Source organism: Panthera leo, chromosome C1 (genome assembly GCF_018350215.1).
Source record: "Panthera leo isolate Ple1 chromosome C1, P.leo_Ple1_pat1.1, whole genome shotgun sequence".
NCBI classification, from domain to species: Eukaryota; Metazoa; Chordata; class Mammalia; order Carnivora; family Felidae; genus Panthera; species Panthera leo.
The window spans coordinates 210,645,591-211,222,306 of NC_056686.1; the positions used below are offsets into that span (position 1 = coordinate 210,645,591).

The window sequence follows — 576,716 nt, forward strand, 5'->3', positions numbered from 1 at the left end:
CTCCAGTCCTTCCCACTCAGGAAGGAAAAGCAGCCTTATAGTTTAGGGGCTCAGCCCCTTAGAGATCCCTCAGTCTCCCTTTTATCACAGAAGCACGCCCCTTTGCTGTGGTTTTTGTGGGGGTGGGGGAGTGGTTGTGGAAGGACTTCTCTCCCTTATCAAATTTTTCACCCAAGAAAAAGCAAATCTGTTGTAAGCAAGAGGTTTGCTATCACCTTCTAAGAAAGTAAGATTTCCTCCGCACTTTCAGACTCAAAACCAATAAGCACCAAATTTTCTTGACTCTGAAAATCTCACCATATCATCTCTTTAATTAGATATCAACCAAGCTCTGGGGGCAGAGAAAGTGCTGGGCATTTGGAAGTTTCTTTTCCTGGCTTTCCATCCCTGAATTTTGCTTTGGATAATGCTTCCAAGGGCAGGACCCCAGTCTTTCCAGCTTGCCCAGAACTTTGCTCTCTGACCCGTCCTGACCATTCCGATCCTCCCTGAATACACTCCTACGATCCGTGGACTTCACTCCCTTCCCATGGTTTTGCTGGTGCAGCCAAGCAGAGCCGTGTTGCTTTAAGGAGAAAAGCTCATAGTCTCCTTAGAGGCATCCTGTGACTTTCTCCTGTTTCTATCTGCTCTATATCCTCTCCCCTTCTAGCCCGTAGAAGCAGGAAGTTACACAGGCGCCACAAGAACTTCCAGCAAAATCTCCCTCTGCCACGCGTACAGCCATGAAGCTCTTGGTTCCATTCACAACTTCCTCAGTAGAGGGAGGGTCAAACCACTGTGAATACCACACTGAGTATTCTGGCTCTGTCTCATGCCATCATACTCAATACAACTGCGTGTCTCCTTTGAGTGTTGGACGCCTTAACCATTATGCAACAGTACAATAACTAAGGAGGTGTCATTTCGCAATGTCGTTTGGCTGGATTTTGTGATTGGTTTAATCGTAATAGGAAATGTCACTTTGTTGTGACTTTGAATGATTCTCACTCCCAGGTGGACCTCCCTCCGTTTGCACCCCAACTCTCTGGACCTTTGGGGTACCAGAAGGAAGAGACACAAATGGGCTCCTGCTCCCAGAACCAAGGAGGTCTGAAATATTCTGCCTCATGAACACACATGCTCATTTGGAAGCCTCAGAAGGACAGGATGTGGTTCTTGGGAGTTTTTGCAAATGCAGCCAGCCTAAGGAAAAAGCTTACATTGCCTTAAAGCACATAGATTCATGTTGCAACACCTAGAACCTCCCAGGGAGGCTCCCACCTTCTGGGAAGTTCTACCAAAATGCAAAAGTGAGGCGCAGCTCTCCAGCACGTCTGGGCAGCTCGGAGCTCCGTGTCTGCTCCACACAGCTGCTTCTCCTGGCACCCAATCAGAACTGGTTCCTCTTTTACTCATGCTATCAAGATGTTCCTTGTTTCCGATAATGACTATTAATAATAATATTTACACGAACAAGCTTTCCGTTGTGCCAAAACATCTCGGAGGGCTTCAGAACAAGTGTGCCACAAATCCAGGGCCAGATGTACTGAGATGGAGCATCCAGAGGGGTCCCCGAGAGCAGCCGATGGGTGCCCCATAGAGAGGACACAGCAGAAGGGACACTTTCTGTCCATCAGACAGTATGGGTGGGCCAGCGGCCAGTTGAGGAGGAGCATCGAGGAACGCTGCCGGGATGCGCGCTAAAGTGTCCCCAAACTACCAAAGTGATGTTCACGTGCAGCTCACCCTGGGGAAGAAGCTCAGGCTGGCTGTTTGCTGGCTGCCACTCTCCTTCTCCCCTTCTTTTGAAATTTCCATAATGAGTTTGGGGGGTGCGGAGAGTAAGGGGAATGGGCTCTGCCTCACTGCACAGGTAGAATGGAACTGTTGATACTCAAGGTGCCTTGACCTCTCCAGACAAAGACCTATTCCTACGGGTCAGAGGTCCAGTCCCTCCCTAGACTAGAGTCATGTGTGAGTCATGAAGACACCAAGGCCAGTTGAAACTGATTAATTCCAGCAGCAATGCCCAACAAAACTCTGGCCGCTCTCGCTACCCAAACATTTTGGAGCTGCCCATTTTCTCTTCATTGTTTTGTCTGGTGCTTCACTTGTTGGTTGTCAGTGTTGCATTGTTCTTTAGTTTTGGGTTTTGTGCGTGTGTGTGTTTTGTTTGTTTAATCCTGCGACCTCCCCTAGATACAGATATGGATATAGTTCATTTGTTTGCTGAGCTTAGCCTGGGTGTATTTTGTTGCTTGCATCAAAAAGGTCTAACTGATACAAGGGAGTTAAGTGGGAGACACGTGGGAGACGTCTTAATCTTACGTATTCTGGACCATATTGACATAACACAGTGTGCAGCTAACATTTAAGATGAGTGTGGGGTTGGTGGAAGCGTAGGTCACTTGCATCAGATGACTCCATGGTGGAGATGGCACCTGGTCTCACCAAACCCACAAATTTGACAGCTGCGGAGAAACCCCCTTGGACTTCATCCTCCTTTGACCACATGCTAAATTGAAATAAACATTAGAGACCAAAGATACACGCTTGAGTGTCTTTGGAGGACAGGTGAACTCCAACCTAGCACCTGAACCACCATGGCTTAAGGTCATGGACACAAAAGGAGTAAAGAGCAATCTGAGGCATCGATATCCAGATGCCGGATGCTCCCCCACTGTCCTGTTTATGCCCAGCTGCCACGCTGATGGCTTGCAATGGGACTTCTCAGCCCTTCTGAACGAGGACATTTCACAGAGTGGATCCTCTGGGTCGTGAAGGTGCTGAGCAGAAGGGTGACCGGGTGCAGGTCAGTAAACTCTACAAAGCAAGGAATGCTAATGCTACACACTTCCAATGTGTTATAGCAAACTTTCACTGCGCCAAACAAGGAATTGTGATTCTTCATGGAAGGATATGTGGAGAGGTAGCACTGGAGGTGGGTTTCATTGAAAAATAAGCTTCTTAATCGCTGTCAGATGACTGTACAGTCTTTCATATAGAGTCCTTAGAGGAAATAAAATTTCTAGTCCAGAGTTTTAGTCCATTCTGGGTATGGAAACTCAGCTTGGTCTAATGTGTTGCATAGTAGTTATAACCCAACATTATCCGAACTTCTGGGCAAGCCCGATCAACAGCCGATACAGCTCGTGTATTAGTTTGCTGACAGGCATGGTGTCCACTTGGTAGGAATGCCATGACAAAATACGAGCAACCAAGTGGCTTAAACAACAGGAATTTATTTTCTCACATTTACAAGTCCAAGATCAAAGTGTTGGCAGGTTTGGTTCCTTCTGAGACTTGTCTCCCTGACTTGCAAAAACATTTCTCACCGTGTCCTCGTTTGGTCTTTCCTTTGTACTCACACATCCCTAGTGTCTCTCTGCGTGTCCTGATCCTCTTTTCTCATAAGGACACCAGTCGGATTGAATTAGGGCCCACCCTAACCCATTTTAACCTTGTTACCTCTTTAAGGGCCCTATCGCCAAATACAGGCACCTTTGAGGTACCGGAGATCAAGACTTTGGCATGTGGGTTTGAAGGGACCACACAGTTAGACTGATAACACCATAGGAGATGTTCAAAGAATTCAGTATCACGAACTAAAATCTCAGATACTAAAATTCAAACAGACTTTTGTGCTCCCCCCGCCAAAAGAAGTTAGAATTATCATTCATGGGTCAACCACATTAATACATCGTTTGGTCGTAATAAACAATTAAGTGGTCCACAGGAGAAATTGTGTGGCTCTTGTCATCTATGATTGGCTAGTCTGTTAGGCTTTGCCAATGTCCAGAGAATCTTCAGGTCATTAGAAAATCAAATGGAGTAAGAGTCTATTTTTTTTTAAGTGAGCCTAGAGTTCTGCATATATAACTCTTCTCTTCCTTGGACTGAACATTTGAACCATATCCTTCCGACACTCATATGGGCTGTTTAGGCTTTACAATCTTTATTTTGATTAGTCTAAAGGACATTCTTGAAAAGGCATTTTCGACTGGTCCCCCTGTGGATGGGGTTTCCTCTGTTTAGCTTAAACGGAGGAGGGGAGCCTGGGTGGCTCAGTCGGTTAAGCGTCCGACTTCAGCCTGGGTCACAATCTTGCGGTCCGTGAGTTTGAGCCCCGCATCGGGCTCTGGGCTGATGGCTCAGAGCCTGGAGCCTGCTTCCGATTCTGTGTCTCCCTCTCTCTCTGCCCCTCCCCCGTTCATGCTCTGTCTCTCTCTGTCTCAAAAATGAATAAACGTTAAAAAAAAAAAAATTAAAAAAAAAACGGAGGAATAAAATAAATAAGATAAATAAAATAACAACCCTGTGATTTTCGACCACCATTGATGGCTCCTCATAAGGGCTCTTCATTGAGGAATTTATGTAACATGACTTTGTAATTATTTTTAGTTGCTAACCAACACCCCCATGCCCCAGATTTTGCCTTCTAGAATCAGGCCTAATTCAGCGCCTAGAGAAAGACCTGACCTAAGGAAAACAAAAAACAAATAAAAAACTTCATAGAAGGATAAAGAAGTAGAAGATATATGTTGTCTGATTTAGCAAAATGAACTAGACAATCACAGTTCTCGCTCCCAGGAGATGGAAACAAGAAATGGGGACAAAAATAGATTCAGAGAAGGAAATTTTCAAGCTCATCTGGCCTGGCTAGGATTGTAATTTATCCAATCCTAAAAGTTACAATGACAGAGAAGGCAATATTGAGCATCAGAAAACAACCCAAACCCCAAGTTATCTGTTTACTATTAAATTTTTGTAGGGGTATTAATACGTCAACTTTGCAAGTTACATTCTATGTATTGAAGTTTAGTTGATGTTAACAAAGACGTACATGTATATTCATTATATTAGTAAATAACCCAAGCCCAGGGAAATTGGAATTCTAACCAGAGTTTACACCTTGGGCAGCATCTCAAATTACAGTGAGAGAGAAATCACTGGGGTCAAATGGTGCATATGGGAGAGTTTTATGACAAACCTTCAAATCTCTACAAGGAAAAGCACAGAAGAGTCACAGATTGACAGAAAAGCATAACTGTGGTGGCAGATGCATCATCTGGGCTTTGTTACTTGTCCAGGAAGAAGTCAGAAAAAGCCTCCTAGAAGGTGGACCACGCGTAGGGTGGGGTGGCATTGATAAGGATCCTGGCCTTAAACATCCATCAGCTTGAAACAAATGCAGCTAATTCTCCCTGGGTGCTATGTCCCTCACCCATGCAGCCCATAAGTAGACCGAATCAAACACGCCCAAGACACCTTTGGTTAGTTTCTACTCCTTAGCTGGAATGACTGGGTATGCAGTCATCTTCTTTTCTACATTTTTAATTTGATTTGGCTGATGATTTGATGAGACATGTGAGCGTCTTTCCCCAGGTAGAAAGTTTGTGCATCATTTTAAAAAAATTTTTAATGTTTATTTATTTTTGAGAGAGAGAGAGAGAGAACAAGCAGAAGCAGGGGAGGGGACAAGAGAGAAGGAGAACAGAATCTCAAGCAGGCTTCAGGCTCTGAGACATCAGCACAGAGCCCGATGAGGGGTTCAAACTCAGGAACCGTGAGATCATGACCTGAGCCAAAGCTGGACACTTAACCGACTGAGCCACCGGGTGCCCCAGTACATCATGTTTTAATGCTGACCCTGCCATTGCCCTAACAAATTCTCCGGAAGTTTGGGAGAATGGCAGTGAAGAAAGACAAGTATCATTTCTTTTTCTCGTGTCATTGTAAACATGCTTTGACGAAAACAAATTGCGATAAATTGATACTTTCAGAATTCTGACTGATTAATGGCTGTTGCAGTACGTAACAGCAAAGTCAGAAAATTAAACAGGGTGATTCTTGATCATTCTGGGGAGAGCAAGGGGAAGCATAACAAATCAGCAAACCAATATGTGCCTGGAAAAGACACCAAGTGAGTCATCTAACCCTAGAGATTACACTTAATTCTAATGCTTTCTCTCCCATAGATTCTTGTTCATGGCATCCAGCCCAGGAGAGACGGGTTTTGCCAGAGTCTTTGTTGCTGGAGGGGGAAAAAATAGAAAGCAACTTCTTTAAGCACAAAAATTTGCAGAACTTGAAAAAAAAAAAAAATATATATATATATATATTTTTTTTTTTTTGCAAATTTTACCCCCAGGGATCATGAGAGCAGCATCTCTGCGAATGCCAATGGGGAAGTGAACTGCAGAACTGGCTTTCTTCCCCCACCAAAAAGAGAAATGACCAGATTACTCATATGTGCAGTCAGATTCCCTGTCTCACCTCCAATATTTTTTGGCAGTCCTGGGGCCCAGCCTGGAGTTCACTGATCGCACTGCATAGGTCAGAAGGGTACTGGGTAAAGTTGGCATTGGAATTCTAAACTAATAGTGAGGATGGAAATAAGTGAGGCCAAGCGCTTCTATAGGCCAATAGCCTACAGACCAATCAATACACAGAGTCTTGGCTGACTGCACTATCAGATTAACAGAGAAGAGTCAGGAAAAGGTCAGAAGGTGATGACTGTGGACGGAGAGGTCCTTGGGTCTGATCCATGCATTGATGAAGCCATGAAGTGTGGCCCGCTCTGCACACCCCATGGTGGTCATCGATGACTATAAATTTAAAGAGAAAAAACTTGGGGTGCCTGGGTGATTCAGTTGGTTGAGGGTCCAACTCTTGATTTAGGCTCAAGTCATGACCCCAGGGTTGTGGGATCAAGCCCCGCATCAGACTCAGCACTGAGGGTGGAGCTTGCTTGGGAGTCTCTCTCTCTCCCTCTGCCCCTCTCCCCCACTTGTGTGCTCTCTCTATCTCTCTAAAAAAATTAATAAAAAAAAAAAAGAGCAAAAACTCAATAACAATGGATTGAATGCAGAAATGCAATAGAATATTGGGCAATAGGATAAAAACGAATCAAACCTCAAAACCAGCAATAATTTTAATGAATAGGCAAAATAGTCTTTTGACACTCATTGACTAATTATGAAGTCACCCTAAAAAATATCTTATTCCTATATAATCAGAGCTCTCGGACCCAGGGGTGGAAGGGCATTGGGGAGAAAAGTGGGGGAATGGGTAAGACTGGGATATCTTCTCACCACCCCTTAGCTGTACCTGCTCTGTGCTCTCTCACCTCATACTAAACTTGATTTGGGGTTCTGAGAGACAGAGGGGAGAAACGAAGACATGAACTGTAAAGAGAAGCACACAATGAAAAAAAAGGGGTGGGTAGAAAGGAGTATAGAAAGGCAGAATTTCCAGTCAATATTCAGGGGAGGAAAAACTGTAAAGTGTCCACAACTAACAATTGCTTGATTCTTTCTCCTTCTGAACCTTCAGCATGGGCACCCCTTCCCAATTAGGACAATGTCCCAGAGAATATTATTGCAATGTGCATTTTTCTATTGGCCTTCCAAAATCAATTTCTCCATTCCTCCTTTCCCAGCGCTGCCTGATTTAGGGATCCCTGTGGTTTAGGTAAAGAGAGAGCTAGGGATGGAACACATAAGCCAAGATCTAGATTGTTCCATTTCCCAGGCCATTGTGAAGATGGACAGATGATCTAGGTCGTCCAGAAGGAGTATTACCAGGGCTTTTGCTGGGAATTTTTAGGAGAGAACTGAAAAGCCATCTTGGGACTATAAGGAGTCATCTCTTCCCTGAGGCAATGTCACTTGGCTCGAGTTTCTAGCAATAGGAAGGCAATTATTCAGAGGACTCGTATGGCACATTCCTCCAAACATCAAACTGTAGTAGTCCTCCCAGTTAGTAAGTCCCCCAGTAAGTGCCCCCCCCCACTTATCAGTGGTCAACCATGGTCTGGAAACAGATGATCCTCTTTCTGACATATCAGCAGAAGGTCAATAGTCACACTACATCGCAGCGCTTACGTCATTCCCAACTCCTCGTCTCATGATGTAGGCATTATATCATCTCACATCATTATAAGAAGGGTGAGTACAGTACAATCAAACATTTTGAGAGACCACATAACTTTCATTAGAGTATATTGTTGCAATTGCTCTAGTTTATTACTAGTTACTGTAGTTAATTTCTTACGGTGCCTAATTTATAGATAAAATTTTATCATAAGTATGCCTGCATAGGAAGAAGCATAGTATATGTAGGGTTTGGTGTTATTTTTGGTGTCAAACATCCACCAGCGGTCTTGGAAGGCATCCCCCACCCATAAAGGGGGACTTACTGTAACTTCAGTTTCCTGTAACTTACGTGCTTCGGTCCTAAGATTTTCCCTCAGAGAAACATGGAGCAAATCTGTTCTCCCTTCTTCCCTCAGGCTAGTACTCTCTGAGCCAACTATCTCCAGATCCTCCAAAGTTTCCACACATGACATGCTTTCCAGAACCCTCATCCATCCGGACATTATCTTTGCTTCAAGGTACACCCTAGTTAATATGCACATCTCTTAAAATATTTTTGTTAGTGTCTGATCCTAACAAAGTACATTGACTAGGGTGTTATAATTCTGTTACTAGTATGTGTTTTGGGCAACCCCCATTCATGTTAGTTCATGCCTCCATTCAGACATGACGTCATTGAGCCCAGTCAAGCAAGACTATGAAGAGGGTGATGTTAATACAGAAAAATACAAAGCATGGTCCCTGACCTCCAAAGGAAAAAAGGATGGAGAGGGGAACAGAAGGCCTTAGAGAAGAAAGAAGTGTAAGTGGGATGAGAAAAGGAAAGGAAGGTGGGAGGAGGAACAGGAAGATATACAGATGGATCTGTAGGGATTTTCCTCCATCAAAAACACATTTTCAGGGGGTGGGAGGGAGGGGAGGGTGGGTGATGGGTATTGAAGAGGGCATCTTTTGGGATGAGCACTGGGTGTTGTATGGAAACCAATTTGACAATAAGTCTCATATATTAAAAAGAAAAAAACTCAAGACACTTCAAAAAACCCTACATTTTCTTTATGAACCTTCCATTTCTCCTTCTAATAGCATTTTACCAGCCATATATATAAACAACACACACACACAGTCTTCCCTCATCTAACACTTCGCCCTATCCAGCTACTGCCCTTTCATTCTCTTTTCTTATTCAAGTACGCAGGAGATGCTCACCGTCTCCATTTCTCCAGGCTACTTCCCTTTTAACTTTTGGAAATTAGCCTTTTCCTCCATTCCCTCCACCCCACCCAGAAGCTTTGTCTGCCAGTGTCATTGGTGATCTAACTTTTGCTAAATCCAATAGAAATATTTTAGGTCTTTTATCCTTTTGGACATCTTAGCAGTGGTTAGCATTATTGATCAATCCCTCCTCCTGAAAATTGCCTACATCTTTGCCTTCTGTGGTAGTCTTTCTTGGTTTACCTCCCACCATTATAGCCGTCTTGTTCTCCATGTCTTTGGCAGTTTTCCTTACTGTAACCCCAGCTCTGGTTTCCCTCCAACTTCAGTTTTTGGCTCCCTTCATTTACTCTGCACCTGCTCTGCTTCCTTGGAGGTCATCGTCTCATCTCTGGCTTCAACTTCAACCTAGTTGATTGCTTTCATGCTTTGGACCTAAATCTATATTTCCAGCCTGCCTATGGGAGGAAAGAGCTTGAAGTGCATTCAAATCATGTATCAAACTTAGAAGTTACATGCTTCCAACAAAGGCCCAAGATAAAGGACAATTATTAAAGCAGGGCCAGTGTGGGGGCATTTGCTGAGCTCCGTAGCACCAACTGTCACGGACATCCAAATGGGCTAATGATGAGCAGCTGATTCAGGGACACAAAGAGAGACTGGAGATCAGGGCCATAGAATCTGGGATTCAATTACTGTGAACACTGTGTATAAGTAAGAATTGCAGTAATAACCTTAGAGCTAGTCCAACATCATGGCTGGAAATACTAATAAGAAGTTTCTTATATTCCCACCTCAGGCCAGGGAAATTAAAGGGGCATGCCAGGGGGCAAAACAGCAGACACATGGATTCCATAGCCAGTGCTAGAGCCTGAGGGGTCGGAAATCTGGGCAGGTCATTAACATTCCATATCCATGAAGTTCTAAGTATAGAATTTTACATTTGTCCTTGTTAAATTTTGTCTCATTGGTTTCTGCCTAGAGTTCTAGATGTCAAAATAGCTTTGAATCTCAAGTCATGCATCTGTCATATTAGCTCTTTCTGTCACTCAGGTTTGTATCATCCGCAAATTTTATGTGGCCTTCTATGTCCTTAGTCAAGCGACTGATGAAATGTTGAAGTCAGCCAAGAACCGAGCCATGTGACCTCTCGCCTCAACATTTCATCCAGTTTACATCAACCTATTAATCAACACTCTTTTGGAGGTTATTGTTCAAACAGCCACAATTTCACCTTCACTGTCCCAACTTCCAGCTAATAGCTCATTCTTGTGTTTACCAAGCTATAATGAGAGTCTATGGCAAATGCTCTTTTGAAATCAAGGAAGGATTTTCTAAAGGTGTCCCCCAATTTTTCCTGTCCCACCAATCTAGGAGTGTGATAAAAAAGAGGATGATTATGAGTCTGGCATGACTTTCCCTAGTGAGTCACTGCTTCCTCTCCTCTGTGTTCACAAGCCATCTGTTTAATATTCTATTTTAGAAGCCTTCCCTGGAATAAAATCAGATTTGCCAATGTGTTGTTTGCAGAATTCCTTTTTTCAAAACTGGAAGAGCATTTGTTCCTCGCTAATCCCCTGGCCCCACTTCCATTCTCCAGGGTCAGATGGTTCCCAGATTCCTGATGGTGACTCAGCTCACGCACAGGTTTGTTCACTTTGGTCCTTATAAAACAAAGTATCTGAAATTGCTAAATGTTCATTAATACTTCCCCACCCGCCTTCCCTTTTTCTTCCCATCTTATGGCGAGACTATAAAGCAAATCATTTTACCATCTTTCTTCTTGTTGGAGGAGATAGAAACCAAAGCTTCTCTCCCTTTGTTACCAGTCGGAATCTCATCATCCATCCCAAGGAACTGGGCTCGGAACATAATGTATACAGCCTCTATCTTTACTCATTTACTCAGACCCAGCTTATTGTGAGCTTTAGTCTCTTAACCGTGTCCTGATTACTCCAGCGACTTCTCAGACAAGTTCTCTTCAGTATGATTTCATTCCAGGACTTCCTGTGTAGTCAGTCCAATCTATGCTCCTCAACTATTCTGAATGCAACAAATCCCTCTTTAGAGATCTCTTTGTCCCTAAAATAACGTTACAACACTGGTCTAATACCTATGATCTTGTTTAATCCTCTTAGGTCCTCTTCCGTCCAGAGAGAATACCAGACAAGCCAGGAATCCACCGGGCTTCTTTGTGCTGACAAGTGACAAGATAAACGGGAGTCATGTACCACGCCCAAGATGCTCTTCGATACAAATGAGTATCGCTTTTATTCCCAACCCAAACCCTTCACCATAGCCTCTTTCTTCTCAAATCCCTTCCAAATTCACCCCCAAGCCCTGTCTCCAACATGGAAACTTTCAAGACTGCGCCTTTGTTCCTATTTTGTAGCGTATTTGCAGGTGGCTCTACTCATTATAAATCATTAGCCTGAGGAAGGAATGCTATTTCCTGGCAAGAAAGAATGACTCTGACACTGCCTGTTTCTTGAGATCTCTGACCGCTTGTTCTGAGTCAAACTAAGTTCCTGGCTCGCTTATGTGCTCTGATCTCAAGAACATAGGGTCTCGACAGTCTCTCTCTTTATCTACCCTGTGTCTCCACGTACCTCACTGACCCACATGTATTCTTTTGAATCTATATATTTAGTACACGCTGTCTCTTCTAACTCAATCCACAGAATGTTCTCAAGCTTATATAAACATGTCAGTTTAGCTCTATAAACCCTCCAACCAAACAAATTTTAGATAAATATTTTAATACAACCCCCTCATTCAGTTCGGTAGGTTTTTCTCCTGTCAATGCTATCCTTCATCTCACGTTTGAGCCAGACTGCAAGGTATGAGAAGATACATTTTGTAGAATGTTCTCTTTTTTTAACAAAAGAAAACCACATTTTTTTCCTGAAAATTGTTTTGATATCTGATTTTAAATAGTTGACTTTGTACTTATTTTCTAGAAACCACCCTATTAAAGGTAGGCATATAACTGAGTTTCCGTTACAGCTCCCTGGCCCTCCCTAGGGATTTTGGGCATGCCGGCCCACACTAAACACATACACACACACACACACACACACACACACACACAGTCTCCTATTGGTTCTGTTTCTCTGGAGAACCCTGACTGATACAGATTTTCACATAGCCATAGCTCTAGATCCTTGTTGAAAAGATTTTTCTGTCAGTGAAAATGATCACTTCCTGAAGAATCAAACTATGTCTTGTTTTCTGGTAGAAGATGGTCCCCAGCTGCCCACAAACACTGATATAAGACTTGCCGGGAACTCCAGAGACTGACTGAGGGAGGTAAGAGTAGCCGCCCGCAGAGAAAGGCCAGCAGTCCATGAGAAATCCACTTGAAGCCGGGTTGGCGTCCACGTGGGGTGTTAAGAGCGGCAGCAATAGGATTCTCAAAATGCCCCCTAGTAAAGGTTGGGAGATCCACACAAGTCAAGGTAAGAGCCCTGGAAGCTCAGTCTACTTATGAGAAAACACTCACGGGAATGATCTGAGAGGAGCAGTATAGGGCTGCGTTCAGGGTTGAAGTAGAATGGAACCCAAACCACAGAGGCATGGAGAAGGGACCTCATCGCAGACTGTCTACCTTAGTGGGGGCGGGGCGTGGCAAGTAGGGAGCTGGGAACCCGGAGCTATAGTGTGGGCATCATAACACAAGAGAGGAGCTACTTCTGAATTTACAGACATTGTCTCTAACCTCTACCTTACTACCTCATCGTTTAATAAAGAAGACACTAACGCCGTACAAACCAGATTCTCAGTGGTTCAGGCTGGGCAGCCAGGAACCTGCTGATAGTAGGTTTTTGTAGCTGGAGCTGGGTAGAGCCGGGGCAGGAGCTGGGGAGCTGGGGGATGCTTCTGATGCTGCACATCCGGTCAAAACCTCCAGTTTGTGCAGGGATAGAATTATTTCAGAGAGGGTGTTTTTAGAAATATCTTCCAAATCAAACTTACAATACAATTTAAAATCATAAAAATTAGCTTTGAATAGACTTCACCAAATTATTGTGCTTATAATTCTGTTTACTCGTGCTTCCCTATTTTCATTTGAAAAACTATACAAACCGACTTAAAATCTTCCACCTTACTTTCTCCTGCAGATTTTTAAAACACATCCAACACTTTTTCTGATTTTCTTGTGTCCTCCCGCACTAATAGCTGAGCTCTTTCTCATTCAAATATTTATTTATCTGCAGGGCCATTTGTGAACTACCTACTTAACTGGTTTGTGACACCGCATCAGGGGTTGAGAGTGACCTGTGCAAAATTGCAAACGTTGTCCCTCCGTAACAGATGAAATGTCCCCTGCTTATCATTCCCCAAGCTCCTTATTAAATGTATTTTGAAAGGCATTACTCTTTAATCCTTAGGAAATGTGGATATCAGCTGCCTCTGAATCAGATTATCCGTACTGTTATAAAAACAAATTTTTAAAAGTCTCCAACAAAGATGCACATAACCCGTTGGCATCAGCATGTACAGCTCTATTAAAATTGCTTGGCCACATACCCTCTGTTCTAGAATTACACTTGGCCAATTTTCAGAACATCTCCATTCTCTTCATTATTCTTTCATTTCCTTTATCATTTGAATTTTGCATTTGCCTGAAAGGGTCCTTCTCACACCTTGATGTCTTCCACCATTTTTTACCACCCTCCTCCCCAAATCACTCTATGTTGAATTGTATGAAGTGCTTCTCTCCAGCACTGTTGAGCGTTATGCTGTATCTCACTTGGGTTAGCATTGTGTGTGACCACCCGCACTGCTGTTCAATATACCTATTGCCTCCTGCTGGAGATTTTACTCGACTGGACTGGAGGCCTGGCTTTTCACCAATATGACTCCAGTTTCCTTTAACCCCCCGCAAGGGTAAAGCCAGACTCACACAGACGTGCGCTCACCCACCTTCATCGTGGCCCCCAAGTTGCCTGCTGCCGGGAAGACCTTTCTCTTCGTCCGGCTGATGAGGCCACGGGGCAACCCCAGGCCTCTGTGATGCCTCCTCTAGATCCCTGAAGACGGTCTCCAAGCAGCCTGCCTCTCCCCATTTATTGCCTCGATGGGCCCTGTGCTTCATTCTTTCAGTTCTTTTTCCTGCTTTGAGGGTAATAAATACTTGCAAATGTTTTTATGGTCAAAATCCACTGCAGCGAGGGAGGCTATAGTTTTCTCCTAACTAAAGTGGGCGATACTTATTTTACTACAGATTTTGCCATTTTTCCCTTTCCCCAAATTTCATTAAAATCCGTAAACAAAGGCCAGTTTAGCCCTCCCAGGAGCTTTCATCACACCCGGAAGTAAGCCCGTCTGGTCCAGAAGCAAGCAGTCTTCAGTAGCTCTCCACCAGCCAGGTGCTGATTCCCGGTAAACCCTTCATTTCTTCTGACGTCAGAAACAGTTGAAGGGACCCCCGAGACTTCCCCCAGCTTTTCTGGGTCCCCTTTAATGAGGAACTTTGCAGGCCTCATTTCTCATTTTTATTTTGAGGTGATCTTAACATCCATCTTTTGTTCTCCATTGTTTTAACCGTATTTCATACTCTATTTCTTGACCTGTTCGTGTATATCCATAGGTAGAACTTCAGTGAGTGACTGCAGGGGATCGCGGATGCCAGAGAGCTTTCAGAACATACCTGGGTTCACAGTTTTCTTATTTGCATCATCAGATGGTGGAATTCTAGCAAGGAGTCTTAAAGATCAGTTACATGGAAGCCCTTTCATTTTAAATATAAGATACATGTTGTTCTGTGTACTTTTTAACCTTGGCTTCTTATACGATTTTCCAGTAAGCCAGAAATATTTTATTGAAAGCACCTTTTCGCTTCTTTAGCTTTATTCTTTTCTCAGTGACCCTACCTTGTGTCTATTCTTTATTGTCTCCTTGTCTATGGTGTGCAGGCTCCTACAGCCACATCCCTGGACTTGAATCCTAGCTCTGACTCTTCCTCACCAGCTTGCAACCTGGGGAGAATTCTGTGCCTTGGCTTTGTCATTCGTAAAATGGGATCATGGAAGAGCTTTGGGGGAGATTAAAGGAAATAGTATACGTAAAACGTTTTAAACAGAGCATTGACCATGTCCAATAATGTTAGTAATTATAGTAACTCTTTTCAATATCTGAAAGCTAACCATCCCCAACCTCTTATTTAACTGCCTTTGAATTAGTATTTCATGTGCTAAACATGATCTCCATTTTTCCGAAACGTCCAAGGAGAAATTAATATTTCCAGGGAGAATAATAATTCCAAGGAGAAATTAATAATTGATATTAAACAATGTGAAGGCCTCAGCTTCTTTCTTTACATTTCATAAATAATATCAACACATCCATGCAATAGCATGCTATCATCCAGGGTAGCATTTTTCTCTGCCTATCTTTGAGTAGTTACGCAAGCACTTTATGTAAGTACTTATATAAATCTTTACACAGAGTCACAATCTATATTGGAGACAACTGGAATTTAAGAAGGTGAAACTCTAACCTCGTGGGCTGATCTCAAGAAGAACCTCATGGAGCCCAAGGATTCATCCTCTGTCCCGCTGTGAGGGACATGACAGTGGGCTTACTCCACATGGGCAGTCCTTGTGTTCTTATGCCACATGGGCATGTCTTGTTAGGAAGGATGGTTCCGTCGCTGCTTTCTTACGTAAATCATCCTGATACGTGCCATCAGCAGCAGTTTGGTAGCTTCCTGTTATCATGTCATATATAATTATCCGCGGACTCCAAAGTGTCTTTTCCTTCAACTTGAAGATAAAATTCCATTTGCACTGCAAACTCTTTCTCTCATTTCCTTTTGCAGACCTGTTTACTAACTTCATATTCCTCACCCTCCACTTGACATCCAACGCCAGGTATCTTCCAACTTCAGTTCTCAAGATTTCACACACCTTTTGTACGTGAGAGAAAACACATAAGAGAGGAGACTTGCATATTCAATTTCTTCTTACTTTTTAAATCAGGGTGTTTTGGTTTTTAACTTAAGTATCAACTGCGGGGCTTGTTAATGTAGGCTCTTGTTCCTGCTGGCAGCCGGGAACCTGACAAATTTATTCTGCACTACAGATGAATCCAATGCACGTGACTCATTACCACACACCTTGACAAACTCTGCCTTTGGCAAATAGTCTGATCTGACAAATACTCATGTCATCCGTGCTTCTCCAAGTCTCTCTCCTCCAAACATCAGGTCAACCACCTGGTCCTGCAATTCTCTTGAATCAGTTCTTTCTCTTGCATCTCTATGGGGTGACATCACTCCAGGCCTGGATCATCCTTTCTGTTTATTGCAATAGAGAGCTGAGTGTTCTCCAGCTCCTCCAATAAATTTTTCCAGTGATGTAAAAGTGATCTTTCTATAAGCCAAATTTGGTCATGTAACCGGCATTGCTTTCAGGTAATTTAAAGTCTGCAAGATGGCACTAAAGGTCTTCTAGGAGCGGGTTACTGCCAACCTCCTTCACCTAATTTCCCACCAATCCTTCCCCAAACCCACTCTTAAAACCACCGCCTTTGAAACCAGATAGAAATTCAGAACTACACTAAAGAATGAAGAGTGCCAGAAATGGGAAATATATGGATAAATACAAATAGATTTTTCTCATTTTTAAAAGTCTTTAAGAAATAAATCACTGTTGGGGCGCCTGGATGGCTCAGTCCGTTGAGTGTCCAACTTCAGCTCAGGTCATGATCTCATAGTTCACAGGTTCAAGCCCTGCGTCAGGCTCTGCACCAACAGCTCAGAGCCTGGAACCCGCTTCGGATTCTATTTCTCTCCCTCTGCCCTCCCCCACTCGTACTCTGTCTCTCTCTTTCTCTCTCTCAAAATAAAAAAATAAACATGAAAAAATTCACTGTTTAAACAGAAAAAATATATAAGTGTAAACATACATAGAAGGAAAATTTAAGATGGCAACAGCACAAAACATGGGAGAGAAAAGCAGAAACACACTGTTCCAAGTCTCTTTCATAAAATGAAGTGATAGAACATATTTGAAGGTAGACTACGATTTTTAAAAAGCTATATGGTGAACTTGAAGTACAACAAAAATTTATAAGCCAATAGAGGACACTAAATGAAATACAAAAAAAAAATAAAATAAAACAACAAAAAAAAGTCAAAAGGGCAAAACAAAAACAAAAACAAAACCCAAAGTGAGGGGGATAAATTAGACAAGTATAAAATAAGCAGCAAGCTGGTAAATATAAACACAAACTTATTGATAATTACACTGAATATGAATGATTGAAACACTCCAATTAAGTGATAGATTGTCACAACAGATAAAAACACAAGACCCAAATAGCAAGATCTGAATATATACTGTCTAGAAATTCACTTACACTACAACTACATAGATAAGTAAAAATAAAAGTATGAAAAAATATATATATATAATGAAAACACTAATAAAAAGAAAGTTAAAGTGATGATATCAATAGTGAACAAAATAGGCTATAGAATAGAAAAATAGAAGTAAGAACGTTTCCATAATGACAGAATCGACTTGTCAAACAGACATGATGATCCTCACAGTGTAGACACCTAATATAAATGAAGCAAAACTAACATAAAAGGAGAAATAAATTCACAATTACAGCTGGATATTACAATACTGCTCTCTCAGTAATTGAAAGAAAATCGGTAAGTCAGTAAGTACAATCCTATCAAGCAACTTGACCTAACTGACATTTATAGAACACTCTATCCAACAATAACAGAATGCACATTCTTTCCAACTGCCTGAGGAAAATTCACCAATATAGACCATCTGCTGAAACATTAGAAAATTCTGAACAAATTTAAAAGAAATGAAATCATAAAGATTATATTATATGACCACAGAGGACTTAAATTAGAAACCAATAGCAGAAAGCTTTCTGGAAAACTAATCTCAAAATATATGAAAATTAAACTTACCAGGGCCAAAGAAGAAATAACACATAAGTTTAGAATATATTTTGGATTAAATAAAAATGCAAATAAATCATATCAAATATTATGGAATATACTTAAAGTAGTGCTTAGAAAGAAATTTATGCCTTAAGTGCTCACATTGGAAAGAAACAGAGGTCTAAAATCAATTGTCTTAGCTTACACCTTAAGAAGATGGAAAGAGAAGGACAAATCAAACATAAATAGAAAGAAAGAAAGAAATAATAAAGATTATAGCAGAAATCTGAATGAAATAGGAAGTGGATAAATGATAGGGAAATTCAATTAAACCAAAAATATTTTTTAAATCAATGAAATTCATAAACTTCTTTCTAAAGCAGTATGCATTAGAATCACCAGCAATGCTTATTAAAATGGATTACTGGACTTTGACTCCAGAGTTTCTAATTCAGTAGGTTTGGAGTAGGCCCAAGAATGTTCATTTCTAACAAGTTTCCGAGTGATTCTCTGCTTCTGAGGATTACATTTTAAGAAGCAGAAAACTAGACTGATCAAGAAAAAAAGGGGGGAATGGAATACAAATTGCTTATCAGGAATAAAAAAAAGAACATTACTATAAATTCTATAAATATTAGGAGGATAATAAGGTCTAACAATAAAAATAATAATGTTATGAACAGCTTTATGCTAGAAATTTGACAATTTAGATGATATTGTGACATGACTATTTGTGTAGAAAATTTGAACACATCTTCAAGAAAGTTACTAGAACTAATAAGCAAATTTAGCAAAGATACAGCATGAAAAGTTAATATAAAAAATCAATTATTGGGGCACCTGGGTAGCTCAGTTAAGTGTCAACTCTTTATTTCCTCTCAGATCTTGATCTCACAGGTTTGTGAGATTAAGCCCCATGTTGGACTCCACCCTGACAGCATGGAGCCTGCTTAGGATTCTCTCCCTCCCTCTCTCTGCCTCTCCAACTCTCTCTCTCTCTCTCTCTCTCTCTCTCTCTCTCACACACACACGCACACACACACACACACTCACACTCACACAATAAATAAATAAACATAAAATTTTAAAAAATCAATTATCTGTATAACCAATTTCTGTATAACCACAACAAATAGTTGGAAAAGAAAACTCAAAACATACAGAAAGCGTCAAAACATGAATTTAATTATAGACAAATTTAACTAAACATATAGAAGTCCTATACTCTGAAAACCACATAACATTGTAGAGAGAAATTAAAGAAAACCTTAAAAAAAAACCAGAGAGATCTATACCATGTTCATAGATTCAAAGACTTGCTATTGTTAAGATTCCATTTCTCCTCAACTTGATCTATATATTTGATGCAACCCCAATCAAATCCCAAAAGGTTTCTGTTTTTAGAAATGTGTAAGCTGACTCTAAATATCTACAAAAATTAAAGTGACCTAAGGACCTAGAATTGCATTCATAGCATAATATTCATAACACAAATTGAAAGAAAGGAACAGGGTTATAGAACCTACACTATCTGTTTTCAAAACAATATTAAACTACCGTGTTAAAGACAGTGTGGTATTGGGGTAAAGGATGGACATATAGACCAATGGAACAGAATACAATCCAGAAAGAAACTCACATTTGGTCAACTGATTTTTTTTTTTTACTGAAGTATATAAATTAAGAGAACAATGCCATTTATAATTACATAAAAAAGAATAAAATATCTAAAAATAGATTTCACCAAGAAGGTGAGAGACCCGTACACTGAAAGCTATCAGAGAGTGATGGTCAACTGATTTTTGACAAAGATATCAAGGCTACTCAAAAGAATTTTCTTTCCAAAACCTGGTACCGTATATCCATTAAAAATAATAATAATAGGGGTGCCTGGGTGGCGCAGTCGGTTAAGCGTCCGACTTCAGCCAGGTCACGATCTCACGGTCCGTGAGTTCGAGCCCCGCGTCAGGCTCTGGGCTGATGGCTCGGAGCCTGGAGCCTGTTTCCGATTCTGTGTCTCCCTCTCTCTCTGTCCCTCCCCCGTTCATGCTCTGTCTCTCTCTGTCCCAAAAATAAATAAACGTTGAAAAAAAAAAATTAAAAAAAAAAAAAATAATAATTCTTGGCTCTTACTCCACACTATTTGCAAAAGTTAAACCAATCATGAAAATGTAAAGGCTAATCTATAAACACATCTAAAAAGAAAAGGAGAAAACGCTGATGATTTGGGAGTAGTCAATTTCTTACCTAGCACACAGAACATAAAAATCATAAAAGAAAAAACATAATTGAGCTACGTCAAAAATAAAAACTTATTCTCTTCACAAGATAGCATAAAGAAAATGGGAAGGTGGGCCACAGACTGGAAAAAAATATATATCTGCGAAACAGGTAAATGGCAAAGGACTTGTAGCCAGAATGTACGAACAAATTCTACACGTAATAATAAAAAGATAAGCAACCAAATTTTTGAAATGGGCAAAAGATTCAATCAGACATTTCATAAAACAATATATACAAATGACCAAGAAACAGGAAAAGATGTTTAATATCACTAGCCATATTAAGATAATAATGAGATACCACGGTTGTATACCCAATGGAATGGCTACAATTAAAAGGACTGGCAATGGCTAATTTTGGTGAGGATAGTGAGGAACTGAAATCCCTGTGTATCTTTTGTGGGGATGTAAAATTGAACAACCTCTTTGGAAAACAGTCTGGTGGTTTCTTATGAAGATAAAAACACACTTACCATACAACTCAACAATTCTACTTCTAGGTATTTACTCGAGAAATAAAAACATATTTCTACACAAAGTCTTGTACACCTATGTTCATTTTTTATATTCTGTAATAGTCAAGAAAGGGGAAAAACTCAAATGTCCATTTGCAGGTGAATATTATATATAAACTGAAGAATGTCTTTCCAATGAAATTAAATCTCATGAATAGATTTATAGACACAAAAGAATACACCTGAATGATCCCGTTTGTACAATTTGTAAAAGGTAAATCCAAACTAGAAAGACCTAAAGCAGATCAATAATTGCCTGGAGACAGAGGTGGAAATGATCCCTACTGCAAAAGGGCATGAGGGAACTTTTTGGGTGGTTCTATATTTTGATTGTGTTGGTTAATTGGTTTCAGACTTTTGTCAAAACTCACTAACGTAGATTCTTAAAATGAATACATCTTATTGTACTGTGTATACATTGTACCTCATAAAAATTGAAGAAAAAGATGGGCATGAATTGGCAAAGAGGGTCTTAAGGAAAGAGCGTCGAGCAATATGGAGGAAGATCAGAAACTTCTGGGAAAGTCAACCAGTGAGAAATTCCCATATGACAGAAAGCCCCAAAAATTTAAGACCATGTAATATTCCATTATGTATCCATTAAGTGTAAAACCCAGGTCCATGTACTTTCATTAAAATCAGTTGTCCCTACGTTTGCTTCGTGTAGATAGCTGATTTTCAGCTTGTGTGTGCCAGTGGCCACATGAGGTTTTGTTTTTTTTTTATAGCTAATGTCTATTCTGACTGGTGGTAATTCATTCCTGTACTACAGTGTCCGTCTACACACCCTTGTTCTTTAATATGACCCCAACTGGTATGAAATATGTTTGTAGAAAAAGGTTGAGTTCCGTATCTGGGTCAGAGTGGAGCAGAGGAAGGAAAAGCTTAGAGAGATATTTGTTGCCTTGTGAGTTTGACATCTGTCAGGATCTTGGGGTCGGAAGGAACCGTGAGTCCGTGAAACCCTGAAAATTGACAGAAAATTTTGAGAAGGCACTGGCTGTCCCCTAATCATGAGCTCAGGGGCTGGTGTCAATTTTATTTAAATTTCAAAGGACCACTGATATGTGAGGGATGATCCTATGAGCTATGAAGTCACTCTCTGGTTCTAAAGTTTCTGTACCTGGTACAGACACATGGGGCTAAATCTGCACCGAATGAACTGGGTGCATGAGAGATAGTCCCTAGGCAGGCAGAGCACTTGAGGTCTAACTAATCTTTATATCCCCAACACCTTGCAGAGGACTTGGCATGAAGAAGTCAAATAATGTTGCCATAAGGATCCTGCTTAGTAAGCGACCCTCCTGATGTCCGACAATGTGCTCTTAGAAGAAGAGAGAGATTTTAGGCTGAAACATTTTCTCCATCGAGTGAGCCCAAAGCCCTCTCCCACCCCTCATTTTTGCTATTTCCATATAGAAGTTCATCCTAATTCCCCTGAAGAAAGACAACCTTAGTGCAAACTCAACAACTGTCAGGCCAGCCTGGGGTCCAGATCTACTCCAACCCACCCGCCATAGGGTCGGCTGGTTCCAGAATAGCATCGGCCCCTGCTTCCTGTCTATGGTGTCCACTAAGTGAAATTAAATCAAATGTTGGCCTGTGCTTTGCTGTGTATTGCAAGACGTCTGCTATAAGTCTCATGGTGGTTCTGGGTGAAATACAGAAGTATTTCTGACCATAAACGCCTTCAGCATATCCTCTTGGATGGTACCAGTAAGGTTCTCTAGGTACGCCTGGCTCTTCTCCAGTTACTGCAAAAGTTGCAACAACTGGAATGATCTTTCCGTTCTTCACAAAACTAAGGCTCCCGTCATTGATCATGTCATGGCCCTATTTAACCGTCATCGCTACCAGATCAGGGTTCATTTCGATGCTTCCTCCTCCTGGCTTCCTCATTTCTTTATTTTTTCACTTACAGATGGTTCTGCAGTTTCACTTCCTGTTTGGTTGCTGAACTCTGGGCACGAGACGTGGAGACAGGGAGCCCTCTCGCTTAGCTTTCGTAACCTTCCCTCGGGCTGACGGAACAACGCTGGCGCTGCAGAATTGTCGTGTGGGCGCACGGCAGCTCCCCCCACCGCAGCCTTGCTGAGAGCCGCCATCCTGTGGGATGGTTCTGGCCGGTGAGGGAGGAGAGAGGGCAAGTGACCTGGGCTTGTGACCCGGGCAAGTGTACCAGTGACCTTGTGACCACGGCCCTGTCTCTTAGCCGCTGTGAGCACCTGGCCAGATCACCTCGTCTCCCTCATCCCGTGTCTTTTGATGGACTCTTGCCCTGTCTCCTCAGTAGTTCAGAGGCCCCCAGTGACCCCAGGCTCTTCTTCGGGCTCTCAGGATTATGTAAGTCCCAGCTTTTTGTACCTTCTCGCTGGAGAAGACTGAGGTTTAAGCCAAGCTCAGTATGACTCAGAAAACCAAATGCGGCATTTTTGTAGCTGAGTATGGGGGATAAAGTCATACCTTTCACACTGAAGTCCACGAGAGCTTGTGGCCTTGTTTTCCGCTCTCTCCACAAAACTCCGCACCTACATGGTCCCTCTGCGGGTGACGGCCTCCTCCTGCCTTCTCTGTGGGCCTGATCATGGTCTACCTTAGCGGGAGTCCCCTCCCAGCGCCTGAGACACTTCTGTCACCTTGGACCTTGACACAGAAAGACCAGGCAATGCTCATCTGTCCCACCCCTCATTACCGCCTCCTTTCCAGTACTACCCATGTGCCTGCCCCCAGGCATTGCCTTCTGCTGGCAGAAAATGGGTAGGGTAGGGTGGCAGGACTCAAGTGTCCCCATTGTGGCTTCTGGGCCGGGTTGTCCCAGTTGCATCTAATTCTTTTTTTTTTTTTTTTTTTTTTTTTTTTTTTGAGAGAGAGAGAGAGAAACACAGTATGAGCAGGGGAGGGGCAGAGAGCGAGGGAGACACAGAATCTGAAGCAGGCTCCGGGCTCCGAGCTGTCAGCACAGAGCCTGATGTGGGGCTCGAACTCACCAACTGCAAGATCATGACCTGAGCCGAAGTCAGACACTCAACGAACTGAGCCACCCAGGCAGTGCATCCCAGTTGTATTTTAACTAGACGCTTTGCTTTGAGCCTCCAAAGACGCCTCGCTTTCACATTCCCTCAAGCTCCTGTCTTCTTAAAAGGCACATCGAGTCGGGTAGGGGCGGGGTGCCTGCCTGCATACAGCATGGGAAAGCATGCCCCCCGTAATCTCAGAGGGGCAGCAGATTATCCAACTCATGGGTTTTGTTGGTGCTGTTTGGTTTGTCATTATTTTTAAATGAGTCAGATCCATTTCAAGAACTAAATGGAAAATGGTTCCCATGTTGTCACAGGCACGGTGCCAAGTATTTCAGACACTTATGGATGTCATTAGATAATTATCATATTTACCGTCAATAGCACTCATTAATCTCGCGCACGGGGCAAGGAGTCCTTCAGAAAATAATTGCTGCAAGCTGGAGTGTCTCTTCCCCAGCGTGAAGCAGTTTTCTGTAGTCTGCACCTCCGGAGCAGGGAGGACGCAAGCCCCCATCCCTCCCTGACACCATCCTGCGTAGCCTCTCTTTCCCCAAGTTCATAACACCGCTGCCTTCTCCGTAAGCAAGGGATGGTCCCACTCGGTTGTGTGTAACCAACTTGACTGAGCGCCTTCGGTGCACCAAATACCATGGTCGTGACACCAAGATAGACGAGACATGTTCTCTCCCCTCAAAGGAGCTCACTGTTAATGGTGCAGTTGGAAAGACAAGCAGATAATGTCGACTGGGTGGCCTGCACAAGAGTAGAAAGACTTACAGACATGGCTCAAGAAAGGGAAAGAGAGGTTCTCTCTGGAGGATTAAAAGTCACAGAACAGCGATGCCTGGCTTTAACATTTTTTTTTTAACGTTTATTCATTAGAAAGAGAGAGAGAGAGAGAGAGAGAGAGAGAGAGAGACTGAGCATGAGCAGGGGAGGGGCAGAGAGAGAGGGAGACACGGAATCTGAAACGGGCTCCAGGCTCCGAGCCATCAGCACAGAGCCCGACACGGGGCTCGAACTCACAAACCGCTACAGGATAATCCATTGCCTCTCTTCCTCCTCGTCCCAGCCCCGGCTTTCGTAGAAAGACCTAGGGTACAGGAGAGATGGAAAATTGCAGGGTAGAGTGACTTGTAGACTGTGCTTTGGAAAGAGAGGGTCTTCTAGCTGTTGGAAAGAGTAGAGCGGAGGGAGGGCGGATGAGTAATAATAACAGTAAACACATACCTAGCACTCACTATGTGGCAGGCATAGCTCTGAGTACTTTACACGCATTAACTCATATAAACTCTGCCCCTGTTTTACAGCTGTCAGAAAAGACTAAGTAAGTTACCAGGAACCCACAGCTAGGAATGGGAAAGCAGAGAAAGGCACGCAGGCAGGCTGCTTCCCCAGTCCACAAGCTGTAAAACCACAGAGTCAAGGGATTATTTAGGCCAAGTTTGGGGAATGTTTTCACTGGGAGCTGAGATTGAAAAGATAGAGATGAAATCCAAGTGAAAGATACTAAGAGTGACAAGAATGCCAAGAAGGATTTTAAAGAAAATGGCTGTTTCTTTGTCCCCTCCCCCACCCCCATCACACTCAGCTTTGGGTGTTTGTTTAAATTATTTTTTTAACATTTGTTTATTTTTGAGAGACAGAGAGAGACAGAGCATGAGTGAGGGAAGGGCAGAGAGAGAGTGGGACACAGAATCCGAAGCAGGCTCCAGGCTCTGAGCTGTCAGCACAGAGCCCGACGTGGGGCTCGACCTCACCAACGGCAAGATCACAACCTGAGCCGAAGTCAGACGTTTAACCAACTGAGCCACCCAGGTGCCCCTGGGTATATTCTTCACATGCTATATACAATGATGAAGATTGCCTCTCATGATTTTTGTTTTCGGCTAGGCTACTTTTTCTTGAAATGTGACGTTCCTTGCTGGCGGGGGGCAAGTGTTGCCCAAGTATTATGAGGATAACAGAAAACTTTCAGACACAGGTGGCCAGACTGGGGGGAAAGTGACAAAGAGGAAGGAGCAAGGTGTTCCAGGGATGGGGGACATCTTGGGCAGGGACATGGGAACAGCCTGGTGTCTGTAAGACAGGAGGACTGAATTGATTTCATTTTCAGTCCCTCCCAGATTTAGGTCAACATCCCAGCAACCAGGTCCTCTCGCGGGGCGAGAGCTACCAGATGTCCCCAGTGACACTTTCTCCATTTGGTGCCTCTTTTCTCTGCACAAACGCTTGAGCCACACATGGCAAAATTACACCCATTAGTTTTCTTTTCATGCTTTAGAAAGCATGGCTCATTCCCAGGCAATTAACCAGAAGACAACAGACACTGACTTTGTTAGGGGGAGGAAGAGGAAACACAACTTTTTGATACTGAAAGAGCCTGTGGGTTTAAGTGAAGAACATTCAGAGCATCTACCAGGGGGTAAAAATACACGCTGCAGAATCAGAGGGACCAGTGGCTCTCCATGTGGGGGTCCGTGTGGTTTTCTGAGTGTCAACAGACTGGTCATTCCTAGGATCTGCGTTTCTTCTGCGGTTGTGTTTACACACTGGCTTCTGGCAAGGGTGAAGTGTCTGCATATGACCTTCAGTAAAATGCAGACATCACTTCACTGGGTCTCACCAAAAGCAGAACTTCTCTTCCCATTCATCTTTGTCAGACGGGCAGGAGCAGCCAGGCTGGGTCATCCGGGGCCACCATTTCTCTCCCAATGGAGGCAAAGCTTTCATCCTTCATTCTGCTAATTAGACCCGGGCGCACTTTAACTCCGTGAGCTGGTAACACTCCATGAATCCCCAACGATCCCTTTGGATAGTTTCTCACAGGGCTCAGGGAATCCTACGGGCCACTGGGGTAAGTGTAGGCTTGGCTTTCAGGGGGGCTCAAAAGATACAACCCGGCGATCCTTTTGTAAAAGTCCATTATTCTGTTTGGAGACCCCTCTTCTCTTTCCAAAGGGAAGTTCCTGCCAGAGAATCCCTCCCCAATTTTCTGAGCCCCCATTGTGGTCCTATCCCAGCATGCTCAGCCTTCCCGTAGGATGGTTTATAGGATATTGAAATGTGGAGGGAAAGAGTCCAGTGGGACGTCTGCCAGTCTGCAAGTCAGAGGAGAACTGTTTATCCTATTAGTAAAACCAACAGAGCCTTGCTTCGTTCTCCACTGAAAAATCCCCCCAAGGCACTGAGCAGGCTGTGACAGACTGCTTCGGAAAATGCTAGAAGAAGGGATCCGTTCAACGTTATTTACAATTCAATAAACCATAGCATTTCCCTGGTCTAGCCAGCTTCCTAACTGACCAGACCAAATTCTGCAAAGCTTTTCTACCACTCAGCAAATACGGAGCGCTCACGGAAGGACTGACCGTCCTCCAGGCCAGCCCTAGCACCCAGCCCTAGGTCCTCAGACTAGGGTCTGAGCCCTAGTACCCAGCTACTGCGGCCCTGACGGGCACGCAGACGAATGCAGTCACACTCGATCCAGGTCCTGTGGGGACATGCAGGTCCTGTGGGACCAGTGTAGGTCCGAGAAACCATTGCCGAGCGTGTGGGGCAGACTCATTTAGGTCCAACCTGCCTTCCGTCCTCGGCAGAGACATAGCACAGGTGGTAGAAACTCACTTGGATTAAAATACCATTACAACAAGCATTACAGATAATTAGCTCTACAAACACATTTTCCAAAAAATGTTTCATTTCATTCATGCACTGCAGGAGTGATACATAATAGTTGTGACACCTTGATCAACCCAGAGTTGTCTAAACCAGCACTTGGCAAACTTGAACGTGTATTCCAGACACCGAAGCGTCTTGTTGAACAACAGATTTAAACTGGGAGGGCTGGGGTATGGCCTGCATTCTGACCAACTCCCGGGTGATACGGTGAGTCTAAGTAAATTGGGGTCTAGCAAGCGGAATAATCTCTTTCTACCCCCAACCCACTCAACCCATCTCTCTGATTTATTTTCCAGGCTATATTATTCTATAATCTGCGTTCTTCACTAACTATCAAGGATGAGCATCGTTCCAGGTCAACACCAGAAAAATGCAACTCCTTCTTTTTGTTACTGATGCAGAATTCCAGATGTGAAATGCCATGACTTAGTCCCCTTACCTCTCATAGATGGAGAGTCAGGACATTCCTAAATTTGGAGCCATCTTTAAGCCTGTTTCTTTTGGAAAAAAAAAAAAAATTGTGATGTTTATGTATTTATTTTGACAGAGAGCGAGCGAGCCAGGGAGGGGCAGAGAGAAAGAGAGGAAGAAAGAGAATCCCCAGCAGGCTCTGTGCTGTTAGCGCAGAGCCCAACACAGGGCTCGATCCCACAAACCATGAGATGATGAATTGAGCCGAAATCTTCCTCGTCACCTTCTCTGTTCCTGAGCCAGAGGAGACCTGGGTGGATAGCAAACTCAGCTGTGCCCCATACACTGAGCTCTGTATTTCTCCAGCGAGGGGAGGCAGTGAACTATGTCTCAGTGACACAGTGAGCCAACTGCACGGCACACACGAGCATAACTTCCGGGTGTGCTTCCTGTACGAGATCTTGCTGGTGAACCAGGAGGTCCGTGACATTGTGGGCTAAACAGAGTGCGTCTTCCTTGGCTGTCCATCTTATGTGAACATCGCAGAGGGGAAAAAATTCCTTATTTTTAGAGCCAGACACACAAATGCGTAACAAGGAGGAAAACACGAAATTCACAGGAATTTGTAGGATTGAGTCATGAGAGCTCAGAAATGTTCTTCGGCTTGGGGCTGGTTGTTTTAGGCCCTTTGGAATATGCAGAGTTTCTGCGTCTGTGCACATAGAAGCCATCTGATGGATAATGTTAAGGATCAGTTCCGTGCCCCCATTCGTAGCTGAGAAACTGAGGTGCAGGGTGGCTGCCTAGCCTATGATATTGGATTAAGTAAAGCAGACTAGGAAAGGAATCTAGGGCACTAAGATGGAAAAAAAAGAAAAACACGTGAAGCTTTGCAAAGCTGAGAACAGTTTAGACGTCACCATTTTAGTGCGGTGGCTATCAACTCTTTCTGCGTATTAAAATCGGTAGAGAAGCTGTTAATATCTCCAGTGTTCATGCCCGACCTAAACCAACTAAATTCGAATTTCATGCAGTGGGACCCACACATCAGTATGTTCTAAAGCTCCCAGATGATTCCAGCGTTGAGCCCACAATTACCAGGTCTAGCAAATAAAGCACAGGAGGCCCAGTGAAATTCGAATTTTCAGATGCCTACTTACTTCATTCTTTAGTATAAGTATGTCCCACATATTGCATAAGATGTACTTATACTAAAGAGTTATTCGTTGTTTATATGAATTCAAATTTGCCTGGGCGTCCTCAATTCCATCCGGCCTCTCTCGCACAGCCAAGTTTAGGAGCCAGGCTTAAGGGAAAATCTCTGTAAGGACTCCGTTCAAGGTCAAGGTGCCAAGCTCTGTGCCCTGACTGGTAAATCCCAACTTGCCCGGTGTCAGACGGGATTCAGGAGCCAGATAGGTGACATCAAGGCTTGAATCATCAAGGCCCCCAGCCTGACACTTAGGACTTTTGCTGTCGATTTGAAGAGGGAAACTAGACGTTACTGAAAAGCGAGTGAAGCAGGTTGGTAGATGTTAGTGGTTTGTGACCACCTGCCATGTGTGGCTTACGGTCGGCCAGAGTATCCTTTCGTCTGGACGCCCCCCACACATACACAGAGTAAATAGGCCCCTGACTGGACCCTGACAAAGGCTTAAATGCTCCCAGCCAGAGCCAATTTCCCTCCCATGACGCTGATTCCCTTCACTTGAGGCCAGGAGCCGCTAGCCGAGCATCTTCTGAAAGTGACGTGGAAGGTCTTGCCGTAACCCTGCTTCTTCCCCGCAGCTCTGGGCTCCCAGGCCTGGGGAACAGGGAGCTGAGAAACCCTGTCTATCTCTGCCGAATCCCTCAGGGTTTAAAATGCACTCAAACCAGCAAGAAACAAGATACCTGTCTCCTCGTCAGAGCAGCCAACCAAAATGATGAAAAGAGAAAGACCAGCCTTGCGGGCCCCGCAGCTTTCCTCCCGAAATAAGGAGGCTCGTTTCTGAGATAAAATGCTGCCAAGCGGCCACGGGGAGCTTTGGGGGCCAGAAGCCACCGGTCGGTGGCTTGATCTGAGCCATGTCCATGCGGAAATGGTCCAAGCAAGTTATCTGATAGGCCTGACTTCCTGGAGCTCAAGAACTTCTAGACTCATTCGTGATGTGCAGACCGTGAGTCTATTACATGTAAGCTGCCCTCCTTGCGAAAGTGCAAATGTCCTGCGATCCAGCCTCACAGTTCCACAAACGGACGGGCTTTCCCGACACACGTTTTCCTGTGTTGCTACTCAGGGCGGTGGTAAATGTTGCCCGCGGAAAACAGGGGGCTCGGCTCTGGGTGTTCAAACCAACACCAACTCCCGTTCACACGGACCCCAAATCCAAGACAAGCGATGTGTGGGCGAGGGGGAAAAAGCAATGACTGGGACTTCCAGCAGAGCCCGTGTGAAGGAAGTGGGAGGGAAGGAAGGCTGGCTTTCTCCGGCTCAGCATCCTAGGCTCCCAGCCCGGGAGCGAGTAGTCGCCTTGCCAACCCGGCTTTCCAGCCAGCGTTCAAAGACTTCAGCCTCCCAGCAGATACACACATAACCAATTAGCCCCGGCCTTCCTCCCTCCTGGTGCGCCAGATGGCCTCTGCCAGGACGCGGCTGCGGTCTTGCTCCAGACACGATCAATGACCGCCCAGAAGACTCTTGAAGACATCTGTCGCCTCTGAGGTTAAGACTCTGAAATCCCATTTCTTCACTAAGGTCCCCTCTGATCCTTGGAATCCACAAAGTGCTTTCTGGGGCAAAGAGCCCATCTCGTTGGGCTGCCTGAGCTCCTAACTGGTCATTGCCAGTAGCCACGATGACTCCTGTGGCGGCGGTCCACCCACAAGCCTCTGTGGGTGAGGCCACCTGGCCACCAGGCACAGCATACACGGCACCAAGCCGCCCTGGCCCCGGTCCCTGGAGTGCCTATGAGGCAGGTGCCCGGTCCCATGGGACACGAAAGTTCCCATGGCTCCACTGGCTACTTAGCTGGTCCGTCTACCAAACAGTTCTTGAGCTCCTGGTATATTCTGGACTCCTTGCTTTGGGAGCAGCAAATGCGTAAGACAGAGTCTCTGCCTTGAGAGATAAGGCCCCTGCAGAGCCTTCAAACCCTCCCCGACAAGGCCACATCCAGCGAAGGAAATCCTCAGCGAAACAAATGAACATTTACGTACGAAGATGGCCACTGGAGTTGCACTGGCAAAAGCGAAAAGACGGGAATCCCTCAAATGTCCAACAATAAACATACAACTAATATTTTCGAGAGTAACCGTCCGGTAGGCTTCGATGCAGCCTTCATTCATTTATTCATTCGGCAAACATCCATTGAGTACCTACTTTGTGTGTGTCTGAAGCCCAGGCCCTGGGGAGACAGGCGTGAGCTGAAGAAAGGAGGGTCCTGCCTTCCCACAGCTTATGGCTTAGTGGGAGGTGCAGGTGTGTTCGTATATTTGGGAATGATCAGGACTAGAACTTTAAGTGGGAAAGGTGTCTGGGGAGGGAGAGGGGCTTCTCTTTGACACAGGTCACGGCTGATCCCCCGAGAAAGAAATATCTGCACATTAAGCACTAGCCTTTGCGAGGAGCACCGGGTGATGCACGGGAGTGTTGACTCACTACGTTGTGTATCTGCAGCTGATATTACACTGTAGGTGAACTAACTGGAATTTAAATAAAAACTTTAAAAGAATAAAACTATTTTTTTTAATTATGAAATTTACTGTCAAATTGGCTTCCAGACGACACCCAGTGCTCATCCCAGCAGGTGCCCTCCTCCATGCCCATCACCCACCCACCCGTCCCTCCCACCCCCCATAAACCCTCAGTTTGTTCTCAGTTTTTAGGAGTCTCTTATGTTTTGGTTCCCTCCCTCTCTAACCGTGGTCCCCTCCCCCATGGTCTTCTGTTAAGTTTCTCAGGATCCACGTAAGAGTGAACACGTATGGAATCTGTCCTTCTCTGTCTGGCTTATTTCACTTAGCATCACACTCTCCAGTTCCATCCACGTTGCTACAAAAGGCCGTATTTCGTTCTTTCTCAACGCCACGTAGTATTCCATTGTGTATATAGACCACAAAATAAATTAGTAAATAAATAAATAATAAAACCATGCTTAAGGAAGGGGAAATGCTCCCGAAAGAATATTAAATTGAAAAAAAAAAAAAAAAGGTTAAAAAACAGTAATGAGTACAATCCCAGAGCCTAACTTGGGAATCGATCACCCTCCACACACCCACTCACCCGGCTCCCCAGTCCAAAGCCATCGCTCGGCTTCCTCACAGAAATCACACCTCCAGGAGGCCTTCCCTGCTCCTCTCACACCTGTCTATGTGTTTGTCTCTTGCCCTTCTGGCCAAGCAGAGACCACCTCCCCCCCCTTACTCTCCGGGCACATGACATGGCATGACGCAACCCACATGCCTCCTCTCGGAGCGTCCCCGAGGATGGAGCTCTTCTTTTAGGCACTGGGGGGGGGGGGGGAGGGGGGGACCCAATGCCTCCTCTCATCACTGTTCTTTAACTTTGCCGATCAGTGTTCTCTGCTCCATGTTTGGACGCCTACCAACTCAATCTAATTTCACAGAGCGCTTCCTAAGGTCCCACCCTCCCTTCCCTGCCCCCCCCCATCAACCTTAGTCCTTCCCAGCTAGACATTTCAGAGGAGCCGTTGCCCCCGTGCCTGGGGGAAAGACAGACTCCACAGCTCCTAAGATGGCCCTCTGGCACTTTGCACTTCTCTATTTTTACAAGAGGAAGCTGGCATTTCATTATTTTACTTTTATTCAGGATCTCATTACCCGTGAATTATAATTTTCTTTTCTTTCCCTTTTTTTTTTTTAGCATATGGACTTCTGTAAATCACCTGTGCCCTTTCCTACTCCGTTGGATTTTAGGACTTTACATACTGACTTTTGTAAGCTTTGGATATAATAAGAATATCATCGGTGCTAAAAGAACATTCCAGCAGGAGGGGCGATGGAAGAAGGCACCAAGGGTAGCATTTGAAGTATTTGTGCAAAACATAGTCTTCTGCATCTTGCAGAACAATCACCCAACAGTTAACACGCGAACACACCTGGATGTATTTGTTGAAAGCCATTCTTGCACAGTACTAGTGTACCAACCGGCAATGGCAGGAAATCTCCGGACCTTTTGGACAACGAAAAGAAAGCAAATTCTAGAACTCCAGGTCTGGGAGGGCAAAGAGCCACCTCCTTTTCCAGAGGAGGAATCTGAGACGCAGGAGGAGGCTGTACCCTGTGCTCAAGCACCCGCCAGGGAGCAACAGTGCTGGTACAGCCACCGCGACCTCTCCTCGATGAACGAAATGACTGAGTTAAAAGGGGAAGTGACCCAAGAGGAGCTTCTGCATTCGACGTGGTCTTCGAAACCTCAGAACGGGACGCTCGTGAAAGCACCAAACTGTCCTCAGCGGCATAAAATGTCTGCACTGTTGCCAGAATGGAAGTCCAAATGGGGAAAAGGCTTGCACGCTTAGACGAGCCGAGCAGAGAGGACCTTTACTGACAGGCCACTACTGGAAACAGACGGGCCGCCCGGCAGAAGGGTGTTTGGTGGGCACAGAGGAGAAGTGCAGAACGGAAGCCATCCCCGAGGCCCCCCTGACCAATTTCAAGCTCTGTGCATGGTGGAAGGCCTGCATGCCTTGACTCTGGAGAAGGAGGCCTTTTGTAAATATACTAACGGGGTTCAGTAATACGCACGTGAGACAGAAGGTCAGTTCCCTGGGGAGTAGGGTTATCCAGACACGTTAGAGCTGCCGGCCAACAAGAGGAAAATGGCTCTTTGGAAGTCACCCCTGCTCCGAGGTGCTCTCTGGGGACACTTGCTGAGTGCCGGGGAATCCTTCTCAGAGCACACAGCACGTCCATTTCTCATCGCCATTCAGGAAGGAGGAGGCTTTCTCCTGAACGGAAGAGCAAAACAGATGCTTTCGTCTGTGGAACAAAAGACGGAACAACAATGGCCTCCAGTGCCTTTGACTTAATGAGCAGCTTAAAAACTAATCTGCTTCAAGTGCGAGGCTCAGAGAAACCGAGTGGAGCGCAGTTCAAAGGCGCACCTGGGTGGCTCAGTCGGTTGAGTGTCCAACTTTGGCTCAGGTCATGACCTCACGGCTCGTGAGTTCGAGCCCCGCGTCGGGCTCTGTGCTGACAGCTCAGCGCCTGGAACTTGCTTCGGATTCTGTGCCTCCCTCTCTCTCTGCCCCAACCCGTTCTCATTCTGTCTGCGTCTCAAAAAAAAATACACGTTAAAAAAAATTTTTAAAAGGCACACCTGATTGCTAGGACCCTCTCCCCGTCTAACCTCATGCCCCTAGGTAGGTCAGCCAGCTACAATCACCTGAAAGGCACCCCCCCAGGTCTGGAAGAAGCAAACCCAGCCAAGCAGCCTTATGTCTGCCAACTTCCCCAGGGCCATTTCCTTTGCCACAGAGGGATCTGAGCTTCGTTATTTCAGTCTGAGAGCAGAAAGATCTATTTTTAATACAAATAAATTAAATGGAAAACTTACAGATCAAAAGTCTGAGGTCCTTGGACACTGGGAGATCAGGGCGTTTTTCTGTCACGAGAGAGTCAAATGTCCAACCGCTCTGAAACAATCCTTCTTTGGTTTGAACCTTGTCCTTGGCATTTGCAAGTTCACTGCAAGTGAGAGGGGGCTTTTAAAAACACCAAGGGCCCCAGCCCCTGAGGGCAATTTGGTCAGCATGAATTCTCGTGCCCTTGCATCAGTTGGCAATAGCCAAATGCAGAAGGTTTAAAAAGGACAGTCAGGGGGCGCCTGGGTGGCTCGGTTAAGCGTCTGACTTCAGCTCAGGTCATGATCTCACAGTCTGTGAGTTCGAGCCCCGTGTTGGGCTCTGTGCTGACAGCTCAGAGCCCGGAGCCTGCTTCGGATTCTGTGTCTCCCTCTCTCTGTGCCCCTCCCCGCTTGCTCTCTATCTCTCAAAAATAAATAAACATTAAAAAAATTCTTTATAAAAAGGACGATCAGGGCTGGAGCAGAAATAACCAGCGATCATTTGCTTTATTACTCTCTCCTGCAAGACAGAGCCTCCCTCCTCTGAGCTGACCCACAGAGCCCTGTCCATGCAGCAAGCCCAACCTTGAGCACACGGACAGCCACGTCTGACTCTTCAACATTCTGTACCCTCTGCCCGCCTCGTACCCAAAACTTCCAACACACCCTCCTCCACAACCGCCGTTCCCTGAAGACCATCAACCTGAGTTCGTACATTCATCCCAAGTTACTAGAACATGGCCCTTAGCAAGCCCAGAATCCATGTTTGTTGAACCACTCTACTGAAGAAGGTCATGGAATCTATCATCTTCATAAACATGCCTCTGATTTCCATCACTGGGCAAGTTTGGGAAGCTCTGAGTTGATACAAACACATTCATTTGGAACAATGAAAATAAAGAAATAGGGTAAGGGCGCATTAGGGTCTGGGAAGGTTCACCGATGTTCTTCTACCGGCCCAGATGAGATGGGGTGGGAGAGGCATGTGGAACAAAGAGAAGTGATGCAGTTCCACCTAGAAGGACCGTGACAAATGGCGTGGAGACCACCCGACCCTTCATAGAGAGCATCTAAGTAGTGGTAGCCTTTCAAGAGAGGTTGAGTCCGCTGAACCCTCAATGTGAGGACTTGAAAAGCAACTGGGCCTGTTTGTACAGAAACCGTCACCTTAGGCCTCCGGCTTAACCCACCACCTCTAAACTGGACAGACCCACATTTAAACCTGTTTCAACTGCAGTTCTTATTCTGTTTCGTAAGTAGTTCTCATCACCCGCATCGGAGACGATTTGAAAATTAAGGCCAATCCACTTGTAACACACCTTAAAATTCATACGAAGAACAAAGCCCGTATGTCATGTCCCCAGCTGCCTGATTTGAGGGAAAGAAGCCTTGCCACATCAATATTATTCTGCACTGAAAGCTTTCTACACTTAATCCCCCCAGTTCACAGCTGAAGCACTCGTGAGTCTTCTGGAAATCGAGCTGTGCTAACACGTTCGTGTCGTAAATAAGCAAAGTTACGTGAAGTAACTTCTCCGCAAGACAGTTCCTGATTTCTCTATATCCCACCCCTCGTCTTCTGTGCACGCAGCTGACCCCGAGATGGCCGGTGCAGACCAGAGCCCATTAGGCATAATAGCGTTTTACTATTTATTGTGTGCAACGTGCCAGGAATTCTGGTGTTCATCCCTTCCTGCTCCATGAACCCATTTTCTGTTCCTTAACAGCACTGGTGTCCCACTACCTTGGGTAAGTCATTCTCCAGTTTTCCTGGACCTCAATCAGCTCACGAGCAGAGTGAGGGCTGCACAGAATCATTTCCTCCGTAGAATGTGTGTGCGTGCGTATACACGTGTGTGTGTGTGTGTGTGTGTGTTAAAGCAGGTCTGCCTAAAACTCAGTTTGACCTAAGGACCACTCTGTATGTTTATCACGCCCTTATGTCCCTAAGGGAGTTACACGCATCGTGCTGCCTGAAAGATCACGTGGTAATGGCTTAACAGAAACTCCCCATGGAAGTCACATTTCTGAAAGATTGACTCCAGTATAGGGTAACCACACTATAAGAATTTCAAATTGTTAAGAGGTATTTTGACTCAGGAAAATAGGAAATTGACTTATTAAAAAATAATTTGTCCATGGAATATCTTCCACATGGACTAGTTTAATAAGAAAAGGATTTCAATTTTGTGGACATCCTCTTGAGCAATTTGGAAATTTTCTTTTTTTTTTTCTTTAAAAAAAAATTTTTAACGTTTATTATTGAGAGACAGAGACAGAGCACGAGCGGGGGAGGGGCAGAGAGAGAGGGAGACACAGAATCCGAAGCAGGCTCCAGGCTCTGAGCTGTCAGCACAGAGCCCGCCGCGGGGCTCGAACTCACGGACCGCGAGATCATGACCCGAGCGGAAGTCGGACACCCAACCGACTGAGCCACCCGGGCGCCCCTGGAAATTTTCTAATAAGCCAACAGATGACAATTGGTTGTCTATCATTTCCTACTGCCACCTAACAGTCTGGGAATGTTTGTGGGTTCAATTTGAATCCGTGGATTAGAAAATTTTAATAACCAGCATGAAAATTCATCCCAGCAAAACCTACCTTGCCAAATCACGGAGTTGCTGATTCAATCCAGAAACTGAGGTTTATAACGCACTGACTGAATTTAACTTCTCCTTGCACCACCTGCAGCGTGACCACCCTCCCTCACCAACACACGACCTTCACCTTCTCCCTGTCCTACCACACTGGAAGTCTGACCCTCCCCGCCCCCAGAAGCCTGCCCACTTCTCTGTCTTCAACCTACCTGCTTTCCTTCTTGCACGTTTTTTGCATGAGCTTATTGCTTTTATTTCATTTTCTTAAAGGTTTATTTATTTTTGAGCGACAGAGAGAGAGGGAGAGAAGACCTGAATCAGGCTACACGCTGACAGCAGCGAGCCCGATGTGAGGCTCGAACCCACAAACTGGGAGAGCGTGACCTGAGCTCAAGCCAGATGCTCAACGGGCCCAGCCGCCCAGGCACCCCGATTGCATTGTTTTTAAAACTTTATTGATTTTTAAAACTTCATATACAGTAAAATGCACAGATCTTCAGCGTATACTTTAGATGAATGTATACTCTCTTGTTACTATCACTGGAATCAAAATACAGACCGTTTCCATCTTCCAGAAATGTCCTTTTGGGACCTTTCCAGTCCTTCCCCTGCCCTCTGCACTCAGAGGTAACAGGTTTGGATTTCTAGCACCGCACGCTGGTTGTGCCCCATCTGGAATCTTACATAGATGGAGTCATGCATTATGTCCCGTGCTGTGTCTGACTTTTTGGCTCAATACCTACACCTGCAAGATTCAGACCCATTGCTGCATTTCAGTACCTCTTTCCGTTTTGTCCTTTTATTCATTTTCTACTATGTTGGGGACTATTATGGGAAGTTGTATAAGGCTTTTTTTTAACACATTTTTGTTGCCCTTGGACGTTTACCTAGGAGCGAAATTGCTGGGTCATAGAGCAGCACAGGCGAATCTCGACCTCGTATGCGCTGCTCTGGCCTGACTCCTCTGAGTCCCTCAGAAGTGTCCACTCTCATTCTTGGAAGCTTCCCCTCACCTCCCCCTCTGTCACCCATCTTTCAGGTCCTGGCTTGGAAGTGACATGTCAAGGAGACTTCCCCGGCAACGGCCTCACACCTGCCGAGTGCTCCATTAACACCTGTTGCATAGATGGGTGGATTGACACGCTGGGGAATGAGAGTCTTGGGGACAGATTCGCTGGTAGTATTTTTCAAACTGTCCTCCGTGGAACTCTTACTGTCCCTCCATTCCCCCAGAAACCACTGGAGGGGTGCAGGTGAGGCAAGATGGCCGGCACTCTGTTGAATCAGATATTCTTAGCACATTTCCACTGGTTCTACTATGGAAAACAGTATGGAGTTTCCCCAACAAATTAAAAGTAGGTCCCTATTCCACTGATGGGGGGTCAGGGTCGGTGATCCAAGGCCAGCAGGGGCAAGCCTGGTTGTGATGAGCAGAGACCTTGGTACGCGTGTCAAAAAACCAGCTCCCAACTGTTAAAATCACTTGGAGATCATTTATCTGTGTGTGCCATCTCCTTGCAAGAATCAAGAGCTTCCGTAAAAACTACAAAATGAGCTGGAACACCTCTGAAGGCGAGGATCCCTGTTGTGACGTACAGTTGCCTTGTGAAAACCCACGTTAGAAAAGGGCTAATTCCAACCCCACTTGAGTCATGAGACTGTCACCAGTTCAACAAGTCCTGGCAGGTATTTACTCTCGCTCATCAAACGCTTTATTCAACAGTGCGAAGTGACTTGACCAAAGAGCATCTCACACACTCGCAGCAAGTGCCCCAGGCTTTACGAGGACCACTAACTCATCCACCATCCACGACGCACTGACTCCGAGATCACAGGCACAGCCATCCAAAGCAAGCTAATTGACTACCTTGGAAATGGTCTGTACCTAAACTAAGCACAGGGACGACAGCAATGGCTAACGCGCCGAATGCGTAATGGGAGCTGCCGGTGAGCAGAGGGATCTCAATACATCCTGGCACCTAATCCTCACGACAATCCTGCGGGAGGTCCTATCGTTTATCCCCATTCTCCAGGTTTTGACGCGTAGGTCTGGAGTTTCTGCCCAAGTCGTTAGCAGGGAAACGGTCGCAGCAAGATTCCGATCCACTCTGCTACAAATCAGCCGCCCAAGGGCAGTTTACCTTCCTTCACCAGCTCTTAGCGATGCGACTCCGTTTGTTTCTTTGAACTGCTGGTTCAAAAGGAGCCATGACCTTGATAGCCAGGGTCACCATCTGCCTGACACACAACAAATGCTCAGTGGGACGTCTTATTACTGAATGTGTTTGGGGTTGACCCCTCCGACTGTCTGAAGGCAGTAATCTGAATTAGCAGGCTCCATTAATTTGCTTTAAAAAGACGGCGATTGGCAAAAGATTTCCCACAAGCCCTTCGAGGGACATCACATAGAGTGACTTTGAGACGGGTTGAGACGGTGGGATGGGGCAGCTTCCAAAGGAAGACCCAGCGGGGCAGACATGGCCCTGGGGCATGGCGGGGGTGGGGGGGGCGGGGGGCATGAGTCCGGGATGGGGGGGGGAGGGGGGATGAATTCACCCCCCACCCAAGTCCCTAGGCCCCCTCCTGTGCATGCAGGGTCTGTGTGCCCCGCCACCAACAGTTTCCCACGAGGAGATGGAAATAAGCAAGGTCTGTGATGTTCCCATGGATGCTCAACCGCCCGTGTTCATATTCTAAGTTCGTTTCTAAACACTTATACGAACTAAAAATATTAACATACGCACGCTACCGCTTAATAATCAGAGCGTGGGTGTGTTGCTATATCATCTGTAGGATTAGGGACAGATGTTTGAGGGAAGAGAGGGAGAGGAAAGCATCTTAAACACTTTTTGCCTGAAATCCTCCCTCGCACCTGGTTTCAGGGACTTTTCCCTGGCCTTACCAAACATTCCCAAGTGAAGATAAAACAAATTAAAAAAAAAAAAAAAAAAAAATGACTCCGAGATTTGGGCGCGGCATTTGGATGCAAAATAGAATTGAATGTAGGGCCGTTCTAAGCTGCCTTCAAGTTCCTCAGGACCAAACTGCTGTTTGCTAAGGCCATTTCACTTGACCTCCACTGGACCCAGCGCTTAGGAGACATTTCTTGGGGCCGCAGGTCCCCTGAACATCATGCCTACAAGCATTTCCACGTTCCAATGCACCTCAGCGGCCATGCGTGCTGCATGTCGCGGGCAAGTTCTGGTTTAAATGCGGAAATGAGAATTCTTATCTCTCCCCCCCACCTTTCACGTTTAAAGGAACGGAGGGATGGGTCACTGGCAATCAGGAGGTCAGGAGGGCTCCTAGAAGGCACAGAAATGTACTCCTTGCAATATTTAAGATGTGAAAAACAATGACATTGACAATGAATAGCAAACCCAAAATGTTTTCTGTAATTTTAAAAGAACGAGGGACAAGCGCATCCTGGACTTGGTAACATTTATTCAATATTCTTTGAAATTAGCAAGAATCGGAAGAAGCACATATCAATCCAATACAGCCACGAACATGTCCTGGATGTAAATAAAGATGCATTATGAGAAATACACACCACGAAGGAACTAGTACTCTCTTATATTGACTACCTCTTAGCAACAAACAACTCCAACGTAAATTTAATTTACTCACAATATAAAAACCTTGACTTTTTAAAGAAAATATAGATTCGATGCGATCATAATTTGCCTCACCAGGCCCTTTCCCTATGCATGGTTTTCAAGGCCTAGCTTGGCCACCGTTACGAAAATGACAAAAACAAACTCAAAGGAACATTTCTGCAGGGTTCAACAAAACGGTGCAGAAATAATTTACTTACCCATGCACAGAATAAGGCAAAGGCTAATTTCATTCGGGTTAGGAATAATAAATGTAACTAGTTTCTTTTTCACGAAACAAACATTTCAGACTTCTTTTTAGGTGACGGCTATACTGTTATATGGGTCATACTCTACATGTGTTTCCTAACTACTCAGAAAGCTGGCACTCACAAGTCACATAGAAACTTCATGAAACACCATGTGGGTTTCACGACGGTGTCCACCGTGGAAGAAGCACGCACTAGTCGAAGCATACGGTTTAAAGAGCGGAAAGTACATTAAAACGTAGTCTATGGGTTTCACAAATTTCGTTTTTAAAATATTTTTTCCAAACTAAAAGCTGCAGAAAATTAGTTCTTCGATAGTCTACCGAAAACTCTTGAGCAGCTACCATTTCAAATTTAAGCTTTTTATTTTCTTAAAAATATTTAAATGAGGGTGGTAGCCCATCTTTTTTGAAAAATAATTCCCCCCCCCAAAAGAGATTACAAATCTTTTGTTTTAATCAGTGTGACCAGGGGCTTGTCATCGGGGCTGTAATCCTCATAGGCGATGGGGGTCACATCATACATCGCAGGCCGGGATTTCTTTCCAAACCTGAAACCACACAGAGAGAGAGAGGACTCTGGTTAGATGAACACTGGATGTCAAGCCTTACTGAAGGCAAGTGGTGAGAATAATTTAGATTCAAGAATCAGATGGAATGATAAACATACCCTGAGAAATACATTCCCTAGCAAGCACAGAAATTTAAGAGACCTGGATATAACACTGAACGAGCGGAGATATTAGTCTCCAGGGCAGGAGGTAAAAAAATGGATTTCGTGAACCGTGGAGCCCAAATTAATGTTGAAGCTTCGAGGTTAAATCCTGGCAAAGCAGCCAGGCATGACAACTCTACAATAAGCTTCAAGAAAGCGTGTATCTATTTGTCTTTTTCTTCTGAGACCCTTAACTATCTGGAGAGGCAAGTTTATCTCACATCCATTCTAGTGTCTGGAATACAGAATGGCGGGCGGTGCTCCCTGGACTATGGACAGACAGCCTCTCCCATGGGACTTGCAGGAGAGCTGTAAAGGCTCAGAGGTCATCGGAGGTCCCACCGTAAGGAGAAGGGGATATGGGGGAAAGGACTTCAAATAAGGAGATGTTTGTCCACACCCGGCTACCCACCATCCAACCCCGCCCACCCGTTCCTCCCCACCCCCCACATACACACAAGCCATTGCCTTCTTTTCTCTGAGCACAAGCCATTGTCCCAAAAGATCTGTACGTATCAAAATCCCCGCAACAGCAGGACTGATGCTTAGAAGCCAAGGGGTGTCAAAATCCAATTTCAGGACTTCCTGCCAAACCAGTCTTAAGATGGAGACTATGAAAATAAAGCCAATTCAACTTCTGGGTGGTCTCTTCGCACCGAAGACCTCACCTTCCCTAAGTCCCTGGAGTGCAGTATGACTTAAACAATCTTCCACACTTGCCCACCTCCCCTCCTCATTAGTAGAGACAACTCTTTTTAACTGTTTCAAGTCCAACGGATTCACAAAGGAAATACGTAAAGAATCTGAAATTTTAAAATGGTGGGTCGGATGGGCCCCAAACACTTCGAGGGGCTCATTTACCACAGCCTCCCCCCTACCCACCCCCACCCCCATCCCTAGTTTTTCCTTTGCTTTCTTGGGAGGTCCGCCCTCTCACATACAGTGAGGAGTAGAAGAGAGTGGGAGATGAGAAAACATCGCATTCTCCATATGACCTTTGGTTCTTAAACATTCATCAATCTTTTGTTCCGATTCACTCAAGATTTACCGGTCTTCAGGGGCACAAAGGCATAAACCGTGCCAGATGGGCACCGGGCAAAATACAGACTAATGAGTTCATGCGTTCTGCCACCAAGAAATCCAAGGGTATTACCGAAAGATTAAAAAGCTTTCAATAAAATCACAGCTAAAACGTGAAGGCTCACTGAGGCCTGGGATTGTGCATCCATAAACGTGGGTTGGAGTCCAGCCTGGAGTCCGTTTATCTAAATTGCACGAGGCCTGTGTATATCTGAGACCACGGGAAGGAACAAGAGTGTAGAAGCCAACTAGATCCGGATACTTTCTCCCAACGCTGAAAATTTCAGAAGCTACTTTAGGGCGCAAATATTTTGACAATCTAGGTCTCATAAAATAGCTAGACCCATTGGTAACAATATACCACTGGTTCATTTTAAACAAAACAGGACAATCCCTGTGAAAAGCCCTCTTTCCATAGTAACCATGGGGCAGTTTCCTGATCTGATGGGAGGGCCAGCAAATCACACACAGCCTATTAATCAGTCGGCTGACCAAGAGGAAAAATCCAAGTGACTTAATAGGTTGAATATGTGTTTAAGATATCCATTTTATTTATTTAAAAAAATTTTTTTAATGTTTATTTATTTTTGAGAGAGAGACAGAGAGTGAATGGAAGAGGGGCAGAGAGAAGCAGAGACACAGGATCCGAAGCAGGCTCCAGGCTCTGAGCCATCAGCACAGAGCCCAAGCCAGGGCTTGAACTCACGAAGCGTGAGATCATGACCCGAACTGAAGTCAGACGCTTAGCCGACTGAGCCACCAGCCGCCCCAAGATACCCATTTCATTTTTTATGTGATTTCATAGTTTGAAGAAGAACCTGTTTCTTCAAAATCCAGAAAGTTAAATGCCTCCGTGTTATGCAATCTACCAATAAGCTATAATTCAAAGGGCTGTGACCTTAAACTGCGGTCATGGGGCTGAATATCGACAGGGCAGGTTTGAGGAGGGGTGTTTGGGGTCCGCTGAGAAAAACGAGGCAAGGGCTGAACCCAGCCAGGAGCGGCCACACGGTCGACGTGGACAAGAACAAGGAGCCTCACTTCATATCTAGACAGGTAACTGGCTTTGTGCCCGGTGCTACTGAGATCGGCTCCACACCAGTATGGGAATGAAGTATAACGCTGGTTACAAAGGGAACTTGGCACTGTCTCAGAGCTGGAATCCCTTAACTCGCTCCCGAGAAGTCCATTCCACTTCCTCCAGGGACGTACAGGGGTCTCCGCACAAAGTGCGGTAGCTACCACACAGAAGCTAAAGTGGTTTTTAAAACACAATAGAGTGAACCAAGACTTCTCTTAAATCTCCTCCACCCATCACCGTGGCAAGCTTACATCGAGTAAAACGGGACTGTGCATTCATACTCACATTTATAATACCAATAGCTTTTTATAGTTTCCTGGTCTCCCAGAACTGGGTGGGTGTTAAGAAAGAAGCTGACACCTATAGAAGTCCATTTAAACTCTCAGACGCTGGGTGACTCAGCTGGTTAAGGGTCCCACTCTTGATTTCGGTCAAGTCCTGATCTCACGGTTCATGAGATGGATCCCCACATCGGGTGAGCCGACAGCGTGGAGCCTGCTTGAGATTCTCTCTCTCCCTCTCTCTCTCTGTCCCTCCCTGGCTCGCATGCTCGACTGATCTCTCTCTCTCCCAAGATAAATAAATAAACCTTAAAAAGAAACAAAAACTCTCAGGTACTAAACCAATATAAGAGCTTGCCTGTGTTATGGCAGGAATATTTATGTGACTATTCCTTCAAATAACATGCTGGGTTTTTTTTTCTTATCATAAAGGTACATTTTAAATGTAAAAAAAATCTTTTTGGAAAATAAAGAAAATTATAACGTAGACCAGGGATTAACAATCAATAGCCTGCAAACCAATTACAGCGTGTTGCCTGTTTTTAAATAAAGTTTGATTGGAACACAGTTGCACCCATTAATAATGTGTCTCTGCTACTTTCACACTATAAAGGCAGAGCTGAACAGTCACAGGCACCCAGAGAATACACGGTCTGAACCAGCTGAAATATTTTGCAGACCGTTGCTGAAGACCCTAAGAATCACTCATGGTCCCTCTCTCCAAAGGATTCAGCGGAGTGTCTGGCCATGTCAACAAAAACTAGAAGGAATGATGGAAGTTGTGGCCACGATAGCATTAATGTCACTGACATCCCAAAGATTATCTGGTGACAAGTCTTGCCCACGTTATTTCACTAAAACATACTGCAGCCAATTCTCAGGCAGATCGAGACCGTGCTCTCTTCCAGTTCATGTGCCCCTGGAAGTCAAGAGCTAAAACACCACCACAGGGAAAGCAGGCGGATCTGACCTTGAGAAAGGCCCAAAGCCAGAGATGCTCTTTGAGCAAACGTGACCGGGTCCTCTCTCAGCTTCCCTGGTTCTGTTTTGTGCGACCAGGCGCTTAGCGCTGGGGCAGCAGGGAGCAATCTGCAGCCGAGACGTGACCTCGCTCCAGAGCCCGGAATGCCCGTGCGCTCCCACTGGTCAGCTGCAAACTCTCTCCGGCCCAAGGGGTCAGCAAAGCAGCCACAGAACACACGACTCTTAATCAGAGAGAGAAAGGGGCTCCTCACAGCCCAGCACCGGCATCAACTGAGAGCTGACATCGGAATCACCAGACGCTGCCTCGGTCACTCGTGAATGCCACAGGTGACCCACTCAGTATTCGTCCCGCGTGGCTGCTCAGCTGATGGCATTCAGATCCCATGTCACCTCCGGGCCAGCAGCTGGGAGACAGGCTGGGAAGTGGGAGCAAGTTACAGGTCACTGCTGAAAACTAGGGAGGAGGTAATAGCGAAAAGGGTTAATTTTTTTTCAATGCTTTTCTAGGGTTTCCAGGAAAAAGGAGTGAAAAGGGGCCAACCAGCCAGAGACCCAGCCAGGACCTCTAGACAGCCAGGCTGTAGAAACCACAGGTCGTAGCTGAGTAAACGTTTATGAGGGAACGTTCCAGATATCGGGGAAGGTATTGTATTAACTTCAGTGGCTTTATCGGTAGTCACCGGTGCATATGGAGGAGCTCACTGGTTAGGAATTCTGCAGTAAATATTTTTGATACAAATCAGCACCAAATAAGAACCGGGTCTGTAAATGCTTTTAAGTTAATTCTTTCCTTCCAAGACTACCCAGCTAAATATCTTCCTAGCGGGCTATCTAAGCAGGAAGCTCAGAAGAATCTATCCTTAACTATGCTGGGGCTGAAATAAACTACTCCTCTTGAACACAAAAGGATCTTGGCCAGAGATCCCTCCGGGGGTGGAGGGAACCTGATTTCTTGGGTCTCCCAACACACCCCGGTGTCGCGCCGCCGATGCCGCTCCTTCCCGGTGAACTCAGCACCTCCGGGAACAGAGGGAGAAGACTCTTGAGCAACAGAGGAGCTTGCCTCCTCGCCTCCACTTTTTACAGCTTTCACCTCTCACCCGGTGACTTCGGAGAACCTCCGGCACGCCTGGGAGGCTGCTGCCCTGGAATGACGTCACCTCTCGGGCAGGTCAAGACATCCCGCACCAATCCCTGACAGAGACCGTCCTGTCACTACAGACCTCAGATTGTAGGAAGGAGGGTCTACTATGTGCCAGCACCTGCTGGAGACGGAAAGAAAACGGCCCTTTGTGTACAGGCTGGCGGACGAGTCAAATAAACAAGACGTGCAGGGACTGGCCTCAGGGCTTCCCGGAGGCCGTGCTGTTACGCTGACCCTTAAAGGAAGGAGTCAGTGATGAGCAGCACGTAGGGCCTGACTCAGAATTGGTTTGGGGATTTCCTTGTGCAGAAAGCAAACTTTCCGAACCTCGTAGCCTCTGTACCGTTCAGACGGAATCCGGAGCTGCGTGTGTTTTGATCAAGACGACTACACGGCCTCCCAACAGAGGATTGCAGCTACTAGCTCTCATGACCCCAATCTGAAGACACCGAGCTCAGCCCGCTCTTTACTACAGCACAGACTTCCTGAATTGTGCACTTTAGATCATTCTAGCAATTAAAAGAGAAAACAGCTTTCCTTTAACAAACACTGGTGCGCTCGTTTTTGTACTAAATATCCTGTGCAAAAATAAAATATGGGGGCGCCCGGGTGGCTCAGTCGGTTAAGCGTCCTACTTCGGCTCAGGTCACGATCTCACGGTTTGTAAGTTCGAGCCTCGCGTCAGGCTCTGTGCTGACAGCTTAGAGCCCGGAGCCTGCTTCGGATTCAGTGTCTCCCTCCCTCTCTCTCAAAAATAAATAATAATTTTAAAAAGTTTTTTAAAAGTAAAAAAAAGTTAGATTAGCTGATTTTGTTAGTGTTATAGATTTGGAGAATACATAGGATGTTATCTCTTTATACAAGCCTTTACTATTTGTAATTTAATTTGATTGCCTTGACTAAGGGAGACATGACTTTTCGCTGTTCAGGGACCAGTGTTTGCAGAGGCTTGAATGGTCTGTGTGAAATAGAGTCAAGTAATGGGGTGGCTGGGACTAAATGCCACACTTCGGACACCCGACTCCTGCTTTCTCTGTGGCACCACTGGTGTGGTACCTCGTCCCTCCAGGAGTCTTTCCTCCAGAAAAGGACATCGTTTTCTAGAATATGTACACCAACAGCAGAATGAAAGCTGTTTGTCATTCCTTAAGGAAGCCGCTAAATCGAATGTCACTGCTTACCTATGCTGTTTGGAGAGCACAGCTAAAGACGTTCCAAAAAGCAATCATCAAAAAACGTTTCCTACACAGTGATTAAGAATCGGCTATTTATAGCACGGATAAACACAAATTAAATGAATGAATGTATTCAATGCAAACAGTAAGCTAGCAGCAAATTATAAAGCAGCCCAATTATCTGTCCCCAGTATGCCTTGAACCTATGCTTTCGTCTATGAAATCCTCTTTGCAGGTGTGGATTCCTGTTCGCAACACCACCCGCCTCCCAGGAACGCACCCAGATGGCAGCGGGCTCTCCCCTCCTCCCCCCTCCCTTCCCCACGCAGCCCACCTGGCGTGCCGGATGGAGGCGATGGCGTTGCTGAACTCGCTGTCGATGCTGCGGCAGTTATAGAACTCCTCGTAGGCTGGCCGGGAAGAGCCCTGGTACTCGATGCGGCTGATGCGGCAAATGCCCACGATGAGGATGATGAGCATCAGGATGAAGGCGACGCAGAGGGCCCCGATGATGATGTAGAGGGAGTGCCGGGGCATGTTGGTGAGGCTCTCCGCCATGTGACCTGACTTCCACTGCAGGTCTGGGGCGAAAGTAAGCAAAGGCCTGGGTGTGAGTTGTGACCTTTGTAACAGGAAGGTCTTCACTGACCTTGCTTCAGCAACCTAAAATACAAGGGCCACCCCAACTGGGAAGAATTATTTTCTATGGATAACCCAGATCAAGGGCTAATGTCTTTAACATACAAGAGCCTCTTATGAATCATTAAGAAAAACCAGGAACACACCATAGAAAATGGGCAAAAATATAAAAAGGAATCTACCGGGGCACCTGGGTGGCTCAGTCGGTTGAGCGTCTGACTTCGGCTCAGGTCAGGATCTCGTGGCTCGGGAGTTCGAGCCCCGCGTCGGGCTCTGTGCTGACAGCTCAGAGCCTGGAGCTTGCTTTGGATTCTGTGTCTCCCTCTCTCTCTCTCTCTGCCCCTCCCCTGTTCACGCTCTGTCTCTCTCTCTCTCTCTCAAAAATGAATAAACTTAAAAAAAAAATTTAAAAAGGAATCTACCAAAGACACACAAATAGAAAATTATTTACTTTCATAATTCTTTAAAAATGCAATTCCTCTATCCATTCCAAACAGTATTTAAAATATTTGATAACCACAGCTGAGGGCACCTGGGTGGCTTGGTCAGTTGAGCATCGGACTTCGGCTCAGGTCATGATCTCACGGTCCATGGGTTAGAGCCCCGCGTCAGGCTCTGTGCGGACAGCTCGGAGCCTGGAGCCTGTTTCAGATTCTGTGTCTCCCTCTCTCTCTGCCCCTCCCCTGTTCATGCTTTGTCTCTCTCTGCCTCAAAAATAAACCTTAAAAAAATTTTTTTTAAATAAATAAATAAAATATTTGATAACCACAGCTGATATGTGTGCAGAAATGAGGATGTGCAAATTGATACTCAACCCTTGTGTAGACTTAATGGGCCCGGAAATTCCAATTTTTAGAATTTATGCTGGGGAAATTGTCCTATAAATGCGTAAAGCCCTATATACAAGGACGTTCATCTGAGCATCAGAACTTTTAAATGTTAAATGGCCAAATACTATACATTTAGAAAAAGGTTCATTAAATAAGCACAACCCCCAGGTACCCACCACTCAAAGTTAATACTGTTCAAAGTTAATAAAGTTCGTATTGAACCATTTTTGCTTTAGATTGTTATTCAGGTTTTTTTTTAAAGAAATAAAATGTTATAGCTATAGCCAGAGGCCCTACCCCCACACTCTCTCTCTGTCCCACAAGTAGACAAAACAATTTATAAAAGAAAAAAAAAATGGGAAACAACTTAAATACTCAACTCTTAGTGAGATGGAGAGATGTTTTCTTCTTTTTTTAAGTTTATTTATTTTGAGAGAGAGTGTGTGTGTGTGAGAGCACGAGCATAGGAGGGGCAGAGAGAGGGAGAGAGAGAATCCCAAGCAGGCTCTGCACTGTCAGCACAGAGCTCAATGCAGGGCTCCAACTCACGAGCTGCGAGAACATGACCTGAGTCAAAATCAAGAGTTGGATGGCTAATCGACTGGGCCATTCAGGCGCCCCAAGAGATGTTTTGTTCCAACAAGAGAACAAAAGCAGTTGGCCAAACAGGACCTACCCATATAGTACAGTCACACGTGAACTCAAAGTGCCTAACTCTACACTGAAAAGCTCAAGACAGAGTGATAATAATGACGAACATTAAGCTCTTTGAAAACATCTCACTTAATCATTACAACCAACTGAAGATCCATTATTTTCTCTCTCTGCTTTATAGGAAATTGGCATCACCAGCTGGGTGAGCTCAAATCTAGACCCAAGTCTGCCTCACCCAGGAACACACTGACAATAGAGGTCAATGGGAGGCAGAATCACAAGTGATTTTTATTTCCTTCATTATACTCCTCCGTCTTTTCCAGCTTCTTTCAAAAGAATAATGTATTCCTTTTATAAAAATATTTAAAAATCAGCAATAAATTAGTTGAAGAAAACATCCATGGGATTATCTTCCAGCTTAACAGTGGAAGAAGTGTGGGCCTTGGGATCACGCCAACCTTGCCTTCAATCCTAGCTGCAACGTTTACTTGACCTCCCTGAGACTTCGTTTCTTCATTTATAAGATGAAAATAGCAACACGTACCCCATGGCTTATTGTAGGCACAAGTTAGAAAACATGTGAAGAAAAGTAAGAAAGTCTGCTGCTGGGCATGTGGTGGGTGGTCCTAAAAAGGAGCAGGTGTCACGGTGGAAGAGAGATAAAGGATAAGGAGAAGCAGGACACTGCCCTCTGAGGCACGCACTGCGAGCTCAGGATTACTGAGCAATGCTCTGGGCCCTTTCAAAAAACACCAACCTGTATGAGCAGGAAAATAAATGGACGAATGGGACATAATCTCATGCCTGGCACAGGTCAAGAGTGTCAAAGTATGAACTGTTTACAGACCTGCACACATGTGGAATGTTCTGGATAATGTGAACAGGACTTGAAAGGAAGTTTGGAAAATAAAAAGGGCTACATAAGACCAAAGAGAAGCCAAGTTCGTGTGGGAAAGGGATGCCTTCTGTGCTGGACTCACAGCACCAGCACCTCGAGACGACTGGTTTCACATTAGGACTACGGGAGCCTGAAAATGGGATTCAGGGGTGGGTGTGTGGACGGGCCCGTCTTCCCGTGAAATGCTCGGACTCTTCTCACTGGGCCAAACTCTGCGGGAATGTGTGCGATGTGCGGGCACATACATACACACTCACCCAAGCTACATCTTCAGTGACCACGGAATCTGAGAACCGGCTATGCTTTACCTTGAATGGTTACAATCTGAAGAAGAGCACAGGGAGACACCCAAACAAGGCCAAGTGTGCAGATCCCCTTTCTAGAAGCCTAACGGAAAAGGGACTCATGCCCCCAAACCTGATGGCTCCTGAGAGTTTGAGAAGAATGAGATGAGTGAAGTGTGTTCACACCCAGGACTTCAGACTCCTGAGTTTTTACCAAGACCCCTGAGGTCTGGTTTTGCCAGGTGAGCTTGGCTGCCTGAGCTCACGAGGTCCGTGCAGCAGTGAGACTGACCATGACCGCAGTCCCGGCTCTGTCCGAACCAGCTCACATATGGCCAGAGGGACTGACAGAAATCACGGCAAGTGACCGGTCGCCACGGAGGGGAGAAGGTGTTTTGTGAAACGAGAACGAAGCCTCCGTCCCGGATCAGAGGCATTTAATTTGGCAATGCCTGGTTCACACTGAGAGTCACTCATTCTTCTGGCTGGAAGAAAAGTAGGACTCACTTGATTTGCAACTATTTCAACCTTCTCTGAAAAATTCAGTTGTAGGCTGGAGTCCAACGCTCAGACCTCACCGTAACAGCCACTTAGCATCACCGCAAGGGCAGCCAGCGATGTTTCTACTCCGACTTGGGAGAGGGCTCCGCTCCCATTGCTATGGCAGGGCCACGTGCGTTCCCGCTGAGCCCTCACAGTTGATTGCGAACTTCATGTGAATAGCTCACTCGTATCAACTGTGTATCCACAGCGAGCACACAACCCACAGCGGTCCGGCCGCTACCGTGGACAGACAACGGCGCTGGGTTACGTGCTCAGCACGGCGTCCCAGGCCTGAGCTGCCTACGCTGCGTACGTTTCTGGCCATCTGCTCTACTTCCCCAAACTCTGCATTCCAGGCTGTTTGAACCTTTGGGAAAACGTTCTTGAAATTCCTCTGAAAAGCTCTGCTTCCTCCTCCCCCTACCCCCACTTTTTTTTTTCCTACGTTACTGTCGGCTGAAATTTTTCTGGTAGAAGTGAATGTGGCTGCTTTACTCACTAATCGGGTTGGAACCAGGCTGGATCTGAGTAAATCCAACCCCGGTCTGGAAGCATCAAGAGGATCTGCACCAGGTGGCCGAAGCTGTCACCTCCAGTCCTGGCATAAGTCACGAGACCCTCACGAGCTATCACTTTGTCACATCCCAGAGTCCCGCTGCATGAACCATTCACTATGCCAGCTACAGCACAGCTCAGAGAGGAGCTGTGCACCAGAAGATGCTCGATGGAATGATCCCATCAGCCCCAACAGGTGCATGACCAGGGACACATGCACACAAACTGCCTGCTTATGGGTCTGCGAGACCATTTGTATCTAGGTTTCAAACTCAGTTTGTTTAAGGTTTTGTGTTTTCCACAGTGTGTTTGCATTTACCTGTCAATTGTAACGTAGCCCTTGGAGCTAGGGAGAGAGGCTGGACTTAAGCAGCTGCACGGGGTCAAACAGACCACCTGTGGCCAGGATGAGACTAAAACCAGACCCAGCAACAACCACCACTCCACCGAAGGAGACACCATTAGATTTATAAATTTCATTCTAGAACACATTGCCTAGATCTGTTTTTTAATTTACCTACGTGAACGTAGCCAGGCTCGTTCATGTGTTCACCTATATTATTTAAAAAGAGAGTGAGTGTGCGATGTGTGGACATCAGACAGCTAGATAACTTTTGAGACCATCTGCTGCTAGACTAATTGAGAGGAGCGCTTTCAAATTACCTTCTGCTTTCCATAGCTAAGAGTTATTTGGACAAGCAAGGCAGTCAATGAGATCGCAAAAGATTAAGAGCTTCATTAAACTTCAGAAGAGGACAGCGTAGGAAAGGAATGGAAAGAAAAGCTCACCTCTTTCATAGGATCTGCTTGCTGAACAGCCATTAATTGGAAACCTACTATGTGCCAGGCATGGCACTAGATGCTGGGATAAAGAGCGAGGGAAAGTACACAGTTGGCTCCTGGAGTTCCCCGTCTTTTGAGGGGTACAGAGACCAAAGAAATGATCCCATAGTAGCTGTAGACACACAAGTGTGCCAAGCCAATCAAGGACCACCTCCACGGTGCTACTGGAAAGGACAAGGCAAATCTCCATCTAATTGGGGAATGAGAATTGCTCTAGAAGTAAGGGTCTGTAGGAAGCTGGGCTCTCCAGGTAAGTAGGTAAAAACCAGAGTTGAGGGAGACCAGGGAGAACATGGTCCCAGGAAAAGACCCCAGGGAAGGGGGGAAGATGGGGAACAGGACAAGAGACTGGAAGGGCGACAAGGTGGCTGCTCGAGGGAGCGAGGGAGCGAGCCAGGGGTGGGCTGAGTGAGGAGCTCCCTCCCGCGGCCCCACAGGCAATCGTGTGGCCTTTGGTCTTCAGTTATAAATGCAATTTAATAGGAGCTCAGCACTGGCAGGGAGAGAAACTGGTGGGGAGAAGGGTCTGAGTATTCAGATTTGCACGTTGAAAAGATGCCTCTTCCAGATGCAACCATGTGGATGAATGGGTTTGAGGACATTGTGCTAAGTTGAAACAGGTCGGATAAAGAAAGACAGATATGGTGTAAGCTGGTTTATATATGGATCTAAAGAAAAAAAGAAAGCTGAACTTATAGTAACAGAGAGTGGAATGGTGGTTAACAGAGGCTGGGATGTGAGGGACAAGGGGAGATTAAAAAAAAAAGAAGAAGAAACAAAGAAAGTGGAATGGTGATTGCCAGGGCTGGGGGAAGGGGTCACAGGGAGTTAGGGCTTAATGGGGACAGAGTTTTGGTTTTTCAAGATGAAAAGCGTTACAAAGATGGATGGTAGTAAGGGCTGCACAACAGTATGAATGTACTTGATATCACTGAACCATACACTTGGAAACGATTAAGATAGTTAATTTCATGTTATGTGTATTTTGCCACAATAAAAATAACTGGAAAAATTAAAAAGAAAAAAGACCATATACTTTTAGAAAACAAAAAGAATGGGCACCTGAGTGGCTCAGCTGGTTAAGCATCTGACTCTTGATCTCAGCTCAGGTCATGGTCTCACAGTTCATGAGTTCAAACCCCACATCGGGCTCTGCACTGACAGTGTGGAGACTGCCTGGGATTCTGTCTCTCCCTCTCTCTGCCCCTTCCCCGCCTGCACTCTCTCTTGCTCTCTCAAAATAAATAAATGAGCTTAAAAACAAAAAGGAAATAAAAGGTGCTTCTGGCTGCATATAAGGAAAGGGTTTGATGGGCTAGATTGGAAGCCACGTGGTGTTAAAACAATGAGGTAGATCTGCATAAACCAACATGGACAAATATTCTATATATTACAAATATCAATATATTGTTAATCATAAAAGCAAGATGCTGAACAGTATGTATAGAATAGTTCCATTTTTATGGGAGGAAAAAAAAGGACTTACAATATTGACCGAATGCATCTCGAAAAATAAACAATAAATGGCTAATAATTGTTACATTTGGGGAGTGAAGCAGAGGTCTGGATGAGAAGGAAGGTTAATTTTATTTTTTAAAATATCCTGGTTTATACAAAAATGAGAACCAAAGAACCCAACCAACATAGCCATGTGATGAGTTTCTTTAACCATTATGAAATTCCATGCATTTTGGGGAGGAGGATCCCAAGAGGGTCCCCTCTTCCCTCGGTTCCCAGAGCAGCCTGTACAAAACCTACAGAAACCCCACCACCTACGATGAGCCACCCTTGGATTATGATGAGCTCCTGAAGGCAGGGGCTGCTTTATTAACCTTTATGTCCTGGGTGTAGTGTTCAGTGTCGATAGTAAGAGGCCCTTGATTATTAGTTGAATTATAAATCCAGGATGGCCTGTTTGCCTATTTGTAGAATATCATTAATTTAATAGTTGAGGCAGAGATTCAATTGTTCAATGCACTTACCTGTCCAACTGTCAGTCAGCAAGATTAACTGTAACGCTAACTGTAGAAACCTCACAGTTCCTACACAGGTGACACAAAACACCACTATATAAACATTTATAGGAATTATGGTTTTTTAGACCTTGATTCTAGGAAGGCAAAATTTTTATTAAAATCCAAAGCCAAAATTGTTATCCGTCTCAGGTGGCAAGAGTCGAGAGCAGACAAATTTCACTAGGTTGTTTTGGTACTTTCCGGAACTTAAGGTTTGCATTTGCTTCAGGGTACATATAAAACACAACAACTATTTAAATGATCCTTTTAGATAGTTCTGGGTCAGTTTTCTTGGTGGTTTTGATCAATCTTTGTGGTCTGCTAGATTTTTACTCCTTATTACTGACTAGGGGACAGATAATAACTCTAAAGGGGCGAGTTTCTAGGTTAATCGATGTGTAGCGAAGGAGAAAGTTGTGCTAAAATCTGAAAGGCGAGCACTCCAGGCATAGGGCGGCAGATAGGTAAAGGCCTTGAAGGCAGGAATGAACTTGACCTATCCGAGGAAGTGAAAGCAGGATGATGTGGCTGAAGCAGAATGAGCAAGGGAGGGAGGCAGGCGACGTGGCCTCCAGAGGCAGAAGTGAGGCTGATGGGAAGCTCCCGGACCACCTCTGACAACTCACAGGCCTCCCTGCTATGGAGCCTATGTGGGCTATGATTCTCCCTCTTCTCTGCGTACATCTGAGCTTTCCTGTTGAGATCTACCCATCCGACCTTGCACCATCCAGATACCCTCCTCTTGGTTTCTGGACACTTGAGAAGATCACAGATAATTCAGCGTGAGAAAGGGACCTCAAAGGGATGGGACCTGAAGCCTCTTGCATCTTCCCTGGCCGCTCTACTTCCACTCCTGGTCCTTAGATCCATCCATTTGATTCAGACCCAGTTCTCTAGACACTGGCCATCAGCTACATGTCACAGCAAACCTCAAATGCACATTTTTCATTCTGACCTTCAGGTCAAGGATGGAAGCATCCAACACTGGAACCCAGCTGAGCCTAATCTGCGATGACACTGATTTTAGCGCCTTTGGTCTAATGGAGAGGCGGAAATGAGATCACCAAATGCAAAGTGCTATTCTGGGCAAACGGGGAGCCCAAGTGTGGACCAAGATGTCTGATGGGCCCTCTTGCATCCAGCCACTCAGTGTGGCCCATGCCCTTGGCACTCATCATCCAAAAAGACAGTTGCCGAAGGTTGGTCCTCCCAAGGAGTAGTTCACGGTACATGAGCCACAGTAAACTAGCATTTATTTAGTGCCTACTGCATTGCAGAAATCTGCACATATTTGCCTCCTTTGATCCTCACAGCATTTCCCCATCACTGTCTTGTAAGGTGAGAATGATGAGACTCCATGAGATACATTTGCTTGTCCAGGCTACACAGCTAGAGTATGGTGGACCTTGAATTTGAAGTCAACTTTTACACTTTTCATTTTCCATTCTTGTATATCTTTTGCCTATATTATCATCACTGGAATGAAGTAAAATTTAGATTTTTTATAATTATAGGACTTCACTGAAAGCTTCTTGAGGGCATCTCGTGTGTCCCTGACTTCTTATCCATACTTTCTTATATACTTATCTTCATAATTAAGATTTAAAAGTTATAGGAGTACCTGGGTGGCTCAGTTGGTTAAGCATCTGACTCTTGGCTTTGGCTCAGGTCGTGATCTACGGTTCATGAGTTCGAGTCCCCCCCCCCCCCCTCCGGCCCCCGTCTCCCTCTGTCTCTCTCTCTCAAAATAAATAAGTAAACTTTTTAAAAAAAAGATTTAAAAGTTGTAAGTAGATATTATTCTGCCCTAAGGCACAAAATTTGTCATTTCTAACAGAATTACCAAATTTTAGAAGGAAATCTGGCCCCAGTTTACTGATAAGTAAACTGAATGTCAGCATGATTCGATGCAGCCACACAATCAGTGTTATGCCAGGGGAAGAACCAAGGTCCTGCTGACCTAAGTCTGGGATGCTTTCCACCAGACTGGACTTAACATCTTATACCTACTCTTGCCTTAACATCCTACACCAGCTCATAGCCATTAGCATCCCTTTCTATATCTTTCCTCAGCACAAGAGTATTTCCCACCCATCTTCGGCAAGGCCAGTTGGTCCTAAGACCACGCTGTCTAGGGGTGCTTAGGAAAGTTGGTGACGGAGAGACCTAAAAATAACTACCTTCTTTCCCTCTCAGTCTCTCAACCAAAAGCAAAGACAAAGAGTGAGCTGGTAGGAGCCCCAATAATATTACCAGTCACACTGATACCGAAGAATGTGACCTTCCTCCTCAGACACATGAAGAATGAGACAGGCCCATGCAGCCACAGGCAGTGCTGGCCCCCCTTGGAGAGCTTATTCTTGAAACACAGAATAGAGGAAGAGAGGTAACCAGCAGCCAGCCCTGGAAGGAGACAGACAGACAGACAGACAAATGGGGCTATCTCTATATATTTGTCTCCTTCCAAACTCACACAATAGATGAACTATCTCTACCTGAAGAAAAGATGGGGAGGGATGAGAGAGCCCAGGGGGGAGCTTTTATGGAAGATCCACTGTCCCGATGAATTTCAATTAGAAGAAAATACGTCTCATAGTTGAATTTTTAGCAGTTTCCAAAACAATGGAAAACCCAACAGACACATTATTTTAAAAAAAATTTTTAATGTTTCTATTTGAGAAAGAGATAGAAGTGGAGGGGCAGAAAGAGAGAGGGAGAGAGAGCATCCTAAACAGGTTCTATGCTGTCAGCACAGAGCCCAATGCACAGCTTGAACTCACAAGCCTTGAGATCATGACCTGAGCCAAAATCAAGAGTCGGATGCTTAACCGACTGAGCCGCCTGGGGGTCCCGCAGATACATTATTTTAATACATATCTTGATTATGACATTTTCAAACTTCTGGGAGCTCATCTTTAGAGAACAATTTGCTCTCAGCAGCTCAAAATATTTTTTCGGGTTTTCTTTTACCCTCGTCCTCACTGGACTATTCTCCAGGCAACCGAAGGAACCTAATACGTTTGAAGACACTTGAAGACATAAATGCAAAGTGAATTTATATTCTGTGTCCTTTTTCATGTTTTTAACACAAAGCCTCTGTTTTCTGATACGATTCGAATGCTTCTCAGTTAGGCACATTTTTGGCTGTCTGAGCAGCAGTGAACTCTGGATGACATCTGCACATTCGTATCCCAGTAGAAAGGCTGGGTTCAGGCTCAGGAAGGAAGGGGGAGGGACAGAAAGCAATGAGCAAAGGTACTCCTCTGGGACTGGCGTCAGCCCTCTGGCCCCACTGCTCATCTGCGGGTGACGGAGGCCACCTGGACACGGTCAGTATCCTCTTGGTGCTAAATGAAAATGTGATGTTAAAAACAGCAGAAATACTTACGGATCTCGCAGTTTGCACCCACCCAGCCGTGTGGGCAGTGGCAGGTATAACCGTTGGGCTGGTCCAGGCAAGTGCCAGCATGGTGGCAGGGGTTACTGTCACATTCATTTATGTCGATGTCACACTCCTCACCTACAGAGAGAAAGAAAAGTAGCAATGGGACAGCTGGCTACACTACCAACTTTGTCACTTCCCTTCTCTGGCAAAGCGGAGATTGAGGCTGGGACCATGGTCTCCAGCAATGGAGCCCAATTTGCCGTGTATATAAAGTGCAGAATCGTCCCCAAATTCCAGACAAGGGGCCTTCTGCTTAAATAAGAGTAAAAAAAAAAGAAAAGAAAAGAAAATAGCACTGGTAGAAAGAATCTCCTGTAGTCAAATGGTTAACTGAGGCTGATTCTCATCTCTGAATACACCTTTTGAGGTTTACTGGAAAAGTGGACTGAGGTTCCTGATTTTATTTAAGAAGTCTATTTTATTTTGAATTTCATCAGCTGACTCCTCTTATTTATTTTTCTGAAACTCCAGAAAGCCGAAAACTCACAGTTATGATTTCTTTCTTTTTTTTTTTTTTTTTTTTTTTTTTTGTAGCCAAGTGTTTGAGAGTGAGTATGGACACGTGACTATTTTCTGGATAGTTCTAGGGCACAGCTGTGTGCCTAGCCAAAGTCATTTATGAAAACTCACTTCACTTTCCAAATCCCTGGCTGTGTTTCTGGGAATGATTGAAATGCACAAGATGAACATCAGCTCCCCCTTTAAGAAAAGACAGTTCTGAGGTCCACTTTAGCCTACCTCTGACACAATCTTCTCCGGGAAGTGTGGCCCCAGGAAAGCCACGTTCATTCCAGTCCGCCTTTCCCCTCATGATGAAAAACATGATCTGGAGCTCCTGACCCTGCCTAGACCAGACACTTTGGGACATCCTTGACCCCATTAGCGAGAGCTTGGTTTAAACCAACAAACCAGAACATGGGCTGATGTCACTGGTCCAAACACCAGCTTACAGGAAATAGCTTGTTATCACAAGTTACACAAACAAGGCCGTCGTCACTGATTTTAAGCTATACTACAAGTCAATACAAAATGGGTATGCGTTTCAGACTGAAAGGCATCTCATCAGATGAATGGAAGGGGATACTTCCAATTGAGGCAACCTTTCTTAAAAGTTTGGAAATGAGAAAAAGAAAATTTCAAAATGTATCTCTATTTGCTTAGGTACATGTAAAACGTGGTAGTCAGGGGCGTCTGGGTGGCTTAGTCCGTTAAGCATCTGACTTTGGCTTAGGTCATGATCTCACGGTCCATGAGTTCGAGTCCTGCATCGGGCTCTGTGCCGCCAGCTCGGAGCCTGGAGCCTGCTTCGGACTCTGTGTCTCCCTCTCTCTCTCTGCCCCTCCCCTGTTCATGCTCTGTCTCTATCTCAAAAATAAATAAACATTAAAAAATTTCAAAAAAAGTGGTAGTCAAAAAAACAAAACAAATTAAGAAAAAAAAAACCCCTGTAGTCATAGCATTTATGACTGCTACAGTCATAGAGTAGAGCAAAGGAGCAAAATCAAATATTTTGTCCGTTTTCAAAGGCAATGTTTCAATGTACACTTGGGTAATTACTTCCAGGCTTACTTAATTAGTATTACTCTTCTATCTGCTACTGGTTTACCTCACATTTATAAACCCACCGTATGTCACTCCCAGCCCATTTCAGAGGAGGAATCTCACATTGAAATATGTCATGTCTGTTTCATTTCACACTTGCTTCTTACCTGGCATCTGATGGTTTTATTTTTAAATAAGTAAAATCTGTCGAATAAAACATTTACTACTTCAAGGCCCTGCTAGGTTGATTATAATTCAGTAGTGTCTAAGTGAATTTGTTTCCTGCAATAAATACAGTCATTTACATCAATAGGAAAGACATGAAATTGATTGCCTCTCACTAACCTATTTCAAAGGTTGTCTTTCTATTAATGGGGCAATCGCTCTGGGTGGAAAAGGGCATAGACTGAACGATTACAACCGGCATTACGTGGTAGGCTAGTTGAGGAGACACATAAACAAGAACGTGCTGAGAAACATTAAAAGGATTAGATCAAAGGCTTTCACAAATATATACCTCAGTATTACTTTCCCACCATTTAGGAAGACAAGCTTAATTGAGGTATTTATTAGACAATAGCTGTCTTTAGCTCTGTTACCTTTGCAGCTGTAGCTGCAGAAACAGCCCGGCTTCATGCTTTTACCACATCACAAAACTCAAAAGCTCCACTCCACTCCACAAGTCCAATGTCAGTGCCAAACCCTTCTAATCCCCTAAATTCTGGGAAGTCCTAGAGGTAGTCTGGCCCATCCATTCTTCCTCGGGTCCAGAGCTTTTTGGACCAGGGAGGTGAATGCCAAATCCAGGGTCCTGATCCAGATAAATGGTAAATGCCAAATCCAGACTAGTCCTGATGCATGTATTGGTTCTTGAATCTCCAGGGGGCGTTAATGTAGTTGGGAGAGGTCCAAGATCCCTAGATTAGTCTCCTCCTGGGACCCACTAGATTGGAAGGATTGGATAGGAATAGAGAATGGCAGGGGAAAATAGAACGAACTGTTAGATATCAATGAAATATCGAAGACCCAGATCCAAAGGACTGGGCCCCAGAAAGAATCTCAAGCCTATCCCAGTCTGGATTTCTTCACCCCAGTGTCCTCAGAGCAAAACTGGGGATTAAATGATACTAGCTAATGATATAAACTCCATTCCAGTCTAGGGCCCAAATAGCCAGCAGCTACTTTCACAGCATATGTGTTCTGGCCAAACCCTGGAGGGACACATCTTGCGCAGGTATCTTTAGATTACTCTAATGGCCTATCTTACAGACTGATGTACCCACGCTTCTAGTTGAATCAGCTATCCCCCCACCTGGCTCTCAGCTGGAGGCCTTCACCACATCATAGGCTGGCAGTAGGAATGTGGGGTGATTTTGATGATGGAGCCCCTCAAGAAAAATTTTTGGGAGTCAAGGAAGACTCCCAAACATGACTGCTCTTCTCTGCCTTACAGTGATCATGCTTTCTGATGCTAGTCTTAAGCAAAGTATTTGAAGATTCACTATGAATTATAGAGAGCAACTTTGGTGTATATATATTCATTTGTATGTAAATCATTTCTATTTCCCCATAGTAAGAGCATTATGTTTTTATATGCACATCACCACCCCGCCATTCCATTGAAGCAATATGCATTCTGACTTCTATTAGAAGAGCTCTTAGTATATTCTATAACCTTTCCTTACTCATAGTTGACTTAATAAATCTTTATGCTTTTGCTGGCTTGAGCCAGATGACTTTTTTGTTGACTCGCTTACTTTTTTTTTTTTTTATTTGAGTTGGGGAAAAATCAATTACTTTTAAATCACTGTTGTGCTTGAATAACATTTGTAAAGAGAATACATAATGAAATTTCTACTTGACTAAAGCTGGAAATCATAGTCTGAACTTTAAGTCTTTTACAATTGCTTTCCAATCTACTACTTTCTAAGAGGCAGTCTACAGCAGGCATCAGATTTGATAGTACTTATGCAAAGTTACAAGTGTACTGTTTAATTCTGTATGCTTTACTCAGATAAATTAAAGTGAAAGAAAAAAAAAGTCACTGCTACCAGTAAACCCTTAGATTAATACAGCCCACACTGAATCAGATCAATAAAAATTATTATAATCATAATACCTAGTATTAAATACAGAGCTACTGTGAAATACCTGTGAAGTACTAAATATAGAGCTACTGTGTGCCAGGCACTGGTCTGGGTACTTTAACTATAAATCCTTTGTGCTTCACAGGTATTTTATTCCAGATGAAATGAATATCAAAAATTATTTGGGGGGCGCCTGGGTGGCTCAGTCATTTAAGCGCCCGGCTCTTGGTTCTGGCTCAGGTCATGATCTCACGGTTTCGTGAGTTCGAGCCCTGCGTCGGGCTCTGCACTGACAGCATGGAGCCTGCTTCGAGTTCTCTCTCTCTCCTTCTCTCTCTGCCTCTCCCCCACTTGTGTTGTCCCTGTTCTCTCTCAAAATGAATAAATAAACTTATAAAAAATTAAATAAAACAAATAAAAATTATTTGGAACTTCTTCTGCCGCGATGGGGTAACTGAAGCCTCTCTTGGCCTTCCGCTGTAAAGTGGATGAAACATACATATTTCAGGAAAAACACTTTAACACATTAGACAACAGGCAGGGCAGGACTGTGACTGCGAGAGAAGGCCAACAAACCAGCTGAGTACCAGAATCGTCCTGGCTTTCTGCCTGGAGCCCATTTAGAACACAGTGTTTCGCTGAACTGAGGAGAACCAGAGTTTGTGGAGGACAAGGTAGCTGCCATTTGTAGGACAGACTCCAAAGAAGACAGAGCCGGTCAGAAAAAGAGCATCAGAAATACGCCGCGTCCCCTCGAGTGTGCTGCTGAGTACTGTGCGTGAGGAGGTTGGAGCGCCACAGGCCCAGCAAACGAGATGAGAGACGAACGGTTCCCAGAGCCCACGGAGGACTGCGAAGTAAGTGTTCAAAGTCTCACGAGTCAGAAGGCAGGTATTTCGCCGATCACCCAGTGCTTCAGTGAGGGAACGGTCACACCTCAGTACCGGGGCGCGACTATCCCTAGAGACATGGCAACCGCAGATCGACTCCCCAAAATAAAATAAAAAACAAAACACTTGAAAGGATCCATCAGGCCAGCAAGTAACTTACCTACCTGCCAGAGAAAAAGGCCAGCGCATAAAAAAGAAACACAATAAACCCAGTCACTCAATTTAACTCACAAAGACCATCCATCCACACAACGACCACTAGCTGTGCCAAGAAATAGGAATACGTGGCCCGTAACCAGAAGAAGTATCAATCCAGAGACACAGATGCAGAAATAACAGATGACAGCGAGTAAACACGGGATTTGCTCAAGACAGAAAACACGAACGAAATGAGGACAAAAATGAAAGATATAAAAAAGAACAAAATGGAACTTCTAGATATGAAAAATACAATATTTGGACTTAAAAACAAAACTGAATGGTTTTCATAGTAATTTAGACTCTGCAGAGTGAACCAGTATACTTCACAACAGCAACAGAAGCTAAACACACTGCAGCTCAGGGAAAAAAAAATTATGTTAAACTGAACGAGACTCAGCGACCTATTGTGCAATGTTAAGTAGTCTAACAGATGTAACTGGAGTCCCAGGAAAGGGGAGTGAGGCAGAAAATAATATTTGGTGGAATGGCTAAAAAATTTTCCAAATTTGATGAAAGTATAAAACCACAGACCCAAGAATTACAACAAACCCCAAGCAGGATAAATACCAACAAAATCACACTAAGGGGGTGCCTGGCTGGCTCAGCCAGTATGGCATGTGGCTTTTGATCTCAGGGTCATGAGTTCAAGCCCCATGTTGGGTGTGGAGCCTGCTTTTTAAAAAAAAAAAAAAAATCACACCAAGGAACATCGCGATCAATTTGTTTAATGCCAGTAATCAAGGAAAAATTCTAAAAACAGCCAGGATGAGACTTTTTCCAAAATGGTGAAGCAAAAACATTTTTTCTACTCCTCCAACGAAGTACAAGCAAAAACCCTTAACATGATATAGAAAACAAACAAGAGGAGACCCTGAGGAGTCAGGAGACAGAAGGGCTGGGAAACTCAGGACCCAAGGAACAACATGGCAGTGAGCTCCCGAGCTTTCTTTCAGCTTCATATCCTCCAGACTGGATGCCGGAGTAGCCAGAAACCCAGAAGTGCCCAAAAGTGTGTGGGAAGAAAAGCCCCAACTACTTAGCACACTTACAAATACTCCACGGATCACAGAGAAAATCTAAAGGCACCTAAACCAAATTAAATGACAATGAAATAGGACATAAAATTTGTAGGACACAGCCAAAGAACTGTTGGCAGGAGAATTTATGGCATTAAATACACACATTAGAAATGAGGAGGGGCCTCAAATCAATAATCTAAGGTCCCACCCAAAAACAACCTAGAGAGAAAAGAGCAAAATAAACCCGAACCACCAACTCCCTAAGATAAATGTGACATTGCATTGTGTGTTTAATTATACAAGGACTGGCCTACTTCATTGCACGCAGTCAATTAGGGAGCTTTTGAGCTCGAGAGTAAGTTTTGCTAAAATGAAAGAGTATTTGGTTCCGGGGTAGCAAGTCAAAGAGGGCAGGCAGTTCTTTTTAAGGGGGAGAGAAGGCACTATGATAAACAAAGGTAAATAAGATTCTGTACTGTAAGACCTCTTAGAGCCTGTGGTTCCCAGACACCCTTTATGAATCTCCACATAGCATGTACCATGTCCCAAATTTGGCCACAGATGCTTTTTCCAAGAAGCATCTCATGGGACGAGTGTCCTGTAAAACATATTAACAGCACAGCTCTCCAAACAACTTTGGGAACCATTCTGTGGTCCTCTGCAGCCAGAACAGGGTTCTGGCTTAACAGGCTGAATAGAAATAGACATTCGTTGTTTCCAAAGACCAATTAGAGTGACGCTGGAGACTCCTTCATGGAAGGGTCCTACCGCTCCCTGTGATCGGGGTGAGTACGGTGAAGAAGTCCTAGGGGTCGGAGGGAGGGGTGTGGGGAGCAGAGGAGACCAGGAGGCAGGAGACGGAGGGAAGGACGCTGCTGAGAAGCTCCTGACGTGGTGTTCGGGAACCAACGAGGGCAGGGCGGGAAGCACCGGATGGTGCCAGACTGCCGGGTTCTTGGCAATCACACTGAGGGCTTTCATCTTTTTCTAAAAACCAATGAAATGCCAACAGGCAACGTATAAGTGGGCAGCAAAGGGATTAGATTTTCATTTCAGGAGATCTCCACAGCGTGGAGGATGTGTTAGGGGTGAAGGTAACGGGGCGTGGGGAGACCGGCGAGGGGGGCTGTGCTAGTGTGGGCAGGAGGTGAAGGCAGCCTGGCGTCAGCTCCAGGAAGTGAGATCTAAGAGGTTCTAGGATTCTTTGGTGGTTGGCCACAGGTAAGGGAGAAGAGGAAGAGGGTGCCAAATGATTCCCTGGTTTCTGGCCGGAACAACTTGAGGTGCTGGTAATACCACTTAATGAGGTAGCCAACATTCAAAGAAGGCAAGGAGAAGAAAATCTATAAGCTCAAGGTGCCTTTGAGAGACACCCAAGAGCGAGCGCTGACTAGGCAGTCGGAGACTTGCTCCATTTTCTGGAGAAAAGATTGCATTTTGTCTCCCATAAGATCACAAATGGATTAAAGATTTGCAGGCACAGAATTAACTCGTACATTATCAGGATAATATAGGAGAATGTTTATAAGATCTTGACGGGTGGGTCTTTGTAACATGAAAGTACAGGAGAAAAGAAAGCGAAGGAAAATATCGAGATTTAATGGTATGAAAATAAAATATGGTATGTGAAAACAAAACACTTTTTATATATTTAAAAGACAAATGGCAGTAGAAAAATACTTGCACCCTATGGAATATAAAATGTCATATACTTATTATAAAGGGCTATTGCAAATTAAGAATAAAGATTAACATAAATGTTAACTAACTGGAATTAAAATAAATACTTAAAGTAAAAGAAATTAAGGAAGGAAAGAAGGAGGGAGGGAGGGAAGGAGGGAGGAAGGAGGATTTACATAAATCATCTGGTAGAAAAGCAAAGAAAGGTATGAATAGGGAGTTTGTAAAAGAAGAAACACAAATGATCATTTAGAAGTATCAAATGGTATTCAATTTCATTATGAATCAAAGACCTGAAAATTAAGACAACACTTAAATGGCATTTTGGGCCACAGAACGACAATTCTCAGTATATGTGTGAAGACAAGAAAATAGGTATTCATGTATACTCTTGGTAGGAGTGAATTTGGTACGCTTTTTCTGAAGAGCAATATGGAAATACATACATATTCTGCTGGGCCCTGGGACTCCATATCTGGGAAATTAGCTCAAAGAAATAATCAGGCAAATACACAAAGAACTACATACATGGATTCTCACTGCAATGCTGTTTATAATGAGAAGTTCTCAACTCCCCAAGAGCTGAATTGGTGGTGAGTTAGAAAAAAACCAACATTTTATATAACGGGCTAGAGGGCAGCCATTAGAAGTGATAAGACAGAAGGATATTTCTTCAGGTGGAAACATTTATGATTTACATTTATTTTTAAGCGAGAAGTTGGTTATAATATAGTATGAGCAACATGATTCCTTTTACATTCAAATATATATGCATATACACTATACACTATCTGTTATATGCACAGACCTTCAGGAAAGTCTCTGGATATATGTATTAAGATATTAACAATGGTTATCTCCAAGCAGGCAGTGTTAAGTGTTTTTTCCTACAGTCCTGTATTTTCTAATCTTTCCTCCATGCTTTTTATTATTTGTGAGATAAAAATGTCTGGAAAAAAACCCAGAATGCTTCCCCAATATTATTTTTGCATCCATTGATGAGTATAAATGTCTGTGTGTGTTTATAAACCAGTCAGCAAAACAAAACCATCTGCGAATCATTTTCTGGAATGAGCCCACTTCTCAGTCCCAGGAAAACCCAAAAGGAAAACACAGGATGTGACACAGATAAATAGAAGGAAGATCAGAAGTTGCTTCTCCCACATCTTGACTGTTGGCATCTTCCCCAGAAGCACAAAAGAGGCTCCCCAGGGATGGAATGGGAGCCCGCCCGTGGTCTGTGAAATTCTCCAGGGTTGGGGAGGTGGCCACAGTGGCTCAGCAGGGGAGAGGGGAGCATGACAAGACAGTCTCCAGCCAATGAGAACACGTGCTTTCCTGCAGCTTAAGGACCTACCTTCTTCTACAGGCACCTTATAGGTCAACCTTTCCCAACGTGCAAACCAGAGTGACCTGGATGTTTCTGTTGGTTGGGAAAGCTCTGAAAACACAGGCTTGTCCTACACTCTACATTTCAGGACTCTTGGGTTCCAATGGACCAGCAAAGGATGGAACCTTTTCTACCCTAGTGATTCACAGTTCCTTTTGAGAATCCGATAAAAACGTGAAAGTCTTCTCTCAACATACACACATACATACAGTGTTTCACACCCAATTTCAGGGCCTCAAAAACTCCCTGAAGCCCATGGGGCAGGGGGTGACTGAGAAAGGCTCCTGACTCTCGAAGTGGCTCTTCCCACTCACAGCTCAGTGAGGTGTTTCTCTTGCACCCAGCCCCGCCCCCTGCCCTCCCAACATGCTTTGCTCTTGACGGCTTTCTCTCCCTGCCCCCCACACTTACAGCGTCTGTACCTTCACCAATAATCGCCCCTGATGCTGGAGGCTTTCCCCCTCCTTGCCCACCACCACCACCTCCCTTCATTTTTCAAAATCCCCAAACTGGTGTATCTTTCAGGAAAAAGAAACATGGTAGCTGAATGCAATTTCCGTAAAAGACAAATTGATTCTTCCTTTCCCCTTCTTCCCATGAACACTTCCCCGAACACTTAACACTTTCTCAGGCGTTGGTGTAATGGCTTATTTCTCATTTCAAAGCTGCAGCTCTGGAAATGTTTAGCAATGGCAATCTCAGCAAGTCTCTGTAGCAAATGCTGAATTCCGAAGAGCCTCATTTAGTGACGACGCGGTCAATTGTTTTCAAGTAGATTTTCATCCAAGCACCGCCTGGTTACATTTTGCAGTGGTGTCCATATTTTTGCAATAATGTATGCACAGAGAATTCTGAGTTTGGGGTGTTTTTTTTTTAACAGCTGCAATCTTAGGGATTTGGGGGCAAATTTTAAAACCCAGTTCCCGGATCACTTGCCTGTAAACCCTGGTGCGCAGACACATGTACCATTCAGGCCCTCACTGTCACAGGTGCCTCCGTTCAGACAGCTGACATTAGCACAGGGGTCCTTGTAAGACTCGCAGTGGATTCCTGCGGAGAAACAGACACAAAAGGGGTAACTTGTTAATGAATCTCCAGCCCCGGTGGCCGTTGAAAGCAAGGTGTCTGAACAGCCTGGAACTATATGAAGGCAGGTTCCCAGAGGCGCACGTGTGTATGCAAGTGCGCGTGTGCAAGTGTGTGTGTGCATGCTGGCATGTGTCCCCTCTTGGCTAGTTTGTTGTGAGGAGACGCCTTATGAGAACACAGCAAATTCATTCTCTGCTTTCAGGTCCTACCATAGTCACCCTGTACTTTCTCTGACCACAAGTCCCAAAGCCTAGCAAACAGAAAGATAAAACCCTGAAAGATAAAATTTATCAGTGACATGTTTTTAAGTCTCCGAAAGGAACAGAAAATAGCCAGACATCCTTTATAAGGTATCGATCTAATTGATAAGCAGCATCCTGAACATGCAGATGTGGAGTCAGATATTGAAATGAGTACTGGTTCTACTTTGGGGAAACTGCAGGATAGAGAGGGAGCCACTTGGTACTTAGAACTCATTCAAAAGACTAAATTGGATCACCGTGTACCAAAGTGAACATGTGTTGTGCACAAGCTATGTCCCAGGCCCTCACACTGGGCTTTGCATCTAATTTGATCTTTGTAACAACACTTGGAGGCAGATAGCCTTATTCTCCCTTTTTGCAGATGAAGAAACTGAGGAAAGAATGCAAGGTCACGAGGCTGGTCAGAGAGGCAGCTGGGATTTGCAACCACCAGAGATCTGGATCTGTGTCTGTGCTTGCTAAGTAGTTTGCTGGGAGTGAGCTCAGACTGGCCGTGCAAACGTACAAAATTCTATGGAGCCCATTTCACGACAAGTAGGCACTTCAAAAGTCTTTATAGCAAAAGCCGTTTCCCACGGGTGCAAAAAAAAAAGCCTACGTATGCATGTATGTATGCAAAAGTAGGAGTGAGGCACTGAATTATTTTTGGCTTTCACAACAGGGAGTTCCATATTGTTGGAATTTTTTATCAATGACCATGTATTATTTCATAACTTTATTTAAAAACTTTAAAAACCCAACACTATTTGAAGGGTGAGGTTGTGGGTTTTTTTTTTTTTTTTTTTTTTTTTGCTGTGGTTTCACTGGAATGCCAAGATGGGTGAATGGATTGATCTCTCCCTCTCTCATCCCCTGCCCTTTCGAGGGGAAGGCAGGTCACATTATATTCTGTGCAAGAATGCACACAACGGTACGCTCACCCTTCCTGACAGCCTCGTGAAAAGTAAGCATAAAGCTAACAGTAACTGAACAGAATTTACTTAATTTTCTCTCCACTTCATTACTTAGCTCATTATCGTGCAAAGGACTGCCACGCCCAGTGACTCATGATTTAGTCACTGAAATTATTCTCGCTGGGATTTCTGTCTATCATTTCTTTTTCATTTGTCTTATGAAGTCAGGCTCAAGAAGAGGAAAAAAGTGTAAGAGAAAACAGAAACAGAACTGGCCCATCTGTATTCATACTAATAACTTACTGGAGCCTGGCAAAGCATTTAGAATGGATGGCTTTTCATTCCACTTTATCCTTTGCCCCTCATATCCAACCCCTGAAAAATATTCTGCCAGATATTTTCCTGAAGTGCCTTTCAGACCATTGTCTGGCTTTTCTCCCTGTAACCACCACCTGAATCCCACTGCCTCGGGCCTGGTGGGATGCGACCCCCCAAAGCCCTATCCTAGCTCCCTCCCTGTCTCTAGTGACAGGAACGAGCCTCCTTGACTTTCACTGTCCTTAACCAACCCAGGTAATATGCGAAATCAAGCTAATGTAAAGATTGGGGCGCCTGGGTGGCTCAGTCAGTTAAGCGTCCGACTTAGGCTCAGGTCATGATCTCACGGTCCATGAGTTCGAGCCCCGCATCGGGCTCTGTGCTGACAGCTCAGAGCCTGGAGCCTGTTTCAGATTCTGTGTCTCCCTCTCTCTGACCCTCCCCCGTTCATGCTCTGTCTCTCTCTGTCTCAAAAATAAATAAACCTTAAAAAAAAAAAATTAAAAAAAAAAAAAGATATGCATAAAACTGGCAATTCTTCCTCACTTGGGTGTGTATGGCCTATTCACCCAGAAGTTTCTATCTCTGTTATCCCACTGATTCCCAAGTAGCATGGACTCAACCAAAAGAATAAAATACAAAACATTCTTTTCTGCTTCAAAGTGTTTATCAAAAAACAAAGATACACATATTTTCAAGTTCCCATGTGGCTGATCAATGGAAACCAGGTGACAAAAAAGGCTTTCAAGTGTCATGGGAAATACAGCCATAACCAAAGTTCAGGCATGTCTGGAATCTAAAAAGATGTCCATTAGATCTCAAGTAAGAGCAATCAAGGATGATCTTTACTGAGTTTCTAGTAACACATTGGCCAATCAAGACTGTGTAATATTAATACGATGAATATATTCACACACAGAGTACCACATTTTTCAAATAAGGCTAAGAAGCAAATTCGAGGCTAAATATTTAAAATCTTTAAAAAATGTTTACTTACTTATTTTTGAGAGAGAGAGAAAGACAGTGCAAGCAGGGGAGGGGCAGAGACGCAGGGAGACACAGAATCCGAAGCAGGCTCCAGGCTCTGAGCTGTCAGCACAGAGCCCAACATGGGGCCTGAACCCACAAACAGTGAGATCATGACCTGAGCTGAAGTCGGACGCTTAACCAACTGAGCCACCCAGGTACCCCTGGAGGCTACATATTTAAACACATTAAACTTAAAAGACTTCAATAAGACGGATTTGATGAAAACACCCAGGAAAATAGCAATTTTCATCTTTTGGAGGTCTTCTTGCTTTTTGGCGATAATTTTTTCCCCTTGTTATTTCTCTTTTTCAAAAGATACTGGGTCACTTGAGATCCATTGAGAGCTTTCTGGCAGCAAGACCGGACAAAAGCTTATCTTCGCAGAAACACAATGACTCTGAAGCAAGATGGTCTTAAAAGTCCCCAGTGAGTACTTGGTTACTCACATTTCTACACTCTCAGCCTTGCTAATCCTAATATAAAAAATATCTGTCATACTGCTCAGCTTGTCAATGAGAGCTGAACAACCACGAGCTAGAAACCTTGGATGCAGAGAACAGACAGTCACGAACACCACTCGTGTGCCAAGGTGGCTCTCCTCTAACCCTCCCCCTCAGGCACCCCGGGCCCCACCTTGCTGCCTTCCCCAGGGGCCCTGAGCCCTGGCGGCACACTGAAGGCTGGGCGTCTGTCCCCTCTGACAAGGACGCCTTCCTTCACCTCTGCCCAGGCTGTTCTTCACCGGCACATTCTATCTGTCAGAGTCTGACTCAAACGCCACCTCCCTGGAAAGCTGAACCTGACTCTCGCGAGACGGAGCTCCATTTCTCCGCCATTGTGCACTGAGAGCACGCTGAGATCCGCACTGTTAGAGAGTTGACTGTGTTAGGGCACGACTTGTCTGTGCTCCTGATTTCCCCCGCCAACCTCTGAGGTCCTTTAGAGCAGACGCCATAATTTAATGCGTGGAAGAAATTCTGGACGTATCACCAGAATCCTGTCCCGTCAGGAGGGGCGACAGTCAGTGTACTTTGGCTGACACACAGGTGAAGATTGCCAGAGGAGGGAGAAGTCATTCCAAATCTGCCTCAAAAACACCCTATTTTGTCAGGGAAAACCAGGTCCACGCTTCAAATTAAGTCTGTGGAGCGACACATGCATCACCCATTGGCAAAGGGATGTAGCACGCACTATTACGAAACTTGTGTTTAGTCTCAAGCAAAAATAAACTGTAATTCAGTCAAAACTAATAAAAATTCATACTTTTCATATTAAGGGATAGAGAGGCAATGTTTCTGAAAGGACCTCTGTTCCAACAGGGCTCTGTATAGAAGTTAATTTTAGAACTAAAACGAGCAAAAATTCAAAGAGAGGTGCGCCCATTATAAAGCTTTGTTGCCATCACAATTTAGCCATGATTAATATTTTGAGAACTGAAAGTCACTATTTTGTCTCCAGGAAAATTAAGCCAGGTAAAGAAAATTAACTCTAAGTGTTCTCTGAACTTCATGTTTCTTTTTAAGACATCATCTTATTTTATTCAAACTTATTTCCTCCACAAAAATTTTTTCAGTATTTCAGCCATCACAGAACCCAACCGTTTCTAAACTGTTTCAGAAATTACAATTGACATCTTGACCTTGGCCTCATTATTCCTTGTGCCTGCCAGTCTTCACCTGCTCCCCTGGTTAAATAATAGCCTAAAAGGGGCGCCTGGGTGGCTCAGTCGGTTGAGCGTCTGACTTCAGCTCAGGTCATGATCCCACGGTTTGTGAGTTCAAGCCCTGCATCAGGCTCTGTGCTGACGGCTCAGAGCCTGGACCCTGCTTCCGATTCTGTGTCTCCTTCCCTCTCTGCCCCTCCCCTGCTCACACTCTGTCTCTCTCTCTCTCTCATAAACAAATAAACATTAAAAAAAATTTTTTTTTAATAATAGCCTAAAAAAGGAAGAAACCCTGACTTATCCATTTTTGTATCTATCCCACTTCTTGAGAAAAGCTACATACACAAAACATCCAGAAATTCTTGTTCACTGGTTACATGGGAAAAATAATTCTGGCAAACAAAGAAAGAGTTCTCAACTTTTCCATTATAAATTTCTGTAGGCTTTTAAAATAAATGATTAGGTACAATGTGATCGAACCCATAATCCAGTGGTCTCATTTCTGAAACCCAATTCTCCCCCCCCCACCCAAAATTGTGAAAGTATAAAAAATTATACGAATAAAGATGTTCATTTCAGAATTATTTATAACAGCCTCACGTCAGATGCAACAAGGGAGTGGGTAAATATTCCCCCAAGGAATACTACATAGCCATTTAAAATAGAACTAGTAAGACTTCCTGGCAATATCTAAATCAAACATACGACCAAAAGGAAGGTATAAGCAGAATGATACAAAATCGCAGGTAAACTCAATTATACTATAAAAACATGGATATTTAAAAAGGATGGGAACAACAGCAGTAATAACTGGTCTCATATTCTGCTGTAAAGCTACGAGCAATTTTAAATTTTCTTTTTTCCAAAATTTTATTATTGTTGTGGTGTTTTCATAATTAAACACTGAAATATTTTCTCCCTAGCTCTGGCCGCCCCAAATTCCAAATGAGTATATTGTTGATCATCGAGTTTGTTCTGCAAAAAATAAAAATCGGCAGCATAGGGGGAAACTTGAGAAGACGTGAGCACTAGCGAAGTATTCCAAGTCTAGTCATGAACCAGCTCTGAGCTAATTCTGGAGGGGGGAACGAGCATTTCGGTATGTCTGAAGAGAGGTTATTCCAAGTCCCTCCGTGCATTTTCCTTCTAACAATTTCATGATCCACAGCAGAAATTTTCTGGGAAAATGTTCATGTTGGTTTCCTTTATTTAATTAGAGCGTTAAGCGGCAATTTCAATTCAAGTAAAGATGGCTATTGAGCATTTGTCTTTGTGCAAGCCACTACATCAAGGGCTACAGAGAATTTAAAAGAAGAAGGAGGAGGAGGAGGAGGAGGAGGAGGAGGAGGAGGAGGAGGAGGTCCCGGTGTAGTCACTGCCTTTCAGGAAATTATGATTTAGTGTAAAAAAGAGGGTATTTCTGGGCACCTGGGTGGTTCAGTCAGTTAAGTGTCTGACTCCTGACTTTGGCTCAAGTCACGATCTCAAGATAAGGGAGTTCGAGCCCCACGTCAGGCTCTGCACTGACAGTATAGAGCCTGCTTGGAATTCTCTCTCTCTCTACCCCTCCCCTGCTGGTGCTCTCTCTGTCTCTCTCAAAATAAATAAATAAACTTAAAAAAAAAAAAAAAAAGAGGTAATTTCTACAAGGTTGACCGTAAATCGTCACAGCAAATACAGAGACAAGGTTGGAAGAACTCAAGGAGGGAGGTATCACACAGTCGGAGACCGACAGACAAAGGAGACAAGAAGGAAACCCTGGGGACCAACGGTATTCATGGCATCCCGAGGACAAGGATTCAGTGGGGGCAGGGGGACCAGAGTCAGGGAACAGGAACGGAGCTGCAGAAGGAAGCTAATGCACAGTGAGTTTCAAAAGGGACCCAGCGGTCAATGGGGCAAAGAAGCAGGAACCAGGAGTAGGAAGCTAGAAGGGCAGGCTTCAGGATCTCACTGAAAAGCCCTCAGTTGGGTCACTGCAGGGTGGTGTGGACAAAATCCAAACTAAAGAGGACGACGAGAAGAATAAAAAGTTTACAAATGGAGGTGCTATCTACAGCAACTCTAGGGTAACTTGCTTGTAAAATAAAGAGAAAAAAAGGGGGAAGGAAGCAGAGGACACAAAGTCAATGAAAAGTGTTTTTCTTCCAATTCACATTTATGAAGAAGTTTAAAAACACTTCTTTTTTTTTTCTGTGTGGCTGCCCAATTTCTCCCACACCACTTATGAAAAAAAAAAAATCTTTCCCATTCATAGCAATTCTGGAAGAACCATACGTTATTCTAGACAACGGTTTCTGGGCCATTATTCAGTTTTGGTTAGCTGTCCATTCTTGTACCCATGACGTGTGAACGTAGGCATAATAAATAAATGATAATAAAACATCTGGCAGAAGGTCCCCCTCATTGCTTTCCTCGATCAAAATGTTCTTCAGCTGTACTTGCCTGAGCTCCCATTACACTCATTCTTTTTAGGAAGCTGTAGTAATTTATTTAAGTTGGATTTTAACATAAAACAGTAAAAAAATCACCACTTGAAAAAATGTATGTGTGAAGTAGGAAGTTAAAGTCCCAACCCTCTCCCAACACACCCCCCACCTAAGTTCTAACTCCAGAGGCAAGTACTACTTAGCACTCGCTATTCACCCATCTGGTAGTTCTCTGAATTTATGCTACATTTGAAGAAATGCTTCTGAAGAGGGACAGATGTCCATCCCCCAAAGAGAGAAAGGCACAGGATCCTGTGACTCACTTTTCCTCTGGATCGGAGGGTAGGACTTTGCCCCTTCTACCTCTATTTTAGTTCCTTCTACCACCCTGCCCCCCAGCTATTACTTTAGAAGTTCTACCATTTAGAGGCTCTTGGGTGGCTCAGTCGATTAAGCATCTGACTTCAGCTCAGGTCATGATCTCATGGCTTGTGGGTTTGAGCCCCCCAACGGGCTCTGTGCTTACAGCTTGGAGCCTGGAGCCTGCTTTGGATTCTGGGTCTCCCTCTCTCTCTGCCCCTTCCCTGCTCACGCTCTCTGTCAAAAATGAATAAACATTAAAAAAATTAACAAAAGAAGTCCTACCATTAATGCTGCTAGGCTTTGCCTTCAGGAGTCTCATTTAAATTCAAACCTAAAGGTCTCCACAAATATACCCAAATTAGATGTTCACTTTATCTGCCCACTGGGATGAGACCTTTAACACATATGTATGCCTTCCAATCCCTCCCATCCCCATCCCCTTCAACTCATGGGTTTAGTTAAAATGATATGAAACTTTGGGGCTCCTGGGTGGCTCAGTCGGTTAAGCGTCCGACTTCAGCTCAGGTCACGATCTTGCGGTCAGTGAGTTCGAGCCCCACGTCGGGCTCTGGGCTGATGGCTCAGAGCCTGGAGCCTGCTTCCGATTCTGTGTCTCCCTCTCTCTCTCTGCCCCTCCCCCGTTCATGCTCTGTCTCTCTCTGTCTCAAAAATAAATAAACGTTAAAAAAAAAAAAATTAAAAAAAAAAAAAGATATGAAACTTGAATGTGGTCATTTAAATTTTTCTTTAAGAATGGGTATAATGGACATACTCTAAGGTGACCCCCAATGAGTCATACCCTTCCGTTGTATGTGAGCTTCAAACCGATAGCATCTGACAAAACTTAAGAGATTTTGTTTTTTTTCCCAACGTTTTTTTTTTTTTTTTTTTTTTTTTATTTTTGGGACAGAGAGAGACAGAGCATGAACGGGGGAGGGGCAGAGAGAGAGGGAGACACAGAATCGGAAACAGGCTCCAGGCTCCGAGCCATCAGCCCAGAGCCTGACGCGGGGCTCGAACTCACGGACCGCGAGATCGTGACCTGGCTGAAGTCGGACGCTTAACCGACTGCGCCACCCAGGCGCCCCAAAACTTAAGAGATTTTGAAGATGCAGTTAAGGTCCTTAAACTTTGTGTTGATCCTAGGTGGGCCTGACCTAATCAGGGTTTGTTTGTTGTTGTTGTTTTTTAATGGAGGGTGCAGGCCTCCTCTCCTGAAGTTAGAGGCATGGAACAGTACAAGCTCTCATCTCCCTTTCGTTGCTGGCTTTCAGGGAGCAAGCTGTCATGAATTCTACAGCCACAAGGATACGAATTCTGCCAACAACCTGAGGGAATGGGGAGGTTGACTCTTTCCTATTCAAGCTTCCAGTGAGAACCGAGTCCAGCCAATACCTTGATTCCCATCCACTAAAACGTGCCTGGACCAACGGAAGTGTTAGATACTAAAAGGGTGTCGTTTCAAGCCACTACTTTGTAGTGATTCTTTATGCAGAACTAATTAGTAAAGCAGCTATACATACTTTTTTCCAAAAGATTTCTCTTCACCATTAAATTAGCGGCCACAATCACTTTAATATCCTCTGTTTAGGTTTATCCCTGCATTTAAAGAATTCTGTTCAACCCTCTTCTTCCTATTCTCTAGCTCCAACTATATAGTTATATGTGTTCTGATTTAGTCCCAGTTCAGTGAGAATACTTTCTAAAATAATTTTCTTGGGGCGCCTGGGTGGCTCAGTCCATTGACTCTTGATATCAGCTCAGGTCATGATCCCAGGGTCGTGGGATCGAGCCTTGCATAGCACAAAGCCTGCTTGAGGTTCTGTCTCTCCCTCTGAACTTCCTTCACTCTCTCTCAAAATGATGACAGATAGATAGATAGATGATAGATAGATAGATAGATAGATAGGTAGATAGAGAGGGTAAAATAATTTTCTTGGAAAGGGTACATGGTGTTGTGTTATGCTTTCCGTATACTTAAATGTGCACAATGTCTTTCTGTTGTCCTCGAACGTAAAGGATCCTACAATTGCCGGTCCTTTCCATTGGGCAGCCTGAAACACTGCTACATGATTGTTTGCTTTCATTAGAGAGAAAGGTAGGCCAGTGTGGACTGGATTCTCTTTCTTTTGTATGTAACCTGTACTCCCTGTGAAGACTTTCATAAAAAATATTCTGTCCCTCCTCAGATTTAGAAATTTTAACAGGAAATCTCAAATTGCGTACCACCTCCTTCACTAATCCCTCCGGCCCTCTGTGAGCTCCTTCATTCTATACGAAAACTTCAGTTTTCTCCAGGTCGCAGACTTCTCCTTCTAGCAATTCGTGGATTCTGGTTTTATTTCCATGTGTTCCTTCTTCTTCTGGAGCGTCCGCCATTCAGACAGAAACAGATCGCCCAGAGCGCCTCTCCACATGTCCTACCTTGTCGGTCACGATTTCCTTTTCCTCCTATTTTCACTTCTACCATGAACTAGTTCCTCCTTTGTGTTTTCCAGATCCAGATTCAAGTTTGAGTAGCATACAGCACTTTTCTCACTTCCTCTCCTGAGTGGTTAGAGCTGTTGGCTGCTGTGGCAATTTCATTTGTATTTCCTAGATTATCTTCCCCTTTTGAGGGGTTGGGACAGGCTCCTCGTACTGGCCAGGAGGACGAAGGAAGACGTCAGAACCAGATGCCATTGGACTTCCCTCCGGTGCCGGACAGGTCGGCCAACGGGGCCCTGTCTACTACGGCACAGGGTGGAGGCCTCCCAGTTTTGGGTTTTCAAGGCTCTCCAGGGATGAATAGAGCCCATTCTCTCTCAGCCACACAGAAAATAAAGGGCCAGCTCAGCCCGACTGCAGTTGTTGTAGAGGACAGCCAGCCTCTGTGAGGTCAGTGGAGCCCCCCCACCTCGTAAGGTCACATGTAGGTAATACAGGGCATGTATTTCCTCTTTGTAAACCGGGGGTCCTTTGAACTCAGCTGGCCATGGATTCAGTTCTCCTCAGAAACCCCTCCTCTAACCCTGTTGTGTGCGAAGTTCCCAACACCTGCATCCTTTTCTTGAGAATCTAAATCCTCAGATATGTTTGGGATACCCTCCGGGGTCACTTATCTTCTTGGGTCATCCCTGGCAGAGTCAGTGACTGATGGAGGGGAGTCCTGGAAAGACAGAGGGGTGGAATTTAGGGGCGCCTGGGTGGCTCAGTCGGTTGACTCTCGATTTCGACTCAGGCCATGATCTCACGGTTTTGTGAGTTCGAGCCCTGAGTCCAGCTCCAGGCTAACAGTGTGGAGCCTGCTTGAGATTCTCCCTCTCTCTCTGCCCTTCCTCCACACGTTTTCTGTCTCTCTTAAAAATAAATAAACTCGGGGCGCCTGGGTGGCGCAGTCGGTTAAGCGTCCGACTTCAGCCAGGTCACGATCTCACGGTCCGTGAGTTCGAGCCCCGCGTCAGGCTCTGGGCTGATGGCTCAGAGCCTGGAGCCTGTTTCCGATTCTGTGTCTCCCTCTCTCTCTGTCCCTCCCCCGTTCATGCTCTGTCTCTCTCTGTCCCAAAAATAAATAAACGTTGAAAAAAAAAAAAATTAAAAAAAAAAAAATAAATAAACTCAAAAAAAAAAAAAAAAAGAAAGAAAAGGAAGGGATGGGGCACCTGGGTGGCTCAGTCGGTGAAGCATCCAACTCTTGATATCAGCTCAGGTTGATCTTGGAGTTTGTGACACTGAGCCTCAGGTCAGGCTCGGTGCTATCAACACAGAGCCTGCTTGGGATTCTCTGTCTCCCTCTCTCTCTCTGCCCCATTTGTGCTCTCTCTCTCTCTCTCTCTCTCTCTCTCAAAAAGAAATAAACTTAAAAAAATGAAGGGGTGGAATTTAGAGCATATATGGAAGGATGAACAGTCTATGTACCCGTCGTTCATCATGTGTAACTGTAGTTTTTACCGCTTAGTCATGACAGCACAATTAATGCCTCCAAGACAGGAAAAAATTGCATCAGGGACTGAAGAACTTTGGAATTTTTACTTTTTGAAACACATTCACTACTAATTCTGTCATTGAAGAACCTCAAAATGTCAGTAAGCATCACTGTCCTTACTTTATACAGACACAGTCACACTTGAGGAGATTAATCCAGGCTCAGCAGGTCTCCTGATTCTTATTCTTCTTTCCAGAACTGAGCAGACTCCCTCTCTCTCACTACTCTGAAAAACCTGGAAATGAAATCCACGTGAGTGAAGCCAGCACATCTACCCTTGTGGAAGTGGAGGACTTTGGTTCCAAGTGGGCATCACACTCAGAAGGGAGCATCAGATCTGCTGAACACAGACCAGACCCTTGGCCCGGCCCCATCCCTTCCGGCCAAAGACTAGATCAAGTTCATCCGTGTGGCCTACGAACCCTTCAGGCTCACCAAAGAGACCGCTAAATACAGGTGGGTCCATCCAATGACGAGGAAGGTCACCCGGCAGATGGATGATGTCAAGTAAGCAGCGGTGGGAGCACGAGGTTAGAGGCTAGAAAGAGAGCCAACAAAGGCATTAAAAAATCCAAACCCAGCCCCGAAGCTGTGGCCTAGAGAAATGTGTGCGGTGGCTGATAAACACGGATTTCCTGGCGTGGTGCCGTCCGAGGGCATCTGGGCTTGAACGAAGTCACGCCGCTAAGCCCCCTGGGGAGCGAGAAGAAAAGGCTTCGGGGACGTGCTGGCTGGGCTTCTGAGGGACACCACTGCCACCTCGCAGGGCTGCTGTGAGGGCTTGATGAGTTCACGCACACGGGGCCGAGAACGAGCTCTGCACATTATCAGCACCCTGCCGATGTCGGCTGTTTTTCCAGAGTGACTCTGACACGCATCCACTCAAATGAGCTCACATCTCCCTCGCGAGTGACTCACTTAACGAGAACCAGCTTTGTGGCCAACGTGTGAGGCCACCTGCGCCCTCCTCGGAAAAGCGCGGCGTCCCAGCTCTGCCCGGCTCGCCGCACAGCCCCACGCTCCCCTCCCCGCGCTTTCCACCGCCAGGTCCTCAGGTCCGGGTCGCACGGTGCGCCGCATCCCACTTTTTATCACAGGCTTCCGAACGCACCCAACAGAGAAGACAGAGGGGGTACAGGAAGAAGGAAAGGACAGGAGAGAGAAGTTTCCATCTACCAGGAGGAAACCCCAGACGTGCAAATTGGTCTCTTCGGCCCCATGAATCATCCCACCTCCAGCATTTGGTCTGGATTCTGAATGAGGTAATGCTCCAATTAGAGGCTGGTGCACTTAAGCTGAGAAAGGCATGAGGTCGTTTAGGCCACTCGGGCGCAAGAAGGCCAAGGGGGTGGTGCTCACCTTTGTACTCGGCCAGACACACGCACTCGTAGCCATTAACGAGGTCCCTGCAGGTGGCTGCGTTCAGGCACGGAGCAGACAGACACTCGTTGTACTCCTCCTCGCAGTAGAGGCCGTGGTAACCTGAGGGACGGAGAAAAAGGCCTGCGGTCACACGTGTCCCAATCACCCCCACACTGGACCAGCCTACAAGAGAGGCGGCTGGGTATTGATCGGAAGCATGGCGCGGACAGATGGGATTTAAGGATTTGAGTCCCTCGGGGTGTATGGAAACGTGGGTTTCCGGGAAGAGTTTCCTATGACGAGTCTGTTTTCATCACCCTCTTTCATGATCCCAAGTATAAAGGAAGCGATCCCATTTATCCACCAGATGGTCTCGGGACGACATCGCGTCCAACGGCACTGGTGACCCGGAGGCAGGGGTCACTGAGTGCATCTGCTGTGGCCGCAGGAGACGGGGATGAGAGCAGCAGGGCTCAAGGCATGGGGCATCAGCTCCTTTCAAGGATGGGGACCACCCTTCCTCCGACTGGAAAAGTGTTATCCAGCAACTACAGAGAATTTTATTAGAGGAGAAAAGTATTTGGAGAAAAGGATTGATGTATTTCCTTTGCTTTTCAGGTCAAGAAGAGATTCGGCTAAAAAAGGCTTTGCTGAAATTCCTGGTAAAACCTGGGGTATTTTTTTTTTTAATTTAAAATTATGATGATCTCAATGATAACATTTTAAATTGTACTTTAAAATGCTAATGGTTAAAAATAGATGAAGAGCAATGGAGAAAAAGAAACCGACAGTTTCTCAATAAAGACGGCTTTTACTCTATTTGCAAAACAGGTGTTTATTCTAAAGGACAAGAGGACAACATTCTCTGAGACTCACTCATGAATGTTATACTGTTTTTAACTTTCAAAAACATGCATCAGTGCCAATTTGCAGTGAAACCGAGCCATTTTTTTTTTCTGGCCCTGTCCAAACAATGAGAAACACGTGAGTGCTTTCAAAAATCACCCTGCCTGTGTTGGTTCTGAATTCAGATAAGCAGAAAAAATAAACCTTTGCTCAAACGGGAACTGGAACTACTAGTTTGAGTAGTTTTTTTTTTTTTTCTCCCCAGCTTTCCAGCCCATAGCCAACCTCCAAACCCAGCAAGTTTCATTAAGACATGCTAATGTGTTGAACTGTTTTGTTTTCAGTCCCTGTTGCAAAAGTAGGTTAAACTCATATTTGCATTATCGACAGAACACTTTTCAATTGCTATTGTTTTTGAACTGCTTTCCCAAATTAGGTGGTGATAACAGCCCCTCAGAGGAGACCTCGACCTACCTGAGACAAATATGCCATGGTTTTCAATTGTTCTGTCTTACCCTACTTTTTGTAATTTTAGGGCAATATTTCTTATCACTCTTCATCAATATTTTGATCATCCAGATCAGAGTTTCTCAACTGACAGCACTTTTGCCCCCAGAACACATTTGGCAATGCTTTTAGAGACACTTTTGGTTATCACAACCAGGGCGGTAGGGAAGGAGCTGCCCCTGGTACCCAGTGTCAGGGTGCTGGTCAACATCCTACGGGGCATAGGACAGCCCTCCACAACAAGCTATGCAGCTAAAATGCTAAGAGAGCCAGACAGAGAACCCTGCTCTAGATCCAGCAAACTCCGGCTCACGGGCCAAATCCATCCCAGCCTGGTGTTGTAAATGAAGTTTTGTTGGGACACAGCCACACTCATCCATTTATGTATCGTCTCTGGCTGCACTCCCACTGCAATGGCAGCCTGAGTAGTCACAACAGAGATCATATGGCTTGCAAAGCCCCAAATCTTTACTCTCTGGTGTCTTATAGAACAAGTTTGCTGATTCCTGATCTACATTCAACAGAAAATCTTTCTTCTTACAGGAGTTTTGGATATTAACTTCTTATCAAATATGCACACTGCCAACACTTCCTCCCATTCCATAGTTGGCTTTTATTCAGTTGATTGCTTCCTTTGCCATGAAGTTTCTTAGTTTGATATAGCCGTATTTGCCTACTTTTACTTTTGTTGCCTCTGCTTTTGGTGTCATATCTAAGAAATCATTGCCAAGACCAATGCTAACAAGTTTTTCCCCCATATTTTCTTCAGGGAGCGTTAGAGTTTCACATCTTACATTTAGGTCTTTAATCCATTTTGAGCTGGGTTTTTTTTTTTTTTTTTTTTTTTTTTTTTTTTGTGGAAGATACAAATGGCCAACAGGTATACAAAAAGATTCTCAGGATCACTGGTCAAGGAAATAAAATCAAAACCACAAGGAGATATCACATCATACCTGTTAGAATGGCCATTATAAACACACACACACACACACACACACACACACACACACACACACAGAGGGAGAGAAAATAACAAGTCTTGGTGAGGGTATGGAGAAACTGGAATCCTTATGCACTGCTGGTGGGAAGGTGAAATGGTGCAGCCGCTATGGAAAAAAATATAGAGAATCCCCCCCTCCCCAAAATTAAACATAGACCTACCATATAAATTACAATCTCATTTCTGGGATTTATCCAACATAATGGAAAACAGGATCTCGAACAGACATTTTCACACCCGTATTCACTGCAACATAGTCACCATTAGCCAAGATGTCGATCAACAGATGAATGGATAAAGAAAATGCAGTTTATACATATGATGGAATATTATTCAGCCCTTAAAAACAGAAGGAAATCTTGTCATGTGCTATAACATGGATGAACCTTGAGACTATGAGCTAAGTGAAATAAGCCAGTCCCAGAAGGACAAATATTTCACGGTTCCGCTTATACGAGCTACATAAAGTAGTGAAGCTCATAGGAACAGAGTAGAATGGTGGTCGCCACTGGCTGGGGGAAGGGGAAAATGGGGAGTTGCTGTTCAATGGATACAGAGTTTCAGTTATGCAAAATGAAAATGTTCTAGATATCTTCTCTATGACAACGTGTGTATCATTAGCAACACTGTACTGACCCTTAAACATTTTGTTAAGAAGGTAGATTTCATGTTATGTGATTTTTCTCAGAATTAAAAAAAAATTATATGAATAATATATAACCTACAAAAAGAGTCAATTGTCTTTTGGCGACTCAGTATGGAGTAACAATCACAAGGAACATCTTTTCAAGTGTATTTGCTCTCCTAACAGATCTTTCAAAAATCACTTGGAAGAATAATAGATAACCCTAGCAAGCATCTTTGACCTCATAATTGAAGTGTTATTTACATAGACAAAAATCAAAAGCAAATTTCATATCATTGTTTTCATATTTTACAAACCGCATCATTATCTTCTTCCACTAGTAACATGAAAAGCAAATGAGGAAGTTTTATTTTACAGAGATAGTTAGGCTGGTGATGTTCTTCTTCCTTAGGGGAAAAGAAAAAGATAAAGGTTTTGTATTCTGAAACCGTTTCTTCAGGGATGGTAACATTTCAATGTCTTTATGGAAATGTCAAGGCACCCTTTACACTGGGTGCCAAAAAACCTAAATCGGACTGTTTGAATAAAAAGGCATTCCTTCCAAAAGAGAAGGCTTCTGTGAAAATGAGGCTGCCCCCACCCCCGCTAGTAATTAATTCGGGCAAACAAATTAGCTCAGGGCAGTATGCCCAGGGTGTAGAAAAATTAGGCTAGTCCAAAGAAATTTTTAAATAAAACAAAAGAGCAGAAGAGTGAGATCAGAGTGACCCTTTCCAGGGCATTGACCTTCATCACCAACACTGCTCCCATCTTCACATGACTTGCTCCTGAATATTCGATTCCAATATTCCTTAGAACTAACAGAACACAGCAATCATCTGAATGTGAGGAGTGAGAGCGATCAAGACGGCCGCCATGTTTAGGCTGAGTGAGTGGGTGATGTCGCCATTAACACAGAAAGGTACGGCCAAAGGAATAACAGGCTTTAAAGAAAGTTGGCCAATTGGATGTGGGGCATATGTAACCTAGGGCTCGCTTAGGGACTTAGCCCTAAGGTGAGCCTTAGGGCTCACCTAGGGACTCACTTAGCTGGAAAAAATAGGCTTAAATAGCATAGAAATGAGCAGCTTGGGAACCAGTGGCCTGGAAGTGGTGCTGAAGTTTTATCAAAGAAAAACCTTGGAGAGGGAAAAAGAAGGGACCAAGGTCAGATCTACATGGAAGGGCAGGTGGAGAGGGAGAAATCAGATCGGAACATGGGGCAAGGGTGAGGCAAAAGAGAGGAGGAAAGTCCAAGCACAGCAATGTCATGGGAGCCAGCGGAGGGAAGGAAATCAAGGTGAGCTGATCAAAGGCTCTAGAGGGCAAGAACAGCTGGATGAGAAGATTAGGTCACTAGAGACCTGCAGAATCATAACTCTTAAAGGGAGCTAGACTGCCCTTTAGAGATTGTTTTCAAAGTTGGGGGAGGGGAGGGACTGCTTATCACCATGATTGAAGGGTTTGACCAGAAGTTAGTGGGCAGAGGCCAGAGATATTAACCTTCCTGTAACGTCTAGGATACCCCCACACAACAAAGGATAGCCCTGGCGTCCCTCACAACTTCGGACCATCCTGTTGGAAATTCAGAGAGGTGAAAACCCTGTCTGGAACTTTCCGGGTCTAGAACCTAATTCCTATACACGTACATTCACAGTTTTTAAGATACACCGAGTTTTCCTGGAATGTAACTACTGGGTAAATGAAGAGAAGATTGTACCAAGAGTTGTTCACCACTTTGGAAAACGACTTCACAAGAGCAACAGCTCTTGTAGAATTTCAGTCACCAACGAGGCACACCTTTTATCAGTAAACAAAACAAACCAAAATCGCTTCTGCAGATAATTTTCTGACACGGTCTAAAGCATCTTCCACCAGTTACTCGTCATAACACTTAACTGATTTCATCACAACACTTATAACTGTCTGAAATCATATTTCAACTTAGTCCTGTTCTTGATTATTATTTCTCTTCCTCCACTAGAATATAAGCTTGAAGGCAGAGGCTGTGACTACAGCGTTCACGGCTGTACCCACAGCATCTGGTACAGAAAAGATGCTCAAAATAGCTGTTGAATCAGCACCCAGAGTGTCCTCGATTAAACCAACACACATTTAAGACGTGCCTACAATGTGTCAGGGGCTTCCAAGTACCGTGGATACAAAGCGAAATGGCGAGTCTACCAGCAAGAAGCTTATGGTCTAATAGTACATTACTGCCACCTGCTTTGCATCAGGCCCTTTGCATGCGCTAAATTGGTTAATCCCCACGACAGCCCAAAATGATGGGCATGACTAGCCCCAATTATATAGTTGAGGAATTAAGAGTCAAAAAGGTGAAGAGGGTTGCCCAAAGACACACAACCTCCTGTGTTCCTCCTAATTTCCTATGTTGTCCCCAAAATGCATTCCCTAGTGTAGGAGTCTGCTCAGGCTGCCATAATGAAACACCACACACCGGGAGGATGAAACAACAGAAATGTATTTTCCCACAGTTCTGGAAGCTGGAAGCTGCAAATGCTATGTCAAGATGTCAGCGGGTTTGGTTTCTCCTGAGGCCTCTCTCCACACCTTCTAGATGGCCACCTTCTCACTGAGGCTGCACACGGCCTTTTCTCTGTGGGCACACGCCCCTGGTGTCCCAGATGGTTCTATGAAACCAGTCATAGGGGTTTATTGCCCCATCCGATGACTTCATTGAATCTTCATCACTTCTTTGAAGGCCCTGTCTCTAAATTCAGTCACACTGGGGTGGGGGGGGGGCGGTTAGGACTTCGACGTGTGAAATGGGGAGAGACAAAATTCAGTGTGTAGCACCCAGAATCAACGGCAACAGTATTGGCTTTCTGGATCAGGTCATTCCTCGTGGTTGGGAGCGCTGTCCTGTGTTCTGCAGGACAGTAAGCAGCCTTCCTGGCCTCTGCTCCCTAGATTCCAACAGCCCCCCCCCTCCCCAGCTGTGACAACCAAAAAGATCTCCAGACATTGTCCCTTGGAGAACATAAGCCCCTTTGGAGAACCAATGTCCTAGATCCTTCTCATCACACGAGAACTTGAGGCGAGAACAACATGAATGGGCAAGCCTGAAATTTTCATTGTGAGGAGAGGAAATGCATTGAGAGCAAGGATTTGGGGGCAGAACCAAGAAGGCCCATCCGCGACTATGGATTTAATCGAATACCAGTCCCTGGGTGCCTTCCTCCAGCAGTGAGAGAATATGAACCCTCGGCTCATGTGGGGCTACCTAGATGTGAGTGCCAAATTCATGGGATAAACGGAGAAGACAAGAGTGGGAGGTACAGGCTTCCCGTCACAGAAGGAGTAAGTCACGGGAAGGAAAGGTACAGCGTAGGGAACACAGCCAATGGTATTGTAGCAGCGACGTGTGTGGTGACCGATGGTGGCCATACTCGGGGAGAGCACAGTGTATTGTATAGGCTTGTCAAACCACTGTGATGGCAAATCACTAAGGTAACGCAACACTGTGTGTCAGCGTACTTCAATAAAAGTAAGTAAGTAAATGGATAGAAACGGAAGAGAGAAGAGAGACGCACCCCCCACCCCTGGTGATGTCTGAGCTACTAAGAACCTTCTGAATGTTCTGCCACTAGGCTAGAACTCCCCTGTGTCCTCCTGTGAAGACCAAGGTCCTACGCTCCTGACTGACTTGGCAAAGGCACAGGAGTGAGCCAGGATTCTACTCCCCCGGGGTCTGAACTGTTCTAGAACACAATTGCCACTGCCACGTTTTATTCTGTCCACTCAGAATAAAATGTGTGTGTGTGCACATGCTATGTCATTCTCTCTCTCTGCTGATACATTCCCAATAGGAATCTTTTTTAAAAACAGGAGGGAAAATGTAGGTATGGTTCCCTGCTCACCTTAATCCTATTGAGTGTTCCGGGCTTCTGTTCTTTTAGCTTGTTTTTGAGAAAGAGACAAAGAAAGTGTGAGTGGGGGAGGGGCAGAGAGAGAGAGGGAGGGGCAGAGGATCCCAAGCAGGCTCCATACTGGAAGCAGAGAGCCGGATGTGGGGCCCCACGAACCATGAGATTGTGACCTGAGCCAAAGTCGGACGCTTAACCCACTGAGCCACCAAGGTGCCCCCCCACTGCCCGCATGTTCTGTTCTAAATACACCTGATGTTAGTATCTGTACAGACTTCCATGGAGCAATTACGTTCCACACACACACACACGCACGCAAGAAAAAGGAAAATTTCTGTAAACAGGAGGAACTTGTGTAAGGAGACAGAGCATAGCTGCCATGGGGAGCATGGGGGCTGCTGATACTGCCTCTTTCTTTATTCCCTCGTTTCTTATCTTTTTTGTTGATGGAGACACCTGAGCCAGGGAGAAAATACCCAAATCAATCAATGTTTCCATTGCTATCGTTCTTACAAACCTTATATTGAAAGGACTATACATCGAGGCTAAAGTTTTAGACTCTCAAGCCTCCCTGTTTTGTATGTGCGGCTGAGCCATCTACAAATCTTCACGTCCCTCCCTGGGTTTCCAAAAAGGCAGATAACGGAGAGCCAGCTATATGTCATATCCTAACAGATCACGCAGTGAGTCTGTCTTCCCTGTCCCTCTAGGCTGCTGCTGCCTTCCACCGTCATTGGGCGAAGGTTGGCCATGTTCTCGGTCTCCTGTTTGCCTCTGTTGTTGATTCATTCTTTAATGCAACATACAGTGATGATTAAATGCTTCCTGGGTGCCAGGCACGGTGTGAAAATAGACAATACTTCTACTAGGGGCATTTAAAGGAGACAGACACCAAGCAATGATCCGAGCAAATGTGAAACCGTAACTGGGTGAGTGTGAGCAAGGTGGGGTCTAGGGTGCCGGGGGAAGGAGAAGCAGGGGAGCTGGCCTTGACAGAGATCCAGAGAGGCTTCCCTGAGGAAGGACAGTGAGCTGAGAGGTGGGTTGTGCGCATGTATCAAAAAGGTGGGAGACGCACCCAGGGAAATTCAAGGCAGGACAGGCAGAGAGTGCAGAAGTCTCATGGTGAGGGGACCCAGCCTCTGGCCCATTCCAGAGATGGGCTGTGGTCTACTGAAGAGCAGAGGGCAGAGAAGAAACGAGAGACAGGCAGGCACCAGGTGGCACCTTCAGTGGAGTGGGAGCCAGGGGATATGACAAGTCAGATCTGCCTTTCAGAAAGATTACTCTTTCGGAGTATGGGGGGAAAGACCCACAAGAATGAACATGGAGAAATCAGTTAAGAGGTATGGCAATAGACCCAGGGAAAACATGGCCAGGAGGAGGGTGGTGGCAGGGCCAGCTGGAGAAGAAATGTCAAGAGCCATTTACAAAGTAAAACAGCAACGCTTGTAAGAAGTTGCATGTGGAGGGTGGCAAAGAGAATGAGGATGAAAGGGAGTCCCAGGGTCCTGCCCCGTCTTATTTAGAGACGCTGAGAGTCCTTCTGGAAGGAACGAGGGAACTGACATTTATTGAACCCCCTTTCAGGGGCCAGTTTCTGTTCGAGGCACTTTCCAATACAATAGAATCTCATTAATACAGTGGGGGTGGTATAGGGGATGGGGTGGAAAGGCGCAGAAAACCACTTTCTGCAAGTAGATCTTAACTGAACAGAAGGAATCAGCAGTTTCTCCCAAGGGAAACAGAAGCAATTCGGAGAAAGAACACTCATTTCAATGACAGTATGAAGTCTGACCACATTGACAAGGACTGAACTAGGTACTGAGGGGATCTATTATGTGATAGCTAAAAAAAGAAGGGTTTTGGGTCCAAAGACATTAAGTTGGGGGAGGGAGAAAGCAGAGAGAGAGGGAGAGCAGAACGAGAAGGAGGTGTGGGAGCAGAAGGGAGAGCCAAAGAGGAAGACAGGGATCCAGAATACCAAGGGGGAGATGGGGGGCGGGGGACTGGGGGAAAGGCCCAGAGAAAGAATACCTAAAAAGACAGAGAGAAAGAGAAACTGGTTGGAATTGCTACAGAAGTCATGGGTCCCCTGTGGAGCCACATCGCCACCTGGTGTAACCAACCGCCTGACCACGGGCAGGGCTCTTCAGGAGCCATCAAGACGGTGGAGCATCGGAGGCGGAAGTGATTTGAACATGTGAGTGAAGAGACTGTAGGATTTTCACCTCTCCAGTTATCTTTTATTCACATAAAGTGCATCTGACACCGTTCTCCTTCCACTAGCCTCTTCTTGCCACCCAGTGTTACGTGTTTACAGGTAGGGAGCTCTGGGCCATCCAGGTGTCACTGGCTCAATGCCAGCGTGTGACATCTTCCATCAAGGTAATTCATGGGCGCCTGTGGCAACCCAAGTCACTGAAGTCATTATAAAAGGAGGGCCCCTGCCCCATCTCCAGGAGGACATGCACTTGGCATTTCACGGGAGTGCCTGGTAACACGAGGAAAGCATCCAACACAGTGCCCGACATATAATACATACCCACTACGTAACCACTGTGGCATGTGTCCCTCTGGTCCGCGGAGCACGGCGCAAACCTGATTTTAAAAGACAACGAAGGTGCTATAATTCTGAAATAGGTGCCCACCTAGAATATGCCACAGAGGCACTAAGCATCATAACCCTGGAGGGTACCATTCTCCTGAATCGCCGCTTCCCATGGCAACAAAGCCCGCTTACTGGAAAAACACAAAAGAGTGCCAGCTCTGCCCTTGCACAGATGCCTGAGCCCAGGTTTCACCAGTCAGAAGCTCAAATACCTGGGCTTCTCTAATATGAAACAGAGTCTGATTACATTTGACTTTTTCAAAACCCACTCCTTTAAGCCTTTTCTCAGCCTTATCCCCTGACACTCTCTGTGCTGGATCCAGTTTCCCACTGGAGGGAAAACCTTGACTCACGGCTCAAACTTTGATCCCAAATTCTGTATTTTCTCTTTAACAACTGTCCGTTCTCTCTTTTCCTTAGCGCCCAGGTCGGTGAAATATAGAAGATGCTCAATCACACTGCGCGCATGGAATTTGCTAAGAAGACGGACTCACAGGGCAAACTCACCTTTGCATAAATAATTTACAACAAGAGTTCTTTCCTTGGCAAATGTCTGGTTTGGAATAATTAAAAAAAAAACGCCTGGGGAAATGCATCCTGAAATTGACAGTAGTTTTTGTCAGGCAGTGAATTTAAAGGATGCTTTTTATATTTTAAATGTGCATATTTCCACTCCTTAATTTTCTACACTGAAAATGTGTTACTTGTGTAACACAAGAAGAAAGTGTCAGAGATGCTTTTATAGGTATTTTATTTGTATTATCACAACTCGAAGTCATGTTGCTGATTCCCGAGGGAAACGATGCTCATGCTCTGTGTCTACAGTGATTTGGGCAGAAGATAACTGGTAACATTAAGAAAAGGCTGACCTCACTAAGGGTAGTTTTTAGGTGGAGGGGTGCATGAAGGGAAAAGATCTAGTCTTACTGGAAGAGAAGACATTTTAAGGCCATTTAACAACCATCACAATAAGGTGCACTGCTATTAAAAAAAAAAACAACTTAAAAAAATTTTTTTAATGTTTATTTATTTTTGAGGGGGGGGGGAGCAGGGGAGGGGTAGAAAGAGAGGGAGACACAGAATCCAAAGTAGGCTCCGGGCTCTGAGCTGTTAGCACAGAGCCCATTGCGGGACTTGAATAATGGACTGCGAGATCATGACCTGAGCCGAAGTCGGACACTTAACTGACTGAGCCACCCAGGCGCCCCCCAAAAAACCTTTTTTATAAGGAGAACTGCACCTTTTAACATGTAAAAAATAAAACCTTTGGAGATGTTAAAGATTCTGAAACATCTCTATATTTATTAATAGAGTGCAAATCATCAATTTACATTGGAAGGGAAAAAAATCTTACACATACGCTAGAAAAGCAAACCACCACTGTTCTGAGTTCCGTTCTTACAAATAGTTAGCATTCTCCTCCAAAAAACAAATCTAAGGACAAATGAAAGAATATGTTATAGATGATGAAGCTCAGGGTTCAAGAACTCCACAGACAGCCTGCTGAAACAGAAACACTTGCAAAACAAGGCTTAAACCTATCCATCATTTTGGGGATTTTTCTATGTTGTCTAAACATTTCTAGGAGCCTTCTCTTGGATTTGCCTTTGGAACTAGGTCACAGACTAGTCCCAAGAAAAAATCAATCTCTTTGTAATGGTTTGTCTTTATAAATGTCTTTTTTTCCCCATGATGTTTTTGACCACTAGAGGGTGGATTCTACCTATGCTCTATGCCAGCTGAAAGAAGAGAAACAAATTACTTGGGAGTTCAACAACGGAGGAGACATAAAAAAGTGTTTTACAAAAGGAAAACACACACACAAGGGGACGCAAATACATAAAGAAGAAATATCGTTTCCTTTAATAATAAAGCTTAACATTCATATATTTCTTTACAGCTTACAAACAAACTCACCGGTAGGTCCTCTAAACACGTGGTAGCTACAGTTAAAATGATTCATTCTAAAGGGGTCTGCTTTTCTCACTGACTCCCTAGAAAAAGTATTTTTTTAAATGCAAATTCTTAGAGGGGCGCCTGAGTGGCTCAGTTGGTTAAGCATCTGATTCTTGATTTTGGCCTGGGTCTTGATCTCACAGTTCATGAGCTCAAGCCCTATGTCAGTTTCTGAGCTGATAGTGCAGAGCCTGCTTGGGATTCTCTCTCTCTCTCTCTCTCTCTCTACCCCTCCTCTGCTCGCTCTCTTTCAAAATAAATAAATAAGAACTTAAAAAATTGTAATTAAAAATAAACGCAAATTCTTACCACACTATGATTAAAGCGCTGATTCAAGATTAAGTATAATGACAATATTTTATAACTTTGATTTTAAAGATTATTGTGGTATATGTTTCCTTAAAAACAACAAGTAAAATGTTTTATTTTATTTAACTAGTATATTTATAAATACATTTGGAAATGGTGTGGTTTACATTTGAGATGACGATAATGATGAAAAGATTTAGTAAAGCAAAGGTAGGTGGCGTCTAGGTGGCTCAATTGGTTAAGCTTCTGACCCTTGATTTCAGCTCAGGTCATGATTGCAAGGTCATGGAATTGAGACCCGCCATGGGCTCTACACTGACAACATAGAAGCTTCTTGGGCTTCTCTCTCTCTCTCTCTCTTTATCTCTCTCTTTCTCTCCCCTCTTTCTCTGCCCTTCCCCACTCACGTGTGCTCGCTCTCTCTCCTCTCTCTCTCAAAATAAATGAACATTTTTTAAAAAGAAAGGAAAAAAAGGTAGGTTCAAAAGCCTCACATTCTAGAGGTTGTTTGGTATGGAATGCATCCAGACTGACACAGGGCCCTGAACAGGCAAGAGGTTAAGTGTTAGGGTGCAGTCAAAGATTAAGGTTCTATTGCAGTACTTTGGAGAGAAAATAAATCTTAGATGATTATTTTCATGCAAGTATGTATATTAACAAAGAGGTTTTTTTTCACATTTATTTATTTTGAGACAGACAGGGAGTGCAAGTGGGGCAGGAGTAGAGAGAGAGGGAAACAGGATCCGAAGCGGGCTCTGCACTGACCGCAGAGAGCCTGATGTGGGGCTTGAACTCATAAACCCATGAACCGTGAGATCATGACCTGAGCTGAAGTCAGATGCTTCACAGACTGAGCCACTCAGGCATCCTTAAAAGAAGAATTTTTAAACGTTAAAGCACAGGAAAGTTTTCTGAATGTTTCATTCTATTTACATTTATTTCACAAACTATTGCTTAAATTTGATTTTAATTCACTTACTCAATTATCACTGAATATTCTTTGGAGGTATTCGCCCTCAAAGGGGCCTGTGTCTATTCATCACACTATACCAGTGATTCTTGTCATGTGGCTCCAAGACCAGCATCATCAGCATCCCTTAGAAACTCGTCGAAAATGCAAGTTCTCAGGCCCCAACCAAGACCTGCTGACTCAAACTCTGTGGGCGGAGCTCAGAACTCTGATTTAAGAAGCCCTCTTTTGATTCTAATGCACACTGAAGTCTGAGAGCCACTGAGCTATACAATAGCAAAGCGTACGTCTCCTACAATTTCTGATTCTCAAAAGGGCAGGGAAGTGGTAGGAGTTATCTATGGCAGGTGCTAGATACAGCACAGTAATATTTAATCTCTATGGCTTTCCCTCAGCATATCAAATACAACCACAAAACACACAGTCAGAACATGTACCAGTCATAGGCATATAAATAAACAATAGTGAAACGTGGTCGGATGACCTACCAACCACAGGTGCATAGACTAAATGGAAACTATACTCCTCTCCTATTTGCTTAAGGGAATAAAGCAATACAAAGGAATCCCAAGCTGACAGCAGGTGCCAAATTTGAAAAGAAAGGCCAGAATGAGAGAAGGTAACAAGGGTATAGAAGTGGCAAACATTTTTTTTCTCCTTGTAGGACTGGGAGTCATATACCCCCAATCAGAATGTGGAGAAGCAAGCCTAAATTCAGATTAGTGAGTGAAATTCTCCCCACACCTCTGATCCAGGTTCCTAAACCCATGGCAATATCATTTTAGCTAAGGGAATACCATCAGAAAATGGCAGACAGCACTTATAGAAACAGAGAATAGAAGGGTGGTTTCCTGGGGCTAAGGAGACATAGGCTAAAGGGTGCAAAGAGTTCTGAGGTCTAATGTACAGCAGGGTGATTATTTAATAATACTGTATTACATACTTGAAAGTTGCTAAGAAAGCAGGATCTTAAATGTTCTTGCCACAAATAACTAGTAAGTAGGTGATGTGATGCTGTTAACTTTGCTATGGTAGTAATCGTTTAGCAATATCATGTAAGCGTATCAAATAAACACACTATACATCCTCAATTTACACAATGTTATATGGCAGTCATATCCAAAAAAAATCTGGGGAAAATTTTTTTAATCAAAAAGAAGAATAAAAATGGCAGACAATCTACAATAATTTTTACAAACCAAAAATTGAGAAACATGATCTGACAAAGTTAGGTTGTTTCCAATGATAAGAGGGGGCCCCCTGGACACATAGCTTAGTACCAAAGGACTTGTGTGTTGGAAAACAAAACACTGTGATAAAGACTGTTCCAGAAAATTCTGGTGCATGGACTCCACAGTGCAAAGGTAGATTTTTTTTCCCTAGGTATATCTGCTTTCCTTCTCATGGAAGGCACAATGCAAAGCAATCCTCCAACCTCCTCCTTAGCCACTGTTATTCTAAAGTAAATACACTGTCATAATTGCTAAAATCAACAACTCAAGAAACAACAGGTGTTGGAGAAGACGTGGAGAAGGGGAACCCTCGTGCACTGTTGACGGGAACGTAAACTGGTGCAGCCACTCTGGAAAACCGTATGGAGGTTCCTCAAAAAGTTAAAAATAGAACTACCCTATGACCCAGCAATTGCACTACCAGATATTTATCCAAAGAATGCAAAATTACTAACTCAAAGGGATATATGCACCCCTACATTTGTAGCAGCATTATCTATGACAGCCAATTTCTGTACGGAAACAGCCCAAGTATCCACCGACTGATGAATGGATAAAGAAGCTGTGATATATACAACGAAATATTATTCAGCCATAAAAAAGAAGGAAATCCTGCCATGTGTAACAATGTGGATGGAACTACATAGGATAAGGCTAAGTGAAGTAAGTCGGTCAGAGAAAGACAAATACCGAATGATTTCACTCATATGTGGAATTTAAGAAACAAAACAAATAAGCAAAGGGGCAAAAAAGAGAGAAAGAGGCAAAGAAAGAACAGATTCTTAACTCTACAGAACGGATAGTTACCAGAAGGTGGTCAGTGGGGGATGGGGGAAATAGGTGATGGGGATTAAGGAGTGCGCTTGCCATGATGAACACCGGCTATTGTATGGAAGTGATGAATCACTATACGGTACACCTGAAACTAATATTACACTGTAGGTTCACTAACTAGAAGTTAAATAAAAACTTAAAAAAGTGTGTTAATGGCTACACAGTTTTGTATATTATCCCTTGTACTTTCTTCACATTAGAAATTCAAAACAAGAGGGGTGCCTGGGTGGCTCAGTTAAGTGTCCAACTCTTGATTTCGGCTCAGATCATGATCTCATGGTTTCTGGGCTCAGGCACCACATGGGGCTCTGTGCTGACGGTGCGGAGCCTGCTTGGGATTCTCTGTCTCCCTCTCTCTCTGCCCTTCCCCTGCTCTCTTGCTCTCTCGCTCTCTCTCTCTGTCTCTCTCTCTTAAAATAAATAATAAAAACAAAAATAAAAATAAATTCAAAATAAGAAACAGAAACACATAAAACAAAGTTATTAATTAAGGGGGAAGAAAAAGAACTTCATGGAGGAAATTAACCACCAGAACTACTGTACCTTGAAGCAATTGGATTGCAAAGACAATTTATAAATTCAAATGAACTGGAGTGGGAACTGGATTATTTGAGTAAATCTTGAGTTCTGTTCCTGTTGCCTCTACTAAGTGATCACTAAGGATGCCTAAAAATAGGGAATTTATTCAATAAAGAAGTTATAAAGCAGTGAAAAATCAAAAGTGTAGATCCTAGTTCAGTATGTGTATGAATAATGTACGTAGAACACGAGACTTCCTTGAAATAAAGGAGAGATGAGGCTCAATCCACACAGAACTATGAAGAAACTATGATATAGGGAAAGCAGTTGTCTCCAAGATATTCCTTATTCCTGGGGCAGACAAGTTCAGTGGGACCTCATCTCGTTCACTCAATCATAACTACACACTTTTTTTTGTCTTTCAACTATCTTTCTCCTCAAATCTGTTCTTATATATTAAACTCATGCACATTCCTCACATATTTAGGTTTAAGATTATGGTAGATTACAAAAAGAAAAAAAAATGGTGGCCACAAATTCTCTGTAGCTACAGACCTGGCTCTATGACATACTCCACCAGTGAGATGTTAGCAAACATAACAGAAGAAGAAACTTCTGAAAATGTGCATTGAAAATGTGCCTGTCCTCCCTTGCTGCTTTTGGAACCCTGCTGCCACGTGAAGAAGCCTAGACTGGTCTGCTGGATGATGGGCAACATTTAGCCCAGATGCTCCCCATCATTCCAGCCAAGTACCAGACATGTGCATGAGGTCGTCCAGGACTGGCCAGTCTCTGGCTAACTTGCTGGACAACCACAAAAGCATGAGTGAGCACACCTAACACAACGTGGAGCAGAGAAGAGACTTCCCAGCTAAGCCCTGCCCAAATTATCAACCACAGAATCACAGGCAATAAAAGATTGTATTAAGTTACCAGATTTTGGAATGTTTTGTTATGCAGCAGTAACTAACTAATACAGAGGTTTAATTAGCAGAGACATTGCCTAACTTAAAGGAATAAAACCACACACATAAAATTTTAGGCATCAGGGAACTATTAGAAAAGGCATTTTGGGGAGGTAATGGATGAAGGAAAACTGTCCCAAAATCAAACCACGAGGCTGTCCATATTCCTTAGGCCACACTTGTTTTCAGTTGGGCTTATCCAATCTAAAAGGTATACTTTTACTAATGAATTAAACCCCGGACATTCACTCTGATCTAGATCATAAAAACCATCAGGTATTGAAAAAAAATGAAACATGATCCTGATAATCATCATGAACATTTCATTAAGATTTCAGTCCAAACAGCTAATGATCTCTGTAGGCAACTCCTATAAAGCCAATGGGAGCACTGTGACACCACGTAAGGAAGCCCCCGGTGACCCGGGACAGGACACACCGCTCTGCAAAATCAGCAAGTGCTCTGAGTTGACAATGTGCTGGACTGAAAAAAACAGATTATGTATCACTCTGCTGCAGGCAAACCTAAGGGCTCTGAATCTTCATTAGAACTGAAGCAATTCTGTAAAAGCACCCGGCATATGCAGCAACTTTCATCGTGTGCCCTTACGTTGAAAATTAATGACTGTGATAGAAAACTAATGGAAGAAATGCAGTGCATTGTCCGCAGCTTTGTGTACAAATTCAAATCAATAAAGAATTTAAAAGCACAGTGAAGACTGAAAGACCAGAAGAAAGCGTCGGTTTTCGGTCTCCTTTCGGGTTGTGTATCTGGGACTCAGGACGCGGGCTGCCATCAGTCTCCGTACATCTCCGACATCACCTACAACAGCACGTTGTCACAGGGTCACCAGCCCTGAGGATCTGAAGCCTAGCTGATCCTCCACTACTGAGAGGGACAACAGGCCAATGCCACCGAACCACTCCCGTGGGAAGGAGTGACACTGGAAGGTAGAACATCCGAGCTCTCTCGAGGCAAACAACTAAAAACCAAAGCCAAATATGAAGAGGAAAGAACATTCCAGGGACATTACCAGAGCCGGGTGAAAAGAAACAGCATCCAAGGCCTCCGTGGCCTACAACAATCAATGCAAGAGACTTTCAGATTCTGGTGGGAAGAAAAAAGGTGAAATTGCTCCTAGGAGCTGGAGAGTCCGGGAGTGAGAAGCACCAATCAAGAGAGGTCCCCTATGCTGAAGGGGGACACATTTGTCACATGGCATGTCTGCATTTCTCATCTGAGTCACAAGAGAGCAGTTTCTTTAAATAAGTGCAGCCAGCAGACATCAGGTGAGATGCAGTCACAAGTTTCCGTCCCAAGGAGCCCTTGGCATTGTTTTCAAAACAGCTGAGCCTTCAGGGTATCAAAAGCGGAAGGGGCCCAACTATCCACAAGCGGGTCACTTTTCTGAAAGGCAGAACTGTGCTTCTCTGTGCTAGAAAGTAAGGGACTAGTGGTCAAGAGCCACTCACTAGACCACAGCCAAAGATGCTTTTCAGGCCTTATCTCAGGAGCTGTCCTGGGACGAGCGGGGTCTGGAAACTTCTTGTGACTGGCACAGATGTCGGTGAGTGCCCAGCTTCACACACAACTTGGGGGACCACAAGGAGGCCCCTGCTGAGAGTCTACCTATCAGTCAAGAGCTTCAGTGCTTAGGTAAACCCAGTTAAATCTGTGGCTCTGTGACCCCTCCCACCTGTTGTTTACTCTCCCTGCCTCGATTTCCTCATCCTTGAATAAAAAAATAGGCATGCTATGACCTGGGGTTAAGTAAGAGAGAATATTTGTCAAGTGACGGGCGCAGAGTCTGGATGTAGGCGATTCTCACAGATGGGAGCTACTTAGGCAAAGCCGCCTGGATAAAGGGCGTTGCCTGGATCAGTATAGCTGAATCAACGCCCTGATGAATCCCAACTTTATGTGTTCTTTTGAGGCAGCTATTAAGACAACTACCGCTTAGAAAATCTGGTTAAAATATTTCACTGTTCAGTCCTTAGGTACCACTGGTGAGTCAAAGCCACAGACTTTGACCCCATTTCCTGGGGTCTGGATCCCACTTGCCCAGATTCAACCCCAGCTTCATCCTTAACTAGCTCTGTCATCTCGGGCCCAGAAATGACAACCACCATGGTCCCACTACTTAAGGACTATGGGATCCAAGTGACCATTCCACTTAAAGAGCTCCGCCCAGCACCGGACACTTAAATGTTTATCACCGCAGCCACCGAGAGCCAAGGCCGCAAGCAATCACTGAATCCTGTAAGTGGACCTGTATCCACTATGGCCATGAAGACGGATCCCACGTCTACTCCAACTCTAGCCTTGAACTTCATATGAAAAGAATCCCAGCACAGATTTAATAATTCCTCACCAATCTTCCCCAGAAAAAGGCATAGCTGACATTTTCATGGCTGCTTCATTGTTTTATAGATTTCAAAGTGCACGATCATATGCATCACCTCATTTGAGCTTTGTGGTTTATCCCCATTTTGTCGAAGAGGAAACTAAGGCCAACAGAGACCGACTGCACAACTGTTCAGTGACAAAGCTGGGGCTTGAATTCGGCTCTGCTCAACTCTTAGCCAGGCCCCTTCCCATCACAGCTGGTAAGAGAGGCAAGGATGCCGACTTTCAATTCTACCTTCCAGATGCCCAGACTCTCAGCAGGCCCCAAAATACTAGCAATGGGATCAGAGTAACTCCCAACCACAAAATAAAATAAGAGTCAGTGGCTCAGTTACGGAATAGTTTCAAGTACATCCCCATGTGACCCCGATGGCCATGAACTTTATGAGAAGTTCCTGCAATTACATGCTGGCACTGCTTCAAATAGAGCCATCCTCGGAAAGGCACTGCTTGGTGACCGAGCTGTTACCAGCTGCCATTTCTAACCTGCGTTCCAGGTCAGATGATGTAAAACACTGTCTGCTGTCCTCCCAGACTATTCTAAAACCCACTGCCAGTAGGTAAATCTCATTCTTTTTCGACAACAGTTCAGCCACAAATGAGCTCTCAGCTATTTGAATTTTAAGCGGAGCAGTGGGAGCAAAAGGAACAGAAATCCACCATAATTAAAGGCCAGCTCATCAACGCTTTCCTACATATGGATTAGCCACGTAAAGCGAGGTTAAAAAGCAGCCTTGTGAATAGATTTTTAACGTCAAAAATCTCATAAAAATTCCATATGCTCCACCAGTGAAGTGCTCTTTACTCGTTACTAGTGTCCTTTTCTCTCCTTCTATTGATCCCTCAGGGCACTGGCCTAAAGAAGGCAAATAGCACTAATTCTCCCTGAATGCCCCCCAAATTAAAATCAAAACAAAATGGAGACGAAGAATGGCCGTGGCCACAGCTGTGGATGCCACTGGGGCAGGCTCCGCAGCCTCCTGTGGTGTGGGCAAGTCTGACTCAGTTTCACCCTGGGCCCACGGTGGCCTCACACCCTGGGCAGTGCCCTCTCCTCCCACCGCCACTAATGTTCCCAGGTGAGCTGCTCACCCGGTGTCCCTCCCAGCTCAGTGATGCCTCCGGCAGCCTCTGCTGCCGATGCCTCAGCCCCCTCCCTGCAAATTCTCCCACAACCCCCCCAACTGCCCCCTTCCCCCACCCCCAACAGTTTCAGTAGTTGTCTTGACTTTCTCTAGCACCGATACCCCCGGAGCCCATCCTCGTTCCTCTCGTTTCAGTCTCTTCACCCAGTCCCAGGCTTAGGTAACAACTCCCTAATAGCACATCCACCTTTGTTGGCCTGTGTACCAAAACAGGCTCCTTCTGCACATCTCCCTATTACTCTGAGTTTCCCAAGTTAAAGCCGGAGAGGTACCTTCGACTCCATTCAGAACATTGTTCCCTGCATTCGGCGGATATCCAAACTCTGATGAGTCAACCTGTCGACTAGATTTTAGGTCCAATCTTTCCTTCCCACAGCCACAAGTTTAAGTCCTCATTTCCACCTGCCTAAGCTTCCTGACTCACCTGCTGTCTTACCAGCCCTTCTGGATTGTAATTCTATCTGTAATATCGAATTCTATCAGAATAGTCTTTCTTCCCCATTCTTCCTAGAACTACCCATCCTTCCCAGAGATCTCCCTATTCTATCAGAATAATCTTTCTAAAACGCAGGTCAGTTCGCATACAATGCAAAATGTCTGCAAGTCTTCACGTTCCAAAGTCAGCGTCTAGATTCTCCGTGTGCCCCAGTGAGCACTTCAGCCTCACCACTCATTACTGTACCTTGTGCATCTTATTCTGCAGCCAAGTGCATCTAACTGTTCTCTGAACTTCCCCTCTCCTCCCCGTCCCACACCCGCCCCCCAGGACCTGTGTTCCATAGTGTCCTTCCCCCGATATATAAATCCCCAATATCTCTCTGTCCAGGAAGTTCTGACTGAGCTGTTGTTAATACAAAACTTTAATCGACTGAACCTTTGAAATTTTGAACATTTCAGTCAATTAAGCACTGTCAGTGCTCTTCAACTAAAGGCTACCAAAGATACACCTGTAGCTGAACAAGCTGGGTCTATTACTCATTGCGGCAAGGTAGAACACACATCAGGGGAACCATGAGGTGTCTCAATAAAAGGGGGTTAGATGCTACTTACAGGATCTGAACTCTAGTTGGACAATTTGGGCAGGATTCACTCTAGAGTGGGTGCTGTCACAAAGCGGGAGCAGTTCTATGTTTGAGTATCTCAATGAATCTTATCTATGTCAAGGGCAAGCTAGGTCAAGGCTAAAGCTGTAATTAATAAAGAAATGGCTGGCCTCAATTTATCTGTGAAAGAAGAGGAGTTGTGGTATTTTGTGGATTGCATGGTGACTTTGGTTTTGTCTGTACTTAGAATTATGAAATGGTCTGGTCTGTCTCACTTTATCATGGCCTGTTAGTGACCATGTCTGACGTCAGTTTCCACGGGACCATTTATGTGCCTGTGTCCAACAGGAGACACAATGGCCCAGCTGTGAGCACAGCACTCAGCCAGCTCCTAACACCTCGAAGGCCTACCTGTAATTGCCCGACAAGCTCCCAGATGTCAGTGGGACATCTTCTCTTCTTACTGCCACCACGATGTCAATGTAGAGAATTAAATTTTTTTCTTAGGAAGAGTACAGATTATGCAGCGTTACCACAGCTCTTAGCTAGGTAGACACGATCCTAGTTGGTATGCCAGTGTTGAGGGCAGATATCACATTTTGAGATATAACAAAGGAAGGGCACGGTACTGGCCCACTGGGTTGGGATGTGGGGAAAGGAGATACCTTAAGGTATACAGTCAATAATTCTCAGGAATCTGTGATGTGTAGATCAGGAATCCCCTGGAGCTTCTTAAACACAAGAATTGTCTTCATCTTAGTGAACCTAATAAATAAAGCTTCCTGGTTCATAAAAGATGAAAGTTGTCCACTGCACTTATCCAAGAATCTAAATGCAATTACACATTCATTAGCGAGCTAAATGTCTTCATATCTTGCAGGTGTGCTTCTTTTTTTCTTTATTGCTATTGAGTTGCTATTAAAATCCTAGGCGGTAAATCTTATCTTAGACTGTGTTTCCGGAAGACACCATCAGAGTGCTGATACTGACAAGTGTGACTTTAGAGGGAGCAGCACCAGCTGTCTTTCGGGCCACAGAGACCAGAGATGCAGCCCACACGTGAGGCATCTGTAGAAAGTAGGAAAAGCAGCACCTGAAATTCCTACGATTTCCTTCAAAATTTTTTTATTAGGAAAAAAGTCTAAACGTTCTTTCTTTTACAGTCTGGATGATCTAAATGAGTTACCCACCCTCTGGTAGAGAAAAATCAGCAGAGATACATGATTGGCAAGTTGTCCCCGGTCTCATCTGTGACAGGCAATTAGCATCCGAGATAAAAACTGATACTTGAGGGGCGCCTGGGTGGCTCAGCCGATTAAGCGTCCAACTTTGGCTCAGGTCATGATCTCACGGCTTGTGGGTTCGAGCCCCACATCGGGCTCTGTGCTGACAGCTCACAGCCTGGGGCCTGCTTTGGATCCTGTGTCTCCCTCTCTCTTTGCCCCTCCCCAGCTCGTGCTCTGTGTCTCTCTCTTAAAAATAAATAAACGTTAAAATGTTTTTTTTTTAAAAACTGTTTTTTTCCATGTAAAAATCCTCTGATGCCTTATATTTTAAATTCTTTAAATAGTAACTTAAGGCACACTCTGTAATGGCACGGTTAATTCAGTTCAACTAACAAGGTCAGAGTAATAACAATTTCATGAGACAGGGGCCAAGACTGATGAATTCAGGCAAACCGTCTCCAACCAGGGATTCCTTCCAGTGTTGGTCATCATCCAAATGGCATCTCCAGATGCCACCATCGCACTGAGAACACATGAGACCCCACGGCTCCCACCTGCAAGGACAACAGCACGGCCTCCGACAAGCTCCTTCCACCGTGGCACCTGCTACAGTGTTTGCAGGGCTCCACGCTCTCACCTTCTCCGGTCTTCGGGAGATTTCAATTTGCAATTTTTTTAGAGCACGTGTGGCCTATCACTTAACATTGTCACCGCAAGATAATATTTCAGTGATTACTCAGCGCTGACATTTTATTATTTAATATTAAAATCCCATCAGAAATCCCTAGCCTGATAAGCTAAAAATGAGGTTTGAAAATAAAGCACCTGGCAAGTCTGATTTGCAGTCACCCAAAAGGCATTTTGTCAGATGGGAACTAATTATCAACCTGACATGATTTCAATCTGCTGTCATTTTATGAAATGGGATCGGTTTGCTCTCTATAAAGATGATCAGGATTGCCGCTTTTCAGCTAGACACCCAATTTCACCTATTCTCACGAGATTCTTCTATTATGCAAACTAGTGGTAAAGCAATTACATGCTCCAAAAGATTAAGACTAAAAATTTCACATTCAGAGAATTGTCATTTTCACCTCTTAAAATGTAAATTCTTGCCAGATGTTAAGATGCCTTTTTTATTTCACACAATGTCACCTAATGATCTGAGGAAGCAAACCCTCTGAAAGCAGTTTTATCTCCCAAGTCCGATGAGAGAACACTCTGACAGAACTCCAAGGCTCTACCCCGGGGACACCGCCTAATAACTGAAGGAACCATGGAAGGCGATACATGCTTCTTCATTCAGTGGCTAGACGTCCACTATTACCAAGCTAAATGCTCCAGCTGGCCATGAAGGAAGTGTGAGTAGAAAGCAGGAGGAGAAAGTGGTATTTTTAAACAGGAGACACTTTACCCTTCCGCGGCTTAAGAGGAAATGCTGGAATGTCCATGGATGGAAAGAAAGGGGAAGAGCTCTTAGCTACTCCATGCCAGGAAATGTGCCGCATGCCTCTCATTTAATGCCCTCACACACACAGCAGACCACAGTCAGCGACTTGTCCCCACCTAGGCTGTGACAACAAGTGCAGTTGAGATGACGAGCATCTAAGATGTTATTCATAAAAACAAAAACTGTGGCCCAGAGATGTCCTGTCAGTTTCTTGTGGTGAGAGTCAATGGGAGGGGGTCTCACAGACAGGTTCTCACTTCCCAGTGTGGAAAGAGAAAAGACCAGGAAATCTATTTTCTATTTAGGACCCATGTGAGCCCCCCTCTTACATGCTGATAAACTCTACCCCATAGTATTAAACAACATTTTAATACTATCAAGCCACACAAAGTAGCATATATCATTAAATAACTACATTCCATTTAAAGTGTGACAAATAAGCCAACTAGGAGAGCCTGGGTGGCTCAGTAGATTGAGCATCCAACTCTTGATTTTTGGCTCAGGTCATGATCCCAGGGTCATGGGATCAAGCCCTGTGTCAGGCTCCATGCTGAGCATGGAAACTGCTTAAGATTCTCTCTCTCTCTCTCTCTCTCTCTCTCTCTCTCTCTCATTTTCTCTCTTTCTCATTCTCTCTCTCTCTGTCTCCTTCTGTCCCTCTACCCTGCACTCTCTCTCTCTCTCTAACAATAAACAAATGAATAAATAAATAAACAAACATAAAAGTAAGCCAACTAAGTAGAAAATTTTAATATGATTAAGAAAGGAAGTCTGAGGAGAAGAGGAGGGGGAAACAAGGCTGGTTTCTGGGTTGGTAATGTTTGATTTTTCCTTCCCTGCAGGAAGCAGAATGCTCGGGAGACTGGGAATGAACTACTGAGGAAGATCCTGACGGAGAGATCCTGCTCCCGCTGGCTGGCGAGGGGAATCGCAGACTGTGTTCTGACCTGCTCAGGGCTGGGAGCAGCACACCCGTGAGTCACGGCATGAGTGAGACCGTTCTTCCCGGCACAACACGTGCTTGCTCTGTTTGCAAGCCCAGCGGTCTCGGAGCTCTGTACTCCCAGCAGGCAAGGGCACCACGGGGCTTCCTCCTCGGCACGGCCCATTCCACGGCACACACACACTGCCACGCACGTGGAAGAAAACTGGCCCTCCACTGGGAAAGCCATTCCCATTTCCACCAGGGCTCTGACAGGACAGCACGGGTGTAAGCACAGAAAAGGCATCTCATGGCATCCGCAGAAGCGGAGAACCTTCTTCACCTCAACGTTTAATGGGAAACCCAAAAATGTTACTGTGATAGTTAATTTCCCGTGTTAACTTGGCTAAGCCACAGCACCCAAATATTTTGTCAAACACAAAGTCGCTGTGAAGGTACTTTTTGGATGAGATTAGTATTTAAAAAAGCAGCAGACTTTGAGCCAAGTGATTACCCTCCAAGATGCCGGAGGGTCTCATCCAGTCGATGAGAATTGGATCATCGGATCATCAGAGTTGGATCGACAGATCCAGTTGAAGGCCTAAATGCAAAGACTGATGTTTCTTGAGAAGGCTGTAACATAGACACCCTGCCTGAGTTTCCAGCCTGACAGCCTGCACTAAAGATTTAGAACCTGCCAGTTCTCACAATTACATGAGCCGATTTAAAATCAGTCACTATCTCTCAATATTTCTCTCTTTTGCTCTCTCCAAATATGTACTGTTTTTCTCTCCGTTACCTATTTACATCATCATATATATATAGTGTCATCACATAAAATGTCAATCCCATGATTTCTTAGAAAACCAGAGAACTAGGGCAGCCTGTGTGGCTCAGTCGGTTAAGAGTCCGACTTGGGCTCAGGTCATGATGTTTGAGTCTTGCATGGCTCATGGCTCATGAGTTTGAGTCTTGCATCGGGTTCTGTGTTGACAGCTCAGAGCCTGGGCCTGCTTCATATTCTGTGTTTCCCTCTCTCTCTCTTTGCCCCTCCCCTGCTCACACTGGCACTCTCTCTCTCTCGTTCTCTCTCTCAAATATAAGTAAACATTAAAAAAATGTTTTAAAAGAAAACCAGAGGACTAGAAGTTTACATGAGAAAGGTTTTTCAACCCCCCTCCATGCTTAGTTGCAATTCCTACTAATTCCTTGCATTGATTCATGAGTATGAGATGTGCCCCTAGCATGTTCTGGGCATGGAGCCACGGCCCCTGGGTTGGAATCTGCATTCAGTCCCCTTCTGGGTATGTGGCCACCGGGATATGACTGAAGCAAACAGGAGGCATTTAATAGATGTGGCTTGACGCCATCTACCTTGCAGGGAGGGCACTGAAAGGACCAGACATGTGAAACACCCAAAACCTAGGAAGATTCGTGCTCACTGCATGGCGGTTTGGGGCTGCTACAAGGTTACTGATAAAATAACTTCCTCCTACCCCCAGTGGGGAGAGAGACACATGCAAAGACAATTAATATGTTTTAAAGACCAGACAAGTGATATTGAAGGTGACTGTTGAACTTCATAATTTTTTTAAATGTTTATTGTTGAGACAGAGAGACAGAGACAGAATATGAGCCAGGGAGGGGCAGAGAGAGAGGGAGACACAGAATCCGAAGCGGGCTCCAGGCTCTGAGCTGTCAGCACAGAGCCCGATGGGAGGGGGCTCGAACTCACAGACTGAGAGATCATGACCTGAGCTGAAGTTGGGTGCTTAACCGACTGAGCCACCCAGGTCCCCGACTGTTGGGACTTCAGGGGGCGGAAAGCTGATTCAGCCTAGGAGAAGATGACAGGTGAAACGGGGTGACAGGGAGCAGGCATCTGGGTGGAAGGCACGAGCAGAACCAGGACTCAAGCAAAACCGGGGAAGTGGCCTCCACACCGACGGGCCAGGCGCCTGTGAGAGGAATCACGCTTCAAAGCCTTCTGTAGGGCTAGCTCATGCACGTGTGGAGACACAGGCAGGAGAGAAGGGACACAGAAGAGCTGCCCACGTGTGTTCTTTCCCGACCACACAGGTAGGTTGTGCAGATACACATTTTGACTGGTGACCCACTCTGACTTCGGAGTAGCAAAACGTACAATAATAAAAAATCAGTCAAATGCAGAGGATCTTTGGAAAATAAATGATGGGATTTTCGCACATTTGCACAGGGCGTCACAGGTCCTATGACACATACTGTGCACAGAGTAAGAATTTAAATAGATGAGAAAATTCTAAATGGATTGCGTCCTGTTTTTTATGCCTATTAGGGTGGAAAAACACTCTCCATTAACCTAAGAACACAGTATTAAACGACACCGAAGCCAGTAAAAGCTCTGGAGTGACCTGTAGTAAATCGTTAAAAAATAATTAAGCTGTTACGAGATTAAGCCTGTTTTTAATTTTCCTCATTTTGCTTACTTGGATTTTCTTATTTTTCCGCAATGACTGTGCACTGCTCACGAAGAGGGAGAGGGTGTTTTCTGGAGGGCACTGGTTGGGATGAGCACTGGGTGCTGTATCGAAGCCAGGGTGACGATAAATTATATTTAAAAAATGAAAAACATAAATAAAAACAATTAACTGAAAAAAAAAAACACACAAAAAACAAAGAAAAAAAACACAAGCCCTGCCACCCATAAGCCTAAAGAGAAAGTGTGTCATAAACGAGCGGCACGGGGCACCTGGGTGGCTCAGTCGGTTAAGCCTCCGACTTCGGCTCAGGTCATGATCTCACGGTCCGTGAGTTCGAGCCCCGCGTTGGGCTCTGTGCTGACAGCTCAGAGCCTGGAGCCTGCTTTGGATTCTGTGTCTCCCTCTCTCTCTGCCCCTCTCCTGCTCATGCTCTGTCTCTCTCTGTCTCAAAAATAAATAAACGTTAAAAAAAAATTAAAAAAAAAAATAAACGAGCGGCGTTCAGTTACACGTACAAGCGAATGCATTCGACGAGCCAACGTCTGCTCGGATGCGAACGACGAGTTACAAGTCTGAGGCTGGAGACAGAAAAGACCTGCGGTGCACGAGGGAACCCACCTGGGTCACAGAGGCATTTGTAGCTGGTGCCCACGCTGCGGCAGGTGCCGTGCGCGCAGGGGCTGAGAGCACAGAAGTCCACCAGCTGGGCGCACGTGGGCCCCGTGAAGCCCGCGCTGCAACTGCAGGTGAAGCGCACGCCGTCCGCGTGGCAGGTGCCGTTGTTCTGACACGGTGACGAGGCGCACGGGTCCACCTTTTCTTCGCAGGCCGATCCGAAGTACCCTGCCGGAAAACACAGACCCCGGGAAGGATTAAAACAATAAAAATTAAACTGTGTTCACACAGAATAGCTAGGAGACCGGGTCCATACTTCTTCACTTTTCCCCCACGGTGAACCGATCAGTGCATTTAACGGCTTCCGCGTTCGGATAACCCAACGACCCGGGCAAGGCAGGTTTTCTTAGCTTTGCGGACCGTGGGTTAAAATATTAAGCTCGTGTTTCCAGCTTGTTGAAATGTAAGACACAGGACTACTTAGATGTACAGACATACAGGGACATGCAAGTATTTACAAGTATACAGGTGTATATGTATGTGTGTCTAGAAAGTGTGTCTAGAGTCTAGAAAGATGCCAAACATAAATTAATGATGATTACCTCCAGGAAAGTGGGATTGGGGTAAGTGGACGGCTTTCTCTTATTTCATACACATTGCTGGGGGAAAGACGTCCCTTGCTTTGCTTCAAAAAAGATAGAATTCTGAATTTAAAAAGTTAAACCCATATAAAAGAGTAAACAATGAAAAAAATCTCCCACCAATATCCCCTACACCCCGTTCTTTTCTCTAGAAGCAGCCACGGTTAGCGGTTTCTTGAACATACACCTTTTTTCAAGCTGGTTACCATAATGGATAAGCTGTGTTGTATCCACAGAATGGGATATTACTCAGCAGTAAAAGGGAGCTAAGCTTCTACTCTTGCTACAGTGTGGCTGCACCTCAAAAAATGACACCAGCTAAGAGAAAGCAGTTAAAAAAACAACACACAGGGGCAAGGGGCACCTGGGCAGCTCAGTCAGTTGAGCTTCCGACTCTTGATTCCGGCTCAGATCATGATCTCACAGTTTGTGGGGTTGAGCCCTGGCTTGGGCTTTGCATTGGCAGTGTGGAGCCTGCTTGGGATTCTGTCTCTCTGTCCCCACCCCAGGCTTGCTCACACGCTCTCTCTCTCTCAAAAATAAATAAATAAACATTAAAAAAAAAACCCAACACATATTGTGTGACTCCACTTATAAGAAATGTCCAGAAAAAACAAATCTAGACAGAAAACAGATCGGTGCTTGCCTGGGGCTGGGTGGGAAGAGGGACTGACTTTGGCCATGAGCAGTCTTTGGGGTTGATGTAAATGTTCCAATATCGCATTGCGGTGACACATTTACTAAAATGCATCGAGTTGTATACTTAAGATGAATGAAATTCATGATATCTAAATTGTACCTTAATAAAGCATTAAAATTTTTAAAAATATTAAACGTGCTAATTGTGGGGGCACCTGGGTGCTTTAGTCATTGAGCGTCCAACTCTTGATTTCCACTTAGGTCATGATCTCACGGTTCATGAGTTCAAACCGAGTCATGCTCTGTGCTGACAGTGCGGAGCCAGCCTGGGATTCTCTCTCCCTCTCCCTTTGCTCCTTCCCCGCATACACTCATGCCCTCCTTCTAAAATAAATAAACTTTTTTTTTTTTGACGTTTATTTTTTTTTGAGAGACAGAGCATGAGCAGGGGAGGGGCAGAGAGAGAGAGAGACACAGAATCCAAAGCAGGCTCCAGGCTCTGAGCCGTCAGCACAGAGCCCGACGTGGGGTTTGAACCCACGAACTGCTATATCATGACCTAAGAGGAAGTCAGATGCTTAACCGACTGAGCTACCCAGGCACCCCAATTAATAAACTTTAAAATATATATAAATGAAATAAATGTGCTAATTATGTGGGTGATTTCTATTCTGTTTTCTGTACGTATGTTTCAGTATTTCTCAATTTAAAAAAATATATGTACATATATGTGGGTCTGTAGGTTTGTGTGTCCAGGCAGAGACTTGACAATGCTTTAGTAAAACCTAGCCTTCCTCTACCAGTTTAAGAGCAGCTTGAAACTTAAATGAAGGTTGTTCAAATTTTAGAAACAAAAGTTAAATAATTTTACTAATAGTTTTTATTCCAATATTCTCTTCAACTTCTCTTGTCTACATTTAAGTTTGTATTTTCCCATCTTCAACACAGAACCCCTAGCAATGCTGGCAATTTCTGTTGTTACCGTTAAAGACATGGTGAATATATTAAACAAACAAAAAGAGCTCCCAGACTTAATTATCTGAAGCATCCCTCATAAATAGGCATAATCAACCTGGTAGTTTTCCAAACAGAATAGAAAAAATTTTTTTTTCAAAATCCAATACTATTCAACATTTTATAAAGTTCCCAGTAGTTTTTTTTTTTTTTTAATTTTAGAGATCATATTAAAAATGTACTACATCAGTTTTAATAACCCTTGAACTCCCCAAGGAGTCCCTTCACGGCCTAGGGTGGAATGTAACTCCATCTTTCATGAGACGTGTTCCATTTTACTCTGACTGAAAAGGAGATACTCAATACGTATTGCCATAGGACAAACAGCGACCAAGGCGAGCCTGACCTCTCTAACCTGCTGCCTCCCCCAGAAAAGAGCTGAAATTATGTTCTTCATAAAGTTGTTGTGAGTTCTAAAAGGATATGTAGCAAAACTCCCAAAACCGCTCCTGATCTAATGCGGAATAAACGAATTCACGGTGATAATAACAGCAGACGACATCCACCGGGGGCTCACGTGCACGGCTGGTTCTAAGCCTTTACGTGCATCATGTCATCTAAGCCCGCCCTAACTGTACGATAAAAGAACTCTGAGTAACTCTACTTAATGATGAGACATCAGAAACACGAAGTAGCCTGTGGAGGTCTACGTAGCTAGTAGAGGGCAGAGCTGGGATTCAGCGTCTGAGATCTTACTAGCTCCACGGCACAGAAACCAGCAATGGGCCAATGAAGCCGTCGGGATCTAAAAACACAACCAAGACTCATGTTTTCTATCCTGTGTGTACCTTGATGGAGAAAGAAATACGAGACTGATCGATCAGGTCAAAATGTAAAAAACAACAACAACACAAAGTTTAGAAAGGCAATCACGAGATTCAAGTCCATATACTCCGTTACAGATATTCACATAATCCACATAGAATATCCCAAGTAGGAAGAAAGATAGTAAATACGCAAGGAGATGCGAAGGGTCGTGACTGGGGCGAGCCCATATCTCAATAAGGCCAAGAGGAGTGTGGGAAAGTCAACATAAATGAGGGCACTGGTCAGAGGCCGGAGCACGAACCGTCCTGTGTGCCTCAGTAACGAGGGCGCATTTCATTCTGAAGCCACAGGACATCATGTGTTCACGTTTTGTTGATGTCCCTAATTGCAAGCAATGTGGAGGGCGAATTAGTGGTGCTCAAGACCGGACACAGGAAACTAGGTGTTTGCTGGCGTAATTGGGGTGAGAGGTTATGAGGAACAATTTGCAGCAATAGGGATGAAGAAGGTGAGACCGACAATAAATGCTTTCACGAGCAACGCCGTCAGTTCAGGCACCAATTAGGCGGCGGGGGGGAAGAAAGAGAAGAGAAACCAGGTAACAGGAGCCAAAAATTCAAACGTCAGCAGGGGTCAGGCAGGTAGTGTTGATGAAGGAAGTGGGGCTGTTGGAAGACAGACAGCAAGGAGCGGGAGGGACGGTGGCAAACTGCGGCACGCATGCTCGTGGAGTGCATTTCAAAGTGGGTGGCTGTCACTCACCTGAGGCCAACCGTGCCATTTGGAAGGTGGATCCAGTTGCCAGATCTTCTGAATGTTCAAGAAATATCTGAAATCTTGATTCTTGTTTGAACCCCTCCTATTTTAAAATGTCGGTAAGTCGGGGGAGGGGGGCGCCTGGGTGGCTCAGTCGGTTAAGTACCCGACTTTGGCTCAGGTCATGATCTCCTGGCTTGTGGGCTCGAACCCTGTGACAGCTCAGAGCCTGGAGCCTGCTTCAGATTCTGTGTCTCCCTCTCTCTCTGCCCCTCTGCCACTCACACTCTGGAGCTCTCTCTCTCTCTCTCTCTCAAAAATAAATACACATTAAAATGCTGTTGGTAAGTCATTTCTCGGGCAAGTAAAACATGTCTGTGGGCCCCTGTATATGCGCCTTCTCTGTGTGACCCAACGTTAAGCACAGGCTTTGGAGCCCAAGGGAACTGGGGCTGAATACTATCTCTGCCCACTAGTAACTGTGGGACCGTGGGCAAGTCCTTAATCATCTTGACCTCATGTTTCTGTATTCATGGAATGGGGATGATAATGCCTACAACATATGGTTTTTATGAAGCTTAAATGAAAAACTCTGGAAAACATTTGGCACAGTGACTGGCAAATAATAAGCGTTCAGTAAGAAGCAGCTATAATTATAATGTGTTTCCAGACTGGGGCACAGTGTGGATGGTGTTGTTACCAACTGCAATGGTAAACACAGGAGGAGACTCCCAGTGCAGAGTGATGAAGTCAGCTTTGTGCGTGTTGAGCTGAGGCACTTTCCTGGTTGTTCAGGACTCACTTGACTACAGATCTAGTGCTCAGGGAAAGAGATACGAGGCAGAGGACATGGAGTAGGGGTCAGATGCATACAGATGGGAACCAAATTCACAGGTGTGGATGCTAACACTTGAGGCCAGTGTCTGGAAGAGAGTCCTCACTAGAACCTGACCGTGCTGTCACCCTGATCTCCGATTTTCAGCCGCCATTACTATAAGAAGTAAATGTCTATTGTTTAAGCCAACCGTCTATGGTATTGTCATAGAAGCCCAAGCTAAGACACCATTGCTTTGACCAGAAAATTCTCCATTTCCATCACCTAAGCAATTGTCATCCTCTTAATGACATGACATCCTTTGTAAATGACACATCTTCCCTAGCCACCTCTTAAAGGACCTTCCCATGAGAGAAAAAGACAAAGTTGCATAGCACAAGAAACGCAAAGCCAGGAAACCAAAGTTTGAATCTTCTTACTAGCTGTGTGACCTTGGGCAAAGTACTTAATCATTCTGTGCTTTAATTTTCTTACATGAGAAATAAGGATGACCCCTGCTGCACAGGATTAAATAGGATGGCAGGTGGGGCTCAATAAATGTTGGATTCACCTTCCTTTAAGCAGTGGTCCTGGGGAAACTCCAAATTGCCTGTACACCCAGAGTCTGTGGTCAGGGCACGGGAGAGAGGCCGGCCTGTCAGCCGATCTCTGCAACATGATCGAACTTCACATGTGCACGAATCCTTCAGGGTGGAGTCCCGGGATATAGCCAAGAGGGAGTGTTTTGGAATCAAGCGGTGTTCACACGCTGATCTCAAAACACGTGCACAGCTACTGGGTCGTCCAGGAAGGCTGACAAGTGGAGGTGGGGTCCTAGAGCAAACAGTTGAGGGAAGAGGTGAGAGGCAGGGCCAGCTCCAGCAGCATTTCTGCACAGGCTCAAAAGGGCAATCCGCCGAAACAGTGTCTGTTAATGGAAAACACTTGTCCATACCAGGCACCGTTCCAAGTGTTTTAGCGAAAATAACTCATTTAACCCTAGTACGAATTCTATGAGCTAAGTACTATTATTTCCTTTTCAAATGGGTAAACAGAGGCACAGAAAGACCAAGTAACTTGCCAACATTACACAGCTAGTAAATGGCAGGGATGAGATTGGGCTTAGGCAGTCTGATTCCAAAATCCAAGCTTCTGACTGGTACTTGTTGCTGTAACGCTCGAGGTCTGGGGTGCAGCAGAAGGGCCGAGAATGTGAAAACACGTAATCCAGGATCTGTCAGAGCTCTGTCACTTGCTGGCTGGCAGAAAAGGGCCTGTTGTAGCAGAGTACGTTCAGCACAAAGGGCTTGCTGTCTCCGATATCTGTCTCCTCTGCTTTCACTGCAATTGCGTATCTGGTCACAAAGCTGCACAGAATAATGGCTACACCCACCCGCCTCTTCTGCAGCTAGATGTAAGCCTGCACCTACATTCTGGATAATGGGATATACATGGAAATCTCTTGAGGTTGCTTCTGAGAAACGTCCTTAGAAGAGAGTTGGCATGCAACTTCATTTTATCCCTTCGTTCATTCTACTGCCTGGACCGCAGATATGATGCCTGAGTCTTTTCCCACTTTGGTAGAAAAATAAGCCAGAGACAATAATGCTCAGCGAACCCCAGGAAGGGTAAATTCAAAGAAAACAAGCAAGTATGTCATAGTCAAAGTACTGATCACCAAAAATTAGATTAAAAAAAATATATTAAAAGTATCCAGAAGAAAAGACAAAATACATACACTGAACAATGAAAAGAATTACAGATGACTTTTTATTAGGATCTATGGAGGCAAAAGACAATAAAATTATCTCGTTAAGGTACTGAAAGAATAAACCTGTCTCCAAGAATTCTATGTCCAGGGAAAATAACTTCAAATAATGGGAGTTAATTAAGACATTTTCTAGTAAACAACAGCTGAGAGAATCTGTTGCCAACGTATCTACCTTACTATAAAAATATGAAAGAGTGTTATTAAAGCAGAATATAAATGATAACAGATAGAAACTCAAGTTTATAGGAAGAAATAAAGAGCACTGGAAATGGTACATTTGGGGCTAGCTAAGCTTTTTTTTCTTTTCTTTATTTAAAAACAACTGGCTATTTAAAGCAAAATTAGCAACGCTGAATTATGATGTTATAACCTACTTAGCAGGAAAATACAGAACAACAATAGAATAAAGAATGAGGAGGGAAGTTGATACAATTATACTGTCATTAGCTACTTTAATGCCCAGAGCAACCACTAAACAAAAATAAGAAATTAAGGGGCTCCTGGGTGGCTCAGTCAGTTGAGCGTCTGACTTCAGCCCAGGTCATGATCTCATAGTTCATGGGTTCAAGCCCCCCATCAGGCTCTGTGCTGACAGCTCAGAGCCTGGAGCCTTCTTCGGATTCTGTGTCTCCCTCTCTCTCTGCCCCTCTCCCACTCGCACTCTGTGTCTCTGTCTCTCAAAAATGAATAAATGTTATTAAAAATTGTTTTTAAAAAGAAAGAAAAAACAAAACAAAACCAAACACAACAGCAAAAAACAAAGATACAGCTAAAAAAGTCAACTGGAGAGAAAAAAAATAATTTCTAAATACTCAATTTTCCCAAAGAAAGAATAAAACCTAGAACATAGGAGATGACTAGAAAACAAATAGCAATAAGGTAAACTTAGATCCCACCCTATTGATAACTGCATTGAAAAGAAATGACTAACAATGCAAAGATCGTCAGACTGACAAAAAAAGCAGGACCTAATTACATGCTCTCTAAGAGAAACTCATAAGGAGGGACATTCAACGTGAAAAAATGGGCAATCCCTCAGGAAGATATAACAACCCTCAATGTGCAGACCTAATAAGAGAACTTTAGAATACATGAAAGAAAAAAAAAAACTGCCAGAGGGAGAAACAGATCCCATCAGAGAAGGACTTCTTTCTTCTTACCTGATAGAATAAACTGACAAAATGAGCTCGTGTCTACAATATTTCAAAACACTATGGACCATCTTGACCTAATGAATATTAATATAAAACTATACCCAAGCCAGATCGCAAATTCTTTACACATGCACATGAAACAAGTCAGTTACCTCGACAGATGTGTCAAAAATCATTTGACAAAAAATCAATGTCCATTCAATACTTTTAAAAGGGGGAAAAACTATCAGCAAACGAAAATAGAAGGTCATTTCCTCCATCTGACAGGGCATAAATGAAAACCTTCACATTTATTTTTTTTTAATGTTTATTTTATTTTTGAGAGAGAGAGAGAGAGAGAGAGAGAGAGAGAGAGAGACAGAATGTCAGCAGGGGAGGGGCAGAGAGAGAGGGAGACACAGAATGCAAAGCAGGCTCCAGGCTCCGAGCTGTCAGCACAGAGCCCGACGCGGGGCTTGAACTCAGGAACCGTGAGATAGATACCTGAGTGGAAGTCGGACGCTTAACCGACTGAGCCACCCAGGTACCCCGAAAACCTTCACAGTTAACAGTGAAATAATGAGCAGTCTCCCCTAAGATAGAGAACAAACCAAAGGAAAATAATTTTTTTGTACAAATTGACAAAGGTGGCTCTATACTTTGTATCGCCATGCGAGGAACCTAGAAAGCCCAAAACAATGCTGGAAAGAGGAAAAGAGAAAAACTGGGAGGATTACTCTAGCTGACTCGAAGCTTAGGATAAAGCTACAGTAATCAAACCACAATTATCTGGAGTGCCTCTTGTTTGCCACGAAACCAAATTCTGATTCGTAAACCATGTCAGCGCAAATCAAATAACTCTTCTTTCAGGTCTTAGCTTCCTCATTTGTTAAAAATGGAGATGAGAGGACAGCTGTGTGAACCAAATAGTTATACTAATAGAGGAAAAGGAAGAGGAATCTTTTTATTAATAATAATCAATTTATTGTATATTACTAATTAAGTGGTATCCACTAATATTATTATGATGAATAATTATTAGTGATAATAGCAAATATTGAGTTCTTATTATATACTAGACACTATGCTAAGCCATTCGTACCTATTACAACTACTGGCTCAATCAGAGTCTACTATTATCCACTTGGACAGAAGAAGGCTTAGAGACTAGATGTCAGGGAACTAGTCCAGGGACATCAATTAGTAAGTGAGAAAAGCAAAATTCAAACTGAGGTCTGTATGACTCCACATCTGTGCTCTTAAGCCTCATGCTAGGAAGAGAATTTGTCTCAAAGCATTTGAAAAGTTGAAGGTGCTATGCTAGCAAAAGAAATTACAGCAGATTAAACCCATCAGTATCCTAAATTCTTTAATTTAAGATGGCCTTAGAAAATGGAAATCATGGGGCCCCAGGGTGGCTCAGTCGGTTAAGCGTCCAACTTCGGCCCAGGTCATGATCTCACGGTTCGTGGGTTCAAGCCCCGCATCGAGCCCTGTGCTGACAGCTCAGATCCTGGAACCTGCTTAGGATTCTGTGTCTCCTTCTCTCTCTGCCCCTCCCCAGCTCACGCTCTGTCTCTCTCTCTCTCTCTCTCTCTCCTTCAAAAATACACAAAAAAAAAAAAAAAAAAAAAGGAAAATGGAAATCATGGGCCCCTGGGTGGCTCAGTTGTTAAGCGTCCAACTCTTGATTCTGGCTCAGGTCATGATCTGAGGGTTGTGAGATGGAACCCTGCATTGGGCTCCTTGCAGAGCCTGTTTAAGATTCTCTCTCTTCCTCTCTCTGCCCCCTCCCCCACTTGTACTCTCTCTCTCTCTTCCTAAAAAAATTAAAGAAAAAGAAAAGAAAATGGAAATCACTTAGCACTTGTAAATTTTGAACTCTGTGCTTTTGAAATGTTCTGGGACTAACTGGTTCTCAGTATTGCCAGTGCCACGTGAGGGATATTTTTAAAATATGGTTATTAAACTTGAGTTCTAAGGAATAAACATATCACATGTACTACCAACTTCTTATAAAACCAGAAGTCATCTTTAAAATCACCCAAATACCAGACTTGGAGCCAACATGCCAACCAATGCAGGCATGGCCTCCCAACTGGCCCATCAAGGCCAGATGTCGGCTGGTTTATGGGTCTCGCTATAATACATGTTACACACAGGTGAATATGTAAGTTCTTGAAATTTTGAATCAAATCTGGCTTGTAAACAGGATACTGATTACAGAAAGCTTGAATGTTACCTGAACTGTAGTCAAAAACTGAACTGTAGTCCAGGTAAAGAAACAATGTATATTCAATTTCTAGATCTACAAATGAGTTCCTATGTAAGTGATCCCAAAACAGATACAGTGTTTTAGGGGTCTGATTTCCTTATGCAAAAATACAGAAGTCTGTGACTCGAAGCTAAGACAAAGATTACTAGAAAGGGCACTTCTGCGTGAACTTACAGAGCACAATGCCGTTCTGTGAGTGCTGGCAGAAAGGTATCTTACGCCACAAGGTAGAAAAGACCCATCTTCGGCTGAGACCCCAGCCAGTACAGACATCGACTTTCCAAGAAACATTGTAAAAATGAGCCAAGATTTTCATTCCCCCGTTTTCTCCTCTGCCTCTCCCTTCCCCTCCACCCCCTCGGTCTCTCCACATAGACACACACTACATACAAAGAATTCCAAACTCCACATTCAATCCTAGGAACCTCTCAGCTTTTGCCTGTTCCTGCAAAATGCTGTAACTCTAAAAGCAATTATTTTAGATAGCCTGTGGTGAAGTTTCACTTTCTATTAACATAACCCTTTTAGAGCTTTGACAAGTCAATCTATCAATAATGATCTCTTAAGGTAAATGTTTCTTGAAAATTCCACTCGCAGAATATGCAAACCAAATGAGTCACGATGGCAAAGGCTAGAGAGCTGGAAAACAAACTTTGACATTCTTGGATTCAACGACTTTCACGGGCACATCGAGACTCCGCAACATGGAGGACAAAGGGAATACTGCTTTGTGGAATACGGTACTACAGGTAATAAAAATAGTAACAGTAATGTTTCTGAAATGACTAAAAGATTAATAAATTAACCACACTGGAGAAATAACATGGGGTCCCAACTGGAACCTAATGAGCAAATATACTTGGATCTACAATCCTACTTGAAGGGTAAAAAAGAAAAGTTATTTAATAATGTTAATCAACAGGTGCAGAGAGGATAATGAAGCAGTGATATTCCTTGTTTGCGATGGTCTCTTTCTAGTCATACAAACTTCATACGATAGACATCAGAAAACCTTGGAAAGAAAGCACAATAGCCCCAGGGAAAAACTCAAACACACGGAAGCAATGCCAGCAGTCGAGAGATTGAGAACAACTCACCGCAACACGGGGAAAGTTTAGAAAAGGGTGAAAGATCAGAGGATTAAAATGGGAAACAAGCAAGACAGGACTATGCAAAAAAAAATCTAAGGAAAGAGGGGTTACTGCAACACTGTGATTTAGCTAGTTGACTGTTGCTTCAAATTCTGGATCTGAACCAGTATTTACATGAATATGCCTGCTGAGCATTTGTTACATGTGAATAAAGAAATCCACACCCTTGATATACACACATTATGCAAATCAGATCTTTGAAACCAAAGGAAACATGCCTGGACCATTTCAAGCTGCTAGACCATGAAGTCACTTGATCTAGAAAGCTATGGAGATGTCAGAAGTTTGCAGTATTAATAAGGGGGAGACGGATTACACGATACTGGCATTCTTGCTGATGCTGTCACTTAAATATTAACTCGTGATTTCACTGTCTTGGCAAATGGTCCACGTACCTGGTTGCTTCCTCTCCCCCAACCCCATGTCTAACAAATCAGTGGATATTAATAGATTCTACTTTCAAAATGCTTCCTGAACACAAACACTGCTTCATCTCTGCTGCCACCGCTCCAGTCAAAGCCACAATTATTTCCTCATCTTTACAACAGTTTCCTTGGATGAGATTCCCAAGTCTATTTTACCCCTACAAACAGTAAGAATATTTGCTCACAATTAAATATTATCAGTGCTTCCGACTGCTCTTAGAATCAAATTTGTACAGCCCGGCTGGGGTAACACTATGGCATGAACACTGTGCCTTCTCTAGGAGCTGGCCCCACCGGCCTGGCCTCCATTCAGTTCCCAGAAACGACAAGCCATTCCCCACCTAGAGCCTGGCCACATGGCACTTCTACTCCCTGGAAGTTGCCACTCCCACCTGCTTACACTTGACCTTTTCGGTTCCTGGCTTTCATGTTAGACAGGCGGGTCTGCCCTGACCACCCCATTCTGGGGACGTATCCCTCTCTTACTCTGGATCACAGAACCCCGATCACTGCCTTCATAGCACTTTGCCAAATTTGTGATGACACAGTTGTGTTGGTTTACTTGTCTATCATCAGTCCCCCACCCCCAACAAGAACATACGCTTCCTGGAGAAGGAGCCACATTCGTTCCTCAGCCTTGAGCCCCAGCACCTGGCATAGTGGCCACTCAGTAAATAATTACAGAATGAAGGAACAGATGAATGAAGAGATGAGTGACAGAGGACATGTTCTAACAGATCTGTTACAAGGCACTATGAAAAGGGTAAATGTTAGTTAGTCATCAGCGGTTTTGATTACAGATACACGAATGAGCAATCACTGAATCACGATGAAGGGATGAAACTTAGCTCATCTCGGTGCCTCGATGAGCAGCAAAGGGAAGCAAGGAGAAGGAAGTATCTCGACTCTCAGAGAGAGCTTATTCTTCAAAGAAGAGACCAGGAGGACACATCTAGAATGATGAACAGACAACCTGAGGCTGTTTCTTCTTTCTCCAAACACGTATGGAATGGCTCAGCCTGGTGTGAGGTTGGAGGGACCAGCCCAGGCTGTCTTCCCGGGATGAGCCTGTGGTACGGGCTCTAAGCACGTCAGTGATTCAAAAGAAGGACGGATTGTGACAGGGGTGGGCGGGCCAGCAAAACCTCACGGGAGAGCTGGGTGTTGCACTGGGCCCAGAGAAAGCCCGAGATTTGGCTGGGCAGACAAGGAAGACGAATGATATTAGAATGAGAGAGGAGGTTTTGGCCAATGTTTATGGAAAACATTAATCAGGACCACACTTGTTCTGGTCCTAGGAAAGCAGACAGTTATGCAAGATAAAGAGAAAAGGGAGAACATCTAGGAAAAGCAATTATAAACCCCTACGATGTAACAGACCCAAGATGATTGCATTTACCATGTGACTTTTAATTCGTAAGAGAATCCATCTGAGAGGCTAAAAGTCACCTTAAGGACTTTTTCTTTAGCAGGACAAAAAGACAAATTTAGATCTAAGAGAGAGGAAAATGAAAAATAACTAGGAAATGGTCAGAGGAGTGTTAAATCAACTTCTCCCCAGTTTAGACTAAATAGATAAGAGACCAAAGAGATAAAACTTAGGGCAGATGGGTTACATGAGCAAAAATAATTGGCCATTAACACTGGAAATTTAGGGGGTTAGCCAGAAAGTTTTGCGGTTTTCTTTGGGCACTTACTCATCTAACCTCCAGTAACAGAGCCCAGCCATGTACCAGGCGCTGCTTCAGACCTTAGATTTCAGCGAGGAAAACAGACAATAGAGAAGTAAAGAGATAGCCTTAAGTAGTGCCACATGCTACTGAGGCAGGTAAGAGGTAGAGAATACTGGGGCTGTCTTAAATACGGTGGTGAGGGAGATCTCAATGGCCTGAGGGACTGATCCATAGTCAAGTCTGGAGCAAGGTTTCCAGCAAAAACAGCATCAGGTGCAAATGCCCCAAATAGCCTTGTGTTCTGAGGTGAATGGTGCCCCCTGGAGGACAATCCCCAAGCCCCTGCTGTGCTTGAAGAACAGTGGGAGGCAGATGACGCTCGAAAGAAGTGGGAAAAGCAGGGAGTAGTAAGAAATGAGGTCCAAGAGGTTGCCAGGGATGTGTTGGCCCTACACCACACTTTGGGTGAGAAATTACCTGAGATCTGAGAGGCAGGGAGTGAAAGCATGGGATCTACATTTTAGAAGGGCCACTTTGCCTACTGTGTGGAGATCAGACTGTAGAGGACAAGAGTCAACCAGAAAGAAAACTCCAGAAGCTACTGTAGGAGACCAGAGAGGAACCTGGAAACCCCCAAGAGGCTGGGAATCCTGCACAAACCGTACAGCCATTCTCTCTGACGTGAACAACAACAAGAAATTTGCCCTGAAAGCTAGCCACAGGATTGCCTTCCGCATACGAGAAAAACGTTTCCACTCTTTGTAGAAATTGAGACCGGAGAAAAACGAAAGACAAAAAAAGACAGAAACTAAGAGATGGGACATGGGAGGGAGACACAGGTGCTGAATACCCACCTGCCCCGTACTACCCAACAGCTCCAGGAGATGGGTGTTATCCTTTACACATAAGGACGCTGAAGCCCGGAGGGTTAAGTAATTTTGTCCAAAGCCGTCTGGAAATGGACAGAAGTGAAATTCCACACAAATATGCCCTTCTCTAATGACATGGATTTTGAGCCTTAGTTCCTTCATCCGCTTAAACAAAAATGACACTCATTTTCATGAATTTCATACACGCGGATACGTGACAACACGTGGCACAGCAGTTTCCACTTGCACACAGAGAACACCGAGGGAGCGGACCCCCGGGAGAACTCTGTGTTCTTCAGCCACAGAGGTTCTCAGCCCTGGCTGCAGGCTAGAACCACTGGAGAGCTTTGAAAATTATGCCTGGTTCCCACCTCGGGGATACTGACTTAACTGGTCGGGGGTGGGGCCTGCCATCAGGATTTTTCTTAAGGAGAATGTACCTTTCCTTCCTACGGTTTATTTTTTCTGCTGGTAGCCACAGAGTTTCTTGTATTTAGTCATGAGGAAGAAAATGTATAAACTACTGTTACATTTCATAACTGTCTTTTTGCTCTGAACCAATATAGATCTGTCTTTGTACCCAGTGCCATCACATTCGACCACTACGGCCTTAATTCACTGCTTTTACCTTCCCAACTTTCATTGATTATCCTTGATTGTGACAATTATACACTGACTTCCCTCTGGGAAGCAACATACCTCTTTTCTCAGCCCCTAAGAGTTTGGAGGGAATGGACTCCAAATGCCAGCTCCAAGAGTGACTTTGTGTCTGAGACTTGGCCAGCCAAAGCAGTCCATTCCCTGGCCGGTGGTAAGCCAATGTCTCAATTCAGAACACTCTAAGTCAGCCCCGTGGCTTTTGCTGGGAGAAGACAAACTCTTCCCCACCCATCTTCAGAATGGAGCCAACGCAGGAAAGCAGAAGGAAGACTGCTAGAGAGAGAAAAATTCAGGCTTGCTGACATTATTTGAGCTTCTGGATCAAGCCATGCCTGAATTCATCCTGCATATTTGCTACAGAGCCAGTACGCTCCTCCCCCCACCCCCCCCCCCCCCTCACATTTTCTGGTCTATTTATCTATTGTTGAAAAATCAAGATTTTGAATGGATACAGACGTGCTGTAAAAGTTACTCTGTGTGAAAACAAAAGGCTACTACCGCATTTACCTAGTCAATCCTCCTGATAAAAAGTAATTGATTAAAAATAATAAATGGATGGTAAGAGTAAGGGAAAGACAGATACTCAAGGGCAGCTATGGTCTGAGGAGATGGGGAAACACAAAGAAGACACCTTCACAAGTGAGAGGATTCTCAAAGACTTCAAACAGAAGATGAGGGTTGCTGTTTCTTTTTTTTTTTTTTTTTCTAATTTCCTGGGATTTCTTCAACAGGGTCTCACCTCTGCAACTGGACCACAAGGTTTCCAGGTTTACAAAAGTTACATACAACTTTGTGAGCCTCTGTCCTAAGGAAACAGACGAACAACGCATAAAAAATGCATGTACAAAATATTCTCCGCAACACGATAAAAAAAAAAAAATAGCCAAAAAAAGGAACCTCAATGTCCCCTTTGCAAACTCCATTTCTTCAGGGATCCCAAAGGTGGCGTTCCTCATTTTGTCCGGGTCAGTCTTTCCTTCCCCACCGGGTGCTTCCCCTGGGTGGCTTCACACAAGCCCGTGGCTCAGATTAGGCTCTGGACTCAACCTCTCGAACTTAACGTCTCCAGACCAGCACTCTCTCCATGCTTCAGGTTCACGTACTTAGCTGACTGCTCGATGCTTCCTCTGGATGCTTCATGGGTTCGTTCAATTCATGTCCCATATGGAACTTCCCATCCTCCCCTCAAAGCTGCTCGCCACCCCGCAGCACCCCGTACATGCACCTGCCTACAGCTTTCTGAAGTCTGGCTTGTCCCTGTGGTCCCTCTCCTCCTTCTCCTTCTTCAGCCAGTCTGTCCACTTCTATCTCCACTGTCACCTCCCCATTTCATCCCACCGTGACTGCTCACCTAAATTACTGTGTGAGGGTCCAAACACGGTTCTCTGACTCTTGTCTTCCTCTGATCCATTATTCCTCCTTCAGCCACTGTAATTTCTCCCAAACGCTAAAGCTCTGCCCCTCGCCTGCTGAAACTAATCACGGTGCCCCCCCCCCCCCCCCGACAACACAGTCGGGTGGAGTCCGATCCCTTTGTCGTGTGTTTGAAGGCCTGATCCCCTTGTCGTGTGTTTGAAGGCCTGCTGGGCTGGCTTCTACGCCAGTCCCTCACCCATGCCGCCCACACTCCATCACATTCTGCGTACAGCTCTGCTGAGCTCCATTTTGTTCTTCAAACCTGGCACCCTCTCTCTGCTGCACCTTCCCGCATGCTATCGATGTTCCCTTCCTGGGAGACTGTCCTCTCCCCACAGGCCTAACTTACTCATCTTGGTGCTGCCTTCCCTTCAGGTCTCTGCTGAAACATCACTTCCCTTGGAACATTTCCTGACTTTTCTTCTAGCCCCCGGTCTGGGTGGGGGGCCCCCTTCTGAAGCACACTGGATCATCCCAGCAGAGCTCGGCCACATCCCTGATCATAGTGTCTACACTGTCTCAAAAACCACGAACCAGAGCCCCATCTGTCTTGTTCACTCCTAGATCCCTCATCATTAGCACAGTAAGTGCCTCAAAGTAGGTGATCAATAAGTAGTATGTGGATGATTAGGTCGTTCATTAAATCCATTATGCCACATTCATATGATGGTATAAAATGCAGCCACTAAGAACAGTTCTTTAAGAAAATAATGAACGATACAGGAGAACATTTGGAACACGTTGTTCAGTTTAAGAAGCTCATTACAAAAGAGAATGCACAGTAAGATCCAATTTTAGTTTTTGAAAATGCACATTAAAAAGAGACTTCAAAGATAGTTGCCTAAAATTCAAAGTGATCTCTCATGGGGATGGAATCATACGGGTGTTTCTTTTCCTTTGAGCTCATCTGAGCATTGGATTCTCTGATAGCGAAGGGAAAAATGATAAAATTACTTCAAGTGTGATATGAAGTCCCAGACTATAACAGAGCAGAGGGTGATGGTCAAATACAGTGAGAGGAGACAGTGGTGACATCAGCCCACGTGCATGCCCTGATGCACAGTGACCAGATGCATTACTAAGTGTAGAGTCAGGAGCTGAAGGTGAGGAAGGGACAAGGTCTTCATATAAATTACAACCAAACATACTTGGGGCAGTTAGAAGACAAGTGGAAAATGCTTCAAGAATGGGCTATGTGATGGGAGGGGAAACCTAAGCATCTATCTTTGGGGCCCTTTTATCAGTATGACATCAGGTCTCAGGACATGAGAACTTGGTTGGAAAAACCAAGCCAAAGAAAGATTATTTAGCCAAAAATGGAAGATGATAAAGTAACCAACATTCTTCTACTTTCACAGCTGTGTGCGTGTTCAATTCTCTTAGGCCGAGTCTCTCTGTCAGCCCCACCTTAACACGCTTATAGGACTCTGAGCCCAGATCTGAACTGTTCACAATAAGACCCAGGACCACATCGCATGGTACTTTGGTCCAAGTCAGACAAAAATTTGTCTCCAGCCTCTTCCAATTATCTAAAACAGAGTGAGTGTGTGTGTGTGTGTGTGTGTGTGTGTGTGTGTGTGTATACACATACACATACATACATATGCTTATGCATATGCATATACATATATATGAGCATATACGTATATGGAGATAAATTCCACTGCAGGGAAAAATAAAAATTATACTTACTTTTAGGATGTTTGTATTTCTTTTTTTTTTCTTTAAATGTTTATTTATTTTTGAGAGAGAGACAGACAAAGCATGAGCAGGGGAGGGGCAGAGAGAGATGGAGACAGGAATCTAAAGCAGTTTCCAGGCTCTGAGCTGTCAGCACAGAGCCCAACGTGGGCTGAACCCATGAGCTGTGAGATCATGACCTGAGCTAAGTCTGACACTTAACTGACTGAGCCACCCAGGTGCCTCTAGAATATTTGTATTTCCATTGTAAAGGATCTTTGTTGCTGTTAAAAACAATTATATGGGCATTCGGCTTCTTATATGGAGAAATAAGCTTTCTTTTTTTTAAAATTTTTTTTTAACGTTTATTTATTTTTGAGACAGGGAGAGACAGAGCATGAACTGGGGAGGGTCAGAGAGAGGGAGACACAGAATCTGAAACAGGCTCCAGGCTCCGAGCTGTCAGCACAGAGCCCGACGCCGGGCTCGAACTCACGGACCGCGAGATCACGACCTGAGCTGAAGTTGGCCGCTTAACTGACTGAGCCACCCAGGCGCCCCAAGAAATAAGCTTTCTTAACAGATTGTCCCACAAATAACAACAGTTAGCTCCAGGCCAAATAACCCCACCACTACCTGGCTCTGGAAAGTGAACAAAAGTGGACAGGGTTTTAGAGGAAAGTCAGAACATAGAGGCAGCAGCTGGCATGGGGGTAGTTTCACGTTTGGGGAGTCCCACCCCGCAGGCAGCCTTGGATGTGACTATGGCCCAAGGACACAAAGACGCTAGCATTAAGCCTGCTAGGAACCAGCCGGGGGCAGGCGCACCATGAGGCATGGGAAAGGGTCCTAGGAAAGAAGACAGCCAGAGATGGGATCCCCCAATTCTGTATATCAACTCTGCCCAAGTCTCTGATGACCCTTAAATCATGCTGAATGGGATCCTGGATGAGATCAGAGCCTCCCTTCCCACCCCTCCACCCCCCACCGGCCTCACTGCTGGCTTGAGTTTGCAATGAGTCTAACCAATGACAGTCACCTGGTTACATCAGTGGACCCTGGTTAACTCATCTTGGCTCCAGTCTCTTCCCATATTAAATGACACTGTTGAACTGCTAAAACAGTTTTGAGATATTTACTCACTCAAGACATTCAACACAAGGCTCATAGGTACCTAAGTGCCAGTTGTGCTAAGGAATACGAAAAAAAAGTTGAGCGTCACTGCCCTCGACAAGCCTAGAGTCCCAGGGGGGAAAGCAGACCTGTACCCAACCAGCTAGGTGTCACAAAGGTGAACTTGACCAGAGAAGGAGCTCAGTTCAGCAGAGTGAACACGGACTCCAGAGTTAGACAAACCTAGTCTTCACCCGGGTCCACCAGGACCTTAGAGCCTCGGGACCTACCTTGTACACGTATACACCTTGTACACTTATATTAATCACTTACCCCACTGTTCTGAGTACTGTATACCCATTTAATCCTTGTGATAACCTCATTAGGTTGGCACTAATACTACCTCCACTCCACAGATGCAGAAAATGAGGCACAGAGGATTTAGGTTTACTTGCCCAAGGTCCCCAAGTAAAACGTGATCAAACACAGATTCAAACTCAAGCAGCAACATCTAACCGAGCCTCAGCAGCTAACTGCTAACTTCAAGTCAAATACTAACTTCAAGCACCAAACGCATGGCAGGCACTCAACAAATGGCAGATGTCCTCGTTGTCATGGTTACCGCCGATGCTGTGGTGATTCCTGAAGCCACAAGAGAAATGACAGTTGAAATTTAGGCTGTCTACCCAAATTTTTAAAGCCAAAAAGTTTTAAGAGCGCTAAAGAACTTTCCCGTGCAGATCTGGACACACACCTCAAGAAATCGGGATTTGTATTTACCTATGAGGTACCCCCTACCTCTTCTTAAAAAGAAAAGCACCAAGGTATCAGGATTTATTTCTTCATTCACTTGTCACGTTGCAACTTCCTACTGTCATCTGCCACCACTAACCTGGGCATCAGAACGGTTCCCAGGAGGGCGGCAGAGCCGAAGATGACAGGACCCTGGTCATGGACTAAGGTGAGTGCATCTGGCCCCACCGCGAATGGGGGAAGCGGGCAAGCAAAATCCCTCGCGGTATTTTTAGTTAAACAATCTCAGAGCAACTGTGCTATGTGGGGACAAAAAGAAAAGAAATATGAACTTAGCTGTAAATCAAAAATTAATCAGCATACACCAAGCGCAGAAATAAAGTTTTACTCACACTTGGTAAGTCTTAAAGCCTGCTCTGTCTCCAAGAGGTGAAACTATATAGCACTTGGAGCGCCGAGGATCTCAGCTGCTACAGTTCCTAAATGATGTGGTGATTTAGGGATAGTGCCAAATTTTCAAAAAAATAAGAACAGTACCTTATTCAGGCCTGGGAATTTTACGAGGACATGTTGCACATTTCTTATGTAAATACATGCAGTTGAATAAGGTCCTAAGAGAGTGCTTTCACCCAAATCCTACCTATCAGGATACTGGGGAAAAACAACCAAATCCTAGGACTGTATGACTCCTAAATCCTTATTGGGTAACATGCCCGGTTTCTGAACAATACACATTATCTCAGGGATAATTTTTATGACATGTGTGGCTATTGCCTGTAAATCCCTCTAAGATGAAAAGCATTACCACTGACATTTGAGTTGGACAAAAGGATTTATATGGCTAGATTACTCAAGGCTATAAAATGTAGAAAAACAAAAATAGTTTGGATAAACCCTTGGACCTTGTTGCAATGGGATTTGACTTACAGGGCCCGAGGGCCGACATTAAGTTCTAGGGAGTGGTTTAGAGGTTATGAAACTTTTCTCTGTAAACATTACTTGAAACAACAAGCTGGATTTATTGGCTCAGCAAGGGGCTCTTAGGCTGATGTATGTGAATCAGAGACTATCAGGAATAGGGTCCCTTAAAGGTAATAGTCAATCTTCATCATTAAAACAAGAAAAAAAAATGGCTGGAGGAGATGAAAACTGTACGACTCACCCAAGGTGATATGGCTAAATTCTCCACCATCACCACCATCATCATCATCGCTAACACTATTCAGTACTTACTCTTTGCCAAGCACAGAGCTGAGGGCTTTTCTGTTCCTCACGCCGACTTAATAAAGGATGTCCTAATATCATTCCCATTTTCTAAGTGGAAAAATGAGCTCCGGAGAAGCACAGAGCTAGCTGCACAGGGGATAGGTCTGGCATTCAAACACAAGCGATGGGACCCTCAATCCACACTTGTAACCACCCCACTCCCCCGCCTCCTCTCTGGCCCCAGACTCGGGTCTACTAACCTCCGGGCCAGAGGAGGACACTAACCACACGTGGCTACGGAGTTTCCAAGTTACAAGACCTGCATGGCTGACAGTGGAGTCCGGTGTGGAAGCAGGTCCGCTCCCTGGCTGCAGTATCTGCCTTCAGAATTGTAGGGCAAGAGCTGCTCACACAAACTCTGTGGGTCTGTACTCCCATCAGCAAGTGTGACACCAGAAAATAACCTGTGACTAATGTGTTTACAATCTATTGGATGCGATGATATCTGCTCAAACCTAGTGCCTGGAGCCCCATATTCTCACGTCAGTCTCTGGTCGCCACACGCCGAGGTAGATACCAGGCAAGCGATCAGGTTCTCTGCAGTGTGATTCTGTGCCCTGCATGATGCAGATCAGCATACCTGTAGGACCCACAAATGTGCTTGATTGCTGAATGTTTTCATCTCTACCAAGTTCTTTTTATTCCCTATTAGTCCGTGTGGTGGTCTACTTCAAATTCTGAGGCGGAAAAAATAAAAATTCAGAGGTACTGAAGCAGAGAGGACGGCTAGACAGTTATATTCAGATTTTATTTACATATGTATTTAAATGTATTCATATATTTAAATTTACATATTTAAATACCAATAGGCAGTGATGGTAAGTATATATAATTAGATGTCTTCAGAATTAAAATGCATTTGGTTTAAAATTGAAGGATCTCAAAGTTCTAAACCAAACATAAAGACAGTATCTGCGTACAGAGTAAACACGTAGGCAAAAAGATCAGCTTCTAATTTCTCCTCTTTGCTGCTGTTGCTTGGTAAAGTATCTGCAAGAAAACGCTCCTGACATTTTTACTTTTGCTTCTTATCACCTGCACAGGAACCACAATCCAAAACTGCACTTTTCAAATGTGGGCCCAGTGAACGTTAAGCAGAAATTCAGAGAAAAGACAGAACCTGTTGACAAAGAATAAAAACCTAAGTGTAGGAGGAAAGCAGAAACCTTCCAGAAGGAGAGCTTAAATGATAATTACAGCACAAGCTGTCTCGCAGGCCTCACCGACTTTGAACTTTTGGAAAGAGGTTAAAAAGGAGGCGAGAGTCAAAGACACAGATAGCCAGGAAGGACTCCAACCTCGAAGGACCTGGTCCAGGTTGGATGCAGAAGGATCCTTGAAAGAAACAGAATGAAGAGGAAAAGGATGGAAAAGAGACAGGATGTGAATGTGCTGAGTTGAAAGCACTATCCAGAGGGAAAACCTAGTTGTAACAGCTTTCCGGACTGGGAGGGAATTGCTGTAAAAGGATTTCACCGTTCTTACAGAAAAGAAATACATATATATTTAAATTTATGTAAATTTTTATATATATGAAAAAAATTTTTTCCAGCTTTTCCCAGACTTCAGAAATTTTTAGCAGGGACATTTAAAAGTTTTAGAACCCAACAAACTTTGCATTTATTCTATTCGTGACTATTGTTACAGAGATCATCTTTAAAAAAAAAAAAATGAGACCGAGTGTATTTTGAAGGATCTATTTAGAGACACTATAGGACGATGATTAAGAAGGCCAGTGCCAAGGTGCCTGGGTTTAAATTTCTATCTATGTGATCACCGGCAGGTTATTTGATCCCCTTGTGCCTCAGTTTCCCAATATGTTAAATGGAGACATTAATAGCATCTGCTTCATAGAATTGTCATGAGGATAAGAGGTGCTGCCAGACTACAGAGTGATACTGAGGTGCTGACTTTTATAATTCGTTCATTTAACACATTTTTATTAACCTCCTCCTAATATAAAATGTGGCGTTAAATGCTCCTGGCGTGCGGTTTTCCCTCCCTCTCAAGAGAACACAGGGAACCAGGGCAGACAGAATTAATACACATAAAGGAACAAATGAAAAAAGGACGCATAGTACGTAATATGAGGAAACAATTACTAAATTTCTTAGGTGTGATAATTTTCTAGGTGCACCGTAAGATCTAAAGAAGACTGTGCTAATTCTCAGAAAACACAAACTGATTTATTTGGGGATGAAGAGCCATGATGTTTCTCGTCTGCTTTCAAGTTACTTTGCAAAGAAACAAACTATACACGTAAATGGACGTGTATAAAGCAAACATGACAAGAAAACGTTCATCACTGGAGAAAAAGAAAAAAAAAAAGGAAAGAAAGGAAAAAAAGGAGGCAGGAAGGGTCCTAATGCTAGCTCAGAAGTCCAGAACATTCTGTGGACTTGAGACACTTTCCAAACTTGTCTTCGCAGTGTGCCGGAAACGAGAGGGATCCTGGAGACGCAACATGTTCTGTAAACATTATTTTCTACCACAAGCACCCGGAGAACAAGCCAGTGGGAGGGGCTGGTTCAAAAACGCCAGCCACCCGGTCACGGCCTCACACTCCTACTCAGAGGCTCCAAAACACTGCAATGAAGTCTTCAGAACTGGAAGTAAAGCCCCTTTTCCCTGGTCTGTCTTCCGTGAAGGTGAACCTCTGAAAAAACTCTTCACACAAAGACTGTCGGGAAATTGGTCTTCATGGTTTGCATTCCAGAGCGTCACATTTCCCCTAGGCTTTATCTAGACAGCGTGGAGGAACTGACAGGCCACTGGATAAAAATGAAGGCTCCCTAGACAATCCCCCGGATGCCAAGGTTCAAACTGCCATCTATGGGCTAATGGGTCTGCATTTGGACTTGGCCCAGACTTCTCCACCAGCTTCCAGATTCACAGCTGACAGCTCCACTTGGACGTCACAAAGGCCACTCAAACTCAACACGTCCAAAATAGAACACTTGTGCTCTGCACTTCTTTTTCTCCAGGAACGGCACAGCCTGCCACAGACTGACAGAGGGAACAAGCTTGCCCCTCCCCCCCATCACCCACCCATCTCAGGCCCCCTCACTTGACCTCTCAAGTTCTCCCAAATCCATCAGCTTCCCTCCTTTCTAAGCCCCACCCTTCCCCTTCTAACAGTCAACACCTGTTCCCTGGACTTCTACAACAATCTCCAAACTCTCCTCCTTACTCCCACTCTATGTTCCACACTGTCCGGGAATGAAAATGACAAATTCCCATTTAAATTCATCAATGGTTCAACAGTAATTGTTACTAGGAAAACAGTAACGATGAAGCAGCTAATACCGAACAGCCATTTATCCAGGCACTGTGCTAACTACTGTACCTGCGACGTCTCATTTAATCCTCACTGTCCCTATTAAGTGGGCATTAGCATTTCCCCAATTTACAGATTAGTAAACTGAGACAGAGAGCGAGAGGTATGAACTCACTTGCCCATGAGCCAGAGCTGGTGAGTCAGTGGTGGAAACAGGCTCCAGACCTAAGCCCCCGTCTCCCCCTCAGGATGAAGAGGAAATGTCCCACCTGGGCACACAAAGCCCCGTGAAGCCATGCATACATCCGCTTCCCATCACCCACTTTCTTCCTCACCGTCTTCCCTCATCGGTGATGCCCTCAACTCCGCCGCTCTCCTCCCTGTCCTCACTCAGGGTCTCCACGTGTGGGGAACACGCCCAGCTGTCCGAGACTAAACAGCTCTCTTTTGGACATCTTCAAGGCCCTGGTCCTGCTGTAATTACACATTTATCTGTGGATGTGCCACGGGAGGCCCCATCTCAGCTCCACTAGCCCTTAAGTCCCAGCGGCCAGCGCAGCGCCTGGCAAACAGGAAGTGCTCGGCCATCTTTAGGCGCTAGGAAAAATGGCGGTATGAGGGAAAGTAAAACCACTGGGTCCCGCTTCGAGGGCCATCTTTTATGGCTGCTGTGATTTTGGAAGTCACTGCCTCTATGAGCCTCTGGGGTCTCATTTTAACCTTCCGGTGACAGTCAAAACTGTAAAAATAAGCAATTTGGAGTTTTCAAAGCTCTTTCGCAAGAATCCCATTTGTACCCGGAACGGTTCTGGGAAGTATGCAGTCTCATTCTAGCCCACATTTAGGAGGAGCGGGTGGCGGCGGGGGGGATTCGTGATTCGCTGCAGTCAATCGGCTGGTGACCCTGACGCCCACCCCTGACCACAAGCACAGGCTACAACCAGTTAGTCAGCAACCGCCTGACCCAGGGTGCAGCGAAGCCCTGAAAATCTGCAAAGCTCCATGTGTGAGGGACAATGCGTGCCGCTTGCTCAGCCCTCAACCCCTTTCAACGTGCCCGCGTTTTCCATTCGCTTCAGAGACCCAAGGGGAGGGTGAAACACACTTTTCTCAAACACACGCTACTCCACTGCCATGGTAACCACACACATCGCAAGCACAAGCAACCTGGGGGCGCAGCTCCCACCCCTGCACAGGTGAGCGGAAGCTGGGGGACAGGACTCGCTTCTTCACGTCGGGTCTTCAAAACACTGAGGAGGAGGAGGCGCTGCAACCCTGAGCCCCTGGGTCACCTGGGAGGTTGGTGGCCTTTCAGCAAGTGCCGTGCCGAACCACTGCTGCCCTGCAGCCTCTCAGCCAGGGGCAGGGGAGGGTAATGTGGAGCCCAGAGACGGTTCCAGAGTGTACGCACTCAGACTCTACACTTCATCTCTGCAGACGATGCCCTCATACTTTATGCAGCTGTCCGCGTACCTCTGCGGATCAGGAGCTGACGTGCCGGTTGTAAAAACAAACAAACAAACAAACACAAAAACCTCTAGGGGCACCCGGGTGGCTCAGTCGGTTAAGAGACCGACTTCGGCTCAGGTCATGATCTCACAGTTCGTGAGTTCAAGTCCCGCGTCAGGCTCTTTGCTGACAACCCAGAGCCTGGAGCCTGCTTCGGATTCTGTGTCTCCCTCTCTCTGTTCCTCCTCTGCTCGTGCTCTGTCTCTCAATAATAAATAAACGTTAAAAAATATAAATAAATAAATAAATAAATAAATAAATAAATAAATAAATAAAACTCAAAAAAATAAAGAACAAAAAACTCTAACATCAGGTTATTCTTACAACATTAGTGTTTAAAGTAATCCCTTCCATAACGTCCCTCCAAGCGGAAATGAGAACTTCCTCTGAGTACAACATCGTATCTTGAATACCAGCTTGCTAACTATGGTCACCTGCCTGCCCCTTCAGGTCGAACTACTCTAACAGTAAAACTTTTTTTTAACTAAAAGTAGCTAAAAGGGTGCCTGGGTGGCACTTCGGCGCAGGTCATGATCTCGTGCTTCACGAGTTCCAGCCCCGCGCCAGGCTCTGTGCTGACAGCTCAGAGCCTGGAGCCTGCTTCGGATTCTGTCTCCCTCTCTCTCTGCCCCTCCCCTGCTCGCGCGCTCTCTCTCTCTCTCTGTGTCTCTCTCTCTCTCTCTCTCAAAAATAAACATTAAAATAAATAATAAATAAATAAATAAAAATAAAAATAGCTCAAAAGATGTGACTTTCCAGATAACTTGAAGTTTCTAAGGTGTTAGAAAGTTGATTTAAAAATAAAAGCAGGTGACGGGCACCCGAGTGGCTCAGTCCGTCACGCGTCCAACTTTTGATTTTCACTCAGGTCATGACCTCCCAGGTTCGGGAGATGGAATCCCGCATCCGGCTCTGTGCTAAGAGCTCGGAGCCTGCTTGGGATTCTCGCTCTCTCGCCCTCTCTCTCTGCCCCTCCCCTGCTCACACCCTCTCCCTGCCAAAAGGAATAAACATTTTTTAAGAATAAAATAAAATAAAAGCAGGTGAACTTCATGTTGAAATATTTTTTATGTGTATTGGTATCTAAAACAAACAAAATTTTGAAAATTTAACACATGAAATTTAGGAAAAAACTTATAGTTATCACTGTGTTACATTTATTCATTTTCAAGGTACAAGTGAAATCACAGAAATTCCTAGATTATGTCTAATATTCAAACATAATTCTCAAGCTATTCTAGCATAGAATTTTTTAAGAAAAGACTACCTTATATTTCGCTTTATAAATGGAACAAATGGAGGAAGTTCTCTCGCACGGAGGTTTTCAGAAATTTAAAGCTGATCAAAGTAGTTTATGGTTTAAAAATGGGAAGAAAAAACAGGTATCCTTAGGCAATAATGCTTACCTTCTGGACACTGGCAGGTGAATCCACTGAGACTAGAAATGCATGTTGCTGCATTTCTGCATGGGTCTAGGATACAGTAATCAATCTTGGATTGGCACAGCTCTCCAGTATAACCTGAATAAAACGAGATAGATATTTTATAAAATGGGTTATTCCAAAACCATTTCAAACTACCCCAGGAACTGATGGAGTCTAATCAGTACCCCACCCACCAAAAGCAGCAGCTTTGAGCAAAAGAGCCCCCCACCCAGCCACTCCTCCTCGGTCCGCTTTGGTTTTGCAATGAGAAACAGTCTTAGCGGTTTAGAATCACATTTCAAAAATCATTTACTTTGCAAAAATCTTTTACTGCAAGGAGAGACTTTCCTCCAGCCTTAGCCCTGCATTTTACTTTGAAATACGAGTCAGAACCTTCAGAAACTGAGGGTTCCCAGCTTCCTTCTGACACAGGACAAAACACAGTCTACAATGTGTTTGTAGACGAGAGGCCATCTAACTGAGAGGCCATCTAACTGAGAGGACGGCCACTTTCCCTGTGCCAGTGTCATCCCAATGCCTATTTTTAAAAAGCACAAGGAAAAACGCTAGTCATTAAAATTTCTTTAATTTATATTTTACAGCTGGAAGAACCGTTCTGTGTTAATGCCATGCCCCCCATTCCTTCATTTTAAAGATAAAGAGATTGAGACACACATAATGTTAAGCACCTGAATATATTATTCTTGGTTTTATTTGAATCCCATCCAGCCTAGTAAATTCTCTGTGAAGCAAGACTCTGGCGGGGATTTCATTGGACAGTAACATAAACACATGTGTGATACGGAAGTAAGGACTCCCATCTATGAGAATGCAACCCAAAAGCTTTAAATAAATTCCACATTAGGGGAGTCTGGGTGGCTCAGTCGGTTGAGCATCTGACTTCAGCTCAGGTCATGATCTCACAGTTTGTGGGTTTGAGTCCCATGTCGGGATCTGTGCTGACAGCTCAGAGCCCGAAGCCTGCTTCAGATTCTGTGTCTCCCTCTCTTTCTCTGCCCCTGCCCCGCTTGAACTGTCTCTCCCTCCCTCTCTCTCTCTCTCTCTCTCTCTCTCTCTCTCTCTCCCTCTCTCTCTCTCTCTCTTTCTCAAAAATAAACATCAAAAAAATTTTAAGTGAATAAATTCCACATTACTTAGTAACTTTGAAAACAAAGCCCTCCAGAGAAATAAATTCATTTTAAAGTGGAAAATGGCTATGAAAGAAACTTTGAACACAAGATGTCAAACAGAAAGAGGCTCTGCCCTTAGTTCTGTTATTTGAGTGACAGAACTCTTCATAATTTGGAGATGATTCCTATCAGAAATTTTTATGCACAGATATTTTCTACATGATTATAATCATACTGTAGCATTTTATACCTTGCTAGGCTGTACATTAAGTACTTAAAAACTTGTCTTTCTGAATTATTAGTTTTGAAAGACTGTCATTAGCAGTTGAATCTGAGATTTGCAAAAGTAAATCGGTGATATTAGAAGAGGGATGATTCGCCTGAGCTTCAATTACCTGCAAAACGAGTATAAATTACAGATTGTGAATGTGGAGGCATTTATGTACAACCTTACTCTCCCCTACAGGCTTGAAAACAGCTCAGGAGATTGTAGTTTATTAGTGAATGTGATAAAATGAATAAAATAATTGTATAAACTAAAAATCCAAACACCAGGACAAAAAGCTGTTTCAAAACTGCAGAACAGAATATCTTAATATGATAACAGTATGTTCATAGATCTTCAAATGACGGCCCTAAATTCAGAATGAGGGAGAGCAAACTGTTTTTCAGAAGAGTGCTACAAATAAGTTTCTGACTAAAAATCATAGCTAATACCTATAATAGAACACTTCCTTTTTCTTCTATGCATTAACTCATCCTCGCTGCAAACTATGAGGTCAGTATCATAACCATGTCCGTTTCACGAATGGGGAAACTGAGAACTGGGGAGTTTAAGTGATTTTCACAATGACACACGGGGAGTCAAACTCCTGAGCCCAATCCCTTAAATGCATCATCATGCCTGAGGCAACATGCATCACATGCTCAAAAACATGTATTTAACATGAAGGGAAAATAACAGAAAATGATGTATAAGGAAATGCACAGATATAGATAGACACAGCCTAAACACCATGGTTATTCTTGGGCTTACCAAAAATTTTCTTTAAATCCCTGCTTTCAACATTTCTACAACAGGCTACAAAAGTACCTTCATGAAAAAGACAGCCAATTAGAAATACTGGCTTCTTAGAAGCAGTGTGGTTACAGGATATAGAGTCATGAATCCTGCCATCACGAAGATCTTAAAACTGTGACCACAGAATCACACAAAATCATTAAAAATAGCCAAAAGCCAATGAGATATCATACACCTGTAAGGGATGTATATGTCCCTACCAGACAGAAACAATATGAGCAAAATTCAGGATTCCATGAGCTGCGAAGTTCTTTAGAGAAAATTTTAACATTCACTTTCTTTGAACTTTTTATTTGGGAGTTTTAAACATACCTAAACATAGAGAGACTAGTATACAAGCCTCACGTCTCTATCACCTAACTTCAACAATCGCTAGCATTCTGTCCATTTAATTTCATCTACCTCTCTCATAGTTTTATATTTTCCCTGTTGGGGTATCTTAAAGCAAATTTCATTTCACCTGTAAAGACTTCAAGATGTATCCCGAACTAATGGAGATTTTTTTTGTAAGATCACTTCTAATGGCCTCTTTAATGTGCGGTCCCATTTACAAACTGAATTAAACACTTTAAACTACATTTATTAATTTCAACAATTTCTTTTTAAGAACCCCATTTGTCAAATAAGACACAAATCTTCCCATGCATTTAATTCACTATTATCTAATAAATCTAATAAACTAAACCTTAAGTGCTGTTAAATGCTCCAATATTTACGCATTCAAGTGTAGTAGGATTTCAACCTAAGAGGTCAATCCACATTGCAGTGTGTGGGGTGTTTGGGATTGTCCAACCAGTACTTAGTGGTGGAGATTCTAAAGTCTTGCACTGCCCGAGACGACCCAGTACAAGAAAATTTTCTTACTCAAATGCCAATAGTCCTCTCTAATGAGGAACACAGGTCAGGGACCAGTCACTATATCATTGCTTTTGGCTCTCAAGCTTTACAGCTTTCTCGCAAAGATTTTTTTCAATAGGGAAAACATGGAACTATAAGGAAAAGTGTGTACTTAGACCTATAAAGTACGTATATATTGGCATGTCTACAGGTTCGATATAACTGGAAAAGAAAAACAGCAATGGAGGAGTGAGGGAGGCAGGGAAGCACAGCTGGGATTATGGGATTATGGGATTACTGAGTATCCTTAGCTGCAGGTGACCAGCTGGTCAGTTACTAGCAATAACCAGCCTGTGTGTCTGCCCGGCTGTAATTCAGGGCCTGACGCTTGTCCACACCAGGCCAGGCATGATTCTTGACGTCAAAGAAGGTAGTTCCAATTTAGTCGGAAGTCCCAGGAGCGCCATCACTGACTGCACTGAGCCAACTGGAGCCAGATCTGGGAGAGGACAAGGAACTGCGAGTGTCCTGTTGCTGGTTTCAGGGACTCTTAAACACCAGTGAGTCATTTCTTAGACCCGCAGAAAGCAGAAATCTACAGTTGTCAGACAAATCCCTGATATTAACCTATATATAATATTCTGAACTGCACATCTAAGGCATACACAAATTACCCATCCATGTCTGTTGTTTTTTCATTTGATATCATAACCAAGGTGTTAAAACTAAATGAGTGAATGGAATTTAAATTTTACAAGACCATGAAGGCTTTGCCTGGGTTCTTTCTTCCATCTTGCGGGAAGCCGGTATCTTCTCTGGGGAGTAAAATAACCATGCTGATCATGGACATTTCCTCACCCAACCAAAGCAGTGACACACATTCAGAGGACCTTGTGGAATGTTCAAGCAAAGCAATGATTGTGTCAACACAGTGGATAAGAAAGGTATTATGTGGTCATTTCGTGCATGTTGCTAACAGGAGAATTTTCTCTAACACATACACACACACACACTCACACACACATACACACACGCACACAGACACGCACGCCCACACACACACACACAAATGGGCATTTCAGGACTTAAAGACCTAGGTCACAAGTTCCCAATGGGATATTGGCAAGGCACAAAGAAAAGCCCATGTAAAGGCCCAGCAGTATGCATGAAAGGTGTGGATGCCATTCAGACGTCCTTAAAAATGCACAACAGAGAAAATCTCCTTCATTCAGGTTTCCAATGACAAAGTCTACACCCAACTACCAAGGCAAATAGCAGTAACTGTCTCCATTCCTTTCCTTAGAACTAGTGATATGGCCCCTTCTTAGCCAAACCCGAAGCGTTCATGGACCCCCTTCCAAATTAGTGTTATAACCACGTGGTGCTTTCACGTTGTCCAGGTCGGGACATCATTGCCTCTCACCAGGACCTAAGACAAGGCCCCCTCAGCCCATCTCCTTACCCCTATTCTTGCTTTCCTACAATCCATTCTACAGTCCACGTGGGAGTAGCTGGAGAGATTTTTTTAAGACATAGCTTATATCCTACTATTCTTAAAACCTTCCGCTTGCTTTACAAAGGGCTGGGAACAAAACCCAAACACTTGACTCCACGGGTAAAAGGCACAACGTGATCTGGCCCCTGCCTCCTTCATCCCCACACATTCTCCCCATCCACCACTGCACTGTGGCCACCGTGGAGTCCAACTGTCCCTAAAGTCACCAAGCTTCTTCTCACAGTCTTTAATGGTGTTTTCAGGCTGTGGTCTCAGGACCACACAAAGATGTGACAGAGACACAGGATACAACGAAAGCAGTTGTGGTCCTGCCCTAGAAAGAGAAGTGTGGCATGAATTTGAAACCGTCACGTAACAAAGGGGCGCCTGGGTGGCCCAGTCAGTTAAGTGTCTGACTTCGGCTCAGGTCATGATCTCGCAGTTCATGGGTTTGAGCCCCGCATGGGGTATGTGCTGACCAGCTCAGAACCTGGAGCCTGCTTCAGATTCTGTGTCTCCCTTTCTCTCTGCCTACCCCACTTGCACTCTGTCTCTCTCTTTCTCTCTCTCTCAAAAATAAATAAACATTTAAAAAAATTAAAAAAAAAAAAACTGTCATGTAACACAAAGCTCCAGAAGAAAGTCAGCAATAAACCTAGAGAAAGGGACTACAGGAAATGCAGGGGAGTTTCATCTGTAAGAGCAGGAAGCAGAGGTGGGGGGGGGGGTGTTAAAAATGAATTTCATAAAGGAGTAGAGGACCCAAGAGAGTACATTAAAGTCGTCTCCAGCACCAGGTAGGGAGACGTGAAATCCAGCGATGCAGGGTGGGAAGTCGGCTACAAACTCGAGGGGGATGACAGATAAAACCAGAACAGTTAGGTCAAGATGTCTTATGAATCCAGGGGGTTGTGTGTTGTGAAATCAACCCCATTTGGAGAGTGTGAACCAGTGTTTACTGCCATTGGAGGCAATAAGGGAGAAGAGTGGCCTCTGTGTGTTCATCACCGATCTGAGAATTGTCCCGGATGCCCAGGTCTTGGGAGACAGGCAAAAATCTCTCTCCCGGAAACAACCTCCAACCCCTGAGTGCCTGTTCTAACTCGTTTGGGTCAAGAATTGCAATTAGCCGAGAATAACACAGCTCTCCCCTTAGTGGTCTGAGTCTTTTACCCCAGAAAGAGGAAGAACCGCATACACAGATGGTGACGTGATGTCAGAGATCGAGCCCTGGTGTCTGCTTTGGCTAATCCGTGCATACTGGTGTGCAAAGAATGTGTCGTGATTAGGATAATTTGGTGCATGAGAGCGTCTATCAGACTTCGATTCAATTAAAATGTTCAGCTGAATAATTGATTTTTGATGCATGAATTTAAGTTGAAAGATAAGGCTAAGCCAGTATATGCTGAGAAGTTTAATGGAGCTTGAGAATCACTATGATTTATGTTTAATTCTTGCAAGGGAACAAACACAAAAGATCATTTCAGATCACCTTCCCTACGCAGGAAAGCCTAGAGTGGCCATCAGAAACCTCAGCCCTGGAGTCCCACCGCCACCTTGCACGAAGTGTTCCCTCTGAGCCTACACCCTTCCACGGCCGCCCCTGCCATTAGCCGGGTCTCTGCACAGAAATCACCTGCTCGGACCTCAGGCCTCAAGCCCTTCTTTATTCTTCTTCTTAGCAAGTACCTCTACTTGACAAGACACAAGTAGACTTGTTACCTCCCCACCTAGAAGGTGACCCATGGAAGCAGGGCTTTGTCCTAGAGTCTCCTGCTGTCCCCCACAGGGTTCCTTCATGCTCTATCAATTATGTTTATTAACCAAAAGGCCTTTCTTTGTTGGTTTTCTTTCAACAACAAATTCCCTAAGAATTGGGAGTTCGCCTTTCTCGGTAATCTCTGAATCCTCGATACTTAAACATTTCCTAGCACAAATCAATCAAGTTGCTTCAAGCTTCTGTCCTAACATCAACCACATCTCTCAAGTTAGATTTAGCCTCTCTCCTTATGCAATAATACCCAGAACAGCATGGGCAAAATGTGCGACTGTTTTTTCCCTAATGCACATTAAAATAAATACATGGCTATTAAACTACGCATGTATTCTCTCAAACAGGTGCTATCTAAAATCACCTTGTGTTCTGCCACGGTCTATGCTTCCAATGCGGGGGACACCACAATGGAGCAAGTGCTCTGCGAAAGGACCCCTTCTCCCCAGCCACACTGGGATGGATGAAAAATTATGCTGACCCCCTTCTGAGCTTCAGTCTTACTTCTCCAAGAAGCGTTCGGCACCTTCTATAGGTGCCTAAGACACGGCAAATCAACAGACCTGAAGCAGGACTCGTTGCCCTGCAACAGTCCATCCAGGTTTAATTCCCTAGGTCAGACTGATTCTCCACCAGGATGATTCTCTCTACCCTCCGACACCCGCTCCCCTCCCAGGGAACACTTGGTGATGTCCGGAGACATTGTCTATTGTTACACCACTGGGGGGTGCTACTGGCATCTAGTAGATAAGAGTCAGGATGGTGCTGAACATCCACAGTGCACAGGACAGTCCCCTACAACAAAGAATGACCCAGCCCAAAGTGCCTCTCATGCCAGAGTTGAGAAACCCTGGTTTAGGTCAATGAGACCTTGGTCCTTCGGACTACAAACACTTGTCTTCATCCCAATGCCTTTTATCTTCCCTTAAACAGAAACCTGTCCTTTCAAACCAGGGATATCGAACCTTCAGCACATTTTTAGAAATCAAAATCCATTCATTGAATAAATAATGTAATAACTGGCTCCAAAATAGAAGACTATTGGAAATACCGCTCTCTCCTTTTAGGGAATCCCAGAGGTTTCATCATTTCTTTGGAGAACATTCTACTGCAACAAAGAAGATTTAAGAAAAGCTATGCCTTGGGACATATAATAAGGATGCCTTTCAAGGACATATGGGACGACTGGCAAAGCTCTCAACTCCAAATGGAGGCTTAGTGCTTTTAGAGCACCTGACCATGAGCAATGATGTTGGACGAAATAAAGCACATGTACTAAGTGAAGGCCGGCAGATGGCAAAGCAACCAGATACCTTGTAGGAAATGCATTGAACTGAATAATCCATTCAGTGGATGCATTCCCAGATTACATTTGGTCTAATGTATACTTGGAGTCTTTAATTTTATACTATTTTGTACTTAAGTAGAAAACATAACTTAAAATGTATCCATGTATAGAGAGAAAAATGGCTAGGTTTTCCTGCGAGCATCCAAATGGTTTGGAGACAACTACATCCTAACAGTATCTTTTGATCGCAAGGAACATAACCAAAAACCTGTACCCCACAGCACCCCCAAATCACTGTCTCTGCTGGTTGTGCTCTTGAAATGAAGAAAAACCTTCTCGAGTTCAATGATAAATCACCAGTACGCAAAGTTGGCTAAATGAGTCAGGCTGTTAAAAAAACAAGGCCATAGATCAGTTGCTTTTCTAAACATCCTGCTTCCCTGCACAACTGTTTCTGTGCATGTTTACTTCCAGATTCCTTTACGGAAACAAAGCTATTCCTCTGTGTTGCTTTGATTCAGGGAGGTAGGATCTAATTGTTTCTTTGGAGAGCCATCCTGAAAGCTTCCAAGGTGGGAAGGTGGCGGGAGCTATTTTTAACATTCCTGGTCTCTTAATAGCTGGCTGTGCAGTCAGGCGAAGCTACTCGTTTTGTACTGAAAAGCTGATGGCAGGGAGAGAACCCACCAGCCTCGGCTCCTGCCCTCGGGGGATCAGAGCAGCTGGGCTGGGGCTGCAGAGATGCAGGGCCTAATATTAGGCAAGAAATAAATAGCAGGAATCTGTGGGCCATCTACACATTCAACCTCAGAGGCATCCAATTTCAAAGTCAGAAGGCAGGAATTATTTAACAGAAAAAAAGTAGTGAGATCTGCTGGCAGGGGAAAAACAAACACATCTGAACAAATGCAAACATGATTTAAAAACCAAGGGCAAAGGAAGGAAGACATAGAAGGCCCATCTGTGAAAGGCAGTCAATAAAATGTAATTAAAATCGGAATATGCAATAGACAGAAAAGCATGGAAGAAAGCTGACATCCAGCAAAATCAGGAAAAATTAATCTCAAAGTTAGAAAGTAACCAGATCGAATTAGCACACATAGGTAAGAGGCACAGTGGAAAGGACAGTGGCTTGCACAGTCAAAGGTCAGGGACGGCCACACAAAGCTCAGCTGAGTAGCACATCAAAGGACCGACTTTGACCTTCTCGTCCCCCTTGAGTGAAATATGGAAAATGTCAATACATGGCTTCCAGGGTGGCTGTAATGACCGAATGAGACCCACTCTGAGCAGCATGGGTGTTGCTATCAATCTACATAGCTTGCACCGTGCCCGATTACATCGCAGATGGCTCAGTGTTTTTGAATGAATGGCTAATTTACGGATTTTAACACTGCCAAGCAATAAGCCAATATTATTGGATCTCTCAGTTTTTAAAAGGCAGTTTAGACCAGCAGTTCTCCAAGTGTGGTCCCTAGACCAGAGGCATCAGCATCACCTGGGAACTCGCTACAAACGTAAATTCACCAGCATCATCCCAGACCTCCAGAATCAGAGACTCTTGGGAGGGGGTGGGGCGAGCGGAGGGCAGAATACAGGCTACAATCTGGGCCTTAAGAAGCCCTCCAGGTGATTCTGATTCAAGGTCCATGCTGAAGTCTGAGAACCACTGGTCCAGGAAACTAGCAGCAATTTTTAAAATATCAAATATTAATATTATTCATTTAAGAGTTACACATGTGACAGATGACAAAAGAAAAAGACCGAAGAGTGCAAGTCAAATATTGCATTAAAAAGCCTTTACTGACTGCACTGCGGGCACATGTTTTCTCTTTCTGTGATGGGGAGCCCCCAGGCTTGATGACCGTGCCTGTCACTGCATTGTTTCCAGATCTGCTTTCCTATTATTTAAGAGCAGGTGTTGGGGATTTGTGTCCCCCAACCCCTACCACACAGCCAGGGACTCTGGAAGTACTCATTATAAAGTAATTAACGACTACGTAGCACCATGCATCGCTATTTTTAGAATGATCTCTTTCGTTCCATTTTCCTAGAACCCAAATAGGAAACTGTGATATTGGTAGAGGCCAGACTATACGTGACACCTATAGGGTCTAATCTGTTGATTACAAAGTGAGAGAGATTTCAAGAAATTTCCTTTCATGCAGGATGTCCTGATGACTCTCCAAGAAAAACTGAAACCAAAGGGAGAAAAGTATTACATTAAGAATTTATGCCACGAGACAGACAGGTTAAGGGACTGACTTCAAGATATTTATCAGCTGAATTGTAGGTTTGTATAATAAACCAAGCTATAGGGAAGGTAGGTATTCGTTCTCTGAGAAAGAATTTTTTTTATTTATTTATTTTTAATTTTTTTTTAACATTTATTCATTTTTGAAAGGCAGAGAGAGACAGAGCGCGAATGGGGGAGGGGCAGAGAGAGAGGGAGACACAGAATGCAAAGCAGGCTCCAGGCTCTGAGCTGTCAGCACAGAGCCCAACATGGGGCTCGAACTCACGGACCATGAGATCATGACCTGAGACAAAGTCGGCCGCTTAACCGACTGAGCCACTCAGGCGCCCCGAGAAAGAATTTTTGATGAGTGAAAATTCACAGCTGGGGAATCTGAGACACGTTCAGAGGAGTGAAGACGCGTTCCCACGAAGCAAACACACAGCGTGAGCCAAAGCAGGGTCACGGTACCAAACAGGCACTCTCGGACGCACTGGCTGAGGCCCTGGGGAGGACGATGGGGCTGCGGCCTCAAACCCACATGCTGCGGAGCTGGGGTACCAAAGCAGCATCCGTGAAGGTTTCTGATCGGAGTGCAGACGTGGGGAAGGCATGTCGGAGACCGGTTGCTTCCTGTTCTCACCCACTTCAATTTAGGGGGAGGGCTTCACTCTCGTCCCTTCCTCGGGCATAGGCGCTGTGGATGGGCAAAACGGGGGCGGGGTGGGGGGGGCATGGACCCGGCCTCTGGGGAGACAACAAGGAGAACGAAAGCGCCCATCCGCTGAACTTGCACTAGCACTGAGAAGCTCAAAGAGGTGCCCTTGGCCCATCCCCCATCCTGTGGCCGTGCGTAGATGTGTGCATGTGCATGTGTGGATGTGTGCGTTCTAACTCCTACAAGGTCGAGACTTGTTATTCCATCTCACAGGTGAGAACATTTGGGCTCAAGAGAGCAAGGTCGAGCTGGAGAGTGGCTCAACCTGCCATCGCACCCAGGACCACAGACTCCCAACCCCACATTTCTTTACTCCTCGTGTGTGTCATACTTCCTTTTCATGAGGCTTTTTTATTTTTTTAACATTTATTTTCGAAAGACAGAGACAGAGTGAGCAGGGGAGGGGCAGAGAGAGAGAGAGACAGAGAGAGAGAGAGAGAGAGAGAGAGAGAGAGAGAGAATCCGAAGCAGGCTCCAGGCTCTGAGCTGTCAGCACACAGCCCGACACGGGGCTCGAACCCACAAATCATAAGATCATGACCTGAGCTGAAGTCAGGCACTTAACCGACTGAGCCACCCAGGCGCCAAGGCCAGCACGGAGGCAAGGAAGAGCGGGCAGGGAGCGGGTCTTAGCAGAGGAGAAAAGGACCTTCTGAGGGTCTCACGTGGTCCACAGCGGCTCCCTAGACAGGGGCGACACAGAGGAGCAGAGGCCAAGTCACTTGCCGGGGAAGCGGCGGTGGGGCACAGGGCAGGGCGCGGAACCGGCGGCTCGACAAGAATGGCAGCAGGGACAGCAGGGACATTTGCTGGGTGAACACAGCACAGGCACCGTGTTCCCTAAACCTCACAGCACCCCTGGAGTGCGGCGCCGTGGATTCCGTCAGCCTTCCCAGGTCACGGACGGGAAGCTGGACCCAGCGCGATGAAGCGATTTCCCTCAAGTCCCAGGGGAAATGAGGCTTCTGGAAGCAGGGCGGGGGGACCGTGGAGAGGGAGGACCGCCTTATCGCAATCGTTCAGGCAGAAGGAGACAACAGCCTGGATCAGGGCATGGGGGATGGGAGGGGAAGAGCTGGGGCAGGTGGGAAATCGCTGTAAATCGAGCAAACCTGGTGACTGGTCCAAAGGTAAGACGAGGGGCTTCCAGGCTGAGTGACAAGGGTGGTGATGGCACCGTTGATAGAAACCAGAGCTCTCGAAAAGGTCAGGCTTGAAAGTGTGTGAGAGGCAGAGGGAGGAGGGCCCCGCAGGTCTGGGGTCGAGTCCGAGGAGGACATGAGCGGTTAGCGGTGCCTTGGTCCCAATTCCACTGGGGGTGCTGGAGGCGACAGGCTGGAAGGAAGGGTCTGGAAGCCAGACACTTAGAGGTGACAGCTGAGAATGAGTGACTGCTGCCGAAGGCAGAGGGAGGTGGCAGCAGAGGGGCAAGACGGTGGCTCCTGAGAGAGGAAGGGGAAAGGAAGGAGGGGAGGAGGGCTGGACCGGTTTCAGGAGAACAGACACCATGCAGGCCAGGCAAGAAACGCTTCTAAGGGGATGAGGACAAAGAAAGAGCCCTGGAAATTAGTGGGGAGGACACACCACCAATAACCTTGGAGAGAAGCTTCCTGATGTAAAGAGAAAGGAAGTGTAACTAAATGGGCAGGAAATCACAACATGGCCACAGATGGAGGTGTGGCAGTGATGAAGAAGATGAGGGGGAGAGAGAAGGGGGGAAAGGGAGGGGAGGGGAGGGGGGAGGGGGAGGGGAGGAAGAGCTCAACATATGGAAGCAGCAGCAGGCACTTCCTAAATTTCTGCCTGTCAAGGGGCTGGATTTAAGATGAGACCTCGGCACCGCTGCTGATGAGAGGCCAAGGATGAAGTTAGAAGATGAAGGATGGCAAAGACAGAGACACCGAAGAGGGCGGAAGCATAAGACCCTGGAGGAGGAGCGAAGGGAGATCGTAACCAGGGTAGGGTTCACAGTAGCACCATTCGCCACCACCAAACGGTGGAAACAACCCAAGCGTGCGCCAGTGGGTGAACAGATAAACACGGTGAGGGGTCTGCAGACAATGGGACATTATTCAGGCAGAAAAAGGAATGAAGCTACTTGCTACGACATGGATGAACCTTGAAAAGCCAGACACGAGGGGCCGCATAGCAAATAATTCAACTTACATGAAGTGTCCGGGATGGGCAAGTCTACAGAGACCGGAAGTAGATCGGTGGTGGCCGTGGGCTGAGGGGAGGAGGTGGCAGAATCGGGGGGCAGCAGGCAAAGGGGAGAGGGCTGCTTTCTGGGGACATGACCGTGTTCTAAAATGGACTGTTGCAACTCCGTAAATATTCTGAAAATCACTGGATTGTACCCTTCGGCGGGGTGTGGATCGTATCTCAATGAAGCTGTTGTTAATGAAAACCTCTGGAGCCTTCCACATCTCCCCACGGCCACTCACACCCCCACACACACCCCCAGCAAGTGTTACCAGCAACACCGTCACCATGTCCCAGACCCAAACTTCCACCGCTGACGGCACCACGGTGCTCCAGTCGCCGTTCTCTCTTGCCTGGAGAGTAGTCTCCCAATTTCCCCTCCCTATGTTTCTTCTTCACCAGGTTTCAGAGTGACCCTTTCAAGAGAGAAGTCAGATGGCTTGCCCTAGCTCACACCAGGGCTGTCGCTTTCATGATAGAATCCCTGTCCTTCCTCCATGGCCCAGTCCAGCTTCCTTCCCAGCACCAAGTCTCATCATTGGCTCTTAGACACTGTGCACGTACTCCTGCCTCAGGACCTTTGCATGTGCCATTCCCTCTGCCTGGATGCTATGCCCCCCAACAGTCACATCGTTCCCAAGCTCACAAGCTCATTGTATTCAGGTCTCTACACAAGTAGTTTCCCTTCAGAGAAGCCTCACCTGATCACCCTCATGCTCCCATTTCTTTTGATCTCTTCACCTGTTTTATTTTTCTTCATTGCACCTATCACTTCCTGACCCTCTCCCTTAACTACATACACACACACACACACACACACACACACACACCAAGAAACACACATGCTCACATTGTTGATTCCTCTCCGTCACTACAATGCAGCCCCCATAAGCATGAGGACATTACTGTTTCACAGATGTAGTCCTGGCACCTGGCAAATTCCTGGCACGTAGGAGATACTTGATAAGCAATTGTTGAACGAATGAGCGAGCCTCACTATTTTAAAGATAAGGACACCCGAGAGCTGAAAGGCTGGGAGGGTCACGCAAGGTCATTTAACTAGTAAATGGAAGGCGCTGGATTGAAACCCTGAGCAGCAGGTTACAGTTTGGTTTGTCCCCCGGTCCCAGCTGGCACCATCTCTTGTCCTGCGAGTGGGTGAAGAGCCATCATGGGTCATGCATTCGCAGCCCGTTGGAGAGGGCCATGCCCTCTGCCCTGTTCGTAACTAATGGAAAATTCACAAACCCGTGAATATGTTGCAGTGAAATGTACTCTGACCCAAAGATGGACACAGAGTGGAGAGGCCTGAAATCCTGTCTCCCACAAGCTTGCAGACCTTGGTCAAGTCCTTCAGTCTCCTGGGGTCACCCCTGCTCTCCCTGCCCCACGACCAGAGACGAGCTCTGAGGTGCCCTCCACTCGGAACCTCTGAACTAAGCCACGTGCAAAAACCCGCATTCACCTGCCCACACACTCACTTCCTGAGCTGAGTGAGGCTGGGTGTGAGGACCTACAGCCCATCCCACTCAGGGCTTGTCTCCAGGAGGAGGTGACCTGCTTCTGACTCACCAGTCAAAGGCATCTGAGCACCTATCTGAGTGACACTGAGTAGAGCTGGGACGGGAACACATGAGATGTTCTCTGTGCCTTGGAAATGCCAAGCTTTAAAAAAAAAAAAAAAAGGCTGAAATCACCAATAAGCTGGAACAATGAAGGGCTCTGAAGTTGAAAAATGCTTTGTGCAAAATGCTAATAATATTTCGGCAGTGGCAGTTTGGAACGTGCATCGCAGCTATTCTTTTCAGAAAAAGAAATCGCTCCTCTGAGGAAAAATTATATTCTCAATATTAGAAGGCTTTTCTAAAATAAATCCTGATTAAGGAAGTTAAATTTCAATTTAATCAGGCATTCCACATTCACTAATGTGCAAGGCATGGGGTTTGACACTGACAGGGGATGGAGAAATCAAGAATTTCTGGCCAGCCACAATCTGGTGGGGCAGGTGAAAAACACATATGCTACACAGAGAAGCCCGATGAAGAGAGACAAGAAAATTGAGTCCCTACTGCGTATCTGTGTGCGCCTCATATAGAATTTCATCTCGTTCTGTTCATTCATTCATTCATTCAACAGATCTTTACTGAGCCCTACTGTGTGCCAGCCCCTGGGCTAGATACTGGAGATACAAGTCCACAGAACAGACCAAGAGCTCATGTTCTCATTTGGTATTCGTAAGTCATGATGAGGGTTGCCATAATCTTACAGAGTCAGAGAAGCAGACCCAGAAAGGTGTGTGACTTGCCCAAAGAGTCCCACTAGAAAATGGTAAGGACACAGCAGGATTTGCACTGCTGGCTGTGGAACTGTAGTCCAGTGGGATGGGTAGGGGTCTAGTCCACAGTGCAGATGAGTGGTGTCTAGTCCACAGGGTAGATGGGTGGGGGTCTAGTCCACTGATGGGTAGGGGTCTAGTCCACAGGGTAGATGGGTGGGGATCTAGTCCATAGGGTAGATGTGTGGGGGTCTAGTCCACAGGGTATATGGGTGGGGGTCGAGTCCACAGGGCAGATGGGTAGGGGTCTAGACCACTGACAGGTAGTCGTCTAGACCACAGAGCAGACGAGTGGTGTCTAGTCCACAGGGTAGATGGCGGGGGGGGGGGGGGGGGGGATCTAGTCCACAGGACAGATGGGTGGGTGTCTAGTCCATACAGTAGATGGTTAGGGGTCTAGTCCACTGACGGGTAGGAATCTAGACCACAGGGCTGATGGGTAGGAGTCTAGACCACAGGGCAGATGGGTAGGGGTCTAGTCCACATGGTAAATGGGTACAGGTCTAGTCCACAGGGCAGATGGGTGGGGGTCTAGTCCACATGATAGATGGGTAGGGGTCTAGTCCACAGGGCAGATGGGTGGAGGTCTAGTCCACAGGGTAGATGGGTAGGGGTCTAGTCCACAGGGTAGATGGGTGGGGGTCTAGTCCACAGGGTAGATGGGTAGGGGTCTAGTCCACAGGGTAGATGCATAGGGATCTAGACCACTGATGGGTAGGAGTCTAGACCACAGGGCTGATGGGTAGGAGTCTAGACCACAGGGCAGATGGGTTGTAGTCTAGACCACAGGGAAGATGGGTAGGGGTCTAGTCCACAAGGTAGATGGGCAGGGGTCTAGTCCACAAGGTAGATGGGTAGGAGTCTAGTCCACAGGGCAGACGAGTAGGGGTCCAGTCCACAGGGTAGATGGGTAGGGGTCTAGTCCACAAGGTAGATGGGTAGGCATCTAGTCCATGGGGCTGACGGGTAGGAGTCTAGACCACAAGGCTGACTCTAGCACCTGGGGCTCATGTAACCTCAGGAAACAAGGAGGGTCTCCAGGAAGCTTATTCTGGACCAGACAGTATGACACTGGAGCTAGATGGGAAACAAACAGGGAAAACAGCCCACATTTCAGGTCTAATTGGCTGGGATTTATGACTGCAATCTGGGCATTCTGCCTCCAGAGCCTGTGCTCTTAAATAGTATGCTATAATTTTAAAAAAGAAGAGCCCTTTCTGGTTCTGTCCTTCACATGAGTTTGCCACTTATTAATTCTCACATCTGGCCCAAATCCTGTTCACCTCATCATGGCCAACCACTGTCGCTGGGGGAGTTCACAGCTTCTTTGTCACAAGAAAACCAAGTGGCCGCAACTATTTCTAAATATGGTGCTGTCCTTCAGAGTGTCTGGTAACTTCTGGCACCTCCCTTGCTTCTGTCCCTGTATGTGTTCTCTTAGAGAGGTCTCAGAGCTTCTGATGAAATCCACACCACATCAACGTAAACAGAAGGCCACCAAGGGCTTGAACAAACTCTGTTGCCAAAGTCAATAACCTCCTCTTAGGTTCTCCTGAACTATTTGACGTTGTTGACAATCCCCTTCTTTTTGAAAACTATCACAAGAAAGTTTCAAGACAAATATCAATCACATTTGATAAAAAAATCCCCTGCCCCAAATGAAAATTTTATTGGCTATAATCTATAACTCATTTTACATCATAGACACATGTATATGACACTTATCAATGTTTTCCTACTGAAAAAATCATCTCCTGCTTTCAAAAAATTGTAATAAAAATCAAAAGGACAACTTAAGTAGAGTTGATTACTTAATCAACTCTACACCCAATCTGCCATATTCATACATCTCTAACTTACCATGACTCAAAACAATTATATTTGTATGGACATTTGACATAGAACTGAAAGCAAAATATAAAAATATTAGCAAATTTGGATCTGAAGCTTCTTCACTGATAATATTTTCACCAAGAAATGCTCTATCAAGAGAAATAAGCAATGTCTCCAAGGAGAGACTTTGTTGGGAGTTTTTGTTCTCTGGTGAGAAGAATCTGGTTCGATTTCATTCATTCATCAAACAAGGTAATTTCTCATGATCAAACTTGCAACAACCGGAGCAAAGCAGGAAAAACAGTTTTAAAGGAAAGCAGACTTCATATTCTTTGAGAGTTCTTATGCATTTACCTGGGGCTTCAGAGGTCAATTAACTGATGTTAATTAACCTGTAAATAGTTCTTCCACAAAGAAAATGTATTTTTCCTATAAAAAATAAGTTTCTTGAGGATGTTCAGGACTAAATTAAGTAGAAAACTCATTGTGAGAAGCCAGTCCTTTTTCTTTTGACAAAAGTGTGTAATATTGCTTCTCTTAGGAAGACACCTGTTTGACGTGAGGACGCTGAAGGAAATGACATGGGCCTGGGCCACATATCTGTACCAGGAAAGTGCTCAGCAAGATGCTGAAGAACATGGGCTTTGGAGGCAGGCAGAGGGCCTGGGTCAAGTCCCAGCCCCGACAGTTATTGGCATGTGCACCTGGTATGACAGAAACCATGCGAATGTTCACCTCGTCTCCTCTTCCTAGTCAAAGCCTCTGGGGGCTAAGTGACTGAATTACGGCAAATGGCATGTGTTGGGGGTGATATAAGATATTTCCAGGTGCTGCTCGCAGAACATCGCACCCAATCAGCTCCCTCTATCCTTCAGCAGTGACTGTGAAGGCCACCTCTTGATGGTGGCACCTTCATGACACAAAGGGACCTGGATCCCTGAGTTGCCACCTGGAGGGAAGTGCCTTCATCAGACTATGACACGGGAGAAATTAACCTTTTCTTGGGAGCCACTGAGGTTTGGCGATTGATATATTATTGCAGCACAATCAAGTGTTACCCTAATATTCTTGGCCAAGTTACAAACTTCCTCGTACTTATAATTAAGACTGCTTAACTCAGAGATTGTTCTAAGAGCAACCTTGGAGAGCACTTAGCATGGGCCTGGCATGTGGTAAACAATAAGCATTAGCTATTTTGTGTGCACACACAGACAAGCATGCAAATACACATTAGCTTATCCATATGCGCACGCATGCACACACGCTTGCCTTGACTGCCCTGAAAAGCTCATGGAGAGGCAGAGCTGGAAGCTAGAAGTGGGAGGGGCTTATCCTGCAAGGAACACAAATTGAGAAGGTAGAGCCCTACTTAAGGAAACAGCAGGAAGACGTCAGAAAGCAGACAAGCAAAGAGAGAGTGAGGGCACCAGGGTAACATTTCCTAAATCTCATCTAGCTCTGATCAGGATCTGCTCTAGAGCATAGCAGGAATGGAGGCCATGGAGAAGAGACCCACACCGGCCCAGCTCTGTGAAAGGCAAGGAAAGAAAGCTTTGGGGAGTCGGGGAGACGCTGACAGAGGCAGCGCGACTGAGAGACCCCAGCCCGTGCGAGGCCACCTTACATGAAAGACACACTATAGATTCAAGGCCAGCAGGGAAGACAGAAATAGCTGCTGGGGTTCTACAACTGCCTTAAACTTGTACAAAACAAGAAAGGGCTCCTCATATGTGGAGGGATTTCCTCACAAGTGGAGAACCCTAAGCAAACCACACGCCTTTCAGGAAGAAGCTCAGAGAACAACACATTCCAAATGCAGGGGAGATTATTTACACTATTTTATAAAGTTGTTTAAACCGTGACCAATGCACAAAGGCATCTATATCCTTAATAAAAATGTGTATTATTTCATGAAAATTGAGAAGTCCTCAATCTGTGATATTCAGGGAACAGGACAACTGTTAGAAATAGCTTATTAGAGGGGCACCTCGGTAGCTCAGTCAGTTAAGCATCCGACTCTTGATTTCGGCTCAGGTCACAATCCCAGAACCCTGAGATCGAGCTCTGCATCAGGCTCCGCACTGGGGTTGGAGCCTGCTTACGATTCTCCCTCTCCCTCTGCCCCTCCCTCACTTACGCTCTCTAGAAAGGAAGGGGAAGGGAGGGAGGGAGAAAGAGAAAGAAAGAAAAGAGAAAGAAAGAAAGAAAGAAAGAAAGAAAGAAAGAAAGAAAGAAAGAAAGAAAGAAAGAAAGAAAAGAAAGAAAGACAGACAAATTTACAATGTGGTGTTATAAGATAGTTTTGTTGTTTCAATGGAAGAAAAAAAAGATGATCAGTTTATAAATCAAGATCAATTTGCCTGCCATCTCTTGGGTTCCTGATGAACTTACTGACAATCACCAAACTCCCTGAGTCTATCTAAGTAGAATTATTAAAATTCATATTCTTAAAATGCAACTCCCTAGCCCTATGTCAATTGAGAGTCAAAGTATTTTTTATTGTTATTGCTATTACTGTTATTCGAAGTCCCAATTCCCCAATTCCCCAAGGAGAATCCTGTGTATCTGTATGTGCCTCATAGCCAGGATGTGCTATTAACATGGAAGATGTTAAGTCATCTTAGATAAAGGTGAAATCCTTTTCCCCACTAATAAGTAAAAATAATTAGATATGCTTCTGAAAAATTTCAAATCAATGGGTAAATCATCACAGTGCAGAAACGCCTGAGAGTAAGCACAATTAGAAATGTATTAGGCATCCAGTCATTCCTAACTCTGTCAGTAGCTTTGTAGCAGGTGGGACACAATATAAAGTTTCAAATATTACATATTTATACAAATGGGGTATTTTCAAAGAAAAAGAAAAATAAAATTATAGTAAAAGATGAAATTAGCTCCCTATCTCAACAAACATATACAAAAATAAAATTCATACTAAATAAAGGCTGGCAAAATTGAATTTTTAAATGCCTACTGGAAAATATAGGTTAATATCTTTTAGTTCTCCAGGTAAAGAAATACTTTCTTAAATAGTACATAAAATGTAGTAACTAGAGAAGTGTGCAGAATACAATAAAAATGTCCATTCATCAAAAGACCCCTCAAAGCGAAAAGACAGCTTACGAAGGAGAAAATACTTGCAGTTCATACAGCTGACAAATGGTTAGGATCAAAAAGAAACAAAGGACACTTACCAACCAACAAGAAGAACACACACACACACACACACACACACGAGCAAGAGATAGGAAAACAGTATTTCATAGGAAAGACACACACGTGGCTAATAAACATATGAAGAGGAGCTCGGGGTCACTAGTGAGCCACAAAATACAGAAACCACAATGAGACACCTTTTCGCACCCATTCAGTCAGCAAAAATGAAAACTTCTGATGCTACAAAACATTGAAGAGGGTGTGAATTCACAAGACCAATTATGCATCACACGTGGGAGTATATAAGAGCGTGACCACTTTGGGAAACCCTCTGACATGACACCCCCCCGCCAAAGCGATCAATTACGTAGCCTATATTCCAACAACTGCAGTCCTAGGTATATACCTAAAACAATCTCCAGCACACAGACGACCAAAGACACATACCCAAATGTGCCTGTCGGTCCCAGTCCACAGGGGAATAGGAGAATGGAATTTGATACAGCAGTCCAAAAGAATGAGCTCAAACAATATGGACACATATCATGAAAAAAGAAAGCACCAGAGAATTACATGCATGATACCATAACATGACTCATGCATGGCACGGTTTTTAGAAACATGAAAACAATTAAAGTAAAACTAAATTCTTCTATGAAAACATGTAAATAGTCTAACTTTACAAAAAGGAAAACCAAGGACAGATCAACTCAAGATTCAGAGTGATCATTCCCTGCAGATGGGAAGGGGAAGTCAAGGAGTGGGCTAATGAGGAAACTCTTTGACTAGTTATGGGGTTGAACTTCTGGTTTTTTTTAAAAAATTTTTTTCTTAATGTTTTTATTTATTTTGAGAGAGAGAGAGACAGAGCATGAACAGGGGAGGGGCAGAGAGAGAGGGAGACACAGAATCGGAAGCAGGCTCCAGGCTCTGAGCCATCAGCATAGAGCCCGATGCGGGGCTCAAACCCACAGACCGTGAGATCATGACCTGAGCCGAAGTTGGACACTCAACCGACTGAGCCACCCAGGCGCCCCTGAACTTCTGGTTTTGATGTTGGTTTCACCAGGGATTATTACATTATTAAAATAGCTAAGAAAATATACAAAAGCAGGTTGCAGACAAAATGAGAGAGTGTCACCAGCCAAGCATTATGACCGTTCCAATTCTGTGCACATGAGCTCCTTTAATAAAAGGGACAAATGCCCTTTGAGAACAGACTTAGGTAAAATATCAAACTGAAATCATTCCAGTCCAGACAGTGACAAGCTCCACCCACCAACCCTGACTGGGACTATTTATAGAAGGTTCGTTATTTGTTCTAACACGACTTACAAAGCGGAAATTGAAAACATCTTAAAGATCCATCACTAGATGGATTAAAACATGAGGCCATGTTCATATGCTTTCATTAATTCACCTCATCAGCACATTGACAGAGTGCCCACAATTTGTCAGACACTGTGGGACACAGTGATGAGCTAGACCGACTGGGGCCCCACTCCCATGGGGTTAACTCTGGTGGGGAAGACAGGCTATAATCAAAAGATCACACGTGTAAATGTGCCCTGAAAACAGATGAGGGCTGTCAAAGAAAGGAGCCTGGGGTTATGGAAGGGAAAGAGGGAGGGAGACTAGCTTAAACCATTTAGTGACACTTCCCCGGGGACAGGGGGCATTTAAGAGAGATCTGAAACAGAAACTTGGTGGTATTCATCTAGGCGAAAGGAAGGCAGAAGAGGGGCCGCGTAGGAACAAAGAAGCGAGACAGGCCTGCAGCAGAAGGGAGCTCAGGCCATCAGGGAGATGAAAGGCCGAGGTGGCCAGACCCAGAGCACGGTGGGCAGTGCGGTGAGATGGGGCTGGAAAGGCAGGTGAGCAACAGGTCACAGAGGAGGATGAGGCTGAGGATATCGGTCTATTTCCAAAGAGCAATGGGAAGAAGGGGTTTAAGTAGGAAGGCACCTACATCAGATCGGCACTGGAAAATGATCACCTGCCACCATGAGGAGAATGGAAGGTACGGGGACAAAAGCCGGTGCTCACTCTAACAGGATCACTCTGGTTCGGTGTACAGCATGCTCAGGAGAACATGGAGAAGTGGTGGGAGGTACCCCAGTAGCACAGACAAGGGGCAGAGGCAGCTAGCTTAGGGGTAGCGTTAGTGGGGCTGCGGAGAGGGTGGTAGACTTGAGAGGTCTCCAGGCAGTAAAAATGGAGACCACTTGGAGGTAGAAGGGGTGTGGACAGTGAGGGAGAGGGAGGCACCCAGGACGACTTGCAGATACATGTGCAGCTGATGGAAATAGATGGGACACTGGAAGCTGAGCAGAGCGGGGCTGGGGCATGGTGAGCTCAATTGTGCGATGGCTGAGGTTAAGGTGGCCCGGGACATCTCAAGGGGGATGTCAAGTAAGCAGTAGATAAGGGGGTCTGGAGGGAGTCTGACCTGGAGATACAAATTTAGGAGACACGCTGTGTGATTGTTAAAATGAATGAGGCAAATCCATATGTAGTGACGTGAAAGGTTGTCTATGATGTACTGGCAAATATACACATACTATAATCACTTTTTTTTAAAAAGCGTATAGAAAAATAACCATCTGATGTCCAAGAGAAATATACACACTCACATGTAGATGCGCGTGCACACACACACACACACACACACACACACACTGGGTCTGGAAAGAATTTATCAGGTTATTTACCTATCCCTGTGATCGATCTTTCGGTTGGAAGAGATGAGTGAAGAACTTTCATGCATTCATATAAACTTTAGCATCGTTCGGTCCCGTTTCTGACAGTGAGCACGTCCATCACTCCAACTGCCCCTTCTCTCTATCCCTCTGGCCCTTCCCCAACTCCCACTTCTTCCTGAATCCCCACCCAGGGGCCAATGTTGGCAACAGGACGAGATGGAAAAGGAAAGGTGATGCCAGTTTTTCACATTATCTTATAGTGAAAAAGGAGAAATTTGGGGTTTGCTTTTAAGCTGTATCGACAGAGCATATCAGAATGTTCACGGTAATGCCATTCCTGCTCCTTGAGGGCTAATAACCGAATTGGCTGAGCAGTTAAGTCAATTGAGATGACTGTGGAACACAGAAGTCTGTGGGCATACTGGCTTCTGTGTTCTCCTACTGGTCACCCATTGTGCTCCAAGGATTCGAAAGTCTCATGTAAAACCCACGAATCCCTCACATTGATCAAAGAACATTGGAGACCTCCCCCACTGTGGAGAACAGTGTACCAAGAACTCGGCTTAATGAACACACATGAACAAAAGGAAATTAACAAAAACGGGAGGATGGGGTGGCTTTACACAGCACCCCGCACAGTTTATTCTAGATTTTTCTTGTTACTAAGCATAATCACCCAGCACAGTCCCACTCTACGCTCAGTGCATATTTGCAGGATTGTTTCTGAAATGTCCAGACCTCTCTTTGACCAAGCATATCATTATCCCAGAACAAAAATGGAGGACCGCTAAGACAGAAGCATCCTAATGTCAGAAAGCGAGCCAAGGAACAATAATGTCTATCCCCATGTGGATTTACTTCTTCCATCCTTCTTCAAATGAAGCACACATCGATAGCATCAAATGAGATCTTCAAGTTGCCTTGTCTAACAGCTGGACAATGCGTTGCTTACGCGTCCTTAATTAATGTGTATATTCTACAGAGAGATAGGTAGTAACTATTATCTATGGAAATCATACCAGCAAGGCAGACGCAGGTGAAATTGCTCCCGTCTTGTTTTTCATTTGCATCTATGCAGCTGGCGTTGTTCTGGCAAGGCTCCCTCTGGCAAGCATCAAATTCTTCACAGAAAGTGCCCACATACTGATCATCACAGCTACAGGAAAAAGTTGCCTGAAACACAAACATATCATATGTGTTACCTGAGTCCTCTAAAATGTATGCTTTGGCTCTAAAATGTAACTCGAAGTTCAAAGCCACGGCTTCTTTTTATAATTACACCAATACTGAATGTTTTCATCACATCGCTTATATTTTGATCTGATTACAATCATAGCTTTGAGAGATATTGTATGTATGTCCTTACATTTTAATTTCAAACATTTACTTTTCTCATTCTTTTTTTTTAAATTTTTTTAACATTTATTTATTATTGAGAGACAGAGAGAGAGCATGAGCAGGGAGAGGCAGAGAGAGGGAGACACAGAATCTGAAGCAGGTTCCAGGCTCCGAGCTGTCAGCACAGAGCCCGACGCTGGGCTCGAACTCACAAACCGCGAGATCATGACCTGAGCCGAAATCAGAAGCTCAACCGACTGAGCCACCCAGGTGCCCCTCTCATTCTTTTTTATTGATATTTATCCCAACCATTTTCAATCTTACTAAAAATAGAAGTGGAAAAGATAACTGTATTTTAAGCAAAAATGAAGTTTGCTGACCTGACATGGAAATGACAGTTTTGCTAGAGCAGATACATTGTGCTATAGCCATTAAATTAGATGTCATGCCAACCAGCTAAAATCCTTCAGCACAGTCAGCACTTGCAACAAAAAACAAAAACAAAAACATCATCAAATGTCCTACTCTGACCACCTTCCAGAGCACTGAAAGAATTTACTGAATCACCCTGTAAATTAGCCTCAACGTACAGCTATGCAGATAATCTGAGCGCAAGGGAAAAGAAAAGGAGTATAATCCAAGTAAACTTTTTGTTTGGTTTATATTACTGATATCTTGGTAACAAGACCATTGACTCAGAGCACTACATTTGGTTGGGAGCTTCATTTCGGAGAGAGTTGTAAAATCCAAGTAAAACCGAGCCCTCCTGCTCTCTTCTTAAGGCCTTAGTGCCTGAAGGTGGCAACCATCTAAAAGAAATACTAATCTGGCCCCAAGTCCCATGTGAAGCAACGCATGTTGTTACTGCAGATATTCATGAAGAGGGGAATGGAGGAAACAAAGGAATAATGTATGAGCAAAGCTTACTACTTACAAAAAATCAGAACAAAACAGAAAAAAGCACTTTCCCAGCATTCCCCAAGCCCCTACGTGAGGCAGGTGTTCAAATCTCTACCCATCCAAAGCCCCACCCACAGACTCTCCCAAGCCTGCCCTTCTTCTCACCTTCTCCTCCCCAGTCCCAGCCTTCTACCTCCAATCTCAGAGAGAGACTCTTCCTTCTTCTCCAGGTGTTGTTAACTCAGAATCCCCACCCGGGTCCCTGACCCCCAAGCACACCACGGTGCCTTCCTTCCTCCTGAAGGAGGAAACGTCTCCATTCCTCTCTTTAATATATATGTATATATTTGCCTCTCAATCAAGTTTAATAGTTCTTGCCCATTTCTTGATACATGTACTACTGCATATTTAGATTTCTTTGTAGCTACCGTTAATGAGCTACAAAACACTCTCCTCATCCTTTTCTGATAATACCCATCATACTTCTTAGCGGTTTTTACTGACATATAAAATGCTAGACTTATATTACTGGCCATCACGCTGAGCTCTCACTACAGATCAGAGCTTTTATTTGATCCTCTTGTTTTTTTTTTAGATAAAACAACCCTGCCCCAAAGTGCTTATCAGTTGCAAATAATGATAATGCCCCCTTCCCTTCTCCAGTCCTCATGGTTGCATTGGTGGCTCTTCTAGAATAAGCTTGATTTCGAAGGGAGGTCTGCAGAATTTACCACTAAGTAGAAAACTGGAACAATGACTGAATTGTATCAAATGCCATTTTAGCTTCTTAAAAAACAATAATCTCTTTCTTTCGGTCTTTGACCTAGCAATCTGTGAATGTTCAAATGCCCTACTCCTCACCCCACTTTGCATTCCTAGAAGGAACACCCCAGAGGCATTATGCAAACTTGTGTTATGGATGCATTCTACTTGGAGCTATACATTGAGTGCTTTCCATTTAACCTGCCCCATCCCAACAGACTCTTTTTCTAAGAAAGGCTGTCCTGTGCACAGTGAGATCATAGTTTATACCATAACAGGACGCTCCTCACCAAAAGTGACCAAACCAGGGGTGGATGGACCCCTGACCTCAGCAACCAAGCAAGAGGCCAGACGGTCAAACATGACATTTAGCTGGACCAAACTGCCAGGTTTTATGTAGGTGTGTTTCTTTTGTTAATTGAATGCGTTTTCGTTAAGGGGATATGAGAAATCCTTGTAATCTGCATAATCAACTCTTTTTAAGTTTCAGAATGCATTCTTCAATTATATGTTAGAAACCAGAACAAGTAGAATAAAAGCAATGGCTTTTCTCCTTAAGTTAGAGTTAAATTTTCTGCCTTCTGTTTCCATCCTCTCTCACACCTCTTTGTGGCAAATGGAAAATTCCCTCTGCCTGCTAGCAACAGTTGACTTCCTGTCTGGTTTCTCATGATACTGTGAGTTTTCTTCCCTTTGTGTGTGTTTGCACAGACTCTATAGTTGGAAGCTGGGAGAAGTTGCATCAAGGACTGTTAGAAAGGCAGCCTTGTAAATAGGAAACTCTTTTTCTAGAACTATCTGCTAAGGAAAATCTTGTCCTTGTCCAAATGTGCAACACAACGCACCTTGGATATCTTCAGAGATGTGTCTCGAGCCCTTTGTGCATCTGTGGATCTACGACTGCCTTTGAAATGTAAACACTGTGCGTGTCCAGCTCGTGCAATTCCGAAATGGGTCTCAGCTTCATAATAAATTATTATGTGTCATTATTTCTGGCAGCTGTCTTCTAAAATTTACTTGGTTTGTATCCAGCAGTTCCACGTTACAGATCAATTTCCTTGGCTATCTGGGGGATGTAGTTTGCATATAATTCTTCTGTTGTGTCCCATGCAAAATATGTTGCTGGTGGAAATAAACTATTAAAAGCCCCAAATCAAATATCTTCAAGTTATCTTTGATTGACTCTAAAGCTAAAACAGAAGCCGCACATTTTGTTTTGCTTTGTTTTCAGCAGAAAGCTGGAAAGAAACTTCAAGAAACTGTTGAAACAATGGTTTTTGACCAAGAAAAACCACAGAATCGATTCTTAAACTTTGGCTGATGGATCAGGAAGAAGATTAAGAAATGTTTACATACCCATGACCACAAGGTGTTAGTGAGGTTTTTATGTTATTCTGTATCATATCGTCCATAACGTTAGATTTCTTCCTAAGTCTATCTTCTAAGAACAACCAGCTTTCCTATATTGAGAGGTCTGTTTTACTACTTGCAAGACTTGATTTGTAAGAAGCATGAATGTGTATTAGGAAACTACGTTGTTGGCATATTTGCCGTGGAAACCAGTGATCAGTGAAAGCTGTAAACTGTTACACCAACCTTGAGAAGTTTCACCCACTATAATATCACTAATTAGGTCCAATTCACTTAACCAGCACAAAAGACAAAACCGACTTACTTAAAACTAGTCGGTTAGCGAAATTACAGAAAGATATTTCCTTGCAAAGTTATTGTGTAGTTCTACGTAAAAGGACTTTTCAAGCAAAATGAAAAGAGATTAATTTCAAAGCCCAGTGCAGAGTCTCAATTTTCCTCAACAGTTTGAAGTCAAATATTCCATTTGTGCATTAATGAAACTTTCTAATTGGGAGGAAGCTCACTTTGAAAAGGTCCAGGTTTAAAAAGCTTCTGTCACACCTGCATTCATCTATTCATCCACACGGGCACTGTCCTTGGTCCTGGAGGCATAAACATGCAGAGGACTATCTCTTAGAAATTATCATCTAGTGTACTGTGGCTGACAATAAATAAAAAAAAAAAACAGGTAAACAATGTAGTGAATGAGGTGATAAATTCCATGGGGAAAAATAAAGTAGGGAAGGGGAAGAGAAGGTCCCTATAAGAAACATCCCTCTTAAACCTCCTATTATTGTATTTACCGTAAGGACACTGGTGAGAACATTTTGTGCCATACATCACTTGGTGCCTCCTTTATAAAGTCCTGCCCAGGAAAATTCGCTCATTTAAGTGCCAGTAAAAGTTATGCTAGTGGTGAGAGCTGATGTTTTGTCCTCGTGAACAACACGGACCATGTGACTGCCCAGGTTTCCTCCTTTTTGATTTGGCTGTAGTATGCTCTGTCTACCGCAAGTTCACCTTTAACACCCACCTAGGGTTCTGTGACCTGTATGGCTACTTCCTCTTCCTGACTTGGATACTGCATTCTAACTTAGATCTTCACTGACTCTGACTTATTTTTTTTTGTATTTTTTAATATTCCAACTTTATGAAATACGGAGTCAAATGGCTGATAAGCCCATATTCCCCAGCACGGCACAGAACGCCCTTGGCAATCTAGCCCCATCTACTTTTTCTGTCTCATTCTCTGCAATTTTCACTTCTCAGTAAAGCCTAATTGTCATGAACAAATGATCCCACAGAGACACGTTTTCCGAAGAGCTTTCTCTCTGTCAGGAATCGGAATTCATCATTCTACTTTACCCTCCCTTAAACAAAGTACACAGAAAACACACTTATCTCTTTTTGGTGCCCCAGTGATATCAGCATGAACATAAAAGTCCCAGCTGACTAGACAGTGAATCTCATTGTTTATAGAGCTTGCTTACGTTGAATTTCCTCATTAATCTTCACCACATCTGTCAGGTGGCTATTATCAAACCTATTTTAGGAACTTAACAGACTCAACAGAGAGGACAGATACATTCTGGAAGGTGTCCCAGCCAGCAAGTATAAGGTCAAGGCTTAAACCTGCATCATCGATTCCAAACCTTTTTCACTCATAGCTGGATATTGTCCTATCATCACCATGATGGTCTGTGTATCCCAAGTGCATGTGGGGCACCCTTCACCCTGACTCTAAAAATAACCCCAACAACTGTGGTATTTTGGTTCTTGCTCCAGATTGTCTGGTTTGTCTACCTCCTCTCTTGCCGTCTGGCTGCCTTCCTTATCAGCATGATTGTCCTTTTGATTCGCTGATTCTAATTTCTTTGAGTCTTAAGAATAATGTCAAATTTATTCAAATGAGGTTTCAAAATAGAGTAAAAATATCCATCCTGAGGGCTGAAAGTATCTCTTGTACATAAAGTGCCTCATCACTCATGGACACACTTGAAAACTTTAATTAGAAAATTCTTCACCAGAATTGGAGGTCCTTGACATCTAGAACTTTAGTTACTCATACATAATAGATGCCTGAGTGTTCACTGAATTGAGCTGACTTCCTAACAGGCTGTTTGAGGGTAGCCTTGAAGGACATTTCTGTGCAAGTAAGGGGTCTTCTACTTCCTTGTCTATCTCTGAGGGTCTTGCGTTCTGCTAAGATGGCATCACAGCCATAATCCACACATTCTTACTCCAGGGGATACTGGGACAGAAGTTGGGGGATAAGTCCCAAGCCAAAAGGTGACTAATGGGCCCCTAAACCCCTGAAAATGGAAAGGAGATTATTTGAGCCACTCCTGGCCAAAGACTCCCTGGACTAATTTCCACTTCCATCAGGGGCCAGTCTGGTTGCAAACAACATCTGGGCTATTCGCAGTGAAATGTATGAACATCTGCAAGGTCAAAACTCTAGCTAATGAACCGCTAGTTGTTGGAAATAGGAGACACAGACATGGTGGTTTGCCAAATTACTCTCACTTTTATAAATGTTCAAAAATCTCCACAGTAAGAAATTTTGTTGGGGGGGCGCCTAGGTGGCTCAGTTGGTTAAGCGTCCAACTTCGGCTCAGGTCATGATCTCACAGTCTGTGAGTTCGAGCCCCACGTCGGGCTCTGTGCTGACAGCTCAGAGCCTGGAGCCTGCTTGGGATTCTGTGTCTCCCTCTCTCTCTGCCCCTCCCCTGTTCATGCTCTGTCTCTCTCTGTCTCAAAAATAAATAAAAACATTAAAAAAATTTTTCTTTAATAAAAAAAAAAGAAATTTTGTTGTTTTGGGGGCACCTGGGTGACTTGGTTGGTTAAGCGTCCAGCTTCAGCTCAGGGCATGATCTCATGGTTTGTGAGTTTGAGCCCCACATTAGGCTCTGTGCTGTGCTAATAGCACAGAGCCTGCTTCAGATTCTTTCTTCCTCTCTCTGCCCCTCCCCTGCTCACACTCGCTCTCAAAAATAAATAAATAAACATTTAGGAAGAAAAAAAAAGAACTTCTGTTGTTTTTATGTAAGCATCTGGCTGAGTCTCCAGGAAGGAAAGACACAACTTTGGCAAATGAGAATCACACTCCGTATCACGTGTCCGGATCCTCCCTGTGCAATCTGCTCGTGCCTCTACAGTAGGGATGCTGTGGAGAACATTGTGTGCACATCACTGAATCCTCCACATGTGAGGTCCCACTCCAGAAACTGATTTCCTATCCAGAACACCAGGAGAAGCACCCCTTGCCCTAGACTGGCATGCATGCTTCCTCCTGTGGACAACATGAATCGTGTCACAGATTCCCTCTAAACAGCAGAGTCTTCTGGAAGAGCAGCTCAGCCAATCCTGCGCGGGGGAAGGCGGGCCTGCCTCTCGGCTTTCCCCAGCACACAGAGGTCAGGAGCAGGGCACACCCAGCCCAGGGCTCCAACAGGAGAGCAATTCCTGCTTAGAGAAGACCTCTCTAAACCAGTTCTCTAGACGCTGGCAGGGTCAGGAAGTAGAGTCTGTTTCCTAGCAAGAGAAATCTCTGGAATCTTTCTGCTCCTAGTTAATGAGGGAGCCCAAGTGCAACTGTCCATGAAAATGATTCCCTGAGTAGGGGATCGCTGTAGACCCTCTTGCAGAGAGCTTACACTGCCGTGAGTGGACTTTAGGAAAAGGAGGCAGGGAGTCCCCACTGCCTAGTGTAATAACACAGGAGGGCTCAGATTCCAGCCTGAGCTGTCCCATCACCCCCAAAGTGCATTGACTCCGTATCTGTGGACATGGAAGCCACAGAAGCCTCATCCTGGCGGTCCTCAGCCAAGGACCTATTATTCCAGCTCCTAGGAATCTGACTGGATGGTCGTTTGGGTCTGAAAACACATAGCTGACAAACACTAAAACTTAGGTAAGAAGGATTAACCATAGCACACATTTTTGTTTTGTTAAGCATAGGTGAGCTATAACTGAAGGCTCAGAACACTAGTCTAGCATGCTCTTTTAGACAAGTAGAATTAGCCTTTTACTAAACCCAGATTTGGTATTTCAAGAGGCAGAAATGATTATCTGGATGTAAAATTTAAGAGACTACCTGAGAATGCTTATTATGATATAAAAATCCCTACACATGCCTTTTTTTGAGCCCAGGCCACACACAGACCCCTGGAGCCCAGCCATAGAGACAAAGTGTTGCCTCCTGCTGGGAACACAGTAAGCTATGTCAAAGGGAAACTCACTATGAATCACATTTTTAAAATTTTTGTCTATTGGCTGGGTCTTACTGCTCATTCATTACACATATAATTTAAACAATATGCTTGAGTTTGCTTATGGCTCACAATCTTATTTGTCATTAGCCTCAGACATACTATTGCTCTTCTATTTGGGTTCATTCATCTCAAACACAGCAGCTTATTTAAAAAAAAAAAAGGAAGCTTGGAAAACATGCAGATCGAGGCACCTTTGTGGCTCAGCTATTTAAGCGTCTGACTCAATTCAGGCTCTGGTCATGATCTCATAGTCATGAGATGGAGCCCCAAGTTGGGCCCTGCACTGGGCAAGAAGCCTGCTTGGGATCCTCTCTCTGCCCCTCCCCTGCTCTCTCTCTCTCTCTCTCTCTCTCTCTCAAAGGGAGGTAAGAAGGAAGGAAGGAAGGAAGGAAGGAAGGAAGGAAGGAAGGAGAGAGGAAGGAAGGAAGGAAGGAAGGAAGGAAAGAAGATAGATGGGAGGGAGGAAGGAAGGAAGAAAGAAGAGAGAGGGAGGAAGGAAGGGAGAGAGGGAGGGAGGAAGAATGGGAAGGAAGGAAGGAAGGAAGGAAGGAAGGAAGGAAGGTGGGAGTGAGGGAGTGAGGGAGGGAGGGAGGGAGGAAGGAAGGGAGGAAGAAAGAAAGAAAGAAAGAAAGAAAGAAAGAAAGAAAGAAAGAAAATCTGAAGATCATATAAATATTAAATTCAAAACTTGACATTCATGAATTCCTAGAATTCATTTCTTTGGCTTAAATGTTAAATTCTGAAAAATAGGAACAATAATAAATGAGAGCCCTGCTCTTTCCTTCCAAAGGACACTGAAGTTTACTTTATTACTCAAGGGAGAAGAAAGTAAATGTCTTTCAGGAAATTTTGTAAAAGGCTTTCTCTCTAAAAGTGGATATATGGATTGGCAGAATGGAGACATTCAAAAGCAGTTTCTAACCATATCCTGGCAACTTCTGTGTTCTCAGCACTTTAAGCATGGCTGTAATTAAGCATAAGATTTCAATGGAATCAGCCTGGATCTTCAGCTCATCAGTATCTGTGCATTTATTTGATGAAAAGTTCTAACCCATTAGCAAATGTAAAGTTTGACTTTAAAAAAAAGTCACTGAAAATTCATCTTGTATTGAATTTCCCTGGGGGGGGGGGGGAGGGGTAACAGGCTGATCCCACAAGTAAATGAGATACCATTCTAATTTTCTTATCTTAAAATTTCATCTAGTCTTCTAGTTATTTCTTTTGTTACATGAAAAGAAAATGGTAAAGAAAAAGCTTTAATAAAAAGGACATTTTGAGGTATAAATTATTGATGAGAAGGACTCATTGAAAAATAAAGACCAATCCTGTAACATCTTCCTCAAGCTACCTCAGATGGAAAACCCACTTTGAGTTACATTTTTAAATGTAAAGCAAAGATGTTCAACCAGTGGTAACTTCTGCAGATAGGAAGCCGATGGAGACAGGGCAGGGTACCCAACAACCATCTATTGAAAAAAAGACCCCACTATATGCCAAGAACCATATGCTGAAGAGCCACTTAATCCTCCCAACAGTCTTGTAAGATCAGAATAATTTTTCTATTTCACCAATAAGAAACAGTTCAGAAAATGTAAGTAGTTTGCTCAAGGTCACACAGCCCCTCAGAGGCCACGGGAGGCAGATTCGGTCTCACTGCAAAGACATTCTTACAATTTAAGATATTCATAAATGCAAGGAATCGAGTTACAAAGTATGAGGGGCGAGGATCAAACACCATTCTGAAAAGGGGGATGACGGAAGCATCTATGCACCAGGTGGGAATTTGAAGGGGACGACCCCCAAGGCCTCTTGAAATCTTAGATCTGATGCACCTTGGTTGCAGTCCCATGAGGCCACAAATCCTCACTGCCACTATCTTCCTGCAGGTGATTTCATGCCACCCTGGGGTGCTGACAACCACCTCATGGGTTTCTTTCCTACTCTCACGGCATGAATGTGCCAGGGCTGCCATAACAAAGGGCCACAGACTGGGTGGCTTAGACAACAGAAATCTACGATCTCCCGGTTCTAAAAACTGAGAAGTCTAAGACTTGCAAATAAAATTAACTGTATCCGTAAAACAGGATGAATAAGTAGTTGACTTGTCCCTCTTCCCTGTTCCTGTCTGAGGTAATGAAAATCAAATAAAATCACAAGTGAGATTTGATATAAGCAGAGATTAGAAATCAGGCTTAGGCAGGCAAAACCTCTTTGACCTCAGCCACAGCAACTTCTTACTCAACATGTCTCCAGAGGCAAGGGAAAGAAAAGCAAAAATGAACTATTGGGACCTCATCAAGATAAAAAGCTTCTGCATGGCAAAGGAAATAATCAGCAAAACTAAAAGGCAACCAGTGGAATGGGAGAAGATATTTCCGAATGACGTATCAGATAAAGGGTTAGTATCCAAAATCTATAAAGAACTTATCAAACTCAACACTCGAAAACAAATAATCCATTGAGGAAATGGGCAAAAGACATGAATAGACACTTTTCCAAAGAAGACATCCGGATGGTCAACAGACACATGAAAAGATGCTCAACATCACTCCTTATCAGGAAAATACAAATCAAAACCACAATAAGGTACCATCTCACACCTGTCAGAATGGCTAAAATTAACAACTCAGGCAACAACAGATGTTGGTGAGGATGCGGAGAAAGGGGATCTCTTTTGTACTGCTGGTGGGAATGCAAACTGGTGCAGCCATTCTGGAAAACAGAATGAAAGTTCCTCAAGAAACTAAAAATAGAACTACCCTACGACCTGGCAATTGCAATACTAGGTATTTATCCAAAGGATACAGGTGTGCTGTTTCGAAGGGACACATGCACCCCCATGTTTATAGCAGCACTATCAACAATAGCCAAGTATGGAAAGAGCCCAAATGTCCATCGATGGATGACTGGATAAAGAAGATGTATGCGGAATGAAATCTTGCCATTTGCAACAATGTGGATGGAACTAGAGTGTATTATGCTAAGCAAAATTAGAGAAAGACAAATGTCATATGGCTTCACCCATATGTGGAATTTAAAATACAAAACAGATGAACATAAGGGAAGGGAACCAAAAATAATATAAAAACAGGGAGGGGGACAAACTATAAGAGATTCTTAAATACAGAGAACTGAAGGTTGATGGGGGGGTTCTGGGTGGAGGATGGGCTAAATGGGCAAGGGACATTAATTAAGGAGGACACTTGCTGGGATGAGCACAGGGTGTTATATGTAGGGGACAAATCACTGGAGTCTACTCCTGAAATCATTATTGCTCTATATGGTAACTAACCTGGATGTAATTTTTTTTTTTAATTTCAGAAAGAAAAAAAAAAAACGTTTTCAAAAATAAACATTACTCAAAGCAGAAACTACAAGATGTTCAAAGGGAGGGAGGAAGGAAGAAATCAGGCTTAGGTAAGATCATCAAAACACCCAGTCTCTTTTTTCCCGTTAAGATCACACTGACCATTCACAAGTCTTGGGAAGGTCAAGTGCTCAAATGGATGTGGTGACCACACAGGAGCTGCCTGTATCCGGCCCAGGTAAAAGGTGCAACACCTGCTCCCGTACAGAGAAAACCCTGGTTCCCTGTCCTGACTGTTTCAAACACTCCAACTGCTCTGGGTCTATCCTTAGGTCGGTCCTGAGTGGCAGCTTTTGTCCTTTTGGGGATGAGCCATGGAGGGCTCAAGACCCTTGTCACCATCTGACGCTCAAAGTCCAGAGATGGGGAGATAGTCCACCTGTGTGACATTCACCTTAATGACAGGGCTCCTGTCGGATACTCTCTGATGTGTGGTTCTTAACCTTCTTTCTTCTTCTCTCTTTATCCTTCTGTTTCCCTGTTTCTCTTCCTTCCCGTTGGGCCCTTCACATATGTGGTGGCTTACATTCATGGGCCATGGCTAACAAATACGTGTGTGCCCCAGTTCTAATCTTTAGCAGTACGCGGGTCTTCCCTGTACATGGACGACTAGCCTAGCTTTATTTTCTTAGGGGACCTGTAATTCTTCTTTGCCTCCATCCTCACATCTGTGTTCCTCCTCTATAAAGCTGTTTAGTAGTTTATGTATTCTTGTGGATAGGCTCAAACCCAATCCAAGAGAGAGATGTTGAACAAGTAAGCAAAACACAGCAGAGCTGATATAAAGCATCAGTTCAGCCTTCCTTGTGGAAGGTGAAAGCGATTGTTCAGCCCCCTGCTCTCCTATTGAAATAAGAATGTACATGTAGTCAGAGTGGTTAAAATGAACAAATCAGGAGACTATAGATGCTGGAGAGGATGTGGAGAAATGGGAACCCTCTTGCACTGTTGGTGGGAATGCAAACTGGTGCAGCCGCTCTGGAAAACAGTGTGGAGGTTCCTCAGAAAATTAAAAATAGATCTACCCTATGACCCAGCAATAGCACTGCTAGGAATTTACCCAAGGGATCCAGGAGTGCTGATGCATAGGAGCACTTGTACCCCAATGTTTATAAGCAGCACTTTCAACGATAGCCAAATTATGGAAAGAGCCTAAATGTCCATCAACTGATGAATGAATAAAGAAGTTGTGGTTTATGTACACAATGGAATACTACGTGGCACTGAGAAAGAATGAAATATGGCCTTTTGCAGGAACGTGAATGGAACTGGAGAGTGTGATGCTAAGTGAAATAAGTCATACAGAGAAAGACAGATACCATATGTTTTCATTCTTATGCAGATCCTGAGAAACTTAACAGAAGACCATGGGGGAGGGGAAGGGAAAAAAATGTTAGAGGGGGAGGGAGGCAAACCATAAGAGACTCTTAAAAACTGAGAATAAACTGAGGGTTGATGGGGGTGGGAGGGAGGGGAAAGTGGGTGATGGGCTTGAGGAGGGCACCTGTTGGGATCTACACTGGGTGTTACATGAAAACCAATTTGACAACAAATTTCATAAGAAAGAAAGAAAGAAAGAAAGAAAGAAAGAAAGAAAGAAAGAAAGAAAGAAAGAAAGAAAGGGAAAGGAAGGGAGGGAGGGAGGGAGGGAGGGAGTGAGAAAGGAAGAAAGGAAAGAACATGTAAATCTTGAATATTAAGTATCATACCCTAAATTCCAAAAGTTCTGTCCCCGATACCATGGAATTTGACTAAAAACATTTCCTCGGTATTCGGAAAGGAAAAAAAAAAAAAAACCCGACAACTATCTTTTCATTTTATTGTGAAAGATTTTACGTAGAGTCCCTGATTTAACAAATGCATTTCTCACTTTATTGAATTTAAAGGCACACAAATTGAAGTGAAACCAGCAAAGATGGGAAGGTCCTATCATTCATTTTAATTAAATCTTATCTCATTAAACATTTGTTGCTTTCATCATTTTAATACTGAGAAAAAAGGCAGGTTATATCTAATAAATGTGTTTCTCCAAGATAATTAGAAAAGAATCATTCTAATAATTTCCAGAAGAAACTCATCAAAATATCTAACTCAGGGTGGCAAAAGAATTAGTTAAGTTCACAAGCAGGATGAATCTTGCTTGCTTTCAAATTATTTTTATTAATCTGTAATATTAACATGAAATAATCTCTTCCATGTAATAATTTAATCCTCCAATTCTGAGTAAGAGAGAAAAGTCTGCATACAAATTTTGAGTATAGGAACATTAACACTGCTCATATCTTCCTTTCAAACTTTCTTGGTTAATGTATCATATTTTAACCATTTTGATGCTGGCATGATTCATGTAGGATTCTTAGAGCAGGATATTGGTTTGAAGTTCTTTCTTCAGAAAAAAAAGAAAATGCACAGTTAACTCCCCAAAGCCTCCATCCCCCCATTATCAGACGCGGATGATGAAATGTCATGTCACGGGGATGCGGAGGTGGAAGTCCCTGGGCTAAACACAGATCCATGTAAGTGCTGGAAAAAAAACCATTAAGTTCATTTCCTCTTTCATGTGAATAGGGCTCTGACACAGGGCGATACGCCTTGTCCTCTGGCTACCACAGAGGACAGTCCTCAGTATGGGAATCAATCTCAACTACTGTTGTCTAATTATAATTTTTAGATGCTCATGTTGGAAAGAAAAAAAAAGTCCTATCAGCTGGCCCAAATTCCTGTCTTCTCTGAGGGATGCATAAATGAGCTTTTGCTATGGAATAAGGCTCCAAATCATTTATGACATCGGATCAGTTTATTTAACACAACATCTGTCTCAGATGACTGGCTCAGATACCACCAGCCTTCCCTGTGTCTAAGAGCTGGGGAGAAATGAAAATCAAACACAGGGCTCAGATTTGCTGACAAATCTCACCTCCCCAAACCTAGCTCCCTGTTCTCATATCCAGCACCTAGAATTATCTACTATTCTCACACCTACTAAAACCAACCCCTTACTAAACTAAGTTACTCAGTTTTAATGATAGATAAAACCTTAGCTTGATACGATTTTAGGCACATTTGCATTTAAATAGGAAATCATGCCTTTATTACACAGGAATCAAGCTCAAATAACAGGATTGCAGGCATCCCTCCAGAATGGTGTGTCAAGGGAATTGGAGAGGAAAAGACCTCCCTAGGTAGCCTTGGATCTTACACCAGCACAGCACCCCCAGACCACGGCCTTCTGTCCAGCAGCACGGGCAGCGAGATGAAACCAGTGTCAAGTTACTTTTATTTTTTAAAAACATTTAAAAAAAAATAAAGAACCTTCAGTTCAAAAGTAAAGACCTCCAAAAGAAAAAATTAAAAATAAATCTATTTCTTCCGACTACTGCTGGCTGATAACCACGGTTTTGCTTATTTTTTAGAAGACCCTTTTGGCAAAGTTCTCCTTGGGGAGCAATTGCATATTCAGGAGCATTTCTGGCGAAAATTGGTATTTGTCAACAGCTTTAGTTTTTAACTGCAAAATTAAAAATGCATTCAGCTACAGTGAAGAGTCACTAAATTCTACCCCTGAAACCAATGTTACACTATATGTTACCTAGCTAGAATTTAAATACAAATTTGAAAAAAAAAAAATTTAAGTAATAAGCAGCACTTCAAAACAATGGGAAAAAAGTAACAAACTGCCAATTGCCCATTTCTGCGGCCAACTGCACCAACATTTATTTGTCCATAGCACCGGTTTTCAAAACAAAACAAAACAAAAACGATAATGTATAAAGCATATGCTAGGGACTTTGGATTCAGAAATTCTGGCATCAACTTTGTCCCAACAATTATCCTTTAGAATTGGATCCCTGAGAAGGAAATTAAACGTGAGCCTAGCCCCAAATGACTTCCACTAAAGTGAACTAAAACCTGTTGTGCAGGCCAGAAGTGTTCCTGGGTAGTTCAAAACAGGCTGAGTGGAAGCAGAAACTTCCAAGGATAATAGGGTTGGAGCGCCAAGGGCAGCAAGGGCCACAGGAAAATGGCTGCTGATGGGAGGCAACGAAGGGCATTTTCATTGGTTTGCATATTGTATGTGCCACCTTTTATTTGTAAAGAACTTTACAAAATGCTTCCACATAAATGATCTCATTTCACCTTCCATTAGGACATCTTCCAGCTCCTATATGGATGTGTGCTAATGCCAGGTCTTGTTTGTGTCTCAGCCCTGTGACACGGGCCTTGTCATCATCCCCATCATTGGGATAAGGCCCATCTCCTTAATGGCCTCCCGGCTCCATGTGAAAACCCCTGGACACAAATGACCATTTAATTTCAGCTTCGCAGGTGCTTCACAGGTGCCAGTTGCACATCATTGTGACTAGAAGGCTCTGGGGGGATTAAGTGACTCAACATCAGGGAGTAGCAGGGTCGGACCTTGACCCCCCTGATCTGCCTCCATGTCTACTGGCTGTCACAGAGCCACAAAGCCTCATACGTCATCAGAATGGTCTGTACAAGCGTGCAAGTCCACACTGACATCGTCTGGACCCAATACAGGAACCGCTCTCTTTAAACACGTGGGTATTTGCTGTAGCCTTGAATTCTCTCTCCAGCTAGATGACAAAAATAATGCCTTCATATGCTCCTTACCGTTCTAAACAAAGCTAAATGTTAGTGTCTTTGGAAGTACTATAAAATTCCTAAATTTCAGCTTTTCCCGAAATCATGTAAGTTAATGCCCGAGAGTCTCTATATCCACATCCAATAATTTGGGTGAAGAAAATGTCCACATCACAGGGCTGTGGTGAGCGGAAGATCCTTTCTATCAGGACACAGCAATGCAACTCACGTCTCCATCCTGTGAATTTCAACCAAGCTGAATTTAATGGAGTCTATCTGATTAATTGCAAAATGAATTGTTCTTTCAGTAGAAAATGGAACGTATAATATTGTACTAATCTAAATATGGAAGCTCATACTTAACATTTGTACTTAGTTTAGCAACCTGAAAAAGCCCTGCAGGCAAAAGTCAAATCTGGCAGCTGCTTCCGATGTTACCTATCACAACATGGTACCGTTTTTTTTGTAATCCCCCAAATCTTCCATGTGTAAAGAAACCCCCAAAATAGAGCAGCAAGCTTTGGTTGAAACATCAACGAAGATAATTCCGACTTGAAGAAAAGTGATCACATTACACTGTGAGTTCCCACAGTCTGTGACCTTGGCCTGTGGGGCAGCCTTGCCCTTCACTGAATCCAAGTTCAAACCAACCGTGGCATTTGCCACTCATCTTGTTGTAGGCTCTCTTTCCCTACCAGACCCTTACAAAACTTCCTCAGCAGGTGGCTTCCTCCCCACTTCAACTGCTGTTATATTTCAGTCTCCACTGACCTTTAATGTCCCTTGTGTTAATTTGCTTGATTTGTAATGGCTCTGTTTGACTCTTTGTTACTGGCACTATTGGGTGGTGATTACCGATTGTACTTTGCTCACCAGCTCTTCAGTATATACCAAATTAAATCGAGACCAGGTAGTTTTAAAGAAAATGGATACAGGTAAATAAAATGTGATGAAGAAAGCATGTGAAGAAATGAAAAAAGCAAGTAGGAAAGAAAGACCAAAATCATCTTAGTAAAGTTAGGAGGAGAGCAGCTATTAAACTACAATGTAGAGATAAAATAAAGAGAGAAAAAGTGAAACTTTTTAAGTTTTTCCATAGATATACATCTAGACACACACGCATAATTATTTATGGAATGGATAAATGGCACTGTGTAAGCTGCCACCAGTATTTTCTGCGTTCATGTGCTTCCTCTTCCTGCCCTTTCCTGCCAGAATGTTGTGGACTGCAAAAACGAGATGTATAAACGACGGTTCTGATGTCCTACATAATTAATGACCTTTATATTCTGGAAAATGCTGAAACATTCCACATTTGCTATGACCTCTGCGGACTCCTGGAAGACTGTCACACCAGCACTCTCTGCGCCCTTCCCGCCACCCTCAAGCCCTAAATGAGATCCCCGTGCACATATCACATAGTCAGCTCTGTCTAAGGTTAAGACACGGCTTAAATTTTCAGGCCAGAATCGTGTGCAAACCACCTAAAGTCATATAGAGGAGGGTCCTTGCCTTCACAGCAATGGCCCTTGGGGGCCTGCGGTAGCCTCCCTCTGTGTATCCATCACTGAGCACCTGCTGGGTTCCAGGGAGAGCTTTCTCATTCCCTCTGAAGCCAGCGCCTCTGCCCCTTATTGACTTGGAAGTATCCTTTGTAACTGCAGAACTATTAAACTGGAAATTCTCCTCCAGTGTGAACCTGGGGAAGACCAATGCTTATGGCTCAATTAAATGCTGATCTTAGCCTCCAATGCCCATTACGTGAAAGGAAGTTGAGTACGGGATGAGTTCACTGCTGCTGATGAGTAACAGACATTCAGGTTTGGGCCAAGTTTCTTGGGGGTTATTCCTGGAGGACAAGGAAAAGACAGTCTGCAGGAAGAAACCCATAGGATGGCTCATGACGGTGTGACAGCTGGGGGGTGATGCCTGTCTTGCCCCTTTGTCACAGAGGTGAGAGGTTCCTGGCCAGCTTCCAGTCAAGGCAGCATTAGGGGACCATCTGCTCGAAACCTCTCTACCATATATTCCCTAGAAATAAACCGAGGTGGCAAAGGATAACCTGGGATTGAGCAGATATCCTGCGCCCAACCCTGCCTTGACCAGAATTACCATACAACCCAGCGATTCTACTCCTCAGCTATACACTCAAAAGAACTGAAAACAGGGACTCAAACACAATACTTGGGCACCCACGTTCATAGCTGCACTATCACAATAGCCCAAAACTGAAAAACAATCCAAATTTCCATCAATGGTAAATGGGTAGTCAACTCGTGGCATGGCCATACAATGGAATATTATTCAACAGTGTAAAGTAAGAACTCGTACAGGCTATGGCATGGGTGAGCTGGAAAACACACCAAGAGCAAGAAGGTCATCCTAAAAGGTCATACTGTATGATTCCACTTCTATGAAATCTCAAGAACAGGTAAACCCATAGAGAGAGAATCCAGGTTGGTTGTCAGCAAGGGCAGGCGGAAGGAGTGGGGAGTGACTGCCTAATGGGTACAGCGTTTCCTTTTGGGGTGATGAAAATGCCCTGAAACTAGATAAGGGTGTGTCAACCGAGAAAAGAGGCAGAGCTAAAATAAAACAAAAACTTTTCTTCGGGCTCTCAGAATTGCAGTTCGGGGAGCCCAGATTCCGGCCGCAATCCAAACTGCACCCGCCACTAAGGGAACAAAAGTCAAGGGTTTTTAAAGACAAAAGGGGGGACGCCTGGGTGGCTCGGTTGGTTAAGCGTCCGACTTCGGCTCAGGTCATGACCTTGCGGTCCGTGAGTTCGAGCCCCGTGTCCAGCTCTGTGCTGACAGCTCAGAGCCTGGAGCCTGTTTCGGATTCTGTGTCTCCCTCTCTCTCTGACCCTCCCCCATTCATGCTCTGTCTCTGTCTCAAAAATAAACAAACATTAAAGACAAAAGGGAAAGCCTGTACATGTTGTTTACAAAGAACGTTGATGGATGTTGCTAATCTTAACTGAATGTAAGTGGTTACTAAGGCCATCGCTAAGTGAAATCTTCTCCCGCAGCAGGCTTCAGGTGTTCAGGTCGAGTCCTTGGGACATTTGCAGTTTGGCCCAGGTCAAAAGCTCCCGGTTCCACCGGTGAGGACGTGCACGAGGCCCACCTCCTTCAGGGCCTCCTGACTCCATTTTAAAACCCCTGGACACAGGTGACCCTATTCTCCTTTCAGCTTTCACAAATGCTGGTCGCACATCACTGCGAATGTACGAAATGCCACTGAACTGTTCACCTTCCAATGGTTAATTCTCTACTAGAAGAATTTCGCCTCAATAAAAACATGACTTTTAAGAGTTCTCTCACTGCTTGCGCCTGACATCACTTGCCTCGGAGACGGGAGCTTTCCTCCCCTTGTCGAAAGCCCTCCTGCTCCTCTCCTGATACTATCCCCTCCAGGAACTTCATCCATTAATTATACCCCACCGACCACGCTGCCTCATCAGCCCGTCTCTTGCTCTGGCCTACATCAATGCGATGCGTCCTTAGGTCTAGAAGCAAAAATCTTCCTTTTGACTCAGTTTCCCGCTTGGGAGTACCATCACGCTCTCTCCCTCTGGTCAGTGCCAAGCTTAAGCAAAAAGGCAAGGCACACTGCTTACCCAAGCTCTTCCGTGCTCCCTATAATCCGGCTTCCTCTCCATGCCAGCACTGTCCTTGCCCTCCTCGTGGCAAGATCCAGGAGCAAATTCCTGGCTCTTCTCCCAGCGAAATAGGCTGATTTTCTGAAAAGCAATCTGTTCCATTTCCTCATTACTGTTCACTACCTAAAGAGCTTGTAACAAGAAAGGTTGGTTTTAACCAGTTTAGGTTTCTGCAATTGTAAATGGCCCGCTTTTATCTTTTAAGCAGGATTTCAAGAAATGCTCTCTTTTTGATTTGGCTCTTTGCCAGAGGCTGGCAAGGATGGAACAATGGACAAAAAGTCAAGGACAAGGCTCTGCCTTGGGGACTCCGGGGGGGGGGGGGGGGGTTGCTGCTGGTCTCAAGGTGGGCGTAGGTATGGGTGGGAACGGTCTGAGACCCTGAGGGTGAAGGTCAAGGGGCACACAAAAAATGAGGACTTGTCAAACTGGCCTTCAGCAAAGTGACCCAGAGCTGTTTACAAAGAAGCCATTCAGAGAGTCATCTCAGAGGAAAGACGAAAGCTGCAAAGTGGTTTTCAAGGTCAAAGACAGAAAGAGCTGACTGTTCAAAACTAGCCTGGAGGTGTTCAGAAAAATAGGTTAAATGTGCAGAAAGTAGAGACGTCAGAGGCAAGGCCTGGACCAGGGCGGGACTCCCCCGACCTCTGGGGAGAGGTTCCATGAGGCCAACGCTATCTTACGATAGCATTAAAACGTGTGTCTTTTTCAGTCTGTTGAAATTGGCACTAAAGATGCAAAACAAAAGTGAGAAGAGAGGTTGATGCCTTCACACAAATCAAAGCAGAACTCTGTGGCAGCAATCAATGCCTCTTCACCGCCATCAAGCATTTGCAGGGGGAAAAATGCCAGTTGCACTCAGAATGTCCTTGACGAAGAAGTAAAAAGTTAAAATTTTATCAACTCGCAACCCTTGACTGCATGTCCTTTTGATGGTCTCTGTAACAAAATGGTAAATGGGAGGTGTGCATAAGGCCCTCTGGCTGCACTGGGGCCCCCAAGGCCAGGGGTTGCCTCAAGAAAACACACTCCCTGTGCAGTAGTTTGAGTCGTGAACTAGCCCACTTTCCGTGGGACACCTTTTTTTCCTCGAAAGAATGACTGATGAACTGTAACTATTCAAACTTGGCCACTCAGCAGATATTTTCTCTCGAATGAAATGAGCCTGTCAAGTAAAACAACCAATAGTTTTTGCTATCAGGGATAAAGTTCAAACTTCTAAGGAAAAATTAGAATTTTGGAAAATTTTTATCCTCCATTATGAGCTTGATCGATTTCCAATACTTCAAGCCTTCCCTGATGAGATTGGAGTTGAAATTAATCACCGATGTGATTTTTGTGCTGTGGTATAATGAAATGTGTCAACATCTGAAAACTGTAGGACTGCTGTATTTTCCAAGTAACCAATGGGTGAAGTTCTCAAAACCATTCATGGGTAGAAGATCCAAAACATAGGATGTATCAATGGATGTCTAACAGTACAAGAGTTCATTGATGCGACTTCGGATTCCTGCATTCAATTAACCTTTAAGAATTTGCCACTTGTCAAATGTTATGTTCAAGAAAAATATCCAAAATCACCTGAAACTGCTATTAAAACACTTCTCCTTTTTCCAACTAAGTATCTGTTGAGGCTAAATTTTCTTCACACACTTCAACCAAAACAACACATTGCAATAGACTGGATGTAAAAACAAATGTAAAAAAAAAATCCAGCCGTCTTCTTTTAAGCCAGATATTAAAGACATTTGTAAAAACGAAAACAATGCTTCTCTTTTCACTGAATTTTTTCTGCTTTGGAAAATATAGTTACTTTTTATTTAAAAGGTGTTAATTTATGTTACCACGAAACGATGGGTTACTAATTAAATGAAATAATATTTTTAAGTTCCTCAGTTTTAATTTAATGCGATAAATATCAACAGATAAAACGCAATAAACAAACTCTGGGGGTCCTCCATACTTCCTAAGACTGTAAGGAATCCTGAGACCAAAAAAGTCAAAAACCACTGTGCTAGGTTGAGCCAAACTGTTTTGTAAATAAAACCACAAACACTGCATCCAGGGGGCAAATTTGTCCAGTGGGTCTGTAACTCAGCGCAGGCAGAAAATGGGGCCAATCCCTGAAGAAAAAGCACAGGGAAGGCCAGCAGGGAGCCATTTTTGGACAGAAGGACCAGGAGATCTCCACTAACACCATGGAGAACCCCCCCCAACGGTGCCTGCCATGGAGACATTAGGTGCACGCCCAAAGCCTGCTGGGGGTCTCTGCTCAGTCTGGGAAAGCTGTCCTGTACTATAAACCCTAACACACGACGTTCATTCTGAATCCACGTAACGCTCCCCAACTCAGAAGGTTAAGCTGCAAAGCCAGAATCGATTCTTAAAACCTAAGACGATGTCACAGAAGGAATGGGGCAAATTTCATAATCAAACTAAAGCTCTGCTCTCCTCAGGCTACAGGGCGGCAGAGGACGACATTTATACGAAAGCTATATCTGGAGCAGCTGCCCCGGACGGAAAACCATGGTGAGGAAGCAATCAAAGGGTGTTCTGTTTTTGTTTTTTCCCTCAAAATCTGGAAGAAGTGCCAACCCCCTCAAATGGGCACTGGCTAGGTATTTAATTAGAAGCTGGGGAAGGCTGAGGAGGTTGGTGTCTCGGGGAAGATCTGGGCATGGGGTAAGGGTCAAGTTCAGTGATTTCCAAAGTCAGTTTTCTGCCTTCCAGCACCGGGAAGGCAGGGACCCCGGCACTGTCTTTCATCCTTGTTGTGTTAGAGTGCAGCTCTGTGCCTGACACATGGTGGTGCTCATGACGGATGAGGGAACAAAAACGTGGGAAGGTAAATGATAAGCGGAATAAACTCCTTTTGTTGTAAACGAGCAGAGCTGATGGTTTCAACTCCTAAAGAGGAGTGACAATGTGCCGCCCCACAGGGAGGCCCTCCGTGGGCGGCCACAGCCAGTTAGCGGCCCCCTTCCTTCCGGGAGGTCACGCTCAGCTCGCTGACTTACGGACCGTAAAATAGGACAAGAAGATAAGTATTTTAGGGGAGAGGAGAGCATGCCCACCAGGCTCCAGAGTGGTGGTTTTCTTCTCTCAGGCATACAGTGCTAGTCAGAGCCTTAGTTCTGTGTTCTAAAAAGTCTTTAATTAAAATCTAAGAATGATAGTCATCTGTCTCCGATACAGAGTTAGAAATTACTCTCTCTCCTCTTTGCAAAGACCAAGAGTTGTAACCAAAAGAATGCAAACCTCAGGGGCTGGAAAAAAAAAAAGAAAAAGAAAAACAACCTGCTGCTGGAACTTATTCATCTTATAACCAGAAGCTTGTAACTCCTGGGGATCTAAGATGTACAGCATGTATCATACATTCAAAAGTCAGTAAGAAAGTAGATCTTAAAAGTTGTCATCACAAGAGAGAAAAACTTTTGTGACTAAGGGAGGTGATGGATGGTAACCAAACTCACTGTGGTGGTCGTTTTACAAAATACACCTGTATCAAGTCGTTATGTTGTACTCCTCAAACTAACGCAATGTTGTATGTTAATATCTCAATAAAACGGTGCAGAGGAAGCATCTAAAGCAAAAACTAGTGCCTGGGCAACGTGTAAAGGGCCACATGCCATACCTGTAGGGACTTTCTCTTTCCCTGCGTGAGTTACCTGATTCACCTGTACTGTGATTTTCTCAAAGTTTGCTCTAGAATAAGAGAGCCCCCGAGAGCTTAGTCCCCTAGTACAGCGTTTGCCCTAAACCATGCAATGGAAGTTTCTGAATCTTCCAAGCCTCTCTGAAAGGTCTTGAGTGCACTGGCCTCCCATGTTGAGGTCTGATCTCTGATGGCATGCCATCCCATCTCGGGGCCGCCCCAGACCCACAGGGCCAGGATCCGCATTGTAACAAGATCCCCCCACAATCTCTGTATATGTTAAACCTGACGGGGGGCTTCGCCAAAAGGTCCTGAGGTCACATCATTTGGAAAGTCTGAAACCAGGCGATGCCTGGCTTTCTCTGTAGTGGACAGTGAACCTTTACATGGAGACACGACACGAACAATAAGGCTCACGGTAATGCTGGATGTTCTAGGAGACGCGGGGCTGCCCAGTGGGAGGAGCCCCGGACAGACGTCCAGCAATGTCCCTCCATTATTGTCCTGCCCCTCCCGAGAACTAGTTCTTGGCTTCCGACAAATCGTAAATCTCTCTTAGGCCTCTGCTACTTGGTGTTAAAAATAAAATACGTGTGCAGTCCTTTACAAATCACCTTCCGCTCTCAATTCTTTGACCCTGGAAATGTCACCGGTGATATACTCCTTGCCCTGATATATCTGGATGCCACCAACAAGGCCTCTACAACTGTTTGCTGTCAGGGAGAGATACATTTCAACCTTCTGGAAAAAGCTTATGCCAAACAGAAATGTGATGAAACATCTATCCTTTGGGACACAAATTTAGTTATTTCTTTAAGTTATAATAGAATGACGTACATTGTCCTGTTTCTTACGTAGGCAACGATAGGATCATCCTTCTGTTTTATAACATAAAAGGCAGCGATGGCTTTTTAATTACATTAGTACCAAGAATTATAATTCAGACATGAGTCAATGAAATTCTAGAGCGGCTTATCCTTTACCACTGACGAGGCGACAGCTGGGCTGGACTGCGCTCCCTTTTATGATCTCTGTGCTTAATATGTGTCTAATAATTATTATTCTTTTTTTTATTATCCATAAAAGTACTTTCTCCCTCAGAGGTCCGCAATGCAGCGTCTGCAAGGAAAATCTGCTGGACAGATCACCCAACCCTCATTAGCAACTAAACGTATGTCAGACACCTTCGCTTTGACATTCAGTCCAAAGCCTCTATTCTCCGGTTCAAAGATGTCTAATGAGCACTGGCAATAAGCTGTTTACTCAGTCAAGAGAAAGTCTCCCCCCTCCTTGGAAGAATGTCTTAGAATCGATTCGTCTCTTTTCTCTGTAATGCCATCAGGAGATCGTCATACAATGCCATACGTTACAACGGCTTCATCAAGTAGCCTTCCACCCGCCGCTCTGCCTTGACCCTTTCTTGCTGGGTTCTGTGCCCCACTCAGAGGAGAAATTCCGCCACAGCGCCGGCAGACCGTGGGGGCCTAACCCCGCCACACACTCGACCCAGCCGGGAGAAAGGAGAGCCACAGCAGGCTTGCCGAGGCGCTATTTGGATGCTGAGGACACAGCGAATGCCCTTCCTCGGATTCCTTGGCGGGCTTCCTTGTCCACCCTCTCCCCGCCTCCCCACTTCTTCCTCAAACGCCCACCGCGTCCCTCTTTCTGCAAGGCCTCCTTAGGGCCTTTAGGCTTTGCACTAATGACAGTGGAAACGTTAGCTCTCGGAGACGCGATGAAAGAAAGCATGCGACACCCCCTCCTGCCCTCTGCAGCGTCCGTCGCTCCTTCCTGACCCAGAGGGGAGCCTGCTGACAGGTGCCCACCGACAGGACGATGTCATCAAAGGCTCGGCCGGTTCGGTTTACTCTGACCTATTTCTTCTTGAAACGAGAGGAAGGGCAACGCTGCTCACAATGTCCCTAAGGGGTTAGTTCCTGTGACGTTCTGGGTCACGCCGTCTGGGGGCTTCAGATCCCAGAATGTTTTCCGACTCAAATTCACCGTGTCTTTCCCGTGACCTAATGGTTACCAAACATATAATTCAAATTACGTATCTAACTCAAAACTCGGAGTTTTGATTTTTCCATCATGTTTTTGTGCTTTTCCTTAGTTTACTTGTTCCGTTCACGGGCTGTTTTTGAGCATCTCCCATGCAGAAAGCACCCTGCTAAGTTGTTCCAGTGGATACAGAAGGAACCAGACAGGTTCTAATGTCAAGGAACTCACCATCGGAGCCTCCCCTGGGAAGCTCCCGGCGATCCCACCACTGAGTCAGATATTTCTCTCCAAAAGGTACCCGCAGGTCCCTCCCATGGCACACATCGCCCCACACTCTAATCCACGATTCATTCGGCATCCCGCCCCACAACCTCCCAACTCCTCCTCAGAGGCCACATCTTATCTAACCAGATGTGTCCGCCCCAAAGCCTAAGGCAGGAGCAGGTACAAGACAGGCAATAACTCTGCAGGGAAACGCATGCAAATGATAATGCACATAAAGAAATATAAGCACAAATCAAAGGCAGTGTGTCTCATAAGAAAAATAAAATGTTGCCAGGCTTGAAAGAGGGGGTTTGCAGCAGAAGTTAGGGATGGCTTCCAGAAGGAAGAAGGTTTGGGGCAGAGCCTGAAATATAGTTAGCAAGGTGGGAGGGCAGGGAGCAGAGGGCTGGGGTAGGGTGGTGCAACAGATAAGCATTCCAGATGGAGGGAACAGCATGAGCAAAATCACGAGGATGTACGGGAAGCAGCAGCGGGATGAATGGACAGTGAAGGGAGCCGAGGTTTAAGCTGGAAAGGATGTCCATGCACCCAGCTTAGGGAAGGCTTGTCACCTTGCCCTGGGAATGAGATCTCAAAGAAACAAACCTCAGAAATGGGAACTTACTGGGAACCCTGATAAAGAGGCACATCCTTGGAAACAGAAAAAAATAAAGAGGTATTTATTTACTTTAGTGCAAAGTACTTTAGTGCAAAGTTTGATATACAGCAGACAGACTCCTGGAAGGATAGTATCTCCTACCCAGGCCACATGGGCTGTGGAACAAGGACAGCAGGTGTTATCAAGCCAGGGACAAAGAAACCAGTTAAGGTCAGTGATTATTTCCAATATATCAAACTTAGCCAGAAGAACTCGGCTATAGAAGGATTAGGCTTCCTGGAGTTGGAGCCTTCGACTTCCAAGAGTAGGGGGGGAGGTAACAGAAGGTCGGGAACTTTCAGGAGCCCAACGTGCCAGTGCTTTTCTCATGAACAGGCCCACATCTGGAGAGTGAATTAGGACACAGCTCCAGAAGGGATTGGGAATGGCTCCCAGACATGATGCCAGTTCAATTGTCACTCAAAACAAAGTCTGAGTGGGCAGCTCCAGTATCCAACTCAAACAGCCCAAGGATGATAGATTCCCAAGGCAAGAGCTAGAGAGAATCCTAAGGAACCTTCTAAGAATGGAGGCCTGACACCATTTACTTATCAATACAGACCAGAGCCAGGGCCAACAAAAAGAAAACTTTGAGATAGATATTGAACCATTATAACACCTATCAACATCTATCTTTTTTCTATTAATTCCACGTGACCGTAACATTATTAACAATGAAATCCTTGAATAAAAAAGATGTTGTATACTCGCTTTAAGGAATCAGTGAGAACAGGAAAATGATAAGCACCTGAGACCCCTGCTTCCAGAATGATGTTCCACAATCTACTTTTGCATCAGAATCATCTGGCTGCCCAATAAAAGGCATCCTAACCTGAGTGAGGGACCTAGAATATGACTTTTTTTGTCAGACCCTCAAATATTAAGCAAATCTTAGGCAAACTAAAATTTTAAAACAACTCCTTTCACTTGTGGACAAGGAACACGACTGGACAGCAAGGGGGCAAGAGCGAATGAGAGAAAAAAAATAGAATTTTGTGATGATGAATTTTATGTATCAACTTGGCTGAGCCATGTCACCTAGATATTTGGTCAAACATTATTCTTGATGTTTCTGTGAGAGCGTCTTTGGATGAGATTTACATTTAAATCAGTGGACTTTGAGGAAAGAAGTTAATCCTCATAGCACGAGAGTGGGCCACATCTAATCAGTTGAAGGCTTGAATAGAACAAGAGGCTGACCTTCCTTCCCTAAGCAGGAGAAAACTCTGCAACAGATGGTCAGCCTACAGACTTCATCCCCAACATCCACTCTTCCTGTTTCACCAGAAGACACCTTGCCTTAGAGCTGCAGCTCCTTCCTGAGTCTCCAGCCCACTGGCCTTCCCTGGTCAGATTTTGGATTCACCAAGACTCTACGATGAGTGGAGCTACAATGAGATTATTCCTAAGTGAACTTATTCCTTAAAATAAATCTCCTTAATTCGTATACATATGATATGATACGATAAGAACATATATGCCATCCATACATATATAATATATCCCATTGGTTCTGTCTCTCTGGATAATCCTAATACATAACTCTTGCTCTTGAGAGACAAGATCCATGGAACCTGACTGGATCTGAAGAAGGCTTAAGGTCCACACCAGCGAAGATCCCTGATACTCCCCTTTAAAATAATTGGGGAACTATCAAGTCGGCAGCAGCCAAACTTGGTGATAGAGTTCAAAGAGAAGTAGTGACCACAGTCATTTTTTTTAATAAGGAGAAGAAAAGATCAGAATCAACCCTTGTAAAGAAAGCAGTTCTCAAACACTGAGAGCTCCTGGCCATCCTACAGGAAACACATAAAAAGACTTTCCCAGGATGGTGTGCTATCTAAGAGCCGCGAGCCACAGTTTTATTGCAGACCACCCGTCAACTGGGAGTGTGCAAAGGCCTCCAGCCGAAGCGCATCTGACAGAAAAGAAACGAGGTCCGTTACTAAATGAGAGTGGCATGGACAGAACAGAATTGCTCTTACTGTGATGGATGACCTAATAAAGACACAAAAGTGATTAGCAACAATCACTTTAAACCATCCAGTAGAGCTCTTTTTTGTTTTGTACTGTGGAGTGGATTCTTGCACTAGGTAGAAGACTAGACTACATGGCTTCTAATTTTAGGAAACAGCACAAAGAAGGAAACCTGACAGCAACAGTCTTCTATGGCCAGCAAACTACTCTTCAGTCATTGTTTTAAGTCACGAAGACAAACACGCACAGCCACGGGAACTCAAGTCGATTCAAAAAAGATGAGTCAACTCTCCATTCCCACTCCGGCCATCTTTCTGTGAACGGGGAGACTGGCTTCCAGACGGCTCTCTCCAAGAGAACAATGTGGTGGGTCTATAAATGGATATGGTAATTCCAGCCTAGTCATTTGCTTACAGTCACCAGGGATAATTACAATGGCTCAGGTAAGAAGGCTGGCCACAATTTCCTTCAGTTCCCTGAAGGTAAATGCAGGCTCTGGCAGAAGGCACAACAGCAGAGGCCTCACACCTTATGAGCACCTGGTGTGGACCCCGGAGGTGGGGGCACAGGGGGGAGGGGGGGCACCCAGAGCCCCTCAAAAGAGCCGGCCCCCATAAGGAAGCCGAACTTCCCCTGAAATGGCCTGCTACTTAAAATTAGCACAGATTCTTCATGAAGGCTTCTGAGCCATTTTTGTAGGAAAAACGAAGCGCTTTGGCAAGGCCGGCCAAGTTACCTGCCAGGTGCTAAATGCTTCTGCTGCCTTTTCGGTGAATCAGTTCTACAGGTGAGGGCTGCAAGCCGGCAACATGCATGTTTTCAGAAAACACGGTGGCCGCTTTATGGGTAAAAAGTTTCCCCAGATGGGGCATCCATTATAAGAGAAAGCTCACAAGGAAACAACCTCTCTGTCGGTCCCAACTTCCAAGGACAGCCTTCCCTTCCCCGTTGAAGACATTTCTCTTTCACTACTGTTGTCTTCTTGGGGGCTAACCAGGCCTCAGAACCGTTCATTGGGAATAGTACGAATGAATTTGGGGAACACCGCTGTGTCTCCTCTTTGCGCGTGGGAGGTCTGACACTCTTCCAGCTGGAGTGGTTGGCTTTCCTCCGTCTCTCACGCTTCATCTCTTCTGGAACATCTTCAGCAAATAAGCTGTCCACTGCTTCCTCATCTTTTCTCGGGTTCTATACCCCTTCTTAGCGTCGACTGTCACAGAAGAACTCTCAATAGCCTTTACTGCTTCACTTTCCCCGTAAAATAAATTGATAGGGGCGCCTGGGTGGCTCAGGCGGCTGGGCATCTGACTTCGGCTCAGGTCATGATCTCGCGGTCCGTGAGTTCGAGCCCCACGTCGGGCTCTGTGCTGACGGCTCAGAGCCTGGAACCTGCTTCAGATTCTGTGTCTCCCTCTCTCTCTGCCCCTCCCCCGCCCATTCTCTCTCCCTCTCTCTCTCTCTCTCTCTCTCTCTCCCTCTTTCTCTTTCTCTCTGTCAAAAATGAATAAACATTTAAAAATGTAAAAAAAAAATTAAAGCTGAAACTTCACCTTCAACCATGTTAAAAAAAAAATAAATTGATAAATGGAGCTTCCCCTCAGGAAAGAGACGAAGAGAAACATGATCCAAGTTGGCCAAGATGGAAGAAAACGGGATTCGCAGGGCAGGCTTGGCTTTGTAAACGAAATCCCACTCTGCCTCCTGGACTCATGCCGGGCACCATCCCCTCCACCAGGGATTTCATTTTGGCTTTGGTTTACATTCGTGTTCCTTTCCAACCATTTAGCAGAAATTATCGCTCCCACTACTTTCTCAGGCCCTTCTGCCTTCTGCGGAGGACGATCTTACAAGGAAACGGGAAATTGACACCACTGTAATACCGCACCCGAGACATCAAAGTCGTGGATTCTCCAAGATGACGCGAGCAACACGTGAAAGTGTCTTCCAACACCCACCTGCCGGTCCCCCCGCTCCCTTCACCCAGTTCACACCGCTACCGCCGAATGCGCTGGCATTCCCACGGGAGGCGTCACGGGGCCAAGTTTACCCGTGCTGCCCTTAACACTGGTCTAAAACAAATCATGCTCAGGGCGCCTGGGTGGCTCAGTCGGTTGAGCCTCCGACTTCGGCTCAGGTCACGATCTCGCGGTCCGTGGGTTCGAGCCCCGCGTCGGGCTCTGTGCTGACCGCTCGGAGCCCGGAGCCTGCTTCGGATTCTGTGTCTCCCTCTCTCTCTGCCCCTCCCCTGCACGTGCTCTGTCTCTCAAAAAATAAGATAAAATGTTAAAAAAGTGTTTTTAAATTAAATGAAATTAACAAATAAATAAATAAAACAAATCATGCTCTTTTGGGACTTGGGGGACCCACTTCACTTGGCACGAATTCCAGTGGGCAAATGTGCAGAACTGGGGAGACGGGCAAGGAGGCAGGCGGTGAGAGGAACACATGTGCCCTAATGGAACAGGCCCCCTCGTAAAGGGCAGAGTCTCCCTCTCCCGGGACGTGGGGTACAGCCCACAGGTCACCTGCAAAAGACCGCAGTCCACCTGTTTTAATGGAGCTCTCTAGTGATGGAGTGGGTCTCAGTGGCCACAGTCCCTTACGGGTCTGCCTGCCACATCCTGTCAATCACCCAAGAACAAGGAGGAGGAACTGTACTCAGCTCCTGCCCCTGCCCCTGCCCCAGGCCCATGTGACCCGAGCCACTAAAGAAAAAGGAGAGCAGGACTCAGGTCTGCCGTAGCACTGATGACACTGGCCCACAGAGGTCAAATGTAACGTCAGGCTTCTCGTCCCAGCCTCTTCTCTGTTCCTTCTCGTGCTTTTCTCTTGCTTTTGTAACTCTGCTATAGGCGCTGGAGAAATGCAATGTTTAAGGAGGGGATTCTGTGATCACTGGGAAATTAATGAGCCTGCTCACCTCTCCTGTCTTCCGTTTCTCTTGATTCTGCTACCAGATACGATGGCTATTTCTTCTCATAAAATCTCTACTTTATACCCAAGCAAAATCTGGCACCGCACAGATTTATTATCACTACTTTAAAAATTATGTGGAGGGAAGCCTGGGTGGCTCAGTCAGTTAAGCGGCTGACTTCGGCTCAGGTCGTGATCTCACGGTCCGTGAGTTCGAGCCCCGCGTCGGGCTCTGTGCTGACAGCTCAGAGCCTGGAGCCTGCTTCAGATTCTGTGTCTCCCTCTCTCTGACCCTCCCTCGTTCATGCTCTGTCTCTCTCTGTCTCAAAAATAAACATTAAAAAAAATAATACAATTTAAAAAAATTATGTGGAGATTGAAGATCTATATGTTACATACCAATGTGCAATCAAAACCAGAAATCTGAGGGACTCTTTCAGCAAATGCACTTGGTCTCTCCCTGTCATTCTTGATAGACACATAGATAGATACGTAGCAATATATGAGCATAGATATACGTATTTTTGTAAATATAGGCTTTAGAGCTACCAGGCGTCCCCTTACCTCTGACGGCTTCGTGCTGCACTTTCCTTTTCCTGAACACTCCAAGGTATTTGCATGGCTCTCCCCTGGCACGCAGGTGCTGGCCTTCACCACCAGAGTTAAGCGCAAAGCCACAATAGATTTAGTAATGGAATCATTCACAAAACCTGGAAAAAAAGAAAAGAAAAAGGAGGGGACAATAGGAAATGTAAAGTAAAACGCTACCAACATTCTTTCTACAAGACCATGAGTTTATTTAACTCAGCATTTGAGTCTGACAAGCAAAACAAAATGGAATATTAGGCAAACAAATACAGCATGTGACTAGCGGCCATTCAGACCTCCGGCCTGTTAAGAAAGGCCAAGCGTCATGGGAAAATACTTGATGCCCAAGGAAGAGGAGTACCAGGCACTGAGTCATCGCCTTAGATGCTGTTGTCCTGTGCCTGCCCGTGCCCCTCTGGGGGCCACCTGGTCTCTCGATTCCACCCCTACGTTAGCATCTTACAATTTACTTTGTTCTGAGCTCATCTTCTTCCAGTCAAGAGTAGTGATCCTCGGGGCGCCTGGGTGGCTCAGTCGCTTAAGCGTCCAACTTCGGCTCAGGTCGTGACCTCACGGTTCGTGAGTTCCAGCCCTGCATCAGGCTCTGTGCTGACAGTTCAGAGCCTGGAGCCTGCTTGGAGTTCTGGTCTCCCTCTCTCTCTTTGCCCCTCCCCCACTCATGCGCGCGCGCGCGCGCTCTCTCTCTCTCAAAAACAAGTAAATATTTTAAAAATTAAAAAAAAAAAAAAGAGCAGTGATCCCTAACCAGTTTTGAAACCAGAAGCTTCATCATTTTGCACGGGTTTTTTCCAAGTACACGCTGCCAACGTTCCAACATAAGTGGCTCAGAATCTGGGAGGTTCAGGTCTGGGGGCGACCTCTGGCAGGCATGTTTTTGGAAAAGGCTCCCTAAGTAATTCGAACATTGCTTCTAGTTAAGAACCACTGGTCTGGTAGAAAAACTAATTTCAGTAACACGAGTAATATTATTACTAAGGTAAATCACCTGGAATTAGAGACACGCACTGAGCCTCTGAAAGCACGTTTTACGCATCTGTTTTTGAAAGTCTAGGTGACTCTGTTATTTAGGCAATATTTCTATTCTCTAGCTCATCGTAAGTCTCTGAAGTTCTTAGAGACACCTCTGATAAAGGTTTCTATATTGGCTTTATTTGCCTAATAAGACCGGGAGTATCCTGGCCCTAAAATACTTTAGCAAACTATTAAAGAAATCAATCTTTGCAACAGCATGCCACATATTACTATGTAATTCCTAATTATGTCACCTAACCCCCCACCGGGAGTCAAAAGGATATGCACGCTATTTTCAACAATATACGGCTCACACGAGAACGGTGCCTGCCAGCTCCTTCTAGGTAAGAGTGAAATTTCAGTAAGTTGTTGGCACCTCCCTTTGATCATGTCTCAGGGAAAATGCTTAGAGCGGCTCATAATGAAAAGTAATACTGTCCAATTTAACTTTCATCAAACTGCAGCTGGGTTAGAGCAAAGCTGCCCTCAGGAAATCCCACATGCCAAGAGCAGGAGCTGTGCCCTTTACAAAGGGGCAGCAGGAAGAATCTGAAATGAAATAGAATTCACTTTTTTTTTTTTTTAGAAAAAGGAAGTTCTTTGGGGCTTTATAAGTGATCATTTGAAAGTTGTTGAAAAGCCAGTGTGGTTTCTTTGACATTGCACTCAAACTGATGGGACACTTCCAGCATACTTACAAGAAATGAAGAGCAGATGGTCACTATCTTTACTCTTCCTTCATAGCATGAAATCAATACACGTAATATAGTTCTTGATACAGACCTGCAGAGAGAAGCCTGTCCTCCTCTTCAGAATTCTAAGATCCACAGGCCAACTAATTAAGTGGAGAAAACCCCGCAAAGTAGGAATGAAGACCGCATTCTGCTTCTGTTTGTGGAGCTGCCCTGCGACTGCCTTTTGTCAGCCCCTGCGTCTTCGATGGTCTTTCCAAAAACTACAGAATGATGCCGTGTAGCAGGTGTCGTTTGGGGGTCGCTCTAGCTAACTAATGCCTGGTTTAACTTAACAACAAGCAAAGGAAAAAGAAAGGAGATTTAGAAAGAAAGGAGAGAAGAAGGAAGGAGGGAAGGATGAGGAAGACAGAGGAGGAACAGCAAAGCTCGAGACGGAAACTGCATGAGACCCAAGGAAAGGAAACACCAACACAGGAAAACAAAGCAGAAGTGGAGAAAGAAAATGAAGGCCCTCCAGGGGCGCCTGGGTGGCTTAGTCGGTTGAGCGTCCGACTTCAGATCAGGTCATGATCTCGTGATCTGTGAGTTCGAGCCCCACGTCGGGCTCTGTGCTGATATCTGGGAGCCTGGAGCCTACTTGGGATTCTGTGTCTCCCTCTCTCTCTGCCCCTCCCCAACTTGCTGTCTGTCTCTCTCAAAAATAAAGATGAAAGAAAGAAAGAAGGAAAGAAAGAAAGAGAAAGAAAGAAAGAAAGAAAGAGAAAGAAAGAAAGAAAGAAAAGAAAGAAAGAAAGAAAGAAAGAAAGAAAGAAAGAAAGAAAGAAAGAGAAAGAAAGAAAGAAAATGAAGGCCCTCCAGCAAAAGTTTCAGGGATTCTCCCACTTCTGATTACACTCTATCACCCTCCCAGTCTCAAGAGAAAATACAGTCTTCGTTCCAACCACAACAAATGCTAAACTAGAGTTCTTTGAAACTTTTCATGAATAAACATATATTTAAATCATCACTGTGTACGGTCCAAGTTTACGATTCTGACTCTGAGGCAGAAATATTGGGCCACTTTACGTGGACAGACCATGTGCTCCAGTGAGCAAGCGGGCGCAGGGGATGGGTGGGATGGGCTGCAGTGTGGGACGGAAGGAAGCTGGATTCATTGGTCCTCCAGGCAGCAGACGTTTACCCAGCTCCAAGTAGGAGGCCGCATTCAGGATGAGCTCTAAAGGCTGAGAATGAGCCAGCAAAGAGAGCTGAGAAGGTCACGTGTCTCGTGGAGGAGGAGGTCATGTGTCACACGGATGGGAAGGTCAGTGTGACCCACGGATGAGGACATCAGTGTGTCAATGGCCCACATCTTGATGAGGACAGAGAGGCAGGAAGGGCCAGATCAGCGGGCATCTCGTGAAACTTAGTAAAATGGGAATCCATTGAAGAGCTTTAACCAGGGGAAAAGCACATGACTTATGCTTTTTCAAAGATCACATTTTGGAGGAAGAACCAGTAAGACTTCATGTACATTGGATGTGGGATATGAGTGAAAAGACAAAATCATACATACAGTAAGCAACCTTGTGGGGGTCATACTGGGCAAGTGAATCAAGATTTCTGTTGCGAACAGACTAAATTTGAGATTGTGATGAGACCCCTTTTCCAAATAAAGTGGTCAAAAGCTGGTGGCTGGACGTAGGACATGAGTAGTTAGAAACATCAGGGCTGAATATTTAAATTGGGGCTTCATCTGAATACAAATGGTGTTGCATTTTTGGGACAGGGAAGGGCACGTAGGGAGAGGAAACAGAGAGAGAGAACAGGGAGCCAGAACCAAGCTTTACAGGACAATATTCACAGTATAAATTCAGTTGTGTGTTGACATCAGACCACAGCAGAGTCATACTGGAAAAATTACCTGAAACAAGTCGCTGCATGATATTTCCACGGTGGGGTTGATAAGAAAAGACAAGATTTCTGCAGCATGGAGGGCATCTGGAACTACATGATGGCAGGCCTTTGACAACTTCAGCATCGAAAGGGGAGACTGTGGTCCCCGACAAAAACTTTCAAGGATGCTGCATAGTTCACCTTAGAATTCAGATGCTGGGAAAGGAAGAGGAGAGGGAGGAAGAGAGGGAGGGGAGAGGGAGGGGGTGTTGGAGGGAGGAAGGGAAGAAGGAAAAAGCTACTGCTACACTTGGAGAGCCCCCTTCTACTTGCTACACATCTGGTGATTTCCCTAATGAGCTTGAAAACGATAATGAAGGAAAACTTTCTCCAAAGATTAGCCAGAGATCTGTTAACACCCTCAAGTAACTCGTTACGATGACAAATAAAAGTTGGGTTTCCTTCTGCCTCTCCCTACTCCTCCTCCCCTAAGCTTGCACAAAACCATGCAAACACTCTGCCCTGCTCACAACCCCACACTGTGCTCATTAACACTGTAATAAAACGTCCTGCCATCACTACAGTCCTTTTAAAACGGTGACTTTGCCAAACTCGCCTCCCCTGGTGCCAATGAGAAGCTGAGAGCAGCTGAAAGGGGGTCCAGTCATTATCTTTGGGGCGGAGTGGTCAAGCATCAATTGGGAGAGCAAGCGAGATGGCCGGCTCCGGGCCATTAACTGTTTATTTTACCACTTGTCCTCTTTAATATTAACACTAAAGGTCTTCAATGGACTTTGTAGTTAATACCTCATTGGGATTAGTGGCAAAGGAAATTTGCATTTCTCACCTCGGTGGTTTGACTAAAGACCATTTTCTTTCTTGTTAAAGGAAAGCATACGTGCAAAATAAAAATTCTGGCCGTAAATACTTGAGCAGTAGGTCTTGCAAACAGACTGCCGACTTTTCCTATTAAGACTTGGCGAGTCATTTGGCACAAACCTATAACCTATAAAAACCGTTCACAGTCCAGGAAGTCCCATGGCTGGCAGCCGACAGGCATGAAAGGCTTGAAATATTATGGGTTTCAGCTCCAGCTGGAGACCCAGGGTTTTTGTATTAACATAGGCATTGGGAAGGCAAACCCCCCCGGTTCCCACATCCCGTGCCACAGAAGCATGGATGAAACGGTGTATCTGCACCGACTTTTTTAAGAAGGTAGAATGGAGGTTAGCACAAAGCTTAATAAGCTGGTTGGGATCCCCATGGATTTGTGACTCAGTGCCTGTGGACTGAGAAGCAAAACCGGAGAAATAAATCATCATTTGACAATGTCAGGCCAGAGGCAAAAAAGAGAGCTTGATGCAGGCAGCAAATATGAACCCAGACCAAGTCCAGGGCTCCGTGATCCTGAAAGCAAGGCTTACTCATACCCTCTACCACCCTAGCGAAGCTGTCTTTTCTTTTGCAGGTGTGACAATGCCAGCAGACCGAGAGTTACGGTGGAAAGTGAAGACGCACCAGAAAAGCTGTCACTACACCTGTGTAGTGCCTGGCCACACCAACCACCCCAGGACCTCATTCAAGGTCTTTGTGTCTTTTGGAAACAAGGCTTGCTCTAGATTTCCACGGAAAGGCTGGGTTCTTTGTTCGCCTGCTTACTTTCCAGTTTCGATCCTTAAAGCAGGATACTGCTGTTGGGAACACTCACTCATGTGGATTACCTCATTTTCTGCCGGTTCCCGAGTAACGTATGGCCAGAAATGCTTTCTGAATCAGGAGACACAAGGGCACATTAACAGCAGCAGACCAAATACTTCTACCGTGGCCACACATCGAAATCATCGGGTGGATTACACCTGGCCGAACGACTATGAAAAGTACGTATTAAGTGCCGTCATTTGCTCCAAAGACAAAGAAATTGCAGGGATAATGGGGAGCGACTGTTGAAAACAATACAGTCACCGTGCTATCCCCTGAAGACAGAATGACTGGCTCTCAGTAAATCTTACTGTCAGAGGCAGCGGCTCTTAACCACCGCCTCCTGGCTTTGTCCAGATCTCAACAGCACCTTCTGTCTGTTCATGCTGCAGAGAAGACTATGAAAAGTCAGCACTGAAACACGGGCTCTACGCTGTAACATGAGCCAAGGCTCCTCAGGCTGACGTTCTACACTTTTCCAAAAGAAATATCTATTCCCGCAGTAAAGGGTTACTAGCCCGGAGTGCTATATTTCTGTTTCTTTTTTCTTTTTTTCAAGAACAGGTTCACCCTCCCACACTCCTTCCTCTACTAATATTAGACTCAGTTATTTGTCCTAAGTAAAGACTTGAGTATTTGAAGCACAGGAGTAACTACTAGTATCTATTCTCCTCACATCCCTTTAATAATAGAGGAGTTTTTGCTGAGAACGGGGCCACCCAGTTAAAGAACACGCCTCTCCTCAGCGACTCAGGGATGGGATATGCGGCCCTTCTGTGATGTCCATCTACCAAGACTGAGCAGGTGTTGCCCTGCCCATCCCTCCCATCCCACTGCCCCATGGCAGTGGGGACAGCAGGTCTGAATCCAGAGATGGAACCTGTGCGGTGAGGGTTCAGAATTGCCCTCTCGGTCCTGGACCAGCCGCCTGCTCACTGTAACAGGAGAGCGATGAACCTGGAACTTGCTTCGGCCGGTGTATCTGAGGTCTCTCTATTACAGCAGATGAGACTGGAGTCTAACCAATACACGTGTGCAAAGGAATCATATAAAACCCCTTCTCTTGGGCTACACCCACCATCTGCCCTTTGACTCAGAAGGAAGCACTATTTAGCTATTCCTTAGTGTGGCAATCTCACAAAATACTAATTCCATCACCCCTCTCCTCTGTAGTCCTTAGTATTCACCAAGCAGGGTTGGCCATGAGAGTGGCCCACCTATAGACAGGGGAGGAGTGGGAAGAACCGGACACAAGCTTAGGAAAAACACCTAGTTGTCATTCCTTTTATTATATAGGGATATACTGAATGTGCATATTCACCTGCAGGTTCAGTCTATAATTTGTAACTCCTCACTTATCCTGTAGATAGTGTACGTTTCACACTGCAGAAGTAACCGCCCACCACATCTATTCATCAATTTCAAATCAGTTCCACCTAATGAGTGGCTTTACTATCTACACTAACATGATTAACCAGGCCCAAGTGCCGACATCAGGGTAACGGGAGGTCATAGTTGGCTCTACCACCAGGTCGAGTTCTCGCCACCTCTGAATTTGGGAGAGCGATTTACACCACTCATGCCTTGGGTTATTTCTAACAGAGATAATAACACTACCTATTTCCTGAGATGGTCATTATGAGTAAAGGTCTTAATATTGGCGAAGCTATTAGTACAGTGTAAGCATGTAGAAAGGACTCTATAAATCATGGTCATCACCACCATCACCTCCATCACCACCATCACCATTATAATCATCACCCCCATCATCATCACCATCACCATCACCATCACCCCCATCATCACCATCACCCCCATCATCATCATCATTGCCATCATCACAACCATTATCACCATCATCATCATCCCCATCACCCCCATCATCACCATCACCATCACCCCCATCATCACCATCACCCCCATCATCATCATCATTGCCATCATCACTACCATTATCACCATCATCATCATCACCACCATCCCCATCATCCACAGCAACGTCAACAACCCAACGTCTATTTAAAGTGGGATCCTCAGTGGAACTTAGACTTGTGTAGGTCTGAGGAAATAGCTCTGGGAAAGCAGGTCCCCTGAGAAAACAGCAGTGCTGGCTCATACGTGTGGAGGTCATTTAGAGAGTCCCCTAACTCGGTTTCTCTGATATCAAACCTTTTAAATGGAATTCTTTTAATCATTTCCACTTTTAAAGATTATTGCTAGAATTTAAAAATAATGTCTAAATAAAAGTACACCACACATACATAATAATGTGCCTTTTACTATCTACCATTTTGAATAATTCATACCTAGATTCTACTTCAAGAAGCCAGGCTCTAGGCTACATTTAAAGTTGTAAAGAAAAATATGTGAATAAATGAGGTATGGCTACAATTCATAGGATTGAAAAACATTTAAGAAAAAAGGTATATGCAGCAATTAATATAAGAAACGCTGGCCAATATAATGGGCATGATGGTACAAAAAATAAAATTATAAAATCTTTTCTTGGAGCAAAATTTACAACAAAGCCTGTCAAATCTCTTCCTGTGCCTATTTCTGGCATTAAGTAATCTCCATTTAGAAAAAAGAAATTCATTGCCTATGAAAACCACATCCTAATTGGACACATTTTTTTAAGCCAGTTCCTGAATACCCATTGGTAGAACATGAAAATTAATTTGCACTTTCCTTTAAAATTTTGTTGGCTCACACAGAATATACAATTGAAATTCTTCATTTGTTTAATCTTTTTCAATGTCTATTTGATCGCCTTTTCATAATCAGTTAGAATTGTATCACTTAATCTTCCATTCGTACAGTTTCAACTCATCAAATACTAGTAAATCAATTGCTAAATTACTGTAGAACTCATATACAATTACCCACCGCATCCAGTCATTAATACCCAATGAATGTATTCTGATTAATGGCATTACTATGAACGTCAAAATAATTAATCACTTCTCTGTGTTGATGTGAGGGTAATAGGAGATTATAAATGCACAGCTAATTGGGCTGCAGATGACTTTATAAATGTTAAGGCGTTAGAGAACCAGGCCTGCAGAGGAGCTAACATAAAATGCGGTTGATTGACGTGTTTACCTTCTGAACTGTTGCAAGCATTGTGGACGTGATCCTTCTTTCAACTGCCTTTGTTCTATCGCATTCCTTTGCCTTGCTTTGATTCAAAACCTCACATTTAAGTGGGCACCAACTAGATGGTCTGGTAACTTCGAGGTCACATGAAAGAAGTTACCTGAATTTACACGTGTTTGGTCAGAGTTCTAATTTGAGATGCGTTTGCCTCTTGAATTATGCATAGCAACTTCATCTTCCAGAGCATGTATTATTGTACTAAAAATAAAACTAGCCAACGTATTGCAGTAAAGCCCCGGTGGTATGCCAGGGTTTGAAAGAAAAACGACTGGGAGGGAGGGAGACATTGACTCAGACTCAGTCCGTCTGGCTGGACTATTTCTAGCTCCTATGAGCATTGTCGCCATAAGAACAGTCAGGCCCTTGGCCTCAGTCCTCGAGATGCTCAAAGGCAGCCTTGACTATCTGCTCCACTCTCTGGAGCTCCAGAAAGTTCTCTACCACTCTGCCCCTCACTTATCTGGTTCACAAACACTTAACATTAGAATCACCTACAGAGTTTATTTAACTGTTACGTCGGCTCCAGCCTGACCTAGTAAATCCGAACGACTCGGGATATGGCCAAAGACACCTGTGGGTTTGCCAGCTCCTCCCGATGTCCAACTGCCCGGTATATCATCTTAAGGATGACTTCTTTCCCGCCACGTTAAAACGCATATGCTTCGGCAGGAACTATACACAGGATGAATGTGCTTACCAGCTCCTTCCCTTCGACAGCTCCTCCCCGCCGAGATCTTAACGTGGCCTCCACAGCCCAGCGTGCCTGACCCAACCGACTTCACCACATCTCCACCTCTCTCGCCCTTGTTCTCTAAGCTCCAGCCTTGTGGCCTTGTTGCAGTTTCTTCGATATTACACGTTGTCTCCTGCCATAGGGCCTTTGCACATGCAGTTCCAGTCTTCTGCCTGGAAGGGTCTCCCCATCGCCTAGTTAATATTTCAGCCCAATTACCTTTCTTCAAGATTGTGATCCCCAATCCCCCACACTCATGTCAGATTTTTATTATCAACTACAGTCTTAGCACGGTGTGCTTATCACAGTTGTAACTTTCTATTGATTTGTGGAATCGTTTATTACCTGGGGCCCCACTAAAACATAAGATTCACGAGGCCAAGGATTTTTATTTGTTTTGTTCATTGCTCTACTGCCAGTGCCAAGCAGGCACCCAGCTCAGTAGGTGCTCAATAAATATTTTGGGGAGGGGCTGCTCCCGGGTGGCTCAGTCAGTTAAGCGACTGACTCTTGGCTTCGGCTCAGGTCACGATCTCGGTTTGTGAGTTGGAGCCCTGCACTGGGCTCTGTGCCCGCAGTGCAGAGCCTGCTTGGGATTCTCTCTCTTCCCCCCTCTGTCTGCCCCTCCCCTGCTCGCTCTCTCTCTCAAAATAAATAAACTTCTAAAAAGTTAAATAAATAAAAATAAACAAATATTTGGGGCAGGAAAGAAGAGAGGGAGGTGGTGAGGGAGGACAGGCCCGGTGCCCAAATGGCGTGTCGGCAGATACGAGGACACCAGAGGGATGGACTGGCAAAGAGAAACAGGAAGCCAGCAAAGAAAGCTGGTAGTGACGTAACGCTCCCCTGACCTCCCATGTCCGCTAACCGCCTTGGCGGACGGAGTAATCAGTAGCAGCTCTGACCACAAAGCAGAGCAGTTTCAGCTCCAGCCAGGAGCTGCCCTGAACACGGAGCCCCAAGCCAATTTGGGCGGCAAGCCCCATTATGAACCGTGCCCTGCCCCAGATCATAAACAATACCACAAGCCTGCTCCAGGGCTCACCAAGAAGGAGTGAGTTACAGACTGTCCCTGTTCCCAATCAGCTCTCTCTCAAAACTAAATTCTAGAAGTCTGTGTGACTGGCAGTTTAGTGGGCTGCAGAGGGTTTCCTTTATCTGTCCAGAGCAGATTTTCTTTATGCTTCAGTCTTTACGGAAGTCCTGGGAATGCTATCTGATCGTCAGTTCTTTCTAGGGATACTCAGTGTAGCAAATTAAAAATCCAGTCCGTCTTCCCTTACAGCCTTGCACTGCCCCAAATCCCAATCTGACTTTGAATAGACGGCCTTCACGGCTGGAAAATCTAAAAGGGAATCACAGTGTGTAGGGCAGAGGCCCCAGAACAAAACAAACAGAATGAACCTCTGTTCCTATCTGAAACAAAGAAAAACTGATCAAACACAGCAAGTGGGGCCTGGTCTTTCCTTTTCTTTTTTTAAATGAACTTTGGGGGCACCTGGGTGGCTCAGTCGGTCAAGCGTCTGACCTCGGCTCAGATCACGATCTGGCGGTTCGTGGGTTCGAGCCTCGCGTTGGGCTCTATTCTGACAGCTCAGAGCCTGGAGCCTGCTTCGGATTCTGTGTCTCCCTCTCTCTCTGACCCCTCCCCCGCTCAAGCTCTCTCTCTCTCTCTCAAAAAAAAAAAAAAATTAACATTAAAAAAAATTTTAAATAAAAATAAATGAACTTTATTGAGGTATAATTTACATACAATAACATACAATGAGGTTTTCCAAACATAAAAACTCTAGTAATTACCACCAAGGTCAAGATATAGAATATAGTTTTCTTCACTGACGTATAGCTGGCATAGAATATATTAGCTTCAGGAGTGCAAGACAGCGATTCCACAATTGTCTACGTTACACTATGCTCACCATGAGTGTGGTCACCATCCGTCACCATACGCTATTATTACAACATTTTTGACTATTCCCAGTGCCACACTTTACATCTCTGTGACTCATTTACTTTATAACTGGAAGTTTGTACCTCTTAATCTCCTTCACTTACTTCGCTCATCCCCTCTGGCTTCCATATCCAAAGCTCATGGGGGGGTGGGGGGGGGGGTCCCTGCCTTGGTAAAAGGGCTGCCTGCCACCACAGGAGACCCGGCTTCCCAGTACAAAATGCAAGCTTTGGACTGAGGCTCTGTTAGTCGAAGCCAATCACACTTTGATATTCTGAAGGAAATGCTCCTTGAAATACAACTATCCCAGTTACAAAATGAGGACGTCACAGGGATGAGAAGTACTGTGGGAGTAGGGTCAGTAATACTGAAGGGCGCCTGGGTGACTCAGTCCACTGAGGGTCTGACTCTTGATTTCGGCACAGGTCGTGATCTCAGGGTTGGGCTCCGTGCTGAGCACGGAACTTGCTTGAGATTCTCTCGCTCGCTCGCTCGCTCTCTCCTCCCTCCCCTTCTCTCCTCCTGCCCCATTCCCTGGCTTGTGTGTACACTCTCTCTCTCACTCTCAAAAACAAAATGAAAAAAAAACCCTGAAATAATGCTGTATGGTGACGGATACTAACTACGCTTATGGTGAACACCGCATAATATACAGAACTGTCGAATCAGCATGCCATCCACTTGAAACTAAGATCACGCCGTCTGTCGACTATACTTAAATAATGAAAATCTTTTCAGGAGGGAAAAATACAACGATCACGTTGACAATGAATTCATGTTTTTGCTTACTGTTTTTATTCATGAATATTAGCTACGTACTATATCCTCCTCATATATACTAGCATTGTTTCCAACTCTAAGGATTCTGTTTCTTTCCAAACTAATTGTCCAATTTCACACGCCCTTACACGCTCTCACTCACAGACTCCAAGCTGTCTACCCTTTTACGGTCCTCCATCCGTCAAGTCCTTTAAATCATAGACGCGCAATATACATGCCTGTGTCTCTACATGTGCAAATGTACGTACGGATGCGCATCCATGGATGTGCAGACACACGCACGGGCATCTGTGGGTGCAGGTGCAACCGTGTGTCGACACGTAAGTACACACACATACCTCTGTATTTACGTGTGATGGGTGGACTGATGCAGGCATGCGCATCTCTGTGTCTCGACAACGTATCCTATAAAATAAAATCAGAGGCACAAAACCCAAAACAAGCCTAAACCAAGTGTTCCAGAAGGCTGTAATGGTCTTGGGAGAAATGTGTCTGATCAAACTTTCTGAGACACTGGGTCTGTGACTCCAGAGCCACACCTGGACATTCAGTTGCAGGAGACTCTCACCCACCACCTCTGCTTGATTTTTTTTTTTTTTTGAGGGGTTGTTTCCCAGTTTGAGCTGGGTTTCCACACTTCCAAAATAACCCCCCTCTGATTACTTCCCAGGAATTCAAAATGTACTTAACTTATTCATTTGATCAATGTTTATTCAACGCCTGCATCCCCCAGGCCCTGTGGCAAGTGCTGGTGATATCACAGTGAGCAGGCCACACTCAGTCCCCTGCCCTCACCACGCTTGCGTTCTGCAACTCCGATGTCTGTCACTTTTGACGCTGCCTCTCCCCTTGCTGCCAAGACGTACAATCATGCCTAGAGAATCCAACTTCACAATGTCCCTGGGAGGCGCTGACCTGCCGTCTGCTGCCACTCCCCCCCTCACCCCCGATGTTGGCTCTTCCTGCTCACCGCCAAAATCTACTCCACGGCGCTCAGCATACTGTACCAGCACCACTGCCCCCACCTACCCGTGCTCTCTCTCCTTCACCGGAGCCTCTCACTCCTACCTCCTATCCTCTTCTGAATCTTCCACGGCTCACTTCTTGATTGAGATCCCCTGATCCAGCCTAACTGATCCCCGCCCCCCAACATTGTGATCCATACCAGTCCTCCTACCCTGAATGTCTTTCCCCCCTTATACCCACTCCTCGGTTCAAGGCCAAGCTCAAAATGTACAAGTCCAAAGCCTGAACTTTCTGCTGGGTGGTTATTCTTTCCTTGTGAGTTCATGTAGCCCTTAAAATTCATCCAATATTTAATACACACCCTTTTATCTTCTCATTTATCTCTTCATGTGCTCCTTATCATCTCAAAAGCATTAGTATCTACCAAGAGCAGCAATTACTTATTTTATGAGTATCTATACTCTTCCTCTTACTTTCACTTCTCAGGGGAAAGGGCTTGCGTGCTGGGTCAGTTCCCAGGAAAATTCTTGGTAGTGGAGAACCCCAAGAAGGGACAAGACAGAAGAACTAAAAGCAAACAAACAGACCCAAGACACTACACACTGATACGTGGAAGAAAGAGCCAGAAGTGCAAAAAGAAAACGGCAAGAAAAGCCTCGAAGGCTAGATGCTGGACTGAGATTTGGGGGAGCAGGCCATGAGAGTGGGGGAGAGAATTTCATAAGGCCAGTGCCAAACACATGCAGACTGTTAAGAGAGTAATGAGGAGAGAAGATCAGTAAGATTGTTGCTGCATGGGAAGAATGCATTCTTCCCACTGCTGTTCATGTGCTCTCAACAAGATGAATAAAGATTCCAAGTGTTTTCATCCATTATTGGCTACTGGACTGGGTTTATTTGATGTGACTGGATGAACAAGACTGAACCATGGGACAGTAAGAGTTACCTGGGTTACGTGAGTATGTCCCATCTGCCTGGAGCCTAAAAAATCTCTCAAATACAGGAACTGGAACCTTCTATTTCTTTGTATCCCCAGTACTGAGAACAGTGTCCTACATGTGGTAATTAATCAACATTCACTGATGGTAAACAGAGAGGTGGATGGATGAGGAGAGGATACAGATCCTGTTTCTTTGACACGGTAGTGTTCCAGAGGCTGCTATCACTACTGATGCAGCCAAACAGTATTTCTCCGTGTATTTACTTAATGAGATTTCCCATTTGTCTACCAGGCAAATATAGCTTTTGTAGGTCAAACTCACAATTATGGCATTAAAACAGGACAACCGTGAGCACACTGCTTGTTAGGGATGTAGGTGAATACCAAAAATAACTTGGCATTCAAAACCCAAATGTCAGAGAGAGCGTTAGAGAAAAGAAAGCAAAAGAGTCTCGTTGAAATGAAATCCTAATTATTTATATTCCTCACCCAAAAGCTAGGCAATTTTTTCCTGCTGACATGCCCTATTTTGGTCCATTTACTTGCTGCTCTGAGTTTTCGACCTGAGAGCTTTGTGAAAAACAATTACGACTACCATGATCTTGTGTCAAAGTCAAGTGATCGTCTCTAAAGCAGCCCTCGTGGGTTTTCAAAATATTTGTCTTTTCTGGAAAATCCTTTGCCCCATTCTCACAGAGTAATTTTGACCCATAAAAAGTCTACCAGAGATGGAACTTAAAGATCTACCTTCAGGATATGGAAATGGGAAAGCAAAAGAATCTAAGAGGAGGAGATAGAAATGGAATTGGGGTTGCAGCCTTCTGGAATATGAATGTTCTTTGTATAGCATTAAGCAGGAGAAATGTCACTAGAATCTGACTGTGTGGTAAGGAACATGACCACTGTTCGTTCCCCATCTCCCCTCCCCCACCATTTTATGTCTACTTGCAAATGCAATAATACACTGAAACCATTCTGTTTACTATGACTCCGACGTGTAACCACTTTATATATGTTCTGCTTAAAGAGATGGGTACTGTCCTTTCTCTGGAAACTGTTACCACTTTTCTACCTTGCAGAGATCCCTGAACATTTCAGATGGCTAAGGAAGTTGCTAAGAGGTGTATGTAAATGTGAAGTTGAATTGAGTTAACAGCCACTAGCCACAAGTGGGTGGAAAGGGGACACCATGCTCCTTCAAAGATAAACTAGCTGACCTGAGTGAATATTGGAAGAAACTTAAGGACAGTTTGATAATGCATATCAGAGTTGTTAAAATATATAAACCCTTTGATCCAGCAAATTCTGTACCTGGAAATTTAACCCAAATATATCATCAGAAAGGATCCAAAGGCAAGGTTATACCAGTGCTTGAAATTCTACATAAAAAGGCAAAAGATATCAAGGAGCCAACTGTTTAACAGCAGCATATTGATTAAATAAATTACAGTACATTGATCTGATGGAACACTATACAGCCATGAAGAAGACCTATTCACACAAAACAATGTCAGTGACACATGAAGTGAAATGGGCAAATAATCAAACAGCGTATGAATGTGCTCCTCTTACCAAAAAATAGTGTGAATGCTATTTATGTTTAGATTATCTATTGTCATAGAGCCTTCAAGTTTTTCAAAAGAGAGTATATTATCTTTTGGTGAGAGAAAACCGTAGTTCCAGGGTTTAGCCCTAAGAATCAATCTCTCTCTCCCTCCCTCTTTCTTCCACTCTTTCCCATACTCCCTCTCTCCCCCTTAGAAAGAAGAAAAAGAGGTACAATAGAGGGGCAGAAATTGGCTGTAAACAGCGATTAATTAAATTACTTTCTAACTTGAAATTTGCGCTGACAGAAGCTAAGAAAAACTTGGACAGTAAACTGGTAAAGCCCTGAGAAGGTGTGTCCCTAAGTTAAAAGGGAAAAAAAAACCAGTTCGAATTCTATGGATAAGATTTGGGTTAAAACTATTATCAGTTAAGTAATAAGGTATTTATTTTCAGAGCTAACAAGAAATTCTTTAAAACATAAAGATAATTTTCCTTACTAATTAATTTCTCCCAAGTAATCCACTAGTAAAATGTGCTACTTTAATTTTTTAAAATAAAAGGCTGAGGGAGAGGGAGAGACAATGTGGCCGAAGGGAGAGGGAGAAAGGGAGAATTTATGGTTACGAAGACATTACCTTGAGTTTGCCTCTCGAAACCAGGCGAACAGTTCCACCTGAGGCATCAGGCCCACATAATAGGAGAATCACCAGCAGACTCTTTGTTCCCTTAAATTCTGAAACTGGTGCTTGAAATCTACAGAAGCAGCTTTGTAATGGACAGTCGTGCTCGGAGGCACGGATCTGGATTCGTAGTACTCTATCACATGGTTGTCCTTTACTTCCTGATTAGTTCCTAGGATCCGCACAAATTACGGTGTGTGAAAGCATGACCTGAAGAGCTTGTAAAGGAATCTGGATGTTTAGCAGCCAGGTCTGTGGGTCGACCGGCAATCTGCTTTCCACAGAGCCTAATTCCAGACTGTCCCGGGGGGTAAGAGAAACATCTCATGCCACCATAGCCAGGACAACCAACACTCTGTGGGGCCCCGGGGAACCTTAGACTGTCAACTCTAGGGACCCCACACGTCCATAATGGAATGTGGTTGTGTTTACAATGCTTAGTTTATCACCACTATCAATAGGTACCAATAAATAAATGATGCTGATCATGACAGTATTTAGGAAAATAAGAGCAAGGCATTGAAGTGCAAGGACAACTAATAAAAAAAAAATTCTAATATTCAATACCAATAATAAAAAGATCAAAACAGAATAATCGTGATTGCTGATAATCCAGAAATGTGGTTTCAATCTAGGTAAATTTTAATTTAATAGAAATCTTCCAATCAGGCAAATGGGAGCTATAAGAATTTTATCCAAATTATGCTGTTCAGGGCAGCCTTACCCATCCCCTACTTTTGTTCCAACTATTGCTTTTTATTTGAACACTTTCAAGTTTCTTTTCTTTCTTTTACAGGGAGTTCAATAGACCATATTCAACTGTGGTTTTAAGGTGACCATGAAAAGGTGAGATATTTGCATTTTCTTTGTTAAATCTTACAGTTTTAGCAAAAGAAGATGTTAATGATTCTATAGCTGGTATCCTTTCCCAATTTTCTTTGACTACTTTACCCCCAGGCCCCCAGAGCACGACACCTGAAAGGACAAAATACAAAATGTAGTATTCCCTAAAGAATGATGGAAAGAAGAAAGAATGATGGAAATGAAGAAGTTTCTTTTTTCTTTCTTTTTCTTTTCTTTCTTTCTTTCTTTCTTTCCTTCCTTCTTTCTCTCTTGTATTTGATCCTCTAAAATACTTTTAATGTAATAAAGGGGGGAAACTCTAAATGCCCTGGACACAGGGTTATAAAAATCTACAAAGAATTCTTAAGATTGACATTTCCAGCTAGAAATTTTCTTCCCCTGGCATTTACTGAGCAGAGTAACTGTTACATGCGAACAAAATTTAATCACTCGGGTGGCCACCATATGGCCATCATGATACAAGGAGCCGTGATATGGTCCATTCTCTCTAGAAATTTACAGTCTAATCAAAAGATATAAAATCCACATACATAAAAAAGAGGATAGAGAGCATTCAGAGGCTACGTTGTGTGATGCTCGCTGATACTACGATTATCAGAGGAAAAAGTGAGACTTAGCTGGTAAAGCAAAACTTTTATGAGTCTAAAAGAAGCAGAAGGAGACAGAGCTGGGGGAAAAAATGATGCCAGAGATAAGAACAAACAGGAATGTGCAGGGTTGGGTGAGGTGAACATCAGCGAAGGGTAACCAGCCATTTAAACCACAGGGGAAACACAGCCCCACTCTGGGCTGGCATCAGTATGTAAGAGCTGAGCAGAACTTCTGGGAATTTCATGAAGACAGAGTCCCTACCACGAGACGAGACCTACCATGGGAGAGTAGTCAGACAGGGTGATAGTCGTGAAGCGGGGGGGACTCGGGACAGTGGGATCTTATGATTGCAAGAAATCAGATTTCACTCCAAAGGCTAGAGGAGGCTTAGTACCTGTGGGCTTAGACAGGAAAGTTCCAGCTCACTGTATAGCCAAGGGGCCCGAGATCTCAGAAACCCAGATTTGGATGGCAAGCTGTGTACTCAATCCACCTCCACTAGTAGAAGCTAATAAAATATTGCTTGTTTGAGAATGACCTGCAGAAGGTCTAAAGAAAGGAAGCCCAAAGGTTTCACGCAACTGAGCAAGGTCTCACACTGCCAGGACGCGGGGGTAATTTTAGAAACTAGTCCTATAGCAACCTGCACACGGGAATGATGAGTTACAGCATTTCCAAAAATCAACCCTACTTTACTGGGTCAGAGCTAGGATGCAAATATCCTAATGGTCCTAAAACACTTCATAATCATGAAGGTATTATCAAGGTATAGTAAAAGAATATATTAAAATTTCAAGTGCCCCAACCTCTATCTTATTTCTTTATATCCGAACTTATTCCATAAGACCTGAGGAGCTCACAGAAAATGTATGCCATTAAATAGTGAAATACAAATTAAAATGGACATCGGAGCCAGGAAAAATATAGCTTAAAGAGTGTGTGGAGGAGAGATAAGCAGGCCATAAAATCTTCACCGTTGCAAGAATTACCAATTTGGTTCCGCGTCTCCCAGTGACCTTTTCCAACAAGTAAGAGGAAAACGTATGCTAAGCACCTTTTACTCCGCATGGGAATCCTTCCTTCTGACAAGTCTTGGTCTATACCTGCCCTTTTTCCCTTCCCACCCCTTCCCTGCCACCCTGTGTCCTCCACAGGGAGCCACGGCCAGGGGGGGTGGTCACAGGGGGGAGGTCACACAGAGCAGGAAACCAGCCAGTAACAAGATGGAGAAGCATGGCAGGTGGGGAGGGGGAGTCTCTGGCCTATTTATCTCCTGAGAGAGAAACAAAAGAATTCATCAAGAAACGGCTGAAATAAAGTAAGACCTCTATCCAGAGACCTGATGTTGAAATTGCTAAGATAGGCACACGCAAAAAAAAAAAAAAAATTATAATAATATTGGCCGCTATGCATGGATGGCTTCGGGAAGCTCTCCAGCCAAACTATGAAGTTAAGAAATCTCCTGTCCCTACTTTTCTTTTGAACTCTTCCCCTGTGAATACTGCCCACCACCCTTTACTCCAACTGGTATGTCCTATGGTGTCCCCTGTCTTTTCAGAGCACATTCCCCCAAACTGTTCTCTTCACCAAACTCACAGGACAAAGCATCCCAACTCTAGCTAAATTGCTTTGGAAACGTATTTTAAAGGTCAACGTTCACATGAATAGTTTACCCAAAGGGAGGAAAGAGAGAGAGTTCAGGAATAAGAAAATAGAGCTTTCGTGAAGGATTCCAAAGGACTACCTGGAAATCCATTGTCAAAGACTAGAGGGTCGGTCCCTCCTTTGCCCGTTGAAGATAAACAGAGAGCCCAAGAAATAAAATTCACACCTGGAGCTCTTCACTCTATAGAAATTTGTTCACACCCAACACGAGAGGCAGTTGGAGGAATGGATGGGATCTGCCATCGCATGCTTGCTGAAATTAAATTCTATTTCCAGTTGTGATGGCCATTCATCAACTTCTAGCACTATCGTTAAATTATCTGAATGACACAGACTCCTGTGCCATCAAAATGCCATACACTTGCACTTTGTACATCCAAGGAGAGCACTTTGCCTGCCCTACCTCCCCTGGCAGGTAGCTGCTCCTTCCTCTGAACCCTGTGCCACTTTGCACGTCCCTTGTCCACAGCACCCGTCTCTGCCTTTGTTGCCCCATTCGCTCAGAGACCCCACCTACAGCATGTTTGCATTTCCAGGCTGGCACAGTGCTTGGGAAATGAGAGGCATGCACGGTGTACTTTCTAAACTAACACAGAATTGAGTATTTCCCACAGCCCTGCTGCCCTAAATGAACGTTGGTTAAGTTCCTTGATATGGAGACACAGGAAGCAGGTAAGTCTGTCAAAAGAAACATCGCTAAACAAACAGAGAATGTTGAAAAGCATATGTATCCTCAAAGGATCACACACATAGCTTAAAGTGAGCACCTCTAAAATGTTTGCACTCAGTATCTCTGAGAATCCAATGAACTTTTAGCCCTGTCTTAGAGGGATGCACAAACACATAAAAATCTACAGTGCATTTTCAGGAGATTCATGGGATTCTCAAAAACTAACCTTTGACTCCCATGGCTGCCACAGAACCATGGTCCAACTGAGCCCAGATTAGGAACTTCTGCCTAAGAATAAAGTATCAGTTGCTTGTATATTTAAAATTCTGTCATTAACAAAAAAAAAAGTCAGGGTGCCTGGGTGGCTCAGTCGGTTAAGCATCCAACTCTTGATTCTGGCTCGGGTCATGATCTTCCAGTCATGAGATTAAGCCCTGCGTTGGGCTCTGTGCTGGGGATGCAGCCTGCTTGGGATTCTCTCTTCTCCCTCTCTCTGTCCCACCCCCACTTTTGCATGCTCTGTCTCTCAAAAAAATAAAAGTTTAAAGCATTTAAAAAACATTTTTTAAGTCGGTATATAAACTGCCATCCTACAAAAGATTGTATCTCCAAGGAAACGTCATGATGCCAATAAGGATCAATTATCAGTCAAGACCATAAAGATGCAAACCCTGAGGCTGTGAAGGGCTGTTGCACCAGTGGAGTCTGACCAAAGAAAAAGTCTCAACTTTCACTGTACCTGCTAAAGTACCGTGTTACTCCCCCTTATTTGTCAAGAGAAGAAACTAAAGAGAACACATTGCTCTAGAAATCATTTTGCAGGACAAGAATCTTTTTAAGCTGAAAATTTAGAATCAAGGAAACCTAAAGTGCGTTATAACTCCCTCCCAGGGGGCACAGGCAGAATGGGAAAATTTCTCATCTAGTTAGAACATCAGCTACAAAGACCTGGAAGTCATTATCTCAAGGGTTCTGTGGCTACTTTCGCAGCTGTAATCCTGAAGAAGTGAGCCCAACTCCTACAAGGACATTGCTACGGGCTACAGCTTGCACTACTCACTTCTTTATGAAGGTGAAGCAGATCTCAAGTCCTAAGGGCGGCTTTTTAATAGGTCATGAACAAAATACCACTGGTGTGGATTCAACAAAAAAATGCACTCATTTTTATGAAATAAATTAGATGTCAGAAATGTACTACACATTGTTAAGAATGATATAAATATGGTAAGAGGTTATAGAGAAAAACAGTGGGTTACAGGCAGGAGAAGAGAATGAGGGAAGACAGAGAGGCAAATACGAGTAGTGAGACCACTGTCAAGATGATCCCATGATCTCACAGTTTGTGAGTTCGAACCCTGCGTCAGGCTCTGCACTGACAGCTTGGAGCCTGGAGCCTACTTCAGATTCTGTGTCTCCCTCTCTCTCTGCCCCTCTTCTGCTCATTCTCTCTCTCTCTCTCTCTCTCTCCCTCTCTCTCTCTCTCTCTCAAATAAATAAACATTAAAAAATAAGAAGAAGAAAGAATGAGAAGGGAATGAGATGGGTCAAAATGAAAATAATTTCAAAGAAGGGGAAAGAAAGAAAAATGCCAGATTGAGTTAACAACAGATCTGGATTATAAAAGAAAAAAGTGTGAAGGAAAACGTAGGGGTTTCTCTGAACAGGCAGGTAAGCAGAAATACAGGTAAAGCAGACATGCTTCGCCACCTGGGTTTTCTGATCAAAATAAGAACTAACTGTGAGAATACTCCAGGGTTGCCTGTGTGTTTATAAGAATTCATAAGTAGAGTTTCAGAGGATTTCAGAATCCAGGTAGAGTAGAATTTTGGGTTGGCCATTTTCCTCCTACACCACTCCAAATAAGGAGAGTTTAAATGAGTTCTCAAAGAAGAACAGATCTGGGGGGTCTGAGGCATGGACAAGATGAAGCAGGGGGAGGTCCAGGTGGGGATGGGACAGGCAATGGATGGACAGAGACCACGGAGAAGTACTGGGAGATAAGCCTAAGGGCAGGTGACCAGAGAAAGAAAAATCTAGAAAAGGAGTCCAATGGGGCTTCTACCCTGCGGAAATGGCAACAACCTCTAACCGCTTTCTCACACGAAGCCCACACACCAGACAGCTGGCTGGGCCCTCATCCCTGAGAGTGTCTACCCCAGCAATGTGTCCAAGCAACCCCAAGTGAAAAAACAAAAACAGTACCTTACACAAGACCGACAACTGCTTATCGTGGAAATACAACTGGAACCATGAATCCCTTCCTATCTGGGGCCATGAACCAGGGAGAGGATGAATCACTCAGTAAGCTCCTGAGCACCAGGGCTGCTTGCCATGGAGCAGACAATGCGACACAAAAGTCAAGTTAGTGACTGACCTCAAAACAGTGCCTAAAGCAAATAACATAGTTGAAAGAAGCACATTTAGGAAAAGCAAAGAGATGATTAAGGAGCGGGCAGAAGCATTGAAACTGGGTGACAACATGGAGGGAAAGGTGATGCACTGAGGCACAGAAGGAAGAGCTACATGTTTTGTGAAATGTTTTATCATCTTTTTCTTTCGATCAAAGGGTATAAATATTCATAAGGCAATGTCAATGAAAGGAATCTGTTTTAAAAATTCAGTGGCGGGGATGGGGGGTGCCTGAGTGGCTCAGTCTGGCTTCAGCTCAAGGTCATGATCTCACGGTACATGAGTTTGAGCCCCGAATCGGGCTCTGTGCAGACAGCTCAGAGCCTGAAGCCTGCTTCTGATTCTGTGTCTCCTTCTCTCTCTGCCCCTCCCCTGCTTGTGCACTCTCTCTCTCAAAAATAAACATCAAAAAAAATTTCTTTTAATTCAATGGAGTGTCACTGAAATAGGTCAAATATAAGTACATCATCATCTGGACCGTGTAGAACATTAACAGGGTCTTGGCAATAAACTTTTAAAAAGGATATTTGTGTAAAGCCAGTGACGATGACCAAGTTTGTCTCTCAAAAACACATAGGGACTCTTCTACACTGTTGCACAGAGCAACAGGGGCACCTGGGTGGCCCAGCTGGTTAAGCATCTGACTGCTGGTTTCGGCTCAGGTCATGATCTCATGATTCGTGAGATCAAGCCCCAGGTCAGGCTCTGTGCTGACAGCATGGAGCCTGCTTGGGATTCTCACTCTCCCTCTCTCTCTCTGCCCCTCCCCTGCTCATGCTCTCTCTCTCTGTCTCTGTCTCTCTCTCTCTGTCTCTCTGTCTCTCTCTCTCTCAAAAATAAATATATTAATTAAAAAGAAATATTAAAAGAACTTTGGTCATCAATTCTGTAAGTGGACCCAATTGAGAATGAAGGGCAGAGAGGGACAGTCAATTCCTGCAAGTGCCTCTCTTTCTAGAAAGGAGTGGTAGTGACTAGAACACAGCACCACAAGTCTGGAGGTTTACTGGCCCTTTGGTGCAGAAGTTTTCTCCCACCCGCACTGGCATCCCATTTGTCTATCTGTCAATGGAGGCTCTGTACTCTTTAGAATGGTCTTTTGGTTCTTAGCTAAAATGCATTCGTGTCTAGAGAGCCCAGTATTGTAAAAATAAATCATTTTAAGAAGCTGCCTTAAAAAAATTAAAAAGAACATTAAACACACATCAATGCAGTAAACATAAGACTTCCACGATGATTACAAAAGGTAAATCTTGCTCCTTTAAGATGAAAAGACCTCATAAAGGAAGAAGCCGGCAATGTGTGGCAGCCTGTGGTCCATTGGGAGGAAGGTAGCCATCCTTCCTCAGAAAAAGCTTGGGACAAGACTGGCCCCATCCTGAAAGAGAATAACACTAGAAGATTGTGAGCTCCAATACAAAGCCGCCCAAAGCACTTAGAATGTGTTCGAGTTATGAAATTTAAAAAGACATCAGACCACAAATTTTCCAAAAGGAAAATAGCAGCTTAGAGAAATAAAGCATGTTCCTCAAAATCACCATCACCTCATCTCAAAATCGTCTGGCACCTCAAGTATAATTTTTGAGAAAAAAATTCCTTAGTTATTAATATACCACCTTAAATTTTCAAAAGTTACTCCTGTAAGGAGCAATACACTGCCATGCAATTGTTTGTTAGAAAAATGAGCACAAATTCTGTTAGAGTTCACATAATTCCGTGTATCTTAAGGGTATAAAATTATACTAATGCTAGAAAATCCTTCTTTATTAATCTCTACCCTTAACCCCAACATCAGTCTCAAGTTATAGTTATGCTACAACTAAATGTAATATCAAAGGTAAGCTAACATTTCGAATGGATAGTTTCTGGTAACACTAACGACATTGTACAGAGTGATGACAGCACATATGTTTTTGTGAAATGTTAGCCCCACGTCAGAGGACAGCTTAATCCACTAAAAAGAAAAACCGACAAAATCAATACGAAATAAAATTGAAACTATTTACCAAAATACACAAACTATATCCTTTTAGATGAACTGTTACAACAGACGGGGAAGTATGTTTTGGGGAGTGAAATTCAGATTTGACTTGGACAATATTACATCATGCTGTAATCCAACAGCTATCTGAACAGACAAACATCAGTCCGAAATGAAATACCCTACTCTCTTTTTCCAGTATGTCTGTCCCCCACACCAAGCTCTCCACCCAGTAACATCCCCCAACCACTCCACAGCTGGATTTCCAAAGACTGGGAAACGGCCTTCTTACCAGAGGAGGGTCGACCAAATGAAAAAGTGACAAAAATTATATGGAGCCGAGCATTTCATTTCACCAGTTTGTCTTCATTATGAAATTTGGATCCAACATACACCTTAGAGAATATGTCTTTCATATACTTTTCCATTTCATTTAGCAAAATATTTAGGGTCTCTCAGAACAAGCTAGAGAAGGTACCTAGAATCATCCCTAACATTTGTAACTTACACTTTCACACCCATTATCCCACTGAACCCTTACAACACCCCTGAGAGACGCTGTCACTGCCCCTCCCCAGGTGAGGACTGTTAGCATATATGATCAGACAGGGAGCGGTATAAACAGCAGGACGCAAGGGGCTGCTTGGGCGCATAGGACTGGGATGGGTGGAGGCTGAACTTGAGCTCCCGTCTGAGTAGAGGCGGCGGGATGCAAGGAGCTCTGATAAAGCAGCTGACGATGTCCGCCTGCAGAGGGGCTGGGGTTACAAGCTCCAACCCCAAAGATACTCTGCGCTGGGTGAGGGGTGAAGGCAACACAGGGTACAGTCAGAATGCCTACCAGGGGAAGGGTCCTCTGGAAACCGCCCAGATGTCGCCCTTGGGAGGGGCAGGAGGCAGTGAGTGGGGGGTCACGCTTTACGAGGGCCATTTCTACTCTAGGGCAGAGGAACTTGAAAATTGGGCTAATCGGGCATGTGGTCGTTTAGGGCAGGTGAAATTGCAGACTGACACTATTCGAGAAAGTGAAAAGTCAAAAGTGACCCAGGAGGGAAAGGTGGGTGAAGAAGAGGAGCCCGGGGGGGAAGATGTAGTCCTCAAGTCACTTGTGAGTCAGAGGCTCAGATGTAGCCAATCGCTTCCGAGGTGCTGTGCCCCGGGCTCTAGGTCAGGTGTAAATCAAGGGAGAACAGGGTTTTTTCTGAGACACCAACATTTGGTGCCTGAAGTTGCCCACAATTCCTGCCCACTGTACCCTGTCCAGCATCTTGCAGACTGGAGTCAAAAAGAAAGCAGATTCAGAACATTATGCGCCAAAGATCACACATCTATGATGCTCTGTCCAGGGCTGGGATACGAATAGTCTCAGGATTGCAGAGCCCACGCTTTTTCCATATCGAGCCACACAGGAGATGCTACCTTATAAATCAATTTGGATGTTTAAGCAAAACCTCCTCGAAAATGGAGGACATTTTGTTGATGGCCAGAACTCAGATTATCTGAGCAAAACGCCCTAACGCCCAAACCAAGGTTGGGTGGAATCAGATGTGTTGACGGGCAGACCTCCGTAACTCACCGATGAAGTGATTGTGCCCTAAGGCGAGCATCTCTTCCAAGAGGACCAGACCCCCAGGCGCCTGGAGAAGAGTCACACTCCGTCCGTCTATGAGGGAGCACTGCTGAAATCCCGTGGCCGTGACCTTCCACAGCAGAATCAGCGAGGCCGCAGCGTCTTGCCGAATTCTGAAAATGGGGGTGAAGTAAACCAAAAGTCCCTTTCAGAAAAATTCATCTTAGAACCAGTCCATCCAAGTCGAAAATAAAAATAAAATGACATATACATACATCCACAAAGGTCTCAGGAAATCATTACAAAGGTCTCCCACTTGCTTCAAAATATACCACAGAAAACACCAATAGATAACTCACATTCGAATAACAATTTTCATCGCGAATAAAAGGGTTAGGGCGCCTGAGTGGCTCTGTCAGTTGAACGTCTGACTTCAGCTCAGGTCATGAACTCACAGTTTGTGGGTTCGAGCCCCACGTCAGGCTCTGTGCTGATGGCTCAGAGCCTGGAGCCTGCTTCGGATTCTGTGTCTCCCTCTCCCTCTGCCCCTCTGCACCTCCTCTCAAAAATAAATAAACGTTAAAAAAAAATAAATAAAAGAGTACACTGAGTTCTTCTAGAGACAAATCTTTCCACATCCACACGATATGAGTCCTGCTTGAATTTACTACAAATGTGTCCTGCATCCCCAGATGGCCACCTGAGTTGTGCTGCCAACGTAAGCAAAAGTGTGTCACCTCCCATGCTCCAGGCCTCTCCTGGCTTCTTATTTTCAGGGTAAAGTCCAAAGAATGAGATGCTAGGAAGCATATCAGCCTCGGCCTCAGTTCCCCTTTCAGCCTCAAATCCTGCAGCCCAGCGTTCCGGCGACATGGACCCACTGTCCCTCCCCAACCAGGTTCCCTCCCAGCTCCCAACCTCTGCCTCCTCGCATGCCTGGTTAAGTGACATTCTGCAAGGCTTAGCCCACGGGTCATCTCTTCTCTGAGACCTGCCCTGACCACCTTCCCACCGCCCGGAAGCTGTCCCTTGCTTCCTCTGTGCTCCTAGAAAACCAGGTCTCCACCTTCGGGAGAAGATCGGCGTACTAAGCGCTGAGCTCCTGGCTTGCAGCTGGGTGTTCAGTCGGGGTTTCGTAAAAGGTTGAATTCGTGAATAAATGAAAGTGCACGGGGGCTAGCCACTCTTGCAGGTGAATTCAGGGCACCCAGAGATGACTCAGCCTGGGTCAACCTGCTATTTTTGCCCAGTCCTGAAGCCCAGAAGGGGCCTGGAGAATTTCAAGCTGATCGGGGGGCGGGTAGAGTATTTAAAGGGATAGAGGATCAGAACTATTTGGAAAGGCTTATGAAAGAAAGATAATATGACCCAGACAAGAAAGCACTATGAGACGGTTTCATACACGTAAAGGAAACGACTGATCCTCCCCAAAGCCAGCTCTGACCAGCACAGATCATCTGTGTTATGAGCAATGAAACACTTAGGACCGGGGTCCCCCTGCTGGTAGCACTGGAAGCTGCCTCAGATGCCACACCTTTCTCCCCGCGGGGACTTCTTCCCGGTGCGGAGTTCACTGCCCATTCTGACTCTTCCGCCACCAGACTGAGTTCAAGGCCCCGGGGGGAAGGGACGCAGGGGCAACGTAACAAAGTCCCCCTTCCAAACATTTCAGGGACCCCATTGTTTAGAAAGCAAGGTGGGCAGGGGCGCCTGGGTGGCTCAGTCGGTTGAGCGTCTGACTTCCGCTCAGGTCATGATCTCACGGTTCGTGGGTTCGAGCCCCGCGTCGGGCTTGCTGCTATCACAGTGCAGAGCCTGCTTCAGACCCTCTGTCCCCCTCTCTCTGCTCCTCCCCTGCTCACACTCTCTGACTCTCTTTCTCTCTCTCAAAAATAAACATTTTAAAAAAGAAAGCAAGGTGGGCAAAAACAATTCTGTATGAATAGAAGAGGCCCAAAGTGCCCACGGCCCCCCTACTAGGGAGTTGATACAGAGCACTAGTTAACCAGGGTCACATGTCCCTCGGCCTTCTAAAGTCCCTGAAGACTGGACAGCAAACTCCCATTTGGCTACATGGGGACAGGGGGATTGGCAGGTAATTAGCATCAGAGAAGAATGAGTAGTGGGAGACGGGACGGGGTCACTCCAGGGCTGGCTCCACCCCACTCCCTAGTGACACAGAGCACCTGATACACGGCAGGGGCAGACCCCTTGCCTCTTCCCCATCCCTGCCCACCTCCATGGGCAGTATGTAGTTTGAAGGAGCTTAAGTTTAAAAACAAAACAAGGGGCACCTGGGTGGCTCAGCCGGTTAAGAGTCCTACTTCGGCTCAGGTCACGATCTCACAGTTTGTGAGTTCGAGCCCCACATCAAGCTCTCTGCTGTCAGCACAGACCCCACTTTGGATCCTCTGTCCCCCTCTCTGTCTGCCTCTCCCTCTGTCTCCCTCTCAGAAATAAATTAATTAATTAAAGTAAAAAAATAAAAACAAAACAAAACACTTTCTTCTCAGATAAAATTGTAACGTTTGGATTTTAAATTGGGGCAAATGATGCACATGAATTTAACCAACAGCCCATTCAAATCGTAAGACACCAAAGAATTCTGGAAGCAAAAGTCACTTGGGAAGTGAAGGTTTCTTATCTCGCACCTTACTCACCCCATCCAGTTCCACATCTCCACCCAACAGGATCCCCACTGCAATATTCTTTCCTGAAATAGCTCCTTCTGGATTTTGAGCCACTTAGGCCACATCTACACATGGAACTCTGCTCATGACTCTCACTGGACTGACCAGTTACATGGACAGACACAACCTAGCATAGGGTCACAGTATCGATCTTAATGGTTTGTAACTGCGAGTTTTCTTACTTGACCGACGTGTTCTGTGGCACCTCAAAGGTTACCAGGCGGCCACCGGCAGAGCTGTTAGCACTGGCATTCCCACAGGCAATATCTGGGACCACCTGGGGAAAAAAGGAAGAAACAAGTTATCAGGGTTGATCATCACACAGGATAATATTACAAAGCAAAATTCCAGAAGCTACCTTTGGGTGACGCTAAGGTGGAGACAGAGAGAAGACAGGTGACATGGTACAGACTCAAAAGAAAATGAAAGCTTTGCCACTTGGTTTCCTGAAATGCCAAAGCTTTCCTGAGAGCGTCTACCAATTCCCAGATCGCTATGACTGATGAACAGGACGCTGCAGGGGTCCACTCCCCGCTGTCTTCCATTTAGCGAGCAGTCAGTGGCCTCTGCTCTATGCTCAGTCTGGGACTCAATGCTTGGAGAACCAGAGGACAGGCTTTAAGGACTAGCTTCTATGCAGCAAGCATTAACTAGGAGAGCGAGCCTTAAAACGAACAGTAGGCAAGAAGCACTAAGTCTGGGTGACCCTGCCCTGTGCAGAGGTGGGTCTCAGGAGCATGCGTTAAGGCCAGGGGACTGGGAAGCTGCCTATTTTTTTTTTCCCCTATGGACTACACCTTCGCTGATATGTACGTAAAGGGAGTTCAAGGGGGGGAATAATGGTGTTCGTCAGAAAATACACTGTGAACGCTTGAGCTGCGTCCAATGGGGTGGTTCTGACCAACTTATTCATTTACTCCTCATGCCATGAGCACTGTCTTCACCCAGTAGAGTCAAAACAAAGGGGTATTAGGGGCATCTGGGTGGCTCAGTCAGTTACGTGTCTGACCCTTAATTTCGGCTCAGGTCATAATCTCCACAGTTCATGGGATCTAGCCCTGTGTGGGGCTCCGTGCTGACAGCGTGGAGCCTGCTTGGGATTCTCTCTCTCTCTCTCTCTCTCTCTCTCTCTCTCTCTCTGACCCTCCCCCGCTTGTGCTCACTCTCTCTCAAAAAAAATAAAGAAACATTAAAGGGGGTGGTATTATATGTGTCCATCGTCACTGAATTAACTGAGAACAATACAGAAATTCTCAGCACCTTCACCCACACCCAATGCTGAGAATATATGCCCCAGAAGGCCTGACAGTCAAATGCCAGAAAGTAAGCCCACCATGGATATTCAAAGATGGAAATTTGTTAAATTTGTGTCAACAGACAACTGTTACAACAATTTTAGTCCCTTAAGACTTCAAATAGCGTCACATTTCTGAAGCATCACTATTTCACGACAGGAGAAACCCAAACATATTCACACCTTCCTCTGGCAACTTTTAACCCGCTTCTTGAAACAGCCTAAGAAATTACAGCATGACAAGAAGACGAGGCGTTTCTTTTTACGTTTACCAACTACAGGACAGGAGGTCTTTAAATAAATAGATTGAAATGGGTGGTTGGGGAGAAATTTTCTTTAAAGGACACTTCCTTGACAAATGTAGAATCAAATCTAGTTCACATTCAAGAAGTGAGTCATTCAGCAAAGAGGAATTAAAACCATAACTTCAAAGCATTTGTTAAAAGTCTGAAATCAGAACACGTCCAGAGTTTTGTTGGGTAGGCTACAAGCACTGCCCTGAGGTCTGAAGAGGGCCTTGATAAATTGTGTGGCAATGAAAAAAAAAAATGGGTCACTGGTTACAATTACCCAAGAAAATGAAAGAAGAGATGCTACCTTGTCTCTTTGACAATGATAAGAGAAACTTCTACACACATTCTTTGACTCTAAAACTGCTACACAAAGATCTATGTGTTTTGTCGTTTGAGCTATAAAACCTGCAATAATATACAATCACGGGATGTCCTATAAAATGCAAGATATGGAACGGAATTATACCCTATGGATATCACCTCAAAGTCATGATTTGGATTTGCTCCTCCACTCTCCTAGCTAGCAAATTTAGGTTATACGTCAACTTTCAAGGATCTGCTGAAAATTCCTCAAAATGAGACTTCTGATGAGCTTGAAACACAAGCCAAACCCAGACTGGACGAGAGTCAATGAATGGAATTTGTTATTGCCAAAATAAATAAAATTTGGAAATTTCATTCTCAAATGCAGTCTCGACATATTTTAGAAATCACTGATAGCAGCTGTTTTTAAAATGATATTGGCTGCAAGGCACCAGAAATAGAATCATAATAAATAAACAAGGAGTTAAGCATAATATTGAGGAAAATTAGGTCAACGGTGGAGGGTCCGTGATACGTTCATTTACATGGCCCTTCCTTGGGCTCTCTGTGCCGAATCCAAAACGATCTCACAGAAATATACACGGATATCGTTCCAGAAAATAATTTCATCCTTTTCCTTTTATTGCTTACACTCTTGATGCCCACAAAACAGTCATAATTGAAAAATCCCCTTTGCGTAACCAAAAGGGATCTACACACAAGTGAAGGCGGGAATAACCTCAGACTCCCTGTTTTGTCAAGAGGGTAACTTAAAGGTCTTCCGTTGTTGCAGCCAATATTGCAACCGCTGGCATTATCTTAACCTCACTGGTTTCTTACATAAAAACATGCAATCAAACGTTCTCACCTCCACTTGATCCCATTTCATTTCTACAACTTTCTGCCCTGTTTTCGGCTGCCAGGTGGGCAGAGTCACGGTCGCCTGAGAGCGGGGCAGGATGATGTCAGGCTCCTGGGTGGCGGGGACAGGCTGAAGCTGCCTGGGGGCCATGGACTCGGTCCAGCCAGAGGAGGGGAGGCTGGGAAGCGCCTGTTCACAGTTGGGACCTTCATAGCCTTCATTGCAAATGCAGAGGTAGCCATCGCTGCTGCTGCTGCTGCAGTTGCCATGGTGACAAGGGCTGCTGGCACAGGAATCCGCAACAAGCTGAAACAAGAGCATAAATGGGTCAATTATTCCCTCGTAAGACAAGTGGTGCCATCGCTGGGAAATGAGCTCCGTGTCTCAGAGCCGTGGCTCTAGGAAACGCTGTTCCTGCGGAATAAGAGTTCCTAACTGCTTGTGCTGTCGTGGGGGAGCCTCCCAAGGTCACCCCGACATTAACCCCTCCACAGGTAGCAGGTGACCAGCAAGAACACACCTAGTGAAGAGCTTCCCCAAACCCAAGCTCCGAAATAATGTTGATTTCAGCAACACTTTACTTACAGGAATTTTCTAAGGCAAAAGCATTTAAAACTGAGGCTCATTAGGAAGATATCAACTCTAATATTTTTAGCAGCCACGACAACAAATACTAGAGATCGAAACTGGAACCTCCTTTTCCACGTCCTGGATGGACCACTGCAAGGTTTCCTCACGAGAAATGACCGCCCAACTAACTTATCTCCCCTAAAGATGTGCTTACCTATGTCTCCCAATTTCTACTGGAGGAAAACCCCTTTTAAAGCGATGTTATTTAATTAAAAGCTTCCACAATGATCGGCTTACACGACAATGGTAAGCCCGCCCGAAGAGAGCAGTAAGCAGAACTTTATGAAAGTTTCTACCTCATTATTTTGGAGGGTGATCACAGAGACATGTGACCTTGCAAGATACGGAAGATACAATTTCATTTGCGTGACTTTAAAGTGTGACAATGCTCCTAAGGAAAGTGTTTATCTTGGTGCCCTTTGCTGACCTGTAAATCACCATGCGTTTCTGCTTGGAGATGCAGTACAAAACAATGCAAAATGATCAGCCCCTTCTCCTGAGACAGCTCAAGGCTTCAGACATGTTCTCCCCACTTTTTCAATTATCATTTGCTCCTGTGAACAGAAAATTAGACCTCTATCTGATGTCCCTCTGGCTTCTGAGGGCTGATCATAAAATAGAACTCGGTAAAGATCAGACTACAGAGAAACGAGGCCCTCAATTTCTCTTGTGGAAATGAACTCACACATAAACACACGCGGACAGAATTCTGCATGGTAAAACAGCTACTCACCCTGGTAATTGCGCTTGTCAGACAATTTCCAACAAACTCCTTTAGGAATATGGAGGGATTTTGGATTGAATGAAAATGAAACTCCAAAAATGCCACCACGTTCTCTGCCTGTCACTGGGCGATTCCTTCATAGAATCTCAGTTAAAAGGAGATGGGTTGGTATCAGAAGAAAATATTTAAGCTGTAAATAATTTTAAATATTTACAATCCTTATCAACTGAAAGTAAAACCCAGTTTCCTCCCACGTCAGAGATGTCCTCTCTTCCCTCCTCCCTTACACTCTCCCTTCCTCACCTTCTTTATGTCCCTGGACTATGCCAAGATCATTTCCACATGAGGGCCTTTGCACCTGCTGGGCCCTCTGCCGGAATGCTTTTCTCCCAAGCTTTCCATGGCTCACTGCTTCATTTCACAAAGTTCTGTACTCAAACGTCACCTCCTCAGAGAAGGCTTCCCTCACTACAAAATCTGAAATAACCCTTTTTTTCCCTCTCCCAAACAGGTGAGCTCTGAGAGTGTAGGGACTTCATCTACCATGTTCATGGCACTATTCCTAGCATGTCAAGGAACACAGAAAACACGGTGAGGCTTCTTTTTTTAAGTGTTCAAAAAATAAAGAGCTCAATTAGTATCTGGAAAGCAAGGCATGATGAGAGACATATGTAAACCGCCCTTTTGGTCACAATATTGTTACCTTGTTTCTGATTTATTTTTAGGAATGCTTCCTGGAATGGGTGTCCCCTCAAGAATCATCTGACAGGAAGGAGAATTTAACTAGCTCTGATAAAGGGGACATATAAGCCATGTTTCTGAAATCGACTTTTGATAATAACATCTGAGGTTGACCTAGTCACAAATTAAGACTTTTAGCAGAAGCCTGAAAGCAGAGAACTACATTTAAATCATTTAAACAAATTGAAGAGATGGTTAGAAGAATTAATTCTGGCAGCCTAAACCTCCACTGTGAAGCTTAGAAAAAAAAAAAAAAAAACATTCCTAAGGCAAAGACCACCTGTCTGGTGACCAGAGACACCCCCTGGCTTTTGCTCCACTGCGGGCAACAGCCAGACCCCACAGAGGTACCACCGAGGTACGGCACACGTCAGCAAGTCCTCCCCAGAAAGAATTCAAAGCACAGCCATCGCCTGGACATCAGAGGCCGCCATGCATCATACCTACTGCTCCCTGTAAGGTGGCCATTTAGAGTTTTCAAAGAACACTGCCATCTAGTATCTCATTTGTGCTCACAACAACCCTGAAATAAGGAGGGAATTTTCTGAACCCGTATCACTGTTCAGAAACACAAGGAGAGAGGAGTTGAGTGACCCATCACAGCCACTACAAAAGAACTATTCCAGAACGACATCGCATCTTCTGAGTTCTGTCCACACCACAGCACTGCAACTTTGATGGTTATGATGACACCAAAAAAAACAATCCCTGTGGAGAAGGCAAAAGGTAAGGGTTCTCTTTCTGTAAGCAACAGAAAATAAGTTAAGGGTTAAATATAAGCCAATTAGACCATCATTTCAGGATGCTTCTTTAGAATAAAGGTATAATGGTATCACTCAATGAATATTTTCTAAAACTTTTTTAAAGTTTATTTATTTTTGAGAGGCAGAGAGAGAGAGAAAAAGACACAGAATCCGAAGCAGGCTCCAGGCTCTGACCTGTCAGCACAGAACCCAACGCAGGGCTCAAACTCACGAACCGCCAAGATCATGACCTGAGCTGAACAGACGCTCAACCGACTGAGCCACCCACGCGCCCCACACTCAATGAATACTGACTGAGGTCTTACTATTTGACATGAATTGTACCAGGTCTGGGAATAAAATGCTAAAAGAGAAAACAAACAGACACAGTGACTGCCCCTAAGGAGTTTATAGCTAGTAACCTATTACGCACACTAAGAACAACAACAGCAAAACCAGTTCGACCTGCAAATCACTGGGTACTCCCTGGGTGCCTGCCACTACACTTAGCATTTTACATTTCTTAATTTACTTCCTCCTCACAACAACCTTCCAAGGTAAGTACATTTACTACCATTGAGGCTTAGCGATATTGAGCAACTGACCAACTCTTACTCAGAATAAAAGCCAAAGTCTTTACAAAGTCTTAACTAAGCCATAGGTGATGTGCCCTCCTCCCAGCTCCGGACCTCACCTCCCACTCTTGCCCTGCCTCACTTGGCCCTAAACACACTGACGTCACTGTCCAAGCACTCTCCGACCTCAAGGTCTTAGCACTGGCTGTTCCTCTGCCCACAACACCCATTTCTCGTGTCTCTTCCCAAAGCCTCCTTTGAGTCTTTGCTCAAATGTCATCTTCTGATGAGGACGTCCCTGAACACACAATTCAACTAAAACAGCTAATGTTCTAATACACTGTGGGAAAAAATTACCAATTTATTCTATATTGATTTTGTATCTGGCCCCACTAGACTGTAAACCCCTGTGAGATCAGGTTTCTTTTCCCTGTTTTGTTTACTTGAGTGGTCACCCCCACCCCCAGCCCCAAGAACAGCAACTGGCACACAGGAGCTGCCGAATACACTATGACTGAACAACTGAATGAATGAATGAATGAATGATACTAGATGCAGGTAGCACCAGAGCCTGTGAGGTGTATTGCCACGTGAAATGGAATTAGGATTCTCCCAAGGTCCCATCCCAGCTCTTCAGAATGAAAGTCAAGGAATGCCTTGTGTATCTGCCCTACAATGCATCATCGCAATTAAATAATAAAAAAATTTTTAATGTTCATTATTTATTCTGAGAGAGAGCGAGCGCGCACACGCACAAGCAGGGGAGGGTCAGAGAGAGAGGGAGACAGAGAGTCCCAAGCAGGCTCCGCGTTGTCAGCGCACAGCCCCGATGCAGGGCTCGAACTCACAAACTGAGATCGTGACCTAAACGGAGATCAAGAGTCAGAGATGCTTAACCAACTGAGCCACCCAGGTGCCCCAGCAATGAAATAACTTTAAATCAGCTTTAAAAAGGGGGAAAGTCTCTGATGACCTGAGAGGTAAGGCGGAGCCAGCATAATGTCCCGCCTTTGCCTTGATGAAGGGGAGCAGAAAGAGTCAAGTCTCTGTGGAGGTCACAGATGGCCCTCAACACCGAGTCGCCTTCCTCTGGTGCTCAGGGACTGTCCACCAGGTGAGCCACTGCTGAAGCCCATCACCCTGGGTGCTGGTGGAGAGATCTGGGTGCAAAGGGCAGGACCCACAGCAGTGTCCAACCCGCCGTGCCCTGGAGTCAGCTCCACCAGCTCGGGAATAAAGAGCTAGAAGGAAAATGTGAAGAGAATTAAAGATGTCGTTTAAGAAATGCTGTGTTCACAGATGAGCAGAATGCAGGAGCAGCATGGGGATGAAGTGAAGCCTGACTCACAGCTGCCGGGAGACATGCTCCTAGTAAAGACAACAAAAGCTCAAAATGAAGCTGTCAGTTGTACAGATTTCTACAGGGATTCAAAACAGTGACTGATGTGATGGGAGCACAGGCATGCGCACACACACACATACACACACACGCACACTGGGATACCAAACAGAGCTGAATGCACTACAAGGTCATTGGTCCCTTGTTTCAAGTCACCATTTCAGGGGCACCTGGTGGCTCAGTCGGTTGAGCGTCCGACTCTTGATTTCGGCTCAGGTCATGATCTCAACGTTCCTGGGTTCGAGCCCCGCGTTGGGCTCTTCACTGTGTCAACATGGATCCTGCTTGAAATTCTCTCTCCCTCCTTCTCTGTCCCTCCCCTACTCATACTCTCTCCTTTCCTCCCTTTCTCTCTCACTCAAAATAAAATTTTAAAAAATCTTTAAAAATAATCATTTCATATTACTACTACTTTCTTGGGTTGTGTATTAATTGCTTTGCTAACAATGACAACTACCTGCCATTGTATTCTCTAACACTTCACTCTAACACTTCAGGATGGCTTCGTTTCAAAAAAAAAAAAAAGCCAATCTGTTTCAATTGCGTAACAGCAAATATAAGATAAAATGCAATTATGAACCTGTTGTAGAGGTCACTATGCCCTGGAATCCCATTAAGTTTGAACCTTAAGCAGGAAACAGCCAAACTGCTGAAATGTATAATGAGGCCAAAATATCATAATGAATAGACTTGACTTTGGGGATACTCAAAACTTAACAGGCAATGTTTTCTTGGCTATAATTCCCAGCCTCTAATGACGGGGGGTAAATGATTAAGTCTTTGTAATACCGGCTATAAGAAAGAATAAAGAGAAAGCCCACGGATTAATGGTTTTCCGCCTACAATTCACCAGCAAGCTCATTAAGTGCTGTTTGTTGTTGTATCATTAGTCATCTATTTAAGCCAAATATTTCACATCGCAGAACTAATCTGAAACTATTCTTTTCATATTTCATTTTAGACTTTTCACCTGTTACAGATCATTTACACTACAAGCAGGAGCGTTCATGGGGATGCATGGGGTGCACAGGGCGAGATGGGAGGCCAGACCAGAGCGAAGGCGCCTGCCGACCCGAGGACTCGTCATCTGCAGGACCTCCCATGTGGCACTTTAGCCATGACCTGTTTTCCTTCCGCACACTGTCTGCTGTCCCGTTTTTGGCAATTCTAACGCCACCCTCCACCCCCGCATCGGCACACAAACAGGTTGGAAGGTCAAATTTAAAACAGGTATAACAACAGCCCATTTTCAGGGTCATCAGATGAGTAAGTCAAGGCTAGCAGGATTGCCTCCACATGGAGGATCTGCATCACCTGGGTGACAGAACCCGAGGAGGTGCCCATGGAACCACCCGCCCAGGTGACCCTTTCCACTAGTTTCAAGAATATGAGCTTCGTTCCTACTCAGTACACCTGATCGGTGATTGATGTCACATTTATCCAGCACCAGGTGGGTTTACCTTCCAGACAAGGTACCTGGAAGAGGGGTCAGAGAGATGAAAAAGCCCCAAGAGCTTGCAGTCCAACAGAAGGTCCAGGCACACGAACTTGGACTCCCCTGAGCAGTCTATGTGCAATCAATACCCTGCCTGGACGCAAGTCCACTATTAACAGTCGTGTGTTCGAGGAGTTCAAGTCCCTAATGCTGACAGGGAAGGTGGGCTTGATGACCGCAGGTCTGAAATGAGTAGATGATGAGTGGGTCTCAGAACTCGTTTCTCGGAGGTGACAGTGGCGGCTCTCAGCAAAGCAAAGACAGCAGAAAGGAGTTTTCTGACGACAAAGGGCCGGCTGAGCAACAGTCCTGGCATCAGTCGGCACAGGCAGCTGAGAGGCTCCGGCCAAGTCCCTTGCCTGCTCTGGACACACGTCCCTCTGGCGTTAAGTGAGGGCCGAGGGCAGAGCATCTCAAGGCCTCCTCCCGCTCTGGGACTTGGGGGTCTGCTGACGGCCGCGCGGTTTTCATTGACGCGGTTTTCAGAGCGTCCACAGAAGTACACCTGAAGCCACCTCTCTCTCACTTATACCCGTTGCTCAGCGGGCAGAGTCATCCGGGGAATGGGAAGGGCGTCTGAGGAGCCCGAAGCCAACAAGGCCCCGGAGGAGGGCCTGTACGCGCCGATGGAGCTTGTGACGTGGCCCGGGCCACACAGGTCGCTAAGGGGACACGGTAGACTCGTGGCACTTACAAAGGAGCGAGGAGGAAGATGTAGGCACACAAGAGAAGTAACTCAGGGGCACGTGTGGGTGGTATTAAGAAGTAAGTAGAGGGGCGCCCAGGTGGTTCAGTCGGTTAAGCATCCGACTCTTGGTTTCAGCTCAGGTCAAGATTTTGAAGTTTGTGGCTTTGAGCCCTGCTATCAGCACAGAGCCTGCTTGGGATTCTCTGTCTGCCCCTCCCCTGCTTGTGTGCTCTCGCTGTCTCTCTCTCTCTCAAAATAAACAAATATTTAAAGAAAAAAAAAAGAAAAAAGAAGAAGAGTCCTCTGGGCCATTGCTTTAATAATTTTTCTAAGCAGAAAAATCAGTTAAGGAACTTTTACATACAGATTCTGAGGTAGTTATTGGCATCATAGGCAGAAGGTTCCTTACGCAGCGAGGAACAAAACCGGAAGCCTGAAAGAGGTGTCTCTCAACCTCAGCACTACTGACTCTTTGGGCTGGATAATTCTTGGTTGGCAGGAGCTGCCCTGAACCTTGCAGGGTGTTTTAGCAGCATCTCTGATCTCTACTTACTGGAAGCCAGAACCCCTCTTGCCAACAGTGACAGTTGTCACAGCCAAAAATGTCTCCAGATGTTGCCAATGTCCCCCCTGGAAGAAAATCACACCCAGTTCAGAACCACTGCCCTGAAGGAACAGGTTGATGCATTTCACTCCATCAAAATGTTTTAAAAATCCATTTGACTTTATAAATCAAGTCAAAAGGCAATGACACGATGGAGGAAAATCTGTACAACATATTACAAAGGACTGAATCCCTTATTATATAGATTCTTACAGATCAATAAAAGACCGCACCGCAATAAAAAGGGCACAGAAATAATACACAGAAAGATGTGTACAAAAATCGTGTCTTTTTTAAAATATTTTAAACACAAGATGCAATCTCATGAACTTATTTGTGTAAGTGCACACACAAATTTTTACAAGCAGAATGGACCATCATTTTAGTAATGTGAGCAGCAGAATCAAGTAAAGAACTCTTTAAATTTTGTAAAGTTTTTATTTATTTATTTTGGAGGGGGGAGGGGAGGGCAGAGAGAGAGAGAGAGAAGGAGAAAGAATCCCAAACAGGCTCCCTGCTATCAGTGCAGAGCCCAGTGAGGGGCTCGAACTCACAAACTGCAAGATCATGACCTGAGCCAAAACCTAGAGTTGGATGCTGAACCGAATGAGCCACCCAGGCGCCCCAAGTAACTTTTCCAACCACAGATTCCCTCACCACAGGCTGCTTATCAAAAACCCCAAGGGTGAGGCCGAGAAACCTGTATCACTCGGCATTCCCCCGATGATTCTGCCATACCTGGTCCGAACCCCAAAATTGAGAATTTGCTGGTATGAAGCAGGGTTGTCACACTATAACTGCAGGCCAAACTCAGCGTGTTTTTGGAAATAAAGTTTTGTTGGAATACAGCCACAGCCATCTGTTTATGTTTGACCGCTCTGCACCACATCAGCAGTGGACAGAGTGCCAAGGAGATGATCTGGCCCATGAAACCTCTACAGTCTTTATTATGTGGCCAGTCCCTCATCTAGACGATACTGACTTCGGGGTTCACAAAAGGGAAAAAGCGGGTACGTGGACCCGTCTAGGAAGACTTTGAAGAAGAAAAGCTTGAACAGAGCCTTTATAAAGCTGATAGCGATTGCATCTACTTCTTCTCCCCACCCAACTCTCTTACTGGGTTGGCATGCACGAACTTTAAATCACAGAAGGACCTCTTGCAATACAAGTCAGGGCAAAGCAGACACCAGATACTCTTCTAATCGTAACTCTGTGCAAGCACCGGGCAGAATGAATCTCCGCGTTATGAAAGGCATAATTTCTAGACAGTCCGCCACCAAGCAAGACCACAGGAAAGGGTCACACGCCCACCTGTCCTTCATGGGAAGGAATGTGGGAATTCTCTCCCTCCCCTCCCACCCACCCACTGAACTAAACGAACACGAGTGATGGGCAGCCCACTGCACAGGCTAGATACAGAAACAGGCAGAGCTCCAGAGGAAGGTGGGTGGGGAAGAGTGACACAGACCAAGGGCCTTGAAATAGCAGAAGAGTGTCTACATGTGCGCACTGGGCAAGGGGGGGCCATGAGAAAGACGATTCCAGAATTTGGAGTTTAGGGTTTCTGGAAAAATGCTATTGAGCATCTGCATTATGATGCGGTAGAGAAAGCTGGTGATTTTACTCCCACTTGTGGGTGATCCTGGATGGACAAGGCAACAAAGTTCCCTGGGACTTGGGGTCCTCGACTGTAAAAGGAAAGGATGGAACTAGAAAGCCTTAGTGGCCTTTCCGTTCTTAATGTGAGGTTTCTCTGTCCAAAATAGCAATTGCGCTGGTTACAAATGTCATCTTCATGCTGAAAGACAAATGAACACTGTTGGAATCCAACTCTCACAGTATATTTGCCTTAAAAAGGAATTTTTCCCACTTTGTTCAATAAAGATCTCGATTCTATTCCAACACCAACTGCTTACCCACTAGAGTAAAGATGTGGGAAAAAAAGAACCACTACAGTGCTTATGCCAGGAGTAGACTCTGCCAGGAAATGCATCCCATGATTTTTTTTCCCCCCAAATCCAAATAATAAAAATGCTCATTCACTTTACTGAACCAAGACACAGTAAGAATGTGTCTTAGTAAAACACACATTCTCACCTTTTGGTATTTCTTCACATCTGCAGTAGGGACTCCAGAGCGACTTGAGAAATGATTCCAATACTAATCTAAACAGTCCCTTTTTTTGCCCTCAATTCTGAGCTGACTTTCTTGAAATCAGCCTGTCCTGATTTTCACATGTGGGTGCAGTTACATTTTGTAAGTAGGCTAAGAGGAAATTACAAGCAGAACTCAAATCTCTGACTGTGAAATGAATCCATTAAAAATAAACTACTACATGTCTAATTATTCTCCCACTTTTTCATAGCGTCTCTTTAAAACACGCTCTGTTTAGAAACGATCTTGAGATTGTACTGCTTTTGCTTTAGTCTGGCTAACACACTTAGTCCACAGTCATACTGATGACTCCTTAAGCCCTGCTCAGTCACAGATGTATCAATTTAAAATAACCGTTCTTCAAAAACCTGGCAGACCCTTTGTCCCTTGGTTCCCATATTCCACTAAATCCTAAGGGATCACACAAAACCTCGTTTCTGGCACAGGCACACCAGCCTCACACGAGATGACTGTTCTTCCCTTTTCCTTTTAATCATTCAGGCCAGTTCCTTGAGTCGGAAACTTAAAGGACAATTCCAGTGCCCACATTTCTTGTCCCGCCTCCCTTTAGAGATACTCATACATCCTGGCGAACCCTTTTCACAAAGCAACAATGCCATGAACACAGGAAGTATGTCAACTTTTATCTCCGGGCCGACTCAGGGAAAGAAGCCTGCAGCAGACTGGGAATTTAACTTCCTATAAAGGTCTCAGGATCATCACAACTGATGCAGGGAAAGCATTTTATTAAACTCAACGTTCACTTGGAGTGAAGACTTTAAGACAACTAGGAATAGAAGGGTACTTCTTTAATTTACAGGAAAACCTTCCACAAATGTAACTGGTAAAGTGTTGAAAAGTTTCTCACTGAAACTGAGAAAGAGGCAAGGACGTTCGCTGTGGCCGCTTCCAAGGAACATCACACTAAAGGTCCTAGGCAGTACCGGGAAGTGAGAATGAAAAGAAAGTCTAAGGATTGAACAGGAACAGATACTGTTGTAATTCACAGACTGTAGGATTATGCAGGCAGAAAAACTATTAAAATACGGAACTTCAGCAAGTTCACTGGATACAGGGTCAAAAACTTTTTTAACTGCATCTCTATCAGAAATGAACAAAAACTAATTTTTAAGGGTTCTGTTTACAATATACCCCCCAAAATCCCCAAAAACCTAGGAATAAATCAAATGAAAGACGTGTATGGCCTCAACAAAGAGAACTATAAAATAGTAAAATAGTATTGAGACAAAAATTTGTAAATGGGGGGCTATTATAGTCATAGATTAAAAACTCAGTATTACAAAGATTCAGATTTTCCCCAGAGTGATCTACAGATTCAATGAAATTGCAACAAAAATCATAACAGTTTTTTTTCTGTTCTTGTACAAAATGGCCTCAAATAGTCCAAACATTCTTGAATAAGTACGGTAAGGGAGAGCTTGCTCTATATCAGGAATTTCTTTTCTTTTTTATGTTTACTTATTTTTGAGCGAGAGCAGGTGTGAGCGGGGAAGGGGCGGGGGGTGGGGGACAGAGAATCTAAAGCAGGTTCTGTGCTGACAGCAGGGAGACCACTGCAGGGCTCAAACTCACGAACCGTGAGATCATAACCTGAGCCAAAGTCAGATGCTCAACCTACTAAGCCACCCAGGTGCCCCCAAATCAGGAATTTCTATGGTCACTGGAACACTGGAATAGAGAGTTAGGACTTAGAAAGATCACATATGAACACTTAATTTATGGAACAGGGCAGAGCAATAAATATAGTCCTTTCAATAAATTGATATCCATATGGGTAAAAACATTAAGCTTGTCTCCTCCCTCACATCATCCACCACAAAATTAAATTGTAAGTGCATTACATACCTAAAATGAAAAGCAAAAAATTAAAGCTTCAAAATGCTAACAGCAGAGAATATCTTCATGACTTTAGAATGAATAAATATTTAATAAACAGGACGCAAAGAGCACTCAGTATAAAGGAAAAATTATTAATGAATTGGACTACACCAGGATAACAAATTTCTTTTTATCAAAACACACCAATAAAAGAGCAAAATTGCAAGCCACAGATTGAATGAAGGTATTTGCAATACATGTAAACCACAAAGGGCTCATCTCCAGAATAAAGAATTCTTTACATTAATGAAGGCGGTGTGGTGGAGATTCCATAGAAAAATGGGCAAGAGACCTGAACACGCACATCACAGAAAATGATGTCCAAATGGCCAAAAAATATAAGAAGAGTTCCTCAACACTATTAGTAATGAGAGAGATGCAAATTAAAATCACAGTAAGAGATCACTACACATTTACAAGAAGGACAAAAATCAAAAGCCTGACAAGTCAAGTGTTGATGAGAACAGAATACAATAGGAAGAATAAATCAGCGATGGAGTGTATGTTAGTACAACTGCTTTGGAAACTACTGGGTGTTATCTCCTGAGGTTGAGGGAATATTTACCTTCTGACCCAGAAATTCACACCCAGGTATATGCCTAATAGAAAAACAAGTAAATGTGCACCAAGAGACATACACAAAATGCTCATATGCCCATTCACAATTGCCAAAAAGTGGAACCACTCAAATATTCACCGAGTAGAATGTATAAATAAATTGTGGTATACCCAGACCAAAGAATACTATCCAGCAATGAAAAAGAAACAACTCTAGTCTTACACGACAACGTGAATAAGTGGCCCAACACAACATTGTTTCCATTTGTGTAAAGATGACAAACAGCGAAACCGAACGATGCAAAAGTCAGGACAGTGGTTACCTCCGGGGAGAAGGGACAGGTGAGGGTCAGAAAGAGGCTGGAGGGCACCATTCTGAGTCCTGACCTGGTCAGTAGTTACAGAGCTGATAAGTTTATAATGCTTTCAGCCGTACGTGTTTGATTTCCGCACCTTTCTGTATGTGTGTTATACTTGACAATTAAAAAAAAAATTAAGACCTACCGTATATCCCTATCTGGCTTATTTTGACCCACCAGGCAGTTAAAGGTAAGCCCCATCTTTCGCAGTCTACTTAACCTTTATTCACGATGTCTTCTCCCGTTCAGTCAGTTGTGCCTGCATCTAACACACCCTAAAAACAGTGCCCAGCACAGTCAGATCCTAACATTTTAGCATAGCAATCACAGGAATTCTATTATGAAATTTAGAATTTTATTTCTTCAAATAAAGGTTAAGTTTTTATTTTTTAAATGTTTGTTTATTTTGAGAGAAAGAGATAGAGGGCGAGCAGGGGAGGGACAGAGAGAGAGAGAGAGGGAGAGAATCCCAAGCAGGCTTCGCACTGTCGGCATGGAGCCTGGCGTGGGGCACAAACCCATGAACCATGAGATCGTGACCTGAGCTGAAACAAAGAGTTGGACGCTTAACCGACTGTGCCACCCAGGCACCCCAAGGTTAAATTTTTAAATTAATGGTAATTTCTATATCTAGCAATGACATGATGAAAGAGGCAATCTCATAGGCTCAGGGTAGCCATTATGGAAAAGGTTTGGCAATGTGGGCACGAGCCCTAAGGTTAGTGATTAATGGGGTCACAGATGAACAAACCATGACTTTATCACAGCGAAGTCAGAGCCATGGGATGTGCATACAGGATGCTATGAGAAACAGGCAGTGGGGCACTGAACTTACCATAGCAACTCAGAAAATCTTCCTGTGTAAAGTAAGCCTCAGGAGTCAAGAAGGAGCAAGAAAGGGGGCTTCCTCTAGGGACAGCAGCAACTGCCAAAGTCCTAAGGGGTTAACGAGGTGGCATATGGAGAAAACTACAAGTTCTTCTGCTCAAGTGGAGAACAGGCCACATGTGAGGCGAGTTTCCTAGGACATGTCCTTGCCACCTGCCGGCCCACTCTGTGGCCAGTGGGACAACCTGAGTGGGAGAGGCAAGTAACCGTCCGGGGCAGGAGGCCCTTGTGAAGACGGTCTTGTCAAGGGCGGTGTCCAGTGCACCCCCATATTGACAGTTTCCTGTGCCCAGAGCTCCCCTTTCTGAAAGAACCCTGGAGCCTCTGGCAAAGGTGATGAATTGAACCTGCCTTTGCCCAAAAGCAAGTATAAGGCTCCTTCCGGGCTCTCCTCCCGGGTGCTAGGCCCTGACGAGGGGCTCCCAGATTCCACAGAGACTCTCCCCCAGCCCAGCGGCCACATGAGGCCACAGGGGCCAGGATGTCAGCAGGAACTGAAATGCAACAGCCTGTATTTTTCTCCTGGATGTGACCTCCTTTCTAGAAGCCTTAGGAAACAAGGGAAGTAAGTTAATCCAGGGTGGGGACTCCAGTCAGTCCCCCATTTTCAAAAGAGCCTTTCACTCTTGTTGGGGACCCCAAAGGTAGTCTCCAAATATTAAAATGTGCTCACTCCGCCACTTTTAAAACAGGCATAAATGACAAATGCCACCTAGGTGGGATAGCAAGGAGCTGGGGAACCAGGCACATAGCAGGCACTCAATTAATACTCATTGCCTGAATGGAAGAAAGGGCATTGCCTTCCTTGAGAGCATCCTTCAGTCAGAGCATTTTCTGAATGGGCACAGCGCTCCATACCTGTTAGGCTTGGTAGCCCAGGATCCTTCAGAAAAGTTGGCAGAGACCCTGTGGATGTCCACGATACCAGGTGATAGAGTGGAAACCAGGCTCACCTTATTTGGGAAAGGCTCTTGCTTTAAGCTGCAAAGTGCTTCACATGCTTGCGTACCTGCTGGCCTCTTAACTACTTTGATGTGTGTTTTTTCTCTCTGCGGGCACAAAAATTCCCTTTGCTCTCTTTTCAGTTATTCTAACCTTAAGTGGAAACAGCTGCTCTAATTTTAATACCCATCTGCTCCCAGAGATGAGGACAAGAATCAGTGGCTCTGCGGATAAATCTCAAGTCTTCATGGTGTCCCTCATTGACCTGGGGATAAGCCTTCTAGAATCAGCAGGCTTCATATAAGCAGCTTCACTGAAATGAGAGATAAAAAGGAAAAAAATGCAATTCAAGCCATCAAAAGAGCAGGCCCTAGATATCCAGTAGCAATTGTTTTTAATTTATTTTTTCATGGTTTATTTATCTTGAGAGAGAGGAGAGAGAGCATGCAAGGTGGGGGGCAGAGAGAGGGGGAGAATCCCAAGTAGGCTCCACGCCCTGCTGTCAGTGCAGAGCCCAACGCGGGGCTCAAACTCACTAACCATGAGATCATGACCTGAGCCAAAATCAAGAGTCGGACGCTCGACCGACTGAGCCACCCCGGCACCCTGCGACTATTTTTAAATCCACAAAAGCCAAAGACCCCCAAACTGCATGTGTGCTCAGATTAGTCATTTCAGGGCGTGGTTGCAAAGAACTCTCCAATTGGCCAGCAACATCTACTAAAAAAGCCAGGGCTTTTTCCATGAGGAGGCTGGGAGGCATTTTTCAGGCAGAAAAAGGCAGAAAAAAATGAAAGCAAAAATTATAAAGGAAAAGAAAAGCAGCACGGAGAATGAAAGAGGCATTCCGTAAAAGCCCCAGCCATGGGGTGTGAAGCACAGAACCAAGCAGAGACCGGGGTCTCTGCCACCAGGGAGTTAGGGCAGGGAGTGGAGGGATCAGGAAAAACCCACCTCACCTTAATTTTGCAGCCCTGAGGACACAGGACAGCTCTACAGGGAAGCAGAAGACAGAACCTTCTAGCTACACTTGAGTGTGTTGTCTTTGAAGACACAGAGGGGTTTCCCCCACCCTGACAAGCTGCACCTTAAGTCAACAGAGAGCTGCTGCCTATGTTATTATATCCGCAGAAGCAGTACAACAGGGTACGATAGCTTAGAGGAACTCTACAATACTGTTCACCCCAACTGTCTCCCGAAAAACACAGATATGTAGCATTTCCAATTAAGGCATGAAATTAGAAGGGAAGTAAAACCCACTGGAAAACCGTTAGCAAAGCATCACCATGTAGAGTTAAGGGTTTTTCAGCAAACTGACTTTTGAGCACAGAGTGTCCTCTGAACTGTTTGAGGATGTTGATAAAAACCGATCCCATTTACTAATGCTTGCCAACCTGGACTATGTGAATTACCTTAGTGCATAAAGATTATAGACATCGTGACTTTTCTTACATATGTAATGCTGTAGGCACCCATGGAGTAAAAAGCTTTATCGATGGAAAATTTCAGTATTCAGGACTATTATCATAAGGATTGAACTGACGCGTGGGCCCTTCTCCAGCTAAAAACCATATTAACATATTAGATAAAATAGAAAATGCTTTCATGCAAAGGTGAGCTTTAAAAGGAGGTAGGAAAGAAGGGGAATCCTTAAGTTTCAGACATGATAGGAGAACTCACAACCAGAGCCATCGGCAGAAGATAGTGCATCGACCACAAGGGTTATAAACGTGGAAATAAGACCTAAAGGCTGGGAGTTTGTGATGTCTGCAACCAAGCCCACACATAAAGCCTCTGAGCCACCCTGTCTGGTTTGTTTTTTGGGGTTTTTTTGTTTTGTGTTGTTTTGTTTTACAGCAGCGGGGGAGTGCAAGGGGCACCTGAGTGGCTCAACCAATTAAGTGTCCAACTCTTGATTTCGGCTCAGGTCATAATCTCATGGTTCGTGACTTCAAGCCCTACATCAGGCTCCATGCTGACAGCACGGAACCCACTTGGGATTCTCTCTCTGTTCCTCATCCTGCTCACACTCTCTCTCAAAATAAATAAACTTTAATGAACAAACAAAAAACAAAAACATATGTGCTAACTAATTTGGATAGAAATTTAAAAAAATAAAACAAGTTAAAAACCAAAAATAAAAACAAAAGACCCTGACATCTCTCCAGGGTCTTTGGATGAAAAAAGACTACCCATGAGTAATCAAAACCTCTCATATGAATGTCCCATGTGATGAACATCCCCTTGATATGGAAATCCTAAGCCAAGACCAGCAAAGTGACAGGGCGCCTCTTTCACAAGGCAGAGCTCCTGAGGCTCACACACATGCAGGTGCACACACACACACACACACACACACACACACACACTTATCAAAATGAGCTCACAATAACAAATCACAGACCACACAGAAAAACAAGCCACCATCAGCATGTGGAACTGTGGGTAAAGAGTCAACAAAACCCTTCCCCTACTACATAAACATACATTTATACATTTTAAGATACAATAAGATGCCTAAGGGGCATCTGGGCGGCTCAGTTGGCTAAGCATTTGACTCCTGACTTCGGCTCAGGTCATGATCTCATGGTTCCTAAGTTCCCCTCCTCAGGCTCTGTGCTGACAGTGTGGAGCCTGCTTGGGCTTCTCTCCCTCTCTCCCTCTCTTTGCCCCTCCCCCCTCCCTCCCTCTCTCACTCACTCACTCAAAATAAATAAACATCTTTTTAAAAAATAAGACGCTTAAACTATATTTGAAACTTTTTTATGATTCCCCACTTAAATTTACTTCTTTGATTAACTGACCTGATTAACTGTTGGTACTTTTGATAAGAGGGCTTCTACCAAAGAATACTTATAGCTGGGGGCGCCTGGGTGGCTCAGCCAGTTAAACGTCCAACTTCAGTTCAGGTCATCGTCTCAGGGCTCCTGAGTTTGAACCCCATGTCAGGCCTATAAGCCTATGCAGTATGTACTATTATCTGCATATCATCTCTGAGGCTCAGAGAATTAGGATAACTCATCCACAGTCATCGGCTAGTACTTAATGAGAATACTAATCCAGGCAAAAAGAATTCCATCCAAAATCCCATGTTCTTTTTTTTCTCCTCATTTGTCACACTGATCCAAAAACTCAAACAGAAGAGGAAGAAATCAAGTATTTCCAGGATAATTTAAAGAAAAATGAGGACATTTTCTCCACCAGATATAAAAATTTATTATGAAGCTATAATCATTGTAGCAGTATAATACTGGCACAGGGATAGACAAATAGAATTATGTATCAGAAAAGAGAGCACAGAGATATACCAGAGAAACCAAAGAAACAGCATGTAACAAAGAAGGAATTAAAAAATAATGCAGAAAGGATACACTATTTAGTAAGTGGTACCTGAATAAACTGCTAATCCCTGTGGCTAAAATAAATATGTAACTCATGCCATACACCCTCACACAAAAGTGAATCTCAGGGGAGCCTGGGTGGCTCGGTCAGTTGAGCATCCAACTTCAGCTCAGGTCATGATCTCATGGTTCGTGAGTTCAAGCCCTGGGTTGGGCTCTGTGCTGACAGCTCAGAGCCTGGAGCCTGCTTTGGATTCTGTGTCTCCCTCTCTCTCTGTTCCTCCCTTGATCGCGCTCTCTCTCTCTCAAAAATAAACCTTTTTTTTTTTTTTTTCTTAAGTGAATCTTGGATGGATTTTGTATCAAAATGTTAAAAACATAATTACTAAAACTTAGGTCAGTGGTCTCTAAATTACCGGTGATGGACCAAATCTGGCCCCATTGCTTGATTTCAGCAATAAAGTTTTATTAGAACACAGTCACACCCATTAGTATATGTATTGTGCATAGCTGCTTTCCACAGAGATGAGTAGTTGCAACAGAGGAAGAGTAGGCAGTAAAGCCTAAAATATTTAATCTCTGGCCCCCTGCAGAAAAAGTTTGCAGATTCCTACCCTATTTGGAAATATAGGAGAAAATATTTATGACATCAAGTTCGGAAAGAATCTCTTGAGTAAGACTCATAAAGGATGAATATATTAAACTACATGAAAATTTAAATGAATGAACATCTGAGAACTACAGACAAAGCACAGTGGTGAGTGGAAGGGGGAAAAAAGCTGACTGCAGATGAACAGATTCAATATGACTCTTCTGTGTACATTTTAGACCTATGCTGTAAAAATATAAACACACACAGAGAAGGCTTTCATACCAACTCACAATAACAATTGTTTCTGGATAGAGAGGAGGGAAACGGGGTTGGGGGAACTAGAACAGGGGTGAGGGTGAGAGGCTTTAATATATCTGCCTATTGTCTTTTTTTAAACAACTGAAGCAGGGGCACCTGGGTGGCTCAGTTGGTTAAGTGCCCAACTTTGGCTCAGGTCATGATCTCACAGCTCGTGGGTTCGAGCGCCGCGTTGGACTCTGTGCTGACAGACCAGAGCCTAGAGCCTGCTTGGGATCCTGTGTCTCCCTCTCTCTCTGCCCTCCCCCACTTGTAATTTGTCTCTCTCTCTCTCTCTCTCTCCCTCTCAAAAATAAACATCAAAAAAAATTTTTATCTGAAGCAAATATGACAGAATGAAGTTTCTGAATCTCAGTGCTAGATGCTGATTATATTATCTCTGTGTTTATTTCATTTATTTTTATGTGCTTATTTCATAATAAAAATTTGACTTAAAATGTGGTCTTCACCAGCGAGCAAATATTTATTGAGCACCTTCTGTGTGCCAGAAATTGCTCTAGCACAGAACTCGGCAAACTATGGCCCACGGGCCAAACCTACCACTTGTGCCTGCACAGCTGGAGGTAAAGAAGGACTTTTATACTTTTAAAAAGTTGGAAAAATCCAAAGAAGATTAATCTCTCATATCACGTTAAAATTGTTTAAGATTCAAATTTCAGTGGCCCTCGGTGAAGTTTTACTGGAACACAACCAGAGGTATTCATTTCCTTATTCTTTATTTAGCTGCTTTCATCTCACATCAGCAGAGGTGAGTAGTCTAAATGGGGAGCGTGTGGCCCACAAGGCCAAAAATATTTACTATCTGGTCCTTCGCAGAAGTCTGCTGACCCCTGACATAGGCCCTGGGAGTGAACAGAGCCTCTGTTCCCACAGTGTTAGGGGAGGAACACGGATACAAACACCGAAGACATATGGGCACTGTCACACATTGTTGCTTGTAAGTATCACCTAATGCAGGAAAAGACAAAGGTAATTTTCTTGCATGGATTATACAATCCACTTCTGGTGACTTCAATACAAAATAAAAGCTGGGGTGCCTCGGTGGCCTAGTTGGTTAAGCATCTGGCTCTTATTTTTTGGGCTCAGGTCAAGATGTCACAGTCACGAGCTCGAGCCCCACAGTGGGGCCTGCTTAGCATTCTCTCTCTCCCTCTCACCCTGCGTCTCTTTCTCTCCCTCTTGCTCTCGAAACAAACAAACAAAAAAACCCAAAACAACAACAACAACAAAAAGCTAAACAATTGTAGAACCCCCTCCATGGAGGCAAGAGGAATGTCTGGAAATATTTTTCCTATCTTCTCCTTCCCCAGAGTTATAGCAGATTCAACTCATCGGGTAGAAATATTCAGAGCAGGAAATTTCATCACACAAGAAATTTCATGAGAAAAACCAACCCATTATGCAAAAACTATGACAGGAATTAAAATAACTGTATCATTATATAGAGGATTCTCTTAGTGTTGTTTGTCCCTCTGGTTCTGTTCAGAGTAAAAATATTAAAACTGTGACCTGGTGGCATTTGCTTTGATGATGAAAAGTTCTCAGACTTTGGAATAAGCCACGCCCAATAAACCCAAGTACAGTTCGGAAAATATACATGAAGGATGTGTGCCCTTTGTCAGTGAAGAGTGTGAATACAGAAAAGGCAGTATTTGTGCTCCCCTGGGTTTTGCTACAGAAATCATAGGAAACACTCAAAATAGCTTCAAAGTCAGTGAACTCTGAAGAAGACGGTGTTTCCTGGAAAGCAATAAGCTCACTTAGAAGAATGTTAGGGGGCGCCTGGGGGGCTCGGTCGGTTGGGCATCTGACTTCGGCCCAGGTCGTGATCTCACGGTTCATGGGTTTGAGCCCCGCATCGGGCTCTGTGCTGACAGCTCGGAGCCTGGAGCCTGCTTTAAATTCTGTGTCTCCCTCTCTCTTTGCCCCTTCCCTACTCATACTCTGTCTCTCTCTGACTCTCAAAAATAAATAAACATTGAAAAAAAATTTAAAAAAAAAACAAAAGAACGTTAGACACTTAGAAAGACATTTGTTCTCTGTTCGTAACTGGATCCACATTCAGAAGGACAGTGTTGTCCTCCACACCATCCAGAGAGGAAAGTTCATAAGGGTGGCCCAGGGTCCTGGAGAGCACCAAAAATGGGTTGTTATTTGTTTCACTTGGCCACGCACAGAGTATCACGCCCCTGACCACCTCCAACAGTGCACTGGAAGACCACTCTCCAGGACTGGGGTCCTTTCTTAACACTTGTCCCCGCTGGGCAACCCTGAGTCTGCTCTCCAGGCCTATCAAATGGCAATAGCAATTCATACATTGTGTGCATCCATGGTTCCCAAAGTGTGTGCCAAAACGTCACGGGTGCTGCAGTGAAGGCAAGGGAACAGGGAGGATTACGGAGATGTTTTAATTCTTCAAGGCAAACACGGGATATGCATTTCTGCCAAACATCACAAACTACTAGCGAGAGGTAGTTCCTGGTTCCAACGTTAGACCCCACTGTAATTTTTTTTTTTTTTTTTAATGATATCACGTCTTGCCAAAGCTGGGTTTTCAGCAGTTGCTGTGGTAAAAAGTAAGTACTCCACAGAAGTCAACATGGATAGGGAATGAGGGTGGCGGTGATCCATTCGGACAGCTGTGCAGTAGCCAACAGACACATGCCCCCCTGTGTATAAACTGTACTTTTTCAAGAATGAAACAAGGGGCACCTGGGTGGCTCAGTCGGCTAAGCGTCCGACTTCGGCTCAGGTCATGATCTCACGGTTCGTGAGTTCGAGCCCCACGTCGGGCTCTGTGCTAACCACACAGAGCCTGGAGCCTGGTTCAGACTCTGTGTCTCCCTCTGCCTCCGCCCCTCCCATGCTCAAGTCTCCGTCTCAAAGTAAACAAACATTTTTAAAAAATTTTTTTAAAAAGAATGAAACAAAAAGTGGGGCGCCTGGGTGGCTCAGTCGGTTAAGCATCCAACTCCTGACTTCAGCTCAGGTCATGATCTCACGGTTTGTGGAATGAGCCCCACGTTGGGCTCTGCACTGACAGCTTGGAGCCTGCTTGGGATTCTCTCTTTCCTCTCTGCCCTTGCCCAACTCACGGCACAAGTGTGCTCGCTCGCTCTCTCTCTCTCTTAAAGAAACTTCAAAATTGTTTCAAAGAATGAAACAAAGGTATTGTGTTTCTTCTTTCTATTTGTGTGCATGAGTTTTTTCAAACAGCTACAAGATTGTTAGGGTGACAGCTACTGACAAAAATTCTCTCCTTAGCTGGACTCTGCTCAAGCTCCCCAGGACTCTTTCTACTTTCGAACTTCTGTGTTCATCTGTGCATCATCCAACGTAGCAAGACTCCTGCTACATCAGTGTAGCCAGAACCCCCCAAACTTCCTAGATGATCACCCTAGTATTTAATCGGGTTCCTCGACCTCCACCATCCCCCAGGCGATGTCTCATCACCCTGGCCTGCTTTCAGCAGGAATCCCACAAAGTCAGTCTTTCCAGAACCCTCCCGACCCCAGCGTATTCTCTTGGTAACTCCTTCCACAGACTCCCACCTGCCCCTTGGCTACAAATCCCCATCTGTTCCTGTCATACCCGGTGCTACACTGAGGCTTCCTTTTGCCACTGCACTTGTCCCGAATAAAATCTGTTTTTACCACTTTCACTGCTGCCTGGCTCTGATGTTTCTTTAATAGCACTTCATAACTGGAACGTTAGCTATTTCTTTTGGCCTTGGGTGCTGTAAAAAAAATTTGCTGTGATGCTGAGCCCACCACGAACCAAGAAACTCTGGGACCTCTGGCTTATATCAAAAGGGTTGTCATGGGGGTAATAAAATGTTCCTCATCACACATGTCACTTTATAAATGGCTTCCATAAAAAGCAAATTTCTAAAGTTCTGCCACTTCAAGTTGTAGAAAGCTCAACAGTCTGGAAGTTCGGCTGCCCTCTCGGTCTTCCTCTAAGGCCAAACAGCTGAAATGTCAAGGGAATAGTATACTGACCACAGACAGGACCTGCTTATTGATCAGTGACTGAAATCAAGGAGGTCAATAATGCAAGCAATTAACACAGCCCTGCGAGGCCCCACAAGCACCTCGAGAAGCAGGCAGGCTAGAAATCTCCACGCCCACTTCATGCAGAAGGAAACCAAGGTCCTATGTGGTTACACGAGTGTGCAGGGTCCCGAAGTCAACTCGAACCCAGTCCCCTGAACCTGTCTCCACCCACCCTTCTCCACGACGTGTTGACAGAAACGGTTCACAACGTGGGTGGCATGTCCCCCAGTCCCCAGACTGACCGGTCTCTTGGAAGCTCTTTTCTTCAAGATGCAGGGAAAGACGTGGGACACCTGCCCTATTAGCCTGCCGTGGTTTTGTTATCCTACCGTCCTCAGTTTGGCAGCTGAGCAACAGTGTGGATCGGTCACACATCAGTTGCAAAATGAAGTCCACTGCACAACCAGATTCAGATTCCAGCACAGCCACGTGACGCCCCTTACTTAGTCCCTGGGGGGTTAAAGTAACTTCACAACGCCTCACTTTTTCCATATTTGAAATGGCGATAGAAATTTCTTTGAGGGACTGACTGCTGAGGATTCTCAAGGAGAATCGGAGTCTTGGATACAGAACTCTGGTCAGAGCAGCTGGGAGCCCTGGTTGCCTATAAATATAGGTACAGATGTAGACACAAATATAGATACAGATGATATAGACACAGCTATCTGGCAGGTTAGGAAGTTATGAACTGTTCCCACAGTCGGATTTAGACCTTACTGGCATTTTAGACGTACCAGGGGACCCTCATGGAGGCCTGATTGCGAAAAGGAAAAAAAAACGTCCTGGAGATTTATCCTAGAGGAGAAGGTGTCTGGCCGGGCCTTGCTGCCACCGCCAGTGAAAGCACCTCAGGTCAAGGACATCGGGGTTCCAAGCACAAAGCTTCAGCAGATCCTGGACAAAGGGCGAGCCAGCTGTCTATGAGGGAGGTCCACTGAGAGAGTGGGTCCCTGAGGGCTGCAACACCACAGCTCCAGCGACTTCCCTGGGAATCCAGAACTGACTGGAAGATTCTGGGCTTGCTAGCTCTCCTCTGCACTTTGCAAGCATGGCCTGGAAATGGGGGTTGCCAGCACCTCTGTGCTCAGCCCAGATTCTGTTTTGATCGATATTAGGCACAATGAGCTCTAAACGAGTTATCTTTGTTCTTCTGTGCGCATCTCTAGATCCCGTGAGTAATTCTAGGGAGGACTCTGGTAATTTATTCTCGTCATCACGCCTATGCACATAAGGAGGGAAAACTGAGTGAATGAATGAGAAAGCTGTATTACTACGTGTGATAAAGCAAGAATCTAGTTCAATATATAAAATTATTGTATACCAAAATATGTTTGCATATTTAAGGCAAAAGTATAAATGACTTGCTAAAATAAAACAATGCCTTAGCTCTGTTTAAAATTCAATCACATTTATGTCCGTCCTCATTACAGCATTTGCATTGCAAAATGTCTGACGAGAGATCTAGTTATCAGTATCTCTATTGTATCCAAATCTGCAGGGAAGATTTTTGGCAAACAAAGCCTTTAGAAAATCTAATTTTGCTGAGTACAATATAGATTAATGGCCAGTTTATTCCATAAACATCACCTCCAAAAACAGAAGTTTCGCCGGTATTAGGAAGAAATAAAATCCAAACAGCACTACCAATGACTACAGTAGCATTTTTAGGAGTTTGGCAGTCAGTGCATGCTCCTGGCAAAAAGCAAAATCAAGTATTCAAGCATCTGACTGCAAAAGAGGCAGATAACCCGAATCATAGTCACAACACATGCACCTTATGAGCCACGACACATTTGGTGTGTTGTGTAGAAAATCAAATTGATGATGTAAGTTCTCGTCTACATCTGTGCTCTGTCGCAGTGCTATAAGCGTTACAAACCATTATTTCTAAACCTAAAAATAATCCTGTGAGGCCAGTATTAGCAATTCCATTTTCTAGGTGAGGAATCTGAGACTTGGAGAAGTTAACCCATATCACAAACATAATATACGTGCAGTGAAGGATCAAACTCAGGTCGTTTTTACTGTATTTTGCCTTTCCAAAAGAAATAAAGAGCTACCTCGTTTTCTGGATGTCTTGTTCTTTTTCTTTTAATGTTTATTTTTGAAAGAGAGAGAGAAAGAGTGAGCGTGAGCAAGGGAGGGACAGAGAGAAAAGGGGACAGAGGATCCAAAGCGGGCTCTGTGCTGACAATTACAAGCCTGCTGTGGGGCTCAAACTCCCAAACTGTGAGATCATGACCTGAGCTGAAGTCGGACGCTCAACCCACTGAGCCACCCAGGCACCCCTGTCTTGTTCTTTTACAACTTTCACCTCTAAGGAAGGACAGTTTGACCCAGGTGAATCTGAGCACACACCCAGAAATAAGCGGCTACATACACTATTAAGTCCGAAAATCACGAGTCTTGGTTTGAGCCACTCTTCACCACTTCTGAGCCTTAATTCCTAATTATTCGTGCTAATTGAAGGACTTTATGGCACAGACCAAGCAAGCTAGGAGTCAAGCTAAAATACTATGATGTTTGGCACTAAAAGGAGTTTGAAATTTGTAAGTGAAGGTGAGTATCTTGCAATTCAGGATAGAGCTGCAAACAACATGAAACACGACTAGACAGAACGTTCGTGGTTTCCCAACCTACCCGGTCTCCCCAAAGCCGCGAGGGCACCTCGCTGCTGTCGACTCTGGGCCTTAACTCAGTCTTCCTTCCCCACCTTTTTCTAGGCTCTCTCACATGGTATTTCATTGGCAGAGTCACAACTTCCTGGGCCAGAGAGGTAGCTCTGTAGGCACAAAAGATTTTCTTGAGATTGCTCTGGGGCCAGACCAAGGTTATCTCTAAGGTACAGAATGAGGCAAAACTCAGAGCTTAGAGCCTGGTCTCGGGGGCCTGGATTCCGCCCCCGCTTAACCTCCTCTGCTTAACTGGACAGAGACTCCCAATTACAGTCTCCTCTTATACAAAATGGAAAGAACATTCCCTACTTTCTTCATGGCTGGTCGGGGAAATGCAATGTGTAGTACAATGTGATTTTTAAGCGGTTATAATGAAGCTGTACTTAAAATACCCAAACACAGTCACTTGAAGTCAAACATTCTGAATATACAGGTGCTTAAGACTTTATCTACTACGATCAGGACCAGCAGTAACATTCATGACAAACTCTTCCCACATCTTCGTGTGCAACCCATCTTAAAACCTTTGTCATATGGAGCCATAGTGACTTTTGACCTCACTTGAAGCAAACACATCATCTATTTATTACTGATTTTTTTTCTAATTAGCCAACTCTATGGTGAACACAAACAAACCCTGATTCTTACAGTGATACTCAATTATATGATCTAGGGTGCTGGTATGGAAGAACACAAACACTCATACATGTCGTTTCAGTCAATGCACAGATCTTCCTGAAAATACATTCACAGACAGTGTGTGTGTCCCTCTTGCCCTTCCCTGTGCCCAGAAACACTGTTGTAAAAGAGAGAACGCTAACCAGGGAATCAAAATAACCACGGTGCTCTCCATCCACGTGTGGGAGTCATCCTCCTCTGTGGGTGTCATGGATAAAACTGAGAAAGCTGCCTAGAATCTAGAGAACGTCTAGGGCCCTCGGAAAATCTGCCACCTATGATGCTATTAATCTCTGATGCCCTGGGTGATACCAGGACCAAGGGAGCACTCCTAATGTTCCTTAAATCATGGTGTTTACCTGGACACATGGCCCATCCTGGTCTTTGGGCAGAGGACTTTGGTATGGTTATGTGGACGGAAAGACAGGGTTCAGGTTGCTGTAGCCATGGTGTGATCACCTGCCACAGAAAGGTCCAAACACGACTGATGCTTGTAGCCCCAGAGCACATCCACCATAGAGATGTCAAAACGAGAAACGCAGGCATTTAACCTCACGCTAATTTCAAAATATGCAAATCAAATTCAATAAATAGCAAATCCTTTACCAACTGGATCGTATTTATCAACGCCCAGCAGCAGCTTTATGACAAATAAAAATCAGGACAGGGAGAATGGTTAACAAGAAAAGAAAGAAACAGCTTCCTTTCTTGATTCTGTGACAATACGTCTGCGTTCTAGGATACAGAGTATGACCCATCTACAGTTTCCAAAATTTAGATCCAGTTGATTCAAATGCTACAACCTAATTACACTGACCTATTTAAGACACTGACTTCTCTCCCATTTGAATGAAAATTGTCACTAGTGGCTATTATGCCAAGTAAGTTCCCCATAATTTAGACAACGAAAAATTAATTATGATTTTTAAAATTAGATGGACGTAGATATGCTGCTCTCGACAGCTCACAGCCCTCTCAAAAGGGCTATTAAAGCCAAATCCATCAAACATATTGGTTGTATCCCTTGACACTCCAATTTTGTAATTACAAAAATCACCTGAATTTTCTCTCGTATTTTAAGTAATTTATTTATAGACTTCATAAAGATGCCAGAGAAAAAGAGTATGTTTTAAGCCAAAAAAGGGATCCCGTATCACAAATCCAGGCCCCAATCCCCTGATTTTAGACAAGTCGCTGACTCCTAGGCTGGGTTTCTGCCATCCGTTGAACGGAGAAAATGCTACTTTTCCTGTGGGAAGCAGGGCTGTACCCAATGGCCATCAGAGCTCACCGGCCCTACACACAAATAGGCAAAAAAGTCATGACAACTCTTCTCTATTTTTTACCACACAAACTATGGACGCGAAAACAGTGGACCCAAAATTCTCCAAACCCTCTGCAGGTGGTTGTTATATAAGAAGTTTCATGGTGGGAAAGACCCAAGGGAAAAAAATGTTCAGTCTAGAAAGGAAAAACCATGAGGCCGAAACAATAAACTTGGGCAAGAATTCTTACCAAATCCTCCCTGAAAAAAACAAAACAAAACAAAACAAAAACCCACAGTAATGAAAAACGGAAACACACTAAATTGTTTTTGTGTGTATTTTATATGCGCTCCCAGAATATCAGCTCTGTAATTCTCAACACAACCTCTGTTGTCTTTTCACGAAGACCCATTTCCAAAGACACACATGGCACAAAAACGTAGCTCACCACCTATGGGTATCACAAAGCAGCACAGAACAGGGCATGCAGCCCACCTCATTGAATTCTGACTTGACAAGGTTTAGTTTCTTCCACCCTGGCACCATGCTCCATTTGCCTTTCAAATTTTTTTTAAGTTTATTTGTTTACTTTGAAAAAGAGAAAGAGAGAGAGAGCACATGCACACCTGAGTGGGGTAGGGGAAGGGAGAGGGCGAGAGAGAATTCTAAGGTGTATCAGCACAGAGATTCATGCCGGGCTCCAACTTGAGAACCATGAGATCATGACCTGAGCCAAAATCAAGAGGCAGATGCCCAACCGACTAAGCCACCCAGGCGCCCCATCAAATTTTATGTTGCATACTCTATAGTCTCTTTGTGAGTATAGTCTCTCTTTGTGAGACTAAGATAAACAAAATTAGCAAATTTGTTTACTTTAGTAATTCGGGGGTATGCCAAGTCAGTAAACGTCCTATAAGCTAAATAAAATGATATTCCTCTCTTTAAATTCTCTTGTGTTTTTGTTTTAACACCTCTTAATGGTCTCATGGTCCAATCAAAATTTTATAGAATAATTCACTTACCCAGCCTAGGCCATGAACATAGCTGAAAATCCTAATATAATTTAAAATTCATGTGAACAATCATGCATTGTACTCACAGAAAAGGCTTTTGATGAGGCTCTTTCACTCTCGTTTTGAAAACAAACCTAACAAAATTAGTTATCTGGTTACACAACCCAAAATAAATTAGAAGGAACATATTGGAAAGAGAAGTTCCTACTACAGCCTGGGTCAGTGACATGGGCATGGAGTGATCCACAGAATGGGAAGAAGCAGGAAAGGATATAAAAGGAAGAAACAGGGAATCCACAAGTTGACCATCTGAGGTCACCAGATGGAGGGGCAACGTCCTATCCCTTCTGATCTCTTGGAGATTGTTGTAGTTACTGGACAATCCATAATTAATGCTCAAAACAATGCCCTTGGGTCAACAAAACGGCTACATTGTGTCTGTATGCTCCACTGACATCTATAGTACACTGGGGACTGTTTCTTAAAAATGACTGTAAAGAAAGATAACAGATTTAAGAGTAAAAACTCAGGTATCTGGAAACTCATTTAAAGTAACTTACTGTAAACTAGGTAAATAGGCTGATACTGTGTGTTTAACTAATAATAGTAGATACAAAATTGCTACAGTGACTTCTAGTCTGATTATTTCTACATCTATTATGTCATTATACTATCTTATGGAATACATGACATGCATGGGTGGATTGTCTGTTAGTAAAACCTCTGGTTGCCTCAGCTTGGAAATATTATACATATTTTATATATACATATACATATATGTGTGTGTGTGTGTGTGTGTAATGTAAATACTAACTTTATGCTAACATTTATTATGTGCTTAGTGTGACCAGGCACTGACATATATTAACTCATGTAATCCTCCCAAACTACACAGGAGATATCATTACTGTCCCCATTTTACAGATGAGGAAACTGAGGCCAAGTGGAACACAGCTACGAGCGTGAAACAAAATTTCAACCCAAGAAGTCTTGGTCCAGAGCTTGAGTTTGTAACTGCAACGCTGACATGGTCATTACTAGTTATGCAACGGCAACAAAAGTGTGGAACACAATTTATAAATAGATACTGACAAAGAATGTAATGACTGTTAAGGAGGCAAGCTTCACTTATCTGGAAATTTCACTTTCGTAGAAATACTCCTTTGTCAGAACTGTTAGGTCACTTTTTTAGAGTTTGAGTCCCAAACTCCTTTTTACCCCACTGTCCTGGAAATCCCAGATGTTTTCATCTTTTGGAAGATACAAAACACACTTTTTAAGAAAGCTAAATAAACTCAACGCTTTTTAAAAATACCTTGGGGGGGGAAAAAATAGGGAAAAAACCTTGAAACGTCCATTAACCATTTAAGGAATGTCTCTACACCCTGAAATGACTGGCCTAAGACAGGATGTTTCTAATTGTTATGAGGGAAAGAAGTGCACTTTTAATTGGTTTCATAATATCTCGCACAACTGTGAGTTTTCCAATTAAACATTAGTGATAATGACATAATCCATAGGCGCAATACTCTAATATTAAAACTGAATCAAACTCAGGGGATTTCTACCTAATTGGTATTTCACATAAATACCCAAATATATTTAAATCCTTTCCCCAAAAGTTTTCATCAAAATAAATACCAGAGTGACTCTGAGATTGGCTAAAATTTTAATTAGGTAAAAAAAGATAACCAAGCTTCCTATACCTTGATTTGCAATAACGTTACACAGAAATCACCCAGTTGATCATTTCTGGATCTGTCTGTGCAGCCTTTGGAGGCTCGTAGGGTTTTTAACGAGTTGGCTTTCAGCACGAAGTCACTCACGAGGGACAAGCCTGGTTCGTGCTCACTCAAAGGGCAGCCCCACTGGACACCATCAAAGCCTCAATGGTGGCTGGCAAAAGCAATACCATGCAGCTCTCCGAAGGCACGAAGGTCACAACTGGTGGGAGCTGTGGTAGTGGACGCTGCTAAGAGCTGGGACTGAAACAGTGACAGGTGACGGAACATGTGCGTTCATTTTACCAAATGAATGGGAAGATGGAGACTCTACGGTGCTTGTGGTTTCCATGGTTTCCAACGTGGTGTGCTGTGAACCTCCCCCTCTCGTTCCGCATCTTTCAGGGAAGTGTAACAAAAAATGGAAATTATTTTCTTTTTTTTTTTTTAAGTAATCTACCCGCCCAGTGTGGGGCTCAAATTCAGGACCCCAAGATCAAGAGTCGCGTCCTGAGCCAGCCAGGGGCCCTGCAAACTCGGAATCATTGACAATTTTACATTAGTTACTAGCAATTAACAAAGTTCCTTCTCAGCAGGCTGATCACTAGGCGGCCTTCCTCGCAGGCTTCTTCGAAATGGCAGCAACACTGATGGGCACACCGTGTTTGCTCGGTCTGCACCTGATAGGATAATCTGGTCCAAAAGAGCAGAACCAGGTTTTAAACAGGAAAAGTCGCCCTGGTTTTAAAACCTGCTAGTCTTGGGGGCAGCTGGGTGGCTCAGTAGGTTAAGCATCTGACTTCGGCTCAGGTCACGATCTCACAGTTCGTGGGTTTGAGTCCCCCATCGGGCTCTGTGCTGACCGCTCAGAGCCCGGAGCCTGCTTCGGATTCTGGGTCTCCCTCTCTTTCTGCCCCTCCCCGCTCACGCTCTCTCTCTCAAAAATAAACATTGTTTTTAAAATGTAGCTAATTCCAGAACTTAATTTATAAGGTGGTTTGGAATTGTGTGAGAGAATGCATACAGGGCACTTAGCAGAGTGCCAGGAAGAGAGTAAACGCTCAAGTGTGCTAGCCGGCACTGACATTATTCTGAATACTAAGAATCCCTGGTTCAATGGCAATGAGGTTATGGATAAGTAAATTAACTTTCTTTCCTATTCTTTCGTCCCGTGGGTCATTCCCAACCTGGACTCCTACTCCATCATCACCACTGTTTTTGAATAAGGAAACGCCTTGTGAGATCCAGTAATTAAGGGTTCTTTTATTAGTATGAAACTGAGAAGAAGAGAACATTCACCAGGGGGAAGTTTCTTCACACTCGAAGAAGCACATAGATGGAGCCAGCATGGAATTCATGGGAACTTTTTTCTGAACTGAGGTGACTCGGGCAGGCACATGCCAGCCTGTGCTTGTTGCTGAAGAACAGGCTCACCAGCACATCCTGGGCATGAATGGAGGGGTAACAAGGGCATTGCTTCCAAGAGATGTAACGAATGGAAATATAATGGAAAAGGAATAAATCCAGAAAGCGATGAAGGGGCTATCAATAGGAAGGGTTGAACAAAACCAGAGACTCGCATTATCATTTAATTCTTTTTCGTGTATCTTTTGGCTCAGAGTACTTTCATACCAGAATAGTAACTACGGGTATCACTACAATGCACACATTGACCTCACAGGTGCCACTCTTCCTACCACGATTAATTAAATGTCATCCGTTCAGCTTGAACCTTCGGCATCCCTGTTAGAAGTCAGTCACCTTACTGTGCGCGATGAAATGAGACACAGAATCCAAGCAGAATCCAGCTAGGGGCTTCGTGTCATCTGCAGACATATACAGTTCTCTTCAGCTCTCCTGGCAGAGATCTCTGCATAATCATGGGAAAAACACTAGCCTCGTGCTATAATGGGGCATCAGTTTCTTGAGAAGCATGATGGGTTGAACTGTGCTCCCCCAACACTTGGATGTTGAAGTCCCAACCCACAATACCTCAGAATGTAACCATATTTAAAGATACGGTCTTTAGGAAGGGGATGAAGTTTCAATGAGATCAGTAGGGTGGACCTTAATTCAGTAGGATCAGGGTGCTTACAAGAAGAGGAAGAGACACCAGGGAGGTGTGCACACAGAGGAAAGGTCCTGTGAGGACACAGCCAGAAGGTGGCTGTCTGCAGGAAAAGAGGTGTCCACAGAAAACAGACCTCCCAACACCTTAATCCTGGACCTCTGACCTCCAGAAACAAGAAATAAGTTTCTGACTCGTAAGCTATCCAGTCTGTAGTGTTCTGTTATGGCAGTCCTAGCTGACTAATATGGTAAGTTTCTAAAGTTTCTAATGATAGGGGCACCTGGGTGGCTCAGTCTGTTGAGCATCCGACTTTGGCTCAGGTCATGATCTCGTGCTTCATGACTTCGAGCTCCACAGTGTGGATCCTGCTTAGGATTCTCTCTCCCTCATGCTCTGCCCCTGTCCCACTCTCTCTCTCCAGATAAATAAACTTTACAAAGCGATCAACCAATCAATAAAAATAAAGTTTCCAAAGACAAACCAAGTCCTTTCATGACCACATAACCGTTTTTACTGTTTCAATATTACAGATATTAAACAGAAGTGATAAATAACATAACTATGTGACATCAGAATCCGTCGTAATAACTTTCTGTCTGCCCACAGTTGATCGTTCCCCTGTTTCAATAAATCCCACATACCACTGTCAAAATAAAATCCTGGACATTGTACTCCCAGACCCAGCAACTTCTGTAGGCTCCTCATTGCTGATGTACTGAAAATGGTGCAGGCCCTGGTGATTTGGCCTCCAACACCACGTTTCCAGCCACAACGACTGCAATACCCATGTCCTTCCCGTAGAGTTCACCAGGACTGCCTGCCCTGGACTTTCCCTCACTCCTTCCCTTTCTTTGTTTTTATTTTTGTTTTTATCCTTAACCCGGAACCCATGGGCCTCTAGAGCTCAAAAGGCTTCCAAAGGGTCTAAGAATCCACTGAAATAGGAGGCAAATACTTCTCTCTCTCTACGCATGAGTTTTTTCCAGAAAGAGCGCTTGTAATTCCCATCAGACTTTCAAACAGCTTGACAATGTTGAATTCTACCCAAGCCCTATGTATGGTCTTGGAAAATAGTGAGGGCTGAGAAAATGCCCCACCCTTTCCTGTTCTGGGAAATGGCTTCCCACAGAGAACCAACCACCTTCCGCAGAAGACTTAAATCTAACACTCATTAATGACACCCTTATTTACCTCCAGCAAGACCAGACACGGACCCTCCAAACCCCAACTGTGTGTCTCATAAGGGATTCGAGGAACTGAATGGTCTCTGGTGACCAATCTGCTTAACTCGACTTGACCAAACTTTAGTCAGGCTTTTCTCCCCTGCAGGCCTTTGAACTTGTTCCAACCCACGGCTGAGCTGGCATCGGGATACAGAACAGCCTCCTTAAGGGCCCCTGACTGCAAAGGTTATGGGTTGAACTGTGTTCCCTTAAAAAGATAATGGTGACCTTCAAATCCCCAGTACCTCAGAATGTGATCTTAATTGGAAATAGGGTGTTTGTGGATGTAATTAGATAAAATGAGGTCACACTAATTGGTGTGGGCCCTAATCCAGTATGACTGGCATCCTTGCAAGCAGAAGAGAGGAGACAACGACACACAGGGGGGACACCATGGGAAGACAGAGGCCAAGATGGGGGGATGCGCCTACATGCTGGGGAACACCTAGGATCATCAACGAAAGTAGGAGAGGGGCCTAGAACAGATTCTCCCTCAGAGCCTCCAGAAGGATCCAACCCTGACGTCACCTTGATTTGGGGCTCCTAGCCTCCTAAACGATGAGCAAATACATTTCTGTTGTCTTTTTTTTTTTTTTTTTTAACATAATTTATTGTCAAGTTGGCTAACGTACAGCGTATACAGTGTGCTCTTGGTTTCGGGGGTAGATTCCCATGGTTGATCGTTTACATACAACACCCAGTGCTCATCCCAGCAAGTGCTCTCCTCCCATTTTCCCCTCTCTCCAGCCCCCTCCCCATCGACCTTCAGTCCATTCTCTGTATTTAAAGAACATGTGGTTTATATATACAATTGAACACTACTTGGCATTTCTGTTGTTTCACGGCCCTAGTCGGTGGCACTGGCGGTGGCACTTTGTCACGGCAGCCCCAGCAGCCTAACGCAGCAAGGAAGGTTCTGCTCAACTGCTTGTCCTTCCTGCTCACACAGTCTTCCTAGTTTTAACTTACCCGGCTTTCTGCCTGACCTCTGAGAGGCCTGGGGGGCTTTCTGCCTAACGCAGCAGCCCCTCCTGGGAAGGCAAGGGCTCCCTCCCCCAGTGCAGTCAAGCTTCTCTGGGTCTGGTTCTCACTTGACAAGCTCCACAGGCAGCTGTAAATGGTAAAGAACCAGGGCTCCTTCTGGACCAATCTCTATCCCTTCTCCCTGCAACTCGCCTCAGCTCTGGCCATCCCGAAGGTCATTCCCCACGAACCAACCTTCACCTGCTGCCTCCTCTCCCCATCACAGGAAGGCAGGTCTTCCAAATTGACCCTGACAGTGAAATAACGTTAAAGTATTAGCCAGTGGGTGCTCCTACCCCACACCTCCTTAACTTCCAAGATCCCTGCCCCAGGGAGGGTGGCACACTGTTGGGAGCCGGAGAGCAGAGGCACCGAATCAGGAAGCCCGACACACAAGAAGGCAGGGAACACTGAGCAAGTCCTCAACACTGTCTCTGCCACAGAAAGATGCCATGGGCAGAGCTGCAGTCACCTGAGTGAGCACCATCCGTCCCCAGTGTCAGAGGTCCACTCAGGACGCAGGCACGTTCGTTCATTCCTGCAAGTGCCGCCTTCGTGTGCTGCCCCTTCACCTCCCCTGAGCCCAGGACCTCCCACAGGCAGCAGCCAGCTCCTTTGTCCGGTGGAAATGACGGTCCCCATCTCGCTTGCCCCATGGAGTCACCCCCCACTTTCAGTGCCCCAGACCCCTCCTAACGCCCACCCTCAATCCCAGGGATGGAAGGAGGGACCCTCACAACACCAGGTGGGAGGTGGAGGCAGAAAGGAGGCCTGGGCGAGGCAGGCTGAAGGAATCCAGCATGACATCTCTCTCACACACACACACACACACACACACACACACACACACACCAGGACAGCGATGGAACTCCCAAGCTCTCTCTCCATTGGACTTGGGTTCTAGTACATTTACCTCAGGGAAATTCATCTTGGCTACTTTTTTGGTAACGGCCCAACCTGGATTGTAGGGAGACTCTACTACCGTAAGTTCATTTCGATGATTGCAATATTTTATTATCGGGGAGATGAAATCGAACCTGCTGTCCGCCCACCCACTTTCACCAGCCAGGCCTCAGAGTAAAGCCAGGACATTCACACTCCAGTTGCTAAAACTGCCAAAGCCAAGAATGCTTCCAAAAGTACAACCCAGTGGCAGTGCTTGTAAACCCTCCACTCTCCAACGCACACTGGCAATTTTGTGTCCTCCAAAGGAACAGGCAGAACCGGTATATATGGGGGCACCGGGGTGGCTCAGTCCATTAAGCGTCTGACTCTTGATCTCGGCTCAGGTCGTGATCTCACGGTTCATGGGATCCAGCTGTACATGGCGCTTGGGATTCTCTCTCTCCCTCTCTCTGCCCCTCCCCTGCACACTTGCGCGCGCGCTCTCTCTCTCTCTCAAATAAGTAAACTTTAAAAAAAAAAAAAGAAAAAAATGCAGAAAAATGGACTAAATAATGAGAGAACTTAAAGGCTCCTAAATCATATGGTAGTGGCTCTGATCTTTCATTGATGGAAGTCAGAAATTCTGCAGCAAGGGACTTCCTGTCTAGGATGTCCCATCCTAGAAAAATATCACAGCAGTCGAAGTCATTGCTCTTTTCGACAGTATTTGATAACGTTTTCTTCTTTGCTCTAAAAAATAAAAAGCCAAGAGTCTCTGGAATAATACAATAAACTAAAACAAATTAAAAAGTTAAATAATGGCTTTAAGAGACTCCAAACTTTTCTGAAAACAAAAAATGCAACATGTCTTCCCATACCTCTAGCAAAGTAACAGAGCACAAGACAGCCCCCATCTTAAATATAGCCAAGTGTCCTGATTTCAACGAGATCAGGTATGTCTGCCTGCATGAGATCAGCAGTTTCTACCATACTAAAATAGCCGAAATCATTTTTCTCTCTGCATTTTTTAGGCCGTGACAATCAGCCCTCCCTTCCAGGCAGTCTTGATAGAGCCAGAGTTGACAGAGCACCTTTGTATTTGTATTCATTTCCGGAGGCCTCACAAAATCGGCATTTTAAATCATGCCCCGTAATTTTATTCCTGCCGAGCTTCCCTCCCTATACTCGGGGACTCCAGTTTCGATTACTTCTTTTTTGTCGATCGCCTCAGACTTCCAATATGTAATCATATCTCTTAAGGTCTTCTATGTGAGGGTGAGAAATCCACTGTTATTTTATTTTATTATATTGAGGATAAATAAGACTATTGGAGACACTGACTAGATGATAACATTTCTTTACAATAGACCCCTAAGCCCAAGGCTAAATAGAAATTGCAACCACACCAAAGAAAAATCATATAAAGCAAATTCAGAAAAATCTGCTTCTCCAGTGTGGTTCTCTTTTATTTTATTTTCATGGAAAATCAATGAGAGCTGGGAAGGGGGAGAGAGTGAAGTGAGGGCGGACGGATTATGAATAATTGAGTGCGGGCTAAGATCAGCTCTTCACCCTCCCAAGGGTCCCTCTGTCCTTCTAATCTTATACTGTCTCTCCTGGCACCCTGCCCCCACCCCACTTCCTTCCTTGCTGCCAGGTGCCCCCCCCCCCCCCCCCCCCCCACAGCACAGACAAAACAGACCTCTCCTGTCATGGCCAGAATGGAGTACAAAGGCCACGGTCACTGAGGTTGCATCAAAGGACACAATGGAGAGAGAGAAGTTTTAAGAGCCAGAGGAAAAGTCCATTTTTCAGCCTATGTAAGACTCAAACTCTAGAACCAACATAGAGCCTCGAAAAGCCTACAGGCTGTAAACCACTGTGTTATGAGTAGGAAACACAACTTACTGAAGAAATGAATCTCAGTTTGGATCAAGAGGACAGAGCTCAGCAGGTAAAGAGTTGTCCCAAGTACGTAAAACAGGTGAGGTTTGGAAACAGGGATGCATAGAGTAGCACAGGAGACCATCCAGAGAGCTCCAGTTTGGTTCCACGGGAAGGAGGAAAATGAAACATTACCGGAGGTAAAAGCTCCCGAGCATTGGAAGGGTGGACGGGCCCCCTACTAGTCGCCCTGGCAAAAGCAACCGGATTGGTTGGAGTCGCTGCTCAATCCAAGGGCTGCGGGGAATACTGAGTGGCAGACGAACTCATCGGCTACCCAAACCATTACATTTAGCTCCATAAAACTGATCAGAAGCTAATATATACTTCGAGAGCTAAGCAAAATATGCGTGGGCTGGTTTTTAAAATCACACGGGCGGGAGAGCTAGACGAAGCACAAACTTAATAGTTTTTCCTATTTGCTTGCATAGCCAATTATTTAAGGCCTTTTCTTTAGACCTTTTAAAAAATTCAGATACATTACCAGAAGCAGTTACAAAGAATCAAGCAATTACAGAGAATCAATGTCACTTTTATTGTAAAAGCCTAACGACAGAGAAGGATCATGTTGAAACTACAAAAAAAAAAAAAAAGGCAAACAATACCAGCTTTCCATGTGCAAAGGGAAATCAGAAAATCCATACATTCAACAAAAAGGCATGTGTTGCTGCTAGATGTTTTAATTGCTTAATCATAACGATGTCTGAACTTGTTCCAAGTTGCCTTTTCACTTTACATAAATATTGAGAAATTCAAGTACCGAAACTGTCTCTGAGTATGGTACATGTGTTTTCTCCACATTACGAAAGAAGAGATCATGTAGAAATGTCCATTTGAGAAGAAAGCCTGCACAGCTCAAGACACCTTTTGAAAAGAGGAGAGCATCTCAGAGCTGATGAGAAACACAAAGATCATTGGGATGAACCCTATGACCAGTCAGGCTGGGAAATGAGGTCACAAGAGGTTGAAGACTCACCCAAAATCCCATGGCAGGCAAGGCACTGTTTCTTCTCACTCACACACACTGTCCCGCTGAATTTATCAGAATGTCTCTTTGTATGCAGAGGAACCTCAACCCAGATTTATTTTCCCCTTCAAAGTAACTACCAGAAACGAGGCTTGGTCCCAACCTCACACAGGGAACTGGCATGTAATTACCCACATGAACCCTTCCCCTCTTTCAATTCTTTTCTGCACAAAATGTATCTAGAGAGGGCTTACTGCAAATATCTGTGATTTAATAAACACACTTTACCCTGCATCTTACAAATGTGACTGACCAGTAGTGAAATTAAAAAAATAAAATAAAACATCACAACAGGCTTCCTAAAGTCGAATGGTTCCATTTATTTCACAACTTTGGACACAACAGAGTTTTTTTTCTCTCCAAAGGAGAACAGCGTACAAATTTGTCTAATAGAAGTTTTACGTGACATGGCAGGCTTCACAGGGAAACAGCTCTGCCTGAGTATTTTTATGCTTGGTTTGACGAAGAGGGAGAAGCCCTGTAGAAATACGGGTTAAGGAGGTGAGGGGAGCACAGCAAACTGAGGGGGACAGCAAGCCCTGTTTCTCAGGATTCTCCTTGACATCCCTTTGACTTTGGAGATAAGGATGCTCCTTTCCTCTGGGTGCAGGAAGGAAACCCCTCACATGAGCATTTTATAGCCTGTTTTGCCACTTTCTCAAAACTCCTCCAGCTAAAAATATACCATATGCCAAAGTGCCATATTTAAGGGCAGTGTGTCCCAAACCCCATCAGAGGGACATCCTTCATCCTGCACCTACTATATGAAAAATAATTCAGGGTCAACAATAGCTTTAGTGAACAAGGGAAAGTTCCTTTTTTTTTTTTTAAGTTTATTCATTTTGAGAGAGAGAATCCCAAGCAGACTTCACGCTGACACCAAAGAACCCGACATGGGGCTCGAACCCATGAACCACGAGATCATGACCTGAGCCGAAACCAAGAGTTGGACACTTAACTGACTGAACCACCCAGGCACCCCATGGGGCAAAGTTCTATACAGATAAATCCCTGCTAATAATAATAGGACCAATGACAGGATGAGAGAAATCACCAGTCTGTGATCTGAATGAAATAACCCACTCAATGCAGTCATGATTTGATAGGAAAGAAACCTGGTGAGAATTGATGAGAACTTTTCAAATTGAGAGCGGTGATACCACTCGCCAGTATGCATTTTCCTCACCAAATCACCAACGTGCTTTTCTTAGAAAGGGGTTTTGAGGGGCACCTGGGTGGCTCAGTCGGTTAAGCGTCTGACTTTAGCTCAGGTCATGATCTCATGGTCCGTGAGTTCGAGCCCCGCATCGGGCTCTGTGCTGACAGCTCAGAGCCTGGAGCCTGCTTCGGATTCTGTGTCTTCCTCTCTCTCTCTGTCCCTCCCCAGCTTGTGCTCTGTCTCAGTCTCTCTCTCTCAAAAAATAAATAAACATTAAAAAAAAATGTTTTTTTTTTTAAAGAGAGGGGTTTTGAGAAGCCTCAGACTTTCTTTAATGTGTTCCCATCTCTACTCTATCTTGCAGGATGTGATCAAAGTTTCTCCCTGGTTCCCTGAGCCTATTAAGGGTTTCCTATTTTCATATTCTTTTCATCATTTTGGTTCGTAGGAACAGGGATGAAAATCGAAGATTGATATATATAGAAGTAAATCTAAATTTAATTTAAATTTAAAATACTATGTGTAAATTAATTTAATCTTTTAAAGATTTTTTTCACTTTTTAAAAACTGTTAGCAATGCTAATCTATAAGCTAGAAGTAATCTTTTTTCTAAAGGTTATTTATTTCTTTTGAAGAGACAGAGACAGCAAGCGGGGGAGGCGCAGAAAGAGAGGCAGAGAAAGAGAATCCCAAGCAGGCTCCTCACTGCCGGCCTAGAGCTGGACATGGGGCTCTAACTCACTAAACTCTGGGATCATGACCTGAGCTGAAATCAAAAGTTGGATCACTCAACCGACTGAGCCACCGAGGCACCCCTAGAAGTAATCTTAAATATACTCTTTTCTTAATTTTTTAAACTGAGGTATAATTAACATGTAACATATTAGTCTCGACATTTCGATATATTAGTTTTGATATCATCATTCGATATTTGCACATATTGTCAAATGGTCACCACAGTAAGTCTAGTTAATATCTATCACCGTACGTTAACATGTTTTAGATAATAAAACCTTACCTAATTTTAATGAAAGCTGGACCACTTGGTACCCAACCTTCTAGACTTCTGTTATAATACCAGCTCTGCAGGAGATCAATTGTTAAATATTTGAAGCAAATAAACAGTACTTACCACCCATTAACAATGAACCACATGAAAGGAGGAAATGAAGACACAAGGATTGCAGGAATAAAACCGGGATCAATTAGAATGCCATGTGGAAGAGAGAGAGGTCTGATTAACAGCTGATGCTTCACTGAAAAGTGAAAACAAGCTGCAACCAGACAGAAGACAGAGATGTAAAGGAGGCGAGAAGGAGGACCATTCTGGAAGTCATGAATGTGCTCAGGCCAGCAGCAAGTTGGAAGCAGCGTGACTAGGGAAGGAGAAGGAGACTCTCACCAGCAGGGACAGGAGAGGAATCGACAAATGGAGAGAGGCGGGTAGAAGGGAGTGACCACCAGCGTGAGGGAGGGGTAAGGTTGAAACTCGAATCGCACCTCAGTACCGGTGAAATGAGGCAGAGAATATTTTCCAAGATCCAAGGTTTTCCAACAGCTCCCATCCCGCAACCCCTTCTGCCACGTGACCTCGCCTCTCTCCCGTCAGGAGGTGGACACTTTTCTCCATGCCTGTGAACTGGTGGCTGCTTCAACCAACGGCACCAAGACGCCTTCCTGCATCTTGGAAGGCAACCACCGCGCTGGGAAGGGGACGATCCAGAAACCACCATACTGTGAGGAACCACACAGAGAGGCCGAGGAACACGGGGGCACCAGACTCCTTGGGGGAAAAACGGTCTTAACTGGGGATGCTCAGCCCCAGACACTGTAGCTGATACCTCAGCGGAGCCTTTCCCGAATTCCCAACCCATGAAATCCTGAGCAAAATAAAACGGCACTTTCAAGCAACTAAATGTTGGAGTAATTCGCTACACAGAAATTGATACCCAAGACCCACAGAGCACCATAGCAATAAGTTAAGTCAGATACATAAGCAATTTTCAACGGACCTTGAACTGCTGGATCTTTTGCCCAAAAGATATCTCATTCAGAACCAAAAACTAAGAAACAGAAAGAAACCAGAACGGCTCTGACTTAGCGGCACAGGGTGGCAGGAGCCCCCAGGAGCTCTGTACTGTAATGCGGCGTGATGCCAGAGCTAATGAGTTCTGAACACGTTAACCCCGCAGAGAGGACACACCCAGGCTGTCCCGACTGGGACCCAACTTGTGAAGGCAGCATCTGGGTGCAGGTGGGAAGCTCCTGATCCTAGCCTCTACAGCTACAGGTAACCTGCTTCTAACATTAGGGAGAAGTTGGAACTCTGGCCATAAAAAAGGTACTGCCTTTAATCAAAGAGAATGAAATCTTGCCATTTGCAACTACGTGGATGGAACGAGAGGGTACTATGCTGAGCGAAATTAGCCAGTAGAGAAAGACGAATATCACATGACTTCACTCATATGAGAGACTTAAGAGACAAAACAGATGAACATAAGGGAAGGGAAGCAAAAATAGTATAAAAACAGGGAGGGGGACAAAACAGAAGAGACTCTTAAATGTAGAGAACAAACCGAGGTTGCTGGAAGGGTCGCGGTGGGGGGGGGGGGGGGTGGGATGGGCTAAATGGGTCAGGGGCATTAGGGAGGACACTTGTTGGGATGAGCACTGGATGTTATACACAGGGGATGAATCACCGAAATCTATTCCTAAAATCATTTTGGCACTATATGCTAACTTGGATGTAAATTTAAAAAAACAAATAAGTAAATAAAAATCAATAAATACAAATTTTTTAAAAAGGCATTGCCTTTAGACCGGCTTCTTCCCCTGTCACAGCGTCTGACCACTGACACTTTCACCTCTCGTTTTACATCCTTCCCCCAACATATTTTCAAACAATCTTAACAGGTGTCTAAAAGAACCCAGCAATCCCAAACCCTGCTCCTTCCCCCTTCCTCTTCCTTCCCCTTCTTCTTTCATTTTTTTTTGGGGGGGAGTGGGGTGGGGGTTAGCTACCAGTGAAAGAAGGAAAGAGAAGAAACAGGAATTTGTTTTGCATGGTTTTGCACAGTGGTTGGATAGACTCTGAATCCAAACTCTCTAGATTTCTACCCTAATTTTCTCAATCACTAGCTGGGCAACTGTGCCTCTCTTTTCTAAGCTATGAAGTAATATATATAATATTAATAATATTATAGTATAATAATAGTATAATAGTATAATAATAATAGAACCCTGTTCATACAGCTGATGTAATACTTACCTGATTTACATGTGATAGTCAGGGCTCAAAAAATGTTAGGTCATGATTAGTGCCCGAACTAAAACTTACAGCTTTCCTATATTCTAGAAAGGAGGAATTTAGAGGCAGTACCTAAGATGTACCATAGACAATTACACTTGAGCTCATTTCAAGTACAGCCCTCTTTACATATTATTAGCCTTCTAAAGGCTCTCTTTATATTTTACCAAGGAGGACTTCATAGAGTGGTTCCACAGCACTGTGGTCACTATTCTGAGGCCTCACTGGGCAGAAATGCTAAGGAGAGCTTTGTGAACTGTGACCCCCATTGGGGTCAGCCAAGTTAGCAACTCCAGGGCACCTACCAGAATGAGTCAACCCTTAAAGGGTCTTCAAGCAATACATGGAGTTCATTGTGTCAGAAGGACGGAGAGCCATGGGGCTCCCAGTCCTCCCAAGGTGCAACTTTTCTTTTTTTAGATAAGAAGACTTGGAAGATGACAAAGAAAAATGCCCGCGGAATGACACGGTGTTGATTCATTTGTGCGGTTTCATAGCAAAGCTGAGAAGTTCATAGCTGACAAGTCTGAGCAGGTCTCTCCAGCACAGCACCCAGCAGCACAGCAAGTGGCAATCGAATGCCTACCTCTCTGTGACCACACCTATAGGTGCCCTTATCTCTGATAGGCCAATCTGTAAAGCAACATTTATTGTTGTTGTTTCTGGGTCATGCGTACTAGCCTTGGGGGTTTTTAGAAATGGTGACCAAAAAGTATAAAACATGACATCACAAGGTTATTACAGCCGGAGAAAACAGGTCTCAAGAGAGTACAGAGTTGGTGCCTCTTTTAGCCCTCCTGTGTATGAGCACAATCCATTACCCCTCTTCACTTCCCAATGTCTATTTGGGCAAGGTTTACCCATCTTCTATCTTAATAGATGACCACACAAAAACCCCATGGGACTTAAACAGGACTTAGTCACTCATTAAACGCCAACTAGACCGGGGACCCTGGAAGTCTTAGAGACTCACAGAAAATAAAATCTTCTGACCAGATGTTTAAAATAGTCTCATGTACATGTTGCACACAGATCGCAAGCTAATATATAACTGGACAAAGACTTTTCCTTGATAGCACCTTATTTCTTATTTTATATCTTCAGGGAAAAATCATTTAAAGTCACTGGCTTGCCTAGAAAAGACCAGGTAATTTATGACCAAGGCTCCCCCCACTGCCAGTAGTGGTGGCCGCAGGAGCGTCCCAACCACCTCCTTGTGCCTTCCCCCTGCCCCCGCCCCCCGCCCCGTGCTTCCTTGGAGCAGGAGCATCTTTGGGAGCCAAGGTGGGAACCTAGAAGAATACTGACCTCGAGTCATAAGCTTTGCCTTCTACTCTTGTGTTCTGCCTCCAACTCCCTCTGAAATCTAGAAATGCTACTTAAACGTGCAAACGAATGCCTGGAGCGAGCAAGCCTCTGCAAAACGCTAATGGGTGTTTCCTGGCCAGTAAAATAGAAGAAAGGAAAATGGAATTCTTCTTTTATTCACCTTCTGCATATGAACATTCTTGTTTTCATAACTAAAAATAAATTCAAGGGATTACTGAAACTCGTACCATTTTCTCACGTGAAAAAATGACAAGACCAGGCTGTAAACGAAAGGATACAGAGACACCACTTCCAGCTTTTAAACTCTGGGACACCAGGAATGCTGCCTGCACAGCTACTCCCGGGCACTTCCATTTCTACATCTCAGTGAAAGGGCAAAGGAGAAGAAACAGAAGTAAATCGCCTTATCTCTCACCGACTCAGCTTCCTCGTCTGCAAAATGGGAATACTGACAGCATTTACCTCATAGGGTTGTTTTAAGATTCGAATCAGCCAGCACAAATAGCTGGCACCTGTAAGACATCAGAAGTTATCTAGGGTTATTTTTATTATTGTCATTATTACTGATTCTGTATCAACCAATAAAATACTTCTGCCAGGATTTTCCCAAACCTTATTAAAATAAGCACTGTAGAACATTCTGAGCTACTATAAATTATTCTGTCAAATACATAGCTATGATTAAGCGTACCTCTTTGATTAAAATGTTAGCACTGAAGGCAATGTCATTGAACACAAGACAGTATTTTCAGTTGATGAGGATGAAAAGCTAAACACTGTATCATTCTGATACCGATGTAATATGAAAGAAAGCTTCCCAACGTTCTAGACAGAGCTCTCCTAAAGAAGGCTGTGCAATTCAAAGGTACTCATGTTTTTTTTTTAGTGTTTATTTGTTTTTGAGGGAGAGAGAGCATGAGCTCGAGTGAGGGAGGTGCAGAGAGAGGGGCACAGAGGATCCAAAGCAGGCTCCGTACTGAAAGCGGAGAGCCCAATGTAGGGCTGAAACTCACGAACCATGAGATCACGACCTGAGCTGGAGTCGGATGCTCAGCCGACTGAGCCACCCAGATGCCACTCTACTCCTGTTTTCTATTAATATATTGCGAAACATTGAATAGGAGACTCTGACAGACACCATCTAAAGCTAAATAAACACAGACTGTAAGATAGCACTTATAAAGTGAAATGAGCCATACAGAGAAAGACAGACACCATCCGTTTTCACTCTTATGTGGATCCTGAGAAACTTAACAGAAACCCGTGGGGGAGGGGAAGGAAAGAAAGAAAAAAAAAAAGAGGTCCGAGTGGGAGAGAGCCAAAGCATGAGAGACTCTTAAAAACTGAGAACAAACTGAGGGTTGATGGGGGGTGGGAGGGAGGGGAGGGTGGGGGATGGGTAGTGAGGAGGGCACCTGTTGGGATGAGCACTGGGTGTTGTATGGAAACCAATTTGACAATAAATTGCATATATTGAAAAAAAATAAAGAACTTTTTGAACGATAAAAATAAATAAATAAGATAGCACTTATATACTAAGAACTCCAGCAGCTCACAAAACAAATCTGGAACGGAGACTGAATGAGTGAAGCATCTGAAGAACTCATTTCCACAAAGCCTCCCTAATAAAGGACTAACCCATGTCTTTAGTTCCAAAATAATGTGCATATTTCACTCATATACAAATCAAGACTCAAGCAGGACTTTTTTGGGTGTGGGGGGAGGGCCAACTCACTGAACAATTACAGTCTTTGTAGGAGAAGTGGGGAGGACAAGGACATAAAGAAAGTTCTGGGAGAATTACAAAGCCACGCCACTGACATTATGGTACCAAGAGAGGAAGGTCAGATCACTGAAACAGAAATATCAGTCCAAAAAGGATGTTAAATAGGAAACAAACCAGCATTTGCAGCAAACGTGCTACATTTTTCTTTTCAAAAACAATAAAAAAAAAAAAAAATTAGGCCCAGTTATACAAGGGATCTAAAAAGATCATAGACAAAATAAAAAGTTCTAGAATGGGCAAAAGTACAAGCCTACCAGTAATTAAAAATGCAAATTGAGGGACCCCCTGGGTGGCTCAGTTGGTTAAGCATCTGACTCTTGACTTCAGCTCAGGTCATGATCTCATGGTTCATGGGTTCAAACCCCACACTGAGCTCTGTGCTGACAGTGTAGGCCTGCTTGCGATTCTCTGTCTCCCTTTCTCTCTGCCCTCCCCTGCTTGTGTGCTATCTCTTACTCTCAAAATAAACAAATAAACTCCAAAAAAAAAAAAAAAAATGCAAAATGAAACAAGGTATTCTCTTTTCCTACTTAATTAGCAAAAATAAATAAATTGATAGCTATTATTATATCAAATGTCAGCAAGAGTTCAATGAAACAGCTGTTTTCAGTATTGCCTATCTATGACGTTGTGAATTGGTGAAATCTTTCGGGAAACCTATCAGGCAATAAGTAAACAAGCGGTTTAAAACAGGAAAAGCTAGAAATTCAACACTGAACATCAAAAGTACATATATTTTCATAGTAAATTTGGGGAAAACTAAAAGTGTGACATAGGAGAAATGGTTAGGCCAATTATGGTACAATCACTACGTAGAACACTGCAACTATTAAAAGTCAAATTCTCTAAAATAACATGGAAAAATGTGAATAATGACAGGTTAAGTGAAGAAGCAGGACATAAAATTCTTCATGCACCATGTTTATGACTTTGTTAAATACACTGAATATCAACAGAGAACAAACAAAAACTGTAAGAGTTGCATTTGGGTTATAGATAATTTTCTCTTTTTCTTGCAATGGCGTTATCCCCCATTTGTAATGCAAAACTGAGTAAATGAAAGAGTTTTTAAGGACTGAACTGAAGGAATAAAATTTCTTTAGAAAAGCTAATATGAAGCTAAAGCAATATAAACGATAATTTAAGACTTCAGAATTTAAACATAAGTCCCAAATACCAAAGTTGAAACAAAGGCATAGTGTAAAGTCTAAAGTTGTGCACACTGGTCCCAAAACCAGCAGGGCTGCTTCCGAGCCTGGGTAAGCGCACTTTCTCAGCAGCCTGCCATCTGACGCTTCCTCCCCTGCTAGGGGCAGAGCAGAGGAGGGGCACCCGAGCCACCCAACTTTCCGGCCCTACTGGGCGAAAGCCTCCACATCCAACAGAGTGTGCTCTATCCAAGGGTACATGGCCCGCTCTGGGCAAGGCTGGTCCTCCCCTAGACCCTTCCTCTCAGGGAACTAAACTCAGGTCACAGGAGGCCCAAGACAATATCTTACTCATACCTAACAGAGTGCCTGAAGCAAAAAGGCCTGACACCAAGCGCATCAGCAGCTGCCTTTAAAAATGAGACATTAGGCTAGGGGCTCTAGGGTGGCTCAGTCGGTTAAGCGTCTGACTTCAGCTCAGGTCACGATCTCGAGGTTCATGGGTTCGAGCCCCACTTTGGGCTCTGTGCTGACAGCTCGGAGCCTGGAGCCTGCTTCAAATTCTGTGTCTCCCTCTCTCTCTGCCCCTCCCCCACTCACACTCTGTGTGTGTCTCTCTCTCAAAAATAAACATTAAAAAAATTTTAATGGGACGTTAGACTATCTGTCCAAGTAAAAATGCCATGAACACTCTGAGTTTAAGGAGTAAACTATAAATGCCAACACTCAGCAGGCTGTGACCTTGCCTGCTCTCTCACAAGGGACAATGACAAACACATATAGCCTGTGGAAAATGTAAACGATGGTAGGCTAAGTGTGGAAGCAAGATGGAAAAAATTAAATGTAGACCGTGATTACAACTTTGTTTTCTAAAAATTGAACAAATATGGATAGAGAATAAGCCAAAAAATTATGATAGCTGTGTTTCGGTTATGGGTTTTTTTTTTTCTTTCTCCTTTTCTTTCGCGCCAAGCTTTCACTGAAATGGTGCTGTTATCTCACTTTGCAAGGAGGAAACTGAGAGACAGGAGGTAAAATGTCCCTGGTTACGCACTAGAAAAGAGGTAGAACCAAGAATGGAAATCAAGTCTGCTCACTCTCGGTCTAAAAGCTCTATGCGCCTCTCACCACACGGCTCCAGGATTTCCTCCCTGATCAATTTGGAGAAATTATTTTTCTCAAGCAGGTTAGGTGGTATTCAGGGTAATTCTGGAAGTAGAACGATTTTACTTTTGAATACCAGAACATGTACCCAGGAAAGCAACACGTTTTATAATGACATAATACATTTGTTTGGGGGAAATTATTTTCTTTTTAGAAGTTATGATGTAAAGCTCAAAAAGAAACCACTCTTTCTAGAAGAAAACAGACTGGCATCTACTGCCATTTCACAGTCTGGGCAGAAAAGGGAACCGGGGAATTGCCCGTCTTTTCTGCTCTGATGGCTTCACAACACTGCTTGCCCAAAGGAGTCTGTCATCACCATGGCAACCTGGCACTGCATCCTCCAGGAGGCAGGGAGGAGGGGCCTGCCTCTCATTGTCAGGCTCACACTGGCCCATCTGTTCCCCCTGTTCCCTCGCCTGAAATGCCCTTTCCCTTCTGCCAATGAAAACCCTTCAGGGCCCACCTCAAATCCTTCTTCTTCCGCAAGGTCTTCTCCATAACTTTCGAGAACAGTAGTATCTTTCAACCACATCTTATAACACTTGATTGTCAGCTGAGTTTCATCTCAAGCTCCAATGTGGCCGTGCAGCGGTGAGGTTGAAAACAATTATGTGCAAGGTCAATACTTGGTCCAATTATACAAGGCCGGCTACACCAATTATTAACACAGTGACATACTTCCTTTCTCCCATACTTCTCCGAACACTCTCCCACCCTTCACCCCCAATACCCCTTCCCCTCACCCTACCTCCCCACTGCCCTACAAGTACTGGCTGTTCCCCTGTGAGCCCCTTGATCTCCCCACAAACCTAGCAACTAGGGGGTTAATGTTGGGAGCAGCAGGGGACCTCCAGCCCCACTTCCCCCCTTCCTGCCTGGGTCGGCTCTGATTGGTCAAACAAGATGTTAAGTGTTAAGTGTTTTGACTATCTTCCCTTTCTTGGAGGCACTGAGGTTCAGCAGGAAAATACTCCCATATTGATTAGCAATGGCTGCCAGGACAATCGAAGAAGACAAGCTGAAAGATGCTAATTTTTTTTAAATTTAAATCCAAATTAATTAACATATAGTGTTAACACACAGTGTCAGGAACAGAATTTAGTGATTCATCACTTACACATAACACCCAGGGCTCATCCCAACAAGTGTCCCCCTTAATACCCCTCACCCATCTAGCCCTTCGCCCCACCAGCAACCCTGGCTTTGTTCTCTGTATTTCAGAGTCTCTTCTGGTTTGCCTCCTCTCTGTTTTTGTATTATTTTTGCTTCCCTTCCTTTATGTTCATCTGTTTTGTATCTTAAATTCCATATATGAGTGAAATCATATATTTGTCTTTCTCTGAATGACTAATTTCGCTTAGCATAATACCCTCCGGTTCCATCCATGTTGTTGCGAGTGGCAAGATTTCATTCTTTTTAATTGCCGAGTAATACTCCATTGTATCTATATATACCACATCTTCTTTATCCATCCATCAGTCAATGGACATGCGGGCTCTTTCCGTACTTTGGCTATTGTCGATAGCACGGCTATAAACACTGGGGTGCATGTGCCCCTTCGAATCAGCACGCCTGTATCCTTTGGATAAATACCTTGTAGTGCAATTGATGGGTCGCAGGGTAGTTCTATTTTTAATTTTTTGAGGAACCTCTGTACTGTTTTCCAGAGTGGCTGCACCAGTTTGCATTCCCACCAGCAATGTAAAAGGGTTCCTCTGAAAGATGCCAATATGATTAAGGCCTCTGCACATTAAAGTCTGCACATGAGCACCACCGTAAGTATCACCATCTATTTCTCACAGAGGAAAAGGGGTTGGAAGAAGGAGGGCGGAAGAGAGTCAAAGCAGTAAGGAAAAGAAGAGGAAGGCAGCCCACTGCACAGTGGGACAGTTCTGTAGTTTTGGTGAACAGGCTGGCCTGCACAATCAATTTTACCCACTGCCAATTTTAAAACAACCAGATCTTGGGGCGCCGGGGTGGCTCAGTCGGTTGAGCAACAGACTTTGGCTCAGGTCATAATCTCACAGTTCATGCGTTCGAGCCCTACATCGAGCTCTGTACTGATGGCTCAGAGCAGGGAGACTGTTTCAGATCCTGTATCTCCCTCTCTCTGCCCCTCCCCTGCTCACGCTCTGTCTCTCTCTCTCTCTCTCTCAAAAATTAATAAACATTAAAAAAAAAACAACCTTTAAAACAACCAGATATAGGCCCTTTTATTTCCTATTCACAATGCCCATAAAAGCATCACTTCCTTAAATACTCTGTGTAATCAGAATTCTATTAATTAGAGGTGCCTGGGTAGCTCAGTCAGTTAAGTGGCCACCTCTTAATTCAGCTCAGGTCATAATCTCACAGTTGTGAGCTCAAACCCCGTGTCAGGCTCCACACTGACAATGCAGAGTCTGCTTGGGATTCTCTCTCCCCAACCCCTCTGCCCCTCCTGTATGCGGGTGTGCAAGTGCTCTCTCTCTCTCTCTAAACAAATAAAGTTTGAAAAAAAGGATTAACTATGACAACACAAAAAGCCATCCTTTTTATAGCATTTGCTACACAGCGGGCATTGTTCTGTGCCCTTTACATGTATTAGCTTACTTAATCCTCCAAAAAAACACTCTGAAGTTTATTTTATATAAAAATATTCTTAAATTCCACGTTTATTTAATGTTAAACAACACTTTGCAAAGCAGGAAACTGAGGCCCGGCGTAATTTGGTCTCAGTTACACAACTCCGAAAGGCAGAGCCGGGGTCTGCACCCCGGGCTGGCTGATTGCAGAGGTTACGTTCCTCTGTGGCGCGCTGTAATTCTTCAGAGATGTAGTTTGCTGGAGCAAAATGCTGGCAGCTGCATATTGAACTTGGCCTTTTCCTGAGTGGAGCGAAATGAGAAGAGCTTCCTGACAAAGCCCTGCGCTGCACGACGCACAGTTCTCCCAAGACAGAACAGCTGCGCTCGGTCCCTCAGAACCCGAGTCAGAAGGGCCCTGTGCTCCTCGGCACTGGCCCCAAGCCAGGCAGGTGGACAGAGCTGACAAGTCATAGGAGAGACCAGTCTCCACTGGGGTTCCTATCACGACCAAGGATGAACAAAAGCCTCCCCCCCACCAAGGAGGGCGGAAAGGAAAGAAGCAAGAGCAGCGACAGCTGGGTCGAGGAGATGGGAGTGAATGAGCAGAGGGACTCTCGGAACTAGCAAGGACCTGGCTCAAGCCCTGAATCTTACAGCCGAGGAAACGGGAGACCCAGAGCGGGCCCTGGGCCTGTCCAAGAGCACAGTTAATGATAAAACTTACCTACAGTCAAGCCTCCGGATCTCTGGGTCAACACTCCCCCAAACGATGCTGCATCAGGACGGCTAAAAAAAAAAGTATGAAGGAGAGGATGCCAGGAACTACTCCTGTTCCCCCGGATCTGTTTTGTTCCTCTGCCCCCATCCCCAACCCCCACGCATGGGCAGACTGTTTCCCAGCCTCCCTTGCAGCTGGGTGTGGTCATGTGATGGGGTGCAACCAATGGGACGGAAGAGAAAGGCACTGGCACCATTTTCCAGGCGGACCCTACAAATCTTCTCGGCTCTTCCTCCCCGCTGACTAGAGCGAGAGTACTGTGACATCGTGGGTGAAGCGCAGAGCTGTCTTTAACCTGCTCCCTGCATGACTGAGTCGAGCTGACACCTCCCCCGTCCCCTAAAAGAAAACACCGTCTACCATCATCACCTGGAACCCGCCTGGTTCCACTGCTGTGTAATGAGAAATAAACTTGCGTGAGGAGCCACTACACATGTGGGCCAGGGTGTTACCTCACTCGTCCCGCCGTAATTAAGGAAAAGTTCCAGCTGATCCTCCCTGACCCATCCCTCTCTCTCTTCTCTCTTCTCTCTCTCTCTCTCTCACTCACTCACACACACACGTGCACAGTTGCACCAAACATTTAATTCACAAAATGCTAATATGTCCACCCGACCCAACTCCCATCAGTTTGGAATTGTTGAATCAAGGATTTAAAGTTACAAAACATAACTACTTTTGTTTTATTTGACACTTAACTCCTTAACCACTAGTTCAGTTTGATATTAAAAACGCATTACTCCTCTGGGGCACCCGGGTGGCTCAGTCGGTTAAGCAGCCAACTTCGGCTCAGGTCACGATCTGGCGGTCTGTGAGTTCGAGCCCCCCATCGGGCTCTGTGCTGATGGCTCAGAGCCTGGAGCCTGTTTCGGATTCTGTGTCTGCCTCTCTCTCCGCCCCTCCCCTGTTCATGCTCTGTCTCTCTCTGTCTCAAAAATAAATAAATGTTAAAAAAAAAAAAAACGCATTACTCCTCAAAAATTCTTTTCAATAAGAAAATAAGCTTAAAAAATTTTGTGAGCCAATTGTTAAACACTGCGATCACTAAAAACTAAATTAGACAGACTTACTATTGAGTAAATTATATTAAAAGCAAAGTTGATGAGTGCTCAAGCCCCATCTCTTCCTGATTATTTTACTACATCTTATTATCATTTATGCCCCTGGAGCTACTCACATCTGTTGTGTCTTGTATGATGGAAATTCTGTAGAATGGGACTCGATTACAATCTCTCCCCAACTTTGCATCAAGTTGGTAGCCCGAGAGTAGATGTAGTGGGAGTATTTACACCACAGAAACTGGCACATTTGACAAATCAGGGCCTTTTTTTTTCCCCTGGGGAGTCAGTTGTCAACTTGTGGCAGGGTCCCCTCCCTGAGGAATGGGGGGAAAAAAAACCCTCAAGTCAACCTGGCTATCTGCCATCCCTCAGGACCTTGTAACATGAGACCACTTAATCAGACTGCATATTTGTGTGTTACCATATATGGGAGACAAAGAAATAGAAAACATAAAAAAACAAAACAAAAACAAAAACTACCCTGCATGGCCTTCGGGGCTCAGTTCTTCAGGTACGAACCCAACTGAGCCGTGCCGGCACAAATAAAGTTGCTTCCTGGAAAGAAAAGCCTTGGTGTCTTTAAGACACACCATCTTAAATGGACATACCATCATTTTTAATTTGTACATTTTACTTAATTTAGTTTCTTTCAAAAATTACTAACAGGCTGTAAGAAAATTATCTAACGTTCTCATCACCAAGGCAATAACTAGGATAGATGCCACATAGAGAATATTACCTGAAATTTAAACTCATTATCCATTTTCTATTCAGAACATAATTTGCTAATGAGGATTCCTCTTCCTTAAATTAAGAGCAACGCTTTAAAACCAGAAGTTAACACGAAAAGGGGGAAAATGTGCAGAGGTTTATATGTCAATTCTTTCCCAATTGATCTACAGATTCTAAGCAATCCTAGTTACAATCCTAGCAGGATTTTTTTATAGCTAAAAAAAAAAAAAAACTGATTCTAAAACTTACATGGACATATATAAAGGGCTACAAGAAGTAATTGATTTCAAAAAAGAATGAACAGGATTTATACTACCTGATTTCAAAACTATAGGATCGTACAAATCACCTAGAGTAATCAAGGCAATATAGTATTGGCCTAAAGACAGGCAAGTAGACCAACAGGACAGAGTCCAGAAATATACACATACATATGGTCAACTGATTTCTGGCAAAGGAATTTAATGGAGAAAAAAATACTCTTTTCAGAAATGGTGCAGGACAACTGGGTATCCATATGGAAACCATTTCCTGGATGTCCAACTCTTCAAACTATACCTGCATGAGTGGAAGGGCACAAAGAGAGGCTTAAAAATGTGTATCTTCCAGAGCATCTGGGTGGGTCAGTCAGTTGAGCATCTGGCTGTTGATCCCGGCTCAGGTCACGATCCCAGAGTCATGGGATGGAGCCCCGCGTCAGTCTCCGCGCTGAGCGCGGAGCCTGGTTAGGATTCTCTCTCTCTCCTCCTCTGCCCCTCCCCCCTAATCACTCTATCTCTCTAAAAGAAAAAAAAAAGTTTTTTAATTTTAAATGTGTATCTTCCTATGCGGTATGAATTGAATTCCAATCCAACTATACTGAGATATTGTCTGTTCTAATTATTTAGATAAATTGACCAAATGCAGGACTTATTTATCAACTGAGACCTTCTATGCCTATCGCCAAAAGCCTAAAATAAAATTCAAAGTGTTATGTAATAAAATGATATTCTTTCACTACTAAGTCATATAGGCATTTCTTTGGAACAAGCTGTCAGAGACTATCTAGAATAGTCTAATTAAATAATCTGATTCAACCTAATTCAGTCTAAATAATCTAATTCAACCCACCACTTCAGTTTTAAAAAATAAATTCCAAAGCAATTAAGTCACTAACCCAGAGAACCTAAAGTTTCAGGGCTAGGTCTCCGGACTTCTGCTCCAGGGATGGATTCTAGTGGACCTCGCAGAGTAGGACTGTGACCACCATGACCTCCCTGCAGCAGAGCCACCTGGGGAATCCCTGTGAATTGTGGAAACCTGGGCCCCATCCCAGCCTTCCAAACATCAGGTACTAGAAGTGGGCCCAGCAGTGGAGAGCCCTGAACATGCTCTCCAAGCGGTACTAATGCACACTGAATTTAGGAACCTCCATGACCCCACCGTGCAGGCCCCAAGGAAGCACGCAGAAACTAGACAAGGCAATGAGAGCAGCCTTCGGAAGTGACACAGGCAGAGTTTAATTGCAGCCAAATTATCTTACGCTGTGTTTGCTATGACAGTTTTTTTTTCCCATTTTGAAATGTCTTGTTTGAACACGCGAGGACATTCAATAAAAAAATAAGAGCATGGAAGGTAATTCCTAAACACATTATAAAACGAAAAGGAAGTTTTTGAGGGTTCGTCTCTACATCTGGAAAGTGGCTAAAAGCAAAGCTCAGATCGGACTGGGGCTTCGGCTCGATCTACGCAACAACCAAGCAGTTGGCCAGAAAAGGCTAGAGAAAGCAAGTCCGGGGGTGCGCTCACACCTGCCAGGACTCAAGGGCAGGTCCTCGGATGACGCCCCAGCCTGGACTCAGGAGTGCACAGCATCTGCACACTTTCACTAGGCGACCTGGTTTGCAAGCTCTGGCTTCCTCCTCCGGGAGACAGGCCCCATTTGAAATTGGATCTTAATTGCCCACATATATTTATAAAAGAGGCCTTGAAGAAAAATTACACGAAGAGAAACATCAGCAGAAGCCTTCTCCCACAGCCCCAGCTACTGATTTCTTTTTGCAGCTTATATGGGCACTCCCGCAATGCACCTCTTCAATTGTAGCACTGTGTGGACGCTACTTTGAAAGGTTACGAGACCAAACCCAGCATAAAAGGCTAATATCAGCCGAAGTGTGTTTTCAGGAGGTAAGGTCAACACGACTCTGATCCTATTGTGGCAGATCTTTGCCTCCGCAGTCCCAAGCTCTGATTCGCATGTTTCCAAATTACACTACAATGTGACACTTCCCACTCACAAAATCACAGCTTTGTGGAAAGGATTAATATAGAATTGTGCCAAATTATTTAAAGATATGTGAATAGTGAGAAAAACATTATCATCAGCTGATACGTGAAGAGAAGTTAGCTGAGCACGTCCTGTAAAAGCCTTCGTAGAAACACCTTCTTCTCTGTTCACGTCGTGCAGAGTGCTTATTGGAGGCAATCTCAATTATTTGTGAGAATTTCCAAAATCAAGAAATATTTCAAGTCAGTTTATTTTCACTGTCCTTCTCAACCATGGCAAACATGGAGAGAAAGATAAAGACATCAAAACATGCTCTAAGCATCCGAGGTGGCAATTTTCTTAGAACAATCTGTACAGAATGGAACTGAGCCAAAACTAGGAAGTGAATGACACAGATGTTCGCTGGAACCTCAACGTCTCGCCAGGCAGGGCTGGGGACCCAGCAGAAGTTGGAGACCATGAACGTGCAGTCTCCAGGATGGGTGATTTCCTGTGGCACAGCTCAACAGCCCAGGTTTTGAATGAGGAAAGTCAGCATCTGGACAGATTTGGGTTGTGGTTTTACTGAGCTGGTGCAGCACAATGTCCAAAGGGGAAAAAGAGCCAAGAGGATAGGCAGGAGACTGGTTCAAGGGATGGATCGTATGAGTTGAAACAGCAGGCAGGAAAGAAAGATAAGAAAGAGTTGTCTTAGGTCTGAGAGGGGCTGAATGGGAACAAACAAAGCGTTCAAGGCCCCGGAGGTCCTGGCTTAAGGTGAAGGACAGATGTGCTGGAGAAGAGTGGGTGGGGAGCTGGGGGTGCACAGCAACAGAATGGATGGGGGGTGTTGGACTTGTAGATTCTGGAAGGCAACGGTTCCAGGGTGCACTCTGTCTGGGACACGGTCCTGGGTGAGAAGGGCTGAAACAGGGGACGTGTGAAGGGAGATGTCGCCGGAGACACGGAGACACAGTGAGGCTGGAGAGTTAGACGGGCTTTCCAGAAGGACGTTACATCACATCCAGTGATACTGTGATTTGAGTGGAGAAGAAAACCACACAGACGTGAAAGATTTTGAGGAATCCAGTATGTGACAGAGTAGGGTTAACGGCACAATCAGCCTCCAAAGAATACAATTTTGTATACAGATGTGAAAGGGCAAATCTTTTCAAGTCACGTCGGGCAGCTCAAAGAGTGTTCTCCCTCCTTCTGTGCCCGCCTCTCCCTTTCACACACGCGTGCATGCACACACTCTCACTCGTTTACCAAGTTATTATCAGTCCCCAGATCCGTGACCGTCGGGGCTTTTCCCCCAGCTTTATTGAAGTACAATTCACAAATAAAATTGTATATATTTAAGGGGTACACCGTGATGATCTGAGGATGAATACACTATGAAATGATACCACAATGTATACGTTTAAGGCATACAACGAAGTAATCTGGTACACGTCCCAATTCCAAAATGACCACGACACTTGAGTGCAGTAGCATAGTACCATTTCACATCACCACCACTTTTTCTTATGAGAGCTCATAAGATCTCTTAGCACGTTTCAAGTACACGGTACAGTATTATCAACTCTACTCATCACGCTGTACATCAATTAGATCTCCAGAACTTATTCATCTTATAACTGGAACTTTGTACCCTTTGACTAACATCTCCCCTTTTCTCCAATCCCTCCTGGTGGCCCCCACTCCACGCTGTTTCTATGAGTTCAGCGTTTTTAGATTCCACGAATAAAGGAGATCATAGAGCTTTTGTCTGTTTCTTTCTGGCTTATATCACTTAGCATAATGCCCTCCTGTTCATCCATATTGTCACACATGGCAAAATTTCCTTCTTTATTTTTTTTAATTAATTTTTTTTTTTTTTTTGAGAGAGACAGAGCACAAGGAGGGGAGGGGCAGAGAGAGGGAGACAGAATCTGAACCAGGCTCCTGGCTCTAAGCTGTCAGCACAGAGCCAAATGCGGGGCTCGAACCCATGAACCGTGAGATCACGACCTGAGCCCACGTCAGACGCTTAACCAACTGAGCCACCCAGGTACCCCAAAATTCCCTTCTTTTGTATGGCTGAAAAATATTCCATCATATGTACCACACCTTCTTTATCCATTGATCCACCGACAGCCACTTAGGTCATTTTCACGTCTTGGCTGTTGTGAATAATACTGCAGTGAACAAGGGAGAGCAGATATCTCTTTGAGGTGCTTATTTCATTTCCTTCAGATATGCGTCAGAGTTTTTAAATCAAACCGCCCCACCAGACAGGGAAGCAGGGAACCCCGCCGTTGGTCCCCTGGTCCATCAGCAACATGGCACCCCTCGGGCTGGGAAAAATAAGGCAGAAAGATAATGCTATATAAATGGTCATCCGAGAAAAGAAACAAAATCAAAAAGGAAAACCACGAAGATGTTCTTCTGAGACGTCTGAATGTTTTTTGTGATGGAAATCGGGAAATGGAAAATCCTGCGTTTCTGTGAAGGAAAAGGTTGGTCTCCTCTTTGCTACTCAGCTCCCTCTGGTGGAATACTGGCGGGCATGGCATGCCCTGTGAGATCCACGGACCACAGAGGCCTGGGGGACCTCCACACACAGGAAACGTGATGTTGGTGCCTCGGGACAGGAAAGAGGAAGCAAGTAATCGGAGAAGTGAGGGGGGAAAGGGAGCACAGACAGTGGAGGGGAAAAAAAAAAAAGAAGAAGCGGCAGAAAACATGAGGAAATATCACAAAAATTTCACTTTTATGGCTTCTTAGGCTTTTTATCACTGTTTTTAGGTTTTTTTAATCATTTTTTATTGTATTAAACACAGTTTATTACCTCATGTTAAAATACTAACTCTATGAAACTGTGAACTCATCTTTAAATAAACTTTCCTAGGGGCGCCTGGGTGGCTCAGTCCATTAAGTGTCCAACTCTTGATTTAGGCTCAGGTCATGACCTCACAGTGGGATTCAGTCCCACATCAGGCTCTGAGCTGACAGCCCTGGAGACTGCTTGGGATTCTCTCTCTCCCTCTCTCTCTGCCCCTCCCCCACTTGTGTGCACACACACTCTCTTAAAATAAATAAACATTAAAAAAAATTAGGGGTGCCTGGGTGGCTCAGTTGGTTGAGCGTCCAACTTCGGTTCAGGTCACGAACCGTGGGTTCCAGCCTGGAGCCTGCTTCGGATTCTTGTCTCCCTCTCTCTCTGACCCTCCCCCACTTGCTCTCTCACTCTCTCTCTCTCAAAATAAAACATAATAAAAAAAATTTTTTAATTAAATAAATACATGAACTTTCCTAGTATTGGGGATAAGTTTGGATTCAAAGGTGAAAGGTACCTGAAACAATTTGCTGTAGCTCTTATGGAAATCACTAACATTTCCTTCAATTCTGTTTTTTTGGTTTTTTCCAATTCGCAAAATCCTGTGCACATTTACCTCAGGGACAATTCACCAAAGGACGGATCCTTCTTCTCTGACAAAGAGAAAGCCCTTTTACAGAGTTATCACGAAGTGTTACAAAGTATGTCAATCCCTCTGCACAGTAATAGACTCCAGGTGAAAATACCGTGGGCAAAAAGCAAGGGGGAAAAGTTTAGATTGGCCCATTGGGCATCAACGTCAAGATTCAACAAGATCAGTGACTTTAGAAAACACAACACATAGCAAAGTCTCTGGCAGAAAAGCATTACCGTGGCCGTGCGGCTGACCTTACCTTCTGACAAAAGAAGAACAGGAAAGTTCTCCCGTCAAGCCCGTGTGGGCACAGAAGCGGCAGGCCTTGGCATGAGCCTGGCCCCTTCTATGAGCAGACTATATAAAAACTGCCCAAGCCATGTGGGCTCCTCTGGAGACAGAACTTCCAGTCTTCCTCAGTAGATTTTTGCGATAACATCGGAAGTCTCTCCCAACATCACACCAAGTCCTCTTTAGGGCACAAAGAAGCCCTGTGTGTATAGAGAAGTGAACTGGATAGAGTGTTCCAATAGTGGTCTGAGTGGCATTACTTACACATCATCTGAGGCCATAAGAGGCCATGGGAGCACAGAGAATATGGGAGCTTTAAAAAAATAAGGAAATCAGAGAGTGGCCTCAAGACTTCTTAGCTGTGTGGTCTTGGGCAAGTCACGGCCCCAATGGGCCTACTTCCTAGAGAGGAATATAACAATACCTGTCCTGAGGCTGTTTGTCTGAATGAGGGGGAGTGGGGGTAAAGGAGCCTTTGTAGTCCCGGAAGCCTCATGCACTAGGACTATCCAGCGAGGTCGGGGCAGGGGGGAAACACGGCAGACAGGAGCACAGATCCTACAGACAGGTCTGCCGAGGCGTGAATCAGTCCTGCGGCTTTCCAGCTGTCTAACCTTGCGCAGGTCACTTTAGCTTCCCATGCCTCGGTTTCCTCGCTGGTAAAATGGGGATCGTGACAGTGAGAGTAACAATGCCCACTCTGTAGAATTAAGTTAAACCCACAGAAAGTTGACTAAGAGTCTGGAAAACGGTCAGGAGCTGTGGGCGGCTAAGTCATCACGGTTTGCCTTTTTGTCTCCATATCACTGTTTCCTTTCCTCTCCTTTCCAAACTAGTCCTTCCATTTTGTGACTTTTTCCCAATTTCTCAATGTCAATTATCTTCGTACCTTCCCAGGTGACAGCAGCCCAGTCTCCTCTCAAAGACCCTTGAAGGGCAACAGCCACGTGCATGGCTCCCACATCTAGCTCAGGGCTTTGCACAGAGTGGTCACTCAGCAAATGCTTACGTGACTGGCATCCCCAGCGTGCGTAGCCTCAGCGCCTTTCATCATGGGGATTCGTGAAAATCGAGACAATGCCAACCCGAGGATCGACCCTGAACTCGCCTTCAAGTTTCCCAAAAGTCACTGATGACCACACTTTGCCTAAACACCCATACCCATCAAGTATGACGGCTGTCTTGATTTCTGAAAGGGGGAGCTTCTTTGTCAGTATTGAGGTGTTTCTAAACTCAGCGATCAGAGGGGAAGCTACAGGGGCAGGGTTCTGGGGCCGTTTGGCCTGACAGCAAAGAATGGACTATGACTTGGGTCATCAAAACACACTTATGCTAAATCTATTCTAATATCTAAAACGTAATAGACTTTTAATAATAACCATTATTGTACTCCCTATCAGCTATAAATACCGTTTTGTGAAATGAAGAAGAATGATCGGTAACTGCCGGAATCTGCAGAATGTGGTAGCGACATACACAGAGCTAAATCCACACACTCTGTGTGGCACCAGCTCATGGTGTCAGCGCTGAAGAAGCCATGACACTAGGGCCCAGAGCAGGAAAAAAATGTTGAAAGCATTTTGTATCGGACTGGACGTTGAGAAGGCAAGAAGCCCACGATATTTGCTACTAAAATAGTAAGTTGTAGTTAAAGAACAGGATGGGAGTTGTGTCCAGTGACGTTGTAGGTCCATTTCAACCTGTCCATCTGGGATCACGCAAGCACTTAAAGGCCCTAGGAAGAGGCCATCCATCTTGTACCAATTGAATGACACTTGTTTTTAGCTAGTTCAAATATATTCACCAATCTCTCAATATTTACCTGCAGTGTAGATAACTATGTAATTTATCATCTAAACCAGGATACTTTTTTTTTTCCAGGATCCTTTTAGAGTGAAAGAGGTCCAATTTTTTTTAATGTTTTATTTATTTTTGAGAGGGGGTGGGAAGAGGGACACAGAGAGAGGGAGGCACAGAATCCAAAGCAGGCTCCTGACACGGGGCTCGAACCTATGAACACGCGATCCTGACCTGAGCCGAAGTCGGATGCTCAACTGACTGAGTCACCCACATGCCCCCAAAGAGGTCCCATTAATCATGACCAGGAGGCAAATCAGGGAGCATGGTCACCCTGCATAGTTAACCTAATCCTGCCGTTATTTTGAGCTTCTCTCATTCAGTCAAGTCCAACATCTTCTAAGTGCTGACCTCATGCCAGGCCTGGGCAAGGCACAGCACAGGGATGAATGAGCAGTCACTCCTCATTCTGCAGAGCTCCTCTTTGAGCATGCAGACACAGCCATCATGAAGCATTCAGGGCACAGCGTACCCAGTGCAGTCCAGGCCGGCACAAGCGTGGACACAGTCCTGGAAGGCATGGCTGGGGCCAAGAGGGCTAGTCCTCCCCAAGGCCATCAACCAGAATCCATCTTTTAGCCACTTTATGGGGAGACCAAGGGGTGACCAAAGCCTTGGCAATGTGGATTCCAATCCTTTTTCTGCCGCTGCCCGAGTCTGTAACCAGGCAGCACTCCTCTCTCTACTTCCTCCCTCCTTTCCATGCCTTCTGTGAAAGCTACCGTGGGTACTAACAACCATCCCTGGGTGAGGATTATTCTCACCTCCTAATTTCAGGACATTTACCAGAAACTGTGATGACGAAGCAAGCCTCTACAAGTGCAGACTCGTGTAGTGCTTGAATTGCCAGGAAGTCTATTACAAATAATAAAATCACCCAAATACTATGATTTTACAGTGTGAAATAAATAGTGCTATCCCAGTTCACTTCGGAATCCCAAATACCAAAACTGATCGATGATATAACCACGGAGTCGTTTTCACGTTTTGCTCATGCCGACCGAGTACATGACCCTTATCCGTGCGATTGTGCACATGACATAATTTATGGAGGCAAAGGCTGTGCCAGCCATGTTTGAGTTACTAACAGGATGGACTAAACATCCGATGGTTGCTTGTTATGTAACATTACCCTTGGGTTTTCTGAAGGAATAAAAAGAAACAGCATGAAAGCAACGGAACTGTACAGGTGTTCTGGCACATGCATTCAATGCCTGCTTACTGAATGCACACTCTGTACCAGGCGCGGTCCACGGTCAACCAGACAAGCTCCCTGCCTTCACAGAGCTTCTGGCAATAAGCCAGAAACAACAGAGAGGCACATAGTAAATAGTTAATGCCAAGTAATGCTTGGTAGTAGAAGAAAAATCAAACAGGGTAAGAGGCGGCCGGAGGGTTCTAGAATGGCCGCTCTATGTGAAGAGAGAGACCAAATGTAATGAGGGAGGAAGTCACGAACTGATCTGGGGAGAGAGCAAATCAGGCAGCAAGGACTTTATTTCACTTCCATAAAAACTAATCATTACAAAATTTTTTTCAGAACTCAATTTTCCCACTTATGTCCACCTACACTAATATTAACGTGCATTTTGAGATTATTCATATCACTGAAATGGGATTATAAAGTAGGAAACACTTAGAGAATGCAGTCTGAAAACATGTATCGAAAGCTATTATAATTATCATAATTGCTTGGCTCAGTAATGCTATTCCTAAAAATGTACAGTGAGGATGTATTCAGAAATGTGCACAAAGATTTTTATATAGGGATATCTATGGATATCAATATCAGAGATACCTATAACTTATAACAGCAAGAAATTGGAAATGACCTCAGAGTCTAATGACAGAAGGAATGTGAAATGAATTACATATGTATGCATGATAAAGTAACAGCCAATAATTATAAAGCAAGTTTTGTACAATATTTAATGACACGCAAAGATGCTCATGAGAATTTTAAGGGGAAAAGCAGAGTATAAAATCGTGTACACAAACAATTCCAACTTGAAATCTATGATGTATTTGCATATACCTATAAAATATATTCTGGAAGATAAAGGTACTGAAAGAAATTTATCTGAGTTGGGAGATTACAAGTGACTTATTCTCTTTTACTTCTCTAAAGGTTCTCATTGTTCCACAAAGAGTAGGATTTACATTTATAAGAAAAATTAACAATTAAAGAATTAAAAGTATGCAACTTAGGGATGCCCAGGTGGCTCAGTCGGTTAAGCGCCCAACTGTTGGTTTTGGCTCAGGTCATGATCTCGCGTTCACCAGTTCAAGCCCTGCATCGGGCTCTGTGCTGACAGTGCGGAGCCTGCTTAGGATTCTCTCTCTCCCTCTGTCTCTGCCTCTCCCCGGCTTGCTCTCTCTCTTTCTCTCAAAATAAATAAACTTTTTTATTAATGTTTATTATCTTTGAGAGAGAGAGAGAGAGAGAGAGAGCAGGGGAGGGGCAGAGAGAGAGAGAGGGAGACACAGAATCCAAAGCGGGCTCCAGGCTCTGAGATGTCAGCAAAAAGCCCGACACGGGGCTTGAACCCACAAACCATGAGATCATGGCCTGAGCCATAGTTGGACGCTCAACCGACTGAGCCACCCAGGCACCCCTGCTTTTAAAAAAACTATTCAACTTTATATCATTGTATATAACAAGGAGGTGTCTACAGTCAGAAATGTATTATGTTCTCAGGAAAATTTAGGGTATAATTTTAGTGTAGCGGGAAGGCACTGAGTTCTTCAACTTCATTCCTGTGTTTGTGTTTTCCCCTTCCCATTTATTAGCACGGATGCTTTCCCATCAGCCCAGATAGAGGACTGTATCATAATCACGTGTGTATCCCGAGGGTCTAGTGCAATAGGCCGCGCATAGTAGGTGCTCAGTAAATGTCAACTTAATCATGTAAAATTACAAGTCAAAGCAATTAGTCCTTCTATTTAGAATCACTACCCACTGTGTTAATGGAGATTATTGCTTTTTATTTAAATCGAAGCGTATACCATTCTTAAAGTAAAACACGGTTCTGAATTCTGATTCGAGATTTAGGACTTTGTCTTTGCAAAAATCTTCAAGTGCTTGAAGTAACTGTAAGCTTTACTTGTGCTACCTGTAGTGCTGTATTGAACCTGTCCAAAGTCACTGTGGCTATCTTTTCCCTATTTTTGCATTACTACACCTCAATGATGCTGAATGAGCTACATGTTTTAGAATATTTAGTTTTCCAGAGAATTTTTTTTCAGTCTCTGGTCTTGCATTGGAAATTCTAAACATATGCGTAATAGTCATCACAACGATAAAAGCAAGTTTTTTGGCAGATACTAAACGGTAAACGTCTCTACATATATGCTCCAATTATCTATGACCTGATATATTGTTTGTCTCAGACTCAAACACAAAAGCAGACATTTCTCTGAAGAGTGCGCTTTGCCCCAGAATAATTCATCCCCTATATACTCACTATCCTACTTTTTTTTTTTTGTAATTTGCAAAATCTTCCTCTGCTGAAAATGTGCTTGCAATTACAGTAGGCTTCCTCCCACCCAGAGATAATGTGTTTCTGCTGACCTATGTCAAAAGGCCAAAATCCATGAATGGAGCATATGGTGTCCTGAACTCATCAGATCTAACAGGTTGCTGACACTTGTAATTCTTTCCGGTGACAGAGAGCACGAGAGAGGAGGAGGTGACAAAAGGCTGGAAGGCAAATGCAGGTTAAAAGGATCTTGGCTGACACTCTCGACTTTTCTAATCCACAGCCGTTCTAGGACGTGTTCTTACCGCAATCAGAAAATAGCATCTTCTTTCTTTTTTTCAAGGTAAAAAAAAAAAAGCTCATATCAAAGGTTGACTACAAAGATGCTTTGGGAAGTTTAACTTCATATTTATAGGCTTATCAGTATTACTTATTAAAATATGTTCTCTCCATAGGAGGGAGAGAATTAAGTATGTAAAGGCATTACTTCAAAATGACTTATATCCAGTTATAAGCGGATAGATGCTGAACAGCTAACTCTCTGAAAAAAACAAAATCCTGCTTTATAGCATTTCCAATTTTCGTGACATAAATACTGCCATCACGTCCAAACTTCAGCCACCACTGTGATGTCACCGAATGCCGAGTTGGGGAGAGGTACGTCGGGTCAACTCCTGAAAGCCGGTACAAGCCAGCTCCAGCCTACCACTGATTTCAGCTAAGAGCATCATGGAATTATACCAGAACTACAGCAATTGGGATCATCACAAGGAAGGTTATATTTATATCCTGCTCCACGATGACGGAACATTCCCAGCACTCGGGGTCATTATACTTCATATAGAGTGACAGAAAATTATCTTTAACCCTTCCCTTCTGCTGGCTCCTCTCACCTCTTCTCTTAAGGAATAGCATCAAAACCATGAACCGAACTCCCAGGTGAACCCTACTCCACACGGGACAAATTCAGATGTCGTCCCCTCTCTCACGCATCCTAAGGACATTCCATCAGCTGGAGATTCAACTCTTCACTCGGGCTTCTTCTACTCCTAGTGAAGAGTGAATATACCACACCCCCACTAAGCTCTTCTCATTTACTCATACCACAGTGTGAATGAAGCATCTGAGCCCAGGTTTCTGAGGCAGCTCAGAGGAGACAAGACAAAGGAGTACCCTCTACTCTACGCTTCAGTAGGAATAACCACCAACAAGGAAAGGGAAAGGGTTTTTCAAGTGAAATTGCATTTCCCCTCTTTGGCAACCTTGCCCGGGGCTAGGTGTGACAGGCAGCCTTCAGCCTGCAGACTGTCAGGACAGAACATCTCGGAGAAAAGACCAGACTTGCAATACGGGGTCCTCCTCCCTGAGGTGCGGCATCTTCACTTGAAATCCCTGCCCTCCTGCTACCAACGTTCTGCGAACCAATCACCCCACCAGCCCCTAAACGTCACTTGCTTTCACTCTTGGTATATGCATCGCCTGGTACTCCTCACCTTCCAGAATGTGCTCTACCTGCCTGCCCAGGGTTACCCAAGGACCATCGACCATCCAAGCTGGCGCTTGCCTCATTGCTAGTCCCTTCCTCTGCGGGGGCCCCTGTACCCCAGTTCTGAAGAGCTCTAGACCCCTCGCTGCACAGAGCTGTGTAATGCTTTCACTAGGATCTCGGGAGCCTGGGATATAGTGCAGGGGACACATGCTGGTCTTGCTTTCCTCTCTTCCATTGCCCTTCATCTGGAATGAGCACCAAGAGTTCCCTTGGGAGGACTTAGGGGAACTGTCAACCTGGCCCCAAAGGTCAGCCTCTCCCAAGCGACTGGAGAACAGAAGCTGGGTTGCCCTGAGGGTGGCTCCAGAAAGGACAGTTCTCCTGCCTCCCAGACCCACCCTGGCCCCCCTGCTGCCCAAGGTGGGTGGCTCACCTTCCTCTTCAATTCTATGAGCCGCCCTGCAGCTCCCAATCAATTTATTTTTTGCTTAAATTTAACAAGAGTCCATCGGTTGCTTGCAACTGAAAGACTCATATTGGCATAAACACAGTTGTGGATGATGTGCAAACAGACAGGGTAAACGGGAGTCGAGTCTTGATCTGTGTTCTCCTCCAGTTCTCAGAGAACATCTGAGTGTCTTCTCCCCAGATCAAACCCTGGAATCACTCTCTTTTTTTTCCCCTTCTGCAGGATCTCAAGACATTATCTGGATCTCAGAGAAAGCATACTTGCAGGAGGAAAAGTAGTCTTCGGGTACCCAGGGGGTGGAGAAGGACCTGGCCAGGACTTAGTCGGTTCTTCTGCTGAGAGTCTCTCCCTTGGCTGCTCTGTGGGGTCTGGTTTAGGTAACTCAGCATGGGGCAAATGAGGATAAAAGGCAGCACATTTTTAAAAGGATACAAACAGAGGTTTCTTTTACTCCCAAACAATGCCTTAGCACACTATTAGCCAAGGGGACCTCAAGGACCTTCCGTAGCTGACAGCTCAGAGTTAGGTCCTCGAGTTTCAAAAGGGATCAGGAGGCAGCGACAGGCAATGAAAGGGAGGCTAGACGAGGAGCAACATGCAGGTTAGCACAATCCAGCAGAACAATCCAAGCATCCAAGTGCCAACAATCACGACGCTTTCAAGATTCAGCATCACAGCCACAGAGCAGTGGTGGGGGCAATTAAATCAGGTGCCCTGGTGATAGACAGGAAATCAGTGGGGAACATAATGTATTTGTCTCAATTAGAAAAGGAAAATGATGGACATGTGACATCCTAGCTGTTACTGGTCATTACTGTAGCATTTCAAAAAAAAAACCAAAAAACAAAACTGTAGTCAAGGAGATTGACTTATAGAATCAAAGAACTAGAAGAAACATCAAAAGAAAAATGGAGTCTTGCCCCCTGCAGTCAAGAATGGTTTAAAATTAAATCCGTGAAAAAGGCAGCAGGAAAAGTGAGTGGAGCATGAGGTCTTGAGTCAAAACAACCTGGGTTCTGTCTCAAGTTCCGCCATGACTGGTGAGGTCGGCTGATCAGGCTTCTCTGCCTCTCCAAGACCTCTTTCTCACATCCTTACCTACAAAAGGATGAGACCACCACCTTGCAGATTTATTCTGCAGGCTAAATGAGACAGCATGTAAAAATAACTTACACATTATTCTCAACATGAGACAGCCAGCACACTCGATGCACATATCGGGGACATCACGGGTGGCAATGAACCATGGCCCGCTAAACAAATCTCTTCCATATTATGTTAAAGAGGCAGGTGGGAGAAAAGAAGGGCAGGAATTGTTACGAAATGTGAGTAGCTGAGCATAAAAGAGGTGACCTGACCCCTGTCCCTCCAGCATCACCAGGGACACAAGAAAGTATCAGGCAGGAAGCAGAGTGTGAAAGACAGCACATATCATGAGCCCAGAAGCCAGTGAAAAATCCATTCTTTTCCAGCCTCGCATCTTGCGTGTTGTAGGTGTGCAGACACAGTAATCAATGTTGGGCTTTCAGTGCCTAAAAATAGTTCTTCACCTGCTGCTGTTTTTTCCATCGGTTACAAAGGCTATTGTTTGTTTCAGCAGATAGAAAAGAAGCTGCTGGAGGCTGTTCAGGCCGTGCAAAGGGAGACAAAGAGGCAGCAGCAAGGGTAGTATGTTAATGAGTGGGGTCGGGGATGATTAGCTCAAATGGTAACACAAGATCTTTCTTCTCCCTGGAATTTGTTAGAACGCTGATCTATCCCCGCTGCCAGCATGCTAATTTGGACTTGCGTTTCATTGGGCATGGCAGGGAGCGTTTCCATTAGGCTGAGTTTCCATTAGCTTCTGTGGTCTTTCCCATTACACTCCGCAAACACAAGGTTTCTTTTCACGTGTAACACAGCACCCAGAAGCACTTAGATCCTAGGTCAGAGGTTTGCAGAGAAAATCATCTGCCATTTTGGCTTTGGGAGGCAGCGCCCAGTCCTGCCAGAGATGCAAAGGCGGGGCTGAAGCATCTCCTTAGAAGAGCAGTGGTGAAGGCGTTAGCCCTCTGGGGCTCCCAGAGTCAGCCATGGAAGCAAATCCAGGTTTTTGTTTTAGTGGAGTTGAGAACCACTGGCCCCAGGCCAGCTGAAAGCTCACTGCTTCTCCTAAGCCACTTGCCATAAAAATAAAAAGTAAATGCATTCTCCATTCTACAGTTATTTTTCTCTGTGGATGGCCAGTATCTTTTCTTCCTCACCGTGTTTTCTTTTTGCAAATATATGAACCGAGCCATAGCTAGACTCTGGACAATTGTGATCACTGCCCCTACCTTCAACAGCTCCCTGCCCAACCCCCATATTTCTGCTCCTTTCCTGCTGTATCTGAGCAGGGAAGCTCATTTCACATTAAATTAGCTAGTTAACCCCACCCCCATCGCCAAGAGGAGATAATGGGATAAGACCAGCTGCTATTAAGCTTCCACAAATCCATCTAAGACTGTGATTTTTTTCCCCCTTTTCATGCCACGGTCTGAACATTCAGAGTCACACACGAGCTTCATAAGCTTCACGCCGTCTGGTTATCCTAAGGGGACGTACACAACACAGGAAAAATATGGAGGGTTAGGACAGGCTAACGGTGGAAAACCTTGGTGCACAATTAGCCATACTGCAAAATGCCAAAGACAGTTACAAAAGTCACAAGGGAGCTTTGGTGGTCTTAAATCCATACTTGGAGGGAGGTTTAGGCAAAGGGCGTGGGAGAGGTTTGGTCTTATTTCAATGTGTGTCTATTACAAAGGTAATAATGCCTAAGGAGAAAAACAGCAATTTTGGAAATCTCTTCCCTAGGGCATATTCTATCTGGTTTATTACCAATGGCTGTGGTAGTTGAACCTTTGCCTGAGACAGTCCTAAATTCCAACAGCTATCTGGCTCTCCATTACTGCTAAGCTTACATGTCAGAGAGGGCTCAGATCTGGGATTGGAATAGAAGGTTCCAATCCCTACAACAAGGTCAAGTAATTCTTAGCTATAGAAACCACCAACAACTTCACATATTTAGCATCTTTGAGGTCACGGCAGAATATCCTGGGAAGCCACTTGAAATTTAACCTGAGGTCACATTAACCAAAATACCAGCATGTCACTTTTCACAAGAGAAAAGTTTTGACTTCATGGTCTCAAATGCTGCAAGAGAAAAAAAAATGCACATAAAAAAAATAGCAGAGCATCATTAAGATAGCATCTGGCAATTAACATCTTTCAGATACTGGTACTGAGATAAATCTAGGAGAATGAAAAATTTACTGACCTAGTTTTTAAAACATTGCCCAAATCCCGAGAACCTTCCTCATCATGCTATGGCACACATGAAATGTAACATGACCCATTATCAGCATCAAAACCATCAGTTGCACAATATCTTTACTCAAACATTAAAGCCCTACACAATCAAGAATAATCAAAAAGAATGGAATCAAATATACAAATAAATAATGAAAATTTTAAGTTAAACATTTAAAAGGAAGCAAGAGAAATGAAATCAAAGAAGGGACTAGTAAAAATAGGATATAAAATGTTAATAACTAGACCCAGAAAAGCATCTTAAAAGAGTGTCGTGGGGGGAGGGCAGGCACGGTCATTTAAACACCATCAGATCCAGGGAAAGAAAAACTTCAGAAGGTCTTTGCAAGCCTCACATCCAGAGGTACAGAGGCAAATAGGAGACAGAAGGTCTAAATGAATAATATATCCTTCACAGCAAAGAGCACATTTGGCGAGCATTTTTGTTCCTTAAAAAAAAAAAAAAAAAAAAAAAAAAAAAAAAAAACTTGGTTTAATTTGGGGTATATAAAAAGGACCAAGTGTACTGTAGTGAATTGAAGGGTGCCCCCCCAAATGAGGACCATGTCTGCCCCTCAGAATCTATAAACTGTCACCTTATTTGGGAAAAAAAAAAAAAAAAACATGTTTGCAAATGTAATTAAATTAAGAATCTGGGGAGGTGGTACCTGGGTGGCTCAGTTGGTTAAGCATCTGACTCTTGATTTCCGCTCAGGTCATGATCCCACGGTTCGTGGGTTCGAGCCCCATGTCAGATCCTGTGCTGACATTGCAGAATCTACTTGGAATGCTCTCTCTCCCTATCTCTCTGTCCCTCCCCCACTCACGTGTGCTCCCTCTCTCTCGCGCTCTCTCTCTCTCTCAAAAATAAATAAATTTTTAAAAATTAATTAATTAAGGATCTGGAGAAGAAATAATCTGGATTAAGATGGGTCCTAAATCCAATGACAAATCCTGGGAAGGGGAGGGGAGGGGAGGGGAGGGGAGGGGAAGGGAGGGAAGGGGTGGAGAGGAGAGAAGAGGGGAGGGGCGGAGAGAGGAGAACAGGGGAGGGGAGGGGAGGAGGGGAGGGGAGGGGAGGGGAGGGGAGGGGAGGGGAGGGGAGGGGGAGGGGAGGGGAGAGGAGAGGAGAGGAGAGGAGAGGAGAGGAGAGGAGAGGAGAGGAGAGGAGAGGAAAGGAAAGGAAAGGAAAGGAAAGGAAAGGAAAGGAAAGGAAAGGAAAGGAAAGGAAAGGAAAGGAAAGGAAAGGGGAGATAGACACAGAGACACAGGAAAGGCCACATGAAGACCCACATGAACGGAACACGGAGAACCACCAGAAACTGGAAAAGGCAAAGGACTGTGATCCAGAGGGTTTGGGGGAAGAATGACCCTGTCTACACCTTGCTTTCCGACTTCTGGCATTTAGAACTGCAAGAGAAAATATTTCTATTGGTTTAAGCCACCAAGTTTCAGGTGATTTGTTACTGCAGCCCCAGGAAACTGATACAGGCACCTTGGCCATTTAAAGAACTAATCGTGGAAGGTCATCCTGTATCTGGATTACTATGTATGGCCTGGGGTCTGGTGGGAAGCAGGTACCCTACTGGCTGGAAGCAGAAGCTTCTGAATTAAAAAGACCTAGGCTGAATCCATCCATAGTCTGTCAGTTACTCGCTGTGTGACCTTGGACATGTTTCTCAACCTCTCTGGGCCTCAACATCATCTCCAAAAGGTAGATGGTAAAAACAGTCCCTACCTCAGTGCTGTTGGGAATAAATGAGATCATCCCCGTGAAAGGACATGGTGTGGGGGACAAAGGGCGAGACTGGTTCCTTAGAACCAAGCAGGGCCTGAGCGCCAACTCACTGTGAGGGGTGGAGATTGGAGAATGAGTAAGAAAATCTCACTCCTAATGACATCTAAATGTTGGATCCTGTTCTTCTCGGCAAACGCCTTGTCAATAATTAAAATAACGCCAGTGTCTCGAGGGCCACACTTCTATTTATAAAACTTAAAATTATCAATTTCATCCTCACTATCACACCTAAGCACTTACTCATTAATTCTCCCAGGAGGAGTATCATTTCAGCAAATGTGTTTCTCAGATATTTTGGTGTCCTGCGGCTATGATACTGTGCAATTCATTTACTTTTTGAAAAACATGAAGGCAACAATTTTTCAATTTCAACATTACATGAGGTAAGTAACAAAATAAAAGTCATTATGGTCCTAAGATATTTATTCTGATGATGTTTTATCACGCTTAGCTAAATAATAGTCAGCATTCATTCAAAAAAAATTTTTTTAATGTTATTTATTCTTGAGAGACAGAGCACAAGTGGGAGAGGGGTAGAGAGAGAGGGAGACACAGAATCTGAAGCAGGCTCCAGGCTCTGGGCTGTCAGCACCGAGCTCAACGTGGGGCTTGAACTCACAAGCCATGAAACCATGACCTAAAACAAAGTCGGACGCTTAACCTACTGAGCCACCCAGGTGTCCCCAGATGTTTGCTTAGTGCCTACTATGTGACAAGGTAACAGTATCTAAGACCTAGAGAACTCATTATATTTGGAAACATGACCTCTTTCAACCTAGGTCTGTGTCCAGACCCTCAAAGAAGCTTCTTCATCCCCGAGAGCTGGAATACCTGCCTGGTGTAGAAAAAGTCATACACAGGCCAGCCAGCACCTGTCTAACTTTGGAGAGGGGCAGAGATTAATTCAAGAGTGCAGGGATGGGGTCAGGCTATACTACTCTATAATTCTGAGGCATGCCCACTCTTAGAGTTCTCCGGAGAAAACGAACTGATAGACTAGATATATAGATATGTAAGAAGAGATTTATGATGGGAATTGGCTTATGCACTTATGAAGGCTGAGAGGGCCCACGATCTGCCACAGGCAAGCTAGAGAGCCAGGAAAGCCAATGGTGTCATTCAGTCTGAGTCTGAAGGCCAGACAACCAAAGAGCCAGGAGTGTAAGTCTGGGTCCAAAGGCCCAAGAATGGGGCAGAAGTAGGAAAGTGGCTATGCACAACGGTAGAAATTCTGCTCCAAATCCAAAGGCCCAAGCAGCACCTAGAGCACAGAGGTCCTAGGGCAGGAAAGATGTGATGTCCCAACTCAACAAGAGCCAATTCCCTTTTCCTATATTTTTGTTCTATTAGGGCCCTCAACAGATGAGATAATGCGTGCCCACGCCGATGAGGGCCATCTTCTTTACTAAGTTCACCAATTCAAATGCTAATCTCTCTCAGAAACACCCTCACAGACACCCCCCAGAAATGATGTTTTACCAGCTGTCTGGGTATCTCTTAGCCTGGTCGAGAGGACACATTAAATGAATCATCATACTTGCATTTCAAGAGAACTTCATGGGAATTGATAAAAAACTGGCTCTTCCTTATAGGCCTTAGAAGCATTTAAAATTTCCCTAAGTCAACGATTTGGGGACAAGAAGAGAAAAAGGGAAGCAGTGAATTAAGCTGGAATTAAAGAGAAGCAAACAAGCAGCCAATCTGTTGATGTTCTAGAACGACCTCTATCTACCTTGATGGTTGGGGGAGGCGTGTTCAGGTTACCTTAACGGTCCGGTACACCTGGCCTTCACAAGCACACCAGCTACAGATACAAAGGTATCTGACTCTCTTCAAAAGATTTCTCTACTCTCATCTCCCACCTGACCGTAGGACCTTTCTGAAGAAGTTTTCACTTTGCCTGAAGCCAAAATTACAGCCAAATGACACCGTTGGTCCCGTTTACTCTGGTTGAGGATGCAACTTGCCCTGGTGCCTTGGATTTGGGTGGTAATGAACATGCCCTTCCTTCTGAAGACCCTTCAGGCCCTGCAGAAGCGGCATCCCTATACAGCTCAGAGAGACCCAAGCAGGACCTCGCCACAATAATATCCTGCCTGAACCTTCGAATGGTGCTTCCAGCGATCTGTACAAATTACAGATGGAGACCCCTTGTTCATGCAACATGAATTCATCCATTCAGTAAGCCTTTATTAAGTAGTAACAATGTACCTGTTTTTGAGGGGCCTAAGGAGGCGATTTCATTTTCCAACTGCCCATCAGAAAGACCTTGGATAAATGTATTTTACTCCTGAATCTGAATGGCAACCAATTCAAAGGAGCAGTGCCCAGGGGCACCTGGGTGGCTCAGTAGGTTAAGCGTCCTCCGACTCTTGGTTTCAGCTCAGGTCGTGATCTCATGGCTCTTGGGTTCGAACCCCGCATTGGGCTCTGTGATGATGGCATGGAGCCTGCTTGAGATTCTGTCTCTCCCTCTCTCTGCCCCTCCCATTCTCTCTCTCTCTCCCTCTCTCTCTCAAAAATAAATAAACTTCTAAAAACAAATAAAAAGCAGCTCCCAGACACCAAAAATCTAATCAGAAAAATATTTTGCCTTGACCCCCTTATCTTTCTAGATACCATTTCTTTCTAGAACCATTAGAAACATTCTGGCCAACTTCTGAGGCCATCAAAGTTGGAAAAAAAAAATGGACGTGACTTTTGTAGTTCAACTTATACAACACCTCATTAAAAATAAAAAACTATAATGGAAGGTTTAAAAAGTCAACCTTAAAAAAAAATAGAGGTTACAAAATTAGCCATCTTTCTATTGAAAGAAATGTGATACTTTTTTTTTTAACTTATCGTTTCTCTACATCTGAATTTTGTCCTGAAGGATGTGGTGACCTATATAGGAATGACACTCTCATTATTGGAACTCTGCAGCACCCAGAACATGCAGTCGTTGAGGAAGAAAAGCTTCAGCTGCAGAGATGCCCTGCAGTTTCAAAGCTAAACAAGAGTGTGTTTCTTTGTCCTAAGACAAGGATGGGGTGGCTCTTTTAAGGTCTCTGAAACGACATTTTAGTAAACGTTAGAAACAGGGGGCTACACAGAGGAACTAGATTTTTAAGCTGTTAACGTTTTTTTTTAAAGTAAGTTTATACCTTTCGACATTCACTATAGTCACACCTACAAATTACTAAAAATTTCAAAAAAAAGATGCTGAAAAGCTCTGCTCACGGTTTATACTTGCAGAAAGGAGAGCTCCCCCCTTTCCGTCACAAATCACATTCACGAGCATTTGATATTTATATAGGACAGAAACAGCCGACCTAATTTCACCTCACTGTGATATAAATATTTCTCATTTGTAGTTCGGTCACAAGATCTAAACTGTAGGTCCCAGGCTTGGGCTGCAAAACCCGCACGACCTTGAGCAAGTCAGTATGTCTCTGAGTCTCAAGTGTTCTCCCACGGAGATCTGGTCCCAAAGAGCATTTTTTATTTTATTTTTATTTTTTTCTGTAGTTTTATTTTTATTTATTTTTGAGAGAGAGAGAGAGAGAGAGAGAGAGAGAACAAGTGGGGGGGGGGGAGCAGAGAGAGAGGGAGACACAGAATCTGAAGCAGGCTCCGGGCTCTGAGCTGTCACCACAGACCCCGATGGGGGCGTCGAACTCACAAACTGCAAGATCATGACCTGAGCCAGAGTCGGACGCTTAACTGACAAAGCCACCCGCACGCCCCCCGATGAGCAGTTTTTTAAAAAACAACCAGTTTGAGAATCCGATGTAAGTTACGGATCATCTCTTCATCAACACTGCAGTTTATGATGAGTTTGATGATGTTCAAAAGCAGCCACAGATCTTAGATTAAAAATGACTGATGTAAAGAACTTCTACAATCCTGGGGCACCTGGGTAGTTCAGTCGGTTGCATCCGACTCTTGATTTTGGCTCAGATCATGACCTCCTAGTTGGTGAAATCGAGCCCCATGTTGGGCTCTGTGCTGACAGTGCAGACCCTGCTTGGGATGCTCTTTCTCCCTTGTCTGCCCCTCGCCCCACACGTGTGCACTCTTGGTCTCTCTCTCTCTAACATAAATAAATAAACTCAAAAAAAAAAGAATCTCTACAATCCTTCCAGAGCTGGAATTTTGTTTTTGTGCAGTAGGGCAACCTGTATTATATGTTACTGCCTATGCTATATGTTACATATTACATACATTGTCGTTATATTACATATTATGTATACAATATAACATGTTCTATACTGTTATATTACCTTAATATAATATAATGACTATACTATGCTTGCTCCTTACTGTATTTCTTATACCTGTGCTTGCGCCTTAGGCACAGACACAGATAGAACTCAAATAAAGGGTTTCGCTCTGACCCATCTTTTAGTACAACTGACATTTTTAAGGGACGTATTTTAATGGACCATAAATGCCCTTCTTAAGTGACTATGAATTTGATCCCTCTCATTCACCCAGTTTTTTCTAAGCTTCTGTTCCCCAGGCCTGGTGGAGCAGTGGCCCCATCACAGAAAACGAAGTTAGTGAAAACACCACCAGCCACTCACGGTTGTCTGCAACACCCAGCTGCAGCTGTGTCCCAAGATGATTACCAAAAAAGTCAACATGTGGTGATTGGTTCTATCCTCTACTCGGTCGGAAATGGGAGTTGAGGGTGGGAAATCTAATAGATTTCCTTTATTATTTCACATCTAATATATTTATTATTTTATTAGCCTTGACCTCAGAAAACCCTATACCTAGGTTCAGCAATTTCCAGAAACTCAGTCCCAAAGAGGAAGATACGTCCTAAAACTGCCTGTGCAGCGTTCGTCGAAGATTGCGGCCTGTCAGGAGAAAGACGACCACGGCAAATAAAGGTAATTTAAATTAAGAGAAAACGAGGGGGCGCCTGGGCGGCTCAGTCGGTTAAGCGTCTGACTCTTGACCTCAGCTCAGGTCTTGATTTCAGGGTTGTGAGTTCAAGCCCCGTGTTGGGCTCCGTGCTGGGGGCAAAGCCTACTTTAAAAAAATGAAATAATTGGGGCGCCTGGGTGGCTCAGTCGATTGAGCGTCCGACTTCAGCTCAGGTCACGATCTCACAGTCTGTGAGTTCGTGCCCCGCGTCGGGCTCTGGGCTGATGGCTCAGAGCCTGGAGCCTGCTTCCGATTCTGTGTCTCCCTCTCTCTCTGCCCCTCCCCCGTTCATGCTGTGTCTCTCTCTGGCTCAAAAATAAATAAACGTTAAAAAAAAAAAAAATTTAAAAAATGAAATAATTAAGAGAAAATGAGTAACGTGCTAGCCTGCAGATGCTTCTGGCAACTCTAGCTATTTTGTTTATTGCTTTTCTCCAACCCACAACCTCTTCACCACCCCAACCCCCACCCCCTGCCCAAATGGAAGTTTCATCAGGGGAAGAACTTTTACCTGTTGTGTTTGTTGATCAATACTAGGCATGTAGAATATTGCCTTGCAGTCTACTTCTTTAAAGAGTGGAGAAAAGTCCTTTATTCATGCTGAAGACATCATGGTGGCTATAAAGGTGGTTACAAGGTATAAAGGTGGTTCATAAATATCTATATATCCATAGTGACCTAGATTTTATAGCCAGATACAAAATGGAAAACTGACTCCCCAAGTCTCCTATACATTAGCCTGGGGGAAAAAAAACCAAAACCTGATCGTTCTGTACAGGGTTCACTGCAGCAGGACAGTATGTGTTGAGGCTTTCTGTGGAGCCCAAGAGCCATCACATACTGAACCTTAAAGTCACAAGAGCATGAGGTAACAAAGCAGAACATGAGGCCTGGGTTTAAGTGGCTATGCAGGAGTAAGTTACTTATGGACTTCCTCAAGAAAGATGGCCTGGACCATGGTCCTCAGTCCAGCATAAACCATCAGAGAGACTAAAGAGAAGACTTCATAAGAAAGCCTGGGTGGCTCAGGGCGCTGAGCATCTGACTCTTGATTTCAGCTCAGATCATGATCCCAGGGTCATGGGATCTGGCCCCATGTCAGGCTCAGCATGGAGCCTGCTTGGGATTCTCTGTCTCTCTCTCTCACTCTCTCTCTCTCTCAAATAAAAAAGAAAGAAAGAAAGAAAGAAAGAAAGAAAGAAAGAAAGAAAGACAATTGTGAAAGGGAAGCAAATGTTGAGGAAACAAATATTTGATTTATAATGCAGCAGAAAGTCAAACCTACCGAAAGTAACTTTAAAATCAGAGCAACTGACATAAGATAGAAGTACGAACATGCTTTTTAATTAAGTGTTTACATGGAACATTCAGATGCTGTCATTCCAGAGTGACCCCTTTGAGAAAAATGGAGGAAATGCCATCCCACTGCATGATTTATTGATGTTAGGATTCATGATTCACAATCAAGACAGAAATGGAGCTCCATGGCTGTGTCCTCATGATGTCCATACCAAGAGCTAGAGATGGAAAAACCCCGGCTGTTCTTGACCATGACTCAAATAGTTTGACTGATGTTCTAATTCAATTAGTATTTGGTCCAGCATCATGTGGTTATAGCCAAAGATTCACAATCATCTACAGCACTAAGTTGAGTCAGATTTGTGTCAATTTTGCAGAAGTATGCTCTCCCCCAAAGTGCTAGGTTGACAAAGAAAATCAATAGTGTCATCAGTTACAGATGAGCACGCTGCTGTTGGAGGAACTAGGGCAGGACTTCTGGAGTCAGCACAGCAAAAAGACATCCAAGGCCACCTGGCCCAGCGGAGATACAGGCTATACTTAGTTCACGGACTCTGCAACTCTGAGCAGCACTATCGAAGAGGGCACACTTTTTGCCAGACAAAGGCAGACCCAAAGAGAATAATAAGTAACTCTAATGGACTACTCATTATCTGTCAGGCACTGTTCCAAGGGTTTTATACATAATAAATTATTAATGGGGTTACTCCCACTTTACAGATGAGAAAACCAAAGCATAAAGAAACAGAACAACTTCAAGGTCACCCAGCTAGCGACTGTCAGAGCCAACACATGGAAGCAGGGGGTCTGGGTCCAAAGGCCAAGCTCTCACATGGACTCTTAGGAATGAAGAGAACTGAGGTTACCTCCAAACTAAGGTTACCTCATTATCTAGAACCAGCCCAGCCTCCTGAAGAGCCAAGGTCAATACAGATCTCTCTGGCCTCAGAACAGACACACCAGACACGTCAGGTCAACAGAGTTAAACCAAGCTAGTCTTCAAGCAACCGAGCTCTAAAACCTGCTAAGATCCAAAGTGAAGAAACCCAAGAAATCACATAGATCCATCAGAGAGGGAGAAAAATAAAGAAGACTAACGCTGAGCTGGACTACTCTTAAGAAAGCTGGGTTGTCTCTGTGGCTGACCCCCACCCCCAGGGTCTTGAACAGGTCAGATCTGTCTGTTCTCAACCTTGGTTTATTCGCTCATAGCTTGAGAGACTTGGACCAGAAAATTGATGAGATCCCCTCCAATTCTAGAACTCTGTGCTCTGGCACCCTTCTGAGAAAAACTACACTGGGTCTCCCTGGTACTTCGCCCCAAGTAGACGCTTGATCGACTGAACTGGAAAGCAACCTCCAAGTGCTCTTTTCCTATCAGAATTTTTAGCTTTGATCAAGGAAAAATGCAAAATGGAAAACCCACAACAGTTTAATTCTTAGCTCTTTATTTGACCCACTAGAAAAGAAAGTGCCGTAGAGAATGTAACAGAGATTTGGAATTTTGTAAGAGCCAGCTCGCTCCCAATTAAAGCATCATTCTTTACTCCAAGTCGATCAAAAAAGAGTTTGTGCATAATGCTAAAAGCAAACACTCTCAAATCATTCAAAAGTCAATTGTTTTCCATTACCTGATTCGATCCCATGACCTGTCATGGCATTCACTTCCTGAGTGTAGGACCAAACCCAAGTCATCATTTACCTAAACAAAATGGTTTGCTCTGTGTCTCCCTCTCTCTCTGACCCTCCCCTGCTCACACTCTGACTCTCTCTGTCTCTCAAAAGCGAATAAACATTTTTTAAAAATGTAATAAACAAAATGGTTTGCATGTTGCATTCTTGGGGAGAATTATAATTTGACATAGTTGGACCCTGCACAGACAACCTAAATGAGTACAAAGTCAAGCATCCATTTCTCAAAGAGACATTTCAGTGTTCGGTCTCATTTTTATATAAAAGTTTAAGAAGTAACATCAATAAGATGAAAGCTTGCGTGTATTACATAAAGCAGAAATGCCACCTGTTTACATCTTACATGTCATCTAACATCTCTATTAATGCACCCGGCAGATTAAGTGGAAATGGGTCATAAGTCATTCACTGTAGAGATAAGATTTAAGGAGAGTGTTAGCACACTAGGGAATACACTTGGGTTTTTAATTTCTCCTACACGCTACAGGAAGTAGAAAGATAAGTGTGCAACATTTCTTTAGTGACACGTGATGGTCAGCTTCCATTTACTGCTACCTGAACTCCACAGTGGATCCATCTTGTAGTTCATGGGCAGCACAGGTGGCCATGGGGGTTGATATTTGGGGCCTATCTGAAACACAACTTCAACTATAAGGCAGCCTCACAGAACAAATTAGCAAGAGATTCTACAAGAGTTCTGGGATCAGATGACGATGTCTTTCTATTTTTGCCCTCTATATTCAAGATGAACCTGACATTCAAAAACTCCTTGAAGTTAAGTGGCATTGTACAAGTAATTGCTTCATTACCCTTGTTCTCATTTCCATTCCTCACCTGCATTGATTTCGAGAGGATTTGTAAAATCTTGGGCATTTGTCTTTTTCTTCAACTGAAAAGATTTCTATTCAGTACTGATTTACTCCAAATTGAATAAGGATTCCCTCCCAGTCTACGCTTAAAGTGTACTTTGAACAAGCAGCATGCTGAACGTCAGCAAAGAAAAATGGCTAAAACAAATTTAGTTTGCACTGAGGGCCATTCTGCATACATGTAGGATGCAAGCACGGTCCAAGGCATCCGGAATGTGAAGGCCAAGAACTGAAGCCAGCAGGTGAGTCCTCCGGGCGAGGCCCCGACTCTAGAAGCAACAGGAAAAACTGACCAAAGAGACCAGTTAGTTACACCCCAAAGCCCAGACGAGCAAACTAAAGCACAAAGTCAAATGATTCAACTTCAAGTTGCTAAATCAAGGAACTAGGGATTGATCACAAAGTCCACGGTAAATCTCTTTCACACTGCCTTCCTTCAAAACAACTTGGCATCCAAAGTGAAGCGAGGCACTCTGGAAAGACTCCTATACCCCTTAACGTGGGCAGAAGAAAGGGCACTTTCAGATCACCCTGGCCGGAGGCCACAGTACAATCAATGCCATGAAGAGGCACCGGTCCCGGGTCAGAACCCCTGGTTTCTTACTCCATCTTACTAGCTTCTTGACATTAAGGAATTTCTTTCTCATAATGTGTTGAATAATGTGTTGAACCGGCTTTGATTTCCCTTCAACATCTAGCAATATAGAATTGAAAATTTCTAAATAAATGAAAAAAAAAAATGGAGCCTGTGCAAAAAATACCCACGTACATACACACACACATATACATACACATATACACACACACGTATGCTTGTGTGTATCTATCTACTCCACTGAGCAAACCTTAGACTTTTTTATCAGGAGACACAGTGCAACAACCTCCCTTTAATCAGATCACTCAAGCCTTTTCAGGTCAGGCCCTTTAACTTGTGGAATAGCTCCTAAGAACCAGTTAATTGGGTCACATGTTATTGAGCAATATGAATGCCATGTAGTTCACTTGCAGGAAATACTAATGGCTAAGGCCAATGCCAAGCAGGATCTGACTCTGAAAGCCTGTGAGAACTAAGAAAGAATCTATCACCAGATGACCAAAGTGGGGATCCTCAGAAAAGTCATCAAGGTAAGAAAATGAATTCCACACAGCAAATCTTGCCAGATTTAAGACACTAATTAAGGAAGGATCCAAAAGAAAGAAAAGTGTTGTGCCAGGTGATTCCACGAAAGCCAGTCGATGTTCCAAGGGTTGGTCACCAATTCCACTCATACTCGGGCCAGATACCAGACCGAGCTGGCCAGCCCCAGAGCCACACAATCGCTGAGGAAATGGGCAAGCAACCGAACCCAGAGATTTAAGATGGCCGTTAACACCAACATTTTTTAGAAGATTCTCTAAAGGCATCTATTAGGAAATATAATGTTGAGGGGATATATAATCAGCAGTGTAATTGTTTTAAATATTTACATATATAATTACGCGTAGCAATAGCAAAGAATGCCAAAATGTCGGTGTTTAATATTTTCTCCCTACTCAGTGTTAGATGTAAATATTCTACCAAAGATTCGAAGTCAGACTAAAATAAGGTCTAATAGAAATTTCAGGCACTGCTAGCTCTGGGATCATCTTTGACATATGGTTGAATGAGAGTCAAAAATGCTCTGGGTCTTTCTTTTTTAACACCATAGCTCAGAGCTCTTTCCTCCTCCAGCTCTGCAAGCCTAGGTCTTTATCAAGCGTCCTAAATTTCAACAACCTCCTATTAGCCAAGCTGTCCATTCTTACCTCAACTCCAATCATTATGCATGTCAGATAAATATTCTACATCATACTTTCCCCTTATCCAACCTCTATTCAAAAACCTAAATTTCTCAGAGCCTCCCTGACCTAGTCCTACATGGACTTGGTCTTCAAACCCAGACTCCCAGACCCCACCCTATCTCATCATAGCACAGGATTCCTAGCTCATTTCCCATTACTCTCCATGATGGCCCAACTGCTCACCTCATGACCGCCTGAAGTATGTGGTTCATAATTTCCTTTAATAATGTTGTGTCCTCCTTTTGGGATGAGCACTGGATGTTGTATGGAAACCAATTTGACAATAAATTTCATATTAAAAAAAAAATAATGTTGTGTCCTCTTCCCTTCCCCACTCAATACTCTTCCTCCTTTACCCCCTTTTCCCTCCATAACTAATGGCGATCACAAATCATGAGCAACTGGGGAAACTCTAGAACAAATCACTGGTATTTCTCCCATCCCCATTTCCAAAAAGAGGTATGGCTGCAGTAAAACAAACCCCCCAAAATATCTCACCAGTAACTCAAAGCCAAGACACAAATAATAAAAGGTAAAGAAGGGTGGGAACCACATTTTTTAAAAACTAAACTTAAAGGTTCTTCAGTTGAACACAAAAATTGTCTCTGAGCTTCACAGCCACCAAGGCACAAGGTGAAACACGATATGTTAAGTAGTTTTTACCTGGCTTTAATCATACAAATTCATCAGAACAGAAAGGGAACTGCCATGCATATCATTAGATTAGACATTTAACACAATGGATAATATATCTTCAACGAATGTTACGTACAAAGTACAAAGCCATTTCTTACCATGACCGTCTATAAAAACTGAGGGCATAATATTCACCTCACTCTATTAATATGGTTCTGTTGGGAACTAGAAAAATACAGTCCGGGAGTTGGTGTTTCTGTGACTTGGTACAGGAATAGCTCCCTCTAATATCAGTTGTTCTGCCTGAAGCTATGTGTCCGATGAGTCAAATGGAGGCCACCAGCAGGCACCTGGAAGGAACTAATCTAATGCTATTCCTCTGAGGAGGAGGCCAACAAAAGGTCTTGTTCGGGCAGGAAAATAGAAGAGTTGCCCTGATGGACGGCCACCGGCTATCCTTGGAGAGGTGCACCTTAAGAAAAGCCTGAAGGTTAAACGAAGACCGTTTCCAAAATAGCTCTGTATCCCGTCAAAGGCTCAAACAAGTACCCTGCTGCCCGTGACTTCTCTTCTACATCAAAGACATGGAAAATTTCAGCAGGCAGGATCACTGGAACAAGCACTCTGTCACAAATGGCCTAGATAATGGCTCCTGCCCACCGGTATTCACCGGTGATGAAATGCCCACTGGGGTAACTAATGAGTTGAAAGGACTATCCAGGGCTATCCATCTAGATGCACAAAGGCATATGCCCAAAATAGCATTTTGGTCTGACCACTCTGCAAAGTGATTCACAGAAAAGCGGGGGGCGGGGGGGTGGGGCGCACAGTGTATGAGACCGCAGAGAGTTTCTGACAAACCACTGCCTTTGGGAATGCTGAACATAGTATTTTAATCAAAAAGTCATTGGGAGCAAACTGGCACCTTTAATGACTATTATATAACTTGCCTAGGGTCACGGGTACCTGGGGCGCTGATGTTCACAGCGAGTATTCTTATTAAGTTTCTTTGGTTTTCTTTATATTAAGAATTGGAGGCACAGTTTTGCCAGAGCACGTGCCCCAGTAACTGACAGCCATTTACGAGCTGTGTCCCTTACGCCTGTCGCTGTGCCTGATACATTTTCTGACAAGGGCGTCGTCTGCTAAAGTGAAAGCTGAGATAGTTCTCTGTGACTTAACAGGACTATGTTAAATTGATAAGAAAAATAGAAAATAAAAATTTAATGTAATAAGGAAGGAAGGAGAGGGGTGCCGGGGTGGCTCTGTCAGTTAAGCGTCTGACTGTTGGTTTTGGCTCAGGTCGTGATCTGACAGTTCATGAGTTCAAGCCCCGCACTGGGCTCTGCACTGAGAGTATGGAGCCTGCTTGGGATTCTCTCTCCTTCTCTCTCTGCCCCTCTCTAGCTTGCTGTCTCTCTCTCTCTCAAAAAAAAATAAATAAATAAAAATTAAAAATGTAAGAAAGGAAGGGGAGAAAGAAGAGAAAAAGAAGGAAGGAGGATGGGAGGTAGGTCTGGACAACAGCAGAAATTGATCATTTTCTCTCCAACAGTCATGGTAACAACAACTCCAGCCTCCACTTGGGAAGGCGAACAGCCCCGCTTGTTCATCTGAAGGAGCCCATTGGGGTTTACAAGTCAGTAGCCATGCTTCCTGGGGTTCAAGCACTCAGAGAACTTATGCCAAATGATAGTTAACAAGATAGGTGTGTTGTGGCACTGAAAGTTTTTAAGGCGCAAACACATGCAAACAGCATCTCTCTTGCTTCATCCAGATGTGGCCCATTCTACAGAACTGAGCAGAGTTTGAAGCCACACTCTCGTGACTATGTCCACCACCATTCAGACACCACAACCCATCAGAGGTGCTGCTGGTCTGGCCTCCGAAATAGAGGCCTTTCTGGAGGCTGCTAAATGTCCATAAAACACACACAGGTGGAGAGTTCTTAGCAAATGAGCATGAGACACAGACAGCGCCCATTCCAGAACGGTTATAATCACAAGCACACCAATCCTTGATCAGGCTGCAGAGGGCTGCCTCAACAGTTTGCCTTCAGATCAAAGCTTCTAAGCCAGATTCAGGTGAAGGAAGAGCCCCTGGAGACCCCACCTCACACAGAAACTATTAAAGTTTCAAAATGGGTGTCGCAGTAATCCTCACCAGGCATCAGGAAGTCATGGTTATTTATGGACGGCCAAGACCAAGGTCACTCAAAGAATCCAGGTCAGATGCACGGGCACGGTGCAGGGTCTAGCTGGCACTGTGAATGGCCACTTGTGCAGAGTGCAAGCAGACTCCAGCTTGGGACTATCAGGGAGGGGCCCTCACTAAGTGTCCTACAAAGCCAAAGTTGGTGAGACCTCTGTGCGTCCGCGGGTTCATCTGCGTACTGGGGATTCACGCTATCAGAGGCGGCATGTGGCAATGCCATGAGAGGAATCCCAGTCAAGTCTATTCATGGTCACTTAGACCAAGTGACAAAGAGTCTGGGGAAGGAGCTGGCTTGCACCCCCGGGAAAAAATATGTCTGGGGCATTCCAAACATCCAGTGAGCTTGACTATAAGGAGCAAAACAGATTTTCCATGGGGTTCTCCAAGGAACTGGAACCCAATAAAGGGCAGCTTATGTTATTGTACAAGCCACTGATATCTAAATATACAGCAGGCAACATCAATTCTGTGTTAAGACTTTGTAGGACACAAATGCGCTAAAGAACACACACACACACACACACACACACACACACACACACACACACACACTTAAAACCAGAGAAGTGAGGGGCACCTGGGTGGCTCCGTTGGTTGAGCATCTGACTTTGGTTCAAGGCATGATCTCACAGTCTGAGTTTGAGCCCCACCTCAGGCTCTGTGCTGGCAGCTCAGAGCCTGGAGCCTGCTTCGGATTCTGTGTCTCCCTCTCTCTCTGCCCCTCCCCTGCTCACGCTCTGTCTCTCTCCATCTCTCAAAAATAAATAAACATTAAAACACACACACAGAAGAAGTGGATTCTGCCTAGCACCTCACTGTCCAAGGGGACTTTCTGTGATGACGGAAATATTCTGTTCTGCCCTATCTGTGTGGTGGCCACCAACCAGTGTGGTAACTGAGCACTCAAAATGTGGCTCCCGTGACTAAGGGACTGAATGTTTTATTTTACTTTTTTACAACGAGTTTAATATTAACTTAAATCATCATATGTGGCTGCTGGCTCCCGTATAAGACAGCACACATCTGATCTCAACTATGAAAACAAAGTACAGTAAAAAGATGGGCAAAATGTGTGGTTGCCTGTGGGTGACTTTTTTCTTCTGTTTTATACTTTTTCTCTATTTCCAAATGTTTTTAAGACTAAGCATGTCTTACTTTTATAAACAGAAAAAATAAATAAACATCTGCTAAAAGTGTTAACAGAAAGGCGAGACACAGGACAGTTTCCACAGCTCCTGTATCCAGTGCCCACCATTCTTGGTGAGAAGGCTCCTGTGAAGCTGGGTCTTGCTCGGGCTGACTGATAACCAACAAAGGATGAGGCCTCCACTGCTGTCCAAACACCCATCACTCATCAATTGGCTGCAGGTGCAAATCTGCTCCAGCCATACTGGCTTTCCTTTGAGTACCTGAATACGCCATGCTTGTTCTCACATACACCACCACCCCCAAGCCATTCCCTCCCTCTCTGAGCCATCTTTCCAAAGCTCCTCTCTCTGGCTCCTCAGAATTCACTTCTGTCCAGTGTGGCCAACCAGGCACCTTCCATGTCATCACTTCACTTCTCACTATCTGCTACTTTCTTGTTTATTCACTTATCATGTGTCTTCCCTGCGCCACAATCCAAGCTCAGAGACAGCAGGGATCTTGTCTGTTTTGTTCACACTGCCCTATGCCCTGGCTCCTCAGAATGTTCTGGCTCCTCAGAATTCACTTCTGTCCAGTGTAGCCAACCAGCACCTTCCCTGTCGTCACTTCATTTAATTATTCACACGGCACTTCTCACTATCTGTTACTTTCTTGTTTATTCACTTATCATGTGTCTTCCCTGCACCACAATCCAAGCTCAGAGACAGCAGGGATCTTGTCTGTTTTGTTCACACTGCCCTATGCCCACCACCAGTGATTACAGTGTCTGAAGTTCTCTGATGTTCTGTAAATACCCAATGAATCAATGGCTAATGTCTCCAAGCTTCACAGAGAACTCTGCTTTTTAAGGTTCCCCAAGTGAGAAATAGATGGGCTCTGGGGTCAAGCTGCCAGGTTCACTCTGGGTGGATAATAACTACCCTCTTCTCAGGCACATGCACCCCAATATTTATAGCAGTGCTATCAACAATAGCCAGATTAGGGGCGCCTGGGTGGCTCAGCCGGTTAAGTGGCCGACTTCAGCTCAGGTCACGATCTCGCGGTTCGTGAGTTCGAGCCCCGCGTCGGGCTCTGGGCTGATGGCTCAGAGCCTGGAGCCTGCTTCCGATTCTGTCTCCCTCTCTCTCTGCCCCTCCCCCGTTCATGCTCTGTGTCTCTCTGTCCCAAAAATAAGTAAACGTTAAAAAAAAATTAAAAAAAAAAAAACAATAGCCAGATTATGGAAAGAGCCTAAATGTCCATCTACTGACAAATGGATAAAGATGAGGTATATATATACAATGAAATATTATTTGGCAATCAAAAAGAATGAAATCTTGCCATTTGCAACAACGTGGATGTATGACGCTAAGTGAAATAAGTCAGGCAGAGAAAGATAAATATCACGTGATTTCACTCATGTGGAACTTAAGAAACAAAACAGACGCACATAGGAGAAAGGAAGGGAAAATGAGATAAATAGAGAAAAGGAGGCAAACCATAAGAGACTCTTAAATACCGAGAACAAACTGAGGGTTGCTGGAGGGGACGTGGGTGGGGGATGGGCTCAATGGGGGGTGGGCATGAGGGAGGGCACTCGTTGGGATGAGCACTGGGTGTTCTATGTAAGGGATGAATCACGAAATTCTACTCCTGAAATCATTATTACACTATATGTTAACTCACTTGGATTTAAATAAAATGTAAAAAATAATAATACATAAATGACTCCCCTCTTCTCTATATCAGCTCCCTTGTTTGCTATTTGATGCAAGGCATAATAGGAGACCTCATGTTGCTGTGAGAGTTCATACGAAATAATGGAGGTAAAGCCCTGTGTGTGGTGCCTGGCCCACAGAACTGCTAAAAAAAAGTATCAGTGGTTATTAGGCTTTGAAGTTCTCTGATTTGTGGAAGAAGAGCATGACAAATTTGCAGATATGTGTCACTGAGATAAGAGGAAAGGGAATCAAAACTTCAACTAGCAGCTTCTTAGGCTACCCCTTCTGTTAGCTATCACTGCATAACCAGCCGTGCCAAACGTGGAGGCTTAATGACAAGATTGCTTTTGCCCTTTGGGCAGGGCTCAGCAGGAAGAGCTAGCCTCTGCTCCACTTGGCATCCAAGGGGTGGTCCGCTGGGGCTGAAATCATACACAGGTTCATTGAGTGTCCTGTCTGTGGCTGCTGGGGCAGATTCCAGGAACTGGGAGCCAGGACAGCTGGCCCTGGGACATCTCTCTCTATCTGTATGTGGTCTCTCTGGTACGGCAGGCTTGGAGGAGTCGGGATGGCAGGTGAAGACCCTAAAGGGGCATTATGAGAGAGACACAGAGAGAGAAACAGAGGGAGAGGGGGAGATTGAGAGAGGGAAGTTGTACAACCTCTTCTAACCTAGCCGCAGAAGTCACGCCATGACATGTCCACAGTGTTCTCTTCACAGGAAGCAGCCACAAGGTTTGTGCAAGTTTAAGAGGAGGGAACACAGACTGAACCAGGGGTGACTTTCTAGAAGAGTCTACGGGACAGGAAACACTGTCGCAGCCACTCTTGGAAAAGACCTTTTCTCATTGTAGTTCTGGTTTGTGGTGTTGAGCATCTTTTCACGTGTCTGTCTTTTAGCCATCTGGATGTCTTCTTCGGAGAAATGTTTGTTCGTGTCTTCTGCCCAATTTTTAATTGGATTATTTGTGTTGGGGTGTTGAGTTTTAAAAGTTCTTTATATATTTTGGTGGTGGGGGATGGGTGAAATAGGCGACGGGGATTAAGGAGGGCACTTGTCGTGATGAGCACCAGGTGTTATATGGAAGTGTTGAAACTAACATTACACTGTATGTTAACTAACTAATAAAAATTAAAGACAAAACAACAGAAGGACCAATTGAAGAAAGAAAGAAAGAAAGAAAAAAAGAAAGAAAGAAAGAAAGAAAGAAAGAAGAGAGAGAAAGGGAGGAAGGAAGGAAGGAAGGAAGGAAGGAAGGAAGGAAGGAAGGAAGAGGGAGGGAGGAAGGAAAGAGAGAGAGAGAAGGAGGAAAAAGGGAGAGAAGGAGAGAGAAAGGAAGGGAGGGAGGGATGGGGAAGGGAGAGAGGGAAGGAGGGAGGGAGGGAGGAAGGAAGGAAGAGGGAGGGAGGGAGGAAAAAGGGAGAGAGGAAGAGAGAAAGGGAGGGAGGGAGGGAGGGAGGGAGAGAGGGAAGGAGGAACGGAGGACAGACCTTTTCACAGAACTACCAACAATTTGCTAATTCTTCCTTCACCCGATGGCCACATGCTTTGGGAGCTGTGCCATGCTGCCCTGGGGAGCAGGGGTGCCTTCTGGCGACATGTGTCACTGACCACTCCTTGGCTCAGAACGCCGGGCAGCGCTTAGCCTCACAATGCCAGAGGAGACTGGGGCACCACGCGGCAGCCGCTCAAATCTGTCATGGACGGAAGAGCGGGGCACACACTGACAGCACTGGCAGACTGTGCGGGCACCGTCTCCAACCTCCCCCACCAGCTCTCAGCTGCGGGCAGGCAGGAGGGCTCACCCACCAGCTCCCTCGCCTCTGTCCACTAGGTGGGTCTGGCCAAAGGGTGCACTGGTCAGAGACCACAGGGAGGGAGCAGAGCGAAGAAAAGCATCTGTCATCCCTGAGCCCCACGGCAGGTCACCCCAGGCCGGCCGAACCCCTCCGCCGAAGGGTTCCGCTCCTGTCCCCTAACACGTTTTCCTTGGCCTCTGGCTTCCAAGAACAGCTCCGGCTCCTCCGTCCCCTCACTCTTCAGACCTGTGCCAATAAAGGAGCTGTTCTGGGGCCGCGTAGCGTCCCTTGCTGGTTTTTTCTGTGCCTGCTCACTTCCATGGGAGCCAACTGAAATAGTTCCTTTACTAACCTTTCTCAAATTACACACACTGGATAATGTCATCTGTTTCTGGATGCAACCTGGATGGGTCCAGAACCCTTGCTCTTATGAACTAATAAGAGGATCAAATCCATCTACCTCTTTCGTGCTTTGCTCTCCTGAAGGACTGTTCACGCAAGTTATGTCTTGATCAGGTCATCGTTCATTAATTTATCCACAAATAACCATGAGCTTTAACAGTGACAGAGCTGGCTGGATTTGGGGGTGGTGATGATAATCGTCCAGGGTCCTTGCTTTTACAAAGCTTACAGGCCACCTGCTCTATTGAGTTGTATTTGGCCGACATTTGTCAAAAAACCAGGAGTGTCTATTTCCAAAACACTGAGACCAAAGGTAAAGCAGACTGCGGATGGTGAGTCCCGTCTTCACTCACCACCTCGAGGCTAACAGTGCTCCCGAAGGAAAGCCATCTAAGAAGTGAAGGACATTCACAAGCCATCAGCATTAGTCACCTGCCCATAAACGTCATCTTTTATATAAAAGCCACATTGTTCTGGAAGGTGTCGATCCGGTTACATAATTCAAAACCCAGTCAGCACATCTTGGAGTTGCTGACACAGAGGCTGGCACACGTGTTCATGTTCATGGTGATGGGGGAGGAGGAGCCAGGGATAGCCGCTAATGGTCCTAACTCTGAAAGTACACTGTAGAGAAAGGCACAGGCCACACCACACAGCGTGAGCCACCTTCTTCCCGTGAGGACAAGTCAAAAAGCCCGTTGAAGGAGCCACTTGGCTTCACAGGGCCAATCAGAGGGGGACGTTCTGGGCTGCTGTAGCTGAGGTCAGCACGAGCTGAAGGGGACCCCTTTCCTGCCTCCTTGTCATCAGCCCCCACTCTCTGCCACCCTCGATGCCCATGAACCACCAAGGACAGCCAGCTCTCACCCCGGACCTGCATTTTTCTTGGGTTCAAACAATGTGTAGCCCGGAGGCTCTTCTGAGCTGTCATGTTTATGCCTCGTTACCATCCAGAAGAGACTTACAGATGGCCCCGCGCACAAAGGACGGGCAGAGGTGGAGCCCTGCGGACCCGGGCTCTCCTGACTTCTCGATGTTCAGCGTGGCCCTCTAGGCTACTCATGGGCAAGCGATCTTCTTGTCTCGCTGAAGGAATGGCACTCAAGCCCCCCCTGGGCCACCTCAGTCCACGCTTCAGAGAGGAGGGGACCAACGGGCCCCCTTGTGGCCACGGCTCCATGGGCCTTCTCCCTTTTACCCTCCGACAGCATCGGTGGGGTGCGGGGAGCATGGCTGGGCTCAGGGACCAGAGGCAACTCCTCCAGGCCTGCGCCCAGGGGGAGGGGAGGCGTGTCAGTGAGCTGAGAACTCCAAGGAGCATGACTCCCAGGGCTGCCCTGCTGGGGTCTCAGGGGCCTCTCAGGACACTTACAAAGTGAAGGCTGCTACGGGTCCTCTCAGCAGCACGGCTGCTGCTGCTGCTGCTGCTGCTGTGAATTGCCCACTTCCCAGGCTCACTGGTACCATCCCACAGATGGCCTCACAACCAGTGGCGTGGCTGCTGGAAGCTGGGCTGAGCTGCGAGCGGGGAGAGCTGGGGAGCCGCGCTCCGGGGGTCCGGGCCCCAACCTCGCCGCTGAAACGCAACTTTCCGTGAGGTCCCAGGCAAGGGGCTCACCGTTCTGGGCCACGGTCCTTTCCACGGGTATCCTGACCCACTCCGAACAGCTGTGGTGGGGATGAAGTGCCTCTGAAAATACGTCTGACGTTTGTTCGGTGAACGACAGTCTAATAAGGCTAAATGCGCATGAAAAAACAGTCACATCGGTACATGTGCCCAGTGGGGTGATGCTAATACTTTAGATCCTACACTCACATGGCTGCGTTTGCCCCGACAAAGGATTGTTCTTTTCGGACACCATCCCTTCCCCACTTCTAGCCACCTCAACAGAGCCTTCTTCCCCAAACAATAAAATCGGATGAGCGATGTTTTTGCGGAGGACCCGCAGACATTTATCTCCCAGGGAGAACTTCTGAGATGGTCCCAAAAGGATTCCTGAGTCATCTGTGTGTGTGATTAATGAGGAACTAGGGGACGTCAACAGCCGAGACCATCCGGGGCTGGGGCCGGAGGCAGGACTGGGTCTTTTTTTTTTTTTTTTTTTTTTGCAGAAGTCACTGCCAGAATGGACTTGCAACTTTCCTGTAAAGGTGCTGCCCCCTCCATTTCATGAATGATCATGGAGCTGTATAAAAGGGAAAGGAGGGTTACGCATTGCCCTGACCCCCAGCCTAGTGTGGGTTGCCTTATTCACAGTAGTTTATAGCCTTTGGGTGTACCTGCTCTTTGATTCAGGGGTGTGAGCTTCCCTCTTCCTGGAGCATGATTTTCACTGAAACCTCAGGGCTGGCCCACTTAGGATGTGGTGCGACCTACAGAATCCTTGCTCCTCCCTACTCTACTTCCTGGGAGCTTCGCGGCGCGGGGGGTTTCTTCTTCTCTTCCTCTTGAAGGCCCTCGTTACCACCTCCTCTCCGGATTCACCGCCTTACCTGCCTAATCTTGTCTTTGAAATGTCAGCCCCTGATTAGGTTGATCTTCTACCCTCTGGGAGCACTTCTTTCATTGGCACTGCTTCCCTTCCCGGGTGTCTTTTGCATCTGAGACCTTTCTGTCCGGCTCACCAGACCAGGAACAGCTTCCGCGGCTGGTACACCGGACTTGCCTCTCCACCCGCCACAGCACATTTCACTCCTCTCTTCCTGAAATATTGGGAACGAAACCCTTCTGGTACAAGAAATTCTGAGTTAGGGGGTGTCCGTTCAAGTTCTGCCAGTATAACGGATTTCAAGGGCTTTTTTTTTTTTTTAATTCCAAACCTCTCCCTCGACTCTCATTTGATACACAACACAGAAAATCAGAACTGAACACAGGAGGGAATAGAAGCCATGTAGAATATCTCACAGCTTGGGGAAGCTATACTTTGAAGAGTATAGCCGCTCTCTTCCTAAATACAGTAGATATGTGATTACAATGATTGTTAAAATCTACATTGGCTATAATATTTAAATGAAAAGCCTAGAGAGTCTGATGTTTCAAAGTGTTTATTATTTTCAATACACAGGTGAAAGACAAAGATGTACTTTTTTGCTTTCAGAAGCAACGCCATCATCACATTCATGTTATCAATACCCTAAAATGTTCAGGGGCGCCTGGGTGGCTTGGTCGGTTAAACGTCCGACTTCGGCTCAGGTCATGATCTCACAGTCAGTGAGTTCGAGCCCCGCGTCGGGCTCTGTGCTGACAGCTCAGAGCCTGGAGCCTGTTTCAGATTCTGTGTTTCCCTCTCTCTCTGCCCCTCCCCTGTTCATGCTCTGTCTCTCTCTGTCTCAAAGATAAATAAACGTTAAAAAAAAAATTAAAAAAAAAAATATCCTAAAATGTTCAGAAGGATTAAAGTGATAACTAGGTACCGTGGTCTCCTCATGACTGTTCCCTGACAGATGAAAAACAAAAAATTGTTGTAACTGTGACTTTACTATTATGCAGGCTTGGCATAACGTTTACTCTCATTTTAATTCAGAAGGTTAATTTAACTGATGGCTACCGTCCCCCTTCCCAGCTCGTGGCATGCAAGAAAGGAGCTTATGGACCCCGACAGGCATCAGCTGCACCCGCATTTACTCTTGTTCTCAGGTCAGTCTGAGAACTGAGTTTCAAACCGCCTCATAATGAGCTTTGTGTACAAAATAGCGTATGTCAAAGCTCACGCATGCCGGGAGTCCTCATCCAAAGCCACACGTGACAATGACGAGGTTTGAGGCATGTGTCAGCCAACACAGTGACAGCCATTCACTCCTCTCCAATTATTTCCTTAAAACCCATGTTAAGTGGTCACTCCATCCTTCCCACAGCTTTCCCGGTGACTCCTGGATTCCATCTACCACGTAATGGAAATGTTCCAATAGTTCCTTTAGCCTTGATGTTACTACAACTGGGAAGATGTTAGGGAATGAATTCTCTCTCCCCAAAATATATGTTAAGTGCTAACCCCCAGTACCTAAGAATGTGACCTTATTTGGAAATAGGGTCAGTACAGAGGGAATGGAGTTAATACTTCATATTAACTAGAGTAGGCCTCAATCCAATATGACAGGTGTCCTTATAAAAGGAGGAAAGACACAGGACACAGAAACAAACATGCACAGAGGGAAAGCCATGTGAAAAGTCACAAGAAGAATGCCACGTGAAGGCAGAGGATCGTAGCAATGTATCTACAAGCCATGGAATGAAAAAGGTTGCCCTGCAAACCACCAGAAGCTAGAGGAAATGCCTGGAATTCACCCGGACTGTCCTCATAAAGGAACTAAGCCCGCCAACACTTAGATTTCTGACTTCTGGACTCCAGAACTGTTTCTACATTTTAAGCCGCCTGGTTGGCAGTACTTTGCTACAGCAGCCTTGGGAAGCCGATGCAGAAGGTTTCTCCTTTCAGTTTTTATTTGGTTCCAATATTTAAGAAGCAAAATATCATTGACAACCTGGCAGTCGGTCTATCCTTGAGCACCAGAGGAGGGTCATGGATGCACATTAGAATGTCCACACCTACCCCAAGATTCAGATTTAACTGGTCTGAGATTCTAAAGTCTCCATGGGATTCTGACATGATTCTAATGTACCAGATTGCAGAAGAAAACCCACACACCATGACTTCTTCAGGAAAGACACATTGAATCTGGACACCCCTAAGTCACTGCACATGATAACTTTCCTTATAAAAAATATTGTTTAATATAGACATTCGCTGCATATAGAGGGAGTGCATTTAAAAAGTGTCCTGTGACTAAAGGAAATTTGGAGAAGTCAGGTAGACACAATCGAGAAGATATGGCAGCAGAGACTGAGGAAGCCAGGAAACACTAATGAGCGATGTGTGTGTTACAAAAGCCAGACCAGCATTCTTCAGTCAGGAGATGTCAGATTCGCCCAACACCCCCTAGACAATCACATGCAGACTTGACACCTCCGTGCCACTAAACCAGACCTCATTTCCTCTGGAATTCTGAGCCCCGGAAGAAAAGTGTGTCAACACTTACAAGTAGTATATCCCACAAGTGCTCTGGATTGACATTGGGTGGGAAAGTCTTAAGAAAATGGGGAGGTGATTGACAGAAAGATACCAACAGACACAGCTAGAAGGACATTAAAAGTGCTTGATGGGAACCTCATCAAGCTAAAAAGCTTCTGCATGGCAAAGGAAACAATCAACAACAGTAAAAGGCAACCGAAGGAATGGGAGAAGATATTTGCAGATGACATATCAGATAAAGGGTTAGTATCCAAAATCTATAAAGAACTTATCAAGCTCAACACCCAAAAAACAAATAATCTGGTGAAGAAATGGGCAAAAATATGAATAGACACTTTTCCAAAGAAGGCATCTAGATGACTAACAGACACATGAAAAAATGCTCAACATCATTCATGATCAGGAAAATACAAATCAAAACCACAGTAAGATACCACCTCACACCTGTCAGAATGGCTAACATTAACAACTCAGGCAACAACACATGTTGGCGAGGATGCAGAGAAAGAGGAACACTTTTGCACTGTTGGTGGGGATGCAAACTGGTGCAGCCACTCTGGAAAACAGTATGGAAGTTCCTCAAAAAATTAAAAATAGAACTACGACCCAGCAATTGCACTACTAGGTATTTACCCAAAGGATACAGGTGTGCTGATTCAAAGGGGCACATGCACCCCCATGTTTATAGCAGCACTATCCACAATGGCCAAAGTATGGAAAGAGCCCAAATGTCCATCGACTTACAAATGGATAAAGAACATGTGGTATATCGGGGTGCCTGGGTGGCTCAGTGGGTTGGGTGTCCGACCTCAGCTCAGGTCATGATCTCACGGTTTGTAGGTTTGAGCCCTGCGTTGGGCTCTGTGATGACAGCTCAGAGCCTAGAGCCTGCTTTGGCTTCTGTGTCTCCCTCTCTCTCTCTGTTCCTCCCCCTTGCACTCTATCTCTCTCTGTAGATAAAGATTTTTTTAAAAATTTAAAAAAGAAGAAGACATGGTATGTATGTAGGATGGAATATTACTCAGCAATCAAAAAGAATGAAATTTTGCCATTTGCAACAGGGTGGATAGAACTAGAATGTTATTATGCTAAGCGAAATAAGTCAGTCAGAAAAAGACAAATATCACATGATTTTACTCATATGTGGAATTTAAGAAACAAAACAGATGAACAAAAGGGAAGGGAAGCAAAAATAATTAAAAACAGGGAGGGGGACAAATCATAAGAGACTCTAAATACAGAGAACAAACTGAGTGTTGTTGGCAGGGTGTTGGGTGGGGGGATGGGCTCAATGGATGGGTGGGGGATGGGCACTAAGGAGGGCACTTGCTGGGATGAGCACTGGGTGTTATGTGTAAGTGATGAATCACTAAATTCTATTCCTGAAATCATTATTACACACTATGTTAAATAACTTGGATTTAAACCAAATTAAATTAAATTAATAAAATAAAATAATAAAATAAAATAAAATAAAATAAAATAAAATAAAATAAAATAAAATAAAATAGTTTGATGGGAAATGATATGAAAATGCATCTATATCTCTCTCAAGATGGATCCATAGAGCAGGAGACCACACTGCTTATTCCCAAGTGGAGGTGATGGCTTTATAGGTTCCAGGGGCTCCCTACAGAGCCTCTCAGGATTTCAGTCTGATACCACACACAAGCATTAGAAATATTGTGTCATATGTGAGAACCTCCCTCTCTTTATACTCGCCTGCCCACACTACCTACAGCAGTCCTACAAACACCGCTTATGTCACGGTCTGCCCACCGGGTGAACACCTGCCTAAAGTTTATTCGTGAGCAAGAATATCAGAGAAGAAAGGAGAGGAAAAAATTACTAAAATATTTAAGGATCCAGATAACTTTTAACCATAGTTTCTCTCCAAGATAGCCCAAGAATCAACCTGCACCTTTTGTCTGAATAGTAAGGCATGTGAGAGGAGGCGGGGGGATGAGTGGTTATAAAATGTACAGAATGACATTTTAAGATACACATTCGGGGTGCCTGGGACGCTCAGTCAGTTAAGCATCTGACTTAATCTTGGCTCAGGTCGTGATCTCAAGGTTCATGAGATAGAGCCCCACATCAGGCTCTGTGCTGAAGGTTCTCTCTCTCTCCCTCTCTCTGTGCCCCCTCGCCCAGCCGGCGTGCACGCTCGCTCGCTCTCAAAGTAAATAAATGAACATTTTTTAAAAAAACACATATTCACTATGAAAATATTATTATACAAGAACTGCATTGATTTCCATCTTCACTTGTGCAAATTCTATCTTTGGAACCTCTCTCTCTACTACCCTAGGCCACCCCTTTTTCCGTAATTCTGGAAACAGAATTACAATCATTTGCCATCACTCCTAGCATAGTCTGACAGTTCAACACAGCAGTCCCGACAGACATAAGAGACGCTTCATCAACAGGACCTTACCGTCCAATTGCTCCTCTCGGCAGAAATGGCAAGATCCGCGAAAACCTCTAATGCTTTATTCCACACGTCTGGTGGTCCATTTGGGGTCTGGTAACAGTTTGCAATTCTGTCTCCACATTCACTTTTGATTCTTCCACACTAGCTTGCCCACCTGTCACTCTCAATTGAGCCATGTTAATGAAACATGGCAAATAAGGGCGTGGGCCCCCTGTCTCAATATCTTTCACTTGAAGCCAGTCACATCATTCTTCCGGAGCACAGCTGGCCCTCTCACATAAAAAACGGGGTGATTCACGCCTGGATGGCTCAGTCAGTTGAGTGTCTGTCTCCTGATCTCAGCTCAGGTCATGACCTCACGGTTCACGAGATCGAGCCCTGTGTCTGGCTCTGCACCTGACAGCGTGGAGCCTGCTTGGCATTCTCTCTCTCCCTCTCTCTCTCTCTCTCTGTCTCAAAATAAATAAATAAGCTTTTAAAATAAGGGGGAGTGATTCACTTCTACTCCAGAGGGTCGCGGTGTGCAATTGCCTATAACTATATGCAGTGAAAGTGATGTGACTCATTTGAGAAAAGGCTGCAAAAGTTAGGTCTCCCCCAAATGCAAAGAATCAGAAGGCGTCTGATTCAAACCTACACGATCATGAAGTGATGACTGATTCATTCGCCAAATCCTAAAACAGTAAAATAAGGGGGCACCCTCTACAACCCCAAGTATAAGACAAATAAAAGGAAGCAAAATGTTCACAGAGAGTGATAGTATGAAATTCATTCCTCTCAAGATAAGGTCCCAGGTATGGAAGGGAATGGGGTGCAGAAAGAGTCTGGACACATTACTATGCCACTGAGTCGTGGACAGCTTCTCAGAAAGACCTAACCCATAAAACTGCATCAGGGAAGAAAGCTTCGCTCCCATCGTGCATCCCTTGGGGCCCTCACCGGCCGACTCCTGTGCTAAATGGACCAAGGATCTCACTCTTATTGGTGATTCCTGTGTCCTGAACAGCAGACTAGATGCACCTGGCAATCAGTAATAACCAGAGAAGAACCAATGACACCCAGATGCCCATGGGATTGCCAATTCCGTCCTTCCTTGTAAGTGCAGCTATCACACAAGTTCAGAACCTGATGAGCTGGTAGGTTGGTCCCAACAGTGGAATGCCAATGTCAGGCTGGCACCTACAACCTCCTCACCGAAGACACACAAGCAAGCTCCACGTGCCCTTTGAGGCAATAGCACGTATTAGTAGTAGCTGCAAAATTAAAGAGTCAGAAGACTCATTTATTTTTTATACTGTTTGACACAATTTAAACTTTTCACACAGCTGATCTTAGCAATATCATTTCTCTTGAAAGTAATGGTCACATAAGTTCTCTCTCCAACAAATGTTCAACTTGGAGAGAGTGTAGAGAACAGAGAACAGCTCCAAAAGATACGTATATGTTGCGCCAATGAATATCGATTTAACGCCTATTACGCGCTAGGGCAATGTGTTGGTAGCTAAGGATGTATTGATGAAGACCAATTTCATGAAGAGGCTAGCTTTGGCAGGGGGGCAGGAGTGGAGAAGACAGGTAGTTATCAAGCAATTAAAAAAATATATGAAGGCACAATGTGATAGGGTCTCCAAAGGAGAGGTATATGTAGTCGTGTGCTGATAAAAGTTTGACACGAGCGCTCTGAGAGGAAGGATCTCTGATTTGAAGCCTCTGCTAATTTCTGCGCTGCTAGTTCCCACATTAGCTGATTTCGAGTCACCAACAAGACAAGTGGCTTGCGGAATTCCTGTAAATTTAACAATCAACCCTCACAGACTGGCTAGCCCCAGAAAACCACTGATAATACTATAAGAGGAAACTGACCTAGACAAGGATTCAGAATGCTTGAGAAACAACAGCCCACACCCAGGTTCCAACACGGAGTCATATATTCCAGACATCCCATCCTTGACGCCATAATAACAAAATGGTAGACTGGATGCACCTGGTAATTAGCAATAAACCAGAACTATTGACTCTCATGTACACAGCTAGTTACTGGAAGGGGTAAAACGAGAGGCCAAGGCCACTTTTATCAACCATGGCGTTACTCCCTTAAGTCAGGTTCTAGAAAAAGAAGCGTGGTCCCTCCTAGAGGAAAGAATCCACACTCACAAAATCAAGTATTCTATAGAACACATGATTTATAGTTTCCCTCCAATGGTAAATTCCTTCTTAGTAATCTATGACAAAACATGCTGATGATGGCTTTTGGTGCAACATGCTTTGTCATTTTTAAAGTAAATCCTACATTCTGTTGTTTGAGTCCTGGAGCAGCCACACAACACCATCCAAGGGGAACAAAAGAGATTTAACCAGGTTTCTCTACGAAGCACTATTCTTCTTTTTTTGCTTTGTTATTTTTTTATTACTTTATTATTACCTTTTCCTTTTTCTAATTTTTTATTTTTAATATATGGAATTTATTGTCAAATTGGTTTCCATACAACACCCAGCGCTCATCCCAAAAGGTGCCCTCCTCAATACCCATCACCCACTCTCCCCTCCCTCCCACCCCCCATCAACCCTCAGTTTGTTCTCAGTTTTTAACAGTCTCTAATGCTTTGGCTCTCTCCCACGCTAACCTCTTTTTTTTTTCCTTCCCCTCCCCCATGGGTTTCTGTTAAGTTTCTCAGGATCCACATAAGAGTGAACACATATGGTATCTGTCTTTCTCTGTATGGCTTATTTCACTTAGCATCACACTCTCCAGTTCCATCCACGTTGCTACAAAGGGCCATATTTCATTCTTTCTCATTGCCACGTAGTACTCCATTGTGTATATAAACCACAATTTCTTTATCCATTCATCAGTTGATGGACATTTAGGCTTTTTCCACAATTTGGCTATTGTTGAGAGTGCTGCTATAAACATTGGGGTACAAGTGCCTCTATGCATCAGTACTAGGAAGCACTATTCTTACAAACTTTATGAATTCTTACTCCAAATCCTCATTCAAGTTCAGTGGAGTTCATGAAGCAGGTTAAGGAATACTGCACCTTACATCGTACATCATCACATCGTACATCAAAAAATCGTACATCACATAATACATTTATGATTATAAAAAAATAATTATATATTTTTTAAGTTTAGCAAATGTCATCTCAAGAAATTAGAAACAGGCACGACAGATTGCCAGATGCTATGTACATATTCCAGAGAAAACCATATTAAAGGGGAACAGAAATCATTCAAAATGTAAGCAAGAAGAAGGGTGGGAGATAGCACGAAAGAAGGAAGGAGAACATTCCAAGAATTGCAAATCTAAAGGCCACGGCTGAAGGCTCCACTGCATTTAGAATCAAAATGACATTTGAACAGGTGAGAACATATTTCAAGTCTAGTTTATAAATTTATCCCACACTCTTTCCCCCAATCCCAGTATAAATTCAGCAGATTTCAGAATGAAATTTCCTAAGAAATCTTACATGTGGAATTTCTTTATTAAAACTTGGTTTGTTTTTATTGAGCTCTCGAGGACTTCAGCATAAAACTCAATATTTCCTAATTACTACAACCAAGGGCGACTTTCATTTGCCTGGTAAGTTTGCTTACCTAGTCAAATATTTCCCTGAGGTTATTAAAATATTCACAGAGATTCTACTAATCCTATTTCTTAATACTTCTTACAGATATGATCAGCTAAGCAAATGGCATCTTAAGTTACACCTATCACTTCATCTCAAAACCATGAAGCAGGATAGAGAAGCTCAGGAAGGAAGGAGACGGTGATGATAACAAAAGTCAACCACAAGGCAAGGTCAAGACCGTGGTTCTCAGCAAGGATGGGAGAGTGGCTATGAATGTTATTGCTTTCCAGAAGATTGAATCACAAAGCTGAAAAGATGGGCAATAATGTCCAGGCAGACTTGAGAAATAAATCTGTTTTGTGAGGTGGCTAATTATTTAACATCTAAAGCATAAGATGTAATAGCATGAAACTGGACTCTTACCATGGGTAAACAGATAACAAAACAAAACAAAACAAAAGACCCAGACCAATGACAAGACCTCCATCAACCAAATACCTACTATGTGCTAGGTGGTCCCGTTGTTGGCTTTTGTACATAATTTACTGACTCTTCACACCACCCTGCCAGATACATAGTTACCCCCACTTTATGGATGAGGAAACTGAGGCTCAGCAGTCATCTGTCTACAAACATGCAACTAAGCAATTCTGAAGCCTGAATTCCAAAGTGAGTATTCTTAACCTTGATGCTTTGCTGCCTCCTCTCTAGAGACCTTAGCATTAATAGCTATCCAGCATTTGCCAAGAAATTATAAAATCCATAAATTATCAATGTCAAAGAGGGTCCGAGGTAAAGAAGTCTACCTTTTCCTCAATTTGCACATTGGCCGTGTTTAAAATGCTGTTAAATTGGTTGTTTAGAAATCAGAGCACACTTTCCTGAAGAAAAAAGAAAAGGACAGGAAAGGAAAGGAAAATAATTGAGTTATAGGATCCGTCCACAAAAGCCAAATTCCTGATGATGATGGTGATGCTGATGGTCATCCAAGCACGCATGGGCACCCACCTGTGCCAGGACCTCTGCTAAGCCCCCAACACAACCACCCCACCTATTCTCAGTCCTTCCCATCTATACGTGACCAGTGATTCTCAACCAGAGGCATTCTGTAAGGTGTAAGTATGATTTTTAGTTGTCACAGTGTGTGTGTGTTGGGAAAAGGATGGGGATATTTAATGCCCAGAGACTGGGAAGCTGAACTCTAATAATGCACAGGATGGTTTGGTTCAGGAATTGTTCCTTCGGGAACTGAACCTCCATGTTCAAGCCCTTTCTTGAATCCAGACAGGAGCTCTGGCCTGCCTTGACCTACAGCATGTCGCAGAAGTGACGATGTGCCCGTTCTGGGTTTACGCTTTAAGAAGCTCTGGAGGTGGGGCACCTGGGTGGCTCAGCTGGTTAAGTGGCTGACTTCAGCTCAGCTCATGATCCTGTGGTTGGTGAGTTCGAGCCCCGCATCAGGCTTGCTGCTGTCAGCGCAGAGCCCACTTTGGATCCTCTGTCTCCCTCTCTCTCGGCCCCTCCCCTACTCGTTCTCTCTCTCTCTCTCTCTCTCAAAAATTAAAATAAACATTAAAAAACTTATTTGAAAAAATAAAGAAACAAATGAAATAAATTGTAGCAATTAGTTACTTCAATTAGTGAATCAATGAATTAATGCTTACATTTAAAAGAGAGAGAGAGAGAGAATCTCTGGGGGCTTCTGCCTTTTTGCCCTTGGAGAAGCCAGCTGCCATGCAAAAAACCCCACTAACCCCACAACCCCACTAACTCGGCCAGGTTGTGAGAAGCCCCGTCCAGCCACATGGAGAAGTCACACGGAGGAAAACAGAGGTCCTGGCCCACAGCCCCGGCTGAGCTCCCTGCAGAAAGCCAGCACCTTCCAAAGCCAACTTGCCTTCCATGCCAGCCACTCTGCTCAGTCACGCCGTCCCAGGGGACACCAGGGGCGCCTCTTTGAGCCCTGCCTGTGTTACGGATTCTTGGGCAAATAAATAAAACGATTGTTCCTTCAGCCACATTTGGGGTGGTTTGTTTCTCACCCATAGATAACCACAATAGTCAATGAGCCTCAGGACCCGAGTGAGCCTGCATTCATTGGTGGGGGTGGAGACAGACGTAGGAAAAGAAAGGGGGTCTCTGTAAACGCTCCCAAAGCTCCCCAGTGTCCTTAGAAATTTTTAAAAACTGATCACAACATAGAAAGCTTATGCCATCTGGCCACATCCTATCTTTCTCATAGTATCAATTTCAGAAACTTCACCTACAAGGAAGATGCTGCTGCCGCTCTATTTTCTGGATGAGAAAACTGAGGCTGTCGGCACTAAGAAACCTGCCCAAAGTTACCCAGGGAGTGACCAAGCCGCCCTGCGACCTGCCTGACCCCAGGAAAACTGCCCCTGACCCAGTTTTCCTGGCCCACAATCTGTGGTTAAACACACACACCACACACACACACACACACACACAACGCCTACCAAATCTGGCCTTCACAATTATGACCTACTTACTTCACCACAAATCAAAGCAGCACGGGCTATTTTCCAACTGAAACTAATTTAAAATAATTTACTTTCTGAAGAATTATAATGAGAATCCGCAGTTAAAGATAATTTAGATGAAAGTTGTTCTCATGACCTAGTAAGAACTGAACATATGCTTTGGAATAAATGCGATTCTCTAGAATGCAATCAGGGTAATCACTGAATTATTATAATCATTCTGGGGCATGTTTTTATCTTTGTTGACTTGTCCCTATCTACCGGGACTGAGGTTGTATAATAACACAGTAAGTTTAAAGGACCGTGGTCTTCAGTTGCTTAGCAACACACGGCTTTGAAGAGAATGAAGGATAAAGGGTCCACTGGCGAAATAACGCTGTTTGCAATTCGACAGTTATTTAAAAGTTTTAGAATTATTAAAATTATTCTGTGTAAGTGCACGTATGCAAATGAGTATTTCACAGTGTCAGCCACCATCTTCATTTCTGGCATACCCTGAACTTGATGTTGGATTCAATTCACTGAATGGACTAATTATCAATTTGTCAATTTGAACAAAACACTAATGAGAACAGTATTCACCACAGATGCTTCAAAGGTGGTTCCTTCCGTATGAGGGCCCTTGAAAACAATGCATGCGAATTACAAAGGACAATGCCCACCCTGTGGCGCTTGTCCAGCATTAGCTGTCATGGTCACCGTCACTATCGTCCTCACGGAGGAGGAAAGGATGGACTGGCTTGTGCAGAGAATGCAGCAAATAACATCCACCCCACCATAAACACCTTTCTGTTCATTTCAGCGATCGTAAATGTAAAAGTCGGGTTGTAGGCTCTTCTTTCATCCATTTATGATTTACTCATTCCACAAATGCCCACTGAGGAGCTCCAGTTGTCACACGCTCTCCCAGGCACAGAGCGACCGACTGGGAGCCTAGCAGACATGGCGACCATCCTCGTGGGCTCTCCAGGACGTGGAGAGACGGGAAACAAGTAAACAAACACGTCATTATAAGCCACGACAAGAACTGGGAAGGAAGCAAGCAGGAGGCTGAGATCAGTATGACGGGGTCAGAGGAGGACTCTTTCCAGACATGATAATGAAGGGTATGTGAAGGATGCAAGGGAGCAAGCCATGGGCAGAGCCAAGGGAAGAGGAACTTTCTGGAGGAAACTTGACACGCAAAGAGCCTGATGCAGGAAAGAGCCTTTCTGTTTGTGTTTGAGCCCCTCCTGGAATGGGAGACACGGTAGCCAGGGGTAAGAGGGAGATGGGAGACCGGGCACTCGATCTGTGTCCTTATAGAATTACTAACTATTCCGAAAGTTCGGGGACCTCCAAAAGCCTTATTTTATCAGGAAAATGCACCCATATTTTCTCTCTCCACAAAATGGAGGGCCTATTGGTAGGGATACTACTGCTGATTACTCACCTGGCTACCGCCTTACACACCAGCCCACCCCACCCCGTCTCACCACCACCCAGTCGACCTGGGACGCCCCACCCAGGCTCTGAGCCAGCTTCCACAACCGTTACCACACCCCCACCTGGGCACAGACAGGTGGGGTCCTGGCAGGCTGCAGGACAGCATCCTCTGGAATGGTCCATGGAAGACTTAAGTCTGGGTCAGCTTAACCTGGCCTGGGAGCCAGGAGTAGACAGAAATGCCAGAAATGTCAATAAACCAACCGAGGCAAAGCCCAGCGACACTCTGCACTGGCATTTCCTCCTGACCCTCGCTTGGCCCACGCTCACTGTTTGTTCAGGAACCACCAGACCCCGCCCTCTAATCTACCTACCAAGAAACGTAGGCTCTGGTCTGCCCTCTCCTGCCTTCCCCCAAGCTGCAGAGATGCCCGCTCAGCCTGCTTCCCAGCACACACTCGGCTAGACGACAAAACCCCAGTAAGGGAAAGAGGACTGCTGATGGCCATAGCCTCACCCTGACAGTCTGGATAAGGACCCTCTGGGTGTCCTTACTACCTTAATCCAAATAAGTGACTTTAATCATGCCAACATGCTAGGGAGGGACATCTTTCATGGATTTTATCATCGACTCCCTTTGAAACACAATAAAAGGAAGAGACGCACTGCAAATAAAGTCAAAATTTTTAAATAATTAAAAGGCATAGGGTCCAGTTGTTTTTAATGCCACTCTGTCAAAAGACAGAGTCTATTTCCTTCTGATTTTATTTTCTGCACCTTAACCTAATTGTGATTGTAGCACTGGTTCAAGTCATCCTTTTGGAGAGGGTAATGGATCTGTGTCCTTTTCTTTTCCTTTAACATCCTAAGTACAAAGTTGTCTTTAAAGATATCTTTGGTTTTTTTTAATATATATATTTCAGGATAGTAGGTATTTTTTTTTTTTTAATGTAACTGATTGTCAAATTGACTTACATACAACACCCAGTGCTCATTTAAAGATATCTTTGAAGGAGGCGCCTGGGTGGCTCAATGAGTTAAGTGTCTGACTTTGGCTCAGGTCATTATCTCAAGGTCAGTGAGTCTGAGCCCCGCACTGGGCTCTGTGCTGACAGCTAAGAGCCTAGAGCCTCCTTCAGGTTCTGTGTCTCTCCCTCTCTCTGTCCCTCCTCTATTCCCACTCTGTCTCTCTCTCTCTCAAAAAATAAACATCAAAAAATTAAAAAAAAATAAAGATATCCTTTAGGGGTGCCTGGGTGGTGCAGTTGGTTGAGCGTCTGACTCCTGATTTTGGCTCAGGTCATGATCTCATGATCCTGGGATTGAGCCCCAAGTTGGGCTCTGCACTGACAGTGCAGAGCCTGCTTGGGATTCTCTCTTTCCTTCTGTCTGCTCCTCTCCGGTTCTGTCTGTCTCAAAATAAATAAATAACCATTTAAAAAGAAAGATTAAATATATCTTTCATAATGGCTGTATAATATTCTATCAGAGATCTATGCCATTATTTAAACATTTCCTATTAACTTGATATTCAGGTGGTTTCCAATGTGGGACTATTGTAAATAACGTTATGATGACTAGGTCTGTTGATAAAAGTTTGTCCAGATTGCCAACAACTTTTTAAGGACAAACTCCTAAAAGGGGCATTACAGAGTCAAAAGATTTTAAAGTTCTTGAACCATAGAGTCCAATTGCTTTCCCTAAAAGTAAACCAATTTTCACATCCAACATTGATACGAGCGCCCATTTCACTTGCAGGAATATATTTTTAATGCAATTTGAAGTTACTTTAATCTGTCATGGTATTTGAATATCAGTAGCTGCCAAGTTTAGTCATAAGGCTAACAGAATAACTGCACATACTATTTGTATACCTGGCCCTGCTTTGGGCCACCACTATCTCCAGATGGATTCTTGGTCAACTTTATCTTAACCGTCAACATTTCTTTCCTTTCTTCTGTCCTCTTAGTCTGACTGGTAATGAAAATTGGCCATCAAGAGCTTGGCAAGTTTCAGTTGTGATGCAGAATCTGTGCCACTCTTCTGCTATGGTAAATTCACATCTGCAAACACATCGGCTGAAAACCTTTCTTCTCTCATCAAACTTTCTTAAATAAGTTGCCCCTAACACAGTTCACCAGAATAGTACCATCTGGGGATTGCAAGCTCCTCTCGAATACCAAATGGACCTTCCTAGAAAAGTTGGATCCTGTCCACACAGGCATGGTCATGTCACCACGAAACCCAACCTTCTCAAATAATTATAGATGTCTACTGGCACTTAATCTAACTTACCCTGGACTTCTCTGAAGCAATCATCAGATGGCTTCGTGGCATTCGTTCAACTTTGAATTTTTGTAGCCTCAGCAACACTGAACGAGCCACGCTCCTCCCATTTAATTATGGAAATTTATGAATAGGAACAGAAGTTTCCCAGCATTGAAGACTGAGGTGCAACAAAATGTAGGTTGTTGGATCAGCCAGACATATCCTCTAGGAACCATCTTTGGGTTCCTGGGATTCTATGTCTGTAGTTTGTGAGAGACGCCACTAGATGGTAGAGTTGATTCTCTTTAGGACCCGGCCCCTCTAGGCAGCTTGATGAACTGTCATATTTCTGAGACCATGATCTTTAATAGCATGAGAGAGTATTTAATCTATAAGACTCGTTCCTGGGACACATCAGAAAGCACGTGTCATCTGAACACATATTTAAGATAGATTCTAGAATCTAAGTTTAATATACACTTTTAACCTGTGTCACCCTTCTTCCCTGCCTTGCCCCTCTCTCCTTGGCCCTGGTGAAAGGTGTTTTTTTCCACCACCTAAAGAGTTAGCCGATCCCTACCTTGCTCCTACCAAAGCCACCGAGCAGGCATCATTGGCAGAGGCATGACTTCTAATGATGCAAAAGTTTAGACGTGTTTCTCCTTTAGAAGCCGATTTAAACATATGCAGAGTTTAAAACCATTTAAAAATGTGTTTCTTCACACAATTCATCTTAGCCTTAAAGTGTACTGAAGGAAAAGAAGCAAGATGACAGCATTCACATCAGCATACTAGAAAATACTGGAGACGGAGCCTGGCAGAACAGCAAGCCAGAAAAAAAATATGTTGGACCCATTGAACTCAAATTGGATAAAGAGGAAATGCCACCACCTACCAGTGTGAAAATCCCTTGGTGCTTCCTGCATTCTAAAAACATATGCACACACATGCATACTCCCTCGAATCCAGAGTGCTGGGGGAGTGGGAAGGGGCAGACGCTACCAACAGCCCTCTCTCACTCCATGGAACAAATTTAAGAGCTCCTACCATTGAAATGATCGCAGCCTTCAAAGGGACCTCACAGAACCTGAAAGCCAATCTTCCATCATTGAGATGATGTAACTAAATCCCAGAAAGGTTAGGCGATTTGCCCAAGGTTCTGCTAATGACGGAAGCTGGCCTCCTAATTCCCCATCTAAAACTCTTTCTAGCATACTGCCCAAGACTTAACAGTCTGTTCTTCCATTCAAATGCAGGATTCCTAAATCAAACAACTCTTAGCAAGTGTAATTTGAGTAATTATGTTTGAAGCCTGCAATTATTTCCCTCACTGTGGTCTCAGGGTGTTTACACATAAATCTTCCTAATGATCAAGCCCATGGTAAAGTTTCCTTTCCATGCTCAGATTATCAACTAAGTAGTCAGAGGTACAGCCAACTGACCCCAGTAATTTCCCCAAAGAAACATACGAAAGACAAGAATGTGTCATGTTTATTAATCATTTGTCAAATTCTATAGAAAATAATGCAAAAATGGAATTACCAGGAAAAAACCCAACTGATCTGATTCAGAAAACATAAAAAATACCCGGCTTTCTCTCGAGCAACAAAAATTGAAATTTGGGATACAATGAAGCAAAGGATCCGACCATGAACTTGAGGGAGATCATTACAAGTCATGTCGGCCCTCATAAAATACTTCGTTTATACTATAATATGGGTCCTTATGACATATCTTAATTCACCAGTTAGATGCCAGAACTGGTCTCATCAACAGGAATAGTGAACCACAAAGCACACATTCAGGATTTGAGGACAACTGACTTCCCACTATAATGATTCTCATTTGTAATCAATGCGAGGGTAACAGACACAAACATGAGTCATCTTCACTAATGTATTCCAGTGACCCCCACAAAGCAAAGGGAGTAAAAATGAACTTCTTTTCGTTTGTTGCTCTTGAGGGGGCCCAGACTAAAGAACCAGAAAAGTACATCTTTAGATGCCTTGTAGAAAGTATATCAGCTGATTCTGCAAACACTACAGTCCACTTCATACAGGCTTTAGCACAAAAGGCACAGGGAGATTTATAATAAAAAATAACAATAACCAAAGCTTTGGGAAATTCTTCCCTGCAGAGACAGAAAGTCCTGGTGGACATAAAGGAGATGGCAAACGACTGGTCAAAGCATTCCTTGCATTGCCGTTGCCTACCCAGCAACCAGAAGAGACACACTTTATTAGAGGGGAGAGCAATGAGGCCCAGAGATGTTAAGTAACTTCTTTAAGGCCACAGAACCAAGACCCAAATCCCTGAGTGCAAAGAGGGAGGGGACTGGATGGCTAACATAGAATCCCATAGGCTGGATGAGTGTAAGGGACAGGAAAATAACACAGAACCACCAATTTAAATTTGATAGTTGCCCAGCATAACCGTTCCACACTCTTCAGGTAAGGCTTACTTTTTCTTGGAGCCGACCAATATTAGTGAAAGAAACCAAGCCAAGCTTTCAACCAAGAAAGCACAAGAAAGGTGGTATTCTAAATAACGTAAAACTATATTATGTGATCTGGATGAATAAACCAGGCCAGAGGTCCTGGGCCAGAGCTACCCATTAGAATCATCTGTGGCAGGGGGTGGGGGTGGGGGGAGGGTTCTTTGTTAATATGCTGCTCAAACACCACCCCCAGAGAATCAGATGTGATCACTCTAGCATGGGGCCCAGGCAACTACTCCTGGATCTTGCCTAGTATGTAGTCAGGGTTGAGAACCACCAACGGGCAGGAGGGATATTTTCCCCCTCTTTTTCGTATAAAGCAAAATATGTCTTGCAGATTTATACCTTGGAGTCTCAATCTGAGTAGCACTGGACAAGTCATTTAACAGCTCCCTGAGTCTGCTTTTTCATCTACCTACTAACAACAGTGCAGAGGGAATACACCTAATTTACCCTGGTTTGCCCAGTGCCAGGGCCTGGATGGGACCAGCATTTGATAAAATGTTTATTGTCAAAGTGAGTGAACTGAGTGAATCCAATCTCCCTTCCGGCTCTGTCTTTCCAGGACTACTCATTCATTCACTCAACAAATGTTAATAGTAAGTTATTTATTACCCACATGCAGGCACTGTTCCAAGGGCTTGGATTACATCTGTGAAAAAATTAAGACTCCTGCCCTCATGGAGATTCAGTTCCAGCAGGAGAGAGATAGACTATAAACAACGAACCCAAGGGGCGCCTGGGTGGCTCAGTTGGTTAAGCATCTGACTTTGGCTCAGGTCATGATCTCACGATTTGTGGGTTCAAGCCCTGCATCGGGCTCTGTGCTGACAGCTCAGAGCCTGCAGCCTGCTTCAGATTCTGTGTGCCCCTCCCCCACTTCTGCTCTGTCTCTTTCTGTCTTTCAAAAATAAAAAAATAAAATTTTTTACATAAAAAAAAATAAACAATGGACCCAATAAAGGAGTAGTAAATCCCAATAAAGGGAGTAAACTCCCAATAAAGGAATAGAAGTTGACAAGGAGTAAGGAATGACTAGCAAGGCTGTGAAAAATTACAGGGAAAGATCTAAAACAAGAAAGGAACTCAGCACTTGGGAAGACTTTTTCCTCCAGAAGCATCTGAATTTTCCAGAAGAGGTTGTTAAAATGCTGAAAAACTGAGAGTGATGACAACTTCACTGAATTAGGGGGACAAAAAAAATGGAGTTCAGGGGCTGCTAAAAATGGTTAGTCTGTGGGTGCCTGGGTGGCTCAGTCGGTTAAGCATCCAACTTCGGCTCAGGTCATGATCTCACAGCTCGTGGGTTCAAGCCCCACATCAGGCTCTGTGCTGACAGCTCAGAACCTGGAGCCTGCTTCAGAGTCTGTGTCTCCCTCTCTTTGTCCCTCCCCTGCTCACGTTCTGTCTCTCTCTCTCTCTGTCTCAAAACTAAATAAACATTAAAAAAAATATTTTTTATGCCTAATCTGACAAATCCCCCTCACTTGGGGTTAAGACCTCCAGGGGTAACACTCTACCAGTAAAAGTGAACCAAAGCTATAATGTGATATAAATAAACCCAATTGTATCAGTAACTAAATATAGAGGAACCAAATTTTCCCATTAAAAGACAAATATCATCAAACTACGTAAAAATCAAAACCCAAATATATGCTACTTGTAAGAGCCTCACATTAAATGTACAAATACAAAAAGACAGAAAATAAAACTCTTTTTAAAAAGATACATTATGGAAACACTAACCAAAAGAAAGCTGATATGTCTGTGTCAATATAGACATGGTAAACTTTACAAGCCCCACATCGGTCTCTCTCCTGTCAGTGCAGGGCCCACTTCGGGTCCTCTGCCCCTCTCTCTCTCTCTCTGCCACTCCCCTGATTGTTCTCTCTCTCTCCCAAAAATAAATAAAACATTAATAAATATATTTTCTTAAAAAAAGAAAAAACATACTAGAGCTAAAAAGAAACATTTCAAATGATAAAATTGAATGAAATATTCAATTTGCTAGGAAAATGCAATAATTATGAATTTATATGCATAAAATACATAGCAAAAATTTTACAGAAAAAAGTAACTATACAAGTTCACAATCAAAATATTAATGGTGGAATTATATTAGAAATCAATTATACTAGAAAAATCTCGAAAATTCTTGAAAATTAACCAAATGATCAAATCTAAATAATCTATGGCAGAAGAAAAATTACAAAGTAAATTAGAAACAAATTCAAATCATGATAATGAAAATAATATATGCCAAAACTTGTGTGACATAGCTATAGCCAAGATTAGGGGGAAAGGTATAGCCACAAATATATATATTATAAAAGAAGAAGGACTTAAAAATCAAGAAGTTAAGCACTCATCTCCAGAATTAAAAAAACAAAATACATCAATTACACCCAATGAAAGTTGAAAATATAAAATATAAAGATAACAGAGATTAATAAAATAGGTAAAAAAAGAGATGGAATTTTTGACAAGACTAATAAAATCAATAAACTCCTGGCAAGACTATGAGAAAAGAGAGAGAAAGCACAAATAGCAAATATCAACAACAAAACTGGAGCCATCACTACAGATCCTACAGGTCCTTTAAAATTCACAGGAGGAGATTATGAATAATTTATGCCAATAAATTGGATATTTTAGATTATTTGGACAAATTACTAGAAAAATCCATCAATTTAATATTTATGTAGGCTTGATCTTAATTGATCCAGGAATCAACAGGCAATTCAGTTGTTTCTAACTTTGGCTATTATGAATAACGCTGCTATGAACACGAGTGTGCTAGTATCTGTTCCAGTTTCTTGCTTTCACCTCTTTTGAGTATATACTCAGAAGTAGAAGTGCTGGATTATATAGTAATTTCATGTTTAATTTGGGGGGTGGGGAGAATTTCCATATCATTTCCCACAGCAGATATACCATTTTACATTTCCACCAGCAATGCACAAGGGCTCCAATTTCCCCGATACCTGCTATTTTGGATTTCTTATAACTAAAATGTGAAGTGGTATCTCACTGTGGTTTTGATTTGCATTTTCCTAATGACCTGTGATGTTGAGCACATTTTCATGTGATTATTAGCCACTTGTATATCTTCTTTGGAGAAATGTTGATTCAAATCCTTTGCTCATTTTTTAATTTGATTGTTTTCTTTTTTGTCATTGAATTTTAGGAGTTCTTTATATATTCTGAATATCAGTCTCTTAGTAGATATAAGATTTGTAAATATGTCTCCTATTCCATGGCTGCTTTTTCACTTTGTTAATAGTACCTTTTGATGCACAAAAGTTTTTAATTATGATGAAGTCAAATTTACTTATGTTTTCTTTTGTTGTCTGTGCTTTTGTTGTCATATTTAAGAAACGAATGCCAAACCCAATGTCATGAAATTTTTCTTCTATGTTTTCTTCTAAGAATTTTATAGTTTTAGCACTTACTAGCACTTACATTCATGTCTTTGATTCAGTTTGAGTTCATTTTTCTGTATGGTGTAAGGTAAGGGTCCAACTTCATTTTTTTTACATGTGGATATTCAGTTTTTCCAACACCAATTGTTTAACCAATGTACTTTTGAACTAATTCCTAGTGCCAATTTGTCCTAGGCTCAAAACATGGAATATATTAAAGATCAGTGCCATAGTGGGAGCTCTGGGGTACTGGGTCTATAAAGAACATAAGCATGCCTAGTCAGTCTGAAGGGCTTACTGCTATGTTGAATCTCACAAAATGACTGAAAGCTGGGTAGTGGTAATCCTACAAGTCTCCTGTTACACACACACACACACACACACACACACACCTATATATACATATACTATTAATATTCGAACAGAAAAGGGTCACAAATCTAAGCTAGTTAAGACAGAGTATGTCTAGCACCAAAGCAAAACAGAAAAAGTACAGCATGCTGGTGAAGAACACAGTTTACAGCCCAGTTCCTCCACTTACTGTGTGAATCTGAGCAAGTTACTCACCTTTCTGTTCTTCATTTTCACCTTGTGTAAAATTAGAGTGAGGTATGGAGATGATGACAATAATAACAGCATATACTTTGTTGTGTGGTTAAAAAGATGACATAAATTAGTATATGTAAAGTGCTTAGAAGACGACCCAGCACACAGTAAATATTAGCTATTATTACTATAATAATTTTAAGAATACTATAGATATCTAGCAAACTAAATTGATTTCTCTTTCTTTAAAAAGCCAACTGTGGATTATCCATAGTAACTCAAGACTATCAAAGCATGGGTCAAATCCCTCATTTTCTTTTAATAAACTTTTTTATTTTAAATAGTTTCAAATTTAAAGAAAAGTTGTAAAAATAGTACAGAGGGCTCCCATATACTCTAAACCTTGTTTCCTTTGTTATTAACATCTTACATCAGTGTGATACATTTGTCACAATTAATGAACCAATTTGACACATTACTATTGATTAAAGTCTATTCTTTATTCAGATTTCCTTAGTTTTTCCCTAATGTCCCCTTTTCTGTTATTGGATCCCATACTACATGTAGCCATCACAGCTTCTCAAGTTCTTCTTGGCTATGAGACTTTTTTTCTTGGGGTTTCCTTGTTTTTAATGACTCTAACAGTCTTGAGGCATAACGGTCAGATATTTTGTAGAATCTCCCTCAATTAGAATTTGTCTGCTGTTTTTCTCATAATTAGATGGGATATGAGTTTGGGGGGAGAAAACCACAGGAGCAAAGTGCAATTTTCATCAAATCATGTCAAGGGTACATACTATTAAGATGATTTATCCCTGTTGATGTTGACCTTGATCCCCTGGATGAGGTGGTAGTTGTCTGGTGTCTCCACTGTAAGAGTGCCCTTTATCTTCCCTTTGTACACTGTATTCTTTAGAAAGATGTCACCATGCACACTCCACAGTTGAGGAGTGGGAGTTAGGCTCCCCTCCTTGAAGGAACATTATATCTATATATTACTTTGGATTCTCCTACACAGGACAATTGTCTGTTTTCCCCCATTGTTAATTGGTTGATTGATTTGAAGTCTTCATTTCTAGTCAGTTGTGACTTTCTCTCCTGCAAAACAAATTCTTTCTCCATCCTAAGAAGTGGCCAAGCCAGAATCTAGGTCATCTGATTCCAAGTCTCATGCCTCCTACTACATCAACCACTAAATCCCTGCAATAATCACTTTCACATCAGAGAATGTTAACTGATGAGGGAACTTCAGCTGATTATCACCTGTAAGCCATTTATTAATTTATATGTCTGTGAAATCAAGATGAAATGTGTATTAGACAAGCAATTGTGAACAACTACTGAATGCCAGATATTAAAACACATACACATTTTCTAAAACTCTGTTGGGGGTGGGGGGAGTGCCTGGGTGGCTCAGTCGGTTGAGTGTCCGACTTCGGCTCAGGTCATGATCTCACAGTTCATGAGTTCAAGCTCTACATGGAGCTCTGTGCTGATGGCTCAGAGCAGGGAGCCTGTTTCAGACTCTGTTTCTCCCTCTCTCTGCTCCTTCCCTGCTCATGCTCCATCTCTCTCTGTCTCTCAAAAATGAATAAACGTTAAAAAAAATTTTTTTAACTCTGTGTGTGTGTGTGTGTGTGTGTGTGTAAGACACAGAGAAAGACAGAGATTATTTAGAGTCCTCCCAAAATATATATTGCAATATTTTGAAACTAACTTATCTTGATATGCTATCTAATATAAGATATCATCACTAGAAATGAGACAATAGAGATTAATATGGGTAATTAAATTTATACTCAGCCACCACAAAAAGTGCCCCACCAACAAGTCTCAGTGAGATAGATCGTGGCTGCAAAGAAGCAGACAGAGGAATTCATTTTTGGTGAAATTCCATTCAAATATGAATAGACACAAAGAGAAAGGCAGTAGGGTATATTGGGAATCTGTTGACTTCATTCCCAATATCTATTTTCCCTCATTCTAAGAATAGTACCCCAATTTCCTTAAGAAAAGACTTCTTTCCAATCTTGATCCATGCGGTTTAGCTGTGGCACATGACCCCGGCTTTGGCCAATCAGCAGAATCCAACCCCCTAGTCACAATGATTGGATTAGATGTGCACACATGACCCAAGTCAGTCCAACCAGACCTAATCTCAGGACTTTTTAGAGCAACTAAAGAATAGACGCTTTCTGTTCCTTTAATGCTGCCCCAGAGCTGCCAGGGGTCACTATCTGGAATGTGAGAATAAAGCCAAGACAGGAAAGTGGGGCTGAGAAGTGGAGGGACTCACGGCCCATGTGATATTAGTTGAGCCCCCTGATACTGCCATGCCTCTACTTTTCAGTCACATGAACGTACGACTTCCTTCTTGCTTAAGCTATCTGAATTGAGTTTTCTGTTGCTTGCAACCCAAAGAGTTTTAGTTAATACAGACAGCATGGAAAACCTTTGATCTCTCCTGGTCTTCAAAACTCTCTGGTCTTCATTTTTCCCCATCCATAAGATGACAAAATTAGATACCATTTAATCACTCAAGTCCTTATAGGAATGTAAATACATTTAAGTAACTACATTTCTACTTAAAAACCCAAACACTTCGTTGTATTTCTGGTCTGTTCATACTTCCGCAAACACACAGAAATCACAACCACCTTAAAATCAGAAATTCCATTGGCTTTTAGCTGTCATTAATCACATTACTGAACTTTATAAGTGACTGTGTAAGGTAATAATGATTTTAATAAAACTAATTTTATCTTTAGAGGTTTTTTTCTATAAGTTAAAATATAAAATCATGCTTTCAATAGTTATTTCTGATGGCGTTGGGCAAAGGTATTAAGCCATGCAGAAAAACTGCCTCCAATCCAGATGAAAATGGTTTTACATTGCAAGTTCATCTCAAAACAATGGCCTGCCCATCCAGCATGGCTCTTGATTGCCAAAAATAAAATGATGTGATGATTACAGTTAATACTGCGCCATTCCGATTCATTCCACATAGTGTTCAACTAAGTAGTATGTACTTGAGAGCTGTGCTCAGCACCTGGTATAAAGAGTTTTTATTTTATATTATATGGAGGAGAAAACAGCTGTGATAATGTGAAGAAAGCACTGCATTTGAGGACAGATGACTCCATTCTCAACACCTGCTGTGTGACCTTGGGCACATCACCAAGAATCTCTATCCACTTCAGTTTTCTCATCTATCAAGTAGAGGAAATGCCTCCTCCAAACAATGTGATAATTACAAAACATGAGGGAAGAAACCTCACACATGGTTAGACATGTAAGTAACTGGATATTTCATTTGAATCTGAATGCCCATGAGAACATTTTTATTATAAATCCCCACCCACGCCCATCCCCAGAAGACTGTTCCTGGTGTTTTGAGATCCTGAGCTTAAAGTCTTCGGTGAAGACAGCCATGGATATGCCACTCCTGACTCTGACATTCATCTCATTGGCTTTCACTTACTTCTGCAAAATTGGAGAACTGGCCAAGATGAATTCTAGAATCCCTCCAAGTGCTGAAAGTCTATGAAATATGGTGCCATTTGTTGGTTCAAAAACTTGGAAACTTCCCAAAGGAAAAGTAAAACTGGCCTCCATACACAAAGGGCAAGGAGAGACCAAAGAATGAGGCAGGCCACTCCAGATGCAGGGGGAAGGTAAATAAGCAAGGGAACTTACATACCAGGCTTGTCTTGGGTGGTAGATCACTGTGTCTACCTGAGAAATCTTACAAGTTTACACAGAGGCTTTAACTAGGTTCAGTCATTGTCCAAATGGTCTGAACAATTCTTTACTCCCTCAAGGCTGCATCCTAGAAAATGGCTCTGACTACAGGAACAGGGGGCATGATGTATATTCCAAGGGTGGGGAGGGACTGGGGAGCCTTTGATTGCCCGGGTTTTCAGCTTATGAGTCACCCCACAGTCACGTCCTCTTGATTATCTCCTCCAATACCATTTTAATCATCGCCCATTGACCATTTTAATCAATGGCCATTGGAATGGTGAGTTCCCTAGATTGTTAGCCTTGCAATGAAAAGCAAAGAATGCCATCTCCTCTCCGCTCCCAGTTTTCTGCAAAAAAGAGCACTTCGCTGTCAGGCTGTGAGTAGGACAGGCCTAGATGACCCCACGTCATGGGAACAGAGGGATTCGTGGTAAGCAGAGGTTCACACTGAACTCTGAGGATTCAATTGTTTTATGAGCTTCTGTGAGCCACAACTCTCCAGAATTTCCAGAACTGCCATCTCCCTGAAGTTGGTTTGTTTGTGTTTGTTTAGTATTGGGGAGAAGGGGGTGCTGTGCCTTAGGAGCCATATCAAGCCTGCAAAACATCCCATTCCCACTCCTTTCCCAAGTGCACTGCCCATCCCCATTCCTGCAGACATTCACCAGGTTCAGGTTGTAGGAATCAAGTTGCCTGGGGATGACCGCTAGGCAACAAGGGATCTCTGGCCCGCCCACCATGCTTTGGCTCATCGTTGGATGCAGGAGATCCCTCCCCACAGCCCACTTGAACTCGTTTACACTGAACTCATTAAAACTAACAATAGAAGTGCTCTACATAAACCCTCATCAGCTAGTTCCTTAACAAACAAGTGGGCTCAGATGATATTATAACCCACAATGACCATTGGAGAGGCTCTGTTTCTCCTTGTAACATACCGAATGTGTCTGATGGGTGCCTGCGCCTAGGAGAGGGGACTACACAGGGTATCTTGAAGGACACCCAACCAGATGTTAAAGCCCTTTCTCAAGCTCTATCCAGCCACTAATGACGCAGATGGCCTTGCATACTTTTTTCTGGCCTCATTTCCTCCTCAGTGAAATGAGGCAATTGGACCAATGACATCTAAGGTCACTTATTCATGGTGGCACAAGTGCCCTGGCAATCTCTCTATTTCTCCCAAAGGAGCTCAGCAGACAATAGGAACCAGATTGAGGCATGAATCACTGGACTGGAGGGGCAGTGCTCAGGCTGAGCCAGAGAACAGAACTCTCCGTTGACAGGCCCTCCAGAGCCAGAGCCACAGGAAGCTGGGCTCTTCCATGCAATGACCACAGAGTTGGGCAAGCAGAGTGTCAAAGGGAATTAGGGCCACAAACAGGCCAGGAGTGAACATCTGGGCTGCTGTGTGCCCAGGCAGGGACAGTAACGAGAAGACGTAAGTCTGGCCTGTGAGTAGAAGCTGCAAGTAGCCATCCAAGGGAGGATCTTGGGGCTCAGGCTGTATAAGAAGATAACACAAATGGAAATCCATATGGAGGTTCCTCAAAAAGTCAAACATAGAATTGCCATATGACCCAGCAATTCTGTTCCTAGTTATATACCCCCGAGAGTTGAAAACAGGTACTCAAACAATTACTTATATAATCGTGTTCATAGCAGCATTAGTCACAGTGGCCAAAAGGTAGAAATAACCCAAATGAACGGATGAATGGATACATAAAATGTCATATGTATACACAGTGGAATATTATTCAGCCATAAAAAGGAAGGAGCTACTGATACATGCTATAATGTGGATGAATCTCAAATTATGCTAAGTGAAAGAAGCCACACACAAAAGGTCACAAATTATATTACTCCATTTGCATGCAATATCAAGAACGGGTAAATTCATAGAGACAGAATGTAGATTGGTGGTTGCCAGCCACCGGGGGGAAGGGAAGAAGGGGAGCAACTATTTAATAAGCGTAGCATTTCCTTTCGGGGTGATAAAAACATTTTGGAACTAGACAGAGATGTTGATTGCACAACATCGTGAATGTGCTAAAAGCCACAGAATTGTTCACCTTAAAATGGTTACTTTTATATCACGTGAATGTACCTCAATAAAAAATTTTTTTTAGAGAATACAGATCCCATGGATATACCTGGGATGATATATAATTCAGGCCACTTGGGATTATGAGAAACCATGGGATATTTCAAGACCTTATTGTCTCTCTACTGTAATACACACAACATCCATCGGTGTTCCTTTCTATGCATGAAGCTTCTTCCCAATGCACCGTGGTCAGAGCCTTTTTTTTTTTAATGTTTATTTATCTTTGAGACAGAGAGAGACAGAGTGCAAGCGGGGGAGGGGCAGAGAGAGAGAGGGAGACACGGAATCTGAAACAGCCTCCAGGCTCCGAGCGGTCAGCACAGAGCCCGACGTGGGGCTCGAACCCACGAACCGTGAGATCATGACCTGAGCCGAAGTCGGCCGCTTAACGGACTGAGCCACCCAGGCGCCCCGGTCAGAGCCTTTAGAATAGAACGCTAGAATTCTCCAGTAAGAGGTGCTTTTTTCCAGGTTTCAGGTTAAGAGTTTATGTCAAGAGGCAAACAACCGGTCATCTGGAGGAGCCACGAAGAAGCAGGTCTCTTGGTGAGTGAGCTCTGGCAAGAGGAAAGAGTCTCCATTCTGGGACAGAAGACCCAGCTTTACCGAGGAGGCTGTTTTTAAGGGAATCACAAACATACAAGAGTAGGAAAGTAGGCTCTCAGCTTTCCCCAAATTCCCACAGGCTCGGCTTGAAAAACACCTCTTCTAAACATACAAAACATCTCTAAAGACCCTTGCAGGTGAGGGAAGCAAGAGAAACTTCACATAAATGACAACTGTGATGTTTAAAAAGGGTCAGCATCATTTTTAGCAGCATTTTTTAACACTATGAAGGTCAAACAGAATAATAACAATTGTTTTTCTTAGGAAACAACAACAACAAAAGAGTGCTTCCCTTTGGGTCAGTACAGCTCCCAAATCCCCACCCCAACCCCTGTGCTACCCTCCCTTTGTAAAAGACAAAAATAATAACATTAAATTGAGTTCTCTCCAACTGAGAGTTTATTTTAGGCCTCATAGAAATGCTAATATTAGTTCTCATTTCTCTGTCTCTATTATTTTCTCATTATGAGGCTTTTCTATAGAAGTAAAAGAATTCCCTTTTGCACAACCAAAAAAACCAATGGCCAATTTTAAAGAGTGAAAATGAAGCTAGAGGAGCACAAAAATTCCTGGTCAGGAGAAAGGAGGTTGTTCTCAGGGCAGGGGGTGGGGGGGCATGTTAAAAAATATTATATGGAGATTAAAGCAGAAGGGAAATTTGCATTTTGCTGAATATTAAGATGAACCTTTTTCTGCCTAAGCCGGGATGAACAACACTTTTTGTAATCAGACCATTACACAATCAAGAACTTTTAAGAAATACTCTATTATCCCATAATGCCATTAAAATTAATTTGGTGATTTTAACAAAATACTAAGGAACCCATGCCAATTATTAAAGGAACAATGCACTGAGTATGTCTTTTTTTTTTTTTAATTTTTTTTTAACGTTTATTTATTTTTGAGACAGAGAGAGACAGAGCATGAACGGGGGAGGGGCAGAGAGAGAGGGAGACACAGAATCGGAAGCAGGCTCCAGGCTCTGAGCCATCAGCCCAGAGCCTGACGCGGGGCTCGAACTCACGGACCGCGAGATCGTGACCTGAGCCGAAGTCAGACGCTTAACCGACTGAGCCACCCAGGCGCCCCTGAGTATGTCTTTTAAAAGAAGGAGAAGGAGAAGGAGAAGGAGAAGGAGAAGGAGAAGGAGAAGGAGAAGGAGAAGAAGAAAGATCTTAATAAAATGGTTGCAGTGTTTCAGGCTCAAGAAAAAGTCAAGATAAATTACAAGTATTTAAATATGATTTAGGAAGTCCATGCCAACCCTTCTTAAAATAGTCATAAAGTGGGGCTATATTTGATTATACATTCTAAAAGACAATAGGATGAGCCTATCAATATAAACCTAGGCCAAAATGGAATTCTTAAAAGCAAACTCCTGGCTCAAATCAGGTGACTTTCAAAATATTATATAGTGTAGTATTGGTATCAAACATGAGAGTTGTAATTAAAATTAATGAACCACACCATTGACAAGTTTGGCTAAATAAGAACCAAAAAACTATAAGCCTCTAAAGAGAAAAACAACGAGCACTAACAGAGCCAAAAGAAAAATGATAAATTAGGGAAAAGAGATTTAAACAGAAAGGACAAGGCTTAATTTCCGTCAATAACAAAGAGCTATTGCAAATCAATGGGAGGAAAAAAAGGTAACCCAAAGGAAAATTAGGCAAAAATAAGAACAGGTAATTCTTAAGAAGTGTTCTCCCTCACTTATAATATTTAAAATGCAAAGAGAACCAATGAGATGACAAGTCTGTCTATCAGTCAACACACACAAGAAGGAAGAAAAATAGGAAAACCCATAAAGACAAAAATGTGGGTAAATAGGCATTCTCATATGCTGTTAGTAAATTGCAAAACTGTCCAACATTTTTGCATAGTAATTTAGCAATATTAGAATATTCGATGATGTGGCTTTTGACATCTATATACATATTATGTCACCGTGTGTGTGTGTACAGTCACTTAAACATTATTTATGAGTGAAAAAATGGAAACAATGTACTTCAGTAAAGACTAAAACATAGTCACACAACCACACAAAGGAATACTATTCAGCCATCAAAAAGAATGAGTTTGCTTTCTGTTTTAAGACATATTCAAAGTAAGATGTTCAAAATAGACAAAGAAAAAGTCATAGAACAGGATTTATAGGATGCTTTTATTTCTATACATTATAGTTGCGTGTATAGATGAGTATTTGCATACGTTTCATGTATGCTTCTGTGTAAAACTACACACCAAAATGCAGACAGTGATTGGTGCAAAAGCGTGAGGTTAGCAGAAGGGTTGGAAGGAAGATCAGGTGAGTTTACCAATGGGCTTTTTTCACTATATTTTCACAGATTTTAATGCCCTGACATAGTCTGACGGTTGTTCTTAAAAGGGCCCATGAAGATGTAAAACTATGAGCAAAATTAATGTTTTTAATTCAAGTTAATAAAATTTGCCTATATAATTGTTCTGCAAGAATTTAAAGTGCCATTGATGTACTCTTCAGAAAAATCTCTGGGAATTGGAGTAGGGATTAGTCAAGCCTTTGAGGTAAGGTTGCCAGATTTAGTAAATTCAAAATATAGACTCCCACTTAAATTTGAATATCAGAGAAACAAAGTGTAATATCTGGGAGGCAGGCAGAATAAACTTAGAAGACTCACACAACCTGATTTCAAGTCTTACTGTGAAACTATAGTAACCAAGACAGTATGGAATTGGCAAAAAGATAAATACATAGTCAACAGAGGGGCGCCAGGGTGGCTCAGTCAGTTAAGAGCCCAACTCTTGATTTCAGCTCAGGTCATGATCTCACGGTTTGCAAGTTTGAGCCCCACATCGGGCCCCACACGGACAGTATGGAGCCTGCTTGGTCTTCTCTCTCTTTCTCTGCCCCTTCCACACACTCTCTGTCTCAAAATAAATAAATAAACTTAAAACAAATAAAGTCAATGGAATAGAATAGAGTCTAGAAATAGATCCACATACTATGGTCAAACGATTCCAATAAAATTTCCAAGATAATTCAGTGAAGATAGTCTTGTCAACAAATGTCTCTAGAACAACTGGATAGCATGTGCCAAAAGTGAATACAAATTACCAATACACTGCACCGCATACAAATATCATCTCAAACTGGGTCAGAGACCCAAGTCTAAACTTCAAACAATACAATTCTAGGAGAAAACAGAAGGAAATCTTCATGACCTTAGGTCAAAGATTTCTTAGAACACAGAAAAGCACGAACCACAAAAGGAAACAATTAATAAATTAGACTTCATCAATACTTAAAAACAGCCCTTTGAAAGACACTGTTAAGGGGCGCCTGGGTGGCTCAGTCGGTTAAGCGTCCGACTTCGGCTCAGGTCACGATCTCACGGTATGTGAGTTCGAGCCCCGCGTCGGGCTCTGTGCTGACGGCTCAGAGCCTGGAGCCTGTTTCAGATTCTGTGTCTCCCTCTCTCTCTGCCCCTCCCCCGTTCATGCTCTGTCTCTCTCTGTCTCAAAAATAAATAAATGTTAAAAAAAAAATAGAAAAAAAAAAAAGAAAGAAAAGAAAGACACTGTTAAGAAAATGAAAAGACAAGCCACAGATTAGGAGAAAATATTTGCAAGCCACATATCAAATCAAGGATTTGTACTCAAAATATAGAAAGAACGTTGTACCCATCAAAGGAGAAGCATAGATGGCAAATGCATATTTTTTTAATGTTCAAAATCATTAACCATTAGGAAAATACAAATTAACATCACAACGTAAGAATACTGCACATCTGTTAGAACCGCTAAAATCTAAATCACCCACAATACCAAGAACTGGTAAGGATGTAAGCAACTGAAACTCTCACTTGCTGCAGATAAAAATGCACAATGCTCTAGCCATCCTGGAAAACAGTCTGGCAGCTTCCTATAAAATTGAATTTGCACTTACCACACGACCCAGTAATCCCGCTCCTGGGTATTTACTTGAAACGAAAATTGTGTGCCTGCTTAACGACCTCCACGTGAACGTTTATGGCAGCTTTCTGCACAATCACCCAAAACCGGAAACAATCCACATGTCATCAGTTGGTGAAAGAACAAACAATAATATATCCATGCGATGGAATACTATGCAGTAGTAAAAAGAAACAAATGCTGGATACATACCACCGCATGGCTCAATCTCAAAAGCACACATATCGTATGATCTCATTTATATATTATTATGGAAAAGTAAAACCATAAGGGCAGAAATCAGACCGACGGTGGCCAGAGGCATGAGGCTAGAGACAGAGTTCACTACAAAGGGGCATAAGGAAATGTATGGGGGTGATGAGCTGTTCCATACCTCGATTACGGTGGTAGTTATAGAACTGAATGCTTAAAAGGGTGAATCTCACTGTGTGTGAGTTATAACTTAATGGGAAAAAAAGAAAGAAAAAAGTCTGGAAACCCTTTGTACAAGGAACGACACGGAGGTCAGTTTGAAGTTAGAGGTTTTGTTTTTCTTTTCGCGGTTCCTGCGCAAAGCCTTCCCTTTCTAAGGTAATATACTGAGGAGATATTTAACACTTTGCCTGCTCTAATACATTCCACGTTGCTTGAAAATTAAGCATGATAGCCAAATTATATATAGAAAGAGCCCAAATGTCATCAACTGATGATAAAGAAGATGTGGTATATATACACAACGTGAGATCAAAAAGAATGAAATCTTGCCATTTGCAACAACGCGGGTGGAACTAGAGTGTATTATGCTAAGGGAAATAAGTCAGAGAAAGTCAGATATCATGATTTCACTCATATGTGGAATTTAAGAAACGCAACAGATGAACATAGGGAGAGGGAAGGAAAATGAGATAAAAAGAGAGAGGAAGGCAAACCATAAGAGACCCTTCAATACAGAGAACAAACTGAGGGTCGCTGGAAGGTGGAGGATGGGTTAAATCAGTGACGGGCACCAAGGAGGGGCACTTGTTGGGATGAGCACTGGGTGTCACGTGCAAGTGATGAATCCCTGGGTTCTACTCCTGAAACCCATACGACACTGTATGTTAACTAACTTGAATTTAAATAGAGAGATTTTTTTTTAAATGAAGCGCGCAGTTTTTCTTTAATGAAGAACACACGTCAACAATCTAACCTGAATGTCGCGGAGACTGGCCATCCCCCTCACTGGGTGTGCTTCCATCTGGGCGGAAATCAGCCCATTTACTACAGACTCTGGTTCTGATTTCCCGCGAAAAAAAGTACCAGCTCGTTTTCATCGCTCGTGATTACTTCCGCCACAGGATGCCTCCCGTGAAGGAGTTTCAATTTGCCTCTGAAACCCAAAGGGGATGACAAAATGTTTCTTTAAATTAACTACAAGCAGCAGATAAAGGCCAGCATTGAAATTCTAAAGGATGTGCTAGCTTTCAGGAACTGCTAGCAAAGATAGCAGACACGTTTCTCTTCTCAAGAGGCGATTTCTTTTAAATACACTTATTTCGTGTCTCAAATCCTCGCTCTTCTTTAAGAGCCTTATGCTTTTTCTCTCTCTTGAAGAAAGAAAAACCGTACCATTGTACAAACGCAGAGCATCCTTATAGAAACTAAAACTGCCAGAATGGGGAGCATTACCCCTGCTTCCTCTCCTGGTCCCCTGGGGCACTCACGTTCAAGGTCATAAACATGGCACGGGTTGAGGGAAGTGCAGTACAGTAGTAATAAAACACTCTACTCGAAGCCACAGCGCCAGGGCCCAGATCGCCCGGTGTCACCGAGCGGTGTGACCCCCAGGTAAGTTTCCTTAGCCATCCACTTGTATAGTTTGTATGGTCAGAGCTTGTGGGAGGGCTTCACGAGCTACTCCCCTTAATCTTTCCAACCTTCCTATTTATGAGTGAGGAGCCAGGGTAAAGAAACCTAATAAGCTTATCAGTGGGCATAGATTCTAATCTCTAAATTCACACCCCAGCTCCTGGCAGCTACCATTTCCTTTGCCTCCTGCCTCCCTGCAGACCGGCCATAACCGTAGCGTCCAAACACGTTAAACCAAGGCCTGAAGGGCAATGAAAAGCTAAAGTCTGTGAGGATGATTCCTGGGATTAAAGCAATCTGAAGACAACAAGGGTTTTGTTTATCTGTCCATGTGTCTCTCTGCCCTGGAACCCGGCTGTAGACACCCTTCAAAGAGAAGGGACCGGGGGAGGAAGAAAAAAGGGGGAGCAAGGAGGACCAGCCTTTAGCGAAGTCAAATACAGTAAAACCTTGCAGCGTGAGTAACTTGTTCTGTGTGTGTTCCGCAAGATGAGCAAACATTTCTAATAAATTTTAATTTGAGGAACGAGCGATATCCTGTAATACGAGTAGTACATGATGCCCCAAAGTCACATGATCACAACTGAACCCATGGTTCTTGAAATTCACTTTGATATACAAGTGCTTTGGGTTATAAGCATGTTTCCAGAATGCTCTATTTTTAAAAATTTTTTTAATGTTTATTTTTGAGAGAGAGAGAGAGAGAGAGAGAGAGACAGAGTGTGAGTGGGGGGGGGGGGGCAAAAAAAGAGAGACACACAGAATCTGCAGCAGGCTCCAGGCTCTGAGCTGTCGGCACAGAGCCCGATGCAGGGCTCGAACTCACGGCTGCGAGATCATGCTCTGAGCCGAAGTCAGTCATTCAATCGACTGAGCCACCCACGCACCCCTACATGTTTCCAGAACGAATTATGCTCACAAACCAAGGTTGTACTGTAAATGAAAACGCAAAGGTAAATTCTTTCCAACATTTACAGAAATATTCCGCAAACATCTTCCTTTGTCAAGGACCAGATAAATATCTTCAGCTTTGTGGGCCATCATATCGTCACAACTACTCAACTTCGTCACTGGAGCTCCTAAGCAGTCACAGACAATACTTAAAAGCATGGGTGTGGCTGTGTTCGATAAAACCTTATTGATGGACATTGAAATTTTAATTTCCCATATGTTCACGCATCGCAAAATATCATTCTCATGTTGATTTTTTTCCAACCATGTAAAAACGTTAAAATCCATTGTTAGCTCCTAGCGTGGAGGGGAAGGAGAGACACGACGTGGACTGTCCTTTGCCCACCCCTGATTTAATTCGTAAGAAAAGTATTTTGAAAAGAAAGCTTTATTAGAGGATTAGAAGCCAAGGCTACTGCAAAGGATTTACTGAAAACTATCATGCACTGCCCAGAACAGACCTGGAACTAGGGGAAGTTATTAAACAGGCTAAATCTGTCTTCATGTGCTTTCCTAATCCTAACCAGTGTCCCTCCCCGTGTGCCTAGATCTGCCCCATGGTGCCCGGTGCCCTGAGGGTGCCCGCAGTTGCACCCCACTGAAGCCAGCTGGGTATTCAACAGTATTTGTGGGGCACCTACTATGTGCACTGGATACCTGTCAGCCGTCTAGTTGCCCGTCCCTGTCTTGGGTCCTGTTCTGCCCTCACTCGCCCTGGGGGGCAGGGAGGAGTGATGAGGGAAGCCTCTTCTCTTGAAGACACTCCCTAAGACTCACATCATGAATGTTGACTGAAGACAGGTTAGTGTTCAAATAAAGCAATGAACAATTCCATACAAGTCTAGGCCAGAGCACATGCTCAGTTCACATTGTTCTCTGTGCTTGGCACCCACTTGGTCAGTGGAGTACAGAGGAGGAACCGACCAACAGAAGTGAATGCTGTGCGGAGTCAGCACCAGACTCCAAGTCTTCTAGCATCTGATACATCGGAACCAAAGAAATGAATCTCTACTGATGGAATTTCGGTCTCTTTGGAAGTCAGGTAGGAAAGAATTTTTTTTTTTTTTTTTTTTTTTTTTTGGTCCAAGGGAAAGGGCTTTCTAAGCTCCCCACTTTTGTAAAGAAAGGCATGAAATAAATAAGTTTCCTATTGTAGGTGTGCACAATAGCTTTTTATTGGGTGCCTCCTGGGCTATTACTGGGCCAGATACGTTTCCAAGCTACGACAGCCTGTAAGGTCGGCATCAGGATTCCACGAGGAAACCAAACCACAGGACAATGAGTTACTTATCCAATGCACTCAGAGCTGGATTCCAATGCACACTGGACTCTTTCCACTCCAGAACACATCACCCATCAGGCTCCTTCGCGGACACTTCCAGTCTACTTTGAGATGCAAACCCCTGCCATTTGAGGAGAATGTGGGCGAGGAATGCCAGGCCCTTCGCAACTGGATGCTCTTCTGGTGAGAATGACCGAGAGCAGGCGTGACTGTATTTGCTTTCTCTGCGTGTGCTACATGCTAGGCAGGGGGTCGGGGGAGGTTGCGGGGAGATGATGAGGGTCTAGCAGGCACTTCTCACTCCTGGTCATACAGAGTCACCTGGACAGCATTTAAAAATCACCAGTGCCCGGGCTCCGCCTGAGACCAGTTCAGTCAGAATCTGGGGGAACAGGGGACAGTTGGACACAGGCACTCATCTTTGTTAAAGCTCGCAGGGGATTCTTAGAGGCAGCCAGGGTTGGGGGCCAGCTGTGTGGGTGAGGGGAGCATCAGGGAAAGAGGAAGGGGTAAATATAAAGAAATTCTGTCCACAAAACTTTGCTGTGTTATTGGATTTTCTGTTTGGGGGACAAGAGTCTGTAGTCCCTGCTACTGGGTTAAACAGCTCTGACCACAGCTGCCTACTGAATCCATAAGGAGATCTAAAAATACAGCTCGGGCATTCTGCTTTCTGACTCGAATGCCCTTCAGCTGCAGATAGGTTTTCTTTCCTGTTTGATGCTTGTGAAACGTGGCCATAAACAAGGCCATTTTGGATGGTACCATGTCACATGAGAAGCTTAAGCAAAGAAGCTAAAGACAGAATGTGTTTTTGTCAGGTGGCCAAGCTGACAAAAGTGATGTTTCCTAAGAATGCACTAGATAAACACAATAGGAAAATAACTTCATTTTAATAGCACCAAGAAAAGCAACTGTTTTTCTTTTAGTGAAATTGTCATAGGATTTTAACTCATTCGTTCCAAAGGAAAATGAGGTGACTGAGAATTTTCTGAGAAATTATTCATTTATTTCAGAATAAAAAGAAGCACACATTTATCAAAATTTTAATATAACAAATTGTTCCTTTTTTATATTTAGATTTTAGCATAATGCATCCAAGTAGGGAGAAAAAGCTGAGCCCGTTCACTGAAGATGATCACAGGCACGGAATAAACTGCCTGTGATCCTATATAATCCTATTCTATATGGAAATTTTATAATCCTTTTCTTGGGATAAGTTGTATTTGTGCAACATTTTACTTTTCTAAAAAAATGTGTTAAAATTCATTCTCCCATAGTTCTTTCCACTTATTGATAAAACTTCCCCATATTCCCATTTGTGAATTTCATCTTTTCTATAAAGAAAAGAAGGCAAACACATTAGTCCATCGTAGAGGTATGAACACTGAGGTTCAAGGTTGACAGAAAAGCCAGAGAAAGAAGCGATGTCTCTTGACCCCTCCGCAAATATCGGACATGTTGCACACAATGCCGTGTGAGTTTGTGAGCATGCATGTGTGAGTTTGTGTGCATGTGTTTGTGTGCACGTGAGTCGTGTGCATGCGTGCACGTGAGCTTATGTGTGCACGTGTGTGCAAAAAGTCCGCTAGAGAAAACTAATGCTGTGCAAAGAGCCAGAATTCTCTTTTGTTCGTTAGCAACCTCCGATCGAAAATGGATTCATCACAAACAGAACCACTGTTTCAAGTCAGCATGTTTAATCAGAAGAGAGGATCCTAGAACCAGCTTTGCGAGTAAAATTAACTTGCATGAAAAGCAGCTATGCCAGCCCCTTTTCTCTCCAAGTGCACATTGACACATTTCCTTATAATCCCAAAGGATAAGATTCCCAGGGAACATGCAAGGAGGAAACAAACAGGTGTCTGACAGCTTGAATACTTGGCAAAGAATTATTTCACGATAATAACAAAAAAGTTTTACAAACAAAAGAACACAAATTAAAATAATTCAAATAATCCCTACTTTGGCCCAACAGAACGGAAGAAAAGAAACACTGGCCCGGCCACTGTGCCTCTGATACCTACCTGCTTCGCCAAATGAACCCGAAAGGTGAGAAGAGCAGTCTCAATCCTTTAGAAGTTGGAGATTTTTTCAAACCCACCAGAAATATTTGTATTTCTTTTAGTTAGTGCCCATTTGCTTGTCATTGTGGGAAAATAACTTCAGCTAGGACCCAGAATTCTAACTCTGAGGTGAAAGTCCTACTTTGTATGTGGCATAAGAATTTGCTGTCGTGGTCATTCCTGTGACCTTTTACCCCAGCTGGACAGAGCCACTCAAGGTCAGTGTTTTAGAGCAAAACCGGACTCAAATCATGTTATCTTCTTTTTACTGACAACCCTCCAAGAGGTCATAGCCCTTGCTTCAGGTCCCACAGCTTAATGGCGGAACCAAGGCTGGACTTTAAACTCCACAGCTCTGCATCAAGCCAGCCACCTGGTTCAAAAGCCAGCTGTACCCTTTGCCGGCTGTGTGACCTTGGGCCGGTCATGTAACTTGTTTGCACTTTACCTACATAACAAGGACAGTAGGTGCACCCAGCTCATAGGACACTGTGAAGACTGGTGAGTTACATCTGTAAAGCCCCCAAAACAGTGCCGGTGCATGGAAAGTGCTTGCGAAAAGACTTAGCAACCATCATCACCATCACCATCACCATCATCACCACCACCACCACCACCAACACCCTCACTATTGTCACCACCATATTCACCATCACACCATCATCATCATCACCACAACTACCATCACCCTCAGTATCATCACCATCACCACCACCACCATCATCACCATCATCACCATCAGCATCATCACCACCACCATCGACACCCTATCATCACCACCATATTCACCATCGCACCATCATCATCCCCACAACTACCATCACCCTCACTATCATCACCATCATCATCACCACCATCACCACCACCATCATCACCATCAGCATCATCACCACCACCATCATCGCCATCATTATAATCACTACCATCACCACCATTGTCAACATTATCACCACCACCACCAACAACACCCTCACTATCGTCACCACCATATTCACCATCGCACCATCATCATCACCACAACTACCATCACCCTCACTATCATCACCATCACCACCACCACCATCATCACCATCATCACCATCAGCATCATCACCACCACCATCATCGCCATCATTATAATCACTACCATCACCACCATTGTCGTCATTGTCACCGTCATCATCATCACCATCATCACCACCACTATCATCATCACCACCATCAATATCGTCATCACCATCGTCATCATCGATCATCATCATCATGTCTGTGTAGCGTAGATTTCCATATATATTTTTAGAATCTATTGAACCCTCATGATTGACTATGTTTAAGTATGATAGAGGACTTAGAAAATAAGTATTCTTAAAATACATACATACATGTTGTATGATTTTCAGGGCAATCAAAATGTTAGATCTTAGATTGGTCATTCAGTCAAAATGAGCTTCAATTTCTACATCTGACAAGAGATGACGACACCTGTTCTATCTACCTCATACAGTTAGGTAATAAGTATATAAAATGTGTGCAAAAGTTCAAAAAGATGGGAAGGAGGTGGAATTTATGGAGGAACTATGGGGTGCTTGGTGATTTACAACATATAATTAATTTAATCTTCCCCAAAACGCTGTTGTGGATATCCCACAGACAGGATGGTCATCCACTCAAAATTTGGTTTGAATGTCAAGACTGAAAATGCCACACACACACCAGCAGGGTATGAACAGGTTCTTGCTCACATAACGGGGCTTTCTGGGGAGATCACGCAGCTCCCAAATTGATCACTGGTTGCTTAAGAAAAAAGGGAAAGGAGGGTGGCTCAGTTGGTTAAGCAATGGACTTCGGCTCCGGTCATGATCTTACGGTTGGTGAGTTCAAGCCCTGCGTGGCGCTCTGTGTTGACAGCTCAGAGCCTGGAGCCTGCTTTGGATTCTGTGTCTCCCTCTCTCTCTGCCCCTCCCCCACTCACGCTCTGTCTCTGTCTCAAAAATAAATAAACATTTAAAATTTTTAATTTATAAAAAAGGGAAAGGAAACGAGGTTGGCGGGGGGGGGTGGGGGGGGTGGTGGTAACTGCAGACAGGGGAGGGCCAGTAGAGCCTGGGTGGGTCTTGCAGGGTGTGAACCCCTCCCAAGCACCCAGGCTTTCTCAGCTTGCCCTGATGTGGTGCAGAAGGAAAGAAAGTGGGGTGATACTGAAAAGCTGTCGGCAGTCGCATGTCAAGAAGCCAAATCAGACTCTTTATCACAAACCCTGTGAGGTAGGTCTCATTCCCAAAGATGAGGAAACTGAGGCTCAGCCAGTTTAGATCACCTGTCACAGCAGGTTTATCTGTGGCCCACACATCCTGCCTTCACATCACACAGTTCCCAGATCCCATGAGTTCCTGTCACCGGCTGACGCCGGAAGCACTGCCTGGATCCATGGGCTTGCACAGTCAGTCAGCAGACCACAGGGACGCTGAAAACAGCCTTAATCCATTTTAATCCTGACTAGTGGTTTAGGACTTTCTTAATTTTCTTGGAAAAAAAAGGACAAAGAAAGAAGGAAAAGAAGAGAGAAAGAAAGAAAGAAAGAAAGAAAGAAAGAAAGAAAGAGAAAGAAAGAAAGAAAGAAAGAAAAAAGAAAGAAAGAAAGAGAGAGAGAGAGAGAGAGAGAGAAAGAAAGAAAGAAAGAAAAAGAAAGAAAGAAAGAAAGAAAGAAAGAAAGAAAGAAAGAAAGAAAAGAAAAGAAAAGAAACAAAACTTCAGAGTTAGGTTCTATTGTTTCCATTGCTAACACTGTCTTTGCGATTGGGGGTGGGGGTGACACTCTCTGTTTAAAGGCTTCTCTTCACATACAGGTAAAATTCCATTTCCAAGGTATCCAGGGAGTACCAGCTTCTATTTCAGCAACCACCAGGCTGCAGTGGCCAACATCCACCTCCCTTATCTGTAATTGAGTATGTGTAAGGGTTTGGTGGTTGTTTTTTTTTTTTCCTTCTGTTTATCTTCTCTGTTGAGATTGCCTTTGAAAATGAGTCTTGAGTACTATTGCAAGATCATGAAAGATGAAGTTAAAATGGTCAGGAATCAATTTTGTAAGGGTTATAAGGCTCTGAGTCATCTCAGTTAAGTTCTTCCGGATAACCAAGGCAGATCGGGTTCCAAATTTGCTATCTCTCCTGTTAGAATTACAGTTATTTTGGCTCTCTCTCCAACGGGGAACTCAGAACACCCAGCGTTGCTTCTCCTCAGGTGGGCAGCACTCTGTAGCTGACACTGCCTGGAATGGGAGCTCTACAAGAAACCCAAATCCGTCTTGAACCAGTTGGTTCTGCAGTATTTATGTATCTGTGACTCTTTTCTGAATGAATTACATTATATATCACACCACTACGTAAGACAAAAAATATATATATATTTGTGCTTCTCTGTTAGTCATCTAGGAAACACTGCAGGGGTCTTAGTCTTTCTTGAAGATTTCTTATAATTTTTGAGTCACACACACACACACACACACACACACACACACACACACAAATCTCAGAGTTGGGTTAAATTCCCAATGCCCAGCTTTTCTTCCCCTTTACTTAAACTTGAGTACACACTAACCTACCTTCTCCTGCCCATCCCTGCTATACTCTGAGTCCAAATCAACTATTTCCTTCAAGGATGGAATTCAGACATGTAAATATATCAGCAGTTTGATAGAAGCATTCAGGCAACTCATTTCTTCACAAAAGTCACATGAATCATCAAACAACAGGGGAAATTAGCCGGCAAGATTTTGTCCTGATGGTTACAAAGGCTCCAACAGCAAATTCCCCAAAGGGTCGTCATGTCCCCGATCCACTCCGGATGGCCATACCACACACACCCAGCAGCAGCATCTCTGCGAGGGAATTAAAGCTTATTGGAACCAGTTAACAAAGGACACAACACTGAAGAGACAGATTCACCGATAATTTGCTACCAAAGAAAAAAAATCTAGGGAATAGCAAAAATTCTGGCTGTCAAGGTCAAGCGTCTCAATCCCGTTAACCTCTATTTAAAAAAAAAAAAAAATCCAAGCTCATCTCATCTCATCTCATCTGTGGTCTTTCTTCCCCACAGACAGAAGAGTCCATTTGGGCATTCTCAAAGTAACTCTTGGAGCATTTTATAAAATTTTCATGAAAACAAACTCCTGCACTCCAAATGTATGAAAGAAAGCATTTGCTCCCAAATATGTTCCACATTCACCTGGTTTAACTGAAGAATTCCAGAGAAGTTTGTTATTTGCCCCCGCCCTGGAGTGGAGACTTGGGCATTTTCTTTCTACTGCCAACACATTACCGAAACGCCTATTCGGAAATGTTGATGTTTAGGTCAATAGATGTCACCGAGCTTTAGCCTATACCCAGCCTCATTTATTATTTTCTACCAAATTCTCTCGTGAATCCCAAATCCACGCGCGGCCGCTGGCCACCTCCCATCCCTCGCACCGCCCCGCGCTTCCTCGAAGCTTCCCAGTGCCATGCTCATGCCCTGGCTGCCCGCCCCAAGCGTCCGGCCCGGAGGGCGACACCCCGGGCCGCTCGCACAATGTCCCCTCCAACCCGTCCGACAGTTGCAACATTCCCCCCTAAGCCCAGAAGGGGCAGGCCGCGGGAAGGCAGCTGCCCTCTCGGCCTCCAGCTGCCTTGTCAGAGCCCTCAAGGCTGGAGGAAAGGAAAGAAAAGTGTCCGACCACCTGGCACGGAGCCCGCCATCACCCGACTCCCATACCGCGCACCCTCGACACGTGCAGGGTCCAGCGGGACTGGCGGCAGGGGCCACCCGGACCTGAACACCTTGCGGGGCGGGGGGGGGGGGGGGGCGCTCGGAGCTGCCAGGCAAGCACCGAGACCCCGCTCGAGCGGAGCGTGGCTCGGCTTGGCCCAGGAGGGGCGCGCCACTTGGTGGCCAATGGTAGTGCCAGGAGTACCGAGGCTGGGGTAGCTGCCAGGCCCTGGAGCGGCACGCCCTGAGAGCCCCAGGCGGCACGGCAGGAGCACTGGGGTGGGCAGGGAAGAGGCGCTTGCAAGGTCGGCCAGCGGTCCGCGCCCACGCGGGCCGAGAGGCCGGATCCATCGCCTCCGGGAAGCAGGAGAAGCTGGTGTCGAGCACGCTGGAGCCCCGCTCGGGGCAGCGTGCAGCGGCCGGCGGGGAGAAGCCGCTGGTCCCCGGCCGGCGCCCCGCCCCACGCCCGCCGACTCCACTCACCTGGCAGTTGGCCCCGGAGACCCCGGCGGGGCAGGTGCAGCTGTAGCCGGGCTCGCCCGCGGGGCCCGGGGTGCACACGCCCCCGTTCCGGCAGGGCTGCGCGGCGCACGGCCCCAGCGCGGGCAGGGGCGCGGAGGGAACCGGGCTGGCCAGGCAGCCGCCGCGGGGCCCCGCGCTGAGCAGCAGGAGCAGCAGGGCCGACGCGGGCAGCAGCTGCGCACCGGGCGCCGAGGCGCGGCGGGGCGGCATGGCCGACCGAGTGGGCGCGGGAGCCGGAGCCGGAGCTGGGGCGCGGCGGCGGCGGCGGCGGCGGCGGCGGCTGGAGCGACGGCGGCGGCTGGAGCGACGGCGGTTCCGGCGAGGGCTGCTCCGCTGGGCCGGGCGCCTCCTGCAGCTGCTGGGATCCGCGGTTCCCGGGGCAACGGCGGGCGGGGCCTGAGGGGCGGGGCAAACAGGGGCGGGGCTCCGGGCGGGCGAGGGCGGGGGAGGAAAGGGGCGTGGGGACCCTTCGCCCCGCGGGGAGTTGGGGCAGGAGGCGCGCAAAGGTCGCCCCGGGCCCCCAAGCCTGAGGGGTGCGATCGGAGTCGCGGGCGTGTCCAAAGAGCCCCGAGGGAAGCGGCGGCGGCGCGGGCCCGGCGGGGAGCTAGGCTGTGCTGGGGAAGGGGAGGGGGTGGAGGGGTCAACGCCGGCGTGGGGAGGACTTCACGGGCCCCCAGGTGCCCAGCGGCCGAGCGGAGGGCGAGGCGGCGGAGGCTCGCGGCAACCGCCCGCGGCCTCTTGGCGCAGAATCGGTGGGACCGCTGCGGTGCCCGGCCTTAGCTCAGTCCCCGGGCTACTCCTCCCCCTCCCACAACACTCCCCCAGGACGCACAGCCCCCTCCCCGCGACGCCCCGGAACCCCAGAGCCCCAACACCAGCTCCACCGCTGGGCTTGCTGGGAACAGCCCGGGCGTGGGCTCAGCGGGCCCCGGCCCTTGTCCTTGGTGCTGACCGAGGAGTGTCCCTTCTCTCGGGCCCTTTCCCGGGGGCGGAGCCGGCCGTGCCACTCAGAAACGTCTGACTGTGGCGTGTGAGAGCTGGAAGAGACCTCAGGAGCAGTGTCCAACCCTGTCGTTGAGCCGACGAGGAAACTGAGGCCCAGACAGGCTGGACTGGAACCCAGTGGGTCACTTGACTCCCAGCCCGGAACGCTGTCAGTCTTCTGAAAGAGCAGTTCAGAAGCGCAGGTTCACAAAGGCCCTGCCAGGCAGTGTTTACTAGGGAGCTCTGTGTAAAAGGAACATCCACCGCGACCTACTTGGGGGAGGATGCTCTTCTAAACGTCCCGGTTAGGCTGGCTCATGTTTTGACAGCCAAGAAGGCCCATTTCCACTGAGTAAACGCAACGGGCTTTGTCTCCACCACCTGACCTTTCACAGCCTCTGTGAATAGACTCCGAGGCACTTGTTACCTTGTTCTCACGGAAACCTCCTGAGAAAAGAAATGTGACTCTCTTGGATTGACAGTTGGGCAATTTTTTTTTTCTTTTAGGGCACACGAAAATAGTTCTGTGAAAAGCTGGGCAAATAAGAAAGTAAAGAATCCACATGAATTCATGCACGGAGGTGCCACAGATGAGCAACCAGGAGCTGCTAAAAATCTCCAGTTAACCCAGGAGTCTACCCGGACAGTCTCTCCCCGTCCTGCTCGGATTCGGGAGCAAATGTCAAGGGTTCGTGCTGAGGAAGATGCCTAAAATTCATGTGGTCATTACAGGAAATCACTAAAACCTAGATGGAGCTGCCTGCAGCAGCGGGAATTCAGACCTCCAAGTGGATCAAACAGTTACTACATTTTCCCTCACACCCGCAGTCTTTTATCGGAGACTTCCTCTTCCAAAAAAAAAAAAAAAAAAAATCTTAATTTTGTACCACGCCAGCACCCTCTGCTGGCAACTAGTCTCACCATTCAGGTGTTTCTTCCACTTTCTGTGCCCCCTGGAAGATGCATTCTTTCCTGAAACTCACTTCTCTGATCTTAAATCCTGAAAAACTACGCTGGTGCTGGTGCGGTTCACTCCCTTCCATCAACACACACACTCAAATGAAGCGTAAAGAAGTTTGTAAGGTAATTAAAAATCACACTTCAGCTTATGATATCTTTGCCAAAGCAAAATTTTTGTGTGTGAATTTTGTATGACTTTGAAATAATGGAGGAACTAACACTGGCTTTATTTTCTGGATGCTGATTTCTGAATTTTCCAGATGATGTTTGGCTTTGTAAAAGTATTCTTCCTTTAATCGTTAAAAAACATATTACAGGGGCGCCTGGGTGGCTCAGTCGGTTAAGCGTCAGACTTCGGCTCAGGTCACGATCGCGCGGTCCGTGAGTTCGAGCCCCTCGTCGGGCTCTGGGCTGATGGCTCAGAGCCCGGAGCCTGTTTCCGATTCTGTGTCTCCCTCTCTCTCTGCCCCTCCCCCATTCATGCTCTGTCTCTCTCTGTCTCAAAAATAAATTAAAAAAAAAAAACAACTTAAAAAAAAAAAACATATTACAGCAGAGACCGTACAAGACCATTTCATTTTTCTCCAAGCTAAAAAGAAAGACTAAATCTCCCAGTCTCCTTGCTTATAGGTGGAGTCATGTAATTAGTTCTGAACAATAGAACACAGGGTTTTGTGCCCTGGCCCCAAGACATCCACACACTAAATACTATGCAACTATATTATTAGTAGTCCTCTTCTCATTCTCAAAAAAGTGGGTCTTTTTTTTTTTTTTTTTTGGTTTTGAAGGCTGATTTAGTACTTGACTGACAGTTTCCAACCATCTGCAAATACCCAGCTAAAGAGTCCAACTAATATATTACCTTGTCTTATTAACAGAAGTTATTAAAACAATGTTGGATCTATGTTTAAATAAAATCTAAAAAACCAACTGTCCTTGGGTTCATGTTATCCCAAACTTACAGAACATCAAATCTTCACCCTAATCCATCTCATTTCCTTTCTTGATAGAGACCCTACATTAACAAGTTGAGGGCAAAATATCAAAACAACATGTCTAAATTTCAGCAAAGAATGTGATAGAATTTCTCATGATCACCTTATGGAGAAAGTGGACTTGAAACCATTGAGCAAATGTAGTCTGAACATACCAGTCAGTGGATCTCTACCAGGCTGGAGGAAGTTTTTAGGGAAATGCCATAGAATCTCAAAATTTGGCAGCTAATACAATTCATTCCAGAATCAGGATGTCAAATTGTCCCAATAAAAATGCTAAGCTACATTAAGTAAAATAGATTATGAAGTAAATGATGGTATATTTGGCCTTACGGCTATTTGCCAATATTTCTATCTCTCCTTCTTCGAAGAACTGCTCTGTAGGACTATACTTTCCTGATCCCTTGAAGTTAGGTGTGGTCATATGACTTGCCTTGACCAATGAAACATGAGGGGAAGTAGCATATGTCACTTACAGGTGGAAGCCTTTTTTTTTTAACGTTTATTTATTTTTGAGACAGAGAGAGACAGAGCATGAATGGGGGAGGGGCAGAGAGAGAGGGAGACACAGAATCGGAAGCAAGCTCCAGGCTCTGAGCCATCAGCCCAGAGCCCGACGCGGGGCTCGAACTCAGGGACCGCGAGATCGTGACCTGAGCCGAAGTCGGACGTTTAACCGACTGAGCCACCGGGCGCCCCAAGAAGCCTTTAAAATACAGTGTATGACTCATGTGACCATGGTGACCAGCAAGATCCCAAGAGATGGAAGTTCTGCCAGCCTGTGTCCCTCGGGGAGGACAATGTGGTGATGCAGTGGGAACCTGCAATGAGCATATGGTGTAAGACATAAGTCATTGTAGTTTTAAGCCACTAAGAATCAACAGTGTTAAATAACTCCAGGTCACATACTTGTAAATGGCTGGGCAGGACTGGTTATTCCCAGTGAGCCATGCAGCAGGACCAGCTAACTCAGATGGGCTATTCCTCTGGAACAGAGGCTGGATCCAGTTGGGGATTCCAAGGTCTCTGGATCTGACGCAACAGAAAAGTGTCAAGAAACAATTTGGTCCATTTCTTCTCATGGATCTATTCCAGAGTTATAACTCAACTGCATTATACTGTAGGATGTTATAGAAATATTACAAACCAATGCAAATGTAGTTGTCTTTATTTTGTGCATTTTGCCACAACAGGAGAAAGACATGCTCCCACGTTCGCACAGGTTCATAGGCATTTGGGAACTGCAGGCCTTAGTGAGAACAATATTCCTCTTCATGGTGAAGTTCTCACATCCTATGACCTCCAGAGCATCCTGTGGGAATGTCGGTCTGGATACACAGTGCGATGGTCCATACACTTAGAACCTCGTAGAACAAATTGCAGAGGTTACCTGGTATAGTCTCCGGGGATTGAAATAAGATCCAAATTGGAACACTTATATTGTGTGATAACTCATGTTCAACTTACCTGGAGTTCCACAGGTGATTTAGCACACACCTTCTTCCCTAGAATATTTAAGTTTTCTGCAGCCATTGGTAGGATGCCCCCTATGTCTCTCTCTGCACCCAGAGTTGCCCGTAGACAGCAATGCCTTTATTTCTGCCTCTTCTCACTTTCAGTTACTTTTTAAAGATCTAAGGGAACATTCCTGTCCCCTGCAGAGGGCGGGCCTGGATGCTGGATTGAAGCTGGAGTCAGCTTGGAAAAAAAGCCAACCACACAACCTAGAGAGAAGGGATGTTGTCATATTGCCTGACAATTTTCCCCCAGGAGATCAGCCCCTACTCAGCCTACGAGGACTGGAGCAGTTGTATCAAGAGCCACGATGATGTTGGGCAAGTCACTCAGTCTTTTTCACCTTCAGATGCCACATAATATGGAGATGTAAATCTCTATGTTGGAAAAGGTCATCAAAAGGATATGACAGCTGGTCCTCCTGCAAGCTGGACCTGGGCAATCATAGGCTCCTCACCCCCATCCATGTCCTGGGGACATACATTCCACTCAATGTTCCCATAGCCAGAGCTATTCAAGGATATAGCCTTAGAGAATAAGGTGTTGTTGAGACCGTCTGGACTAAATATGCGACTGAACCCAGTTAAGGTCTCCATATAAGATCCCGGTGGGCAGATGTGGCAATCTACTCATCTTGCGGTCACCCAAGACAAACGTCGTATGTAAGTTCCCTTGTATATTAAAATTTCCACCTACCAGTCTGGAATGGCCTGCCTCTTTCCTGAGTCTGTCCTTGGCCTCTGTGTATGGAACCCAGTTTCAGATTTCACCTGGGAAGCTCCCAAGGTTGCAAACCAATACTCTACTTGATAGAGATCTTGGGAAAATTAAATAGGATGATAGTGGTAATGTGTGGAGTAACTGCATTGCCCCAGGCGCTAATATAAGTATATTTTTTAACATATTATCTCATTTAATCCTACCCCAAATCATGAGGTAGAAACTTCGAACTTGTACCCCAATTAAAGGAAATAAAATTGGGGCGCCTGGGTGGCTCGGTCAGTTAAGCGTCCGACTTCGGCTCAGGTCATGATCTCACGGTCCATGAGTTCGAGCCCCGCATCGGGCTCTGTGCTGACCGCTCAGAGCCTGGAGCCTGTTTCAGATTCTGTGTCTCCCTCTCTCTCTACCCCTCCCCTGTTCATGCTCTGTCTCTCTCTGTCTCAAAAATAAATAAACGTTAAAAAAAATTTAAAAAAAAAATAAAGGAAATAAAACTGAGGTGCAATGTAGTTAAATAAATGGTATAAAGTCAGCCAGTTTGCAAGTAGAGTGGTCAGGACTCAAGCATAGAGAGGAGTCTGGCTGAAGATTCTGTGTTTGAACCTCTTCTCTGCATCTGCTATATGAATCTCCTATGGTGCAGTCTGGTACTTAGTAGATAGTGTGCATTATACATATGTGATATATGCATCATATTGAATGTATATATACGTTTCATATCTAAGATGTGTATCATATATGTGTGTGAGGTCTCGGGTGTATGGTGTATACACTGTGTATGTATAACATATCGTGTATACACACATGAATTGAATATATGGTGCATGGTGCCTAGTGGACTTTGGTTTATTATCAGGGGAGGCACTTGAAGATTATATTTATTTATTTACATATTTACTTTATTTACTTCTCCCGTGCTTCCTTTTTTTTTGTTTTAATGTTTATTTTTGAGAGAGTGAGAGAAAGAGCTGGAGAGGAGGAGAGAGACAGGGACAGAGGATCTGAAGCAGGCTCCGTGCTGCCGGATGTGGGGCTCGAACTCACAAACCGTGAGATCATGATCTGAGCCACAGTCGGACACTGAACCAACTGAGCCACCCAGGTGGCCCTCGTGCGCTTCCTTTGTAAGGTGCACTACCACTGACTTGCAGAATGACAGGATGTGAAAATGGAATGGGACTCTGACGATCTTTTCTGAAGAGGAAGACGAGGCATTGAGGAAGTTAACCATGACTCAGGGCTGGGCTGAAAGAGACCCCTGTCCTCCAAATTCCACAGCTGATGCTCTTTCCACTTCCCCACAGTGCCTTTTCTCCACTCCCAATATTTCCTATTTAAAGGACAATCTGATCAATGCAGGGTAAAAATATAAATACTAACTCATGGAAGTTTAGGCGTCTTTGAAGAGTCTCCAGGAAGAATAAATACGACTTGCACATGTACCAGCCACAAGCACCAGAACTATTATCTTATTACTTTAATCAGTTGTATCCTTTTTTAATTATTATTTTAGTGTTTTAGCATTTACATCCAGGTTATGTTACTCTGGATGATCATTGGACGCTTCCTAAATCCTGTGTTTAAGACAAGTCCACGTTTACCTTCTTCCCCCAGGCTTGTTCTGATTTGAATTAAACTACTGTTCTAGCACCTGTTCAAACAGTTCTAAATTCTTTTACATCATCACTTAATATTGATTTTATCTAGGACAGGCTTAAATGAGAAGTCTTGAATAAAAAGACAGAAAGGAAGAATCGTTCACAGAGCACTTGAACTACCACCAAATGGAAATCAGATATTTTCACAGAGACTCCTGAGAACATGAGAACTGTGTTAAACTTAGTAATTGTTTTTATTTCCAACATTTTGTTGTCATGAAGAAGGCACCATACTGGAGTATAGGAGTGTTTTCAGGAAGGAATCCACACCAACTGACTTAAAAATAAGGAGGTTCATTTCAATGCCTCTCTTTTGCTCTTCAATTCACAGTGGGACCTTGAAATAGAATACCACGAAATAACTCTAGTCCTTGGATTTTCCAGTGGCAGTGAAAATACTTGCATTGGCTTTGCCAGCATGAAAAATGTCTAGTTTTTATTTCCATATGGAAAATGTTTCCATTAATGGCTTAAACAAATTAGTTTATTCTCCCACATCAAAGAAGTCTGGAAGTTTTTGGTCCCGAGCTGATAAAAGTTCTCCTGATGACTCACACAATTACCAGCAGAGAAGCTTCCTGTCTGCAGTTTGGAATATCCAAGCTGAATTATCACCAATTCTGCCTATGATGGGGCGTCGGTTGTTTTCTCCGCTACTAGCCCTCTTTAGGTAACTGGCCCCACGTCTCAGCCCTTGTACTTCCAGTGAAACAGACCCGGAGAAAACACAGGCCGAAAGCTTTTTGATATTGATCTTGGCCATCATTTCTTGATACGAGACCAAAAGCACAGGAAACAAAAGAAAAAATAAACAAGTGGAACCACATCAAACTAAAGAGCTTCTGCCCAGCAAAGGAAACAATCAACAATGAAAAAAGCAACTTATGTAATAAAAGAAAATATTTGCAGGCCATATATCTGATAAAGGGTTAACATCCAAAATACAACTGAATAACAAAAAAATAACATAAAATAAAATAAAATAACCCAATGAAAAAATAGACAAAGGAACTGGATAGACAGTTCTCCAAAGAATACATACGCCCAACAGATATATGAAAAGGTGATGAACATCACTAGTCATCAGGAAAATGCAACTCAAAAGTACAATGAGATTAAGAAACAAAACAATGGGGGCACCTGGGTGGCTCAGTCAGTTAAGCATCCGACTCTCGGTTTTCAGCTCAGGTCACGAAGTCACGGTTTTGTGGGCTCAAGCTCTGCATGGGGCTCTGCACTTGCAGCATGGGGCCTGCTAAGGATTCTCTCTCTCCCTTGCTGTCTGCCCACCCCAACTCATGCTGTCTCTTTCTCTAAATAAATAAATAAATAAATAAATAAATAAATAAATAAATAAACAAACTTTAAAAGAAAGAAAGAAAGAAAGAAAGAAAGAAAGAAAGAAAGAAAGAAAGAAAACAATGAACATAGGGGGGCTAAAAAGAAAGAGGCAAACCATAAAACAGACTCTTAACTACAGAGAACAAACTGAGGAGAGGGGAGGTTTGCTGGAGGGGGAGGTGGGTGAGGGGTTGGGCTGAATGAGTGATGGGGATTAAGGAAGGCACTTATGATCAGCACTGGGTGTTATATGTAAGTGATGAACCACTAAATTCTATACTTGAAATAATAGTACATTGTATGTTAACTAACTGGAACTTAAATAAAAACTTGAAACTAAAAAACAAAATAAAACACACAACTATAATGAGTTTTCACATCACACCTATTAGGATGTTTTTTTTATTTTTAAAAGCACCCCCCCCCAAAAAAAAAAACAAAAACAAAAAAACAAAAGATAACAAGTGTTAGCAAGGATATGGAGAAAAGGGAATCCTTGCATTGCATTGATGGGAATGAAAATTGGTGCAGTCAATTTGGAAAATACTACGGAGGATCTTCCAAAAATTAAAATAGAACTACCATCTGATCCAGCAATCCTTTTTCTGGGGGTATATCCAAATTAATTGAAAAAAAAATGAACCGAAATCAAGACATTGAAGAGATATTTGTACTCCAGTGTTCATTACAGCCCTATTCACAATAGCCAAGATGTGCAAACAGACAAAATGTCCATCAGTGATTGATGGATAAAGAAACTGTAGTACATACATACAATGGAATACTACTCATTCTTCAAAAGGAAGGAAATTTTGCCATTTGCAAGTGGAGATGAACCTGAAGGACATTATGCTTGGTGAAATAAGCCAGACATAGCAGGACATGATATCGTGCATACAAAGAATCTAGAATAGTCAAACCCCTAGAAGCAGCAAGTGGAATGGTGGTTGCCAGATTCAGGGGGATGGAGTATTGGTCAAAGAGTGCAAAGTGTCAGTTACAAAAGATGAATAGGTCCTAGAGATTTACTGTACAACATAGGGTCTATAGTTAACAATACTGTATTGTATACTCACAAATTTGCTAAGAGAGTAGATAGCGTTCTTATCACACGCACACACACACACACACACACACACACAAATAATAATAGTAAAAAGAAGATGGAAGAACACTTTTGAAGGTGATGGATACGTTTATGGCATAGATTGTGGTGACGGTTTCAGGTATGCATACCGATCTCCAAACTCATCAAACTGCATACATTAAATATGTATGGCTTTTTGGATGTCAATCATATGTCAATAAAGTGGTTTAATAAGTAAATAAAAAACTAACCCTACCCTCAGACCCAAGAGTGGTCATGTGACCCAAGCCTGAACATTCTCCTGGTGACAGAAATTCTTTCAGAGATGGGCATGTGACCCTAGTCACATTCTTGTTGCTTTTATAAAAAAATAAATCACCGACAGCAAAATTCCACAAAGCTAGCAGACATTTACAAAACAAGAATAGATGCAAAGATCCTTTAAAAATTAGCAAAATAATCCAGCAAACAATTTAAAAATTAATGTGTAATGACTTGTAGAGCTTATTCCCAGAAGAATAATAATGAAGTATCAGAAATAAGAATTAAATATCAGAATTAAGTATCAGAAAATCTACTCACCTCTACTACCAAATTTAAGAAGGAAAAACCCTATGATCATCACCAATGCTGAAAAAACATTTGATAAAATTCGACATACATTCTTAGTAAAACTTTCTCTTTTTAAGTTTATTTATTTTGAGAGAGAGAGTGCAACAGGGAAGGGGCAGAGAGAGGGAGAGACAGAATCCCAAGCAGGCTCCACGCCGGCAGCACAGAGCCCAATGTGGGGTTTGAACCCACCAACGGTGAGATCATGTCTTGGTAAAACTCTTAATAAAATGAGAAGGGTGCCTGCGTGGCTCAGTCACTTAAGTGTCTGACTCTCAGTTTTGGTTCAGATCTTGATCTCACAGTTCGTGTTTTTCAGCCCTGCATCAGGCTCTGCGTTGATAGGGTGGAGTCTGCTTAGGATTCCGTCTCTCCCTCTCTCTCTGCCCCTTCCCTGTGCGCACTCTCTCTCTCAAAATAAATACATAAACTGGGGTGCCTAAGTGGCTCAGTCAGTTGGGCATCCAACTTCAGCTCAGGTCATGATCTCAAGGTCTGTGAGTTGGAGTCCTGCATCAGGCTCTGTGCTGATGGCTCAGAACCTGGAACCTGCTTCCGATTCTGTGTCTCCCTCTCTCTCTGCCCCTCCCCTGCTCATGCTCCATCTCTCTCTCTCAAAAATAAATAAACATTTAAAAAAAAACAACACAAAACTACAATAATGAAAAGAATGTGGCACATTAGATGGACACATTTATGGGACAGACTAGGGAGTCCAGAACTAATATTTGTGAGAATTGAGTATATGCAAAGAGCTAGATGAATTATTCAATAAATTATATTGAAACAACTTAGTCACCGCATGGAAAAATAATAGCGTTGAATTACTATATGAATTATCGAATCCATACTCACAACTTACTCCTAAGTGAGTCCCAAATGGACCAGAGATTTCAATGTAACCCCAACAATGAGGCAAAAAAAATACCAAAAGAAACCAAAGCAGAATATTTTTACAATCTTGGAGCATGACACATATCCAGAAGCCCTTAAAAATGGATCAAAACATCTGTGGACATAAAATTACAAAATTTCCAAAAAATGGCAAAAATCACCATGTGCAAAGTAAAGTCACTGAGAAAAACATTTGCAGCTTTCGCGAAATCAAAGGGCTGATTTCTAACCCTTAAGGCATCACCTCCTAAAATGTATCCTAGGGAAAAAAAAAAAAGGACATTGGCTCCTTTGGATTTTAGTATGGATGTTAGCAGACTGGTTGGATCAATCCTTATAAGTGATCAGTTTTATTGTGCAGTTACGTGCATTTATAATTTTGATAGATTTTGTCAGATTGCCCTCCTTACAGATTCTACCAATTCACCAGGAATATGTAAGAGTCCCTGATTTCCTCTTCATCATAAAGTTTTATCAATCTTTTTTTTTGTTTTCTTTTTCCAGAAAAGAACCTGTTTACAAGTTCCAGTAGGGGAGCACAGCCACTGGTATATCCTTGACCGATGACCCTTGACCAATGAACGCTCCTCGTCTATCAGGCAAGGCTGTCCTCTTCGACCAAGTGTGCAGCTTCGAGAGACACACACATGAGGCGGGGAAGGAGGATGGGGACACCCGCCTAGCCAGCCAGATCAGCCGAATCAACGTTGGCGGTCAATGGGGCGAGAGATGTCACTGCCAGATAGCCCTCACATCCTCAAACTTTTTGATCTCTGAAAATCTGCTAGGTGAAAAAAAATATACCTCAGTACAGTTTTCAAGTATATTTCTCATCATAAGTCAAATTGAACATTTTTCCATATACATCGGAGACATTTGTATTTTCTTTTCTGTGGACTGATTGTTCTTAAATTTTATTTTATTTTTTGGGGGGGGTTTAAATGTTTTTATTTATTTTTTTAATTTTTTTAAATGTTTATTTATTTTTGAGAGAGAGACAGAGCGTGAGCAGGGGAGGGGCAGAGAGAGAGGGAGACACAGAATCCGAAGCAGGCTCCAGGCTCCGAGCTGTCAGCACAGAGCCAGATGCGGGGCTAGAACCCATGAGCCGCAAGATCATGACCTGAGCCGAAGTTGGATGTTTAATAGACTGAGCCACCCAGGTGTCCCTGTGGACTGATTGTTCTGGAAACCCAAACCATCTCCCTTCATACAACTGCTTGGACTTGACATAGAAACTATCCACCCCCCCCCCCACACACACACGCATGCACAGCCTACTGTCTACAATGTCGACTCACTATTAACATGACTTCATTATTCCATTGTCTTCCCTGCTATCACTTTACTATTCCAAGCAAATAACTCGATTATTCATTAGAGAAACCTTTGGAAAGACTCATGAACCCTTTAATGAAAACTACCAACCGTTTAATCCCTAAGCCCCTTGGCCTCAAAATACTCGTCTAGCCACTTCCACCAATCCAAACCCTAGTCCCCAATCCTCCTCGAACCCGTGCACTGAAAGACCTGCCTGAACAGAGCTAGAGATTCACAACGGGCTCCAGCTCTGCCCTTCCCCCTCTGTGACGTTGGCCCCGCTCCCGGGAGCGATCAACTCAGCCTCGGAGCTACTGCCCATTTTTCCATTGTGTTATTAGTTGCTTTCTTACTGATTTGTAGGCACCGGTTCATGAAACTGAAATAAAACTAACCCAGCTGCAGAAACACGCACAAGAGCGAGCTTTCTAGGGAGAAGCAGGGTTGGGGGCCACCATGTGGAACTTGAGGGTTGTTGTTTTTTTTTTTTATCTCCAGTGAGGAAGCTAGGGAATGATCAGACTGAATTCCTACTGTGAGATCACTGTGGCTCACCGGAACAGACGGAGTGCTAAGGAGCGGAGAGGAGGGAAGCGATAACGAGCAGCTTAAACCGGGGTGGTGTGGCCAGAGGTGGAGAGAAGCAGACACGTGTGCAGTACAGTGGGGACGGAAGCAACAACGGACGCACTGGCCACGAGCTACGACTGGAGAAAGTGGAGTCAAAGCAGACCCCTAGATCTGGGTCTCGAAAGGCTAGATTCGTGGACCTGCCGTTGCCTGAGAAGGTGAGGGATGGGGGAGCGGAGAGTGGGGGGCAGGCGCGTTTGTGGTGGAGTAGAGGAGCTGCTCTGTAGGCAGTAGGCGGGTGGTGGGACCACCTGTACAGGCAGGGGTGAGGGCCAGGTGAGAGGGTTAGGCAAGACAGGGGCGGGAAGAGCCAGTCAAGAGAAATGGGGGTGAGGCCACAGATGGACTCATACTTTAAAGTCCATACATAAAGTGGCTGTTAGCTTTTCCTTAGTTTGTCAGGAAAGATAAGTTTGACACCCGAATTGTCATCGTAAACCCACTAAATCACTTTATGCGGAACGTGTAGTCCATCCCTATGAAGCATTTCCAAAAACAATGCCAGTGCTCGGGCTTGTGTGCTCCCACAGCCAGCCTTGCGATCCTGCGGAAAGGACAGTGTGTCCCTTCGTATACTTGTCATAAGTCTTTCCAGAGACACTAATGAAATAGGAGGATGCTGATTCAAAAGAGAAATTTAGAAAAGGTGGGGCTTAACTGCTCTCCGAATGAAATCAGCAACGCAGAAGCCAGTCTGTGCACGTTCCATTTTCGCTGACAACGCACAAAAGCGGCAGCTGTGTTTCAGAGGAAAATGACTCGAACAAGGGGAAGCCAAGGAGTGGGTAACAGGAAGGAGTTGCCCCTGCGTCTGGAGCGCCTCAGCTCTCCTGATCCGCCAGGTCACCCTGCCTTGGGATTCACTGAAGCCTTGGGACCACGTCACCATCATCACAGCCTCAGCTGACCTTTTGTGCATCAGGTCGGAGTACCCCTCAAAGAGCCAGCTGTGGAGAGCAAAGCCCATCCGTGTGTCTGTGAGCCAGACCAACCGCGATCATTTATGCCAACGTTAAGCCAATTTCTTTAGATGCAGACGTCACAGGCTGATTAAAAACTACTCAGTGGCAAATATCGCGGCAGCTGCTGAGATGAGAATTAAGAGACACAAGCCAGACAACATTTATGTACGTGTGACGGCTCATCAGGGGGGCACAGCTCGTGCTTAGCCATTTTTCTGAAGGCACAAATTAGCCCAAGGTGAGCCTGCCCCTCTTCTACTGAAAACCGCCTAAACGCACACTCGGAACCCTGCCTCTTCTGCTCCGTTGCACGACAAAGCTATCAGGGCTTTGTATCATTGTCCTGGTCGGCCACTGTGATGGATTTGGGAAGTTAGATACTTAGGGATGTCCCCCACGCAATCCAGGGACCACAGGAAATTGTTTAATTCCAGAAAGAAGAGATTTTTTTCAGGCTGACTCATGCTTACATTCTGGGATGAAATCTCAAAGGACCATGGATGGAACCAAACGTTTTGGAACTTTGGGGTCTGAGTGGGGCCTGGAGGTAGGAGAGGGGCTACAGAGCCAGAAGCTGAAGGTGAGCCAACAGAGAGCACCCAGGGACCAACGGCCCAACCGAGGGGTCAGCTCAAAGAGACTGGGCAGAAGGCAGAATCCGGGTGCAGAGAGTGGATGGGAACCAGGGACACCAGAGGAGGCCAGACGAAGCGCTTCGGAGCAGGCTGTTCATTGCCTGCTTCTGTCTCGCTTCTGAGTGTTCAAAACCCCGCATGGCATTTTGAGTCTGTCTGGCAGAATGAGGCCTGGAAAGGACAAAATGCAGCCCTGGTCTAAACTTGGGCCTTTGCTGGGCAGTAAAATGTGGTTTTTTGTATTTGAAATATGTTTTCAAAATACACAATATAACACACCTGATGGCCATTCCAGAAGTACGAGCTCTCTTTGCGAGTAGTGAATGTATAGAAAATACACTTCTACATACTGATCCTTCTCAGTAAAGAAAAGAAATTAGCGACACGTTTACTGTAGGGGTCTTGAATTTATGGAAAGAACTTGATAATTTCTAGCAAGTACAGTTTTATTTGTTTATTTGCTAAAAATAAAAATCCCCACAGTAAGGCACAGTCTTGAAAATTAAGAGGAGGATTCAATAAAGAGAATATTCACATATATCTAGATAGATAGATAGATAGATAGATAGATATAGATATAGATTATAGATTACAGATTTTAATATATGAAAAGATGTTCATCTTTTCCTGGATTGGTCATCAGACAAATGCAAATTAAAATCAAAATGAATAATATTATGTATCTGCAAGAATGGCTACAGTTAAAAAGACTGACAATGACAAGTGTTGACAAGGACACAGACCAGTGGGGACTTGTGGACAGGCCGGTGGTGATGTAACTCGGTACCCCACTTTGGACAACCCTTCGGTGCTATCTACTAATGTCAAACATAGACATGCCCCACGACTTGGCAATTTCACTCCAAGGATTTGCTCACATCCAACAGAAGAGTGGGTTTCAAAAGCACTAAAAGACACGTACTACAATGTTCGTGACAATCTTATTTGTACTAGTCCCCAAACTGGAAACAACCCAATGTCCATCAACAGGGGAACAGATGAACAAATCGTGATGTCTTCCTACACTGGAATATGATACATCAATAAAAATGAACAAAATACAACTGCAGACAACGACACTGTGGACTCTCCCTAAATATTGAACAAAATTAACGCATGATGTTAGAGGTCAGAAGAAGGGGTATCTTTGGGAGGAGGAAGTAGCTGACGAAAGACAAGGCAGTACCTGCACCGTAGCGTGCTATTATTGTCCCGATTTTTACGTAGATCCTTCTTACGTCGTGTGTCCCCTTATGATTTGTGCACTTCTCTGTGTGTTTGTTTTACTGTAATAATAATTCTTAAGTTTTAAGAGGAGGAGGAAATCCATAAAGGGTGATTTTCTGGAGCCTGTAAGAAAGCCCCAGTGACCCCACCCCCCACCCCGACCCAATTCCGCCCTCTTTGTTGAACTGAGTCATCAAATCCAACCACTAGATCTAGTCCTATAACCTGTTTTTATAGACGGCATATATGCATTCAACAAATATTTGCGGAGGGTCTATTATGGGCCGGGCACTATGCAGGAATACAAAGAAGAAATAAGACAGGTTTGTGAGTTCACAGGGCACAGCCTAGGAAGCAGAACAGCTTTCTAATCCCACACTCCACTGAACACTTAGCTCACGTATCATTTAATTCACACACTCTCATTTAATTCTCCTAGTAACTCAGTCTATAAGTCCGTGGCAGGGCTCAAAATCAGTCTTCCTGGTACACCAGGGTTGGCGATGTGTCGTGTTTACCGTGGTAACTCCTGCTGACCCACAGCATACCTTGCTAATCAATCAGAATATGCTCTCCTCCCTGACTGTGATGCAGCCTCACCGTCCTCCCCGCAACAGCACCTCTGGCAACCGTGACCACACAGTGAGGGTCAATGCATAGGATGCCATATTGCCGGTCCTCCTGAATCATAGCCGCCGCCTTTTGAAACCTTTGTCCTTCTTCGATTGAAAACACCTTTGGGAAGAGTTGGAAGCTGTTACCAGTCATTTACCTCCAGCCGTGAATGGGAACTTAAGAGTCAATTTGGAGGTAGGGGCAGACCAGGAAGCACACAATCAATGCAGAGCTAGAGCTTTAAGAAAAAATGGTTAAGACACCGCAGGAAACTTGCTGCTACCGCTATTTTGCTTCTGGTAAAACCAGCCTTGGTGATAAAAGGGAAGCTGATGAATTAATCCTCCTGGAAATTAGGGGCAACTAAAAGAGATCCTGAGATCATCAGTGTGAATTTCAGCTTACATTATGTGCCAACATTCTGTGGGATTAAAACCTCCACTCCTTGTCTCAGCAGAACTTGTGATCGATTCTCAAGCAAGAGGATTTATCAACATGCTTTATTTGTGCCCTACCCATCGTAATAGAAGCTATAGGTTGGAGGAACGGGAGTGTTGAGAGGAAAATGCATAGTTGGAACACCAGTTTACTTTATTTTGTTATTTTTTATTTTTTTTAATGTTTATTTATTCTTGAGACAGAGACAGAGCGTGAACAGGGGAGGGGCAGAGAGAGAGGGAGACACAGAATCCGAAACAGGCTCCAGGCTCTGAGCCGTCAGCACAGGGCCCGACGCGGGGCTCGAACTCACGAACCGTGAGATCATGACCTGAGCCGAAGTCGGACGCCCAACCGACTGAGCCACCCAGGCGCCCCAACACCAGTTTAAATAAAGAAGGAAGATCTCATATAAATAACCCAACCTGCCAGGTGAGGAAGCAGTCTAAATGCAAAGCAAGCAGAAGGACGGAACTAGTAAAGCTTAGAATGGAAATGTCTCTGCGTCTTATCTCTGAGAAAGCGAGCCCATGAGAGGAGACAACCATCTGCACAGGCAGTGTGTCAGGCCATTGATAGCTTGTTTCTGAGCCATGAGTGTGGGGTGTTACGTTTCCACAGAGTATCATTGTCAGGAAGGTATTTGGACAAGTGATAGGACAGGAGGTCATGTGAGATAAAGACCCACGCTGTGCATTTCCTGTTCCCAGAGGCAAGGTCCAGACCCCACGCCCTGAAAGCTCCATGAGGCTCACTCCACAGATTGTCCTGCCTGTCTTCTCCCCACCCCCGTCCTCGGCCACTTTCCCTTTTGGCTCTTGTAGAGATGCTCCCACCCTCTGTAAACCACCGAGCAAATGGCTGAATCGGCAGAGACAAGAAGAGAGGAGACCCTTGACAGGAAAGATCTCTGCCCCTGAAGGGGAACAGCAAAAGTTGCTAAGGAATCCAAGGAGCGCATGCTGCGGATAAGAGGGAGAACTCCGCAGGGGGCCCTGGGTGGCTCAGTCGGTTGAGTGTCCGACTCTCGACTTCGGTTCAGGTCATGATCTCAGGGTCGCGGGATCGAGCCCCACTTCAGGCTCGGTGCCGAGCATGGAGCCTGCTTAAGATTCTCTCTCTCTCCCTCTGTCACTCTCCCCAACTTGGGCACACCTTCTCTCTCTCTCAATAAAATTTAATTTAATTTAATTTAATTTAATTTAATTTAATTTAATTTAAAAATAGAGAGGACTCTGGATGAGAAAGAAGAGGTAGGTGGCCAGAAATGTCTCTAGCTCTGCATACCAAGGGGATCCAGGCTCAAACAGTCCATTCTGCACACTCTGTCTCTCAGAGCATGACCCCAAATCTCTCTAAACCAAAGGTAAACAAACATGCGTCTGATTCATTGCTATGCTGAGGACCACCTCACCCACTGGCCACTTAGGCACACTCTAGAACATTTTTTCTCCAGCAGCAGTGGCCAGCTTCAGTGCTGCTCTGTTATTCACCCATCATTACCTATCTTATTGATAAGATAGGATAAGACCAACATTACCTATCTTATTGATCTTATATGATCTTATATGATCTTATATGATCTTATATGATCTTATTGATCTTATATGATGGATAAGACCAACATTACCTATCTTATTGTCCTTCCTCGTATTCCCCCATTAGGGTTTGTTCGCTGAGGTCGCATCACTACAGCAATCATATGTCCTCGATGTGCTTTTAGTAAATGTGATTTATATTATTTTACCAGCGATAATCGTCGCAACAAAACTATGAGACAGATATCATTCCTCTCGTTTTCTGACCGAGGTAGTTGAGGCTCAGAAGGTGTCAGTAACAGGGAGTACGAGACAGGCTGGGATGGAAACTCAGGGTCAGCTTCCCTCAAAACCTGTAATGTTCTCACCCTGTCAACCTTTTACCTCCAGTGCCCTAAGACCATGCTGAACTCTACCCACAGAGCTTCGTTGTAAGAGCACATTCTCCAAAGAGGAAGAGAAAAACTCTCACAATCAAGAATGAACATAAGAAGGTGGCCAGAACCTTCCAGTTAGAGCAATATCAAACAAGAATTAAGATGTAGACCGGGCTGAGGCTACTAAATGAGCAAAACACAATGAAGAATGCTTTCACTTCTTCCTTTTCCAACCTGGGCACCTTTTATAATTTTTTCTTGTCTTACGGCCCTGGCCAAGACTTCCAGTGTTATGTTGAATAAGTGTGATAGGAGAGGATCATAGGGGTAAAAGCATCCAGTCTCTTACCATTAAGTATGTTAGCGGCACATTTCTGGTAGATGTTCTTTATCAAGTTGAGCAAATTCCACCCCATGCTTATTTTTTGAGAGTTTGTATCATGAAAGGGTTTAGGATCTTATCAAATGTTTTTTCTATCATATGGTACTTCTTCTTGGGTTTTTTGATGTGATGGATTATTAATTAGTAAGTATGTATTACATAATAGTAATAGTACATATTATATATTACATATCGTAATACTATATATTATGTAATACATAATAATTTTTCTATATTATTAATATAATGTGACGCATTGATTTTTGAATGTTGAACCAGCCTTGCATATATGGAATAAATCCCACTAGTCTGTATAATTTTTTATACTTTGTTGGATTCCTATCTGTGTAGAACGGATTCATATCAATATTTTCAAGGTTACGTCTTGTTGGGACCCAAACTCAGCTGTACCTGCATGAAAAGACTTAGGGAAAGTATAGGTATATAAGAAAACACAGCAGGCTTTTAACATTAGTATTCTAGGGATTTGTGGGGAATAGGGTTATGATGAAGACGTTGTAGAGGGAAGGAAAGGAGACAGAAGAGGAGGGAGGTGGAGGGAGAAATAGAGCAACAAGTTGGGGGGGGAGAATGCATAACAAGACGTGAACTGAAAATAAGAAGGGCTAACATTTGATGAACACTTGCTGTAAGCTAGACATTATTCGATGCCCCTTTTAGTATATTTAGATGGGTTCGTAACTGGCAAAATATCCTAATCACAGGTGATACAGTGTTGATAGAAACTATGTTTCTCCATTTTATCCACAAGGATGTCACGAGAGGCCTTTAAAAAGTTTGAAGAATGCATATTGCCCTAAATCACCTATCTGAATAATCTCATTTAATGGGGAAGCGTGCATTATTAGTGCAGGTGAGGAAAGGGGAGATGAAGTAGCTTGCCCACGTCTACACAGCTACTAACGGATTAGCGAGGCTTTGAGCTCACACGTCTGCCTCTGAAGTTCCTGACCCTCCGTGAGGATATACTGCCTGTCACAGAGAATGTACACTTCCATCTGTAGGAGCACCTCAGTGGCTCGGTCACTGGGGCAGCCAACTCTTGATTTCGGCTCAGGTCACGATCCCAGGGTTGTGGGATCGAGCCCCACATCGGGCTCTGTGATGAGCCGGGAGCCTGCTTAAGATTCTTTCTCTCTCCCCCTCCGCCCCTCTCCCCCCATTCATGTGCTCTTCTTCTCTAAAAATAAAAACGAAAAAAGGAGGGGGGGAGCCACCTGGGTGGCTCAGTCAGTTTAGCGTCTGACTTCCGCTTAAGTCATGATCTCCCAGCTCGTGAGTTTGAGCCCCGCGTCGGGCTCTGCGCTGATAGCTCGGAGCCTGGAACCTGCTTCAGATTCTGGGTCTCCTTCTCTCTCTGCCCCTCCCCAAATCACGCTCTGTCTCTTTCTCTCTCAAAAATAAATAGACATTAAAAAAATTTTTTAACTTCTGTCTGTAAAATTATTCTAAATATGTAAGGTCTTAATATGTCCAGCGACTGGGTCTAGAAAAGGACATGGATAGATGGAAAGAAACATCAAGCTGGAAAGAAATACATTGAAAGACAACATCGACGTCAACGTTCAATATCAATTTGCACTATGACCTGGTGGCCGAGAGAGCAAACGCAAGCCTGGGCTCCGTGGATGCAAGTCGAGGGTCTAATGAGAAGGCATCTCACATGGGACTGTGCCAGCCAGACCCCTCACTATCCTTTCAGTGCAAGTGCTACCTTTTGGAGAGGGGACATGAACAAATGACAAGAGTCAGATATCTGAAGAGAGTGACACGGGCATTGTGTTCAAGGGACATTGTGGGAAGTTGCTGGGAATGTCAGGAAACGTGTGAGTGCCTCTGTGAGAAGAGAAGTATCAGGATGGGGAAATCAGAAGAAATGAGAGTCTACTCTATATACGTTAAGGGCTACCTCATGGAAAAGGGGATGACATGTTATCTAGAATGATCTTGAAAGACCGGACTGGGATAAAAATCACCAGGAAAAAAAGAGGGAGGTTCCAATTTCCTATCAAGATGAGTTTTTCTACCTGGAAACATCTTCCTCCTTTTGTTTGAATTTAGTCTCAGCAGTAATTGAAGGCTGTTTAGATAAGCAAAAGCAAGGTTTGCTATTCCCTTGGATTATTATCTTAAGAGAGATTTCTGTGATATTACCAGTAATAAACTCAGGAAAAAATGGGAGAGCAGAGAGAAAGACTCATTTACTATAAACCATCCATTTTGTCCAAAGAAAATATAAATAAAGAGCAAAGACTTCTATTAAATGTTTTTGTCACCGGGTTCAAAAAATCAGCTATGGAAATAAATATAAAATGCCTCTCCAGCAAAAAGAATTGGAAAAATCTTTTAATAATTAGAGCTTTTATTAAAAGAGAAAATTTTAATGTTTATTTCTGAGAGAGAGAGAGAGAGAGAGCAAGCAGGCAAAGAGCAGAGAGAGAGGGGGACAGAGGATCCAAAGTGGGCTCCGTGCTGACAGCAAGAGCCCGATGTGGGGTTCAAACTCACAAACCCTGAGAAAATGACCTGAGCCAAATTTGGATGCTTAAATGACTGAGCCCCCAGGGCGCCCCTAATAATTAGAGCTCTTAATGAATGGGACGGAAAGCAGGAGGGGTCAAGGGGTGAAGAACAGGGTCCTGGTTGAGGACATGGGGAAACATGTCACGTTGGGTGGGAGGGGCGGGGGACAGCTCTAATGCCCCTGGAGCCACAGCTCTCTAGGCTCAGTCTGGGCTTGTCTTCAGCTTGTCTACATGATCAAATTCCCGGACCTTTCTTGACCCTTTTTTTTTTCATCTGAAACAGGAGAAAGCTGGACCAGATGATTGCTGAGAACTTCACTTGCTCTGACTGGTAGGTAGGATTCAGAGAGAGTTACCAATAGATGTCTGTTCCACACACTTCTGCATCCATTTAACAATTAAAATGGGCCAACAGGGGCGTCTGGGTGGCTCAGTCGGTTAAGCGTGCAACTTAGGCTCAGCTCATGATCTCATGGTTTGTGAGTTCGAGCCCTGCATCAGGCTCTCTGCTGTCAGCACGGAGCCTGCTTGGGATCCTCTGTCCCCCTCTCACTCTGTCCCTCCTCCCCTCAAAAATAAATAAACTTTTTTTTTAATGGGCCAGCGCTGAGACACTTGCCATCCTACTTGGCATAGAAATATTTCAAGAGCAGAGAAAACAGGATAAAACAAGTCTCTGTGAAAACACTACACATGTATTCAAACTTGACGTCACTCAACAGGGGAATGAGACCCAGTCCGCCCATAACACCAACCACAACCTGGAAAGGTCACCAAACACTTGAACGGAATAAGTGCATTTTTTAAGCTGCGAGTGATTCACAGCACATTTTGTCACCTGCACCGAGAAAAGAAACGCCTCTGAATATTTAAATATGCTCCTAAAATATTAAGCACCTCCCACAGGCAGTGACAGTGATATCTCTTCCCAACCTGAGAGTTCAATGTCCTTTTGACCGCAGGAGGATCACAGGTGACAGCCTCCTCTCACTTGCAGGGGCTGCTGCCTGGACCCGCCGGCCCCCCTGCCCCCCACCCCCCACCCCGGCAGTGGCAGGTGACAAGGCCAGAAGCCCACTGCTTCCATTCCGTGCAGACCCGCAGGAAGGACCTGGGCACGTGGCCCTGCCCTCTGGTTTTTCTCTTTAAGCTGGAAACAGGAGTTTCCTTTTCTCATTGTTTTTTTTTGTTTGTTTGTTTTCGTTTTTGTTTTTTTTGTGGGAAAAAGCGTTCATTTTCTAACTTAGATGATGCCAAGTGTTTTGTTTTGAGCCAAATAATGGAAAGGCTTCATGGCTCTGAAGGTGAACTTGCCTTAGGTACAAGGGCCTGCTACTCTGTTTTCTGTGGCTCTGAACTGATTTACTTTCTCTGGATTGCTCTCTTACACACGTATGTGCATGCACACACACAGCTGCTTTTTGGCCTCAGGCTGTCCAATGCCTCTTCCTAGCTCGGGGACGTGGACCAATCATTTCGGTCTTCAAACCTCGGTCTCCTCATTTGTGAAACAGGAATAAAAAAGTCAACCTCACAGGTGTGTGTTACAACCAAATGCCACCAGCCAAGTGCTCTGCAAAGTGTGCCTCAGGACCATCCGCGTTCCCCGACCTCATCACTGACGGGGGCAGGTGGCTGTGTGGTTTCGTGACTCAAGTTCTCCTCCCTGGAGTAAGGTCTGGGTTTAAATCCCAGACAGCATTGAGTTTAGGACCGAACCAGGTATGTGCAAGGCGCTCAGGTAATCATAATTAACTATGGTCACTGCAGACAGCAAAGTGCGACACAATCCTTTTTCGAAGGAGATTTAATGTTTATAAAATGAAAGAAAATTAAGAATTAGGCAGAAACCCACCTTCAGCAGATATTTTGAGTTGTAAGGAGAAGTTGCCCCAATAAATGAGTTGCATCCTTTCTTTACCAGTTAACTCTTCTCTTCATCGAGAAATACTGTCCACTGCATCGAAACAAGGAGCTTGAGCGCTTTCAACAATAGCCAAAGTATGGAAAGAGCCTAAATGTCCATCAACTGACGAAGATGGTTAAAGATGCGGTGTATATATACAAGGGAATACTACTCAGCAATGACAGAGAATGAAATCATGCCATTTGCAGCAACATGGGTGGAACTGGAAGGTCTTATGCTGAGTGAAATAAGTCAGGCAGAGAAGGACAGATATCATATGTTTTCACGCATATGCGGACCTTGAGAAACTTAACAGAAGACCATAGGGGAGGGGAAGGGGGAAAATAGTTACGAACAGAGAGGTTGGGAGGCAAACCATAAGAGACTCTTGAATACGGAAAACAAACGGAGGGTGGACGGGGGGCTGGGGGAGAGGGGAAAACAGGTGGTGGGCATGGAGGGGGGCACTTGTTGGGATGAGCACTGGGTGTTGTATGGAAGCGATGAACCACAGGAATCTACCCCAAAAACCAAGAGCACACTTTACACACTATATGTTAGCCAATGTGACAATAAATTATATTTTTAAAAAATAATAAAATATAAAATAGAATAATGTTGTGGGTTTGGTGCTGAAAGGAAAGAAAGAAAGAAAGAAAGAAAGAAAGAAAGAAAGAAAGAAAGGAAGGAAGGAAAGGACGGGACAGAAAAGGAAAGGAAAGGAACGGAACACGCTGCTTGGCCAGAATCTCTTCCCATTGTTAAAATGCAAGAGGATGTAATTATATTTGTCATATTATTTTTCACTTTCATAAAGGTGGGTGTACATATCACTAACTAGCCGTGACCTTGGATAAAAACAGGTATTAAAATGAAAGCTCAAGGTGGAGAAAGATGATTTATGCAAATAGTATTTGAAAAGAATAGCAACATTTGCTGAATGTTCTCTCTTTTAATCCTTGCAACCTTAAGAGAGGGGCCCTATTACCACCCCATTCTACAGAGGAGACAACTGAGGCTCTGGAAGAGTAACTAATATGCCTTAAGTCCATATTTAGAAAGAAATGGGATCGACTAGTCACTAAAACCCCTCTGGCTCTAAGGTCTGCTGTCTCCTGTTCCCGTGTCTCTGCTGTGAAAATATAATATTAGCACAAGCCCAAAGCTACATGCTCATCTGTCTTCAGTTAGAGGCTATAATTATTTGTAAGTTTGGGGACACAAACTTGATAGGATTTTATCATCATCGATAGGGCAATACTTTGCTTCATTCAATTGGACACCTTCTCTTTCCCTAATTTTCCCTGCTAATTTCATGTACAGCAACTTTCATACATTTTTGAGTCCCTTGACTTTTTTTTTTTTTAATTTTTTTTTAATGTTTATTCACTTTTGAAGGAGAGAGAGACAGAGTGTGACTGGGGGAGGGGCAGAGAGAGAGAGAGGGAGACACAGAATCGGAAGCAGGCTCCGGGCTCTGAGCTGTCAGCACAGAGCCCGACGCAGGGCTCGAACCCACGAACTGTGAGATCATGACCTGAGCCGAAGGCAGACACTCAACCGACTGAGCCACCCAGGCGCCCCCCTTGACTCTTTTTTTCAGAGAAACAATTTTTCTCCCTCATACCAATAGGAGACAGTCATAAAATTAAGTGGAGGGGGGGTCCTTTTAATTTTGCTCGTCGAATTTAATGTAAGAATTACAACGGAAACATAATGTGACAGCTCAGGGTCTCTGTCTCTATTGAGGCAGAAATTTCCATTTAGACGTTACTTTCCTGAAGAACAGAAAAACGAAAGAAAGCAGAAGAAAAAATATAAACAGCCCAGAAACTTTTGAAAAACTCTGCCTTCTGTGAATGACAACTGAAGACGCAAACGGGAAAGGTTTTGTTTTGTTGGTGTTAATGCCAGCCGGTCCCGGAGAGCGTGCATGAAAAGGTGTGACACACGCCCTGCTAAGATGGCCATCACACGATCCTGTGCCGAAGGCGGTGTGGCAAACCCGAGCCAAGACCTTACGACGCCACACTCTCTTCTTGATCAGAACCCTCGGTAAAACGAGAAACAGAAACCACAGCTGCCCCCAGCGGAGAGCCCGCTAGACCTCGCGCACAGCAGGATCCGGGCAATCGATTTCACCACGACCTGTTTTCTTTCCATTTCTCAGTCCTGCTTCCTCCCGTCTGGTGTGATTCCCTGCACTTCTCACGTGGTGGCCAGAGGGCCCCGGCATCTCAAGGTTTGTACCCCACTGGCCACGGGGCCAGCACCAAGACAGCTTCTCTCGCCGAGCAGTTGTAAGAAAAGAAAGGTATCGAGTTCCTTGCCTCTGATTGGTCTGTCCTCGCTCGCAGGCACACGCCACAGCCAATCCCGGTGACCCAGGGGACGCGCTATTGGGATGCACTTGGTCACGTGCTCGCACTTACAGCTGGACTGGAAAACCACGTGGACTGAAAGGGAGGGTGGATTGTTCTTGAAAGAAAATTGGGACAGCGGCTGAAGGCAAACAAAATAATCCCCAAAGCAACAAAAACCAACGTCCCCCATATCCATTCGCCCAGCAGTCCCTTTTGTAAGGAAATGATTAAGGAAATGTGCGGTACTAGGCACAAAGTAATTCATCTGTGGGTTTACAATATGACAATACTGAACAACTGAATAAACTAAATGACCGACAATAGGCAGTGTGTTAAGTAAACCAAGATACCGTCATAAGATGTAATATTAAACTAGTTTACAGGAGACTATTTAATGCCATAGATTGCTGGTGTCAGCCAGTAAGTACTACCCCTTACATGTATTTCTTTTTTTTAGGTAGGCAGGCTAGCATCAGCCCCTTTTTTTTTTTTTTTCTTAATGTTTATTTATTTTTGAGAGAGAGGAACAGAGCATGAGTAGGGGAGGAGCAGAGAGAGAGGGAGACACAGAATCGGAAGCAGGCTCCAGGCTCAACTGTGAGCACAGATCCGGAGGCAGGGCTCAAACCCATGAACCCTGAGATCCCCACCTGAGCCGAAGTCAGACGCTCAACTGGCTAAGCCACCCAGGCGCCTCTGTATTATTTTAAACGAAAAAACCCTTGTGATGTGGGGATTAGTTATCTTCCCATTTGCAGAAGAGGAAATTATTAACGAGGGACTTCTGCGACCTCTAGCAACTGTCCTCCCACGGAGGGGCCCGAGTCACCGCCGTGAGAGCAATTCCAGCGCATTAAACTGTTCCAGATTGGACCACAGATCTATTCGGAATCTCCACTCTCCGTTTCCATTTTGCCACCGGGTGATTTGGAAACGTAATCGTCCCGTTCAAGGTGTAAATGGCTTGGCCACGCATGTCCACGTGTCGCTGCCTGCCTGCACTCTTAAATGTTACTACAGTAATTTTTTTTTTTTTACAGTTTTGGAGGGGTTTTGTTTTGTCTTATTTATTTGTTTATTTATTATTATTTATTTATTTATTTAATGTGTTTATTATTTTTTATTTGTTATTGATTGTTTATATTTATATTCAAGTTAGTTAAGGGGCGCCTGGGTGGCTCAGTCCGTTGAGTGTCTGACTTCACCTCAGGTCATGATCTCACAGCTTGTAGGTTCGAGCCCCACATCGGGTTCTGTGCTGACAGCTCGGAGCCTGGAGCCTGCTTTGGATTCTGTGTCTCCCTCTCTCTCTGCCCTTCCCCTGCTTGTGCTCTGTGTGTGTGTGTCTCTCTCTCTCTCTCTCTCAAAAATAAACAAACATTAAAGGAAAAATTTTAAATTCAAGTTAGTTAACATACAGTGTAGTCTTGGCCCCAGGAGTAGGACCCAGTGATTCACTGCTTACATGCAACACCCTGGTGCTCATCCCGGAAGTGTCCTCCTTAATACCCATCCCCTTTTGCCCCTCCTCACCCTTCCCCCATCCTCCCCCACCCAGCAACCCTCAGTGTGTTCTCTGTATTTAAGAGACTCTTGTGGTTTGCCTCCCTCTCTGTTTCTTATTTTTGCTTCCCTTCCGCTATGTTCATCTGTTGAGTTTCCCAAATTCCACATGAGTGTAATCACACGATATCTGTCTCTCTCTGACTTCGTTTCCCTTAGCATAATACCCTCTAGTTCATAAAACAATACCAACTATACGTCTACGTTTTTATTTTTTTAAGTATATGTAGAAAATAGAATTAAAAAAATTGATTCCAAAGACGATCGAAAGAAATTTTTTTTACCGCCAGCCAGTCAGAAATACGTTTGATGCTGTAACTAATTATACACACGCATATACTTGTCCCTGAAAGAAAAGCTTCACAAAAGAACAGTTACCCCTACCCCCCGGGATACGCTCTGCACTCCATTTCAATTATTCTTTTTACACACAGGCCATCTCTAGCTGCTGCATTTGGGGAATCGACTTTTCTTCTTCCGTTTCCTTTTTGCTTTTTTGTGTTTTCTACAGCCACCCCTTTCTGTATTATGACAAAGCAAACAACGAAACAAGAACAAAAATTTTTAAATCATTTTCTTTGAAGGAGCACTGGGGCTCCAGCCAAGTTTGGTCACGGGGGAGAAAAACCAGGCTGGGCCCTTGATCCCTTTTCTAACCTGTTCCTGCAGGGTTCAAGGTCTGTTGGAAACTACAGTAAGTGCCTTCAACTCTCACTCAGTGTTGAAAAATAGGGAGAACGTTGACTGGCATGAGCGTGGAGCAGGCACGAGGAGGAAATTAGAGAAGTAAAGTGTTCTCGCACACTTAGTTGACAAAACCAGTTGTTGTGTTCAAGGCGGGGAGTGTGAGACCCAGAAGCAAAACTCACCTCTGCAGCTGCCATCACTCATGAAGAGCAACTCGTCCGCCAAGCGGGATACTGACTGAAGTTGAACTCACTGCATTTTGCTTTGTCCTGGCGAAGTGAAAAAATACATTCAGAGGACTTTTCTGTGGTTTCCATGGAAAGCTGACAAGCCGGTGCTGGAGGAACGTGATTCTAGTACCAGACCCAGCAACACTGACCAGCCCGTTGTCTCCTCCCCTGTCGGGGGCTTAGTTTGGGCTGTGGGTGCTAGGTGGCTTCTTGGGGACCCATCATAATTTAATCCTCATCATTTCCCGCTCTTTCTCCCTAGTTTGCCAGCTGGTCCAATTTTTACTCCCTTTTGTTGTGGCAGGAAAACCGTGCTTATAAACCTGCAAGGACTTACTCGTATAAAGTGTTTGTTTGCTCTAAATCACTGAGGCTTGGCCACTGATACATAAAAGCCAAGCTCTTGGCATTCCAAAAAGAACGGAACAGAAAAAACCAGACATCTACGTGTGCACACACACACATTGCCAAAAAGCCTGTTTTGTTTTGTTGGAGGGGTGAGGGGCGAGAAGCTGTAATTATAAGACCGCTATCCATGAGAGATGCTCTACTTAGAAATCTGAAAGCCAGCAATTTTCTTGACTTTCTGCACGGCCTTCCTACTCAAAACTCAGTGCACGTAAAAGCTCCTGCTAGTGCTGAATGGCCAGGGAAGGAACGGGAGTCAGAAAGCAGGGATGAGTGGAAGGGCAGAACCTTACTTTAATATTTCTGCATTATATCCTGTCCCTTCGGGCATTGGGAGAGCCCTTGCACCCCTTCCTTTGGGATGGGGGTCTTAGTCACCAGCGTTTTGTCCGCCTCCCTTGCCACGATTTCCATGAGCTTTAATCTCCACTGGGAATGAAGAGGGTTGAAAAACCATACCTGAAGTATCTTCTGTGTAGGTTATAAATCTCTATTTCTGGCATAAGTATGTGATCTTGAGGGGCGCCTGGGTGGCTCAGTCGGTTGAGCGTCCGACTTCGGCTCAGGTCATGATCTCGCAGTCCATGAGTTCGAGCCCCGCATCGGGCTCTGCGCTCACAGCTCAGAGCCTGGAGCCTGCTTCGGATCCTGCGTCTCCCTCTCTCTCTGCCCCTCCCCCCCACTCGTGCTCTGTCTCTCTGTGTCAAAAATAAATAAAAACATTAAAAAATAAAAATAATAAAAAAAGAAGTACGTGATCTTGACCGTGGAGCAACACAATCATTGTTCAGACAGAAGGTGGGCTTGCTGTTCTAACGACCCTCCCAACTCCCAAGAATCTACACCAATGGCAACAGCTATAAACACCCCAGTCCCACCTGATCGCACTTCCTAACTTGACTAATGGTAACTGAACCAACCCACCAAAAACCCACTAGGACTAAACACTAAGATGGATTTAAACAACCAAGGCATAGGATCAAAATATTTATTCCCTCACGCATTTTAGTACCTGGCTACATGACCAAATGCAGGTTCAGAGTATTTCCAAAATAGACCCTGCGCTTCTCTTTTGGCCAGTTGAAAGTATATAGGAAATAGTTATGTTATTTTGTTCAACTCACTTGGAAGACGACCTATGTACACTCTTAAATCAACTGCGTTGATGTGAAAAAGATAGGCCACGGACTGTGACAGATGTTAGGAGCTTAGGAGTTGAGAGCAGGAAGGGAATTTAGAGTTCATTTCATCTGCTCCCATTTCACAGATTAGAAAATACTCAGTGAAGGTCACGGGACTTAATCCAAAGTCAAATTCAAAAGAGAAGCCAAACTCTCAAAATTCAGAGCCCGGACATCAATCTACAATACCATGGCAGTTAAACAGAAATCTTCGTAACAAGTTTCATAAATGCGGGAACAGATTCCACACTGAGATTCCACAGTATTTTGCCAGTATTTACAAAATTCTGAATTTAGGCAAACGGCAACTTTAAGTTTACAAAAAACGTCATCATCGAGAAAACACGATTACGGAAGTCAGAACCAGCCCCTGTAAATGTATCAGGAATCATAAAAGGCACTGTGTTGACTTTCCCTCTCTCCTGGACTGCCGGTACTAAGAAATATATTACAACTCTCTACTTGCTATCTTCCAACTGATTAAAAAACAAAGTTTTGTTTCCCAAATGGACTTTTGTCTTCCCCTGTAATATATCTATTATGCTGAGAGAAAGAAACATTAAGATCCTTTGTCATTCATTAGTTTTGCTATAACAGAGCTTTTTTTTTTTTTTTCTTTTTTTTTCCCCTAACACTGATATTCCTAATCATTCCTAGCTCACCCTACTTGGTCACAAATCTAAGTTTCCTTCCTGAGCAACCTCTGATTTTGTTTGGTCTCTCCAGGCCCAAGTGAATATTTACCATAAAAATACAACTGGCGAATTTTTACAGACCCACATAGTTGAGCAATTTACTATATATATATATATATATATATATATATATATATATATATATATATATATAACGTTTCGGTTCCATTTTGCTTTCTACTTGGAACTTCGAGTCCTTGAAGTCAGAGCACAGCTTCCACAGACAACCTGACTGGCAAAGAGGAAGGACCACAAATGTAGAACTCCTCATTTCTTCCATGACTATGTGCATGCCAGGCATCATGCCAGGCACCAGAGGTGGGAAGACCGGAGGGGTGGCATCTCCTCCAGATGGAAAAATGGGAGTGCGAACACATCACGCTGCTAATTGACCATGAGAGCCTAGTGAAAATCTCCCTGTAAAGAGAAAACAGTGTTTTTTCAAAAAAGCCTCTCTCTTTAAATTCATTGACTTTGGGACGGATGTCAAATGGACCGATGACTGAAGGGTTTCCCCATCACACTTCCACCCATCCCCATGTGGTACCGTGAGATGGGCAAGAAAAATGGCGCGCTGGAAAGACCACAAAAATCCCAAGTTTTTACTTCTATTTGTCGAAACACCATTTAATGCTTTGGGAGGAAATGGATTTCATATTCCCTCCATCCATCTGGAATGTTATGCATCAGAACAATGGGGGACAAACGAATCTATTACAGCACTAAATTGTCCATGGAGGAAAGAAAGACTGTTTTGCCCACCCCATTAGCCTACACTGCAAAGAGACCAATTCGTTTTGAGAAAGTAGTTCCAGAAAGTCGAAAACACTGGCTTGGATATTTACTTATCATTCTCTAACATCGGTTAGCACTACTGAACTTTTCTAGATGAATTTAGTTAAGGTTGTTTTTAATATGCAAAAGGGACAATTGTAACGACAGTTTCTGAATTTAAAGTTCTCTTAAGGTTGGTGGTCATTTTAAAGAAAAAAAAGAGGAAATCCTCTAATGGTGTGGAAGTTCTCACATAAGTCAGGTGTCAGAACCTTAAAGATGATGTCCTCCCGATGCACAGAAGGAGGAAGGGGGAGAACAGAATTGTGGCTTTTCTAACTAAATAAGTAATTGTTTTCCTCTTTTTTTTTTTAAATATAATTCATTGCCAAGTTGGCTAACATGCAGTGTATACAGCGTGCTGTTGGGTCTGGGGATAGATTCCTGTGACTCATCGCTTACATACAACGCCCAGTGCTCATCCCAACAGGTGCCCTCCTCAATGCCCATCACCCATTTTCCCCTCTCCCCCCGAGGACCCCCCCGCCATCAACCCTCAGTTTATTCTCTGTATTCAAGAGTCTCTTATGTTTGCCTCCCTCTGTTTAAAACTATTTTTTCCCCTTCCCTTCCCCCATGGTCTTCTGTTAGGTTTCACGTTTTCCTCTTCTTACCCCTACCTGACGCCTCCTCGTAAGTCACAAAACATTTTGATTTATTTACCAGAATTATCAGCTGAATATCTGAATGTTTCCTCAAAGCTGCCACACGCGGTCACTGTTTCTCAGCTGGAAGGACAACATCCTGATATTTGGGATCTCTCCAAGGGTTCAAGGACATTCTGACCTGTCATGATGACAGCTACTGACATTTTGAGCAGGAGCCAGGGAGGCCGAGTGCTCCGCAATAGCCCCTCCCGCAGGGAGAGTTGTCAACCCACATGCCCACGATGCCCTCCTTGAGAAGCACTGGAAGACAATTCAAAGAATCGTACCCAAGACTGTGACAATACTAACATTACAACATGACCTTAGACGACTGAACTGCTTTGGCCACCGCTGAGACCAGGGCGTGAGGTGAGGGATCGCGACTCTCCCTTGGAGGCGGGTTGGGGCTCCTCCTGGTCCCCAGCATGGTTCTCACCAAACCCTCTACACGGCTCTGTGCAAGCTAGCGTGCGGCCGGGGGCTGCGCCTCGATTCTAAGAGCTGTTAAGTTCTGTTCCGCAAAGTGGAGTCAGGATGCACTTCGGGAATCGAGGCCTGGCTGGAAGAAATAGTTTTCACAAAGGCCCAAATTCCTTCACATTTTAAGTGAACACCAGATGGAGTGCATGGGGCTTTCTCTTTATCACTGTTTATTTTAGACAGTCATTTCAAACAACCGCTTCTTGTGGCAACTCTCCACGGGACATTAAACACTATAAACACTGCCCCGTCCCTTTAGCAATCTCGACTGTTGTCGGCCCATGTATATTCCTTAGTACGAATTTTTTCATAAAATGAAACTTTTCTTTTTTAATGTTTATTTTTGAGAGAGACAGAGCATGAGGGTGGAAGGGCAGAGAGAGAGACACACACACACACAGAATTCGAAGCAGGCTCCAGGCTCCGAGCTGTCAGCACAGAGCCCCACGCCGGGCTCGAACTCACGAACGGTGATCATGACGTGAGCCACCCTGGCGCCCCGATAAAATAAAACTTCTTAATATAACGTCCTGAGGAATGTTTTGATGTAGGAGAGTAACCCAGAGAGTCCTAGAACCCACTCCAGAAACAGAACTCCTGGGGAGAACACAATCACCCGGGTGTGCCTGGGCCTTGAAGCCACCACAGGCTATTTGAGATGCAAACACCTTACGTGCCTATCAAGGTTGCCTTCAGTCGTGAGGCGAATTCTTGGGGACCAAGTATGCATTTGGGGGTTCTGGGAGCTGCATCCCTGAGGCCCCCCACATAGGCAGAACAGCACCTCTTCAGGCTCCAGCCTTCAGTGCTCCGCAGAGCACGTGGGAGAGGCGGGAACACACAGCAGACGGCAGGAAGGTCACCAGCCTGGCTGAGGACAAGAAGGAATGGTGGTGAGAACGGCAATGAAATGTCCACCCCACCCCCACCCCAAAGCACTGGTCCCAAGCGGGTCTGAAGGCATACTGGGTCTTTCTACCGGAATACTGGCCCAACAATTGCCATCAAGACTCAAAACTTCTATTTAACCCGTTAACACACCAACACTGATTCATGCAGTTCCATCGACTAAAATTGTGAAGTTACCAGACACCTGCCCCTGCCGCCCCTGCCCCCCTGCCAGAACCGGTCATACAGACAGCTCAGCATTTGTTACCAACTTTACCTCCGTGCCAGTCTCGTTGATAGGCTTATACCTAATAGCACCTTTCACCTAGGATTTGAAGTCATTTTACAGACCAAGATTTATCGAGGGAAAAATGTGGTTTTGTCCTTAGGCAGGTAGATCAACACGATATGTAAGAACGTACGTGTGTGTGTTGTCTATCGTCCGTATTACGTATGGATTTCACTCACTCGTTCTCTTGAAAAGAGCAACAGTCCACTCCCACCCTCAACTTCAGCCATCACCCTTCCACAATATTTCCATCTCCTTTGCAATCCTAAGTCGATTCTATTTTTTGGTTCCAGTGAAACAGACTGATCCAGACATTTGTCAAGGGCAGGGCGGCCAGTCACGAAAGCCAACAGTGACTTCTCAGTGGTCCAACCGGGAGGTCGTGCACAGGGTCACATCTCTCGATCCCAAAGGCACCACGTCCCTGCTGCATGGGAATATCTTACAAGTGTTAATCCTCACCCCCAGCAAGCAAGCATTAGAGTCATATCGGAGTGGATTTGTCTTAGAACTCTCTCCACTACCTGCCTCCAAAGAAGGCTAGGATTACTACTGTGTTACCACCACAGAAAGCTTTCCAAAAATCACCCAAACAAGCACACAGCTTTCAGAAGAGCCCTCTAGTTGTGCAGAAGAGTTAATAAAACTGACCATGTAGGATAATGCTGTTTATTAAAAATATATTCAGGGAGAAGGAAGTCAGTGCATTTATGCAATTTTACATACACATCTGTAGTTTGAGGTTCCATTATTCCAACAGTTCATATAAATCACTGTTTCAGGTAAGAGAAAAAAAAAATTCTTTACACAGGAGATCAGCAATTGGTTATAGGCTTGGTAATATGAGTAGGCTTGTTGTAAAAATAAAACCACCTCTTCCATTAGTAAAGAATGTCTCCTTTATGCAGAACAAGTCTTCAGAGTTAAGAACTTTGCTTGCATTACTGAAGTTCTTGGAAAACAGCCAATCCTCCGTTTTCTAGAAATATAAACGCTATCTTTTGTCTGGAATTTTTTTTTTTTTCTTTTGAGGTAACAGAGGAAGCATTTCAGTGATCTGTCACTAGGTTATCCTTCTACTGGGTGTGCCAACTACTGTAACGTCAAACCGAAGACTCGTACAGAGGCATTTCCGAGAATTAGAAATACAGAGCATGACATTTCCAAACAACGAACGTTCTCATTACAGGAGGGAAAATAAAATGGGTCCAACAACCAAAGCCGAAGTAAAGGAAGTTAAATCTTTGCTAATGGAGAAGGAACAAGGGCACCCGGAACCCCGTGTAAGGATCTGGTTTGTGAATGCACGCTTATGCCTTGGCCCTGGAAGTCTCCTTTCTCAGTTACACACACTTTCCTGCAGTGTCAGGGACGTCCCCGTTCCCTGAGTTCGTAAGCACGGACAGGAATCAGGAGCATAGCCTCCACAGCTGATGAACCAACCAGAGGGAAGACAAACTTACAATTTATTTGCTGGCGACAATCCTTACTGTGTTAAATCAAGGGTTGCATCTAACTTCTGGGATGCAGACGCTGGGGCCTCTCCCTGGGTCTTCCGGTCTTTCTGCACAGGATGCCCCCGGGAAGGAACTCTGGACCAGGAAGTGACTGGTCAGTCAGGTGCTCCACCCCTTGTCATGTCATGTCCCCAACTCACGAGAACCACCAAATGCAGGAGACAGGGGCTTTAGGGATACTACCTTCTTAACAGAATGCTGAGGTCAAGGAAACTTCTCTGTCACTACAAATGCAGGAACCAGAGCTGAATCACAGGAAGAGAGAAATCTGTACCCTTACAGTGACTAGCTGTGTGAAAGTTTTCTGCTGGGTTCGGCTAAGGCATCTAGAACTCTCTCTGTGCCTGTTCCTGATTAGACTACCTAGAACTCACAATTAACTTTTTGGAGGGGCTGGGAAGAGGGAATTATTTAATTACCTCTTCCTTCCTTCCTTATTGTGAAATAGTTAAAAAAAAAAAAAAAAAAAAGGTGTTCTCATATACAAAAGAAAAAAAAAGGCAGATCAGATCAGTAACTGTAAATGACACCACGACATAGTCGGTATTAGCTGTGACTAACCTCTGACTCCGTCTCAGCAAAAATTAAAGGGCAGTAAAATCTGTCTCTACCCAACTGTCTATGCGTATAAAGCATAGTTAGAAATCAGTGCTTGTTGGTAGGATTACTAAGCAAACAAATTTAAGGCAAAACCGGAGTAACAAGCAAATGAAATATAGACTTTCTTCCCTACGATGCAGGATTAAGTTCTCTGCAAAGAGAGGTTGCTTTAAAATGGGAAGAGTCTTCCTGCCCCTAATTAACAAAGGGTCCCACACATTAAGGAGTAAGCTAAACAGTAAAAAGCATTCAAACAGGTTAACTACTGACTTTGAAACCATCAACCTTCAGAGTTTGAGTCAAAACCATCAAATGTACTGGTTGATGCTGAAATCAACGAGGCCAAATCTGTCAGGGCCACAAGAGATCTGGATAAAACATCAAATACAGATATTGTGGTATGAAACATTGCTTTGTTTATACATGTCTAAAATTTAACAATGAACCCTTTAAAAAATGAGGAACAAATGCTATGTTCACACAAAAATCCTTGTGCTTAGTTGGTAAAAAGGTATCAGAACAGTTTTAAAACCAAGTGGCTCATTCTTGAACACAAATTTCACCTGATTAAACTGCTCGGCTCCTATGCTGTCAATGTCAGAACCGCAGAACACAACTCCCCTTCTCGGACTTCATGGTAAAGCTGCTCCCTGGTCAGAGCCCCTGCAAGAACCAGGGAAAGACACCCCCTGAGCTCTGTCACCCTCAGTGGGGGTCACTGCCCAAGTTCACTGTGGAAGGGGGGGGGGTGCTCCCCAATAAGGCCATGTAAGTGTAAAATGACAAAATAATCTAAAGAAAAGCAAGCTACTTTCTTTTCGGTGGAGGGAGGGATGGGAAACAAAGAGGCTTCTATACCAATTAAATCAGACTTTGGAACAGTCTGTAGAACAAAAGAGAATTGATTTCTCAAAGTTCAATAAAAAAAAAAATTAGCTCATCTCTCATTTTCAAAAAGATACATTATGGAAATCCTCTCAAGTTTATGCAACAGGCTTAATTATGAACCTTAGGAAGGAAGGAAACTCCTATTTTCCTGCCAGATTTTATGTTCTTCAAGTTGCAGTCACAAATTCTCTCCCTAGTGGTATCAGCCATGATGTGAATCATGGAGATGGGACGATTTGCTTGCACTGAAATACGGCTACACAATGGAGAGTTATGCATACAGCACAGAACTATAACCGAAAAGGTGAAGCAAACTTTATTTATTTTCAGGTAAAAACATTAACCTGACGGATTATTGCAGATTTGAGAAATCAGCACATGAAACAACTGGACAGAGCTTTGCTTACAGGTGCTTGTATCGGTGCCGAGACAAAGGCTGAACTGTTTGTCCCAAGTTAGCCCTGGGAGGAGGGGAAGGGGAGAGAGGAAAAAAGACGACCACGAACAAAAACTTGAAAACAAGGACAAGGGAGAAAAAGCATTCTTGGACTCCAACGGGGAACGAAAACTGCTAATTTTGTTGAAAACGTTACATCAACTCAAAATGCTCTGGTCGTGGAATAAGAAAATACCGGCCAGCCCAAGCTGTAGACTTTTCAAGCTACACAAGAGTGAGCGGGCTTTCCTGGCCTCCCTTCCAGAAGCTGCTGTGGTTGCCAGAATCACCATGTAAACAGTCCTACCGGGTCACTGGGCAAAGGCCAGCCATACCCTACAGCTATATTAAAACTAAGCTATGAGAAAGGTCTACCGAGCTACAAAGGCTGAATCACACTGACGATATATTTCAGTTCAATGAATTTTAAAATTATATCTTAATTTGAGAGAGAACACGGAACAACGGGAGCCCATGGCTGATGAAGATGTGACAACCGTGAGTGTCGCACACAAAAAAAACCGTGTGGACCGCGGACAACACATGAACCGGGGAGGGAAATGAGAGGGGAGGGAGATGCACACAGAGCTAACCTACCGAACCGGATTTGTCAAACACACGTGAGCTTTCGTGTCTGTACTTATGTACAAGAGTGGTCTTTGGAGGAAACAAAACTGCAGACTTAGCTAGATGGACACACACAGCCCAGAATTAAACTGCACAGCGACATTTATTGTTTCAGCCTGAAAAACATCCCTTTTTTTTTTAAATTTCACACAGCAAAGCAAGTTAAAAACTTCACTCATCAAATAAATGATAATTTAAACAAGAACTTGCTAAAGAAACCTCATCACAACAACGTTTTAGGGCCTGATCACTTTAAGTCCATGGGGCCATTAATGAATATCAACCAAGTGTCTCTTGTATAATCTGCAAGCCATTTTTCCTACAACAAGAAGGCGTAACATGTTTCCTTGACTCAGGTGATACATTTAGAAAAGAAATCATGATTTTTTTTTTCTTTTGCTGTAACAGGCAGACACCGCATTTCTCGCTGTGATCAGGAAAGATGGAACGACTGCTGTCCTTCTCTGGCCGCGATCAACAGTTTCTCACGCATGATCTCAATGCTCGAGTAGTCCGGCAACTTAAGATAGTTCACACAAGTCATTACGGAGGGCAGGAAGTCATCCGGGTTTTCTGTCGATTCGAATGTCTTCCGGACAATTGTCAAAGGTGGATTCAGACTCCGGAAGCCTGAGCAGAAGGGGAAGGAAGAAAGACCAAGGGAAGTTAGTAAGTTAACAGGCCGCACACAGCTAACTCCGAGCCAGATGTTTTTTAGCCACAAGAAGAATCCGTCTGGAATCACAAATGTAGCCTTTCTGTGCTGCTACCATCAGGAAACGTCACGCTGCTTGGCTGTACGGTGTTACCACACACGCAAGGCGTTCCTTCTTGCTGGGCAATTACATCTACGCACGTGATGTACGTTTAGTGTACGGACCCCAACATCTGCTTTATTTACTGGAAAAAACCACTGTAGAATATGGAGGCCAACAGCTCCTTCTGCTTTTTGGCTTTTAAAACTGAGTACCAATTTGACTCCTATTGGGACTGACTCACTCCTAGAAAAGTAGACTTTACAATGCTTTCTCATCCAAGAGTCTGTAAGGTACAGCTGGCTGGAGGATCTGAATTTCACCTAGAAAAGTAGCCTTACGTGTTCATTAATAATCCTACTTCAGTGTGTTTAAGATGATCCCTATGAATCTCCCTGCCGGCCGAGAGCTCTCACATATCGCAAAGCCAATGGAAAACTCAAGACACGTTAGGATACTAGAGTAACGAAAAGGCACTGTGGGGTCAAATGCAGAATATCCTGCTGGTGGTACCAAAGTCTCTGTCCGTCTCTCCCTCTCTCTCTCTCCCTCCCTCCCCCCCCCCCCCCGCCCCACCCCCACAGAACTGCGGCGGCCAGGCGCCTAGGGCACACCCACCTCCAACAGGCAGTCTCGGGCTACCGGTCACGAACTGGAGAAATAACCTCTGCTGCTCGTTATCAAAACTACTGAGAATCTCGAACAGGAACTTCACGGCGCGACTACAACAGAAACAAGTCAGCAGAATCATTTCAGCACGGGACCGTGCACCTTTCAATCACACCGCACCGCAGACTCTCACAGCCAGCTGCAGACTACCAAATTTCAATACGACTACCTATGAATTCGCATTAGGACGCATTCGGAAACCTACGTAGTTTTCTGTTGTCACAGCTGGAATTCAAATGGAACGATTACCGTTGTAACAAACAAGACTTGTCAGGAGTGTACGGATATTTCCATTTTACCGCAAACAAAAACGGGTAACGGGTTTGACCTGTATCCTCCTCTCTTTCCTCCTCCCTGTTCACTTACACAGAAATACCCGAAAAAGAAATCTTTGAGTCCTAAGGTCTTGATAGAAATGAGGCCAAAATATCAGAAAGCCTCCTTTAAAATAGGCAGACAAATTTAAAAATGGCACCCCCCTGTTGTTCATAACGTACGTATACACACGCATGCACGCACACACCACCAAATTCTTGACCCTCAAACGAAAGCCCAGCAGATCCGGGTACTCACCTGTCGTGAGTGTAACCGTGGTCCGGCCTGCAGCACTCCATCAGTGTCTTTGCATCCCAAGTGTCTGCTTTACTGCCGCACAGGAGCTGGTCCAGCTGCGTGGTCACCCAACAGAAACAAATTACTAAGGACACGGTTGCATAACTCAGTGAAAACTCACAGGACATGCTGTTTTGCAGATGCCAATATAGCACAGGACTACCGTTTACCAAATCAAAGTATCATTTTCAATACCGAAAGTTCTGCGCAGGGACCTCTTTTTTCAACAACGTGCTCTTCTACTACAGTTACAGACTCAGCCTCCTCTTCTGGTGCCTTTAAAGGCACCCTGCCCATCTGCAGGGACTGGCTTCTAGAGAAGACTTTAATCGCAAACAAAACATACCTGAGACAAACCTTTAAGCTTTCCTAACGCCTCTCGTGTCTTTACGGGCTTTAACTCCATAACCTACATCTCGCCAGGGAGATTTCATAAATCCTGTTTTCTAGAAATGCCAGAAGCCAAGACACAGACTAGTGAGCTGGAGAGAGAAGTGGGAGAAAGCTGAACTGAGGCCCAGCCAACGGGCAGCTTCCTCACTTTGTACAGAGGCAGATGGCTGCCAGATGGTCGGCTGGGGCTGCACAGGGACCAGGCAAGCCGTTCCAGGGGGAACAGGAGAAGGCAAGAGTGCTTGCGTCTCCTTGGAAAATCTAACACCAGTTTCACATTAAGCCATCTTTCCTCTGGTGACCTGCCCACCTGCAGAAGGACTACGTGCTTTGAGAAAATTTAATACCTACTACGCGTCACTCACTGGCAGGTACTCTAGGTGTCCCGTTCAGTAAGACAGAGGTTATCCCAATTTTATGGACGAGGCAGTCAGATCAGACACAACAGCCTAGACAAGGTCATACGGTAGAGCAGGAAGGACCAGAATTCAATTCCAGGAGCAACCCTTGCTGCTTTCAATTCCACGTGACACCTAGTGCCTCAAAGTGTCCGCTACACCACATGCTCCCGCGAGCAGCGAATCAGAGCGGACGTGAAAATCGTAACTGAGATTAAAATGCTACGTCGAAGTCATTCAAAGGTATCCGGGTTCGGCCAGTAATAGATGTGTAAAGTTATCATTCAAATACTAAACAAAAAGGATCCCACACTGGAGAAACCCCACACCTCGCAGACCCTTTCTGTGCCATCTCACCACTCGAGAGCAGCGTTCCAGATTCTTGTTGCACTTAAGATGGCTGGAAAACTGCACACTCATTTTTCCCCACTCTTAACGGTACTTGCAACGCTTCCTTAAAACTCCAAGAACGGACTCCAATCATAAAACAGTGTCTCACCTAATCCAGGAAGTTTAGGTTAAAAAAAAAAAAAAAGTGCACTCTCCTCAGCGACCGCAAAGACGCACATCCCATTCTCCACTGGCCGGCATCCAGGGTCAGGTGACTGACGATGAGGCGGGGCTTACCCAATCTCACACACAGACCCCACCTCCAATACTTCAACTATATTTAATATTTATACAATATAAAATGTTATGTTTATGTTATATATATAGTATATTAACACACATATATATATATAACATATATATATAAATATAAATGTTATATTTATATTACATCTTATCACACTTAGTATTTGATACTCTTCTTTGCTCAGAAATGATCTTCTACCTTTACCAAACATCCACCCCTCGGCTCACAAACCCACCTCGCCCCCCAGTTTTCTCGTTTGCAATCCTCTTCGGCTAGATGGCACAGAGACAGCGTGCTACGATTGCTACAGGTACACAGTGAGCAATGGGCAATTTCTTCAGACACAAGCTACTCACTTCTTCCGGGTAGAAGTACTGGAGATGACTGAGTGGGAAGACAGATTCAAATCCATCTCTGAAGGAATCGAATTGCCTAGAAACGCCTTCATTGAGTGCCCAGAATATAACCAGCTGTAAAAAGAAAGGTCTTTTAAAAACCGTAACAAGATTTCATATCTCTTTCCTACCCAATACATGGCAAAGTACAGTGAAACATCCATCCTGATCACTTTAAATACAACAGCAACAACAACAACAAAAAACCCCACACAAATTAAGTCTCTAAAACATCTCTCAGAAAACCACATAAAAGATCTCTCAGGTCAACTTCTAACTCGGGGCCTGGCCAGCAAGAAAATGTAAAAACAATTACGATGAGCATTTATGTTTAGTGTGTTTTAAAAATTCATTTACATAAAACCCTGATGGCACAGAACGGTACCTTACTAGATGAGAAGCAGATGAAAGTTTCTCAAGAGAATAAAATGTTATTAAGAATTAAAGATAATGTGTCAAGATGCATAATAACCAACTGTTAAGTGTTCTGAATTTTTAATGTGAAATTTTTCTATCCAAATCCTGATTAAGTTCTTAGAACCAATGCTTCTGAAGTGGACCTTCGCTTAGAAAAAGGCAAACTCTGGAAATGCAGTCATGTGAAATTGAAAAGGAACAGAAAGCATCTGTTATTGGTTCAATGATATCTAGTCATCAATGACTCCAGCTAACCCACTGGGTTCAAGAAATACAGGACATACTCAGATAAAAATAAAAACAGCAGCATTTTGCTGACAGAAAAATACAAGCATCATCACAAATTCTTTTCAGAGAACTTTAATCTGGACATTAACTCATCATTTACAAGTGAGCTGAAAGGTTAGCTTTCTCAAAGTTAGGAAAAGCAGCAGGTAAGTTTGATCAGATAGTCCTGTGAATATTAAAGAATGTGTTTAACAGTCACAGAACAGTTGGGTATGCCAAAAGATATCTGAAGACCTTGGCTATCTACTCTTTCTCTAACAGACGAAGAAACCAGAGCCATTTTTCAGAGGTTCTATCTAAAATCCCACTGTATGGGCACCTGGGTGGCTCAGTTGGTTAAGGGTCCGACTTCAGCTCAGGTCATGATCTCACGGTTTGGGAGTTCGAGCTCTGCGTCGGGCTCTGTGCTGACAGCTCAGAGCCTGGAGCCTGCTTTGGATTCTGTGTCTCCCTCTCTCTCTGCCTCTCCCCCGCTCGTGCTCTCTATCAAAAATAAATAAATTTTTTTTTTTTTTTTTTTTTTAAATAAAATCCCACTGTAGGGTGGCAGAAAACCCAAGTCTGGGTATAGGTGATTTTCTATCTTGAACCCAGTGCTCTTTCCACTCAGGGTCAGAAATAAACCAAAAGAAACTTTTCAAAAAGCAGTAGTAAAGACCTACATAGCATGGAACTTAAAATACAATTTCTTTTTAATACAAAATTGTTTTCCCTTAATTTAACAAATATAGTCAAGGGCTATAGATTATCTGAAAGTCCTCATTACACCCATAAAAATGTGTTTGTGTGTGTGTGAAGAATAATGTCTAGTTTTGCCTTGACAGAATGCAGTTTAATGAGAACACAAGTGATGGCTCCTTTTCACTGATTTGTTTTAAACGAAGACAATGAGAGTTTAGTAGTGTTCAAACTTCAAGACAGAAAATTCAAGGTCATATATAAGGCTTCATGAAATATCTGACACATTTTGTCAAGTGCAGACAGAAATGAGGGCCTGAAAAAGCGGATATTGTGCAGTGATCTTGGGTGTCGAGGGTCTCAGGCAGGGGAGGCAGGCTCCCGGGACAGGTGCTTCCCCCTTCCCCCAGAACAGTGTCCACAGAAGTCCTGTGTCGCCCACCACGCTGGCCTTTTCCCCAAAGGGTGCCACGATTACGTACTCTTAAATATTCTTCTAAATTGTGGATAGTGACTGGTATATCCTTTCCTCCTTTCTTCAGTTCGATGTTGGGAAATCCTGGCAGAGTGAAATCCAATCCTAGATCTTCAACTGAGCAGCCATTCATAGTCAGGGTTTCTAATGCATATTGTAGACTCTCTTTGGTCTAAACAAGGGGGATGGGAGATCAAGCACAGTAATTCAGTTGCTTGTATGTCTGTGTTTATAAAACAAAAGATATGCTAATAAATTTTATGGGTTCCTTCAGCTCTTAGAATACTTCTTTTATTGTCATAATTTACACATGACACAGATCACGAAGGAAATAAGCACTTTAGAATCCAACTATTTTTATATGGGGGAAAAACAAGATCACTTAAGTGTTCCTTCAAGATGAGAGGTCTGCTACTCAATCTGACTGAATTTCAAATCACCTTTCACAGAAAGTCCTAATAGTTTACATGATGGTTAATTTAAGAGTAGCTAATAGGGCCAAACTTCTTCTAAATTCTATCTTAATCCTACACACACACACCCCAAATACCAAGCAATAGTTAGGAAACTGTAAATACAAATAATGTACTATCTACTAACGGTTATAATTAACATTCTTCCTGCTGCAAAGCTCAAGTCTAAGGAATACCCTGGGGATTCCTCATTCAATCACTTCAGGACTAGAGGAACAGATCTGTATCCACAATGAAGAAAAGTTCCAACAAAGCCCTCAAGTCCTACTCTAAAGACAAATATTAAAAAGCAATTTGTATTATTCACCTCTTAAATGCTTAATAATACGAAAGGCTTACGTAAAATTTCTTTAGATTAGAAATCAAAGACCAACATGCAGAACTGCAAATACTATCTGAAAATAAAGGTGTTCAGTATAGGAGGAAGGGGCCAAGTGACTTTCCAAACTGGGGATACCCATACGTATGAAATTCCTAGCAGCCAAAGAGTCTAGGTACAAGAAATTAGTCATTTAAACTAAAAAAAGCTAGGAAGTTCTGGTTTACAGTCATTTTTAGAAGTTCTCATTTAAACTTAATCATTCTTTAATTGAAAAATATATATATTTGTTTATTTATTTTGAGAGAGAGTGTGTGTGCACACTGATGAAGCCACCCAGGCATTTTTAAAATTAGTCATTTTTAAAAAGGGAAATAAAAGCTGCCTAGGATTCCACATGATTCAGAACGCAGGAGGGGTAACAGCACGAAGACTGAGGTATAATGTGCCTGGGGACTATGGCCGTCTGTCCTCGCCTGTAAAAGCCTGTGTTTACGTCTTTCCTCGGCCTCAGGTGCACATTTGAGGGCACCTGAATGAAGACCTTTCACTGCCATCATTGAGACACCTGGGTGACTCAGTCGGTGAAGCAGCCGACTCTTCACCTCAGCTCAGGTCATGATCTCACAGTTCGTGCCCCACGTTGGGCTCTGCTTGGACAGCGCGGAGCCTGCTCGGGACTCTCTCTCTCCCTCTCTGCCTCTTCCCTGCTCACTCTCACTCTCTCTCAAAATAAAAAAAAAATCGCTATCATTGAGAGGAATCTAGAATATACAGTGTCCTCGAGATGCTTAAAAGAAATTCACTATTCGTTTTTTCAGATCTTACATTAAATCGAAGGCTAATAAGCTTTAGCCCATTTCCCATGTATCTTTTGAGAATTTAAACTACCGAGTTTGCTCCATCCGTGTACTTTATAAACGATGAGGGGAGGGTTTGGAACCCTCGCCATTCCTCACATGCTGGATGAAAGTCGGTTAACATGGTACATCGGTTTCTGGAATCTGGTTTCTGTGCTGTGCATTTTATACTTTTAAAGTGGCAACATCAAAAACAAAGATCAGAAAAACAAATCTCAAAAGATATGAGGAAGAAAACCGGGTGGCATATTGCAAAATGTGTAACAGTGAAGGTTCCAGAGCAAACAGCCCGGGTGTGAACTCTTAGCCCTGCCCCCACTTCTAGGTATGTGACCTTGGCAGGTTACTCAGCTGGTCTGCCCTGGGTTTCCTGTGTGTAAGGCAGGAATATCAGAAAGACCTAAATCTCCCAGGGGTGTTGTGGATGAAATGAATTAATAGACATAAGGCACTTGGAACAGTGCCATGAGTTTTACTTTCTTTCCTTCCTTCATTTTCCCCTCATTATTTACCTAAGAGATAATCCTAAAGATGACCGTATTAGTTATTAAAATTTATCAAGTTGGTAAGCGTAAATCTAACGGATTCTAGAAAATCTTAAGACAACAAATCTTACATGGCCTCTTTTAAATGCCAATTTCTCTTCATAAAACATTTTTTTGGTCAAGTCACCAATTAATAAGGGTGATCAAATTATTTCCCTTACAAATCATTTTCTTCTCTGATAACAAGGCATTCTAAAACCCATCTGTCCACAGTAAGCCCTTCTCCAGCTTATCAGGAGATGTGACACTTCCCTACAGAATCTCCCCTATTCTTACTTTACATAATTTATAAAATGGGAGCTGCTTTAAAATCGGGCCATGTTACATGCCCAGACATAGCTATTTGAGTCCGTGCCACTTTTTTGTCTTCTTCTAATGTCTGACGCAGAACTGCTAGTAATCTCAGACTGGGTAAATAATCTTTAATCTGTTATCAATATATAAAGAATACACATTCATGATATAAAATGAAAAATTACACATTCTAATAGCGAAACCTCAACAGGTGTTCCTGAGAAATAGAGAACACCTACCATGACCTTTAAAACTATTTTCCTGAGATCTTTCTAAAAACAGGTGGACTGTTCTTCTTTCCAGAAAAACAATCTATCCTAAGCATAGTTTTTATTGATTCAAATGCTTACTAAAAGAATTCAGGGGGGGCCTGGGTGGCTTAGTCAGTTGACTCTCGATTTCAGCTCAGATCACGTTATCACGGTTTTGTGAGATCTAGGGCCACATATCAAGCTCTGTGTGCTGAGCGTACAGAGCCTGCTTGGGATTCTCTCTCTCCCCCTCACTCTATGCTCCCCCACCCCACTTGCATTCGCTCGCTCTCAAAACAAATAAATAAAAACTAAAAGAAAAAAAGAAAAAAAGATAATTCAGTATGATAACACTACCTGTCCAGGTACGTAATGCCCATCTAAATTTAACAAACAAGAGCCCTATGGCTTCAAGTCAGGACTGTATCCTATTTGTTAATCAAGCTGTTTATTTATCACCTGCTGTTATTATAGGTCATCTTACCCACTGTGAAGTCTTTTCAGTTATTCTAATAAAAAAATTAGAACTCTTCTAAAATACGACATTAATATAAAATAATAACTGGATCAAATATAAAGCACGTAACAAAGACCTCATCTCGCAACGGTAAGAAAGTGATCCACTTGACCGCCTTCTTATCTTCTAGGCTCACCTGGGATTTATCTTGTTCAAGTCTTTTCTTCTGTCTGACAATGTCTTCTAGGTGATACACGGATCTGGCTACAACCGGGTCAATGTCAAACAAATCATGCGATGTCAGTGAAGTTTCTTGCCGTAGCATCCACTTATAAAAGGGTAAGCCAAGGGGAAGGTCCACCTGAAAGGGAATATACACAAAATAAAACAGTCATGCTAAGCTTCTAGAATTGCCTTAATTTTATAACTGACACTTTAAGAGATCATTTATAAAGGTTGAGTAGTACTTCCCCAAAACCCCCACATTTTGGAATGGTTTCTCTCATTACACACAACTGTTCCCATTTAAACCCAATTTGGGGCCCTGATATTGTGAAAAACTTAGTACACTGAAGAATCCTATTTATATATTCTCCATAAGAGCCTCAAACTAAGAGATGTTTATAGGAATCTTACTCTATTTGGGGTGGTGTAAACTAAATTCCACTGAAGTCTGTATTACTGCACATTTGGAAGAAAAAGAAGTTAAAAGGACCAACTAATTAAAAGTGAAAAAATGTAACTTCTAAAATAACTCAGGGCACCTGGGCGGCTCAGTTGGCTAAAGCATCTGACCCTTGATTTCAGCTCAGGTCATGATCTCATGGTTGTTGAGTTCGAGTCCTGCAATGGGCTCTTCTCTCTCCTCTCTCTGCCCCCGCCCCTGCTTGCATGCATGCATACACTCTTTCTCTCACTCCAAATAAATAAAAACATTAAAAAAAATTCAAAAATAAAAATAAAAAATAAAATACAGCATTAAGTGCAGGGGATTAAGATACTTTCATAGTACAGGTACAAAACAAAACCGTCAACAAGCGAATAATCCTAAACTTACCAATCTGAAATCCATGATCGCCTTGGCCATTAATTTGCCTAAGAAGCGAAACTTCATCTTAACCTTTGCGATATGAGCGGGCTTAGCCGTCCTACCAAAGGGAAGCGCAAACAGGCCCTGGAGGTTTTGAATGTACTTGGTCCCTTCTTGGCTTCCTATAAAATGAGCAAGTCACGAAACTTTAGATGCGATTTCCCAGAACAAAACAAAATAAGACAAAACCTGGTTAACTACTAACACTTAAGAAATTCAGTATTCTCAAAATCAGAAGGCAGATCACAGAATGAAGACCTCTAGAGCCGGAAGGCTCTCTTATTTGATAACAGAGAAAACAAAGGCTAAAAAGTAAAAGGGATTGAGGTCGGAGAGCATGTGAGTTTACTAGAAGCTAAATATATTTAATGAACTGTAATGGCCCTTTTACCTGATGTGGAAAACCCACAGAGAATCACAAATTGATGGTACCTTTTGGATTGCTGAGAGTCACTTCTTCACCTCTCCAGAGACCCAAGTCGGCTCTCTGTAGTTCCTGAGATACAAGTGCATAAAACTCCAGTGTAGGCCCAAGACCGGTACCAACCTACAGGAGAACAAAAATAGAACGATTTCAAACTTCAGATCTGACGCTGCCTTTTAGACCAGCCAACCTTTCTGCAACGCAGACGCTAACAGCAACCATTTTTTGGTCATGTTATTGCCCAGACCATTCTGTATTCCTTCCGTCTTGGTCGGCCAGAACAAGAACCAGCAGCCCTGTATTTCCTCTTTCTCCCCAGGACCTAACACTGTCACTGCAAGGGTCCGGCTCCTACACCGGTAACAGCGCCACTGCAGCTGTCCTGTCCCCGGGGAATAAGATGGCTTTGTCTGAGTACGAATCTCTTTCCGGAGCTCTCGTGGGTGAGCTGTTAGCCTGAAACCAGTTCAAATGTCATCTCCTCAGGAGAAGCCTCCTTTTCTGCCCAGTTACTCTACCCCCCCCACCCCTTTTTTTAGGACTTCTAGTTCAGCTACTTAAGTGCTTATCACATCATAGCACCGCAATTTTGTTACGGGCTCACATTTCTCACTCGAGGACAACTCTAATTCACCTTTGTACCTTCAGTGGTGCCTGGGCACACACCAGTCATTTAACAGAGGTTCGTTGAATAAAACAAGAATAAGGGAAGGCCAGAACCCACGCCAGCACCCACACAGCTAACTCAGCTTCGGAGCCTCACGGTGCACTAGCAACTCCGGAGAGCTTTATCAGTATGTGCACGGGATGGGGAGCATGTCCTGAAGACTCTCAACTGACAGGTCTGATTTAGAGCCTGGCCCAGCTCCAAGGTGACTGCACAGCCTCGAATGGAAACCCCTCCTCTGTGAGACATATCCTGTGTCCATGTTCACAGTCTCGTTATTCCTTCACGTTTCAAGGTCCTGCCAGCTCAGACCATAAATCAGATATTCGGCTAATGACAAGTTAGTATCATAGTTTATATGCTGCATCCACAGTCCTGGTGAAAAAAACGAGAGTTCCCTTATAGATCATTGTAAATAATTGGCCTCATTTTATTACCAGAGTTACTTTTAAAAAGTGCCTATACTAGTTCAAGCGATAAGATGCAATCCACCAAATGTTTGACTCTAACTTTGCCAACAGTGATCTACCAGGCTGGATGCGGTGGCACCTTGGGGATCCACTTCCATCCCTTCGTCAGTTTTCCTCTACGGCAGTAAATGGCATCTGCGTTCACCCCAGACTCCAAAAAACCTTGGCTCTTCTCTTCTTCACTCGCCACATTCCAACCCATCGTTGAACACTGTAAGCCCCACCCTCACAATATATTCTAAACCGGTCACCGCCATCGCCCCTCATCTGGGCTACTGCCAGCCCTCCTCCAGGGTCTCTGCACCGGCCAGCTTGGCGTCTCCTGTTCTAGGCTCACAGCGCTGACAGAGGCCTCCGTCTCTCGCAAAAGCAAAAGCTCGAGTTCTTCCACGCAGGTCCTCCGTGACCCCTCCTACAGCTGGACTCCGACCTCCAGCCAGTCATTCTGCGACAGGCCAGGTCTCCGTGTCAGGGCTTTTGCTTCTCAGTTCTTTTGCTAGACACACCCTTCCCTAAATGGTAATGGCTCACCTGTGCTCAAAGGTCCTCTTGGGCCACCCTCTCCCTTCCCCATCGTGATCCATCTCATTTAGATTTTTCTTCATCACGCGGCCTAACATATACATATGTTAATAATATTATTAACATAATAATAATTATTACATAATAATATGTAGTAAGGAAGTGCGTACTGGCCTTCCCAAACTGCACAAAGTTCTGAGATGGTAGGAATTTTGTATGTTTTGTTCTTCACTGAATACTGGGTAGTGGAGGAGAGGAAGAAGGGGAAAAAAGAGAAGCAGAGAAAAGAAAAAACTGCAGTAACATCTGATATCCACCAGAGGGCAGTTTAGAGCTGCTTAACTTTTTCTCCCTTTAGCGTAATTATCCTAGGCGAAAGAGAAATCACAAATCAGATCAAATTCCTTCATCCAAATAATACTGTTCTTTCTAAAGGCAAAACAGACTTAAAATATTAAATGCCCTGGGTATCACTATAAACCCGTCACCACAGCAAATCTCTGTGAGGGTGGAAGGAACAGGTCGAAGCTGCTCTGGCATGGGGCGCCCGGGTGGCTCAGTTCGTTGGGCCTTGGACTTTGGCTCAGGTCATGATCTCGCTCTTTGTGAGTTCGAGCCCCACATCCGGCTCTGTGCTGACAGCCCAGAGCCTGGAGCCTGCTTCGGATTCTGTGTCTCCAGCTCTTTCTGCTCCTACCCCACTCGTGCTCTGTCTCTCTCTCTCAAAAATAAATAAAAACATTAAAAAAGAAAGAAAGAAAAAGACGCTCTGGCAATTCTTCCCAAGCCCTGCGCTGGCCAACAGGGCTGCTGTTCGCAACCTGATCTTTCCAGGCATCTTTGTTCTACTCAGCCACTCCAGTAAAAAGGTAGGGAGTTTGCTTTTGCTTCATTTGTCTTTAAAGGAAAGAAAAGCATAAAGCTTTAGAAATAAAAACAGAGAAGACCAAGTTCTGACAACTTGTCTTACTTGAAGCGCTGCGAGTCTTTTTCTTTCAAAAGCTAACCCTTATGTACCAGCAATTACCATGTGCCACTGTTCTGTTCTTTTTTCACACCTTTGCTCATTTAGTCATTCTAACATGATGAAAAAGGTCCATTTCTTACACACTTGTTGAGGCATCACCACGGAGTTTACGTAACGTGCCCAACGTCACGGTCAGTCAGTGCTGGCACCAGGCTCCACAGTCCATGTTCCTAACGCTTCACCGCCCCAGAGGCTGGTCACTTGTAGCCCCAGCGAATCCTGAGGCTTGAAGACTCTCTGAGCCCAGAGACGGGTTTGGTTCTTCCCTGGCTCACCAAGCATCCTTGTTCAAGCTACGGCCCATTTTGATTTGACACTGTGAATTAGGATTCTTCTGGAGCTACTCTGAAGTCTTCCGAAAGGTCACCTGCAGACTTGTATAGCTGAACAGGATTTATGACCTGACACCCTTTGTATCTAAAAAGACAGTACTCCTCCCAACCCCTGTTCCCCACTGAAGTCAGCTCCTGGAATCTTTTCCAGCGTCAGTAGGTAGGACCATCCATGAAGATTATAAGCTCATGATTTCTGCATCAGTAATTCATTCTTGATGATCCTCAGATCAATGTGATGCTACTCTGAACTTGTTTAGGTTCCATGTAAGATGCAATCTGAAGAGAGGCACAAAGGATGAGAGAGGAAAGGAAAGACATTCCTGGCAAGAAAACAGTATGGTGGAGTAAAAAACTAGAAAGCATGTGAAAATAAATTCGGTAAAAGAAGTCAGAGCTGGAGCAGAGGTCTTGCAGTTTTATGAAGAAGAAACGTGGGCATGTAAACATCTAAATCCTGTATCCTCTGAGCAAGTGGCCCAATCGCCTTGGAATCAAAACTCGATCCCAATTTCTTATCCCAGCATGCAAGGCCTTGCCCCAGTGTCCCCTTACCCCATCACTTCTGGAGCCGGTACTCACTTCTGCTGCTTACCACACCACCAAGCCCAATCCTTTGCTCAAGCCACAGTATTTTTTGGTCCCTTAATGCTCCCACTCTCTTCCATGAAGGTCTAACTCTATGGCCTACTGGTCCTCATGGCTTCCAGGACAGTTGTACTTGTGTGAAAGCCTCGTTCTCTTGACACCTATATCACTCATCAGCCATACACCTTTGTCCTAGGACTTCCCAACTACACTGTAATATCCTTTGACCTCTGTAATCCTTTGAACTCTGCTATAACCTGTATCACTAGGGCGCCGTATACTTCCCAGTACAGAAGTACTTAGAGTTTTAATTTTGATGACCGAAGACTCTCAAATTATCTTTTCAAAAGCCTTAAGGCGAAGATGAAAATGCTTAAGAAAATGAGTGAAAATTCAAAGTCATACTTAAAATTACTTGCATACTACAGGTCATACTGTAGACTATTAGAGATTGTGCTATAACCCACATTTTATAGATAAGAAAACCGAGAGGCAGAGAGACTGGCTATTAGAAATAATTGGTGTAATAGAAGGTTTGGATATTTTACGTCTCTAAGAGTTTCAGAAGTCTGAAAATTCTGAAGTTTTGTCTTAAAAATATTCAGGGGAAAGAGGGAGGAAAGTATCCCCAAGAAACTCTGTATTTCATACTAAAAAGAGACAGAAAATAAGTATTTGGTGTACTGTCCTGGCTGTTTAAAAGCATCTCAAAAGAAATAAATGACAAAGATTAGAAAGGAAGTAAAACCATCTTCTTTCACAGCCGACACGACTGTCTAACAACACAGATCAGTAAACTGCACCTCTGGCCCACTTCCTGTTTTGTACAATCTGCAATCTAAGAATGGTTTTTACAATTTCAACGGTTGATAGAAAAATCTTGAATATTTCACAACATGTGAAAATTGTATGAACTATAAACTTCACTGACAAAATTTTATTGGAACATGGCCAGGCACATTTATATACGTACTGTCTGTGGCCACGTTCACGCTTGTGCAAAGGCAAAACTGAGTAGCGGTGATAGGAGGCTGCAGGGCCCACACCACCTGAATCTGGCCCTTTATAGAAAAGTTTCCCAAGCCCTGGAATCCTAAGTGATGTATTACAAAGTTATTACAACTGGGGTGCTTGGGTGGCTCAGTCGGTTAAGTGCTGACTTCAGCTCAGGTCACGATCTTGCGGTTCCTGAGTTTGAGTCCCATGCTGGGCTCTATACTGAAAGCCTGGAGCCTGCTTTGGATTCTGTGTGTGTGTGTGTCTCTCTCTCTCTCTCTCTGCTCCTCCCCCACTCATGCTCGTGTGCACGCGCTCTCTCTCTCAAAAATAAAATAAATATTAAAAAAAAAATTTAAGTTATTAGAATAATTAAGTTTAACAAGGTCGAAATGTGAGGGTCAGGGGAAAATTTCCTGGGATATATAAAAGCACAAACTAGAAAAAAAGAACTGATGACTTGGATTTTATCACAATTAAAATCTTCTGCTCTTCCAAAGACCTTTCACGGGGAAACTGAAAGATGAAGTACAAACTAGAAAATATCTCTAAACACCTATCTCACGAAGAACTTGTGTCCAGAGTAATGAAAAACTCAACAACTTAATCATAAAACCCAATGATGAAAAAGTGGACAGAATGCTTGGGACACCTCTCCAGAGAACATGCATGAGTGGCGAATGAAAATATCATTAATCCTCAGAAAGGTGCAAATACAACACATTAAGACATCACTACAAACCCACCAAAATACCCCAAATTAAAAAGACAGTACCCAAGGGCTGGTGAGTATGTGAAGCAATTGAAATTTACACACTCCATCGCTGGTGGGAATGGAAAATGGCAAAGCTACTTTGGAAAACAGTTTGGTGTTTCTCATCAAGTAAAAACATGTCCTACTAAATAACTTATCAATTCATCCCTGAACTATTTACCCACAAGAAAAAAAAAAACAAAAACCTAGGTCTACAAAGACTTGTACACAAATGTTCATAGCAGCATTATTCAGAAGTATCAAAAACCAGAAACTAGGGGTGCCTGGGTGGCTTAGTTGGTTGAGCGCCTGACTCTTGATTTTGGCTCAGGTCATGATCTCACGGTTTGTGAGTTCGAGCCCTGCGTCAGGCTCTGCGTGGACGGCACGGAGCCCGATTGGGATGCTCTCTCTTCCTCTCTCTGCCCCTGCCCCACCCGTGCGCACTCGCACGCTCTAAGATAAAGAAACTAAAAAAAAACAAACAAAACAAAACAAAACTGGAAACTAAAATGTGCATCCCCTAGTGACTGAACATTTTGTGAGATATCCCTACCATAGACTCATACTAGTGATAAAAGGAAACAAACTGATATAATGAACAACAGGATGAATCTGAAAAGCACTACGCACTAAGTGCTAGAAGAATGACACAAATGGCTACACACCACAGGTGTCCACTGCCTACTGCACTGCGAAAAAGACAAAACTATGGGACAGAAAACAGACCAATCAATGGTTGCCCGGGGGTGGGGGTGGGGTGTGTACATTTGGCCACGAGAATTTGTACAATTAGAACTGGACGTGTTAAAAGTGTGCATTTATTACATAGGTTATCTATTTCGGTAAACGTAAATTTTTAAAAAGGCAGTTCAAACATTCTGAAAGATATGGCTTAAAACACTCTTCCACTTTACCAACCTAACAACTGCACAAACATTTGTTCTTAGGCAAGAAAAAAAACCCTCTCTTAATATACAACTGAACTTTGGAAAATGGAGAGCTTAGATCACCAGCAGAGCACATCTCCAGTTTCCAGATAAATTTCCCAACCGTCTTTTAGAATTTCAGAGGACCAACAAACTCTTACGAAAGCACAAACGAAGCTGAAAAGCGTCAACACTCATAAGCTCACCTCATTCTCATACTGGATTTCTAACATGGCCCGCGAGCTCCCCAGATCCTGCATCACAGACTCGGCTTGTTTCAGCAGCTCCTCTCTGTTCACAGTACGCTAAAAAAAAAAAAAAAGAAAAAGAAGAAAGAAAGTACAAGGGTGAAGAAACTAGACTCATATTACACTATAATAAACAGGTAGCATTTATCGAAGTGCAAAAAAAAAAAAATCAATTCGGTTGTTTTAACTGTTTCTTTAAAGCACGCCTCAGAAAGGGGTAAAAGAGTGGCCACACGGCTACAAACACAGACAGCGAGGCTACATGGGAAGTGTCCTCTTGAGCCCACGACAGGTTCAGAAAATTCAAGGTGGAGAAGAAAGGATCTCTGTGACCTTGCCCAAGACCAGTGCAAGTCAGGGCTGCAGCTGCATGAACCACCCCCCAGGCACACGTACATTGACGTAATGGAGAAATAGGTATGGGGGTGGCTGGTGACACAGGTGAGCGGAAACTTCCTGGTTCCGACCTGCAGAAACTACAAACATCTACTCAGGAGATTCAGGAGGACAAGAGAGGTCCTGCTAGATTTCCAAATCCCATCAACACCACTGTTTACTCAATCCTAATGACACAAGTAAAAATAGAAATAGCAAAGCTTTAAAAAAAAAAAAAAAAGTACTTTTTTGTTTCTGCTTCTCATTCCTTCTAACTCCTCTTCTAATGTTCATTACTAATGGCTCTCATGAGTCTTGGAGTGAAAGGTTTTGGAAAGACAGACCTGAGTAAGAATCTTCAGCACAAAAGAGGAAGATAAAAAGGCAGTGCAGGGTCAGCAATGTTGGATGGGGTCTCTGCAGGAATGGCTCAGAGCAGTGTGGTCAGATCTACGAATGTGCAGCCAAGATGAGAAGCCCAGGAAAATGAGATCAACAGCACAGGGGCTGACTGGGCTTGAGCCGGGAATTACACCATGAATCCTGTTTCAGTCATTTCTGATCAGAGTGATTTGTGAAGGGAAGAAAGTGGATCTGATTAATTCTACCTACTGCATAAAGCATCAATTATAAAAGGGAGGCTACAGTTTGAGTTCGTAATTTAAAAAGGAAAAGAATCCTCAGTAAGAGAAGACGAGATTCTTTGTTGGCACAAGAGAGGAAAAAGAATTGCAGAAATTATTTCAGAAACAGGAAGAAGGGACTCTTAACTGCCGGGTGAAGAAGAACCACAAAGAGCCCAGTTCCAAGAGCTTGAGAGTAAAACATCCAGGTGAGAAATCAGACAAGCCAAGAGATGGCTGTGGCTGAGCGACGGCCCTGTGCCAACAGGCACGTTCAGGTGCACCCCATTTCTAGTTTCCCCATTACTTTCCAAAGGCCGGTTTGGTTTATCTTTGAATATCTGGGGGGAGAAACTTACTTTTTTTCTATCCAATCTAGGTGCAACTCTGCTATCTTGAGAATCAGACTGGTTGATTTCTGGGTTGGTGTCAAGTAATCTCTGCATCGCTCGGTCCCGATCAAACGCAGTTACGTAAAAAAGCATTTGCCGGGTATCAAAAGGGAAGAAAAATGGGCTGTAAAAAGATGCGATACAGATGACCTGAATTAGAATCAGAAACCATACAAACCCTTGTATTAGAAACAAGTTTTAATACGATACAGAATAATAATTGTAAACATAACCAAAAATGGTCTAGGCAAACTAATTTTGAACAATTTTCATAATTCTTTCATGAAATGTCTAAGTGATCAAGTAATAATGTATTAAGTAGTTTTTTGCTGTGAAATCTGAAATCCAACTATTCAAATCAGGTCTATTCAAGATTATCTTTGATCTACCCAAAGACCTTCAGGATGCATAACACGACTAGAGAAATTTTAAATTTCAAATATAGTTTTAAGCCTGGTCACGTTTCACTGCCATCCCATCCCCATACCACATATACACAAATAATAGATAATGGCTTTACTAGTTCACGATTTTCCTCCCAGCTTTGGCATTTCTAAGTCACTCAAGCATGCCAAACGGCCATGCTGATTGCCAAAGAATGAACCGTACGGTAACACAGATTCTATTGCTTCATGATGGAGGATTTTGGTAGTTCTTGACACGGAGCGGCTAAAAGCACTTCCTTTGAAGACCCCGATATTCAACATTTGTTCTGTCCAATACAGGTAGCCACCTAAAGATGTGGCTATGTGTGACTAAAAACTAATTTCTAATTTACTTAATTTTAATTGATCTAAATGTAAACAACTGTGTGTGGCTACCATCATACCGATCAGTGCAGTTCTATGGTCTCTGAGAATGTAAGTCTGGGCCCAAACAGGCACAGAAAAATCAACTGACTATACCTTTGGAGTCCACATTTTGTGATGACAGGGGATTTTACTCTCCTTAAAGATCCTTGTGTACTTTCCTATTTCACACACATAGATACACACTGCCACAAAGATCTCGTACGAGCCCCAGCTAGCCTCCTCTGGATGCTAGAGCCACACTGAATATTCAGCAAGCTGTCATCAGGTATGATAACGTCACTTAAACACATTTAAACAGGTTCATCAAAGACTATGCTTCTGTGACAAAATGTGTAAAGACCAACACAACGATAACACTCCCAAAGTCGCCGTTTCAGAAATGATCGTCTTACCAGGTTTTTCCCAGTTCAGTCAGCCATGTTGGGATGTTTCCGGTCATGATCACTAGAGGATCTTGAAGCTGCCTGTTTGCTTTTGCTGTCAACTTACTGTTAATAAATTCACTAGTTGGAATAATCTCCTTGCACATTGCATTCTGTAAAATGTTAAAAAAAAAAACAAACAAACCCAAAAACAAAAAGGTCTGCATGCAGGAAAACATTAGGATTATACCCACTAACTCTTTCTTCACCTCCAATATGTACCCAGAGTGCCTGGATTCCAGCCGGTTCCCAACATACAATACACAGCTTCCCACAGGAGTGTCCCAATCTAAACGACAACTTCTACAATGCCCAGCGGAATGGCCGAACTGCTACAGGGTACCAGTACTGTCCCAGTCACTGATGCGGCAGCTAACGCTCATGCGAGGCCAATTCCTTCATTCTGCTTTGTATTGTATAAATATCAAAGGTAGTACTTCACTTTCACTTCATTTTTTACTTAATATGTATTTTAACTTAGGCAAATGGAACTTTTGTTTGATGGAGAAAGAATTTTAACTATGTAAATTCACATTCATATTTCTTGTTGCAGCCTACCTTAATAAAGTTATAGCTAGGAAAACATTAATCCAAAATATAGGCCAGCAACGAAAAGTGGGGGAGGGGCGCCTAGGTGGCTTAGTTGGTTGAGCGTCTGACTTCAGCTCGGGTCATGATCTCACAGCTCGTGACTTTGAGCCCCCCATCGGACTCACTGCTGTCAGGCTCCTCTGTCCTTCCCGTCCCTGATCTGCCCCAGCTTGTACTCTCTCAAAAAGAGTAAATAAACATTAAAAAAAAAAAAAAAAAAGTGGGGGAGAAGCTCCCACTGTGAATAAATTGTATTTCACTGGGCTATGATCCCTGCATTTAACCGAATCATTATTTCTGTTTCTAGTACAACAGAAATTCATCAACTACTAGACAGCAAACTATGGGTAGTGTGCCGTGAACACCACACCATGGGAACCATCGTCAGCGGGCCACATTACTCACATCATACAAGTAATACCAGTATCGACTGATGGCATGTAGAACTCTTAAAAGAAGAATCACATCTAATGACGGGTCTTCAAAAGTTATATTTTCAGGTGGCGTGGATATGAGGTAAACTTCTAAAGGATTTGATACCGATGGGCACACTCCATCTAGAGGGCAAAAGATCAAAGTTAAGTTTGATCAAGGTTACAAAGGCTATGCCAGTGGCATTGGTGTTACCTTATCACACCTAAACTAGTAAGCACAAGCTGTGAAGATGTAACGTTTGGTATCTTATTAGGGTATTGATAGCTTGGAACATTTTTTCCCTTTTATCTTATACCAAAATCATCCAGGCTTATAAGAATTTCACTTGCCTCCCATATCAACATAAAACACTGACTGACTCATACGCATTTCCTCTTTCAACAGAAACAACAGCTAATAATAAAATAGTTGGGAAAGAATAAAGACAAAAGGACAAAATGTGTAAATTTAAATTCACAGATACAAATTTCTTGGATTTTTAATTTTTATATCCAGCTTACAATGGCCATGTAAAATAGACAAACACTCCCAACTGTAAATCTATAAGAGATTTGGTTATTTAATTCAAGGCTTAGGATAGAAAAGACTGTGATGATTTCTGAGGGGATCTAGGATGCTTTTCTTCTTAGATTTCACTTAGTAGCAGCATGGTGGGGAAGGGGGTTGTGGGGGTGTGGACTGTTGCCATTGACTTTGTTACCATGCACAGGAATCAAAATCACACTATCACTACAGAAAACAAAGGGCAATTTCTAACACCAAAAACATAGAAATAAAAATTTCAAAATATAAACCCTTTAAAAAAGCACTTAGTTGTGGGGGAGGATGCGGGGGAGGGGGGGGGAACCACAGCAACAACAAACCCCAAAAATATTTGTTACAATGTCCTTATTTCTGAGGACCAGAAAAATTTTCAGCAATTGACACCATTTAGTTTGGAAATCCCTGATAGGGATGGTCTCTGTGCAATGACCCTGCAGCCAATGCCCCGAGGCACTGCCACTACCACAGAAAAAACGTGGAGGGGGGGGGGGGCGGTGAACGAGCACATGTAGACTGGAAAGAAATACTACAAAGGAAAAGAGCTCAGACTGGGAGATGCTACTCCATTCAGTAGTCATCGTATTACCTGGCAGAACTTTTCATTTCTTCTAGAACTGTTAGAGTACAATAAATGACGAAAATGAAGGGCCTGCCTGACCACGATCAGTCTCTTCTTCAGTAAATGTGCTCTACTAATGAAATGTGTTTTAGCCTTCATGAAAACAAATTTTTCATGGAAAGAGTATCTGAGTCTTTTCCAATTTTCTTTCCAAATTTAATTTTGCACATACTTAATTTTCCATTTGTGGTAATTTTGTATTTTCTAAATTATAAAGATTTGACTGCTAGGTATAAATCAGGACAAGAAGTCTACTGCCCCATGGCGATGGGTTTTCCCGTCCCTTGCACGAACTTACCGTGCCATAACTCATCATGCTTTTTTGCATTTCTGGGGGATGTTTTTGTTGGAGCTGTTTGGGCTCTTCCTCTTTTACCACCAACACAATCTTTATTACTTTCTTCATCCTCTCGCACGGGTTTGTACCTAAATCGATTGGAGAGTATGTAAACTAAATGTAGATCTTAAGAATAAAAACTGTTCTACAGGGGCCAAAGGGTGACCCACAGACACTGGAGTTTCTACAACTCTAAGACCTATCCAGTTTCTCTTGACTTCTGGGTCTGGAGAATTACCAACGGCACCGCTTCCAAAAAGAGACCACAGATAGACCACATTCTAAGGAGGGGCCACCTGAGGAACTCCGGGGGTGGTCCAGGGGAGAACAGATCTCTTTAATTAAATGTAAGTAGCAGACATTCATTCACAATGTGGGAAGCTGCATCCAAGTGCCTCTAAGGGCTTAAAGATGCCAAGCTGCTCATCACCCAAAGGAACTTCATCTTATGGAGATGTTTCTGTCTTATTTAAAGATCTGAAATTGAATCTAAAAAGGTGATGTAAGCTAGGATTACTGCCCTTGAACAAACACGTTTTCTAGTAGACATAACGAAGGTAAGCACACACATACGTACGTGCATGCGTGTAGGCATTCATGCGAAGTATTTGAAGTGGCTTTTGATAATAAAATGTAGGATTCGGGTCTCCTCCCCTCACTTAGGCCAGCCATTCATATGAATTCCCAAAACACACAAACGGTAACAAAGCTGATGAAAACCGAACGAAGTCATTTTACTTGCCATATTGTATGAGTCTTTGTCCAAATACCAGCTCTTCCCAGAGGATTGCTCTCATCGTCTGTGGACTCCCTCTCATCTTCAGCCTGTATACTGAACTGTCGGACTGCCTGATACACAGTCATGTTATACGGGAGCAAGTGTTCTCCAATGTAAAACTGTAGCCGGTGTCTCACATTTCCTGAATTTAAGAACTGAGCAGCCTAAATGAAGCAAAAGAAAATCCAGTGAAGCTACAGGCCCTGAACTTCATCCATTACAACATGGTGAGAACAGCACCTTACCAGAGACTCGTCTATTTCCTCATCAGAGCCATCATCATCACTGTCTTCATCATCTTCTCTTACTCTTCCATACCCTAAGGATGCAAGAAGGCTGTTAAATTTCTAGCAACTTTACATGCCAGGGCCCACACATACCGGTTAAACTAATATGCTCTTAGAAAAACACGTGTATACTACACCTTGACCTATGAAACAGAAGGATTCAAGAAAACGGTCACATACAAAATGCCATTCCCACTACATTACATTCCAGCTGACTGTAAGCAGTCAGCTCCTAGGAAATTTACCACATTTCCACATACTCCGTATTAAATAAATGATGGGAAGCCGAGTTCCTGAAGCTAGGTTTGAACAGAAGTAGTAATACAAGGGAAATCATTTATATGTCCCCCAATATTCCCAGCCCACATGTACGTATGGAAACAAAACACACATATAGGGAAAGTACCTCTGACCACAAGGTATCTCTCGATAGCTTGTACCAAAGCCAGGGGATCAATCTTGACAGGCCCACCCTTCCACTGTTTCACATTTGCACAGTCTGGATGTCTTTGTAACTGGCATTTTAACTGATGGGTGTTGAAAAATTTTAAAGCCTGTGATCCTCTGTTGAGAGAAAAGCTCAAGATAATTTGTGAAAAAAAGTTATTCTATTATTTTCAAAATCAACATAATAATTCACACAAAAGCAAGATAATACAAACTGCATTTTTTAAGGCACAAAATAAGCACTTACTTACCAGTTACGTAAATAGTGAAGTCAGCAATTTGACTTACTTAGTAAAGTTGTTAAAGTAAGAAATAAAAGAGGGTGTGTATGCACGCATATGAGAACATTAAATCATCATTCTCTGTCCTACCATAAATCCAAGCGGGCAGAAATCCCTCCCCACCGAGATTTAGCCATTTCTCTAGAATAAACATTCCGCAAGCACTGTGCGTGCTCACTTCCGCAGTATTTTGCCACTGCGTAACTAAATTCTATGGATTTAAAAACAAAAGAAAAAGCCCTCTTTTTTGCTTTCAAATGCTTCTGCTACAAAATTACTTTAAAAACTACCCTTTACAATTTACTTCACTATATTCTTTTGAATGAAGCAGTTCGAGAGCTACACCAGTCTGACCCTGGAAATGAGAATTAATCGCTCATTTCTGAAAAAGGGCTGACAACATCAAGACACAGGCAGGCTTAAGATGCAGTTCTCTTTAAGATTCCAGAAGGCATGCAAACTGGGGTATTGGAGAGGAATATTGCATTAAACGGATACATATGTAAACATACACACTTTACACAAATCTGGGTGAAAATGAAAAACGTCATGGTTTTCTCAGGCATAGATGAGATGCCCCCTTGTTTCATAAAATCCTCCAGTAGGATGATTAAAACCGAATACCACTTTCTATATTAGTTTGCAAAGCCAGAAAAAGCTCTAGCCCACACTGCTCCCTCTATCTGATCCAGTAATGCATACTGTTTCAATTCAATCACAAATTTAAATGTTTTCAAAATACATCAGACTGTGTATTTTTAAACCAAACTGATCTCAGGGGCACCTGGGGAGCTCAGTTCTTAAGCATCCGACTCTTGCTTTTTGGCTCCGGTCATGATCTCACAGTTCCTGAGATGGAGTCCCCGTATGGGGCCGGCACTGGTAGCACGGAGCCTGCTGGAGATTCTGTCTCCCTCTGGCCCTACCCTGCGCACACATGTTCGCACTCTCTCTCAAAATAAATAAACTCAAAACAACCAAACTAATTTCGTATTTTGTATGCTTCCAGTCATGACATTCTAGAAACCTTATAACATTCCATAAAATACAATAATGAACCTTTACAGTGAATTCTTTCTGTAGCACTTCATGAGTCCAGTAAAAGTACTATATTATAGAAAAAAATAGAAAGTTTTATTAAAACAAGAAAACTTCAAAATAAACTTATTTGTTAAAACCCATCAAAGGTATAATCACATCACACAGGAAATCACAATACTGCACAGAATGCAAATATTTTATCATCCATGCCTGTAAAATTCACGGAGAAGCATTCTATATGAAAGTAATGGAACACTAAGCTTATTACAGGTTGCCAACACAGTCATTGGGTTATAGATTTCCAAAACACCATGTTAAAAAAACACAAGGGGTGGATTTTAAATATAAAAAAGTATTTTTCTTTAGCCATTACAACCAAATGGTCTTTGGGCAGATGAAGATATTACCAGACCTCTTGCCACTTTACCTCAACAAAATTAAGCACAAAGTCCAATGGCAAGGGCACACCCAAGCCATGATTCTTACCTGCCTCCTGTCCCATTCCCACTGGGGAAGTCATGTACTTTGACTGGAAACTGTTCCATCTGGCTGAGGCAGTTGTTCATCTTGTGAACTAATGCCAACAAAGGTGCATTACCCACTGGTTCTACTCTTCCAATGGGCTCTTCTCCAGGAAGCTGAAGTTATAAATAAACCAATCGGTTAAGCAAGGCCTCCTGAAAATGGAACACTGCTCAACAAGGAAATTTAACAGGCAGTTTTACAGAAGAGAACCATTCATTTGTTCTCTTTTATCTCTTGATACACTTGGTTGGAATGGTTACTTCCAAATAAATCATTTCAAAATAGAGACGCTTTTTGTGCAGGTCCACAATCCTTTATTCCTAGCTCCTAGGTCCAAAGGGCTTGAAAACACTAGTTGTGTGGTGGTGAAACCTGACCCAGACACAAGGCTATCTGCAGTCTTTACGTTTATTTGGTAGGAATATTCACATGCTTTGCTGCAAAAACATTTAATGTGTGTGGAGTGTTATTTATCCACTGGGGATATCAGGTAATATCTATGTACTGTATTGAAGAACTTGTGAAAACCATCCAGCGCCAAGGAGTTTCAGGTAAGAGATTACATACCTACCTGTACATAATCTTAGGCATAGTATAAAACCACATCCAGTATTGCTACACATCTGATGCATCTCTAACAAATACCAACTCTGCTTCAGGTAGCTCAAGTTAAAACAATACAAGCGGGGTGCCTGGGTGGCTCAGTCAGTTAAGTGGCAAAGTCTTCATTTAGGCTCAAGTTATGATCCCAGGGTGGTGAGATGGAGCCCCACACTGGGGTCCATGCTGGGCATGGAGACTGCTTGAGCTTCTCTTTCTCCCCCCTCTCTGCCCCTCCCCTGCTCCCTCGCACGCTCTCTCTCAAAACTAACAACTAAACAAAAAAATTAAAATTTGAAAAAAATAAAACAAGAAATGCTCAAAATGACTACAAACACTGAAAGGAAGGCACAGTGAAGTAGTTTCCACTAACACACAGAATCATCCTTAGCCCTACTACACAGAAGATCCAGAGACATCTCCAGGGATGCCTTATCTCAAGTAGTTGTCAACAAGTAGAATGATGTTAAGTCAATATTGTCCAAGAATAGGTACATTCTTGCTCTTACCCACTGAGGCTGAAGGTAGGGGAGCCTCTTTGTGGCCTCTGCTCTTGTAATCCAGATTGGAAGTGGTGACTAAGTACTCTCGAATACAACTGTTAATACTGCATTTCATATGCAAAATGGAAACGTCCACTCTATCTTACGTCTATAGCTATGTTTACTGTATTTCCACTACAATATGTTTAAAAACAAATATTGAGCATAAACACATTCACAAGTGAGAGACTACTATTAACGACTGGGCTTACAGGAAAAACAAAGACTCAGCATAACATGGATCATAAAAACTGTGGCACTCGCACCATTAAATCACCATTCTGTTGCTTTACTAGTGTATGTGATCTATAAAAGACCAAGGAATCCAACTGTGTATCAGAAGCTAGAAGCTTTACCTGAGTATCTTGACCAGCACCTAATGGAAATCACGGAGATGAAAATACACACATTAGTGAGCAAAGATTCCCGTAATAACATACACAAGCATTATAGACAACTTACTGGTGAAGAAAAGAATACGTGAAGGAATCTCTTTAATCTGATCTCTCTGCTCACAGCATCCTTTTCACTTTTAGATGTCAAATAAAGCAACAGCTGCTTCACGAATCCACTATGCTGGATTTCAAATGATGAAACGTCTGACTCTGAGACTATGCTACGGATTTCTACAAGGCACTCAGCTCCACCATCCACCTGCAAGAGTTGGGAAGAGTATTTCTGTATTGATTTAAACAGTCCTTACTAAATGCACAATTTACACTTCCCCCAAAGGAACAGAATACATTCTCAACACCTTTAAAAAAGAAGGCAGGGGAAGTGATGCATTCTTGGTAGATCCTTGGAAAATATGATCTTAACCAGCATCCACACTACTAACATAGAGAAGTCTCACACTCAACCGATGTAAAACAAACAAAATAAATAAAGACAAACGATGAGAATATAAATTGAGGGGTAAAGAGAACACCAGAAGGAGAAGATTAAAACAGAATATGAAGTGTGGCTTTAAATTAATACATTTAAAACCTAGATGAAATGGACAATTTCTTGCAAAACATGTACTACTCAAATCGCTCAGGGTGCACAAAAAAATGTAAAAAGGCTAAGAATCAGATGAAATTTAAACAGTTTATTCAACCTCCCTCTTCAACTACTATGAGACCCAGTTAGGTTAGGGAGGGTCCCATCCACTCTAATACCCAGAGTTGAGGAGATATACTCAAGGGACATTTCTCGAGTCTCTTCTTTTGTCAAGAAATACGAGTTGTGAAGAGAACAAAGTCAAGGAAGAGATTTCCCAGTACCGTTAATGATAAAATGATGAAGCACGAAAGTCAAGGGACTCGTTACAGAAACGTCAGTGCTAGAGGCACATGTCTAGCTAAAAAGTTGATCTAGGACAGCAAATCCGGGGAAAGCCAGAGAGTCATCAAGGGAGGAACAGGAAGACAGAAGAGATGCCAAAAGAGACTGTGAAGGACCAGCAAGGTACACCCAACGCGGTACCTGGAGGTTGAGTTGTTCGGTCGCAGCACAAAGTCTCTGAAGGACATTCAGTGCAGGGTTGCTTCCATCCATGTTCTCAGAACTGAAGTAACGTTCTACAAATTTATGCGCTTGTTCCTTAATCCAACCTTTAATTTTTTCTCTGCACAAAGGAAAAACAAGATATTAAATTTAGTCTCTGTGTACAAAAAGGATTTCAACTGTAACTACCCAAAGGCAAATTGCTGCTACATTTTTAAAAAACCCTCTTGGGCCTATGCTTATAGATTCGTGAACTCAGATTCCATATTAACCAAATTTAAGTGTCATTTTGAAAATGGGTTAAGGTGTACTAGAGAAATGCACAGGTACTTAAAATATATTTCAGGTCATTACATGAAACATATACAAAAAGTTCTAACTCCCTGGAACTCTACCACATTAATAGTTTCCTTCCTAACTATTCGCCTGATAACAACTTGACGTGACTGTTTCATTGGGTACAGACACACTTGCTTTGTCCTTTATTTGTGTTCCTTGGAGAGGTGAGGTAAAGAACTATAGACCAGAAACATGCACCTGTTAGATGTACAATTAACTGAAACCTCGCTGTTTAAATGACAAATTCTGATGGCTTTAGAAATACACGTGCTTAATTATTATTAAATGCAATTCAGGAAAACAATAACCAACGCAACCAATCAACCAAACAAAAAGAGCCTGTTTCTTTGCCAGTGGAATCTGATTTTTAAAAATTTCTTGGTTGCAGAGGAAATAATCCATGTTGGCGTGCTACATCCAGAGTCAAAAGAACAACTCTAGAGGGTTTTTAAGAAATAATTGTTAATAGCCACAAATTGGTGTGTGAAACAGTTTAGCTGATACAGTTCTAAATTTCTTAAGACCAACCAACCGACCTCTACTCTAAGATCTTTAAGTCCTAATGTAAAGGGTAGAGGAAGGGGATCAGAGAAGCAGGTGAGTGTGTGTGCGTGTCTGTGTGTGCATGCAGAAAATGCCAGCTTTTACTTGTCTAGAATAAAACTGAGGAACAGGTTCCACGGGGAGAGTTTATTTGGTTTTGAACGTCTACAACTCCCAACGAGAAATGTTGAAACATGTTTTAAGATGTAAGATTGAAATTCAGGACAAAGCCAGGCACGGAGTTCAAGAACTGAGAAATCTACTTCATCTTTGAGCAATACCACTACTGAGCATAAATTAAAGGTCTGTGTCCATGTTTCATCTCCATACAATACACGTGCTGACTGAAATAATGCTCAGTTTTGCTAATCCCAAGCACAGAAGCAATAGAGGATTCCCCCACTTCACCTATTATTGGAGATGGTGTCCTTTGAGGCAGCCCTGGCAAGACCACTGACTCCCGCGGTTCGTGCTGGTTCAATGTTGTTGCTGTTGGACTGTGCGCTTAACCTTCCCCACGTTTTTGGATTCAAGCTTGCCAGGAAAGAAGATTTAGGTGACTGGGTAGTGGTGGGGCTTTTAGCTATGAGAAGAAAAGGGAATAACGGTTAAACCACTTTAGCGTAACTGATGAAAACCAACTGAAATTTAACATTCCTGTTCTTATGAGACGAATTAGCTGAAACAACTTAGAACACGGAGTAAACTCAGGTGTACTTCAAAGCTCTCAGCAGCTTTCGTGAGATCCGTGTCTCTAACTGGTACCATCTTTCCCTCTGCCTTCCACCCCCACAGTGTCACCAAAGGAATTACCTTGATTGTCTACTTTGTCATCATCTCTTGGAGGTGAATACTTTGGCCTTCTTGGCCCTCGTTTTGGCAGTCGCTTTCTCTTTAGAACATCGCTTAATCGACTATCACATGAGAAAATATGGGAGAAGTTTAGCAATTACCACGATTTATTATCACTCACTGAAAAGTAAGCTAAAATGGCAGAAACAAGGAGCTGTAAAATACTGCCATAACGGTATTTTTCATTCAGTGATTACCTATTTAATGCAGACTCTGCTCCAGTCATGATCTAAGAGGTATAGAGACACAGAAGATGATGCATTCAGAAAAAGCTATTTGACTATACTGAGCTACTAAAAGTAAAACCAAATAGACTATTTGAATAATCCTGTGGTAAACTCTTACTATAAAATGTTGTACACGTACAGAAAAGTACATAAAACAAATTTACAAGGCAAAAATAAAAATTTAAAAAGACCTACGCTATCAAACTAGAAATAGAATGTTAAATCTGATTACCGTATTTCTTCCCTAACCTAAATGACAAGAAGTAAAATATACATGACAGTGAGTGTTAATATTATCAAAATGCTTTCCTGACACTGCCCAAAGTAATTTCACGGTATACAACTGCCATAACATCCTAAATGAATTCATTTATAAATAGTTTAGGGATTAAAAAAAAAAAAAAACCTCAAAATTACCTATAAACAGATCAAATCATAGTATGAATAACCTATTCTGAATTAGAATACCTGAAATAGAACATACGTAGCCTGTCTTATTTTCACTATTCCTAACAGTAGAAATAGTTTGAAATTATCAAATGATTCTTAGAATAACAAAACCATGTAAGATAGATAAGATGGGAAAAACGTTCTGGTTCAGTTGGTCTGTGACCCACAATAAAATTAGAAAAATTTGAAAAAGTTTTAAAGTTCTTCCAATATCTGATGTCTATTAAAAACACTAATGTGTTTGGGGAGCCTGGGTGATCAGTTGGTTAAGCGTCCAACTTTGGCCTAGGTCATGATCTCACAGCTTATGGGTTCGACCCCTGCATTGGGCTCTGTGTTGACAGCTCAGAGTCTTGAGCCTGCTTCTGATTCTGTGTCTCCCTCTATCTCTGTACCTCCCTTGCTCATGCTCTGTCTCTCTCTCTCAAAAATAAACATTAAAAACAAACAAAAAAACACAACAGTAATGTGTTTATGCTTGACAAGCAAAATGAGTGAACGTCCAGATATGTATGGGTAAAAAATTCCCCCTTTACAAATTTATATGAACTTTTCATTAGAAACCATATTAAAAAGAAACGGAACCACTTAAAACTCCAAAAGGTTCTTTCCGTTTTGTTTTGTTTTGTTTTAGAATTTTCAATTATTAGACTATAATCAAGTCTAATCCTTCAGTGGCTCAGAAACAGCGTCTTTCTCTGAGCTGCATCACATCTCACCAAGCTAGGGCACCATGCCTGCGGTAGCGGAAGTTACTACAGCAGCCAGGGGGAAGGAATGGGGCTGGAAAGGAAGGAAGAAGAGAGGCAGGCGGACAAATCCAACTGGAGAACAGAGAAGGTGGAGGGTCTCCAGTATTGTTCAGGCCCAATCTCACAGGACTGGATCCATGACACAGGCACCACCCAAACCTAGAAGTTTCCTAAAATAACAGCCACTGTGTCAGAAGTCCCAGCGGGTAGTCCAAGTCCAAATGCCAAAATTCATACTTAAGCTAGAGCGGATAACTGCCACCAGGTGGCACCAAAAGGAGCTGGGATCCTCAGCTGGCCAGCTTCTTAGAACAATGCTACCTTGCAGTTCACAGAGGTTCAATTTTTGGACCTCACTTATTGACTATATGTTTCACCCAGATCCACGTTACAACTTAAAAGGAGTAAAAAGGAATATTACACGGAGTACACTCTGAATTCCAGAACTGAGTCTGGTTGATCATGCACCATTCTTACAGCCATATTAAGTTTCTGATGTCAAAGAAACAAAAACACTTTAGAGTATAATTTGTTTTAACCCAACAAAATGAAAGCTAATATGAGGGTTTGGTGGCGATGTTCTCAGTAGCACAGTACAACAAGGGGATTAAAAACAGATAAAGAGGTGGAAGCAGACACACTTAAGAACTCCCATTTTCCTTTATTAAGAGCAAAGTTCTCATTTGCCAATGGAAGATAAATGGGAAGTCGGGTTTTTTCCTGTACGTTCTAAAAATTCTAATTTTTAATATTTTTCATATGTCACTACTTGGATGTCTCAAACCTGGAATGTATGCTACAATGCAGTAAATACTCGCAAGATCAGGGAATTAGAAATGAGGGCTCAAACCCTACATCTGTAAAAATCAGTGTGTGACTTTGGCACATCATTAACTTCTCTGAGCCTCAGCTGCCTTCACTGTCCCTGGAAATACCTAGTATCTCCTGTGGTTCCTAAACATGGCTTTGTAATACATGTTCAGTTTCTTCCCACCCATTCCCGTTAAAGGTCTAAGAAGATACAGACGGGAAAATAAAGGTGTACTCTCGAATATTTTACCATTTTATTCCCTATGGGAATCTCAGGTACCAGGAGACAGTTAAAGGCAAAGAGCATAAAAACCACCACAGAACTCTGACTTACCCTTGAGGGCTCAGATCTAAAGAATCATCTCTGCTGTGCTGCAAGCTGGGGGATCCCACGTCAGCCGCAGCATTAGTGGCAGCCGTGGCTGTTCCACTGCTGACTGACGTCGTGGACCCCAAGGATCCTGACCCATTCGTACATGCCTTTGGTGGACTTGTCAACAAAGACTCTGATTCTGCTAAGTGTTTTACTTGATGCATTACACCTATACAGTAACAGATTTAAAAGAGTCAGTTTTAATCAGAACCACCTCCCACGATTACAAAATCCCTAAATGCTAAACAGGGAATGAATCAAAAGTATCCAGCGAATTGGGGGGGTGGGAGTGGGGGTGGAGGCCCTTAGGTGCCAGGGTTTTCAACTTGACCCATTCGAAAGAGTCGTAGGCAAATTCAACACTAAAGAAAGATATTGATATTGATATTGATATCGAAAGATAATTATTTTGAACATCATCTAATATTCAAAACCTGGTAACAGGAAGTTTTAATAGGGTCACACATAAATACCTACTGAAAATTCAAAATACCCAATATAAAAACAATCAACTACAAAAACACAGCAGCGCACCTGTGGTTCGATCGCCACAAGTAAAGAAAGACCTGCTACGATTATTAACCAGCTTCAAATGCTACAATGAGACGAAAGTAACCGTGACGCTGCTGCCAAAAGAGAGAACACCAGCAACCCAAGGATGGGGATTTTCACATCCTTGGAGGTGTACAAGGAGAGCCGAACTGTAACTCATGAAGGCAGGGGTTCATATCTGGGCTAGAATCACAGGAGAATGTAGGTAGGGCGGAGGGGAGTGCCACGAACTATTAACTGTATGCAAAGGTGTATGTCTGAGCATATGAGCGCATGTTCACACATTCACGTTTTTTCCGGGATAGAGTCCAGAGTTTTCCGTCAGATTCTTAAAGCAAACAAAAAAACCTCACAAGACTGCAAGATGTCTGAATGATCTCAAACTTCAGGCGTTGACTCCACAAACACTGTTTGCAGCAATCATATGCCAGACTGTGCGCAAGGTACTAAGAATATGACCATTGGTGAGAAAAATGGACTTAAGGGCACTTACTGGGGAGAAAAAATAATTTTTATAAGAAATTACAAATAGAGTAAACTGCTCCTCAGAGAGAAAATACAGTGCTGATGGAACACACAGCAGGAGGATCTAACACAGATTCTAGAAGGCAAGTCCTCAGGAAAAAAATGACAGGTGGAACTGGACAGAACAAATGCCAGATGCAAAGTAGCTGAACTAATCAAGCACCCCCCCCCCCAAACTTCATAATGTATACACTATTATGAATATCTGGGGGGTGGAAAATTCAATTTGATGGCATAGTGTTCTTATACATGTAAAAAGAAAGAAAAAAATCACTTTGAGAAAAAGACATACTCTCATAAGACTTCCAAATCAGAGGGCGGAATATATCCGAAAGGCAGAACTAAAGGCTAACACCAAAACCAAGATACAAAACAAATTACAAGATAATCCAAGGCTAAAAAAACCACATACCAAATGTTTATGTGAGCACAGAAACATCTATTCATACAGGCACCCCATCTGTAAACCACAGTTATGGAGTTTGCTTTCCACTTCAAATAAATATGTAGCACTGGAATTTTTTTTTGACTGTTTTTTTAAACAAAACTAGTAAAAAATGGTGAAAGCCTCTTCCTATCTAATACTCTTACACTAACAGGACTACAGCATTCTCAAGATGTGAAGAGATACAGAGCCAGCATCAGGTGATGAAAGACGGGAAAACAGATCATTTGCAGAAAGAACTAGAATTGTTGGTAAGATGAAAGATGAAGCTAAGGATTAATTCAGTATAAAAACACCATGATCTCCTGTGTCCTCGCAACACCAAAGTAATTCTAAAAGACCAAAAGAATTATAGAGACCCGTTTATGAGAAAGAACTTCTTTTAATATCTTGGTATGCTTGAAAAGGAGAAAACACCTGAATGAGCAACAACAGTCTTTGAGGTCTTCAAAAAGAGAACAGACAAGTACCATCTCTCCTAGGCTGATTTCCACATTCAGATTGCTCAAATCAGGGGACCAGACCAGTTGCACACTAAAGATTTCAGTACATAAATAACTGAAGCCTAAAAATATTCCACTAGGCACACAACAAAGTAAATAATAATCCCTCTTACAAGTGTTCTGATCTACTAATGGGATTCACTGGGAAAGAAAGTGGCCTCTGACTTTCTCAAGGCGTCTTTATGGGAGCTGCACAGTATCTACATGAAAGGAAACGTTAATGATTACCTCTGGGCCATAAACACTCAAATCATTACAACTTACTGTTTATCAACAGACTGTGAATCTCACACAACTTGTACCAACAGATTTTACAAAGGACACACCCTGTATGTATGTGAGCTGTAAGGATGGAGACTTCTCACGTAAGAGGTTGTTCGGAATTAGAACTATACATGCTATCGCAATACTACGTAAACGAAAAAATTAGCCATTAATGAATGAGTATGGAGGACATTACCTTCTCTTCTGAAGTAAACACTAAAAATATCAGGTAACTTCTGCATTAAGATCTCTGCCATCTGAAGCGCTCCGACTACTATCTTCAGGTCTTGGCTTGACAGCATGGAAGCAATGTGACTAAAAAAAGAAAGCATTCATATATAAAACATCTGTCTGAATGTGAGAATTATTTTGGGCCATACTACTTTAACTTTGAGAGCAAAACATTTTCATTATGAAAACAGTCCACTACAACGAAAGTTTTTCTTAAATGCTCAACTTTTGCATTTGTTTTAGTCCTTCTCAAAGGTGTGTATGCACATAAAGAGACAAGGGGCTCCAGATACTACAAATAAACTGTTCTGTGCATATTTTTTCTGTGTTGTCACTTTTAAGGTTTCTGAAATTACTTGCAGAGACTTGAATTTCTAAAAAGTCTTCACTATTTTCATGAACACACCTTGAAACAGCATGATTTTTCAGGACATCCTTCAGAAGTTCAGCATCCGCAAAATAAATTATCCTAAGAATTGCTCTAAGGCACTTATGTCTGACCGCAGGTCCTGCCGAGGAACTATACACTTCATAAAGGACACCGAATAACGTCTTAATGAAAGCCTTAGCCAGTTCCGGATCCTCTTTCATAAGCTGTGCTCGAGCATCATCCTTCTTTAACTCGGAATATCCGCCTGTTGTAAAAAAAACGGACAATCCTGAAGTGACAGACCTCAGAAACACAAGGAAGTAAACAACATAAAGCACGCAAGCTGCCGTGATTATCTGAAATGTTATTTTAAAAATGTGGTCATGTAACAAGTCAACTTCTCTAATATGACTAGGGTCTACAAAGATGCCACGAGCAGCATTTAGACAAAATGTAGCCAGCTCGAAAGAACAAGCCACCAGCACACTGTACCTCTTATTTTAATGATATACATTTAACAAAACACTAAGGATGTTCAGTGTTAGCCACCTAAACCACTGGTAAGAAACAAACAGAGTTCAAGCAATGGACAGAGGGTATGTGACCAGAAGCTATGGAAACACAAGATGATCTGTTGCTTTCCTTAGGGGGAATAAAGCACAGGGGAAAGGAAACGGATGAAAAGTAAGCTCTAAATGAGGGGCTGGCAAAGTCTGGTCCAAACGCCCAGTGTGGCCCAGCACCTATTTTTATACATCAAATCTTACCAGAACATAACCACGTACGTTTGTTTACATATTGTATATGGCTGCTTTGGAGTCACAACAGCAGTGTTGAGTACAGGGACCGTGCTGTCCACAAGGCTGAAATATTTACTATCTGGCCCTTTCCAGAAAAAGTCTGCTGACCCCTGCATTCTAAACTAGAGCTGCAAAAGCAATAGATGGTATGTATCCCCAAGGACAAAGATAAATGTCAGAAACCTGAAAAAACAGTAAAATCATCTATTGGTCATTAGTTAAGAAGAGAACGCTCACGGGAAAGTATAATCTATAAGGTTGGAAAAACTAATCTGACGGGTGCAAGTGGATCTAAAGGTAAAAGAGGGAGAACAGGATCAGATAAAAAAACTCCATGGGCCAATTCTCGCTGGGATTCCAGAACGCAGCAAACCACACAGCAGAAAAATAATGCGGAGGATACCATTTCGGCAATCCTGGCTTATGCGTCAATTAAAACACGATAGAAACAACAAGAAATTAATTACTCCTACGCAGCAGTCTTCAGCTTAATAAAGACACTCAATGAAACGATCACCGCAAATATTATTCACATGACAGTATCGTACTACTATTAACTCAAAAGGTACTTACTAGTGTTAGTATTGGCTAAGGGGTTAGGTTTTCTCTGAATGGCACGTGCTGTTCCCGTGTCCTCATTGATTTGCTGCATAGAATTAAAATCAATAGTATAAACTCGTCCCAGAGTGGACAAGCTTATCTCATCCTCACCGACCTGATGGGCTGCCTGAGAGCAAAGAGAGAGAAACCTTGAATATAAACATGGAGAAATTTATTAACTTAAGACACAGTGGGGAACCTTCATAAATGCTAACTTACAGATTTATTTGATCAGGTTTCAGATGGTGAAGTCAAAGAATATGGAAAATTTAATAGTGTGGATGTGACAACACTCATTTATTCAATAAGTCATTTTTAATTAAACACAAATATACACCACAGGCCCTTTAAGGCCCCTCCCTGGAGTCATAAATAGATACAGATAAATTCCTGATGAAAAATCCAGTCATGGAGAATCAGTGACATGAAGATGACACCATTTGTATTAAGGAAGCTTTTAAGACATTGCTGATAGAAAAAACATCGTTATCCATAAAATCTTAGTATCTAATTTTTAGGTTAAAATGTTATTTACATCATGGATTCTTAGCAGCCCACCAAAATCTTCTTTAAACAATATGCTCCTATAAAATCACCCTTAGATCAAAAGGCTTTCCATTTAAATCATGCTCTAAGATTGAAAGGGACACAACTGGATCTGAGAGAGCAAGGCTCAGGCTGTGCATGCAGGCACTGTCCGAAAAGAAAATGACACGCTTTGACACTATGTGCTTGACATAAGACAGCCGAAAGAAGTGACAGAATATTCATTTTTGTAACAGTCCGATGTATGGAATTCCTAGGTTAAGTGGAAGACAGGCCTCCAGGGAAGTATAAGAGAGTAAGCAAACAGGGAAAACGCAATTAATAAGAAAATGCTAAAAGAAGGCGGTTTAGCACTGACCACGTTAGACCATGGCCTGCTGACACACTAAGAGAACACACAGTGGACCCATCACACGTAAAAGCTGACTCAAAACTTGGATGTTTTCAGAAGAACTTCTGATTTGGTAACAGTGGTTTCAAAGTTGGTTTTCAAAAATTTGTTGTTAAAAACTAACAGGTAGAAGACATCTTTAAAGAATGTCTCTTCAAGAGTGATGCTCTATAAAGGTTCAAACATCACAGGTCAAAATTGGGAAAGATAGTATGACTTAAAGGTATCTCACACACTGAAAGTATGCGTAAATGACGCATGGTACCCCAATTAATGCTGTGACCAACAGTCTTACACAGGGCGATTTTCCGGACCTGAAAATTTTTTGAAATATTCAATGCATACCTAACATGGAAGTAATGAAAAGAATAAAATCACACAAAAAATCTTCACAGGAAAACACTAAATATTTTTGGTGCGCCTCTCTCCTTTGTATTATTCCTTTTTCTATTATTTTGCTGAGCTCCCCAAAGAGCCACAAAATTTGATTATTACGTGGTCATTTATCATATCCCATTTTATGTCACTTAAAATTTATCCCAATGGATTACATATGAGGCTAGTATGTATCAAAACCTACTTAACCATTTCACCTAGACTTTGATATGTAAGTTGTTTCCATGTTTACGCTCTTTAGTAAGTGCTGAGAAACAGCGATTTGTATGCAAATCTTTGCTTATGGGAGGTTTTCTTCTGGGTAGGAGACAGAAGGGACTTTTAAACATTTGGCCTAACTCCTCCAATGTTTCCTTTCAGAGATGAGGAAACCATGGAACAAAGAACTTAAATTACTTGCTCCAAGTCAATCAGGTAGTTAGCAGCAGAAGCAGGACTAGAACATCATGTTTTCTGACCTGAACAGAAATGAGGACCTTGTTCTCAGGAGACAAAAGGAGAGAATCTTGAGTTAATTCAAAAGCGAGCACATTGAAGTACACACATCCACCTCCCCACTCCATCCCTACACCCACTCTCCACCAAAATAAACATCTTTAAACGGTACGATGAAACTACTACCTCAATGATCCGGCTGTCAATCCGGTTATAGGGATGCCAAAGGCCACGGTCGTCACGCCACTGCCATATCGCACCATCCGTGTTCTGCGCGTTTCCCTTCTTCAGCATGGTATCAACTGCAAAAATGCCTTCTTTTGGTAAACATGGCATAAGTTCGCTGAAAACAGAGGTGCAATTATTTTATTAAGTAGCTTCCTGAACTACTAAATGACAGACCTCTAAAGTGAAACACCCACCCATAAACCACGGTTACTACTGGCCCGATCCTTACCAAATCAGAGACGTCAGCTCGTACAGTTCTTGAGGGCTTCGTGGAACAAGATCAATCTGCTCCTGACAACTTCCATTAGAGGCACCGCACAGGAGGAAGTGAAGTGTTTCTGCAATATCTGTAAAACCAACAACAGAAACCAAAAGCTCATGAAAGTTAACATAATAGGTGATCATTCCCGGGGGGGGCAATCAGAATTATTTTCTTAAAGTCAACTATATGTGAAAAAAAATAAAATGAATTATTTTCTTACAAAACAACATACTACAGAAATTACAAGTCCAAATGAGTTATAATGAAAACTTAAAAAGAAATTTATGAAGATTTTAACAATTTCTTTCTAAAGACTTTAGTCTAGTGGTGCCTGGGTGGCTCAGTCAGTTAAGCGGCTAACTTCAGCTCAGTGGGGGTTCGAGCCCCATGCCGGGCTCCTTGCCCACAGCTCAGAGCCCGGAGCCTGCTTCAGAGTCTCTGTCTCCCTCTCTCTCTGACCCTCCCCGCCTTGTGCTCTGTCTGTCTTTCTCTCAAAAACAAACAAAAAGAAAAAGAAAAAAGACTTCAGTCTCAAGTCCAGCTGTACATTTAATCACTAATCCACCCCCAGAGACTTGGAGAATTTTTTAATTTTGTGTTGCATTGAGGAACACAGTGCTTTGTGCAAAGGCACATTCAATGCACATTTTAATCCCCAATTCAAGTATATTCGTGTATTTGTCTTATACTGAAAACCCGTGGTCAAACACAGTAAAACCATGTTACAAGCATCTGAGATGTTACCATACTGTGATCAGGAATAATTACTTACAAGACAAGCATGCCAACTTAATGCAAAGATCGTTAACATATCCTCTACCCTAAGTTTCCATTCTCAGAAGACATCAGTTTATAGAGTGATCTGCATGAAAACCAGTCTGATGTACGGACACTGTGACATGAGGAAGCCCCCATTATCCACACAGGTTTAGTCATTCAAATAACTAAAAGTAACAAAGCTAGGTCTTTGTTCGTTGTGGCTGTTTCCGCAAATACCGTACTATACGTGTGCAAAATGTAAACGTTTCATTGAAATGTTTTACGTCACGTAAGTTCATAAAAATGTTATCAAAGAAAGTATTCACTACTGATTTTGGCAGAGTGTGGATAGTTAAATTGCTGCCCCACAGAAATTTCACTGACAGTGATTAGAAATATTCTAAACTTCTTGGGGTGCCAGGGTGGCTCAGCAGGTTAAGCATCCAGCGCTTGATTTCAGCTCAGGTCATGATCTCACGGTTTGTGAATTTGAGCCCCCGCATCGGGGTCTGCGCTGACAGTGCAAAGCGTAGTTAGGATCCTCTCTCTCCCTGTCTCTCTGCCCCTCCTCTGCTTAAAGCTCTCTCTCAAGAATAAATATAAATTAAAAAAAATATTTTAAGTTTTTTGAAAAACTACAGTTTTGCCAACTTTCCTAAGAAATGTGAATTCATGGCAATGTTACATTATAAGGACTCCTTAATTTTTTGAGAGATTAGAGGGTGACAAAATTTTTCCTTTGTGTTACTGCTGAACGAAGAAAATAAAGGTCTAGTGGCGTCCACGTGATAAATGTGGCAAATTTCACAGAGTATGCAAAAGGTGAAAATCTTCATCATGAGAAAAAAAATTCAAAATGGGAAAGCAAACAAGTCAGTGAGCAACTTCCCAAACTGGTTTTAGGGAAATGCTGTGCACCACATGGTAACAAGAAATAATCTGCACTCAAACTTCAGGAAAGAGGGGAGATTCAAAGGGCTCCTAGGGATTTTAATAAGCAAAATGCACTGTGATGATTAAAGAAAAAGCTAAACCTTTCCTCAGCTTCTCACTTTGGTTATGACACGAGCTGTGCAGTTTTCTCTGGAATACCAGGTTTGGGAGTGATTCACTGCATTAAGAGGACTCTTTTCAATAGAACACCTCAACAACACTATTTTTCTGCAAAATCCGGGGCCAATGTGCTTACTCACAAGAAATGTGACTAAATATAAAACTGAATCCCCCCCCCCAAAATAGTATTATGTGACATATCTGAGGCAGTGACAACAAAGGCTATTTTGTCAGTGAATACCATCACCGCGGTGATGTCCTCAGAGATTAGAAGCACGAAATTCCCCACTATAATACGCACTCCATACAAATGTGACCACTACTCTCCTAGCAATAACCCTAACATACAGATGCTTTCTGAGGCCCATTGTCTTCTGACATTAACCTGGGGAATCGAAGGTTTCTGAGACAGAAGCAATAGCAATACAGCAGTGCAGGGAAACTATATTTATAGATAAAGCTGACAAAGGTTTAGAAAATACTAAAGCAGCAAAGATGAGAGATTCAACTGTGTAAAGAAGTTCCGAATTTTTGAGGGAGTAAAGCACTGTGAAATCAGATCAGGAAAAACTCTAATGGGGGCAGAAAGGACCACCTAGAAGCGGAAGACAAGCAGTTACTGGTAACCTAAAATTCAGAATTTTGATGAATGAAGCGTCACTACATCATTGATATTGTAGAGAAGGCAATGATCTTGCACCTTTAGCCCTTGAATCACCTAGGATAAAATTTTCATATACTACATACCCAAACAATTGTATGTAAGAAGCACTACTATGTTGTTCCCACACAAATTTATTATATAGTAAAACCTTGCTTTGCGAGCATAATTTGTTCCAGAAACATGCTTGTAATCCAAAGCACTTGAACATCAAAGTGAATTTCAAGAACCGTTGGCTTAGCTGTGATCACGTGATGTTCGGCGACAGGTACTAACTACTTGTACTGCAAGACGTCGCTCATTTATCAAGTTAAAATGTTAGAAATGTTTGCTCATCTTGCAGAACACTCGCAGAACAAGTTACTTGCAATCTAAGGATTTGCTGCGTCACATTAACATTTTTCTTCCTTTACTACCCAGTGTCTGAGCTATTAGCAAGCTCTTCTACTTGCTTATGTTGACTTTACTTAATAAACATTAAAAAAAAAAACAACAAAACAACCGCCTCTCTCGCCTACAGCAGGATAATAAAGTAGCACTTACTTTGCTTCATAAGTTGAACAGCTAAAGTCGGACAGTTGGAACACATCAGAGAAAACATGCGAACCACCATTATAAACATCCCAGAACTTAAAATTGGTGGGGTCACTACCAGTAGCTGTTGAACATTCGTAAGCAGATCTTTGGAGGCAACCTGCTGGAGTAAATTCTTCACAAACAGAAGGAAAAAAGATACTATTACGTTGTGATTCAGCAATTTAACCTTTTCACAAAAATACCACCAAAGACTACATGCTCACCTCCTCATGTTGGAAGTTGTCCACTAGACGTGCAAAACAAAGGCAAGTGCTTTCAACCGACTTTTTGTCCTATTTTTTTTAATAAAAGAAAAAAGTTTGTTAATAGAAAACTCTCTCATATTATTACCTAATTTTCTTCCTATCCCCAAATTCTTCAAGGCCAGCCCAATTAGATGGGCTCTGAAAACCCAATGAGCCTTTATAATAAGGTACAATCAGTAACACCATGATTTCAAAGCAAAGAGAATCACACTGAGAGAGCTTCTCTCCTCCGTTAAGGTCCCAAGAGATAAGAGAAAATCTATAGAAAGGAAGGAACAACTTTTGTGCTTCTGCTAACTTAATACCTAAACACAAATTATAATAAAGATACCACTCTAAAAAAGCATTCCCCATAGAAAGGTTTAAAACATATATACACTAACAAGTTGGAAACAGTTCAGTATACAAGCATGAACTAGAGGTTTACTGATGATGTGCGAAACCAGGTGTAGATGTGTTGTATTCACTATGAAAATAATCTAGAAAAACTAGTGCAGTGGCCTCATTCAGAAAACATATGAAATGTCCTTATTAGAATGGGAAGAATAACTTAACAGCTAAACAAGTGTTTTGATACTGCTATTTTTTCTTCCTATCGATAAAGTGGCTTCAGATATGAAAACCAGACGTGGTTGTATAAAAGAATAACTGTGGTGTTATAGAAGCCCTATGCCCTCACCATCAGTACTTCAGTCTAGACAGAGCGCTACAAATAACAGAGACCAACTATTAAACTTCTCTGATTCTCACACTTTATTTCCAAAGTTAGGTACTGAAATCACAGCCAACCCAAGAATATACTTCTATCCCTGATAAGCACAGGCCATCTCAGCCTAAGTTTTAACATTAAAGAAACGACGAATGGCCCGATTTGTGTCTTGATCATCTTAGAAGCAAAACATTTCAGAGTGACTCAATCATTATTTTATCTATCTTATATAAAGCCCTTATTTAGCATATTCTCTACCTAATTTTCCCAAAAAGATTTTAAACATATTTTGTAAAGGCGACTTAAAAGTCGCATTTCCAAAAATCATTTTAGCAACAACACTTTAAAAAAATTGATTTGCAGGGGTGCCTGGGTGGCTCAGTCGGTTGAGCGTCCGACTTCGGCTCAGGTCATGATCTCGTGGTCTGTGGGTTCGTGCCCCGCGTCGGGCTCTGTGCTGACAGCTCAGAGCCTGGAACCTGCTTCAGATTCTGTGTCTCGCCCTCTCTCTGCCCCTCCCCTGCTCATGCTCGCTCTCTCTCTCTCTCTCTCTCAAAAATAAATAAACATTAAAAAGAATTAAAAAAAAATTGATTTGCATTAAAAAATTTTTTTTTTTGATTTCCCCACAATGAAGCTTAACTCACAGTCCTCCACACCAGGCCCACCACTTCCATCTCCCAAATAATGGCTCCTGCTCTTCCCCAACCTCAGACAGCCACAGTCTGTATTTTTTTTCCAGTTCATTTCTATTTGGGACACAGTCTCTTCTCACCTCCGATCTGAGCCCATAACTTCCTAGTCTTTCCTGACTAACCCAACGCCTTACAGGCGAGATGATCGCTCCGAAAGGAAACTCTGATTTTATCACACAAGAAACACTCAATGTTTGCTGAAATAACCATTCCATCCCTTAAAGTCAAAATATGAAGACATCAAACATATGAAATGCTGGTCATTTGGGTAAGTCCACCAAATTGTACAACACAACCTAATGTGGTACGTGACCGGAAAGCACAGAGGAAAGAAACATGGATCAGAGTATTTCCAATTTATCTATCCAATTGGAAGAGTGAAAGCCCTAGATGAAAGTGGCATTTTAAAAGACATAGTAAAAACATGTTATGACACACAAAACAGATTCATGTTTTACCTGATGGGTTAGCCTTTGGGTGAGCAACGGGAGGGAATCTGCCACAAAATGAAATTCATCCGGCGTGATACTCTGGCAGCAATTGGCGGCGATTGCTAGTGCATTTCTTTGGGCATTTATGCTGAAGAACTCTAGATACAGCAAGCAGTCTGCCAAACCACCCTAAAACACAGGAAACCGTTCAAGTGAAGAAATGCCCTCTAACAGCAACTAAACAAACAAACAAACAAAACTACTAAGAAGTCTAACACATCACTTTGGAAACATCATGCGTACCTTACAGAGATTGCAATCTAGGAGCTAGGACAAATGTGGATCTAAGATCCCCCTTGAAACGAAATACAGTCCTTGGGTGGCAACACCTACCGCCTGTAGAATGGCTTTACTGTGTCTGCGTGATAACATCTCCAAGGCGGTCAAGGCCTGCTCTGCCACATCAATACACTGAATAACCTGCAGCTGGGAACATAAAAATAGGTAACTTAAGCCCATCATTCAAGCTCTTTTCTAGTCGCTTATCTTCTACACGAATAAACAGTTATTTTCTCTAATTTCCATCAATCTCTATACTGCCTCTGACATGAAACCCACCATAGAAAACCAGTGATTTATGAGCTTAAGCTAGAACATACAGTCACTATGGTTTCCTTCCGACTACCTTGCTCTGTTTTAGGACACAGAAAAATAGGTTTTCCATAGAGAGTAAGCTAAACCCAATGAAATGACTTGAAATCTTCAGATTTACAATAAATGGGTGGTTTTATGTAACAAATTTTAGAAGTTAGCTTTTACGCTTTATATCCTATTCCAAGGTTATCAGACAATGCAAATTTTATTATGCATTAAAAAAGAAAGAGGCCCTTAAAACAGACCAAAAACACAACCTACCACAGGCCACATGAAAAAATTTCCTTTCTCCACTGACTGACTTTATGACCTTGAACAAGGCACTTTGTCTGTCTCAGCCTTCTCAGCTGTAACATGAGGGTATAAATAGCTATCAACCTCATTGGGATATTTTCTAGAATGAGATTATTTTAATTAAGTGCTTGAAGTTCTTCTCTGAAAGATTTTATAGTAATGTGGTAAACTGCTTCCATTAAAAATTATAAAGCTGAAATGATTCTATGAAATGCTTTATTAGCATCAACTTTAAACTACTGGTCTGCTAAACATAAAATATTTTTCTGGAATCTTGGCTACAAAATATACTTTGACTAGAAAATAGACACTAAAAAAAATGTCCTTTAAGGTGGCCTTACAATGTGATGTACCACTTTAGAATTTAGAAGTCAAGAGTCCTCGACTGGATTCCCCTACACCTGCTACCGAACGAGCTGAGCAAAAGCAGGATTACCTTTTCTAAGAAGACGGGAATTGCATCTACGACAACAGCAGATGATCGAGGAAGTGCTTCCATCATGTATGTTAAGGCTCGACAAGCATGGTTCATCTGGAAAACAAGAAGGCACTTTTACTCAATGAGAACCCAAAATTTAAATTTGGGATATTCAAAATATACCACATACTTACAATATCGAAATTATGTTCCATCTGCAGTAATGTTATCTGTTAAAAAAGATAACAAAGTGTTAGAAGCTACCTATATTCTTAGAGGAAAGCCCTAGAAGAACGGTTTCTTCCTCTATGTCAACGGAAATGGAAAGTATCGTTCAAGACTTTTATCATGCAAAAATAACATCAAGATAAAACCTAGCACACACACACAAGAAATGATTTATATTAAGGACGGCATGACTCACAGACTATAGAGCTCACTTCGGAACTCTGCTAGATGATCATCCCCTTTCATGATCCAGGTCAAAAAGAAAGCTTTCTTGTCACCTATAACCAACTACTCTGGTTACCTCCAGCCCCCCTTCAGAATCCCAGGCATCAATAAATACTTAATACAAAAACAAACAGACTGGCAATGCACTGATGTTTGTGAACAGCTGTCAGTACAGAGTCAAGGCCAATGCTTCATCTCTTGTAAATAAGCTCCTCTACAAGTTGAACCAAACACCATTTAACTCAGCTGTAATATGCACAGTAGTATAGAATCTAAACACAAAATCGATCACATCAGAAACAAATTATGCACTAATTAAAACCCAAGTTAATGTAATTATTCTACAAATACAGGAGAGAATCTAAATATTTTATTTACTTTCTCTTGTGGAAACGTCCTTAAGCAAATTTCAGCCATGTTTTTCAAAGGTGGGAATACCCCTATACTTCTAGGGGTATATATGTAAATTGTCCATCCTCCTGAAGCAGCCAAAGCTACCAAAGAAATTTCCTATTTGTGGAAGCAATCTGTCACGGTCTTCTAGTTCTAAATGGAAAAATTTTAATGCGTAGAATTTAAGCTATAAAGTACCTTTCAATTAAATTATTTAATAATGGACGTGAGATATTCTAATACAATATTCATTTCATAGGAGTGCCTTCTCAGCTCTGAATTATGCTGGGTAAGGTATACACACATACTAAAGGACCTGATAACTTTTTGTTAAAACACACACACAAACACATACACACATGCCCCATTTTGGGGTTCAGTGGCACTCAAAACCATCCACAATCAGTCATCTAAAACACCCACTGTAAACTGAAAGGGGTTGTTAACGTTAACAAGAAAAGAAACAAGTTCTTCAATTCTTAAGGTAGAATGAACCTTACAGACCATGTTTGGGAAAAACTGCTACAGATTCCTCATCACCAAAAATGACTACAGTCACACAAGTGAATGGTGATGGATGGATATATAATCACAATATTCAATTATGATACAAGATAAATCTGGCCAATTCATTAACAGCAGTCAGTATTAATAGCAAGAGCTGACTTGTGCGGGCCTACTGAGCACTCAAATCTAATCAACAACTAAGAAATTAAGTAAATTACATTATGTGCCAACATCTGTGCCTAGATTTAATAGCCTCTTTATCCGACTAATAAAAACTGCATTTTAGGTAACATAAGATAAACCTAGCTCTTTGGTTATTTTGTAACGAGTGGGGAAATGAGTGGGGTGAGTGTGAATATTAACAGAGGCAAAATGTAAAGACAGAAAAATGAATACTGCTTTCATTACACATTCAGAAATCAACATTCCAGCCTTCAACAGAATGGCACTGGTAATATTTAAATGCTAGTGCCCATTACCCAGAGGTCTGCGTGGCAGAAGGTAAAGAAACCGGCCCATCCTTTATCACCCCTGCCAGAGCGGAGCCACCCAACAACAACAGACAAAACAAAGACCATGTCACCCTGTGTTTCAATGAGCTCATTCAACTGCCCCCACGATTTGATAATGTGATCAAATGGGGCGATCCCGTATCTCAACCAAATTTCCGTCAACAAGACTTAACAAGATACTTATTTTTAACTTCCAAGGTAAAATATGCTGAGTGTGTTCATGATGTTTATGTTAGTCTTTTAGTCGACTTAAATTTTAATTTTCAATTATAGCCAAGTGTTCTCATCTTGAACTCAGAAAATCACCAAGCCACTATTTAAGACTCAGGGGCACATATTTAGTAGCGGCAATTTCTCTTCCTGTTGTTTTCCATTAAAAAGCTTAAGCGATTAAGATGTTAATAAAATTTTAAACATCAACTCACAACCGTGTTGAAAAGTCACGAGAAGATTTTTTTGTTTTGTTTCTTTGATTTTTGCTTAACGTAACACCTAACCTGGAAGGATTCACGTGGTATTCTGGCTTGAATGCTCTGCCATTGCATACAATTATCAAACATGAAACCTTTGTGACCCACAAAGACAGCCCACACAGTACTGCGTATGTATCACCAGTTTAAAAGAGAAAGCGTGTCAATTTTGGCGCAGTAAGTCTAGGTCCTACCCGATGGGACAAACAACTGGAAATTTAAGACCAGTCATTTACGTATCAAAGATGGGTAACTACTTACAAAGAAGTAGTTTAGCAGATGTACTGATTCATTATTACAATCAGTCACGAGTTCTCTAAGCATGAAGCCACAATCCGCTCTCTCTTAGTTCTACTGTATTTTAAAATTCACGATGACACTACTCGTGCTTTCACGGTAGCATCCAGAGAACAACTAAGGTAGAAAGAGGGGGGAAGTCTCTTACCAAAGCAGGAACGACACTCTTGACGGGAAACCCTCCCAGCGTCTCTTCATTTCCCATGACCAATAACTGACACATTTCGATAACCGCCTGGAGTTGCTGGCTTTCATCACTCGCCTGCAGTCCTTGCAGAAGCTGCTGGGCCTTAGAGCCTTCACAGGAAAGAAAATCGTCATTTTCAAACATGCAAGGAAATGGTTCCTAGGTGTAAGGTGGGACTCTACGTGGTGGCTGGCTGCTTGTCTTCTTTGGATCCCCATGAAAGGCTGGATCTATTCCAGCGCTAACACAGGGTGCTGATACTTCAAGGCAGAATTAAATGAGTTGGATTTAGTCTACCTTAAAGTGATCTCACGGTATTTACAGATTTTTGTCTTTTAATTTTCCTTTTAAAATCAGACAAGCTGACTGGCTCTTACTAGCTGAAAAAAAATGGTATCTGTGAGATGAATATAAATTGTTACCTTTAACATGTATTTTTTTATAAAACCTGTTAAGTTTATTTATTTATTTTTAGAGGGAGAGTGAGCGAGCGAGCAGGGGAGGGGCAGAGAGAAGGAGAGAGAGAGATCCCAAGCCGACTCCGTGCTGTCAGCGCAGCAAGGCCCGACGTGGGCCTTGATCCCACAAACCCCAAGATCATGACCTGAGCCGGAATCAAGAGCCAGACGCTTAACCGAGGGAGCCACCCAGGCGCCCGTGCGATGTCCTGTCTTAAAAGGAAATGCCGCATACCTCTAAAGACCTGGTCAGCATAAATGGAATCCAGGTTAACAGAGGGCAAGAAAATAAAGACAAATGGAGCAATGCATCTAAGGAAAGAGATTGCAGAGAATGAAGTAGTTCTAAAAACAGGAAAAGACTGGGTTTTTCACCTCCTCTCATTCCCAGTGCAGATGCTGCCATCAGAGTGCGAGAGAGTACTTTCACTTTTAAGGCTCAAATCCATTGCCCAAACAACTGAAAAACACTAAGATTCAGCCACCACAGAGAAAGACTTGTCAGTGAACTGGATAACATACTCAAACATAAAGTGTGTTTCAAATTTTCACGAACATCTTCCTACTTGTGAGCATGGTTAACTCGATTAATGCTAACTAAATTATAACTGATGCTACTTCAGGCCCCTTCTCTTCCTATACCTTTTCAAGTTGTTTGTGTATGGGATTTTTCCACTCCTGTATTATTAATGAAATGGCTTAGAAATGGCACACATTTGGAAACTTCCAATGAATGTGGAATTGACATGAAAACCAAAGTTTCTTTAAAATTGAATTAAGTTACAGTGATCTTCCTGGATGGCACAGCCTTTCAAAGGGACACATGGTGATCCTTGAAAGATTTATTTTTCTCTATCGTGTAAGACTGTGGCTAGTGAACTGGACAACTATTACCGCCTACATAACTTTAACATAACTAAGAGTCAATCCAACAACAGACCGCAAGAAAGTCAAATTCATATGGCTTGCCATCTTTAAACTTTTCCAAATAACGTCAGTTCCAGTTAGAGCAGGCGAATCATTTCTGAGTTGAAATGTGAAAGGCCAAACAAATGAATGGAAAGTAAACTAATGAAAACAAAAGAATCCTCAGTGGCTTCTAGATTTGCTTTTCAAGGATGAAACAGCTCATAAAAGTATACACTAACAGCACAACTACCTAAAATAGGAAAAACTGACACATGCCACTGGATGCCTTATCAACACAGAGGTCTTATCAACACTGGATGTCTAGGACACAGATGACGTCAGCATGATCAAAATCATCATCAATAACCACTGAACCTTTAGGATGTTCCTAAAAAGACCCTAAACCAAACCAAAATGACAATAAAAAGCCAAAACTATCGTTTATGCTCTGATCAATTTTGGTTTTAGAACCTCTTTGTACTCTTAAAAATTGCTGAAGAGCCCCAAAGCACTCTTGTCTATGTGGTTTATATCTGCTGATATTTATAAATATGTTTGGAATTAAAAGAGAAAATTTTTAACTATTTGTTAAATCGTTACATATTAATATAAACAAAATTTGTGTGAAAACCACCATACTTTCTAAAACAAAAAAATTCAGAGATGACTACGTTTTCTGTTGCAAATCATTTAAAGGTCAAGATTACAAAAAGAACAAAACAAAAAACTAGCAACAACAACAAAACCAGCGGTATGACCACCTCTGCATCTACTCTCAATCTGTGGCAACACGGTTTGAGATGAAGAATGTGGAGAACATGGGCCCCAGTTTGCACAACGACTATTAAAAAGACATGTACTTACTGGTAAAGACAATACAGTTAATAACTTTGCTTAGCAAGGGCATCCTCATGTAAAAAAAATGGAGTCCTTTTACTAGGAGCCTATGGTATTGAAAACTACAGTGACTGTTAGTGCAGTTTGGAGCCACTGCTTTGATTCTTTCAATCAAGCACCGACACTTTTACCTACCACGGCTTTTGCACCATCAACATCAACAAAATTCAAACGTGAAACAAAGTAGAAGAGGCAAAACCTCAGCAATTGTTACTAGAGTTCTGGCCTATGGATTCGGCGTTAGGGTTTCAGGAACAGCCAGCAATCCACAGACGCACACTTGAAGAACCACCATCACAGATCAGGGTTGGTAGGCAAACATTTTTTATAAAGAGCCAGATATTAATATTTTCGGCTTTGCAAGCCATTGGGGTCTCTGCTGCAACTATTCAACCCGAGCACAAAGGCAAAAACAGACAATACAGAAACAGATAAGCATGGCTGTCTGTATTCCAATAAAACTTTACGTACACTAGAATTTGATTTTCATTGAATTTTCACGTGTCAGAAAATATTACTTTTGAAAGTTTCTCAGCCATTTAAAAATATAAACATCATTTTTATTAGTTCACAGACTCTATAAAACCAAGCAGGAGGCTGAATTTGGCCACTGGGCAGCAGTTTGCCAACTGCTGATATGGATGGAGAGAACCCACAGTACTGCTGGGAGTCACAGGAAGCTGATGTTCCCAACTGCATTGGTCCCACCGGACATGTCCTCAGTTCTAGAGCTGTGGAGAGGGCTAGGGATGAATCAGAAGTTTTGGTAAGACAGAACAAAACCTCGTGCGTTCTCATGGTGCTCCAGAAGACAAAAGTCCCTACAGAGGGAGGAGGCCTGCCTCAAATATGTACAGTCAGTAGGCCCTACCCCCCAAGACATCTACAATATTTTCAAATTGCATAATGAATGAAGTCTCAGTCGACAGAGACCTGCAAGGTTCTCAATCAACACCGTGGGAGGGTCACAACATACAAACAGGGATGAGTCAGAGGTGTAACGAGTCATACAAAAACTGCAATTCTAGTCAAAACAAGCTAATGCCCTGAAGGGAACAAACCGATTAGCATCTGACCCTTAATATTTAAATACAGAAAAGGGGAAACCTTTACAGTAGAAAACCTCACTTGGGGTCTCTCCAGTTCTTCTATACAAAATGTCTAGCACATAAATAACTACTAGACACATGAAGAGGCAGGAAGATGTGACAGATAATCAAGAGAGAAAAAAATGGAAACAGACCAACATCATTAGAATTTGAAAAGTTTTGTTTTTTTTTTAACTTTTTTAATGTTTTAAATTCATTTCTGAGAAAGAGAGACAGAGTATGAGCGGGAAAGAACAGAGAAAGGGAGACACAGAATCTGAAGCAGGCTCCACGCTCTGAGCTGTCGGCACAGAGTATGACATGAGGCTTGAACTCACGAACCATGAGATCATGACCTGAGCTGATGTTGGACGCTTAACTGATGAGCCACCCAGGTGCCCCTAATTTGAAAAGTATTTTATGACACACATAACCAAAACTGCAAATATAACCAAAGATAGACAACATGAATAAGAATGTAAAGCATTTAATAGAAAACCAGAATCTACAAAACAAAATCAAGTTACCTGTCCAGAAGTGGAAAATATCTGAAATTAAAAACTCATTGGTGGGTTTACCAAAAGATTAAAGATTTCAGCAGAAAAAAGAATTAGTGGAATCTGAAAACTGATCAATAGAAAGTTTTCAAACTGGACAAAAGGGAAAAAAAATAATAAACTAAAATAGAGCCAGAGAAACATGCTGGATGAAGCCCAAAGTCTGAACATGTATGATCTTGATACTCCCAGAAGGAAAGAAAGAGGAATATATATGAAGAGATCATGAGATAAGAGAAGCAGTTATTTCATGAGATAACGGCCAAGAATTTTCCAAACTGATGAAAGGTATCAAACTCACAGACTCAAATGCTCAGTCAAACCTAAGCAAATTAAAAATAAGTCACTAGGCTGAATACAAACTATTAAAAATTAATACTAATTTGAAAAAAACAAATCTTAAAAGCCAGAAGAAAAAAGACATTGCCTCGAAAGGGCACCAGTAAGACTTTTAAATAGCAACTATGGAAACCAGAAGACATTACAAAGTGCTAAATGAGAATTTTATAGCTGGGGAAAATATATTTTCAAAATTAAGGCAAATCAAGGATTTCTCAAAAGCAGAGAAAAATCATTACTAGCAGTCATTCACCACATCAAAAAAAGTTCTTCAGGCTGAAGGGAAACGATTCTGATTAGAAGAGAGGAACTGTAGGAGGGAATTAAGAGCACTGAAAATGTATGTGGACAAAGGAATATGGATGATCTACAACAAAAATTAGGTCTTACTGTGTTTACTAACACATGTATAAGCATAACAAATTAAAACAATAGCACAGAGGATGGCAGGAGGTAAAAAGAGCAAAGGTGTTGTACTCCTTACATTGTCTGGGATGTGGTAAAGTATTAATATAAGGTTGGCTATAATAAACCAAGGACATGCATTAACATCTCTACAGTAACCACTAACCGAGGTCTACAAGGATATATAACTAAAAGGTTAGAAGAAGAAAAAAAAATGACACCATGTTATTTGTTCAAGAAATACAAAAAGGTACAACTTCAAAAAAGGCTGATTTACAATAATCTATCCTAAAGATGACGCAGGAAAAAATACAAAAGCTGTGTTTTACTACTGCAATACAAGGAAGACTGGAAATGACCTGAATGTCCAACAGAGGACATGCTAAATAAACTTCAGCCCCACGGTGGAGCACTAGGCAGCAGCTATAGAAAGTGAACCCCAAAATATTGTTAAGAGCAACATAAAGCGTATAAAGTTTACTACTCTTAGCTTAAAAAGGCAGCGCGTGTGTGGAATAGATAATATGAATTTGCTTTTGTTTTCTAAAGTAAATAACAGAAGGACAAGCCATAAAATTAACAAAGGTTATTTGTGTGGGAGGAGGAAGCAAGGCAAAGGGAATTGCAAAAGAAGATAAGACGTCTCTAAACATACCTTATTTATTAATAATTTGACTTTTTAAAGCATGTGAACATCCCATAAGTATAAAATTGAAGTTAAAACTTAAAAGCAATCTCTAAGAGTTAAAAGCAACACAAAGCAAATGAACCAAACCAATGTGGCAGCCTGAATATAGAAGCAATCATTTCAAATTACTTTGAAATACAAAAATCTGACCACAAAGTGAGTCCCAACAAACACCATAAGAGAAACCGTTCAAAAATTAAAACATTCTCATTCATATTGCTTTTGGTGTTACGCTGAAGTTTGTACTGTAGGAGAAAGTAAACAGAGGACTATGATATTATCACTGGGAACTGGAATTTGTGGCATGGGAGATACACGACAAAGGTAAATAAAAATCTTGCAGCCCTAAAATTTGAATTGGCATTAAAAGTAGAACTCCTTATTTTTATTTTAGAAGATAAAACACAATTATTTTCTAGGTTTGTTCATTACAAGCATCCAATAACAAAGATCACCCAGGTATAAACGAATATACCTAGACTCTAGGCAATGGGCTCTAAACACTATTTCATGTAAAAGAAACCAGGGTGTTCTGAAAAAATCCCTAATTTCAGATATTTGGGGTGGGGGCAGTGCCTGACATATCAGAGAGGAAGGAAATTAACAAAAACTACTGGGATCAAATCAAAAAGATTCAGAAGCCAACCTAAAAAAGACGCCATTGCCCAATATGACAATTTAATCAGTAAAAATCACAGAAATGTCTAAAAACATGTCTGCACTTGACAGTGATATTTAAAACCACAATGGCACTTTGTGGAGGAAGCAAAAACCAACTACTTTCCAAACTGGTAAATAAAGGCGAGAAAACCATTTTTCCTGTTACTCTCCTGTGTAGCAGAATAGAAGGGAGATACTCTTAATAGATTTCTACTTAAAAATCACCTCTTTTACTTCTAATAAATGAAGTCTGGTCATCAGATGTGAGGTACCATCATTTTATACTCCCTGTCATCTAGACACTGAGTTTTGATGGCAGAAGAGACAATCAGACTTTAAGGTACCTCCTCGTATTAGAACCCACTACCACTTCAGCAGTCTTTCCCCACCAAGGGACTAAAGAAAGAATCAAACTTGAATCTGAAAAATCCTCTGGATCCAACTGCCAGTTGATAGAGAAACACACTGATGATATTCAACAGATGGAAACTTGACACCCATCAGATAGTAATTATTAAAGGAATCACTAGTTTAATTTTTGGGGTATGATAACGATAATCTGGGGGTGTGTATGTGTGTTTTAAGGGGCATTACCTTGAGCTACATGATAAAATGTTTATAGGTAATATAATGTCTGGGATTCATTTCAAACAATGTGGGAGAAGGGATGTGGGGAAGGGTAAAGACAAACACTGGCCGTGGAGTAGGCAGTGCTGAAGCTGGGTCACAGGCCTGGGGGGACAACACTTCTTTCTACTCTGGTTCTAATCTATGGCCCACATTAATTTCATATGCAATGGTCAACCCTTAATATGGGTTTGAGATACTTTACTGTTAATACTCTCAGGCAGACCTGCAACATGTTTTCTTCCTAGCCTTCTCTAAGAAATAAATGAAGTGGCAAAATAAATGAATCAAATTTCTCTCAAGAGAAAAAAGAAGACGAAGAAGAAGAACTTAAACACATTAACTGATGGCAATGTACAGATCACATTTTGGTCTTGATTCAAACAAAAATGTTAACTGGATTTCTGAGAGGCCTAGAGCATTTGCACTCTAAACAGGCATTTAATAAAAGTAGGGATTCCTCTTCACAGGACCACAACACTGTCTAAAAACTTTTGTCCTTATAGTTACAAATTCAATGACATGCAAATGAAATGGTGCCTAGGACTGCCTGAAAAAGGATTTGAGAGAAAGGTTGAGGATGTAACTGAAACAACAGTTGCTGTGGGCTGGTGATTGTTGACGGGTTCACGGTTCATGGAGGTTAGTCTACTACTATACCCTCAACTTTGGGGTATATTCGATCATTTCTGTAATAAATATGTCCTTCCCCTTTCCTAAGGCCTTCAGTGGTTCCTAAGTACACGTACTGGGTTAAACCCCACACTGGCCCAAGGCCTGCCAAGCCCTACCTGACCTATCAAGTATCTACCCCTCAGAGATTTCATCTTTTACAGCTTAACTCGTTCCGCAGGCCCCTCCTGCTATGTCTCCAACATGCCAAGCTAATTCCCACCTCTGGTGGCGAACTTCATCTCCCCTCAGACCCTTGTGGGGCTGGCTTCCTCACTTAAGGATCCACAAACTCACCCTGCCTCGGAGAAGGTTTCTCTAACCAGCCTACTGATATCCTCTCACCAGCCGACTTACATCCTTGTTTTGTTCTGTTTTCCTTCACTGCACTGATGCTATCTGAAATTTTTCTATAGGACAGCTGTCTTCCTCACTGTCAGGGTCACCCTCTAGCATGGAAGCTCCATATGGGAAAAACTCTGTATATTATCCTGTTTATGATTCAGGACAATCCCAGTACCTAATAAATGACACTAAATCAAAATCCTCACTCAGAAGTTCGTGAGAACTTTGCAAAAGGGCACATTATCTGAGAGCTGAGTGTCAGGGCAGCAAAAGCAAAACCACACCAAACCAAAATACCAGCTGCTTCTTAAATTTCCTGTCAAGTGCTAAGGCCAGAAACTTGAAAAGGACTTAAGTATAAATACACACATGTGAGCATATGTCCGCACAGTGCATCATGTTTAAAAAACAAAACAAAAAACACCTTAGAATACTTGATGGAAAATTCTATGAGCACATATTAGTAAGGTCAGAGTTAATAGGTTTCAGTTAACACTTCAGAAATTTTAAAGTTAATCAAGACAAGTCTAAAAATAGCCTGCTGATTCTATGGAAAACATTATCAATGGAGTTATTAAAAAATGCTTAAATGCAAATTTTGTTTAAGAAAGCTAAAGATAGTATGCTATACCAAAAGAATTTAACTGGATTTGTAATTATGCAAAAGTTATTCTTGTTACAAACTGCCACTTCAAGAGTCACTGTTTTGTCTACCATATATGACAAGATCTCTGGATTATAATATGTTAATTTGATTAAATGAGTCGAGCGACTCGTAATTCTGCTGAGAAATCTTTTCTCTAAGGCTCAGCTCTACGACTGACTGTCTCATGGATTAAATTTTATTATGCCACAAAAAAATTCAAGATTCAAACGTATGCAAATCATGCAATCAGATGCTATAATATAATCAATGCAATCATTTGAGATTCTTTACTATCCTAGAGTTAAACAAAGATCCAATCTTGCCATAAACTCTGGATGGTTTTCTAACGATTCCAATTCAGTAATCAAAAATAAAAGTACAAGTGGCGCCTGGGTGGCTCAGTCAGTTAAGCGTCCAACATCAGCTCAGGTCACGATCTCACGGTTTGTGGGTTCAAGCCCCACGTCGGGCTCTGTGCTGACAGCTCAGAGCCTGGAGCCTGCTTCTGATTCTGTATCCCCCTCTCTCTGCCCCTCCCCGCTCACACTTGTGTGTGCGTGTCTCTCTCTGACAAAAAAATAAAAGTACAGAAGAACTTCGAGTTGATGTATTTAAAGGCAAGAATGCGCACAAACCCTATTTTTAAAAACAGGTTAATATTCGTGAAAAGCTCCTTACATGAAAGCCTCTTTACATCAATACAGAAACAGTAAAAACAGCACTCAACTATTTATTGAAGGTTTTGGAGGGGGAGGGCAAATTCAAAAGTATTCACTTACTAGCTCCGCTTCCAATTGTTCTATGGAAAAGCTGTGACATCCGAGGACCAAGAGGGCCAAACAGATGAGGGGGAAGACCCCTGGCCTCTAACAAAGCTAAAGAAAAAAGAAAGGCGGGAGGAATAATTGAATTATGAACGCAGTTGATCTTACCTAAAAATTTCAAGCAACGGATTCATCTCTCATAACTGATTTAGACAATGTTACTTCCCATTTCTAACTTTAAGAGAAACTACCTTCAACTTTCAAGATCATTCTTAAATATTAATATATAAGTTACAACACCCACGTGCCGCTCCACGGCATCTTAAGGTTTTATGGAGGTACTAAATATTAGTGCCAGAGGGGACTGTCTCAAATGATCCAAGAAAAACCCAGAGTACATATTTATTTTGACGAAATTATAGGCTAAGTACCCTTGTGTTGTTTTCCCTGTAATATTATCTACCAATCAAACACTGGTCATGAGATCCTCTAAAAACATGAAAAATTATTTTTATAATGTCTGTAAAGAGAAAAAATGGGCTCACAAGACCTCTAGTCAAAAAGAGACTGGTGTAAAAGTTACTTTAGGAACTTAAAAGCGATCTCAAAGTGATTTATAAATAATGTTTCTTATCAGCCTCACACTGGGGATCTAGCATATAAACCAACTATCTGAAGACAATAAAAATACATACCCATCCACCTGTAAAGAGTGTATACATAATATAAGGTTGCTTCTTCAAAAGCACAACATTAAAATACCTGGTGTTTACGTACACACTTCGCATTCATTTTTAAATGCTGACCAAGAACACAAAAGGACACAAAAAGCACCCCACTGGATGTATTATGTTATCAGGCACCATGCAGCAATATACTCAACTATCCCCTTTTCAAGATCTTTCTTAATTTATTACCAGCTACACAAGCAAACATAATAAAGAACAATTTAAAAACATAAAAAATAAACATATAAGATTTTGTTTAAACAATAAAACTAAAGAGTGAGACAGATCATCTTCCAAATCCAAATCATCACTAAATAAGCAGCTTTTTTTTTTGGGGGGGGGGGGGGGGGGGGCGGGGCGGGGGAAGTATAGGCATTGCTAGATTATGTTTAAATGAGCTTATCTGAATTAATTTCAACAAAGCACAGAAGTAACAGGCGGCATCTGGTAATGGCTTCTTGTTTCTTATAAGCTCATTAACCGTCTTTACCTTGTAATCGTCCCATCTCGGAATCATCGGATTCACTCTCCCCAGAGGTGGTCATGCCCACAGCCCCTGCAACAGAACTAGAAGCTTCAAAGGGAGGGAAAAAAGAAGGTGAGGGTTAGGAGAGGAATATTCACACTTATTATGCCTGGTTTATCTTAAAAAAAGAAAAAGAGTTTTACGGACTATAGTGAATCATGGCAATTAAATGTGTCTGCCCACTGCACACTCAACTGTTCTTCTAGATTTCATCCTGTAGCTTTTATGAACAAGATGGCTCAAGTATCTCAGTGTTCAAGAAGCATAAAACTACAACCTTTACATCTCATTCATACACGGCTTTGACAGATTCCTCACGCCTTGTCCTGAACTCGCCTACCAAAAGTCCACGAAGTTCATACTGCCAAAACCACTGTGGCATTTAACGGCTGGGCAATTAGTCACAAACAGAACAGAAAGCAAAACTGACATTTGGGGGGACATGTTCCGTGTAGATGAGTGTCTTCTTCGGTCTAACTTATTTCTGGACTGCAGCCTCGACACAATCCCTTCCATGTTTTAAGGATGTGCAGATTACACGCTTATTTCCAGGACCAAATACTGAAGATACACATTAACGAACAGCCCAGCACTGAAGTACAAAAGAGAGGACAGCTAGGATGTCACAACAAGTGCAGAAAAACAAGAGCTCAGACTTAGAAGGATTCTACTCCCCAAAAAGCTAACCTGAACAATGATTCGGTCTAAGCAGAGAGGTGGAGTCTGTTACGAACCTGCCCTGATGAAACACTACAGTCCTGTAAAACCAGCGGTTGTTCTGTTCCTCCTCTCCATGTCCGCTGAGTCTTTAAGCAGTTTTTCTACACAATTAACCCATGTTATGACCGCATTATCCACAATACCCTAAGCCCTGCACACTTGCCAGATGACGACAGGTCAGCCCAAAACAGTGTTGCTGACTGTTAAAAGAAGCACAGAGATGACATGTGAATTTACAGAGCTTTTCTGAAAAGATGCTAACATACCAGCCACCAACTGTGTATTTTCTTAGTAGTTTTCTTCACACCTCATTAAGTATCTTCTATGATTTCACTGGGATTTTTAGAAAATTCATCAAAAAATGGGTGATTTAAGAACAAGAGTTCGCAAACTGCGGCCCACGGGCCAAATTCGATCCAGCACATCATTCCGTCAATAAAATTTTATTGAAACACAGCCAAACTCATTCTTTAACAAGTTGCCTGTGTCTGCTTTCAGTCTACAACCACAGAGCTGGGTAGTTCCAACAGAGCTGATATAAAGCCTAAAATATCAACTGTCTGGCCCTTCACATGAAAGGTTAGCAACCCCATGGTTTATAGTTACAGGCGACCCAGAAATGCTAATATAAAAGCGTATCAGAGCTTGACAAAATGCATACTTTGGATGAAGAAAGAAGAGTGGCTACACTCTCTAATGCCACCTACACATGACATGTATAAAACGCTCACCATACGCAGGCTGTGTCTGTTTCCTCACAACCATACAAGCAGGTATCGTGAGCTTTTTCACACGTGAGCAAACTAAGGCCTTGTAACTTGGAGTGCACTTGCCCGAGGTCAGACAGCTAACGATGGAGCACAGATACGAGCACAAGTGGTCTGACTCTTCATAGGCTGTTCTCAAGTACTGCATTCTATTGCCCCCCTGAATATACTCTGCAGTGCTGATTTTTTTATTCCAGTACAGCTGCTTCTTCGTATTCAACAGAAATCTTGTTAACAAATACTATATTTTTTTGATTTTTTTAAAGGTTTCTTTATTTTTGAGAGAGAGAGAGAGAGAGACAGAGACAGAGTACAAGCAGAAGAGGAGCAGAGAGAAGGAGACAGAATCTGAAGCACGCTCCGGGCTCTGAGCTGTCAATACGGAGCCTGGTGTGGGGCTCGAACTCACAAACTGTGAGATCATGACCTGAGCCAAAATCGGGATGCTTAACTGACTGAGCCACCCAGGCGCCCCAACAAGTACTGTTAGTGAGGTCCCAATTATGACTTCATCTGTTACAGTGACTCTTATGCTTGCTTTTAAACTTTTCCAAGTATGTGGAGAGCAAACAAAAAGCTTTGACAAATGAGGTAGATTTTTTTTTTTAATTTTTTTTTTTAACGTTTATTTTTGAGACAGAGAGAGACAGAGCATGAACGGGGGAGGGTCAGAGAGAGAGGGAGACACAGAATCGGAAACAGGCTCCAGGCTCTGAGCGGTCAGCACAGAGCCCGACGCAGGGCTCGAACTCACGGACCGCGAGATCGTGACCTGAGCCAAAGTCGGACGCTTAACCGACTGAGCCACCCAGGCGCCCCATGAGGTAGATTTTTTTAATGTACATTCTGGTACCACACCTTTAAGGAAAAAAAAAACCCAAAAATTCACTTGGGAAGGTAATGCTGGTTTTTTTAGTTTCTGTATTAGAGGGTCACCATAAGAAGAGGCAAGGATATTCTGATTTTTCATGGAAGTGGAGGGCCTGTTTTAACAGAAATCAGTCACTGAACCCAAAGGAAAAAAGATCCTTCGCCAGCCCACTGAAGGCAAGTATCAAGCGTTAGAGTACTAAAGTGCCCTGTGAGAATCACAAAGCTAGATAACCAGTCTGTGAGTAGCGGGTCTGGAAAGTCATGCAGGTAAGGAAGTGTCATCAACCAACAGTCAATGACAAAGTTCTTTAGTCGAGGCGTCACACCTCCTTGGGCAACATGCACAAGATCTCTCCTGATACAGATATAAAAACAAGACCATCAAGCAGAGAAAATGTGATGCCAGACTGTAAGAGGTGTCCATCTTTTTCTGCTGATGTTTACACCAGTTACCTCCCCCATCTACTCTTATCTCTCCCATCTTCACAGCACCTCGAAAGACAGCTTCTAATACACAGCTGAATGAAAACAATGGAAAAAAATATTGTTTAAATTAGAACACAAGAAATTTATCCCAGAACCCCATGTTTTTACACTTTAACTGATAAAGCCTCTTATGCAGAAAGAAGTGATAAAATATTAGAAAGCTGACAGAGTTCAAGTTTACTGGACAGGAACCTCCAAGGGTTCACCAGATACCTAAGTACAAGAAGCAATGGGAAGATGTTTTTTTGGAGCGTAATGAAAACTTTTGAGGAGAACCAAAACAGTCACTGTCAGTAATGTAATTCTGCCTTATTATAGGCCCTGGTATCAGGTGATACGGAAGCAATCTAACTTTTAGTGATTCTAAACAAAATTAGGAAGATAAAAACTTAAAAAACTGGGTTGCTTTCTTTTTACAAAATGACCCTGTTTATTTCTTGTGAAATTAAGATTCACAATGCAAAATCAGGTGCCAGGACACGGGCTATTTTTCCTTGCCATCTGATTGCTTTGCAGGTGTAAGGAAGAATATTTCTCACTGTGGTGTCTCTAGTATCTGCAAGACTTCACCAGCACTATGAAAAGGTACACAGTTCTGATAAAGTCAAAAACGAGACCCCCCAACTCGTGGGCAAGCATGGAGAACACTTAACTTTCACCTCCAAGAGCTGGCATCTCTTCCACAAAGAGCCAAGAAGTTGTGCTCCATAGAACATTATGTTTCAAGGTGACCGAGCAGGCACACTGTTGTCAACAAATGTTCTTAAGAGTCAACAACACTGGCAAAGTCAGGGTGATATGAACAAGTTTGCCCAAGATGAAGCAACGTTTTCTTACTACACATGTAAAAAGAAGTAAGTTTATTTTACTGATTTCATTAAAAGAGATCAGGAAGACGGGATCTCTATAAATAAGTAACACTGGGGATAAAAAACCACACCAAAAACACTGAAGAGATTAAACCAATCTCCTTAAATGAGTAAAAACATTATTTCAAAATAAATGTTTCCAATAAACGGCGTCTCCTACCAACTGTCTAAGAGCTTCCTGATAACGGATGCTTCGCGAAAGATGCTCTACGTTACCACCATGGATTTACATTCCACGCTAACTTAGAGGGTTTTATTTTTCTTTGAATTCCAATTTTGCATACTGAGAAACTAAAGCACATTGCACTGAAGACTTAAAGCTAATAAGGAATCTGCCTCTTTCCGCAGCACTACTGTAGTGAGCTGGCAGAGAAAGTATTCCTGCAGGATCCATAAGGCATCCTGCTTCCAAAATAAAATTAACTAGTGCTGCTCAAACACCAGTCAACGTGCCACATGCATCTTTTACAGAAACTTGGAAAAGACCTAGATCACACTGTGATTGCAAGTAAGAACGACAATGAACGCAAGCCTTCGGGGGGCAGTCGTACCCACCTAATCCCTTGAAGGTTTTATCCTCTTAGGTATACATGCCAGGGATCAAAGTTTTACACACCACCTCCTCACTCTGGCCTCCAATTATATCCGTATGGATTAAACAAACTCTCGTGACTATGGGGGAAGCAGAATGATACAGCCTTTATAAATGCGCCCTTATTTTTGAAAACCTGGATTTGGGAGCCCCACACCTCCAGGCAAGCTTAACTATCACGTGTCTCAGTTTTTCCTCGTTTCCAAAATTAGGGTAACAGCACTCACACCTCGGCATACTGTTTTGAATATTAAAAGAGAATATACATGGAGCTCTCAATGCCCTGTCTGCAGCAGCCTACAACTTTATAAACGCTGGCTACGGTAATTCCTGTAACGAGTCCACTTTAACACCACGCTCAGCAGCGCCATTTGTGTTGTCCGCACGGGAACTGCCCCGCTTCCATATGCAGATGCGAAATAAACATCAAGACATTGGGAAGCACAGCCCGTGTGGCATGAAGAGTTGCAACGAGTTGTACTACAATGGACTGGACTTTCCCTCAAATTTAAACTTTCAGAAAAACTAGTCCCCTCCTACCAGAAGTGCTTCAAGTTCACGGTTCCGTTTATCATACAAAAGCAAGAAAGACAGTGGCCAAAATGTTAAGGTGGACAGAGAGCGGAGACAAAAAGCACAAACCATGAATAGCTGCGGGCAAACCCGAAGCTTCCTGGCAAACTAGGACACAGGCTCCACCACAGGGATGAGAGAGAACTAGCACATATACTAACGTTACAGTAAGTGGAAGTGCTCTGTTAAAGTCAGTCCATACCTAAACCTAAGCCCATGTGTATCATTCGGACATAAGGGACTCATCATACCCAAGTTCATAATGACAGACTGCAACATTTTCCCATCTGTACTTAACGTTAGTGAAAAATGCTCACAACAAGCTACATTTTACAACTGCCATCCACAATCAACCTCTGAATTATTAGTCTCCTATTCGTATTGGTGATCAATACATATTTAAAGCTGACGAAGAAGCAATTTAAGCCACATCCTTACATTCTGATCATAAACTCAAATTTTCACACAAACAATGGGCAACTATTGTACGTCCGCATGGACAGTGAAGAATCTTCAACAGAGAGTGACTTATCTTACCTAAAAGCCTTTTGAATGTAATCATCACAAACTTGGATTTGGAAAAGAATTAAAACAAAAACAAACGAACAAACCAAAAAACAAATGAATCCGACTAATCAAAAAAACCCAAACCTATCAAGGAAAGCCAAAGAGAACCAAAAGCTTATTTGATGTTAACATTGAGTATATTTCTGTCCCCTCTCTTGCATTATATTTGGTACGCCTACAAAGCAGTTGCTCTCTAAATAAATCTGTAAGACGCATAAACGCATCTCGGGGCTAGAAGTGCCAACCTACCTGCGGCTCCCTGGGGCGTTTCGTCCGTCCGCGCAGCTGAAGAATTTACTGTCTCCTGGTTGCTTTCAGGGTCCGCCATTTTCTCCTGTCGACGAGCTTCAGCTGCTCCTCGTTTGCCCAGGCCAGAGCCCCGCCGACTGCAACAGAAAGATGCCATCACAGGCGGCACTACCAGTGACCAGGAGCAATGTCCACACAGCACAAAGCTCCAATGCATGGAGCACAAAGCCAGTTTCTTCTTTTTACATAAAAATTGTTGCAGAAAATCACTATGGGTAACAACCAAGACTTTGTATATTTAAAATTCTTCCAAGTTACGTCGCATTCACAATACACGCTTTTGTGTCGCTATGAGCTGTGGTCATCTTTACAGACAAAAATGATTTTTAAACACTTCAACCAAATGGAAAAGTGACTCCTGCTGAGAGAATTCAACCATTTGAAATAGATCCCTACTTCCAGGCTAAATAGTGGATCAATATGCAGACTTTACACTTGACAATGAGGGGGAAGGAAAGTGGAAGACAAAAAGGTCGGGGCTGGGGCGGGGGGAGGGGAGGGGTAGGGATTCCCATCACTAAGTTCCAGACAACTTTAATCATCAACAAAAAATAACTATCCCAATAATGAGCAAGAGTTCCATCTTTTAAAATAAAGGATTAAAGGGGCGCCTGGGTGGTTCAGTCAGTTAAGCGTCCGACTTCAGCTCAGGTCATGATCTCGTGGTCAGCGAGTTCGAGCCCCGCATCAGGCCCTGTGCTGACAGCTCAGAGCCTGGAGCCCGCTTCCGATTCTGTGTCTCCCTCTCTCTCTGCCTCTCTCAAAAATGAATGAATGTTCGAAGGAAGGAAGGAAGGAAGGAAGGAAGGAAGGAAGGATGGAAGGATTAATATTTATAAATACATACAGATGACACTGAGGAAGACACTGGTTTCGGATTAAGTAACAGTGTAATATGCATCAGAACATCAATCAATCATCTCTCATAAAGCAAGTAACATTTTACTGATGACAATTTTTTCTATTTTAAAAGAGAAATCAGTAAGCAAATTAGGTAAAAACAAAAGATTTCCCCAGGTTATTACAACTTGGTACTGTTTAAATATGTAGCCTCCAAAGTACCTTAGGAAATGAAGAAAGACACTAAGGAAATGTTTGAGACCAAAGCCAATCTGCAGTGGAATTGGATGCTGGCTAGTAAAGAACAAGAAGAAGGCAGCAGGCATAAGTGACATGGAAATGAAGGCTCTGAATCTCCAGACAGTGCTAGAAGAGTCTGTAATCCCCCCTACACAGGAATTTGCTTAGCCAATCTTCTCTTCCACGGAAACAGCTCACTGCAAACCCAATTTACCAAGCTACCACTTAGTGGGATTCAAATTAATCCATCTATTTAACATTTCAATTTGCACCAACCCCATAACACACGCCATGCTGAACACTTGGGTGGCTGCCCTCAAAGAGTCACTGGTCTACAGAGATGAAGACACACCCGTAGCAGGCTATGAAAGCACTAAATTCAAGAGGCATCTCAACTAATTTAGAAAAAATTCGAGATGAAGAGCTCTCCAGGCAGGTGGCTAGCTTGCTTGTATAGAGCATAAGCACGTAAACTGTAAGGAACGTGACATGCTCTAAGAAAGCGGTCATGAACAGAAGGCAGCAAAGATGGGACCCTTAGATTACCTGACTTCACATCAACCTAAAATTAATTTTCAACCACAGCGAATTCAGTTTACCTCTCAGATGATAAACTCTGGGTAAAAACTGGATTCAAAATCTAGCCCAAAATAAGACAAACCCTTTGAGGAACTGAGACATTTTCTCAAAAGAGTTCTTGGAAAACTATGGCCAAGAAATCTCAAAAGCCAACAGGTACACTAACTCCACAGATTTTAACCAGTACATTAAATAATCCAGATAGAACCAGAAAATAAGGGGAAAAACAGAGTTAAAGTGGCACAAGTCCTCTTCTTCTGACCTATAACAAGTTTCACTGTTTCCTTACGTCACCACTGGACCTGGCACTGAGAGCAGTCAATGTCTCTTACCTTAGAGCGGAAACAAGAGCTAAGCCCTTTTAGCTCACCTGAGGGAGAGCAGGGGAAAAGGACACTCGAACCCTCTGCCCCACCAGTGTTTCGTGACACACTTCGTAGAAAGAACAAACTACATATAAAAGAGTGAATAATTAGCTTTGCAAGGGCATCTGAGCAACTGACCACGCCCCAAAATGTGAGGCAACTGTAAGAAAAGAAATTTTTTTTAACTTTAACTTCAGATTCTCAATCAGTTAACAAAAGCATGTGACAAAACGCACCGTGTCACACACAAAGGTAGCGGATTTCCTGAAAATGAGATCCCATCCAGCAACTGAGGGAAACAGGGACTGGAGTCCTGAAAAGCACACACGCAGAACCTACATCCGGCCTCCAGGGGTAGGTGTCGTCCTACGTGTGAAAGTGAAGCATCTCTCCCCCCGATCCATTCAACTCCAGTGGTGCCCACATTTTCAGAAACTAAGTAGGCAATGGTACAGCCATTAAAACAGGCATCCCTTCTGCTCCATTAATCACACTACCGGGAAATTTCGCTACCTTTACAAAATAACCCAAATCTGCATAAAGATGCTCATTAGAGATTTATTGGCCGACTGGAACTCTGAAAACAGCCTCAAGTCCAGCTACTGGCAATAACTCTGTGAAAATGTTGTAGCAACAGAAGACAAGACAGATGGTTAAGAGTGTTGTCAAAAAATAGCATGAGGGGCGCCTGGGTGGCTCAGTTGATTATGCGCCTGAGTTTGGCTCAGGTCTTGATCTCGCGGGGCTCATGGGTTCGAGCCCCACATCAGGCTCTGTGCGGACAGTGCAGAGCCTGCAGCCTGCTTCAGATTCTGTGTCTCCCTCTCTCTCTGCCCCTCCCCCGTTCACACTCGGTCTGTCTCTCAAAAATAAACATTAAAAAAAGTGTGTTTTTTTTTTAAATTTTTTTTTAAACGTTTATTTATTTTTGAGAGAGAGAGAGACAGAGCATGAATGGGGGAGGATCAGAGAGAGGGAGACACAGAATCTGAAACAGGCCCCAGGCTCTGAGCTGTCAGCACAGAGCCCGACGCAGGGCTCGAACTCACGGAGCACGAGATCATGACCTGAGCCGAAGTCGGCCACTTAACCGACTGAGCCACCCAGGTGCCCCTAAAAAAAGTTTTTTAAACTAGCATGAATAAAGCTTAGCAAAAACCTATAAACACTGGGGAAGAATTCATTTACATAGGACAAATAAATGTCAAGTGAAATTTCAATAATCTCTGAAAACTTGTAAAAGGAAAGATTTTGATCAGAGTGGAACAGAAGACAATGAACTGATCATAAACCGGGAAAACCCCATGTGTTACCTGGCACTAGCACAGGAGCCCGTGGTCTTTTGGCGTGTGCTCCGCCTCAAACTGGGGAGCTCAGCAGGTGGGGATTCACTGCGCTTCTTGGTAGATTTTCTTAAACCTATACGTGTGAAACGCAAGATCAGTTTTTGTTTTTAAAAGTTATCGTAAATTAAAAAGTACAAAACTCTTCAGGTCAGAAGACCGCAGCATCTTCCGTGGCCTTTGTAGCACTCTACCAGGGTCCCTTCCCAGTTGGCCTTTACTTACCTGACTCATACTGGCAAAGCCAATATGGGACACGCCGCACTCCTGGTCAGGATAGAAGCTTCTCACGTAAGCCCAACCTTGACTCAAGCTATGCCACCCCACGAGTGACAGTACTTCTTCTCTCATCCTATCCCCTTAAATGTTCTGATCACAGCTGTACTGCTCCGCTAACTAAGCCAAGAGATTTTCTTTTTCGCATTTACTATGTATTTCAGGTTTTTACTAAATTGAAAAAATTGCCTAAATTTCATTCGCATTCATTAGCACTTTATTACATGGCCTTTAAACTGTCCCATTTCACCTAGTTTATATAAAGTTCGTCAATTAAGACTACGAGAGCACAAAATGCTTTCTTTTCTTTACACCACCCCATCAACAAGGAATATACACTGGAGCTGAAGGCTATTAGGATGTCCAATATACAGATAACTGGATAATTCGGGGTCAAAAGTAAATCAAGCACACTTCACATGTCATTCTAGAAGCTAACTGATACCCTTTATAGGGTTAACAGAACCTAAAAAGGTACAGCATTAGGTAAAGGTAAAGTTTATTACTATTTTATAAACAACGGTGACGCAGTCAGAGTGCTGTTCACCCCCCCCCCCCCCCCCCCCCCCCCCAACAACGCTATCATCCATGATGACACGCTGGGCAGTGTGCTGGACCTAAACAAAGATCTCCAACAGTGAAAGGTCTCCAAAGTCAAAAAGCCTATTTCCAGGAGAAGTACAGCATCATCTGACAGAGCCCTTACCTTTATCTGAGACTAATTACATAGTAATAACAACTCTCTAGCTCACTTGTTATTTCCCCCAGGAAGTTCTAATGTTTTGGACCATTTCACTGCTTCACAGTGGAAAGATCAGAAATTCCTTACTCCCGACTGGGATAAAAACACCAGTAACAGCCTGGATAAGAGGTGGTAAAAAAAAAAAAAAAAAAATTCCAGACATCTTCTTGGGCTTCTAGCTGCTTAATTTAAAACTTCAGTTCATTTAACTTGGGATGGTCCCCATACCACGTATAATAAAAGTTGCTAAGTAAAAACAGCACACTACTAAAGAATCTTTAAATACCAAACAGAAGTTATGAAGACAAAAATCGATGTTTAGACAGGCATTATTACCATTTAGAAATCTAAACCAAACCTTCCACGCCTTTTTTTGTCTCCCCCAGAGTAACTTTCGGGAAACTTTACGCAGACTCCTCAAACTAGCATAAAAGGACCAAGCTGAAACTTTAATTGGGGAAAGACTGGCCCAAGAGTTTCTTAAATTTCAATTTTGCTTTTAGACTGATTTTCTACACAGCATATCACCACAGTTCCTCGGTGCGATCACCAATCTATGCCTGATACCCTATACTAGCTTTCCTCTGCCTGGACATACACCCTGTCATCTGCAAGACGAACATGGCACGTGGACAGAATCCAGGACTAGCTTAATGTATTCAGCTAATTAGTATCACTCTTTTTTTAATCTGTAAACAACTCAGAAATTATTTTTAAATAATGTTTTAGAAAAGATTCCACTCATCTATTTGAATTGTGCAACTAAGTTAGAATAGACTAAAAATGTACAATTTACAGAAAAAATGAGTGCACATTGCATATGAACACTCCACAGTGTTTTTACCTCTAAAGCACTTTAAAATCCCTTGTTATTATCACTAATATTACTTAATATGATACTAAATGTCTTTATACATATACCGTGATACAGCAATGGACATTAGCAAACATTTTTGTATCTATTCAGTGACATCCCCCCAAAAATTCAAATAAACACACTGTGGGTTACTCCTCTATTGCTAATGAGGTGACAGTATAGTTTTTGACCAAACTTTTACACTTTCACTACCCATGCCCTATTTTAGACTTCAGTGTTTAACTTTCTTTTAAATAATTTCACGCATATGTCATTTTCTTATGATAAAATGTACTCACTTTAAATTACGGGGTTCAATATGGAGTTTAACAAACGTACCGACCCATATAACCAACAAGACAATCAAGACAGGACGTCTCCATCGCTCCAAAAAGTCCCTTCATGCTCCTTGCTGCTAATTCCCTCCCCACATTTCGGACCTCTGGACACCACTCGTGTGCCTGTCTGGCATTACTGCCTCTTCTAGAATTTCATAAAAATGGGAGTCCTATAGTATTTTGGAGATGAATTCACATTGCTGCACAGATTAGTAGTCCATTCCTTTCTATTGTGGAGAAGTATCCCTTCGTATGGATGTGCCACAATCTTCATCCATTCTTGGTGTTAAAATTTAAGAGAAACGTACTAAACAGAAAAGTAGGACAAAGGAGAACCACAACAACAGAGTAGATAGATATTTTTAACTGATATTATAATCCCGCTGCAAAGTAAAATGGCTGTCAGGCTACGTGACATGACTCCATTTAGCCTGATAAACTAGGAGAACCCCAAACATTCTGTTTTCTGAAAGGCAATCCAATGGTAAAGGAGCTGCTACATGTAACGCTCTGGTGGAAAAGAGGTCTCTATCTGTAACATTACCTGCACCCAGGATGGGAGACAAAACTAGCGGTTGTATGTATCTCTGCTCCCAAATCTGGAACAGGGGAACACCTCACAATTGGCAAAGAGTGATAATTAATAACTTTTCAGTATTTCTAGGCAAATCAAGTCAAATGTTGGAAGAACTCTACAAATTCTCCCTCCCAAATCTAAAACATGTTAAGATTAGAAATGTCAACTGGGGCGCCTGGGTGGCGCAGTCGGTTAAGCGTCCGACTTCAGCCAGGTCACGATCTCGCGGTCTGTGAGTTCGAGCCCCGCGTCAGGCTCTGAGCTGATGGCTCGGAGCCTGGAGCCTGTTTCCAATTCTGTGTCTCCATCTCTCTCTGCCCCTCCCCCGTTCATGCTCTGTCTCTCTCTGTCCCAAAAATAAATAAAAAATGTTGAAAAAAAAAAATTTAAAAAAAAAAAAAAAAAAAAAAAAAGAAATGTCAAACTTTCGGGGAAAAAGGAAAGCTGAAGTAGTGTGGCAAACCAAGCTCTGCCTAGAAATGGGGAGAGCTTAACTTTCTTTTGGCCATTCAGCTGTCAGTTCTAGAACATTTTTTTTTTTTTTAAATGAAGTATACCATCAAGCCTCTTTGTTTTTAATGTTTATTTTTGAGAGAGAGACAGAGATGGGGGGGGGGGGGGGGGGAGGGACAGAAAATCCAAAGCAAGCTCTGCTGCTGACAGCAGTGAGCCCAATGGGAGGCTTGAACTCACAGACCACGAGATCATGACCAAAGTCGGGATGCTTAACCAACTAAGCCACACCCAGGTGCCCTAGAACATACTGTCTTCACAGTATTAGACTGGCTTTAGTTTTCAAAAGCACTTTCAGATATAAAGTTATGATTATTCTTACTTTTCAGACACAAAAATATTAACTGACTTGCTTAAAGGTGCGTAACCCAGCCAACTACACAATTCCTAAGCTTATTTTGAAGCAAAACAGAGGTTACTACATCTTTACTATACTTCTGGAAAAGCGTTAAAATTACAACTCTACCTCCACAATAGTGATTTGTTCAAGGCCCAGGGAAATGAGGGGCTTTCTTACAAGCTAAATTCATTAATGACTGGATAGTAATCTTGGGGAAGGTAGGGTGAGGGAGCCGTAACACAGGCTGGGGACCGACAGGGTCATCTTTATTTGAGCTCCTGGATCCAGCCAAGCCTGAAGTAAACCAATCTCCTGACTTTACCAGTCATGTGAACTGACTGGTGTATATATGTATGTATGCCACATATCATATAATATATGTCATAGAATTGGGGCGCCTGGGTGGCGCAGTCGGTTAAGCGTCCGACTTCGGGTCAGGTCATGATCTTGTGGTTCATGAGTTCGAGCCCCGCATCGGGCTCTGTGCTGACAGCTCACAGCCTGGAGCCTGTTTCCGATTCTGTGTCTCCCTCTCTCTCTGCCCCTCCCCCGTTCATGCTCTGTCTCTCTCTGTCCCAAAAATAAATAAAAAACGTTGAAAAAAAAAAAAAAAAAAAAAAAAAAAAAAAAAAAAAGAATTTATTTACCTTATATAACACAGAATTATATTAAAATTATAAAAAGGCAGGTGTTGACAAATTGCAGCCTATGGGCCAAATCCATCTGGCAGCCTGTTTTTGTGCATCCCACTAGCTAGGAATGGTTTTTTACATTTTTAGTAAGTTGTTAAAAAGAAGAAGATGTGACAAAAAACTTATGTGGCCAGTAAAACCTAAAATATTTACTTTATGGGACTTTACAGAAAATATATACTGACCTGGACTTTGAAGAGAAAAAGGAAGAACAGTATATGGACTCATCTAAACTTCAAAAATCAGTTAAATATTTAAAAAATAAAAACTTGTCCCCCCCCCCCCAAAAAAAAAATAGAAATAAAAACCTCTTGTGTTTTAAAAAGAAAAACAAGGGGCGCCTGGGTGACTCAGTTGGTGTCCAACTTTGGCTCAGGTCATGATCTCACAGTTCATGTGTGCAAGCCCTACGTCAGGCTCTGTGCTGACAGCTCAGAGCCTGGAGCCTGCTTCCGAGTCTGTGTCTCCCCCTCTCTCTGCCCCTCCCCAGCTCGCACTCTCTCTCAAAAATAAACATTAAAAAAAATTTAAAAATAAAGAAAAGAAAAATAAGACTAGAAAAATAAGCTAAGCAGCATTAGTTTCAGTCCTAATTTTTCTAGATTATTAGTTACTTTGATTTTTTTTACTTCTAAGTTTTGCAATATTCCCACAGATAACAAATACATCTCCATTTTAAAATGGAGTAGACAAACCAATGAATAAGGTACACAAACCAGTATTTTAAACAAGGGTATTCAAAATCAATTCATTTATATTTAAAGTCATCAAAGGATGATCAGGAATGATTTTTGAAACACAAATCCCCAATTTGTTTATACATTTTAAAAAGCTATGAAGTACCCATTTATTTACACATGTTGAATCTATTGCAAAAGGTTTTCAGAAAGACTTGTTTTTTCTTCATAAAGAGAAAAACCAAATAACATGACTATTATCCCACATGGAGACTTCAATTTAGAATCCTGCAATGGGGCCATTTTGCTACTGGAAAAAGTGAACCAAATAAAGATAATTAACTAACAGTGGGAAAATTTTCAGTAACTAGATCTTGATTCCTTCAGCCAAAACAGAATTGTGAGAACCTGGTAGAACTTGGTAGTGTTGCGTGTCTACTTTCAAGTATATACATCCCTACTAATTAATGGTTACTTTACCAAAATAAATTCACAAAATGGAAAGTAACCTATCCTATTAAAAGGGATCATAGATGGTTACTTTAAAATCACTCAGTAACAATAAAAGATAAGTTTTGCAGATGACAGTAAGCTAATTCCCAAATGGAATTTTCTAAGCCAAGTTTTTATTTCCTAGTCAATGCAATTTCATGCATGGAGTTGGCAATACAAATTAAAAACATTAGACATATACAAAGATACTCATCTAAGCATTGTTTTTAATAATGAGACACTGGAAAAGAGCTAAATGTCCAATAATAGGGAATGGTTAAATAAACACCAGTATAGTAATAAAAACTGCAGAACACAGTATTAGCTAATAAGGATTTGAACAATTGGCATTTTACCCTATTAGTGGGAATGTAAATTCATATATTTCTAGGGGCAATTTCAAAATAAATCAGTATTTAAAAAGAACATAACCAGAAACCTAACAAGGAGATAATGATGTAAATTACAAAGCTCTAGTCAATTTAAAAATTTAGAACAATATAAATTGGGAATGAGCTAAATGAGAGTACATCCATTTACAGCCATTAAAATGATATAGTTTTTTTGAGAGGAAAAAATCTATTAATAAGTGTGTAGGCAAATAAAAGCACTTTGGTTTCTTCATACCAAAAACATGGATGCTACCTCATTCTGTTGTCGCAAGGATAGAATTTAGTGTGTGTCGCAGGTCCAGCACGGAGCCTGGCTTATAATATTAGGGCATTCTACTGTCACACAGAGCAAGCTCCAACTTTTGAAAAAGTATGTGCATAAACATCAAAAAGTATGTGACTTCCGGCTAAAGACAGACTGAATACACATGCATTCACTTCTGTCCTCTCCTAGAGCTCCACTAAAATGGCATTAAAAGAGTCTGAGGCAGGGGCACCTGGGTGGCTCAGTCAGTTAAGCGTCTGACTCAATTTCAGCCCAGGTCATGATCTCACAGCTCGTGAATTCATGCCCCCATCAGGCTCTGTGCTGACAGTGAGGAGCCTGCTTGGGATTCTCTCCTCTCCTCTCCTCTCCTCTTCTCCTCTCTCTCTCTCTCTCTCTGCCCTCTACCCTGCTTGCTCTCTCTCAAAATAAATAAATAAACTTAAAAAAAAAAAAAAAAAAAAGAATCTGAGGCATAAAATCACAAGGATGAGAAGAATAGATTACTATCGCAATACAATTTTACAAGATGAAAAGCAGAAATTTTAGCACGAGAAATTCCAGAAAACTGAGATAAATTGCCAATGAGAGGGCCACTCAAAATCTCACAAAGGTTCAGGAATTGATGGTACCAGGTACCTCTGGGATATGCTCTGGAATTAAAACTGAGGATTGGTTGACAGGCTGCTTATAAAGCAGTCAGATCCCCAGATCCCCTCCCCCACTTGTACAGCTGGGTAACTGTCCCTCTGCTGACCCAGCAAAACACAAGACCTCTATTCTTAAGAAAGTATAAAACAAAGAAATTCTCAAAGTACAGAGTTGCATATAGGTGCACCATATCAAAATAAGAGGAGGGCAGGAAGATCAAGCATCAACAAGACATATTAGATGACAGGTGGCCTCTTTTCCTGCTCAGCCCCCAGACCTCGGTCAGGTCAGCTTTTAACTCCAGGCAGGAGCATAAAGGAATCTTCTCTGTGGAATTTTACCAAAGAAAAAGATCTAAAAATAATGATAGAGGAGGTTTTGTAATGACTAAACCAACCAGATCACTAGAGAATGAGTTTCAGTCAAATCTCATCTCTGTGCTCAGAGCTTACAAATTGGATTTTTGGTCCCCATACATTTGAGTATGAGGAAACAACCAGGAATTGCCAAAGCCTGAGGAAATTTCCTGGTATGAAAATCAAAACCAAACCAACCTCCCTCCCCCAAAAAACGTCATAAGAGAATAGTGCAAAGAAAACTCACCATTAATGTCCTCAAAAAAAGAAAGGCGTCCGTAACAAAAAGGAAATGAGAACAAAATAATCTCTTGAAAATAGAGAGCAAACAAAAAAAACTCAATAGAAAGGTTGGAAGAAGTTGAAGAAATCTACCAGAAAGCAGAACAAAAAAGTAAATCAAGAATGAAAAGACCAGAACTTTCCAAGAGGATAATCATCCAAAACAACAGGAGATCTAGAAAGAGAAAGAAACAAGGATACAGTGAACAACCATTTCGGTTTGCTTGGTTCTAATCCAGGTTTTAAGGTGAGAGTCCCAAGGGAAACCAGGGCTGCGGGGTACCCTAACAAGAAATGAAAACCCAAAGGGAAGGCAGTATCATGACAATGCAAGTTTCCAGAAAAATGGGTTACATATACAACAGATTAGGAATCAGAATGTTTCCAGTAAAAAACGCTTAAAAATAATGTAATTCTTCAAAATTCTTAAGAAAAATAATTTCTAACTCAGAACTCTATGTTCATTCAAACAAGTATCAAGGTTAATATACTTTCAGACATTCAAGATCTGAAAAATCAATAAATAAAAGGCCTTTAAAAATCTTGTACGCCCATTTTCTTAGAAAGCAAGTGGAAGTGAGGTTCCATCACACAAAATAGTAATCCAGGAAAGACGATGTGGGATCTATTAACAGCAAACTAAACCAAAGACTGAAGAAACCAAAGACTGAAGAAAATACCCTGACTAAATAAAAACAGTGCACAGGCATAAAAGAACAGCCATCCAGAGGCTTTATTTCTTTAGGAAAATGTAACAAACACAAGTAGACAGCTTGAAAAAGATTTAGACAATTAGCAAAGAGTTTGGAGTAATGGGTTCACAGAAAAGGAAAACAACATCAACAAAATAATTATTTAAATCCAGAAAAACAAAAATATTTAAGAAAGGAACCCTTCTGACACAACTGTAAATGGCATTTCTGTCTCCATACAAACATCAGGCACTGATCATGACTGGGCAAATGGGAAGTGTATGCAGTATGTGCTTGGTGGGTACAGAGGTGCGGTAACTTTCATAAAGGGTGTGTAACAGAGCACACATTGGAGGGGGGAGAAAAGCAACAAATAAACATGAGTACATAATCCAAACACATGGAAACAGATACCAAAATAATCCAACGGGGAAGGGCAATGTGGCGGGAAGACTGTTTTCTCCTAATCAATTTATATGTAACTTCAGTAAAAAGTAATCTGACCAAAATAATTCTTATTCTAACGTGGCATACAAAAATACATACCATGGTTGGTTAAAATTCACTGGGTAAAATAAAACAAAGCCTTCTCAACAAAGAAGCTGATGATACTTGTTTCCATTCAATGTTCTTAAATTTGGCAACTAATTTTCCTAATTTAATTTTTTTAAAGCCTCAAAATTATTAGGAATCATTGGTGATTTTTCAAAGTAATTACATACTAGAATTATTACAGTGTTAAGTTGCTAAATTAGTTCAACAGCTGTCTTACACCATATAGAAAACTGTCACCACTTCATTCTTTTCCCTTTAAGCTCCTCAGCCAACACCTCAGGAGGTGGAAAAATAATTTAATTATATAAGCTCAGCATGTATGACCCTATAAGACTCTAGGTGAAACCAAGAGTGTAACTCTTAAATTCTCTCCTTCTCAACTCATTCTTATTTCTTCCTTCCAGGCTGGAGGTGCAAAGCACCATGTCTCAGTCTCGGGCTGACGGTAGAGTCCTGATCTAGACCGAATTACCTTCCCAGAATTCTGCATCCGCCTGGTTCTTGTCTAGTTCTAATAATGGCCACAGGCTGCATGCAAGGCACCAGAAGAGTAGAAAACTCAAGCTGGAAGTAAGCTGATAACTGCTGCTATGTTATTAATAATGTGCACATGGTGTCCACTCAACTAATGAGAGGAAACCAGATCTGCAAACAGACATATCAGACTAGAAATATCTTTACGTTTTTCCATAAAGAAGTTCTGTAACAGCCCAGATTTTGATCACAAACTTTCTTACGTTTCTATGCCATCCATCACCTACTACACTCAGCACGTACTTTGAAACAGTCCTATTATTTCAAATTTAGCTTAAAAAGGCAAATTAGCAAAACAGATCTTGAAGCCATTAATAATCGTAAAAACATCTGGAGATACATTAAGACATAAAATAGTTTCCAAAATCATTTGAGTCATTACATTGCCCCACTGGTTATACATTTACGCTACATAAATTTTGAGAAGGTCTGTTTGCTTACGTTTAACAACACAGAGCAAGAATAATTTCCTAATGCGTATTAAAAATTGTCACGTAACACTATCTATCCTTTCTGGGGCATTCTCAAGACTTCAACCAACTGATACAGTGTGTGACCTTTGCCACTGAGCTATTTTGATCAGTTGCAGCTGGCAAGCCACAAGGCTTTGGGAAGCCCATCACAAAAGTAGCTGTTTCACTAGTTCTCCTGCCAACTCTAATTCCTCAGCAGGAACCTGCCCATCAGTCTGTGAACAGTTGCCGAAACAGCACATTGGGAAAGGTCTTCTTGCTTAAGTGTCCCAACTAAATGTATTGTATCATTTCCCAAAGGTGCTCCTTGGACTACTGCTGTCTCCCGAGGTAATGACCTGTGGTCAGGCAAATCTGTAAACTACGAGGTTAAGCAGAAGTTACCATGAGGTTTCTCACAGCCTTCAATGTGTTAACGCCTATGCTCCATCTCCCGGAGTAGTATTTGGAGTAGTATTTGGCTGTGGGAAATGAGTTTTCACAAAGTATCACGTAAGTACTGATCCATGAAGTTTTACTGACCAATCAGATCAGTGAGCCTTTACCTAAGAAAACATACCATATTCTAATTAACAGGTTCACTGAATGCTAACAAGTTGAAGAAAACAAATAACTACCCAACTTGGAATGCTTTCTATCTCACAAAGTGGTCTACTCCATTTTTCGGGTAACTTGCAGATTCTGGTTCCCCGAGATACACTAATCAGAAATCTGCCTCTCAACCTCTATCCACTGAATCTAATCTTGTCCCCGGGTTGACGTGCAGGGTGGGGCGGGGGGATTCCTCATGCATAAAGAGCCCTTCAAATATATGGCAGTAACTCTCAAGTCACCATTTTATATGTTTGCATGGCACGTTAACTTTACAGTTATTTTTACATTCTTTTATTGATGCTTCACAAGAATATTGTTTTACATATAACATCAGGGACTAGGCTGCTATTGTAACTATAGCCAAATGATTGGCCCAAACACACAAAACTATGAAGAAGTAATATAACTAAATCAAGACCTTCCAAATTTAAAAATAGCTATACTTCAAACTGATCAAAGGCTAGGATTTATCAGTCCTTCATTCTCAAAAGGTTGCCGAATATGTTTTCTGTCTTAAGACACTCAACTTCTAGTGTACACTCTAAATTCTATCACGCATCTCATATACTAATAAGCACTATGCTAAGTCTGCTCATTTATTCCTCAAATAAACGATTATGCCCATTTATAAGGAAAAGATGACAAGCTTTCCCACAGTTGCCAGCTGATAAAAGAGCAGAACTAGAATTCAAACCCAGGGTTTTTACCTGTATAATAAGAGTTCACTATCCCCAAAATGCCATTTCTTGAAACTCAAGAGATCCCCAAAAACTACCTTACTTTGCCCCTATGTTCTTAAGTAAAATTACCAAGTACTGTCAATTCTATCGCGGTATTGCTTCTTACTTTACAAACTCTTTCCCGAAGTGACACACGTAATCATGCCTAAAATCCACCCTGCCCTGTCTGACTTCAAGAAGCCTTCCTAGATTTAGCTCACCCAATCTACTCAATCCTATGCTTCTAGTGTCATGACTGATTTCTGGAACCAGATGGCCTGGGTTTCACTCTTGGCTCTATCACTTCTAAGTTCTGTGACCTTGGGCAGGCAACCTGACCACTGTCCCTGAGTCTCCTTACCTGTAAGAATAGTATCTGCCACACGGGGCTGATGAGGAGTAAACGACATGATCCGTGTAAACTATTTACAAGTTATCAGGCACTTGTAAGAACATTACACGTAAATATTCCCTACTATTTTGTTCTGAAATGATTTTCACCTATTTGAAAATAAACAAATCTGTAGTGAATGGTAGGATATAAATCCTTGGGTTCACACAACATTCACCTCTAAAGATGAATCAATACCAGTAAAGAAGGATCAAATTGGATTTCGTCTCCTCTGGGACCTTAACGTCTCTTAACGACCCAAAACACGGCGTATCAGCACAAGACAGAGCTCACAAAGTTGCAAAGGAAGCGGCAAAGAGAAGCAGTGGCTTCAAGTCACGCGTATCCTGCGTCTTCCGATCGCTGCTCTGCCATCTGTGAGACACGTTACCCGTGCAAGTTCTCACCTCATGAAATACATTTCCTTAATAACTATCCTTAAGCACCATTTTTTAAAAAAAAGTAAGTGGATGGCCTATGTAAAATACCTCGTACTTATCAGATGCTAAGGAATTGCACCTTCTCTTGTTTCAACAGCGTAGGGCTCAGAACCAGGGTAGTGGTAGTGAAAATGGGAAAGTGGTATTTGTGACCATACAACACATAGAGATTTTGTGACACTGAGGAAGATAATCCAAGGTGAGTTTTAAACTACTCCGTTTGTGACCACGTGCAGAGTGAGTTTCATAGACTGTTTTATTACAGCAGAGGGGTAGGTGGCAACAGGACATTCAGTGCTTTCTCACTTAGAGAAACCACGGACAACCCACCGGGGGCTGGGTTTTCTTTCAAAACTCCTGTTAACAGACTGAAGAAAAGAAAACGAGTGACCAAGAAGAGTTGAGGACATGACACTCGAGAACAATCTGAACTCAACCCTGCACTGGACTCCCCAGAAAAAAGAGCTGAAAGTGGTAAGCTCTTCAAGTAAAGCCAACTGGAAGAAAGCAGAAGTGGAGAAGTAAATTCCACTGAACATGCCACGAACTCAACCTGGCCTGATGGCTGTGGAGGTCACGCAGCTACTACAATGGGTACGTACATATGTACATGTGTACATATGTATGCGCACGCGTGCGCACACACACACTCACACTTCTCTACTTCCTTAAAAACAGAGAAGAAGAGGTATAAAAGGGATAAGCTAACTCCAAGTGCCTAGAAAACCTTGGCAGATCCAAGGGGACAGTTGGCTGTGCCCTTTTTTACCTGGCTTTTAATTCCCTTTTGACTTGAAGATACCAATCTTTTTTTTTTTTTTTTAAGGTTTATTTTGGGGGGGGAGGGGCAAGAGAGAGAAGGGGAGAGTGAGAATCCCAAGCAGGCTCCGTGCTCTCAACACAGAGCTCAATGTGGGGCTCCAACCCACAAACTGTGAGATCATGACCTGAGCTGAAGTCAGATGCTTAACCAACTGAGCCACCCAGGTGCCCCTCAAGATACCAATCTTAATCTTAATCCAGTATCTGTACCTTGAAATTGAAAAGATTTTAGACAGATGGAAGGTGTATTTAAAATACTAAATTGGGGGTGCCCGGATGGCTCAGTCGGTTGGGCATCTAACTCTTGATTTTTGGCTTAGGTCGTGATCTCAGTTTGTGGGATTGAGCCCCATGCCAGACTCTGAGCTGGCAGAGCAGAGCCTGCTTGGGATTCTCTCCTTCTACTCTGACTCTCCCCCACACCCCCGCATGCACTCTCTCTCAAAATAAATAAACTCTAAAAAATTAAAATTAAATGCCAAACTGAACAAAATGCTGCAACGTAAAAGATGTTATTTTCACAATAACCCTATGGTACAGATTAAAGACAAGATTTTATGTGGTGCCTACTAGTATTCCTATCACAGTTTAGCTAATATTGAATCAAGTGAAAGTACAGATAGTAGGGTTAAAGGAAACAGTGCTGACAATTGGCTGTGATTCAATATTAGGTTAGGCTGATTCAATATTAGCTAAACTTTGACAAGAATACTAGCACACTATATAGAATTGTCAAGAACCAAGAAAAGGTTCTAGCCCTATCAAAATATAAATCTAAAATGTTCTATGAGGGCAAGGAAAAAAAAAAAAGGAAAAAAAAGACGGTCAAAAGCAAGCTTCCTGGATAAATACTACAAAAATTAAATGCTTAAAAAAAACTATACATAAGAGCTATATTATTCTTTTGTGTGTTTTAGATTTCTCAAAATAGGAAAAAGAAAAGAACACCCTTCAGTGTGACAGCAATCATGTAACTGAAGAGGGCCGCCACCAGTCCTAATCATTCTAATGACACGAACATTTGGCTTCCCTGAAGAAGCCTTTTGACAAAAAGAGAAAGAGAAAAGTGCCTCAAGATCCCTATCTCCCATCTAGTTTGTTTCTCTGCTTGAAATGTATTATTCCCGAATGTTAGCTCTCTTCCGCGGTTCAAGAGGGCAACACTCTTTCCCATTTATGTGGGACAAAACAAAGCCAGTGTAGGGAACATAAGAGGTATTCATCTTTAGACCAGACTCCTTCAAGGCCACAAAACAGGACATGTGAATAAGGCTTAATTTATACGAGGATACATTTATTTTGAAAACTTAGCTCACTCAGTATTTCCATACATCAAGAATGTATCATCCCCAAAACACAACCCACCATGTGATTTTTGATCATGGTCCAAAGCGACTCATAACTGAAATAACTTTCTGGTGTGCTTATAGAAAATCCAACTTGATGTCCTGCCCTGATAACAGGAAATAACTTAAGAACTATAAGGAGAAAGACACAGGCGCTAAAATGTGACCACTTAGTAATAATAAGAAGGCAGCATTTCTTACCGGTTTCCTTCAAACTAAAGGCAGCATCAATTACTATGCACTGTTACAAATAGATCCGGTAATAAACCTGAGACTGCCTCAGGCCGGAAAAAAAGCAAAACAAATCTGACTACCTTGAAAGCATAATCACTTCTGACAAACCAAGAAACATTTCATTTTAAAAAGAGATGTCGCCATCCACTTACTTGCCAATTTGGCCTGTAATCCAGAAGGGCCAGGTTTTGATGTCTCTGACTTAGAAGACCCTGGAAGAGACAGTTTGGTTTTAGGAAGGCTAACTTTAGGGCTGAAACGAGCAGCCCAATCGAATTTTGAAGAGCCACCAGTTTTACTCTGTTCCTTTTCCCTGCTACTTCTTCTGGGACTGGGACTGGATGCCGAACGGGAACGCCTGGCCTTGTTCTGGTCTTTTCCTTGTTTCACCCTGGCCCCTGGTGGCACGGCGGAGGAGGCCGAGGCAACAGCGGAAGAGGAGGAGGAAGTAGAGGCGGCAGAGGAAGAATCAGTGATGGAGCTGCACCCAGCCTTGGCCGAGGCGGCGGATTTTGAAGCCAGCTTGGTGGGTTTTGCAGATCGCTCTTCGGCACCAGCGGACTCAGACACAGAACCACTCTTTATACAAGAACTCTCTGTCCTCTTTCTTTTCTGACTCCGTGAACTGCCAGCGGCCCCACTCTTTCTGGTGTGAGCCTTACTTGTCGATGGCGAGTGTGCAGATTTCAGTTGTTGCTCCTGGTCTAAATGTCTCTTCTTTGACTTACTATGTGGCTTATTCGTTTCTGAGGGGGATTCAGTACGCTGAAGTGCTTTCGGTTTTTTGGCAGAGCTGGGAGAGTTGGTCCTGTTGTAGTCTGGACTAGCACTGCGTTTCACTCCTCGAGAATTGTCTTTCTTAGGCACCTGCCCCGTTTTTTGCCTTTCTGAAGGATTGGCTCTGTCTGGATCCTCTGGTTGTGGAACTATGACAGCAGATGATGAACTGCAGCTTCTGACAGGGTAGATAAGGAGAGAGTTAGTATCAGCCGGCCATCATTAAACCTGTCGTATAATACTTATTAACTTCTCAAATCTATGCAATAAATGCTTTAAAAATAAAAAAGGTGCAAAAGTTTTCCTGATTGAGTCCAGGGCTTAATAAATACAGGTTTTCAAATGGTTCAAAACTGGGGGCATTGGGGGGGGGGGGGGGGAATAGGTGTAACTTTAAATGGCTAAATATTTGATGACATGATCAAATATTTGTAGATCAGGGCATTTCTTCAGCCCAAAGATTACTGACACTAACCCCCCCCCCAATCACAAAACATGAATTAAATTTACAAGAAAAAGAATGCTTAGAACCAGTTGAAGCTAGAATACTGACGCTCTATTTGTAAATACAACTTCTTTGTCAAAGCTTTAAATAACCATTAATGTATGCATTTTTGTATGCAAATGAAGGCAAGAAAGTTTTATAGTATTGTGTTACTCCTTTCTAAAAGACTCCTACCAATTAGATCTTAAGAAATCAATGACCTTTGGCTCTGCCAACAAAAAACAATAAAAAACCTAAGGGTTTCAGGAAAAAAAGGTAAAATGGCATTTCGGATGCCTATAAAAGTTTGTTAAACAAACAGGTTCTCTAAGCAAGGGCAAAACTGCATTGTCTAGAGTCCGCTGCACTGACATCACTGCAAAGATAATCAACTATTAACCCTCAAAGTTACATTCAGGGAACAATGAAAATACCTATCACAACATTTTGGGATAACCTGCTAAATTTTAATATTATGCAATGATTTAAATGCAAATAATTCTGCCTTGAAAATGTACAAGCAATGTGAAGATTTACCTTTTAGAAAGGTGTCCCCTTGACAGTTCAGAAGTAGTATTAGACTGCACTTTGGGTGCCTTAGAATTAGATTTTCTACTCTCAGGAGGGCTATATCCCTTATGTTTTGCCTGCCCTAAATGTGACCTGTCAGCAGAAAATCAAAACAGAAATCTATCAGGACACTGAGATGCAAATACAGCACTGAAAGTGAAATATGTTTTCATTTTTTTAAAAAGCCTCCCAATTCTTCATTATTGACTACCCTTTTCCCAAATATTTCCAAAACTAAGTTATTGCTCTACCAAATACCCTTGCAAAAAAACTTGCCTTAGAACCGACTCAATACCCAAGAGTTAAATCAATCTTATTACCACTTTTCATGACTGAGTAGCAATATTAGAGTTACTTAAGCAACAAAGAATTTTTCAACAGTTTTACTGCAAATTCACATATGCTAAATTTTTGCAAAGCACAAATCCAGACTTTAGATCTAAACCCTACTTTTACTAGATAATGTGAGTATAACAGCTTAAAAGCTTTGGGGAAGAGGCAGTCTGTGACCCATCCCTACAATGCTGCCGATTCCCAATTTGTAGAATTCAGGTTAGCACAGTAAATGCAGAGACAGATGAAATCAATTCGCAAACAGATTTTACACAGAAAATCATCAGAAGCACTCAACAGTAAATAAACTTACATGAAATCAATAGAGTGATATTTGCTAAGAATGTAATGTACTAATCAATAAAAAAAAAAGTACAACAAAAACCAAGTCCTAGAGAAAGAGATAAAGAATTGACCACAAAATATTCCAAACACGTTCAAAAGATTCCATCATTGATATATGGTTAGGTTATATTTATAATAAGACATATTCTTGTGCCAGCATTGTTCTAAGAGCAAGTTTGCAGGACATGAATAAACTGTTTTTCAGCGGTTAGGTTTTTTTTTTAACCTCAGGCAATGATTACATTAGATTTACATAAGCAATAAAAAGAGAGCATGCATTAATATATACCCAGAAAAGCTGGTGTTACAGAGGTGAGGGGTATTAACGTAACAGATGCAACTATTGTAATTCACAGACAACATCCATCCTTCATGTAAGGAACATAAAAGAGCATATTCTAATGAGAATAACAAAGTCTCATTAATACCAAAGCTGTTTACTGTTAAAAAAAAAAAAAAAAAATCTTTCAAAGGTTTTAATTCTAACATCATCTCAAAGGAACTTATAAATCAGTCACTGAAACCTCACATGATGATTCTAACTGAATCTGTAAGAATGCCACAGAGTTCTTAACATATCATACAAGTTCCACCATTTCTTCAAAAAGATGCTCTAAGGTTTCTCGTCTCTTATTTTTTTTCTTCCATTTTTCCAGAAGAGTTCAATACTGGATTCTTGAAAGAAGATATGAAATTAGCTTCTCAATAAAAAAGAAATATTTTTGGATCCATAATACCACTTTCATTTTTAAGATTCTAATAAATGATAGACTAGAACTTTCCAAAGACTTACTAGAATAGGTCAACTACTAAAAAACTCTAAGCTAGTCTTTTCAAGTGTCTTCGTCTTGTGGGCTTAGTCTTTTCAAGTGACTGTAGTAATGAATACAAGTATTTTTCAAGCTACTTAATATTTTTTCTGTGTAGCCAAGCTGAACCTTGTAAGATTTATCCACTGTGATTTAGTTTGTGCATTTTTCCTAAATAGTCTTCCAATGCAGAGTGAAATTTTGTTTTAACCCATGGGTTTCCTAATATAGAGATTTAATTTCTGGGAACTGCTTTTGGTTTTGTTACATTTCTACTAACAGATCTGAGAGTTGTATATTAAAAAAAAAAAAAAAAAAAGGAAAGAAAGAAATGAAATGAGTAAATTTTCAAATCATCCCATAATTACTTTTTAAAAGGTATGTTCTGTTTTTAGGGTGTACAATTTAATATCCATGGAACAATACTTATAAATTATGTCATTCAAGTTCTCTACATTCTTATTTTAGTAAAGTTTGCTAAGGATTAATTTTTTAACTAAATCACAATTTCTACTTCATTATAAAATTTAAAATACCCCTTGCTATGTTCCTTGATTATAATTTTAAAATCATTTTAAAAGAAAACTTTAAAGTCTAAAGTTAGACTACTTTGTGATAACGTTCAATTAAATATTCAAATGGCAATCTTAAAAAATGTAAATCATTAACATATTCCTAGTTAAGTCTCAAAAGAAGGAAGGGAATTCATTCTCTTTGTCAACAGATTTTGACCAACATTAACCCAATGCCTACAGTGGTGTAGAAGTAGCTGTCCTCCTCTTTGTACAGTAGATAAATTGTTCCCTGATCTTAAATACATCTAACTTTACAGCGACTTAAATCAACTCCTGAATTTCTATTGTCCTTACTCACACCTTCAAGGAACTAAAGAATTTATCAGTTCAATGCTCAACATTAGATTACAAAAGGAAAAAAAAAATCCACCCATCTTAGAAAGTGAAACTCACAAAACTAGCTTAAATACAACAACGCCCACAATGATCTGACTGCACCTTTCCTAAAATTACTTTAAGCGCAATAGTCTCACTGAGGCCTGGTTAAAAATATTTTAAGATACAAAATACTGATCGTTACTGTTCTTCTGCCTATTGTTTAAGAGGGACTTAATACATTTTCTGTAAAGGATAGTACTTATGGCTTTGTGGGCAATATGTAAATAAATGGGCAGGGCTATGTTCCAATCAAATTTTTATTTACAAAAACAGGCAGGAAGCTGGATTTGTCCCGTGGGTCATACATAGCATGCCAGTCCTTGGCTTACCACAAGAGAGTAAGCAAACAGATGGTACCATAAAGAGACAATATGGGGCCTCCCAAAGTAGGGCTCTGCTTTATTATGCCCATTTATAAATTATTAAAGCTCAGAATACTGTAAAGTAAATCTCCATAAAATAATAACACCTAATCTAGCATACCCAATCAGAATATCACAGTATTCAGCACCTAACAAGCCTTGATGCCTTTTAGCTCATTTCAACAACTCCCTGATTCATCAGACCTTAGTGCTCAACATTAATCTTTATTAAAAAGCATAATCTAAGACCCAGTAAAATTTATATCCACGATAAATCAAATTTGCAAGAATAACACAGTAAAATTCATGACAAAATCTTTGTGATAGCACCAGAATGAGCCCATTTAGTAAAATACAACCCAAGGATAGGCAGATAAATGGGTGGGTGTGTATGTTCAGGAGCTTTTATATCATCCTATGGATATTCCCGAGGAAAAAGCTCACTTTCTGCAAAATCTAAAAATAATTGGGCTAATGGTGAAAATAAGATTAGGCATAGTGCACTCAAACCTATGTTATTTTATGATCACATTCCTGACAAAAACATCACCAACTTTAAAGATTAAATCTCCCCTAACATTTGCACCAAATAATCACAGTTGGTCCACTCTTTGGGATCTTATATTTGCGCTTTCTCCTTTCGAGTGTGAATTTTTAGACATTTTCTCTTAAGACCAGCTTCAACAAAATTAAAAAAATACAATTCCAGGGGAGACTTTCCTTTTTCTCATTTTCTTCCTTTATAAATACAGGAGTAAATGGTTTTGAGCTTCCTTAGCGTGTTTAACCAGGCAAAGTGTGGTGGTTCTAGAAGTCACTGAAATAGCACCTCCTGCAAATGAATTCTTTAAATCATTTCTGTAAGATTTTTAAGCTTTTTCATAAGATCTTCATAAATAACCAAATCTTCCACTTTAATTGAAAGGCTATCCCATTTCAGTCCATATGTTACCACTGGAGGAAATACTGCCTATGAGCCAACAGTGCTTCCACATTGTATTGACATCATTTCCCTATTTAGCAAGTGTATAAGGGCCAGATCACATTAAACAAACCCAGCTGACAAGAGAACAGACCAATCAACTCTGGGTTATGTGCTTCCAAGAGTCAAACGCCTCTTGTTGCCTTTTAGGAAAATCATAATGACTGCCCCTTTCTAGATACTTTAATTTACTTTTACTGCTATTTATTAAAATAGTTGGTAGTCCAAAGGGTTAAAAACCATCTCTAATCCAGAGGGCATCTAAGAAAGGGCAAAATCTTGTATCAAAGAGCTCTTCTTCTCTTAATGGTAGATAAAATGAGTGACTAGTTACGAGTAGTTAATACATCACGTCTTAAATTTTGTCTGAAATTACTTTTCGTGCCAGACATATTCACAATTCAAATACATGTACATACTACCAAACAAATTATTCGGGGCTTCATTAAATCTCCAAATGTTTTTTATGTGTATACAGACACACATGCATTTTTATGCCTTTAGATTTTATATACACAATTAACATCATAATTTTGTCTTCTGAAAATTAAATGCTTTGTTTATAATGTTCATAAATTAAATGCACGTTTTAAATAAGTCACTGATTTGCAATCATCAGGCTGGAAAGTTCAGTTAAAGCATTTTAAACAAAAAGCTCACTAATGTTCTCAGCAAAATGCACTGTTTTTCTATTCTGATCACAAAATGGAAGCTGATTAGTCTGACCAGTGTTCCCATGTTTAGTTATGGCAAAAATGCCAGCCTAATGGATTCTGTAATTTACGGTAAAGAACTCCTTATTTATCTCATAAAACAATGTTTTAAACATCACTGGCTCTCCCCTCTAGGGAACATTTTGAAAACATGTTAGGGAACAGGGTGTTACTGCCATTTAGCGAGTGTGGACCTAGAGGTAAAAGATGCCAGCCACGCAAGTATACAGAACAGCAGGACCCCATGAAAGGCTGTCCCATGACCCAGACCGCAAGTAGCCTTGGTAATATATGAAACCCTTAGGAGAAAACTTGAAATCTGGCCAGGATATAGGTGAAACAGATGCTCATAACTTCTCGGCTTCTATTCGTTTTGCATGGTTTTTATATACCGTTTCTCCAGTCATCCATGGGAATCAACAGATTACCTTTTGGCAGCTCTGCCATGGGTCACGTATCATTCTGAAGAAGTCTACAAAGAAAATGCTGCTTGTGGCATTTAAGCATGTTCCTGTAGCCGTCACATTCAATAAACTCAGACGCAGATGCGAGCGTCTGGAAACAGTGCCATCTTGTGTCAAGGCACCCAAGCATTTACCTACGGAGATCTTATTTATTATCTTGAAATGAATTAAGAAACACAAAATATCCGTCTAAACAGTTTAGAAACATAAAATGTTTCTAAATATATAAAACGTAACGTAAAAATAAACAAGTAGAAGGAAAACAACTGATAAACAAAAGGGGCATCATAATAAAGAGGTTTACGTTATGTGATACACATTACAGAGTGGGAGGGAGCACTAGATGGGACAGGACGGAGTTGAGAACTACTGGAACAAACTACTCATTTCAACAGATTGTCAGGTTTGCCAACTCAAATATATGCAAGTCATGACAAGGCATATAAATATGGATAACACACAGTCTAGTTCCTGTCCTCAAAGAGGTCAGTGCCTCATAAAACAAAGTGATCTACCAGATGCTATTAAGTTCTCAACAAAGGGAAAAATTACTTCTAGGAGAATATAGGCTTTATAGACTACATGGCATTTAAACCACACCCCGAAGAATGAAAAGCTGAAGAGAAAGAATGTTCGAGTCAAGCGCAGAGTATAGGGAAAGGCAGAGGCAGGAAAACACGAAACCCACATGGCACCTGGCAAATGATATGAATTTCCCGGAGCACAGAGCTACATTAGGAAACAAGGTTGAAAGGACAGGCCAGGGTTTAAATGCCTTGTCAAAGGATCTAGATTTTGTCCTTAGTAAGGCTGGCACTAGGAGACTGACAGAGTTGGAAACAGTGAGGCAAAAGCAAAATTTCTGTATGTTCAACTACCCAGGGTATACTAAGGACAGGTGAGTAAACAGAAGTACTTACTGTGTAACAAGAACAAGGCAGAAGGACTGCATGTAATTAAAACTGTGGAAAAAGACAGCCCACAAAAGGGAACATACAGCTCATTACACTTGCACCGTTCCCCCCCCCCCCCCACCATTTTACAAAGTAGTTGGGTAAGGAGTATAAAAACGAAGATAATCCAAAGTAAATTAGTCATCAGTGATAGATGAGTGATGCAGTATTGAGTATCTCATAGCTAGACTGGCTTTTATAACTGAGTAAAACTTATTAAGACCACCCAGAACACATACATTTAAAGGTATGACTATGTGATAAACATTAATTTTTTTATCCAACTTAATTCTCAGATGACACTCAAGGCAGGTCTATTTCCATTTTAAAGATGTAGGAAATGAGGCTTGCACAAAATCACCCAGTCCCTAGGCAAGGAAAGGTACAAATGAGCCCAGGCATTCTGACTCTCTCAATCTGAAACCTGGCAGCTGTTCCTAGGGACTCAGGGGGAAAAGTAAAAGGCCTATATCCATAGCTATGAAGTTTTTTCCTTCAGCTTCAGAGCTGGTACCTCTGTCCCTAATTGTATACATGTCAGATTAAATGGCTTAAGGTTTTACAGATGATATGTGAGAAAAATGGAAGAAAAGATGTCAAAAAAGGAGACCTCCTGCTTTCTTTTGCTTTCCCTATTACCAAAAAACTGCCTTCCATAGGTGATGCTAAACTTGCTGTTCAACTATTGAAGAAGCTTTTGTATATATTCATTTTTTCATTCACACTAACACTCTTCTAGGAATGCATTCCGATATGGAGAAAACATGTGTGAAAACTGGTGTGAACATCAGATTCCCTCATATTGAGGGACAGAAGCATCAGAGCAAAGCCTCAGTAAGGATAAGAAATCATCTACAGCAGCTGACATCTTACAGGTTCCCAATATGCTTATGATACGACCTTTTTTTTATGATGTGACTTTTAAACAAAATCTCACAGTTGGTGAATAAAGCAAGATACCTATACTGCAAAGAAAGTTAGCAAAACACATGAGATATTACTCTGCTGGTCCAAGAAAGAACTTAACACGGGTAACTATTAAGAATCCAACGTGTTGGGGGAACCTGGGTGGCTCAATTGGTTAAGCGTCCAACTTCGGCTCAGGTCATGATCTCACGATTCTTAAGTTTAACCCCACATGGGGCTCTGTGCTGACAGCTCAGAGCCTGGAGCCTACTTCAGATTCTGTGTCTCCCTCTGTCTCTGCCCCTGCCCTTCTCACGCTCGGTCTCCCTCTCTCTCAAACACACACACACACACACACACACACACTCCACTGTGCCTAACTTCCAACTACAATAAAGTAGCTTCTGTTCCTCCTCAGACCAAGGCAACCATGCCACTGTTTAACACAACCTTGTAAGGGTGCCTGGGTGGCTCAGTTAAGCATCTGATTTTGGCTCAGGTCATGAACTCATGGTTCATAAGTTCGAGTCCCGTGTTGGGCTTTCTGCTGTCAGTCACAGAGCCCAGTTCGGATCCTGTCCCCCCGCACCCCCCCCGCCCCTACCCCACTTGTGCTCTTTCTCTGTGTTTCTCAAAATAAACAAATAAACTTAAAACAAAACACACCACCACAATCCTGTAAACCTTGCCTCCAAAGGTTGTCCAAAGGCATGATGGGACAGACAGGCCTTCTCAGCATTACCAAAGCATCACTAGAAGTGAAAAGGTATATGCAAATATGGTTCTGTGGCTAAAACTCAAGAGTATCTAATTACAGCAGTAAGATTCACCATTATTAAAAGAAGCAAGTTAGCAAGTTACCTGGCTAACTCTAGTATACATGTTTATAAAAGCGGTTTCAATTTGGTCCTAAGAAACAATGAGGTCATTTTCACACCACATTAACTCCGTCTCTCTTTAATGTTCTCCTCCTCCCAAAGAAGATAAAGCTTGAACTTCCATCTGCCTCAGCGAAGGTCAGGATAAAAAAAAGACAAAAGGTACGTGCAAAAAAAAGAATAGGAAAATGGTATCCATACTGGTTGAGTAGGAGAATGAAGAAAACATACCAGACGCATGGCTATGTTGCACCAAGTAGAATACAGGGGAACGAAGGGTCTGTTGTAGACATGGGAGGAAGAATGAAAAATGTTTCAAGGGCCTCTGACAGCTATAATGTGCCGTTTACAAATACCCCATTTCTCCTCTGAGCGGGACACACGGTGGGGCGGCACTTGCCAAACTACTCGGAAGTCATGTGCAGCCTCATAACTTGCTCTGTCAAGGGAACGTGAGTGGAAATGAAACCCTTCTGGGGGAAGCCTTGGAGAGCCGGAGGGCAATTCAGCGTGCTCTCTTGTCAGAGCAATGCTACCCGAGTACCAAGTGCCCAGACCCTGCGAGCAGGGCCTGCAGCTGACCCAAGATGGCACGTCCGCTGGCGGCTCGATTGTCACCTCTACGGATTACTGAGCTGTGTGCTCCCGCGGCAGGGTGCTCCAGCCACCCTGTTACACAGCCCATTTCGACCGTGCCCTATTTCAGTTCTTCCTTCACTGCAGTCAATCACCTTCGCATGACCTTTCCCATAAAAGGCAGTCCTATCTCTGGGCCTAGAAATGCCAAGAAAGTAAACCTTCTTATTTGGAGCCCATACCAGTATTTGTTGAACACCTACCACTTAAGAGCAAAGTAACAAGTGACATAAAAAATTACAAATACAATCCACGCCCTGTAACTAATGACACCACGTGTCAAGTAGAGAGAGACAAATATAGCTGACATGTAACACCTGCTTTGCAACTGCTTCTTCAATTCAGCCTTCAGAGGCCAAATCAATGAGGTCATCCCTAGAAATGTTCCTCACCTGACTCTAATAATCACCTGCACACCCATTTCCCCCACCGAGTTGGAACAGCTTATAACAAAGGCTATTCTACTCTCAGTTTGATAACTACCAGCCAGCATGGGGCTTACTAGCATGGTGTTCTACAAACGAATGAGAACGATCTTACACTGAGTTGGGCTTAAAAGTACATTAAGGCAGGACAGGACTCCTTAAAGCCAAAAGAGGCTTGATTGAAATAATGCACACACACCTCCAGATTGAACACAATTGCTAATCAATCAAACCTAGAGAAGGCAAGAGTCTACACAGCTCTCAAGACCTAAAAGACTGAAACTTCACAGAACTTTAATACACACATACTAATATATTTGTTTTTCTCTGTTCATCTTCTCCCCTAACGCAGGAGATGTGCCGTTGGCTACTTCAGATTCGCATCTTCTCTTTGCTACCAGGAAAGAGAAAGCGTCCAGTCTGAATCATGTGACCGCCCCAGCCCCATCAATGAACTCAGAAAGATGGGAGAGTTGCAGATTCTCCCAGCTTTGGCAAAAGGCTGGCCGGCGCTGGCGATGGACAGTCAAGAGCTGAGTGAAGATCATGTTGGAAAAGAATAACTAGGGGCGCCTGGGTGGCTCAGTTGGTTAAGCGTCTAACTTGGTTCAAGCTCAGGTCATGACCTCATGGTTTCGGGAGTTCGAGCCCCACGTCAGACTCTGAGCTGACAGTGGAGGGTCTGCTTGGGATTCTCGGTCTCTCCCTCTCTCTCCACCCCTCCCCGGCTCACCCTGTTTCTCTCAAAATAAATAAAACTTAAAAAAAAAAAAACAACAAAAACAGAATAAGTACCATTCAAAACACATGGGTGAAGAACTGAGGGAGATCATTCAACAAAAGAGGGTTACTGTGACAAGAGGGGCTCATGTCAGCTGAATGCTTTAAAGGTCAGTTCTCCTGTACAGTGGTACAAAGGGGGATTAACAAACTTATTGGTATGCTTATACCAAAAAATATTCTCAAACAAAAAAATATTTTCATTCAGATCTCATTCCTCAAACCTGAACATCTGTCCAATGTTTAACCTTGTTAGTATAAAAACACCAAGAAAATTAATGTGATTTTTTCATTATTAAATTAACAGAAAAATGCACAGTGAAAATAACATGAATAGAATGATGAGAAAAAGCACTCTTTTTCCTAATGGTGATACGTAAATGGGTTAAAAAAAAAACTTATGTGAAACAAATTGACTGTAAAAAAACAAACAAAAAAAAAAAAAAAACTCCCTTTGACCAAGTGGAGACACCTGAGGGTCGCCTGGGTGGCTCAGTCAGTTATGTATCCAACTCTTGATTTCAGCCCAGGTCACGATCTCAGGGTCGTGGGATGGAGCCTATACTGAGTATGCAGCCTGCTTAGGAGTCTCTTTCTCCCTCCCTCTCCCGCTCCTGTTCTCTTTAAAAAAAAAAAAAAAAAAAAAAAAAAAGAGAGAGAGAGACACCGGAAATACAAACATTTAAGCCTACGCAGAAATTTTGCCCATTACAACCATTTAACTATCCAAAAACTAAAAAGTAAATCTGGAAAACACTGTATAGTGGTTCAGTAAATCATGTGGCCATTTGTAACAATTACCAAAAAAATTGTAATGATGTGAGAAAATGTTTGTTAAGATGCTGAGTTTTGAACAAAGCAGGATCCAAAACCATATTTATAATGTAATCAGCTACATGCTAAGCTGTATTTTAAAGGCAAATAAAAACCAAAATGTTAACACAGACCTATCTCCGGATATTTATTTTTGTGCTTTTCTGTATCCATCCCACTGAAATAGATTTTTAAGCGAAACACAAATCTATTTCCTTTCTGTATAATTAACACTGGCTAAAAAAAAAAAATCCCTGCTCTGACAATGCTAAGAAAAAGTTATAACCTATAGATCTCATAATCGAGGTTTTACTCTGTAATGAATAACTAAAACTTTGAAGACAAATTTTTTTTAATGGGGCTGGGCAGGTGGAGAGGACTGGATTCAACCATTTCCTCACTCCATTAAAAAATCCGATAGAGTACAGAAAAGAACAGATCACCTATAAACCAAAAAACTACACAAGAAATGGAAAGGGAAATAATAGAGGAGGAAGTCTAGTTAATATATGGACAGAGGAGGACAGGAGAAACAGAGCAGAGAAAATAACCAGGAGATATGAAATACATCCCAAAGATCCAAATTCCTTTTAGCTCAAGAATGAATGAAAACTAGTCTCCTAAAAAGAAAGGAAAACGTAAATGACCTTGATTTGGGGGATGGGCAGGACCGGTCACAGGAGGGACACTATGCAAAGAAGAGCCTAATGCAAGTCTGAAAGAAAACAGTGAATACAAAAATGAATGCATTTAAAAATTCTAGGAGGGAAATACTGCTACTGAAGTCCTCAACTGAATGAGTGGAGGTTTTTCCATTATACATTCTTCATACCCTCTTCCAAGTCCTTCATCATAGGAACTGAGCGGTTTGTGCAGTAAAAACAGTTTGGCGTGACGAAAATAATCACTGACTTAGAGTCAAGTGGTTGGAAATCAGGTCCTGACTCTACATACTAGTTGTAGAATGCTGAGCAAACTACCACATTCAGAGAATGGGGGTTACCTACTTATTAGCAGAGCTCCTCTGAGTCTCTACTAAAAGAAGGCGCATAAAAACATTTGGGAGCACTCCACCGGGGCACGACTGTAGTGGTTGCTACTCGTGCCCATCAGCTGAAACGCTGTACCGCTATGAATACATTTTCAAGACCACGTCTATTTTTGAGTCAAAAGCCTAATAGCAGCATTTGACTTAGGAAAGCTGGTCAACAGGAGTCAGCTAAAGAGAACGAAAATACAGTGGTAACTGCTCCCTCCCAATTTATCCCAATCTTCTCTGTCTCCCCCAAATCGAAAGAGGTTTCTTAGAGGTTAGTTCACTTCTAGTACAGCACAGTCTACGAGGGCTTCCAATGTCATTCTGGGCTTTGATGAAAAGGTCCTTTCCAGGTTCAAGATTCTATCATGAGCAAAGAATCAAGCTGTCTGAGAGGGGAAAATAAAATTCAAATGAACAAATTTGCATTCTTAGTCAAACTGGTTCAGACTTTTTTGGCTAATAGTCTAAATTTACACGTCATAGTCATTAATTACACTTATCCACATAAAAAGAGGAAAAATGTATCTATTCAGAGTTATTACTAAATTATGGTACAGCCACACAATGGAACATCAAGACTTTAAAAGTCATGTTTTTAAAACAATTTTAAGGACACAGAAAATGACACAAATGATTCTGGGTTTCTAAAAGGGGGGGTGGGTGGGAACTGGCCCTCCTTTGTGTGCTAATTTTCTGGGGAAATGTTTTTTGAGGATATGTGAAAGTTGAAATTGTAAAAACCGAAATGGGCTACATTATGGAAAGAGAGAAGGGATTAAAGTATAAAAACCCTAAGTATACTCTGCTTTATTTTCTTCAGCATGTTTTCTGCCATTCCAAACACATTTTTTTTTCCAAGCACATTTTTAAATTCTACACTTATCCTTCACAACTGAGTTACAATTTTTTTTTCAAATCGTTATTCTAAACTATGGCAGACAAATCATATTAATTTCAGGTGTGCAACAGTCATTTGACAGGTCTACACATGACTCGGTGCTCACCATAGTTAGGTGTGGTCCCCATCTGTCACCATATATTACAATATTACTGATTATGTTTTCTCGATGCTGTCCTTTTCACATCTGTGACTTATTTTAATACTGAAAGTTTGTACCTTTAATCCCCTTCACCTATTTCCCCCATCCTGCCGCTCACTCCTCTCCCCTCTGGCAACTACCAATTTGTTCTCTGTATGAATCTGTTTCTGTTTTTCGTTTGTTTGTTGTTTTTTTTAGATTATACATATAAATGAAAGCAAATGGTAGTGTCTTTCTCTGACTGACTTAATTCACTTAGCATGATTCCCTCTAGGTCCATCCATGTTGCTGCAAATGTCAAGATCTCATTCTCTTTTAGAGCTGAGTAATATTCCATTGTACATATATACACCACATCTTCTGAATCCATCATTCTAATGATGGGTGCTTAGGTTGCTTCCGTATTTTGGCTATTATAAATAATGCTGCAATGAACACAGGGATGCATGTTTGGAATTAGTGTTTTTGTTTTCTTGGGGTAAATACCCAGCAAGGGAATTACTAGACTGCATGGTAATTCTATTTTTAATTTTCTGAAGAACTTACACACTGTTTTCCACAGTGGCTGCACCAACTGAACTAATCATTGACAGACTTAAAGCAAATAAACTATAGCAAAAATGTGCCATTCTACAAATAAATAAGAGTTCTATCTTGATTACAACTTTATCTTAGTTCTTTAAACCAATACATCTTAATAACTAATATTAACCATTTCCATTTCTATTTCTTGCCCATATTTTTAAAATACATTAATACAATAAAATAGTTAACACCAATGGGTAGAAAAAGATAAAGGCGCTGAAAACATCGCTGTGGATTTTAGAACCAGTGTACTATGTGAGAGACCAAACTGTCACTCACGTGCAAGAGTCCAAATAGAACCTGAGTATTACTATGTAAAACTCCAGTTGTTCAAAAGGTAAAAGTTACTGATTTTTTTTTCTGCTTTTCAAAAAAATCTCTACATGGGGCTCGAACTCACGACCCCAAGATCAAGAGTCATGTGCTGTCCCGACTGAGCTAGCCAGGCACCCCCAAATTGGTACAGGTTATTTACGTGTAAACACAAGCACATATAAACATATATATATATATATATATATATATATATACAGCAATAAAGAAGACGAAGGAAAAACATGCCAGTGTTAACAGTGTAAGTCAGAAGTGGATTGTGGAATTATGGTTTTTTCCTTTATACTCTTCTTATTCTCTAAATTCACTAAAATTAACATGCTATGCTTTACAATGGGGGAAGGATATTTTTTAATCAACAGAAAATAAAGTGTGGCTACTCCAACGAATAATCTGATTGTAAAATAAAGCAAAAAACAATTTCAGAACAGAACTCTGCACACTAAGCGTGGTGCTAGCAATGTAACATACTACAGATTGCTGATGTTAACCAACAGCCCTATGAAACAGATCTCCCCACTGCGTGGACTAAAAACTCCGAGGTGTCCTAAAAGATACAACAAAGGACACGCAGCTATTTAATGGCAGAGGCAGTAATTTCACACAATGCTGTCCTTGTCCAAAGTCCATACGCTCACCTACTAAAAGAGCCTGATGTCAGCAGGATCCGTTTCAATATATTCCTTACATGTGACATTTAAAAACTTTCCTTATAGGGGCACTGGGTGGCTCAGTCGGTTAAGCGTCCGACCTCGGCTCAGGTCATGATCTCACGGTGCGTGGGTTCGAGCCCCATGTCGGGCTCTGTGCTGACAGCTCGGAACCTGGACCTACTTCGGATTCTGTGTCTCCCTCTGTCTCTCTCTGCCCCTCCGCTGCTCACGCTCTCTCTCGTTCAAAATAAATAAATAAATAAAACATTTTTAAGAAGTTTTTTATAATTTGCTAGACAATATACACATGGTAGTGTCTCCAAATGTTGTGTCAGATAATCGTATCAGAACCTTGCCATGATTTATTGCAAGCTAAACATGGATTGGAGAGGAAGGCTTTGCAAGTGAGGTTCTGAGTATTTTATACATACAATGACAGTCCCTGGCTAAATCAGACAAGGAATTTTCCATCCCACAGAATGCATCTGATTCTTCACACTACCCCCCTAGGCAAGTACTCTAACTGAAAAACCTGCGAAACACCATACCACTGAGAAAACGAGAATGGAGAGGCCCACAAAGTCAGACTGCCTCACCAGCCTGTCGGTACCCACACGCTGGTGAAAAATAAGATGGGGAAAAGATTCAAAAGCTACTTATCAGAACTCAAGGTCTTAAAACAAACGAAGCTTCCTTTCAATAAAGTAAATAAAGACCTGCATAAAGAAAAGGCACCACAAACGATCGAAAGACACGCTGTAGCATGTTTAAGAGAGTGAGGAGAAAGGGCAAGCACAACAGGACATGCCATATGCTAACGACCCTTGAATCAGATTTCTGATAATGTCAGTGACTGACAACTATTTTTTGAGCCTAGCGCATTTGGAAAATGATGAAAGAACTGCTTTGAATTCCAGTTTTGTTTGTGTTACTTGGCTCAAAAAATTAGGAAAAAATTGCCCATTTGCAGTGAACCATTTAATTTTCTGTCCTCAAAATGAGGTTTTTAAAAAGCATTTTTTTTTCACCACTTACTTTTCAAATTACCATCCAATACATACCTTCCTCCTATCGAGTCGTCTTGTGGTTGGGCCCCGGCAGTGTTCCTCTGTGAACGTCGCAGTGACCCCCCTGGATTGTTATTAGGCCGGTTGGACATTGGCACCTCTCTCTTGAAGGGACATACCCTTTCTAGACACTACCATTCACTGAAAGGAAAAGAAAAATGAGAAAAAATTATCAGCTATATGTGGTACACCACAGAAACCAGATAAGGGGCAACAAAGATGAAGGGGAAATTTCAGGTCAGCAATTTATACGGCCAAACTGATGCTACATTGTCTTATCTGAAATCTGAGTAATGTCATATAAGATGTCAGGAATATACCAAATTCAAGGCATGTGGTCCAGAGCCCAGCACATAAAATTAACATAGATTTCTCATGGAACACCCAGGAAATTCTCAATTCAAAGAAAACAGGGCACAAGCAGAAATTTGTCTTTGCTTCTCCATTTCTTATAGTGTGTAGGAAAGGGCACTACACCCAGCATCAGAACACTCTGGCTCAAGTCCTGTGACAGAACAGGTATTAAAGGGGTCTGTCTGCCTTTGTACAAATCAGAGCCTCCAGCCTCCAACTCCTCAGCCACAGAATAAACAACATGTCATGCCTACTTCACAGTATTGCTGTGAATAACAAATGACATCATAAATGCAAAGGAAACTGTAACACTATGGAGAAATGAGGAGAAAGGGGCTGAAGTCCAGTGAACTAAGAAATGGTCCCAGATATCCTGGATTTCAACATTAGCTGTGCTGGCTGTGACCTTGGACAAGACACTTAATCTCTCGATTTCTTTTTACCTCTTCTGTGAAATCAGTGTATCACCTATCCCACAGAGTCGTTAGCAATACGATATTGAGAACATAATTCACAAATATAACAATTTAACTCGAAACACAGTTCTTAATCAATGTGAACTTTCTATTAGAAATTTATTATGTAGAAAAAATGCTGATACCCAAAGAAAATCAAGTTAACTGATAGACAGGCCCTTATCACCATCATAGAAAGAACCACAATTTGTGTAAATCAAATCTTCACTATTTTTCTTAAGCCTCCAGTCAAACTCCAACTAGGGTTCTTTCATTCTGTTTACTGGGGAGGGAAAAGAACGCATGTGACATCACAGGACACAGTGCCAAAGACAATGCAAATTACTCACGACTAAATCTATTACTGGATTTTGTTTTAAGAGCTTCCATGCTCTAGAACAAGAAGTGGGTTCTCTTTGGAGTTACATATTGACCCAATTCAGCAGCAGAAAAAGATGGTTTCTGTCACATATGCCCACATCATCATCAATATACTAAATAAACTCTGGTCAGAAAGTTCAAATTACTCATGTAGCAACTGTCAATTTTGGAAATAAAAAACAGGGAACAGTACAAACCACTGAGAGAGAAAGACTGAATTTACATGTATCAATGTGGAAAGATCTCCCCCAAGATATATTAGAGGGTAAACACTATAAAACTCCTGGCTGTGTGTATGCAGATTTAAAAGACTGCATATGTATCCTTATCTATTGTCTACACATTGCAAACTTAATACTGCTTGCCTTTCAGAAAGAGGACCTGGGGTCTGAGGTCTGAGATGAAAAGAGTCACTGTTGTTATCTACCATAATAAACCATAATAACAATAAACCACAATAAGCCATGAGGTAGGTCACTCTAGCAGAACAGTTAGAAATGCACGGCTCTCGGCTCTCGAGTCAAACTGCCTCTGGCTGAGTTTGAGTCCTGACTCTACGAGCACCAAGTTGTGTGGCCTTGTACATACACTTCTCTGCTTCAGTCTACCAAACGGGGATAAAGAACTTACCTCATAGAGCGGTTGGGAGGACTAAGTGACAAATCCACGCAAACCACTTACCACGGTGCCTACGCTATTCCGAGGGCTCAGTACATATTAACTATTACTCTTATTACTATAGATGCTTATCGCAAATAAATACGACCCTTGTGGCCAAATAATGCATTGGGGGAAACTTCATAAAAACCACTATCAAGGTGAGTCTTACATTTCTAGAGATAGAGTTTCAAAGTGAATTTTGCTATAAACACAATCAATAGTGCTTTTAAGTAAGGATTAATTCCACAATAACCTGAGAAGTTTTGTCAAAATATGAATGCCCGGCTTCTGCCCTCAGAGATTCTGATTCTGTGGGGACAAGGACCGGAAACATTTTGAAAGACCTCTCCTGGCAGTACCGCACCCGCGAACAACCGCACCCTATTCAGGAATTAAGCAAAAGCCATTCTATCTCAGGATTCGCCCAAGAAGCTTTACTAATTCAAACATCACAGTGCCATTTCACTTGGACCCTCAACAGCATGGAAACAAGAGAAGAGCAAGCTACTGCTGCCTTCACTTTGAAAAGCAAAGAAGACTGTTAGCGACCAAGACTGGTAGGTCTCACTAGCCTGAAATGCACACTGTAGGTCACGGGATGTTAAGTCATTCAAAGGGATTGAAGCGACACTGGTCATTCGGACCCGCAGTTACCGAAGGCACCTTAACAACACTCCCAACTTCTTCTGAGTTTGTCCACCAGTACCGGTGACCGTTACCATCACCAGCCCACGGCCTGTTCACAGATAACTCTTGCTAAAGACAGAAAGGGTGGTGGCAAATAAGAAGACAGTTATTTACCCAAGTGCTAACTGTTTTTTAAGGAAAGCTGCCAGGCTCTGTTCAACTCTGGAGTACGAAACCCCAAAAAGTAAATCTATGATTAACATAAAATATATACAGGACCTCCCCCTCTGCCAGATTACCAATAAATCCAAAGCTGGAAGGGACCATCCAGGGCGACCAACTTAACCCTTTACCAATCCAAAAAAGTTCAAGCCATCTGTTGAGGATCTAGTCCTCTGAATCTGACACTGAGATCTATCCCTTCCGGAGATCACCACTACCTCAACTTCAACCAAACTGAACTCCTCTGGCTCCAGGTAAGAGCCCAAATATTTTCACCATACAGTGATTTTTTTCCTTCTTGTTATACTCTTATGCCTACTGCATTTTATTAACTAAATTTTAAAACACACATGTGTGAGTTACACCAATATAGAAACTATATCATAGCTATAATTTGTGTTTTAAGAACCTGAAATGAGTATGAACTCAAAAGATTCCATCTTAAAGCTGAAACTATAAGTTTTAAGTCCAACCTGTTAATAACCCTATCAGGTCCTGAAACATCCTACTCTTCTAACATATTAACTTCATTTCTGTGAAAATAATCACATAAAACCTCTGATATTAAATCCCAAAATATTCAAATAAAATAGATGGCATATAGGACTCTGACCTCAATGGGAAAAGCATAAAAACACTAATGGGTATGTTCACGACTATAAAACTCACGATGACTTTGTTCCCAGCTAAGTGGCCAACAAACTTACTCATTGTTCAGGTTAAACAGCATTTGAATTTTATGTGAAAAGTACTTAGCTCTTCAGGCAAATAGAACTCTTTCAGGAAATCCAGAATGGCATATTAATCTATACTTTAAAATGCACTCTTAAAATTTTAAAAGAAGGATATTCTTTCAAGGAAATTTCAACTGTAGTCATTCTGGAAACTGATTTCCCTCTAATTCTGCTAATTCAAAATCACAGAAAAGAGATTAAGACTGGGGGGGGGGGGGGAGGGAGGGAGATTAAAAAAAAAAAAAAGATTCAGGAGCACCTGGGTGGCACAGTTGATTAAGCATCTCTTGAATTGCAGCTCAGGTCATGATCTCACAGTTCATGAGATCGAGCCCCACACCTGGCTCTGTGGTGACAGCACTGAGCTTGCTTGGGATTCTCTCCCTCTCTCTGCCCCTCCCCCGCTCTCTCTCCTCTTTCAAAATAAATAAACTTTAACAGAGAAAATAAAATGAAATAAACCAACCACTCACTTAGTGTAAAGCTCAGAACACCAAGAGAAATGGATTACAAAAATTAACTTCAGGACGTAGTAGTTCTTCCTAATCATGGCCAAGTATGAAAGGAAAATACGAAAAGGAATACCACAGAGGTTCGTTAGTACTTATGCAGAATTTTTATCACACGAAGGACATCTGACAGACTGGAAAACCAATCTCCAACTTAGTAACCCAGAACAGGGAGCTAGCTAATTCATAAGTGTCATCACTACCTATTACCTATTTAAGAGGCGACACCGAAACTAAAAAAAGCTGCATTATTTCACAGTAAAGATGGTAACATTTTAAAAAGCTACAATCTATGTCCCACACACAATGTCTGCAGAAAAGTTTTCCGCATCCAGAACTGACGCTGAAAGTGAATCTATTTATCTGCTGTCTCCCCCGCACCCCATTTCTTAGGCACTCTATTTAGACGTGGGCCTGCAAAGGGCACTTGGTTTGGCTTCAGATTCTGAAACTAGAGTTTAATAACACCAGTGATGAACACAACTGCGTGACACTTTACTCCTCTGTTTATTCTATTAAGCAAAATTTAAATGTGCCAATGAGCCTTATAAACCATTTTATTATCCTACTTTCCAAATAAGGAAAGGGAAGTGTTACAAGATTAAGTAGCCCCTGTGTGTACGGAGTAAAGGCATATGGACTTTCAGACTGCAGGTAACGGCATCCAGAACCGCAGATGTGAACAACTGCATATACTAGATCAAAACAAAAAGTCCACACTTAGGAGCAGGTATGCGAAGTTCAACAGCCCAGTGGCAGTATTAAACTCCACAATAAAATGGAATAGAAGTCACCCTTGTTTACGGAAACAAAAAGCCATTTTTGCAGAAGAATGTCAAGGACTTCAAACAACACTATCTTTAATGAATAACCTTTCGGCTTCCCGAAGAGCAAGGGGTTGAGAGGTACGAGAGAGACAAAACAATCCCCGCTCACAAGGAGCAGAAATGAGGAAGAAGAGCCACCGAGTACAGGGAAAAGGGCCAAGTGACTTGAGAACTGGGTCAGCTAAGTGTTTGATTCAATGTAGGGGCATCAAACCCAATCCAATGTGATGATGGAATACTGAATGCTGTACAACACACAAAGTAATTTCAAATTATACATTTTAACACTAGAAAATAATATTTAGTGGAAAACACAGGTTTTAAAGGGAAAACTAAAATAAAAACAATTATGGGTAATGTTTATTCCGTGCTTACCATATACAAGGCTAAATGCTTTTTCATTTAATTTTCACAACAACCTTACCAAAAATAGGTACTGGAAATTCACTTCCTTCAAAGAAACTGTGGCACACGCGAAGTTAAAATAACCCTACCACCACAAAGCTAACAAGAAACTGGGTCAGCACCAAACACAGATTTGACCTCAAGTCCATGCTCTTTGTGACTACGTTATATGGCTGAACAAATAAAAATAATTATACATTTACCTTTTTTAAAGAGTCAAAACATTAGAGAACCATGACCTTTCCAAGCTTGGAAGATATCCAGAAGATTCTAATCCTTTCACAGTTCTTTGAAAAAATCATTGTTAACTGCCCAATCCTTAAATGAATTATCAGAAATTATACTAAATGATACAAGAGGCAATATCAAAGGTAATATTGTAAACAGAGAAGAAAAGGTGACTTAATTTTGCCCTTACTCCATTGAGAAGGCTCAGCTTAAAGAGGGCCAAGAAGGATGGCACACAGGAATGAAGAAATCACAATGGAGGAGTACTGAGTAAGTCGTCAGCGCTCAAACACGGGATCTGGGAAGAACTTGGACCTGGAAACAAATCTGATCTGTATCATGAAGGGCCTAAAAACTCAAAATTACTAGTTTAAGACCTACAGATAAGGAGGCAGATCAACTATTCAGCTACCAAACAGATCTAAGGATAGATAAATGAGGGTCTGATAACGATGGAAGGTGAAATGATGAAGAGATGGCAGTCAAAGGTTGAAACGATAAAATCTAGGCAATCAAAAAAGAGAATATGGGTCTGTGGTTATCCAACTTCAGCATGCATATGAATAGAAACACTAATCTGAAATGCCTTTCAGGTTTCTTGCTGTGGTAACAAGGGTTGAAAAGTTATCTAAAAAGTAAAGAAAGCAAATCCTTTCAGTATCAAATGAAACATTAGCAGGCTCACTTAGGAATTAATTTTCTAGAGAAGACTAGCATCAACGTTGCTATATACTATTATTTAGGGGTTCTGACAATGAATTCACCGGTTGACTTGCAGATCTGTGTCTACTGGAAATACCACAGGAACTTCTACAACAGCTGATAAGATAACCCCAAAGAGTGCACCCTGTTGCCCTGTAGGACGCCAGTAAACTTATTCTAAAATCCTTTACCAAATTTCCTTTAAATACCCAGTTCCCCAGATGCTTTTAAACCAGCTTTCCCTAACAGGTTCCCCTTCATTAATTAGTGAGCTGAATAAAATCTTTACTACGTGTTCATTCTATAGTTTTAAGTTCTGCTTTTAACTTCAGAAAACCATAAGAAATGGTAGTAACATTACCCAAGGAAACCAATGGGGCAAAAAAAAAAGTCTAATGTCAAACATGTCCAGTTTGAGTTATTATGTAGGATACTTAGGTGAAGAGTTCCAGCATACAGATGGAAATAAATATCTGGAATTAAGTAGTTAAGGGTAATGTGTAGATGATAAAAATGATCAATGTGTAGAAGGTGAAACCAAGATAATCAAGGAGACTTCACTTCCTCAATGAAAAGTATGCAACAGGCCTAGAATGAAACCTCAGGAAACACCGAAATCTAAGGAAAACAGAAAAGGAAGAATTCAGATGAGGAGAATCAAAGTATGGGGGATAAACATTGAAAATATGAAACAAAAACAAAAAGTATGGGGAAAAAATCAGGAAGGTGGTATTGCAGACACTAAGTGGAATAAGATAGGCAGAAAGAACAGACACACAAGACGGAACAGTGTCCATCAGGATTTGGATACTGGTGAGAGTTGTTTCTAGAAATGGAGGGGAGGAGAACGTATGACTAAGTTAAATGGACAGTAAATACTAAATGCTAGCCTATAAAGAGGACAGAGAAGAGACAGCCAACCAAGTAAGGGCGGCAGGTTTGACCAAGGCCACATGGTATGATCTTCATTTCTAAAAAAATGTCTTGAACATGTTTATGTCATAAGGAAAAAAATTACTGAAAGGGCTGGAAACGGCGTATAGTTTACTAACAATATCCTACAGGAGGAAAACAGAATTAAGAGCATAAGCCTCAGATAAGAAAGGTACATCAATCTCCAAGGCAAGAGAAGATAAATGGAAGCAAGGAAGTACATGCCTAGCTTGACTGAATCTGTGACTAACAGGTATGAGAAAAATAAGAGAGAATGGAGATTTCAAAGAGTTTACCTAAAGTAAAACAGAGGAAGGAGCTATGGGAAAGGATGACTGCCCAGCAGCACTAAGAACGTACATGAGAGTAGAAACCATAAACTTATGTTCAATCCATACCTGATGGAATTATCTCATTTATGCAAGAGGGTATCTTCATCCAAAGAGTCAACTGCTCAAGAGCCTACATCTATTTAGGGATATACAGACCTAACAGCAGAATCCAGCTCTCCAGAACGCCAGTGGAAAATATACTTTACACATGCTATTCTACTCCAAAAAATTAACCACTTTTTGCTTACTGATCTGTGGAGAGCTAATCCATTTACAAAGGGGCAAATAGAATACACCTGACCCACCACGGTCTGAACTCTGAATAACTTCTATACTATACTTTCATTTACAAAGCGCAAATTAAAAACTAAAATGCCTACAACAAACCCTCGATCTTTTAAGTGTCACCCAACACTTACCAACTAAATGCAACACTGGGCACAGGAAGGGATGCCAACACCCCCAGTTTACAATTGTAATATGCCTTAAGAATCTACCTTACGTGCCATCTGGCAAGAGTTCACGAGATTAATTTTGGCATTATTCTTACAAAGTATATTATTCGACAAGACTTGAGATTCACAAAGGACTCTGTCAATACATTAATTAGTATATAAGAGACTCCAATATTTCTTGGGTCTAAGCACACTTGATTCAAAAGATTTTTGGACATAACCCAGACACAACAGTTATCTCCCAGAAAGGAGACAGTGTGGTGAAAGCTCTTCATTTCCCTTCCTGAAATCAAGCAAAATGAATAAAAGCTTAAAAATTCATTAAAAAAAACCCACGTATAATGAAGCCAGAGAAAAGTGGACTATACCCTAAATCATAGAAGACAATTCAACAGATACAACAAAATCTATACCAAAAACAGGAAAGAGGTAAAGACCATGGAGTTTTTAAAGAAGAAAAAGGTAAGAATACCTCAAGGGTTTCCATCAATGATCCTTTCCTGGAAAAAACAGAATTGCAGAGCAAGGGCAACAAAAGATCAAAGTGCCTTCTCCTCAGGGGCCAATTTCACAAGCTGCGGAACAGGAGGGAGGTGTACCTACTAAAAAGGAGGCAGGCTCGCCATTTGTGTTTAACAGCACCCTGATTAATCAGGACAAAAAACAGCCTAGAACTGGAGAGAGAAGCAGGAAAGGGAAACAGCAACTCCAAAATTAAGATCAGCTGGGGAAACAATCACCAACCCACCACGCAAAAGGTAGCACGTGGGCTTTGCACTGAGATGATCTGTTCTGCTCAAAAGGAGAATGACCGAAAGCAAAACTGAAAATGAACTGCAGGGCAGAAGAAGAAATCTGAATTGGGCAAACAACTGAAGGAGACAAAAAAGGAGGACATGGGTAATAAAAGAAACAGAAGAAAAAACACTATTGTACAATGTTAAAAACAGGTTATAAAACAGAAAGACAACCTTAAGATTTTAAAAAGGAAAATGCTCTGTGCACTACAAATGGAACTACTGTCAAGATTTTGTTAAGCAAAAAAGCAGGTACAGAATGCTGGGCACAGAACACATCTACATATATATTATACATGTAAATAATAACTGGCTTAAATATTACTAATAAAGAATACATTAAAAAAAAAACTTTAAATCATCTACCTTGTTAGAACAGGACCCTTTGATGCCTTTCACATTCTGAACCATGTACCTATTTCCCTATTCAAAAAATTCTTCACACAATTACATATGTTGTAATTTTAACACTTAGTGGGTAAGAATAACCAGGAAAAAAAAAATTAAAATACTAGCCATGTTGAGATTATTTTCTCATTTTCATTTCTTTTAGTCATGTGGCCTCATTACTAAAAACTGCAGAAAAATTCAAAACGTGATTTTCAAAGGTTTCCACACCCCAGATACATGTTTATTTAAAAAAAAAAAAAAAGTAATCTGTAATTCAAATCCTGTTTCCAAGTAAATGGAGTTCTTACTGCCTAAAACACAGACCACAAGGAATGACATGCTGAATCAGCCAGAGATCGTGTATCCATCACTGCACCAAAAATCTATTTTGTGGAATACTATACTATGATCGGCCAATTTATCACAAAGAGATACAATCCAGTCCAGCTACTTCTAAAATGCAGAGCACCTCATTCCTTAATATAAATCCTGTCTTAGCTCCTAACACTTCTATAATCCTTCAAAACACTAACTACATTTAATAGAGCATTTCTTTCTTGTTGTTAAGGCCTCAAGATTATAGACTAGAGTCAGCAAGTTTCAGCCCATGTGCCCAAGATGGCTCACAGACCCAGTTTTAACAGGTCTCAATCCTGCGGGCTACCATAATTAGCCAGTCGGTGGTGGGGGTAGAAGGTCAGCTTATCACCAGCATTTTTAGTACATCCTCTTAAAGATGTTCTTTTCTACCTCTCCAGGAATGAAGAGACAAAAGGGAAAGGTTATGGACTAGCTAGCCTCTAAAATCTGATTCCGCTCTCAATTTTGTAACACTCTAGCCTAACATTTTAGCTTTTCTTAAATGGGGTATATTGTGTAAATTCCTCCTCATAAAGACTTAGTAACACCACAATCAGACACAGTGATTATCAAAAGGAAGAACTACTGAAGGAAGGAGGGAAGAATAATCAGTAAAATGCCTCTCTCCACCAGGGATAGGAAGGGATAGGAAGATGCCCGCTGGGTAAGAATCACAGTCACTGAAAGTAAAACGCGAAGTATCCTGTAGTTTACAGAAGGTGCTCCCCATGGATAAAAACAATTTTGTTTGGTAAATGACCTTTAGAACGCATGTAATAAGGCAATTTCAGAGTATTTTCTTCAATACATGTATGTTCTCATCACTGCTGCGAACTCCACCATAATAATGAAACCAGAGAGGTTAATTTATTTAAGACTGCTTGTATTAAAAAGTCTACCTAGCCTGCCTGGCAACAACAAAAAATATTTCAACACTGTGATAATCATGGGTTGGTACCAACTTTTTGAAACAACAATATGTAACCTGTAATCAACAGTGTTAGATCCTGAAGCATTTTCAGGAACAAATACTACTAAGTTTGTGGTTAGGCTCAGGGAAAACAAAACTAAAAAACTTAACTCAAAAGTTGGGGAAACAAGATACAGACTGTAACTTTAATATAAAGCAGAAAAATGCACAGTGCCAAATTTTTGTTTAAAATTATCTATGTCACAGGAGAAAAATGAATTTAAAAAATTCTGTATGTTATAGGAATTGTATGTAAATTTGGAAATAGTCTCAGACAGTATTTTTCAAAGGTTAAAAAAAGCCTCACATTTAGAATGTCATAAACTCGGGGCGCCTGGGTGGCTCAGTCGGTTGGGCGTCTGACTTCGGCTCAGGTCATGATCTCGCGGTCCATGGGTTCGAGCCCCGCGTCGGGCTCTGTGCTGACAGTTCAGAGCCTGGAGCCTGTTTTAGATTCTGTGTCTCCCTCTCTCTCTGACCCTCTCCCATTCATGCTCTGTCTCTGTCTCAAAAATAAATAAATCTTAAAAAAAAAAAAAAAAAAAAGTCATAAACTCTACAGACCAGTGCTCCACATTTCTACAAACAGTAGCATTTTTACAAAACATAAGTAGGTGCTGGAGTGCCTGGGTGGCTCAGTCAGTTTAAGTGTCTGACTTTGGCTCAGGTCATGATCTCACGGTTCTTGAGTTCAAACCCCGCGTGGGGCTCTGTGCTGACAGCTCAGAGCCTGGAACATGCTTCGGATTCTGTGTCTCCCTCCTCTCTGTCCCTCACAATCGCACTGTCTCGCTCTCTCTCAAAAATAAACAAACATTAAAAAATTAAAAATAAATAAACAGGTGCTAAGGACTGCCTCCATAATGAGCCAGAACACGTAACAAACCTATAACCAAGAAAAATATTAAAGCTGTTGGTCCCTGGGCACCTGGGTGGCTCAGTTGGTTAAGCATCCAACTCTTCATCTTGGCTCAGATCATAACCTCACGGTTCATGAAATCAAGCCCGGCATCAGGCTCTGCACTCAGAGCACACAGCCTGCGTGGGATTCTCTCTCCCTCACTCTGCCCCTGCTCATGCTTGCTCTCTGCTCGCTCTCAAAATAATAAACTTAAAAAAAAAAAAAAAAAAAAAGCTGTTGTTCCCAAACCTAAGTTTTTTTTAAATACAGGTTCCTGGGCCCTATCAGAATGGGGGTAAAGGGAAATCAAAGCTGATTTTTTTTTTAAAGACCCTTACATTATTCCAATTCAGCTAGGTCTGAGAACTGACACAGGTTACACCATTCTCTTGCTATCATTACACCTCACCTAATCCTCCACAATCTTTACATGACTCTTCTACATCCCATAGCTAAAACCTGCACTCATCTTCTTAGAATCCAGCATTCCACTTCTAGGAATCTCCAGGGAATCTAAAGAAAGACTTGCACAAGTATGCAAGAATATATGTGATCAAGATGCTAGCTGCAGTATGTCACAGAGGAAAAACTGGAGAGAATCCAAATGCTTTCAGGAGGGGAATGGTGAAATAGCCACTCTGCTGCAAGTCTACGGCAGGCCCAGAAGTCCTAAAAACAAAGAGGTAAACATAAATGCTGCACTCAGACGAAGGGCAGAACTCAGTGAATTCCCTCAACAAGTATTTTCAAGCTTTCACAGGCATCGGCATAACCTTTGCCCGGATGGAGCTCATGCTCAATTGGGAAGACGAAGATAACCCAACTATCCTGCACATTGTGGTAACTGCCAGGAAAGATGGAATAGGAGAAAAATAGGACAAAGTAGAGAGTAACAGGAAGGGGGAAGGAAAGGTTGACTCATCAGGTATTACTTCTCTGAAGAGATATGTTGAGCTGAGACCTGACGATAAGAACAAAACAGGGAAAAATTCCATGTATTTGTCTGTACATATGTAGGGGGAAAAGTCCATAAAAAGATACCTTAAATGTCAACAGTAGAGCAGAGAGGGAAGCTTCTAAAGGGCATCTATTTCTTTAATTAGTTCGAATCATGGCTCCAGCATAAACCATGTTACCTTGGAGAAATTTCTTACCTACCAAAGCCTTAGTTTTCTCACCTATAAAATGAGAATACCTGTATCTCATTAAGTTATTAAAATTAACTGAAAATTGGGGCGCCTGGGTGGCTCAGTCAGCTGAGTGTCTAACTTCAGCTCAGGTCATGATCTCATGGTTGGTGGGTACAAGCCCCGCATTGGGCTCTGTGCTGCCAGCTCAGAGCCCGGACACTGCTTCAAATTCTGTGTCTCCCTCTCTCTCTGCCCCTCCCCCACTCGCATTCTTTTTCTCTCAAAAATAAACATTGAAAAAAATTTTTTAATGGGAAAAATGACCAGAGTTATTACAAAAAAAAATTAACTGAAAGTAAAACACTTAGAAAATACAGTAAGCAAACCGCGGGGGGGGGGGGGGGGGCGCGGTGGAGAAGAGAGAACACGTACGTACTAAGTTTTAAGAGATACATCAACAAAATGCAGTATGGAAAGTTTGAACACTGGATGGATATTTACAGATCTTAAGGAACTATGTTTTATTATACAACCATGGTATTAAGCTTATGTCTTTTTTAAAAAGAGTTCTCATCTTTCAGAGAAGCTGACGGAAACATTTACAGATCCAATAACAACTAAAATTTGCTTCAAAGTAACTGAGGCGGGGTTAAGAGTATGGTGATGGAGTGGCCAGGAGCTAATGGTGTCAGAGCTGGGTTGTGGGTCCACAGAGCTTCAAGAGACAGTTCTATTTCTGTATGTTTGAAACCCTCCATAACAACAGTCTCTTAGAGAAAGAGTGAGCACTCAAATATATGTTACTATCATCTCTGGAGGGGAAAGGAAGACTGTTGCTTTTGTTTCCAGAGTCATCACCACTTGCTTTTTAAAAAAAATGTCCATTGAGAGTTCTCTTTTATCAGAAATGAGAAAAATTGAGCTTCTGGATATAGAACAAATCATCCTTGACCTAAATGTGTCAACCTACATTTCATTAATTCATCCTTTAAATCCCTGTTGCCCGACTCCCAACTCTAACAGTGTAAGATTATCAAAGAAAACATGCGTCTCAGAGGTGAAGATACAAAAGAAAACAAACCCTGTCCCCCATCCGTGCGGGAAGTGGCCACAGTGACTGGACATCCTCCCACAGTCCTGTTTTCATAGTTCCTGAGTGGAGAAGTACTCCCTCCTCATACATCATATGAAGCTGAGTATGAGTCTTCTGATACTATGAGATCCAACTGCCTCACAGTAAACTCCAGAGGATGCAGAATCAATTCCACACTTTGCCCAACTATCTGCAGCGGAGCTTAACAGCGATCACATGACTCCATTCTAGCACAACACCTCCACCTTAGGCATTCCGCCCTTCAGCATCCTGCTAAATCACAAGTACTGACTAACGGGCGTCTTAAGCAGTAACATGTAAATAACATGTAAACACGGAATGTGAAGAAATAAAGTGAAACAGCCCTGGGGTGGACCAATAAGGTATATTAACAAAAGCCCTTCTTCTAAACGGAGCACTGGATCTGTTACATACACACGAGTGGACACAGCCAGCAATAACTGAGCTACAAAGAGTCTTGGGCACACTACAGTCGATATAGACAGGCGGTTCTCCTGCTTTCTAGCCTAAAACAAAAATTTCTTAGTTGAATAAAAGGATTAAATCAAAAAATTAAAAGCCACTTTCAAATCAATAGTTATCATCCTTAACATGGCACAAATGTAAATTGAACAGAATTCGTACAACAGGCTAGTTGTATAAATCCAATTCCCTTTCTGAACTCATTTTAATCTTTTTCACTTCTCTCTCACTACTTTCTCCCCAACAATTTGTTATGAAAATTTTCAAAATACAAAAATTTGAAAGAACTGTTTAATAAACACCCATAATTCCATCACCTAGCTTTTTACAAGTAGTGGTGTGTTAATCTCCTTTATCACATATGTATCCCTATCTATTCACCTATACATCCCTGTCTGGCCAAATGTCCATCCTATTTCTGACGCATTTCAAAGTTAAGGTGCAGACATCATTATACTTTGTGTATATCATTAACATGAAAATTTTGTTTCAAGTTTTGCTACATTTACAGTGAAATGCACAAATCTTAAGCATAAAATTTAATGAATTTTCTCAAATGCATACACCTAATCCTAAATGTGTTAACTAAACCCTTATCAAATAGAATACCACTCAAGAAAGTTTCTGTGCTCCCACCCAGTCAATCCTGCACTTTTCCCAACTCTCAAAGTGCCGCTCTAATTTTTCTCAGAGATTTGTTTTGCCTATTTTCCAATTTCATGCAAATTTAACCACAGAATGTGTACTCCTTTGCACAAAGCTTCCTTGACTCTGTATATCCTGAGATTCATTCACGTGGCTGAGTGTTATCAGTTTTTATTGCTAAGTAGTATTCCACTGGATGATTATATCACATTTTGTTTATCCATTCTTCTGTTAGCAAACACATGAACTGTTTCTAAGTCTGGGCCATCATGAATAAAGCTGCTACAAACATTTTTCTGGAAGTCTTTTCATAGATATATCCTTTCATTTTTCTTAAGTAAATACTAAGAGCAAAATATCTAGATCATCGTGAAGATTATGATTAACTTTTTTTTAACATTTTTTAATGTTTATTTTTGAGAGTGCACACGCATGCATGTGAGCGGGGGAGGGGCAGAGAGAGAGGGAGACACAGAATCCGAAATATGCTCCAGGCTCTGAGTGGTCAGCCCAGAGCCTGATGCAAGGCTTGAACCCACAGACTGTGAGATCATGACCTGGGCTGAGTCAGATGTTTAACTGACTGAGCCACCCAGGCACCCTAACAATTATAATTAACTTTTAAAAGAACCACAAAACCTTTCCGAAAGCAGCTATACTATTTTACAGTCCTATCGATAAGTATACAATTTCAAGTTGCTCCATAACCTTGTCAACACATGGTGTTAGTCTTTTAAAATTTAACCATTCTGATGGAGGTGTAGTGGTATCTCACTGATCTAATTTAGATTTCCTTAACGATGAATGATGTTGATCACTTGTTTGAAGCTTTTCCCCACTTTACTCTCCAAACCGAAATTATTCAAGAACCTAATCTTATTTCAAATTTTGGTCATCATCAATTTATTAAAAACAACCCACTATGAGCTACACCTTGAGGATTAAGACGCCCAGATATATCCCTAATCCTCATTCCACTCAATTGCTAAATCAGGGGCGCCTGGGTGGCTCAGTCGGATGAACGTCCAACTTTGGCTCAGGTCATGATCTCGCGGTCTGAGTTCGAGCCACGTGTCGGGCTCTGTGCTGACAGCTCACAGCCTGGAGCCTGCTTCGGATTCTGGGTCTCCCTCTCCCTCTGCCCCTCCCCCATTCATGCTCTGTCAAAAATAAATAAACATTAAAAAAAATTTTTTTTTTAAATTGCTAAATCAACTTGCTAAGCAGTGAGGACAGGAAGAGTCACTGATGGAGAGAAAAGAGAAAGTAAAAAACCAAATCTGAAAGCTACACATGCCTTGCCAAGATTTCCTGTCATATTCTGAATAATCTGAAATTTCAATAATCTGAATAATCCAAGAAACTTCAAACCGGAGTATTCCAAATCTTGCCAATTTTTCAGTACAGGGCGGCTCAATATTTAGCCTGCCTAACACTGATTTAGGGATCTCATTAAAATGCAGGTTCTTATTAAAATATAAGTACAGGCCTGGTATGATGCATTTCTAACAAGTTCCCTTGCCAGGCGAAGGGCTACATTTTTGGTAGCAAAGTTTTTGTGCACTTAAATACCTGCCAGAAGCCAAAGCACATCTTCTCTGGATAAAGGCTCCTTTATTCCAGGTTCAGGAAACCTCTACAAATAAACTACATGGTGAACACCACACAGAGTATACATAAGTAAACAAGGCACCATGAACAAGAACTTGCAAAAACAAACAACAGAAACAATCACATAGATTTCAGAGATTAGAATTATCAGGCAAATCTTAAAATTCTATGTTTAAAGATGTAAGAGACAAAATTGCAAAAGCCAAAGGCAGGGCGGGGCGCGCCTGGGTGGCCCAGTGGGTTAAGCGTCCAAGTTCAGCTCAGCTCATGATCTCATGGTTCATGGGTTCCAATCCCACGTCGGTATCTGTGCTGACAGCTCAGAGCCTGGAGCCTGCTTCGGATTCTATGTGTGTCTCTCTCTCTCTGCACCCCCCCTGCTCACGCTCTCTCTCTCAAAAATAAAATAAAATAAACATTAAAAAAAAATTTAATGAAAAAAAGCCAAAGGTATCAAGGAAACTATTAAAAGGACAAATATGAAAGAAAACCAAAATGAACTTCTAATATGTGTATAAAAATAAAGCTCAATAGACAGATCTGGCAACAAACATTAAGACCAAAATTACACAGAATTCAACACAGAAGCCAACAGATTAAAAATGAAGATATACTGAGGATAAAAGTAAGACGTTCAAACATAACATTTACAATCACAGAAGTACAAGAATGAAGGCATTGTAGAGGCCTATCTAAACATTTAATGGCTTGGAATCTTCTAGCACTGGTGCTCTCACTGGTGTTCTCTACCAACGCTTAAACTCAAGAAGCCCAAATGATCTTAAACGGGATAAATAAAAAGACATTTACCTAGACATGTCATAAGGAAATGACAAAGTATCAAAGATAGAGAAAATCTATCTAAGGAAAGGAGAGAATTATTTTTTAGACTCTCAGCTGACCTCTTGACAGCAATGATGGAAGCCAGAAGACAGTGGAATTATTTTCTTCAGCACACTAAAGATAGGTGCCAACTGAGAATTCTATACCATATGAAATTATCTTTTAAGAATTAAGCTTTTTGTCAGATTAAAAACTGAGTTTTTCCACCAGCAGTAAAATGACCCCACATACAGTGCTGCAAAAATAAAGGTGACAGATAAATGTAAATGAACATACACTATCTAGTAAGGTTTTAAAAACTGATTAAAGGGGTGCCTGGGTGACTCAGTTGGCTGAGCGTCCAACTTTGGCTCAGGTCATGATCTCATGGCTGGTGAGTTCGAACGCCGTGTTGGGCTCCATGCTGACAGCTCGGAGCCCAGAGCCTGCTTCAGATTCTGTGTCTCCCTCTCTCTGCCCCTCTCCCACTCGCTCTCTCTCTCTCAAAAATAAATAAAAACATCAAAATAAACAAATAAAAACATTAAAGTATGGGGCACCTGGGTAGTGCAGTCAATTGAGCATCTGACTTCAGCTAGGTCACGATCTCATGGTTCATATGTTTGAGCCCCCACATGGGTTCTCTGCCGTCAGCGCAGAGCCCGAATCTGATCCTGTCCCCCACCCCCGCCCCGGCCCTGCCCCTCCCCAGCTTGTGCTCGCTCACTCAAAAATAAACATTAAAAAAAAAATCTTGCCTTAAATTTCTCAATGTTTCTGCGTATTACAGAAGAGATCTGAAGAGCTCCATGGCATTTTGCAAATTGAAATACGACATTAAATACAAGGGGTACGCATACTAGACAACCACGTTTCATCTGTTTCTCTCTATGCAATGTATTCCCACAGATTCCTACAGAAGCTGCCACATACTACATGATAAGCCCCTATATCCCACAACACCCACAAGTTAACTAGGGCTCAGGAGACTGTAAATGACCTATGCTGGACCACTCAAGAGTCCTTCCCCAAGATTCTCTGGGTACCTAGACTGTTAAGGGTAAAGCCTGGCATTATAATGGCTATGTTTAACACAGCCTCATTAGGAAGCAGTCTTGAGAAAAGGGACAAAGCAGACACACACGGGGTGGAGACAACAGGTAAGACTATCTGAACTGCTGGTTTCAGTTTGTTGTTCCTGAGGCCCAGCTTCCTGATTCCATCCTTAAAAGATTTCATGAGACACAGATGGGTAGTTAGTCGATCTCAAGTAACCAACAGCTCCAGGTGACCCAGTGTTCAATTAATGCTTAGAGTTTTGTTTTGTTTTTTTTAAGTCCTACTTTACTTTTCAGGCCTCCAAATTGAGATGTTCTTTTAATCCCAACTCATTCATGGAGATTCAGTGTTTCCTCCAATAACAAAGACAAAACTACTAAGTTTTTGTATATTGTTGTTCCATATGAATACTTTGTATACGTCTAACACGTCTTTCTTTAATCCTAGCAATTCCAGAACTATAGCAAGACTATTACTCATACCTAACAGAAGAGATTCAAAGGAAATCCAACTATGCTCAAGTATCTAAAATTGAAACCAGATTAGAACTCCAGTCTCCTCTCAGACGAATTTACTTATACAATGCCTTTTTTAAAAGTATATGCATCGGGGCACCTGGGTGGCTCAGTCGGTTGAGCATCCAACTTCGGCTCAGGTCATGATCTCACAGTTTGTGAGTTCGAGCCCCCCATCGGGCTCTGTGCTGACAGCTCAGAGCCTGCAGCCTGCTTCAGATTCTGTCTCTCCTCCTCTCTCTGCCCCTCCCCTAGTCTGTCTCTCAATAATAAATAAACGTTAAAAAAAAAATTTATTTTTTAAATTAAAAAAAAGTATGCATCAAACCTAGTTTGTAACTTTCCATTTGTAATACACTACATATAACCCTTAGTGAAAAAAATTCAAAATTAAGTGGTAACGCATACAGTAACACTAAAATAACACACCACTCTAAAAACCGTACTAAATAGCACTGCTGAATATGCTAAAATCAGTATCAAGGAATCAAAATTCAGTATCTTCTTTCCCCATCCTTTATTAAAATTTAAAGGAGAAAAATATTAAGATGAAATACAACTAATACAAGTACCCACTTGCAGTAGGAGTAAAAGAGAAAGAGAACCAAACGAAACCAGAACCAAACTTCTATGTGTGGTCATTTCTCACACACACACACAAAAAAAAAAAAAAAAACAAGGAAAAAAAAACAAAACAAAACTAGGAAGAAAGGTAGAAAGAGAAGGTAATACCAAAACATAAAACAGGACAAGTAAGTTTCTCCTGGAAAAAAAGAATCACAAAACCAGTAAGAATAAACCAGAAGTGACTAAAGGGTTAAGAAAGATTTCATTTTGTGCTGTGCTGAGACAGCAGCTAGCCCTGGCCCTTTTTTAAAGTAAGGTGAGGGAGGGGCACCTGGTGGCTTAGTCGGTTAAGTGTCCAACTTCGGCTCAGGTCACGATCTTGCGGTTTGCGAATTCGAGTCCCAGGTTGGACTCTGTGCTGACAGCGCAGAGCCTGGAGCCTGCTTCGGATTCTGTTCTCCCTCTCTCTCTGCCCCTCCCCTGCTGTGTTGTCTCTTTCTCTACCTCAAAAACGAGTAAACGTTCAAAAATAATAATAATAAATAAATAAATAAAAATAGAGAAGATGAGCAGATAGTGATGCTATTAGAATCTTGGGTAACATGCACGTAACACCTAAAGGAAGTCTGGGAAGCTCAGACCAATGAAAAACCAAACTGTAAAGTACCTAGAATGAAAACTAATAGACTACTACTGGAAGAACTAGTACAAAAGAACAACCCAAGCCTCCCTTAGGGGAGGCAATACACCTCCCAGGGATGCAAGCAGGAAAACTCTTATGGATAAGAAGGTATTTGCAGGGCAGCCGGGGGGCTCGCTCAGTCGTTAGGTGTCTGCCTCTCAGTTTCACCTCAGGTCATAGTCTCACAACTCATGAGTTTGTGCCCTACAGAGCCCAGGCAGTACGACACCTGCTTGGGATTCTCTCTCTCCCCGCTCTCTACCCCTATCCCGCTTGCGCTCTCTCTCAAAATAAATAAACTTAAAAAAAAAAAAAAAAAAACCCAAGTATTTGTCCAGAAGAGAGAGGGACTGGAAGGCAAGGAGGGCATTTCAGACAGAGAAACAGCTTCAGAAGGACTTAGGAAAATAGATGAATGAATGAATGAATGAATGAACAGAAAATAGCCGGCTAGGGTCTAAGAGGAGAGTCTGAAAACACCTTAACAACAGAAAAGACAAAAGACACTCCAAAGACAGAAATCATACCTAAACACTTCCAACTAAACCGCATTCCAGATACAGTAATGTAGAGTGTGTTAATAGGTGTGTTTTAAAACAAAACATTCTGTATAAAATTCTAAGTAAGAAAAGGGATATTAGTCTGTAGAAGCCAATCAAAAATTCAATTTTTACCGGTTAGTTGGACTTCTACCTTGGAAAAGCAGAAAGAACTCCTAAGTTGCTCCCTACCATGGAGAACTAGCCCTCCGAATTTGGTTCTGAAGTACATGTGGCATCTTCCAAGAACAGTTTCCTATCCTGCCTTGTTCAGGTGACACTGTTACAGCCAACAAAGAAGCAGAGTTTCTAGTTAATAGGATGTTTAACTTCAACTAATAATAACTTCAAATAGAAAAATTATCATAAGGGATGAACCCTCCTTGGAGGACAAATCCAAGTAACAGGGGGTTCCCATGTGTAGTCCCACATTACACAACGGGCAAGACTGGTATGATTTTAAGTAACAGAAAGCACATTATCTCCAAATTGTCAATTCTAAAACTTAAACTAAAATGTACAGAATCCAGTGAGTACAGGGTCTATTTTGGAGCGATGAAAGTGTTCTGAAAGTAGACAGTGGTGACGGTTGCACAACTCTGAATATATTAAAAATGCTGTAGACTTTAGGGGCGCCTGGGTGGCTCAGTCGGTTGAGCGTCCGACTTCGGCTCAGGTCACGATCTCATGATCCGGGAGTTCGAGCCCCGCGTGGGGCTCTGGGCTGATGGCTCAGAGCCTGGAGCCTGCTTCCAATTCTGTTGTCTCCCTCTCTCTCTGCCCCTCCCCCGTTCATGCTCTGTCTCTGTCTCAAAAATAAATAAACGTTAAAAAAAAAAATGCTGTAGACTTTAAATGGGTGAATTGTATGGCATATGAATTACATTATCTGGATAAAGCAGTTTTAAAAATTCTGTTCTGCTTTGAAAGTGGTTCCTGCCTTCCGAAGTATTGCACAAAAAGGAAAACTCTAAAGCTGTTGCTTTGGGATCTTCATATATGTCAGCAGATAAAATGTAACATGCCAGACTCTTCCCAATAGGTATTGAAAGGTACTGCAAACCAAATGACATTTAAAGACAGATAATCATCGTTTGTTAAGAATGAAAAGACTCCTATATATAATGGAATCTATTTTTTAACGCATTTACTAAATCTGACTGATAATCCAATTTCTTCACTACTTATACATCTTCCTATTCTCTAATAAATGATGCCTTCTTCCTTCATAGTCCTTACACTGCTTAGGAAGTCAATAGCTTTTTCCTGTTTCCCAACATTGCTATTAAATATAAAAATAAAATGAAAACCAGAGGTACTTACGTAGGAACTAACAACTAACAACTATATTTCATAGTATCTCACACTTGATCAATTTAAGCATTATTAACGTTTTCTAAAGCAAACAAAACAATCAAACCCGACTTATCTGTTCCAAATGAAGTTCTTCTAGGACTCACAAGTCCAGTGATCCAAAAGAAGTACTAGTTTACCTTGTAACAAAACTTTAACAAACCCTAAAGACTGAGAGGCAGATATTCAAGACAAATATGCAGACTCATAAAAATGCATTCAATCAACAGAATTTTGCAGCCCAACTGTGCAAAAGGCATTAATGTGTCTTTTAAGTCAGAAATATTACTTTAAAGGGGGACCTGGGTGGCTCAGCTGGTGAAGCAATCCGACGACTCTTGACTTCAGCTCAGGTCATGATCTCAGAGTTTGTGGGATCAAGCCCCACATTGGGCTCTGTGCTAACAACATAGAGCCTGCTTGGGATTCTCTCTCTCCCTCTTTCTCTGCCTTTCTTACATGCGTGCGCTCTAATAAATAAAAAATAAATTTTAAAAAATAAAATAAATAAAAAGGGAAAGAAAGGGGTGCCTGGGTGGCTCAGTTGTTGCGACTCTTGACCTCAGGGTTGTGAGTTCAAGCTCTGAGTTGGGCTTGGCGCTGGGCATGAAGCCTACTTAAAAAAATAATATAAAATAATAATATAAAAATAAATAAAAGGGAAAGAAATAAATAAAAGGAAAGGCAGATTGCCCTGAAGTTTAAAAAAAAAAAAACTGTAAAGATGGCAAGCATACTATTAACTCCAGGGAGGTTTAGATTAATGTCCTTAGACTACAGTTCTTTATTGAATAATTTTCTTTTTTTTCCTCTTATACAAATTAAGAAAAACTATCTCTGTTCCTGGCTTACAAACTATTTGAAATACACCCACAGATCTGAAAGTGCAAGGCAGGGAACCACATGAACGCAAGTCATTTTACACCCCTGTCCACCAGGAGAATCATCTCATGTGTGTGAAGCATTTTGTAGCAGGGCCTTTACCTAAATTTCTCACATTTGAGCCTTTACATCAGTCACACCTGTTTCTTTGAGAGGAGGGAAAAGGGAGGAGGAGGGGGATACCAAGGCCCACACTCACTGTACGGTATAGGGGAGTCCACAGGTTTTACTCAGCTGCTCAATTCTTGATTACCCTACTTCCTAGTTCCTAGGCCTTAGGCACTAGGAGAAAGGGAAAAATAGACAGTCTCTCCCTTAGGGAACTTACATTCCACTGGGGAGGCAGAAACAGTAACACTGGATAGCGCAGGAAGAAAATTAAAACAATTGGAAAGAATAAAGGAGGGGGGACTACAGGCAGGAGAAGGCAGAAGATAACATTCCCTACCCTAATTCCATGTACCCCACTCTCTTCCCTGCTAAAAGAATCCTGCCTTATAGGGGGGTACAAATCCATTCACCTCTGAGGAAGTAGGCTACTCCCCTGGCCCTAAAGGATGAGTCATGGTTGGGCCAAAGCCAGTATTTTTTCTCAAACTGCATGATTAGAGCCTTGAAATCAATTAAGACCAGGGGTTCATAATCAGGAGTTCATGGACTTGGATTAAAGAATATAATTTCACTAACCTCTAACTGAAATTTAACATTTCCTTCCATCATGAATAGGCAACAAACCACAGCATTATTGGCAGTACCTTTGGCTTTGCACCAAGAGAAATCACAGATATTATCCTATCACATTACAATTGTTGCACATACCTCAAGATATCATTTACACTCATCACTACTCTGAACAGCTGCTAGATCATGTTATTGAACGTGAAAATAAACATATTACTGCATTACAACATACTAGTTTAGCAGTTTAAGAGATAGATTTAACATTCTGATATATTGGAGTTTTTGTCTTATGCAATTATTTCAGGATTTAAAAATACTTTTTTGAGGAGTGTACTGCTTAAGACTGCTACAGCGGTCCACACCACAAAAAAAGGTTAAGAATTCTCAGACTTAAAAGATCATAATCAGAGGTTTTAAATGAAATAGAAAATAGAAAATAGCGTGCCTAATGCTTAAGTACTGTTTGTGAAATTTCAGTTGCATACACATATCTACACATACACTGGAAATGCCAAGTAGGGCATTTCTTATCATGGATTGCAGATCCAAAGAATTCAAAAATCAGTGGTTTAAACCTATCTTCATACAATACCATTACTCATATTTGTTTTTGACAGAGGTATACCCTAGCTCTTCCCCAATAAGAGGTATGGTAACATATGCTGGGCTTCCTCTAGGAATACTTTTGCTTTCTGGATTTTAAATAAAAGGCCCCAGGAGGTAGCCAGCTGGATCATAGAACATGCAGCTCTTGATCTTGGGGTTATGAGTTCAAGTCCCACACTGGGCATCGAGCTTCCTTTAAAAAAAAAAAAACGGGGGCACCTGGGTGGCTCAGTCAGTTGAGTGTCTGACTTTGGCTCAGGTCATGATCTCGCAGTCCGTGAGTTCAAGCCCCGCGTCGGGCTCTGTGCTGCCAGCTCAGAGCGTGGAGCCTGCTTCAGATTCTGTGTCTCCCTCTCTCTCTGACCCTCCCCCATTCATGCTCTGTCTCTCCCTGTCTCAAAAATAAATAAACATTAAAAAATAAATAAATAAATAAATAAATAAATAAATAAAAAGGCCCACATCTCCTTCCTGCCTCAAATGTGATGAACATAATGACTTCAAGCCATGACGCAGCTATGCAGTGTCCAGGAGAACCACTTGTTAACAGCAGCAGAGCAGAAACAGAGTTTGATCCTTGCTGGAACCACTGCATACCTGAACCACGTCATAGGAGGAAAAATAAACCTCGAACTGTTTAAGGTCCAGTCAAGTTTTCTATTACCTGCAGGTGAAACTTCCTATCAAAGGGATTATTATGTATTATGGATAGGGTGGCCAAGTAAGACCTCTTCGAGGGGTAACTTCTGAGCCAAGACCTCAGACATGAGGAGACAGATACAGAAGATCTAGAAGAGCATTCCAGGCAGCACAAAGGGCCACTAAAAGGTGAAAGAAGAGCTAAGGTCAGAGAGGTTGGCGAGAGGCAGAACAGAAAGGAGTCCTATGGAGCATTCTAACTCTCCCACCAAATGCTACCACGTGCACACACACCTCTCCCTCTCTCTCTCTCTCTCTCTCTCTCACACACACACACACACACACCTCTCTCTCTCACACACACACCTGTCTCATACACATGCACACCTCTCACACAGAAGAATGTTTTCCAAGTTAATACAAATGGATAAATACCCCTCATTCTAAAACTTAGTACAAAGCGTTCCTTAAAGTATTAACAACAGTTTTTTAAAAATCTGCCAAAACAATTAGACAAGTAAATATAAAGTAAACAATAAAGAATAACAAAACAGAGAAATGTTCATCATATAACAGCATGGGGAAAAACATAACATGGACCCCTTTTTATTAAAACAAAAGCTAGAAAAAAAACACAAAAATGTTTACACTGGTGTGTCAGGTAAAAACATTATGGACGTTATGGATATATGGATATAATTTTCTCTTTATATTTTTCTTTATTCAAATTTATTGACTGTACTTTATTATCAGAAATAAATGCCTCACAAAATCCATCCAGGATCCTGGAACAGAAAGACACTAGATAAAAACTAAGGAAATCCAAATAAAGTGTGGGTAGTAATAATCTACCAATGCTGGTTCATTAATTGAGTCAAAAATACACTCATGCTGGGGCGCCTGGGTGGCGCAGTCGGTTAAGCGTCCGACTTCAGCTCTGGTCATGACCTCACGGTTTGTGAGTTTGAGCCCCACGTCGGGCTCTGTGCTGACAGCGCAGAGCCTGGAGCCTCCTTTGGATTCTGTGCTCCCTCTCTCTCTCTGCCCCTCCCTCACTCACACTCTGTCTCTCTCCCTCTCTCTCTCTCAAAAATAAAGATAAAAAAATTAAAAAAAAAAATACATTCATGCTAAGATCTTAAGAAAAGGGAAACAGGGTGAGGAGTATAAGGTAACTAGCTCTCCAACTTTTTTATAAATCTAAGACTACTCTTTAAAAAGAGGTGTTTTGGGGGCGCCTGGGTGGCTCAGTCGGTTGAGCGCCAACTTCGGCTCAGGTCACGATCTCGCGGTCTGTGAGTTCGAGCCCCGCATCGGGCCCCTGTGCTGACAGCTCAGAGCCCGTAGCCTGTTCCAGATTCTGTGTCTCCCTCTCTCTGACCCTCCCCCATTCATGCTCTGTCTCTCTCTGTCTCAAAAATAAATAAACGTTAAAAAAAAAAAAAAAAAATTTTAAAAAGAGGTGTTTTGGGGGCGCCTGGGCGGCTCAGTGGGTTAAGTGTCCAACTTCAGCTCAAGTCACGATCTCAGGGTTGGTGGGTTCAAGCCCTATGTCGGGCTCTGTGCCGACAGCTCAGAGCTTGGAGCCTGCTTCAAATTCTGTCTCCCTCTCTGCCCCTCCCCTGCCCGTGCTCTGTCTCTCTCAAAAATAAAATAAACATTAAAAAAAATGTTTTAATAAATCCAAGAAGAGGTGTTTTGTGGGTTTCTTGGGTTTTTTAATGTTTAAGTCCTCTCACCTAAGACTCTTCAAGCACGCAGGCACAGACAGAAGGAATCATTAATAAGGAATAGCAGGCAAAAGCAGAGAAGGCATTTAGAAAAAAAAAAAGATTATATGTTGAAAGTTAAGGGCAAAAGATTTTGTGCAATAGGTCTTCAGGGCACACAATAGGCCCTTACTTGTTGCAGAATAAGGCTCTCACTTATCGTACCCTTTTCAGAAACCAGTTTAAAGTATCTTTTTTAAAAGGTCTTATTGATCCCCTCCACTAAAAAGTGCTGAGAATACATCTTTAAAATGAGCTACCAGAATTATCACCTTCTTAAAGCCACGCAACGCAAGCCTTCACTCAGAACTTACTTGCTTAATGCACAATTCTAGGAAGTGATTTTGCAACTCAACACATATTAAAAGCCAGGGGAAGTAGGGGGAACACACAGAGTACCGCAACATATACAAGACCACCAGCCAGCAAGGGAGGGGCAAGGCGCACTCACTGTACGAAGCAAGTAATTCCTTAGAAAGCAGGCTATTTAGGAGGGTCCGACTGCCAACAGTAATGTTCAGTAATGATAGCCTAGAGTCAGGAACAAAACCCATTCACAACATTCTGAAAAGTCAACAAGTGTATTAATGACTGGTAAAGAGCCACATGAAAAAAAAAGTGTTCACTGCACTGACCTTTTTTCCGATTTTACATGTATTTCCTTAAAAAAAAAAAAAAAAAAAGGCTTTTTACTGATTAAAAAACTTTTAAAAGAGAAAACAGACTTATCTTCTAACGATATAAAAATTTGACCTTGGAACTGGATAAAAGGGAATATGGGATATTCTTTACACTACTTTTACAACATTTTTAGGAGTCTGAAGTTATATCAAAAAGCCATCAAAACAAAAAACCTTAAGCCATATCACACATCTAACAGTGACCTTACTGAAACTATTAGTCAAAGAGACTATAATTAGCAACGATAAAATCTTTGAACCTGGATCAGATGTACATACGGTCCCCAAAAAACTTTTCCAAACACTTCATGTTAGACCAGGTCAGGATACTTTTCCTTTCAATCTTGAAAGTGTCATTTTAATTGTCCATTAAATTTACTAACACCTAAATTATAACATCTGAAAAACAATAAATTCACACCCTGTTGACTGTAATTTTAGACATTTACAGCAACTGTGACAATAAGCCATCATTTAAAAGGACTATTATATGGTTCTGTTATATAGAATAAAAGCTACTTTTAAACTCCTTCTAGGAGCCAATACCTAATCAAAAAAAATTGTAATCATAGCAAATACCATCTGATCACTTCACTGTGAACAAGGTACTGTGCTAAGCACTTCACTCTCTCGTTACAAACTCAAAAGAATCCTGTAAAGTAAGATTTTTCTATAATTTGCACCTTAATAACTTGTCCGATTTGAGTTCAAACAACCGGGAAACCGGGACCAAATTCATCTTGCTGTTGAGTCCACCGAACCTATCAAATTATCTCCTTCAACCTTAAGACTCTACCACTTACGTAATTCCAAGATGATGTCAGAGAAACCCATCTTCTCAAACCTCCTTTTAGACAATCAACAAAGGAAAATAGAAATGCTTCCTCTCAAAAAGAATGATTATTAACAAATAACACATCGAGCACTTATCCTACAGCAGCCACTATTTTACAGTTTACACATTAACTAATTTAATCCTCACAACAAGCCTACGATAGGTATTACTATTATTCCCATTTTCCAAATGGAAAAACTAAAGCCGAAATAAAGTGACTGACCCAAGGTCACAAAGTTAATGGTATCAGAGCCAGGGTTTAAATGAAATCCCAGTCTTTGTTCTTAGCCATTTACACCAAATTCCTTCATCGCTTAGACATTATCACACGATCTTCAGAACACATAGATGCCATTTCAAATTCCTGTGAACAAAGTAAAGGTAGCAAGTAATACTGTGGAACGGGGGCTGGCAAACTGGCACACAGGCCAAATCAGGACCGCTGCTTCACCCTGTAGATCACTTTCATTAAAACAAAGTCAGTGGGGGCGCCTGGGTGGCTCAGTCGGTTGAGCGTCCGACTTCGGCTCAGGTCACGATCTCATGATCCGGGAGTTCGAGCCCCGCGTGGGGCTCTGGGCTGACGGCTCAGAGCCTGGAGCCTGCTTCCGATTCTGTGTCTCCCTCTCTCTCTGCCCCTCCCCCGTTCATGCTCTGTCTCTCTCTGTCTCAAAAATAAAATAAACGTTTTAAAAAAAAAAAAAATTTAAAAAAACAAAGTCAGTGGCTGCTTCTGCCCCACAACAGCAGAGTAACTGCAACAGAGAGACTACATGACCCACACAGCCCAAGATATTTGCTGTCCCGCACCTCGTAAAAAAAGTTTACTGACCCTGGTTCTGGAAGACAGGGTATAAGCCTTCCTCTAAACTATCCAAATTAATATGCATTTTTTTTTCTTCATCAATATAACAACAGCAGCAGCTATACCATTTATCAAGTATATACTACCTATGCAAGATTCTAATACCAACCCATTTTATTCAAAAGAAAGCGAAGTCTCAGAGGGTTTAAATGACTTATCCAAGATCACATAGCTAGAACAGGGAGGATCTTAAATACAGAGTTTCTGGCTTCAAGGCCCATATTTTCTATATGGCACCGCCTTCAAAATATGTAAATGTGTATAGCCATAAAAAAGCAAAATTGTCCAAGGAAACTGACTGAAGTTTCATGATAAAAATGCCAACTTTAAAAAGAGAAATGTTCATGTAAATGTATGCACTGATTAATTGACTCATACTTCCATCTCATTTTCCATTATACTATATTTATATAATCCCTGTTATCCCAGTTGGGGTTATGAATAACTCAAAGCATAGGATACTCAAAGCATAGGATACTCAAAGCATAGGAAGAATATGGTACATTCTGCCTATGTAATGTCATGGGGCAAAAAAACTATTAAATCAAACACAGAATCTAGAATGTATTTACTCAGTACAATTAACTCTCCTTGGCCACCAAAAATGACATCCTCTTCTGACACAGACACTCACCCACCTTCATTACACTTCTGGTCTAGAATGTCCAACTCTCTTCTATTTACCCACTTACCTATCCATCCCCACCCCACCCACCTCTTCATTTCCCATCCCAGCCCCCTGGATACTGACCTACACACCACTGAGCTAAGGGAAGAATGCAACAGAGGTTGGTTGCTATGATTCATAAGGCCTTTTTCTTTATTTTTATCCCATTAATCTCCCACACCATGACTGCTAAGGCTATATTATACATATCTATAGTGAAAGCCACATCAGAAATACAACATGGAATTGATTTTAGAGTTAAATGCGGTCATCTTACATATCTTCAGAATCCCAAATCTTGATCTAGGACTTTAAGTCAGTAGTATTCAAAAATATTTATTGATACATACCCTTTGATTATTTGTACACATTACTTCTATGCCCACTGCTGACTTCAGACTACCTTAACTGAGAGCAAAGATGTCTTTACATGAGTATTTTTCTAGGTGTGAGTACAGCAGTTGCTGAAACCAACATAATTTTTTCTACTGGACCAGGATTCTAATACTGGACCATAAAACAGACATGATTGCAGAATTTTTTTTTAGAACTATTGTTTTGCTAAGTCTCTATGTGTTCCTTAAAAGAACTACAGATTAGGACGTTCCTAACTATAAAACTCTTAATATGGAAACTTCCCAAATCCTTTACTCTCACATCAAAAATTTAAATCATCTCAGCAGGCATCCTGAAAAAAGTTCTAAGTATCTCTAAATATAGTAAACTCTGAAAAGTTAATTGTGCATTATGAATCATCTTATTTTTCTTTTTCAGTCACACAAAAAAACTAACACACGCTGAATAGAAGTAAATGCAGAAGTAGGAGGCCCATCCACCGAGAAGAAATGCTGCTATACCAGCCAACATTAAATTGACCGATTCCTTAACTGATTCAAGAAGCATAAACTGGGTATCATTTAAAACTAGTGCCACCACAAAGATCCCAAATGATAGTGTCTTATCTCTCCCGAAATTCCTTTCAGAAAACTTAGCGTGTGTAATGAGAAGATACCTGGAGAAAACATGGCCTGACCTAATATACAGGCAGCTGAAAAGAAATACTAGATGGTTCAAAGAGGCAGAAGCAGATTATCTTACACGGCCACACCAAAGGCTGAAATTCCCCAAGTCTTACCTCACAGCAGCAACTGGAAGGGCAAACTTAAAGACGGGGTGAAGAGTAAAGTAGAAAAAGAATGAACTCTGCAACGGACAGTTTAGTTTTCTGAGAAAAGTATGCCGACGTCAAAATACGTAAATCAACACTAAAGTTCCTAAAGACACTTGAGAAATAATTAGGAGCAAGTCTGATCACAAAGGTAAGAACTACTGACTCTTCTCAAAAATCAGCCTAATTGTTGCCATCTACTGGGAGGAAGGCAGAAATGCTTGCGGGTCAGGGATGGAGGGGGAGATGTCAAGTCCCTAACTCCCTTTTGAGACGAGGCTGCTTTCCCCAAGTGGGTAGAAGAAATGGAAATATAGGTTTACTAAAGGAAAAATTAGAAAGCTGCATGAATACCTTACATTAAAAAACACCCATGTCTCTTGTAGCAGTAAAATACACAGCCTTCACAAATGTCTCTATTCTACAGTCCACAAGACCCCACAAATTTTGCACTCTATAACTTGAACAGGTATTTAATTCATGAATTTGCACTAACTGCTAGCATCTCTGCTATTTCCCCATAAAAATAAAATGAATGCAAACTGCAGTGAGCAAAGTCTACAAGAATATTCTAGAAAGAAAAGCTGCTGGAAGAAAGCTAAATGTTACTGCTACCGGACCCCTGAATGAATGTATTATTCTCTGCATCTTCAGTTCCCTCCAGTCACCATCTAACTTCATTTCCCGATTTTGAAATCCTATCTTGCCTACTCTTGAAAAAGGTGTAACAGTCTACTAATACATCAACTGGAGTGCTATGCAAATATTTTACCAAGATATTTAGCTTGATGAAACAGGTAGTATTAATTTGCACTTTTTAAAAGTATGTAAATGCTTAAGCCACAACGTGCTTTTTTAAAAACATCATTTTCTCTTTTACTCCATTAGATGTTTAGCAGAAGTTTCTTTTACACCTGACATTACTGAGTAACTCACAAAAAGTCATGTTATTAATTCTGGAACAGTACTCTGAATTTAAAAAGAAAAAAATCTCTGAATAAACAATAGACGAATGTGTTAAGACAAAATGATTGCCAGCTTCCACTAAAGATTCCATGACTGTACAGGAGCAACAGGAGTCCTTTAGACATCGCCTGCTTATTTACTGGAAGTATTCTAACTACTAAGTAGGGACACTAAACAACAAGTTTTACCTCCACGGCTTCTATCACCCCAAAACTTACCACAAACACGCCTACAACATACAGTCCTAGAAAGGGAAGCAATTTCATTGAAAGACAAATAAAATCTAAAAGCACTTTTTCTTTGCAGTTCACCTACAAAGTAAACATGCCCGTACGCTTTTTTCATGTTGTCACAGCCTACTCAGGGATTAACAATAAAGTCAACATGTCTATTTGTTAAAGCTAATTTCTTGATCTCCCATTTAAGAACCTCAATCAACACAGCCTGAATTTTCTGTTAGTTCATAAATATGGATCCTCTACTGCAAAGGGCCAGTTTAGCTTCCCATCAGCCCCTCGCCTCAATTACACCTTTGCAAGTTACCCATTCTTCTCTACCTACCCAAACGATCAAGGCCAGTTCAAGTAGCAAGTCTTCCTCAGTAACTGCAACCTAGGACTGAATCTCTCTCTAAACCTCCGAGGGCCCACTGTATAAAAAACTCAACTTTGTACTTAGTAACAAATATGCACAATGTTAAATGTTGTGTTCTACTATCATAGTTTGAACTCGTTTACAGTAAAGGACATTCCAACGTAAGAGATCTTTTATAAATCACCTATTTCTCCTCCGCACTCTTCAAGAAGGCAAACCTGGTATGGGACCACAAATGCACACGGATTAGTTGCTGAGGAAATATCTGCACGATGAAAGTACTTCCAACAATTTATTCGGCAAAGCCAAATTTTGTGCCCTAATTCTTCTGTTTCTTAATTTAGATTCTCATATCAGGTTTCCTAAACGTAGAAAACCTGCATTTAGAATATCTACGGGATACTTCTGGATGCTAAATGCTATACTATATATAGTTACCAAGTTTGAGAAGTGTTTTTCAACTAAATGAAACAAAAACTCAGGACAGGAACCTTCTGTATTCCTCCCAGCAGAGACCTGGCACACAGTAGCACTTGATAAATACGTATCGATAAATATGCTTTTATCTACTGGTAAACAGAATTCTCAAATGCTAAACCTAACATCACAAAGTCAGTAAAATGGTCTAGTGTCTTATCAGTCCCTTAAGTGCATATTTTAATGAACCTAATTCTGAAAAATTTATATTCTAGCATCCTACACTCAGCTACCAAACCCTGAGAAACGAAAATAAGCAAGCAGACAGAAACCATGGCAAATGGTGCTAATAATACTTCATAATATAGTTTCCCAATATGTCACCGAAACGAACTCTATCCCTGCCCATATACCATGCAGGTTAGGAGCCTTGTGCCAGCCACTGTGGGCATGGAAAAATTAAACCTTTAGCACAAGAAGCCAAAAATTTACTTAAGAAGAAGTAAGCAACTAATTATTTAAGGCAGATGGTGAAAGCAGTAACTAGTAAAACGTTATGGAAGAAAGAAGTGAAGAGTAAAACTCTTACAGTAGCTACCCAAAGAAAAAGTTAAACGTGTAAATGTCACTACAAGAGATACAAGATGAGAGAAGGGTATCAGTCCAGGTGGACTCAACAGTCAAAGTCCAGGCAAGAATGCTGAGGTTCCTGGAGTGTGTTCAGAAGGAATGAACAGCTCAACCTGCCCACATCCAGCCCAGGGCGCAACACAGACAAGATTAAAAAATACTGGGGCCGTAGCAGAAGTTACAGCATGTTCATACATTTACTACTTACAAGGAAACTACAAACACTTGGTTTTCAGGAAGATTCACAAAAGGGGGCGGGGGGGCTCCATATGATCTCCACAAACCTGCTCTTTAAGGACACAAAACAGCTTAAATTACAACTCAACAGTGAATTTCAGAAGGGCTACCTGAAAAAACTCATTTTGGGTTTTCCAGGGCATCACATATGTTTACCAGGATAAGGACTTCAAATTGAGTTAATTTGACCTTAAGAAGTTATAGCACAAGGTACGTGTATTTATTCAGAATGCTGCCCACGGGTGGAATGAGTAGGAGTTTTGAAGTCAGGGTAGAACTCATTGGTTACCAGAGCCAACAAGTTGATTAAAATACCCATTGAAATGCTTTAACTTCAAGTCTTGAAGGCTTGCTGATAGACACTTCAGCTTATAAATAACCTTCAAAGTATGCATTGGGTAGTAACCCAAATTTATAGAAGTACATCCTTTCTAAAAACAAAACAAAAACAAACTCAAATGAGGTATAAAACTCAGCTTTGTACTTAATACACACATTATGTCAAAATCTATTTAGGGCCTCAATCTAGCATTTAAATGATCAACTATTATATGTAAACAAGGGCCAATCACAGAATATAAATGGCTTGTCCTGATTTTTTTCATATGTGATTTAAAATAACTTGCAGTCTCTAAAATACATATCAACAGATGAAAAAGAAAACTTCTATAATCATTTTTAGGATTAACTAGGATTCAAAATGTTTGTCAAAACGAGACAGACATTAAACCCTTACAAAGTATTTTCACTTACAGTAATATTTTATTCTCACAAGACTTACTCCTCCAAGAAGCATTCAAAGATTCCTTATTATAGGCCAGACACTGTGCTAGATACTAGGGATTAAAAAGGGGGAGGACTGGCTTTAAGGAATTCATAATCGACTAAGGAATATGATATACTCAAAGACTTTCAAGTCTACATATGTAACAGAAGTATGCTCTAGGTAGAAGGGTGTTAACAAATGAGGCAATGGTCAGTGCTGCAATGAACCAGTGGAGGAAGAGCCCTGTGTTCCAATCTAGCTTTGGAGCCTAATCTCCTAAGTAGTGTCTAGCATACAAATGACAATTAAATCTAGGTGGCAATTAGCCACGCTCAGATTAGGTACTTGAAACTCACAAAGGTTAAATTATTTGTCCAAGGTCACAAAGACAGAGGAAAAGGCAGTGAAGATTGCAGCCCAAGTCTACACTCAAATCAGATGTTCACTTGAACAGTGCTGTTCACTAATGAGAGGACAGGGTAGCAGGCAGTGTTTTTCACTCTAGTCCACTAACATGATGTTTTAATTCAAACAGAGCTGCAGAACTATTTACCAATAGCTTCTGCACACTCAGACAAAATAGGTAGGTCTGAACAATGGACAAGTTCCTTTTTCTTCTGGCCAATCCAGTTTAATGAAACTGTAAGAATCCCAACCCAAAGCTGAAAGGCCTCAGAGAAGAACTACAAAGCAGACTTATTTCAGCCTAGGAAACAACTTCTTTTGCCAATAACCTAAAATCAAGTTAGGATATTGGGTTTAATTAAAGAACTGCATTTTTGAAAATCCAGGACACTGGCCAAGTTAAATTTTACTTAAAAAAAATCAAGAGACTGGTTCAGCAGGAGTATACTTACCTATTTACTGTTAAGTAGCAGCAAGCACCCACTATGTGTCAGAGTAACCCAGCAAACCAGGCAGAGATTATAAAGAACAATTGCTAGGAGTTTGTGCCTTCAAGAAATCTGTGACACAGCTGTTTGAACTATACAGAGGCAACGAAAGAAAATACACAAATGTAAAGCTCATGTCAAATGTTAAGAACTACAAGCACCAAGATTACATTACAATTGACAGATTATACTTATTGTATAATATCCATCAGATTCTTTCTTACTGTTAAGCCCTTTCCAGCAGTCAGGAAGATATGAAGAGGCTGGGATCACCAAAGCAAATAGCATCCTGAGGAATCTGTTGAGACCAAGAAACTTTCCAAGCAGGAAGGTTGGTTGCATAGTCAGCAAGACTAGGTTAACATTATTGGTTTGGAGTGGGAAGGAAAATGGGTGTTATTTTCAGTGAGGCTTATGAGTGCACCTTCATGCAAAACACAGCTGATACAAGATAATCCTGGACTTGGGGAAACCTATAATCCAGTCAGGAAACAAACGCAACACATGTCAACAAATCTAACGCTATAATCCCAAAATGGAGCCTATTTAGATAACCAAGAAATAAATGGGAAAGATCCTGGGATGGCAGGGTCTGAGGAAGTGCTAGGAAGGGGTGAGCTGAAGTGAACCTAAAATGGTTTAAATAAAGGAAAAGTGCAGGTCAGTCTGGCAGTAACAGGAACCTGAGAGAAGATGAAAAGCAACAAACAGGTTGCTTTTTTCAACCTGAGTCCATCAAATTTCCTCAGCAAATGGAAAAATAAAAGGGCAACTGGTATTCTATTTGCTCAAAAAGATCATCATCCACCTAAAAGAAAAAAACAAAACACCTCCTCCCTAAATTCTGTAAAAAAAAAAAAAATAGATTTGGCAAGGTTTTCCCTTCATTGTAGACTCTGACATTATAAAGTCAATTCCGTAAGAGCCACGAGGCGAAACAGGTACATGTGTTATCAATAACGAAAATGTGAAGAAATTTCTCTAAATATGATTAACAAATTTCTTCAGGAGAAAGTATGGTAGAAATCGACCATGCTGATGCAAAAAACCAAAAACCAAAACCAAAACCTACCAATCAACCAACCAACCCAAGAGTAACTTAACAGAAATTGGGGCCAAGTTCCACTACCAATTTAACAGCAGTTTCAAAAAATAAGTTGCTGTAACTTACCTTACATCAAGGTCACCGCCCCCCCACCCTTCACCATCACTGGTGAAAAGCTCTAAGTGTTCTTAATGGCCTCAAACAGCAAATGTAATTTTCTAAAACTAATGATAATATATTACACTTACTTAGCAGTTTGTAATTTTTCACAGCCATTGTATCCACTGGGTCTCACCACCACCCAGTGAGGTAAGATAGTGACTGCCCATCCCCATTTTACAGATTAACTGGAGACCAGATAGGATAAGTGAAAAGCTCAAGGTCACACAGCTACTGTCAGTGTGTGAATTCCCAGGAGTTTGTGTCTCTGTGCTGGGATGATGTGATTAAAATAGGATCATAAAATCTTCCATAGATAACATTAACCCAGTAATCTTAAAAGTTAGAATGGAAAAGTAAACATTACTTCAAATTTACTTTGCTAGGTGAAAGCATTGATTTTACACTGGCCTAGCATCCCTTTCACTTTTTTAAAATAATTATTTTAGTTGAGCAGCTTCTAGAACTCTAACTGCCTGAAGTATTCTAAAACTTAGAAAGTAAATGAAAAACTAAAACAAAAAGCCTGTTCACGACACAAACTTAAACAGTAATTGTCAGCAGAGCAGACTTAAAAACCACTCAAACTCCTTAAAAACTGGGAATGGAATAGAAACAATGATAATGTTTATTACAGTCCTTAAATTCTTACGGATACTGGCACATTCATAGAAAGGCAGATGCGAACAAAGCCCACAACCTCAACCTCCGACCATGTTAATATGCTCTCTTAAGCATAAAATAAATGAAATAAAAACTCTGCCAACAATCTCACAAAGATGATGTTAAAAGCCCAATTCAATCTTTCTGGGGTTGAACATGGAGCAGGGCTGTTTCAAAATGAAGAACTGGAAATTTTGTTTACTCTCAAATTCCCAATACTGACCTCTTTGCATAATCTAAGTATGAAAATAAATCTCAATAAAACCATCTGCAACTTATTGTCTCTAAATCTGATAAGGCCATTCCTCAATCCTAGCTGCTCCCTCCACACACACACACACCCCACCCCGTGTAAATGCGACACACACACACAGGCCTCATATATAGGCCTCTTGCCTTTTCCTCCAACAACTAGGACCTTTGTTCAGAGCGTCGGTTTTTTGCCCCACTCAATAGCTCTTTCAACTTTCCACCCTATATTTTTTGTGTTGTTTTGTTTTTAGAGAGGAGATCCTCAGCCTCCACTTCCTGGGTCATTAAAAAATGAAATGCCAAAAATATCTATAGAGACGCTGGAGAGCAACAGAAAGTTGAACACAGCACTAAAGGGCCTACAAAACGGAGTAAAGCCCGGGGATCGGGTGATTTGGCAACCCAGGCAGGATCCGGGGAAGGCCGACTAGGAAAGGAGGCAGCAGGGGAGCAGTTAGACGGCCACTCAGAACACGTTCGCTGCGCTATTAAACGTACCCCCCGCACCCCTCACACACGAACGTTTACTCACTGCCACAGTCCCTCCTTCAATTAACTAACGAAGCAATTAAACTATACCCACCGCCAGACACGATGCTTAAGCTAACCGTCCCCAAAGTAAAACGACGTTATCAAAAACCAACCAACCTGTCTTAAGGGTTTAGGAGCAGCCCCTTCCGTTCTCTCCTTACCACACAAGGGTAACCAATTCCCCTCCCGTCCCCCCCCCCCCCAAACCCGCCCCGGCCGTTCAAATGTGTTATTTCCTCCCGATTTGCATGTGTTTTTAAATCTTTATTTTCTCCCCTGTAGCAAATTAAGGATTTCTGTTCTTCTGAGGAAGGAAGCGCCACGAAGGACAGGATTGGGGATTTTCCAACCTTCGTTATTTGAAGTCCCCTCTAACTTGTTTCTCAACTAAAAACCCACTCACTATGGAGGAGGATGGAGGAGAGGGTGAACTGAATGGGCAAACGATATAATAGGTTTTATGTAATCCACATATAAATAAATTAATCGCCTGACTCGCTTCGAATACTAATACGATTGGAGTGACAATTGGTCCACCCCCCTCCCAAGTCCTGAACCCCCACCCCCCATTTCCATCCTGATCTATTTAGAAGCATGCTCTGCTCCTCTCAGCCAAGTTTCTCGGCCTCTTTTCCAGCCCCCCTGCACGCCCGTCTCGTCGTCATCCTCGCTCAGCCTCAACTTCCCACGGCTAAAGAAACAGCCCAGCGCAGACCCCGACTCCGGGCTCGCCCGCCCACAACCCTCCCCCTTGGCAGGAAACCCCTTACTGCGGTCTAAAGTCACTCCGGCCTCTCCCTCCTCTGACCCTCGCTTCCCACAACTGTTGTCACTCGAGCTGCTCCCTAGTTTCCATTTCCGGGCCGTCCCCGGCCCTGGAGCCTCTCCTCTCCCGGTTTCCGGGCCCCCCATCCCATTTCCGGGGAACCCTTGCCGTCTTCACACCCCCCACCTGCACTTCCGGCCCCCCACTTTCTCGCTTCCTAGAGGCCCTCCAAGCTCCAAAGCCCACTTCCGGCCCCCCCGGCCACCACCGGGCTCCCCAAGACCCGCACGCCTTACCCCGGTTCCGTGAAGGGCCCTCCTCATCGCGGGGGGCCTGAGCGGGGACCCAGCGAACCCTCCTCCCCCCCCCCACCCCCCCGCTCCCGCCCGGCCCCGGTCTCCCTCGAGCGTCTCGCCCGTCAACCCCCGACCCGGTCCTTCCGCGGCCCCGCCGCCGCCGGGAGCAGGCCGAGCGGGGGCCGAATCGCGGCGATGACACAACCGGGCTTCCTGGGACTTTCTGTTCCAGCTCCTCCCCACCCCCCCCCCTCGCCGCCCCCCCCCCAGCCCCTCACCCCCTCGTACAACCCCCTCCCCCAAGCCTGGCCCGGCCACTCAGACCTGCGCCCCAATTACCTAGTTGGGCCCCAAAGTCTCCGGTCCGGACTCGGTGGCGCGGCAGTAACTTCCACTCGCTCCCCCCACCCCCCCCCGGCGGCGGCGGCGGCGGCGGCGGCTCCTCGGGTCCCTTCAATTATCAGCTGAGCCGCAGCACCGCGGCCGGCGTGCGCCTCCGCCCGCGCCGCCTCCCTCCCCGCCCGTTCCAACACCCTCCGGGAACTACTTTGCCCGCTGCCTCCGGCTCACGGGCTCGTCCGCGGGTAAGGCCCCGCTGCCTACACGCAACTCATCACATCGCCCCTCCCTCCCCCACCGCCCGGCGTGACTCTCCCAGCGGCCTGAGCTCTCCTCCCGATCCCTTCGAGGGACCAGGAAGGGGAATGTGGGGCTCCGCTTGATATCCCTCCGCCGGGGTCACCCCCCTCCCCTCCGTGGCAGCAGGAACTAATTCCCCTTCGGGTCACCGGGGACCTGAGGGTGGAAATCTCACGGATCAGTGTTCCCTCTGACTCTTGGGAGAAGGGGCCATCACCCTAAGAAAGAAACCCCCTGCTAGCTCAAAACCGGGTTCGATTTAAACTAGGGCTTTGGCCCCATGACCCCAATCAAGCCCCGCCCCTTCCTGGTTGTCTTAGCGACGGCGGTGGCGTCCCAAGATGGCGTCGTGGCTGCCGGAGACTCTGTTCGAAATTGTAGGACAAGGCCCAGCGCCGAGCAAAGACTATTACCAGTTATTGGTCACCCGGTCCCAGGCAAGTGCGAGGCGCGGTTTACCCTCTCTAAGCTCCCTGCCGCCCCGGTGGAGCGCGGAACGCTAGCCCCGCTAGGCCGAGAGCGACTGTGGCCCGCCGGAAGCGTCCGGTCCCAGCTCCGAGCCGGGAGATTTCCCTCGTCACCTCGGCCTCCTCGGCCGGCTCCTCCGTAGTCCGCGTGCCTTTTCCCACCCCAAGGGCCGCTCGTCCCTGGCGAGCTTTCCCGCCTCCCCACATCGCACCCTGCTCCCTTCCTGCCACCGAGGGTTCCTACCCGCAGAGTTCCCTCCGCGCGAAGAGAAAAACAGGCGTCCCCGGCTTGCGTGCAGCCTCACCTCAGCGTGGGAAGGAGAGAAAGAAAGACTCAGCCAAGTGTCCCAAGGAGGAGCCGGCAGGGGAGGGGAGAAAGGGAAGATCTCTTTTCCAGGGTAGGAGTTAATCATGGGGGATTTTTAAAATCTCATTGTGGTCTTTACGGGTACCACGACCACATCAAAACTTCCTTATTTCTAGTAGGAATTGATCGTTGAGAGCTCTCCCCTTACCTTTTTGGAGCCCCTTCTATCCCATTGAAAGTGTGCGGGGGGTGGTACAAAAATGTTTCAGCTGCTCTGCGCGTCGGCCCCACCCATAATGACATCTGCTCCACAACAATAAGACCGAGGATTATGTTATCGCTGGAGTGAAGTAACCATCAGCCTATTTTTATGACTACTTTAGCTATTTAAGGTGGGCTTTTGGATGATTTATTGTGCCCATGAAATGATCAAGTTGAACTGGGCCTCCAGTCGGAACCCGTTTTCTGATTCCTGGCTGAGCTTAAGCCTGTCACTGAGATAAAGCACCTTGTACTTTAATAGATGGTATTTCTATAAAATGAAATTTAGAACTTTGTATATATTTTAGTGTAGATCTTGAATATTGCATCAGTTTTCCCGTGAGCCCTTAAGTAGGTAGAGAATGCTTTTTTTTATAGCTTCAAAAGCATCTTTTAAAGTAAAAATGATACATATTTTATTGTTTAAACTTGAGATGTTTAAATATTGCAAGTGTAGTGTCAGTAATAAAAGCGTGATAGCCTATCAAACTTAAATATTTGATTGAACATTTTGGGGGGAATTTTTACACATTTAATTAGAATTTCTTAAAAGCTGAAATTCACTGTTTTGTACATTTTGGGACTATCTTCCATTTGTTCTAAGAGGTATGATCCTAACAGTTTCTTACTTTCTAACATTAGTGATTGAAAGCAATAACATGTTACATAGTCATACTTCATTTTCTCTTTTCATCTACCTCACGTAAGTTAAAATGTTCTAATGTTTACAGTCTTTTCCATAATTTGTCTTTTAAACATTTTTTTGAGATTTTTCTTTTTCTTGAAGGTCTGGTATTACAAGTGTCTATAATGTTGTAAGCCTCAACAAATGAATAGTTGTTTACTTTTTTATTTTAGTAAATTAACCATTAAGAGTGCCTGGCATTAGTTTTCCCCAGGAATGCTTCCCTTGTTGATGTCCTTCAGACTTTGCTCTGTAGTCTAACTTGGGCACATGCCTGTGTTTTATGAAATCCCCCCCTCCCCCCCACGCAAGTATTCTTAATTTTTTCTCTTTCCTTCTTTTTTTTTTTTTTTTTTTAACAGATCAAAAACTGGTTTTTATTTCAGGCCCTATTCTTCCTGTCAATTGCTTCTATAAAAAATCCTTTTCAAGCTGATCCATTTTCTTTTTTAAGCAGATGGAATATATCCACTATAGTTCTACCAGTGAGAGTTCATCTCAAATCTGATTAATTCACTCTCTTTTTAAAGTAAAATTTGTTGTAAAAAATAGTAAGCCAAAAAAATAGTCTTTTCAGTCAACCGTCTTGAGAATATGCTATTTTCTAACCACAGGATAATTTTTCTAAGTCTCAGCACAGGAAACCAAACATCCACTAAGAGGTGGTCTGACATAAATAAGGACTAAAAGACTAGCATTAAACTATGTTTTATAAGATGGACTTTTTCTGGAATGACTTTGTAAAATTTTTCCTTTCTCTTTCTTCTTTTATTTAAAAAAAAATATTGTATATTATTCAAAATATACCCCAGATTTAGATAGATCTTTCTTTCCCTCTGATTCTCTTTTTTATTCTTTTTCACTGCTTTTATTTTTATTGACTTTAAATTCAAATGATTGCACATTTGACATGGATTTGAAGACAGGTATCTCTCTCATTAGGGTCAGACCATGGTTGGTATAGCACAGAATATAAATGTTGTACATAAATATTTTCTTTGCTTCTTATACAGTAACATTAAATATATATTTTAATGCTTATAGAGGCATTCCCAGTTAACAACTTGATGCTATGATGTTTTGTTTTTTTCCCAAGAAAGGAACTTATAGAATATAGCTTGTGGTTAATATGGCTTCTCAAATTCAATTTTTTTTTTTAATGTTTATTTACTTATTTTGAGAGACAGCAAGCAGGCTGTGCAAGTTGAGGAGGGTTGACAGAAAGGAAGAGAGAGAATCCCAAGCAGGCTCTGCAGTGACAGCACAGCCCCCAATGCTGGGGACTTACAGACTGAGACTCAGACTTACAAACTGGGAAATCATGACCTGAGCCAAAATCAAGAGTTAGTCGCTTAACCAACTGAGCTACCAGGCACCCTTCAAATTCGATCTTTATAATGATCTTAGAAAAATCAATGCACTGCTTTCTAAATCAAAGGTTTACCCAATTATTTTCACCTAGTTTTAGTAGTAAATATATTTTCTTATGTTGGTTTCTAATTCTTTGAAAACTAGTAGATTAATAGTAAGAGCTGGAAAGAACCTTGAATGTTATTTAGGCAAGGGATATTCCACACTTCACCTCTAAGAAAATCTTAAATCGTGACCCTTTGCTTAATTGTAATCAGCAAGTTGGCATTTACTATGGGGATGCAAAATATAAGATTTCTGCCTTCAAAGAGTTCATCTTTCATTCCACCAATATGTATTAAGCACCTTTTAAAGTTTATTTATTTATTTTAAGAGAGAGAGCGATTCCCAAGCAGCCTTGGAGCCCAGCACAGGGCATGAACTGTGAGATCAAGACCTGAGCTGAAATCAAGAGTCTGATGTTTAACTGACTGAGCTACCCAGGTGCCCAAGCACCTTTTCTATACCTTTTATATGTACTGTTCTAGATGCTGGGGAAACATCAGTGAACCAAACAAAAGTCCCTCCTCTCTGAAGTATATAACCTAGGTAGGAGCAAACAGTTAGTGATTTGATTTATATAAACACTGAAATAGTTTTTTTTTTTTTTTTTTTTTAAGAACAGAGGAAGTTCATCGCCAAGTTAATGAGTAGCACAGATGCTTTAAAATCCGAGTCCAGGGACACCTAGGTGGCTCAGTCGGTTGAGTATCTGACTTTGGCTCCGGTCAGGATCTCGCGATTCATGGTTTCCAGCCCTGCGTCGGGCTCTGTGCTAACAGCTCAGAGCCTGGAGCCTGCCTCAGATTCTGTCTCCCTCTCTCTCTCTGCCCCTCTCCCCCCCCTTCTCTCCCTCTCCCCCCCTTCTCTCCCTCTCCCCCCCTTCTCTCCCTCTCCCCCCCTTCTCTCCCTCTCCCCCCCTTCTCTCCCTCTCCCCCCCTTCTCTCCCTCTCCCCCCCTTCTCTCCCTCTCCCCCCCTTCTCTCCCTCTCCCCCCCTTCTCTCCCTCTCCCCCCCTTCTCTCCCTCTCCCCCCCTTCTCTCCCTCTCCCCCCCTTCTCTCCCTCTCCCCCCCTTCTCTCCCTCTCCCCCCCTTCTCTCCCTCTCCCCCCCTTCTCTCCCTCTCCCCCCCTTCTCTCCCTCTCCCCCCCTTCTCTCCCTCTCCCCCCCTTCTCTCCCTCTCCCCCCCCTTCTCTCCCTCTCCCCCCCCTTCTCTCCCTCTCCCCCCCTTCTCTCCCTCTCCCCCCCTTCTCTCCCTCTCCCCCCCTTCTCTCCCTCTCCCCCCCTTCTCTCCCTCTCCCCCCCTTCTCTCCCTCTCCCCCCCTTCTCTCCCTCTCCCCCCCTTCTCTCCCTCTCCCCCCCTTCTCTCCCTCTCCCCCCTTCTCTCCCTCTCTCAAAAATGAATAAACATTAAAAAAACTTTTTAAATAAATTGTGAGTTCAGAGGAAGCAAAAGTCACTTTAGGCTAGGAGGCTCAGGAGGGTACTATTGTCAATATTTGACTCTTGAAATTCTATCTTCTTCGTTCTCTTGAAATGGAAGTATTGCTTAAGGTCACAACTAGTGGCTTAGGTTGATGTGACAAATACTGGAAAACTGCGGGAAGCATTAACTGTAAGCTAAGTAGATGAGAACTGGCGGATACTGGCCTCTTGCACCTGTGTTAGACGGTTGTCCCTGGAGAAGCAACGTGTGATAGTCACCCCAGCAAATGAAAAGAGGGAGAATTGCGTAATAGATGACCTTAATTTACCTATTTTACTTAATCCTCCTAAAGACTCCAATAAGATACCTAAAGCAATGTCATCTGAAAAAAAAATTCCAAAAGTTCATTCCTCCAAAAATGACCAGTATTTTTGACATGCTTTAGAGTTGCAGCACTGACAGACTGAAAACACCCGAGGTCGCATGCCAACCTCTGACAGGAAACTGTCTTCTCCAAAGACTTCTGAAAAAGGAATGAAAACTAGACTTGGTGAGAATGCCTGGGTGGCTCAGTCGGTTCAGCTACGGACTCTTGGTTTCAGCTCAGGTCATGATCTTGTGGTTGTAGGACTGAGCCCCATCTCGGGCTCCATGCTGAGTGTGGAGCCTGCTTGGGATATTCTCTCTCTCTCTCTCTCTCTCTCTCTCTCTCTCTCTCTCTCTCTGCCCCTCCCCCACACAGGCTGTCTCAAAATAAAAAAAAAAAAAAAAAAAAAAAAACTAGGTGACTGACGTTTAGACGTTGCAACAAAGAATCCTGCAGGTACTACTTAAAACTGCACAGCAATTTTAAAGATATAAGATCCAAGCACAGCCTAATAAAAGTGTTAATGCATACACCCTTTGACCCTGCAAATCCATCTCTAGGATTTTCTATGCAAAAATGCTTTCACATAAGTACTAGGATCTGTGAGCAAGAAGCTCACCAGAGTGAAATAATTGTAAAAACATCTTTCCATTAGTGGAAATTTGGTTAAACTGTGAATCATTCATACCGTAGAATACTCTGCAACCTTTTAAAAAAACAACGTGCGGGCGCCTGGGTGGCGCAGTCGGTTAAGCGTCCGACTTCAGCCAGGTCACGATCTCGCGGTCCGTGAGTTCGAGCCCCGCGTCGGGCTCTGGGCTGATGGCTCGGAGCCTGGAGCCTGTTTCCGATTCTGTGTCTCCCTCTCTCTCTGCCCCTCCCCCGTTCATGCTCTGTCTCTCTCTGTCCCAAAAAAAAATAAAAAATAAAATAAAATAAAATAAAAAAAAACAAAAAAAAAAACAAAAAAAAACCAACGTGCCAGAGCTCTTCAGTAGACCAAATCTTAAGCAAGAAAAGCAAGTTGCTGGGTTAAACATATCCTATAGGAAAAAACAACCACCAGAGTAGTTTTATTTTTTTTTAATAAATGTTAATGGCGTTTAAATAAGTGTAAGAGGAAACAGCTGAAGTGCATCACTCAGAGATGGAATTAGTGATTGCTTTCACTTCCTGCATTATGTTTTTTTTTTTTTATTTTTTTTTTTTTATTTTTGAGAGCGAGACAGCACAAGCTGGGGAGGGGCAGAGAGAGAGGGAGACAGAATCCGAAGCAGGCTCCAGGCTCTGAGCGGTCAGCACAGAGCCCAACGCGGGGCTCAAACTCATGAACCGTGAGATCGTGACCTGAGCTGAAGTTGGACGCTCAGCCAACTGAGCCACCCAGGGGCCCCTGCATTATGTGTTTTTGAAAGATCCGAGTTTTTGTACAATGAGCATTTATTTTTGTAATCAGAGAAAAGCAGGAAAAATGAAAATGGAAGCGGATAACACTTACTCTGAGCAGCCCTGCTCCGTACATTAGCTTCCACCTGCTGTACCGGTACCGCCTTTCAGCCACCTCCCACCTTAAATAATGAGCAGCATTAATAACTGTGTCACCAGATTCTACTGATGGGGGGAGGGGTTCTAATTCAACAAGTTTAGAAGGTGCAAATGGGTTAATGGCTACTTAGGAAATTTTAAGGTCTAGAAACTTCGATTTTACATTTTTTGCTTTTGTCTCTTGTTTTTTAATGTAGATGATAATTACTTTTGAGAAAGTACAACTTTGTTCTCTTGCTTTGTTGCGGATGACATAGTATTATTGAGCTAAAAAGGAGATATAGAAAAGAAAATAAGGCAGAGGTCATCCACTGAATAGATTTATATGCCCCCACCCCATAAAGCTTAAAGAACAGAACCTCTCAAGTAATCTAAAATTATACTAACTAGGGACGCCTGGCTGGCTCAGTCAGTGGTGCATGTGACTCTTGATCTCAGGGTTGTGGATTCGAGCCCCACGTTGGGTGTAGACATTACTTAAAACTTTCTAAATAAATAAATAAAAGCATATTAACTAGACACCAGGTTGCACATTTTGGAAGTAGGATGGGGTGCAATCAACTTGTTATCGTGATGGCATTTTCCCAGAGGCCCCAGGAGCCCCTAAATCATGCCTTACTCTAGCCCTGCTTCCCACATAGGGTCCCCAAGAATCACATACATGGAGAAGATACAGCAGAGGGGAGTAAACGTACATTCCCCTTTTGCTTCTGGTAACTCTTGCCTTGTCCCTAAGGGGACGTCTCCCCCTGATGGACTGATGTCATGCCATTATCTCTGACATCAAGCTGTTGCGCCCATTCTGCCCAGCGGCCACCAGCCACAGCCAAAACGTTTCCACGCAGAACTGCCGTTCCTTTTTTTTTTTTTTTTTTTAATGTTTATTTTATTTTTGAGAGAGAGCGCGAGCTGAGGAGGGGCAGAAAGGAAGACACAGAATCTGAAGCAGGGTCTAGGCTCCACGCTGTCAGCACAGAGCCCTATGCGGTGCTCGAACCCACGAACCATGAGAGATCCTGACCTGAGCCAAAGTCTGATACTTAACCGGCTGAGCCACCCCGGCTCCCCTGCCGCTCCTTTTAAAGTCCAAAACTCAGCGGAATGCTTGCCTTAGCTTATTTTCCTCTTGCCTATTATTTATGATTTGACCTATCCCCCTCTTTGGGGGCTGTCTCTTTGTCTCCCAAAGCTCCTTGTTCTTCCCTCTGCTGTTAAATATAGGCTTTTCCCCTCTTCACTCTTAGAACGTCCGGTCCTCTGCTCCAGGCCCTCCTCGGGAGTGTTCTGGTTTTCCCACCTCTTTCTGACCTGCAGCGACCTACACCTGCCCTGAGCTCCCTGCCCTGCCCCACGGGTTCCGCCAGGTGTTCACGCCTCCTGCATTGTCCTTCCATTCCTCAGACCTGACGCCCTTCGGGGAAAAATGATTGCCAGCCCGTGACACTCCAGGAGCCACCCGATTCGAATTGTCAAGTGGCTTTTCATCAGAGATGGAAATTCCTTTTCATTTTCCAAAGTGACGTGGCACTTTTGGGGAGAGGGGGGATAAAATAACACAAATAAGCTGATCAAATTCTTAAAAATTACAATATTCAGTGCCTTACCATATTAGAAGCCAGTTGTCCGGCGACTCCTAAACCCTCATTTCAAAATTACACGAGGGCCCGACAGAGCGCCAGGATCATATCTTTTCTCAGGTAAATCGTTCATTCGGCACCTATGAGCACCTACTCATTCTGGGCAGTTAATTTGGTCTCGCCCTACACTGACACAGATTTGTCTCCTAATTATATGGGGCAGTAGAGCACTTAATTGGGAGTCACTGAGTCATGGGTTCTTTTATTCCTCCTGCTAGCCTGCAAGCTCTTGACCTGGGGCAAGGCACTTCATTTTTCTGGGCCCCAGTTGCCTCATCAACGTCGTAAGTTTCCTAGTCCAAGAGATCACGAAGGTTTATTCCATTTCTAAAATGCTGTTTTGCATGAAAGTGGTATTTCATCCTGGAAAAAGCACTCGATTTTTTTTTTTTTTTTTTGAGAAAAATTAGATTTGCATTGAAGATTCTATATTAGTAGCTATGTGACCTGGTATAAGTCTCCACCTGCCTGAGGTTCCATCTCTTCATCTGTAAAATGAGCCATTCAGCTCTTGGCTATTTCACAGATACAGTAAAAGCCAGATATATATATATACATAAAGCACTCCAGGCCAGTGTTTTTCAAAGAGAGGTTGTCTGATCAAATAGGATTGGAAAATCCTGGGTCAAACACAGTCTATTTGCTTCCCTTCTCCGGAATTTGTCAGAGCCTTTCAAATCCTGCTGTCCACCATGAATCTCTCAAGAGGAGACTGTACCTTGGAGCTTTTCCTATAGGCTTGTGACTCTGGAACCCCCTTTTCTCTGAGTATCTCAGGAGCTGAGGTTCTGGGGAATATTGACTGCAAAGTACCTACCAGTGTGCCTGGTACAGAGCGGCCAACTACTGAAGAAATGTTTCTTGTGTTGTTTTCTTCCAGTGCCAAACCAGCCAAATTTCACCTTTTCCATAAAAGGATGATAGTAACTCTTTCCTCACCTCCTTTTTTATTTTTATTTTTTATGTTTACAATTAGCTTATGTTTCCACAAAGTACCTATTGGTGTTTTGATTGGGATTGCAATGAATATATAGCTTCATTTGTGGTGAATTGACATCTTTATGATATCAAGTTTCCAATCAACAAATACAGTATACCCATTTTCTAGAATTTTTTTAGGTATTCTTTAATTTTGGTCAACAATATCTTATAGTATGGAAATCTTATATTTTTGTTAGATTTCTAGGTGTTTACCTATTTTATCGTAAGTTATATTGTTTCTTAAAATTGTATTTTCTATTTATGGCTACTAATGAAAACAATTGATTTTAGGGGTGCATGGGTGGCTCACATCACGATCTCATGGTTTCCCAGTTCTAGCCCCGCGTCCGGCTCTGTGTTGACAGCTCAAAGCCTGGAGCCCGCTTCAGATTCTGTGTCTCCCTCTCTTTCTGCCCCTCCCCTACTCGTTCTCCCTTTCTCTTTCTGTCTCTCTCTTTCAAAAATAAAAACATTAAAAACATTTTTAATAAAACAATTGATTTTTGCTTCCAGTAAATTTCCTTTTATCTGGTGATCTTACCAAGTCACTTACTAATTTTAAAAATTTGTAACTTTTTAGATTTTCTGACACGTTCTTGTCTTCTGTGAATAGTGACATGTTTCTTCCTTTCTGAGCCTCCTATCTTATTTGTCCTTACCTTATGACATTGGCTAAGACTGCCACTAAAATGTTGAAGAAAGATGATGACACCAGGCATTCTGTCTTGCTGTTAGACTTATGGGAAAGGCTTTCAGTATTTTGCCATAAAGTATGATGTGTGCTGTAGATTTTTTCAAATCACATTTAAGATGTTTCCTTTCATTTCATGTTTGCTGAAAGTTTCTATTTTGAATGAATAAGTGAATTTTATTTACAAAAAAAAATAGGACTTTAAGCTATATGCTAAAATTCAAGGTTGCTGTTTTTCTCTAAGTTATTATTTACGTTATTATAAACTGAGTGCTTCCTGACTCCAGGATCACCATTCTCACCATTCCTTAAAGAACACCTATCATTAGGGGCACCTGGGTGGCTCGGTCGGTTAAGCGTCTGACTTTGGCTCAGGTCATGATCTCGCGGTCTGTGAGTTTGAACCCCACGTCAGGCTCTGTGCTGACAGCTCAGAGCCTGGGGGTTGCTTCAGATTCTGTGTCTCCCTCTCTCTCTCTCTCTCTGTCCCTCCCTCGCTTAGGCTTGCTCTTTCTCTCTCTCTCAAAAATAAACATTAAAAAAAGAAAAGAAAAGAAAATGCCTCCTAACATTTGAGCCTGGGTAGCTCAGTCTGTTTAGCATCTGACTCTAGATTTCAGATCAGCTCATGATCTCACAGTTCCGTGGGATCACCACCCCTCTGCAGTAGGGCTCTGCCCTCACAGCCTGGCACCCATTTGGGATCCTCTCTCTGCCCCTCCCCTGAGTGTGGTTCATGCTTTCTTTCTCTCTCAGAATAAACGAACAAACAAACAAATAAGATTCCCACTTACCATTTGAGATCAGTAGGGAAATAAAGAACCATTGAATAGTATCTTACATGGATCAAAGAGCTAAATGTTATACACACAAACGTACACTATGAAAGTGCCATAAGAAAATAAGGGAGGGGGCGCCTGGGTGGCGCAGTCGGTTAAGCGTCCGACTTCAGCCAGGTCACGATCTCGCGGTCCGTGAGTTCCAGCCCCGCGTCAGGCTCTGGGCTGATGGCTCGGAGCCTGGAGCCTGTTTCGGATTCTGTGTCTCCCTCTCTCTCTGCCCCTCCCCCGTTCATGCTCTGTCTCTCTCTGTCCCAAAAATAAATAAAAAACGTTGAAAAAAAAAAATTTTTTTTTTAAATAAAAAAAAAAAAAAAAGAAGGGAGAATATCATTTAAGTCTGGAGGTAGAGTATACAGAAGACTCTGAATCTGGAAGCCAGAAAGGAGAAGAATGGCAGATCGAGTACCTACAAAATAAAGTTTTGTGGGCGCCTGCCTGGCTCGCACAGTAAGGAACATGGCTCTTGATCTCAGGGTTATATGTTTGAGCCCCACACTCGGTGTCCAGATTACTTCAAGATAAAAAAAAAATTTTAATAAAAAGGTTTTGTTTCATGAATAATACTTAAAATTAATAAATTGCCTGGGAGAAAATGTTGGCCGCATATGTAGCAGGCAAAGAGTTCATACACTTCAGTATCCAAAGATTATTAATTGTACCAATTTGACAAAACTCAACTTTCGTTTACGATTTAAAAAAAAAAGAAAACACCTCTCAGCAAAGCAGTGTAGATGGAATCCAAAGATTATTAATTGTACCAATTTGACAAAACTCAACTTTCGTTTATGATTTAAAAAAAAAAGAAAACACCTCTCAGCAAAGCAGTGTAGATGGAACATACCTCAAAATAATAAAGGCCATATACTGTATGACAAGCCCACAGCTAACATCATACTCAGTGGTGATGACTGACAGTTTTCATTCTAAGGTCACAAGACAAGGATGCACACTCGTCACTTTGATGCAACATAGTACTGGAAATCCCAGCCAGGGCAATCAGGCAAGGGAAAGAAATGACAGGTTCCAAATTGCAAAGGAATACATAAAACCGTCCCTGTTTGTCGATGACATGGGAAACTCCGAAGGTTCCATCAGAAAACTGTTAGAACTAGTAAACAAATTCAGGAAAGTCTCAGAATACCAAATCTATACACAAAAGTCTGTTGCATTTCTATACGCTAATAAAGAGCTATCAGAAAAAGAAATTGAGAAAACAGTCCCAGGGTGCCTGGTCAGTTAAGTGTCTGTCTCTTGGTTTCAGGTCCTGATCTTGCATTTCCGTGAGTTCGAGCCCCGCATCGGACTCCGCGCTGAGGGTGCAAAGCCTGCTTGGGATTCTCTCTCTCCCTCTCTCTGCCCCTCTCCCCAGCTTGCACTCTCTCAGTCTTTCTCAAAATAAATAAACTTCAAAAGAAATATTTAAAAATAAATAAAAATTAAAAAACCGATGTGGGATTGGCACCAAAATACACCTACAGATTGATGGAACAGAATAGAGAGCCCAGAAATAAACCCACACCTATATGGTCAATTGATCTATGATAAAGGAACCAAAAATACACTTTGGAGAAAGGAAAGTTTCCTCAGTAAATGATTTTGGGAAAATTGGACAGACGTGCAAAAGAATGAAAATAGATCACTATCTCATACCGTACACAAACTCAAAATGGACTAAAGACTTGAATAGAAGACCTGAAATCATAAAATCCTGGAAGAAAACATAGGCAGTAAGCTGCCATAAGTCTTGGGGATGATTTTTTTTAAATCTGATACCCAAAGCAAAAGCCACAAAAGCCAAAATGTAAACAAGTTGGACTATATCGAACTTAAAAGCCTCAGCATAGCAGGGCACCTGGGTGGTCGGTTAGTTAAGCAGCCAACTCCTGATTTCGGCTCAGGTCGTGATCTCACTGAGATTGAACCTCACATTGGGCTCTGCACTGACAGCATGGAGCCTGCTTAGAATTCTGTCTTTCTCTTTTCTGCCACAGCCTGCTTGGGATTCTGTCTTCCTCTCTCTCTACCCCTCCCCCCACTCAAAATAAATAAACTTTTTTTTTAAATAAAGAGACCAAGCATTTTTTAAATTTTTTAAATGTTTAATGTTTAGTTATTTTTGAGAGAGAGAGAGAGAGCATGCACAAGTGGGGAAGGGTCAGAGAGAGAGGGAGACGCAGAATCTGAAGCAAGCTCCAGGCTCTGAGCTGTCAGCACAGAGCCCGGCATGGGGCTAGAACTCGTGAACTTCAAGATCATGACCTGGGCCAAAGTTGGATGCTTAACTGACTGAGCCACCCAGGTGCCCCAAAATAAATAAACATTTTCAAAAATTAAAAATAGAGCCACCATATGACCCAGCAATTTGACTTCTGGATATTTGTCCAAAGAAAATAAAAACACTAATTCAAAAAGATATATGCACCCCCATGTTCATTGCAGCATTATTTATCATAACCAAGATACGGAAACAGTGTAAGTGTCCAACAGTGGATGAATGGACAAAGCAGTTATATACATACACACACATACACACACAAAGAGTGGAATATTTTTCAGCCATAAAAGAGAATGAAATCTTTGGGCGCCTTCGTGTCTCAGTCCATTAAGCATCCGACTTTTGATCTCAGCTCAGGTCTTAATCTCAGGGTCATGAGTCAAGCCCCACATTGGGCTCTGCGCTGGGCATGAAACCTACTTAAAAAAAAAAAAAAAATCTTGCCATTTGCAACAACATAGATGGGACCCAGAGGGTATTATGCTAAATGAAATAAGTCAGAGAAAGACAAAAAATACCGTATGATCTCTCTTATATGTGAAATCTAAGATAACACACACACACACACACACACACACACACACACACACACACACATACACCAAACTTAGAGAGAACAAACAGATTGATGATTGCCAGAGGCAGGGAGTGGGGAATGGGAGAAATGGGTGAACTTTTTTTTTTAGATTAAATAAATTGAATATTTAAAGAAGTGAATAACTATGCTAGTATTCTAACATCTCCATAACATTTAGAAATTCTAAACGGTTTCTAGGATTATTTAGGGATTTGGAGAGATTGGTAGCATTCTTCACTTTCAAAAGTGCCTGGGTGGCTCAGTAAGTTAAGCGTTTGACTCTTGATTTCTGCTCAGGTCATGATCTCTCAGTTTCATGAGATCAAGTCCCGAGTCGCTCTGCACTGACAGTGTGGAGCCTGCTTGGGATTCTTTCTCTTCCTCCCTCTCTCTCTCTCCTTCTCCCCTACTCGCATGTTCATACACTCTTTCTCTCTCAAAATAAATTAATAAACTTTTTAACAAGTTATGATTTAACATTGAAATAAATTCCCTGCTTACTTAGGTAAAAGATCAGTTTGCTCTCTCTCTCTGTCTCTCTCAAAACAAATAAATAAACTTAATTTTTTTTAAAGAGGTGCCTGGGTGTCACAGTTAGTTAAGCATCCACCTCTTCATTTCAGCTCAACTCATGATCTCACAGTTCATGACTTCGAGCCCCACCTCAGGCTCTGGGCTGATGGTGCAGTCTGCTTTGGGATTCTGTCTCTCCTCTCTCCCCCTCCCCTGCTTTTGCGCTTGCTCTCTCTCAAGTAAATAAACTTAAAATAATTTTTTTAAAAAGATGTTTGGGGGGTGCCTGGGTGGCTCAGTCAGTTAAGCGTCCGACTTCGGCTCAGGTCATGATCTTGCAGTTTGTGAGTTTGAGCCCCACGTCGGGCTCTGTGCTGACAGCTCAGAGCCTGGAGCCTGCTTCCAATTCTGTGTCTCCCTCTCTCTGCCCCTCCCCTGTTCACACTCTGTCTCTCAATAATAAATAAACATTAAAAATTTTTTTTAAATTAAAAAAGATGCTTGGTTTTTTTCTTACTATATATCTCAATGAACAATTGTTCACCTAAGAACCATATTAAAATCCAGAAATAGAATTTGCTTGATCCCTCTAAAGCCACCTCTTAATAACAAACCTAATTGTTATAATAAAATTAAACATTGAGTGCTTGTAACAGGTGAGGCATTTAATCCTTGAAACAAGATTACAAAATGGGTACGATTATTACATAGGTGAGAAACTGGGATTTAGAGAGCTTAAACGAATTGCCTGGGATCCATCCATTATGACCAAGCAGAGAATAACCTTTGGCCAGTCTTACTTAGGCTTTTTCTAAATGCCACAGCTACATCTCAGCTTGGTTTCCATTTAAAACAAAATAATCTTTCAATGAAAACAATGAATGACTCAGAATGATTCAGAGATTAATATGCAACAAATTACTCTTGGATTATTTTCCTTCATATTGTCACTTCAAAATAAAAATCACATCCTTGACCCCACATCCCTTTTATTTAGAGAGAGAGAGAGAGAGAGAGAGAGAGAATGTTAAGTAGGCTCCATGCCCAGCTGAGCCTGACATGGAGCTCAATCCCACACCCCTGGGATCATGACATGATCCAAAATCAAGAGTTGGATGCTGAGCTTAACCAACTGAGCCACCCAGGCATCCCCACGTCCTTTCTGTCTCTCACCTCCTCTTTTCCTTCACAAAGTACTCACTGCTTCTATGACCTTTCTCTCATTCATTCCTTAAGACAACTCCTACCTCCCTCTTACTCCTGGTATGTTACTCAGTAATCTAGAATTGTTAAATCTAAAGGATGTCTTATGACCTTAGCATACTTGACGTTTCATGCTGTTGATCAGCCTTTTCTTGAAATGCTTCCCTTTGTTATAGTCCATGGATTCTTTCTTGGTTTCTTCTAGGTTTATGGCAACTGAAGTGCTTCTTGCCTTCATGACCACATTAATGTTGCTATTTCTAAAGTCTGTATTTGTGCCTTAGCTTTTCTCAATCTACTCTGCCTTTAAAAAGAAAAAAGAAAAAAAAAAGCAAGGTCATTGGGGTTGATTCTAATCCAATATGGCTGGTGTCCTTATAAAAAGAGATTAAGACACAGACATGCACAGACAGGAGACCATGTGAAGACACAGGGAGGAACTAGCCATTTACATGTCAAGGAGAAAGTTTTCAGAAGAGGCCGACCCTGCCAACACCTTGACTTCTACCTTCCAGAACTATGAGAAAATAAATTTATGTTTCAGCCATCTAGTCTGGAGTACTTTGTTAGGACAACTCTAGCAGTATGGTTTTCTAAAGTTAAAGAGTCATCTGAATTAAAGTTGTTTTTTGTTTTTGAACAGATAAGTGAATACTCATGAAGAGAAAAAAGCCTTGTCAGACTCATTCATTATAACCTTGAAAGGGGGATTTGGAAGAATTGATGCAGTCTATTTTTGACTTTAACATGTTTAAGATTATATTCTATAGGAAACACCCATTTATTAGGGAATCCGTTTACAACCATCCTATAAAGGCTCACTGGACAGAGGACCAACCTCAGAGCATAGTTATGAAAATACATGCTGACTTGGAGAATGGGGGGTCAGGACAAAGTGGCCAATGATCTAGGGGGAGAAAAGAAGAAGGGGGGCACCTGGGTGGCTCTGTCAGTTAAGCGTCCAACTCTTGATTTCGGCTCAGGTCATGGTCTCACGGCTCGTGAGGTCAAGCCCTGCATCCCCGCACTGTCAGCACAGAGCCCACTTGAGATTTTCTCTTTCCTTCTCTGTCTCCGCATCCCCCCCACCCCCCGCCGCCCTGCTAGCCTGTGTTCTTTCTGTCTCTCTCTCTGTCTCTCTCTCTCAAAATAAATAAACATTTAAAGAAGAAGAAGAAACATACCATTTCATTTGCCTTAAAACCCATTTGCCAAAATGGTTTATGTATTAGAGGGTAGGATCAGCATTATTAACGTAGATTCCTTACCAATATGGACAACTGGTAAGAGAGCCACAGAATTTCGATTAAGAGTGTCAAGCGCTTGGGGCAGAGCAATAATTACTAAAAGGGAATCCTTGCTCTGTGATCTTGCTCAGTCTGGCTGATGAATATTTTAGGAGTGATTATCAAGCGCTGAAATAAAAAAGTAGCCTTGCAAGAGGGGGAGGCGCCATGATGAGAGGCAAGAATAGAAGTGCAGAAATCAGCAACCGTAAGTTCATCTTCCAGTTACGCTTACCGCCAGCCAGTCCCTGGGCCCCATTTCTAAGCTCTAGATTCAAGAATGTAGAAGACTCACAGTTGAGTGGTAAAGGGAAAGATAATTAGGAAATAGAATCCATTCATATAGGTTAAAATAATTATATGATTATTTAACTACACAGGTAGGTCTGGGTTATTTAATAGTACTTTTTTTTTTTTTTTTAAGAACGATTTCATCATAATTGATGATAATCAGCTATTCTCCATTAACTCAGCAGGGCTCAAAACGAGAGGCATTAGCCCCCACCGCAGCGTGTGGGATTTGGGTTAAACGTAGGGAAGAACTGGCTCAGTGGGACGAATGACTACGAAAGGATATGGAATTTCCTACGTGGGAGAGCTTTAAAATAGTCTCACAAGTGTCGAGGCAATAAATAAATATCTGCAAATTAATAAAGTAAATAACATTGCAGAAAAATGGGCAAGGAACATGAAGAAACTGAAATACATAACTAATAAACATGAAAAGATGCTTAATCTTACTAGTGATCAAGGAAATACAATTTAAAAAACCACAAGAGAGGGGCACCTGGCCGACTCCGTTGGTGGAGCACATGACTCTCGATCTCGAGGTTGTGAGTTCAAGCCCCACTTTGGGCGTGGAGCCTACTTTTTAAAAAAATTAAAAAAATAAAACCACAAGATAGAAGTTTTTCTACTGGCAAACAATTGAAACTACCCAAGTTGGCAAAGCTCCGAAAGGGCTTCTTTCAGTGTTTGCTGCACACCAAGTCCCGGACGTGCCAACAGTGCAAAGATGAGTTCCTTTCCCTCAGGAAGCTTGCAGTCTAGCGGGGAGACAGGTGACAGCAAGGTCATGTAGCAGAGATCTGAGCTGCCTGGTGAGGGAATTGGAGGGAATCCTGAAAAGTCAGCACATCAGGGAAGACTCAGGGAAAACTACTAGATGTGAGCTTGAGACCAAGACAGAAAAACCAGGGATGGGCCTTTGCGCAAACGCGTGAGCACAGAGCTTGTTCCGGAACAAGTCCTAAGTATTGTCTTCTTGCAGGATGTGAAGCTGGGTGCCAGGACCACTGAGCGGCAGCCAGGGAGCAGATCAGGAAGTTCCTGACAAATCAAGCCTTAAGACTTGATATAGCCCAGGGCACCTGGCTGCAGTCTGTAGAGCCTGTGACTCTTGATCTCGGGGTTGTGAGTTCAAGTCCCATGTTGGCTGTACAGATTACTTAAAAAAATAAAATCTCAAAACAAAAAAACAAAAAAACTTGATACAGCGAGTCAGTGGTTTTCATATTACCCTTTGGTTTTGCAAATAAATGTACCTCTGAGGTTGCACAAGCATTTTATTCAAATAACCTCTTTGGGAATATTTTTCACTAATTTAAAACTTGTTATACAAAAGAAATACCTACACGCTCAAATATTTTATGTACCAAATTGTAATGCCTTAACTCGTGCTTCCAAAATCTAGATGAACATGTTTTGGTGGAGGCCAGAGGAAAGCATCTATCATCGCTGTGAACACAGTAGAATTTCTTACAAATGTGTCATTGTTTCAGAAAGTTGAGCTCTGACCAACCCTCTTTGGATTCATGCCTGTACAAGGCAGGTATAATCAGAGCAGAGAGGAAACCTGAAAATCAGAAGCTCAGACATACCAGCTCAGCACAGAATCTTGGAACTGAGAATTCACAAAAACACACTGACCACCTTGTGATAATAACACTCAGGGACAGAGTTTTAACGCATAGTAATTTTCAATGATTTTTGTCTAAATTTGGTATCTGTGATAAGGAGACAGGAATTTGGTAGATATTGTTAATGACTATGAAACACAATTCTTACTGCTCACATTTATGAATCTTCTGGATCCTTGGAATTGAAGGATATCTGAAAATTAGCAACATGAATTTTTAAATTTTTTATTTCAATTCATTTATTCAACAAATGCTCGAGTGCTTTCTGTGTACAGGATGCTACGGTGGGGAGCGGTGGGGAGCAGAAGTTCATGTTCTCTGCCCTCATGGAGCTAGATGCTAATCATACAAACACGTAAGCCAAACTAAGATGGGAAGCAAAGAAGATGTCCACCGTGGTAAGTGCTGTCAAGGAGACACTTAAATGCACAGGAACGTGGCCTGGTCAGGGAGGTCAGGGAAGGCTCTCCAGAGGAAGTGAAGCTTGATCTGCCATCTGGAAGACTGGGTGAATGGAAAGAAGGCCAGTGCAGTTAGGATGCAGAGAACAGAGTGGTGAACATCAGGAGTGTTGTCGTGATTCCGAGAGAACCAGACGCCATTGATCTTTAAGAGGATGACGCGGCTGGCATACCACATTCCAGTGATTGTGAGACACGCTTGTTTTCACATCTTAATATCTCCCAAATCAACATTTACTGAGCATTTTTTTTCTGGACTATGCATGAAATAATGATGCAATTTACCGTCGGCGTTTTAACGAGTTGATGAAATATGTTACTCAGGTTTGCATTTTTAAAAGATCACTGGGATAGAATGTGGAGAACAGATTTATGATTATCTGCATGGATCAGAGTTTTCTTTTTATTTTATCGTCAAATGCAGAACTTAACTGACTACTCGTCCTAACACTAATGGTCTTCCTCTCTGTTTCACTGCCTAATTTCAAAGTGCTGTTTTTAGGAGAATAGTTTCTGTGTTCTTGTTAACTTGACAATATTATTAATCTGAATTTGAAAAGAACGTCAGGGGCACCCGGGTGGCTCAGTTGGTTAAGCATCTGACTCTTGGTTTCGGCTCAGGTTTATGATTTTACGGTCATGAGATCTAGCCCTGCACTGTCAGCGCAGAGCCTGCTTGAGATTGTCTCCCCCCCCCTCTGCCCCTCTCCCCCACACATGTGTGCTCTATCTCAAAATAAATAAACTTACAAAAAAAAACTATCTTCATCAAATACTCCTTTTGTCCAATAGATAAACATAAATTGATATAGTCCCACATAAATAGATATACAGAAAATCTGTACAGAATTTCCCTTAATAAAAGGGTTCTGCTATGGAAAAGTTTGGAAACTCCTAGGTAATAAGGATGAAACAAGACTTCTTGCAGAGGAGAATGGCATGAATGCAGCCATACTGCCGAACTGTGACTGTGGCCCCAGCTGGGTAGACAACACAAGGGAGAGGGAGACAGCTTCTGGGAGGATGGAAAAGAGACGGGCAGTCAGGCTCCTGAAATGGTCTCCTTTTCTTTTTATTTAAAAAAAAGGTTTTTTTAATGTTTGTTTATTTTTAAGACAGAGAGAGACACAATGTGAGTGGGGGAGGGCAGAGAGAGAGGGAGACACGGAATCCGAAGCAGGCTCCAGGCTCTGAGCCGTCCGCACAGAGCCCCGACGCGGGGCTCGAACTCACAGACCTGGAGCTCATGACCTGAGCCGAAGTCGGACGCTTAACCGACCGAGCCACCCAGGCGCCCCTGGTCTCATTTTCTTATGAAAGAAGAAAACACAAAAAGATGTAGGTAATACTTTCTACTTCATAATAACGTTTTAAGGATTTTATGTATACAAACTCTTGACACAATTTCCTTCCTGCCTTACATGATTTTTTTGGTACATTCCTGTAGTTCCAAGATGAGTCTTTCTCTTCTCTGAAACTATTAAAATGTCTCTTTGGCATTTGTTTTTAAAGGGAGACGTTGGCATTCAACAGGAAAAAGTTATTTACACATTCATATCCTTTTATGCCAGACTCTGTCTCAGTGGCTGCCTCCCTTTTGTGCCAGACTCTGCCTCAGTGGCTGCCTCCCTTTTGTGCCAGACTCTGCCTCAGTGGCTGCCTCCCTTTTGTGCCAGACTCTGCCTCAGTGGCTGCCTCCCTTTTGTGCCAGACTCTGCCTCAGTGGCTGCCTCCCTTTTGTGCCAGACTCTGTCTCAGTGGCTGCCTCCCTTTTGTGCCAGACTCTGCCTCAGTGGCTGCCTCCCTTTTGTGCCAGACTCTGCCTCAGTGGCTGCCTCCCTTTTGTGCCAGACTCTGCCTCAGTGGCTGCCTCCCTTTTGTGCCAGACTCTGCCTCAGTGGCTGCCTCCCTTTTGTGCCAGACTCTGCCTCAGTGGCTGCCTCCCTTTTGTGCCAGACTCTGCCTCAGTGGCTGCCTCCCTTTTGTGCCAGACTCTGCCTCAGTGGCTGCCTCCCTTTTGTGCCAGACTCTGCCTCAGTGGCTGCCTCCCTTTTGTGCCAGACTCTGTCTCAGTGGCTGCCTCCAGCTCCTCCATTACTCTCTTCCACATGGTCACTACTTCCTGCAGCTACAAAAGATTCTTTCTTCCTTGAAGATGGCAGCCATCTTGGCCTTTACACAGGCTCCACATAAGACACCCTAAAGGAGCTAAGAGCAGTTGGATGCATTTTTCGTGCTTTTGCATTTTGCCTACTGTGTAACATTTATTTTTCTGAATTAATACACTTTATCTCACCAGTCACTAAAGAATATAAAAATAAATCAGGGGCGTCTGGGTGGCTCAGTCGGTCAAGCATCCAACTTCAGCTCAGGTTGTGACCTCACGGTTTGTGGGTTCGAGCACCGCATTGGGCTCTGTGAGGACGGCTCGGAGCCCAGAGCCTGCTTCAGATTCTGTGCCTCTCTCTCTGCCCCTAACCCGCTCACTCTCTCTCTCTCTCTCTCTCTCTCTCTCTCAAAAATAAACATAAAAAAATCTTTAAAAATTTTTAAAACTAAATAAATCAAATAAAAATTATTCCTCAATATTGCCTTTGAATACTGATTTTCTTTGTACCTTTTTTTCTTTTTTGGAAAGAGGTTACTAACACTAAGACTACCATCATAACTAAGAACATCTGATGAATCTAGAAAGACACAGTAAACACATCTTTTTCTTTTTAAAGTTTCTTTAGGGGTGCCTGGGTGGCTCAGTCAGTTGAATTGACTCTTGGTTTCAGCTTAGGTCATGATCTCAGGGTCATGGGATCGAACCTCGTGTTGGGTTCTGCGCTCCACGCTGAGCATGGAACCTGCTTGAGATTCTCGCTCCCTCTGGAGGTGCCTGGGTGGCTCAGTCAGTTGGGCATCCAACTTCGGCACAGGTCATGATCTCACGTCTCGTGATCAAGCCCCATGTCAGGCTCTGTGCTGACAGCTCGGAGCCTGAAGCCTGCTTCGGATTCTGTGTCTCCCTCTCTCTCTGCCCCTCCCCAGCTCACGCTCTGTCTCTCTCTCTCTCTCCTTCAAAAATAAATAAACATAAAAAAAAAAAAAAAGATTCTCTCTCCCTCTGCCCCTCTCCCCCACTCACTCTCTAAAACAAACTTTATTTACTTATTTATGTATTTATTTAGAGTGGGTGCGTGTGAGTGGGGGAGGGTAGAGACAGAGGATCCCAAGCAGGCCCCACGCTATCAGTGCAGAGCCCAACATGGGGCTCGATGCCGCAAACCACGACATCATGACCTGAGCCGAGATCAAGAGTCGGATGCTTAACCGACTGAGCCACCCAGCGTCCATACTCATCCTTATCATAGTACTCACCGCAGTGTCCCATGCCTTTTGAGTAGCAAGTCCGCCATAATGGTTAGATGTCTATTTTATTTGTGGAGAAATTGGCTGTACAACCTGAGTAGGTATGTGTTACGATTGAATTGCGTCCTCCCCAAAAGAGACGTTGGAGTCCTAACCCCCACTACCTCGGATAGTGACCTGATTTAGAAATAGGATTGTCACAGATATTGTTAGTTAAGATGAGGCCATGTTGGAGTAGGGTGGACACTGCTCCGGTCTGACTGGTGTCTTTAAGAAGACAGCCGCGTAAAGACAGACACGGAAGGCCACGTGATGACCGAAGATCGTCAGTAAAACGCAGAAGCCGGAAGAGGCAAGACAGGGTGCAAAGAGAGCCGGGCTCTGCCAGTCCCAGGATTTCCGACTTCCAGCCTCCAGAACTGTGAGACCCTGCATTTCTATTGTTTTAAGCCACCCAGTTTGTGGTCCTCTGTTAAAACAGCCATGGGAAACTAATACAATATGTAAGGATATTTGTTACCTACCTATTTGATCCGCCTGAATATGTCAGTGGGAAAACACAGTTGTCTGGATAGTCCGTCATTACATACCGTGGCTAAGTCCCGTCTGAGATAAGTCACCATCTGTGCCGTGCAGTTGCTCTGTCCCTCCCCTTGCCAATTAATTGGACCAAGATAGACACCTGTCTTTGGGCCATTGAATCCACTGGTTGACCGGCAACTGTATGACTTGTGTGGCCTAGCGTGACAAGCTGATCCTTCTTTTGAAAGTTTGGACAAGAACTGGGGTGCCTGGGTGGCTCAGTCGGTCAAGGCTCAGGTCATGATCTCGTGGTTCACCGGTTCCAGCCCCGCGTCGGGCTCTGTGCTGACAGCTCAGAGCCTGGAACCTGCTTCGGATTCTGTGTCTCCCTCTCTCTCTGCCCCTGCCCCACTCATGCTGTCTCTCTCTGTCTCTCTCTCTCTCTTTCTCTCAAAAATAAATAAACATTAAAAAAAATTTTTTTTAACTTAAAAGAGAAAATTTGGACAAGCACTTAAAGTGATATAGCCAATTCGCTGCAGGGAACTGAAATAGAAAAGTAAAGAAGTTTAAGATGGCCATTCTGAACCATATGGAAGCTACTGGGCAAGAGGAGCAGAAGGGACATGACCATAGGTGGATGTGGTGGCACAGAGGAGGGGGATTGTTAGGCACAGCACAGAGCCTGGCTTTGGGGATGTGGCCGAGATGGCACGTTGCCTCTGCACAGCCATTCTCACCCTTTAGAAAAGAACCGAACTCGGAGTTGGGCTGAGAGCTGCCTGGCTAAAGACCGCAGATCCCACCTCCCTAGTAGCTTGGTAAGATCTTGAAGCTAAGCATTCAAGACTTGCAGGAAATTGCCTTAAGGGTGGGGTGGGGTGAGGGGGCTCTCCAGCTGGCTGGCCTGGAAATAAAATCGGAGGCAAGGGGTAGAAGGAATAATGGGAAACACCTCATCCTCACCACCAGCACCACCCCGTCCTGGCACAGCACGGAGCTTCCTAGAGCACAGAAAATGGTGCTCTCTGCCATTCCCCTGTATACCATGTTTTGTCCCTTTATCTCTTTTCCTTCTTGTCTTTACCTTTCCTGACTTAAATGTTAGTTAAGCCCTTTGGGACTTAATGCCGTGGGTCTTCATCATGAGGAAATACCTGGATAGTGATCATAGGAATCTTAGCGGCTCAGCTCTGCCCCGAAGACTCGAGGACGTTGCAGGTGCCGGAGGCCCCAGGACTAGCCTGGTTTCACTCAGCAGAAGCTCAAGGGGCTTTCCTGCTCCCTACCACGAGACTCCACCATTCCCCCTCCCTCCTGGTCTCTGGGTCTCTGTGTCTCTGTGTCCTTCCACTTATACTGTCCCTACCAGCTCCTCAGTTCTGGACTTCTAGTTCCATTTCCTCCAGAGAGAGGATCTTGTGTTTTTCTTCAGCCACTCATCCCTGTTGAGTTTTTCCCAGCAGGCCTCCTCCTTGGCCACAGTCAAGCCTCTGTATTGCACGTCCTTGGGTCATATGTGTAGAGTTGATGTTTTTGCCACCAGTATCTGCCTCCCTTCTTGTAATAGTGTCCCGATCATCCTACTTCATGTTCACCGCATGTGGTCCAAGTAGCTGTACCTGACATCATCGGTGGCCATGGTTGTTGAGAAATGGGCCGACAACCCAACTGAAGCCAATTTGATATCAAAATTGTTGAGGGAGGAGCGTTCCCTTTGCCCCCAACTCGGAGCTGTAGTCATGAGCCTGGAGCTGCAATCAGCCATCTTGTCATCACCAAAGAACTGCAAACTGGTCGCCACCAGGGACAGCCTGCCTGCAGATGCAGCCAACACAGAGGAGGAAGAAGCCAAGAGACAAAGAGAGATCGGGGTCTTTGTGGCCTCGTTTGCAGCCTCTGGAGCCAGCTGGGCCTATGGCTTTGTAAGCCAATAAGCTTCTCCTCTTTTTCACTCAAACCAGGTTGACAGGGTTTTCCGGCGCCTAAAACTGAAAACGTGCGAACTGGTCCAGGTCGGATGGCCACCCCGGTCCGACCTGCAGCAGCTAGGGTAGCAGGCCAGATGTCACTTGCAGAACAAAGCAAGCTCAAGGACCTTCAGCCCCAGAGATGGGAAGGGTGGGTGAGACAGGGAGTTCGATGCTTAGCTTCTCCAATATAAATAAGGGTGTGCAAGGCAAGCTTAAAAGTTTTGAGTTCTTAGGGGCGCCTGGGCCTGGGCGGCACCGTCGGTGAAGCGTCTGACTTTGGCTCAGGTCATGATCTCCTGGTTCATGAGTTCGAGCCCCGCGTCGGGCTCTCTGCTGTCAGTACAGAGCCCGCTTTGGATCCTCTGCCCACTCTTCCCTCACTCAAGCACGCATCTACTCTCTCTCTCTCTCTCTCTCTCTCTCTCAAAAACAAATGGTTTTTAAAAAGTTTTGAGTTCTTAAATTATGATGGCCATTGTTAGAAGGCTGTTATTATTGTCAAAGCACGTGAGTAGGTATGTGAAGCATTTTGGAGCCTTGGCCCATTGGCAACCTTGCTGGCACGCTGTGGCCATGCACTTGAACCTAGACAGACTGCTGATGTAGACATCGCCCAAGCTCTTTTCATGAAAACTGCATGAGGTTGTGTGTGCTGAATAAAGGGGCCTGCCGCAGAGTAGTATGTGTTTGCTGAATTAAATGCTTCCCACCTTTCTTGAAGACAACCTCTCCCACATTCTCCACACTTAGAAACCAGCTGTGTTTAAGGAATGAACGCAAAATCAAAACTAAAATAAAGCTGGCAAACAAAAGAGATGTTTGTGTAGATGTTCTAGGCAAATTCCACAAACACTTGCATTTATTTAAAGTTCCATGTCTGACTTTCCAGTTGTCTTGTAAATATCAAATAGTATTCCAATGAGGAATATAGTGTCACTCCTTTAAACATGAGGATGTTGGGGCGCCCGGGTGGCTCAGTTGGTTCAGCGTCCCACTTCGGCTCGGGTCATGATCTCACAGTTTGTGAGTTCGTGCCCCATGTCGGGCTCTGTGCTGTTGGTTCAGATCCCGGAGCTTGCTTTGGATTCGGTGTCTCCCTCTCTCTCTGCCCCTCCCTGGCTCACACTCTGTCTCTCAAAAAATGAATAAATGTTAAAAAGTTTAAAAAAACAAAAACATGAGGATGTCACATGAGTTGCTTAAGGCAAAAAGAATCATTTTATTAGTACCTAAGAATCTAGATGATTACTGTTTTAAATATAAAAGATAAAGTGGGACGCTTGGCTGGCTGAGTGGGTTGTGCAACTCTTGATCTCAGGGTCATGGGTTCGAGCCCCACATTGTGTGTAGAGATTACTTTAAAAAAATTAAAAAATTAAAAATAAATTAAAAAATAAAAAGCAATTTCTGCTACAGGCTAGCAAACTGGTATTTTTTTACTGTTTGCTTGTTTTGAGAAAGAAAGTGTGTGCACTCGCATGTGCGAGCAGTGGAGGGGCAAAGAGAGAGAGAGAGAGAGAATCCCAAGCAGGCTCCGCACTGTCCGTGCCGAGCCCGACACAGGGAACTGTGAGATCATGACCTGAGTCGAAATCAAGAGTCAGACACTTAACCGACTGAGCCACCCAGGTGCCCCACAAACTGGTATTTTTTAAGTATAAGAAAATGAGGAGTTCAGTTAGGCTTATTCAGAAAAGAAACTTGATAGACTTAGGGATTTGTGGGCTCTAATTTGAAATTAGCTAAAGATCATTGTTGGGTTTTGGGGGAGGAAAATGAAGAAGGAAATTAGTGTGAACGTGGCTTATTACTGTTCGATTTTAGATGAGAAAGGGTGAGCAATATTGACAAAACCATACATTGGATGGAGGGGGCGTGGGGGGAATTGGCATGGGCAGTGGGGAGGCAGGGAGACAGCAGTGTGGTAAAAGGGAGCTTATAAAAAAAAAAAACCGTAACGAATACTGCCAGCATGACACGGTAGTTAAACATGGATTCTATAAACAGACTCCGGCATTTACCAGCTTATGGATTACAGGCAGGTTACTACCCTCCGCCTCAGTTTGTTCTTCTAAAAATGGGTCTAGGGCGCCTGGCTTACTCAGTCAGAAGAGCATCCGACTCTGGATCTTGGAGTTGTGAGTTCAGGCCCCTCATTGTGTGTAGGGATTATTTACAGATAAAGTCTTTATAAATAAGTAAACATTTAATAGAGGCACCTGGCTGGCTCACTCAGTGGAGTATGTGAATCTTGATCCCAGGGTTGTGAGTTCGAGCCCCACGTTGGGTGTAAAGATCACTTAAAAATAAAATCTTAAAAAAATAAATAGTAAAAAAAATGTAGTAAAGAACAAAAGGGAAGCATGTGGCCCTTTGAGACATCACTGTGAAGCACTGGGCTGTGACCATTCTGAGTACAGTAGTCTTCTCGTTGGGGGTCTCCGGGAATCATTTCCAGGAGGTAAGCAGAGGGAATATGACTCCACAAACAGAGTAATAAAGGAAGTGGCCATACGGCAATTATGAGAGAAATGTAGCAAGGGTCGCCTGTGTCCCTAAAAAAAGCAAAGAGAAGGGAGGGACTGAATTGGCAGACTCAGGAGGGGGAAATCCTATTGGTGTGAGAATCCCTCCATTGGGAGTGAAGGAGACTCGGACGCAAGCATTCCGGGACTGTTAGAGCAGTGCCCAGGCTGTGGTGGTGCCCAGCCTTGGGTGACAGACATGTCTCTGGAGCCCAGGAGTAGAGATACAGCTCTAGGCTCCAAGCAGAAGGTTTTGAAGGAGATTATTTGTAAAGCACACAAAACCTTCTCTCAGCCACAAAGGACCTTTCCTTCCTCAGGGACAGCAAGCTTGCAGGATGGACAGACAGCCCAACCCAGCTGGTCCTGGAAGGGGACCTAGAGCACCTGGGGGTGAGCCACTGGTGGGTAGCAGTCACTCCCCCCCAACTGCCTATTAAAATAAAATGAGGGGCGCCTGGGTGGCTCAGTCGGTTAAGCGTCTGACTTCAGCTCAGGTCACAATCGCACTGTCCGTGGGTTCGAGCCCCTCATCAGGCTCTGTGCTGACTGCTCAGAGCCTGGAGCCTGTTTCAGATTCTGTGTCTCCCCCTCTCTCTGACCCTCCCCCGTTCATGCTCTGTCCCTCTCTGTCTCAAAAATAAATAAATGTTAAAAAAAAAAAATTTAAAAAATAAATAAATAAATAACATAAAATAAAATGAAAAATATCAATGATCACAAAGGTGATAGGGTTTTTTAAATTATATAATATATTGTCAAGTTAGCTAATATACAGTGTATACAGTGTGCTCTTGGCTTCGGGAGTAGATTCCCATGATTCCTCGCTTACATACAACACCCAGCGCTCATCCCAACAGGTGCCCTCCTCAATGCACAGTAATAGGGTTTGTGTGTGTGTGTGTGTGTGTGTGTGTGTGTGTGTGTGTGTAAAACTTAAAAAATATTGAGAAGTAGAAAGACAAAAGTTTTTAAATTATCTTGCCACCTACTTTCACATTTTTGACTTTTCCTTTCTGTCTTTTCTCTATGTGTTTATGTTTTCTATGTTGTTAAGCTATGTTAAATTTCTGTGTTAACATGTGTTCTCTGGGCTATATTTTTTCTCTCTACTGGATTATATTCTTTCATAGTCATTTTAAATAATTGCAAGATACTCACATATATACATATACATACATGTACACAGACATGTATCTATCTCATAAATAAGACTGGGGTAAACATAAAAAAAATAAATAATAAAAAATGAATACAAATAAAAAAATAAAAATGGGTCTAATAACGATACCTCATAGTCTATGAGGAATAAATGGACAAATAAATATAAAGAGCCTAGAACAATGCCTGGCAAATAGTAAGTGCTATGTGTGTGGTTTTTTATTACCATTATTATTAATAAGGTTGTTTAATTGATTGGAAATGGGGATATTTAATACTAGAACGCTACTTGTTCCTCATTTTCATGTCAGTTGAATGTCCACTTTTTAAAAAATCTTGGAGCGAAGAACACATAGTGTCTGACAGGACCAATGGCTCATTTCAGAATTGAAGTCAGATTCTCTTCCAAACTGGGTTCTTCATTTTTCTATACTCACTGACCCCTCCCTCCGTCCCTCCTTCTACACTGCTGGCCCCTCCCTCCCTCCTCAATGGGGCCCTCTTCCCCACCCCCACCACGGTCATGTCCTGTCGGGTTAGAAAGCCAGCTTGCCCTCCCTTCCTCTCGTGTTCATCCCTCATTCCCCCCCACATGGTGCCTCCCACCAGTGCCACTGTGTCTCCCACTTGATCTCCCATCCAGTGCCATCCTCCTTCCTGCCCACCAGTGCCAGATGAATCCTCCAAAATACTGAGGGGGAAACTAACAGCCGAGCCTACTCATTCAGAGACTCCGTACTTGTGAATTTGTCTGCTCGCTAAAATGCCTGCGTAGCCCCCACATCCGTATTCTCTCGACGCTTCTTCAGTCATTCTTGGACCCGCGCAGAGCTAATGCCGACTCCACCCGCTGGCACGTTCCCAGCTGAGATGGGACCAGACAACACCTGCCTTCATGTTTCAGTTCTCACTGGGTAAACAAGCAAGTGTCCATTTCGTGGTCTCTTCAGTGCCATGTTTTTCTTATGTTTGTGCTTTTTTTTTTTTTTTTTTGGTGAGTTTGCTATTTAAGTTGGCCCCAGACATAGTCCTGAAGTGCTGTCCGGTGCCCCTAAGTGGAAGAAGGCTGTGATGTGCCTGATGCAGCAAATACATGCATTAGATAAGCTTCGTCCAGACATGAGTGATTGTGCTTTTGGCTGTGAGGTCCGTATGAATGAATCGACGGCATATATTAAAGTATCTCTAAACATATACACTCATAAAACAAGGTTATGTATTGATCAGTTGATAAAAATGTGACCAGAGACTCGCAGGAACCTACCCTTGTATTTCCCATAGGGCAATGATTCGGTATTTGCTGATTCAGCAATGGTGGCGACTTTCTAGAACCTGAGTACCGTGAATAATGAGAATCAGCTGTACACATACACATCCGGAGACTTTCCTGAATATTTGGTTCTCCGTTTCATTTGCATGATAGTGATCTACACAACCTGGCCCCGTTTCCCACTCCTAGCTTGTCTCCTAATACTCTGCCACAAAGTCTCTGTTCCAATCAAATCACATTTTTTTTTTCCTGCCCAGATTTCAGCCACTGCTCTTCCCCCTACTTCCATCTCCACACCTGTGAGGAATCCACCCAGGTGCAAGCAGAAAGACAGGCACATGACCCACACCTGGCCAATCATGACCCCCCCCCCCCCCCCCCCCCCCCCCCCGCCCCTTGCCTCCAGGACACATGTGGGTGGTTGACAGACTGGCTCCATGCAATTATTCCCTGAGATCTTCCACCCTCAATTAGGAAGAGTTAGTTTATCATTTCTTGGAGGATCCTCAAACTGGATGATAGAGGCTTGGAGTTTCTAGCTGCCAGGCTCCCCACTGCATAAGTGACACACATTTACAATAGAAGATAATGAGGCCAACAACAGAGAGGAGCAGAGACAGAAGGAAAGGGAAAGAGCTGATAATCTGATGCTGTCATTTTGCACCCCCACCTAGATCCCGTCGTGCCTGAGGCCAGCCATGCCGCTGTCTTTCCAAGTTATATAACCCGACACGACTGCTTTCTTATTTAAACTTCTCCGGATTGAATTTCTGTCTCTTGAGATCAGCAGTCCTGAATAATACACCCAGACACTTTTGATCTATCTGGAATGCACTCTAGCACTCTCCTCTAACTCACGAGTTTGTCCCTAACTTGGATTTCTTTTTTTGTGCAAAATTTAGTGTACCTGGACTTCCTTCTGTAAATCGCCTCTGCGAGATTTTTCAGTTCAGGCCTATTCCTATCTTGGATCGGTGGTAAAAGAGGAAACTGGGAACTGGGAAGATGGAAAGGAAGGGAGGAAAACAGGAGTAGCAATTTTGCAGGGCAGCCCAAGAGGGAGAAGGGAAGCAGCGACAGGTAACACAGCCCTTAGAGCTGCACCTCCATGGGTCATGTGTGATCCACTGAGTGCTGTGTTAGTGCTGTGAACTAACCCTATGCAGTCTTGTTTATGGAGGGCCCATCCTCATGGAGACACCATTTCCTCACCTCTGTCCATCCGTCTTTGCTCTGTCCATCGCCCTCCACCTGGAACACCCTTTCCCCAATCTTTGCTTGGCTGTGCATCCTGTTCTTAGGTCTTTCATCCTCTCTGCCAGGAATCCCCTAAACCGGGCCTTCGTCAGGGTTAAGTTTGAGGAAAGAGCTTGAGAAATACTAGGTCAAATAAGGTTACCCCTAATTTTTCCTTCTTGAACATCCAAGTGATCCTGGATAGTGGCAGCCAACAGCATGAAGTCATAAAAGCAAAAATAAATGCGTGTTTGAATAAGCAGCAAGACACTGAAGAGAGCATCTTGACATGATCAACAGGGCAACATCAGTTTCTTAGTGTCTCATTCAGATTGATGGGGGAGAGAAAGAATTTCTTTTCTAGCCAACCAGAGATGGCAAATGGAAATTAGCCTTTCCTAAGCTGCATAGACTAAAGGTTGCGAAGACGTAAGGTCTATGTTCAGCTTACACGTGGTCGTGAATCTAGCTCTTAGCATAATGCTAAGCACACAGTGGAAATTCAGTAAACATTTGCTGGATTAATAAACATTAACCCTCTTTACTATAATATTTTAGAAGAAAGTACGGAACACAAAAATGGCACAAAACGAAGTAGCCACGAGGTAGGGAGTCTGGTCGAGAAGGGTTTTATTGATGTGTCTATAGGATCTGAATCTTAAAATAAAAAAAAAAAAGGAATAGATCTTTTCTAGGAATTCTAGGCAGGAGGGATCCACCAGCAAATTCACTGCATTACAGAACCACAAGTGATGTGTTGAAATGTGGAATATAGTCAGGGGATTCATACAAGGTGATGCTGATGAAGGTCACTGGCTGGGGGACTGCACGTGCCACATCCAGCTTTTTGACTATGGACACCCTTTAAAGGATGTGGTGGGGGAAGAGAGAGAGAGAGAGAGAGAGAGGGCCATCATATTCACATTAGCATTTTAGTAAGAAGCCCTTGGCTGCCACGTTTGAGGGTAGCCTGGACTGGTTCAAGCATGGAGGCAGAGAGTCATGAGATTTCATCTTGATCGTCAAGAGCACAGTGGAGACGAAGGGGATGGCAAGAGTCGTTATGGAAGTGAAATTCATCGAATTTGGTCACGCAGGCAGCGTCTTGATGAGAGAGAGGTAAATGACTCAACCGGTGCCACCAAAATAAGGAACGCGGGAGGAAGTATTTGTAAGAGAAGACGATGAGAGCGATTTTTTTCATAGTTGATGGTAACATGGTGGATCACCCAGATGAGTATGCGGAGTAAGCAGCTGGCTAATTTACTAAGACTCGGGAGATCAGGAGTGAAAATACAGATTCTGACTCAGCAGCATTAAAGCTATGGATGAGATTACCTGGAGGAGAAGAGCAGTCAGCTAAGGACGGAGCTTTAACACTGAAGCACAAGTCAAGGCAGAGTAACGGTTATGTCCCCGCATTTGCATGTTCTTTATACTTCTGCGGGGGTTGGTGTATACATCACTGATATTAGTGATATGAACTAAAACAGGCTATTTGAGAATAGGTTACATATTTTCCTTTGTAAGTAATAAAACGCGTTGGCAGTGAGAACAGTTTATCCAACTGGGACTTGGGAAATGACACCTCTTGCAGGACATTGACAGGGATGTGAGTTGGTAGCTCCCTCCCGGGGCAGAAACTCTTGGCTGTCTTTTCCCTTGTCCTCAGTAAAAGAACACCTGACTTTTAACTGAACATAAAGGCATCCAAGGAAAAATGACTTACAGTTCCCAGCCTGCCCTGCAGCTAGGTGTAGCCACATGACCAAATTCTGGCCGATAGATGTTGCCCGAGTGGTGAGTTTGACTTCACAGAAGAGTCCCTGGGATTTGACCCTTTTTGTCCCTTTCCCTTTCCTGCTGGCTGGAGTGCAGATTCAATGGCTAGAATTTAAGCAGCCACCTCACACCGTGCTGAAGAAGCCGTGTTCTGAAATGGTGGTGCACCAAAATGGAAGGTGCCTGGTCCCCTGGGTCATGGACCGCCTCCTCTTCTGGGTAACCTTCTGTCTCGTGTAAGCCATCTTGTTGGGTGTTCTCTCGAAGTCAGCTGAACCTAATCCTGACAGATCTGCTTCCCAAGGGCAGTTTAGCAATATTTTGTCAAGTAGCGTTGTGTCCTTTACCCTCCTACCACCCCACCTCAGGGAATTTACCTCTAGGAGATAATTACACACATTTGAAATGACACGTAAATGGGATATTCATCACAGCATTATTTATAACAACCCAAAAGTAAAGTGGGGCAAGCTGAAAGTCCTTCAAAAGAAAATTGATGAAGTAGACTATGTATACTTCCGTGTAAGGGAACACCGTGAAGCCACTGAAAATGATGATGTTTTATTTAGACATCACAGGAATACATGTCTGTGACATAGAGTAAAACAAGACTTCACAAATGAGCATGTTAAGTATTATCCCAATTATGTAAAACTAATATATGCACATATGCAAACACACAAATCCATCTGTAAATGTTTGTAGAGTCTGAGTAATGTTTGGAGAATGTAAGATACACTTAATGCTTGAAAATGGGATTTTAGATTTTGGTTTCTTTTTGACTTCCCCTCCATGCTTTGTACCATTGAGTGGCTTTTTTTTTTTTAAGGTAGGCTCCGTGTTCGAGGCGCCTGGGTGGCTCAGTCGGTTAAGTGGCTGACTTCGGCTCAGGTCATGATCTCACGGTCCGTGAGTTCGAGCCTCGCGTCGGGCTCTGTGCTGACAGCTCAGAGCCTGGAGCCTGTTTCAGATTCTGTGTCTCCCTCTCTCTCTGCCCCTCCCCTGTTCATGCTCTGTCTCTCTCTGTCTCAAAAATTAAAAATGTTAAAAAAAAAAATTTAAAGTAGGCTCCGTGTTCAGTGTGGGGCTTGAACCCACGACTCTGAGATTAAGAGTCGCATGCTCTATCGACTGAGTCAGCCAGGCACCCCCTCTTGTGCTTTGTATTCTTATTTGAACTGTTTACTATCAGCCTTATCACTGTTATAAAAAAACCGTAAAGGTTTTTTTGATGTTTTAAAATGTTCTCTTTAAAAAATTAATACCATTAAGAAAGTAATGTGGAGAATTATTGCCAGCAAACTGTTCAGGAAGGGGTGTGGCCAATATTGCTAAAAGCCAGATAAATGAAAACACGCTCCAGGAAAACTGACTCACCTTTTTTTGTGGTTAGCCCATTGTAGGTGGAGACATCCTAATTGGCAGATTTTTAAGCTTTCTACTGAAAAAATTATTGGAGCTTAGATGATTACCTTAATGGAGAATATATTTCAATTCTTCCATTTTACTTTTTATAGATCTGGGGAGTTGAGATGGGAAAAGGAGATACATTTATGTTTTCAGGGTAAACTTCAGTCATTCAGGATACCTCGTTTTTATTTTTTTGTTAGAAACATATCCACAGTAATTTTTAGTAAGTCTAGCAAGATATTCATTTATGCACACAGTATAAGAACAATGTCACTGAAGATTTGAAAGTTGTTGTTTTTGTTTTTGTTTTTTCCCAGTAGGCTTCATGCCCAACATGGGGCTTGAACTCATTACCCTGAGATCGAGTCACATGCTCTACTGACTGAGCCAGCCAGGTGTCCCTGAAGTTTTGAGTTTTTATTTATTTTCTTTTATAGATTTTTTAAAAATGTTTATTTATTTTTGAGAGAGAAAGGGGGAGAGAGAGAGAGAGAGAGAGAGGGAGAGGGAGGGAGAATGCGAGTAGGGGAGGAGCAGAGAGAGAGGGAAGCACAGAATCCGAAAGCAGGCTCCAGGCTCTGAGCTGTCAGCACAGAGCCAGATGCAGGGCTTGAACCCACAAGTCATGAGCTCATGACCTGAGCCAAAATCGAACGCTTAACCGACTGAGCCACCCAGGCTCACCCCCCCCCCTTTTTTTTTAAGAGCAAGCAAGCAGGGAGAAAGGGGCAAAAGAAGAAAGGAAACCTTAAACAGGCTCCACACCCAGTGTGGAACCTGACACAGGGCTCAATCCCATGACCTTGGGATCATAACCCACACCCAAATCAAGAGCCAGAGGCACAACTGACTGAACCACTCAGGTGCCCCAAATGTTGAGTTTTTAAAGATGGGTTCCTACCCCCAGAGCAACTGTGCAGTGTATCTCCCCACCCTAACCTCAGATTATTGATTACATTTTATGTTTTATTTCATTTTATTTTTTGTTACAAAAAGCTTAATTTATTTACAAAGAAATGCAATGCACTTATACAATTCATAGCAGTTAAATGGAAATAAAATAGCGGAGCACCCTGAAGAGGTTAAGGCTAATTTTAATCTATTTATTAAAGGCCTGTTCACTGTAGTATTTCCCAATTTTAAAATTCTAAAACATATCTTTCCTTTTTTTTTTTAAGTTTATTTATTTACCTTGAGAGAGACAGAGATAGCACAAGTGAGGGAGGGGCAGAGAGAGGACAGAGAGAGAATCCCAAGCAGGCTCCATGCAGCCAGCACCCATCCCGACGCAGGGGCTCAAACCCCTGAAGCCGAGAGATCGTGACCTGAGTCGAAACCAAGCATCGGACGCTTAACCAACTGAGCCACCCTGGCACCCCTCTTTTTTTTTTTTTTTTAATTTGAAAGATTGCCTCCCAGTCTGCAAACATTTTAGCCCTTTTGTGGAGTTTAATCTTTTTCTCTTTTATGGCCATTTAAGTAACTCTGCAGGAGAATTCCTTCTTCATTTTCATCGAGTTGATTTCCCTAGTACTGGCCCTTACTTAGCATTTCCAAAACGTAGAAAAGCAGCAGGCAGCCATTATTTGGTACCCCCCACACACTTCTTTTACATCTGGCAGGCCATGAAATCATAAGATGTGGCTGAATTGCAGTCTTAATTTTTAAATTATTTAATATGCTTAAATATGATTAAAGTACTTAATTTTACTTAACAGAAAATAGTCTGCCCATTCACACAACAGTGCTTTTGTGGTATTTTCATAATAAGGATTTCTAGGGGCACCTGGGTGGCTCAGTCGGTTGAGCTTCTGACTTCGGCTCAGGTCATGATCTTGCAGTTCATGAGTTCGAGCCCCGTGTCAGGCTCTGTGCTGACAGCTCGGAGCCTGGAGCCTGCTCCGGATTCTGTGTCTCCCTCTCTCTGACCCTTTCCTGCTCATGCTCTGTCTCTCTCTGTCTCTCAGAAAATGAATAAACGTTAAAAAAAAAAAAATTGATAATAAGGATTTCTCAGTTTAGATTTAGATTGCTTGGTATCTCTAGTTTATTCTTTTCTGACTTTTAAATGAAATACATAAATGCATAATGAGTGTACATAGCAAGGTATGTTTAAACAGAAACAAATTAACATATATACAAATGTTTATGAATATAAATCTATGAATATAAATTCCAATATAAATATTACTTGAATTTTGTATCTTCCAATGTATAGCTTTATGCAGTTTATATCCCACTTAGGGATGACTTCTTTTTTTAAATGTTGTTTTATTTATTTCCAATCTTATCTTTATCATATACAGATATTTTGTCTGTTTTAAAAATTAAAAATATTTTTTTCTTTTCCAACTTTTATTTATTTTTTTTAATTATCTTTTTTAATGTTTTTATTTATTTTTGACAGAGAGATATAGCACAAACAGGGGACGGGCAGAGAGAGAGGGAGACACAGAATCCCAAGCAGGCCCCAGGCTCTGAGCTGTCAGCACAGAACCCACGAACCGTGAGATCATGACCTGAGCTGAAGTTGGATGCTTAACCGAATGAGCCACCCACGTGCCCCTCAAATTTTTATTTAAATTCTAGTTCATTCACAATGACTTCTTTTTTATATATTCTTTTTTTTTTTTTCAACGTTTTTTATTTATTTTGGGGACAGAGAGAGACAGAGCATGAATGGGGGAGGGGCAGAGAGAGAGGGAGACACAGAATCGGAAACAGGCTCCAGGCTCCGAGCCATCAGCCCAGAGCCCGACGCGGGGCTCGAACTCACGGACCGCGAGATCGTGACCTGGCTGAAGTCGGACGCTTAACCGACTGCGCCACCCAGGCGCCCCTATATATTCTTTTTTAAAAAGCGTTTATTTAGTTTGAGAGAGCAAGAGCGCATGAGTGGGGGAGGGGCAAAGAGCGAGAATCCCAAGCAAGCTCCATGCTGTCAGTGGGGCTCGCACTCACAAACCTTGAGACCATGACCTGAGCCAAAATCAAGAGTCTGATGCTTAACAGACTGAGCCATGCAGGTGCCCCAACGATGACCTCCAAAGCCTAAAAACCTTATTGTCATTTTCAACAGTATAGTCTACTCGAAAAACCTCTGACCTCTCTTGATTTGATTTCTGCCATTTCCTGGCTGTGTGGTGTGGGATAAGTCAATGCATTAATTTATTCAATGATTCGTTCAACAAGCACTTATTGGTATCAACTCTGTGGCTTTCACCAAGGGTGCTCTTCAGACTAAAAAAAAAAAAAAAAAAGTCTCCAACTAAGACTTGGAGGTTGTTTTGGAGGGTAGTGGCGGTCCCAAAAGATAAACAAATAATTATAGTTCAGATAACTCCTGGGCTATTCAGCAGATACCGTGAAGCTTGGGTGGAATTGGAGCCGTAGAAATCCCTTCTGGGATGTGAAGAGGGGATTCTCGGCCATCCCGTGCAAAGACAGGGGGACATTACAAGGCAAGGAATCCTGGGAGAACTTAGCCTTAGAAATATGGGAGGATTCTGAGAAGAGGAGGAATCAAGAGAGGGAATCAAATGCTGCCGAGTATAGTAAAATAAAGATGGGTGTGCCCTTTGATACAAACTTGGGAGGATCCTGGTAACATTTGCAAGATGAATTCAGTGACATGATAGGTGTGAATGGAGAAAGAGGAAATAAGGACAAGGCAAGTGGACAATTTTTCTAAGAAAACTGTTTGTAAAGGGAAGGGTCAGAGGAGGCTCAGACTGTAGGGAAAGCATGCCCAAAGGATTATATGGTTGTTAGAGAGGAGAGGTTTGAATATGTTTAAGGCTAAGAGGAAGAAGCCAATGGAAAAGGAAATGATGGAACAGGGGGAAAGAGACACAGAATAATTGGAGTAACACGAGCTTCCATGTCAGACCGACGTACATCAGATCTTGTTAGCTCTGTGACCTTGGCCCTCTGAATCTCACCTTCCTCACCGGGAAAATGAAAACCTGATATGTGAATGAAGTTTCGTCACTCGTTCATCAAATTCACTTTCAAGGCAGATGCTGACCATGCAGAGAAGAGAAGACACTTGTCCTTTGCTTGCTGGGATGTTACAGACTGGTGGATGCAGTTGTGAGGAATAGAAATAAATTAGATATTTAGGAGGTCAAAAATTTTTTTGAAGACTTGGTTATTGTTTGGATCTGGGGGAAGAAAGAAAGCTATACAGTAGACAGTGGGGTGGGCATGTTGAACTATTTGGCTCAGTCATACAGAAGTCCTCATTCCATGGTTGAGGGCGTTTCTCTCTCTCAGCAGATGTTAACGAGAACACACGTAGCCCCAATTGCCACCGACAGCCAAGTCGTGACCATACGGGAACCAGGCTTTAGCTGAAGCCAATACTGCCTGAGCTTGAGAAAGCAGAGCAATGGAAAAACCTAGATCGCTGATGACGTACTTGAACCACTGATCACACGCCGTGCCTGGGCCTCCCCTCTCTCCAGACTCCATTGCAGCCTGCTAGTCAGGGTTTTCTGTTAAATGTAGCCAAAAGCATCCTAACAGTTATAGGTTGATCTGAGAATAAAGTGAAATATGTACAGCATCCGGTGTTTCAATGAGGTAAATTTAATTTTTGCTAATTATTGCTATTAATTAATTAACATTGCTATTGATTCCCAGGTTCTTGGACAAATGGTAATACCCATAAGTTGGCAAACTTTATACCGGGCCAGATAGGAGATATTTTAGGCACTGTAGGCCACATATGGTGTGTATGGGTATATTCTTCTTTGTGTTTTATTTTTTCTTTTTTAAAAATGTAGGAACCATTTTTGCTCAAGCTATGGGCGTATTTGGCCTATTGGCTGGAATTTGTGGACCCCTAACAATGCCATTCACTGACACAAGAATCCAGGAAGAGGAGGCTTGGAGAAGATATTGAATTCCGTTTTAAATATATTAAGGTAACATAGCATATCCAGGTAGAGATGCTCATTAGGCTAAGAGATCTGGGCTGGAGATATAAATGGTGAATCATTAGCACATAGATGGTAGAAACCCAGGGAAGAAGTCAGGGATGGATCGATCACCCAGGAAGACTACCAGTAAGATAAGGAAAAAGCTAAGGAAGAACGTACAGAGAGCCCTGAACTCCAGGATTGGAGTGAAGGTCACAGTCCCACATGAGGTTAACCAGGAACTCGACAAGAAGGAAACCAGACCCTAGTACAGTGGTTTATGTGCTGTGATGGACTTCTGCAAAGGATTCTATAAGCACACACGGAGAGGCATCTGACCAGCCTGAGCTTGAAAAGGGAACTCCAAATGTCATGCGTTAACAGTCTTGTGAGATGCCTGGGAATTAGTCAAGTATCCTAGGCAGAAGGAACAGCCTGTACAAAAGCACAAGGAGAGTAGGAGACAAATACAAGGGCTGGTATGTAGGTAGACTACAATGTAACTTCAGACATAGGCTGGAGAGATAAGGACCGGCCAGATCAGGAATGTTTTATACGCAATGCCAATGCCTTGAGAGGGATGGGGATCCGTGTAAGAGTTTCAGGTAGAGGACTGACACAATCACATTGATGTCTTAGAAGCTTAGAAGCGGCATCCTAGCAGCAGATCTATGAATGATGACTTCTGGGAGGATAGACCGGGGAGGAAGGAGGTGGAGAATGGAAAACCTCTGTACTTGCCCAAGGGGAAAACATTTAAGGTACTTAATCAGTAATGTGCTGGAAAATGTTTTACAGCTAACTGGGGGCGTTGGGGAGGGGAGTGCTGATTTGTGGCAATTGCCAATTTCTGTGTGTAAATATTTCTGTCATGCCCAAACCAAGGCAAGTCGTGGGAATATAGAGAAAGGGTGGATTAAGAGATTTAGGAGTTGAATTGAGACTTGGTGACCAATTGAGTGGCGAATGAAGAAGTAGAGGCTCTTTGAGATTTCTTGTTTTCTGAGCTTGTGACTAGGATTGGCATATCACTGAAACAGGGTGAAGAAATAAGCAAATCTATATGGTCTCTCTCCCTCCCCTGCTAGAATGTCAACTCCATGAGCACAGGGACTTTTAATCATTTCTTATGCTGCTCTATCCCTAGCACACAGAACAAGCACATGGCACATGGTTGACAATAAATATTTGTTGAATGAATGAATGAATGAATGTTTCACAATTAAACCACTAAAGAGATCACTGCTGACTTAAGCAGTGTCCTCTAAGCAGTACGGAGCCAGGCTGCAGTGGGCTGAAAAGTGATGGGATGAGGAATTAGAGATAATGCATAGACTACTGTTGAAAAAGGCTTGTCTGAAGAACCGGAGATATGTTGGACAGCAGCCAACTGGAGGAAAATTTACATTACTTTGTCTCAGGAAGAAAGAATCTTAGCATGGAGCTTGAGGACTGGCCCAGGGGAGTAGATCAGAACTCTGAGACCTAGACCTTGCATAAAAATCACAGGCCCAAATAAAAAGATAAGAGCTGAGCCCGCAGGAGAGGGAAGGAGGGAGGGGAGATGTGGGGTGTTAAATAACAAAAATTCAACTGAGTAAATTTTAAAGATCTAATAGACTTTACTAATCAATTCATGCATCAGGCAGCATCCCATCTTGCAAGTAAAGAGGAGGTCCAAGGAGCTCTACAAATGGAAGGATTTTACCGGCAGAAGTGGGGCAAGACAATTAGCAAAAGAAAAGAAAGGATTATTTCAGGCAAGGTCACTTTCCCTAGGGGGAGAGCAGGGGGTCTTATTTGATGGATTATCTCATCCTCCTCTGGAGAGGAGGATGGAGAAGGCCCATGTGACAGGTGACCTCCTTTGTGCTGACCAGAAAATGCCTGACTGACTGGTTAAGGTCACATATCTGGGGGATGTTGAAACTGCAGTTAGGTTAAGTAGTGAGTTCTGTTTGGTGACTTGGCTTGGCCTAAGTGACTCCATTTTGGACCTGTGATTTTCTTTTTTTTCTTTTTTTTTTTTTTAATTTTTTTTTTTTTAACGTTTATTTATTTTTGAGACAGAGAGAGACAGAGCATGAACAGGGGAGGGTCAGAGAGAGGGAGACACAGAATCTGAAACAGGCTCCAGGCTCTGAGCTGTCAGCACAGAGCCCGACGCAGGGCTCGAACTCACGGACAGCGAGATCGTGACCTGAGCCGAAGTCGGCCGCTCAACCGACTGAGCCACCCAGGCGCCCCGTGATTTTCTTTTTAACAGGAGATAAGGTGGGTTCTGTCCAAGATCAGAAGTCAGGGAATGGAACCAGAAAAATCTAGATTGTGGATGCTTACGAATGATTTTTGATCGATTCCAATTTAGGTTAAACAGAAAGGGCCATGGGTTGCTTGGCCAGCTGTTAAACCTGAGAATGGAAACTTGTATATATTGACAAGAAAACTTGCCAAAGTTTGCATTTGTGGTCATTAATGTAACTCGGGAAAAGAAGTATTTGAATCAACTGTGTTTCATTTAAATTTCTTCAAGAAAATGTTTTTTCTCCCCACGAGAACATTTCATAAATCATTTTAATTACTGTACCTAATATAAATATTTTTAGGCATTATTTTATTTTAAATTATGCGTTTAAAAGGTTATGCTATCACACCAGACCGTGGGCCACACAAAACCTGAAATTTGATTGAGGACTTCTTGAATTTTCGTATCGCGTTTTCCCTTCAAGCTCCGCTTTCCTCCCTTAAGTCAGCTTCATTCAGTGCCTTCGGGGAGTTTCCCAAGATCAGGCTTTGAGATGCAAGGCCCCAGGATTTTAAATTTCAAAAGCCCGAACTGGGTGGGGGTTGGGCGCCTAAAAGTTTTGGCGTGTAAGATTGCTCCTCTCTCTATTCTCTAATCGAGAAAACCTTCCAGGTTGCAGAGGGAAGAGAGGTTCAGGGAGGAGGGAAAGAGGAGTTAGATGCTGCTGGTTCACCTGAAGAGTCCTTGACCATTTCCTTCCAAGGTGGTTTGGGGATGAAAACCCCAGTGGACTCCCCAGGTAGACTGAAGTTCCCAGAGCTGAACAGACCTTCGCCCCTTCTCCTCCCCACCAGGTGAGGCAGGTGAATAGGAGTCTGCTAAGGGGTCTCGGGTGCCCTCCTACCCCAGCAGGTGGCCAAAGAAGGCGGTGTCTGGACACTCTTTGTCTCCTGCAGGACTCAGGTGTCACAGGGCACCTCCTTCTGCGGGCCACTAGTGGGAGGAAATGTTGCCAAAAGAGGACCAAGAGGAGACCGCTGCAGCCCTTACCTGTGACCTGTTCCATGATAACCCAGAACTGATGGGATGGAGGGCAGCTCACCCGTTGCTGGCTCGTACGTGGCACAGAGGACTCCCCACTCCTCAGAAACTTGGACTCAGCCTCAGTAGAGAGGAAAGAGGTGCCAAAGGGACTGAGATTAGATTTAGGAAACATGTTTTCTTCGGGTTGGTATGGAGAGAGAAACTTACCAGAAAATTTTATTTCTTGCACACACGTGTTAAGCCAGTGAGTGTCCTATTTACTACAATATCATAACAATATAGATTCTAAGTAGTTAAAGCCATATATTCATTTTACAAGTCACATAAGTAGTTGTTTTATATTACTTTGTGTTCATATTCTAGCTCTACAGATATGATCTTCTTAAATAAGACTTAGTCACTTTTTATCCCGCCCTCTTCCATGAACAAACAGTTGGCCGGCCTCCCTCAGAGGAGGGACACAGTAAATATTTATTTGACTGATAAATGTCTTGACTCACGTAAATGGATATGTGACCACCACTATAGACCCTTTGAAGATCTGATTCAAATCTCTTGGGAAGTTTGAGCATATATTGAGGGCTAAGTGTTTTCCAGAGAGAATAGAGAACATTTGTTAACCCGGCGGGTCATTTGAATGGCGGACAAATAAGATCTTTTACTAACTGTTAATGATGCAAAGAAAGTGACTCAAACTAAGTCATGAAGAATGAAGAATGAGTTTTTCTGGAGGACAAGGCAGGAGAGGACACTCTAGGCATCGGACATGCGTATGCAAATCCATGGCGGTATAATCCAAACATGGCACTTGTACACAACTCACTGGGGTAGTGATGAGAAATGACACTGGCCAGCGAGATGGGATGATGATCATCCGGAGGCCAATTTCTCATTGCGTTTGCTAGCATCTTCCAGGTGGAAGACGCACTCACTCGGCTCCAGACAAGGTCTTCTAAGGGGCTGGCTATTAGAAAGCATCCAGACATGAAAACAAATACGTGAGTGAATATCAAAGCACTTGAAGAACATGTCCATGATTGCTTTTTTGCTCTTCTTCTCCCTTACAATCTGCAGTTTAGGAGGAAAGTCCGTTCGATGTAACCCTGGGGTTATGCGATACGATACAGGTAGAATTTGTCTCCAGTGAGCAACTCAGCTTTAGGGTAGGTTGCTGGAAAAGGATTTTCCTTACCAACCTGTTGGTTGGGAAGGGCTACATGGGGCATGTCGGGTGAGAAGCAAAGCAGTTTACTGGCTCCTGTGTCTTACCGCCTGGCTTCGCAAGGGCTCAAATGACACCTACTCCAATCACCCGATTTAAATGGAACCCCCGTCCCTGCTCAGTACTCCTTGTCTGGCTTTCCTAGTTTGTTTTTCTTCACAGCATTTACCTAATGTTCTAACACACTATGAAATATATTTACTTGTTTTGCTTACTTACCCCATACCCCATAAACGTAAGCTCCACGGGCACAGGGCTTTGTCAGTTTTGCTAGAACAACACAACGCCCTCTGTGCTTGTGGCCTGTGAAGGGAATGAAATGCTATGACATCTCGGCACATCAGTCACACCCCCACCCAGAGTAAGTGAAAGACCCATCCAATGTCACATAGTCAT

General features: G+C 43.2%; 3 protein-coding genes and 1 non-coding gene across 23 annotated transcripts in view; 2 read left to right on the plus strand and 2 right to left on the minus strand.

Moving 5' to 3' along the window:
• Window positions 1–40,482: 40,482 nt before the first annotated feature.
• On the minus strand, window positions 40,483–357,034 carry DNER (delta/notch like EGF repeat containing). The gene is made up of 13 exons (XM_042950397.1): window positions 356,786–357,034; window positions 221,178–221,477; window positions 218,602–218,696; window positions 215,736–215,902; window positions 189,902–190,047; window positions 158,626–158,779; window positions 134,805–134,918; window positions 107,799–108,023; window positions 80,266–80,388; window positions 67,832–67,945; window positions 58,030–58,161; window positions 47,715–47,961; window positions 40,483–41,471 (listed from the first exon to the last, which is right to left on the minus strand). Exons 1-13 carry the CDS (start codon window positions 357,032–357,034, stop codon window positions 41,360–41,362), a joined length of 2,178 nt encoding a protein of 725 aa, XP_042806331.1. The 3' UTR covers window positions 40,483–41,359.
• TRNAG-UCC lies at window positions 217,438–217,522 on the plus strand. Its single transcript has one exon. It is a non-coding gene; the product is annotated as a tRNA-Gly (tRNA).
• Window positions 357,035–394,586: 37,552 nt separating the features above from the next.
• On the minus strand, window positions 394,587–533,804 carry TRIP12 (thyroid hormone receptor interactor 12). Of its 20 annotated transcripts, none has more exons than XM_042950413.1 (43): window positions 532,501–532,577; window positions 493,408–493,554; window positions 478,312–478,437; window positions 476,813–477,468; window positions 476,666–476,725; window positions 462,235–462,340; window positions 458,838–458,974; window positions 453,106–453,189; window positions 451,903–451,998; window positions 442,794–442,942; window positions 440,208–440,243; window positions 440,032–440,127; window positions 439,041–439,133; window positions 438,675–438,836; window positions 436,771–436,839; window positions 436,514–436,679; window positions 433,465–433,582; window positions 433,194–433,350; window positions 431,213–431,366; window positions 429,876–430,104; window positions 429,435–429,553; window positions 426,911–427,118; window positions 424,299–424,399; window positions 423,894–424,068; window positions 422,583–422,724; window positions 421,578–421,769; window positions 419,935–420,086; window positions 418,086–418,243; window positions 417,638–417,711; window positions 417,357–417,556; window positions 416,576–416,703; window positions 415,086–415,237; window positions 414,060–414,202; window positions 412,823–412,979; window positions 411,424–411,522; window positions 404,941–405,055; window positions 404,476–404,630; window positions 403,615–403,779; window positions 400,227–400,391; window positions 398,323–398,436; window positions 396,500–396,594; window positions 395,876–395,979; window positions 394,587–395,132 (listed from the first exon to the last, which is right to left on the minus strand). In XM_042950413.1, the coding sequence occupies exons 2-43, from the start codon at window positions 493,503–493,505 to the stop codon at window positions 394,936–394,938; spliced, it is 6,102 nt and encodes a 2,033-aa protein (XP_042806347.1). In that variant the 5' UTR covers window positions 493,506–493,554; window positions 532,501–532,577; the 3' UTR covers window positions 394,587–394,935. The 20 variants fall into 20 exon arrangements, with proteins under 20 accessions (XP_042806347.1, XP_042806346.1, XP_042806339.1 ...); XM_042950412.1 differs by having other exon boundaries at window positions 418,086–418,258; window positions 433,191–433,350; XM_042950405.1 differs by lacking the exon at window positions 532,501–532,577 and adding an exon at window positions 533,783–533,804 and having other exon boundaries at window positions 418,086–418,258; window positions 433,191–433,350; window positions 476,666–477,468.
• FBXO36 (F-box protein 36) overlaps window positions 532,638–576,716 on the plus strand; it is a 90,214-nt gene continuing 46,135 nt past the window's right edge. The window contains exons 1-2 of the mRNA XM_042950419.1: window positions 532,638–532,745; window positions 533,121–533,237. Coding sequence (XP_042806353.1) covers window positions 533,142–533,237 — 96 coding nt within the window. The 5' untranslated portion in view covers window positions 532,638–532,745; window positions 533,121–533,141. The remainder of the gene's footprint in view (window positions 532,746–533,120; window positions 533,238–576,716) is intronic.

What these genes read in the sequence shown, in the direction of transcription:
- DNER (XM_042950397.1), bottom strand. Translation starts at nt 357,034, where the DNA reads ATGCCGCCCCGCCGCGCCTCGGCGCCCGGTGCGCAGCTGCTGCCCGCG. An exon ending in AGGGCACAATCACTTCATCG is followed by an intron (nt 190,048 to 215,735) that starts GTGAGTTACGGA and finishes CTTTTTTTCCAG; the next exon opens with GTTTTGTGAATGATTCCATT. An exon ending in CAAATGCCTCTGTGACCCAG is followed by an intron (nt 80,389 to 107,798) that starts GTGGGTTCCCTC and finishes TCCGTCCCTCAG; the next exon opens with GTTACCACGGCCTCTACTGC.
- TRIP12 (XM_042950405.1), bottom strand. Translation starts at nt 493,505, where the DNA reads ATGTCCAACCGGCCTAATAACAATCCAGGGGGGTCACTGCGACGTTCA. An exon ending in AACAATTGGAAGCGGAGCTA is followed by an intron (nt 442,943 to 451,902) that starts GTAAGTGAATAC and finishes TTTCCTGTGAAG; the next exon opens with GCTCTAAGGCCCAGCAGCTT. An exon ending in GACACCATCTCCAATAATAG is followed by an intron (nt 422,725 to 423,893) that starts GTGAAGTGGGGG and finishes TCCTTTGTGCAG; the next exon opens with AGAAAAAATTAAAGGTTGGA.